At 35.7% G+C, this 535281-nt stretch overlaps 3 protein-coding genes and 1 long non-coding RNA gene across 11 annotated transcripts; 3 read left to right on the top strand and 1 right to left on the bottom strand.

Annotated features, from left to right (window-relative positions):
- The first annotated feature begins 143150 nt into the window (after positions 1–143150).
- tenm4 (teneurin transmembrane protein 4) lies at positions 143151–386715 on the top strand. Of its 6 annotated transcripts, XM_051128614.1 has the most exons (33): positions 143151–143454; positions 209866–210152; positions 214423–214695; positions 247198–247416; positions 261932–262178; positions 265430–265504; positions 266328–266426; positions 267654–267889; positions 277117–277281; positions 280551–280765; positions 282550–282766; positions 290152–290253; positions 290916–291110; positions 295396–295596; positions 303179–303364; positions 306712–306738; positions 310259–310405; positions 312653–312869; positions 317874–317993; positions 323333–323594; positions 326632–326899; positions 326988–327131; positions 329670–329919; positions 330930–330950; positions 338300–338532; positions 341326–341480; positions 353912–354789; positions 360584–360756; positions 364480–364715; positions 372175–372471; positions 373306–374920; positions 376898–377040; positions 383652–386715. In XM_051128614.1, the coding sequence occupies exons 2-33, from the start codon at positions 209930–209932 to the stop codon at positions 384408–384410; spliced, it is 8598 nt and encodes a 2865-aa protein (XP_050984571.1). In that variant the 5' UTR covers positions 143151–143454; positions 209866–209929; the 3' UTR covers positions 384411–386715. The 6 variants fall into 6 exon arrangements, with proteins under 6 accessions (XP_050984571.1, XP_050984572.1, XP_050984575.1 ...); XM_051128615.1 differs by lacking the exon at positions 306712–306738; XM_051128618.1 differs by lacking the exon at positions 266328–266426.
- On the bottom strand, positions 173265–175909 carry LOC127176840 (uncharacterized). 2 transcript variants are annotated; one of them, XR_007829155.1, is made up of 7 exons: positions 175814–175909; positions 175387–175521; positions 175173–175227; positions 174741–174891; positions 174126–174254; positions 173854–173949; positions 173265–173749 (listed from the first exon to the last, which is right to left on the bottom strand). It is a non-coding gene; the product is annotated as an uncharacterized LOC127176840 (long non-coding RNA). The 2 variants fall into 2 exon arrangements; XR_007829154.1 differs by lacking the exon at positions 174126–174254.
- A 39363-nt stretch (positions 386716–426078) lies between the features above and the next one.
- On the top strand, positions 426079–438086 carry nars2 (asparaginyl-tRNA synthetase 2, mitochondrial). The gene is made up of 14 exons (XM_051128633.1): positions 426079–426478; positions 428402–428511; positions 430317–430437; positions 430565–430705; positions 431375–431455; positions 431627–431730; positions 432841–432973; positions 433112–433210; positions 433326–433363; positions 433561–433627; positions 434582–434719; positions 434970–435067; positions 436109–436135; positions 436586–438086. Exons 1-14 carry the CDS (start codon positions 426314–426316, stop codon positions 436728–436730), a joined length of 1467 nt encoding a protein of 488 aa, XP_050984590.1. The 5' UTR covers positions 426079–426313; the 3' UTR covers positions 436731–438086.
- A 5523-nt stretch (positions 438087–443609) lies between these two features.
- On the top strand, positions 443610–528951 carry gab2 (GRB2-associated binding protein 2). 2 transcript variants are annotated; one of them, XM_051128629.1, is made up of 10 exons: positions 443610–443959; positions 487101–487404; positions 512758–512989; positions 516456–517030; positions 521536–521633; positions 522273–522558; positions 522699–522789; positions 524513–524612; positions 524809–524928; positions 525104–528951. In XM_051128629.1, exons 1-10 carry the CDS (start codon positions 443888–443890, stop codon positions 525245–525247), a joined length of 2022 nt encoding a protein of 673 aa, XP_050984586.1. In that variant the 5' UTR covers positions 443610–443887; the 3' UTR covers positions 525248–528951. The 2 variants fall into 2 exon arrangements, with proteins under 2 accessions (XP_050984586.1, XP_050984585.1); XM_051128628.1 differs by having other exon boundaries at positions 443611–443959; positions 524806–524928.
- The last annotated feature ends 6330 nt before the right edge of the window (positions 528952–535281 follow it).

Consider the following 535281-nt stretch of genomic DNA (forward strand, 5'->3'; position numbering starts at 1 on the left):
ATATGTACTGTTGTAGGTATAGCAAAGATAACATTATATGCTGGAATGAGACAAGAATCAGATTGTGGAAGAATCACTTACTGGTTTAAGAGGGTTTAAGAGAAGTTTTTTCTGACCAATATGTTTTCATGAATTTTCCATTTCCACTTTCCACTCATTTGTCAGTACTTCATAAGGTTTTGTGAACTTGCTTGACTGATACTTTGACTTAATAGGTATTTGACTTGATTTATACAAGCTCATTTCTAGTGGATTAATTATTTTGATGCAGAGCATTAGCTGGAAATTGGTATTGTAAAATTCCTTGACAATCCATCAGTGACCTAGTTTACTATGCGTTACCCGTGTGGTGATAGTGTGGTGATATTAGCTTTATTTAAAAGTAAAAATCTAGAAGCAATGAGTCATTTTTTTTTTTTTTTTGGTAATCTACGGTATCTTACTATACATTGAATGCAGAACTTTCGTTTAAAAAAATGAGATTCCAAATTAATTATGTTTTGTGAGTTGATAAGATGTATTAATTTATTCCGAGACTATATTACTCTTACAGCATTGCAATGGGAGTAGTTATTCTCACGTCAGAGCCTGACAGCTCACATTAGTGTCACAAACGTGCTAAAACGAAAAAAGAGGCCCGGGACTGCTTCACAGGCCATTAGAGAAATCAATCGCAGGGCGTTCAGCCTTTTCTGACTCCCTCCAGATCTTAAGAACTGACTGATGGGTTTGATGTTCTGAGGTCACGTTTGAAAAATCTGTAATAAGCTTTGACGAAATGTAATTGCTTATTGAAACACGGATGCTGTCCCATCATGCTCTGCGGCTTCTCTCATGATGGTTATCATGGAGGTAAACTCTCTAGTGGCAGAAATAAGATGTTAAGACATTGTTTCCTGTGCGATTGTTGTCCTGAGATTGAATTAGAGCTATAAAATAAAATCAATAGTGCTCCATCCATTTGAGAAAAGCTATAATGACTTGAAGCTGATTACCCTTAATCATTTTCCAATGTTGAGCGGCTGAAATTTCATTGAAAAATAACAAGGAATGGGTGCGAATCAGATGAGATATAAATTAGATTAAACTCTCCCCTCTGGCTGTTTATTTATTGGTCATGCTTACCCATCTTAATGGAATTGTGAGGCAAGGCAGGTTGTGAACAGTTTGAATACTGCAGCCTGATGCTGATCAAAATGCTTTTAATCAAAAATAGAATTATACTGACAAAACTGTGCAAATATAGTGTGACATTGTGACATCGCAGGTTCTCCTCCAGCCCACCAGAGGGAACTACTGCTTTGATATTAGAGCCTACCTGTTTATATTTTGTTTGCATATTCTAATATTTTGCCTGTTGTTTTGGATTTGTTTGCTGATTTATTCTAGTCAAGACTTTGAGCACACAAAATGTCTTTGGACACTGACACAAAAGAGATTAAGCTCTGGTGCCTTTAAAAAAAAACCAAAAAACAAACAAACAAACAAACAAAAAGAACAGCATATAACAAATAATAACAAATCGTAGTTCACCAAAACTTTTTAGCATGAGCTTGCATTTCTGGTCTCCCACATTTGCATGCATATAAACAGACGTCAATAGGAAAAAAGTGTAGTATGACTGTCTAAACTTATGGATTTTGTCCGTAAGTTTTAACTATTGTGTGGGTTTTATTCTCTAACTTTGCATATTTGATATGGATTCTAAAACTCCAGCAGCATCTTCATTACAAACACACACACGCACACACAAATACAATCAATAGTTTTTGTCTATACAAAATTAACATTGTGGTGCTTAAGTGAATTACATTATCATGTGCAGTTTAAAAAATTGATACATTTCCTTTTATGTTATCCACCATAATTCCCTTTTTTCATTCTATGAGGGCAAAAGTAATCTTGAAATTATAAATTAGGCAGGAATTAGCACCCACAATTATGATTATTATTTTTTTCTATGAATTACATTAAATAAAGCTCTTGAATAAAAAAATGTGATGCCTTTATTGACCTTTAATAACTTTGGCCAATTTGCTAAATAGATCTACAGTATCTAAAAAACAACTCATTGTAATATAACCACAACGAAATATTTCTACAGAACTTTCTTTCACACTGGCAGTTAAGCACATTTAATATCAATTTAATTTTAAACGAAACACAAATACTTCTTTAATAGTCCTTTTCAGGTACTCCAGATGGTTAAGTGTTCAACAGTCTTTAATTTCTCAAGAGTGCACTTCAAGATGTCATTATAACTCTTCTTTGACTGTCCTTGGCACTTTCTCACTTCCTCTTGTCGCCTGAAAGCTTTTCACCACCACAAACCACCCTTCACGTCCTTTCACAAACCAATACTGATTACCATCAGCCGAGAGCTTTTATCGCAGGTTAAAAGTTTCTAGGAACTTTTCCCCAGTCAGTCTGATAGTGACTGCACTCATGAAGCGTTTATTACCTCAGTGTTATTCTGGGCCTGCTTTCACTGGCTTTGCTGACAATGTTATTGTCCTGACACCTGATAGATCAAAACAAGTCCAGGGCGGAGACTGACGGGCTTCAGTGAAAACTCAGCCTTTTAACCTGTACACAATAAAGCAAGGCGTCTCGACTCTGCGGAGTCCTCATGGAGTGATTTGCTCAGTCGTCCGTCACTGTCACTCTGCTCTGCCGTGGCGGCATCACTGTTTGTGCTCGTAAATACCTCAATCACAACAGGCCCTGCCCTTGAGAACCATTCTTCACTTTTCTTATATTTTTCTTTCTCCATCAATGTTCCTCTCTTAGTTTCTCAAAACAGTCTTTTAACATGTTTCTAATAAAAAAAAAACAAAAAAAACAAAACTATTTTTTTATTATAACTTATCTTTTTGAATAAAGTTTTACTGTCATAATCACATGAATTAATATAACCACTTACATTGTCCTTTTTGTGTTACAGTATACCTAGAATATACCCAATACCAGAATATCTGGTTCTACTACCATTCAAAAAATCTTGGCAAGATGTTTAATTGTTTTAAAAGTCTCTTATACTCACCAAGTCTGTATTTATTTAATAAAAAAAAAAAAAAAAAAAAAAAAATATATATATATATATATATATATATATATATATATATATATGTATATTTATTGTTTCTTTTTTCTTTCTTTTTTTTTTTTTTTAAGAAATTAATACTTTTATTCACCAAGGATGTATTAAGTTAATAATTAAAAGTTAATAATAAATAATTTACATTGTTATAAAATATTTATATTTTGAATAAACACTGTACTTTTTAAACTTGTTATTCATGAAAGAATCCTGAAAAAAAAAAATCACAGGTTCCAAAAAATATTTGGCAGCACAACTGTTGATATTATCCAACATTGATCATTCTAATAATAAATCTGCATATTAGAATGATTTCTGAAGGATCATGTGACACTTAAGACTGGAGTAACAGCTGATAAAAATTCAGCTTTTCATCACAGGAATAAATTCTATTTTAAAGTATGTTAAAATAAAAAACATTATTTTATATACATTTTGCAATATTACTATTTTTTTTTAATATTTGATTTTTAATCAAATAAATGCAGCCTTGATGAGCAAAAGAGACTTCTTTAAAGACTATTACAAGTCTACTGACCCCAAACTTTTGAACGGTAGTGTATATATATATATATATATATATATATATTGTGAAATATTGTAATTTAAAATAACAGTTTTTTAATTTAAAATATCTTAAATGTAATTTATTCCTGTGAAGCTGAATTTTTAGCATCATCACTCCAGTCTTCAGGGTCACAAGATCCTTCAGAAATCATTATAATAAATTTGCTGCTTGAGAAACATTTCTTATAATCATCAATGTTGAAAAGTTTAATAATAAAACAGACTGACTCGACTTATGTTAAAAAATATTATGAATATTCCCCTTACGGGGTTACTCCAGCCCAAAATGAACATTTTGTCATTAAATTTTGTCATTAATTGGAAATAAGTGTTCCAAAAATGAAAGAACAAAGCTTTTATGGGTTTGGAACGGCATGGGGGTAAGTGATCAATGACAAAATTTTCATTTTGAGGTGGAGTAACCCTTTAATAAAGATAATCCCCTTATTAATATGGAATGAACATGATGAGGTATGCTGATACCAATACTGATACTGAGACCTCTAAATAAATTTTTATTGAACATTTCTAAGGATACATTTAGCTATTTATTTGAAAGCTATCATTTAGACGTGAACACTGTCTTATGTTTAAAATCTTGCATAAAGATTTTAGGGCACAACTACCCATTTGTTGAGCGTTAAGCAACACAAACAAATTCTGTAAATTACATAAACACCTTTTGTACCTCTTTATGCAGCTGCAATAATAATTTTTATATGATGAACTGAAGATATTTCTCATGTCACAGCTGTGCATGGTAAAAAAAAAAAAAAAAAAAAAAAAAAAAAAAATTTCAAGTGCAGTATTATACTAAATTGAGTATTTAGTAGGGGTTTAACGATACATGTATTCGTACCGAACCGTCACGGTACGGGCATCTCGGTTCAGTGCATGAGGCCTTACAACGAATACAGGCAATTCAACGCAGAAGGGGACGTCCGCAGTAATGCAACGCTGTTTAATAACCACCAGCAGAAGAACAGCGGATGCCAAGACTTGAAAACAAAGACCACTAGACAGTGATCATGTGCTGATTCTGAATGCGTCTCTCACTGACAAAGGAGTATAACGTTACTTTAAAGCAGGGGTCACCAGACCTGGTCCTGGAGGGCCAGTGTCCCTGCAGAGTTTAGCTCTAACCCTAATCAAACACACCTGAACCAGGTAATCAAGGTCTTACTAGGTATACTTGAAACTTCCAGGCAGGTGTGTTGAGGAAAGTTAGAGGTAAACTCTGCAGGACACCGGGCCTCCAGGAACAAGTTTGATGACCCCTGCTTTAAAGGCTTGCGCACTCAGCTATCTGCAAAATGGAGCTTTGTGCTCTTGTATCCTACCTCTGTCATTCAGCACAAATCCAAATATTCCGTAATATTTGCGATGCATCCAAATGCTAAACTATTATTTATTATGTAAATGATAGACTTTGTACTTCAGTCGCATTCTAACGGTGACACAGTGAGGTGGGAACTGATATGTTTTGTGTTTGTGTGCGCCGGCACAATTACTTCAACTTTCCTCATACCAGCAAAACAACTTAAACAAAAAACAAATAGAATGTCGCTTTCTGCCATTTGAGTTTCCTTTCTGTTACAAAACTGAACTGAAACTCAGCAAATATAGGCTACATTACGTGTCGCACAGTTTTTTTCCCTTGTCTATTAGTTAACTAAATTAAATATATTTAAAGTATTTATTCCTTGTATGTATATATGTACAGCAGATTTTATAGCCTATATATGACATTAATTTGATATAATATTTAGTATTTTTACATGTAGAAAAAATGTAATTTGTACTACTGTCTGTTTAAAATAAATGAAAAGAAACCTAGCATAGTAGATTTTATTTTTTATTTTTTGTTGTTGTTGTTGTTGTACCGAAATCACATCGAACTGTGACCCTCGAACTGAGGTACGTACCGAACTGTGTACCGTTACACCCCTAGTATTTAGTATTGTTCTGCAAAGGTCAAGGATGCATTCAATACTCAGTGCTGTGTCTTGAATGCAAACCAATCTACAGTATATTGACTTGGATACAAAAAGTTATTTTCTTCATATATATTCCATTCATTCCTTCAGCAACCATTATTCCTTTTCCACAAAAGTCAGTTTTCACAGTCTTAGGTGGTTTGTGGATTCTGACTGTAGAGTTCGAACAGCCTTCTCTCTGCTTTCAGCACCTGTTGCGTCCTCTCGCTTATGTCTTTCTCCTTTAAACTAATAAATTCTCACCGTGGGCTTCACAGGCTGCAGTTCAGCCATTCAGACAGACAGAGCAGTTCTGTTTTACAGTCTCGGCTGCACATTCCCACCCAGCCCACGTGTCTGAGATGAAGCTTTACATCTCCCTAAAGGTCAGAGCTACTGGAGACTGGATCAATGAGTTTGAACCTCCAGCACAGGTCTCAACCCCACATGTGAAGCTTGAGTCACTCTGGTAGTGATTATGCAGAGCTCTTTGACGACCTCGTTGTTCAAGTCTTCACTGAAACAGGAATAACTACATGTATTGACTAAGAAGTCGATCTGTCTGTTCAGCCAATGGCTCAGCATGGCACTATTAATTATGGGAGAGTGAACGCCAACTCCTGAATTATAGAAAAAGAGGTATCCTTTGTGCTTTTTGAGTCATGATGAAACACAAGTAACTTTTCTGCCATATTGTGACATACAAGTGTAACTGACTGTCAAAAAATGAAAACTGAAATGTTGGCATTTCAGTTAAAAATGGGTGGTGATGAACATGGGATTTAAGCGATTAAAAGATTGATCCCACATACTTTACTAGAGAGAACTAGTCTGGACTGTACCTGTTGTGACATTTTAAATTAATCATTACAATATCAAAACGATCAAAAGTTTTAAAAAATGAAACAAATAGTTTACAATAAGATCTACAATATGTATTCAAAAAATAGATTTCATGCCAACAAGGGACAGTTCAGTCAAAATGTTAAACTGTCATTTTTTATTGATTTTTGATACTAATTTGCTATGCCATTAGTGCTCAAATATAATTTGTAATTGCATTCACATTCAAAATATGGAGCACTGGCAACTAGGTTTAATAACATGTAATCACTAAAAGCCACTGGCTCTCGCGAGTGGTGTAACTGAACATGAAGTGCCAGAATCTACTGAATGAAGAATAAAATGAGTTGTAGTGGAAGGGAATTTAATTTTTTTTTTTTGAGAATAGTGGATTCTGTTTTAGCCTAACATTAGTCAAATGTGATGCGAAAAAGCAAAATAAACGGCTGATGAATGGCTTATTCACACTAAAAGCGAAATGAACCTCTGGGCTACGGTACAATATATTTCCAATACTCTGCTATCAGAAACCAGCCTGGTGTCATTGTTGACATAACATTTATACATTTAATAGAATGTCCAATATTAATACTGACATTTTTAAAAATATAACATTATTATGTATTTTTAGAGCTGATTAACAGCAGAATTTAATTTTGTATGCATTATTGACACTATTTTTCTGTCATTTTTTTTCTGTTAATCATAAGCGCTGCATAAATAAAGGTGGCTTCACCTGAATATTAATTTAGTTTGATTTCTACCATATATTGTTGGTTTAGTATATATATTTGATCCCTAAACCCTATCACCAACAAACCAATGAGCACCTGATATCGCTGACACAAAATTTTTATTGTAATGCTTCTTGAGACAGCAAATTCAGATTTTTTTAAACAAATAAAATAAATGAGGCAGCTGTGTTAAATAGCAACCGATTAATTCCATGAATTAAATATTCATTAAATGATTCATAAACATTTTTTACAGTTTGTCTGTAAGGTTTGTATTTAAATAATTTACATTTTAGATGCTGTCAGTGAATCAGAATTGCACATTCTATGCAAACATGAGTAAATGTAGAAGCACATTTGATATAAAATACACGTGCGATCACATTGCAGGTGTAGGAGGACTGTATTTTTTAGCAATAAAAAATAGATGTGACATTTAACTGTAATGTCTTTTGCATGGCGGAATGTAATAATCAAAGGTCAGCAGCAAAACATTAGTAAGTAATGTGAGATAAGTTTATAACTTGTATTTGGATTGTTTAATATACAATCTCATTTTTGCAGCTTTGCATAAAGTTCAGTGTTTGTATTTCCCAGCGCATTTGATTCATTTCATGTAATATGGAAGGTCAGTGTAGCTTAAATGAATTGTCGAACACAGCTCTTTTATTCACAAATATTTTTCCCCTTATCAAAATTAACTGTATGCATTGAATGTAAATGGAAAACATGCAAAAATGTAAAAGATGAAATTTTGTTTTGCAATTAAATGCAAACTATAAATATGCACATTTCACACATTTTATTGCCAGATAAAGAAAAAAAGAAATATTAGCATCCTTACTGAAGAGAGAGAGAGAGAGAGAGAGAGAGAGAGAGAGAAATTTTATTTTCATATGAAGTTCAATCAGTAAATCTCAGAATAAGTGTGTGTTTTTGTTCTTGTTGGATTTATTATTGACCCTCATAGCATGTCAACTTATTGTTGTTGGTTTAGTACAGCTTGTTACCATGGCGATCAAAGTACTTGTGTGTTCACAATAGCAGTGAGTGGATGGGGGGTGGAGTGGGGTTCAGTTAGCATGATAGCGTTGGAGTAATTACTCTAATTATATGACCAGCAATGTTGCTGCTGCAAAACAAAGATAATCAGTCCCTTTCTTGTTCAGCTTCGTACACAAATCACGAGAAGAATACTGCACAGCGATACTATCTAATCTCCTGCAAAGAAGTGTGATTATCTTGTTGTATAAGTCTCTTCTTCAGCTCTGAGCGCTTTGGAGCCTCTTCCGGAAAATCTTTCTGCGATGAAAAGAGAAATGAGAAAATGGTGTGTAGGATGGTGAGAGACAGTATAGTTTGTTTTGACTTCCGCCTGCCTCAATGCCGTATGTTTGTTTTTAGGTGTAAGCACTGGTGCTTGTAGGCTAAAAAAATCAGTAGCACAAATAAAAATGAATTATACATAAGACTAGCTGAAATTGTTGGCAGGTATTGTGCATCATATAGGTCATGCATGCTTCGAATTTAAAGGTGTGGTCATATTATCATTGTTTGGTGAGTTTTTGCAGGTGAAATCTAGTTATCTAGATTCCACCTATTCAGAAATTTTGCTTGAGGGCGAAAGGTTGTGTAAATTTGCCATGTTGAGCAACATAAACCTACTTGGTTTAAAAGTGATTTCTGTGTGTGCTGTGCTTCATACATCACTACACTATTGGCAATATAAATGGTAAAAATTTACAGACATTTTGCTATTGAACCACCTAAATGTTCTCCTCAATATGTGTCAAGAATGAATACTGAACAAGTATTTTCTAATTCACAAGTGCAAGCATATTGGCTGCTTATTAGTACTTATAAAGCGCACATTAATGGCTTATTCTACATGAACATATTTTAGATACACTGTAAAAACAAACAAAAAACAAAAAAAAAAATCCATAAAATTTACAGTAAAAAAACGGCAGCTGTGCTTGCCGGAATTTTACAGTTAAAAAATACGGTACTTTTAAATACCGTAATTTAATTAACTGATGTAATGTTAACCAACATATTAAAGTACTTAAACCCTCTTTGTACCTTTGTAATACGCTGATAACCACCAAAAGCAGGTGGTGATGAGAAAGTGATGAGAAAGTACTGTACATGATGAACCAAAGCCCATCACAAGCAACTTTTAAATACTAACATAAATATAGAAGGTGCACAGTGTCATTCATGCAAACACTAAACACCATCATGGTAACACACATGAAACTGAAATAATGCACTAAACATTAATTTAACAACATTGTATGTAACATACAACTGTAATGTACAAAACTAATAAGAAAAAAAACTAAGAAGAAACATAGTTATTTAAAAAACAACAACAACAACAAAAAAATATCTCATTTGAAATTTAATGCAGGGAACTCTGGTAATGTCAATTTACGGTTATTCACTGTAAATTTTACGTTCTTTTTCCACTTCGAAAAATGGTATACCATAAAATTACATCCAATGTCCAATACAGTTTTTCACAGTATATAATAGGTGAATTTACTGTTAACCATTTAACAGGATTTTACTGTAGCATTTTAACAGTCTTTTACCATTAAATTCACTGTCATTTTTTTACAGTGTACCTAAATCTTACCCAATACCTAAACTCAACAATTGCCTTATTAACTATTAATAAGCAGCAAATTAGGAATTTATTGAGGCAAACATTGTAGTTCATAGTTCTATCTATCTATCTATCTATCTATCTAGAATAAATAAGAAGTAGTAAATCAAAATAAATATTTGCATGTTGCATGTAGCCTAAAATTGAAATCAGCCTAAAGATACAGTACTTTCCATGCATGTAAAGTACTGTATACATCAGATGGTCAGTTAACAGACAGATGGTCAGTTTGAGTGGTTTGTCTGAGGATTTGAAATTCACAATGGATGTTTTGGCTGATGAGTCTATGACCTGTGAAACAAGGCTGCACTCAATGATAGTGAAAGCAAGTGCAACACCACAGAACGTTAATTAAAGCATGGTATCAGTTACTTTTTCTCAGAGAAAATTAAAAATAGGGTTTGTTTTTGTTCCTTTAATACTGTAGAAGCCCTTTAATACTGCATTGGGTTCACATAAAATCTTCTGTGTGTAATACGCACGGATGATTAGTTGATCTCATTTTGTTTCAAGGTGCTACGAGGTGCAAAATAACACATTAAGCAGATATTCTGCCAAACCTTTGAGAAAATCACCCATGTTTAATGACCTCCTACAGCTAAATGCAGCTGAATTTAACTTCATAGAAATTAAACACTGGAGTTGATTAGACATAGATGATTTCACAGTGTCCACAGGAAACACTTCATTCAGTCCCTCATCTGTTTCATTTTTATCTGTACTTGACCTGGCAGTGTCTTCAGTCTGTGATTTTTCAAACTGCAGCCCAAGCTGATGATGAGGAGAGCACTTTGACCGCTCACTCTAAGGAGAGAATTAATATTCAAAAGACCAGATAAAGACAAAAGCTTTCTTCATGATCACAGCACAAAAGCCGCCCAATGTCATATCAAACCGGTGGAAAAAAGCAATATTATACACTGACGTGAATATTGGATATGGGCCAAAGGAGCTAAAATAGAACTCTTACTGCTGGATGTTGATGAAAAGCATGTATTGTCATATCTGGACCAATTAGGAGTAATAATATTTAAAAACAAAACAAAAACAAAGACAAATAAACAAACAAAAAACTCAAATTGAAATGTTGCCATTTGTTTCAATAGTTATATTAAATGCTGTGGAAGTATACCTAGGTTATGTTTTAATCTTGTGAAATAGCAACCCAGCTTACAGTCAAACACAGAGTGTCTTTCTAGATGAGAGGTAAACTGTGCACCTTGGATTTAGTTCATTTTCATTTGAATAACAATATGAACAGCAGACAGCAAATTGCCAAAAACAAAAAACAAAAAATGCATTTATCGCAACTGTGTGAAATCGTTTGCTTCCACAGTTGATAACTTGCATTAAAATTCATTACTGGCCTATGAAAACTGAGACGGAAAAAAGAAATTAAACAAATGTCTTTGTATTCCTTTTTGTTGGCATTTGACAGGTGAAGCAAATAATAGGTATATAGAACATGAGATTTGTACTGTAAGTGCAGTACATAAAGTTTTTGACATTTGAGTAGCACTTTGAAATATATGCATTAGATTTCTGAATAACCTTTTTTCTCATTAACTATGAACATGATTTACTGTCATCTGTCAGGTTTTTCTTGAAAAGTGTGCATGTGCTATTTTTCTTTGAAATAAATGTCACATGGTTTGATATTTTGTTGTTTTTAAGTATGGCTTTAAGGTTACATTAAATTGTCATCTAAAAGTGCCATTTTATGGCCAGTGTAGGAAGTTGAGGTGTAAAATTTCAGGACTTGGGCTGTGAAATATCTTTTAAATTAAACAGCCAGTAGTGTAACAGCCACGACTAAGAAGAGGAGGGGCTTCTTATTCTAGAGAGATTTAATTGGACAGAAATCTGTGCAGTGCAACTCGAGTCATCAATATTTTTGGGTCCTTTCACACCTGTAGATCCATTGCTTTGTTCCGAAACAGGGATTAAAATTATTACGATGTTGCTTTTTATTCTTGGTGTGGTTCGCTTTCACACGGCAACATTTCTAAACGGACTAAATTTGTTAATACAAGTCACACGCGAGTAAACTGTCCTCTCATTGGTCAAAGTTCCACAGTTTATTTTCCAGGATTTCGCTCAGCTGTCATCTGTCAGGATGGAAAGACAACAGCTTCGGGGGCTTATTGCTGTTTTTGTAGCCTTTGTTATATTAATATATAATTTTGAGCAGAAGTCCAGGATTCGTCTGGAAAACATTTTTAAAATGCACTTACTACAAAGAAGAGCATTGAAATGGCATTATAAAATGAAAATGCGCACTCTTATTTTGAATGTCGGAGCCGTGCTCACCCACAGACATTCAAAGTTTCATTTTAACAGGTATTAGCAAAACAAGAAAGCTACTGCTTTTTAACAGAACTTACGTAATTACCCATTGTGATATAACCTCGTTCAGGCGATCTCAGTTGTTTTGCCACAGATCCAAGCCCGATTGCCGTGATCACATATGCCCAAATGAACCAAGCTAAGGTGGGAAACGTGCCAGGTTCCGAAACAATGGGCCAGGTGTGAAAACACCCTAAATCACTTTTCCTAGAAAAGAAAAAAATTTGATTATTTGCATAAAATGCTAAAAGGTTATTTTGTCATCTTTATAAATGATAATTAGTATAAGATAACAAAATTAGCCCTGTACTATGTATATATATTTACTCTCTTTACATGCATTATGAAAGTGCACTTTTTATACACTTTTATTATATGATATGGACTGCACTATTAGCTATTCCTCTCAGACAGTGTTTCTTCTATGCAATAAATGCAGTTCCTTATAACATTTAAAAATTATGTTTACTTACCAACAAATGTGTATTATACAGTATTTTTAATGGGCAAAGAAAAAAAGCTTTTTTGGACTGAAAATGTGCATCCTCCACATGGTTCACAATGCTAGAAAAAAAAAAGACTTTTAAAAAACAGGCAGATTGTTGTGTGGCTAAAAATGTATTAGTTTATTCAAAATACTTTCCTTCAGCTTTAACCAGTTATTGCCATCTTGCCATCTCATGTCCTTGTGAGACTGAGGAAAAAAAGTTTGGTACACTGAGGCAATATTGTGCAATAGACATTTAAGAAGTACACTACCATACAGAACTAATGCTACATTTCATTTCCCTCAGAAGTCAGATGTTGGAGTTGGGAATGATGTCACACCCCAGTTCCAGAACACAATTCAGAAAACCAGGATGCGAGGTATTTTGCACAGGTAATGGCAAGTAACAGACTGGAAAGTACGGTGTGCACCACTGACTTTACTGAGACACAGAAAAACAGTGCTAATAAACACTACACTACAACTGTTTCACCTACTACTGATGTGCTTGGCAGCCATTTTGGATTCCGAAGTCAGAGTTTTGTTTCCTCTGAGTTTTTAAATTGGAACTCCTACATGAGGGGCCGTTTGAGTTGAAAGTTCCTACTGGGAACTTCTGAGTACAAATGACATTCCATTATAAAAGCCACAAAGCTTGATTTCATGGGGGTCTTTATATGTACATTTGTGACCTGGTTAATTACACAAAATAACCCCTGATGCAGATTTATTGTGTGAGAAGAAAAAGAGGGAAAATGACATAAAACTACCACTATAGGTAGGCTAAGGTAATTGGTTTCCTGGAAGCACAATTGTATCTGACAGGAAAATAGTGCATCTGACCAATCAGAATCAGCTGTTCCAGATAGGTGTGTAAAAAAAAAAAAGAACCACGTATGTTGAAAATGCAAAGAAAAATGTGCACAATTCTGACAGGATCTTTATTTGTGCACCTTTTATTAACAGTCAGGTTATTTTAAATGAAAATCACTTAGCCTTTGTTATAAATCCTGATATGGAAATGTGCAATCCAACTTGGATTGCTTAATCATTCAGTGCATTACTGCCTTTTGCTGCAGTGCAAAGCCGATTGATTTATTTGATTTCATTTAAAAGAAAATTGAGTTTTAAAACAGTACTGTGGTGTGTTTTGCATGCAGTCACACGTTGTCTTCTGTAATTAAATTTGGTTCTTCCCTGGCTTGCACTGCACTTCTTAAAACACCTCTGCCCAGTCAATATCTGTGTTTGCTTTCTTTAACACATTAAAGTATAATTACCTTCAGTGACAAATCGTTATAGCCGTCTCTCTACTGCAAGCGATGAGACAAAGAGAGCTGAAGTGGGATGGTTGTAATGTCAGCATCACAATTGCATGCGTATGTGAGTTGTATATGCAACTGGCTTCTTTTTATTTTTTCCTAGCACTAAATCACACAGACTTCACCCAATCAGACGTGATAAAGATATTCATGGAACAGTGTGTATGACTGTCACAGTGCAGAAAAGAGCCCAGAAGAGCTGTGAAATGAGATCGAGAATAATCAGCGTAAGAGCTAGAATAGTAATGCTGTGGAAGTGGGCTTTAAATAAACAGACTCTTACTGTATTTTTTTTCTTTTTTCTTTTTGGTTTATAGGTTGAACTGTATTCATGATTTAGGCCTTTAATAGGTTGAAAAAAAAAGTTTATGCTGTGGAGTTCTTTAGGCACAAATATGTATATGCATTTACAAATATTAATATGCACACAGTATGGGTATGCATATGCAAATGTGTATATGCATACATAAATCATATACTCTAGATGCTCTATATTGTATGTTAAGGCATATAACAAAAATGTATGTTTAAGTACCTGATACTAGTGAGATCAAGCTGAGATTTGAGATCTTCGTTGGACTTGAAGATTTTAAGCAAATCTCAACTTAAATTTAAAGTACTGCTTTATAAAAGTGGGACAAAATAAGGTTAAAAGGAAAAGCTAATTTAGGCTAAATTGTCCATCTTCATGCCCAAATCCGTGTTTTCCAGACTTCAATATATGTATATGTCAAACTAGAAAGCTGTGCTTCACATTACACAGTAAAATGAAAAGCTTCTGCACCACCGTTTATCTTTATAATGCATTGAATTTCCCCTTCACGCCTGGAACACGTGATTTACGCATCACTTCCCTTTGAGATAACTGCAAATTAAAACGGCTCAGTTTCATTATCTTTATTGAACTATGTTCCCATTGCAGCTTGACATCTCCCACATCCAAGCATATACTCCACTGAAGGGGACACTGGGATAGCACAAGCCTGTTTAAAGCCGATGTAATTATTTCAGTCTTAAACTACTTTCTTCTATCCCCGCTTAATATGCAGATAAAGCTATAAGTAAAGCATTCTATAAGTAAAGGTCGATTTGCCCTGAGAAGTGTAAATACTTTCGAAGCATTGCTCTACACATTTTTGAAAACGCTCTAAAAGTGTTCAGCTTTGGCATGTAACTTGTCACACTTTTCCTTCACTTACTTGAATGACACCTCAAATCATGCAGTGTGATGAGGAGGGGTGCGCTGTTACTCTTATAAGCAAGGAAGAAGAAAAAAAACCCCACTGAATTACAGCATATACAGAATATCAAAGACACTTTAGGATGTGTTCTTTTGACTTGGGTCACCTACCACCCAGAACAGCCCAGCAACTCTCTAAAAATACTCCAACCTTCAAGAATACCTGAACATCATACCATGTAGCTGTTTTTGCAAATCTGTTGACAGAAATTAGACTAAGATTACTATACATTTCCAACCACAGCATCTGTACATCTGTAAAAAAAAAAAAAAAAAAAAAAAAAGTGTTGTTAGAACTTGAAAAAAATATGAAGACAATCATTTTACATTGCATTTTTTATGCATTGAGTGAACTGATCTTATTAGCACATTCTAATTAGGATAATTATTTATTAAGCAACTCAAAAAGTTCTGTGTTTCCTTTATTTACATGGCTTTAACTTACAATAGTAAAATCACAAGGCATACATCACATACAAGGCATACAAATGTATACAACCTTCTTGAGCTGGCAATAGACATTGTAAGTGTCTGTCTAAACATACAACAGAAACCATTTGTACAAAAAAAGTATAAATTCATGTATTAATTTTATTTAATTATTTATGCAAAGTTAATAATATTAAGTATTCATATTAAATGACAGAATGGAATCACCAGTATTTAATTTGGTTATATTTGGTTATACAATATTTAATTTTTAATTTGGTGTGCAACATAAAGACAAACTGTATCTACTTGTTTTTATTGATTTATTTTATTTTATTTTGGGGTGTTTTAGTGTTACTTACCTCAGCAATTTCCCCACCACTTATTATATTTTACATTCATTATTTGTTATACATTACACATGTACTGTCTATAGTAATAAGAGTAAATAATGCATTATTACAAGCAACAAACACTAAACCAAACCCAACTTCTAACCCTAATGTTGTTAATTACTGTTACTCAGTACTCAGTTGTGTAATGGACTACTTGCACTGAGCCTCGTGACGCACTTCCGTTTCAAAATGTTACGGCTCAGTTATTTCCGGTTATGTACATTTTTAGTGTGCTGTAATCATCTAGTTGACTTAAACACCTAATAAAATAAGAGTTCGCGGGATGATTCAAACTCCGGGCATTTTCAGAGACAGGAGAAGACATATTTTGATGATTACTGTGTACAGAATATTCTAAACCGATCTGAGAAAGCGGTGGCTGGTAATCATACATGATTGTTTCACCACAGGGTGTCAGTGCTCTACACTGGCCTAATCACGACACTGCAGTGTTTGTGAAATCTGTTGAATAAGATCATAATGAAACTTTATTAATCTGTATTAAATACATTAGTCCCTATTCTGTGTCATATTATGTGTCATCATTTTAATGTATGTAGCCTAATGCCAAAATATGAATATTCAAAGTAGTCGCACTGTCAACGTGTTACTGTAAAAAATTATTTAATTATTTAACATTGTTAAATAAGGCAGTTACCGCACATTCATTTAGCCATTTTAAAGAATGGAATAAGCAGTGGGGACTCGGAATAAGAGCACCAACGCACACAAATTAGCCATGGTTTTACTACAAATAAAATAGCAATTGAAGTTAACCATATAACCACAAATTAACTCGGGTTTCACTACACTGACCATAGTTTACGATAGTAGGCTATTTGTAGTAAAAGTGCTGTTATACATATGGTAAAAACGAAAAAAAAAAAAAAAAATTAATTAATTTTCATAAGAGTGTTTACACTCTAATCAGGACACCTTAAAATAAAGTGCAAAAAAAAAAAAAATCACTGAATTACAATTGTTGAATTTGAATACGGATCAGAATGAGAGTCCAAAGAACTAATACTCGATTATGTTATTCATTATTTAAAGTTAATATATTTTAAAAGTAATTACAAATTTATTTAAATGCAAAACATGCAAGTTTCAATGAAAATAATGAGATTTCCATGAATATTTGAGGGACCATTTATCAGTAAACTTTAACCATATTCATTCATTCATTCATTCATTCATATTTAAAAAACAGTGGAAGTTATTATTAAATGTACTGCTTATGAAACATGATGCACAATACGTATAAAGACATGGGTCAAAAAGCACTCTAAAGTTCTGCTAATTGCATTAAATATACATTTAATGTAATACATTTTCATTTAATTGCAATTACCATGCAATTAAGTGTCTGGAAACATTATATTCAGTTTGCACATAGATAACATCTTAAAGTATATAATTTGCATAAGTATTCATTTAAAAATATGCTAAAATGTACTTCTTTTTCAAAATGAATATAAAGCCATTGACCAGCTTCTCATCTCAATATTTCTGATCTCAGCTCAAATCATATTCATTTGTCCCCATGGCATCTGCAGCGTGTTACGGCTGTCGGCAGCAATTAGACAGACTGAGTGACGGCCTGTTGTTTATTTACACCCTTACTGTCCGTGATTTCAGCCATGGGAGAAATGGTAATGACCTACATGATGTGCTCTAATAACCCTTCGTAAGGCCCTGTGGGCATAATTGAAGTGCATCATAACTGTTTAAACTAGACTGAAAGCATTATGAAAATTATACCTTTTTCCTTTGGTGTAATTAATCATCATTTGAATTTCAATTAAGGAGCATGTAGAAACAGGATGCAGGATGCAGTTTGCTGCATCTGTTTTTTAAAGGCTTACCTCTTTCCAAATTCTTTCTTGTGTTTGGCTCGTTTTGGAATAAAATTAGTTTGGGCTAAATTAATCAATTAATTTATTATTTTAAATTAATAAAATGTAAATAATTTCTAAATAATCTATTAATTTGTTAATAAATATATTGTGCAGATGGAAAATATTGGCATTTAAAATATGCTTTATGATGTGTATACTGTGTTATTACATGTTTATATGAGTAATTCATATTGAAAAGTAATGTATTATTTGTAATGTATAATTAAAAACTGCATTTAAAACAGTTCTATGATTTTCTTTGTATTTTATTCCATTTTAATTCTTTGTTCTTAAATTAAAATTCAAATAATCAGTTCAAATTCAATTTAACTTCCGGAACTGAATTAAAATTTAAAAGGCTTTGTCAATTCAATTCCTAATGACACATAACCCAATTGAACACCCACACACTCATATGGTGTGTAATCATCAGACAGTGTAAGTATAGAGAGACTATCTAACATCTCTTTTCCCTGTTACCCCATTATCAGTCTCTATTCAGACTCAAATGATTAATGTGAACATTTGCATTCAGTGTATGCTTGAGCCTAGAGTAAGAGAAGCTCTTAATTTATTAGCTTTCATTATGACCACCTTGTTGGGAATGTAACAACTCCACCGCTAAACGACCTCTTCACCCAGGAAATAAATCTCTTTAGCTGAAACTGATAATTTAGTATTAAAATAAGCACCGTAGGTGGCAGCTGCTAAAGGTTTTAATCGCAAGTAAAATTGTTAATAAGGTTCGTTGTCAATCAGATTTGAATGCTTCTGTGTTGGAACAAAGCTCTAAAATAAATGAGCTGGCAAGCTTGAGAATTCGTACTGTACGATTTCATTAAAATGTTGACATATAAAGCCCTGCGCCCTTATGAAAATCTCACGACAACATGGGCACAACCTAACTCTCTTAGAAAAGTCATTTCCTCTCCTCGCTAAACAGTAAACATGCCCTGGTCGTTTAATTTACCCTACGTTAAAGATTTGAAGGCCATTTCATAAGGGTTGTAAAAGTCATTTTCATGCTTTGCTTTGTTTTTCAAGATAGAAAACAGTCCTGTGGCCAGTGACTATATCCACCCTAAGGCCAGGAGAGGGAAAATGAGGTGTTCGCCTTTGATTTTAAACTGACACTTGTGAAGACTTGGCCTTGGATGACTGATTAGAAGTGACAGATTGACAGCATGAGGTGGGGATCAATATCTTTATCCATGATAACATATGGAGGAAGAGTTCCAACTGTGTGATTAGTGCTGGTTCAGTTGGAGGCTGCGACACAGGGGTTTGGAGTCTTCTTTGAAAGGCGATCAGTTCTGGTTTAATGCTTTGCTTCAAATAAATGACTTATTAAATGCTAGTCTAGAGACTGGGCTATGATTTACTCATTACAGATGGGCCGTTTTTACAGCTGCCAATGGATTTCCTGTTGAAATCATACTAACAGAGTTCTAAACGAAAGTTTGGGAAGAGAATGTTCATCGAATCCTGTCAGTCACAATGCAGGGAGGCAGTTTACCTCTCAGTTTTTTCTGACAGTTTGTCTGGCTTCCCTCAAGTCAGTGTGCAAATAACAATGTGACTTTCATGAATTTCTATAGGTAATTTTCAGGGCACAGTCTGTTGAGGCTTATCTCATAAACCCAAATTTTAGCATTTTAGCAAAACCTTTTAGCCTAAGCTAAACAATTTTTATGCTCTGGTGTTTGTTTCCTAAAAGCACCGATAGCCATTGGCAACATAGATCAGTGATTCAGCATTTCTCAAAACCATAGTGCCAACCAACATTCAAAAAACAGCATCACCAAGTTGACCAGTTGCCTTTTTGTTAAGTAGTTTCTTGTTAGTTCGACATTTGAACTTAAATAGATCATGCTCTTAAACAATATAAGCAAGCAGCAAGCTAATATTCAGTACAAACATTAAAATGATGCATGTGTTACAAAGTGTCTACTGTTTCAGGAAACTGTCATAACTACTTAGTTAATTTCTCCAACTATTCATCTTAATATGTCAGTGAGTTCTACGCTACATAGCGGAAAAAAACACTTTATTTTATGGTTTCTTAACTGCTTATTAGCATGCACATTACTAGAATATTAGCCAATTATTAGTACTAATTAAGCACATATTAATGCCTTATTCTACATGACCTTATTCCACATTCCTGATCCTACCCAATACCTATTAATAAGCAGCAAATTAGGAATTTATTGAGGGAAAAGTCATAGTTAATAGTGAATAAGTGTACCCTATTCTAAAGTGTTACCAATTTATTTATTTTATTTTTTTTAATTTATTTACTAACTCAAACTGTAAGAGAATTAACCAGCCCAGTCTTGACTCTTGGCCCAGTCTTGACTCTTCAACCTCACCGTAACTCCACTGTTTATTTCTAATACAACACTGTAAATTAACTACCATTATCAATGATTTACACTTTCAGGGATTATATCAACTCGTGAGCTGGTGGTATCATGTTGACTGTTTTTTTTTGTTTTTTTTCAATTCTTTGTCTTTTTGAATTTTTTTTTTTTTTTTCTTGTAATGGAAGATGGATAAAATCCCTAGGCCATTCTGTGGATTACTCGATATATGTCTGGAGTGTTGGGATATGCCTATACCTCTCACATTACTTTTTCAGAGCCCATTTACAACATTGGTGGAAATGGATGTGCAAGAAGGTCTGGATTTTTGAGTGTCAGCCTACATGCCTCTTTCTGCACAGGATCAAAGCTTTATCTATAACTCCCCTCTCTCTGTGAAATTCAATGCAGTCTCTGGTTATCTTAATTCAATCAGAGGTTACATTAGGGCAGTGACGGCTAATGACTCTTTGAATCTTTCAAACCGGCAGTCTTACCGATTTGTTGATGGCTTGCAAAATGATTCGTACACTATCCTGATAGAAGCCCCCCCTGGTGCTGCAACACTATATCGAGAAACGTCTGAGGCACATCAAATTTACAGCCTTAGCAGACTGCGGCACGCATGTGCTGACTAATTCAGATTAATACACTCATCTTACATACCAGAAAAGGAAAAGCAATTCAAAAGCAATGTCTCCCCTAGTAGTCCATGGCCCTTTGTAGATAAACAAGAAGATCATAAATCTCAACCTTAGTGTGATTTGGAAAGTTCCAGCAGCATGGCAGGCCAAGGTACAAAATGCTTCTGTTTTTGATCATTACCACATTCCGATAAGAGTGTGTGTTAGTATGCTGGTGAAAAATATTGCCATCCTCATAGGATATGAAGGGTCACGTATTCATATACAGCTACAAATGCCACATTTCACATTTAATTTTCAGTAATGTTCGAAAATATTTCCTGCAAATATGCATTTTGAACCAAGAGGTCTAAGTCTGTTTGTCTTTGAACTCTTTTATGGTGACTTGTGTTTTGTGTAACTGAGTGCTCCACATTGCAAGTGAAATACTGTACAAGTGAGCTACCAAGCAAGTTTACTACATTAGAAAAGCCACATATATTTAGCTTGTTATGCGATCCAAATGTAAAAATGTATTAGTTTAAAAATGCTGCACTATGGTAAAAGTGTATTGTGCAAATAACTGCATGAAATTAAGTCTTTATTAATCATTAATCTGTCCCGTAATCAAAATGCGATACCAAATGAATAAAAGTTGTTGGTTTTTTGCTGCCCCTAGTATTTATTATAGCTTTGTGTTTTGGAGTTTTGCAGAGATGTAGGTAAAATAATGTATTTCCAATGAGCCTAGGTTGCTTCAAAGCATGAACTTTTATTTTTCCCATTGCCTTTGACATCAAACCTTAGGAGGGTTTGTGATTATAGGCATTCTAGCATTGCCATTAAGTCAATGCATTAGCATGTAAGGATGTAATTCTCCTGCGGTTCCAAAATAATTCATATGGCATTTACACCTCAAGTGATTAGTTTAAAAACACTTGTGTACAGAACTGCTAATGCTAATCAACAGTATCCTCCAGGTGTTACAGTCCTCCTTGGTTTGAACCCTGCAAAAAGGTTAACGTTTGCTGACAAATCTGTTTTCTTACAATTCGATGGGGGCCTAGAACTGTTCCCTGAGGAATGCCACTCAGATATAATAGGCAAGCATCAGTCCTGCTGTCTGTCATACCCTGGGACACGAACATTAATTATGGGTAACAACCGAAGGACCTATCTGATCCATCGTTTGAAATTACATTCCATTTAGCACTAATTGAGTTGCCCTGTGTTTCAAATGATTGATTGAATAATCCAATTTTGATCTGTGCACTTTGTGGAAGCAAGAAATAATCCATTATTATTTGATCCCTATCAATCCCCTTGTTCTAGGAATCACAGCTCCTCCTTTGTTCTTTTCAGTAATATTATGATTGCGCTCCAGCAAGTTGAAAATGCAAGTAATTAAATGACACAGAAACAGCCCATTCATCATATCACCGCCATACTGTCACACAGTCAATGGGGAGTCTCTTCTAGTGCACTGGTTCACTCAGTTTAGGCAGGTAGCTGACACATACACACATACCTACTCCATGCAGATTGTAGATCTAGGCTAGGCCCTCAGAGCCTTTTCAAAGGCTGTACTGTATAGTCCTATGGCCTAGATATATCTAAAATCTCATTCTTATTTTTTTTCTAAAACAGTGCAAAGCATGAAATCAAGACCATATGAGTTGATAGCATCTTTCTTGATATCAACCCCATAATATGATAGATTGGACATATAAAACTATCTTGGCATCTATCCACAATACTGTGACATCATAGTGGAGAGCTTTGCATGGGGAAGCATGGAAAGTTTCTTCATTACATGTAAGAAATTCTTTTCAATTTAAGATCAATTACATCTACATTTATATGCAATATGAGTTTTGTACTATTTTTAGCAGTGTCACAGTCATGCAAGCACACTGAAAAACAGTACAGGCCTACTTTGGTATTTCAGTGCAGTGCTAAGAGATATATGGCTATTTCTTTCCACTAGGAGTCATTATGGAAACGCAGTAGCCTGCTGGTTGATATGTCTCCCCTAATGTTAATAGTACAGTGCATCAGTAATATGAACACTATGGAAGCCATCAGTGGTTGGACTAGCTGGGCTTTATTACCCATGTCCAGGGTAATTTAAGAATATCTTTTCCTTTTCTATTAACTGGTTTCTATGGGTTCCCTCACGGTAGAGTATATGTTTTTAATATTGTATATATTGTTTTAAAACACTGTTGTTAGGTCTATATAAAAGACAACAAACATATGTAGTCATAATCAGTGACACTGTATAAGTGTCAAAAAGAGAAAATGGCTTTTGTAAAAGGACCCACCATAAACAAGATGTGCCTGATATGTTTTGAGTAAACATGAAAACCCACTTAAAAATCTTAAAGTGTTATTTAGTTGTGTGCTCTACACTTTTCAATAAAGGTTTAAACTAGGGGTTTTAAGGCAAAGTTATTTTCAAAGAATGACATATCCAAACCAAGAATTGTTAATAGTGAAAAATATTCACACAACAATAAAGAATCATTATTTTTAAGAACACTGCAAATAATTTTAATCAAGTTCCAGGTGGAACAAGGATTGGTGATGAATCCAGTCATAAAGTCTTTTAGGAAGTCTTCAACAGAAACTCAACAAACTGTTTGCATCTGTGCATATATAATATGATGCATTGTATAGACATAAAGTATGCTAAGATAAAAAGAGCATCCTTGCTTTTTGTTTTAAATTTTAATGTGATTTTGCAAGTTATTGATAGCCATATGATCACAGTTACTGTTAGTTCAGTCTCTTTTGGTTGCAGTTTCAAGGATTTTTAGTTTGCTCATTGTCAGTTTTCATTTTATCTTTGTCTTAGTTTCCCGCCACTAATCTGTTTCCATGCACACTAATTCAGTTATCAAAATTAATTCTTCATCACTGTGTATTTAAGTTCCTCCTTGTGCACTCTTCATTTGTCTAGTATTATTTGTGCAAGCCACACTGTTTAACTGGCTTTTTAAATTTATTTGTGAGATTTAATAAATACTTTTGTTATTTTGGACTTTTTACCATCTGACCCAGTGTGACAGAATACTAGACCAAAAGATAATAAGAAAAGAAAGGATTGCTGCCATTAATGTGGCTCCTCAAAGCTGCCCAGGACCCAGTGGAGGAGTGATTTTTAATTTTCAAAGTGGTCATTGCTTGGAGGACTATGTGTAGGAGTTTTTTCCCCATCAGCCACAAAGCTGCGTGCTTTGATGTCACCCTCATCGATGGCTGTTGGTGTGGGCTGAATGAAGAAATCTACTTCCTAATGCCCAGAGGGAATTCTTGTTGGAGTTTTTAACTTTGCCCTCTGGATGGATGGGTCCTCCTTTGAGGTAGGAGAAGCTGAAGAGAAGGACAACAGCACAAGCATCCAGCCCCACCCAACATCCATCGCCATGTCACCGATTCCAGTGCCCAGCCAGTCATCAGCCATAGCCCACCGCAGAGGAAGTCTCCTTTTTAACCTTCGTCATCACCGAGTTCACCTGTGTCTTCATCATCGCTGATTATTGCCAGCTCAGAATTCCCTGTGTCCTCATTGTTGATCCCGCTCAACAATGCTCCTCCCTCCCTCTGCTTCACCTGGAACCATTGTCCTTCTGCCTCCTCCGGGTTCCCTCGTCCCACCGCCTCCACCCTGGTCAACTGTCACTCCATCTTTGCCATGGACTTCCAGGCCGTCAGCTACGCTTAGTCCTTCCACCCTTATAGCTTCACTCTGCTCCTCATTCACTCAGGCTCCACCTCTGTCCTCAGTCTCCACACTGTCACCACAGACCTCAGGCTCCCTGGCTCCACCTCTATCGCTCGTCCCAGTGGCTCCACTGTGGTCTGCTATACCATCAGAGTTGTTCTGCCACTTACGCTGTCCGTCTGCACCCTGGTTCCCTCTGCCAACAGCTCCATCTCTGTCCATCATCACCATGGTCCCTTTGACCAAACCTTCAGCATGGCTCCTCTTTCCATCAACTCTGCCATTGGCTGTCATTCTGGCTGGGCTCTGGTTCCCTGGTTGACTACTCCCCTAACCACTCTATCATGGATCCTGCCACCTTCAGTTCCTCCCTGGATCCTGCCACCACTGGCTCCACTCTGGTTCCTCCCTTCACCAACCCTGCATCTACCTCCTGTACCACCTCAGTTATTCTACAGCGCGACGCTGCGCCTTCCAAGTGGGGGGTGTTCTGTCACAGTTATGTTTAGTTCAGTCTCTTTTGGTTGCAGTCTTGTGGACTTTTAGCTTTTTCATTGTCAGTTTTCTTTTTCCTTTGTTTTAGTTTCCCACCACTAATCTGTTTTCCTGGACACTAATTCAGTTATCACAGCTGTTCGTTGATAGCTGTTCATCACTAGCCACATTTTCACTCTGATTAAAATCATTTTGATTGAAAGATTCAGTGGACTGTTTACATGAGACGTTATCTAATCCGATATGGTGTATATATGTGCGCCTTCAATTTTGGGAATGCCAACAAATATAAATCACCAGAGGAAAAGACAGCAGTATTTGCATTAATATTTTTAATAGCTGCTTACACTTGCTTAGAATAAACGGACTAATATTTGAATCCCTTGCGTTCATTTGATTGCTCAGTCATGTGGCCAGAACACGACACATACTCACTGATAGAAACCATATGGCCGTCTACTATCGTACCACACACAGAACCAAATTGATTTCTCGTTTGTAGTTTCTAATAACTACATTGCACAGATATATACCAGATAAAATGATAAACACAGTATAGCTTGATCTCAGCCAGCTGATCAACACATATCATCATATCGCCCTAATTTCTTAATGTTAAAACAGAAAGGGATAAAATAACAGTGTGACCCTCTGTAATGCAGCTCTGAAATGAATTGCATTGTGATACTAAAAAGTTTACTGTACTTAAATGGAACAAATACAGGATTTCTCACCAAGAGTTGCTGAACAATGATTGAAAGCGTGCAATCTGTGATCATGTGCAGTTGCTGAAGATATGGAAGTGTGCAATGGCTTTCTAATGAGCTCCGTTTTACCGGTTTCACTTTCGCTTTTGAAATCTATCATGTTTAGCAAGGAGGGGAGAAGATGGGCAGGAGGCACGGCCTGAGAATGCCCCCCACCTTGGTGTGACACCTGTCCTGCTTGACGTCGCCGCAAAGTAATCGGTTTAGTGCGTTTACATAGCAGAATTTTAATTTTGTTTGGTTAGGTTTATCCCACCCCTCTCAAACCGATTACAGTTTCATTCAGTTTGAGCATTTTTATTCTGATTGAGGTGTTTATATGGAGCATTTTCATTCGGATTGGACTTTCAAACCAATTACAACGCTCCATATAAATGCACCTAGTGTATATTGAAGTTTCTCCATATGCACTCTTCATTTGTCTAGAATTATCTGTGCAAGTCACACTGTTATGTTGGCTTTTTGGATTTATTTATAAGATTTAATAAAGAATCTGACCCTTACAAATATAATGTTTGATTTTGCAGAAGACTTTGTAACATAAATTCTTTCAGAGGCATATAAACTGGGGGATCCTCTTAAATAGATGAAGAATCCATATTCCAGAGGTGCAGGTTCTAAAGCTCTGGTATGAGGCTTGCTGGTCATGTCATCTACACTGCCAACTCTTATTTTAGGCTGCTAATTGAATGTAGATCATTTTAATCATAGTTAACAAAAGTACCACTTATTTCATTATAAGTAAAACGTACGGTGGGAAGATTAAAATAATAAATTTTGGATGAATACATTATTTATAAAAATAGCTTATTGACTAACTGATGCTACATAACATTTATTATGAAAGCCCAATTCACTAAGTATAATGGAAGTGTTTTGAAGAGGCACCTGATGTGAGAAAACATGCTGACAGGAGGGTCGGTGAAGCTGTGGTGAAGACTTGGCCAAAGAAAGTAGAAATTGAGCTTTTGGGTTTCATGTCACGAATCACTGATGTTAACAGTGACCCACTATTTGCACTCTCAGCTGAGGCATAAATTATTTAATGCCCATGTCTATGAATGCTTTAAAATCTACCCTCAGAATCCTGTGGACTTATCTGAGACAACACGAAAGGAAAATGAGGTGTGTCAATAGTTATAAGTCTGAGTGTGAAAACCTCACGTTGATGGTTTCCTGGTGAATGAAGTCTGCTGTAGTCTCTTATATTACATCTTCCATCTTCCATTACTGGATAAAGCAAACTCATTTTGCAAATAACACAGCCCAAAATGTCTTGCAAAGTATCAGTATTTTCACAGTATTTGAATTAATATTTGAAACAGTAAGGGATACATTAAATATACACACAGTAAGTAATTATAACTGGCTGTTTTAGCCTTCTGCAAGTATACGTTTTATCATCATTTGCTATACGCTTTATAATTTCCATTCCATGTATTAATTTTGTGAAAGTATACCAAATTTATAACAGTGAATTTTAAATGAAATAATAGTTTTAAAAATTGTGGAAGGCGCAGTGGTTATTGCAACACATACTGAAAGATGCATTTTCTTTTGTTAAAAAACAAAAACAAAACAAAAAAAATCGAGTCCTCCGGGAAATTTTGAGCAGCACCCCAACTTTTTCGACCAATGCTGAATTTGTAATGAATAATGCTGAGCGTAAACCAAGTGCTAATTAAAACCTGGCTGGCCCTAAAAGCCTTATCAGCACACATCCTTTTGAACAGGTTGATTTATCTGAGGCAGCAGCTATCTCACACCAGGCACTAGACAAATGTGCTGTGAATTGGCAAAGAACAGAAAATGAACATTAACTTTCTTGATTAGATCTTATCATGTCCAGGTGTGTTTGTGTGGTTGTTTGCATAAATGCTAGTGTTAGCGAAAGGCTAAACTGCCTTTGGTGTTTATGGTTTCTATTTATTCCTATGGCGAATGTGTCATAAAACTGCACTGCATTCTCTCTCTCTCTCTCTTTTTTTTTTTTAAGACACAAATCTGTGTTACAATAAGGCTCTTACAATGAAAGTGAGTGGATAATATGTACATTTTAAAATACTCACACTAAAAAAAAATGCTGGGTTAAAAACAACCCAACTTGGGTTACTTGGCAAACCCAGTGCTGAGTAAATATTGGACAGAACACATGCTGGGTTGCTTTGACCCAGCAGGTTGGGTTAAATGTTTTTAACCAACATGCTGGTATGGTTTATTTAAGTCAGCTGTTGTTAAATAAATACTGCAGGCTTCAAATAAGCTAGAAATTAAAAATCACACACAGAATTATAGAAGCAACAGCAATAATCAAAAGATTTATTTGGGTGAATACAACATAATTTACAATATTACATACATTTAAACTTGTTTAACAAGCATTTTAGAAAAAAGAAAAAAAATAACAGTAGCAAAATGATTTTAGAGTATTTAACCATTCTCTGTAATCACTTTTCACCAAAATAGCATTAATTCTCGTGCTGGTGTGACAGCGAAATCTAAGCTGGTGATGTGCTGCTGTTCGCGGCGGGGGAACTATGAACCTCAGACCGCCATCTCATGTTTTACTCGTTGTTGAAAGATGCCATGACTGACTTCATATCTGCCCATAAACAAAGAGTACTGAGATTAGAGAACATATTTTAACATCAAATTAAATTAAATTAAGTATAATAATGAATAAAATCAATTTGTTATGCAAGCCAAAAGGCATTTCCATCATGCGAAACAACCGCTGCTAACACATTTAATGTCAGCCTTCTCTATTTAGCTGACTGACATCTCGTCCTTGTATGTTGCGTTGTGTAAAATAATATAATTTACAGCACAGTAAAGACTTTATAAATTAAATAAAATGTATACAAACCTTTTTTTTTTTTTCACTGTAGAAGTGCACCAAATCGGCAGGGCTGTGAACCTCTCTCTCCTGTAGAGGACGCAAAAAGCCCGCTCTGACTGTAACTCAGCAGCTGGGTTGTTTTGTCGGAGACAGGCGCAATCCAGCAATTGGGAAGAACAAAAATAACCCAATATTTAATAGCCTATTAAAAATGACTCCCTGACACCCCACCCTGCACCTGGGTAAAAATGTTAAAAAACAACCCAATGAAATGACAGTAGCCTGAACCTAGCATTTGGGTTAAAAAATTTTTTAAATATCTAATATTTTTCATGACATTAAAACGTCAAAGAAAAAACTATTAAACAGCTTTAGATCAGGGTTGTTATAGTTAACTGAAAATAAAACAGAAACATATAATATTAAAATTGTTTTCGTTAATTGAAATAAAACTGTAACAAAATATTTTAAAATAGTTTTTTAAGAAAACAATGGATGAGTTAAATTCTTTTGGAGCTAATCAGCATTGTGCTAATAAAAATATGAGTGTTTTATTGAACATACTGAGATGTGAAGTTTGATATCTGACAGCATGACTTCAACTTTCTTCAGACTTTTTGTGCATCTGAACTGCTAAAAAAGGTGTTTTGCATCTCAGCAAACAAAGATCCCAGCATAGTACAAATACATTGCTTTAGGTGGATCTGGCATCTTAATTAAAGGCTGCATGACAAATGACTTCGGCAGATGTTATCTTTCTTTAAAAACCTTTGCATTTGTTGTTACAGAAGAACCATATGGCGTGTGATCACAACCAATGAAATACAGTGAATTATCAACATAAGTTGTGCATAAAATTGTTTGGCTAAAATTGTAGTGAATTAAACAGCTAAGCCTATATAACATTACATGGTCAAAAATGACATGTACCATCTCCTGAAGAGTTTGAAAAGATGTGGCACCATAGTACAATTCTAGGGACTCCTCACTCATCAGATGATCACTCACCAGAGTACTGAACTTGGACTACATTTCCCATCATCCTCCCTGCTACTCAGCCACACATACTGTGCTCAACAGACCTCAGCACCAGCACTATAAATAGAGCACACACTCTCATTGCCATTGTCTGGCCTTGTAGAATACTACAGACCATTGCTATACCTACCTGTTTGATAATCCTGTTTACCTTGTTAGCTAATCCTGTTACCTCTTCCAATTCAATCTCCAGTGTTCTTGATCATCTCAAGAAATTGCAATTGTGTGCGTTTAATGATCTGCAAAAGACTCAAAGTTCATGTCTTTTCTCACCATCTACTATCTCAAGAATCATCACTTACTGTACCTGTTTTATGATTATGTTCCTGCAAATAGCTGATTGAGTTTTACCTTGTTTCCTGGTAATTTCCATCTGAGTCTGAATGTGAAAATTATGTATACTAGGTATGTCACAATTCTCAATATAATATTGAACCGTTCGGTAAGACATCCACGGTTCAATACACACTTGTGAATTGCATTTTTTCGGTTTTGCATTTAAATAATTTCGTTGTTTTATTTCTCTCGGAATTTGCTGTGTGTGGCCGTGATTTTAGTGCTGAAATGAGGAAACGCTTCCCTGCTTGTATATTTGAAAAAGCAACACATGCAGAGCATTTTCCCTTCTAATGACATGCAATGATAAGTCTTTCTAAACCTGTTGTCCAACAAAAGAGTTATAAAAACATTATAACTTATTTTTAATGCACAACATCAGTCGAGTGTTTAAAATAACTTCCTTATGTGATCTGATGTGGCTTTGTGTCACAGAATGAGGCAGACAATATATTCTATTGTCTGTTATGTTCTGTAACGTTACTGTTAATGTTCTATGTATGTCGATTAGCAATGGCTTATAGATATACTTAATCATTATGAAAATACATGAGATGGCTTAAAGAACCATTGCAGACGAGTGTTTATTGTCCTTACATTTTATCATTCAAACATTTAACGTTATATCTTGTTTTTATTCAGTTACAGCGATAGCGATGCCTTTATCCATATTACAGATTTCCTGACTGGAACGAAACATAATCAGTGCTACTTCTTTGACGCATATGTGAATTTTCTGCAGGAGGGCGCCCTCTGGCATCCAGTATGAATGAAACCCATTCTATTTTGCCTAAAAATCAAAAAAATAATACTTCTCTCACAAGAAATATCAAGCAGACATATAATAATCCACACTTTTTTCAGTGTACAGATGTTTACAGGAGTATTTTGTTGTTAATTTGTTGCAAAAAAAAACAAAAAACACACTGATGTGGCAAGCTATTAGAACCGAACTGAAAACCGTGGTTAAAAACCGAGATACGTATTGAACTGTGGACTAACTGTATTGTTGCATCCCTAAAGTATACACTACGCTTTAAAAAGAGATGGTTCTTTAAAGGTTATTTACACGTAGTTCTTATTAGAACCATATCATTCTGAAGAACCCTAATTTGATGTTGTTTAAAACTATTTTCTTAAAGGGGTCATCGGATGCAAACTTCACTTTTACATGTTGTCTGAACATTAATGTGTGTTGGTAGTGTATGTACAAATCTACCCTATAATGATAAAAATCCATGCAGTGGTTTTTAATGAATCTGTAAAAATAATATCCCCTTTTTCAAATCAAGCCATTCTCAGATGCCCGCTCAGAGGCCGCTCCCACGATAGTTGATTGACATGAGTGTTTTACCTCAGATCAGCTGTAACAGTCCAACCTCCATTGTTTCGATGCCAGAGCAGGGACATAATTTAGACAAGAATATCTCTGATTGAGCGATTGAGGTGTTCTGTTGCTGGATGTGTGTCATAGTGGTCGTCATTTACTCCGAACATCTGAGCCGCTAAAGATGCAGTGGATTACATTTGTTTGTGAAGGGAATGCGCCTCCCAATCTACATAAATGCATCTATGTTCGCGCAAATCCTTCGTGATCCAGCTTCACCTATAGCAGAAGTGGGTATAAGGGTTTCTTTATGAATCTCTGCAATGACCTTTCCTAATAACGTGGTAGTTAGCAAGTTTCGTGGCTAAATGCGCTAACTGCAGCTAAAGTAAACAATCTCTCAGAGCAGCTCATCACTCCACAGAGAGAAGAGAGGGGCGGGCGAGTAGCGCTCATTTGCATTTAAAGGAACAATCCCTCAGAATAGTATGATTTTTGCAGAGCTCATTTTTAGGTAAAAAGGGTGTTTTACACAACCATTGAAATTTTTTAACCAAAGTATATTATAGACTTTTCATTAAGACCCTAAACAATCATATCAACTTATGGAAAATCGGCATCCGATGACCCTTTAAGAGTCTGATGAGTGCATATAATCATTTAGTACAGTAATAGGTCTAAAAGTACCCTGGTATTACCATCTCATACCAATGCTGTATTGTACAATACCATCATAGTACTTTTCCGCAAAGGTTATAACAAATACAGTGTTATGATTAGGAATATTTTCTATAATACCTATGTTCAATTTTCTCATTCTCATATTTCAGGGCAAATGTAAGCTATATGTTCAGACTGTGTTGTTCAGTGGTGTTGGCAGTGGATTTGCAGCATTACTCAATGGATAATGCTTTGGAGGGAGTTGGATAATGCATTTTTAATGGGATGGATCTGAGTTCCAGCCACTTTTCCAAGTCAAGTGGGGCTGATGTGAAATGAAAATATGAAAGTAACAACGGACTGAAATATAAGAGGCATTGAAAGGGGAAATGCTGTAACAACGAAAGGGCTTCCCTGCAAAAAGCATCTGTGGCTACTGCTTTGATCTGAGTGGGTTTTATATGCATTTTTTTTTTTTCATTTCAATTACCTTATCTCTGATGGCAGCTGTCACTTTTTTAAACTTGCACCCATTTGCCCGTCTGCATTAGCAAAGAGCAAAAGAGCACAGACTGTACTGAAGCACCTTGAGTGCAGCTGAACAAAATATCTGCAGTGTAGCAACTTACCAGTCTGAGTTTTTGTGTGTATGTTTTTGGCTGAATGCACATATGTATTATTATTTCAAATTTTACACAAAAATTAAGGTAAAAACTAAAGAGATAATAAAAAAGATGGCAAACTACTTAAGATTATCTAAACATTAAATTACATTTTAAATTAATAATTCATGATCTATCTGTGTCTCGATGCATGTACGTATGTATGGCTGGGCATATACAGGTGCATCTCAAAAAAATTTGAATATCATGAAAAAGTTCATTTTTTTTATTGTAACATTTTAAAAACTGAAACTTTCATAAATTCTAGATTCATTACACGTAAATTATATATATTTCTATTTTTTTTTTTTTTTTTTTTTTTTTAATTTTGATGATTAGAGCTTACAGCTCATGAAAGTCAAAAATCCAGTATCTCAGAATATTATGGGGTTGAGTATGCTGCCTGACCAATGAAGCACAGTAATATCATGGTCAGCAAACCACTTGGAAGTGGTTTTTGCACTGTGAGCAGGTGCTAATGTCCTGCTGAAAAAAGGAAATCTCCTGGTAGATGGCTGCATTAACTTTGCACTTGATAAAACACAATGGACCAACACCAGCAGACATCGCAGCACCCAAAATCATTACTGACTTCAGAAACTTCACTCTGGACTTCAAGGAGCTTGGATTATGTGCCTCTCCACTCTTTCTCCAGACTCTCGGACCATGATTTCAACATGAAATGCAAAATTTACTTTTATCTGAGAAGAGGACTTTGGACCACTGAGGTAAGATAAGTTTCAGAAGTGGCTTGGTAGCCCTTTTCCTGAAGACGTCTGAGTGTGGTGACTCTTTTGCTAACTCCAGCTTCATTCTACTCCTTGTGAAGCTCTCCCAAGTGTTTGAATCAGCCTTTTTTGTGTTTAAATCCCTTTTGCTTGTGCACCGTTGCCTACCCAATTTCTTCCTTCCAGTCAACTTTGCATTTAATATGCTTTGATACAGCACTCTGTAAACAGCCACCCCATTCAGTAATGACCTTCTGTGACTTACTCTGTTTGTGGAGGGTGTCAGTGATTGTCTTCTGGACCATTGCCAAGTCTGCAGTCTTCCCCATTAGTTTGGTTTCAAAGAACAAGAGATATTTGGAATTCATACTGTAGGGATGGAAATTTAATTCTGTGTTGTTATGAGCGGTATATAAATAAAGGTGACTTGACTTAACTTGACTTGATTTAATGAAACTTAAATGTAAACATTCTAATATTTTGAGATACTGGATTTTTGACTTTCATGAGCTGTACACTCTAATCATCAAAATTTAAAGTTTAAAACAACTTTTGAAATGTTTTACTTTACATGTAATGAATCTGGAATATATTAAAGCTTCATTTTTTTTTAAATAAGTTACAATAAAAAATGAACTTTTTCATGATATTCAGATTTTTTGAGATGCACTTGTATATTAATTCTTATTAATTATGAACTCAAATGTACTATTATTATTATTATTATTATTATTATTATAGATAGGTAGATAGATAGATAGATAGACAGATAGATAGACTATCAACTATTCAGTAAATATAGATGGTGTTCTTATAGCAAACTATCCAAAGAAACTGTGTACCTCAATAGATGTGGAGGCAGTGATGTATGATGGGTTAAACTAAGAAAACTATTGTATTGCACACACAAAAATGTCTTATAAAACTGAGTTACGGCAATGCAACAAAACTCGTCTCGCTCCTAGTTGAACCTGACGTGAACTAAATGAACCTGCAGTGTCTCCACAGACGTACATCCTTGCGCCTCGCAGAATTCTCCGGTATGGTAATGAACCTTCTGCAGGCATGTCTGCTTTATTTACATTCACACATTCAGCTTTCCTCATATGAACTGTAGTGGGTGTTTATATCAAGGATCTTGTTAAGCTGCAGCGAAATAATAAATACAAGTGCTCTTGACATGTAATGCGTCTTATAACTTCAGCTGTGATGGTCGAGCATGTGGTGTTTTCCTCAGAGACAACAGCTAAATACAGCTGTGCATTTCTATACAAAGATCTCTCAAGTATTCTCATGCATTATTGAGATACGCATGCAGTTTCTGTGTCCCTTAAGCTTCATGGTGGGTTCGGCTGCAATTATTTTGCCGATCTATTGACAGATTGATGTTATGACCCGGGTTGACCTTTCATATCACTTTGAGGGAACTTGTTGCAATGTTTTTCCCTCAGTACTCTTGCTGCAGTAGCTTTTGCTTTTCTACAACTAGAAAAGGGAAGTTTGTTAAGGCAAACATTGAATGCTGGCCTGACAAGGCCTTGTGTGAAAGCCTTGCAATTAAAAAAAACAAAAAAACAAATAAAAAAAAACTAGGAATGTCTTGGGGGGGAAAAAATGAAATTGAAAAGATCTGCAGTTTCTAGAGTGTTTCTAGGGTTTCTAAGGCTGTGCTAAGTGGTCACTATGGTGTTCTGGTTGGTAGATAGAAAAATCTAGGTGGATGCTAGAGCTTTAATCCACCTTATTCTTCAAAGTGGAAGTAAGCTTATGGGCAAGACTTCTGGTTCATTAGCCGCTATAGGGAATTAATGAGAAGAATAACAATATGTAGGAAATGGTATAAAACAGTTTGGACTACAAACAAGTGTGTTCATAATTAGCATAATACATTAAAATAGCATGGTAAGACACATCAACTTGCAATGTCAAGCGGCAAAATGAGGTGTTTTGTACATAAAAGTAGCTGGACGCAGCTGAAACTGGAAACCAGACCCATAAAATTTACAAATGGCCATGGCCACTCTTACGGGAAAAATAAGGTGGATTAGGAACTTCTAAAGTAATGAGTAGTTGCTGGGGTGTTACTAGAAAGTAAAGTGATTTATGTTTTGTTTTTTTGTTTGTTTGTTTTTTCCTTCCATGCTAATTGGGTGATATAATGTGCGTTTCCGAAAAGCAAATATGGTTGCAAGTTCCATCATTACTAATAAAGTTCAACATAACTTGTGACTGGATAGTTGACAAAGAGGCAGTAAAAATGCTTATTTTGTAGACAGTTTTTGAATATGTATTTATATAGTATGAAGTCTGATCTTTGAGGGTCCCTAACTTTGTCAATTCTTTCATTGTTTTTATTTATTTATTTTAACATTTGTACTGAACTGTACTATAGATTTCTCTGGTGTGACATAACAAAAGAAGATTAAAAAAAAAGTCTTAATAATATATAAATAGCATGAGAGAAATGTATCTTCATTGTTAGACACTTATTTTCATATAATGTTATTTATTTAATATGAAATTATGATTAACATCATTTTTCCCCCACATGACTTTTTGGATTATTTTAAGACAAACTTTGACAACAAGACAAACTGTGCTGTCATCTGTTCAAAACTGCTGAAACCTATACCATTTTAGGATGAGTGATATTTATATCTCCACTACTGCAATACTCAACTTTTTTCTTTCTTTTTTATTATATATATATTTTGAGATAAAAAACAAAAACAAACAAACAAAAAATAAATATATATCTGTGATTCTTTCATGTGTGTCACACCATAGAACATTACATCACCTTAAAGGACAGAAATGGTAGTTATTAAAGTATTTCTATTTAATTTTGGACATGTCAAAGGAAAAAGTATGTTTAATTTTAATGCAAACAAAATAACAAAATTCAGTCTCTTAGTAAATCAGTATGTTACTGAAACTTTTCTAGCCCCCGTGCTGCATTTGCGGCACTGCTAAATATGATTGACATTCAAACTATATTAATTACGATTTTTTTTATTATTATTATTTATTTACTATTTTTAAGGCATCATTTTGATTCTGTTTACTTTCTGCAGCATTCTCTTAGGATCTCCACCCTTCTGGTGGATCCCTGTTAATTTCCTGTCTATATTTCCGTGTCCTCTCTTTTTCACTAATTTCTCTCCCTCAATTCTTTCAAAAACAAAGCAAGAAATAGTGTCAGACCAGAGGATTTCAGAGGTTTTCAGAGACAAAATGTATCAAATTCCTACACTGTCAGAAATGTATGGATACAAAATGATTGCCAAAAATAGACATAAATAGTACATTTATGCTAGCGGTATTTGTTAACATTTTTATGCTTTTCTTTTTAATTTATAAAAGTCGTAATTTATTGAACCATGCTTGAGACAGTCACACCATAGGACAATTTTCAGATTTGTCTCAATAAATAAATAAATAAATAAATAAATAATAATAATAATAAAAAAATCAAATAACACTGCAGCATTTACAACAACAGGTCCATGTAGGACAAAGAACAGTTTAATGACTTTGTATTTTAAATAACAACAATAGCAATTATATTCATTTTTATCGTGTGGGACAGTGAAAATGCCATGTCACATCAACAACCTGACTAGCTAACAATGCTTTTGGAAAACGCACCCCAGGATGGTTGTCACAGTAAATGGCTGCCACAACATTTTGGATGGTTTCTAGTGTGTTACTAGGCAGTTCCTATGATGTTTTGGGTGATTGCTTATAGGTATTTGCTAAAGCATTCTGGGTGATTGGTAGGATGTTACTAGGAGGCTTCTGAAATTCTAAATAATTGCTAGGTGTTAAAGGGGTGCTGTTATGCTTTTTCACTTTTTCACTTTATTATGCTTTTTATGCTTTTTCACGGTGGGTATAAACACAAGCATTGACTAGAGTGGCCGCTTCAGAGCTGTAACGCGCTGCAGATGTGTGCAGTGTGTGGTAAGAGATTTATTCATACAATGTAGATAGCTTCACTTATAACGTGAGTGTTTTTTTAAAATGCATAAACTTGCACTAGAATAGGCTAGGCTAATCAGTGATGATGTTCTCTGATAATGTTAGGCTGCTTTTAGCCTAATGCTGGAGCTGGTTTCGGGCAATGATACTAAGTATGCAAATAATTAAATATATTAGCATGATAATATCATGTATTGGCAATCTCGCATGCTGATGATAGGACCCAACACTACTGTAGCATATTATTTATTCACCCTCCATGCAAGTGTATATGACTTCCTTCTTTCAGACGAATGCAATCAGAGTTATATTAAAATTTATCCTGGCTTTAGAATGACATAGACGGGTGTTTCTCTTCATCAGTCCAAAACAAGTCCAATAATATGAATCCACCCATAATAAAAAGTGCCTCACACTGCTCCAGGGGGTTAATAAAGGCCTCCTGTAGCGAATCGATGCATTTTTGTAAGAGAAATATTCATATTTAAAATGGAAGAATCACTTTAATCTAGCTTGCACTAACAGTTGTACACAGAACTTGCTTCTTTGACAAGGGGCGTGGCAGTACTGAAATACCATCTAAGCTGTTCGCCAATCGCAACGCAGTGGGACAGCTAACCAATCACAACACATTTAGTTTTTCGGAAGGCGGGCCTTCATTAAACCCGGGAACTAATCGAGCTATTTGTGCCAGGCTGGGAGAAATGTATTGTAATAATGTAAATTATGTTAAAAGTAATGAGTGGTTGCTAGGGTGTTACCAGGCAGTTACTAAAGTGGTTCATATTGTATGTTCTGTGTAGGTGATAGATATGCTACAGCTGATAGCTACTACTACATGGTGAGTTCCAAGAAACAATAAACACTGTTTCAAATTCAGAAAATACATTTGTGTGAAAAGTCCACAAGGGTATGTGCTAAATGAAGGTTCTCTCCTAAAAAGTGCAATGTACAAGAGAAGCCTGACCAATAAATCTCATTAAAATGTTCAATCCGGTTAAATGTAGGGAGAATTAATGTAGGGAGCATCTCACTTAAAGGCCTATGTCTATAAAAGCCTGAGGTAGCCAGCCAGAATTGTAAAAAAAGATTTTTCAGTGCTCTTTGGACTCAGAGTTCAGCCGAGTATTGATTTTGATCTACTTATTCATCAATACAAATGTGAATAAATTGCTTAGCCAGAAACAGAACTGCAGAGGGCCGTGCCAAACTGCTCTATCTCTGAGAAATGACTAAGAAAATTGTTTTCTTATAGTTACACCTGGGTTGTAATCAAGTGTGCCACACTGTAGTATCTGATACATAATATAATTGCTATATGTTTCTAATTAATAATGTATGTGGAAACATACCTGACATTTATTATAAAGTCTAGAATTCTATGGAATGTAACACCTACAATTTTAAACATTTTAAAAATTTACTAAATTATGCCATATAAGTGTGTTGCATTTACAATAATATGCTTAAAAAGGCTTATGCAACAAATTCAATGAGAATAAAAAAGACAAGAAATCCAAATAGCATTAATGGGCGGTTTAAGCTGCAGAGTATTCTGAATCTATGCAATGCAATCTCATGATATTCTGTATGTATTTTATGTAAAAATGTGGTTCTACAAAACGTACATTTACGTACATACAATACTGACATATTTACATCATCTAAATGTAAAATACTGATGTATTTTCAGCATTTATACGTACAATATTTACGAGAACCTAAAACGTAAATTATTTTATGTATGAACAACTTTACTGACTTACAAACAAATCCTTATGAATATTGAAATTGCGGCATTAATTTTATTATTATTGTATTCAGTTCTCATATCAATGGCATTATATTTTCAATTGAATTATTAAATTGTTTACTTATTCACAGTAAGACATTGTAACATTTCGTTTTGTTTTGTGTGATTTCTGCTGCCAGCTCATTTCAAAGAATACACAATGTTAAGCAAGATAGACTTTACTCGTTACTTTTCATGCAGTATTTACATTGTTTAATGGATCACAAGGCGTTTTCTCCAACATGCTGTGACTGACAATAGAAGCATAAAATACACCAAAATGCAACATAAGTGCTAAAGGAATCAATTTTATTTGTGCGCTGTAATCCAAATCTTCAAAATCCATACAGTTGCGAGGGACAGTCCCAAATCCAAGCCTTTATTCAGCGAACTTCCTCTCCATCTTGAGCAGCGACTATAAGCATTAAAACCCAAGCTGATGCACTCGTTACAAATTCAAAAGTTGGTGCTTCAAAAACTTTGCAACAGGTTTTACAGCTGGAAAATCAAACTCTCATTGGCTCTCGCCTGCTTCGTTGCAGATTGCGACATGCCGTGTTTCTAGTGAGGTGTTTATGAATGAGAAATGCACGCTCTTACAGAGTGGATTGGGATAATAATCTGGATAATATTTTCAGCGATTAACTACTCAAATTCTGCTCTGCACCTCATACAAAACTGTTGTATTCCACCAGAGAGGACTGCGACTCCAACATAATGTCATTTGGATTACTTTTGGTACTGCTTTTGAAACTTTGCAATGAATAAATTATTGCAGTTGCACTTATGTGTCTGTCATGTTTTTCTTTATACGGTACATACATAGTAATGGTTATGTTTAGGGGTAGGTTTGGAATTAGCAACTATAAAAATATATGTTTAATGCTATATTGTTACTAAAATAGTAATTTCCCTTCATATTTCAGTCAAATGCATTTTATATCTTTGTATTCACTATAAAATGGGTAGCTTTCGATTTGGGGGTAGGTTAAGGGCCCTAAAAATCAAAACCACTTATAAAATTATAAAAATGCATTTATACAAATATCTTAAATATTTAAAAGATTCGTAAATATATTACCTTTTTTAGCTGAAAATGCATAGCAATTTTTAGGTTTTAAACTTTAATATACGTCCAAATTGTATGTTTCAGCATCAGTAAAAAATTTACAAAATGTATGTCTTGTGCTTCTAAACATTACGTACTAATGCCTTTGTATAAACAATGAGACCAGGCTGCTGAATACGTTGATTGCTTGATTACTAAAACTGTTATTTTTATCATTTTCAAAATTGTTCCAATCTGCTTGTCTTTGAAATGTTCTTTGCAAGAAATAAATCCCCTAATGGGAAACACATGCTTCTCTCCTTGTCCCACTAAGCTTAGCACAGCCGGAGCTAGTTGTCCCAGGTGGACTGCATTATAGTGTCAAAGGCCTTTTGCCATGGGAAGGTAAGATGAAATCTATACTGAAGCTGAGTCCACTACTTTGGAAAACCAAAAGCCTTCATTACTTTTTTGCTCAAAGGTCACATCATTACAGAACACATTTAACTCCTTAATTCAGTAGCATCCTTGACAATGACACATGTCCATTTCCTTTTTAACAAATAGGACTTTCCTGAACTAGAGTCACTGTAAAACAAACTGGTTAACTGTAAGTTACCTACACTACAGTGAAATAATACTGTATGTCATTACATATACAGTATTATTTCACAGCTTTCAGAGCAGGACACTTTTTACAGCTTTTTGATTATGCCATTTAAATATTTTCATCTATTCATATATTGATATATCTACATTGTATGAAATATATATTCATATATTTCATCTGAAATAATTGATTAATTGATTAACTGGTGGTTAACTGTAAGTTACCTTATTATATCCAGTGAAATAATATGCACTTTATCACTTTCGTTAACAGTAATTGTATTAAAATATTAGTTAAATTTAAATAACTATTTTCTATTTTAATATACAGTTGCAACCAAAATTATTCAGCCCCCCAGAGACTGCAGTATTTTACAAATACAAGCAAGCTTTTTATTTATTTATTTGAATATCCATGACTTTATTATAATTGCGGCTACAACTGTTTACTGACATGTTAAAAGTGATAATGTCAATATTTAATGTAATGTGTCTGAGGTATAGGATTTTTAATAACACAGTTATGTCATAATCATTCAACCACTATTCAACATTGCAATTATTATTATTATTATTATTGTTATTTTTTATTGAAAAAAAAAAAAAAAAAAAAAAGCTTGGGGTGTTACACATGCATACATTTAGAGCATGCATCCATGCATGTGCTGAAGCTGAGTAAGGCAGAATCTACTGAGCCCTCACAAAAGCTATACAGAAGCTATAGAAAAGAAACAGTTTTATTATATTAGAAAGTATAAGGCTACATGAAGATTTCCAAGACATTAAATGTTCCAAGAGACACAGCTAGCAGGCGTATTCCTTAGTTTAAAATGTGTTGTACCAGAAAACCTTTGAGGGTGTTGTACAAAAAAAAAAAAAAAAATCATAAAATGTTTGATCAGAGCAACTGAGAAAAACTTGCAAGATTTGCAAAGATTTGCAAGATGACCTGGCGAAGGGAGGAAAAACATTTCAATACAGTATTTAAGAAGAACACTAGACAAGTATGGCCTTTGTTTTGGGGCATCTTGTCAAAAACCACTCTTGACTAAGAAGAACAAAAAGGCAGACTTGAACATGCTAATATACATAAAGCATATACATAAACCCAAATATGGAAATAAATCAGTTATTGAATAAGCATGTGTCCTATTTTGTGTCCTAAACCTAAATATAATAATTTAAATATAATAATTACATCTGAAAATATTCAGATGTAACCCCTTTGTAATTTTCATAAGTAACAGTGATTTAAATATACATTGTTTCTCAGCAACTGTAACCGATTACAGTTATTTTGTAATTAAATTATGTAATTCCATTACATGTAACTAGTTACTAGTTAAATTTGAGCCCCTACCACTGTCATCAAGGCACCAATATGTGTAACAAACACTTGCAATACAAAAGGCCATTCATAAGATGAAATATGTGCTTTCTCTCTCTCTCTCTCTCACACACACAGCTTGACATGCTCAGGGCAAATTCTGCAATACTGTATGTGTAGGCCTACAGTATGTACTTTGAACACTGCTGTTTATTGGCTCATTTGGGGCCAATTGTATTTTTGAAATATATTTTATTTTTTATGAATGTGACTATGAATGAAACTTACCAGTTGTTATAGTTTCTATTTTGTGCTGGTCAATTATGACCAATAGATAAAATTTAACTTCTAGCAAAAACTGGAGAGAACTGCGTGGGGCCGAGGGGCTCCTCTTCTAACAGATATAATCTCACTCCAAACTTTTTCTAAAACTTGAGAGCCCTGAGTAAGATCTGGGGGTTTGAACTGACACACAGTGAATCTCGCACAGGACTGGAGAGTTAGTGAGGCTTCGTTTGACACTGGTTTCGTGATTTCTACGTTAACAACACAAGCCTCGAATCGAGGCTTCATCTGTTACACCCCTTAACGCAAGCTCCGATGCCTCGATTCAAATGTCACATCACTAGTTAACAGTCATTCAAGATTTAGCGATCCAAACATAGCCATAACGACATCTCTCATAAAGGTTTGCAACTTTACAAGGTAAACAATGATCCGAAAAACACTTTGCCTCTCGCTAATTAGCACACAAAATACCATTAGTATACTACTACTGCCACCTCACCGGAAGTTGTACCCACGTTCTTTTTTACAGTAGCGCCCCTCGTAAACAGGTAGATTTAAAAAAAAAACAAAAAAACATAATTTTTAAAGTTTATTCAGAATCATGCAGCTTTAGGTTACGTTTATTACTGCATATAATTTATTAAAATATAAGTTTAAATTCGTAAAGTATAAGTTCATTTCAAAATGCACCTATATTTTTTGCATTTTGTGTTTTTCAGTTGAATACTATTTTTTCCTGTATATTTCATCATTGAGGATTTCTTTTAAAAAAGTTTAAAAATCTCATCTCGTCTCATTCTTGTGAACCCAGTCTTATGTCTCATCTCGTCTCATGGGATAAGTGTCTCGTCACACCCCTACAAAGTATACATCCAAATCTACTAATGCTTGGTTCAGGGATCAGTCATGGAATGTACTTGAGCGGCCTGTTCAGTCTCCAGATTTAATTCTCATTGAAAATATTTGGTTAAATTTGAGTGCCAATGTGAAAACCAAAGATTATCAGTGATCTGAAAGCTGTTCAGGTGAAGAATGGGCTAAGATTGCAGTAGAGAGGTCACAGAAGCTTCTAAGCACTTCCAAGCAGCGTTTATTGGTGGTTTTAAAGAATAAAAGATTCTGCACCAAGTTCATTAACTTTGTCAGAATTATTCACTCAAATGTGTATCAATAAACTTTCTCCAATAGTGTCCTGATGCCTTTGTTGAATTGTTTTCATTCAATTTTGTTCCGTGTCTTTAAGGTCAAGGGGGTTGAATAATTTTGATTGCAACTATATTTTCAAATGTAATTTATTACTTGGCAAAGCTAAATGTGCAGCATCATCTCTCCAGTATTCAGTGTTGCACAATCCTTCAGAATCATTCTAATATGCCGATTTGCTGCTCAGTTAATATTGTTGCTCAATTATTAATGGTATTATTATCAAAGGTCAAATCAATACAGAACACATTTAACTTTCTCATTAACGGGTATATGGAATGAAAGTCAGAATATATAGAATGAAAGTCAGAATATATAAAATGAATGTCTAAATATATGGAATGAAAGCCAGAATATATATAGAATCAAAGTCTGAATATATGGATATGTGGATATATATGAATATATGAATATGTGGAATAAATGTCTGAATATATAAAATGAATGTCTGAATTTATGGAACAAAACTTGTAGATACTGAAGGAAATCAGATGCACTAAGAATGTTGCAATAATGGAAATATGATCCTCAAGATGATGTAACGTAGACCTCAAACTGCACTGTAAAAAAAAAAAAAAAAAAAAAAAGCAAGAAAACTTTCAAAAAGTTTTCACCTTAACATAATTTGTTACCCCGCTGCCTTATTATTATTATTTTTTTTTTGTTTAGTCAATTTGAAAATTTAAGTTACTTAATGTTAATTTAAGTGACAACTGTAATATTGTAGTTGACTTCCTTTTTGTATTTATTTGTTTATTTTTATTTTATTATGATTATTATTTATTTATTTTTTTTTTTTTACAGTGTGTTTGTGTTTGGAGTATGACCAGCTGCTGCAATACAGTCTTGTAGTCCAACAGAGTATTGGAAAATTTCAGGGAATGACATTTTAAATTAATCACAATTCAAAAGCCTATTGCTCTGATAATGAGGATAAAGCAAGCTATACATTATTCAGTGAGAATTGTTTAATTTGCACTTTCTTTCCATATATTCACACTCTCATATACATTCAGACTTTTATTCCATATATTCAGAATTTCATTCCATGTATTCAGACTTTGATTCTATATATATAAGTGTATGGAATTAAAGTGAAAAACAAAACAAAAAAATGACATGTATGGAATGAAAGTCTGAATATCTATCTATCTATCTATATCTATATATATCTATATCTATATCTATATCTATATATATATATATATATATATATATATATATATATATATATATATATATGTATTCAGACTTCCATTCCATACACTCAAACTTCATATTATAAATATAATTATTTCCTGAATGGCATTCATTCCATACACACTCTAGACTAGATCTCTATTTCACTTAGTACCTATATACTGTATCAGGACAGTATTTGAAATACCACGGGGAACTCAGACTTACCTGAATGAAGCATATATATATATATATATATATATACGTATCAGGACAGTATTTGAAATACCACAGGGAACTCAAACTTACCTGAATGAAGCTCTTGCATGGTTTGGAGAGCGCAAAATATCTGAGCATACTGCAGCTCTGAAGAGAGTTTCATGGAAGATTGCCTTATATTAAATCTGTTATACCCATGTTAAACAGGATCTTGAGTCCATATGCTCAGGGCTGGATTTAAACTTTTAACATTCTGACAGCTATGGCTGCTTTCCCATAATGCACACATTTTTGAGTCAGAAATCACGGTAAGATAAATGTATTATTCAAATGATTTAGTCCAGTTTTCTGACAGACAAACAAAGGGTAGCCAACTGAGCTTTTTCATTAAGGATCAATGGTCCCTTTCTGCTACTTAAATAGTTTTTCATTCTAGCTGTGTGTTAGCTAGAAACCCAGAGTGGCGATACTTAATTTGCTTACAAATGAACAAATGAAGTGTTATAAATGAATGAGAAGCCATCACCCATTTAAACTTCAGATTAATATAGTGTGTAATATATAATGCATCAATACTTGAATAGTATTAAAGTAACAAAGCAGAAATAGTTTAACATTAACATAATTGTGTTTATTTATGCAATAGCTAATACGTTATGATTTTTCTTTAAATATACAGAATATATAAATAGATAGCTATATAAATAAATATTATATCTATTTAGTTGTCACAAATGAATGTGCCATTAAAAAATGTCTTTGACAAACAATTATGAAACAAATACCACTGTAAAAATTTTTAACAATGTATTTAACAGTAATTTTATTGAAATATTAGTATTTCAATTAAGTTTAAGTTAAATTAACTGTTTACTCTTGTAATACATTTTCAAATGTAATTTATTGCTGCTATGGCAAAGCTCAATTTTCAACAGCATTAGTACAGCAGCCAGTGTTCATTGTCACATGATCATTGTCACATGATCCTTTAGAAACCAATTATTATTGGTGCTCAGCTCAGTTATTATTGTTCTTATTATCAATGGTGAAAACCATTTTTACTGCTTAATATTTTTGTGGAAACCATGATACACACACACAGTGTATGTGTACATATCATGGTTTCCAGATACCATTTTCTAAAGGCTAATGCGACACTGAAATATATTAAAATAGAAAAGTTTTTATATTACTTGTATTACCTCTTGTTGTTGTTGAAATCTTACTTCTTGACCCCAAACTTTTGAATGGTAGTGTATAAAAACTATGATATTTACAGTGATTTTCATTCCGCACTAGGAAACATACAAGCAAACAATGCTACACAAATAAACAAAACACAGTCGCATTGAGTACAGTTCTTTGGCATTTTAACTCACTTTCACATCCCTGCACTATTAAAAAATAATGAGTTAAGATAACACTTACATAAAGCTCTTACATAAAAATATAAAATATGACTGTACATTGTACATAAAATATCCTTCCATGTTTACGTACAAGTCCCGCAGGCATATCACTGAAGGGGATCTGTTGTATCGTCTACGTCCAGAGTTGATTCTTTGGCATTAACAATTAATAACATACAACAATACAGAGCAGCAAGAGGTCACACAGTCTGTTCTGTTGCAGCCAATATGAAATTCAAGTCAAGTGGCTGTTAAAAGTGATTGATTTTAACTGAGCTTGCACTCTTTCTTCCATCCGCACACATTTTAATGTCAGACTCTTGTTGTAACAGTCGGTGCAGTCAGATGCCCTTTGATGCATTAAAGATGAACGGTGATGTCAGCAGACTGTTTCGTGTAGCAGCCATAACATTAGCTAGCAGTTTTTAGTGTAGTCTCAGCCACAGGGCAAAACGCTAAACAAAGTTATTTCAGAACATCCTGTGTCCAACATCATGGGCGAATATAACAGGCAGCTGTTTTCATTTCACTCATATTGTGCAAGAACAAATAACAAATAAATAAATAAATAAGTCTGACACTGCAATATATAGTTTTTTTGTGATATATATTGAGATATGAAAAAATACAGGCTTTTTTTTTTTTTTCTTTTTTTTTCACTAGGGGACTTAAATAGATCTATCCGGAAATAAAAATCATTTTAGAATGATTAGGGTAATTTTCTTAAAAGTGCATCTGCATGAAAATGTCAATACTTACTTAATACTATTTGATCTAAAGTCTTTTTTTTTAACTTGTATATGACTATCAAATCGTATGATTAGGGGCCAAGCACCGAAGGTGCAATGGCACCTATTGTATCCGTTGGTGTTCTTTTTCTTCCGCTCTTGAGTCTATGGCAGCCCACAGAACCGTTTGCAGGTGTAGGGGATCTACAGAAGTCAATTTAGCTCAAAGGGAATCATTTAAGATTGAACAGAACCTCCGTTTTACAGCGGATCAATGAATCGGCCAGTGATTCATTGAGCGAGCCGTATAACATCAATTCGGTACTGGATACTAGTATCCAAAATATAGTGAAAACACTATTTATTAGCACGGTAACAAGGTCGGCAGTTTAAGACATTAATTTATAAGCACAAAACAAAGATACTTCTCTTTTCAATATGAATAGGAATTTATTGGAAAAACCTAAGACACATAAACTACTCTAACACATAGATGCACATTCACACATTCATACAAGTTGCAGAAAGAGAGAGAGAGATGAGGAAAGAATGAGTTTAGAAGAGTGAAAATGTGAAATCCCAAGTTTATAGCATAAGTATATGCAATTGCTTAGACCTGAACAACCATCAATCATTTAATTAACCCTCGTGTTGAGTTTCTCAATGAGGTTATTAAATTTTGTATTAAATGCACCAGTTCAGCCAGAATCTGGAGGTTGTACTTGCGTTGCCTTTGTGTTAAGGGGTTTCCTTTGATGACGTTGTTGCAGAAAGGGGTTCCCCAAGGTTGCTGATTGGTCGGAAGTTCGTGGTCGTTGGAACTGAGGTCTTGGGCGTTGGCTGGAGGATGGAGTCGTGTACGCTGGTTGAAGTTTTGAGGCGGCCATGAAGTCTGAGACACGGCTTAGCGGCAAAACTTAACTTAGAACACGAAACTCTCAACGGAAAGAAAAGATTAAAGTAAAAGAAAGAAATGTGACGGTCTCCTCATGTTTTCGTTTAGAGGAGTGGCTGGCGTGCAAGCCAGGAAGCGTTCAAAGAACGCAAAGAGCAGCGGCAAAAATGATGGCTAAGAGCATGGCTAGGAGCGATGGAAAGGCACAAACTAAGAGCAAAATTTTATGGTGTCCTGTGGTTTTAAACTCAGCTTTGGACACATCCCAAAATGGTGTCTTGACCAATTAGATGTTGTCTTAATTTGGGATATTGCTATGTTTCTCCTCCCAAAACATAAATCAGCACGTTATCTTATCAGTCACATGGTCAGAATTTTCCCGCTCTTGCAGAGTATAATTTGGCCATATTCCTATAACATGAATACAACGCATTTGACAATGAATTGATTGGTGGAAACATTCAAAGCATGAATTTTCAAACTCATACATACCAAACATGAATATAAACCCTTAAGCTATTCAATAGTTATTAAAAAGGACATACACAACGAGTGATTAGAACATAATAGACAAATGTGTGGGTGGCATACATAGTAGGGAGTTATGAAATGGTCTGATGTTCATTCATAAGTCCTTTTAAGCATCATTTTGGTGCATATTTAGGTAAAATGGACAGTCTGCCATTCTGTGAACTAAGGGCATGTTCCAAGGAACAAAGGAATTTAGAAGGAACTTGGTCTGGTTCTTGTCTTGGGTGGGGGAGCACCACCCAACAAAGTTTCCTCATGTGATGGTCCTGATGTGCTGCATCTTTGACCATTAATCTTGGTTTCTCGCCCCAATATTGACAATCTCCTTCCTGAATTGGGATTATCAATAATTGTGTTCTTTTGTTTTAATGTTGCAAGTTGTTCAAAGCTGTGAAAGTTGGTTGGTTAGGCTTACTTCTGACTGGCTGGCACCAGGGTTTCCTGGACAGATTTATGACGTGGTCCTGGCCCCTTTGTGGAATTTGGCTCTTTGGTTTCAACCAAATGTTCTGATCGAATCTTCCATTTGTCTGATTCGCTCTGATACCCTACACAGGAAAGTTGTGAAATTTGGCACACTGATAGAGGACAGTCCCAACATTAACCACAGCAAGTTTGGAGTCTCTAATGCAAACTGTCTAGCGCCATCACTTGTTCAAAGTTTCAATCATTTTATGCTAATAACTTTTTGATTAATGTACAAAACCTACTCTTTCGAACTCCTCCTAGACCTTTAGTCAGATTTTCACCAAATTTGACTCAGATCATCTTCAGACCTTGCTGGCAAAAAGTTATGGATTTCGTGTCAATACACAAAATAGTTTTCGTTTAGCGCATCAACTAATTTGCTGGAAAGATGCCAAACTGCATCCGAGGCTGTATCTTTGCAAAGCTTTAACATATTTGCACCAAATTTTATATGTGCCATTGTCACCCCACACTGAACACACCACATCAATTTAGTAACAGCGCCACCTATTGGTCAGAAGTAATACACCAATTATTAAACATTAATAATGAAATTTCCAAAAATTCTAATAACTTCTGATTAGCCTATTGTAATAAAACTGGTCTCAAAATATTCCTTGGATCATTCCTTGGATCATGCCAACTGTAACGGAGTGAATGAGACGAGAGGCGAGCGGATCCATATGCACGCTTTTATTAATGGGACGAGACAGATACATGGTCAATGCAGGCAGGGTCAGACGAACAAGCAAACAGGAACAACGCAGGCTAAGCACAGTGGGAGTCCGTAAAACAGGCGAGAGTAAAACCAGGGGCAAACGGTATCCGAAACGGGGCAATCCAAGAGAATAGTCCAACAATGCGAGCGATAGTCCGAAAAGGCAGGCGGCAGACAAACGTAAACGAGATGACCAGGCAGGAACGTAAAAACAGGGAACTAGGATACAGGGATACAAGGAAACTAGGAAACGCTAACAATCACAACAATCCATGAAGTGCACTGGGGGGGACCGGGGTTTTTATAGAACGCCTGATTGGTCACGGGGGCTGACGCAATCAGAGCGGTGGAGGATGGGAGATGCAGTCCGGGATGCAAAGTAACAGTCAGAGTGTGTAGGTGAAGCGAGAGTGACCTCTGGTGGTGAGTGGACAACGGGACACCGACCAGATTCGTGACACCGACAACATACATACCAGTTGGGCAAACTTCCTTTCCACCATTTTGATGAATGTACAAAACCTTCTTGTTCAAACTCCTCTTAGACCGTTGGTCTGATCTTCACCAAATTTGACTCAAATCATCTTCAGACTATGCTTACAGAAAGTTATGGATTTCATGTCGTATCGATAAAACCGTTTTCGTACAGTGCCACTACACATTTGAGGCATTATGCCAAAATGACTCTGAGGCTGTATCTCTGTAATGCTTTGACATAATGACACCAAACTTTGTGTGTGTCATTGTCACCTCACACAAAACACATCGCATCAGTTTGAAAACAGCACCATTAAATTATATTATTATTGGTTCTATTTATGTTTTTTCAGCCATTTCAACTGATATCATCCTAAAATGGCTTTAATTACTCATTGTTGTAGTCGGTCTGTTGCTCCTTGCCATGCTTAGCTCCTCATTCTGCCTCTTTTGTGCTTTTAGCTATATATTTTTATTGTGATTATTGTTAAAACAATTAAACAATAAGAAATTGATGGCAATTGCACTATTCTTGTAAAATACAAATTAAAAAGTAAAGTAAAATTTTTTTTTTTTTTTCAAAAAAATATAGTACAATTGTGAATAGGACTGTCACAATATTAGATTTTTCAGTACATGATTATCATCGCCAAAATAATTCATTTTAACAATATATCACAATATCTATAGAAATCTTTGGCAGCACTTTATTTTACAGTCCTGCTCCTAATTACATACTATCCATCTATTATAGTAATTACAATAATTATGTAATAACTAGGTACTAACCCTTAAACTACCTCTAAACCTAACCCTAGCCCATGTAGTTACTTTATATTACCTTATATAACTTTCTTAGGTAGGTACACGTACTGTAAAATAAAGTGAAACCAAAATTTTTTAATAAATAAATAATGCTATCAGCCAATATTTATTTATTTATTTCCTTTTTTTTTGTCAACAAATGACACCATTGTATTCACCTTTTTCCGGAGTAACCGCTGAGCAGCGCCATGAAGGATTCTAACTTCCATTTGGGTGCTTTCGTGTTCCGGTCTCCACAGAAATCCATGTTAAAATGCACTGAATTGAAACTTTTTCAATATAACTAAATATAAAAATGTGTGCACAGTTAACGTTATACTATCAGCTCGGAAATTATGTTAATTTGATTAGAAACACCAGAGTCGAAAAAAGTTGGATACAAAAGGAATATTTACATTTAACAGACACTAAAACTCTAACTGTTTCTAGCTTAGTACAGTATCAAAGTACAACAATACATAAGAATAAAGACATATTTTTACTAAAAACTCAACTATAGTGTCATCTGAGTGTTTCGAATAACTTCCTTCTGTGATCTGTTTTGACTTTCACATTATCTTTATGAATAATACTGAAGATACGTCATTTGTCATTTGTTGTATTAGTACTATGAGTCTCCCCTGTGGACTGTGTGAGGGCGCCCTCCAGCCTCTAGTATGAAATGTATATAGTATAAAATGTAAAACACATATGAGAGTTTAACGCTGTGTGCAATTTGATTTTATGGTTCATGATTATTGTGATATATTGGGTGATATAATTAACATGTTAACAATATTTCGATATTGTTATATAACAATATCACGACACCCCTAATGTGAAATTAATTATTTTTAATTTAATTTATTTAATTTATTTTTTTTTAATTAAGATATGTTAAGATTTTAATTTTGGCTAACTTGTACTATTTATAATAGTCCTGTACAATTGTTGATCATCAGGCTGTACAAACATTATCCCAATTATTAAAACAGACGTGCAAGAAGACTCCAAGTTTTACATCTTCAGTCTATGACACATTTGGTGATGATGAGCTGCATTCACGTACGGAATTGAAATAGTGGCTAGAAAACAAAAAACAATCTCTACCAATCACTTTGATCATGGCTTGAATTGAAAAGAAAATGGGAAATGTTTGATTTACCTTTTCCAGCTGATGACTTTGGGTTTTAAGGGCTAAAAATGATTAAACATTTTAATAATAATATATATATATATATTTTTTTTGATCTGATGAGGTACCTTACTTGTAGTCTTTAATAAAAACTCCAGTGCTGAATTGCTGCAATGTCAGGATAATTCCTTGATTGTTGAGTTTTATATGTGAATCAAACATTAATAAATTACTTAAATTAACTTGTTAAAATTAATTGCACCTATCAAAGATAGATAGATAGATAGATAGATAGATAGACAGATAGATAGATACTGAGAAGACTTGGTGTCGCATCTCTTAAACTCCACTCCACTGGATTGTATAGTTTAGGTCTCAAAATCATTTGAAATGCTTACAGTGTCAAATGATGCCTGGTTATTATACATAACAGTATTATAAATTAAAAAAGCTTTAAATTAGCATTTTTGTTCTTGTGGCCGTGAATATACAGTAGGTATTATGACCTACAACTTTGAGATCATTTATAAGGAAAGAAGCTATATAGGACAGAAATGTGTTTTCTATTTTAAATGCATTTAAAAAAGGACCTAAGACCTTTTTTTCTTCTGTGTATCATAGATCATGAACCTGCAGGTGCCCCTGGGAAAAGCAACACTATTTTGAAAACAGTTGAGCCATGTTACACTACTGAAAATTGTGGTTAAAGTGCAATACAGTACACAAATGGTGCACAGCAAGCCCTTAAACTTTAAAAAAAAACATATTTTAATAACCCAGTTAATTCAATATTTAAGTTTTGTGGCTTTTAGTTTTTGTCTATAGCATGTACACTGTAAAATCTAATTAGTTGGGCTTACTTAAAAAAAGCATGCAAACCGATTGCCTTAAAAAAACTAAGTAAAGTGAAATAAGAATAGTATGTCGTAGTGACAAATGCTTAGTTAGTATAGTTTACTTACACGGGAGCTCTAGTAACTAAAAAAGAACTGTAGGGGGTACTTGATCATTTACTTTAGGCTTACACTTGACTTAGTATAGCTACTCACTGACTCCCAGAGTGCATTGCGGCATGAATAAATTATGCAGTTGGTTTGTTTTACTGTTGTTGTTTTTATTTGCTAATTTTATTTACTGACTTGTGTCAGCAGTAACACAACAAAAAGAGAAAATAAAATAATATAATGGTTATTGTCACAATTAATAAAAATAAATAAAATTGAATTGTTACCATCGTTGTGATTCACATGCTGAATGTTGAAGTTTGTGACTTGAGCACATTATCACAAATATTAAAGTACTGTCTCAACCCAATAAAGTTTCTCAAGGTGGTTATGAAGAACAATAAAATTGTAAAAGATCATTAATAAATATAAAAAAAAACATTAGCTACAGAATTGGAAAGATTTAGCTAATTGAAATAACAGAACTTGAAGGTTACCTTCTAAAAGCAACCTCCTTATTACTTTTCTTCCCTTGAAATCAAAAATTATGACTTCATGTTGCATTGCTGCATCAATAGGAAGAAAATTATAACAAGAAAAGCAAAGTTCCAAGTGCCCAACCAAACAGAACATTAATCACTATAATGGTAAGTAAAAAAAAAAATAAATAAATAAAAAAATAATAATAAAAAAATAAATAAATAAAATAAGACACACCAACAACATTTTACGAAAATCAACATCAATTTATGAAGTCAGTTTATGTGATGTTCTCTCAAATATATAGTTGTACTGAAACAACATTCAAGATGACTTTGGGAAATGAGTGAATGTAACTAGTGAAAAATAACTGCAGATTAACATTTGCCACCTCAAAAATTGCTTTTCTTCTTTTTCTGTTGTTATTTTGCAAATTAGCAACATATTAGTGCACTGCTGCCTCTCACTGGTTCATTAATGTCATTGGTTTCTTTGTGGCTACTTGAATATTTTAAGTAAGCGTCACTCAAAGTAGTAAGTAAACTGTTTTACTCGCTTGAAAGTAGCTGTAACTTAATAAAACCTAGTAAGTATAGCAACTAAGTAAAGATAACTAATTATATCTAAGTAAGGTAAACTATTGGATTTTACAGTGTATATGCTCCAACACATACACAAACTTTTAGCAGATATGCTCAAATTCAGTTCAGATATGCTTAGATATGTCTTTCTATTTCTTTCTCTTCCTCAATACCACTTGCAACTGACTAGCAAAAGCAGTCAGCAAATGATTCACAATTGAAGCCTGCAGGGGTGACATATTTTTGAAGCCCAAAACAAAAAGCTCACATTTTAGTGCTTCCGGTTCCATTGTCTTGAAGTCAGTGTGTTTTTTGAATAAGGTTTTGGTTAAATGCCTGAAATAAGGTCTATGATTAACTCATGCTCAAGATATTTTTGCGTTTTGTTCTACAACATAAAATACACCAGTAATTGTGTTTACAGAGATTGTCAAGGATCATTCTGAACAGATAAACTCATTATTAGTTCACTTTTACAGCCTCATTGTGTTTATAATCACGCTTTTAAAATTAACATATTGAACAAAACGTGTAAGAAACATATGCTTTTGTTGGTCACAGAGTTTATTTTCCTCAATCTAAAAGCCAATGGAAAAATCCTGATCTCAAGAAACCTGGGTGATGCTACCAGCCCTATTTTGGGGTGAAGCCATTGAAATGATACTGTACATTATGTCCCACTCCAACTTCCTGTTTTGGTGGGAAATATGCCAGCGCAGGAAAGAAATAGCATGAGTTCTTTCAGTGATATATCTGCAGAACAGAGTTAAAATCTTGCATTTGTTGAGATGAAAGGCCTGACACCGACCTGAGGATGTCTGACTGAGTCCCTGAACTTCTCTGCTTGTTTTTGTCATAATTTTGGTCTTTTACTACAGCCATCAATAAGGCAACACACAGCCTCCAGCAGTGACAAAGCTTAATCGCATATTCAAATACAGGAGGTGTCGGCGGGTGATAAAACGAACGAGCCGCAGCAAAAATCAAAAGCTAGTCACTGAGCACCCGCGCGTCCGCCCCAGCGCTCCTTTAATGTTTGCGAAAGAGCCGTAGAGTTAGCACCTCTATCAGGATCACCTGACCGTAGCTTTAACATAGTCATTTGGGAGACTGTAGTGCTGCTTATGCAAATTGCTGATTATGAATAATAGATCAGATGATGGCTATTACTGCTGTTCAACGGCTCACTGGCAATGACAGTGTACATTTACATGATGAATAATAAACGAGATGTCTCATCGAGAACTTACATGAAATCTCTCCTGCATCAAAAAAGCTTGTAAAGACTATTTTTCATATAACCGTATAACCAAGTGAATGATGGGATTTCAAAACATGTTACGCTGTCATTACGCTATATGAGCATGCTACAACCAGACAGCATAAAGGTTAGACATAGCATACATGCAAAACTGATTCTACACTATATTTTTTTAGATTAACTATGGAGTTACCTCCTCTAACTGGGTCATTTGAACATGGCTTAGAGTTAGAATGTGTTGAGTACCTGGAATAATCCCATTCATCTCACTGGCACTTGCACTCCTAATAGTATACAACCTCAGTGCTGCCCTCTTTACTCATGGGCACTCGTTGCTGAAGTGGTTGGCTAAACAAATTGCTGTTTACACCTGGTATCAACATTAATTTCAAATACAGAAACCTGTGATGACACAAGAAATCACAGAAATCTGTGACTGGATTTCATTTTTTGCCATTTGAAGGCAAGGGTCTCTGGTATTTCAAATGCAACATATGTAGAAGTACATTAACAATGTTTTTTTTTTTTTTTTTTTTGTACATACACTTTTTAGATGTTTTGAATTTATTATTTTTTTTATTATTATTATTATTTAGCTAGTGAAGTTTAAACCTAATTTTTGGAGGTGTAAAGGTTAACTGCACTGGCACTGACAACTGCACTATAAAAACCAGAATCAATCTGGATAGTGACACAAATTTGCAACATCTATTAATGAACTTAGACCCTTTACAGCTGAATTAAACTTGTTCAATTTATGAGCTTAATTTAGGAACTATTAATTTGTGGCACTATTATTCAACTGAATAATGTCACTGTTTTCTGTGGAGCTTTTGAAAGTGAATTTGTTTCATAATTGATTAACATGCTGTGACGCTGCTTTAAAACAATCTTTTAAAGTGCACCTCTGCCTACTCAATTTTCCCAACTCTTTTCAAAATTTGAATATCATGAAAAAGTTCATATTTTTTTTTACTGTAACTTATTTAAAAACTGAAACTTTCATATATTCTAGATTCACTACATGTAAAGTAAAATATTTCTAAAGTGTTTTTTTTTTTTTTTTGGATGATCAGAGCTTACAGCTCATGAAAGTCAAAAATCCAGTATCTCAAAATATCAGAATATTTCCTAAGATCAAACAAAAAAACTGATTTGCAAAAAAGAAAAGTGTTTAAAAGTATGTTCATTTAAATATTACAGCAAATGACTTGCTCCTAGCACAAATTACAGCATCAGTGAAGTGTGGCATGGAAGTGATCAGCCTGTGGCACTGGTGAGGCACTACTGAGCCTTCAGCTCATCTGTATACTGTTGGATTGACTGTTTCTCATCTTTCTCTTGAACATATCCTATAGATTCTCAGTGGGGTTCAGGTCAGGCATGGCTGACCAATAAAGCACAGTAATATCATGGTCAGCAAACCACTTGAAAGTGATTTTGGCACTGTGGGCAGGTGCTAAAGTCCTGCTGGAATAGGAAATCAGCATCTCCATAAAGCTTGTCAGCAGATGGAAGCATAAACTGCTCCAAAATCTCCTGGTAGATGGCTGCATTGACTTTGCACTTGATAAAACACAATGGACCAACACCAGCAGATGTCACGGCACCCCAAATCATTACTGACTTCAGAAACTTCACACTGGACTTCAAGCAGCTTGGATTCTGTGCCTCTTCAGACTTCCTCCAGACTCTGGGACCATGATTTCAACATGAAATGCAAAATGTACTTTTATCTGAAAGAGCGCTTCAGACTACTGAGCAACAGTCCAGTTCTTTTTCTCCTTAGCCCAGGTAAGATGCTTCAGACGTTTCTGTTTCAGAAGTGGCTTGGTAGCCCTTTTCCTGAAGACGTCTGAGCATGGTGACTCTTGATGTGCTAACTCCAGCTTCATTCTACTCCTTGTGAGGCTCTCCCAAGTGTTTGAATCGGTTTTACTTGACAGTATTCGTCCCTGTTGCTTGTGCACCTCTGCCTACAGTCAACTTTGCATTTAATATGCTTTGATACAGCACTCTGTAAACAGCCACCCCATTCAGTAATGACCTTTTGTGACTTATTCTCTTTGTGGAGGGTGTCAGTGATTGTCTTCTGGTCCATTGCCAAGTCAGCAGTCTTCCCCATGAGTGTAGTTTCAAAGAACAAGAGATACCCAGAATTTAGGGGATGGTCATTTAATGAAACTAATATTTTGAGATACTGGATTTTTGACTTTTATAAGCTGAATGCTCTAATCATCAAAAACAAACAAACAAACAAACAAACAAAAAAAGTAATGAATCTAGAATATATGAAAGTAATTTTTTTTTTAAATAAGTTACAATAAAAATGTTTTTCATGATATTACATTTTTTTGAGATGCACCTATGAACACCTGTATATATATATATATATATATATATATATATGTGTGTGTGTGTGTGTGTGTGTGTGTGTGTGTGTATATATATATATATATATATATATAAAGATATACGCTTTCCAATGATGTATGGTTTGTTAGGATAGGACAATATTTGGTCGAGATACAACTATTTGAAAATCTGGAATCTGAGGGTGCAAAAAAAAAAAAATCTAAATATTGAGAAAATTGCCTTTAAAGTTGTCCAAAAAAGTTCTTAACAATGTATATTACTAATCAGAAATTAAGTTTCATATATTTACAGTGGGAAATTTACGAAATATCTTCATGGAACATGATATTTACCTAATTTCCTAATGATTTTTGGCATAAAAGAAAAAAATAATTTTGACCCATACAATGTATTTTTGGCTATTGCTACAAATATATCCCAGCGATTTGAGACTGGTTTTGTGGTCCAGGGTTCACACAATGTTACGATATGTGTTTATTTAATGTTTATTATTATTATTATTATTATTATTATTATTATTGTTGTTGTTGTTGTTTTTGTGTTTAGATTTGTGTATATGTTTATTTTGTTGTTATGGTTGCCCTCTCCCGTCTGTCTCTCCTAATTGCGCTCGTTATTTCGTGGCGGCGTTTCTGTGGAGGTGATTTAGTCCTGTTTGGAAGATTCCTCGAGGAGCTCTCCTCTCTCCCTGCTTGACGTTTTCTTTTTGTTTGAAAAGTTGTTTTCAAGCCATATTGTATCTCCGATGTCTTTTAAAACCTTGTTGGTTTGAATACTGTGAAAATGTGTTGAATCACCTGTTAAAATAAGGAGATCGACGTAGGGAGGCGGGTGCCCTTTTGTTTCTTCAGTTTTTCTCCTGTTTTGTGGCTAGTAGGGAGGTAAGATTTTGTTGTTTCTTTAATCTTTTGTTTAGTAGGAAAGAGGTTTACCGTAGTAGTTAGTTTTGTGAGTTTTGTTTATTATTTTGGCTTTTTCCCCCCTCCTGAAGTTTATTATTTATTTTTGTCTCCATGTATCAATAAATACTTTTTGATTATGATATTTTCTTGGTTGATGGTTTGTTTAATTTAATTAGTGAAAGCGGGAGAGGAGACTCCGGGCACCTTATGTTTTTTTGTTGAGGTGCTCTATTTTGTTAAAAATAAATCCCCGAGTGTTGGTTAATTGTTAGGGCGGGCAAGAAGTTGTGGTGGTGCAGCTTTGTCCGACTTCGTAACACATACATATACATATATATATATATATAATACAGTGTATGAGCATTATCACACCTATAGCCATGTGATATCTCTCTATCTAAACACAAAAGTTTGATGGCACAAGTATGTACATAAATAAGAACCACAGAATGTCTTAAAAACCCTTCTGTACGCATCATTACTCCATATTCAGATCTCAAGTTGACAGTTTAACAGATGAGCCCAAGCCACACTCTTTAGAATGTTGAGTTGCTTTTTTGAAACCTTGTTGTATTACTATACTTAAAGCTATTATGTAGAATAGAGTATGAGAGAGCGATGGACTGAACATGTGAAATTAACTGCATCTAATACAACATTCTTTCTTCAGCTTAATATCATTTTTAGAATAGAGCATTCATTTGAATATCTGCTGCGGAAAGCGATATCTTTTTCGTACTGTCCTTTCATCTGTTAAGAGGATTTCCAGTGACAATGCTGGTCAGTGCATGGTTGTGCCTTACAAGGTGTTGTTAAAAGTAAAAATAATGTTTCCTGTTGCCATCTAATGATGTAACAATGTAACCTAAATCAACATCACTAACAAACAGACCATTTCTCAATACCAAATACGGTTATTAAATACTACTATTATTTATATAAAGTGTTATTTATTAAACAATAATAATAACACATTATCACACCCAACTTGTCACATATTGACGTTTAGTCATGACCCCGTGGCGTCACTTTTTGACACACAGGGTACACCTTTAGCGTCACTTTTGGTCGTGCAGAGTATTCCATTTCTCCTTGTTTACATTATGTGTCACATTTATATATATTTATACTTTCATAGATATTTTGGAGCACCTAACCCCACCCCTACCCTAAATTTACCCACTTCTGAATAATGTAAAATAAGCAGGTGACAGGTATTTATTTATTTTATTTGCAAAAACTGACCGTAAAAAAAGCAGTGTAAAGTAATACAAACAAGTCATGTTGCATTCCAAGTCCTTTGAAGCCATATGTGAAGAATAGAGTAAATCATAAGGTTTTAATCGCTGAAAATGAATGATCAAAAAGATACTCCTGAACTTGTTTAGCATGATGCATTCTGTCACGAGACACACAAGAGCCAATGGAATTTCACAACCAAAGCTGACGTAACGCTTCTTCTGGCGGCAATTTTTTAATTTATTCACAGGATCTGAGCTGTACAGTGGATAGAGGCGTTGATCGCTTCTATTTCTCTCAGAAATCAATCGTTTCCCTCTGAAGATTTGGGATATTAGTACTTTTTAAATAAATTGTGACTGTGTTGTACCTGCCTGCTATATCCTGTATTCCCCTTCAGTCGTACTCTACGACATTACGTTATAACTGACGTATTTGGGCTCCCAAGAAGGACCCCAAATACGTCAGTTATGACGTAACATCTCCGTTCTCTCCTTCAGGGAACAAGGGTTACAGATGTAACTGAGACGTTTTATAGTGATGAATGGTTAGGTTTAGGGGTAGGAGTTGGGTTAGGTGCTCATAAATGTGTAGACAGTGTAATGCAAATAAAATTCACAAGATTTGGCTGGATGTCTTCAATGGAGGGCTCAGAGAGACTATTCAACTCGAGCTCTGATAGCCCCCCCCCTATAGACAGAAAGATAAATAAATAAATAAATAAATAAATAAATAAATAAATAAATAAATAAATAAATAAATAAATATGCATAAAAGGAGGAGATGAGGAGGAAGAGGGATGCTGAAAAAATTAACAATGTAAGTGGAAAAAGTGACGCTGAAGAGTCCCGACCAAGCGTCAATATGTGACGAGTTGAGAGTGAGAATGTGTTGATAATAAACAACAATAATCGTTATAAAAGTTGCTAAACATATTAGTCAGTCCTGATACAGGATTAAAGATATATAAAAATATAAAACTATGAAACTTTGCCCTCAGCCAAACTTCTGTGCTTTGGAACAAATAATAGATTAATGAGACTAAAAACTGCCCATTAGACAAAAATGAAACAAATTATATCTCATGTGGGTTTTTTTTAGGAAGAAATTTGCCTGCAAGATATCCTCATATTTGGGGGTCCTTGGGGAAAAAAAAAAAAAAAAACCAACAAAACACCATATGCACAAGGTAAGTTATAAGTAAAATGCAAACAGGGCCATAGACTGTTCTTCTCAGAAGACAGTCAAATTCTGAAGAATTCAAGTTATTTCTTTGTGCCTTCATGTGGTGAAATACAGTCAAACAAAAGCCCACGTTTAACAATATCTCTTCAAGTGCTCTAAGTGGTTTCCAGGTAATCACCTTCCTTTTGAATTTACTGCATTGTTGTGTCCTTGGCCGAGCACCGAATCTCTAGGATTGATTTTGCTCTATCCATCTGGGTCTCTAAGTTGATGAGTTGTGACTTTATCTGTAAAAGGGCAAGGTACGTGTAACATTACCGGCAACAAGGTCAGACCCCCAAGTTTAGAGGGGAACTTTCTCATCATCCATCATATCTACACTCTGGTGCTGCTAACTGATGGGCCCATTTTCTTCGCATCTGTCACGCTCATTTGTAATAAGCCCGGAAGAAGGACAGAGGAGAGGTAGCGGAGACAAAAAGGGAGCGTGTAAGCAGGCCGCTTATGGAGGAGAGAAAATACCAGGGCTGACAGTTTTGGGAAAAGAGAGGTCAGTGTGTGCTAGTCTCCATTGCAGCTATCACCTTGAATCAGCTGTGCAGCTGATTTGAGGACTTATCCATCTACAAGCAAAAATACATGTTACTGTATAGTAAGAGCCAAAATCAAACCATTTAGCCAGGGGCACCTGAAGACTTCACATCCATGGTTCACATATACTGATAAAAGAAAAAAAAAAAAAAAAAAAAAAAAAGATTGCATTTATACTGCATGTCTGGAGCTATTTGTTTACATATAGTTGTTGTAATCAAAATTCTGTTACACTGTAACCTGTGCAGTTACTAAAGTACATAAGTAAACATTAGAACAATTACCTCATCAGCTTTTTGAATCAATGATAGTGTGCTGAAACCTGTCGACTGTCAGTCCCACCTACCAGCTGGAACAGGTAGGCCTACTGTTCCACAGTAGTCTATATCAGTGGTTCTCAAACTTTTTACACCAAGTAAGAAAATATTTGGCTGTCCAAGTACCACCATAATGACCAACATAAAATACAGAAGCGTAGTAGGCCTAATTATTTAGCTACAGCTATGCATAGTTCAAACACCAGATAGTTTTATTCCTAGTAAGAATATTTATTATTGGTACCCACTTTAAACATTGCTTACATTGCCAGCTAACAGTGCTTACATACAGGTAAATAAAATACTTAAAAATAAAAATGATTAAATTAAAATGTACTGTACCAAAAAGTAAAAAAAAAAAAAAAACTGTACTTAAAAAGTAAAAATAAAAAAAAAGTACTGTACTTAAATATAAAGTAAAAAATGTACAGTAGGCCTACTTGATCAAATAATAATAATAATAATAATAATAATAATAATAACAGGCATCATTTAACCACCTTGCAAACCTTTTAAAAGTGTTTAACATTAATCAGGGTTCTAGATTCATTCTACCCACTGGTCGCTCTTTTGCGACTAGCTTTCTCAGTTGGTCGCAGGAGGACATCATTTGGTCACAGTTTTTTTCTGCAATGTGGGATTAATCAGTGCATGCTGATGAACTTTTATAATAGTTTATAGTTATACGTTAACAAAGTGGTTAACATTCAACCAGTTCTTTTACATCAGTAGTCATTTTTGTGGTTTGAATTTTGTGAACGGGAGTTTTGCCGGGCTTCTGATGCTTTCACTTTTGAATTCGCAATCTTGTTGTCACGTTTTACAAGAAAAGATAATTGTCTGTTTTGCTTACATCTATGCACCTTTCACCTTTTAAAACTAAAATAAAAGATGAATTCATTGTTATTCTTACTTAAAATGAATAACAACAATAAAACAATAGGCTTGACTTTTGTGTTTTTAAACGCTTGTTTTTTTGGGGTAGACATCTTATAAGTAGTAGTTCTGTGTTTTTTAACTTGTTTACTGTACACCTTGTCACATAGCAGCTTTTAGACATTGTTCTGTTTTTGTTACAAGTCAGAAATGATGAAGAGGCAGCCTCCCGCAATACAAAGTCAGTGGAGAGGGTTGGATTGTTTTCCCTGGTCGCCGTGATTTTGCCAAGTAAGACATGTTTCTGGATCAACATCTTTTGTTAATCCTGGATCAACATTACTCTCCAAAAATACAGACGTAAACCAATTCCTGCCCCTAAACTTAACCCTAACCATAATTTATTCCTAATATCAGAGGGAAATGATAGCTGATTAACAAGGGTGTAGAAAAATCTAACTCTGATTATAAGCCTAAAACTGCCATTTCCTGAAAAGTTATTCCTCAATTCTGATTGGTTGATTAAAATGTTGTTCCAGGATCAACAAGGATGTTGATCCAGGAACATGTTGTACTTGGTGAAATCACATTCACTGTTTTCATTCAGTGATTCCTCTGCGTACCACTAACGTCTTTATAAATACTGACCACATAAAACACATTTTGCAGTTTGTAGACTTAATCAGGTAAGACACCTTAATGAATTTAGCATGGATGAGAACAAAAGACGTTTCATGAGCTGAACAATCAGTATGTGCCAACTACTATGACCACTGCAGTGCTATTCATCATGGACAGACAAACTTGTAAATTGAATGTAAATATATAAAAAATGAGAAATATATATCTTAACTGTTACAGTGTTGATGTTTCATTTATTTTTGAATGAGTTGTGTGAATGATTCAATGACTCAGTCAAAAAAGACAGTCACTTGTTTCGTTTCTGAATTATTCAGTGAGTTTCAACAAATTGGTTAAGAGAATGATTCAGTAACTAACATAGTCATTCAAAGACAGTCACAACTGCCTGAATCGATGGCTGCATCAGAATATGCATATTTCCCTACTACATAGCAGGTGAAAACAGTAAAAGGGTAGTATGTCTGAATTTACAGTATTTATAAAACAGTAGTTGAAAAGTAACCTGTTACTTCTGGTGAGATTCTGATCAAATCCATTGGACTCTTTACTATTCCATAAGGATATAGGAGAGAATTTGTGAATGGCAGAGAAGTGATGCAACTAACACTAATACGTCACATTAAATTATCACATTACAAAACATGCGTTCACGAACGAATCGCTTGAGTAAATGATTTGTTAACTTACTGTAACTTGATTTGTTCCAAGTATTGTCCAATACAGTGGTTTTCAAACCTGCCCTGGAGACACCCTTGCCTTGCACATTTTTATGTCTCCCTTATCAGACACACCCAATTCAGGTCTTGCAGAGCTGATGAGTTGAATCAGGTGTGTCTGATTAGGGAAACATACAAAACCCCTGGCAAACAGGTATATTGAGAGCAAGACACAAGAGTAGTCCAGTATACAGGCGAGGGTCGATCAATGGCAAACGTAATCTAAGGTGAGGCAAATGGGTAATCCACAAGATAGACTAGAGTCCAAACGAGGGGAGAACAGAGTCTGAAACAGAGAGACAAAGGGTAAATCCAAGACAAAACGCTAAACAATACTTGCGAGACAATAAAGTGTGTTTAAAGCTGTGTGGTGAGTGGACCCAACTTTTGTGACAATTATTTAGACAGTCACTTGATTTTAATTTCTGAACGAGTCAGTGTATTTAAACAAATGGGTTGGATTTTGATCAGAACATTCCATCTGTTCTTTGCTGTTCAGTTTTAATACACCCAAGAAACCTGTCCAAGAATTTTTTGTTTTTCCTTCAGATTGTGACATCTAACATCCTTCATTTCTTATAACTCAATTTGTATAACAGTTTTGCCTTCACATCAACCATTTAACTGATCTATTTGCCATTCTTTGTTTTGTCGAACACGAAAGATAAATTTTAAATTGTACAAGTCTCTGAGGTTTCAAAAGGATGAAAATAACTATAAAAGCAACATAAATGTACAAATTCTTCTAAACTGATGATAAAATCAAAATTAAGGCATGATTCATTTAAAATCTTGAGAGATATTGAATAAATTATTTGTTTGACTGATCCTGGTAGAGAACGGGATTTTTATCAGTAAATAAGGAACATATTTTCTCACAGAAAATATTAGACTCAGAATATCAACCCATGGGCTCATGAAAATATATGCCTCTAAAAACATTCCAGCAACACCATAATTACATACCTTATGTTTCATGGCAGTTTCAAAGTAAAATGTCCAGAGACTGGCGCCAAAACATACGTTCACACACTTTTTGCATTTTTATCATGCTGCTTGTGGTACGTATAGAGAGTTTGCACCTAGGTCACGTTTTGGTCAGTTACCCGGATGCGCTGCCATTGTTACGATACTCATATGTAAATAAGAGCATGGATTGCACTGTTAATGTACTACTGAAGACGTTGTTATATTTACTCATTTATAATATCTAAACCACGCAAAAAAAAAAAAATGTGTGGAAGCTGCTAAATCAAATAGAGAAGGACTTAGTAAGCAGGAAAGGGCCTTATATTTTGACAAACTAAAGTTAATACAGGGCTACGTGTATTAATGCTGCTTTATAATGCATTATACAAAGACTAGATGACAAGAAAACACTGTGTAAACTTTTCTGAAACAGACTATGAATGACAACACTAGAAGATGTTAATAACCGACAAACCAAAGGGGGACAGAACCAAACTTAAATACACAAGCTAATCAGACGAGGACAGGTGTGAATAATTAAACAATGATGTCATAATTGGAAACGGAACAGGAAAGACCAAATAAGGGCATACATAGGGAAAAACCACAGAAACAGTCCATAGGGGTGTGACAACAGTTACCCCGTACGTTTTTTTTTTTTTGTTTTTTTTTTCAGTTTTACAGAAATGTTTATATAGGCACATATTTCCAATGAGCCTATGCTGCAGAATATACTGTAGCATATGATTAGACCACCTTCATGATACTTTTATGGTGCTTTTTCAACCTTTTTAAAGCTTTGAAGCCATCATCCTTTGCAATTGCTTGGAAAATAGCAACCTGAACATTATTCAAGAGAAAAAAAAAACATTGGACAGGTTTGTAACAGGATGAATAAATAGCAATAGTTTTTATTTTTGAGTGAACTATCACTTTAAATCATACTGCATCACTACATCTGTAGAGGTGCTTCATTGAAAAGAGTGATGGAGGAGGTCAGACAATGGCCTGGAATGGAATAATGTTGCCCGGGTTTTAGGTTACACACTACCCGGCAGTGGTACTCTTCTGAGAGGTCATTTGAATGTAATATTAACATCTAAAGATACAAGAGTCATTTATCTTCTGGAGCTTATAATGTAGAGTGAGGACAAGAATAAATAAAGAAAAATCTATGGAGGAATATCTTCTGGAAGAGCACATGCTGAGGCCTGAAATTAGTATTGACTAACAATTCAGCTCAACGCTGTCTATTGTCTAGGAACAAAAGTTATTTTAAAGCACTTGTCTGGAGCTGTTGTGGAATAGAACCCCAGATAACTGCTGAGGTTTGAGAATTAAGCTTAAAGCAAAACAACAGTGGTGCTGAATTTTGTTAAGTCAGTAACCCTTTGTCTAGAGGGCACATCTGTCTGTGTCTGTAAGGCAATACTTCTTTTAGAATGGATGATGTTTGTGAATGTGCTGATTTATAGATGTATATTTGTGTCGTGGAAGCTTATCCAATGCATGTCCTATATTTCACCATATTAGAGCCTCCTGCCTTCTTAAAATCTGGAAACCATTGGGATTTTTATAACAGTTGTGAAATCATCATTGTCAGATGCAATGAAATCTAAATGTGGTAACAGCACAATTATCACTAACAAAACACAAAAGCATTGACATATCTTATAGAAAGCATAAAATGTGATATATCTTATGTCTCAAATGTTTCTTCTAGACATGCAGCAATGAGATTAAATAGAGTGCAAATAGACAAAATAATAATACTTTTTGACACACAATACATTTTTAAAAGAAGAAAGTCATACACTGTAAAATCTAATTAGTTGGGCTTACTTAAAAAAAGCATGCAAACCGATTGCCTTAAAAAAACTAAGTAAAGTGAAATAAGAATAGTATGTTGTAGTGACAAATGCTTAGTTAGTATAGTTTACTTACACGGGAGCTCTAGTAACTAAAAAAGAACTGTAGGGGGTACTTGATCATTTACTTTAGGCTTACACTTGACTTAGTATAGCTACTCACTGACTCCCAGAGTGCATTGCGGCATGAATAAATTATGCAATTGGTTTGTTTTACTGTTGTTGTTTTTATTTGCTAATTTTATTTACTGACTTGTGTCAGCAGTAACACAACAAAAAGAGAAAATAAAATAATATAATGGTTATTGTCACAATTAATAAAAATAAATAAAATTGAATTGTTACCATCATTGTGATTCACGTGCTGAATGTTGAAGTTTGTGACTTGAGCACATTATCACAAATATTAAAGTACTGTCTCAACCCAATAAAGTTTCTCAAGGTGTTTCTGAAGAACAATAAAATTGTAAAAGATCATTAATAAATATAAAAAACACATTAGCTAAAGAATTGGAAAGATTTAGCTAACTGAAATAACAGAACTTGAAGGTTATCTTCTAAAAGCAACCTCCTTATTACTTTTCTTCCCTTGAAATCAAAAAATATGACTTCATGTTGCATTGCTGCATCAATAGGAAGAAAATTATAACAAGAAAAGCAAAGTTCCAAGTGCCCAACCAAACAGAACATTAATCACTATAATGGTAAGTAAAAAAAAAATAAAATAATAATAATAATAATAATAATAAATAAATAAAATAAGACACACCAACAACATTTTACGAAAATCAACATCAATTTATGAAGTCAGTTTATGTGATGTTCTCTCAAATATATAGTTGTACTGAAACAACATTCAAGATGACTTTGGGAAATGAGTGAATGTAACTAGTGAAAAATAACTGCAGATTAACATTTGCCACCTCAAAAAAAAATTGCTTTTCTTCTTCTTCTGTTGTTATTTTGCAAATTAGCAACATAGTAGTGCACTGCTGCCTCTCACTGGTTTATTAATGTCATTGGTTTCTTTGTGGCTACTTGAATATTTTAAGTAAGCGTCACTCAAAGTAGTAAGTAAACTGTTTTACTCGCCTGAAAGTAGCTGTAACTTAATAAAACCTAGTAAGTATAGCAACTAAGTAAAGATAACTAATTATATCTAAGTAAGGTAAACTATTGGATTTTACAGTGTATGGGTTCGGGTTTTTCCATTCCCTTTACTCTTCATCCAAAAGTGTAAACTGTGTCATCATTTACTCATGATGGTACAAACCTGTGTTCTGCAGAATAGAAAAGAAAATATGCTGATGAATATTTCCACAGTTTTCCCCCCAAACAAGACAAGTCAATAGGAAGTGCAATGCCCCTGCAGATACAGTGTTTATTAATTATTAATTCACAAATTTAAAAATATATATTTACAGTATTTTTTAATACAAATATGTATTTTGAATAATAAATAAATAAATAAATCTTCAAAAAAGAATTTATTTATTTTAATAATAATATAATAGTGTTATAACTAATTAAAAAAAAAAAAAAAAACTTTGATGGTTACACTAAATTACCTTTTAGAGTCATTAAATTTAAACTTTTCTTGAAATTGATATAAAAGTTTTTGAACCATAAACACAAACAGTAAATGTTTACGAATTTGGTACATCTGTTTTGAGCTCAAGTTTTAAAAGATTTATCCTTTTTTCAGCCTTTTATGTTCTGCAGAACACAAAAGAAAATAATTTTGGAGAATATTTCCACTGTTTTTGCCCAGACAATGAAAGTTATTGGGGCACATAAACAATATTAAATTTGTAAGACTGTGAAATACACATGAGGGTGAGCAAATGATGCTAGAATTTCATTTTTGAGTGAATGATCCCACATTTGTGACAGCGGCGAATCAAAAGTAGTGAATGCTTTAGCCTTGGTTACCCTATCCTCAACAGTTAATTTGCTGTCATTTAATCAGCAAGAACAAACAGGTCCGGTTCAGACCAGGCTGCACAGCCACTCACACAGATGCTCCTGATGAGATTAGATTCTTCAGCCTCTGAAGATGACTTGAGTTTCATATTTATTTATCAATCATTCATGAGGTCACTGAGATTACACCAAGGTCAGAGTCACTGGCTGGCTGTGGAGCTCCTATTAACACTCCCAGAACCTCTCTGCTCTGACACACTCTACTCTGAAGTCTGTTTCTTACAGTCTGTGTGTCCATACATGCACTCGAGACATCAGCAATAACTCAGACTTAGTAGGTGAAGAGCAGCCAGTTTCAATCTTGCTGTAAGCGCCATGGTGTCTTATTAATATTTGGGTCAGTGATGCTGCATGGGTCAATTTTTTATGGAGGGCAGGAAGTCAACAATATCATATGAACATATGAACAAGCTGGAAGGAAAACATAAAGCAGGAAATAATATCATAGAGGGCATCTCTACAAACTCTCATGACTTCTTAATAATAATAATATTAAATATAATAATAAATATAGAATTTGGTACACGTCTTTTAAACTAGATTTTTAACACTTTTCAAAACAATTTGCATTACTGTGGACACTGTTGTACATCATTTACCAAATCATCAGTGGCATGATTTTAGGGTTCAAATATAAAAACAATTTTTTTTTCCTCTAAATTCCAGCAGTAAAGGAACAGTGCAACTGACTTCATTTGCTAAATGTTCAGTCAGAAATTCTTTAATAATAAAATAAAAAAAATAATAAAAAAAATGTAACCTGAAATGTTTGACTGTTATAACTCTGTCAGACCTTATTTTTTAACATATATTTATATATTCTTATATTCTGCAGTTTTGATTGTCAGGCAAATGTCATTTATTGGTTGAGGCAGATCACAGCATCTGAATACAGGCTTATGGCTGATGTTTGTTTTGCTGTGATCTGCCACAGAAGTGTTGTTTGTAAAGCACCCACAGAGAGAATTTGTGGATTGTTTGCAATCACAAAATCCAGTGTTGAAGCAAGTATATCAGACATTTATAGCACAAAACAAAGTTTGTGGCTGAATCCACATGTACCTATTTTTGTGTTCAGATGAAGATTCAATTTGGTCTCATAAAAAGGAGAAGATGGTATGTGAAGAGCAGCATCTTTTTATGAAGAAAAAGCTGTCCAGAGTTTATTTGGCAAATGTTTTGTTATGTACAATTGAAGTCTTGGCAATGTTAAGTGTAAGATTTCAAAGAAAAAAAAAAAAAAGAAGAAAATAATTCAAGGACCCTACACTGGGTGATACTGGGTGAAATATGGACAAACCGTTGTATTGAACCAGCGGTTGAGTTGAATGTTTAACCCAACCTTCTGGGTAGTTTTATTTAACACAACTATTGCTTAAAAATGTCATTATTTCTTGCATAAAATGAACCCAAAATAGGTTATATGAACATGTAATAATATATTCAATAAATGAATATTTAATCATAAGCTGAATAAAGATAATAATAAAATAACAAAAAAATAGCTTAAATTGCAATAAATGTTCACCTTTTGATTATTGCTGATGCCTCTAGTAATTATGATTTTTAATGTACAACCTAATTTGGGGCAAAAACTTACTTGTCAGTTTATTACTAACATCAACATTGGGCAGTTGATATGGCATGTCAAACAGCAGTGTGCAGCGCTGTTACACTACAAGGTGTCCCGAGTTTGAATCCAGGCTCGAGGACCTTTCCCGATCCTGCCCCCTTCTCTCTCTCCCACTTTGCTTCCTGTCAGCTATGATCTTTCCTATCATAAAAAAGGCAAAAAGGCCAAAAAATAAAATAAAAATAAAAAACAGCAGTGTGAGATGCTACATTTCATCAATTTTTTATCAAACTATTATGCATGCAGTTTTTATGTCCTCAGATAAATAGATTTGCAAAACTGCATGGCGGTAGGTAAATTGAAATAAATAAATAAATAATACATTGAAAAAAAAATAAAACAGGGCATTGTCCAGTAATTTTTGAGCATTTCCATTAACCCTAAGAAAAACAGTACATTGTACATTGTTGCCTATTTATTTATTTATTTATTTATTTATACAGTGTACTCATTACAGATAATATATATTATAAAATATATTATATATGTTATAATATATTTCAGGATTACTGAATGTAATGATTCTGTGCACTTATCTGCACATTAAATGCAGTTAAATTGTTTCAGTTGTATTTTAGTTGACATATATATTAATATATGTCCATGTCCAATTAATTTATTATTCATTGATTTAAAGATCACCTTCTGATCAGACAACAGAAAACCTAGTGTTGCATACTGTGGATTTATTGTATTCATCACTTTATGTAGTATGGTGTCTGATTCGGTTCAGGCATGGTTGTCACTATTTCCTTTCTTAGTCTCAGTTTTGTCATTTTCTGTCAGATTACCTGAAGGCTGTTAATTACGGCCAACGAAATTACAAGTAGGACTGTCATTCCACAAGGGTATACATGACCAGTACTCTAGAAAAACTGTGTTTTCAATCAAACCACTCGCTCATAAATAGTCAATCAACCACAGAAGCTGACATACGCTTGAGTCAAGGGACTCAGGCAAGGGCATTCTGTGGGCCCCAGGAGCCGTGCACAGAACCCAAAACAGTTGGCCTGGAAGCTAGTTTGACAGCTCCTAACCTCCTTTGACAAGAGTAATCACACTGACCCTTTTAACAGACAGCATCCTGCCATAAACAGACGGCAATCAACACATATGTGAATTATACAATCAGCCACAGACGAATCTCCAGAGAAAGCGTGGGAATCATTGGGGCCAGTAATGAATTAAGCATAGTCAATGAAGAGTTGGAGAAGAGGATGTACATCTGGAGGGGTTGTGACACTTTAAAGTGAGTGACGTGGCAAGCGCCTTGTGCAAAAGCGCACGTCAAATCAGAGTGGCCGCTCGAGCAGACCCAAACCTCCTGTGGGCGGCACTTTCAGAATCAGCTCAAGATATTCTCCTGGGGGAGACTGTTTGAACACAGTGGCCTGCTGGCCAAACATGCAGCAAGATGTTAATGTTTGATGTATTATTTTGGTCCCTTGATAATCTGATGTAAATATATTATTACGGTAGGAATGTCTTGTGGAGATTTGTGCTGTGCTGTACAGCCTTTAAAACAACTGACTTCTGCAGAATAAAAGTGCACATGGCTCTTTAGCATTAGGAGTCCTACATTAATGGCCCCTAAAATTAACAAACAACAGAAAAACAATAGAACAAAAAAAAAAAAAAAAAAAAAAAAAAAAAAAAAGACAAGAAAAGAAAAAAGAAAATTAGCCAAGAAAAATTGGAAAATATTAGTGTATTACTTCCTTATTTCAGAATAATGTAATCTGAGTTATATTAAAAATTAGCCTGGCTCTCCTCTATCATGGCAGTGGGTGGGTGTTTCTCTTCATCAGTCCAAAACAAGTCCAATAAAGTGCAACCATCCATTATAAAAAGTGCCTCACATGGCTCCATGGTGAATAAATGCCCCCCCTAGCGAACTGATGCATTTATGTGAGAAAAATATCCAGATTTAAAACATAATAATCACTTTAATCTAGCTTGCACCAACTGGTCGTACACGAAAGCAGCTTAGCTTTATTGGACTTAATTATATCTCAGCTTTATTGGACTTGTTTGGACTGATGAAGACTGATTTTTGGGTGAACTAACCCTTTAATTTCAAATTACAATTCAACATCCTATTGCAGTTCATAGTTACTGCAGATTCAGGAATTGAATTGGAATTCAGAAGGCTCAATTCAATTCAATTCTCAAATGAGAACAACCCTGACATGCCTGTTTATGAATATTACATTGCTAATATGCTTTTCTACTAGAACTACTGCTGTAAAATTCATATGACAGTACTAATCAGAAACTGTATCTTATTTCACACAAAAATGTTTTAGTTTAAATATGGCAAGATTACTGGATAATTCAATGTTTCATTCATGTAAACTCTTTTTTTTCTCTGTTTGAATTTTATTTTTAAAGTTGTGTCATCTTTGTTGTATTTTTGAAAGTGTTATTGTTTGTAAACTGTACAGTTTTAATTTTGGATTTTTATTTCAAAATTTTTAAGGTATTAATTCTGGTTAAAGGAATCATTTACCCTAATTACCCCGTGATTTATGCACCCTCAACCCATCCTAGGTGTATATGACTATCTTCTTTCAGATGGATACAATTGGAGTTCTACTAAACAGTTTCTTGGCTCTTCCAAGCTTTATAGTGGCAAAAAACTGCATGGAATCGGTGCATTTGTGTAAAAAAAAATATAATAAATATAATTATAAACCGTAATCTCTAGCTTCAACTAACTGTCATACTCGTGTTCATGAGAGAGTGGCATTCCAGTGGATGACGTAGGACAGTGACAAACTCGTATTTTGAATCTGCATCACTAATATTGACACTGATCACTGAAACATTATATACTGACACTGATACTGGTTTACAAAATTGTGATATAATTGTAATAAAAAGTTACATTGTAATAAATATACAGCCACACGCATTTAACAGTTTCTAAAAATCTATGACCCAGTCGCAAATCTGAAACTACTTATAATGCAGATTGGCTGCGTATTGTTTATTATCAGTGCAGACTGTTTATCAGTTTTTCACAGCACTCTTTTTGCCAGGCCTGTAGGCGTTACGTGCATCTCAAAGGCTGCTGTTTTCACCCATAGCTGTGTGTGTCACATACTGGGACTCCACTTCACCCGAGACAGATGTCTCCTCCTGACCTGTCAATCAAACCCACACACAATGCAGTTGATTCTATCAGTTCCGACAGTGGACTGGCTGGTTGAGGGGACCTCGAATGTGGCCAAGGTTAGAATTCTGTCATTGGCTTTTCACAAGCAATTTCCCCCATTGCAGAAAGGGCACATTTTCCTTTCATTCTCTAGAGGACTGCAAGGTTATAGAAGATCTTTAAAGGGGGCTGAACTCTGCGCTTTCAACTTACTCACACCAAGATACACACACACATTTCATATGATCACAAACTATAGTATTTCTTTCATCCCAGGCTCACTGAAAAAAACATGCTTGTGGCAAAATTATATTGCATTGCTTCTTGCACATCTTTCAACACTTTTTCCAAGGCACATGAACATGAATTGGTTGTTGTACTTTTTTTTTTTTTTGGCAGTTTAGAAATCGAATGTTAATGAATATTAATGGTGTATTGTGTTTGAAAATAATGTACCACCTACACTAAATCTAACCAATAGTGTTAAAAAAGGACATTTGAGATAAAAACATTTGCATTGCAAACATTTAAGCTTGCTTCTTTTATCATAACCCATGTTTCATGCAAGTGCAATGTTTTACCAGGTGAGCTACCGAGCAAGTTTACTATGTCAGAAAATCAATGCATATGGATCTGTTTATGTGATGCAAACATCACAAAATGTATTACTGTAGATTAGAAATCATGCACAATGATATGTGTTTTGAAGTCATAACATATTATTATTGATAACCTGCGCCTGTGTAAAATTTGTATGAAAAGGAATTAAAGTTTTTGGTGTTTTACTGGCTCTTGGGTTAATTTTAGTCTGAAACTGTAGTGAATTATGAATAGGTATGTACGTATTTTGAAAAGTTGTAAAAATGTAGGCAAAGACATATTTTTCCAGTGAGCCTATGTTGATTTTGTGTGTGTGTTAAAGCACAAAAAATATTTTGCTCTTCTAAGTGAATAAAACTTTTTGTCTAAACCCAATGCCATTTACATAACTGAGAATGGTTATATTATTTTTAGTAAACAATGTATTTGGCAACGTCTTATTGGCAATGACTGGTGGGTCGTCGGTCTATTCTGAGAGGGTTTTGGAGAGCTGAGAAAAAAAAAAAAAAAAAATGGTAATTGCAAATGAAATTAATTATTAAACATACATAGTTAGGACAGCAAAATAACTAATAACTCTATTTGTATGGCAATTTGCAACTTTTTTACATTTTGGTGAATTAATTGGTGAGTGAATTAATTAATTTGGTAAATTAATTATTCTCACTTCCCATCCAATGTAAAATCTGAAGCAAAACCAAGTTTCATTGTGTGACTAAGAACAAAAACTGACAGTATCACATCCTGAAGGCTTCCTATAACTTAAAGCACCAATTACCTTAAGGAGTAATATTCTAAAACTGGAATCACTGGCTACCATGCATGGACAAGGCAGATTTCTTAATAAATGCATTTATCTCATCAAGAGAAAATGATAATGCATATGAAATACTAATTATAGTATTATTAAGATGGCTGAGTCCCAGAATGACATTTTATCTAGAGGCTGAATGCTAATTTGGTTCCCTTTCAAAAACAGAAGCTGTGTGTCAGGAATAACTCTTGTTCTTTGCGACTGCATAATGTGAGGGGTACACTCTTGTTTCATTTTAATGCAGAGCCCAGTGTGTGAAAATGGGTCTTGAATGGAAATGCGAGCATGACTAATCATCATCAGATTTGGATCTCTGCAGATATTAGCACTCGCTAGCACAGATGAAAGTCTACATACATTAGTTAGAGAAGTCAGAAATGTTCTGCTTCACAAAGCAGCATTACTATTCGATTGTGTCTCTGTCATTCTTTGTTAAATGGACAGTTTTGAAACGCCATTTACATTTTAATGTGTTATCTTGACATCAAGGCAGTATCTTGACATCAACACTCTAAACTTTGATTAGAATGTTTCACTTTCAAAGAACATACAGTAGCAGGACTAGTAGAATACAAAACCAGGCACATGACTTGTGCCCTGCCCTTTGTTTTGTTTTCAAAATTAATCAGAATTTCCCCTCGACAACATATTTGCCCATCTCTTAATAACAATAATAGTGTGGTCAATAAATCAAAATGCAACTGAATTCTAATTAATTCAACAGCATGTATTAAACAGTAACAAATCTCTCAAATGTAAAAAAAAAGTCCAGTTTTTTTTTTCAGGATTCTGTGAGTCTGAGAACACAGACTTTTTTGTATTTGTACACAGGGGAAGAGCTTTGAGGTGGCTGGGGAGGCCACAGCCCCCATAGACCAAAGCTTGGCCACACTGATTTCCCCATAGTCCTCAAAACCCCCCCAATTTCCCCATAGTCCTGGCTGTGTACATAGCGGGAAACAAAGAGGATTGGACTGATCAGACAGAGCATTAGAGCACTCTTGTAGCCAATCAGCAACAGGGGGCATTTACATTCATGATGGGGAGGAGACAGTGAACAAGCTGGAGATTTCTAAAAAGACCGTATAACGAGAAATGGCTGAGTCTGAGACAGTACCATAGAGGAAAAGGTCAGAGGAATATAACTGGATAAAGAAGGGTTATGATCAGGCAAAAGCTAGGACTATTGGAAATACCATGTTATTATTGGAAAAGCTTTCCAGAACTGGAGAGACGTCAGGGAGCGGGAAGGCCTGAAACAGATGCAGAGTTTGCTTTGTTTCTGCTTGACATGTGAACAACGTTGGTTTTGGTGTTTTACAGAACCAAGAAATGCTCTTGCAGTAATACTGTTGTTAACTATGGGTAACACTTTAGAATACTGTTTCATCATTAATGAATAACTACACAGGAACAAATGAGTAATGCACTAATAACATTCTAGTAATTATTAACTAACAAAAAACTCTGATTAACGAATCAATAAGTCATAGCACTCAGTTGAACGTGGTAGTTCACTATTACACTATCACAGTAACTACTATTTTTTTTTTCATATCTCCCAGAGAACTACTAAGAACTACTATATACATGTTCATAATTAATGCAGATAATGCAAAATGTGTAATTAATTCTAAAGTGAAGATCATGGTAACCCACTAGTAATGACTCAGGTATTACCAAATACTTCAGAAGGAATTACTAATTATTTGGATCCGTATTCTAAAGTGAAGATCATGATAACTCCTTAGTAATGACTAAAGTCATTAAAAACTATTTTTGTAAGGTTCTGGAAAGTCATACGTCCGATGGCTTTGGTAACACTTCAGTCGTTACTAGTGGGTTACCATGATCTTCACTTTAGAATACGGATCCAAATAAGTAGTAATTCCTTTAGAAGTATGTAGTAACGCTTGAGTCATTACTATCCAAAACCTTACACATACCTCAATAGCTTACAATGATATCAGTCGTTACTAAGGAGTTATCATGATTTTCACTTTAGAATACGGATCCAAAAAAATTAGTAATTCCTTCTGAAGTATTTGGTATTACCTGAGTCATTACTAGTGGTTTACCATGATCTTTGCTTTAGAATTAATGATACATTTTGCATCATTCACATTAATTATGAACCTGTATATAGTAGTTATTTGGTTACCCTAATCAGTTACTGATTAGCTAACAGTGAACTACTACTTTTAACCGAGCACTATTACTTACTGATTCATTAATCCGAGTTTCTTGTTAGTTAATAGTAGTTACTAAAATGTTAATAGTGCATTAGTCATTTATTCCTGTGTAGTTATTTACTAATGAAGGAATCGTATTCTAAAGTGTTACCCAACTATGATTATAGTTAACCCTGCACATTAAAGTAGTCAATAATGGAAGCGATTATTTTAACAATAAAAAATGTATCACCTTTTGAACGTTGGAGGATGTGAAAAGAAGAATAAATTGTTATATAGGGCGCGTCACCTCGGCCATATCTTCTGTAATTTACCACTGACTCTGATGTCTCTGTAATGGTTTAAGTAGGATATAAATTGGGTTGGGTAAATCTAATGGGCAGTCTTTGGTATCATTAAACTATTATTTGTTCCAGAGCAAATAGTTTTGGCAAAATCTCTTGTTTATGTAAATTCATTACTGTATATCAGAGCAGTGTCTTTGTACGTTTTACTGAATCAACTTCAAATCAACTTTTATGATGGCTGTTGTTGTTATTTATCAAATATTATTATTCAATAAATAATATATAAATAATAGTAGCATTTAAAAGTGTTTATTATGAAGAAGCGGTGTGTGTGTTCGTGATGGTGATTTTAGTTACATTGTTCTACCATTAGATGGCGAAAATAGACTGTTTCACGAGTCAGCAGGAAAGACTTTTATACTGAAAAATAAACACGTTAGAAACGGAACTTATTTTTAGTTTCAACAATAGCTTGAGGCAGCTAACAAATTCAGTGAGCAGTGCAGAAATCACCCTTAACAGATGATATTAAGGACATTAGTGTTACGACAAAGATAACTATTTCCTCAGCGGACATTCAAACTGTTTCATTGTGAATATGAACATGGAATTTTGGGCCACTCTTCTTTTGCAAACTGCTCCAGGTCATTCAGATTTGAAGGATGCCTTGCAGCTTTCTGACATTGGCCACTACAAAATTCTTTGGTAATCATCAGATTTCATGATACCGTTCACACAGTCAAGGCATCCAGTGCCAGAAGCAGCAAAGCAACCCAAAAACATCTATGAACCTCCACAATGTTTGACTGTAGGGACTGTGTCCTTTTCTTTGAAGGCCTCATTTCTCTTTCTGTAAACAGTGGCATGATGTCCTTTACCAAAAAGCTCTACTTTTGTCTCATCTGTCCACAGTATGTTCTCCCAGAAGGATTGTGATTTTGTCACATAAGTTTTGGCAAACTCCAGTCTTGCTTTTTTATGCTTTTGTGTCAGCAGTGGTGTCCTCCTGGGTGTCCCTTTTCAATTCAGATGGTGACGGATAGTGCGAGCTGAAACTGTCAGCTACAGTTTGACTTTGCTTCCCTGTTTTTTGTGTTGTTGCAGTGCAAACAAAAACAATAAGCACGTGAATACCAAAACATTTGCAATTAGAACAATTTTCTGAGAGACGTGTTGCATTTTCTGACAGAATTGCAAGGCTTCCGATATTTTTGGCCACGACTGTATATATATATATATATATATATATACATATAAATATATATATAAATGGTATCAGCACTTTTAAAGTTGTAAACATTACATTAAAAAAAAAAAAAAAAAAAATATATATATATATATATATATACAGTTATGGCCAAAAATATCGGAACCCTTGCAATTCTATATATAATTAAATTGTTACTTGTGTTACTTTGTACTTATTTGTGAAATGTACTAGCAGTTTCTGAGTAAAAATTGTTTTGAAGTAACAATTTCTTTCAAGTGCAGCACTGTTCCTGTGTGATAAATACAAGGAACTAAACTTTAGAGTTTTAATCTTCCTCAGAGGACAGTGGATGACTTAACAAAATGACCTATGCTGGCACGATAATGACAAGAACAAGATAGTATGCAAATTCCGGCCAGCATCAATGATTAAAAACAAGTGTGCTACAGAATGGCACCCAGGGTTGTAGTGAATTAAGACAAATGAAGGTGAGAACACTTGCAGAATTACCTGAGCTCTAGAGAACAGCTGTTGTGTAGGCCCACTACTTTTTAATCCACTTAAAACATAATTACATTTTAAATAAATTAATAAAAAACTTAAAAAAAAAAAAAAATTTTTCATCATACTTCCCATATGCCCTGCTGTTGAATAAATAAATAAGTAAATAAATAAGTAAGTAAATAAATAAAGATTATTTTGGTGTGTTTTACAAGAAAATACTATTTTGGTATTTCTATCTGAAAATATAGTGTTTTATTCAATGCTTTATTTCCTGATCTATTTATACTATTTATGAAATGTACTAGAATGTCTGTGTGAAAATGATTTCAACACCATTTTTTTGTTCAGTGCACTAAACACGCACCCCAGTATTTCCAAGGAAAATATTAATTTAACACTTGATTATTGATTCAGCATTTTAAGGCTTGTTCCATTTAAATGTAAGCATTTTAATAACATCCAACCATCTGTTTGGCCAGTGGAAATTAAACTAAAATAAATATGATAGATAGATAGATAGATAGATAGATAGATAGATAGATAGATAGATAGATCCAACCTTAATCCAACCTCAAAAAACACTTTAAGAGAAAACAAGGATTTGTATATTTTTGGTTGAAAACTTTTTGTGACAGCCCTAATCTCTTCTCTGTTCTCAGCACAGCTGTTTGGACATTGGCATTGAAATGCATTATTTGTGATACATGACTCAAAGTCAATGGTGCAGTTCCTCACAGGCCTCGGTGGCCCCTGCTGTCATAACAGCCTCTTTAAATCTAAATGTAGATGCTATCATGCTGTTAAGTGCCAAATCCATAAATGTAGTGTGCAAGATTGCGTTTCTCATAACAGACGCTCAAAAATCCATTTCCTTTGCTTTAATTACATTTCAGTGCTGTTTCCGCTCCTAACTTTGAGCTATTCGTCGTATTTTGGTCAGTTCAATTTAAAAAAAAAAAATAAATAAATAAATAAAAAATCTAGCAAATCACAGTAATGCTGGGCCCAGTGAATGTAGTCTTCCCTCCAGAGTAAACAATTACAAATTGAATCAGATGAAGCCTTGCGACTGAACGCAATGACTTGTGGGTATATTTGAGCCTGACCTACACTAATAATCTTCGTTCTTTCCAGCAAGCATGTTATTACATAGATACCATTATTGATTTCAGGAATAGCAGGTTTTTCTCCCATGCTCTGGCTGCTTCCTTTCCACATGTGCTTGGCTCCTCAGGATAATAGCTTTGGAAGGATTGCTGAGGCGTGCGCGAACATAATTCCCAGTCGTGCAACCAACACTCAAGCAACAGGTGTCGTATTGCGACCTCTGAATAGAGGTGTACACGCAGATAATGTAACAGCATTCCTCATAAGATCTATTCAGCTTTTCATCTGAAAATCAAGATTCAAGTTACTAAATTGCAAACAATGTCATGTCTAATGAAAAACAAAAGAACATATTACAGAACATGAAAGCAATCATTGTACGTAGGCCCAAATACACTAATAATTACTCTTGTGAAAAATAAGTGTTCTGTACTTTAGCATACTTGTAAAAAGAATACCTATTATGGAAATAATATACTTTAAAGAAATAGATAAGTGTTAACTGAATGTAATATTTAAACTTTACTGCATGTTGGTTGCAATTAAATGGCATTACTTTAATGTCATGTCTATTGAAACTTGTATGTCATGAATTGAAATATATATTTAGTACACTGACCAAAATTATAAACGCAACACATTATTTTTTGCCCCCATTTTTCATGAGCTGAACTCAAAGATCTAAGACTTTTTCTATGTACACAAAAGGCCTATTTCTCTCAGATTTTGTTCACAAATCTGTCTAAATCTGTGTTAGTGAGCACTTCTAGCTGGCCGAGATAATCCATCCACCTTACAGGTGTGGCATATCAAGATGCTGCTTACACAGCATGATTATTGCACAGGTGTGCCTTAGGCTAGCCACAATAAAAAGGCCACTTTTTTTACAGTTTTACTGTATTGGGGGGGTCCGGGGGGGGTTGTTCCGAAAACCAATCAGTACCTGGTGTGACCGCCATTTGCCTCATGCAGTGCAACACATCTCCTTCACATACAGTTGATCAATTTGTTGATTGTGGCCTGTGGAATGTTGGTCCACTCGTTTTCAATGGCTGTGCTAAGTCGCTGGATATTGGCAGGAACTGGAACACGCTGTCGTATATAGGGCTGCACGATTAATCAACACGATTTCCTTGCGCATTTTGTCAATAAAGCCGGTTCTGTAATCAGCAGTAAATCTCCATCACCTGCTTTCAGATGGAGCAGCAATTATTACACAGAGCCATAGTTCACTGATAGGTTACGCAAAAAAATCTTAGACAATATTATTGTCTTCTTTGGGCGTATTTGGAGTTTCCACGCGAGAGCGCCCTCTGGCCTTCGGATGAAGATTTACTGCTGATCACAGAACCGTATTTCACTGAAAGATATGCATGACAATCACAGCTTCTGCCTAATTAGGATCTCAGGATCTCATCATGGTATCTCTGTGTATTCAAAATGCCATCTGTAAAATGCACCTGTGTTCGTTGTCCATAACGTACGCCTGCCCATACCATAACCCCACCGCCACCATGGGCCACTCGATCCACAACGTTGACATCAGCAAACCGCTCACCCACACGACACCATACACCCTGTCTGCCATCTGAAGGTCCTGGGCTGGTGTGGTTACACGTGGTCTGCGGTTGTGAGGCTGGTTGGATGTACTACCAAATTCTCTGAAATGCCTTTGGAGACGGCTTATGGTAGGGAAATGAACATTCAATTAACAGGCAACAGCTCTGGTGTACATTCCTGCAGTCAGCATGCCAAGTGCCTGCTCCTTCAAAACTTGCGACATCTGTGGCATTGTGCTGTGTGATAAAACTGCACATTTTAGAGTGGCCTTTTATTGTGGCCAGTCTAAGGCACACCTGTGCAATAATCATGCTGTCTAATCAGCATCTTGATATGCCACACCTGTGAGGTGGATGGATTATCTCGGCAAAGGAGAAGTGCTTACTAACACAGATTTAGACAGATTTGTGAACAATATTTGAGAGAAATAGGCCTTTTGTGTACATAGAAAAAGTCTTAGATCTTTGAGTTCAGCTCATGAAAAATAGGGGCAAAAACAAAAATGTTGCATTTATAATTTTGGTCAGTGTAATTACATATTTTACTGTGCACATTTAAAAACTTTAACTTCAAATGTAAAAACAGTTATTATAATCAAGTGCTTTATATGTGCTTTAATGTTAGTCAACACAAAACAACAACAAAAAAAAATAATTTAAAATGTAGTTTAAAATAAAAGTTGTAATTTGACATTTTTAAATGACTATACAGTACTTAACCATGCTAAACAATTATGAAAGTGTACTCTCTTTATTTATGTAATTATTTATTTATTTACTTCAATAAATTTTGATACTATGGGCACTCTTCTTTTTCAGGAGTATGTTGTATTATTTATGCAAGTATTGCAGATTTAGGCTTTTAAATATGTGTTTTGTTGTTTTCATTGTCACAATGAAAGATACTACAACTGACAGGTTTTTAGCATTTCAAGGAAGTGTAATATTCTGTTAAACAAAAGACCTTTATAAGATAAGGCTGTTAAATGCACTGTTTAAAAAGAAAAGTTTCAGGTCTATGTGTATGTTCATGAAACTCCTAAATGTTGAAGACATGGATTCCTGTCTAATGGCTTGATGTTCCATTCCCATATGCCGTGATTCACAGTGATTCAGTGTTGCGTGGGAGGTCATTTGAGAAGTGGGTTAAGGTGTTGGTTCAGTTTGATAAATGTGTCATTAGCGTTTCCCCTCCAATTACCTTTTTAGACCGTCTCAAAGGGTTTGACTCTATCCTGACAACCCTGTAATCACAATTCAGACATGGCAGGAGTGTGACTGGCACTGATAAACTACACCAACCGTCTAGAAATATTGTAGCCAAAGCTTGTGAAAACCCAATGTCTTAACTCTGCCACAGTATTTTTACTTTTTTTCAACCACATTTGATTTTGTTTTTTGTTTTGTTTTGTTTTTTTTTCCCCCATATTTGATATTCTGCATAACAAACTGTCCATCAATTGAATGTAAATGCCCAGCATACTGCATTTTAAAAAAAGTTTGGGCAATTTTATTAAAGGGGTTATCATCACCATTTTCCACAAGTTGATATGATTCTTTAGGGTCTTAATGAGAAGTCTATAACATGCTTTGGTTAAAATTTCTCAATGGTAGTCTAAAAAAAAACACTCTTTTACCTTGTCAAAATCAGTTCTGTTTACAGCAAACTGTTTTGTTGCATGCCACTTTAAATGCCAATGAGCTCTGCTCACCCTGCCCCTTTCTTCCATGGGGTGATGAGCTGCACTGTTAACTCTAGCTGCATTTAGCTGCGGAACTTGCTAGATAGCACATTATTAGGAAAGGTGATTTGCAAAAATTTATAAAGAACCTTACACTCACTTTGTCAGTAGGTGAACCTGGATCACGAATGGTTTGCACAAACATAGACACATTTAGGCAGATCAGGGGGTGCATTCCCTTCAAAAACAAACGTAATCCACTACGTCTTCAGTGCCTCAGATGTCGGGAGTAAATGACGACTGTTCATTATTACATCCAACAACAGAACACCTCAATCACTTAGGAGCCATTCTTGTCTATACCTGCTCCGGCATCGAAACAATGGCAGACTGTTCACAGCTCACTCAAGGCAGGTCTAAGGTAAGACGGCCGTGTCAATCAACTATCGTGGGAGTGGCCTTGGTCTGTGTGATGTCACACAGCCAAGAAGCTGAGAATGGCTTGTTTTGAGAAAGAGAGAGATGTTATTTATAGGGATTTAAAAAATACCACTGGGTGGATTTTTATCATTATAGGGTGAATGTGTACACACAGTGCCAATACACATTTACAATACACGTTTTCTGTTTTTAAGTGAAAACAGGTAAAAGTACCCTGAATTTCAATATTAATTGCTTTTCTTAATATTTTTTAAGAATAAATATTAATAATTGAATTTGAAAAATCTTTATAAATTATCATAACTGCACTAACAATTCCTAAATATTTTACAGTACTCCGGCTTTTCTTCATTTTCAAATTTAAAATATTTCAAATTATATATTTTGAAAAAAAAAAAAAAACATAAAAAATAAAATAGAAAAGTAACATAATAAGTAATGTATTGAGCCATGTCAGTACAGAAATAAATTACAATTAAACACACACACACACACTTGTGATATTATACATGTCAGTGTGTATCCAAATGTAAAGCATTAAATACACACACCTGGGAGACCTACCAAGACCATGTTGAAAATGCTCACACATGCACTCCTGAACTATTATTATAAAGCGCCTGTTTGCTGAGCAGGCGATGTTTGCTTCTAGAGCATTTAAGGTCAGGACCCCTCATTAGGTTATTCCTCTTTCCCAACATGCCGTCATTGCATTGAAACACCGCTATAAAGCCTCATGTGACTGAACTATAATTTCTCTAATTAATAGACCCATTTCCCCTCTTCAAATCCAGCTGGCCTAAAGAGAATGTTATTGGCACCGGGAACACCCATTAATGTACATCTGTCATGGAAAATGCTTTTTGCTGCTATCAAAGCCTGATCCTGACATGGCAGAAAGGGGAGGTCATAAACGGATAATAGGATTGTAGCAGCCCTTCGTGGAATAAAAGCCACACACTTTAAGATAGCAACAGACTTGAAATTCATAGCACGACTTGCGCATGGTTGTATCTTAATAGGAATGTCTGCATGTTTATTGGAATATGAGCTGCGGTGAAAAATCCTACAGCAGTTTATGCTTATAGTTGCTGATGCATTTAACAAAGAATACTTATTTTTGTCTTTAAAATTGTAAAACAAATGTTTTGTGGTTTTATTCACAGTGTGTTAGTTTTAAGGCCATTTATATGCTAGCGAACTCATAAAAGAACATACACATTTACAAACTGCAAACCTGTTTTGAGAAAAATGAGTAAAAATACAGATGACTGATCTTGCACTACACTGATTTTTATCATCAACAAATCATAATTCATGGCTGTGGGTGTAATGTTTTCAAAAATGTCTGCATTTTGAGAACAACTGTAATGTCACTACTTATAGTAAGTTATTTTTCAACACTAGAGTGTTGCATTGTTTATTCAGTTACAGTTTGGGAAATCCTGGTTCGATAAAAGGTGCCAATAAAAGGTTCATTAATTACTAATTGTAGATAACAAGCAAAAAGATTACAATGAAACTGAATCAGAAAACCTTTCTAGCAATGTTGTTTCCTTTTCGTTGTTTTGTTTTGTTGTTTCAATTGTTTTTTTTTTTTTTTGTTTGTTTGTTTTGTAGGACTGTCAAAATACTGCCTAAACTTTTGATGTCAATATCTTTCCCATCTCTGTATTAGTATTGGAGTCTTTCATGTTTTGTACTCTGTGAAGGCACTTCAACCCTTTGCAACCTGACTCCCAAGGACTCTAGACCCGCAGAGAGAGAAAATAAACAAAGTTTCAAAGTATAAATGTCATATACTGGCAGGTTTAGCAAATCTGTAGGTGGTCCCAAGGACTTGCAACATGACCTGCAAACTCTGAGGAAATTCAATTCAATGGCTCTTTTCATTTCCAGCTATATTGGAACTCAAGCAAAAGGCGAACAAGTGTAAAAGAACTCTACAAAAATCCACTGTGCTGAAGACACTATAAACACAATAATGTGACAATAATCTTATTTGTTATTTTTTTATCCTTTTTGCAAACAGACTTTTTTATATTACCTTAAAACTACAGGAACTCTGTGTTTAGTCTGTTTGTTCAAGTGCTTGTGTATGTTACTGTATACAGCGATGAAGCATGATAAGTCAGATTGACACGTCATGTCTGCATGTTATTTCAAACCACACAGGTTTGGAACAGCACGGAGACATGACGTGTCAATTTTATTATTTTTATTACTTTTATTATTATTATTTATTTTCCGTGGATTCCGTCTCTTCATGTTTGCATTTTCAGTGCCATTTTAACTTTGTTGCAAAAGTATAAAAAAAAAAAAAATAATACCATAAAAAAAAGAATCATAGAATACAAAGTGAGTCATAAAATAATTGTCTTCTGAACAATAGTGATAGTTTTGTTTGAAGAACAGATTTTCACATACAATTACTTGAACTCACCTCTTGCATAATGAGCAGGTGTCACGCTAGTATGCAAATGGTGTGGTGGTAGATCCAGGGAGAGGCCAGGAAACGGAAGTGCAAACAAAACACTTTATTTAACGAAAGGCAACCACAAAAACCAGGAGCAAAACAAACACGAAGTAACGTTAACGACGGACAATAGGAGTGAGCAAACACAGACTATAAATACAAGGAAACAGGGGAGTGGTCACAAACGAGATAATGAGGGGAAGTACAAATATGGGGGGGAAAACCTAGACTAAACCAAAAACACAAGAAACACAAGGGAAAAACACTAGGAAAACCAAGACAAAACAGAACACAAGCTTGACATTACCCCCCCCCTTACAAGGCGCGACCCGCGCCGTAGCACACACTGGGGTGGGAGGGTGGGCGCTCTGGAGGCCGGTAGGTAGGGACACAGGAGACACCGGATATAGGGACGGCCTCCAGGGCGGATCAGGGAGCTCAGGGGGCCATGGCCGAGCACACAGTTCATTTGGCCATGGCGGGTCTGGGGATTCAGGGAGCCATGGCCAAGCACACAGTCCTTGTGGCCATGGCGGGTCCAGGGGTTCGGGAAGCCATGGCCGGGTAAACAGTTCAGGAGGCCATGGCTGAACCAGGAAGTAGCCCCCCCCCAAAATTTTCTTAGGGGATTTTATGGTTCTGACAGCCCTAGGGAGTGCTGGATAAGGTGCTGGCTCAGGAGGGCGCGCTGGAGGAGGTGCTGGCTCTCTGAGGGCGCGCTGGAGGAAGCGCGCGCAGACTCTGGAGGGCGCGCTGGAGGAGGAGCGCGCGCAGACTCTGGAGGGCGCGCTGGAGGAGGAGCGCGCGCAGACTCTGGAGGGCGCGCTGGAGGAGGAGCGCGCGCAGACTCTGGAGGGCGCGCTGGAGGGCGCGCAGACTCAGGAGGGCGCGCAGACAGGAGGGCGCGCAGACTCAGGAGGGCGCGCAGACTCAGGAGGGCGCGCAGACTCAGGGAGGGCGCGCAGACTCAGGAGGGCGCGCAGACTCAGGAGGGCGCGCAGACTCAGGAGGGCGCGCAGACTCAGGAGGGCGCGCAGACTCAGGAGGGCGCGCAGACTCAGGAGGGCGCGCAGACTCAGGAGGGCGCGCAGACTCTGGAGGGCGCGCAGACTCTGGAGGGCGCGCGCAGACTCTGGAGGGCGCGCAGACTCTGGAGGGCGCGCAGACTCTGGAGGGCGCGCAGACTCTGGAGGGCGCGCAGACTCTGGAGGGCGCGCAGACTCTGGAGGGCGCGCAGACTCTGGAGGGCGCGCAGACTCTGGAGGGCGCGCAGACTCTGGAGGGCGCGCAGACTCTGGAGGGCGCGCAGACTCTGGAGGCTTCCAGGGCAGCACGGGCAACTGCGTCACGGCCTGGGACCTGGGGAGAGCAGGGACAGAAGAAGGAGACCGAAAAGAGGGAGAAGCAGAGAATTTAAGGGAGAACGCGCCCCCATAGGAGGTTCTACAGCCGGAGCTGACACCTCTGGGGGCATAGGCGCGCTTCTCCGGCAGATGTGGTCTCTGGATCGGCCTTGACAGCCTGTGAGCTCTGCCTCTGGAGGGTGCGCAAGAGGATGCTCAGGCACATGAGATGCACCAAGAACTAGACTTGACTCGGCCACGGCCTGGGACCAGTGTGACTTTGCTCAGGAATCACAGCTGTAACTTGACCTGACTCAGAAACTTGACTTGATTCGGGAAACACATCCGCCCCTAGACTTGGTTTCGGGAAACACAGCCGCAGCTGACACCTTGGGGGCATAGGAAACACAGCCGCCGGCAGATGTGACTCTGGATCTTGACTTGACTCAGCCGCTTGACTCTGCCTCAGCCGCAAGAGGATGCTCAGGCACATGAGATGACCAAGAACTAGACTTGACTCAGCCGCTTGACTTGACTCAGCCGTGTGACTTTGCTCAGCCGAATCACAGCTCAGCCGCTTGACTTGACTCAGCCGCTTGACTTGATTCAGCCGAAACACATCCTCAGCCGACTTGATTTGACTCAGCCGCAGACTTGACTCAGCCGGGAAACTCAGCCGCTTGACTTGACTCAGCCGCTTGACTTGACTCAGCCGCTTGACTTGACTCAGCCGCTTGACTTGACTCAGCCGCTTGACTTGACTCAGGAAGTGCCAAAGGAGACGTGGGCTCTGAAGGAAGCTCTTGAGGTGAGGGCCCTGGACGGCTGGACGACCCCAGCGGAGACTCTGGAGGGCTGGGCGTCTCCAGCGGAGACACTGGATGAGCAGGCTCTGTGCAAGTGGTCGCTTGAGGGCGCTCTGGCGGGTCAGTGAGCTCGGGTGCGGCAGCCATCTTGGCCAGGGGCTCAGTCCTGGCGGCCATCTTGGCCGGAGGCTCAGTCCTGGCGGCCATCTTGGCCGGGGGCTCAGTCCTGGCGGCCATCTTGGCCGGGGGCTCAGTCTTGGCGGCCATCTTGGCCGGGGGCTCAGTCTTGGCGGCCATCTTGGCCGGGGGCTGGCGGCCATCTTGGCCGGGGCTCAGTCTTGGCGGCCATCTTGGCGGCCATCTTGGCGGCCATCTTGGCCGGGGGCTCAGTCTTGGCGGCCATCTTGGCCGGGAATTCAGGAACGGAGGCCATCTTGGCCGGGGGCTCAGGAACGGAGGCCATCTTGCGTGCAGACTCGGGTGCGGCTGCCATCTTGCGAGCAGACTCTGGCGTGGCGGCAGCCATCTTGCGTGCAGACTCTGGCGTGGCGACAGCCATCTTGCGTGCAGACCCTGGAAGCGTAGCTGCAACTTGACTTGACTCAGGAACTTGACTGAACTCAGGAACTGTAGCTGCAACTTGACTTGACTCAGGAATAACAGCCGTAACGCGCTTGAGCGCCCTTTTAGCTGCCCATACAGTCATTAGGGGAGAATCCAACAGGTGGGTCCTCAAGACCACAGTAGGCATCCGAGCGCTGGCCGCGGGAGGCGGCGTCCGAGCGCTGGCCGCGACCGCGGCTGGAAGGGGGTGGTGAGGCAGGCGGTCTGAATCGTTAGTGCGGCATGTGGGGGCTCCCGGCATGGTGTTTACTGACACGACGCGGCGTGCTTGCGAGTGAGTTGGATGATGGAACCCCGGAGATTGTTCGACTTCAAAGTCGGATCCATTTAAATAAAGTACTACATTAACCAGTTCGATCAGGGGATAATCACCAGCATGGAGATCGCAACGGATAGTGCCTTCATCCAACCCCATCAAAAAACAAGCACCCAAAGCCGCGTTGTGCCAGCTTAGCTGGTTTGCTAACTCTAGGAATTCCTCCACATACCGCTCTAACTCTCGTCCACCTTGCCTCAAACGCCATAGCTTATCCTCCGAATCCATGCTTTTAGGTCCGTCGTTCTGTCACGCTAGTATGCAAATGGTGTGGTGGTAGATCCAGGGAGAGGCCAGGAAACGGAAGTGCAAACAAAACACTTTATTTAACGAAAGGCAACCACAAAAACCAGGAGCAAAACAAACACGAAGTAACATTAACAACGGACAATGGGAGTGAGCAAACACAGACTATAAATACAAGGAAACAGGGGAGTGGTCACAAACGAGATAATGAGGGGAAGTACAAATATGGGCAGGACAATACCAAAAGAACTAAAACCTAAGGGGGGAAAACCTAGACTAAACCAAAAACACAAGAAACACAAGGGAAAAACACTAGGAAAACCAAGACAAAACAGAACACAAGCTTGACAGCAGGTTTTTAAAAATTTTATATATAAAATATCATTTTGATATTAATTGGGTCATAAAGTCAAATATGTTGGTGGTCGAAGTGTTCTGATTTCATACAGAAGGAAAAAATCATTATTAATATAATGAAACAATGATACAACTTTAATACATAGTTTTACATAATCCACACTAGAGAAAAAAATATATGTTAACCAAATGGATTAACTGCAATTTCAAAGACTTCTGTCCACAAAATCATGTCATGTGGTGCGACTAAGAAAAGTCATGTCGTGCAACCAACATGCAGAAATGGGAATTGATATATTAGAGAGGAGCCTAGCATACCCTCATGACTGTGTGTCAGAAGCTCTGTTTGGATGGTAATTGTTTCTCATTAGGACGTCTGAAAAAATAAATGAGCATGCCTTTGGATGGTGATTTTTTCTTGTATCATGTTTATTTGTATAGCATTTTTCACAATGTGTATTGCTTCTAAGCAGCTTTACAGGAGATGCATGTTTCAACAATAAAATTAAGAGTAATTTGTTATCAGAGGTGACTATGTCAAAGAAATTTCTATATGGCAGAAATTTAGAGTTTTAGGATAATACAAATAATGCAGTTAGATGATGTATTCAAGCAGAAATTATGAACATGGTTAAGACAGTGATTACATGTTAGATTATTTGTGATTATAATGATTGCAATGTAAGTCAGTTTTGCATAATTATTCAGAGTTTGGTGTCATCTGAGCCATCTGAAGTCTTCAAGAGGTTGGATCCAGACTGGAACATTTCAAGCAAAGAATAATCATGTGCATTTGATCAGATATAATTGGAGTACAAGGTACAAAGTAAAAAGTGAGATGCATTATGTGAATGCTTGGCTAAGGAGATATGTCTTTTAATATTTAAACAGATAAGATTTAAATAGAGTGTGTGTGTGTGTGTGTGTGTGTGTGTGTGTACTTGTTCTTGCTACATTGTGGGGACCAAATGTCCCCACAAGGATAGTAAAACCTGAAATTTTTGACGTTGTGGGGACCGGCCTGTGGTTAGGGTTGGGTTAGGGGATAGACAATATCGTTTGGTCAGTATAAAAACTATAGAAGTCTATGGAAAGTCCCCACAATTCACAAAAACAAACGTGTGTGTGTGTGTGTGTGTGTGTGTGAGCCCTGAATATTTTCAGGAAGTTTATTCCAGAGCTTAGCAGCCAAAGGTCTCCTTTAGTGGACATTACTATCCTAGGACCTTAAAGTGCTTGATGGATTGTAGGGTGATAGACGACTGATTAGGTACACAGGACCTAAACCAAACTAACCAAGTAAGCATCAGTTTGTTTGTAATGGATACAAAACATACTAGGCAGAAACTGTTAAAATTGTAAAAGATAAAATTGTAAATTGTAAAAGCTGGGGTGATATGATCATATTTTCATAACCTGGTAGGAACTCTAGCATGCATTTTGGACTAACTGTAGTTTGTTTGTTGAAGATGCAGGTAGATGCATCTAGTAATGCATTACAATAATCCAGTCTAGAGGTCATGCATGAACTCCTATCTTTTCTGCATCAAAAACAAATAATATGTTTCATAGCTTGGTATTGTTTCTAAGATGGAAGAGGATTTGAGATGATTTAAAAACAGGAAAATTAATGCACTGTGGTTTAAATGTTTTTAGAGGTTCATGTGCATAGCACTGAAACCTTATTGTAATTGTTAGAATGGCCAAGGGTCAGCAATCTCCAAGTAAATTATTGTACCAAACCGTAAGTCATAGAGACTTGAAACGTGGAGGGATGGTAGTACTCACACCACCGACGACGTCACCAAGACTCACTCCAATCGGCCTGACTACCAAAGATGGGCACTCAAGTTAGTGACTCGAACTTGAGTCGCATTCGAGTCGCATTTTTATAGACTTCAGACTTGGCTTCAGACTCGACCTGAAATTACTTCAGACTTGACTCAACTCGAGGAAAATGACTCTTGAATATTTTAAAAGCATCTTGAGTCTTTTATCCTTAAACACTTATATAACTCATATTCAAAAGGCAGACCGCATCCGCACCCCGGCATCTATCTGAACCGCAAGTCGTAACAGCAGCACCATTTTAAGCGCGTCAGAACAGCAAAGTGGATCACATAACAAGTGCTCATTGTCGTTTATGGCCAATGTCTTTCAGCGCTATATGCTCTAGTATTTTTATCTAAAGCCAAACACGCTTTATTCAAGCGCTTTCATCTCTGTGCGCTTTCTCTCTCTCTCTTCAGACGAGCGCCGGCGCTAAGTTTAAGTGCTGCAGATGACGCGGTTATTATATTATATATTAAATTTCCTTATGTGACATGGTAGATAGGACTCTTATTATAGAATCTGATTACTGAAAAACTGCTTTAAACATGGTAATGCAGACCTGGGCAAACTCGGTCCTGGAGGGCTGGTGTCCCTTTAGAGTTTAGCTCCAACCCTGATAAAACTCACCTGTTTGTAGCTTTCTAGTAAACCTGAAGACACTGATTAGCTTGTTCAGGTGTTTTTAGTCAGGGTTGGAGCTAAACTCTTCAAGGACACCTGCCCTCTAGGACCGAATTTGCCCAGGCCTGTGGTAATGGATTAAAACATATAAGTAACAGGCTGGATGTACATTAACTTGCATTAAAGCAGATCATAGATCATATATTTTGTCTATAGCCTATAGAACATCTTTGTAAATTGGAAGATTTCAATACATGAGTATTCTGAATGGGATATTTTTAGTGAGCCATTAAATGACTTGAGACTCGACTCAGACTCCTGATCAAAGACTTGAGACCTGACTCAGACTCCACCGATAAAGACTTTAGACCTGACTCAGACTCTAGGTTAAAGACTCCAGACTTGACTCAGACTCCATATTAAAGACTTGTGAACATCTCTGGGTCGTACAGTGTTCAAAAGTACGAAATCGCTCATAACTCCTAAACCATCAGTTACAGGCTCAAGTTTCTTGTTGAAATCCTTGGCTCATGACAGACAAAATGCATGCCTCAGATTTGATTGTGAGTCTGGTGAAATTTTGGGGTATTTTGGATTTTTTGAAAACCTACTTTTACGAACTAGTCCTAGGTTTTTCACCCGATCAGAACCAAACCAATGCAGAAAGATGGAGAGTAAATATCAATAATTATTAAGAAAAATCGAACGTTCAACTCACTGTCACAAAGGGGCACCAAAATGTTTGAAAGGGGCAGGGCCACTTTTAGTAAAATGCCTATAACTCCTGAACATAATGAGATATTTTCGTCAAACTCAGAACACCTACGTAAGAGCTCAATCTGAGATCACAAGGAAAAATTGTGAGGCTTGGCAACTTGGTGGTGCTTTTTGAGGGAAAAGCCATAAAAATGACTAGAACTATGCAACCATTTGTCCTCTCATCATGACAAATTACTGTGCATGATCATGGTCCAAAGTGGACTCCTCATTCTGGACAACTCTTCCTCTAGAACCAATTAAATTGTCAATCAAATTGTTTGTTAAATGATTGAGAAGATGTAAAAAACTTACTTTTGCGAAATAGACCCAGGTTTTTTGCTCAGTCTGGAAAAAAAAAAAAATACAGTGCAGTACAATTCTCTCGACTCTCTAGGTCAATAATTATCAAAATCCTAAACAAAGCATGCAAAGTTTTAAGGAGATCGAACCACAGCTGACACTATAACAGTTATAAATGTTAAATAAAATTGCTATGGCAATTCAAAAATGCTTTTTGAAATCATTGATTTAGGTGGTTACAGGCTCGCTAAATAATGTCTTTTTTCATATGTGCTTAAATGCCTTAACTCCGGTAATTGCTGCTTGCAGCTATTTTTTTGTCTCAAAGTGGATGTACTTTTAAAAATGTGGAAATGGGCAGAAATAAGTCAACATGATTACCCAAAACTACCCAAAATGATTTTTAGAAAATAAAAAAAAAACACACATGTGTTACACACATTCATCTATTTATCTATTTAGGCTATGACATCTGCAATTACCAATTGTTCTTTAATGCTAATGACATCCAACGAAGCTTGATGTATTTAGAACATCATGATGGTGTGTAAATATGACAGAATGTTCATTTCTGACTAAACTTTTCTTTAGTCAGACACATGCAACTGGCTCATTTGTAGCAGGACTGCTAACAGCTGCTATTACAGAGATGTTTTACGGTGACCCCAATCAAACAAAATCAACCTCTCCACCTCTAAATTCCTCCTTACGCTCAACTGGAACCTTCATTTAAGCTCTTTCACTGCCTTTTACTCACTGAAAGACAAAGGCCGTAATGTAAGTTTTCCCTCCAATTACACCTCAAATTGAACCCCAGGGCCCCCGCTGTCTTGTTTGCTCTGGGTCTGGATATGTAGTCTGCTATTTTCTTTCCACAGATGTGCACATCGCACCTCTCTCCCCGGTACAGAGTCGCTCCTATTATCCCAGCTGTTGTGTTATGGGTAGCCTTGGACTAGCCGTCTCCAGGGCCCTGTTTTTTCAGCTGCTATCGTCCCCAGCCCCCCTCTTGGCCCTTTTTCAGTCTACCCTGAGCAGATGATGACCAACAGGCTGTCTGGCTCTTCCCCTCTGGGGACATATGATGCACAACCCATATTAAACATGATAAAGAGGTATGACGAAGAGAAATTTGTTTTCTTGATGTTGTTGTTTTCATTTCTCACTACGGTGTTTTGATGTCTATCATTCGTCTTGTAAATTCAATGGTTTACAATCTTGTTCTTCCGCAGTCAGGCGCGTTTGACTCTCCACGGCTTGGGGCTTTGAATATTCTCAGGTTGTTTTTATCAGGTTGAGCCAGCAATTGCTCTGAGAGAACTGAATTAATAATAATGAGTAAAGTGAGCGGCACACAGCAGGCGATCGGCACAGATACTCTAATCGAGACGCTCTTGCAAGACCTGCCATTAAAAGAGTTCGCACTTGTTTTTTTATCCTCACCAACAGTAGTGCCAACAAACAGGCTCCTACTGCAAAAGTATTGGTTCCTGCTGGTAACAGGGGTGAAAATTCACACAGTCTTATGCAAACAGTTGTGCATGTATTGACACTAATAAATGTTTTTATGAGCAACATCTTGAAAAACAGTTGCAGGAAACAAATAAATGTAGTTTACTCGCTGCAGCAAGTAAACGTGGGATTCGTGGGAAATGTTCACTCAGCACAAGTGTTATTTATTATGATGTATATGTTATCATAGTATTAATTAGTGAATTTTTGTATTAATAGCTTTTATTATTATATTTTATAGTTCAATTTTTTTTGTAGTTTTATGTGCTAATTTTATTACAATTTAAGTTTAATATTTTTTATCAACATTTTTTGTTGTTGTTGTTAATGATATTAACCCTATATATATATATAAAATGCACAGACCCTTTACACTATAGTCGATAACAACTGAGCGTCCATGATAAAGAAAGGAAATATATTTGATAAATCTTGTTCCAAATATTGTATATGTTCCAAGTTCTTTTAAATTTACTCTTCATATTCATGAAGGTTTCATATGGTTTTGAAAAAAAGAGTTTTCTCTCAGGAAACTCCTAATTTGCTGCTTATTTATAGTAAGTAAGTTGTTGTAGCAGTTATGTTTAGGTATTGGGTAGGGTTAAGGGATCTAGAATATGATCATGCAGAATAAGACATTAATATGTAAGTACTAAGAAACAGTCAACATATGCATATTAAACAACTAGTTTATATTGAATAATGATCCCTAAAGTGTTACCAAAAACAAAAACCTCCAAAAATGTACTTATGCATACAATTTACAGCTGTGTCCAGCTAAAATAAATACCAGTGGCAATAAACCACTAACAACGTTTATACCTTTTCACAGAAATTATAATTACATGGGCTGATTATTGATTAATAACACTTGCAATGCAGAGCACTCAAGTGCGAGTCCTGTGAAACACCAACACTCAATTAAAGAGCTCAAAGAGCTGTAGAAGCAAGCTGAAATGGTATGATTGTTTCAGCAAATGTGGTTTTATCTTATGTTTGCTTTTATTAACACTATCAGTTAGGTTTAGGGGCTGGTGCAGTTAGATAATGACAAAAATGGCTAGTGGTGCACTTAAAAAAAATAATAAAAAAGTAAAATAGAGCATTAACCATTTAGTAACACTTGCCATGCATTTAATTTTCAAACTGCAGCGATTACCAGATTCACCTTCATCTGTTTTGGATAAAACTGAAGGCCACTCTTTTAGTGCCAATCATTGGAAATTTTAATTTGGAAAGTGCCACAAAACATGCAAAGAAGCAACATAATTTTGCAAGAAATGTCACCACATGCACGTTTTTTCAAGGAGCCTGGGTTGAAAATGATACTGCCTTATAAGACAGCGGCAATAAAACAGCCAATGAAATTGCAAGAAATTGGAAGGGAGCAACAGGAGGACCAGGCAGTGGGAAGCGGGAGCCAAAAAGTAAAAAATGTCAAACTGTCTCCCCAAGTCTCATCCATATTTTTCAGATCTTTTTGCCATCCTGTGCAAATCAATGTGAAAACAGCTACAAGTCCTTCATCTCTATTGTTTGTTGGCATGTTGTCATGAATACTCTCATGTTACTATGTGCATGAGTTTTCCTGAAAATATAAAGTTGAGGACAGTGATCTTAAAATTGACACACCTAGTCTTCAAACAGTTGTGTAGTGTGCACACTACTTTTTGACAGAAGACAAGAAACTGTCCGTCCTTCAATGTGTGCAGGGTGACAAGCTTTAGTCTTGTAGTGTGCGGTTGGCATAAGACAGCATTGCACATATCTGCCTCAAAAAATTCCAGAATACATTTTTGTTTCTCTGTGAGTATTTCTATTCAACATGGGCAGCAAGTGAACAGTCAGATTTGTAATTTTATGTGTTGAAAACAGGAGAATGGTCAAGCAAAAGAATCTGACTTTGACAAGGGCCAAATAGTGATGGTTATATGAGTAGGTCAGAGCATCTCTAAAATGGCAAGTCTTATGGGGTGTTCCTGGTATGCAGTGGTTAGTACTTATCGAATGCGGTGTGAGAAAAGACAATCGATGAACCGGCATCAGGGTCATGGTTGCCAAAGGCTCACACACGTGGGATGCGAAGGCTAGCCCGCCTGGTCTGTTTACACAGAAGACCTACTATAGCTCATATTGCTGAAAAACTTAATGCTGGCCATGAAAAAGGTGTTAGACCACACAATGCATGGACCTGTAGCCGCAGACCATCAGAGTGCCCGTGATGACCTCTGTCCACCAACAATAGCGCCTACCGTGGGCATGTGAACATCAGAACTGGAGCAATGTTAGAACGTTGCCTGGTCTGATGAATCACATTTTCTTTTAGATCAGGTGAATGGCCGGTTGCTAGCATTGCTTACCTGGAGAAAAGATGGCAATCTGGAAGAAAGCAGACTGGCGGAGGTAGTGTAATGCCTCCAGCAATGTTCTGCTGAGAAACCTAGGTCCTGCATTTATGTTGATGTTACTTTGACACATACCACCTACCTAAAGACTGTTACAGAACTCAAAGAAGTTATTAATGGTTCGTGAAATCATTAATAATAAAATGCATAGTAACATGAAAATAGATAAATAAATAAAAAGTAAAGAAAAGTTGGTCACACTTTATTTTAAGGTCCAGCTCTCACTATTAACAAACCATTAACTGTGGTTTTTGCCTCAAAAAAACTCCTAATTTGATGCTTATTAATAGCTAGTAAGGTAGTTGTTAAGTTCGGGTATTAGGGATGTAGAGTATGGTCATGCAGAATACCTGCTTTATAAGTACAAATAAACATGATAATATGTTAATAATATGCATGCTAATAAGTAACTTGATAGTGAGAATTATTCCCTATAAAAAAGTGTTACCGAAAAGTTAATGTATAAAATGAATTGATACAGGAACAATTCTCACTATTAACTAGCATGCATATTACTAGCATATTGGCTTTTTATTAGTACTTTAAAAGCATGTGAATGTTATTTTGCATGACCATATTTTAAACCTGTTAACCCTACCTCATACCTAAAATACCTAATACCTAAGTTGGCTTGAGAAAGCCGCACCAGAAAGTTTGAAAAAGTTTAAAAAGTTTTATGTAAAACAAAGTTTTAAGTTTGATGGTTTTCAGGCTGAAATAGTTTGAATTTTAAAATAGTTTTAAAAGGTTAAAGTTTGAATGTTTTGAAGGCAATACAGCCTCAGATAGATAGTCTCAGATAGTTACTAGCATGTTTTTGACATGATTAACAAGATGCTAGCATGTTGTTAGCGTGATTAGCAAGTTGTTAACATGTTTCTAGCATGATTAGCAAGTTGTTAGCATGTTGTTAGCATGATTAGCAAGTTGTTAACATGTTGTTAGCATGATTAGCAAGTTGCTAGCATGTTTAAAGCATGATTAACAAGTTGTTACATTGTTGTTAGCATGTTTTTAGCCTGATTATCAAGATGCTAGCATGTGGCTGGCATTATTTGCAGGTTGCTAGCATATTTCTAGCATGATTAGCAAGTTGCTAGCATGTTTCTAGCATGATTAACGCATGACTAGCAAGTTGTTAGCATGTTTCTAGCATGATTAGCAGGTGCAAGCATGTTTCTATCATGATTAATAAGTTGCTAACATGTTTCTAACATGATTAGTAAGTTGCTAGCATGTTTTTAGCATGATTAGCAAGTTGTTAGCATGTTGCTAGCAGGTGTCTAGCATGATTAGCAGGTGCTAGCATGTTTCTAGCATGATTAGCAAGTTACTTACATTATTCTAGCCTGATTAGCATGTTAATAGCATGTTGCTAGCATGATTAGCAAGTTATTAACATGTTGCTAACATGTTTCTAGCATGATTAACATGTTACTAGCATGATTCTAGCACGATTAGCAAGTTACTAGCATGAGTCTAACATGATTGGCATGTTAATAGCATGTTGCTAGCATGATTAGCAAGTAATTAATATGTCGCTAGCATAATTAACATGTTACTTATAATAGTAATAGGTTACTTATAATAATAATAGGCATGATTAGCTAGTATATCATAGATAATATATCATCCAAAATGTTCATGTCTGTTTTTCTTCAATCGAAAAAAAAAAAAAAGGTTTCTGAGGAATTTCTCCATATAGTGGACTTCAATGGGGATCAGTGAGTTGAAGGTCCAAATTGCAGTTCCAAATCAAATTGCTGCTCTAAATCTACATGATCCCAGCCGAGGAATAATTTCTTTGTTAAAAAGTATATAATTTTTTTTTATTTTAAAAAGTGGCCAATTGTTTCACTAGACATAATCCTTATTCATCGTCTGGGATCATGTAGAGCCCTTTGAAGCTGCACTGAAACTGCAGTTATGAACCTCAGCTCGCTGATCCCCATTGAAGGCAACTATGTGGAGAAAAATCCTGGAATGTTTTCATCAAATACCTTAATCCCTTTTCAACTGAAGAAAGAACGACATGAACATAGGACAGGAAGAGTTAAATAAACTCATCACTGTGTCTAAACCAACAACATGCCTATTAGATCCTGTACCCACTAAATTACTAAAAGAATTGTTACCTGTGGCAGAAGAATCGCTTCTCAATATTATCAACTCATCGTTATCGTTAGGTCACATCCCTAAACCATTCAAGCTGGCGGTTATTAAGCCTCTTATTAAGAAACCACAACTAGACCCTAGTGAACTGGCAAATTACAGACCCATTTCTAATCTTCCATTTATGTCTAACATTTTAGAGAAAGTTGTATCTGCTCAACTGTGCTCATTCTTGCAAAAAAATGATATCTGTGAAGAATTTCAGTCAGGTTTCAGGCCCCATCACAGCACAGAAACTGCACTTGTTAAAATCACTAATGACTTGCTTCTTGCGTCAGACCAAGGCTGCATCTCATTGCTAGTTTTACTTGATCTTAGTGCTGCGTTCGACACTATAGATCATGACATACTAATACCATACTAATACCATACTTTACTGGTGATAACTGAGATGACTCCCCATTTAAATAAACAAAGTGGTAGCGATCAGACAGGTAGGATCTAAACCATCTTACAGCCTGCCCTTGGATACCTGCATAATTTTGTAGTCGATCTCGAGTCCTTACCAGGTCAAGAAAATATGATCATATTACCCCAATTTTAAAGTCTCTGCACTGGCTACCTATTAGGTTCCGCATCAGCTATAAAATACTACTTCTTACCTATAAGGCACTTAATGGTTTAGCTCCTGCGTACCTAACTAGTCTTTACCACGCTACAATCCATCACGCTCCCTAAGGTCACAAAACTCTGGACTGTTGGTAGTACCTAGGATAGCAAAGTCCACTAAAGGAGGTAGAGCTTTTTCACATTTGGCACCCAAACTCTGGAACAGCCTTCCTGATAACGTTCGAGGTTCAGACACACTCTCTCTGTTTAAATCTAGATTAAAGATACATCTTTTTAGCCAAGCATTCAAATAATGCATCTCATAAACTTTTCCTGCAGTTATATCTGATCAAATGTTCATTATTAATCTTTTACCTCTGGTTTAACAAGTCTTTCTTTTCTTAGTTTGAACAGCAGCTACGCTAATTATATTCCTATTTGTTCTCTGTTTTTGCCATGGGATTGACATCCCGTAGTAACTAGGAATTCACAAGCTCCAGTGTGGATCCAGAACACTTAAGAAGAGATGATGCCAACCCCTAATTTATAGTGTTCTTTGTCTGTTTGATTACGTCATTAATTGATCTTTACCACACATCTCTGCCATATGTACATCAAGCTACTACTACATATATTGTAAAAATGTCAATTTGGTGTAAAGCTGCTTTGCAATGATATGTATTGTGAAAAGCGCTATACAAATAAATTTGAATTGAATTGAATTGAATTGAACATCTTGGACAACAATGGGGTGAGTAAATTATCAGGAAATTTTAATTCAGGAGTGAACTAATCCATAATAGTTAGATTAATAGTTAGGTAATAGTGAGAATTGCACCTTAAAATAAAGTGGGAACATGTATTTTTAAAAACATTTGAGAAAAACTCACTATTAATGCAATCAGTAGTTTAAAGTACTTAATTATTGGCAGTTTATAGAGCAAAAACGTTCCTAATGTGCCTTATTGTTTTCAGTGACTTAACCTAAGAACTAGTTCTGAGAATTATTTACTCCTAATAACCATTAACAACATACTACTAGTTCAAAATACTGTACATCAGCATCTGTTAACAAGCTGCAAACAAAGAATCAAAATCATTATTTAACATTTTACATTTGAGCTAATTAAACAATAATCATTTGTAAATTACAGCATCGATGAATGAAGAACCCCCTGTTTGTGCATAGCCTATAAATGTATAAACAATTTAGAGACTTTACAATTTAAAAAAATCTAGAAACTAACAGTTTGCAAATTATTTAGTGCTTTGTTACTGTATACATATTATAAAGTGTTACCCTGTTCTTTGTCACACCCACATCTGTGCTCTAACTTATATTTTTCTTGCCAATTTTAGAACTTTGTGCTAAGCACTGTCACCTTATGATTTGCTTGTGTTGTAGCATTCCTCATTTGCAACTTGCTTTGCTGCTGTAAATAAGTGTAAATGCAGACGTGTCTGACCTGACTGTCCTGGGCTGAATGCATCAATAACAAGCTAGCAGCGTCTTCTGTGGATAAATTAAAAGCTCAGTAACAGCATACTGTGCATTTCATTATTATTTCCTGAGTTGCTTTTAGCTAGAATGAAATGGCATTTAGGAGATATTTTGGGACATTTCAGTGGGTGAAACATCGTGATGCAATTTGTGCAGTCTACAGAGCTCTGTAAGTGCTGTGGCAGCTGAAAAAGGCTGTTGCTTCAGTCAGCATCCTGGAAAGGGATTTTTATAAGGGCTGTCTGTTCTTGTTCTCTCCTGTATTTCCTCATTTCTCATTGGTCAACGTTGGCCAGCTATAGCATCTGGTGACCTTGATGGTCATTTGAAGATAGACGGATGACAATCTCAGAATCAATCATTTAAGAAGCTGCCAGTTCTGACATACTATCTCCGTGGAAAATTGCCAGATGTCTTTTCTAGATCAGGAATGGAACAAGCGCAGGTGTGTTTGAGTACACCAGAATGTATATGCAGAACCAGACTTGTAGAATAGATGAGAGTAAAGTTGTGGCAAGAACTTGGTTACACACTCTAACTACACTGTTAACCTGTCTGTCTTTTACAGTTGGTGCTTATCAGAAGTTCCTTTTGGTTCTTTTTTTTAGATAGCTGTTGTAGGAGCAGTCACTGCAGGACTCAAATTGAAAACCAAATATTTTATGGTCTCTGAGATTTGTCGAAAACCGTTGTCAAAATTGCATGGTGTGTACTGAGCTTTACATCTTAGCACACACACTTTCTGTTATATTTCACATGCTACATTTGCAGAGAATAGCCTAGATTTTTGACACTCTGGATTTGTTGTAGGTTTCACTTGCAAGCTGTTGCAAGATGGAGGACTCCTGATCTCATAATAGCCATAGAGATAGAAAGATTTGAGTTGCATCATGGGCCAGCCCTCTGAGAAATCCATGCTAACTCATCATATTCCATTCCAGGATACAGACTCCACACAGCATATAACCAACATATCTGTGTATTCCAGTTTCCTTTTTTTTTTTTTTTTTAACTTATTGGTTAAATGAAACAACATTCACAAACCAATTCAAAGAGGGTTTTCAACAAGAAAGTAGTTACATTCTAATAAAAGATTACAAAAAAAGAACAAAGTTCATGAGTGAATCATTCACAATAAGACAATGAATTAGAAAATAATAATAATAACAATAAAACAGACATTTTTTATTCTATTTTTAATTGAAAGACTTTCAGGTCAGGATCGTCAGATCAAAGTTTTAGAACTTGGTTAGTTAGAGTAGCTTAATTAGTTTCCCCATTAGCTTAACCATAATGGTCTACCAGCCTAGTTTAGGCTAACCAGGGCTGACCTAATTCAAGTAATGTCAGAAAGATTGTGTTTACAAGCTGAATGCATATGAATGCTGGAATGTTGGGATTTTCTTTGAGCCCTGAGTTACCCAGTTAGTATATTTGTCAAATGAGTGGATTTTTTTTTAACAATAAAACAAACTAATAAAAGTTCCAATTACAAAATATAAAAGCATTATATAATGATGATGGAATATATAACAATTTAGTTTACAGAATTTTAATAAATTGATTAAAAAAGTCGCATACCACAATGTGACCGATTACACTAAAACGCTTCAAACGAATGCATGTGGTAGACTGTGGACAACAGGTTTTTCAACAAAGTTTTGATCACGTTATAGGCCTTAGAAATGTGTCTATCAAATATGATACAGTAGGCTTTACATGGTTAAAAGTGCATTACTTTTTATGTGCATTAAAATTGTTTAAAATACTTACCTTTAAATTAACTTCAGATGTAGAGTAGTAAGATGTGTAGGTTTAAACAAAAAATATTAAAAGCATGTATTGTACATGTCTGAGAGATTAAACTGACATAGATCTGCTAATGGCTGCTGTATCTACAACAGATGAATGTGTATTTGGTTCTGTATTTGTGTGTGTTCTGTTGTATTTCAGTTGTACTGATGTGTCCAAACTCTCATCTCTATATTCTTATCTTCTGTAATCCATTGGGTTTCAAGCTGTCGATGGGATTCCCCTTTTGACCTCGGCATTTTGTGGCCATATTGTCCATCCCTTCCCGTGAGGACTTCCTCCTGCCCAAATGAAAGCTCTGATCTCTCCTACAATCAACTAACTCAAGCACTTCACCAGCCTATATCTCATTCCTGAGTCTCTCCATCTTGTGACCTTTCTTGCTAAGCTTTTTTCAACAATAGGTTGCAGTCTGTCTCCATAAGAATCCAGTTCCTGCAGCCACGGCCTCCTACCAGCGTAAGACGGCTACCCTGCTGAGACACACGTGGTGGATTATATTACCTGATGAAGAAATATCACGCTACTGATGATTGAACCTGATATCCTTCCCTCTCGCACACACATAGGAAAAAGTGTGAAGGGAAGTGAACCAGACATAATATTCTTTCTGTAATGGAATGCAATAATAATCAGTATCAGTGAAGCTATTTTCCAACTGTAGATTATATGATATTCATGATTTAAAAGTTACATTTGAAGTATGCAGTTTTTTTAATGTTAAAGTCATTTATCTTATTCTAGCTCAACATGTACAGATAAAATGAACTAGTCAGCGGGTTGAAAGTAGAGTTGACTAATCGTTTTTAAGGAAGTCCTGAATAATTCAGCTGATTTACCACTCTGCTATTGCACTTATCTGTGTCTGGATCATACATGAATTGACTTGAAGACACCTCTTCGTCCGGATATCATACCATGACTATATTGATATATTTATTTAGGCAAGTAACACACTGAATTAAATGTGAAGTGGAAAGAGTGAAATTGTATTTTCTTGTTAAATTTACTCTTTTTATAATACAGTTGAGGTCAGAAGTTTACACTCCCCTTTCAGAATCTGCAAAATGTTAATTATTTTACCAAAATAAGAGGGATAATACAAAATGCCCCCATATAAAAATGACCCCATTTAAAAGTGTAAATCCTCTTGATTCTTAATACTGAGTTCTTACCTGAATGATCCACAGCTGTGTTTTTTTGTTTAGTGATAGTTGTTCTTGATTCCCTTGTTTGTCCTGAACAGTTAAACTGCCTGCTGTTCTTCAGAAAAATCCTTCAGGTCCCACAAATTCTTTGGTTTTTTAGCATCTTTGTGTATCTGAACCCTTTCCGACAATGACTGTATGATTTTGAGATCAATCTTTTGACACTGAGGACAACTGAGGGACTCATATACAACTATTACAGAAGGTTCAAATGCTCACTGATGCTTCAGAAGGAAACACAATGCATTAAGAGCCGGGGGGTGAAAACTTTCTGAATTTTAACTTGACTTAATTTTGTCATCTGGGAAACATGTAACTGTCTTCTGTAGCCTCTTAAGAGAAGTACTAAATGAAAAAAAAAAAAAATAATAATATATATATATATATATATATATTCGCAAAATAAGAAAAATGTACACATCTCCATCCTGTTCAAAACTTATCACCTTTTAATTGCATTGGGTTACCTTCTGAAGCATCAGTGAGTGTTTGAACTTTCTGTAATAGTTGCATATGTGTCCCTCAGTTGTCCTCAGTGTGAAAAGATGGGTCACAACATCATACAGTCATTGTTGGAAAGGGTTCAAATACACAAACTAGGAACTATTAAACTATTATTTTCTTAGGTGGCCAGTATGTAAACATCTTTTATGTGAAATATCTTATTCAGGTCAGTACTTAATAAGCAATAACATACATTTTGTGTGAGCCCTGTTATTTTGGTAAAACAATTAACATTTTGCAGATCAACTGTACTTATTATTTTTATTTACTCTTTATGTAATATTTTTGTCTTTTTTATTTATTTACTTAAGAAACAAATACAGTGTGTAATAATAACAGTGAATAGTAGTAACAGTGAATGTTATTCTTGATTACAGTGAATGTTAAACTTGATTTTTAAAAGATTATTGCTTTACTTTTACATCAGAATCGGGGCAGTTTTGTAGGATTGCTCCCACTCTCACTGAAAATGAATTGTGACCTTGCAGGTAACTTTTCCAAGCAGTTCTCTGTTCTTCACTTTTCCGCCTCCTCTCACGTTGGCTGCTATCTGTCTGCTTCACAGAAACAGGATAAGCAGTCTCTTTACCTGCTAGAAGCCAAAAATGTGGGAGGGATGATAATAGCACTGTGCAGATCAGATCAATGTAATTCGCTTCTGCAACTAATACACATCCATTAACTTAAAGTTATATTTTAATTAGATTCTTAATTAAAACTATTCTTCCTCTGGATTTGAACTTGACACGCTTTTCATTAACAACATTCACAGCACTGTTCTGCTGGGCAGTCATATAACATTAATAATTAATAATAACTGATCATCTCTGTGACTTTATGACACTATAAAACATAACTATTTGTCTGAGCCTTACGATCAGCTCAACACAGCAACAACTGCCCAACCAGTGACATCTGGAAGTATGGTTTAATATTTATAATATCTGTATAGTCCAACTAGTGGAAGACGTAGTAAACAACATTTGATTATAAATTTACCATACAACAAATATACTTTGTAATTACAATGCAATACTAAAAGTAAATCAGTAAATCCTACACCATTTTTTCCCAATGTTGTTAAGCTACTACTTTTGTTACTTTTAGTTGGTGTTACTGTCCTCCTCATCTAATGACAGTATATACTAATGAGATCTGTTATATGCACAATATACCTATAGTCACAGACTAAAAATATAATTTGTACATATCCTGTGAGTGGGTGAGAAATGTGTTCGAAAGCCTCCAGTTCTACAGCCTTTTTTGGCGCAACCTTTCAGATATGAAGCCAATCTGTTTGACCGTTTCACATGTCCAGCTTGAAATCTGCCAGCATTGTTTAGTTATGCACAAACATGCTCATTTAATCATGTTAACATGATGCATGTTCCTGTAAGTGTCTAAAATGATATTGTGCATGATATGATTGTGCAGGACAGAGTGCATTGCTTTAACATAAATTGTTCTCACAAAGCAGGAAAAGATGATATGGACGTGGTTAAAACTACACTCTTCAATTTGTGTATGGAAATGAGCTGCCTGTTTGAATTAGCATGCACACAACTACCTCAGAGGATTTGCATCAAGCAATTTTCTAACTTATGCAGAAGCTTCTAAATATGATCTAAGTCTGGTTTCTCCTGATAGATAGCAGAATGTGAGTCACAAAAGAGAAGCAGTCATTTGTAGATATAAGCCTTCTATGAAGGAAATGGCTTCAAAAGTGTTTTTTTTTTTTTTTTTTTTTTGGAGCACGTCATCTTTGTCACTTGTCCATGTCTGAAGTTTACTTGTCTTTGAAGTGTACTATTTCAGCTACTGAACACCAATAAGATTTACAGGCCCCATTATGAAAAAGTGAGTCTGCCAAAATAAGACAATGACAACTTGATTGGAGCCACAGGCAACAACAAAAGATGATTTATGCATGAAGTGTAAAGCATATTAGCATATTAGAAGTGTTTTTAACCGTATATGACTTTGAACACATAAAAATATTTTCATATGAAATTATTTTCATTACAGTTAAGACAGATTTCCAAAATACTGTAAATGCAATGTATATTTTTACCTAAATTGCTGATATTAAAAGAACAGTCTACCCATAAAATTTTATTTTCTCACTCCTAAAAGGATAGTACGCCTAAAAATGAAAATTGTCATCATTTACTCACCCTAAAGTTGTTTCACACCTGTACAAGTTTCTTTCTTCTGCTAAACACCAAATAAGATATTTTAAAGAATCTTGTAACCATATAATAGATGGTAGCCATCAACTTCCACAATATGGAAAAATAAAGTAAATGGCTAACATCAACTGTTTGGTTCTTCGTAATATCTTGATCTGTCCCTTGAAGCTGTGACCAAATTAGCAAACTTCATCATGTAGCAGACACTTTTATCTAAAGCAACTTACAGACATGGAATAAACAAGCCACAAGCGATTAATCAAAAAGAATTGAACAAACATTAGAATTTTAAGTGCTCGCTGAAGAGATGAGTTTTCAGCAGTCTCTTGAATGTTGTTAGGCATTCGTTGCTCCGTATGGGGTCGGGAAGATCATTCCGCAAGCAAGGAACAGTGAACAAAGGGTCTTCTGGAAGGGACGTAGACTCATAAGAATGAGTGGAAGTAGGAGGGTGTGCAGCCCATGGTTGTTCTGTATGTAAGCATCAATGTCTTGAACAACCGGTAGCCAGTGGGGAGAGATAAAGAGAGGTGTGATGTGGGCTCTCTCGGGCTGAATCGTGCCTCTGCGTTCTGAATCAGTTGCAAAAGATTTAATTGCACTTAATGGAAGTCCAGCCAGAAGAGCATTTCAATAGTCCAGCCTAGAAACGACAAGAAGTTGTGCACCATGCTCCGTTAAGAAAGGGCTGATCTTCCTGTTCTGCAGTGCAAACCTGCATGATCAAGCTGTCTTTGCAATAGGATTTCTGGTCAAACTAGATGGGATAACTGTTGATAAAGCTAGCTGGATGGTGAAATTGCGCTGTACAGCTAGAGTGGCAGGGAAGACAAGAAGCTCTGTCTTTGCCAGGTTGAGCTGCAGGTGATGTTCTTTCATCCAAGCCGAGATGTCCGGCAGGCAGCCTGAGATTCACACAGATACTGTTGGATTGTCTGGTTGAAATGAAAAATAGAGCTGTGTGTCATCAGTATAGCAGTGGTAGGAAAAACCATGTGTCTGTATGAAGGATCCCAGTGATGTAGCATGGAGAAGAGGAATGGTCCAAGAACTGATCCCTGAGGAATCCCCATGGCCAGCTGATGTGCGTTAGATACCTCCCCTCCACAGGCAACCCTGATAGGCCTACCTGTGAGATAGGATTCAAACCAGTAAATTGGAGTTCCTGTAAAGCCCAGTGATGAGAGGGTGGACAGAAGGATTTGATGATTCACTATGTCAAAGGCGGCAGATAAATCCAACAGGATGAGAACTGCTTGAGAAGAAAAGTTTACTAGAGAAGATGTCAATAGAGTAGAGATGCATGAAGCATAGAAGTCACTTTTAAACAAAGCTGAACCCTTTGAGAAATATACATGGGGAAATATTTCACTATATTTCAATCTCATGGACTAACATGAAATGACTGGATTTTGTAAATTTTGCTGAACAGTAGTAAATGTAAATGCACCTTTATGCCGTGCCAAACCCTTAAGTCATTCTTTCTTCTGTGAAATGCAGAAGGAGGAGAGTTTACTGGTTACTCTTTTCGACGCAATCAAATGCGACCTCTATGGGAACAGAGGCTTTTAAGCTTTAAAAAATGTAAAAAGTGCCACAAAAGTGGTCCATACAAACAAAGACTATATGCCTACACTCTCAGAAAAAGACAGGTACAAAACTGTCACTGGGGCAGTACCCTTGCAAAGTGCAAAATGTGCGACCACACAGACCATCACACAGGGAGCCTCACAAAATTTGATAAAGGGATCGCAAATGACATATGATATGATATGATGGTATTTTCTTCTCTACTGTGACATATATCTGAGTGAACCAGCTTCTTGAATGATAAATGATGGATGGATGGAAGGTGGGATTTCATTTGATCCATTGAGAATTGATTATATCATTGCCATTAGTTATTGCTGTGATCTTATGTGAGACATGTTGTCCTGTCCTCACACAAATGTAGACATCACCGGAAAACTGAAGAGACGCTGTTGCAAGGGGAAGTTATTTTGATTAAAGATTATGAGGGCACATGAATTAAGAAATAATAATGATGTACATGGATTATTCATGTATAATAAACACTGCATATTCCATTAAAAATAAGAACAGTCCTTTTGGATTTCATGGTGACTTTAACATCATGTGCAATGTATTTTGTAGTGACAGGATAGCGAGTTCACTTCTACTTAATACATTTCTAAAATTTACAGATATTAATTTTACTTTACAACACGATTACAAGGTAATCAAAAAAGCATCCTGGTAGGGTGCATAGGCCTGGCATACTTTGCAAAACTGAATATACTGAGGGGGATGTGGGAAGTGTTATTATGGATCATGTTCTTATATTTGGCCAGAAGCAAAGAAGTTAAATCACCTTAATGATTGATTTGTTTCTTACAAACACACAGCTTTTCACTTCACGAGATGTTAATTGATGCTGGACTCATGTTGGTTAATTGAGGATTATTGTAATGTTCTTTTTTTTGTCATCTTTTTTACCATTCACTGCAGAGGATTCATTGGTGAGCAAGTGATGCAATGCAAAATTTCTCCAAATCTGTTCAGATGAAGTACAAACTCATCTGCATCTTGTATGGCCCGAGAGTGAGTACAAAACCTTAAAATAAAGACATTCTTTTGTCACTAGCTTCTAAAGACAAATATCACAATCATATACTTAAACAATAATAGAAATGACAATCAGTTGTGTGTAATCTACTAACAACACAGACCCAAAATGGGTTAAGACATGCTTTTTTGGGCTGTTATAATATAGTAAATAGGCTATAGGCTAAAATAGTAAATGGGCTATAACACTAGTAAATTGACATTGAGCTTGCTTGATTTATTTAAATACTCTCCTCCCATAAATTTTGCATCTGGGAAATTCTTACAAATGCATTTGTAATAATAACTGTGTCCACACATATTTATTAGTTATTTTTCACTGCTAGTCTTTAGTAAATCCCGACAGTAGTTTTTTTAAAGCCAAAAGAGGGTTTGCGCTGGTGCAAACTGTTAGTAAATCTGGCCCCTAGAATCCTTAGGTCCTTGAGTGTAAGCCTTCCAGGTTCGCAATACATGAAAACAATGTTTATGCACAAAATGAAAAAGATCGGAGTATTTTGTTATTAATAAGTGACATCTGAATAATTCCCCACTCTTGACAAGTACCATATGCCACTGGTGTGTGAGGTTAGAAAGAGTGAGCAATGATATCTCATCAGTGTTTCTTCCTACGGCCCCGTGGACTCACTAACCTTGCAGCCACCGACCAAACACCTTCAGTTTCTCTGCGTCCCCCCACAGCTGCGAGAACTGGATCCACTATTTACTTGATGAAAAGACAGCGGATGACCCTGGAGAAAACTAATATGCTCATTAGCATTGCCGAGTTTGCCTGCGAGTAGTTCATGTGCATTAATGAAGTAAAGAGAGCGGCCAAACAATTGTGGCCAAGCCGGCTTCAGAATTCTGAGAGAGTGCCGCACACGACTCCCTAATGACCCACAGATCTTCAGTCCGGCTGCATTCAACATCACCGCCTCAAAATGGCCCCATAGCCCTGTGCTGAAGTCTTAAAAATGATGTTTGCTTAGAAGACAAACAAATAAACTAAACTAAAACAGAAAGCGGTTGTTTAGGAGCCCAGCGCTGCAACAAGAGCACGTTTTCATGCAAGAAAAATTTTATTTTCTTCTTCAGGAACGTCTCCCTTGGGGGTTGTCTCTATTTTTTTCTGCATAAAAAAGGCCTGAAGATTTCAGCGATGGTTAAAAATGATCCAGCGAGGCAAATGAGTTTTTATCTTTCTTCAATTTTAAGTCCACAGATTCTATCCATGAGTATCTGAAGCCTGGGGTTTGATATGCTTGCTATTCCAACGAGTGGATTATTTTGACGTAATTGACCATTGACATTTTCCGCAGGGCTGCCCATACATTGTGCATGCCTTCCACGGGGGGCAGACAAAGGGCAACGTTATCAAAGTCCTCACGCCATCGCGGTGGAGAAGTGGTGTCTGGCTTTTGGGTGCCGGCCACATGGTGCGATGACATTTTAGCATGGCCGACCCCTAAGATGTGAGCGTGGGTGAATGCAATCCGAGATTTTCACGCTCCATGTATGCATGCCAGGATTGGGTCATCCCATCCTGTGCGCCTCAACAGCCTCTTTTTATATAGTGTTGCATAATATTATATAAATAAAGTATATTGTGTAGGGTTATTTAATCAGTTAGAGAAGAAAATCTGCCAAGCAAGTACTATGCTAGTAATTTTCTTTTTCTCCAGCTCTTACGTAAATAGATCCGTTTATGGATACAATTAGCACCTGTTCTGTGGAAAAATGCAATCAGGCAGGAGCACAAATTATATGGAGCTGTTGCTGGGGAAATTGAACATTGTTCTTGACAACACAAAAGGGCAAATTAAGAGACAATAAAGAAACCAGCTTGTCACATGATGAAACTGCCACATCTACTATCTTTTGAATCAGCTATGCTGTCTTTACAAGCTGTTACTGGGCTATAATGATATAATATGATGAACAAAATATAGCAGAAAAAAGGCATAAGCACTTGTTATTTATTTATTTAACTATTTTATATTAATAGTATAAAATAACAATTTTATACTATTTTAACTTGTTTTCTTTTTGTTAAACTAAGGTCACATTAAAGCTGTTTTTTTTTTTTTTTCTATTTTATAATGACTTTTATGTATAAAATTGTATTGATTTACTCTTGTTTCAGACCTGCAATCTAAAAAAAAAAAAAATAATAAATAATTTTTAAAAAGTATAATCATCTAAACATAAAGAAACAAAGCATGGCAACTTTTTAGGAAGGTTATATTTTAATAAAATAAAATAAAATAAAATAAAATAAAGATTTTGAGATGAAATATGACATGTGACATGAAATATAAAAGAAAATTCAAGGTAAATATCACTAGTGAACAGTATTAGAGTATTAGAACTGGAATTCTTTCCAATTCATATTGTCAAATTGTCAAATTATGGAACAATTCTGGAATTATTATTTAACTGTATTTAGGTTACATAAAATGCTAGTTTGTGGTGGGAAGTTTTATTTTATAAAACAGTTGGACACATATTTGGCCATTGTAAGTGGACCAAATAAATAAACTTGTTAGAGTGTGAAAATTGTGTTCACGGGCCCAAAAGTGCCCATAGTTGTATAAACACCCCCATACAGTTCTAAATTAACTTGAGTGGAACTATATTCATACATTCCCTACAACCAAGCAGTTGGCTAAAAGTCCTTGGTGAAATTCTGAGAAAAACTTGCATAATTTGTTTGCATAGACCAATGGTATGACATTTATATCAAATGCAAAGAAATGCATTTTAAATCCATTAAAATTTAGGATTCCAAAAACTTTCTGAGACCACAGTAAATCATAAAATGTAGTATATCTAGAATGTATCTTGTAAAAAGTAGTGGGTATTTAAGAACGTCAATGCAGAAAAAAAGCTTTGACACTGAATGACACACAGCAAGAAAAAGGAAAAAAAGAAAAAGAAAAACAAACAGTTTGAATTAAACAGATGTTTTTGAGTAAACTTACTGGATAGCTTAAGCGCTTTTCGTCTTTAAGAAGTTTTACTTGTGCAAATTTAATCAGCGGATGCTTATAATGCAAGTTTAAAAAATGGCTTTTGGTTGGTCTGGACAAACAGAGTTAAGTGTGTATAACACAAAACAGATGGTCCGATCAATGTACGCAAACCTTTCTGGTTATCCATAGCATATGGTTCTGAAGTAGCCAGAATCGACCATATCTTTATGCTTGACAGCTCAGTAACTAAGAGATCTTTGGTGAAATGAATCCGTAGAGCCATGATGACCCTAAGCCAGTTGCTCATCAATGCAGACCCATTTATCAAAGCAGAGACACTGAGAGCCAGAGATAGAAGGGAAAAAAAGATTGCTGGCTCTAAAACCAGGTGCAGCCCACACTCTGGTCACATGACACAATGGGTCACGCTAGTGAGGTCGTCACAGGATGAAAGCGGATAGCAGTCCACAAAAGATGTTGGTTATTTTTTACAAGAGCCCAGCTAACAAAAAATATGTTCTAAAAACATTTTTGTAACATTCTGCTTGAGTTATGATAAAGTATTTCTGAATATCCCTTGAACATCAAGTTTTTTAAAAGTTGTGAAAACAATTTTTCTTGGTTATGTGAAAAGGGTTAGTTCTCCCAAAAATGAAAATTAGCCCATGATTTACTCACCCTCAAGGCAGGGCCTAGATGTATATGACTTTCTTCTTTCAGACGAATCCAATTATTTTAAAAATTATCCTGGCTCTTCCAAGCTTTATAATGGCAATGGGTGGATGTTTCTGTTCAACAGTCAAGTCAAGTCAAGTCAAGTCAAGTCACCTTTATTTATATACCGCCTTTAACAATACAGTATTGTGACAAGGCGGCTGTACAGTATTAAATAGGAAACAGTACATCAACAATGCCAAAGGCAACATTAAACACTCACATTATAGGTAAAGGTAGTTAATCAAAAACAATAAAATTAAATGCAATATTGTGTTAAGAGAAAGTGTCCCCAACTAAGCAAGCCAGAGGCGACAGCGGCAAGGAACCAAAACTCCATCGGTGACAAATGGAGAAAAAAACCTTGGGAGAAACCAGGCTCAGTCGGGGGGCCAGTTCTCCTCTGGCCAAAGTTCCCGTGGTCTTGTGCCGACAGCCGTCTAGGTGATGTGGTCTTTAATGTGGATCCGTCTCTGGGGCTGTAGAGGTCGTCTCTAGGTGCTGATCCACCGTCTGGGCTGGGTTCGGACTGGATCCGGGGGACTGCAGTGACCATCTGATCTGGATACGGACTGGATCTGGTGGTTAATGTGACCTCGGAATAAGAGAGAAACAGACTAATATTAGCGTAGATGCCATTCTTCTGACGATGCACCGAGTACATCGGGTGTTATGGGAAGTGTTCCCGGTTCCGGTTGACCTAATTAGTGCAGCCTAACAATCCTTTAACGGATTTGAATTATAAGAATGTGGATTTGTTATGTGTAAGCAAGGTTAAAGAGATGGGTCTTTAATCTAGATTTAAACTGACAGAGTGTGTCTGCGTCCCGAACATTGTAGGGTAGATTGTTCCAGAGTTTGGGTGCTAAATAAGAAAAAGATCTGCCGCCCGGTATTATCAAATTGCCAGAGTTTTGAGAACGCAGCGGACGTGAGGGACTATAATGCGATAAGAGCTCACTCAGGTACTGGGGAGCTAAACCATTCAGGGCTTTATAAGTAATTAGCAAGATTTTAAAATCTATACGATGTTTAATAGGGAGCCAGTGCAGTGTAGACAGAACCGGGCTAATATGATCATACTTTTTGGTTCTAGTAAGAACTCTAGCTGCTGCATTTTGGACCAGCTGGAGTTTGTTTATTAAGCGAGCAGAACAACCACCCAATAAAGCATTACAATAATCTAACCGTGAGGTCATAAACGCATGAATTAATGTTTCAGCATTTGACATTGATAGCATAGGTCGTAGTTTAGATATATTTTTGAGATGGAAAAATGCAGTTTTGCAAATACTAGAGATGTGGTTTTCAAAGGAAAGATTACCATCAAATAGCACACCTAGGTTCCTAACTGATGACGAAGAATTGACAGAACAGCCATCAAGTATTAGACAGTGTTTTAGGTTATTACACGCTGAGGTTTTAGGCCCAATAACTAACACCTCTGTTTTTTCAGAATTTAGCAGTAAGAAATTACTTGTCATCCAATTTTTTAACTCAACTACACAATCCATTAGTTTTTCAAATTGGTACGTTTCGCCAGGCTGCGAAGAAATATAGAGCTGGGTATCATCAGCATAGCAGTGAAAGCTAACACCATATTTCCTGATGATATCACCCAAGGGTAACATGTAAAGCGTAAAGAGTAACGGCCCTAGTACTGAGCCTTGTGGTACTCCATACTGCACTTGAGATCGATATGATACCTCATCATTTACTGCCACGAATTGATGGCGGTCAGATAGATACGATTTGAACCATGCCAATGCACTACCACTAATGCCAACATAATTCTCAAGTCTATTCAAGAGAATGTTGTGGTCAACAGTATCAAACGCAGCACTAAGACAGTCCAAAAGAAGTTCAGTAAAGTGCATCCATCCATAATAAAAAGTGGCTCACACAGCTCCGGGGGGTGAATAAAGGCCTCCTGTAGTGTATCGATGTGTTATATCTATATCCAAAATATTAGCTGAAGCCATTCCGGGTGGATGACATAGGACGTATGAATTGTGCAAGCGCCAGTGAAAAGTAAAGAACGTGGAAGCAAAACGAGAGAGCAAAACAAAACAGAGGTCATGAATTAGAAGTACAAAACGTGGATTTGTAAAGAAAAATGTCGGAGGATTTCAATATAAGCCAAGAGGATACTGTTTTTCCTTTGCTAAAGTAAGAAAACGTACTTCTTTTGCTCCTGTAAACAAACGCTGGTTTTCACAAGATCAGCGGCTCATGTGCTACACATACGTCCTACTTCATCCACCCTACATCATCCACCCATTAGCGCAAGTTAGATTAAAGTAAAAATTACACACAGTTGTAACATCGTTTCCACCACATCAAAGTAATTTGCCATGATAATATCTTACTGTTTACTTATCAACAGAACAACAGTGTCAGTGAAGAGTTTGAGATGAAATATGACATGTGACATGAAATATAAAAGAAAATTCAAGGTAAATATCACTAGTGAACGGAGTATTAGAATTGGAATTCTTTCCAATTCATATTGTCAAATTGTCAAATTATGGGACAATTCTGAAACATTATTTAACTGTATTTATGTTACATAAAATGCTACTTTGTGGTGGGAAGTTTTATTTTAAAAAACAGTTGGACACATATTTGGCCATTGTTAGTGGACCAAATAAATAAACTAGTTAGAGTGTGAAAATTTTGTTTATTTATAAGGTCCACGTGCCCAAAAGTGCCCATAGTTGTATAAACACCCCCATACAGTTCTAAATTAACTGTATGGGCCAAGAGCAGACTGTTTTTCCTTTGCTAAAGTAAGGAAACTTTGCTTCTTTTGCTCCTGTAAACAAACGCTGGTTTTCACGAGATCAGCGGCGCATGTGCTACACATACATCCTACTTCATCCACCCTACATCATCCACCCATTAGCGCAAGTTAGATTAAAGTGATTATTACATTTTAAATATGTATTTTTTTTACAAATTTGCTACAGGAGGCCTTTAATTACCCCCCAAAGCCGTGTGAGGCACTTTTTATTATAGATAGATGTGCTTTACTGGACTTCTTTTGGACTGTTGAACAGAAACACAGCCCACTTGCATTACAAAGCTTGGAAGAGGACCATTTTAATAAAACTCTGATTGGATTAGTCTGAAAGAAGAAAGTCATATACATCTAGGCCCTGCCTTGAGGGTGAGTAAATCACTCATTTTTGGGAGACCTAACCCTTCAAGAGATCATTTTGCAAACTTTATAGGAATGTTGCTTTTGAATGTTCTCGGAGCATTCTGAGGGGGCAAAAAAGACAAATGTATCATAACATTCCATGAACTGTGTTAATGTTTTTAGGACATTAAATTAATGTACTTTTAACCCAGCTAACAAAAATATGTTCTAAAAAATATATAACGTACCGGGGTAAAAACGCATCTTTGATATTATTTTCCTATAAACCACTAGATGGCAGAAAAACGTGGTGTAGCACTTTTCGAAAACATCTGCTTTTCAACATAGACGTGCAAAATTGTCTGATCCTTGACGCAATCACGGGCAGCAGCTCAAAGTCAATTCTGTGCTTACTTGATATAATATTTGATGTTTTTTTTAAAATGTTGTGGATTTTAATAGCAAATGAGAATTGCTAAAATTATTCTATATGTCTTGAGACAAAGGTCTTCTTAATTATTTAAATGAAGGCTGACTTTTCCAATTGACATGACATGGTTAGATTCTGATGGTAAATATGATATATTATGTTGGGTGTCCATCTTAAAGATAATCACCATGTTTAGAACTAACATATTTAAAAACATGCTATTAATCATATCATATAATAAAACATGATTTGTTGTTACTTCTGTAAATCTATATTAAATTATTATGGGATCTCATTCAGTGCTTTCAGTATCTTCACATTATAAAATGATTTGTTTCTGTATTTTAAAATAAATGTTTTATATTAACATTTTAATGACAGTATATTTATTGAACAAAAAATAATTGTTATTTATTTATTTATCGAAAATAAAACAAACAAACATTATTTTAGCTAAAGTATTTGTATCAATATTGTGTGCCTTTTATGCTGGAGAGCCTTTTACTATGTGTGTGGGGTAAAAGGCCCCCCTTGCAACCTCATACATTTATGAGATTTTTTAAACAAAATAAATGACTTGTATGGTTTATTTTCACACAAAATCTGTCGCTCCATAAATGGCCAATACAAACGTATGTATTTTTCTGCAATCATACACTTTGGGCACATTTTTGTCACTTACGCCCTTCTGGTTCTCATTGCTTGAATTATAAAATAAATAATAAAATAATTATATGCATGTTAAGGGAACATTTAATTTTATAATTTTTCAACCATTATTTTTGCAAAACATTATTAAAGACCAAATAACTATGAATGAATGTTCTATTAATGTTACAGGAAGAATGTTTGTTAAAGGGATCATCAGATGCTAAGTTCACTTTTACATGTTGTTTGAACATTAATGTGTGTTGGTAGTGTATGTACAAATCTACCCTACAATGATAAAAATCCATGCAGTGGTTTTTAATTAATCTGTAAAAATAATATTCCCTTTTTCAAATCGAGCCATTCTCAGATGCCTGTCGTTGTGCCGTCACACCGACAGAGGCCGCTCCCACGATAATTGATTGACATGAGCGTCTTACCTAAGATCAGTTGTAACAGTCCAACCTCCATGTTTGATGCCAGAACAGGGATGTAATTTAGACAAGAATTGAGCGATTGAGGTGTTGTGTTGCTGGATGTAATAATGAACGTAGTGGTCATCATTTACTCCCGACATCTGAGCTGCTGAAGATGCAGTGGATTATGTTTGTTTGTGAAGGGAATGTGCCTCCCGATCTACATATATCCGCCTATGTTCACGCAAATCATTCGTGATCCAGCTTCACTTACAGCAGAAGTGAGTATAAGGGTTTTTTTATGAATCTTTGCGACTGCCTTTCCTAATAATGTGCTAGTTAGCAAGTTTAGCGGCTAAAGTAAACACGCTCCACAGAGAGAAGAGAGGGTCGGGACAGGAGAGCTCATTTGCATTTAAAGCAGCCTCGACCAGAATGGGATGATTTTTGCAGAGCTGATTTTGGCAAGGTAAAAAGGGTGTTGTTTTACACTACCATTGAGAATTTATTGAGTATATTATAGACTTTTCATTAAGCCCCTAAAGAGTCACATCAACTTGTGGAAAATGGGCATCCGATGACCCCTTTAATCAGAGCCTTGCCAGAATGTTAGCCAATGTTCCCATAGGAGCATTCTGTTAACATTACTGGAAGAACTTTTGGAGAAGAATTTTGAAAAAACCTTGCAAGAACTCTAAAAATGTTCCCTATTAACTGGAAGCCAGATTTTCAAGCCCATTGTTAATTATAGATAAGATATTAAGTTTGACTGTAAGTATTCTGTTTACATGCTAGTTTTGACCCACAGGCTAATAGTTGCTAAGTCCTGCCATAGATAAGTTATTTACTTTGCATTTACTTTAGTGTCAGAATAAATCAAGCCAAAACAAAACAGATTTAGGCCAGGTAAGTAAATAAACAAATAAATAAAGCTCTGTTGTTGGGTAATCTGATCATATCTTGTGATTTTCAAAAGCACGTTCCAGTCTTGTATGCAATATGCATTAGGCGGTCAGTTCTCCATGGGCAGACTATATTTGGAGTTAAAGCTAATCAGGGCCGACATCATGGATCAGCTGGTTGATTGAATGCGCTCTAGCAGAGATCTCTGTAAATATTTATACCTCTCAAACTACCACCTACGCTAGCTCATGTAGGGAGCACGGACCAGCACGCTACAACCATGAAGCAGGGTTTTACACTGATCACTGGACATTAAAATCAGCTTGAAACACAGCCAGTGAACCATAGGCATAGCATCAGTCTTGCATAGACACAGCGGTTATGTTACGGCTGGGATAATGCATGGGTTGCATTTAAATAGCAACACTTCAGCAGATCTGCCAACACTGTCAAGATTGATTTGATTTTAAATTCACTGAACAAATGTTACGGCAGTCATCTACATAAAAGAGCTTAAGCATTGAAAAATGAAATACAATTCTATGAAATGATGGAGTATAAAATTTTCATTGATATGCCGGTGATGGACGTGGGCTGCATTAGGATTAATACATTAAAGATCATAACCATAAAACAACTTTTTATGATTCTACCATATGGTCAATTGTAAATCAATAAAATGACATTCTTTAATTATTAAAATGAGCACGCTGAGTTCTCATGCAAATTATGGCATAAATTAGTATAATGGTGGTGTTCAAAAACATCCAAAACCACATTAAACATTTAGGATTTATAATCTATTTTAGGCAAGAAAAAAAGTTTTAGGCTTTTTCAAAATGTCAGACAAATTGATGGTATGCACCATTTCTAAATGTGTGTTCATTTTTTAATTTAACTTTCACTTACATTGTTATGCTAAATATAATTTGTACAGGAAAATATTGCAGTTTTTCTAGTTGTCTCATACTCAGACATCAAATGGGAACCTGGACCACAAAACCAGTCATAAGGGTCAACTTTTTTGAAATTGAGATTTATACATCACCTGAAAGCCGAATGAATAAGCCTTCCATTGATATATGGTTAGGATAAGACAATGTTTGGCCGAGTTACAACTATTTGAAAATCTGGAATCTGAGGGTGAAAAAACATAAAAATATTGAGAAAAAGTCTAAATGAATTTTTTTTAGCAATGCATATTACTAATCAAAAATTAAGTTCGGATATATTTACGGTATAGGAAATTTACAAAATATTTTCATGGAATATGATCTTTACATAATATCCTAATGATTTTTGGCATACAAGAAAAATTGATTATTTTGACCCATACAATGTATATTTGGCTATTGCTACAAATATACCCATGCTACTTAAGACTGCTTTTGTGGTCCAGGGTCACATATAATAATTTTTAAAACGTCATATTTGGTTTTATATCATATTTTATACCATTTTTAAAGAAATGTTATATAAAATTATATAAATGGGCATCATTACAACCAGAACTAACCTTGTTATGAAAAGGTCCATATATCCCATATTTTCTGCATGTTTTTGCATGTTGGTTTGACCACATGACTGTTTCTTTTTTATTAAATTAATAATAATTTTAAAATTAAAAATGATAATTAAGTATTTGACCCAGTAGTCTCAAGCATGCATTAGTCTCAAGCACCCTGTTTTTGTCATAAAATTCTGGAAACAAACTATCCTTTGCACTCTGTATGGAACAGTTAAGCTCAATCCGAGCATATCTCTGCTTTTCCGTCTCCTATTGAAACTTCAGTGGAATTCTGAGCGTTCTTGCTGCATGAATTCATTAACATCAAAGCCTGCAGTAACGACTGACAGTAATTAGCCACCATTCAGTAGCCGACAAAAGGGGAGGGGATCTTAAAGTAATGATGGGCTCCTTCAGTGCAATTAACATGAAATTAGGAAATTAGTGACAGGAATGTGAATTAGTAGTGACCCTCATAACTCTCTTCCTTTTCGCTCAAACACACAGGCAGGAAGCAGCAGACGAGAGGCCTTCTCCATCTCAAATGCCGCATTTGCGTTCGCAACATAGTAGTCAATGTCGTTTCACTGAGGTGTGTGCTAATATGACATATTTCACAATGCTATTCAACGCCGGTGACATTTCGGCGGTATCTGCGGCGTTTCCCCGAACCTTGAAAAGTAGATAGTCTCTCTGGAGAGCGGTTGAGAGTGACTCATTGATGCACATTCATACTGAGTTCTAATGGGTCCTCAGCTGAGCCCCGTCAAACATGCTAGTTTGATTTAGAAGGTAGTAGAGAGCCTGTGTCAAGAGCGATAGTCACACTAACTTACCCGTTTGGTCAGCGTGACGCTTCTCATTGCAGGTCGTATGCGTTTCGATCTGTATCTCAGGTGCTGAGTGGGTGTTTTGATGTATCTGGCAACGTCACAGGTGTGTGGAGAAGCACTGCTCGGCAATACTGTATGATGTGAGCTCTGATATAGCCTAAAAGTGCCAGATCATAGAATATATAGTATATATGTGACTAAATATTGTTTCTGGGTAATGTTTTATTAAATCATATTGGTTAAAATTTTGGTTTTTGGTGCAGGACCCCCTAAGTTTGCTGTTTGAAATGGGTGGGACACTAGGGAAGGTGAATGTTTATCTCATGAATATTAATTATCTCTTTCTGACGTTGCTGGGTAACCTCCTGGGATGCCCTGTTATGTAAAGTAATTAATATTCATGAGTCTAGCCTGCATATTACTGTATGCTTTGGCAGATGTAATACGCCGACATTAAGATGCAATATCAAACAAGCTTTATGTTTTCTCAGAAATGTTTTAAAACACTATAATTAGTTTTGCACTTTTCTGTGACTTGAAAACTGTAATGTCAATAATTTAACCTTAAATTATGATTCATCTGTGTCAGTAACGAAAGTAAACACAATGTCAGCTGTTATATGCAAATGCTATAAAAACATCTTCGATGAAATAACAGACCAAATTTCAATACATTTTGCAATAAAGCCTCTGTTTATAAACACATTTTTGTATGTAATAATCTTTGGTCCTAAATATACTGTAATAAAGGCCACATACGTGATAAAGTTTGGCTTTTGGTACAATTGTCAAAAACTTTTTTATCTTTTAATATCTGTGCTAACCCTGTTCAAGAGAAGGGTTTTATAACCCCAGGTAAAAAGAAGTGCTAACCTTGCTTCTAAGGTATTGTCCACACTAATATGTTTTTGTTTGAAAACACATCTTTTTCTCTTGGCCTTTTGTCCACACTGAGACAGCGTTTTTTTTTAAGGAAAATGCTCTCCAAACTGAATAAATATGAAAATGCTGTTTCCAAGTTGCTTTTGAAAACAGTGACATATGTTTAGTCATATAACACGTATTGTACCAAGTTTATACCGATATTATGTGCTACTTTCACACTAGCCCCGTTTCCACCACAGGAACTTTCCCAGGAACTAGGTACTTTGGGCTAGTACTCTGTGTGTTTCCACCGCAGGAACCAGGATCTAAATAAAGTTCAGAGTAAAAATTTGCCTCTCAGAAAGTCCCTGAACATGTCTCAGAAAATCGTGAGGTAGTACTTTTCCAAAGGTCCGGAACTTTCAAGGGTGGGACTCAAGCACTGAACATGCTGATTGGTTGAGTTCACGCACCATTGTATTTCAACCACCATGTCTGCGTGGTAAGTGGTGATGTAATGCGTCCAACGAATGCACCAACGAATGCTGTTTCCGGGAAAAAAAAAAGAAAAAAAAGAGCAATGCTGTTTCCGTGTCCAATCCCAACTCATCCCCAACTCGTTTCACTTGAGAATACTAATATCTCAGCAGCCGTTTATGAGCACTGTTTATTCATATTGAACATTTAAGCTAAACCTTTTTTTAAATTGACAGTGTACACTACAGTCTCCGTGCTCACAGTGTCCCAAACACAAATAATTTTTATATTTATTTATTTATTTATTTATATTTATGTTTTCATTGTCTGGCTATCTGGGATTTCGGTATGGAGTTAAACATTAGGATTATAACTTTTTGGTAGTATTATATCATATTGTGAGTGTATAATTAGCACAGTTTGTTGTTTTCTTGTGTATTCTGATAGATCGTTTGGACATGGAATTCACGGGAGAGTAGATGTGTGACGTCAAACTTAACAAGGGAATATTTGCATATTTTTTTTAAACAAATACTGTTATTGTGTCATGAAGTGTAGTATTAAAAGTATTTCAGGCAAGAATGTAGTTGTTATGCAGCTATTAATATGTTTAAATGAAAACAAAAAGAGGCAGTGGTGTTTGATATCATATCCTACCGTAAATACAGTAAGGAAAATTGCAGTTGCACTGTTGCTAAAGATATGTTATTCTGTAAACTCTTTATATTATAGTCCTAAAAATATGAATATGTACCTGAATGTGTTTGTATTTATATGTACTTATATGTAATAATTACACACAGTACACACACATATATTAGGCAAACTCAAACTTTTATTATGTATGTGATTAATCGCAATTAATCGTTTGACAGCCCTCATCTGGATTAATGTAAATCTAGCCTAAATTCTAAGCATGAAACGTTCATCTATCCAGGGTTAAAAGCGTGGTTAAGAACAAGATAAGAGGTTAAGCACAGTGTGAAAATATATTTTAAATTCAAAATGACACAATTTTAAAACAAACCAAAAAAACACTATTTTGAGTATATATTACTGTTGAAAGTTTAAAATTTGTATTGTGAAACTGATGTGAAATATTAACGTTTATCTTCTTACATTCTACCAGACCATTAAAACTGAAGTGTTGCACTGGAATTTGACATTTGATTGTCAGTTATATTGAAGTTAGACCCTTGAGGCAGCTCAGATGAGATGGTCAAGGTCTAAACCGTTGTAGTCTTGTGTAGCCAGACCTTCAGACTGCTGGCAGAAGGTCTGGGAACTTTGGTTGCTTTGAATGGCCAAGGCTCGCCCAAGAGGCCATATGATTGACAGGCAAAGCAAACCAATCACGTTTTGTCTTGATCCAACCTTTAGGTGGTGCCACGCCATTTTTGTTTTCAGGCAGAACATTAAAGAACACAATACACACGTCTCCCCGAAATCCTGTCAAATTTAACCAATCCAGTGACGTCCTTGAAACTCCTGAAGTGTTTCTAGCTAAGTGCGCCATATGCATCAGACGTCTAGCGTAGTTTCGTAGTATTCGGCAGCTTATTGATAGACTAGGTTAGGCACCAAAGAAAACATCAAATATACAACAGTTCAATTGCTGGAAAGACCACCTGACACCAGCATGAATTAGAAACTGATTTGGTGTTACCAACATAAGTTGCTCACAAGCAAAAAAAAAATTGTGGTCAACCAACATGGTCTGTCTTATGAAGTGGACAAAGAAGGTTAGGTTTGGCTAGTTAAGAAGGCATGGTCTTGTAGAAATATCAACACACCAGAACCACCAAAGACAAATATACTGATGAGCAGCAATGTTGGGATACTATTTGTCCTGTGGTCTTTTTGACCAAGCAGCATTTCAAGAGTACTTATATTTACTGGAAAGTTTCACTCTACTCATCTGTGTTTGAGCCTTTTCAGAGCAGAATATGTGAGCAGTGCACAGAAAAAAACACACACACACCCTACAGCCTCTAACAGCTTCATCATTAATCCCACAACTGCAACACAACATCAGTAATAAGAAGCTCATCTCATGCCTGAAGACTCCATGAGACTTTACACTGATTTACAAGAGCGCTACCGTCTAACCCGCCCTTTCGCCAGTAATGACTCTGCCTGCTAATGGTGCGCATTAGTGTTTTAGTTGCAGCAGACCAGCACACGTTGCTGTCTGTGAAAGCAGATCAGTTTTATAGCTTTTCGTAAATTGGTTTGGGATAGCAAAACCGCAAGAAGGGCACAACACTACTCAGAAATAGTTCTTGCCAAGTACATCAACATATGCAGACTGCACTCAGCCGCTTCCGATTTTAGTGAACAGGCTCTTGATTAAAGATTAATTTGGGGGCTTGTCAGCCCCTGAGCTGATCAAGTCTTCAATAGCGCAGTGAAGTGAGCACCTCTTCATTTTACCACAGCTGTGGAAGTCTTAATCACTGAGAAGAGTCTGATTGTCTGTGTGCATATCAATGTATGGATTCTCTCACAAGTGAGAGACATTTATTAAACAATGCCGCTTTTGAGAGGATGTGTCTGTGATGTCATGCATGGTCAGAGCTGAACATTAAAAGGGATCCACTGCCTACTATGATTAAATATCACCAAAGTCATTTGAAACATAGCAAATATAATGACTTGCAAAACGCACATGTAGGGGTGCGCGGGGCACAAACTAACGTGGTGTTAATTGTAACACGTGGTTTAAATATTTCCACACGCTAGCATAACCAAATTTATGGTATTTACTATTTGCCATAGCAACACTGCACAGAGAAAAAAAAGTGTGCCAAAATTTAATTATCTTTTATGGATTTTAAAAAGAAACCACAAGAAACAGGTAAATAAAGACTGGCAATCGATGTTTAATATTGAGAAATTATTATTTAAAGAAATGTAAAGCATTTTGGCTCATTTATGTGTCTCTTTTTCTAAGAACGCTGTGTTTGGAGGGAGGGGAGTGTTTTTTTTTTTTTTTTTGAATGTCTGAATGTTTCATCTATTTGCGCACATTGTTTTGAACTATCTGTATAGTTGTGTTTTGCGATTATAGCCGTCCCACGCATGGTTGCGATGTATTAATTGTGAACCTCATAAATTAGATATTTTTTTAATTCTTAAAAAACACCATTATTTTATTTAAAAAAGTTAATCATTTTATTTTATTGACAAAATATTTTAGTTTGTTGTGTATATTTTTTTTTATTCGATCAGATAACATTTTAAGCTGTCATATGGTCATGTTACAACACGCCCCTCACTTGTTACAATGTACCCCACATACGGGGCATGTTGTCACTTTTCACTTCCTTTCTTTTGAGGTAAATAATGAAAAACGTATACACTGTATACATAATGAAACAAATTTGTACAAGACAAGTGTGAAAATAACGTGGATAAAAAATTATACCCTGAACCACACGTGGATTTACACAAACTGAGAAATTCAAAAAGTGTTAGGTTGTGCCCCGCTCTCCCCTACTGTTTATGCAAGTATATGAATACCTTTTCTTAAGTCAGTAAATCATCTTAAATTTGGTAACATCAGCAATTCAGTAACCTAACAAGTATAACGTTTCCTTAGATGTGTTTGTCTCAAAACAATAATCAACTACAGCAAGTATCAAATGTCTAAAAATGGACTCCATTAACATACGCTGTGTGATTAATATTCAGTCTGTGAACAAAACAGCAATCAGCTCACCAATTAAGGGATGACGATATCAAAAACAATCTCTCCAATGACCAAAACAATGATAGAATGGAACAAGTGGCAGATTTTTACAGTCTCCTAACCATATTAGAACTTTTTCCATCTTAAAGTTTTTAACTGTGTCTGAGAAGCTCTTTCTTTGATTCTCTCCATGACACAAAAGTGTAGGGCCCAGTCCAGCAATCTATGCTGATTTGCTCAAAATGTACCTGTCCTTAAAAGACTGGCACATAAAAAGATTATGATAAAACTATGTAGATGGATGCAAATACATATACACACACATGCACAGAAAAAGACAGTATCATTCTGTCTGACATAAATGGCAGTTGATGTTACACAGTCTGTCTTGGGCTTGGTTTTTTTTATGGAAAATCTCTTTGGGGTTGATATTTTACAGTGTGACAGACAATATGAAGGACAGGAAAAAGCTTTTAGCTTCACCAAAGAACTCAAATTCCTCTAGGTTTGTTGTATAAAAGTGAGAATTGTGTCATTTCATGATGCTTATATTTTTGTCCGGACCTATTGTTCAAATATATTAAAAATGCAACTTATACATACATTACATACAAACCTGAAAGATTTTTCTGAAGAACAGCAGGTAGTTTAACTGTTCAGGACAAACAAGGGACTCATAAACAACTATTACTAAACAAACAAAACAAACAAACAAAAAAAAAAAAAAAAAAAAAAAAACAGCTGGATCATTCAGGTAAGAACACAGTATTAAGAATCAAGGAGAAGTAAAGTTTTGAACCGGGTCATTTTTATAAGAGCATAAAAAATAAAAATAAAAGCATAAAAAAAATGTAAAAACCAAAAAAACAAGAAATTACTGTATATAATAGAAAGGAGCCTGCAAACCTACATCTTTTAAAATGTGGTGTGACTCCCCAAAACAATGTATTATTTATACTAACTAATAGTATTTTTAAAAAATGTGTGCATATAATAACAAAGATGTGTACATTCATATAAACTCAAGATGAAAGGAAAATATACATTTACTTGATGGTTGCACCACATGACATTTTAAAATCAATTAAGTTTTCTTAATTTCTTGAAAGGCTACATAAAAGTTTTCTCTTTTTTTTATCGTATGAAATCAACATGAATATAATTACTATATTTCTTAGAACTTAAAATTTTCTCTTTTTTTATGTATATCTTTTATTAGTAGTAGTAGTAGTAGCAGTAGTAGTATTTTGTTATATAAAAACTGTATTAGGCTATTAACCCAAAGGTCAAAAAACCCTGTATTTATTAGAAAATTGTAGCACTATAAAAAATACTGAATTGATGTCACCTCAAGAGACTCTTAAATGACAACTGATGTGCTTAACCAGCTCCCCATTAATGCTTCATTGATCCAGTGAACTGATCCAGGACTCTTTTCTGTCAGAAGAAAGCAAAGGACTTCACAACTGTTCAGTAACTGTCATTCTGTCTCAAGGTCACTGTCTTAGTTGTGACCCATTGGTTAACATCCAACATCCAGCCCTCGGCCACAGTCAGGGAGCAGCACACCAGTGTGAGCCATGAATCATATGATCACACTGGGCACACACGCATGATTCTATTTACACAAGGTGTGTGTGGTGACATGTTTGAGACCGGCTTAGACTCATGCCCCAGGAGTCACATATAAATAAATGTCAGCTGCGCTGAGTTGGGCTGAGGGCTGACTTAATGCAGTGCCTTAACCGTGGGCCGCAACACCAGCCGTCAGCTCACATTAAAGCACTGGAGTGCTGAGAGTTGTCACTTGATTGTGACAGACAAGAGGTTGTTATCTTGTCGCCTTCCAACGCTGAGCAACGGTGGAGGTCAAGCCGACAAAAAACCTTTGAAGGGCAAAATCATCTGCCACTTCACAACCAGCAGCTGTGTTTGGATCCTTCCAATTATTTTCAGTTACGTTTGATACGGCTTTGATATGAGAAGAGATGAAACAACCATTAAATGAGACATAGAAAACGACAAGCTTCTCAGTTCATCACTTGTTTATGCACAAGTCCTGATAAATGTTATGCCACAATGACTCTCACTGATGTTGGATGTGGATACAACATTTTTATTCATCAGAGTTTCTGAACAAAAGTTTTGGCTGATGAGATTCTCAGGTATCAAACATTAATGTGATTCTATATAACCAGAGCTTGACAGAATATCCAGGTTTATCCAGATTGAGCAAGTCGCAAGATTTAGTCTTAAAGAGATAGTTCACCCAAAAATTCACAATTTACTGCACCCTTTTGTCATTCCAAACATGTACCTGTATCTTTCTTCTGCAGAACAACAAAGGCAAAAAATAGCAGTGCTCTTTTCCAAACAATAAAAGCAAACAAGGACTGATGCTGTCAAGCTCCAAAAATGACAAAAAGCACCAGAAAAGTATTCCATATAACTCCAAGTTATCTTAAGACATAGGCCTATCTCTTATCTTCAGAAGGAATTCTCATTCCCATCATATTGTTCATCCCCATTTAATATTATTACAATTTAAAAGAACTGTTTTCTGTTTGAATATTTGAATATTTTATATGAAATTAATAACTGTGATGGTAAATGCTGAACTTTTCCTTTTTTGTTCCAAGCAGAAATGACATATCAGTTTGAAATGAGATGAGTGTTAGTAAATAATTCTAGAATTCCTATTAAGCCTTTAGTTTTCTGTTAAATGGAAATCTGTGGAAACATGCATTTTCGGTGTTTCATCATCTGACTGATTGTCACCCAAGAAAACAACAGTAGGACACTGAACACGCTGTATTTCCATTTCTCACAGACCTGTTTTTGATTGTCTCAAATTAAATGGTGCCTGCTCTGACATATCCTTAATAAAGATGGAAATAACTACATTTACAGGATTATATTTCATTACCGATAAACAGAATATATGCACGGATGAACTGTTCATAATAAGTTCATCAATAACATGCAGTCAGAAAACAGTTTTTTCAGTTCATGCCGACTTTAATAGTAAAAGTAAACATTTTATTATGCATCAGTATCAATGATCTACTTTGAATCTACATAATTTAATCACTTCATCTTTTAAATATCAAACTTAGATTTCATAAACAGTGGCTAGTTAGTTACCAGGCTACCACAGTACATTTTTGTAAGGAGAAATAGAGATGAGCAAGTTTTAACTAATTCTAAGAAGGCAGAATTATGAAAATAAATATATATATATTAGTTGTGTAAATAAACCATTAATGGACATCTCAACCATTTTAGTAGAGCCTAATGAATGAATTAATAAATAACAAATAAATACAACAATAACAAATAAATTTGCTGTTATTATTAAAGAACTTCAAACTGAAATAAAATAGTCTTCCCATTTTTTCTAGTTGTGTCCAATAAAGAGTTAACCTGACTAGTTTAACAGTTCTGTTTTCCTTTGATTTGATTTTGACTTTTAGATGATTGCCTTCTCACTCTCATTGCAAATCCACCTGCTGCTCAAATCAAAAACGTTAGTTTTACAATCTCCTTGTGTTCCACGGAGACCCCCATCTGCATGGTGGCACCTCAATGCTGGAAATTGGAGCCCGGTAGGGTGCTAAAAGTGCCTTCAACCTCAATAATCCTTTTAATCTCTCATCAATCATGTGGAAGTGGCATTGAGGCCCTGATCCTATTACCGTTCTGAGTGAAATTGCTATCCCTGAGAGTAGACATGCTGCAATTGGCTGTGAAAGTTGGCAACAGTGCAATGGTGGTAATGACAAGTTGGATCAAGTAATCGAAGGAACAAATCACCCAGTGTCTCATTCACAAGCTCTTTAAATAAACAACCCAGAAAATGATGCAGTCTGACTGAGAAGCACTCGTGGTTGGGCTTTCCGACTGATGTGTGTTTTTGCATTATGTCTCTGTTCAGCCTTTTTTAAATGCGCAATTTGCCATGTCTGCCTCTGGTTAGCAATTAGACCTCCAGTGACTAGAGGCAAATCACAATATTTATTTCTGTTTCTCTGCTCTTTGAATTCAATATGAATTTTCACTATCAGTCATTTATTTCCAATACACTAACTCATACACTGATACTGTTATGCAATAGGAATGCACCAGAAAATGATTACCTTGTGTGAAAATTAACAAAAAATGACTTCAAAAATAAATAAATAAATGAATTAATTAATTAATAAATGCCCCAAAACTCTAAACATGCCCCTGCAAGCAATACAAGTTATGTAATCAGATTACTTTTTTCAAGTAACTAGTAAAGTAACGCATAATAGGTGCAGATGCAAAGGCACTTTCTTCAGGCTGAGACGTATTAATTTCACTTTTAGGGTGAAGGGTTCTTTACTGTTGCCAAAAATAGAACCGCTCAGATGGCAAAAAGTAACACAAATCTAATGTAATGCATTACTTTCCCTAAAAAAGTAACAAAGTAATGCAGTTAGTTACTTTCTATGGAGTTCTGGCATGACAACTTTTATAGAGTTCATAGAGAAATACTGAGACTTGCTATTGCCGATACATCCATAGACATGCTGCTGCTGCTGATACATGTATAACATATATGAAATAACCCCCATATATAACACACGTCAAGTTACCCATAGCATATTTATACAGGTGGAGCTGGGGAAGGTGGAGGGTTTTCTTAAGCATGCTGCAACTGCTTTAAGAAGCACTAGCCAAAAAGCGCTAGCCAAAGCTCATTGACTGCTAATTTGAAAAGAAACCATTCAGCTGCGCCATGCAAATAATTATGTGATTACGTCAGATTGAATTAGAATCGGCCTGCACCATGACAGAATTTTGCCTTTTAAAGGCAACTTTCCCAGCACTGCAACTGGCGAGTCTGAAAAGTTTGTTTTTCTCAACATACTTTCTGTTTAAGTCTCATCTATACTGATCCTAACCAAATGCAGATACAAAAACAGATCACTATTCTAAATATGGGAAAATAAATTTGTAAACAGATCAATTTTCTGACTCTTTCTACGAGCTATATTGTTAAATCAGTAGGTGGTGACAAATTACCATCTTTATGAGTGATTCACTGAATAATTAATTCAACTAATTTGTTCAAATATGGTAATTTATTCAAAAGAAACATACAGGCAAGTATTATACAGCTCTTACTATTTTAGCCATATGTTCCGGCAGAAACAGTAAAGCTGTATTCAAATATGCATACTTCCTGACTAAATAGTAGATGAAAATGTGAAATGAGTAGTACGTTCAAACTCACAGTATTCATAAAAAAGAAAGTGAAAAGATGACTACTTCTGGTGAGATTCTGAAGTCTGATGTGACAGCTGAGATGTGAATGAAAGTGAAGCAACGCAACTGAGGCTGGTAGGCCTGACATATGACAATGACAACACGAATGTACTGCATTCGTTGTACTACATTCATCATACTATGTACATAGTATAAAACACATGTTTTTTAACATTCTTAAAGCAATTCTTTATTTAAAATACTATAGGCTCCTTTTTAGAGAGTATAGGATTTTGCATGCAGTCTAAGAGAATGCAAGTATGCTATTCCAGCTTTAGCTACTGTCTTTAGGAGAGAATCATTGAATTATTCATTCAACCAATTCGTTCTAATACAGTGATTCATTTAGGAGTGAAACAACACTGTTTGTCGCTTGGAAATGGTCCAGTTAATTTTGGCTTTGTTTAAAACTACTTTCATTGAAGGTACAAAAATAGATAAAGTAAGTGTTGATATTGTGCTAAAATGTAAGTCACACAATACTAACTTCTTGCGTATTGATTTTATACACTTAAACATCACACCGACAGTCGTGCAGTTGGTCTGAATGTCAGCACAGATGTGATTACCTACAGCATTCTGCCTATGGCTGAATCACTGTTTTCAATTTCTTTGAAGCTCTCAGCTCCCTCCAGCGATATTCACTCTCATCTTGCTTCTTTTCTGGTCCCTTTTTAGTCTTTTATTCTCATTTGTCATTCTTTTCCTTTTAGGCTGTGTGTGCCGCTGTTGACAGATGAGAACATTTTGCACCCTCCAAATGCATGATAACAGGTTTATCTATCACATTCTCAGCTTCAGCTTCCCATACAGTATATGGACTGTCCACACCAAATACGCAACATGACTGATAACAATCCTTTTAATTGTACAATTTTTTTTTTCACAATATTTCTGTTTTTACTGTACTTCTTATTAAAGTAATGCAGCCTTGCAGTGATCATAAGAGATTCTTTCAAAGACCTAAAGGGAATAATTTTTCCAAACGTATGATCGTTAGTTGTGAGTTTTGACTTATATGTGTGTGTATTTGTATAACTTTTAAACAATTAAATAATCATTGTATTACACCATCTATTTTACCAGTACTGACAGTCTAACATAAATTAAACTTCAGTACAGTAAAAACATTCGTTTTAGATTCCTTGTTTTGTTCATCTAATTTCTGCTGGTCAAATGTCTCAACGTGTTGCTGTACTACTCAGTGAATTTCCCCAAGCAGCTGAATTAATCACACTTCAATGGGAAAATTCTGGCTCTGGAAGATGAAAGTTTATGATGGGAAGTAATCAAGCCCCTTATGAGTTTTTAAATTTAAATGTGCTCACTGAAAGATACAGCCTACGTTGGAATAAATAAATGAACTGCTATCCAAAAATCCTAGTTTTTTTTCCTCCTGGTAAAAATATGCCTGCTTTTGCCCCTTGAGTGTTACAATGATTTAGTTTGATTATCTCATTAATACGGAGTGGGTGAATACATCCAAGCCAACACTAATTATGGGTTTTATGATGCATGTAATGCAGGTCTCCTTCTGAAATCACCTTGTCTAAAAATAAGACATATTAGCCCACCATTCTGTAAATATCCAATGAAACACAATAATATATGTGATTTATTATGAATAATATGTTAATGACCACTGCAACCCCCATATCAACATATTCAGTGCTGTAAAGAGCCTTTCAATTCAATCAGTTAATTAAAACCGACCCATTTACTTTTTCACACGTTCCTAGTCTTGTCTTGTGAGCAAATCAGTCCACATTGTCTAAATGTCATGTTTTTTTTTTTATAAATACAAATCAAATAACTGATCAAAAAAGCAATGCAACAACCAAAATGCTATTAAAAATAAATCTTACAATAACAGCAATGTTGTATGACCAACAAGTACATTACGAGATCCAATCACCCTGGCCAGTGATGATAGGATGCTTACGGTATGAAGAAACTACCCATTTACTGATAACAGAGCCATTTCCTGGGAAATGACTGTGAGAATAGCATCTAAATGTGTGAGATTATACCTACAGATGGTTTTGTTCACCATCCATGGCTCTTATCTGATAGGGTACATTTTTGCAAGAGAGATACTTTTGCTGTTTGTTCTTAGAAATGAAGGATTGTGGCACTACAAAAATACTGGTTTAATTATTGCGTAAGACATTCAGAAATGCATAAGGATTTCATAACTGCATTTACAGTAAGTTTCACCTGAAACCAGGGTTATTATTATTAAAGTAATAGATGCAGTATTCTGTTCTCATAAGATGAGTTTGTTTCTTTATCAGAACAGTTTTGGAGAAAAATAACATTACGTCACTTGCTCGCCAGTGGACCTGCAGTGAATGGGTGCCGTCAGAGTGAGAGTCCAAAAAGCTGGTAAAAACATCACATTTATCCACAAGTATTGACACAGCTCCAGGTCATAAATGAACTATTGTGAAGCAAAAAGCTATGTGTTTGTAAGAAACAAATCCATCAAGGCATTTTAACTTGAAATGGTTGCTTCTGGCCAAAATACAGGGTCCTCTATAAATAATATTGCTTTCACCAGTGAAAAAGTTCTTCCCCTGTTGTGCTTTCTCACATTAAAACCAACCAAAGGTTTTTACTTATTTTTTTTCTTTTTGCAGTTAGTCTTGTTATATTTTCTGTTATTTATTTACATCTGAACTAAACATAAATTACAAATGTTGTCTTGACAACATTTTTTTGTAATATATTTTATTTTATTTCAGGTAACATTTATTTTATTTCAAGTAATGTTGAAATATTACCCCCTCAGGTGACTAAATTTAAGGGTGTAAAAAATCAAAAAAGGGAAACACACACACTCACGTTTGTTTTTGTGAATTGTGGGGACTTTTTATAGACTTCTATAGTTTTAATACTGACCAAACAATGTTGTCTATCCCCTAACCCTAAACCAAACCCTAAACCTACCCCTTACAGAAAACATGTTTGCATTGTTACATTTTCAGATAAACATCACTTACTATTTTTAATCATTTTTTTTACATTGTGGGGACCGCAATGTAAATTTCAGATTTTACTATCCTTGTGGGGAGCAAGAACAAGTACACAGACACAACAGCTAAAATTAAAATAAAATCACAAAATATAATAATTAAATAATTCTAAATATTAAATATTTCAGTAATAACACTGCCTTGAACTGGAATCTAAACTGTTAAAAGAGCATGACACTGTAAATATTTTACAACTGAGGAACTGGACAACATCCAATTTATTTTACAGTCCATTGTTATTTTATAAAATAAATAAATAAATAAATCTAATAAAACAAACTGAAGATGGCAGCAAAAAGGAAGCTGTCTTCTTTTGATAAGTGTGCTGCACTGATTGTGGTGAGTAGTTGGCTGGAATAATGATTGTTTTCTTGGCTTACTTTGCTGGAACTCTGCAAACACAGTGCAGCAGCACACTAGCACTGATGCTGTCCTCAGTAGGGTGTCCTGTGCCTGAAGGGCAGCACTTTGCAATGACCTGGTAATCTGCTGTAGCCTCTGTGTCCTTTGGGCTTTCATGCTTGGAGAGAAGCCAGAGCTGTGCCGCTGATGGTGCCTTCAGGCCTTTGCTGATCCAGGTGAAGGTAAGACTTGATGACAGGAGATTTGAGAGTGGAACATTCCAATTGTTTAAGTCTGCTCTCTTTTTGTACTCATATATTTACCCAAAGACTCTCTGGCTAGAGTGGTATTTGAGTTTGTGAGAGCTGCCATTATTACATTTAAACTGCAATTAAATCACAAGGAATAACAAAAACCTATAATCATCAGTCTAGATTTCCTGATTTGATTAGACTGTGCTTCACAAGCTGTCAGTTGGATACGATTCCAGTTAATTTGGGGATATTTCACTTAGTATTAGAGTGCTGCAGTGATGTATTTTCAGAGACCAAAACAGTTAGCATCACCCTGGTTTCTAGAAAAAAAACCCAATAGGATTTTCCATTGACTTTTGGATAATCGCAGAAATTTAAGCACTACAACCAACAAAAGTTTCCGCCTTTTTCAAAACAAGTATAAGTTTTAAAAATTGCCATTACTGATGTCATAGAATAAATATCTTGAAAATATCTTGATCTTGTGTTAACCACCTTATTTCAGTCATTTAACCAAAACCCTTTTCAAAAATATCAACTGACTGTGGGACAATGCCGGAAATCCTAAAATGCTAGCTTACTTTTGGGTTTTGTCCTAAAAAATACATCATCCCTGCAGCACTCACGTTCTCACTCCCAACTTGTCACATATTGACGTTTGGTCAGGACCCCTTTAGCCTCACTTTTTGATGCTCAGGGTACCCCTTTTGCATCATTTTTCGATGTGTAGGGTTGTTTTCAGTTGTTTGTCTTAATTAAATGGTTTGCATGCATTTGTAAAAAACAGAAATACTTTTATATAAATGTATACTTTCATTGGAGCACCTAAACCCACCCCTACCCTAAACCTACCCATTTCTAAACAATATAAAAGACATAGCAGACAAATACAAGTACAGTCACAGGTATTTACTGCAAAAACTGACCATAAACAAGCAGTATAAAAGCATTACAACCAAGTCCTATTGCATTCCAAGTCTTCTAAAGCCATACGCTCTCTTTATGCAAAGATTGGACGTTTTAATCGCTGAAAATGATCCCGCTCTGTTAGCGCGCTCACATCCCATTCAAAAAGATACTCCCGAACATTAGCGTGACGCATTCGGACAAGAGACACACAAGAGCCAATGGCATTTTACAACAAGACTGTCCAAAGGCTGGCGGCATTTTTTTGAATTTGTACACAGACAGACTGCAGCAGCACACAGGACGGTGGACGGAGACAGCGATTGCGTCTATTCTTCTCACAAATCAATTGTTTTACCTCAGAACACTTAGAATATTAATACTTTTAATAAATTAAGAATATACTTGTATCTTCTGTTTTGTTGACAAATGGTTAGGTTTAGGGGCAGGGGTTGGGTTAAATGTGTAAAAAGTGTAATATAAATAAAACTGTTGTGACTACTTGATTTGAAAAAAATCAAGCACTGGAGGACCCTGCACGTCAAAAAATTACACTGAAGGGGTACCTTGAGCATCAAAAAGCGATGCTAAAGGGGTCCTGACCAAACATCATGATGTGACGAGTTGGGAGTGAGAACATGTTGTGCTTACATATAAAATAACAGTTCTCTCTGCTAATGCTGTAAGTTATACAGAGCAGTGTTTCAGTGACTTGATTGAAATCGATAACTCATATTTTTGAACTACTTAAAAGTGATAGAGTCATTCACTTCAGGAAATGGTCTTCACTGGTAGCGCTGCTTTTGTTTCACAAAAAAAAAAAAGAAAGAACTTGTGTGAGTCATTTGTTTGGGAATCAAGCTACACTAGTTGCCGTATGCTATTGTTTCAATAATATAAACCACATTTGTTTGTAAATCAGATTTCACTGGTAGCATTGTAATTTTGTTTGTGCAGACAGCCTACAAGGACTCAACTGAGAGTCATTTCTTGCCTTTATTTTGTGGTATGCTGTCTTTTTATGGATGCTTCTCAGAAGCGGATGTCATCATAGTTGGGTAAATGGCAGCTGTAAGAAATATAATTTTTGTGTTCCCATTTGCAATAGAAAAAATAAGAGATAGTTGTTTCTATGACTTTCCAAAGGAAAGAGATTAATTACTTTGGTCAGACGAAAGAAAGATGTCAAATTTGTATTAGAAACACCCATGCAGCAGTTTTCTGTAATTTAATGCTAAGATAATAAAACACAAAGTATAGTGTTATACATGTACAGTGCACAGAATAAATGAGTAGACCCCCTCTGAATAAATATAAAAGATGTATTTTTTTAATGATCACTAATATAATTCAAGGATAGATGGCAAAATTTAAGTGTATTAAACACATACTTAATAAAAACAACAGCAGTGTTGGGGAAAGTTACTTTTAAAAGTAATGCATTACAATTTTGCGTTACTCCCTGAAAAAGTAACTAATTACGTTGCTTAGTTATTTTTTATGGAAAGTAATGTGTTACGTTACTTTTGCATTACTTTTTAAATCTGGGTAGGGCTTGCTTCTTTGTTTTTAATATAAAACAATTCTAATATAAAAGCCCTTATACACCAAAAGTGAAATGAATTCACCTCAGGCTGAAAGAAAAGTTCATTTATGCAGTAGATCACTCTTCAGCTATAAAAAAAAAATGAAGCACAAATGTTAGTTTATCTAAAGTATTTTTGCTTATTAGTATGGTTGAATTGCATCGTCGAAGGTCAGCAGCAAAGATACTGGTTAATAAAATGGGATTAAATACATAAAGGATATTTGTTTTATTAAACATATTTAATTATTGCAGGGTTGCGTCATATTCTGAGTTTGCATTTCACTGTTTTTATTCATTTTGAGCAATACTGAATCTGTTTTTTGTGAGTGAGATGAATTAATGCATGTTCACATTTAGTCTATATTACAGTAACATCATGTTTACTCCCAGTTTCCTAATAGGAGACTTGTCAGTCAATAAATGGTGGAAAAATTAACTGGTATTACTTATTTGGAAAAGTAATTCAGATATTTTCTTAGAAATTCAAAAGTAATGCATTACTAGCTACTTAAAAAAAGTAATATTATTATATAACTCACGTTACTTGTAATGCGTTACGCCCAACACTGAACAACAGACTACATGCCAGTATTTTCTGTAAAATAAGTAAATTAGCCAATTTTGTTTAAATAAAGGATTGCAGAAATGAATACACCCTAAATGTAATTCAGCAAATGTACAGTATTCTAGTACTTTGTATGTCCTCCCGAACTTGTGGTGTGTGAATTCATGACAGCATTAATAAAACACAACTCCCTCACACCTTCAGCACACATGCATCCCTATAGAAGAGGTTTGCTACCACTGAACGTCACTGTGGGTACCAGGCACTTCTCACTGTACTCCTCCTCTAGCAACACCAGAACATTTTGCATGCTTTTGGATCCGAAATGATTGACTTGGTCTCTTGAGACCAGAGTATGGATTCCCAGATGTCTGTATTTTGTAAATATGGGCCTTGGAAGAGGTTAAATGAATTTATTGTGCTTTGGCTATAGTAGGTGATTATTTCAGGAGCCTTGTCACAAGTATTGTTTTTGAATGTTGGTGCTACTTCTGCTATATTTTCACACTTAAAACAATAATTTGGTATTCCTCTTGTACCACTGTCCTCTTTTGTGCTAAGAAATAAGTCACCTGGCAGTTCTCTCTCAAGCAGTTTCATTGTTGACAGCATTAAGTCTGTGTATGATTCAGTAGGCTATATACTTCCCTGTTGATCAAACCTAAGTTTAAACCTAAACTTTTGTTTTCTTTTTTTAGTTTTATTTAGTAACTTTCAGGAGGGTGTACTCATTTTTGCAACACAACATTTTATCACTTACTAAGAAAATCTTATTTTGCTAAATCATGTTGACATTCTTCTTTGGTAATTGATCAAGCATGCTTGTTGGAACATTGTATCTCCAAAGAACCCTAATATGTCTTGCAAGTAAAGAGTAATTGCTCAATTTGTTAAGTTTTAGAGGAGGTGTACTCATTTATGCTGTGCACTGTACATTACATTTGTAAAAGAAAGAAAGAAAGAAAAATGTAAAACCTTTGCTAGATTTACAATGTTAATAACTATGAAAATACATCATCACAGTCTGAGAAAAGGGTATAACATTAATATAATATATTTTATTTATTATAAATGGATCTCTCAAAAAGTTAATGATGAAAAAAAAACACACATACACAAAACGACCCCTATAAAATAAGGACAATGAATCTTGCTATGTCTTGGTCATTTCAAAGGGCCTTTCCTGCGATCATACAATATTTTGTCGCACATATCATTATGTTTTATCAGTTTATATTTCCATAATCTCACATTTAGTCCAAACTGGCATGCAGTTCATATAACTTGAAGATCTGTGCATAGCCTACTATGAATCTTTGAATCTTTCAGGTCCCACTTTATATTAGGTGGCCGTAACTATATGTACTTACATAAAAAAAAAATAAGTACAATTTACTTATTGTATTCATATTGTAATTCAAAACACTTTTGCACCTATTGAGGTGGAATACGGCTAAGGTTAGAAACAAGTTTGTTGGTATGGGTAGGTTTAAAAGATGGGTTTAGGTGCAAGGGATGGGTCAACAGTGTAATTACATGCAGGTGTTTTTTTTTTAAATATAAGTACAATCTAAAAACAAGTATGTACACAATAAGTATCAAATGAATTATTTAAATGTAAGTACATAGCAGTTAAAGTCATGTAATAGAAAGTGGGACAGAGTTTCATGTTGCCACTCAGTTACTTCACTCCACCTGACTTTATTAAAGCAGAGATAGTAAGGGCCCCCATATATACAGAACCATATGGACCCTCTGATAATGAGGTTAGCCCCGTCTTCCTGTTGCCTATGTCAACCAAGGGTCTTGAAATCCCACACTGACATGTTCACAATCCCAACTTGGCCTGGCAGTTTTACATGTGAAAGAATATTTAACTTTTCACTCACCCATTCACAGTCAGGGAGCGGTAAGAAGCTCTAAGCTTGCCTGAGATTAGCTTTCAGAGGATAATGCAGTGAATTGAACCCCACACATACCACCTCCTGGCCTCTCTCTTGTTTTCAGGGTAACCAAACATACTTGGAGGGATAGGGACCCTTGACCATTCTTTTTAACCTTGCAGAGAAGCAAGGCGGAAAAGAAGAGTTTTCATATAGCTTTCATATAGATTTGAGGGCAAGACTTACTTAAATGTGCGGGCCCAAACAAAGGAAGTAAAACAGAAAAACGCAAAGGTTGCGTCCTATATTAGCCTACAAATTTCTGGCATCAGGTGGTTGTTGCAAAAACATAATGAGATTTCCTTCAGTCTCACTTGTATGATTAAAGGTCATTTGTTACTTGACTAAAGGTAATTTAGTAGACCTATCACTCATATGGTATATTTACAAAATTGTAAAGATATTCATATCAATCAAATACTTTAGTGTGATTTCTAAAGTAACACAATAGTTATTGTTCAGTAATAAAATAATTCTATTTTATTAGTACCTGATATGTTTATTGTATCGATTACTATACAACTAAAAAAGTAATATTTAAATCTTGTTAGATTATGCTTTTTTTCCTTAACTGTATATTCTATTTATATGGTGCTGAAAGTTTTTTTTTTTTTTTTTAAAAGTATTTAATTGTTTTATTTTTTTCTGTATATGTTTAAAAGTTATGCTATATATTATATATTAGCTATATGTTATATATTAGATATATCTATCTATCTCTCCAACCATCAACAATTGTTTTGGCCAGCAATTATTGCAATTAATAAACTATTATAAATTTATAATATACCACTTGCCCCAACCTCATATTGATGAAAAACACTCTTGTCTTGAGAGCACAAGTAAAGATTCAACTGCATTGTATAGTTTTTAATATATTCTTGCCTGCATGTGTGGCACTGTGATTTTAATGCTTTCACATAATTATTGTGTTAAACAAGGCCTAAATATATATTTTAAATTCAGAGAAAAAATGGTAACAGTAATAAAATAAAATAAATAAAAAGAAAAAAAAAATATGTGACTTAGTAATTGATCATATGTGATGCACTTTGATTTGCTAATTTAAAAAGTGCAATCATTTTTGCAAGCCACTAAAGCATTTTCACATGGAAACATTAGCTGGCAATACCCACGTTTAATGTCTTAATATGGCATAAATATATCTTCAAATTAAGCAAAGTATTAAACATAACATTTTTAGAAAAATCTGATTATTTAAATGAGCAATGTTTGCTGAGGGCAAGAAACAACCAGTCTGTTTTAACTTTTAAATATACTTGATAGACCTAATGTAAAATGTACTGAGAATAGCAAGTGGCAGAGTATAATGAAAGTCCTCAAAACAAGTGGACCAAATAAAAATGCAAACACAAAACAAACACATATATAATTCATAAAACACACATATATCATTCTTTGAACACATACTAAACAGTCTAAAATGCAATGCAATGTTCTCTCTGTCGCTTGCTTATTTATTTATTTATTTAATTTACAGCGTGTAGTTTTTACATTTCTTTATAAAAACGTATTTATTTATTTATTTTTGTATTTTTCCCCCTTTTGCAGGGATGTCGGGAAACTTACATTTTTTTATATAAAACTGTAAGGCTGTACAAGGTTTTTAATTTACAATAAATAAATAAATAAATAATAATCTTAACAATACTTTACTGTAAATATATAATGCTGTATTAATAATTCCCTCATTTTCAAGCGCTAATTTATACGATTTTTATTTATTTATTTTTTTATTCAATATTACATTTATCGTATAAGGTAAGGCATCTTGCATTCAATCAAACTAAACGTTTATACTTTAGTATTTTTTTTTTTTTTTTTTTTTACAGGTTTCTGGTGTAGCTACTACTAGCCCGCGTAAAAAGCGCTCGCTTTTACGCGCACACCCCCCTCTCCAGTCTGCACACATGGTACGAGCCGACTGTGGATGGTGGAAGCCGCTTGTCATTCCTCGGCATTCCCTCCAGCCTCCAGCCTGCTGCACTGCTTTCCACTGCAAGCGCTCACGGACTCAGCACTACAGCACACGGACGCTATTCGCCCTCCAGCTCTCCGCAGTAAAACACACGGCTCGTCTTATTTATGCGCACTGCTCTCTCTCTCTCGCCGCGCTCTCTCTCTATGCGGCGCCCTGGACATTTTTCCTCCTATTCATTTTCCAAACGGGAGATCATGATGATGAGACACTGATATTAAGAGCATAACACCTTCCGGAAAAGCGATCGCAACCTGCAAGACGCTGGATAGACGCCTTCTTCTTCAGCAATGGTGAGATGCATGTTCACAAGAAAAGTGCGTGTTGTTGCAGAAACAGCTGGAGCGTTTGGTTTGGGCTGTGCGCAAGGATGCTTGATACTATTACGCACAACCTCCTCTGTTATTTATTATGGAGCAGCTTGTAAACTAACAGCATGGAAGGGCAGTGCAAAGAGGGCTTGGCTGCACTCAGTTACCATGTAAAACCATTAATTATTGCTTAAGGATTAATGATTCATATCTCTATCTTTTTTAAGACTCAGTCTAAGCTTTTAAATAGAAGTTTGTTTCTCATTGACTGGGACATTTTGGGCATTTTCCAGCATTTGGACTCAACATCCATCCCATATTAACGGGCCAAGGGTGTACCTGCTTACTGCTGCATGTTTCACTCCTGTATTATTCACTTAGGGGTGTAATCTGGATAGATGGCTATAGTTTAAGGATATAGAGAAGATAGTGTTCGGCTTTCTAGGGTAGGATTGTTGCCAGTGTTTTCTGGCAGTGGGGTAGTGCGTTTCCAGATTGATCCTGTGAGGCAAATGGGCATTTATAGCTCCAGTTTTACTCCTACTCCCTTACACCCTCCTATTTGGGGTCTGAGGGTTCATTGTGAAAAGAGTTCATGGCTATTGCTGTGGTATTTTAGGGGGAAAATGGCAAAGATTGTTAGAATGTGTGTAGACTGATAGCAAGGTAGCTGCACTTTAAGTGGTACTTAAAATATAAACTGCATCCAGTGTTTATTTATTTTTTGTAATTGTCATTTTTAAAAGAATTCTGTCTGAGGAATGAGCAAGCATGGAGAGGGAGAGAATAAAATGCTTTGAGATGTTAAATCTGTTTTTTATTCAGTAGCACATATGTGCATACACACAGCCTACTATAACAGAAGGGCTGTTGAAAAATTGATTGTAAATTGATAGAAGAGATGTTTCATCTTAGTATATATAAAAAATAAACAGAATGTCTTGGGACACATTTAAAATGTAAATGGAATTGCATTAGATACCAGAATGTTAAATCAAATCATATTCTTTTTTAAAGAAAAATAGCACACTTTCAATGCAAACATTTACCAAAAGAAAATGGTTGGGTTTTAAATGAGAAGACTAATAATATGCTGAAGTACTTGGACACTTTGTGGTTGTCAAATGATAGTGGCATATGTTCATAGTTAATGTGATGAACTAGACATGTGGTTACTCTACTAGAACACCTGTGTGAACTTAAGGAGAACTGACTTCACACATTCAGTAAAATGAGCAAGGAACCATTTGGTTTAAAGTACAGAATTATTCAGAGAATTGAATTTAGTTCACAGAGCTTGTTGATTTGGTATTTTTGGATCATTTTTAAGTGCACCTTAAGAGTTCATGATTTTTTCCGGGATGCTGTACTTGGAAAAATACCAGATGAGTAACCAAATTTATTTGGTTTTTCATATTCAGAGGCATATCAAGTTAGATATTAATTAATGTGAAAGTTTGTGTTTAAGCCTGAGGATAACAAGCTTCTTGGGGTTAAATTCGAGAGACCCCAAATTCTGTAGTGTGCCGTGCGGTGTTGTGTAGCGGTACTAAATGAGTCTGAAGTTGGTGGGTCCCCATTGGTTTGACCTTTCGAGGACAGCCCTGTATTCTCCCGTTGTCATGGTCTAAGTTGATGAGGACCTTGGTCACCACACAAGCGATTTCTATGAAAAGAAAAGCCCAGGCAACTCTCTCTTTGTTCGCCCTTACAAAGAGAACGAAGAAAAACATCAGGCTAATTTCTTTTCTCTTTTATCTTTTCTAATCATTTTCTTTTTTACATTATTCAGTGTTCCTTTACTTCTCAAAAGAAATCTTTATGAAAATTAAATCAAAATGCCCATTTTCTAATAGTCCGAGGCTCTTTTTTTTGTGGGTTTGGTTTGATTTCATAAACTACTGACTTGTTTGAAGCCATCTGAGGAACCGCAATGAGACGAAACAATGATGGAAACAAACCAATGAATTGCTTGAGCTCCCCAGTGACTCTTCCAGTCAAGATGTGGAGTCTCTCATGTAATAAGCCTTCATAGCTGAGCTATTGTGAAGGAGTGTAGACATCAATGGAAGGTGGAAACACAGTGTGTGAAGTGTTGCTCATTGCACCTTCCTCTTATTAAGGACCCCCAGAATTGCACCCCTGCCAAGTCTCTTTATCCCTGCAGTGCTAAAAACATCTGATCACTGTCTTCGCAAGACTTTTGTGCAGTGAGGCATTTTCCTGCTCAACCACTGCTCAGAAACATAATCTGATACACCCAGAGTGAGAAAAACATGTTGGACTGCTTTTTGGTCGTTTGCCTACTTGAGACTGTTCCTGCAATTCTTCAGTTTGTCTTAAATTCACCACCACACTTTTAAAGGTTATGTGTATTTTAATGCAGAGGGAACTAAATAAATAAACCATTTGTAGGTTCCTCCCCCTGTAAATGCTGTAAATACATCATGATCTCTGTTGTAAATGGTGTGGTGCTATCAAAACATTGCTCTGTTTGTTTGAGCAACCAGATTAACAAAGCAATATTGGCTCAGCCAATCGTGAGAGTTTGGGGTGTGGCTATCAGTTTACCCAACCAATGGGGTGATTTTGCCAAAAACTGTTGGAAAACCAACCAGATCTCAGGAGAAAACTGTTTTACAAGGTGCCGATTTCGTATAACATTAAGGTCCATCCCTAAACCTAACCCTCAGTGGGATGTAAGCAGAGAATTCACCACCATTTCACCAAAATATTAAACACGTACGAATTGCCATAAGAGTGTGTTGTTGAAAACAAGTCATTACTTTTGCAATTGTTTGGTAATGTAAGTTACCTAGTCATTGTCCTACTGCATAGGTTAAAAATTGTTGCACACACTGAAGAAAAAAAAAAAAACTATTTACTTTTAAACAATTTTCACTCGGGAAGTATCAACCTGGACACATCTGCTTTTGCCATTATGGAATTAGTTTATTTTTTTAGAAACAAAAAGCAGAGATATCTCATCAGATTATGAAAAATGTAATCAGACCTCCGATATGCTCTGCCAAAATCATGTCTAGTATTGTTTCCATAAGCTTCAGTTAAGTACATTGCTGGGTAGTAAGGATTTTTTTTTGTTCTTGTACATGGGGGTGGTTATAAACAAACGTATATTGGATCAATGAACTGCATTATAGTTGTGACCTACTGTCTGTTCACTCCATTTGAGATCAATGTGAAAGTTGTGTGACCCTCACTGACTGCTAATGCAATTAGGGTTTTATTGTGTGCCAGTTTATAGTGCTGTAAATACCACCACCCCCGTTATATACTAAGATTAAAAGCATTGGCTACACCTAAACCATGAACACCAATTTGTCCAAATGGCCACTTGTCAGTTTGCAAGCTAGTTTGATGAATCATTTATCTCCTACTTGATTTTGTTGGTTTTTGGCAAAATACAATTTTGGAAGCTCTAAATGAAATGTTTCATTTGTAAATGGGATACGATGTTATTTTGAAGACTTGTTTTTATGTGGCAACACAATAGCAGCACAAGACAATTTAGCTCAAATCCTGCTGAAGGAAATGCGTAATTCCTTAGAAATGCAAATGATTATGTATCAAATTGGACATCTTTCTTATAATTTATATATAGTATGGATATTATTTGACAAAAGTCTACATGTTTACACTTGGATATGCAAGAAAAATTGGAAAGGGGCAAATCTTTTACGAAACAGGGCAATCTTTATATAATTTGACATTATTTTGACAAAATTTGCTAATTTGACAAAACAAAGCTTTCTTTGTATAGCTTTTAATCTATAGGTACAGGTTTCAGTTTACAAAGATATTTACTAGTTTATACTTAGAAATGCAATTAATGTTCCCTTGAAATTGTAATTATAATCTGTCAGTTATGTATAGTATGGGTTATCTGACAATTTTAAATGTTTATGGTTAGAAATGCAAGATCCTAAAAAATCCAAAAAGCAAAATCTTTAGAAAGGATGCAATATGAAATATTTAGAAAGATTGTCTAATATGGAAAAAAAAAAAAAAAAAGTTATAATATATTTCTTTCTTTTAGTTATACTGTTAGTTTCAGTCCACAAAAGTCTAAACCAGTGGTTCTCAAAGTGTGGTATGAGTACCACCAGTGGTACGCAGAGGAATCACTAAATTAAATATAAATTAATGTTAAAACACAATTCAATTAAAGTTATTCTGTATTTAAATATGTGTGTGTATGTGTTTTTTTTTACATTTACATGTACAGTGCAGTTTTTATCTAACTTTTAGATACAACACATTTTAATTTAATCATTATTTACGTTTTTTTTTTTTTACCTGTTTGTAAGCACTAAGCAGTGTTAATGTTCAAACTGTGTATTTACAATGTTAAAGTGGCTGACAACAATAAATATTCTTACTAGGAATAAAACTGCCTCGCTTTTGTACTGTGCAAAGCTATACTGCTGTAGTTTAATAGTTAGGCCTACTACGTCACTGTATTTTAATGCTGGTCATTATGGTGGTACTTGGAGAGACAAATATTTTCTGAAGTGGTTCTTGGTATAAAATTTTGAGAACCACTGGTCTAAACTATTTTATCATAATACATATGAAATCATTAGAAATCCAAGAGAAGCATGAACATAACATGTATTTCAGTTGAAAATCTAGTAGAAATGCTTTTTTTTTGTGTGTGTGTGTGAGTGTGATTTTAAACTTCTACACATAGTATAGATCTCAGTTAACAAAAGACATTTTTTTTTTTCAACCTTAAGAAAAAAAACACCCTTCAACAGATAAACATGGCTTTTGAAAAAGTCCTTACCCTTGGCTTTTTTAAAAATTGTGCTAATTGCCTGATATAACACTTTTCCTGAAATCCTGCAAAGACAAACAACCAACAGCTTCCGTGGCATCCGGTAATTAGCACTCAGAAAGGTCTCGCTTGCGACACTACAGTACCTCAGTCAAAACAATACATCATTGTTTTCCACCTCTGTTTGTTTAAATGACGTGTCGCTCTGACAGGAAGAGTAGATCTTACTGTAAATGAAGCTCATTGTCACGGTCGCTTGTTTTGGGAGGAATCCGCTAATTTTTGCACGCTCAAACGACCAGAGCTTTGCTTTGTCCCTCTCAGACGGCGTATAAATCACTGTCACTCGGTACAGTTGGTGCATTAGCTGGGCTTTACGAACGCAGCCTTTCCGTTCACCTTCTCAACATGAACGCTATTAATGGCGATGATGAGTACATAGGGTGCAGGGGGTGTATTTGCTTGCCCGGAGCATTATGTTTAGTCGAAGCTGCAGTCTGTCACGCTGTGATTTATCGTACGTACGGCTAATGGCAGCCTGTCGAGATAGCAATGTTTTATTGGACTTGAAAGTTGGGAGAAGGAGGGGGAAAAATGCAGTAGCGCTCTTCATTTCCAGAATCACTGAACGGTGACTGGTCAACTGAGCAGTCGCGATTTGCTGAATGAGGGCTGCGAGTTGCTGAATGAGGGAATTTTCTCTCTCCTTTTCTTTAGTGAAACTTGGTTAATCTTAGGAAAATTCTCATTGAAGGAGACACATTCTTGGTATGGCTACGCAGCTGTCAGGGCTTTGCGGCATTACTTTTTAAATGTGAAGAGTAGCTCTGTGTTTTTATGAAATGTGACTCTAGCTTTTCTCTAGACGACAGTTTTTTTCACACAGTTGGAGGAAAGAAAAGCTTTTTCTTCACTCCAGTGGGCTTGGACATTGTGTATTCTAAAAGTGGGATCAGGAACAACAGCTGCCACATTTACATTCAAATGACTTTCAAGAGATCCTACTTCGTAGTCTGGGCACCTATTCCCATGCAATTTCACCAGGTATACTCCCCCCAATATGGGATGCTGACGGCCAAGCTATTTTATGCCAAAAATGTATGCTGCAGTTCCATTTGTTGCATCTATTTATGAAGGTTTTAATTCTTCCCAGAGAAACAAGGGAGGCGGTGTTTCTTGTAAAGCCCTATCAATTGTTTCTCCTTGACCGTAGTAAGATTACATGGAGACTTTGGCTTTTTTTTGGTATCCACATTGTTTCTATTGAGAAAAAAGACTCCAGTAATCTCATGTACTCTCTTGAGATCTTAAGAAGATAGCGCAAAAACATCTCTAACTGTGTTCAGATGTGTCAGAATGCTACCTCCAGTAATTTTAAAGTGGGATGCTGGCTGCCAAGCACTTTTATGATACGAATGACAGAAAACATACTGCAATTCCATATTTTGCATTGAAGCATCAGTTTAAGAAGGGTTTATTTTTTGCTCAGAGAAATAAGGAAGGCGGCGTTTGTTCTCAGTTGTTTCTCGTAGACAGCAATGAGATTACATGGGTTACATGGAGACTTCTACTTAAGTTTTTAGCTTCTCAGATGTTTCTACTAAGTCCAAAGTAATCTCACGTTTCTTCTCAAGATCTTTAAAATATATCTCAAAAATGTGTCAAACTGTGTTTAAATGTGTAAAACTGCTGCGCTCGTTAATCTGAAAGATTTATACTTGTACTATATCACTAGTCGTCTCATTTATGACTCTTTTTTTATGCATGCACAATATATTTGTACCATATCTATCGCACAATATTAATATGCTATATTTATTGTCATCTGTCAGTACTTATTTTCCTTTTAGATTGCTGTACCTTTGCCGTCATTTAACACTCACTTAAAAATTAAGGTAACACATTAGTTTAGGGACCAATTCTTACTTTTAACTAGTTGCTTATTAGCATGCATATTACTAGCATATTGGTTGTTTATTTGTCGTTATAAAACACATATTTTGCATGACCATATTTTACATTACTTAATCATACCCAATGCCTAAACTTTACAAACTACCTTACTAACTATTAATAATAAGCAGTAGGAGTTTATTGAGGCAAAAGTCGTAGTTAATAGTTAATAGTTAATAGTTAATAGTGAGAATTGGACCTTAAAATTAAGTGTGACCACAGTTAATCTAAGCACTAACAATTGTGATCATGGACCACAAAACCAGTCATAATTGAGATTTATACGTCATCTGAAAGCTGAATAAACAAGCTTTCCATTGATGTATGATATTGTTAGAATAGGACAATATTTGGCCGAGATACAACTATTTAAAAATCTGGATTCTGCAAAAAAGTGCAAAAAATCTAAATATTTTAAAAATCGCCTATTAAAGTTGTCCAAATGAGGTTCTTAGCAATGAATATTACTAATAAAGTTTTGAGATATTTACAGTAGGAAATTTACAAAATATATTAATGGAACATGGTCTTTACTGATTCTTGGCGTAAAAGAAAAATTGATCAGTTTGACCCATACAATGTATGGGCTATAAATACATGCTATTTAAGACTGGTTTTGTGGTCCAGGGTCACAATTAGAAATAAACCTGTTAAATTTAATCTATTCATACAGTCCATTACAGTGTTATGCCTGAATTGTAGCATTTAAAATGATTGATTTTAGTTTTTAGTGTTTTGTTTTAAACATATAGACATAATAGTAAAGAATATTTAAATTGGCCATAACATAGAGTTTATTATTTGCTTATTGATTTAGACCAGAATTGTAATACTCCAAAGAAATGTAGGGGTAACCAGGTGAGTAGATGAAACATAACTGAAAACCCCAGTGAAATCTCATGAGATTTGAAAGAGCGATCTCAGAGCAGTATAATTTTCCTCTGGGAGGTTATTTGTTACCCATAGAAAAATCCCACAAATGCAGATCACCATGCCATCGTAAGATGAAAGCTGAAGTCGTTTTGAAAAATAACAGTTTAAACATTTGAAATAGTAGAACAAATGATGGGTTTGCTTCAGTTGACATGTGAACGAAATGCCGCCTTTGAACGCTGGGTAATTAATCAATTACTGGCTATTTGCTGTTAGCAGCAGTACTGTGCCAGAGTGAGGTCAGACTTGAGGTTTTTCCATTTATCCTTGTATACTGTGGCATTGTCTGTTTTGTTTAAGCAATGCTAATGCACCTCATGGCCTGTAAATGACCTTATTACTCATCTCAGGAAAGAAAAAGATTCACATGGATGTGTTTAATGCCAACTGTTTTTCTTTGTTGGCCAATTGGTTGAATAGTTAGGTGATGAATGCTTTTCGCACCGTTGTGTTTTGATAACAGTCAACACTCTGCTTTTTGACCCCAGGACCTTTTGTGTTGGAGCCCGAAACATCTGCCTCCCACAATCCTGTGAGGTTGCAGCCCCCTGCGTTGACTCACCTTTATAGTAATGTTTAGATGCAGAGAAAAACACAGATTATATTTCCAAGGAATAGAGATTTTTGGTTTTGGTTTTTAAAACATTTTTTTTTCCTTTCCTTCATTTTGTACACTCCTGTTTGTCATTGACCCCTGTGCCAAAGTTTAATTCTTAAGGTAGTAGTATAAGTGATTCTTGCCTTAGCAGACACCACTAATGAACATCTTTGTATGATAGTGATTTATTTTCTCTTCCCTGAAAGGCCTGGCTGATGTTGCCTCTCAGTAGTGGCTATTTTTTCCTTGTTCTTGCTGAAGGATCTCAGTGGTCCTATCAAGCCTCTGCTCTTGAAGTGGACTTTGGAAGAGGGGGCTTCGTGTGAAAGGAGGGGCCTTAATATGTGCACTTGAGCCACTTTCCAGAGAGGATGGAGGTTCATGTTACATCTCTTGTGCTGAGAGAAACAGTGCATCCATTGTGTCCCGCATTTCACGCTACACATGTAGCAATTTCTGTGATGATAACACATAAGTCACATAAGTCACTGGAAGCTAATCGCAATCTCCTTGCACGAGACTCGGATTTCAGCTTTTGTCGCCGAAGCTTAATTTACTGTCACAAACTTGAATGCTCCTCATACGTTTCCACTTGTGTGTCTGGAAAAACACCTCCTAGAATGACCCGTCTGTGTGAAGTATGTCGGCTGTAGATCTAGCAAGATGCTTTATGCAAGAGAGTGGTATGTGTGCTTGGCAATTACTAAAGCAGCTTTCAAAGATTAATAGAGGAAATTGAAACTATTATAAGATCATCGAAGCTTTAGAGGCTTAAGATTCATATATAAAAGCATGTTTCTAAATCTAGACTCTTTTAATGCCAGTAATGGCCATTTTATAATATCACATTTAGAGAACAGATACTGAAGTAAGGTAGTACTGCAAGAAATTCTCAGTTTAAAAACAAGTTTTTTGCTAATATTTATAATACACATGTATTGTGATGAAAGCCAAAATATTAAATGTCATGGATGAATATTTACTGAGTAATCCACTGTTTGTAGAGGGAGGTTCTATGCAATTGTTATGCTAGAGGAAAGGAAAAGGAAAGTCCAAGTGCACACACACACACAGTAGTGAGTAGTGAACAAACACACACACACCCGGAGCAGTGGGCAGCCATATTTGGTTTTCAATCAATAAAATTGGGTAACATTCAACAATCTGGACATGGAGCCTCATTGAGATCCCTGTATCTCTGGGACTGAATAATGTAGGGTCTTGAAAATTAAGATTTCAAAAGAAAAGTTTATGAAGAACTAGAATCTAAAATCATATTGCAATATCTTTAATACCTCTTGAGTTATAGGCACGCAAACCTTGGAAACGAGATACATCTCCAGTTTCAAAACTATTTGTTCATCAGACATTCCTCTTTAAAAGAAAAGTATCGTATTTTTTCAAACTGACCCACATTTGGTCTTTGACCACTGAAAATGTGTACATTTTAATGATTTACTCCTGGAGTCATATTGAAAGGAAAGCTTAAGACCCAATATCAAAAAGGGCTTTAAGAAATCTTTAATACTTGAGTAACAGGCATGCAAACTTGAAAAGTGCTGTTTTCCCAATTTTTAATGGACACCATTGGCACATAATGCATCAAAGATTGCTAAAGTCAACAGATTTTCAATCTCTGTGTAAAAATGAGATAATGATGCTGCCATCTTTCTGAAGTCATTTTTACCCCCCCCGTAACTTGACTTTGGATCTAAAGTGAAAAATTGTCTTTTTGACCACTCTCTACAAAATAGTGGATTACTCAGTAAATATTCAATGACATTTTTTTTTTTTCCTGAAAGCATATTAGCAAAATCAAAAATTTAAGCCAGGGACCTCTGGTTGAGTTGACACAGAATGACCCAGCTTTGGTGCAGCAGTTGAGCCATAGTACTAATGTGGGTAATGTATCTTTAAATCTAGCTCCATCTCCTTCCCGGTGATTTTTTTTTTCATTCTAAATAAAATAAATAAATACAAATTCACCTAGTCTAGCCGCAACGTTGTAGATGGTGTATGCAGTTAAACACACTCAGCATGATGCTTAAGCAGGTGATGTAAGTTTTTGATTCTTGCTGGCAACATTTCTGAATCCTCAGTTGTTTCCTTGAAATAATGATATTCATGGCTCCATGGTTTGGAGTGTTGTGGGCTTATTAAAAGTTAAAATGAAATCAGAAATGATCTTTTACCTTTTAATTACTTAACGCACATGCATGGTCTAATCATTTCTATCATATGCTTAATTTAAGTGTGGGTGCAGCCATTTTTAACTTGAATGTGTGAGACTTTCTGTGTCAGTTGCTTCGAGTTATTACCTGTATTAATGCGACTTAATATTGCAAGCTATCATATTACTGTAATTTATCATCGCAAGAATAAACACTGGTTTGTTGCACAGATTGTTTACTGTATACTGCACTTTGTTATTCTTCTAGTTATTTATTATAATGGCTAATAAAATAAGTCTTGTACATTAATAGGAAATAACTTATTTATGTGTTAAAAAATAATGTGGATACTATTAATCGGTGGCACAGCCAATGGCCTGATGAGATCAGGGCAGGGCTAAATAAATATCTGACCAATGGCAGGTGTGAGGAGTGTTTATTATTTTTGTTAATTTTGGTGCGACTAGCGGCAAATAAATTAGATGCTTCACCTATAAATTTAATGCAAATCAACTTTTTCTAGCCATTTTATTTCTGGAATGTGACAAATTTCCAAGTAAAGTAAGAATGGAGCCATGTAGGCAGAGGCAGAAGTAGCTATTTTTCATTGGTTTACATTATCATGTACGGCCTAGATGATGTCAGTGGCAAAGAAAAGTTGTTTTCTTTCAAAGTTGTTGCAAATATAAACTTTTCTCTTTAGAATAACATGCAAAGATGAATTGTTCATAAGGAGACCAGGGGCTGAGTTGTCAAAAAAATCTTTTGTATATTCTGTATTTCCCGTAAATAAACAAATTAATTAATTAGAAGAATTGTAAAAGATATATAGTTAATTTATTTATTTGTGAATACAAAATATTCCTAACTTTATTCTGAGTTTGAATTTCTTTAAAAATGTAAATGTAAATAACCTCTTATTTACATAACACTGTGGATGTGCACAAGTACTTTGAATTGTACTTTGAATTGACAACAATGATCAATAATCAACCAGTGATCAGTCGTTATAGTATGTGAATTGATACTTTAAGAAACCAAAATTCAGTAACAACTCTAAGAAAGAAAAAACAAAAGAGTCAAATAGGGACCTAATTTTAATTTTACAATTTTTTAGCATTCAGCACATATGAGTACTTATAAAAATAGATTTGATTTTGGTTTCATGCTGAAACATTGCCGTAAGCAACGCTATGTTTTTGGCTGCATCATAGGTTGAAGTTGAGGTTGCATCATAAAACAAAGAAGTGACACATTTTGTGTTTGTTATCGAGTGATTCAGTCGTTTTGCCGGGCAGCGTTGAACTCCAGTGGCCATGCTGCAACTTCAGCTCTAGAGAGCGGAGAAAATAAAGGTAGTGACTAAGCCGGGGCCGCTGACGAAACATGCTCTGTCCTGTGGCATATCTGCCTCCTCTGTCGAGAAAGACTCCAGGGATGAGTGTGTATAAGAGAGAGAGCGCGAGTGTGTGCATGAGGCAGAAATAGAGTGGGCCACTACGCAGAAGCTGTGGGAACGGAGAACAAAGTGACGTGTAAATAATAAGATGTCCTTACGGTGTTTGAGGGTTACATTATCCGGGCACTTCTTCTGACAGCCGTCACATATCTTCCCGCTATCAGACTAACAAAGTGGCGCCCACATTTTCTGCATGTATGGGTTCCTCTCTTCAGATTAGACTCCCCAGTGGCGTTTCATCATGTGGCACATAATCTTATGCAAGATGGTGAAATGGCAGTTAATTTGCAGGTAATTAGACCCCAGTGATTTGCCATTGAAAGGACACCAGAAGTGAGAACTGTGTTTGAATATCACGCAGGCTGCGGCACTTATTACGTTAGGAATGTTTTCGTTGGAATAACTGGCTGCGTAACGTTCCGAGCCGTTAATCACTGAAAGTCATATAATATTACGTTAGATAAAGTACATTAGGTTTAGAATCGTTTCTGGCCGATTGGACGGCAGTTACTCATTGAGAGTTACGCATTGAAAGTGTAGAGAGGAAATTGCAGAAAAATGGCTTGAATGGTAATGCCCTGTGGTGGTTCGTTTCGGTTTCGTTATGGTTGGTGTGCTGTTTTTTTTATGTTAAAATAATAAAATATGTAGAAACAGCTATAAGTAGGCCGTTACATGCTTTATTTGTTAGGGCTTTTTCCAGTTTGCCTCTGTGATGTTCTCTATGAAATAAACTAAAAAAATAAATCAATTAAATTAATGATTTTTTATTTTTTTTAAATATTGCTTTTCTTACTATATCATTTAATTTGTTTCATTTTTCGTTAAAATATTGCTGTAGAATACATTTTTGCCTGAATGTAAAAACAACCCGTTTTTTTTTTAGAATCACATTTGTTACTGTCCAACTGTGAAATTAGAATTATGAATGAGACAGTATGTTTATGAAACCTTTAAACTGAGCCCAAAATATTGTACTGCCATAATATGATGGTTTTGTTTTCATTCATTCATTTGTAAATATGGCTAGTTTTTTTTTTTTTTTGTTCCCCAAATAATTCACTCTGCAAGGTCTGTTCAAGAAATGGTGAAAATTAAGAACTGAATCTGGTGTGATTAAATTGCTTGCGAATATTTTCTGCTTTTGTGCCGTATAGTTGTAGTAGACTTTATAAGAATTTCTTCTGGAAAGTTCCTACTTATGAGTTCATAAACCGTAATTATGGCATAATTTATATTCATGTGATTTTAATTGAAATAAAACAGAAAACTTTCACTTCCTGACAAAGTTTTTTTTTTTTTTTTAACAGTAATATAATAAAGAGAATAACTTGTGATAATGAGAAAAGGATTCACATTAGGTGTGTGACTGATGCCTTCTATATTGTATCATTCCTGTCCACAGTGGATGATGGGAAATGTAGTTTGATTGCAATAGAATTATTTTAGTATCATTGATATAATATCATAGTTTTTCTAAATACATTTCTGAATATGCAGATTTTTCATTTATATTTTATGTTTGTATTTTCATTTTAAAGTTTTACTACTATTAAAGAGCAACTTTGTTGTGGTTTTGTTATTTTTATCTTTTTTTTTTTATATTGTCTACAATGTTTTAATAAGTTTAAGTTTATTTTTGGTTATTTTAGTACTTAAGAAGTTTAAGGTGTTTTTATTCTTATTTATTTATTTATAGTTAATGTTTGTTTCATTTAAAATTATGATTTTTTTTTTATGGTTTTATTTTTAGTTAACAATAATAACTCTATTAGCAAGAAAGAAACTAGCAAGAAAGTTTCCCCCAGGTAATTTTGAAGTTATGGTGGTGTTCATGTGCACTCATCTCTTAAATGTGATAATTCCACGTTTCTTCTATACTATTAATATACTGTATATCATGTGATTATTTTAGAAACACATTTTGGAGCTCTGTGCTACTCTTATAATGTGCCCTTGTGCTTTATTTTAGTCTGCAAAACTCATTAATTGATTGTTTTGCCTTCAGTGATTTCAAACATCTTTTTCGGTACCCAACCATAGGGAGAAGAAAGACAAGGAACTAACTAATCGAACACATCATATACAGTACTTGTATCAAAGACAGAGGGTCTTTAGGCGAAATCAGCTCTGATTCTGAAATGAAAGACATGCTTAGCCATCTAATACAACAGCAATTACGGTCACACAATTAAAAGGCTTACTAAGGAATTTGGCCCCTGTGCATGCGGGTCCGTTCTCATAAAGAGGGTGCATTCATGCAGAAACGCCATGCAGACACTGCAGATAATTATGGGTGGCCATTTGAAAAATTGAATCAGCTTTATAAGTGAGAAATGAAACTGAACAATGGAAATGACCAGCCACAGCTACAGTAAAAGAGAAGATGCCCCCTTATTTGACCTAATACAGCCTCTGTTTGGACCGAATTATCAAATAGTGGAATGAAACTGAAACTAATAAGCCTTTTTCTTCAGGACCAATTTCTGTGTGAATTTCTGTTTATGCATTCATAGTCCTTTTTGTCATGTTATGTTTGTTCCAAAAATAACTATGTACAAAACAGTGGTGTTTTAACAGTGGTGGATGCACAGCATCTCCACTTTCTATACAGTAGCGTTACTTTTTCTGCTCTAAATGATTGTTAAATGTGATAAATATATGGAAGAAATATACAGAATGACCTCTCGTTTGATTGGCAGTGGATTTACGGATCTTGTTCATTTGTTTGTTTAGTTGTAATCATATGTCAGTCGTAACACATGGCGAGAGAATATCAGCACTTTGTTAAGGCCACTTCACTAAGTCTTGAGCCAGTCAGACAGAAATATTGATCTGCTCTAATTTGCTTTTAAACCTCCCACGCTCCATCCTTACTTCTCTCTCTCTCTTTCACTGACTGTATTTGAAATGGCCAAACTGCTAAGGCACTGTATTTTTTACTGTATACAGTATACATAAATTTACAGTATGCAGATTTTCTGTATGGCTGAATGCATTTGACATCGTAGTTCACATAAAATTTTTAGTAGTATAATTTTGCATACTGTCTTGTATCATTTTTTTTGTAGGCTGTCTTAATGATTACACATTATATTAACTGCATTTGACCTGATTTGTCACAATGCAGGAAAATGAAATTAGTGAGGAGTCACATATTGCAAAATGTCATTACAATATAAAATAATGGTTTTATTTTAATATACTTTAAAATATAATTTATTCTAGTGATGCATAGCTGAATTTTTATCAGCTGTTACTCCGGTCTTAAGTGTCACATGATCCTTCAGAAATCATTCTAATATGCTGATTTATTATTGGAAATATCAATGTTGGAAAAAGTTGTGTTGCCAATACTATTTTGGAACCTGTGATTCTTTTTTTTTTTCAGGATTCTTTGATGAATAACAAGTTAAAAAGAACAGCATTTATTCAAAATATAAATCTTTTCTAGCAGTGTAAATCTATGCTATCATTTTTTATTAATTTAACACATCCTTGGTTAATTTCTTTCAAAAAAGACATTTACTGAACCCAAACTTTTGAACAGTAGTGTATATTGTTAGAAGACGTCTCTATTTTAAATAAATGCTGTTCTTTTTAACCTTTTGTTGATCGAGGAATCCTGAAAAACAGTATCGCAGGTTCCAACAAAATATTAAGCAGCACAACTGTTTCCAGCACTGATAATAAATGAGCATATTAAAATGATTTTTGAAGGATCATGTGACACTGAAGACTGGAGTAATGGTGGTGAAAAATTCAACTTTAACTACAGATATAAATGAAATTTTAATGTATATTAATTTAGAAAAACATTGTTTTACATCGTAACAATATTTCACAATATATATTTTTTCTGTATTTTGATCAAATGAACACAGCCTTGATGAGCATAAGAAACATCTTTAAAAAACATTAAAAATCGTACTTATCCCAAACATTTGAGCGGCAGTGTGTATACATATATATATATATATATATATATATAGATAGATATAGATCGATATAGATAGATATAAGATTATATATATAAGTCTATATAAGATTTACTTGTTTTGTTGAATGTGCTTTTTGTTTAGTGTTTAATTTTTGTTATTTATGTTATTTGTTTTTTGTTTTTGTATTAACATTTGTTTGTTTTGATTTTGGTTTTTGCTTCTTGTTTTATTATTATTTGTTGTTGTTTTTTCTTGTATTTTGTTTCATTTTGTTATTTGTTGTTTGTTTTGTTTTATTTCTTTTTTCATGTTTTATTTTTCTTGCTTTGTGTGTTTTTTTTTTTTATTTGTATTCTCAATGAAATCTCAAATTCAAAGACATGTTATCTGTCAGCTTCTCATGAGTGACTTCTCATCAATGTGACAAATGAACTGCATGCAATATCAACATCTTTTCTTTTTCTTTTCTCTCTTTCTCTCATTACAGCAATTCTTGACTCTGACTTTGACGGGTCAAAAGCTAACATATCTTTATACTGAATTAATGTCATTGAATACATTTCTGAGATTATAACTAGACTATATATATAACTTGCTATGTGACAACTTATATTATTCATGAAGCTTTACCTGTCCTGCACCACTTGCGCTAAACTTTAAAACGTAGGATTTTGAAAACCGCCTAACAGCAAGTAAGATCAAAAGTCATAAGGATGCTTGCCTTAGCAAACTGCACTAATAAGAAAACATGCATGTTTCTGTTTTTGCTGAACCAGGCGTGAAGATCGATTTTAGCAATAAAGCGGTCTCTGACATGTTCAGTGAAGAAACTTTATTAAACGGGAAAGTAGAGGGAATTGGTAAATTGGCCTAGCATGGCTAGCCAGAGGCAGAGTCTCTCTCATCACTTTGTTTCCTGAGCGAACTGGCTTCGGTTCAAGGCCTAGTGCGTGCTCGGCTAGAAAGGTTTTCAAGGGGCAGGGCCCAGCGCTGAGAGGGACTTGTCAATATATTTTGCGAGTGTTAGGCAGCAAAGTGGAATGATAGCTCTCAGGGGGACTGCCCTTAAGCTGTTTTTCTATAAATATTAATCAGCCCCACAAGCCTGCCTGGAAGGTGGCTCAGCGCTTTTGGCTCGTGTCATTGACTGTACTTCAGTGTGACAAGAGAAACGAGGGAGAGATGAGATGACATTTAGTGACACCTTTAATTTCTGGTTTAATTTCAGAATTCACACCGGGAATGTCACCTCAAAAATGGAGGGGAAAAAACAGCTATGTAAGGTTATTATAGTTAACGAAGACCATACAAAAAATCCTGTTACTTGAAATTAATTTAAAAATAAAATATAGAAAAACCTTGAACAGTCACACTTTAATTTAAGGTCTAGTTCTCGCTATTAACAAACCATTAACTACGGATTTTGCCTCAATAAACTTGCTGCTTATTAAGAGTTAGTAATATAGTTGTTAAGTTCAGGTATTAGGAATGTAGAATATGGTCATGCAGAATAGGTGCTTTATAATTACTATTAAACAGCAAATATGATAATAATAGGCATGCTAATAAGTAACTAGTTAATAGTGAGAATTGTTCCCTATACTAAAGTTTTACCACTTAAACTTATTTTATTTTAGTTACATTATTCAGTTTAACTTGATGTACTAAAACAACTGAAACTGAAATAAGATGAATAAAAAGTGCACCAACATATAACAGCGTTATGTTACAGGCGTCCCGAGTTCGAATCCTGGCTCGAGGACCTTTTCCTGATTCCACCTCCCTCTCAAAACTAGCAACAAAAGTATTAAAACTTCAAACAGAAATAGTATCTGAATGATACTAAAATACTAGTTATTTTCCCTCCTGCTAAGTATTTTCTTCTGTTGCATGTTTTTATTAAGAAACAAAGTATAGTTTGAATGTTTTAATATTTAAAAATGGATTTTTTCTGAATTAAATCATAAATGTTTCACAGACAGGGCTTAGTTTAAACCAGGACTAGGCTTTAGTTAAATTAACCTCCGGTTTCACAGACAAGGCTTAAAATATAAGTCTGAGCTGTTTCAGCTGAAAGAAACTTGCACTAACTGACCTTAAAATGTATTTGTTTTGTCTCAAAATGCACAGTAATGTTTATTTTCTAAGGGATGTTTATACTTAAATGTACTAATTGAACTATTGCCTAATCCTTAACCTAAGTCCTGTCTGTGAAACCAAGACATTTAAGCAGCTTTTATAAAAAATGCCTTGGAAAAAAAAAATGTTACAGGTGTGCATCTTGAGATATGTCAGAGCAAGATATTTTCAGTTGAGACAGCGCAAACATGCACTTCAGTCTGGGATAAGCCTTAAGCCTTATAATCTTTATAATTATGAATTATTTAAATTCACTCCTGCGTTTAGTTAATTGTAAAAACTAATTGGCATCTTAAAAAAAAAGCAATATACCGAAAAGCTATGCTATTAATCTATGTCTAAATGAAATCTCAGGGGGCAGTGGTGCAGTTCAGCACGTCTAGGTTGTAACGTCTGCAGATGATCTTTAATTCGCAGCTGCTTTGTAAACATGCAGATTCAACTAATTACTGTTAGTTCAGTAAAGGGCTGTTTCCAAACTACCTTAGCTTTTATGTTTTGTTAGCAAACTCTTAATGGTGTTCATTTCCTTTTTTTTTAAGTGGTTCTTGCTTAGGGAATATGCAGAAATGTATGTGGATTCAGGCATGCTATATGTACACTTTTTTTTTTTTTAAATCAAAGTATGAGATTTATTTTCTCTCTATCTGTCTTTCATCTATAATCATGTGGCAGTTGTGTTCAAAACATGTTATAATGATAATTTAATTTTAATTTGTCTTTGTTTCCATTTGAACTTGTTAGTACTTGTTAGAATAATCTCACACCGGTTCAATAGAACTGAGTACAAATTACTTCATGGTAGTAAATGAATCCTTTGCCACTTTATTAGTCTTGCATCTCTTTCCAGAAATATTGGTGTTAGTTATCAGGGGGGAAAATGGCTAACAAGCAGCGATGGGGAAAGTTAGCGAAGCATCTAAAATCTCTTTTTAAAAGTGGTGTTCTTCTGGCCCATGCACAGATGAATAGAGATATGTAATTATGTTTCAGTGGCACAGTAAGGCCTATAAAAAGCTTAGCCATACATAATGCATTGTTGGCTGTCAGAAGAGTTTATCCTTTCACTTTTTCCCCATACGAAGAGGCTGACACCAGTGAGGAAGAATGACCTTTAAAAGAGAAGCACTCTTGGTTTGGAGCTTCCATTTCTTTTTTTTCATGCCGCGTAATGCTATGTTGTGTGCCTTTTTAGAAGAATCATCGGCTTGACCCCCCCCCAAAAAAAAAAAAAGTATCGTAAAGGGATAAATCATGCAAAAAATGAATTCTGTTATCATTTTATGACCTTCATGTCATTCCAAACCTGTTTTTTCTGTGACATGCAAATGTGCTGATTTTCTTCTTAATACAATGAACGGGAGTTGAATCCTTCAAGCTTCCAACAGAATGGAAGAGTACTATAACGGAAGGAGTCAGATCAGTTGGATTTGTGAAGGAATCTTTCAGGTTTTGTGAGCTAAATGAACAAATTCATTAAAATTCAGCTGACGAATTGGAATTGGACATCACAATTTCTTTCATAATCAAGCCAATTGATCTTTCAAGGTTATTCAGTGAATAACAACTTAAATTTCAGTCTGTTTCTCACATAAATCTGTCATATGTTGATAAGACTTGCAATATATATGTGTCCCTGGACCAAAAAAAACAGTCTTAAGTAACATTTGTGGCAATAGCTAAAAATACATTGTATGAGTCAAAATGATTGATTTTTCTTTTATGCCAAAAATCATAAGAATATTAGGTAAACCTCATGTTCCATTAAGATATTTTGTAAATTTCCTACCATAAATATATCAAAACTAATATGTATTGCTAAGAACTTCATTTGGAAAACTTTAAAGGAGAAGTCCACTTCCAGAACAAAGATTTACAGATAATGTTCTCACATTTCTTCAGTCATTAAGAAATTGTGTGTTTTGAGGAAAACATTTCAGAATTTTTCTCCATATAGTGGACTTCTATGGTGCCCCGAGTTTGAACTTCCAAAATGCAGTTTAAATACGGCTTCAAACGATCCCAAATGCATCTGTAAATGATCCCAGCCGAGGAAGAAGGGTCTTATCTACCAAAACGATTGGTTATTCTCATAAAAATAATACAGTTTTATACTTTTTAATGTCAAATGCTCGTCTTCTCTTACTCTCCCTGAACTCTGAAACTCCCATCTCATGTTCTCCTTCAACTTCAAAATCGTCTTAAATCACTGTTTTACCGTTTTTGTTAAGGGTGTTTGATCTTCTTTGCATGTTCACTTTGCATAGACTGGGTCGATACTTCTGCAGCGATGTAGAATGATTTTGAAATCATTTTTGAAGTGGAAGGAGAAAATACGATTGAAGTTTTTCGACATACCCTAACTGTCTTGGGCCAGAATACACGGAGTTAAGGCAGCGCAAGACAAGACGAGTGTTTGAGAATAAAAAGTATTTTTTAAATTAAAATAACTGATCGTTTCAGTAGATAAGACCCTTCTTCCTCGGCTGGGATTGTTTACAACCGCATTTGGGATCGTTTGAAGCCGCATTTAAACTGCATTTTGGAGGTTTAAACTCGGGGCATCATAGCAGTGAACATGGAGAAATGTTTTCCTCAAAAAACATAGTTTCTTTACGACTGATGAAAGAAAGATGTCGTCAAAATATCGTCCTATCCTAAGAAATCATACATCAATGGAAAGCATATTTATTTCGATGATGTATAAATCTCAGTTTCAAAAAATGGACCCTTATGACTGGTTTTGTGATCCAGGGTCACATATTCACATGTGCCACTTTTACGTTGCTTTTGCATCTTTTTTGGAGCTTGATCGTTTTAGTCACTGTTCATTGCAATTTGCACAGAAATGTGCGACCAGCACATGCTTTAAAATTTGTCTTTGTGTGTTCAACAGAAGAAAGCAAGTCAAATGAGTTTGGAATGACATTAAGGTGAGTGAATGATTCATGCATTACATTGTGCAATATTCCTAAGGCTGTTGGTGAATAATAACCTCTACTGACTTGTGTGTTTTGTTGTTGTTGTTTGCCTTTGTTCCTTTCCTTCTTGTTCTGTCGTAGGATCAGTCTTGTAAGTCAACCGTACAAGCTACAAGGCCTCTTCTTGTGTTTCGGTGTTTTGTGTTCATACAGCGGAGCCACTGTCGAAAAATCATTTTGCTGCCATGCTGGATCAGCAATGCAAAAACATTAGCATGCATTTTCCATCAAATAACCCCGCTATGCTGAACGATCTGTCGTTATTACTTCAGGCAGCTTCAGCCCTGCTTCGCATGAGCTGCTTGCTGTTTACAGCCATCAAGCGTTGCATCTGATCTTCATTATATATCTTGAATTTACATTTCTAAACACCGCAATGTGTAGACATGCATCCTTCTGCTACATTACTGAGTCATTCTCGCGTATTCTAAAGGTTTTAGAGACTGAAGTGGAACCGATTAGCCCATCATGGCTGGAACTGCTATATGGCTGTGTTCTATTCTAAGTTCTTTGTTTTAATGTCTCCCCAGCAGCTGTGGAGGGAAGATAACTCCTGTGTGGAAAGGTGTAAAATCGTACCTCTTCCATGTAAAGCCGTATACTTAAGATTCAAGAGGAATGTGTTAATTAGCTGACAAATCTTTAAAGCGAAAGGATTTTTTTTTTCTGTCTCCTTAGACTTGAGATTACATCTTGAGTTCAAAGGAGTGTTGGCACAAAGGAGTAGAATGGTAAATACACATATTGCACCGAATTAATACGGTACAGTATGTGTATTACTCTCATATTGCTTTGGATTACATTAAAGAAAGTACAGAGTTATTATTATTCAAGTTATATTCAGTGTACTGTATGTAAAATTAGTGTTGCCTGGCCTTTGTGTGCATACATTTATCAGATTACTGAATGCACTGTTGATTACAATGTTTACTAGCATTTTATTTTAGTTTTTGACATTTTTCAACTTCTGAAATATTATAGTTTATTTTAATTTGGTAAATGCATAATAAAGCATTTTATTGCAGTATAAATACTACTGGTGAATTAATACCATTTATTTTATCACTAAATATTATTAAATAATAATAACATTATCTTATTATCAAATAGTGTTATATGATTGTGATATTCCTTTATTTGTGAAATACTATAGTAGGATTAAATAATCAAGATGTTTTTAAGTGTAAAATCATTTTCAAATAATTTATTTCCAATTTAGTAAATATTATGTAAAACCCCAAATGTGCCTGCAGCATGTATTATTAACTATATAGCATTTACTTTAAATTAAATACTACTACTTCTAGTAATTAATGAATAGTATTTATTTTTATATATAATAAACAGTTATTATAATGTAATTTTATAATGTAATTTTGTTTGTAATAACCAGCTTGCAACAGAGTTGCTTGATTTTTGGGGTCTTGAGAGATCTTGAGAGTGTTGGTCGAGATCTGGCTCTTGGCTTATGGTCTCAGATGAGACTACAGTGTATTTCTAAATTAGAAATGCACTGAAGGTGATGATAACCTTATGTCTGTGCAGTATCTTCACCGATACCGAGACAGATACTCAGCCAGTGGATGAAGTGACTGGTTTTGGTCTGGCTCTGAGGGAGTCGATTGGTTGGCAAATAAAGTGGTACTTAATATATAACTCAGGAAATCTTGTTTGACGGAGAGTGATATGGAACCTTGGTTTTTTTTTTTTTTTTTTTTTTTTTTTTTCTCTTTGTAGACTTAAAGCAGCATGTATGACCATGATTAAATCTGGGTAACCTTCACTTACTTCAATAGAATTGACTCTTAAGTAAACAGAACAAATTAAATGGCACCTATTCGTGTTCAACATGTATAATTAAATTGATACGCAGAACCGTGTACAAATCAAAACCAGTTAGCTGGTGGCAGTCAACTGGAGGAAATTATTTAACAATATCATTAATTAACCTCACAAGTCTGAATTGGAGAAACTCAAACCACATTCCTGAGCTGATTTCTCAGTTTCTGAAAAAGAAAGTGTTTGGGATGGCAACAGTTACAACTACAACAGTCTTACAACTAGTGCATAAATCTTTATTGTTTGTTTGTTTCACAGCAACTGATATGACAGTAGATACCTGCAGTTTCAAGGTCAGTAAGTCTTAAAAAATATCAAATAATTTGTCCTTTTTGTTTTGAGAAGCCAAGGTTGGTCTGGGTTGTAAAATGCCATGTGATGCAACTCCCCAAAAACTTAATTATTAATTCATAATGTTTTGGTTTGGTATTAAATTATTAATTCATGGTATTTTGTGGTTAAAGAAAAAAAGAAAAAAAAAAACACTCTTCGTCCCACACTATATATATAAAATGTAATATGATATTAATATACATTCCCATTCAGAAGTTTGGGGTTTTTAAAGAAATAAATGCTTAAATGCAAGTTGTACATGTATATTTGTGTATATTTATTGTATGGTATATGTACATGAGTGAAAAAGCAATAATAAAAAAAAAGAAGCAGGAAAAAAAAGAAATAAATACTTTTATTTAGCAGGGACACATTTAATTGTCCCAAAGAGATGTTTAAAATAAATATAAAGACATTTGTATTGTTACAATAAATAATTTTGAAATAAATGCTGTTCTTTTGAACTTTATATTTATCAAAGAATTCATAAAAACTCCATCCAAAAAAAAAAAAAAAAGATGCTAAAATTAGTATGATTTCCGAAGGATCATGTGAGCACTGAGCACTGAGACTACAGTAATCGCACTGAAAATTCAGCTTTCCCATTTTAGGAAAAAATTACATTTTAAAGCATGTTAAAATGAAAAAAATAAAAATAAATAAATAAATAAATAAATAAAATTCTTTTAAATTGTACTAATATTTCACAATATGACAGATTTTACTGTATTTTTTAAAAACACACAAATACAGCCTTGGTGAGAGATTTCTTTTGAATAGTAGTAGTGTATATATATATATATATATATATATATATTTTTTTTTTTTTTTTTTTTTTTTTTTTTTTTTTTTTTTTTGGTCAAGTTAAGTTGACAGCCCAGTAAATGCTGTTTCTGTTTTTTTTTTTTTTTGCTCCTTACAGATATCATCATACCGCCAAAAACGATATTATGGTGAATTATAAAATAATATAGTGGCGCAAATTCAAATGTATTACCTCTCTCTGACCCACTTTCATTTTGACACTCATTATCTGACACCTAAACCCGGGGCGCAGCACGAACAGAAAAATTACGGAATGGGTAAGTGTCAGTAGATTTGTGTCAAAATCCATTTCCATGAAACTTTCTAAAATTGACTAATAAAAATGCCAGCCACAAAATGGGGTTAGTAATGGGGTTATTAATATTCATTAATATTCATTCACATTCATTCATATTCATTCCTTTATTTCAAGCTGCTAAAAATATATACCAGGGTGTGAACGATCACGACTCTGTGCAGATGTGAATGTCTAATGTAATACAGAGCATTCGAACCTGAGCAGTTCTTCACATTATAAATTACACAAATACAAAATGAGCTCAATTGCAACGGCTTAATCTTATGAAAAGGCCAATATCCAGATGGAAGTTGTTCTTCCCGTCTCCTCGCATAATATTTTTTCCTAGTACAGAAAAATAGGCAGAAATAGAACCCAGTTGGAACGTGATAAACCTTTTATCCTTGTGTCCCGTGGCCTGATTTGTCTTACGCATTCGCCTCGTTGTAGGTTTATGAAGAGCGACTCGCCTCTCTTGTTCATTTTCTGTCCCCCTACTTGTTTTGATATCATTTTTCATTTGTGTCGGGCGACAGTTTTGATCCGACTTGATGGCATTGATGAGTGGCAGGCTGCCTTGTGTTGCAAGCAGCGGCACCGTGTCACTGGATTCAAACACGTTGCAATCTGACCTTGGCATAAATCAGGTTTCCAGGGGAAAGTGGAAAACATTATCTAAAGCCCTCAGGCACTTTTTCGTGTTTGCAAATAAAATATTAAGCATCCTTAAATATTTTTCTCCCGCATCTCGTCCGGCAGGAAGATTGAAAACGTTTAAATCACCTGAGCCTATTTCCACATTTAAATAACAGGTTAGATCCATCAAATACTAAAATGGTAGTTGTAGTGCACTGCCAATCTTGGGTCTTGACTTTACTGGCTGCTACTAGAGAAGAATCAGCAATAAATGTGGATTATGCATGAATCAGATAACTCTAGGAGAAAAGGTGAAGTGTATGGAGTGATAAACAATCTGTATTCATAACCCAAAGGTTGCTGGTTTAAAGCCCAGATTTGGTGATTCACGAGTAAGCCATACAGAATCTGAATTTCCAGAGAAATCCAATGCCAGTGCTACATTTATTTGATCAAAAAACATTAATATTGTGAAAATTTAAAATAACTGTTTTCTATTTGAATATATTTTATCATATAAGCTATTTCTGTGATGACAAGGCTGAATTTTATTTACACTACTGCTTGATATTTCTGTGAAAACTGAAACTTTTTTTAAGGATTTTTTGTAGGATTCTTTGACTAACTAGACACTTGAATCAGGGCCCTATGAAATCCATTTAATTTTTTTCCCAAATTCCCAAAATTTTTCTGTTTTAATTTTTCTAGATTAAGTTTTTTTTTTTTTTTATTTACATTTTTCTGGACTAAAGTCGAATTAGCATGTCTAATTAAATAAAATCATGACACTTATACAATTTAAGATCAATTTACTAAAAGTTTAACAAAAATTACGTTTTGTGGCCTATGAATAATAATAATAAAAAAATCTCACCTTATGTTTTATTGTTATTGTTTTAGCATGCCTAATTATTTGAATGCATAAAAGCAACTTTTATGCATTGAAATATGCACCCCCCCCCCCCCCACAAAAAACCATTGATTCAAGTTAACCAAACTTTTATGCCATGAATTCCTTTAAACTTCTGATGCCAGTGTTACTCAAATTACGACAGACGCTGAAATCACTGCGCACTTCAGTATGTGAGTAGAAAATGAAACCGCACGTCTGTGCTGTTCATTCATTCATTTTTGCGGCTTAATATTTACAGATATTAGTGTATATCACGATTTGACTAAGTGTAATTACCTACTTTTGGTTAATTTATTCAAACTTTGATAAATTCTGTGATATTCTGCGTTAAACTGTAAATTCTGTTTTTATGACTGGATTCTGTGATTCCGTCCACATTTTCTGCATCGCGGTGTTCATAGGGCCTTAACTTATGAATGATAGTGTAAATTTACTAAAATGTTTGGTGGACACTTTTGAGTGATGGGATTTTTTTTTTTACTTTGAGTATATGGCCAGCCTTAGGTGGGGAATCGTGGATAATTGTGGTTGTGTGAAAGATGTTTTGATGAACATAGTCTGTGACATATTCTTCTGTAGATCAGGTTTGTAATAGAGCAATCTTTCATTGTAAAGGGAACATCAGATGCCCATTTTATACAAGTTGTTATGATTATTTAGGCTCTTCAATGTCTGTAACATACTTTGGTTAAAATTCCTCAATGGTTGTGTAAAACAACACCCTTTTTTGTCTTGTCAGAAACAACTCCGTTCACAGCGACCTGATTCGGTGCGTGTTTCTTTAAATGATGCATGTCTCTTTAAATGTTAATGAGCTACTGCTCATTCCAACCCCTCTCTTCCATGTTTGTCGACACAAGACACATGAAGATCTGTATATGGTTCTGAGGTGGTCTTATTCAGATATATATGTAGAAACTGGCTTCAAATTGAAATGACTAACTGGATGACACAGTTTCAGACTCAGACAGCCCAGACAGCTCAGACAGTCTGTGTTTTCTTTTCAGCTTTTCAGAGCTGGCAGACAAACCAAACTAAAAGCTAAAAAAGTGAAAATTTCCTCCAACGTCCCCTTTAAGTCAAAAGTAAAATGTAACCAATTTAAGTGGCTATTTTTTGATCAGACCACAAGTAGCAATTCATAATAAATTAGCGTTGGTCTTCATGTTCATTCTGCAAGGTTGTGTGTTGATTAGTTTTGTGAAAAGAATATTGAGTCTGACAGAATTCCAGAAGAACTGAATCCGGGAAGGTTTGTAAAAGCTTTGTCCATTATTAGAACGGAGCATGTCTGTTTCGTTTCTTACAGTTCACCGAACCCACTCAAGCCAGCAGAGATGCGGAGAATGTACAGCAATCCGTTCTCCCATGATGCTGTTGTGGGTACCACCAAGACACTGAATAACTAATGTGATAAATGCAGTGAAAATGCTAGGGATTTACTTGTGTAGTGGTTACATGTGTGGATTTGCGACCATACTGTGACATATTTCCGAGCAAATGGGCTTACTGAAGAAGAAAAAATCTAGTGTGAGGGTTTATTTTAGTTGTTGATTGGATTGTAAAAAAAGCGGACCACTAAGACCAACAACATGAAACACAATAACATGCAGTTACTGTATCATTAGTATATTACTTAAGTTTTTAGGGTTGTTGTATAACCAGTGATGTTTGTGAGTCAGATGCGAGTTCTTCTGCAGACTTCTTCTGTTGCAAACCATAAGGCCTGGAGCTCTAGAGGAGAGCGGAACCTTCTCTGCTGGAATTCCTGCTCAGAACGCTTCTTGTTGCAACGGATCATCATCCCGCAGTTCTGATGAAAGAGAGTATGTCAGTTCCAGTCCTCGTCTTCCGGCTCATGACCTGCCGCCCACCTACAGTGTCATGAGCCAGTCTCGTCTATTGAAAGAGAATATGATTTTGTTGCATAATCCAGAAATAAAGTTCACTGAGCATTAAGTTGTGTAGAGGTGGCAAAAATCGGTAATTATAGTTGGCACGTTTCATGAAGGCTATACTTTTGTGTCTTATTACATATTTGAAGCACACATCCCATGTTTTGCCTGGCCAGAACTGATACAAAGTTATTATTTTGCATAAAATTAATTTAGCATGAAAAGTAGCTTGTTTTATATACTTCAAATGACTGTGACCTTAAAATAATATTTTTGACCTGTTTTACCTCAGATGTCATCAAAGTCATTTGAACTGAATTGATATTCATATAATTATAGTAGAAAATCACTTAATCAACTAATTTTACGTACCGAAATGTAATATGTAATATGTTTTGAACAACTCTGTTACCACATGATTTGGCCTCTTTTTACAGCTGGACAAGAAGACAGGATTCTCAGTTTTTACAAATATTGTAGTACTAACACATTCACTAAGCTTCGCTTTCAACCCTGTTATTCATGTTGTTGCAAGAAGAAAACAAACCTTTTTTCCCCCCACCTTTAATTGATAGGTTTACCAATAACTACAAATCAATATTTGATCCCAAACCAACTAATTTTACTGAGTGACAACTTAATTTAGGCTGAATCTCATGACAACGTGGAACTATTTTACATTTTGGCAAATTGGGTAAACTTTTATGATCTCATTAATGTTTGGTATAGAGGCGGACATTCATGTTACTTTTTTTTCCCCCCTAAATAATTGAACAAATCACATTGTTACCCATTAATGCGAAATAGAAAAGTCTTCTCATGAGATTGAGCTGCTGTTACCCATTGTTTATTTTTATTAATTACATTTTATTGATATTTGTCCCAAGACTTGTCCCAATTTTTTGGGAAAAAATTGCTAATGGGAATAGAAAATAAAATTCCTTCTTGTAATATAGTTTTGTTTGGTCTCCTGAGGTTGATGATCTACATTTTCTGAAGGTTTCATTGACCATTATATACAGTATATTTGTGAAAATTGTGAGAATGTTTTTTTTCTTCTTCTTTTTCATTTCATTTTTACTTCTTTTTTTTTTCTTTTAGGTGTGCATTTCATTAGTATTAAAGAATTGAATCCTACTGCTGAAATTGCAAATGAGACAAAATTGGGAACATTATTGTTATTAAATGGATTATCCATTGTAGTGCTGTAACATTTTTGATTTTAATACAATTTGGCAGTATCCGTAGGCTGGAATTGCCCTTTTCGGCATGACTTGAATTAGTGAATCCAAATCTGAAGTAACATGCAGTATTTTCAGTGGTATTTCAGTTTGTATCAGTAAGACAGGTTGTGCCTTAAGGGTGTCCAAAACACTCACAAGTTTTAATGGCTGTTTCATGGTGTAGGTTATTTGCATTATCTTCCAGCAATAATTTTTTTATTATCTGAAAATGTAAGTCTATATCTGATTTATAAGCACTAGCACAAATATACTCTGTACCATTATAGAGTATAAGCAGTAGTAATGCTTACCATCGTAAGATCATTTACTGCTTTTAATGTATCTGAAAGTGTTAAAGTGTTAAATAATGCTCTGTAGGGTGTGAAAGGTGAAAATGTGCAGTAACATTACTACACTGTAAACCCGGATAAGTTCTACTAACTTAAAAAAAATTGAGGCAACTGATTGCCGCTATTTTTTTAAGTTTGCAAACTTAAATATCATCAGTAAGCATATAGCTACTTACTTTGAGTACCTGTAAATTATAAACAAACATTAATTTAAATCAAAATATATATTTAGTGTTTTGTTCATCTTTACTTTAGTGCAACTCAAAGTTTTGAGTACTGACAACTTTAATTATTTCACTTAATTAAAATATCCCTCAAATATATATCAAAATTTTTAATTGATCTAAACTTAGTTTAAGGAGCTTTAAGTGTTATTAAATCAAATTATATAATTTACATAACTTAAATTGTAGTAGTAATGTTACTTAAATATTTTGTGGCAACTGATTGCCTTGTTTTTTTTAAGTTTCCTGTACTCAAATATCTACATTTTACAACTTAACAGTACAAATTACAAATCTGAAATCATTAAACAAAGTACAAAAATTTATTATAAAACATGAGACATTAAAACAGTTCTGTGCAATAAAAAGGCACACCAGCTCAAATAAATTACATTAAAATATTACCTTAACAGCCATTATGCCAACAAAAACTGTGACCACAGTTCTGTGCAACAAAAAAAGGCATACCTGGCATGAATCAGCAAGTCATTCTTTAGAGCCAGCACCCTTGGCTTAAGTTTGCCATCATCAAGACCCAAAAGAACCTTCTAAATAAACTCAAACGTGTTGGCCATCTCTTTTGGATATGAGAGATCCAATGCATAGATTAAGCCAAACATCAAAAGGAAAGCATCAGAGTCTCTGAAGGTTTGTTATGACAACTCCATTCTCAAGGATGATCAAAATCTTCTCTGTATTGTACCGAACTGCAATGTCTGGGAGTTCTCGGATGACTGTCAAAAGGGCAACTGATGAATCAACATCTGGCTCTTCTGAATCATCTTCAATCTGGATGTAAAAAGTATTGAAACACAATTACCAAATGCTATCTTACCAGTGTGAAAAAAATGCTGAAATATAATCCTAAGAAATATGCAGAATAAGTGACTTACCGTGCATATTTTAAAGAATTTTGAGGTGTCTTCTCTCAGATACACAGGAAGTGCACAGAGCGCTGTTGTTCGCCTTGTGTGTACATCATGTTGATCCTTAAAGTTCACATTGAAAACAATGTTAAAAGTGGAACACACACGTTTTAGCCAGCACAAAACCAAACAATGCTAACTTGACACAGAATGAATGCCAAAAAGTTGATCAAGGCATAGATAAAACTCTTAAAGGGACAGTTCATCCAAAAATAAAAATTGTGTCATCATTTACTCACCTTTAAGTTGTTCCAAATCTGTATAAATGTCTTTGTTCTGATGAACACATGATGATATTGAGAAGAATGTTTATAACCAAACAATTATTGGACCCCATTGACTACCAGCATTCTTCCAAATGTCTTCCTCTGTGTTCATCGAAACAAAGTATAGTAAGTTATACAGATTTGGAACAACGAGCAAGTAATTCATGACAGAATTTTCATTTTTCTGTGAACGATCCCTTTAAAAGTTTTTTTTTTAATGTATTTTAAATCAACGGTTCTCAAACCTGTCCTGGAGGACCCCCTGCACTGCAAATTTTGTATGTCTCCCTCATCTACACACATGATTCCATTCATCAGCTTGTTGTAGAAACTGCAAGAACTAAATTGGGTGTGTCTGATCAGGGAGATATACAAAATGTGCAGGGCAGGGGGTCCTCCAGGAAAGGTTTGAGAACCACTGTTCTAAATTAAATACAAAAATTCAGAAAATGTTTACTCATCACTTAGTACATGATAAATCCAAGTCATAGTTAGACTTATATATTTGGATCAAGTGATAATATTCAGTATATACAGTCAAAACAATGTCTGTTGAAGCATTAAACAACAATAATACCATGATAATACCTTTAAGTCATAAAAGTGCATCAGCAGTTTTTCCAGTCTTCGCTGCTCTCTGTCGATATAAAGTCATCAGGCGAAAACTGTGGCGGTCTAGCTCTGCGTAAAATGTGTTTGTTAAATTCTGGTTGGTAATGCGCTGAAATTCAGCACATACCTGAAACAGAAGACAAGAAAAGCATGTCACAAACCGACTGAATATATTAAATACATTTTTAAACACACAATTAGAGTTTATTATATCTGTGATTCCAAACGTAGAGCTGGCCAGCATCCAAGGATCTCTTTCACTGGTGATGGACTAACTTTTGAATAATGACTATGCTGCAATTGAATGTGTGTGAGCAAGTGTGTTCTGGATTGAAATGAGGCTGTACACAGCTTACAGTCCCAAGCCATCCCTCTAATTCACCAAACAAAAATCTAAGACAAATTTACCTGGAAGTTGTCCCAATTTTTGTAACTGTAACTTTCAACTTGCTCAGCAGAGATCCTAAAAAAAAAAAAAAAAAAAAAAAAGTTGAAATTAAACCTAAACTTCAGATGCAATAAATAAACATTTAATTCAGTATTTTATTTATTTATTTATTTTTTTTTTTACAAATTTTTATATTTTGTAATAGAATTATATTTGCAAGAATGTGTGTCTCACCTTAGGAACTGCAATAGGAACAACGTGGACTCAATAGGCCTGTGAAGTTCAAACTAGTTTTATGCATCAAAAGGTCGAAGAAAAGATAACACAAAGAAAACTAATTTTCATCAAATGATCTGCAGCTGACTCCACCTATACAAAAATACACACATTTTCAGAAAGTCCAAACTGTAAGACTGCATATGTACTGCATCATTTAATATCCTTTTTTTGTAATATTCTTTCAAAACAAAAGACAACCTTATTTGGTATTTCTTAAAAAATGTTGAATTTTAACAGGCAGTGACAATCCTAAAAACATAATGCCAATGAAATAACCTTTAACTTCAGATTTACGTAAACATTTAGCGTCAACGGGGGAAATTTCATTAAACAAAATCTATGTTCGTGTAAGGATTATGTTACAAAAATGTTCGTGTCTCACCTTGGGAACTGAAACTGCGGGAACAGCGTGGACAGATGGACCGGACAGGCCTGTTAAGTTCAGACTACTTTTATGCATCAAATCGTCGAAGAAAACTATCCATAACACAAAGAAAAAGATAGAACACGCACTTTCACCAGATAACCTGCAGCTGACTTCACGTATAGAAAGAATACACGACTTAATATGTTTAAAAATGTTCATGTGCGCTGCATCATTTAATATCCTAACGTTAGAGAAATTTAGATATGCTTGTACACTTTTAACTGGTAGCTCTATTCTAAATATTCTGAAAAACTGTACACATTAACTAGAAAACCTAACGAGCGTGGATGGTGTGAGTGTAGCCGATACCAACTATAAATAGACGGCAACATTATTTGAAACAGCTGAATACTTGCATATGTTTGTAGACATCCAAATAGAGCGCGAACTTCTGTGCATCTGTTTGAAACACGCCTGAGTGCACGTTCAGCGATGACGTCACTTTTTCGTAAAAAAAGACGCCACTAGAGGGCGTATGTTTGACATTAAAATATTTGATTATGGTTGAATCTATTTTTCAAGTTCCCTAAACTCATAACTTTAGTGTAGTTGTAAAAACTAAAACTAAAAATTACTGTTAACTTAAAACTCTGATAGATGTTGTGTAAACTGAAAAATAATAGTTAGCTAAACTTTTTGGCACATTTTGAGTACCAGGTACTTTACATTATAAGTTAGTTATACTGTTTGGGTTTACAGTGTAATAGTAAACACTCGCACTGCCTTTTTGAAACCATGCGGCTGCTCTTAAAGGATACTGAAAGGTACTTTAGCTTTCGCTTCCCGACTGTTCTCTCTGATAACACTATATCCCTTACCTGACCTTTTCTTTTAGCCGTGTACTGACAGGGGCCTTTAATATGAGGCATGTAGTCTGCTGTCTGCTTTGTGGTAAGGAATGATCATTTTTCACTAGGAATCTAGTAATGACTGGACCTCAAATTATAGTTATGGGTCCATAAAATATATCTGCTCTTGGATTACTTGAACTGGTTCATGCCTTGTAAAAGGATTAGGATGGGATTGTAATTGATATTTATGTCAAACAAAAACAAAAGAGATGCAGTGTGTCAATTAAATGTGTTATGCATCGTAGGGAAAACAATTTAATCATTTTTGATTAATTGTCAGACTTCAAATTACTCGCTCTTCCTTAAAATATAGTGTTTTTGGCCTGTTCCACCTTAGAGGTCTTGAATATATCTAACAATTAAAGTCATTTGAATTGACATTCAGTTTACTGTAGCATGTAAATAATACTACTTAATATTCTAATATTTTACAATGTAATATTACCACATGTTTTGGCTTCTTTCTACAGAATTATGAATTGTATTTTTTTCTTAGTGTTTAAAACGTTATTGACTTTGAGAGGTTGATGGTCAACATTAAATGCATGCTTAGATTTTAAAATGGGTATTGGATTTTCATTGAATATTATTGGGATAATAATGTCAAAAAAAAGACAAAAAGAAAGTGTTTTTAAAACACAGGGAAAACAAATAAATCATTTTTAATTAAGTTACGCAAAATACAAATTAAAGGCCAGTAGGAAATAATTATAGTTCATTTTCTTAATTCGCTACTGGCATGTGTAGGAAAAGTTTATTTTGGACTCAACATGTGTTGAGTGTGAACAGAGTAAGCTAAAAAAGACAGATTCATTTTAAATGGCTAAGCAGTTTGATGTGCTTGCCTACACATTTTATATATTTTAAAGTCATCTGACATTCACATCAGCATTTGCATGCTGTGACTCATTTTAAATGGCAACAACAACAACAAAAATCTTATTACAAACCTATGACTTCAATACTATTGTGGTCCAAGACGAGTGCTGACGTTTCTTGCAAAATAAGCATCGTATTGTTGTGAGGCTGTCGACATAAGCTGCCTGCGTAGACAGCATTTTAAAGCATCAAAGATACACTCCCAAACAAAGAGTGTTCCAAAAGGCAGCAAAAAGTATGTTTCCTTATTAGATAACTCATTTCCACCACATTTGGACAGAATTGTGTGTATCCTTTGTGGAAAATGCAATCCCAGAAACACTACAATGAACTTAGTGAAAGAAAACACAAAAAAATCCAAAATGGTTGAGAGAAATGTTCATTACAAAAAATGCGATTTCCAGAAGAAGTACTGATGGAAATAACTCAGGCTTCTTAGAAAAAATGTCCTCAATCTGTTTTGTATTTCTGTGCCGTTAAGATCATGTTAGCGTAGCAACATGCTAATAGCAGTCTCTGCTTAAAGTTAGCAATTAGCATCAGCCAGTTCCCTTTTAATTCGTATAAAAGGGAAAAACATGAGTGTTTACAGACCTGCAGTGTATGTGAAGTGTTTCAAATCAGTCTCCGTTTTGGTTAGCATGCTACCTATGTAGGTGGTAGATAGAAAGGCTAGGTTTTATTATAGAGCCATAATGTAGAGTCTGTAATTTATAATGTGTCTTTGAAGGCCACACCAGTGATTTATCAAATGCTTTGATGTTCACATTCAATAATGATATACAGTGACTTTTGCATTAACTACAGGCACGGATACATGGCTGTATGTAAAGCGTTTTAGAACAGAAGAAAAAAATAATGCGTTTTTCTAGTGCTTTCTGTGGGATAGCATTTCATTTGTCTTTGAAGCTGACTCTGTTGATGTCCTCCTTGGAGATGTGAACAAATACATCTGTTCTTCACATAGCGTTTCTTTAATTACTGTGGATTCACAATCGTGTACATGGACGTTGACATTTTTATAGCTTTATGTGCCAGTTTTTTTCTGACAATGCACGCATGTAGGCGGAATATTGATCTTTGTTGTTGAAGCTTGATGACATGATGAATATGTGGTCTGTTGGGATCTTGTTATGTGTTGGGGTCAGTGCTTGTATATGTCAGGTTGTCGTCAATTTGTAGGCACAGGCAAAGTGTGAATAGTAGTAATGATGTTGATCATCTTGATTGACACTACTGGAACTGGACTTGTAGTTCTCTTGTCATGTATATGCTCCTTCTACTTTAAAGGAGAAGTCCACTTCCAGAACACAAATGTACAGATAATTTACTCACCCCCTTTTCTTCCAAGATGTTCAGAGTTAGAGTACGAGTTAGAGTTAGAGTATGTCGAAAAACTCGCATCTCGTTTTCTTCCCTAACTTTAAATCGCCCTACATCACTGCAGAAGTACCGACCCACTGTTTACAAAGTGGACATACAAAGAAGATCAAACGCCCTTTACAAAAAAACAAAAGGTAAAACAGCAATGTAGGACAATTTTGACGTTGAAGAAGAAAACGAGATGGGAGCTTTTCGACATGCCCTAACTGTATTGACCCGGATTACACAGACTACACATGCGCATCGTAGAAATGAAACAAGACGAGCATTTGAGGTTAAAAAGTATATAAATTGTCAATTTGTTTAGAAAATGACCGATCATTTCGCTAGATAAGACCCTTCTTCCTCGGCTGGGATCGTTTAGAGCCATTTGAAGCTGCATTTTGGAAGTTCAAACTTTGGGGCACCACTGAAGTCCACTATATAGAGAATATTCCTGAAATTGTTTCTTTAAGAAACATAATTTCTTATCGACTGAAGAAAGAAAGACATGAACATCTTGGATGACAAGGGGGTGAGTCAATTATCTGTAAATTTTTGTTCTGGAAGTGAACTTCTCCTTTAATTAAACTAAATTGGATTTGTTTCAAGCTTTTTGGCAAAATTTCAATGTTAGCAAGTTTGACTGATGTGGGTTTTGCATTGGCTTCATATCTAGAGATCAAAATGTATAATAAAATGTTTATTATTTACATTATACAATCTAATTTCTGAAATGAGTTTTCATTTTCACATATTTATCTAATGTATTACATTTTTCAAGACAAAATGTGACAAGTGCTTTTGCGGTGGCTGGGGTGTTTGGAGTAGCTTTTGATGGATTGCTATGTGGTCGCTATATCATTGCCAGCTGATCAAAATAGTTCGTTTGATTGCTTGCAAAATTAAAAGTATGTTTTGGAAGCGTTTTTGAGATTTAAACATGCTGCTACAATGGTATGGTGTTGTCAAAGCATTGCTATGCAGGGTTTGTCATGCAAACAGTTTTTGGTGTGTCGATATATGGTTGCATTGCCAGTTCATCAAACAACCTACCCTGGGAAGTCTGATGATCTTTTGATCTCTCTTCCAATGAAAGTGTATATTTCGCATGTATTTTTGTCTGCCAGCTGAAAAACCTTGTGGTTATTTGATTGTAAAGGTGTTCTGAGTATCTTCTGATCTCTCTTTCAATGAAAGTGGATTATTTTGTCAGGCGAAAATTGTTCATTTGATTGCATAGAAGTATAGGAGGCTGGAAGCAATTGCAAGTTTTAATTAGTGTCAGTGATGACACATTTTGCACCATGACTCAATTATCGAACCAAGGTACTTTTTAGTGTGTTTTTTTTTTTTTTTCACTAATAGTTTTGTCTACCAGGTGAAAAACAATAGTTTGATTGCATAGAAAGTTGTATTCTGTCATTACTGGAAGCAATGACATCTGTGAGATCTGTCAGTGAGATCTGAGATTCTTTTGGTCAGTTTGCACTCAATTATCTAGCCAGCAAAATGTGTTTTACTCCATGTTCAGGAACATGTGTGTTTATATAGAATACTTTGCTGTTTGCACCATTTCAGGGGGCACTTGTATATATAATTACAGCAATATCACTTAGTGCTACCAAAAGTTCACTGAGCTTTACTATAAACAGTATAACATTTAACTGCAGCATGCATACTGTGCCTTGCTCTCTGGGGAGCTCCTTAAAGAACAGACTTACTGTACTTCTCAGAAGAAAAACCAAGGTAACCATGGCAAATATTAAAGTGTTAAGATGAAAGAGACAAGCTTCACTTGCACCCTAGGCGATTATTACTGCAGCGGTGCTCCGCTCAGCACGAATACAGACACACAGCTATTTGACATTTTGCAATAGTGGGATAATTGCCCAAAATGCACAATAATCTCCATTGACGGTTTTGAGGATATCTGACCAGAAGGGCACAGAGACAAGATAATCAGGGAGAAATGGATGGGTTTACTCTCCAGAAGTGAATACTGATGCTTGTTTTCGCTTTACGTAACGAAAAGCTCATTTGCATTTGCTGGCTCAGCGCCTTTCAGATTTCTGGTCTGAATTAATTTACTTTTTTCCTTGCGTCTTTTGTTCGCTGAAGAAACTAGGAAACATGAATGTACATTTATTTTCATCTGGCTATTGGGATTATGAAGGACATTTTTCTCAATTTGTTGCCAATATTCTGAGATAAGAAATAAGACTTCACATCACTGAACTGCATATTCTTTGCGGTGGTGTGTAGGTTTTCTAGAATACGAGGTGCACGGTTTACGCATAGTCTTTAGTAGATCCGACACGTGGATGAATGCACAAGTATCGCTCTTGATAGAAAACAAGGTTTCAAGGTCAGTCTATGAATGCTGGCTAGGGAAAATCATATTTTTCAAGTGTTATTCAGAATTGGCATAATAATAAGTCTGTGTGTATCCCGAGGCAAGATGGTCATGCTGTTCTTAGTGTTGCACAGTATAGGATATTTTAGTTATCGGTAAAGTCAATATGCATATATAAGTTTTCTAAAAAGGGACATCTAGGATTCACTTTAACTTTGCTAAATCTTTAAACCATTTTTTCCCACAGATCTGTTTATTTGTACAAAAATACATTTGAAATGTACTTCATATAATGGCTTGTATACAACTCTTATATGAAGAACATAAGTAAAGTAAAAGAAGAAACTTTATACCTGTTTGCAAAATGTGGCGCGACTCCCAAAAACCTTGGTATTTGCTTGTAAAAATGTATACTAATGATTTAATGAACAATTCATGATATTTGTGGAAAAACACCCTTTATCTTTTACAATATATTGAAAAACTTTTTTTGAAAAATTAAGATTTATGCTGTATGTATGTATGTCAGTGTATGCTGAGATTTATTCAAGGTGTAGTTATAATTTATTATTACTTTTTACTTGCTGATTATCACATGACATTTCTTAAAATGGAATAAATTATATTTGTACCAGAAAAATATAACATTTCTAAGAGCTTGGCAGTTGGAACTTGATTTTTTTTAAAACTAGATTAAAAGATTAAAGGAGAAGTTCACTTCCAGAACACAAAATTACAGCTAATTTACTCAGCCCCTGTCATCCAAGATGTTCATTTCTGTCTTTCTTCAGTCGTAAAGAAATTGTTTTTTGAGGAAAACATTTCAGGATGTAGAACGATTTTGAAGTTGGAGAAAATGAGATGGGAGTTTTTCGACATACCCGTCTTAACTGTCTTGAACTGGAATACTGGAGTTTACGCAGAGCTAGACAAGACGAGCATTTGAGGTTAAAACATATACATTGCATTTTTTTATTTTTAGAAAATAACTGATCGTTATTTCTTGGCTGGGATCATTTAGAGCCCTTTAAAGCTAAATTTAAACTGCATTTTGGAAGTTGAAATTTACAGGTGCCATAGAAGTCTACTATATAGAGAAAAATCCTGAAATGTTTTCCCTTAAAAAACTTCTTTACGACTGAAAAAGAAAAACTTGAAAATAGGATGACAAGGGGGTGAGTAAATTATCTGTAAATTTATGTTCTGGAAGTGAACAGCTTCTTTAAAGACTTTGCTTAAAGATTATTTTCTTTATCATGGAAACTTCTCAAAACAAGACCTAAATGGCTACGTAAAAAAAAAAAAAAAAAAAAAAAAATATATATATATATATATATATATATATATATATATATATATATAATGTGTATATATATGTATATAATGTGTGTACTGAGGAGTTATTTTAAATCTGCTCAGTATTTTTTTTCATTCTGTAACCTCTTTGTTACAAGAAATGGATTTTCTTGCCTATCACTCAGCAAAAAAAAAAAAACATGAGTGTTTTCATGTCAAATATTTATCATAAATATCAGCTTTAATTATGAATAAATTGAGAATTTAGGATGGTTTCAAACTGACTGTAAGCTCCACTAGTTGCAGAAAATCTGACATATAATCTTATAAATCTCCAATGCTCCAATCTTCATTCATATTGAAATTAATCCAACAATATATTAATGTGTAAAGCTTTAATCTGCAGCAACAATAATCTGCATTTGGCAAATAATGCTATATGCAATTATTTGGGATTTAGTTTGGTTAATTAATCAGCATGTATCAGCATGTAATTTATTTAATTTTAAAAACTGGTAACACTGGTAATATGAATAATATAAATATTTAAATAAAGCACAGGGTAAATCTTTCTAGAACATTATCATTTCTGATCTATTTTAAAGTAACAATTGTGCTATTTCCAAGACTAATATCTCAAATTCTCGTGACTAATGTACAATATCTCAATGTGGAGTAGAACAACATTGAAAATATATGACTGTCATTTTTTCCTTTTGCTTTAAAAACAACAACCACAAATATGTTTCTGCCTAGTAGTGGAAACATTTGTTGTTTATTATAATCATGAAATCATACCGACATATGTTGTTTCAGACACAGCATAAAGCTGTGTAATCACGATGCTAATATCGTTAATCAATCAACCTAGCAACCGTTTTGAACATAAAATTCCTTTATTTTTCCGCACCGTTAACTAGCACGAGTGCATGTAGCTAGCGTGAGGCGTGTTATCCTGTGTCAGGATGATTAGTAGCTCTTTCTCCCCTTTCCTCAGGGATGTGTACGGCCCCCTCCACCCCCTTCTATTGAAACCGCTAGCGAGCTGGAGCGACTTGTTAACAGAAGCATGGCTGTTAACATTTTGTATTCCTGTGTTGCCCTTAGCTAACACCAGGCCAGCGGTGGGCGACGCTCTGCGGCGGGAGGGTGCTAGATGTGCTCCCGTGACAATGGAGGCAACGCTGGCCCTGATTCCACAACTGTGCTGAGAAGCGGAGGGGCCTCTGGGGACGGCTCAGGTTACCGCCGTCGCATCCTGCTGCATTAGCAGGGCATGGTGAAATAACAACCTGCCATCTGGAACGCCCGGCTAGCCTCTGCACAGACTCCCGATCGTGCACACCTTAATTAAGAGTTGTTTGTACAGGCCTCTGCCTTTTTTAGACATTTCTTACACCTAAGCCCATCCATCCCACTTGGGTTCCTTGTTTACATGCTAAGAAATCCACTTTTGCTAATGATGAGTCTCTCAGCAAAGTGTGTTTGGTGACTGTAAAGACACCACAGTTTACTTTCCCTCGTGTTTTTCAGCCAAACCATTTTTATTCAGCTCTTTCTATTCAATGAGAATTGGAAGTCGCATTTGCGACTGAAAACTTCGGTGTGCGACTATGAAAAAAATATTTAGGAGCACCATGTGCGACTGACCCGATCAGCATATTCTGTGTTTGCGCTCAGGGGGGCTTCAAAGGTTTCTACGTGTTTTTGCCACGTTGAGTAATGTATCACAGACATATCTCACAAATCCTTTCATAAACAGTGTAGTGTAAAGTGTAGAGAGAGTGTAAATAAGAGATTGATTGTGCAGTGCTTCGTTGATTATTATGGAACTTTGTGAGATTGTGATGAACTAAGATGAGTGTCAGCTTTTAATGATTTTTGAGGGAGTTTGTAAATGAGATATTGATTTAATACAACAGTTAAATAAACAAGAAGTTAATATTAAGTGACTTACATTGTCTGACTATAACACTATTGCATGATTTTGCTCTATTTCATCGTCAAATATAGTCTAAAACAAGTCACAACTGCTGCGCATCTCCATTCAAACACAGCAGTTTCGATTTTGAATGAGCGTGCATTTTTAAACTAATCTAACGAGTTAATGATTCAAACTTTCCATTCATAAAGACAGTCACTTGCTTTACTCCTGAATGAATCAGCCGTTCGAACGAGTCATGATTCAGTAATTAAATCAGTGAATTGCTGCCACCTACTGGCAGATTTAGTTTCATTTTTAAAGTATTATTTTAGTTATTTAAATCATTTAGGATTTCTGTATTCAAAATTTTATATTTAAAACATTAATCTTAACATGAATTAATGAATTTGATTGCACTCAGGCCACCTCTGAGCCTCTTTAAACATATGAAAATAAACCTATACGAGCCACTTTTGTGTTCTTCTATGCCACCTCTGTAGTACAAAATAATTTTGTTAATACTGATTTCATTTAATTGGTAACGTATTCTTATTAGTAGAATTTTTAAAAAGCTTAAAAAATATAATAAAAAAAAAATGACAAATGATGACATACTTTTAATAAAGTTTATTTATTTTATTATCAAAGTTTATTTATTTATTTAATAAATAAATAAAGTTTGAAAAATTTCATTGCAAAGGTAAAAACAAAATTATTATTTTTTTTTTCTTTATTATCTGACCAGGATAGTTATACAAGTCTGCCATTTTGGATGTTATGCCCCCCTCCAACAACAATACAAAAATGTCAGAATTTAAAAATATGCTGAGTCATTCAGGCTATTTTATTTTACTTTATTTTATTTGTTCTTTGTAATTGTGACATTATTTGATTTAATTGTGACTTTTTGTCGTAAGTGGCAGTTTTCCACTTCTGTACTGTACTTTTTCTCACAACGTTTAATAACTGCCACTATTTTTAACAATTTAGATTAGTAAATTACTCGTTTCTAGGGGGTTACACAGGATTACTTTATTTATTTTATTTTATTTTAACAAAAAATGAACATAATGTAAGCCCATTCCTCACAAAAAGCTATCGTGTAGCTTCAAAAAACTTGGAATATAGTGGTAAAAGTCTTAAGAACTGCTTTCATATTTGTCCTGTTTTGAGCTTGACACTATGAGCTGCCATTGTAGAGATCTATTACTTTAATTCTGCTTTCAGAGATCTTAAAAGCAGTTTGTAAAGGTAGCATGTTGGAGGTGCATATGAGCGTTGGAAAGATGAAGGTACTCTTTGTGTTGAAGAGATGTTGGTGTAGTATGTTGAGTGAAAGCCCTCGGAGAGAGCAACCGTGCCCTCCGTGCTCAACATGGCCCTCTCATGACCCCACTTTGGGGAAGACAATGAACACCCTTGAAAAGCCTTTTTGTCCTTCCATCCTATGTGCTCTTCTCTTTGTCCCCACGTAAGAGGGGCTTACCTTTGTAAGTCTTCTATCTGCGCCACTCTGGTGAGGTAGAACCTTATGATTTGGCGGTATTGTGGTTCTTTGAGTGTTCCTTGAATTTAATCTCTGTGCTCATGCTTGCTTTTAGTAGATTTTATTAAAAACCACCCCTAAAGAAGTTCCCGTTTTAATTTCCCAGGCCTAAATACAAATTGAAACCTACAGGTTTTGCTTCAGCTGTTGTATAATTGGTTGCATCGCAATTACACCGTTTACGAGAACTGAAATCTTAACGGGCCCCTACACTGCGCAAAGCAATTTTTTTAAACAGTAAATGTGTCTAAAGAGCGTGAAGGGGCTAGAGGGTCTTCAAGGGCTATAGTGAACGAGCTAATTAATGCAAAGTACAGCCATGGGATTCAGGCTCATAACTGGCTTCTTCTGCTCGGTAGTAATCAGTCGGCTTTCGGGGGTGTAGAGAAAGGACACCCTTAGGAGTTAGAGCGGGGCCCCCCTACTTAATAACTTGGCGTGCCACGAGTGAGTTATGCTTTACTGTGTATAAATGAGCCTCTGCATTTGCACCTTGCATACTCATTTATGGACTGAGTCGGCACAGTTCTGCTGGAATTGATTAATGCGCTTTGGCCAAATTAATTTTACAACTACGTAGATCTCAAATTGCTCAGGGAGGAGGAAAAATGGGTGTTGGAGGTCCGTTTTTTTAACGCTGTATTCGCAAAATGATAGACAGCTTGTTTTTTATTTGCTTCTGTCTTCCGCTATGTAATTATAAGCAGGTGCTTTAGTTACAGCATGCTATGTTTAGTTGTGAATCATCCCAAGAGAGTCTTTCTTCGTTATACTGATTTACACAATCCTCTCAGATGTCGTCATGTTAGACTTGATCCCCACCATGCAATGTAAAGATATAGAACTGAAGTGGGCGAAAGTTAATCAGAAAGCTGTTATACTTTGATAGCCAGGGGCATAGAAATGCTCGTAAGAGTTTTTAGGAGTGTTTTTCTTCACTAAAAGTGTGCAGTAAATAGTAAATGTGTAAAATGACATTTCTAAGACCCAGTACAAGTCTAGCAGTTGCATTGGTAAGTGGTAATCTTACCATTGTGACTAGCGCCCACTTACCATTTAAAAACAGTAAATGTAATCTTGACTGCATTTCTTGTGATGGCATCTTGTAATCATTTTCTTGTTATGATATCTTAATATCTCACAACTATGACTATTTTGACTATGACTAATTACTTTCTTGTAATTGCGACTTAATTTTTTGTAATGGAAAGTTTCTTGTAATTATGTGTTTATAGTTCCAGAGTTCATACAAGGTGCTTAAAGTGCTTGAATCACTTGAATTTGAGTTTTTGAAATTTAAGACCTGGGAAACCCTTTGAAAACAGTAATATTCCTGAAGAGGTACATCAAAGGTGCTTGAATTATTGAAAGACAATGTATCTATGAAATCAGTGTTTAATTTTGCCAATAAGCACATATCTTTTCACGCAAAATTCACGCAATTCAAAAAACATCATACCTTTTTTGCTTATTTCAGTTAATGTCAGAAAACAAGTAAGTAGTAGAAAGCAAGTAGTACTACTGACAGTGTCCTGTAAACATGGCTGAAGATGCGAAAAGAGGAACAGATGAACCAAATCACTTGAATCATTTATGCTGGAACCGCTCCGATTGATTCAAACTCATGATTTCGATTATTAATTTCAAGCAATTCACTAGCAAAAACCTGAATTAAATGAGCCATTCATTTTCTTGAATTTTGACATTGCTTGTAACTGTTTTAAAAAAAAAAAACACATAGTGATGGATGAAATGGAGCTTTCAGGAACTGTGAAACAGTTAAACCATTGCATCTCACAATGATTCACTGTTTCAAAGCTCTCCAGTTGGAAGTGTATTGTGAAGCATTTGTCTCAGATTGGGACTTCAAATCGTGTATCGCAAATCTTTTGATTTAGATTAGAACTTTGCGTATCGCAAATCATTTGATTTAGATGGGAACGGTTTGTGAATTATTTCGCGATTTGAATCAGATGATTCACATTCCGATCCAAGTCAAATGATTCGCAGTCCGCGATCTGTGCTTTGCGCTGCGAGTCCTGGTATGAAATGATGGTTCGCAAATCATTATTCAGAATGGGACGTCAGAGAGTGGATCGCAAATCATTTTGTTTCGACTGGAAATTTGTAGCTGGTTTACAAATCTTTTGCTGTAGATTGTGGCTTTGTTGCGGGTTCGCAAATCTTTTGCTTTAGGTCAGGACTTCGGAACAGATCATGAATAATTAGATTCAGATCGGGACTTCAGTGCAGGTTAGTGAATCGTTTGTTTCAGATCAGGATTTCGGAGTGATTTCGCGAATCTTTTTTTCTTCGTTTTTTTCTTAGTTTCTCAGTAGAAAACATCAAACCATTAAGGCAGTACAATAATACAAACAAAAAGAAAAAAAGGAAGAAAAGTATGCACAAATACAAATCCCTTAAGAAAATTAACCGTGGCTTTACTATAGTAAAAGTGTAGTATACTTTGTAATACTTTAGTAGTAATGCTTTGCATGTTCTTCTCTTTATTTTTGCCATTTTTATTAGTCTATTTTTGTTTATCTATTTTTCTTTTTTAGACTTCAATCTTTGATTGAAAATCCAAAAAGTAGTGCTTGAAAGTCCTTGAAAATTTCATTTCACAGCATCTGTACGAACCCTGTAGTTTATAATTGCAACTTTCTTGTAATTGTGACTGAAAATTATAACTTTGTCTTACAAATTGAGAATACTCACATTTTTTTGTAACTGTGACTATTTCTTGGAATTGCAACTTTATTGTCAATGTTTCTTGTAGTTACATCACCATTGCTCATAATTTAAAACTTACTTCTCATAATTTTGACATTTTAAATATAAAACTGCAAATTAATAACTCATAATTGTGACCTCTTGTCTTGTAGTTGACTTTTTGTGCCACGTTTCCTCTTTGTCATTTCCTACCTTAATGCTGATTAATTCTCACAATTTTCCTTTTACTTTATCTCTCAAAATTGCAGTTTATATATGTGTAACATTTTGTTCTGACATATAACAATTGCTCTGAGGTGGAAATGGGCCATAACAGCCACAAGATTGAATTTTAATTTTGTCCTAGCTGTTGGACTGTAAGGAAAATGTGATGCTAGCTTAGATGACCATTGTCAGTTCCATCAAGCGGCGAGTGGCCACAAATTTGGCTTTCTCGTAGGCGCTAAGCTATCCAGAGAGCTATGTGCTCTGTTGCCAGCTTATCGCATAAACGTACGAGTTGGCAGCAGGTTTTTGAGATCTCTGGGCAATGCATTTAGCAGGCTTGATGGCATTTTGAGCCTGGTCACTATCAGTAACAGCCATCGAAGAGCGAGTGGGATTTTCATCACCACTTAGAATCTCAAAGACAGCAGTGAATTCCCACCTGCCACAGTTTCACAGGACTCTCTCAGGTCACAGAGATCTGATGTGCATTACACTTGATCCCTCTTAACGGTAATACTGCAGGAGACTTTACTGGAAAAGTGTTTTGTGGATTGAAGGTTGACGGCAACAGCTTTCCATAGCTAGAATCTGGCACAGATCAGCACTGATTAATTAGAGTCGGACTTCAGCTATACAACGCTGCAGATAAATGAGTGTGTGTTTATCATTAACACCCTCTCCATCTCACTTCACTCGTCCCTTTAGGAGTCCTCCAATCATTTTATTTTCAATCATTTTTCCGCTCCATTAACTTTCAGACGCACACGCAGAAAAGCACGATAACAATAAAACGGTCAACTCAGCACACCCTGCAGTCTTGCGAAACGCAGACCAGATGACCACATCAGCCAGAGTTTTCTCCTCCATTTTAGAAGTAATAAAGGCAGTTTTTGTCTTGGAGTTTACTTAAAAAAATAAAATTCTGTCATTTACTCACTCTTGTGTCATTCCAAACCTGTATAATATTGCTAGATTTTCGCGCAAAAGTACATATTACAACAATTCTCTCTGTCTGTCTCTCTTTACCATAAAAAGTCAGTGTGATTTTGTGCATTTCGTTCTGGAACAACGTTCTGGAAAGTGAGTGAGGACAGAATATTCATTTTTGGGTAAACTGTACCTTAAGTTGTGCACTATTGCACTACCATTCAAAATTTTAGAGTCACTATTTTTTTTTTTTTTGTAAAATAAATTAATTGTTTTATTCAGCAAGGGTGCATTCAATTGAATAAAGCTGACAATAAAAACATTTATAATGTTACAAAAGATTTCTATTTCAAACAAATGCTGTTCTTTTGATCTTTATATTCATCAAGGAATCCTGAACAAAAAGAATTGTCGTTTCCACTAAAACATTAAGCAGCACAACATTGACTATACTAATAATAATAATAAATGTTTCTTGAGTACCAAAATAGTTTGTTAGAATGATTTCTAATGGAATATGTGACACTGAAGACTGGAGTAATGGCTGCAACACATTAATACATTACATTTAAATGGTATTAATATTTCACATTGTATCCTTTTTATTGTATTTTTGTTATTAAAAACAGACAACCTTGGGGAGAATGAAAGATGTGCTTCACTGCATTTTACGGTTTAGCATTATGTTATTTTATTTTTTTTTTAGGGTCATCTTTGGGTCACAACCTACCGGTTGAGAAAGTGTACACAATCTTGTTGTGTTAACTCAGAATAATTTTTGAGAAAAACGCTCAAAAAAGCTCATGCTCGCAGTAAATCCTTCTGTACAATTCTCCCATAAGCCCTCTAAGCGAGACCTCTCGCTCACAGCCGTCAGGCCGCGTATGGAGCCCGTAGCCCCTGCTGGAGACGAACAATAGATGGGGAAAGTGTTAGCGTGGCGTGCTTGCAGGCTGCTGCCAGGCTGTTAAGCGGCGGACTGAAAGCACACCTGTGGAGAGAGGGGGGGCTAATCGGATTTCCCTCTCGGTGTTACGGCCGCTCACCGCTTTTCATATGTTTTATATTTATGGAGCATTGTGGCCCCAGCCAGCGCCCCTCTCCAAACCTCTACGCTCTGATTAGATCCTGGATGATGACTGTGGCCCAGAGCTGCAGTGATCAATCCTAATTTGCTGGTGAAATTAGATTAATATATAAAAGATACAGTGCGCTGACCTGGCGGTTGAAAGAACGTTTCACTGTCACGGATCCATAATGAAGCCCTAAAGAAAGAGACAGACAAGACAATCTCTGTCTTGTTTTTGCCAGAGTGGCTGAACAACCATGCTCTTTATGGCGGTAATGACGGTTGTTATTAAATCGAGAGTGCGCTCGCCTGCCAATCATCCAGGGCGGAACTTAATACCGTAATCCGTTTGCTTCAGATTGTGATGTCATTGCTGGGCCATTGGAAAGACATTTGCCCGATTCATTGAACAGCTTCACAACGGACTCATTAGATTTTCAGACATGTGGGACGTCATACTTTGTCATATCTTGTTATTGTTTACAAGCTTTTTGAAATCTTATTTTAGTTACAGCAGATGCCCAGCATAAAAGGATGAAAGCAGCATATGTGCTTTCTGTCTTTGGCGTCCTTATTATATCCTATAATTCAATTCAAAGACAATTATCTGACTGAGCGTTTTCACAAAGATAGCAAATGTCATATTCCCAACCAGTATTTTAAAAACATACTTTAAATTTAGTCATGTTTATTAATTGTTTTGGATTTTACTATGACTAAAAATTTTAGTCAATGAAAATAAGTACTACTACTTTTTACTACTTATGATAGTTTTGGACCCCACTGACCGTTAGTTATTGGGGAAAAATGTTTTAAATATTGATCGAAAGTGACAGAAATCTATTGTAACATTTTATGTAACAGTCTTTACAATTTCAAATAAATATTGTTCTTTTGAACTTAGTATTAATCAAGGAATTCTGAAAAATTGTGCATAAAAGTATTAAGCAGCACAACTGTTTTGAGCATTTATGAAAATAATAAAAGAAATAGTAATACGTTTCTTGGCAGCAAATTAGAATGATTTTTAAAACATAATGTGACACTGAAGACTTTGCATTAGAAAAATGAATTAATATTTAGCTGCACAAGTATAACTATACACTGCCGGTCAAAAGTTTTTAAACAGCAAGATTGTTAATGTTTTTTTTAAAAATTCTCTTCTGCTCACCAAGCCTGCATTTATTTGAGTAATATTGTGAAATATTTTTACTATTTAAAATAACTGCTTTCTATTTGAATTTATTTTAAAATGTAATTTATTCCTTTGATCAAAGCTACATTTTCAGCATCATTACTCCAAACATGAGTCTCACATGATCCTTCAGAAATCATTCTAAAATGCTGATTTGCTGTTCAAGAAACATTTTATTATTATTTATTTTTATAATATTATTATTGTCAATATTTAAAACAGCTGAGTACATATTTTTTCAGGATTCTTTGATGAATAGAAAGATCCAAAGATCAGCATTTATCTGAAATAAAAATCTTTTGTAGCATTTGTAATATTTTTGTACACTGTTCCATTCAAAAGCTCTGTATTTTTTATTTATTTATTTTTATAATTTTACTGTTTCTGCTGCACTTTGGATTAGATAAATGCAGGCTTGGTGAGCAGAAGAGACTTCTTTAAAAAAAAAAAAACAAAAAAAAAAAAAAAAAAACAAAACATTACAAATCTTACTGTTCAAACAAATTTAGACTGGTAGTGTACTTAAATATACAGTTAAAATATTTAAAAAGTAAATATACTGCAGTATTAGCTATTAATTGAATATGTATTGTGAAAACTTTTTTTTTTTTCCCAGAATACTATTCTTTCATATTTAACATGGTGAAATCACTATGTAAATTACCATTTTATTTATTCTATTTCCTTGCATTACCTTGATCCTGCATGCATAGTGGTGTTGAAGGATTTGGCCCACGTAAAGAGAGTTTCGTTTGAGGATGAAGGTATCTGTGGTTAGACTGAAATAGGGGAAATGACTCAGACAGCACCCTTGAGAAAGATGAGTGTACAGAAGCCTCGTAATGCTGTTTTTCTGATTTCTGATGTTCCATCTGAGCTGCTGCAGTAATAGTTTCACAGACAAGGTATAGGGCTCTCACTTTATCAAGCTCAGCAAATATTCATGAGTTGGCTGTTGTGTGCTTAAAGGAGAACTCCACTTCCAGAACAACAATTTACAAATAATTTACTCACCCTCTTGTCATCCAAGATGTTCATGTCTTTCTTTCTTCAGTCGTAAAGAAATTATGTTTTTTGAGGAAAACATTTAGCATTTTACTCCATATAATGAACTTATATGGTGCCCCAATTTTGAACTTTCAAAATGCAGTTTAAATGCAGCTTCAAACGATCCCAAATGTGTTTGTAAATGATCCCAGCCAAGAAAGAAGGGTCTTATCTAGCATAACGATCAGTTATTTTAATAAAAATAATACAATTTATATACTTTTTAATGCCAAACTAATGTTGGTAACACAAAAACATTTGATCATATTCAAATTAATATTTACATTCAATCTATGGATCAGATTAACAACAAGAAACTAGACCGCATTGTCACACATAACATATCCTCGTATTGTATTTTGAACATAAAAAAAACATTCTCTGGAGATCCCTGAATGCAGTAAAATGTTATTTTTTTTCTTTGTGCTGAGGATAGTTGGCAGAGTAGACATGAAAATACAGGTGTACAGACTCAATTTTCAGCTTGCCTTTTCATTACTTGGGGAAACCTGACGCTGGGTAGTATATCAACCTGTCACTGTGAGGCGTCTGTTTGCCTGTCTGCTTTCAGGGCAGATTCAGTTGAGAAAATTTGGGGCAGAGCTCCCGGCCTTTATTTTATCATTGTGATGAAAGAGAGCAGAAAACTGGCACTGTGCTGTTGTCGTTGAATGCCCCAAACACACTGTATTCTCATGGAAATACCACCCGCAATCACCCAAAAACTTCTAGAAAACAAGTTCTACTCATTTAAGAGTAGTTTACCTCAGATAACTCACTCAGATTGCCTGGTAGTGGGTATCGCTTACTGTAAGGGTAAATTGCAACTAATTCCTTTCAACTTTGCATCTGTTGGTTCTTTTTCCAAGAAAAAATCTCAGAACATCACAGATGTGTGATTTAAAAACTGTTATTAAACTACTATTAAAAATTTAATTATTTTTATGATTATTTTTTTAATTTAACTAAATTTAATTTTACATTATTATTATTATTATTATTATTATTATTATTATTATTATTATTATTATTATTATTATTAATGATAATAATAATATTACTGTTATTATTATTGTTGTTGTTGTTGATATTATTATTATTAGTGGTTAAGAATAAGAATAATTACTAATGATTTACTACCACTAATATTACTAGTAATAACTACTAATAATATTTGTGTCATTAATATATGTATATGTGTTAATTGTAATAATAACAAATATTTATATTTATATTACTGTTATTAGTAGTAGTAGTAGCAGAATTATTACTTAAATTAATTTATTAATATTAATAACATTATTATTATCACAATATAATCACCAACACCACTACTACTACTTCTACTGCTGCTACTATTTATAGTATTTATATTATATATTTTTATATATAATAAGTATTTATCATATTTATTATATTAGTATTACTAATATTTTCTATACATTTTTTTTCATGCATTTCTTTTTTCTTTATATAATAATAATAATAATAATAATAATTATTGTTGTTGTTGTTGTTGTTGTTGTTGTTGTTGTTGTTGTTGTTGTTGTTGTTGTTGTTGTTGCTGCTGTGGAAAATAATAATATAAATATTTATATAAATATTTTATTTATTTATTTAGTTAGTTAGTTAGTTAGTTAGTCAAGGTAGCCAGCACTGGCGGCGAGTGCCCCCTCAAAAATGTTGCATGACACCCCTGGCTCTATCAAAGTAGTATTCTGCTCAAACTGAGTGTGCGTATAAATGTGTGTGGGTGCATGCAGTGGTTAAAAAGATCTCCATAAAGAGCTTTCTGGCTGGCAGGGTTTGAAATTGTCGCCCAGTGGTTGGGGTAAGCCGCGTAGAGATTTGATGTTTTATCCCCACCTTAAATCGGACCGAATCCCGTCGAGTGTCTGGGGGGAGGATGTTTGCTCACATGGTTCAGATTTTAGTGCAATCATGTGTCATTCAGGGTGCTGGCTGGGGAATTCAGCCATGGTTATTTATACACATATTGTTATATTGACAGTACATGAAACAGCATTCGCAACCTATTTTATTTGCATAATGTTTAATAGTCTATTGCACTCAAATATACATCAGAAAAAGAAGGTGTAGGAAAAGACTTTATTGTATCCATTTAAATGAATGGATAGCTAAATGGGCGTGGCATCTGTGATAGAGGCCTCAATGATGTAAGCAGAAAAAGAAAGTCATTTTAGAGGCTAAGGCAAGTTTTTACATTTTAATGAAAGATTACTACGATAAGCATGTTCTTGTACTTTGAAATAACATGCAGTGATGAATTGTTCACAATAAGATCGGTAATTTGTTATAAGAAAGTAGATGTTGGCTAATCCATGCAAATTGGACCAATCACAAACATTAGCATTCGAAGTAAGTTACTTAGCCTGGTGAGCAGACCGTTTTTAGCTGACTGCTTGACAGATCTGGGTTTCAGCATCACTGACTACAAAGAATTACTCAGCAAAGATAATTCAGAGAAAGCTGAATGATGACCTTCTTTCCAGGGATTCATTCCAATCAGCTTTCTTTCGGAAAGCAGACAAACATTCAGAAATCAGAAGAGTTATTTTTGCCTTAACGAGGTCAGTATTATTAATGATAATCTAAATAAAGCTATTTGGCTGGATTTGATATATTTGCTATTTTTGCATTGTATTCCAGACTTAATTGAGATGGTCTTAATGGCCTATAAAATAAGCAGTATTTCTGAGTTTGAAAATAGTCATCACTAGCCACGTTTACACGTACATTGTTTACATGAGACGTTATATAATCCAGTATGGTGTTTACATGCGCTTTACATGTTAAGTAGCGTACAATGACAACAAATACAAATCACCAGAGAAAAAAACGCCTGTATTGTGTTAATATTATACTAATTGTTATATTAATTACTTTACTGTTACTAATTATTATGCTAATATTTAAATCCCTTGTGTTCATTTGAGCGCTCAGTCATGTGGCCAGAACACATACACATTCATAGAAATCATACGGCTGTCTTCTATATAATAACTAAGTTGCATAGATTTATCTATCAGATAAAATAATAAACACAACATAGCTTCATCTCAGCCAGATGATTAATACATATCATCATATCGTCATAATTTCTTAATATTAAAGTATTAAGGGATAAAATAACTGTATGACCCCCTTTAATGCAGTTCTAAATTAATTGTATTGTGATACAAGTTTTACTGTACTTAAATGGAACAAATACACAATTTCTTAATTTCTTCAAGAGTTGCTGAACAGTGAATCAAAGGAGCGTTGCTTCATGAACACGGAGAATGATAGCAACGAGCTATATTACAAATAACATTTCTAAACGTGTTTTTGTACATTATTCATGGCGTGAGAACTTAGAAATTCAAGCAGATTGGAAATTATGAATCTGTAATAAGTAAATACAAATGACAAAGTATTTTCATTAAGCTATACTTTCACCATTGTGTTGTTTCTAAGCTGAAAAGCAGAAAATTGCGCTTCCTTTCAGATCCATTTTCCACTTCGGTCATGAGAGCAGATATTAACATGTACAGTTACAGTTTTTAACTGTATAATTTCCATTTTAACTTCTACCAACCTTATTTCCCAGTGTGTACTGTAGTGTAGGTGTCCCCAAATCCCAGAATGGCGTAAAGTAAACGGTAAAGTTTAACGCATTTACATGTCAGAATTTAAAATTTTGTACGGTTTATAGAAAGGTTTATCCCACCCCTCTCAAACGGATTAGGATTTCATTCGGGTTGGGCATTTTATACTGATTGAGGTGTTTATATGGATCATTTTCATTCGGATCGGACTTTTAAACCGATCACAATGCTCCATGTAAAAGCACCTACCGAGAGATGTTTTACTGTAAATAGATAAACCAGCTGTCATATGCTGAAATGAAGTGCCAAAAAATACACAACTTGGAAATACACAAATAGTCACTGTTTGGTGTTAAATTGTGCTTATTTGTAAAACTCAGTTTAGTAAATTTGTCTGCTGAGGTTTTCTGGGTCATTGTCTAATTTTGCCTTTATTTTGAAGTCTTTGAATGAATTAGAGCATAATATTAGCATTACCATCTATTTATATATGGCACTACATGTTATAACTGTATGTCATAGAAATTCCAAACCAAACTAACTGTTATTCATCTAATAATTAATAATTTAAAATATTCCTTGCTAGTAAGGAGGCCTTTTTATGTAATACGACCAAGAATCGTGCAGTATGTCTCTTTGATTTTGTCATGGTCATTTGCGTTATGTGTAACGGCAGGTCTGTCCTCATGTCCTCCTCATCTTCTACTTCCTGTCACATTCACGCAACCACAACCACTCAGCCCTCCAGCTGCCAGCGATGGACGGAAAAAACACATGACGCTACACTGCAAAAAATATAAAAAATAGTAATAACAGCGCACAACACGAGACAACGCCACCTTGGCTTGCCATGCAGGAAGACACAGAGGCATTTGATGGTCCCATCACTGCCAAATCATTTCCACCTCAAGGAAAGAGTGAAGTATTTTTAAACCACGCTAGTGTGAAGCAAAAAATATTCAGCACCGTTTCCCTTTAGCGTAAAACACTTCTTTCGTCATCCTATACAAGATCCGCCGTGAGTGATCACGAGAAGGAAGCGACAGAGAGAGCGAACGTGAGAGAGCTTGTCTGCTTTAGTGATTTTCCTGAGAATAGTGGAGTTGGGCGGCAGAATGACGACCACGTTTTCTTCTCATAGCTTTGGCTGTGTTAAGTCAACACGTTTGGAGTTTGGGGATTCTGGGCTTAGTGCTGAGGGATTATAAGCAGTTGATTATTGCTTAAGCGAGTATTAAGATTGCTCTCAACCCTTCCGGGGTTATAAATCAAGCCAAGCCTGGCCATAGGGGCGTAATGAGCAGTAATCGCTCGCTAATGAGCCGGAGTGGCACAGAACACCCACCTGTCCCTGCAACCGCTGCAACAATGCCATTCATTTTCTTTGCTTCGGTTGTGGTGCATGCTCAGACAGGCATCACTTGTGTATGACTGCTCATACCTTCAACTTCCTTCCTTATGCTGCAGACATGAAGGGCATTCGTCTTGCAGACAATAAAACAGGCTAAAATCCCATAGATTTGCTCTGAAGGAAGGAGCAAGCCGTATCTAGAGACTGCAGTATGACTGAGACCACTTACTAAAATTGGCAAATAGGCATTGAAAATTGGTGGTAACACTTTATTTTGCAGTGTCTTTGTTACAAATGAAATGTATTGGTAATAAACCTTACTTATGTATATATGTATATGTATATGATCTACTTCGTTTAAACTGATAGATAAATATAATAATAAATACATTAAATAATAACCATAGCTAATTTCGTAATTGCATACAGTTGCATAAGATATACAAAATTATTTACATATATAAAAAGTCTGCATCAAATTATTATTTTTTTTACAAATGCCTGTTATAGATATTATTCATTTATTTATTTTATTACTTTATTATTATTAATTTCTTTTTTAATATAGAATTAAAAAATCTAATATAATTTAATACATTTTAATAATTTAAAATTGTATTTACAATTGTATTGTATTTACAATTTTAACACACACACACACACACACACACACACACACAAATATATAATATAAAGTTTAATAAATACATTACATGCAAATATATATATATATATATATATATATATAATATTTAAATGACAATTTAAACAAAACTTGTCCAGATGTTGCCTTTAAATATGATTCATTATCTATTGTTATATTTAACTGTGTTTTTAAATATTAATTAAATAAAGACATCCATGTATCCAAATACTTTAATTTTACATTAATCTAACCTTGCAAACACATACACATATTCTTGGGCTTCTCTCTGGTAATGTATGCTGGACTTCTGCAATCTTTATTTTTTTTTTTCTTGGTAATCCATTACACTTGGATATACGTCAAAATACGGAGGAAAAGATTTCTCGCTACTCACATTTTATCGCGACTTTAAAAAAAATAAAAAATAAAAACAATTGTCGATTGTATTAAAGTTGCACTCCTAGTCCAACATACTTTGGCCACCTAGCAACCACCTAGAACACCCTAGCAACCACATTAACATGCTGACAGCACAAGAACACCCACCTTTGAAACTGGAAAGGAACACTGGCAACCACCCAACGCTTTATTCATGGTGGGTTTTGGAACAGAACCCTTCACATTTCCTCCAGAAAATGTAAAAATATAGTTTTGTTTTTCCAGACCGAAGGTTGATTTCATCCACTCACACTCTCATAGTCCTTATTTATTCTGCTCCTAATTCACTTCTTGCCTCATTTGCTTCTCAGGGATCCAGTCAAGATGATGTATTTGTTATGGTCATAGACACATTCCGTGATGTTTCGTGATGTTCGAGCATCTTTCAGGTTGTGTTACCACACACATTCACACTGAATGTAACCTCATGCGCATTTGCCAATTCTCTCCGTTTCCATTGACATCCCCTTCCACTGGTGTTTTTATGACTTTGTCAAATGGTCATGAAAATGATTTAGAGTCTTTCACTCTTGCGTTATTGATGGATAAGCTGCGTTTTTGATGGAAACACTCTGAAACAGTGACATTCAGCCATTTTCGTAGCTCCTGGTCTGGGTACATTTGCACGGAAAGCGAATAAATGCGTTTAAACCCGCGACCCCATTTCAGAAAGCTGGTTATTTACCAAACCAAACTTAATGTCCCGGCGCCCTCAAACCTTCGCATCCCAGCGATTCACAAATGGAAGATTCCGGGGCTGCTCGGTTTACCTTGAAGCTTTTACGCATTCCGGTCTAAATGCTAGCAGGGTTTCCTTTTTGATCCCAGAAGGAGACAGACTCTTACGCACACGCATGCACACATCAATAACAACCCCCGCGCCAATAAACTTCTCACTCTCGCCCATTGAAAGCAAACCTTTCTGTTGACCCAGCAGGCTTTTCAGCACAGGACAGGCATGTGAATGAAGCTCCGCGAAAGGAGTGAGGGGTGCTCGCCTGCAGCTTTGAGCACACTTTAAAACCTGCAGAGACACAATTGTGAACCTACTCGCTGGCTCCAACTCGCTATTGTTCGCCTGTAAGTGATGGCGAGTAGGAGGACCTCAAAAACTGAACGCGGGTTGTAAACAAGCTTGTTAACTTGCACTAGCATGGAGGATATCTGTGGAGTGTCAGTTTTGGGTAGTCTAAGCTGGATTTATTCTCTTTATAGTTTGTGAAATGCCAATACTTGAATTTCCAAAGTAGGTTTAGATAAGAACGTCCTTAACCTTCTAGCTTTTCGTTTCTGAAGATATAGTAAGGTGGAATCTGTAATTTTGTGCCACTGTCATAAGAATTAGGGGGAAAAAAAGACTTATTTGGCCTCCAAAATGTTTTCTGTTTGCTATTGGTTACACAATCAGATAGCTCTACTCTAAACCCACACCACTGGTTGAGCCAGTGTTGCTTTTGGACAAATTTTGTAACATGTAAATAATTAAACATTCTTCAGTAATCTTTTGATCTGTGGTCATTTTTTCTAACCTTTTAAAAGTAGAAAGTAGATATTGAATTAATTCTGAATTCTAGCTCATGTGATGTCATGTGGTTATTGACCCCCTGGATAACACTGGTTGATTTCATATAAACCTCTTAAATTTCAGCAGGACATACTGCATCTATTTTCATTTCATTTTCCCAAGGTGAAGTCTCCTGATCAATCTGACCCCTGCTGCATTAGCATGTGCCATTGAGTCAGCGGTGTGCAAACCTGCTGGCTCTCTCTGATCTTTTTCACTCTGTGATAGATGAAGTCTATTCAAACCACAGAAAAATATGTCTTGTATGGGAGCATTCACCCAAAAATGAAAATTCTGTCATTATTTACTCACCCTCAAGTTTGTCCACACCTATTTAAAAGTAATTTTCTGCTTAACACAAAAGAAGATATGTTGAAGAATGTTGATAACCAAACAGTTGCTGGTCACCATTGACTTCTATAGTATTATTATTTTTTCATACTGTGGAAGTTAATGGGGACCAGCAACTCTTTGGTTACATTCCTCTAAACAGACTTTTCTTATTTGGGTCACCTATTCCTTTTAGATTCTACTATAATTCTTGAGAAATTTTATCTACACCTCCCTAGAGCTATTTAAATAACAAATGGATATATACATTTGTAAATAAATGTAAAAAAAATTATTAAATTAATCAAAAGTGAGAGTAAAGACTTATTTTTTTAAAAGTAATATATGTATTGACAGGGCTGGGTGATATGGCCAAAACATTATCAAGATAATTTTTTTCGTATCGGTCGATATCGATAATTATCATGAGAAGTGTTAAATTTTGATTTCTTTCAGGTTTAAAGGCAGAATTTTGCTACAACGTGAAAGTTGTAAAAAAACTGATGGTTAAGTGTGGCTTTAAAATATTCCTTATGGTCAGGACATGACAAACACTTAATGTTTTTTTGAATTCTTCACACTTTTTCCAGTCATTTTTCCTTCACAAAATAAATATCTTAACAGAAAAAAAAAATCTTAGTTCTGCATGTTTTAATGTGTAATATTGTATTAAATTAAGAAACAGGTTTGTGTTACCTAATATTAATAATAATAATAATAATAATAATAATATAAAAAAAAAATAGTCTCTTAGAAATACACATTTGATAGTAGCTTGAGTTAGGATGCAAATGTAGATTTATGTTCATTATCAAAATCAGTAATATCTTTAAAAATTGTAGCAACTTTATTTTTATATGGTGAAATTTAATTATTCTGACTGTTTGAGGTTTTTTTTTTTTGTTTAACCATTGCTCTGCCGTAGTATCATTCATAGATCATGATAATAACAGTTAAAACCACCGCCTTTGCCGCATAAACATTATATCGAACATTTATTGAACTCTTGTTATCGTTTATCGAGAAAATTCATATTGTGTGATAATTATCATTAGTGATTTAGTGCCCAGATCTATGCATTTATATCTATTCATTCAAGAATCCTGAAAAAATTATCGATTTTCACAAACATGTTAAGCAGCACAACTGTTTTCAACATTGATAATAATAAGAAATCTTTCTTGAGCTGCAAAGAACACATCATATGTTTATTCAAAGGAGCCTGTTTTGTCCCATGTGTCATAAATCAGATGCAAAATGATCCTGTTTGCTAGTTTGCCAGCTGTGCCAAACAAGTCCGGAAATGTTCTTTTTTTTTGTGTCTGTGTTGTAGTTCAGCAAACCATATTGATTGGCATAATGCTCTGAAAGGTTTCTATGTAATATGCAATGCCATTTAATCACCAAAAACAATTGAGCTGGGCGAGTATTAAGAATGTTGACAAATCAAGGCGCTAACAGTTCAATAGATAGATGACCACGCTGGCATTCAGAACTCAATAGCTTCACTTTCACACTGTCACACACACTAATTGTAGCAAGAATAGAACGAAACCATTTGCATATAGATGGCACCCTTTCATCTCAGCCATAGTAGGAGGGCTCCATAAGCCACCAGCCTGGGACATGGAGCCTGAATAATACCACAGCAGGCCTGGGACCTTGTACCCCCCTGCGTGGTCCCTGTAGGGACACTCTATACTCCGAGTCTTGGGCTCTTTTATGTTAAATTGCTGTACTGGTTGGTGCATATTTGAATTTTTAGAAAGTAGAAAGTAAATGATACACTGCTTCCTTTTTTATTAACAAACCATAAACCATTTTGGACATGGTAAGACCATGATATTCTTTGAAAGCTATGAAAATTCCCACAACACTATCATTTTTATTACATCTCAAAATGACGTATTGCATTTAATAGTGTTCAGTAATGGAAATGACATTTATTACATTTTTGTTAAAAAATCGTTGAATACTTTCTCCTGCTTAGGCATATTTCATAGCTGTAATTTTATACCCTAAATAATAAAGTTAGAGCTTGGAAAATTATGCATTAAAAATATTCTTTCCTCCAAGCTCATTTATTTTAAGTTGGTTGCTAGTTGGCAGGTTTAAGTTTAGAGAGCAGTAAATGATTAGATTCCTTTCCTTTTTACTAACAAAAACATTTAAAAAAAAAACATTTTCATGTGCCATCATAGTAAATAAAGTAAATTTCCTCAGTGACATAGCTTTTGATATAGTGTTCTCTGGTGGAAATTACATTTTAAATGTGTTATGGTATACAATCACTGACCACTTTGTCTTGTTAAGGTGAATTGCATAGCATTTTAAGTATCAATACACACTATTAAATAATATCACATTGTAATGGAAATTCAATTTTTTTTTTAGTATAAAATCACCAAATACTTTATCTTGCTTTGTCATTTTATATCATAAATACGAACTATTAAATTATAATTTCCCATTTTTTTGCATCATATGCATCTCTTTTTCTTAAGCTCTTCACTGTCGTCTTGGTAAACAAGTACAAAGACTTTTAGAAAGTTAATGCATAAAATAAAATAAAAAAAAATAAAAAATAAAATAAAATAATTATTTTTACAGGTTAAGGTTAAATCTGTTAGTTAATAAAAACAACCTTAGGGACATGAAAGTGCACAAAGTTAAAGAAACACACATAAATCAAAGTACCTTTGTATTACCAACATAATCTATCTCATGTTAGACGTCTGACTCTTGTCTGGCATATTACGCCCACATTTAACACTCATTCATCAATTCCCTGTGGATAAAATCAAGTCCTTCACTATTATTTCTTTATAAATATGATTTTTAAAGTCCTGTTACTGCAATGAATGCAGTTTCATGTTGACTTTAATGACATTTAACCAAGACCCTACATAGCAGATGTTCAAACATGCATTGTTTTTCTGATCCATATGTTGAGGTGTCAAAATGTCACCTAATTCCCTTTTCGGAAACAGCCCATACTGTGTCATATTTTTTTTTTCCCACATTATTTTTTTATACCTTTTGGCTCCAAACCAGGAAACAGGTTGTGCAAGAATATTTTTCAAATACAGACTGATCGATAGCATTGAATGTATAAGGAAACTGATACCTGAGCAGCAGATTGTTTCGTGGATATGTTATTTGCTACTTTCCCCAGAGTGCTTTGCTGCAGCTGTGTTTAAAATGAAGGGAAATCAAAGGAAACAAAGCAAAACCTGAACAACAGAGAGCGTTTTCGACAAACAACTCAATAACATTTCATTAAGCTCTTGAATACTCCAGAATAGTGAATTATTTGTTCAATTGCAGCTTACAAAATAAAGCTCCCAAAATCAATATATAAGACTGGGTGTACTAACAATATTAACAATATACATAAATATCATTTCTAAAAAAAGCCAATTGATCGATGAATGAGTTCAGAGAAGTGAGCCACAGGCAAATACTATGCCCTTTTTTTGCATAACCCTGCCCACTGCTCCATGTAATTGCATATGAAACATCAACTATGTTTTAATTAGCTGTTACTGTATTACATTGCACTGCATTTTTACTTTCAGTTTGCATCTGATTAAGATACATATATTATACACTACTGTCAATAAGAGGACACATTATATTGCTCAAAAGTGACATACATTTTTATATATATTACAAAATATTTGCATTTTAAATAAATGTTTTTGGGCTTTTTATTAATCAAAGAAATAACTCTTAAGCAAAAATTGCAATTTAAAATATATTTAAAACTACATATTTTTTATTATTAAAACAAAAGTTATTTTTAAATTGTAGTAATATTTCACAATATTTTATTATATTTTTGGATTAAATAAATGTAGCCTAGGTGACTTCTTTTGAAAGCATTAATACATTTTAAGGCAAAAATATAAATAGAAAAGGTCTGTATTTTTTTTTAAGTGTACAGTACAGTGTACAGTAAAGAAAAATGTCATCTGCAGTTCTCTGATTCATCTCTTACTTATATTTTGTCTTTTTAACATTCTGAGCACCAGTTCAGCAAATCCAAGGACAGAAATTGGGTCTTTTGTCAGCTTTTTTAGACATATCTTGTGTTTTTTTTTTTTTTTTTTTTTGCCCACCACAGGGCTCTAGGGATTAGATAGGAGCCGACGTCTCTGACTTTTATTCTTTTTTTTTTTCTTTCCAGATTATTCATACAGCTTAACACACTATCATAGAGAAACACACAGAGAGCAAAAATAGTTTCGCTCTTGAAGTTCTTCACAGAGAGACGTCAGTCAAACGCATCTTCCCTTTCACAGATATGTATTTGCACTAGACATCAGCTGTCAAAGCGTAAGTGACGGCTGTTGCTTGGCTGAAAAGACGGAAAGCGTTCCCATGGCCCCAAAGGTACACCCTTGTACACGCGGGACCTCGGATATTCAGGAGCACGGCATATGCGCAGAATCTCCACACTACGTGGCGATTTCATTGAACCGAGGCTTTTGGAAATTAAGACAATGCACTTTAACAAAAGCCCCTCGAGTGCTGCCATAAAGGCTCTTTTGTCTCTGTATGAATTAGCATAAGCTAGAAGACTCTTTCTAAATGCTAAAAAATTAGTAACCTAAAAGCAAATGGTTTGGAGATTCCGGCCCGCCAGCTGAAGTGCTCTTGCGGGTCTTTAGGAGAAAAGCAGTTTTTGTCCACAGTGGAGGTCTTGGAGCAGAGGTCTCCAAGTCATTAATCACGGCCATCTTTTCAGCTGCCAGTCCATACAAAAGGTGACCCCGACTTCACAATGGGCTTGGCAATAAAGAGGCTGTTTAAGGGGGGGGTTTAGATATAGTTTACTGTGGATTATTGCGGCAGCGCCACACATTTATATTACAGTGGTCTTAAAGAGCTTATCTGCTGGGAAATGCTGAGAGTGAGTCGGCCATATTGTCCCACTCGTGCTGTTGGGGTTTTTTGCTTTAAGAGGATCTAGAACCAAATTCCATTATGATTAAGCCTTCTATTTTTGATGCGTGGGTTGACTTGTGATTCTTTTATTTTTTTTGCCAGCTTAGACAGAGATGGAGGCTCGGGTCAATCTCACAAAGCCATGTCCAGGTCTCATATTTAACCTCAAAATTTAAAGAAAAAAAACAACAACATATTTTGGATAAGACAATTTAGCAGGACTATTTTTTTTTTTTTTTTTTTTTTTTTATTTTGATATTTTAAATTTCTCCCCATAATTCCAAATTCATCAAATCTAAACAAAAAAAAAATTCTAAATGAAAATAAAATGTAAATATGTAGTCCATTTCAGCATTATAGCATTATCTATACTTGAACTGTAATGACCTTAATAATATATAATTTTTATTCACAGTTTTTCCACTACTACATTACTTACATGACAATTACTGTAATCTGGAAAAAAAAAACAAAAACTGCAGTACATGTAACCCAGTGTTTTTAAAATAATCTTAAAATGAAATAATTAAAAATAATTAGTTATTTAAAAATGAAAATATTTAAAAAATAATTAATATAAATTAAATAAAAAAATCCAGTACAATTTTTTAAATAGTTGTTTTAAATATTTTAAGTTTTATAAAGTTTTAAATATTTTCATTACTGTTACGTGTTATTACGTTCTGTTTCATTACTGTAATCAGATTCAGAGAATTTAATAGAAATATTTTAATTAAAATAATTTAATTGAAATATTTGATTTAATTCATAATTCTAGCATGATGTATACTCATACTATAGATTTACTTTTTTTTAAATAATGTATTGTTGGCTACTGCTACAGATATACCTGTGCTGATAAAGACTGGTTTTGTGGTCCAGGGTCACATATTATTATTATTATTATTATTATTATTATTATTATTATTATTATTTTAATTATTATTATTTTCAGAAAATGGTCAACAACAATGTTAGAATACAGAAAATATGCTTCATTTTCTTTGTTTAAATATTTTTTTTCTTTTCAATTTGAGACAAAAGGCTGTGTTCGTGATTTCTGTCAGATTATTTTTTATTGTTTATTCCGTTTTTAACACTACATTGCACACTCCATCAGCAGATGCAGTGGATGAATAAAATGCTGCTATGTAATGTCTGAGAACTGCACGGCCTGTGGTTTAATCCATTACAGATAGTAAACCTTGTATTGTCAGAAACACTTGATGTGGATCTGAGCTGAAGTCCAGGAAATGAAATGAATCAAGCGGGGGAGCCTCACTATCTTAAGTGAGCCTCAGAGAAAACAATGACCCAACCTCTAATCAACTTCATAAATCCACATCGACATGTTTAAGACCTCCTCCGCTGCTCCAGTTCTGTGCGATATCCTGTCTGTGGAAAATCAGGGGACCTATAAATTGATGTCAGGTTGCGTGAACTCTTAGTGGCACTGTGCACGTAGACAAATATATTTCTCTCCATGTGGCCATTTTGTATTTACACTATGCTACAAAGTGTCATTTAGTTATGGAGATGCATGCATTATTGTGTACAAGCTTGCATTATGAAGGTCTAATGTTTCTGACAATGCTGTATGCTTTGTAATGAGGATTTGAGATGAGGCTAGACTATTAATGAGGCAGACGATGATGTAGATTCCTTTTCCTTGTGTGTTAAAGGAACAGTGCAACCAAAAAAAAATGAACATTTACTCACCTATATATCATTTCTTTTCTATGTGAATTTCTTTGTTCTATAGAATGCAAAAGGAGATTTTGCTGAATGTACAAGCTGCTCTTTTCCATGCAACAGAAAAGACACGGCGAATAAAAAGAGCATATGTGCACTGTTTCAGTCATACAATAGCTTTATAAAAGGAAAAACAAAACTAAACAAAAAAAAGTCTTGAAATTTCAGTAATTTTTCTTTTGGACTTGATAGTGTAAATCACAATCCATTTATGTTGTATGGAAAGGAGCAGCCTGAACATTCTGCCAGACATCAGCTGTTGAGCTCAAAGAAAGTCATGCAGGTTTGGAACAACATGAGGGAATAAATGATGACCAGATTTCATTTTTGGCTGCTGCGTTTTGATACTCGAGTCATAAAGGTATATTGTTGCATTGACGTTGCATTGACTCGCCATATAAACCGCAGACTGAACAGAAGGACACCTGCCACTTAAAAAAAAAAAAAATGCTGTAAGTGCGACGTTTATCTCAGAGGCATGTTAAAAACACAGGGAGGGGGATTCGAGTTGTAAAGTTTACTGCCACAAGATTTGTTGAGCTGTATTTTATCAAAATGGATCCTGTTTTTTGAGATGCTGCAGTGCTGCGTAATGTCACGCCAGCTGGAAGAACTATTTTAAAAGATTGTCCAGAAATCTTCAGTTTTTAAACTATAGTCCTTTAGGGTCACCAAAAAAAAAAGGAAGTAGAAAAAGATGCTTTTTAAGCTGCCTGTCATACTGAGTGGCACAGAAAACATCTGGGTCATCTAATTCTATGAAGAGATATGATTAAATGTGAATACCAAGTGCAGTTATTTTTATTAAATTAATTGTTATTTTAAAATGAGTCATTAAAAATGTGTTGTTTTTTAAAATAATACTTTTATTCAGCAAGGTTGCATTAAATTGGTCAAAAGTGATAAGCAGCACTTCTTTTTTTTCAACTCTGATAATTATAAATGTTACTTAAGTAGCAAATCAACGTATTAGAATATTTTTGAAGGATCACGTGACACTGAATGCTGGAGTCATGATGCTGAATATTTAGCTTTGACATCAAAGGAATAAATTACATTTTAAAATATATTAAAAGTTTTTTTTTCAGTTGTAATGATACAGTTGCATGCAAAAGTTTGGGAAGCCCTTGCAGAATCTGTGAAAATGTGAGTTATTAAAATATATATATATATTGATAATAAGAGATGATAAAAAAAATGCATGTTAATTCTTACTGAGTACTGTCCTGAGTAAGCTATTTTACATAAAAGATGTTTACATATAGTCCACAAGACCAAAAAAAAAAAAAAAAAAAAAAAAAAAAGCTGAAATTATTAAAATAATCCCTTTAAAAGTTTGGGAATCGTTGGTTCTTAATACAGTATGTGGTTACCTGGATGATCTAGACTGTTTTTTTTTTTTTTTTTTTTTATTTTCCTCAAACACAATTATTAAAAAAAGTTCAGACATTCACTGGTGCTCCAGAAGGAAACATTAAGGAAGCATTAAGAGCCAGGGGGTGAAAACTTTTAGAATTTTAAGATCAAGGTAAATTGTATTTAATTTGTCTTCCTGGAAACATCAACATGTCTTCTGTTGCTTCCGAAGGACAGTACTAAATGGGGACAAAAAAAGATATTTCAACAAAATAAGAACAATTTGGACATCATTCTGTTGAAAAACTTTTTTAATAGCTGTGTTTGAGTACCTCAGTTGTCCTCGGTGTGAAAAGATGGATCTCAAAATCATACAGTCACTGCTGGAAAGGGTTCAAATATGCAAAAGATGCTAGAAAACTGAAGAATCTGCAGGACCTGGAGGATTTTTTTCTGAAGAACAGTGCTCAGTTTACCTGTTCAGAACAGACAAGGAACTCATTAACAATCATCACAAAACAAACAAAACAAAAACAGTTGTAGATCATCCAGGTAACCACACAGTATTAAGAAACAAAGCAGTATTCACACTAACCGAATCTTTTTGTCTGTTCTTGTAGAATCATATGGACTGAACCAGCTTCTTTCCCTCCCTTTGATGTTGAGACAAGAGACAAGGTTGCCATGGAAGTAAAAGAACGCAGACCCTATCGCTCCCTGACCTCCAGGCGGGACACGGAGCGCCGGTACACCAGCTCCTCAGCTGACAGCGAGGATGGCAAGCTCAACCCCAAGTCCTACAGCTCCAGCGAGACCCTCAAAGCTTTTGACCAGGACTCCAGATTGGCCTATGGCAGCCGGGTCAAAGACATGGTGCACCATGAAGCCGATGAGTTCAGCAGGCAAGGTGAGCAGGACAAGATTTCAAATGTCGGATCTTCTTGATTAAACCACAAGTGCATTTAAAAAAAAGAAATGTGTATAATTTCTGTGCCACTAGTGCTGGCAAATGCAATTAAGTGACAGAACTGGTGTTTTTTTTAGACTTATGTAGACTTGCGCTCAAGTCTGCGTGGGTTATGGTTTTGCTCAGACTCCGGTATGGTTTGCATTTGCCGTGAAAGCAATCTGGCCTAATTTGCAGAAGTGAACCATTATTGATGACATTATAATTTGCCTATTAAAGTATAATGCATTTCTGATTGCTGCATGTCTCCACAGAATTTACCTTCGGCCAGCAGCCTGCATTTTTCATATCTGTTATAAAGTAGACAGATACAAAATCCATTCTGTACATGAAAAGACTGGCCTCATGTCATTTTAAACTACATGTTGTTATTTTTTTCTGAGGAACAACAAATGCATAATTATGTTCATGCTGCTGTTTTCCATACAATGTTTTTTTTTGCAACCAGGGGCTTTCAGACCCAAAAAAGTAACATAAAAGCCACGAAAGTGCCATAAATGTCATGTGGACCATAATAGTCTTTTAAGGTAGTGCTGCAAAAGCTTTGTTTTAAAACAAGACAACAATAACATTATTATTATTTTTATTAAATATTTATTTTCAACTTTTTGAAATTTTACAGTATAAGCACCATATATTAAGATATTTAGTATTATGTAGTATAAATAACATTTCTTTGATTTGTTTATTTTATTTATATAATAATAATAATAGTGCTTATTATTATTTTTATTATTATTATTATTAGTAGTAGTAGTAGTAGTATTTTATTGTTTAAGTAATCCTTATTATTATAATAATTTATTTGTACCTTTTCAGATTTCACCGTATGATAGTAGTATTACTATACTATCGTATTATTTAATGTATTATTTAATACATTTAATATAATTTCTTCATTCATTTGTATATTTTTTCAAATTAAAATATAAATATTTTAATACAAATGTATTATTATTATTATTATTAATGTACAGTCATATTTAATGGGTTCCATAAAAACAACAGTGTAAATGTAGCTTGTGACAAGTAAAGAAGAGAGAGGTTTTTTTTTTTTTTAAAGAACTTTGTAAAAAACAAACAGAAGACTACTGAGCTGTATGCTTTCCCTCTGTATGCTTTTTTTCTAAAATTAACTGTAAATTGACATTAAAGCTGATATTTTTCAAATTTGCCTCTAGACCCCCCTACAGGGCTCGAATCGCGTTTTTCCACCCCTGATGATTTTGAATCCCTGGAGTAAAAAGTGAAGCAAACAACACTGTCTTGTTTGGATTTGTGTCTTGACAAGTAGATATTTGGCATTAAAGCTTAAATTTGGGTTGTGAGTGCCTAATAATGCTCCTTATTTGACTGCTGCTTTAAATAAATAACTAGAAAGAAAGAAAGAAAGAATATCAAATGAAACAAGAAAATATTTTTCACCATGATGATTCCCCTAAATGAACTGTATTAAAACTTTTGATGGCTTGAACGCAATTAAATCGTAATCATCCCTGATACATGACCTGTGTGCTTATTAGTTTCTTTTGAAGTGTGGACCTGCACACTTGATCATTTCACTTGCCTACTTCATATTAAATCACATATCTATTACATGTACTTGTTAACATGAGACAAACTATTATAAGCTTTGGGTGAGCTCAACTCACAGACTCGGGATAAGCAGCACATCTTTCAGATACGCTTGAGAGACTGATTGCATTCGTGCAATTAAGAGAGACTGCCTGTGACGATTTGATCCGTCGCTAATATATTCCAGCCGTTCTGCAAAAGCAGTATCTAAAACCGGAGAGATAAAAGGAAAGCCGAATGCGGTGTTTTAGCTTTGCCATTAGCGTGCTGGGACTTTAATGAGAGGGGGGTGCTGTGAATGCTGATTCGCTGATGTCTTTTATGACCTTCTAATGTGTCCAGTTGATGGTGACCTGAAAAAATATCCACTTCCCCTCCATGAATACTAAATGCATTGTTGCTCTCAGCCACGCTAACTATTATTGCGCTCACTCCCGGGCATAAATCTATAATTTGCCGTTAGCTTCATATAAACTGCTTCCTCTTTCTCGTACCTTTGGCCTTTACCAGACATGAGCGCACTCCGAATGTGATGTTTACTGAGGTTTTGCACACTCAAGTGGGTTTGAGTGATCTGTTTTGCATATAAACTTCACATTAGGCTTTCCAAGTTGATTAAATGTCGGGTAGCTTCGTATATTGCATATTCTCTGTCAATTTGAAGTCATATATGAGACCAGGTGCGCTGTTAAAGATGTTTTGTTGTGATGAATAGTAATATGTTGCTAAGATTAGTGAGCTGCCTACCTGGACATTGTTTTAAGACATCATAGGTATACATTTTAGGCTAAATGGAGTTAAGTCAAAAATATACTTCAGTACTGATAATGTGTGCAAATGCAGACGTTGACAGACATACTAGAAAGTTTCATCCTTGTCCAGAGTTTGCGCAGTTTATCTCCAGAAGTTATTACGGATAAAAATTTATTTGTAGTGGGTAATCACTTGTCAATGCGGTGTATGTTTGTTGTTGTGTTTCAAATAGTTTGTAGTTGTTGTTCTGTCTCCAACATTTCTTTTTTCTTTTTAAAGTGTAAAACATTGGCCCGGGTCAGTGTCGCTACTTTGTGGACCAACTAACCCCCCCAAAAAATAAAAATAATAAAAAGCAGGGGCATGGTTAGAAAAATCTGGCTTTGCGTGTACTATGCTAATGATGAATTTTACATCATGTGCACTAGATTCATATATGTAAACTAGCGTACACATGAAACACTGATGTACAGTATATTTTAATAGACAGCAGCACAAGTCTATAGTACTGTAAATGTTACATGCATGTCCCTTTTATGGATCAGGGTCGTTCAGGATGCATTGCGAAAAAGAATCGTATTTGTTTGTCACAATTTTGTGTGACTAGATGCTAACATTAGACTATAAAGAGTGTGGCAGTTTAGTTCTGGAAGTATAAATCACATAAATATATTCAATTTTTAGGGAGATGCTTATTTTTGCATAAATTGTGAAATTTATTATTGTTTTGTCTTGCAGTCAGTAATATTATTCATGGTATCAATAATTAATTAATAGTTCATATTGAATGTTTTAGTTCATATACGGCATTTTAGTGCACATTTAAAATCTAAAACCACAAAATTAAAGCCAAAATACTTTGAGAATAAAGTTGAAATTACGAGAATAAAGTCAAAATGTTTCGAGAATAAAGTCAAAATACTATCAGAATAAAGTCGAAATACTATGAGAATAAAGTTGAAATATTTTGAGAATAAAGTTGAAAACACGAGAATAAAGTCAAAATGTTTCAAGAAAAAAACTAAAATGTTTAGAGAATAAAGCTGAAATTATGAGAATAAAGTGAAAATGTTTCAAGAATAAAGTCGAAATATTTCGAGAATAAAGTAGAAATACTATGAGAATAAAGTCAAAATACTATGAGAATAAAGTTGAAATACTTTGAGAATAAAGTCGAAATTATGAGAATAAAATCGAAATGTTTCAAGATTAAAGTATACATTTTTTTAAGAATAAAGTCTAAACGATTAGAGAAAAAAGGCTAAATGTTCCAAGAAAAAAGTCTAAATGTTTTGAGAATAAAGTCGAAATGCTTCACTACATGGCACACTACAAATAATGAACGCAGTCGAAGACATTAAATATTTTTTTCCAGTAAGATGATGCGCACGCTCAGACACAACAATATTCAAATAGATTCCGGTGGCCTGGCAACTTCTCCCAGTGCTCTCAACCCAGGCCATTTGCATGCGCAATATAGGCTATACTCTCAAAATATTATTTAATTTAATTTCTGTGATTTAAATTCTTGAAACATTTTGACTTTGTTCTCATAATTTTTACTTTATTCTCGAAACATTTTGACTTTATTCTCATACTAAAACGCCGTCGTAAGTTTTTAATACTATTGCTACTACTGCTACTAATAAAATTAAGATAAAATTATTACTATTAATTTCTATCAGCGCTTAAACATCTTGGAGCTCAAGGTAGATTTTCTGGAAAGGGTTTCCGATATTGTTAAAAAAAAAAAAAGGTAATAAAATGAAATGGAGAAAATGAGTAGGATTTTCACTTCCAGACCCCTACTGTTGCAGTCTGTTCTTGTATGCATAACACAGCTTGTATTTTCTCTCATTGTGTCCTTGTGTGTTTGTATCAGGGACGGACTTCTCTCTCAGAGACATGGCTTTTGGAGATCCCGTGCCGCCCCATATGGCAGCATACAGGACAGAAATGGGCCTTCCCCACCGCGACTACTCGGTGAGCGTGGGATCAGATGCTGACACAGAAACGGACGGCATCATGTCCCCCGAGCACGCCGTGCGACTCTGGGGCCGTAGCAACACTAAATCCGGCCGCAGCTCCTGCCTTTCCAGCAGAGCCAACTCTAACCTCACCCTTACTGACACCGAGCATGAAAATACAGAAAACGGTGAGTTCAAATGTCTGTACGCTCTCTTCACAGTTCGACTGAGAGCAAGATTACAGCACCCGGCACAGAGGGACATCTCCTGTTTAGCACCACGTCAGTTCAGATCGAATGTGTGATGCCCCTTTTATATGGAAATCATGTGTGGTTTGGAGAGGCGGATTTTATGACGTTCTAGTTTGGTTTTTCAAATGGTTTTGCTTTCAAAAAAAAATCTCATGCATGCTGATTTATGGAAATGAGCGATGTAATAATATGATAATTCGAGTTCTGTGTTTTCTTTTTATCACTAACCTCTGAGTGCTATAAAGAACTTTAAGAGCGTTGGTAATTTTTCCTTCCTATCAAATTCGACTCAAAACAATGTCAGTATTAAAAGCAAAACCATTGTTATAAATGGTTCTTTTTCCTTTCTTTCTTTTATTTTTTTATTTAAATGCTTTCAGACATTTTTTTAGATTAAAAAACTCTTGGAGATCAATCGCCAGATTCAAACTCGGGAGCGTGTGCACTTTCTGTTAGGCCATGTCTTTGACACTTCTAATATTTTTCATTTCATTATCTGGTGACCTTTCCTATACAAATTTGGATTTGATTCAGTACTCTGTTATATTTACAGATGGATTAAGTGCAATATTTCTGCTGTGAATAGAGATTAATTCATTATTAATAGAGTAATTATAGTATGATGCATGAAAGTCTCTGCTTCATTTTGATTGGCCTGTGCCAAACTGTAATCCAGTCTCTTATACTAAGCAATAAGCTATGAGAGATCATGTGTTAGTGTTTTTACCACATTTTTACCACATTCTTGAGCATATTGTAATGCAGAGTGTGGAAAATAATAATAATAATAATATGGCAAACTGCAGCACATTTATCTTTTTTTTTCCATAAATTGTTGATGATAATAAAGAGAATAACCAGTTCTTCCCTGAAGTAATTTAGCTCAGTGATGAATTATCTATATGTAACTGCAATAAACTTCATGTATTTTGCATTTTTCAGTAAAAATCTCCAAGGCACATCTATAGGACGGAGATAGGAGAGGTCAGATGCTTTCTGATCAGATTAGTGGCCCAAACAGAGCAGGCAGCCATCCTGAATCCATCCACCTCAAGCTCAGTGCTTCCAAATGGTCCCCAAGGGCCCAATGAGTGTCTTTGCTTGCATAGAAGGTCACATTGTACTGAGACGGTGTCACAGTAAAACTTGTCAAGAGCAGGGCCTGATTACGCTAGAGGAACTGCTCTGAGAGCTGCAGGAATATATGGGAAATCTCAGCATGAAATATTGACTCTGTTATAAAACAAGGACTTTCTTGGGAATGCAAATGTTAGCGGTTTATTTCATGCGTTAAGGATTTAAACATTTATTAAACTAGGATAAGCAAGTTGAATAATATAATTAACCTTTTGAAAAACTGCAGTTAAATGTTATTTCATGAATGGCCTTTGAGTTGTGCTGACTAGCACACTTCAGAGGAATTTTAAAAAACGTATAAGTATATAGACACTGTTGTATTAGAAGGTCAGTAAACTTATAATTTTTTGTTTTTTAATTTAATTTTTTATATTTTTATTTTATTTTATTTTATTTTATTTTATTTTATTTTATTTTATTTTATTTTTATTTTATTTTATTTTATTTTATTTTATTTTATTTTATTTTATTTTATTTTATTTTATTTTATTTTATTTTATTTTATTTTATTTTATTTTATTTTATTTTATTTTATGTAAGCATTACTTTTACTCATATTATTACATTTATGTACATAACTTTTCCCATTCATGAATGAAACCTCAACAGATGTGGTTTGAGGAGAGGCATGCTTTTACTTTTCTAAGCAATTTGATATTCAAATTTTGCTTGGCAGATGATAAAGTGGACAAAAAATCCCATATCTAGAGACCACAGTATCATTAAAACTTAGGCTTTTTGACCACCACAATGTTCTAGCCATTATGTGGCTATCCTCTCCGTAGCTTTATCACGAGCCTTGACTTTTTGTGAGCAAAATGTGATCTTTCTTCAAGGTTTCTTCACATTTAAACACTTGATTTTGGCACTCTTTATATCCGCAGTCTAGTTAAGCCTTAATCACGCTCTCGTTTACAATGTACCTTATGCATATTCACTGCCAAACTCTGATAGTGCCTCTAACAGCCTTTAGAAATCACACATCAAGGGCCCGGCAGCGAAACACTAATTGCCTTTTGCTTCACAATCTCCCTGAAAGCCTACAAATAGTCTGTTTTGCACTGAAGTCTGCGTCATTTTAGCTATTAGATTCTTATTTAAAACGACAGAGGTGTTTCTTTTTTTGCTGCATCGCATTTTATGCATAGACATCAGTGATGGACTTAAAACGAAAATGGAATATGTGTGTCTGAACGTTGTGAAACGCTGAGGTGAAACTAACCCAAATGTGCGTTAAACTGGATTTGATGACTGTGAAAAAGAAAATGCCCTCTGTCTATATCTTTATTCGCAGCTTTAGGCGTCTATTTGACTGTTGTAAAGCAGACATAATTCAAAATTGCTTTTTATTCTGTTTATACAAGCAGAAACTCCAGTTGCGTTCACTGTTTTTGGAGCTCATGTTTAATAACGTGCACTTTAAAGGGCAAGCTAACTGAAACCTATTGAGTTACCCAATTTACTTGTGTTTTATCACTTTAAATTTTGACTAACACAAATTTAAATATGCATATTTAGGTTTTTGGTGATGTAATAGTTATTCTGGGCAATGATTAATTGCGATTAATCGAATCCAAAATATAGGTTTTTGTGTACATAATATGTGTGTGTTTACTTTGTATATTTATTATGTATATATAAATACACACATGCATGTATAAATTTGTATATATTTGTATAAGAAAAATGTTATTTGTATATTAAATATATTTATATATAAACATGTAAATACTGTATGTGCATGTGTCTTCATATATACACATAATATACACATGTATAATCAACAACTTCTATTTTGGATGCGATTAATTGTGATTACTTGTTGCCCAGCACTAGTTATTGTTGTATCATTTGAAATTATTTGATTTATTTATTTTATTATTATATAATTATATATATATTTTTTTTGTTTTAATTTTAGTAGTTAAATTTTATATATTTATATTTAGCATTAATTATTTTTTATTTCAGTTTTAGTTTTGGTAATTGTAGTACTTTGACTTTAAAAAAAGTCTTAAAATGTTACTTTTTTTTCTAATATTTATATTTTATTTCAGCATTATTTTAATTAAGAAGAAAATTCAAAAGTTTAATTTTAATAACAGCACTGGTAATATTATGGTATTTGAATATTGTAATTATTCTAGGGCTGTCAAACGATTAATCGTGATTAATCGCATACATAATAAAGGTTTGAGTTTGCCTAATGTATGTGTCAAACTTTTATTTTACATGTGAATAATCGCGATTAATCGTTTGGCAGCCCTAAATTATTCACCATAAAAATACCCTCTTATACCATCACAATACTTTTTTATGTAAGTGAAGGAAAAAACATTTTTTTTCCTGTTTTCCACTGATACTTGCATCAACTGGGGAGCAAAGTTGTTGTAATGCATTAGTTCATATTGAGATTAAAGTAAATAAATAAATAATGCTTTCTTAATGTTTAATTTATATAATATTGCAGTTGCTTTTAGAGCTCATTGGATTAAAAAAAAATATCAGAGGAGCGTCTTGGTACATAAAGAGAATTTCAGAATCACTCAGATTCATTTAGCAATTAGCTTTCATTTTCTGCTGTTAACATTTAAACTGGTGTTGTTTATCTCACCAGCGGTGCATTCATTAGATATAGCATAATCCATTATCATGTAGCACGGATCTTAGGCAAATAGGCATTTGTGAATTGTGTGTGTGTGTTTGTACAACCTGCTTATACTTGCCCTCATGTCTGAGCAGATTTCCTCAGGCGCTAACGGTCAGACCCATTGCTGAGTCATTTTGATCGGGCATAGGCTGATCTTTTTGCAGGAAGCCGAACCTTGTTTTAGACATAAGGGCTGCTCGGGGCAACATGCAAACTGTGTCAGAGCCCACAGACCCTTCACTGACTGAGCTTCATGGGTATTTGTGAGTACTACAAGTGGTGGACCTTACTGGAAATTTCAAGTGCTGTAATTTTATGTCATACCAAACCTGTATTACATACTTTTTAGAATAGAGCACAAAAAGAAATATTTTGACAAAAAGTGCTGGTCACCCTTTCCCACACAATTACAATGAATGGGGCTGGAGATTTCAAGGTTAAAAAGGATTCAAAAGCACCAGTTTCACTTTTAATTCTTAATCTGTAAAAAAAAATAAAATCATGTTCAGTGTGTATGATTCAGTTCAGCATGGGCAACAAGGAAAGCTGAGGTTGCATTGATCAGCAGGATATTTTCAGCTACGGCCACATCACATGGTAACATAATATGCGCTATTCAAAGTCCGGGTCATTAGTGTAAATCGAACGTGAATAAATGGACGTTCACCAGCTCAAAATGGCTGTGATAGTCATATCTAAATTTGTTTACAATCTAGGGCTCATCTTAATGACATACTAAATCGATTTCTTCATTGGCGTGTTTTTGAAGGTGATGGGGGTGGCATGGTGGTTAAATGTCTGTGATAGAAATCTGAAAGTTAAGGGTTCACCTATCGGAAATGATGGCTCGATTAAAGGGGGAAATTACTGGGCCACTGTACCCAGGAGCAAAGCTCTTAAAGGAGAAGTCCACTTCCAAAACAAAGATTCACATATAATGTACTCACCCCCTTGTCATCCAAGATGTTCATGTCTTTCTTTCTTCAGTCATAAAGAAATTATGTTTTTTGAGGAAAACATTTCAGCATTTTTCTCCATATAATGGACTGATATGGTGCCCCGATTCTGAACTTCCAAAATGCAGTTTAAATGCAGCTTCAACCGAATGCGGTTGTAAACGGTCCCAGCCGAGGAAGAAGGGTCTTATCTAGCGAAACAATCGGTTATTTTCATGAAAATAATACAATTTATATACTTTTTAATGTCAAACACTCGTCTTGCCTTGCTCTCTCTGAACTCTGTGTATTCTGGTTCAAGACAGTTAAATGTACAAAAAGACATGTCAAAAAACTCCAAAAATCAACTTCAAAAATCATTTCAAAAGAAGAGCATTTGACATTAAAAAGTATATAAATTGTATTATTTTTATGAAAATAACCGATCAGATAAGACCCTTCTTCCTCGGCTGGGATCATTTACAACCGCATTTAAACTGCATTTTGGAAGTTCAAACTCGGGGCACCAAAGCAGTCCATTATATGGAGAAAAATCCTGAAAAGTTTTCCTCAAAAAACATAATTTCTTTACGACTGAAGAAAGAAAGACATGAACGTCTTGGATGACAAAGGGGTGAGTACATATATGTGAATCTTTGTTTTGGAAATGGACTTCTCCTTTAACCCCATTTTGCTCTAAAAATCTTACAGACCTCAAGCTTTTATAAAATGTCTGCTCAGTTTCTTCCTGCATTGTCATTACAGACCATACGTCTTGTCTATTAAGACCCCTTACTATTATGTAAAAAAGTGTCATGATAATAAACGTTTAAAAAAAAGTGCTCTGAGGTGAAAAATGAATGACGGCACAGTTTTCTTAGAGGCAGTAACATTTTTTTTAAATGCATGATTAAGCTGGTGCCATCCATCAGAATTTTTCCCTGGGAGCTATATAACTGATAATGTTCCCATGTGATCTTGAGTTAATGCCTATTATGGGGGCTCGACACGCATGTTGAGCAGTTGGGAAATGGAAGCTGAACCCTGGGAGCAGTGGATTAGCGTTTCCACCTTTGTTTCTTGCATTACGTGACTTTTTGTGGTTGTTTGTATAGCGTAAATTGACAGTTTCCTGCAGAATTAGGCGCATTGAAACCGTCTCTGTTGTACTTTGAAAACGGCAGCGGGAACTTGAAGGGCGAGGAGGATCAGAAGATCCGAAAAGAAGTTTGATGTATGCGCACCGCACGATCTACAATTGCTCTCCCTTATTTTTGTTTGAAGCGAGGAAGCTATAATTGGTTAATTTGACTGAAACTGCCTCTGCGTTGGTTCTTTGTAGAGCCTGTATAAGATGTCACTTCTGAGGTTTAGCACTCGCTGGAAACTTTGAACTGCTTTTGAACTGCTGAAAGATTGAGGTTAAGAGGGGCTCATGGGGAGTGATCAGTGCTGCTGTAATTGGCGATGTTGACAAAGAGACAAATGTGCTACTATAGAGCCTCACTGTAACTTTACGCTCAGCAGACAAGCAGTTAAACAAAGTTACTTCTGTGTCCCGATAGCATATGAGTTTTGGACTTTAGTTTTGAGCGTTTAATGATAAAATCTGTCTCATTTCGAAAAAATATGCTCAGCTTCAATCTGGCTAATAGTGTGTATGCTGCTCCATTGGGCATCTGTCAAAGACTTGATAATTACGGTTTGCACAGCGTGGCTGGTTGGCAGAAAGGGGGGTATATTGTTTATCTTGGGTGTATTTCTTTTATATATTGTTCTAAATTAGACTTGGATGTCATGGTGATATTAAGCTGGGAGAGATATGACTGTGCCCACCAAAAAAAGTTGCTATTGTGTTACCATAGTTTTTAAAAGACGTGTCAGTTTAATACTATAATGTTCTTTATTTTATCTTGAAGTACTGAGTAAATGGTCTTATTTGTGAAAATGGTATAATTTTGAATAGGCATAAACATCAAAATACTATTGTATTACTAAGGAATGTAGAGAATGACAGTACTTCAAAGACCAGGAAAAAAAAACTGGTTTATCGATATTAAGCTGTGTTTTATTAACAAAATAAATACAATACATAACTCAAGTTTTGTTAGTAGCGCTAAAAGCATGTTCGGTTTTATCCGAAATATATGAATGTTAATCTGGTTGTTGTAAGTTTCGCAAAATGAAGTGTCTGGTGAGTGGCGTTAAAAGGTTAATGCTTGATCGCGTTTGAAAATACTTAAACGTAACCACTTAAAACCACTTAAAACACATTAGATGAAGGAGCATGCCATTTTAGCTTGCTTTTACAAGTTAGGCTCTTTTATCAAGTGTCATTACTTGTGTTTCATGGTGTAGTGCTGTACCAGGTGAGCTACCAAGCAAGTTTACTACATTAGAAAAGCAATACATATGGAGTTCGGTATGTGATACAAACATTAAAATGTATTAGTTTACAAATCATGCATTATGGTTAAAGTGTTTAGAGGTCATAATGCTGTTGTACAAGGAAAGAAAAGTAGTCTTTATTAATAAGTAATCTGCCATGTAATTATAGGTTGTTTGTCACTTTAAATATAAAGTGTTTGCCGTTTTACTGCCACTAGTGTTGATTTCACCTGGAAACTGAATTGTAAAGTACATTTTTAGAGTGTTGCAGAGTAAACTACTCACCCACTTGGACTCAGACGGCTTTGGCTTGCATCCGAATTGAACTTGAAATAATAATCTTGAGTCACTTTCTTGTAACCGCTCAGTTCGGTTAAATTAAAGGTGCATCACCATTCCTGCGACCCCAAGGGAAGTACATGCAGGCTTTATATTTGGAGCGCGATATCTCCCTCACCTCACTTGTCTTTTGAACTGTTTCCCCTGAGCATTGCCGCCATATTATCAACCCGCAAAGTGAAGTTAAATCAGACTGCTATTAGATGAGATATTTCCTCCCTTACAGAAGGGGTTCAGAAAGGCATACGGTGTACAATGGTGTGAGATAGCAGCCACAGAGAGATGAGGTTACAAAACCTGACCTTGAGCAGTGAAGAGACAAAAAGATACTTTGAATGTTAAGAAAATGCGATCACAAGATTCTGAATAATCATATTATCCTTTTTTTTTTTTGTTTGTTTGTTTGCTTATTTTAGACATACTGTAAAGTGTTATGGTTAACTAAAACTAAAACAGTTTTGTTCAATTAAAACTAATACAAATTACAAAAGCACAAAACAAAATTACTTTATTGAACATATAAAAAGAAAAGCTAAATACTAAATATGAATAAATAATGCTAAAATAACACTGACTGTGTTAACCTTGCTAAGGTTGAACCTGAAACCGTGTTGTGTGTTATTGTGATCACCACTTATGCTGTTAAAATAGTCTAATGATGTCTTCCAGGTCTTTTTTTTTCACTAAAGCAATTAGCATGCTAACACCTTTATGTAGTGTTGTGCGAATGACAGGCAAACGAAAGTGAGAATATTTATTGGAACCCAAACAAAATAATGTGTTTGCAAACTTTTGGCCATGACTTCATGAGCGTTATGCCAGGTGTAAATGTGACTTGTAACAGATTGCATGTTGTTGTGTTTTTCTTTGCACTTAAGAACTGATTTGCTGCTGCAGCTAAATTATTAATGCATATTTCATGTTGTTAGTATGGCAAAGAGTTTGCACTCTCACTCAGTATCATGCCGATTTTAGTCCTGACCTTTTCTTTTAATAACAGCTACGAGTCTTTTGTGTAGGTGCGAACTTTATTTTGCTTTTCGCTTTGTGTGTGTGTGTGTGTGTATATATATATATATATATATGAACTATATATATACTATGAACTCGTTCATAGTTGTTACTGTTGGTCATGCTGAAGATTAAGGATTTAAACAAGCCCTCTAATCCAGTGTTTCTCAAACTTTCTTTATTTGAAGGCCAACAGTCAGATACAATATTCATTGGCCCCCATATAACAGTAACAGAACTGAAATATTAATTATAGTATATTATTAACAATACCAATACCATCAAAAACAATACCATGTTATTACTAAATAATGTACAAAACAAAGTTAAAGTTGACCATTTATCTTCTGAAATGCCTGAATGGGGGAAAAAAAAATTAAAATAAAAACTGTAGTAGTTTGCTGGTCATAGTGGATTTAGCTGGTTTGTCTGGTTTTTTCAGCATAACCAACTGATAACTTCCCAATACCCATTCTAAACCAGCAAAACACAAGCTAATGTCCTTAGCCTGGTTTAAGCTGTGTTTTTATCAGGACTGTTTTAGAAAAGACAATCAGCCAAACCAAAACTCCATAGCAGCTACACAGTAATTTAATTTAATTTAATTGTTATTTAATTGTTATTTAATTGTTATTTAATTGTTATTTAATTGTTATTTATTTTATTTTATTTTATTTTATTTTATGTTATGTTATTTTATGTTATTTTATGCTGGTCTTAGTTTGTATTCCATCTTGGCCAAACTTGGCCTTCCATCTTTGGTTGGTTTAACTTGAGGGCCAACTGGTCTCTTAGCCTGACCAGCTGAAAAGTTCTCAAAACCTTTTTAAAACCAGTAAACAGACCAGTCTGGTCACACTGGGAGACCAGCAAACATTTTTTTTTTTTCAGCAGGGACTTACAACATTTTTCAGTCATTACAAGGAAGCTATCTTTGCACAACAAGCACCACTCTACCAATTTATTCAGAAAATATTACAGTCTAGTTTATTTTTAGATATTAGGACTGTGGCTGCAGTTTGCTTTGAGCAATATGTTATCAACATCATCTTTGTTTGAGGTGCATGTTTTGTTGCTTTGAATTAAAGGGCATCGCAGCTATCACATCAAAGCACACTGTTATAAACACATCTCTTTGTAGTAATCGCTGTTATAGTTAACTGCAAAACATTTCCTCTTTTATGTAGCCATTGACATCTTTAAAAAAAAAAGGGTTGTTTGTCTGCATAAAAAGGGATGAGAAAAAAACGCATGCTGCTTGAATTCTGCGTTTTTGTTTTCCGCTGATTCCCGAGTTGGCTGTTGACAAGTGCTAAAAAGTAGTCATGCTTGTGTGAGAGTGCAAACGTTACTTCAAAGCAGACACCAGAGTGCCGGCGACTTTCGACTCGATTAATCACATTCGTGGTTCTTTTTTAATGTTTCTATTTATTTGTTTACTCCTTTTGGCTGCAGCTTTTCCTCAGATGGTGGATTAGCAGAGTTAGTGCTGCCTCATTTGACAGCTCATTCTGAGACTCTAAAGACCCTGGTGGACAATGCGGGCCCGTTATCTGCTGTGCTCCATAAGCGTTAGGTTTTGACGGCACAGACGTTTCTCACTAACATTCGATCAGAGCCCCGAGAGCTTCTTGAGTGCTAGGATGCGCTACCGCCGCTGCTGCTAATCACAAACCACAGCAGTTTGCTGAATCATAAAGCCAAAATGCCACATTCTCTTACGTTCGTCTAATGCGTTTTTATTGCTAGCTGCTAAGTAATCTGTTGGGATGTGTGCATATGCGCGTTACGTGTCTTTACATAGTTAGCCTAGCAGTTTGTTTTTCTCAGAATTGGGTCCATGTGGACAGATCCAAACATCTTGGCTTGCTATTAGATGGCGTATCGTTGAAGAAGCGTGTGAATATGGAGCAATTTTCCATCTTTTTCCCCCCTACCTTTAGCTGAAAATCTGTGTAATGGGTTTCTGCGTATCACAATGACAGACATTTCTTATTTATTATGTGTGCTGAAATGACTGTAATTAACGCTTATCTGACTGACATCAAAATGTGTCATCGACCCTCGTACATGAAGCGTTATGCAAAAATATGATATGAAGTATGAGTCAGACCCAAGAGTGAAATAATAGATATGGAACAATGCATGAAAGCCACGAGTAATAAAGTGTAATGGGGTTTATTTTATCATACTACATCACATTTTGGTTTCCCAGCTTAGCTAGAGTTATTAAACTGGCTTTGCCTTAAGCGTCACTGTGGCTTTAACTGAAGACAATAGTGTTTCATTACTGCACACAATTGAAAACAAGCCAGAAATTGCATTACATGACACTCTAATTTCAATCAAATGAATTGCATTTCTTCTATGATATTAAGCTTGGCATTTCGTCTTGGCTTGTTTGGCTGAAAGAGCACATTATACATATATATAACGCAGTTCAATCCAGTTTAATTTATTCTGTACCGCTTATTGTACATGCACACCATCCCAAAACCCCAGTGAGCAAGTTAAATAAGACGGTGGCATGGAAGAAGTGTTTAAGACAGCAAGCGGAAAAGGAGGATTAAACCTTGAGAGGAACTAAAAGGAAATCCATCCTCCATTAAGCAATTTTTGGAAATACTTGGGTCACTTATAGCCATATGATTATTAACAAAATCTATAGGCCAGTACATAGTACTTGCTAGTAGGCTAACCATCATCTTTGTTTTGATTTAGATTATTATAGTTCTAAAAATTTAATTATTTATATTTATTAATATGAGTTGACCTTTCATATTTTACGATTGGATCTTAGACAATGTAAAATCTGTACAAAAGGCATTTGAATATTAGGCTAATCAGATGTCCAGACTTAAGAAGTGCAATCGTAGAAATGCTTCAAATGATCTTCTGCCATATAGTCTAGATTCTGGATGGAAAATGTAGCAATTATCCACTCCAAGAATAAAGAACTGTTTAAAAAAAAAAAAAAAAAGAAAGAAACTAAACAAAGGAAGAGGAACATAAGCTTTATTAGATTTGCTTCCCCATCTTCCAGAATGAATGTTAATGATGAAGTGCCTTTCAGCAACAGTAATAATGAAAACAAATGTATTACTTTCTGCCTCTCTGCTGTTAGAGAGAAAATGATTGTCAAATCTAATATGATTAACATGCAAGTTCATGCATAATCAGAAGATAGCATTGTCAGCATTGACTGGCCAATATATTTTTTATTAAATTGCTTTATTTTTTAACAGTTATTTTATAGACAGTGACATGACAGTTGATGGACGCATGTTCTATGGATCTAGCTGCTAATGACTATGCATGTGCTATTCAACACGAACATCCAGAATGAGGCAGAGCCACTCATAGGAAAATGAATGTTTGAAATGTAGAATTGTAGCTTTGTTACAAGAACCAGTTGCCTTGTTGGCATCTAGAATGCCCCCAAAAATTTTGAGCTAACGAACCAATTTTAATGATTCAAATGATTTATTTGTATCAGTTTAATTAGAAATTATTTTATTTTAGCATTAATTGAAAAAAAAAAAAGGTTGAAATGTAACCTTGCCAAAGAGTTTTGGAGATGTCTGCTTTTCAGTAGTGAAGTAGACAGAAGCCGTACTTGGATTACTGAAAAATAGCTGCCGGGGACATTACCTAGATAGCCATTGAGTGGACTGAGTTGCTGTAAAAAGAACACACTTGACAAACTATTTGAAACTAAGCTGATGCTCTTGACGGTAGAAGACTGTCATAGACCTTTCTCCGTATCATCTTACCAGTTGCTGCATGAAAGCTCATAATGAGGCTGAAAAGAAGTCATTTAGCTCCAACCTTCTGGCAAGTATGTGTCTCTAAAAGTAGTCTCTGTTACAGAACAACCTTGGGTCCGATGCCCATTAAAAAAGCCGCTCCGAGCTTGCCTTTTTAAGGACACTGAGGTACTGAAATGCCACTGTCTGCCTAATGTCAGTCAGGAGGGTTTTGGCGTGAGTTCGGTTTTATTTTAGCCTTTTCTTTCCCTCAGAGCTGCTCACAAAGCACTGCTGTCACCATCTCACTGGCAGCCTTATCGCCTCTGTATGGATGGCTTGCTTTTTTACAGGTTACACAAGCACTGCCTTCCTCAGTTTGACCCCAAATAGACCGCGTTCATAAAGGGCGGGAACGAAAGAGCAAGTTGACCTATAGCAAAGGAAACTTGGATGTATTCACTTTTTGTTGTTTATCATAGGGTTTGTGAAATTAGGTGAAACTAGAAATATCACAACTGTGAGTAACAGCGTTTTGTTCACCAGTAGGATACTCTAAATTCTGTATGATAACAACAGTCTCTAATTGAAACTAGTGCTGGGCAATGATTCATCGCGATTAATCACATCCAAAATAAGCGCTTTTTGTGTACATAATATTTGTGTGTGTGCTGTATGTTTATTACGTAAATATACACATGCATGTATAAATTTGAGAAAAATGTTGTTTATACATTAAGTATATGTGAAGAGTTCAGATGCAAAACCAGTTAAAAGCCATCTCTGTCAAAAATTAGATGAGTGAATGCTCCTGACACATAGTATACGTCACTTTAAACTCGCTAAATTCCAGCCTCAGCCCAATCAGAAGTACCAGTACTTACATAGGAACCCAATTTAAAAGCAGCCAGAAAGAAATGCTAACTTTAAAGAAATATATCATATAAATTATATGAATATAAATCTATACATGTAAATACATGTAAATATTTTCAAAATATATACTGTATGTGTGTGTCTTTATATTTATATATATATATATATATATATATATATATATAATAAAAATAGATAAAGATTAAGATACAGTACAGTCTTTAAATTAAAATTGTATTATTTTTCTGGATTTTCGGAATATGTTGTTGATTACTTTTTGCAAGGCCATGTGCACATGATGGATCAAGACAAGTAAAAAACTCTTACAAGGTTTGGATGCTATAGATTTAGGTTAGGGTTCTATATTTTATATGACCCAACTTATACAATTTCTGATGAATTATGAATGCACCGTTTCTTATAAATTATTGCGTATTCTGTGAGATTGGGTTGTTGATAGTTGAGATGTGCAAGGGCATGTTCACATGAAGGACTGTGAAATCAACTCTTTTGAGCTTTACACGATTTAGATATAAGTTTTACGTTTTTGTAAGACCCAACTTGTGCGATTTCTTGTGAATTCGCAAGTTTGTGTAAATGATTGAGTATTCTGGATGAGATTGAGTTGTTGGTGCAAGTTTTGCAAGGGCTTGTTCACACGAAGGACAGTGAAAACAACTCTGCAGGAGATGGTAGTGAATAGTTTTGAAAAGTTCATGCCATAATAATGTTGGCCCATGTTGGGAGGCTTCCTAGGTGCACATGCAGTCAGAATTTGTGCTGACTGGAAAACAAGTCCTCAGCCAAACCTCATCAGTGCAAAAGTTTGCCGGTCGAAGTATCTGTAATGAGCTGTTGCTCTACTTCTCATTACTAGGTCCAAGAGAGGACCCAACAGGAACAACACATAAATCAAATGCAGGCCTTTCTGTTTTAGAAAAGGGACAACAAATGAGAAAGTGGGCTGTGGTTCTCCAATAAATTAGTCTGTAGAGGATGTGTCATTATTGCAATGATATATGATATGATATGCATTTTTTTTTTTCTTTTTTTTTTTTTTTTTTTATCGTGATATGACTTATTGGCTGAAATATCCATTTCCAAGCAGGTAAGGTTGGAGCTTACTGCTAAATTAAGGCTTTGCACCACAGATATGTCGTGTCTCTCAGAATTTAATGTAGATACTGTTTGTTATATTATCCCTCTTTTGTGCATTTGATATTTAGACCATTAGCAACCCACGTACTGTGTAAACTAACGCAGCAGGAGGGTCTTTCTCATCCCCTCACATTTCATGCTTTTATTTCACACAGATTTGTTTTGTGACTGATTTGTGTTATGTTTGAGACAGAAATAGTCACAGAAATGGCTCATTACTCCATTCCATTAATGGCAAAACAATTCGTATCAATCTTTCATATACAATAGTTTTCTTTGGGATAACTCTGCCATTGAGTATGAATTCTATTATACGCGTTTTTCGCTTTCATGAAAGCAGTTTGAGTATGTTTTCTTGGATGGTGGTCTCAGCAAATGCGTGGAGAATGGATCAATACTTCATCCCTAGCTAATTGTAAACCATGGCAACAGCGCAAGCTGGCAGAGACAGGTCTTGTACTGAGCATTAGAGAGAAATGCAGTCTTAAAACGTCAGGATATTGCAAAATTAGCATTTAGCGGTAGTGCCATAAGGCCTGCTGCTTAGGGAAATAAAAGTTGCAGATTTTCAAGTGTGTACATCTGTATGGATGATGGTAGGTGGTCCTACACACCACTGAGGTGATGGTGTCAACTTTGTCGTTATTGAGAGCAGGAAATCAACAATGCTAAATGTTAATAATAAAATACAAGAGAAAACGGCAAGAGAAAACATCTTTTGTTGTTGATGTTAACCACTACAGCATTTTGGCGCATAGTCATCTGTCACTTGGTAAAAGCTAGCCAACTTTTCCAGATGCCAACATGGACAGGTTGCCTGACATTCTCAAAAATCACAAACACTTATGAAAGTTCACCGATTATGTTAAATGTGCGTCCACTTGGAGTGAGGATAAACATGGTTTGTGCCAAGCGCAATTTGTTTTGCACTGCAAATTATTGGCCAAGAGCATTTGGAGTCAGTACTTGTCAATTTTCCAATTCAGCCTATGTAATTTTAATTACTTTGTCTATTGTTGGGTCTATGCAGCTCATGCTAATATTGATCCATTTAAGGGTGTTTCTGTTCACTGTTGTTCAATTTTGGAACAAAGTTGGGTGTCTAAAATCAGTCGAACTGCACTTTAATAGCCCGGTGCACACTGCACAATTTTGACCATGATTTTGCTGTCTAAGACTAATTTCTGGAATAGTAAAGATTTTTTTTATAGACATCAGGCAACATCGTAAGACTTTGAATGCCTTTAAAATTCATGAAGTTAACTGTTGCCTTTATGTTGAATAGATTCACTGTTTCAAACTGTATCTGCTGTATTTGCATCTGCTGTGTACAAACATTTCACAGATCTCTGTAAGATGTCAGATTTGCATACATTCTAAATTATAAGACATATAATAAACGTCTGTTTGACATCTAATAGGAAATGTCCTAGGCGTATTGCAGATGAGCCGACACTCTAAAAATACGTCTTGCAGATGTAAATGCAGACGTCAAATAGACATCTCTGTGATGTACCTGTGCTATCAGAGTATTTAATAAGCTGGTATGAAACACTGCACATTTTGCACAGTCTGCCACAGCTTTCTCTTTGATATAACATTGTACGATCTGTCATTACATTATCTTGACGATTCAAAAATGTACAGCCTGTAGCGTATAAATCCATAGTTGTGAATAAATTCATAGTTATCAGTAAAGTTTAGCTGTCCATCTTTTATCCAACTCCCTGCTGAGAGAAAAGTTTTACATTTCCGCACGCCTTTTATATAGAAGTGGTGCATTAGAGCCACATGATCAACTGTGTGCATCTTTCTGCAGGGTGTATTTTAGCATTTTATTAGGCCAGGCCCTCAATGCACAGAGGCGCCATGGGTACGGGTATGGTGCCATCCTCGTGCATCGATGCCGCAGGCTAGCCACATGCAGCACTAATGAGCTGCTTATATTTGCAGGCTTGGCTTGCTCTCTCCACCACCAAAAGTAAACTTTTGAGTCTTTAAGAGGATTTGTGAAGGATTTCTTGATTATTTTTGTCCTCGTGTTTGATTCAGAACAGGCCGAGTGCTACCCGCAAGTAACAAGCTCAGAAAGGACACGCGCTAATTACGTGTTATTAGCATTGTTGTGGCTAGAGTTAGCCATGTTCGCTCTGGTGGCTATTGACAGAGTAACTGCTAGAGGAACATGTGTTTTAAACTGATTAACACGAACTGGCCTCTTTGATGTGGGAGCGCGTCTAGAGAGCTCCGCCGAGGAGGCGTGAAGGCGATTAGTAGACGGTTTTTAGGCCATTTGCTCTGCGAGATGGGACCTCAGAGGAGACGCTCGCTCGGTTCAGGGGCGAAAGAGCTCCCACGTGCCGGCGAGGGACGGGAGGACGGTGGCGGTGAGCTCGGAGGATATCGTTAACGCAAAGCGATGAAGAGATGTGAACCTGCCCTTCGTATTCCAGAACAAAGAGAGCCCCAGGGATGTTTGAATGGGCTATCTTGAAGGGGATTTGGCAGTGTCAGCCCTTGTCATGTCATGCGAGCTGAGTGTAAACATCAATAGCAGACAAGAAAAGATCAGACGGATCCAGATTTCAGTCTTAAATCCTGACAGCAAAGACTCTGAAGGCTTTATCAGTGTAGGAACATTGCTGCTTGGAGCTCAGAATCTCTTTCTGAGTGCAAGTTGTTGGCTGGAGAATATTGTGAGATATTTGCATACACATTTATGAAATAAATTTTTATTGTTAGAATTAGCAAAGGACAATGTTGTCATATTTGCTGGAAATGCAACCCAAAAATGTTGTATAACCGTTTAGTAATGCAAATTTTATGGTAATGTTTGATATTAGCACAATAATGCTTTCTAAATATGATATGAGCCACAAAGCCATAAAAGAGCCGATATATGCACACTTGTGACCACATTGGTTAAACTGTGGACATTTTAATGCATATACATTATAATAAGTGTTATTTTAGTATCATGTTTTTGTATTTTCCTTTCTCGTGTAAATTGTATAACAGTTTTTAGTAATTTTTATTTGTTTATTTTTAATATTTATTTTTATTATTGTTCACTTTTAGTTTTAGCAATTTTGGTGCATAAACTATTTGAAATAAAATAAGTTTTGTTTTATGTTATTTCATTTAATTTAACCTTTATTTTTTAAGCAACAGATTTTTTATTTATACTATTTACAATAGACATAGTAAATGGACAAAGACTAATGATTTCAGATAAAGAACATATTTGCATAAATGCAGTCCTTTTTGGTCCGACTTTATAACAGGTGTCCTTAACTTACTTGCATTTAAATTAGTTGTTTGATACAATGCACTCATTGTGTTTCAGTGCATGTTTTTTTACACTGAACTTTTATTTTAAAAAAATACCTGCATGTAATCATATTTATACTTAATTTCTGTAATTACATTTATAATTATACTGTTGACCCATCCCTTACACCTAAATCCACCCTTAAACCTACCCTTACCACCAAACCTGTCCATAATCTTACCCAAATCCCATCTCAATAGCAGCAAAAGTATTTTGCAATACAATATGAACCGAGTAAGTACTTTGTACTTACTTTTTATGTAAGTACATAGTATTTAAGGCCACCTAATAAAGTGGGACACTTTTTTTTTCCCAACTACAGTCTTAAAAGTTGTAGGTATTTATTTTTCCATATGTCATATAACATTTTTAAATACATTGTGCAATGATATGTGTTTTGCCCCATGGATATGGTTTGCCAATTAATGCATTCATGCAAAACTTGCCTTGCCTTGCAATTTCTACAAAGCTCAAAGATGATAGTTGCAGTGCTAAATGCTAATATGATTTTATACAATTAAAATTAAAGCAAAGCAAATAGCTTTACCAGCCCCACACACACAGTGCTATAATTCGGGGTCTTACGTGCAATTCTTAAAATAAATTGAAATTCCAATGCAGGATCCTCCAGATGATATACTAAGTCTTGGGGCCATGTTAGGGGACACACACCTGGAAAAAACCTTAATATTGCGTCGAGTAAAAATCGTGTGAATTTAGCGAAAGCCTCGTCGGCTGAGGTGCCTTCCGTAGCGGCAGCTGTGTGGAACCTAAACAACAGTTGTCAGATTTGCGGCCTGGATGGGGGAAAAAATCCCCATTCAGTGTTCTTTTGATTCCAATCTCCAGGCTTCAATCTGCTCCCTCGTGTCGTGTGCCGCCACTGAGCAGGAGAACAGATGGCGCCTTTCAGCAAGGCGGAGAATTGCGGAGAGGAGTCCCTTTCGCTCCGAAAAGGAAAAAAGACAGGGAAATAAGAGAAGGTGAATGGAGTAGGTGAGGAAAGACAGGCAACGGAGGGTGACTGAGAAGAGAGACAGGAAAAGAGCTGTCTCTACTACACTGTCAAAAATGATTTGTTGAAACAACTTAACTTAGTCAAGTCATCTTGTTGCATTGACTCAATTAAATTTAGCAAACACTAGGTGTTAAGTTCATTCAACTTATATGTAGCTGTTGAAATAACTTGCAGTAAATTGAGCCAACTGTATCAATTAATGAGCATTTAATTTTTTTAGTTAAGTCAACTGAAGAAAAAAAAAAGGCTGAACTCAAATTTTCATGTTTTCACAACTATGAACCAAGTCTAACTGACATAAAATAATAATTAAAATAGTAAATAGGAAAGGTGATCATGTGGCCTTGATTATGTTTTGACATAACCTTCATGTAGTGACCTGTAAAACTGAGTTAAGTTTTCTTTACTGCCTACATCAACCCTGTGAACAACATAATGTACTTATCAGACAGATGCTTTTAAAACTTAAGTTTTAATATTTAATAAATAAATTTATATTTAATAAATATAATATTTAATTAAGACACACAGACATGAAGAATCAGCGTGAGAATCACAACAACGGCGACCATCAAAAAAGCATGTATCAGAACTCATCCCATCATGCATTGTGGCATAAATAAATTATGAGCTGAATTTGCTTTATTTGCAATGTTCAGAGTTGATGTGTTTATCTGAATATGCCGTTTATCACCTTTGTTGAGATTCATACACTGGTTCTTGATGTCTGTGTGCGTCCAAACAAAAGACTTCTTCAGAAAGTTTTTTTTTTTTTTAAATCACAACAGCTTGTAAGAAATTCTCCAAAATGTATAAAAAACACTGGAACTTAGTCAAGATAATCGTTATTTGACTTGAATCACTGAATTTGTTTAGAGTCTAATCTCGTGTTATATTTGCAATAACGGAAACATAACTCAGAGATTAGACTCTAAATGAGTTCAGTGACTCAGGTAAAATAATGATTATGTTAAAACATAATCATCACCACCTGATGACTTGTGCTCTTGGCTTATCTGGCTGTTTTAACTCAGTTATGGTAGCCAAACAAAATCTAAAGTTAAAAATGTGTCAAGAGCCCAACTAATGCAAACACTGACCACTATAATGGTTGCTTAAAAATTATGATTTTATCCTTTGGTGATTCTGCCTGTTAACATCAGGTGTCTTCAATAATGGTCAATCATCACTTAATAAATCACTAATTATCTCATTAACTCTGCTTCAGTGTTAATTTGGCACTCTTCAGTAAGTTTGACACTCTTGTAAGTTCATAGAACCTGATAGAACCTTGAAAGTTGACAGAACCTATGTTTTGTTGTTATATTGTTATATATTTTATATAATAATAATAATATTTATGTTATACATTTTATATTATAATAATATAATATTGTTATATTGTTATGTTATTTAAAGTTTTCAATTTCTATTTAAGTTGAGGTTGTTCCAACTCATCCTATTGTGTAGTGAGACACTGCAAGTTGACAGGACATGATTCAACTTGTCCACCTGACTAAAAATCAAAATCATTTTTTACAGTGTTTAAATAAAGTTATTCATGTCTTAAACTCACTGAATTAGAGTCTAAGGTTTGTATATCTCATCAAATACATGTCTATCTCTATGTGAGATTCTCTATTATATAATTCATTAAATAAAACTAACAAATCAGCTGAAAGCATCAACATGTGCACTGCTCTGCAAAACAGGTGATAATGAGCAAAAACAGCTCATTATAAAAACCTGACAAGAAAAAAACACATTTGCATGATGTTTTGTCTGGCTTTTCTTCCGTTTTGATGTTAAAATTGGATATTATGCATAAAAACATATAATAAAGCAAAATAAACCGCCAAAAGGTGCTAAAGGTGTCAAGTATTGAATGTTAGTCCATTTATTTTAAAGAATAAACACAACTGTGAAGTTCAAAAGAGGAAGAAGGCGCAAGTTGTCAACTTTCGTATTGATTAGTATTTAGACTAATAGTTTGGTTGTGCCTAATTACTGGTTTTTATTACATCCTCTCAGAAAGCAGGAAGTGCTGCAGTGATGGTTTAAATGTGTTGTTTGGGTCAGTCTTAAATGGTGCTTTTGTCTCTGTGGTCGTTAAATGCTTTTTTATTAGGCAGAAATATCATTTCCATTAACGCATGGTCAATAAAAGAAAACATTTGTGTGTATTTACAATTTGGTCCCGACTCTTATGCATTACGCTGCTCATCAAATGCAAACATATTGATTGTATGCTGCTAGATAGCAGAGTCTAGGAAAATTATGACTTTTCCAATTGCGATCTGCCTTCCACTCATATTTGTGTGGTTTCTTGACTTGATGATACTTTTAAAAGTGAACATGGTAATGGTGCTCAATTTCCTTTTGAAGTTTGGAAATTAGTTTTGTAGTCAAGTTTTTTAAGTAGTAAGCTGATATTAGGGGTGGGGCTTTTTCACTCTAGAGTCCATTTGATTGGACACATTTTTGTAGTACAGGATGAGTCATCAATATTTTTAGTCTGTTTTCACAGACTGACTAACTTTTAGATGTGTGTATCTGCTAATTTTGTAAGCTTTTAGAAGTATGCTAGCATACTTGATGACCTCAAAGCTAACACACATGGCCTAAAAGCAAAAAAAAAACTTCATTTTGATTTCACGGGTCTTTTACACTTGCCAAAAAGTTACTTGGATGAATGCTTTTGAAGTTCAAGCCAAAATCAACTAGAGAGTTCACCATCAAACGAAACATCAGTGCATGAATGCGGAATATCAAGGGACAATTTTTTCACTTTCTCACTATGTAAATGTGTCTATTTCTGCTCCATATTTGTGGAAAAAGGGATTAAAGGGATATTGTTGCTGTAGATCAACTTTCACTCTCATCAGAACCAGATGTGAGAGCTCTAGTGACTTTAGCACTTACATAGCTTGACCTTTTTATGATAAATCCACACCTGAGGTGTTGATGGGAGTTTTGGCCACTGATAATCTCTGATTATCTCTGTGACTGCCAGGAATGCTAAAGTGTTTTGCAATTTCACCTGCAATTTCAAAATAATACCAACAAAAGACGTTTATCCAGGAGCATATTCTACTTGACAAAATTATGGACGTTGTGGTCAATTACTTTTGAAACTGCAGGTTTTTATTGTGGATATGAAAATATTTTAACATCAGGTATCTATTTCCTCCCATTACACAGAATGACGCAAAGGTTTCTCACTTCAGTGAGTAATACTCTGATGTGCTCAACACTGCTGTGAGAAGTTTAGATCACTGGGTTTGTTTATATGCTCTGTCATATCAGTTCTAGTAATAGAAACGGAACATGGTATTATTACCAAAATGTGTGTGTTTGTTAATTAATTATTATTTTTATTTTTTTTTTTGATGTGTACCGTGCAATACCATGATTTTATTTTAAGTACCTTGGGACACCTCACAAACACCATGATATGAATATTCTTAGCATATACCATATCCGCATTTATAATGAATGTAAAAGTATGCTTTAAAGTTGCTGTGGCAGTATGCTTTAAAATTACCTTCAAATACACAGGGTTCCTACGTTCACAAATATGGAAATATCAGGTAATTTTTACATTTATAAAATCCTTTTGCTGAATTTATTGATGTAAAATCAATAAGCATCAGCTAAATATCACTCTTGTCTTTAAAAAGCTGCTTGTAAGACCCAATTATCTTTGATTTGGGAGTGAGTTTGGGAGTTTGAGCGGACTCTTTTTAGTAAATTTATCAAATAGATTCACACTTGGTCCGAGCCATTAGCAAGCCGTTGTGAAACTAAATGATTTTTATTTTTTTACTGAATTACCACAGATGATCTGAAAGACTGTGAAAAAGCTATGGAAATTCATTAATCAAAAAGTGGCAAAACCCTGACCATGGCGACATCACGGTCTTTTGAAAAGCTTCTTTTGAAAGCTTTACTGTAAGCACAGACTTTTTATCACCTTGTATTATTTAGTTTACATGTTTAAGCCTTCATTTCTTAGCCTTAAGCAAATTGAAAGTTAGTGTGATCTGTAAGTGACACGAGTCACAGGTTCTCTTAATTTTAGTGCTTGTGTGTTATACATTCAGAGATTATGTTATCTTGAAGGCAAGAGGCAGCCAAAGAACTTGGGCTAACTTATTGCTCCTTAATTCTCCTGTCAGCTGCAAAATCTTTTCAGCCTTCAGCTTCCTCCTGGTAACCATAATGGTTAGAGTGAATATGAAGACATGCCTCAGCTCAAGACAAAAGAACACCTCTGCATTTCTAGATATAGAACGACAAAGAGATTCAATTTGTCTAAGGGTGTTATTTTATGCAGACAATGGTAAATGCAAACTTCTGTAAAAAGTGTCAAATAGGTAAGGAAAGGAAAGGATAGGAAAGGATGTGACATGTGGCCAAGTATGGTAACCCATACTCAGAATTTGTGCTCTGCATTTAACCCATCCAAGTGCACACACACCCGGAGCAGTGGGCAGCCATATATATTGCTATCGCTGCGGCGCCCGGGGAGCAGTTGGGGGTTCGTGCCTTGCTCAATGGACTCACCTCAGTCGTGGTATTGAGGGTGGAGAGAGTGCTGGTTATTCACTGCCCCCACCCTCAATCCCTGCCAGACCTGGGACTTGAACCCTCAGCCCTTCGGGTTACAAGCCCAACTCCCGACCATTAGGCCACGGCTGCCCCCAGAGTGCCATGGAATTACCATGCATTGGATTTGGTTTCATGGTAGCACCTTGGGTTTTGAACATATACCACAGTAGTACATGTAGTACCGTATAAATGCCATTACGGAATGAAAATGGTAATCATAGTAGCAACATCATGCTTTTTTCCTCTTTTTTTAAGGATCACTTTGTTTCTTCACACAGTGAGATGTGACAAATTACCACATTAATGTGTGTGTCACATCAGTAATAATAATTTTGTTTGTTGTGTGAGAACATATTCACACTTGCAAAAATGTAATGTCACAGTACTATGCTACAGTTCTGTTGTTATCTTTTTAGAAGGGTTAAGGATAACAGGACATGAAAGAACATTTGATGAAATGCACTAACATACACAAAAAGTTTAAAAATGCATCTATACATACAGTTTTATCATTATTAATATATTTATTTATTTAGCTGAAATGAACACTAAAATGGAAGTACAACAACATATTTCATTCCTTTTCACACAAATTATGATTATATAATAAGAACTTTTTTTTTTTTTTTGCAATTCCTTGCAATATACTGTGTTATGACCTTGAAACACTTTTACCATAGTGCATGATTTCTAAACGAATACATTTTGATGGTTGCATCACATACCCAGCTTCATATTTATGGCTTTTCTAATCTAGTAAACTTGCTTGGTACCTCACCTGGTACAGTGCTGCATTTGTGATATGGAGTGGCTATTAGCAGTGTTGGGGAAAGTTACCTTTAAAAGTAATGCGTTACAGTATTGCGTTACCCCCTAAAAAAGTAACTATTTATCTGGCCAGGACTTTCTTGTTTGTTTTTAATGTAAAAAAGTTATATTTTTGGCAAATGCAAAAGCCCTTTCACACCTGAAGTAAAATGAATATACCTCAGGCTGAAGGAAAAGTGAATTCACATCTGTATAGCAGAAAGCAGGAGAAGAAAGTTCAACACTCTTCAGCAATAAAAAAAAGAAAAAGAAACACAAATGTTAGGTTATCTAAAGCAATTTTTGCTTACTTGTATGGTTGAATTGGATCATTGAAGGTCAGCAGCAAAGACACTGGTTAATAAAATGGGATTCAATACATGCAGAATATTTGTGTTATTTATTATATTTAATCAATGCAGATTTGCATCATATTCTTAGTTTGCATTTATTTTCTTGTTTTCTTTTCACTTTGAGGAATACTGAATCTGTTTTTTTTTTTTGTTTTTGTTTTTTTTGTGAGTGAGATGAATTAATGCATGTTCACATGGAGCTACAGTAACATCATGTTTACACAGCACGTGCAACGCATCTACACTTGCTCCTGATGTCTTTCAACATAGGGACAGGAGACTTGTCAGTCACTACGAAGTGCAAAGTAACTGCCATTACTTATTTGAAAAAGTAACTCCTATATTTTCTTGTAAATTGAAAAGTAATGCATTATTTTACTAGTTACTTGTAAAAAAAAGTAATCTGATTACGTAACTTGCATTACTTGTAACACGGGCTATTAGTCCCATGAAAGTCGCAACACAATAAAAGAGCTCAAAGACAAGTTCAACTGACATGGTTGCTTCAGCAATTGTATTTTTATCTTATATTGTTAACACTATTGCTTAGGTCTAAAGTTTAGTTTAGTGTAGGTGGTACATTATTTTCAAACACAATAGAGTGCCAATCACTGGACATTTGATTTATGAATTGTTGTGATGCAATAAACATAATGCTAAAACAACATGCTAGATTCACGTTCATCTGTTTTGGATAAAACAAAGCACCACCTAAATTAATTTAGCAAATATGTACTACAAGTTTTTTTTTTCTTTCCCCAATAAACCTGGTTTACAAAGTACTATTAGTTGTTTTACACAGTAATGCCAACTTAGCGACACTTTGTCATTTGATTTAATGTCTTTTCAAACACTTTTAGCAACTTTAAAAAAAAAAAAAATTGCCTAGTGACTTCTGAATAATCTGCCCCTATTGGGTGTTTTATTAATCTGCTTTTATTAATCTATTTAGGTGTTCTTATTAATATGCCCCTATAAGGTGTTTTACACTATATGGTGTTTTACACAATATTGCCAACCTAGCGACTTTGTCATTTGATTTAATGTCTTTTCAGTCTCCTTTAGTGACTTTTTTCCAAAAAAGCGCCTAGCGTCGTCTTATTAATCTGCCCCTGTTAGGTGTTTTATTGATCTGCTTTCATTAATCTGTTTAGGTGTTCTTATTAATCTGCCCCTATAAGGTGTTTTATGCAGTGTTGCCAATTTGATGACTTTGTAATTAGATTTAGTGCCTTTTCAGACTCCTTTTTCCAAAAAAGCGCCTTGGACTTTTTGGACAAACCATACTGCTGCACAATTGAGAGTTTTTGTTTTTTTTTTTCCCCAGCGCACACAGTCCTCTCTTTTTGTGTCTGATCTGTTCAGGGGGCGGCTCAAAGGAGCACCGCTTTCAGTTAAAAATATATTATGTTGCTTCTAACTTTCATTTTACATGTTTTATCTTATGTGTATTTAATTTCATCAGATGATGGCTTGATTATAATTCAGGATTTTTGTGCAGATTAACATCATGGAAGGGAGAGCTGGTTATGTAGTTTTGTTTCAGTTTGTATTCATCCTGTCATCTAACAACAGAAAATATTTTTTCCAGAAAAAGTTTTAAAATTTTTATCATATGTTAATGTAAAAAATCTTGTGTAATATAACTTGTGTTTGTTTGTTTGCTGTTTTTTGTTGTATTTACTATACTTGTATTTTTGAATTGTTTTTGCTGTGAAAATATACTACTACTACTCTAACAATAGAAACTGAAAAATATATCAATCAAAACAGTTTTGTTGAGAATTTGGATGCCTTAAAATACAGTATGTGAGTACAGAGAAGCAAACAAATGTAAAAGGCAATATGACGCAATGACATCATTAATATGCTAATTAGAATATGACATAATCTAGCAACATTTAGTGACTTTTCAAGCAGGCTTTACCTACTTTTCATGAAAGAAGATGGCAACATGGTTTTACAAGCTTTAATATGTTCATTTGCATTTTCATTTTTTTTTTTTTTTATACAATGTTTTTTTTTTTAAGACAAAAAAATCATGTGTAATATGCCTGCTGTTACACAAAATAACCACTACCCTGTCTTTTTCTATTTATAGAAAATTCAGATTGTTGATTCTTGAATTCTAATGCTAGGCTAAACTTTACAGCACAGGGATCAGCAGCCATTTTGGTTTGAAATGTTCCATTAAAAAAATAATAATAAAATAAAATAGTATCCTAACATATTAACAATAGTATACTAACATATCGATGGCACAGTGAAAATGAGATTCTTTTGTCTGATTAAGTGTTTAAAATCTTTGTATTCGTATGATGCTTAGGGCTAGACCATTATAAATCAATTTTATCCCTCTGATTTTAATGGTTATGGTTAAGGAAGAACAAAAATTGTTCATTCAGGAACACATTGTGCTTGCCAAAATCACTGTGGCGTCCAAAGATAATACCATGGTACATCTTCAAAACAATTTCTACTTAAATGTTTTCTTCTTATTAAATTTTACTCACCTTTGGAGCACAGAAAGCATGTTGTGAATTTCTCTGCAGAGAGCCGTGCTTAATATTTGATGCTTCAACATGCTCTTTAGGTCTTTTTGCCCACTAAGCACAGCACTGTCATAAAACCATACTACCCCACGGTCTCATATACTTCAACCATTTTATGGATGGGAGAACTGTGGTAGTAACTCATTTCCTGCCATTTCAGCCTTCTTTTCACCATCAGCAGCTGTGCTGTTGTGCAATCGATGCCCCTTCATCTGCACTGCGATTATTTTTGTTCGCCATCAAACTGCGCTTAGAAGCGAAATCCAGTATCTCCACCAGACTCCTATAGATGCTAGTCTAATCTTCCCGTTTGAGACCCGCCATGTTGTTATTGTTGATAAAATAATGCATGCGTCGCTTAATGCATGCAACGTTCGACTTCATCTATTTAATTTGGTGAAAGAGACTGCGTAATGGTACGAACTGACTATCCATAATGCAGTCTTATTGATTCTAATGACATAATTTACAAGCCCTTAGCAAGAACGAATTAAGTAGTGCGACGTCCTATTTGAAAGCCTTACTGACTAAAGCATCTTTACTCGGCAGGCTTTTGATGTTCGTTTCGGAGTGCAAAGTACGTTTGAAGATGGCCCAGAGGCCAGGGCGGTGTAATTCAAGCATTGAGGCCGAGCAGAACAGAAAGCTGCCCCTGCTGTTTGTACCAATTGCCCTCGCAATTGGCTCTGTGTTCAGCTGGGTCTCCTGGGAGATGGGAAGATACAATGGGTTGCTGTGGCGACAGAAAAATCTCAGCCTACCTGCGAATCGGGGCCCGCCGGTAGTTCGCCTGCTCGTTTAATTAGGTGACTCCTGAGTAGATTAGGGCCTGTGTTAGCGTGGGTGGCCCGCTGCGTTCGTGCCCCAGGAGCGCTGCAGTCATCGGCCGGGCTTGAAGGGCAGGCCACAGGGGAAGGTCTGTCAGGAACTGAAATAAGAGCAAACGACTGAAAGAGAACTCTGACTCAACTTATGTCTTTTGTCAGAAGGCAAAGATGAGAATATAAGGGTACAGAAGCCTGTATGAGAAGAATTAAACACCTTTTTACGCTGTTAAAAGTCTTTCTTCTGTCCAGGTTGTCCAGTGGTAACCAAGTAAGTCACTCACTGTTCTCTTTTCTTAGAAATTAATGTTACTTATAATTGTTTCAGTCTGAAATACTAATACGAATATTTATTTTATCTGGGGTTGCATATAGCATATAGTAATAATAATAATTATTATTATTGTTAATAATGAATTGTGGTGGTGGTGTTTTTAAGTGATTTGCAGCCCAATAAATTAATAATGATTTGCAATCATTTAATTTGTAATACTATTATTGTTTTTATGCTTATAATTCTATTTTTTTTATTTATTTTATTATTTAATTATAATAGATCATCACAAGGTATTTATGTATTTATTTTCTTAGATAATTAGGTGGTCTTGATTAATCGTATCCAAAATAAACATTTTTGTTTACACACTATGTGTGTGTGTACTGTGTATATTTATGTATATTTTATGTATATATAAATACACACACATCCATGGATATATTTCAGAAAAAAATGTTAGATTTATATTTTAAATATATTTATAAATAATATTAATTATCTGAAAAAAATATGTACGTACATGTATTATATATTTTCAAAATACATACTGTATGTTATAAATACATAATAAATATGCACAGTACACACACACACACACACACATGCGATTAATTGTGATTAATCTTTTGCCCGGAAGAAATAATAAACATAACGTCACATACAATAATATAATTAGTTTAAATATATCATACAATTTTATGCAAATTAAAAATATATGTTAATAAATATGTTTTGGATAATAATAATAATAATAATAATAATAATAATAATAATAATAATAATAATAAATGCTTAATATTATACCACACAAAATAATACATATAATTGTTTATTATTATTATTAATATTATTGATTTTCAGTACTACTACTACTACTACTACTACTACTACTAATGTAATTATAATAAAATATTCATATTATATTAATTATTAATTAATTAATTTAATATTAATTTGTTTAAAATCTGTATTATTTTGTGTTTAAACAATATAATAATAATAATAATAATAATAATAATAATAATAATAATAATAATAATAATAGTATGTTTATATATATATAAAAAAATAAATAAATAATGATTTATAGTACTTTTACCACTACTAATTATAATGTATAACAGTAATGTAAAAAAAAAGAAAAAGAAAATAGTAGTACTACTAATAAATATGTATTAGGTAATAATAATAATAATAATAATAATATCAGATAAACTTGTTGATTAGCTTTTTGACTTGCATCAGTAAGCAAACACCCAGAATACTGTAGCAACTGGCCTGCTGTAGCCTAGCAACCTCCAGAATAATTGTGGTGGCAAACAAAGTAATTTGAATATTTTTACAGTTCTGTTTGTTGCCACTAGTGGCCCAAAAGTGATTGCTTCACCTTCAGAATTCCCTTTCCTCTTTTTCATAGCGCTTCTGGAAGTCAGAGAAATTAAAATAAATTACGCAAGGTAGAATTAATTAAACACAGGCCGCCATAGCCTGTAAGACAAATGCACCGTCTGCGCAGGAATGCAAAACTTGCTCATGCTCCTCTGTGACTTTCAACACTTTTAAAAGACTTTAATAAGTAGTCTTCTGTCAGAGAAGAAGTGATTAATGGGAAATTAAACTCGCTGTAGGTTAAAAAGTAAAGCGTCTCTAAAAAGATTTTCCATTCGTGGATGCTTTGAGACTTAAATTCATAGTTTTAACAACTCAAATTTTCTATGCAAGCAGTTCAGGGAAAATGGTTTGACCCATGATTAGGAAGACATTTCTCTGGCTTTTATATCAGATGAATTGTCCCAGATTACAAATAAAGCTGTGTATTTAATTCAGACTTAATTGAAAGGAATTCAGGCTCATTAGAGTAATGAGTGAAACAAGCCTGAAAAAGTGCAGCCAGCACAGAGAACCAAAGCGAAACACCCCAAAACTGATGTTTTAGGTTATGGACACTAATAGTTACGAACTTTGCCTTTAGGCAAGTTTAAGAAACAAATCCGTATTCCTTTCCCTCCTCAGTTGTACCAAACCAGTTCTACAACTCGCTTAATAGCCTCTATTGTTATGCAGCATGTTCCCGGCAAGAGATCAGAGATTGAACGGTGGTTGATTCACAGATTTCCACTTCAGAGACTTTCATGCTTCACCATGAAATCAATGAAGTATTCTTTTAGAATGGGATATACAGTATTGAAACATTTAATATGGTTAAAGACGCTCTATTTACTGTCATTTCACAACCTGACACACAATTATTTTTGTTGCAGATGAACAGTGTACTGCTTACAAACCAAAGTAGTAAATAAAAATGGTTCATTTAACATGGCTTTGAAAGTCAAATGTCACTTGCTGATGTTTGCAAGTTTTACTGCTCATTTTAGGTGCAGGACTATTGTATTCTAAGGTCTTTTAAGACTTGTCAAATTAAAGTGATGAATGATGAGAATGGAACACAAGACTTCAATCTTTAAGATTGAACAGTCGGGAGGCTTGATTGGCATTTTAATGAATCATATGGTAATTTCACTAATTGTTTCTTAATTCTCTTTCACTCAGTTTAGCTTCATCCTTGCAGTAATTACATGTGTTTGTACCAAAAATATAAGGCAACATTTTTCTTACTCTAACTTTGAATGATACTCCCTGTCAGCTTGTCAGCTAGGAAAGACTAAAACACATTGTTCTCAGTATAAACCCCATTTGAGTCCTAAAACTGGACAAACTTTGTGAACTTGAGTACTTTTGTACTTGAAATGTTCACTCGTGGATATTTATATCTTGCCACTGAATTGTATGTAAAAATGCTGCTATTGTTCTTGATATTATACAGTCTCATATCTCTCAAGGGTTTGCTCAAAAAGAAAAGATTAGCACAATTTTAGTGGAAACAAATCAAGCGGGGTGTGTGTGTGTGTGTGTGTGTGTGTGTATAGCTATATATTCTCCCAGGCAGGCTATTTCATTCTCATGTGCTGTGAAAGTTGTTGTGTTACTTCTTAAAAGTACTGTAATATCATTGCTTGTATAACTTATTGTGTAAATTTGATTTTGTTATGTAATTTGGGTCAGTCTCACAAAACTGTTCAAAAAAATCATGCCTGGCTTGTTTTACCTTAAAATATTCTTTATATATGTGATCATGGACCACAAAAACCAGTCATAAGGGTCAATTTCAGGTTCATACATCATCTAAAAGCTGAATAAATAAGCTTTTCATTGATGTATGGTTTCTTAGGGTAGGACAGTATTTGGTCAAAATCTGGAATCTGAAGGTGCAATAAAAAAAAATAAATAATAAAAAATAAAAATTGAGAAAATTGCCTTTAAAGTTGTCCAAATGAAGTTCTTAGCAATGCATATTACTAATAAAAATTTTAATTTTTGATATATTTATGGTAGGAAATGTACAAAATATCTTCATGGAACATGATCTTTACTAAATATTCTAATTAGTTTTGGCATAAAATAAATATTTATAATTTTGACCCATACAATGTATGTATGGGCTATTGCTAAAAATATACCCGTGCTACTTAAGACTGGTTTTGTGGTCCAAGGTCACATATTATAATATGTTTTATATTTTTTATAATTGTTTCCCTAAAAATACATTTTACTGTCATGCTAATTTTTAATATATTTTTTTTAAATATTATTTAAATGTAAAACATTTTGCATATTTTAATTATTTATAAAAATGCAATACAACATTTTACATGACCAAAAATAAGAATAGGAATAATTTCTTTATTTTCTTTATACAAACAGTGTTTTTTTCTTAAATCTGACTAATTTTAGAAAAGAAAATGTAATTTTTTTGTAATGTGGAGATATTTTCTAAAAGTGTAATTTTTTACAAACAATTTTTTAAAAATATAAAAATATATATTATTTATGTTTTAAAGTATTAATATATCATAGAAATATTTGTTGTGCTGCCTTAAATGTATGCAGAACATGATTTAACAAAATAAGCTTTAACAAAATTAAAGCTTAAAATAAGCTTTTTTTCTGATTTTGGGATGACCTGCATGTTTTTGTGAGATTCACGCAATGACTGATTTATTCACTGTTGATTAATAGTTTCAATCACTGTTAATCACCAGTGATCCTTTCTGAACGTTTCATTTGTTGTTTTGTTAAAGTTAGTCTGTCGATCTGTCTTTGAAAATTGTAAAAAGCAAAATAATTTTTGGAGTCACAAAGTGAAAAAGTTATATCAGCTGTGTCAATCTTTCTGTCAGCTGGGCAGATCAAAAGAGCAAAGACAGATGAATCAAGACAGACAGCTTTTATCTGTGCATTCATGGCCTTTATTTATTCTCTCTGCATGTTTGTGCTGCTGTTCATTTATTAATTTTGGTTATGTGGTGTTATCCGGAGGTGTGTTTTAAGTTCTCCCCCATGTGTTGTTTGTGTCTGTGGTCTACAGGTCCTCCTCTTCATTGCTCATCTGCCTCCTCTTCCCCTGTCGACTCCCCTTACCCTCCCCCTTCCCATGCAGCCAATCAGAGCCAGGGAAGGTTGCTAGGTAACAGTGGGGCTCAGGCCGGCCGGGACTCTGAGTCAGAAGATGAGTTTGGCCCCAATTCATTCTTAGTTAAAACCGGCTCAGGGAACGTCGGCGCTCCAGCCACTGCAACTCCTAACGGTGAGTCCCTCTCAATATCGCTGCCTGCTAGAGGGGTCTCGACATCCCCTGCTGGCCTTGTTGTGGAGCTTGTGGAGATAGCCACAGGCCAAACATTCATTTTTTCTGGATATTTTGGGTAGCGGTGGAGGTCAGATGTTATCGGGAACTTTTTTTAACTAAGGCCTGCTGAGAAGAGAAGCTTCTGGCTGGAGTTCAGGAAGTGAGGTGTGTCAGAGATGCTGAAGATTTATCGCAATCTGTTGAACTCCAGTTAAGAGCTGCTAAAGATTTCTGTTCATATTGAGTTATGGTAATCTTCTGCAGCTCTTTTTTATTAATGATTTTGTTAAATAGAGTGAATTTGTGTAAATTGAAATGAAAAAAAAATTGATCAATTTGCCTGAATTCACCATGAAGAAAGGAACAGTTCACCCAAAAATGTAAATTCTCATTTACTCCTCCTCATGTTGTTCCAAACTTGTATGAATTTATTTTTTCTACTGAACACAAAACAGGGAAGTATGTGGGTAACCACATAGTTGATGGTAGCCACTGACTTCCATAGTAGCTACTGTCAACTGTTACAAACATCAGAATATACTTTTTTGTTTTCAACGCAAGAAAGAAGCTAATACAGGTTTGGAACAACCAGAGTTGGGTGTAACTTTACTAATTAGTTACTGTAATTTAATTACTTTTCCCTCGAAAAAGTAAGGGATTTCTCTTATTTTTATGTAATTTAATTGCAGTTATTTCTTATGCAATTTAACTAAATACTGTATATACTGTAGAACATTTATGTACAATACAATGCAATAGTGTATTTAACATTAACATGTAAAGTCTAACCTTAAAATGCATGCTTTTTATGTAACGTTTTCACTTTAAATACTTTGGTGAGTTAATAAGAATATTGGTAACACTTTAGTGTTCAATTCTCACTATTAACTAGTTGGTTATTAGCATGAATATTACTTGGATATTGGCTGTTTATGATGACCTAAAAAGCACATGTTAATGACTTATTGTGAAGACTTTATTCTTAATCCTTAATTCTGCTTAATTCTTAAACTTAACTGTCAACAGCCACTTTACTAAGTATTAATAAGCAGTAATTAGGAGTATATTGAGGCAAAAGTATAGTTAATTTATAGTTAATAGTTAGTTAATAGTGGGAGAAACTAATACTGGTTTGGAACAACCAGTGTTGGGTGTAACTATTAGTTACTGTAATTTTATTACTTTTCCCTCGAAAAAGTAAGGGATTACTCATATTTTTTTTGTAATTTAATTACAGTTACTTCATATGTAATTGAACTAAATACTGTATAGACTGTAGAACATTTATGTACAATACAATGCAATAGTGGATTTAACATTAAAATGTAAAATCTAACCTTAAAATGCATGATTTTTTGTAACCTTTTCACTTTAAACTTTAAACTTAACTGTCAACAGCTACTAAGTATTAATAAGCAGTAATTTGGAGTATATTGAGGCAAAAGTATAGTTAGTTCATAGTTAATAATTAGTTAAAAGTGAGAATTGGACCCTAATCTAAAGTGTGACCACAATAATTTATGTAGTTATGTATTATTTATTTGAAAGAATTTAAAGAATCAAATCATGTCTATCTTTGTATCATTCATTAAGTTCTCGAGGTTGATATAGGATTTAGAAAGCAATTAGTAATAAGTTATTAAATACTTTTTGGAGAGAGCAATTTGTACAGTATTTTAATTACACTGCTGAAGATGTAATTAGTAACTAGTAATTAATATTTTTTTTAGAGTTACTTACCCAACATGGGGAACAACATGAGGGTGAGTAAATAATGACAGAATTGTCATTTTTGGGTGAACTATACCTTTAACCATGGCATACCAGATACACAATAATCAATAAGTAGCAGTGTAAATATTTGATCTGAGAAGCTGATGAAATTATGGTTTACAAAATGATGCAATGTACCATGAAATTTGAAATTTCAATTCAGTTTTGATAAAAACAAATCAGTTGATGAAAGAAGAAAAGGAACTTGAATTGCAATAAGTATACTAATACATGAACTAATACATGAATGCATATATTTGAATAATGTGAATTAAAAATGCGTGCAAGAATTTAATTTGTGATGTATGGTTGTTATAGAAAACCAATTCCATGACTGATGCATTTTCATTATGAATAAAATAGTCTATGCCAAATTTACAACACATTTTAATTTTCCATTTATTTATCTTGGGAAGATCCCATGTATTTAATTTAAAATTGTATTCTTCCAATTGTTTTCGCCGTTCTGGAATCCTAGGCTTTGTATTTCACAATGTGTGTGCTCTCTGTTTGAATGTAGACTTTGGCAGGCTAACCCTCTCTGCAGCTGTCATGACTAATTTCACCCTGTGTCGTGACTTATGAAGTGGTTCACGATATACGTCACTGTTTGGATGACCTGGAATGCAGTTTAGACACCTTTGCAGTGTGAGATTGAGTTTGTTGTTATCCACAGTTCTTGGAATAATTTGACTGCGACACTTTCAGATCATCTTAGACCTGCCTTTATTAACTTTGTGTAGTGTTAGAAAGGTCAAAAAGTTTTAATGAAAGATAAAATCAATGGAAACCCTGTAAATGATAAAAAGCTTAATGGCATGGGGACAAGTGACAAGTGACAAGGGACAAGTGACCAGCACAGCAGGAACTTTAACCACAGTTGAATCAATTTTACAAGTTACTGTGTCCCCACTAATGAGCTGCTGATGAAAAGCACATGGAATGATGAGATGTGCTGCTATTGTCCTCCAGTAAGTTCAAATATAATGAACTTATTTACTAAGTGCTTTGCAAGTGCTTTGATGTGTTTGGACTACTTTTAACATCCTGTTACTTGTGAAAGGACGTTATAAAGCACCGCCGTTAAAAGCAAAGGTTGCATTTGACAAAATGAAGATCCTCTAGTTGGCAGTTGTGCCCCATCGTAGTGTTTATGAACTCTGAATTGATATTTGTGTTGTAAGATATTTGTACGGCAACAGCTAACCAAATTAGAAATGAGATTTGTTAACATGCTTCTCTGATAAGAAAGCTTCACGTCACTTTGATAATTGGAGGAGAGCAGAGAGCATGCCGATGCGGAGCAGTCGATATGAAGCCTGTCATCGGCAGCAGCTCTCGGCTTCTCCCTCAAGGCTTCTTTACAGAGTAGAACAAAAAAATGCTGTAAATAATTGATCAGCCTTTACAAGTTAACCACCCAAGGCTGGAATTACATCAAGCTCAAGAGGATTGCGCCTGCCTGCTTCCACACGACCCTCCATAAAGCAATGAATTACCCTCCTGTGGCAAGAACTTTTCCTTCTTCGCCCAGTAGCTTGCTACCGTCCTGGTCACCTAGCGGTGGCACCCCAGTGCTAAAATGGGATTTATCTTTCCGACAAATGGCTGTGATTTGCATTGGTATATAGGTTACCCTCGGGCTGCCAGTGAGGGGTAGCACACTCACCAAAGGAATCGGTCTCTTGCCTCCGAGCTATGCAAGGCACCATAAGGCTCTATTTGACTGAGACAAAGTAGCATACCACAGTGCCGTGAAAGAGGAAGTTTATGTGCTGGAGTTAAGCTAGGCATCCCCGGTAGTAAAATAGTGGGATTCCTGCCAGAGGCTATGCTGTGTTGCATGAGGTTGGTGTTGGTGCGAGGTTTGATCCTGCTTTCTTTACTCCGCATTTTACGAGTCAGTAACTTTTAATCGGAAGTCGGGTGGCTCCTGCACTGCCAGTCATTTTGGCATCAAAAACTAAACTTTTGATAGCTTTGTTTGTGCAATATGGTTGTCGGTACAATTTGGACTGCTGAATACAGTTGTGTTCACACTCTTCAGTTAATTCAGAGTGACTTCAGTTTGATATTGACATCTTGTGCCACCCAATTTATTCTTTGCTGTCAGTTTCTAATCTTATAGCTGTCATCTTCTCTCCAGTTTTAAAAAAGCGGCAGAAAAATATTCATATTTAATTCGGTTCGCTTGTCTTTTTGCATATAAATGGCAATTTGAGAGTCACCTGCTAGTAAATACGCTTGTCAATCCAAACATTGGCTGTGTCAAAGTAGCCATTGTGATTGTAGGTAAACAAGTGGTAAATTATGGAAATTAGCTTGCTCTTTTGAAGAGCACCCTCATTGTCATTTCTGATTGTTTGGCAACTGTATTTGCAGAGCCTTAAAACAGAACAAGGACACGATTATAATAAGAAAAGAGAAGCGCTGCTGTTTATTCACTTAAACCACCTAATGAGTCTATTTTAACAATTTTCCCTGCTTTTTGAGATTGGGATAGGCTTTTTTACCTGAGAATAAATAGCCAGCTGCTTTCATTTAACAAGTATTAGCATATTACTAATACGGATATGCCAGATAACTCAAGGCTTAATAAGAGAGATGCAGTAATGACAGACTCTTGGATAGGTGGTCACGTCCTTCGTTACAGTCCTTGGTTTTTAATGAAGAGGTGCCTACATGTTCACGCTGAGTGGCATAAATTGCCGTCCAAAACACACTGTGGATTAATTAGCGCAGTTAGTGCCAAATATTTCACAGTTTCTGACCCATTTTTTTTTTTGTCACCCTGCCCTCACGTAAACACGAGCAGATGTCTTGAAAGATATGTGTCATGTGGGTTTGAGCCTGTAATATTTTGATATGTTTTTAGGGTTGACAGTGACGTGCGTTAATGCCTCCCGTCCCCATTTCTTCGCCCTGTCTGAATATTAAGGGAGCATATTAAACCATTTTTAACTGTGCTGTGACAAGGCCCTGTTCTGCAGTCCGACTCGGCTCAGCATTACAGATTTGTCGAATTCTGGAGAGAGAAAGGGCATGGACGGGGTAAGCTTCTCGTGTAAAATGATAAGGGAGTCTAAAGGCCCAGATTCATGTTGCCGTTGTCGATATGATTTTGTGTGTCTTTAGAAACACGGGTTATTCTGTAGTTCCAGAAATGTGATCCAGTGCTGAGACTAAAGCTGAAAAGGCTTAGCTCAGGGTTTCGGGCTGTGGATTCAAACACAGAGCATGTTTTCAGAGGAATTTGGTACGCTTTTCCGACAATTGAGGAGGAATTACACATGAGAACATGGTATGGCTAAACCTGACAGAAGAGCTGAAGTATCGAATCAAGAATACAGAGGTGGTTAGCATTTGAAATATTGAATCCCGAGTGTTTAAACACAACATAAAGCAGAATCTGGCCACAGTGGTGAGTTATGCACAAATTTCACTGCTGGGAAATCTCTCCACTTCCTAAAATTCATCTCTACTTACAGCTATCAACCAGAGATGGAGTTATCAGGCTGAGGCAATTTCACTTTTCCCAGAGTGATTCTACATTATCAACAAAAAATGCATCTGTAGCATTCTATCGACCAAAGGGCTCTCAGCTATATTGTATTTTTCAATTCATCCATCTTTGTTGCAGAAATTCCCTCAACTAAAGTTCACGAACCAGATGTCTTTTGTATTTAAAGAGGCTGAGATTAAGCAAGCTGGAGAACGTAGAAAAGAAAGAGTGAAAGATCTCTACGCCCGCTAGGTCCCGTTAGCTTGATGGGGCAGACTCGTTGAAGCTTGAGCTCTTTTTATTGAGCATGTGTTGCTCCATGGCCCCTGGCTTTCTCTCAGGGTCCTGTTCCTGGAGAGATGGCTATTGGGCCACGGGCTCCCTGCTGAGCCCCTGTTCTTAACCACAGAGCCCCCCTTGTCTTAGCATCCTTTTGCACTAAGCAGCATGGGGTTCGGGCCACAGCGGGCCGCTAATGGCGTATGGATCCCCTCTTTAAGGGCTTGCACAACATGCCTTTGCAGTTGACCAGACAGGAATGAACGGGTGGAAATTAAGCGGCAGGGTCACTCTGCAGCTCCGCATTTAGATCAGTCGGGTTTCATCAGAACTTATTTAATCATCCCCTCCCGTTGCTGGCGCGAGGGAAGTGAATGAGGTTTACGGGGTCGCACTGGAACGTGCATCCACCGGAGAGATCACAGCGGACAGGGAAAGAGTGATTTAATAAGCAACACATGCCGTAGTTGCAGAGGGCACCAAGGACAAGCTTCTTCCTACTCACCATTCCCACGAGTTTCACATGCGATTCTTTTTAATGAGAACATTCAAGTTATTTATATATTGCGTTCGGCTAGACACCAGGATGCGACCACAGTCCATATTTCTAATTGCAACCAGCCAGCTGTTTTCCTAATGCATTGTCACCTTTTGTAAATGTACACTGTATGCTCATGAATCATCGCTTTATTTAGATAATCCATTGTGAGGTTACCATGGAGATAACAAAGTGCCAGACAGAGCCATCTGCATGTTTCAACGTCAAATATGTCTTCAGGACCCAAGGGGACACAAAAAATTACACATATTCTAATGAAAAACAGCACATTTGCCTTTGATTGTGTGTGATTTTTCGAATCAACAAGCTCTCAGATGCAGCGAGAGATTTTTTTTGTATTTATTTCTTCGGTATAACTGTGAAGGTGTCAGCGAGGCCGTCAGTTGCTCACACTTGATGAGTTTGAGAGCATGACTGATTCTGAGCGCCGTAAGCTATATCTGCTAGCCTTCGTATGAAACCCGTGAAGACAGCTTGTATTCCCGCATGTATCTGTCTTTCCTAATGGTTAGGAACAACACCTTAACTGATGATTGAATGGAGGAAAAAGTGTGAAAACCACAGACACACAACCTTCCATTAACACTCAGGGTGGCTGTCGGCTCTTCGCGCTGTTCAGAAAACTGTATCCACCACCTATATTCAGACTTTTACAATCAGAAAACAAACCTAGCAGGATAGATGAATGTGTAGCGATCTATGGTCATTCCTCCTATTTTTAGCTGCAGGAGTTGCAGTGGACATCGTTTAATGATCTGTCTGACTTGTGGAGGGATTTTGATTAATTCTGCAGCCCGTCTCACACCTTGCACATTTGATCGGGTGTCTGAGGCACGTCATACGAGTTCTCACTCTCAGGTGTGACTGTCAAAAGCGAGACTCAGATTTTGTTACTATAAATGAAAATAGACTTTTCTCAGCCTACAGTATAAACTTTCTACAAGTGAGATGGCTAAATCTCATAAAAACATGTCATATTTCATGCAAAAAAATCAAACACAAACATTTATGCAAAAAAAGCAATTTTTCATCTATCTGTCTTTCTTTCTTTATATCTGTCTATCGTTCTATCTATCGTTCCATCTGTTCTCTGTCACTATTCACTCCAGTCAGTCATTTATATTTATAATAACCTATATATATATAATAACTGTGTTTCGCTTTCTTTACAGATTTTTATGTATCCATTGTGCTACATTGATACATTGGTTTCATTTTGTAAATATGACACTCTGAGAATACGTTTGTATGACCCCATTTCTTATCAATTATTCATAAACAAATCAATTCTGCTCCAGGGTTTGATGTTTTAGTGTCACTCATTGGTTAACTAACACTGCTGACTGGAGCAACCCAATTTTCCTTGGAGATTGACTTCAGACAACTTTAATGGGCTTTTGACGCCTGTAAATATTGAGCTTGAGAGAAATTGAGCTTGAGCTTCTGAAATGTTTCTGGACTGTGATCAGTTGCTAAACGGAGTCAAACTCATCAAGAACATCCTCACAGATCAAATTAGCTTTTTAACACGTTTTAGTAAAGTTCTTGCACCTCTTTTGAGTATATCCCTCCCCCATTTAAAACATCCTGCTAATCTACATAAATATGCCATGGGATTTCCACAGAGAGCTGCTTGTCTCCCTTTGTAATTGCTGTTTTATTCATTTGCTGTCTTGTAATCATAAAGCAATTTTACAACCAGCAAAGTGTCATCTAGAGTAATTAGGTGGCTATTATATTTTTAATCTCAAGAGAGATTGAATCTCACAAAAAAAAAGATCTTTTTTTTTTTTTTTTTTTTGATAAAAGATATATATTTTTCTTAAAGAATAAATATATATATGTATATATATACAATTATGTTTTTGTTTGGAATTTTTCTGAATTATGGGTTATTCTGGATGATTCTCACTAGATACTCATTACAGCCATTACATTACATTCTGAATCCCTTAAAAGAGGCTTAATTTTTTGTAAGACAAATATATATATATATATATATATATATATATATATACATATATATATGATGAAGAGTTCAGATGCAAAACCAGCTAAAAGCCATCTCGGTCAAAACAATGATACAGAGTGAATGCTCCTGACTCATAGTGTACGTCCATCAAATACTTTTACTTCAAACTCGCTAAATTCCGGCCTCAGCCCAATCAGAAGTACCAGTACTTACATAGAAACCTATACAAAGTAGCCAGAAAGAAATGCTAATTTTAAAGAAATACGTCAGATATATATTATATTTGCTTCTTTTTTGGAGAATAATTTGAGACCTGAGAACTTTTGCTTGATTTGTCTATTCATTAATGGCAAAACAAACTTCTTTGCTGGCGAATGGAATTGTGCAAACTAGATCGATCAAAGACCTTCAGCTCTTACAGGTCCTTCTGGACTGTGCTGAATTGTTCCTGCTGAATCATTGCTTCTCCTCTTATTATGCTCATTGTCTCAAGGACTCGAATGAGCCTTACCTTCTGTGCTTTTCAATGGAAATAGAGCTCCAACCCTTCAACGCTGCATCAGCACTTCTGTTTACTGGCTGCTGTTTAGGCAATAAAAGCCCTGCGTAAAGACAAACTTGTTCCGAAAACACAACACAAGAGTTAAGATGTTTAGTGAAGTGTTTAGAAATGGGGTGATGCATAGCCTAACCTTGTTGTACCCTATTACTGTTCGTAGCATTCATAACATGTATAATGGGGGTTTTATGCTGTTGTTGTTGTTGTTACCTGAGGGGCTGTAGTTTTATAATTTATTTTCCCTGACAAAATTGTTTGTATTTGAGTTCAATGCTACATTCTTAAAAGCCACAGTTTTTATATTTATTAGGAAATCAACCTATAAATGCATTTTAAGTTGTGATAGTAGAGAAAAGAAATGAAAAATATACACAATTCATTTGTGCTTTCTTTCTTTGAAGTTGAAACAAGCCAATTAATCAAATCCTGTTGACATTAACCTTCTTTGAATGTCATCACTTTCATAGTAGTAATACGCCCGCATGTTGTGTACCTTCATGGTGCAGGGGAAATGGTTTACCTCTCTTCCAGCTCTCCGTCTGTTTTGATCCGGTTTCATCAGGGCCATCATCAGCTTGGCTCAGAGACGCAACAGAGCTCTGAGTAATTGGTAGCGTAGGATTGTGGGAATGCGGCTTGGTACGGGCCCATCTGTCACTGGCTCTGACAAATGATCCGGCCCTGTGCCCAAAATGAAAGAGAATAAAAAAAGTAACGGGGTCCCTGTCAGTGACGCATCCCATAATGATCTTCAGTAGAAATGTGCACTCACCACATGGTGCAAAGCACTCATTTAGTCATATGAGAGATGTGAGAACTAGCATTCTTTCACCCCGGTGACATGCCTCCAACGGAGAACATACTGTGTCGCTTGGTGTGTGAAACTGCGGTAAGACCTTCGAAGCATGCAACTTTTTGTTCTATTCAAAAGTAAGAAATGATTCAGGGTTTCTTATTACTCAATGCCCAATGCAATGCATTGTTGTCCGTGTTGCTGCTATAGAAGTTAGTGGTTACGAAGGTCAGTTCAGCCAAGCAACCACAAAGGAATTCTGTATCTGCAAGACGAACTGGTATTGGTGAAGATGTGTATACTCGCATGTATCCAAGGTGTAAGGAAAATGTGCATTTAGGTTGGGATGTTCGAGTTGTTGTCCAGAACCTGATGATTGACTATTTTATGTAATGTTTTATTTATAATATCTGTGGTGGCAGTACATCAGAAAGAATGAATTTACAGATGAAACTTCTACAGATTGTGCTGACAGTTTCGGAGAAGTTCTGTCTCTGTCTTCATATCTTTAAAGCATTGCAGCTACAGCCATCAACACTCTGCTGTTGTAACAAAAGACAATTACTGTCGGACTTCAGATAACACGCTGTGAAGGATGTCCTCATTGTTATGCATAATCCTTGTTTGTTTTTCTTGTGAAGACTATGATTTTTGCAATAAAAGTATGCCTGGACTATTTATTTGTTTAATATCTGTCAGGTTGCCTACTAAAAGGCTGTTGCATGTAGTGTAATTTCATATTTGGTAGACGCCAGTTTTTATTATATGCAGTTTTCACATACATATTTTGTGGAATTATCTCCTTAGAAGTGTGTTTTGGACTTTGTACTGTCTGCATTTTGGTAAACAAAGAAACAAAAAACAAAGATAAACTTGTTTTTGAATGTAAATAAAAGTCTTTAGTCCATATAGCTATAGTTTTAATAAACTATAGTTGGTCATAAATGTAAAAGAACATCTTTAGCACATAAGCTGTACCTTTAACAAATTAAAGTTGTTAAATAGCAGGTCATATGGGATTTTAAAGTGTCCTAATATTGTGTTGGAGGTTTAAATGCATCTAAGGTCAGAAAACATTGTAATTTTCTCAGGATATTTATACATAGAGTCATTTCTAAATTATCTTCTTCTTCTTCTTCTTCTTTATCTTTATTGTCCTTAAAAAGGCAATTCTTTGTGTAGACAGCAGTATACATACACATGCAGCAGCAACTCAACATAACACAACATACATAAAAACACATATTTATGATAAATCATTTAAAAACATAATTGCAGAAGGTACAAAGGAATTCTTATATCTATTTGATTTACACAAAGGGAGTTTAAATCTCCGACCAGACAGAAGCAATTGAACTGATTTTGATCAGTTCTATGCATAATATCTGTAAACCCCTCCCTTCCATAAGCCTACGCTGCTCTGATTGGTCGGCTGGCCAAGCCTGTTGTGATTGGTACAGAGATTAAGCAAGTTAGCAAGCGCTGCCATCAGTGTTGCCAAGTCCCTGGTTGTTTTTGATGTCCGCGGGTTGAAGCAACCCCAATAACGTCATATTTAGCCCCTGGAATACAAATTTACTGGGGGAACCCCAACAAAAAACATGTATGATTAGTTTAGGGTTAGTTTTGAGAAGCAATTGGGTGGGTTTTGTTGTAAACCTGGCAATCCTGGCTACCATTGAAAAAGCATGCACTAAAACAATAATATAGTGCTCCAATCCGTTCTTAAAATAATGACATAAAAACAGTTGAACACTTAAGCAAGCGAATCGTGCCCAGTTTAGCTGCTAAACTGTAAACATTTAACAAAACAATAATGTTGGAAACCGTGTGCTAACGTGACTAACTAAACAACACAGTTTGTCAACCAAATTTTTTTAAACCGAAACTTTTTTGATGAACAACTTTGCAAACTGTTGAGGAATAGCTAACATTACAAACTGCAAAAAAGTTTTTTTTTTTTTCCCGAATACCCATATGACCTGCTCTTTGATTAATCTAAAAACATCTTTAGTGCATTAGCTACATATATTAAAGTTGTTCATAAATGTAAAGCATCTTTATGACCTTAGCGATGTTTTTAACAAACAGAAGTTGCTCATAAATGTAAATAAAACATCTTTAGCATGTTAGCTTTAGCGAATGAAGGTAAAGTTTGTAAAAGTAAATAAAACATCTTTAGAACATAAGCAATGCAAGAATTAAAGTTGTTCATAAATGTTAAAGCATCCTTAACACATTAACAATGTTTTTTTAATGAGTGAAAGTTGCTCTAAAGTGTAAATAAAGCATCTTTAGCATGTTAGCTTTAGCGACTGAAAGTAAAGTTGTTTCGTAAAAGTAAATAAAACATCTTTAGCACATAAGCTATACAAGAATTAAAGTTGTTCATAAATATTAAAGCATCCTTAACACATTAACGATGTTTTTAAAAAGCAAAAGTTGCTCTAAAGTGTAAATAATGCATCTTTAGCATGTTAGTGTTAGATATTGAAAGCAAAGTTTTTCTTAAATGTAAATAAAACATCTTTAGCGCATTAGCCTCACCCTAGACAACAGCCTAAGCATTCAGTAAAGAGGCCGCTGAGCGTTGTCGACAGGTGTAAAATGAAACTGCTTTGTTCTTGTTAAGTAAGGGTTCTTAGCGCAATGAGGCGCTAGTTTATTGATTGATGAATGGTTTAGCAGATATGGAAATGAATGGCTTCGGAGCACAAGGACACAACGGTCTTTATCTGCATCTGGATTGCCACAATCTGATGCTCACAATCTCGTGTCTGATAGCCCCCATCTCCCATGACGCAAAGTGGCTTTAGGAGACAAAAGCGTTGTCAGAAGCTGAAGCTGTCTTGTCGGGTCCATCCGCACAAACTGCAGTTGATCATGGCGTGAATTTCAAGCAGGTTGATGAGGGTAATTCAGTCTACTTGATAATGACAGATTGTCAACAGTGTGTTTTGCCTGATGAGTGTTTGTGAGATTCCAGCTGTTAGTAGAAGCAAGAACATTATTTGTATGTGACACAGAATAGTAAATAGTACGCTAGGTGTCTCTTTTTAAGACAGCTTCTTATCTTTAGCTTTTTTTTGACAAGTCTAGTTATACTTGTTACGCAAGTAGACTTCTCTCTGTAGCATGCTAATACCACAGAAATAATCACATTTATCAACTGCAACAACTAATTTGCACATTAAAATTTTGGCAATGTGCAAACAAAGTTACATGTACATTCATGCATTTATGAGATGCCTTTATCCAAAGCTATTAACTATACAATAAGTTGTTCAGAAATACTTTTTTTTTTTTTTTTTTTTAATGCATTAGCTATACCTTTAGCGAATTAAGGTAAAGTTTATGTGGACAATAGTCAAAGTCAACAATATTCGTAGTATATAAATAAATAAAAAAGTTATTCTCATTTCCAAAAATGTAATGATATTTGTTAAAATTATATACAAGTAAAATAACTTCTCTCAGTACATAATCCACACTATGTAGATTACTTGTTTAGCCAATTCTAAATATGGACTGGGCTATTTGACAAGAAATATGCCTTGTAATCAGAAGATGTGTCAGATATATTAACAGTTACACAATCTTTAGTCTTTAGTGCAATTTAATTAAGTATTTTGTAAAACAGTATACTAGACTTTCAGAAAATATGCTCTGGAAAATCTTTAGCTCATAAATGTTGTGTGTGTATATATATATATATATATATATATGTGTGTATATATTTGTGTATATATACTGTGTTTTGATATTTTGATATTATTATACCGATTTCTGATATTCTGTATAATAAGATGAGACGTTTCATAGTAAGACAACCAATTCATTCCACTAAGCATCACAGAATTCACCAAAGATAATACTTATTGATGTTTATTGTCTTATTGTCACTTCCTTGAGGATGTTGTCATTATAGTTCACTTCCAGAACGAAAATTTACAGATAATTTACTCACCCCCTTGTCATCCAAGATGTTCATGTCTTTCTTTCTTCAGCTGTAGAAAACATTTTAGGATTTCTCTCCATATAGTGGACTTCTATGGTGCCCCTTAGTTTGAACCTCCAAAATGCAGTTTAAATGCAGCTTCAAAGGGCTCTAAATGATCCCAGCCAAGGATAAAGGGTCTGAAACGATTGTGTGAACTCTGTGTTTTCCGGTTCAATACAGTTAGGGTATGTCAAAAAACTCCCATCTCATTTTCTCCTCCAACTTCAAAATCGTCCTACATAGCTGTAGAAGTAACAACAAAGTGTTTACAAAGTAAACTTGCAAAGAAGATCAAACACGCTTTACAAAAAAAGATAAAACAGTGATTTTGGACAATTTTGAAGTTGGAAGAGAAAATGAGATGGGAGTTTTTCGACATACCCTAACTATCATGAACTGGAATACACAGAGTTCACGCAGAGCTAGACAAGACAAGCGTTTGAGGTTAAAAAAGTATATAAATTGTCAAATTTTTTTTTTTTTTTTTTTTTTTAGAAAATAACCAATCATTTCACTAGATAAGAGCCCTTTGAAGCGGCATTAAAACTGCATTTTGGAAGTTAAAATTTGGGGGCACCATAGAAGTCCACTGTATGGAGAGAAATCCTGAAATGTTTTCCTCAAAAAACATAATTTCTTTGCGACTGGATATGAACATGACATGAACACCTTGGATGACACGTATATTATCTGTAAATTCTTGTTCTGAGAGTGAACAACTTCTTTAAAAAACAGGCTTTTGTTAGCTAAAGGATTTTTTGCAAGACTATTTGTAAAGTGAGGGAAAGACTGATTAATAAGTATTCTGCCATTAACAACATTTTTTTTTGTGCACCCCCAGAGGACAGTTTGGGAACTGCTGCCTTAGCAGTTAACTATACCATTTCCAGTAAAATGTTGGATAATGAAAATCGACTTGTTTGCTTGTGCAGTATCAGAAATACGCTACAGATAAATGTCTGTACACCACCTGCTAATGAACACTGCAGTAATTTCATTTATTTAGTTGCTGATAATGCTGTTTCTCTCATTTCAGAGGGCTCGTTCCAGAACCACTCTCGATTGCGGACACCACCACTGCCCCTGTCGCACTCCCACTCTCCTAGTCAGCACCACACCGCCTCCATTGGCTCTCTGAGCCGCAGCAACTACACCCAGCGCAGTAACCCGAGCCCGGCGCCCACTGATAGCTCGGCTCCCAATGAAGGTCCTACAAGTGCCCAGGACTCAGGCAGTGCCCAGGACAACTGGCTTCTCAACAGCAACGTTCCTCTAGAGACCAGGTACATTTGGGTACATACTGTTCTCGTGGTAAAATGGCTAATGAAATAGTCAAACAGAATTGAGTGACTCTAAATTAGGCGTTTATAATGCATCATAAGGCATGCATATGCTGGCTGCATGAAGCGTTTTACACTGTTTGTATCTGCTTAAAAGATCAACTACACTGTTAATACTTAATGAGTCTTTATGTAGCCTTTTAGCTCTACTTGATGCACAATATAGTTTAATGGTCATTCCTGTTATGCAGTACCTTTTGATGTCTCAGACATTTAAATAAATTGAACATGTATGTGTTGCAGTTTAATGAAGTACTTCTGTAAAACAGTATACCAGACTATCAATGCCGTGATCAATCTTAAGCTCATAAATTTAGCTAATTATAACTGGATAGTGAGACAGTTAACAAAATGGAACCTAAAAGGATGGAGCTACGGTTAGCTTACATGGATGTCAGCTTGAAGTTTTTATATTATTATACAGAGCTCTGATATTGTATATAATACTATGAGAATAAACATCATAGAATTCAGCAAAAGATAATGAATGTTTGTGCTGTTATTGCCCACCAAAATTGTTATTTCCTTTAGGATTTTTTCATAAATTAACAGGCTTTTGTTAAAGGGATTTTACAAAAAAACGAACAGGTTGGAAAGTGATATTAGAGAAATTTGGTTGGCAATGAATTAAATTAATTCATTATAAATTAATATTATTCTTTTTAATAATTTAATCATTAAAATAGTAAAGTTTTTAATTTCCATTTCATTAATTGCCCTAAATACAATCTGACTGGACATAAAAATGTGCTGATAGTAGGAATGACCTTAAAAAGTGTTCAGATGAACTGAGAACTAAATAAAGCTTTATGGTCTGTCACACAGAAGTTTCATGCGCCCCGTTTTTACCTAAATTCCTGCAACAGGCCAAAATGTTTTTAAAACATGACTAAATATACAACAAGAGAAAATTGTTGTTTTTCTGGGCTTTTCGGGCAGTGTTGCTGATCTAATATCTCAAGCTCAAATGCAATAGATGGGCGAATTCTCTCAAGGTTCTGAAGGGGACTTTGCTACAAACTCAGCTCCTTATTTATCTCCCATCAGCCCTTGCTCTGTTTGCTTCTATCTGAGGCACTTGTGTGGAGGAGATCAGTCAAGAACCTCTCAGATGTCTGTTTGCATTGCACAGGCTGCTCCTCATGCATGGCAAAGGCAAATCAGCGCTGTCAGACCAGCCTGAAGAGAAATGATACATACTGATACCCATTGCTCAACCCAGCCAACCCAAATGGCTTATATTTATTTCAGCTGCTGTAAAAGTTTTAAGTTGTTTTGGACTTTGTGCTAAGAGCATCTGTACATCACAGGTCTCAAATCTCAAAGCTGCAATGGTTTATTAATGGGATTGCAGAGTTAAAGTCCTTTTTTGTGGGGCCTCTTAGTTTTATACAATAGATGAATCTCAAAAAAAACAAACTGTCAGACTCTTATGTCATTAGAAGGGCTGTCAGTTTAACATGTTAACTCAATTAATTAGTTATTAAAAAATAACGTGATTAAAATATTTTAATGCAGTTGACCTGTATGTCATCTTACAGTCCATACAGTTGACTGTAGACAAACATGATGCAGGGCAACAACTCCATAAATGCAATTATGCCATAAATTTCAAGATATTGGTGCAAAAAAATGCCCCGTATGTGTTTGTCTCATATTTATATGTCACATATCACACAATATCACACGGGCAGCAATATGACACAAGTGCTGATTTTGTCCCAATCTATCACATGGTTTAATGTGATTTTATAGAGCAGTTCAGTGAATAAGAAGTTGATATTGTGTTATATTTTAAACACAATATTATGTGTTTTTGCTAAATTTTGCAGAGAACATATTACTTCTGAAGCAGTAGTAGAATTGTTGTGCATCCCATTAATTTTGTAGTGAAATACTATAAATCCTAGACCTAGAGAGAGTAGCAGAAAATTACTGTAGAGGTTGGATCAAAAAACATTGCAGGCCAGACTTAAACCCACATCACTGACATGGTCTCTTATCTTCACATAGACCATTGTAATCACTGCTCCAATTCAAAATGAAAGTATTTTAACGTTTATGTTGTTTAATAATGAGCATAACCACTACAGCACTTCTTGGAAACTCGCTGTTTCTTTGTCATCTTGATGTGCTTGTGACCAGCACGGGTGTGAACGGTCCACTCAACAGGAAAATGAATGTTAATTTGAATTTGCGGAGGGACAGTTAGCAACATAATGACTGATTAAACATCATGGATTTCCCCAAACTTTAATCTGGACCAGGTATTCCCATGGGAGAGGGAAACAGATGGTCACGCCAGCCGATCTGCGGCACGAGAAGAGTGGCGGAAACCGAGTAAATCAGTGACATCACACCCCACCCTCCACAGCTCCCTCCTATCTAAAAAAAAAAAAGAGCGATCAATTATCCGAATCCCTCTGATGAAATTGGAACCATTAGCAATATCCACAAGGGCAGTGAAAGATGGCCTGTCATTTAGGCTTTAGCTAATGGCTTTGTAATGGTTCCCTCTCACGACTTTTGTACAGCAGGCTGGAATGGGTTGGATGAGTCCCTGGATATGTAGGCTTAGCGAGCCCTCCCATTGGACGAGAGCCAGGCAGTGCCATTCTTTTATTGGCTGCTTTTATGTATTCTTCTCTGACTCCTCCAAAGAGGCCTCTGGGCACTTCTCGTCTTCGTTTAAAACTTTAATTTGCCTCCCAATGCCCAAACAAACCAACAAATGTACGTAAGCCGGCCAAAGACAATCAGCAGAGCAGGCAGCCAGTCTGGAACAGCTCTGAAGAAAGGAAAACAAACATTTTCTCTTGTTGAATTGAAGGTGTTGCGCCTGCCCAATGCATGTTGACGGTTCATTTCTCCATTGCATTATCTCAGTCTCCCCTTATGGAACAGCCGTCTCAGGGGGCACGGAGCTACAGCAGACATGCTTCACTGAATGCACACAGAGTTCCTCTTTGAATGTTAATAAACCTCTGCTTTATGAATCCATTTATTATTTAAAAACTGCAACAACATAAAAAAAGCACATCTTAAAGCAGGATTTAGAGTAACCGCTTGGGAGTTCTGTCAGTATAATGTGTGATTCTTTCTGAAAAGTGTTGTGTCAGCCCCTTAAACACAAAGAATGCAAAGAAGTGAATGGAAAAGTAATGCCTTGTTTTCTTTTAACCACAATCATAAAGGAGCCAGAATACTCTAATGTTTATCAGAGAAGAACAGGACGCTTGCAGAGAGGGGCATGGGTCGTACAACACAAGGTACATGTGTGGTAAAAGAGCGTGAGCGCTCTCGGGTGGGGCGTGCCGGCTTCCACGGGGATAAAACCCCCCACACAGCACTTTAGTTCCATAAGGATGTGTCTGTTTCCCCACTTTCACCGAAACGGTGCTGGTGCCGAGCTGTGGGACCTGCGGACCTCTTTCAGAACTGACCCACATTTCAACTGACTGGAACTTAGTTACTTAAACCACAGTGTATTACTTTCTTGCACCTTTCCAAAACAATTTAACACGTAAAACTGCTTTCCCACAAACTAGGAGATGCCCTAGTGCTGTTATACAAAATACCAGCACTCTGCCAGCTAGATTAGAGGGTGGGAATGAAATGTTGTTTAATTAAACACACATCGAAGTGGGTGTGTCCAATATAAACAACTTTGTAAAAGATAATGGTAAAGGTCTTTTATTTGATCTAGTTTTGTTTAACATTCATCTTGCCAGACTTAGGAGTTGTTTTTTAAAAATATTATTTGATGTGGAGATTCTCCCACTGTCTGTTTTCTGATGTTGTTGGTTAATAGTTTAAGAACAGTACGTTTAGATTAGAGTGTTTTTTTTTTGCCCCTGAGCACTGCTTTGACTGCAGTTGAAATACATTGGAATGGTTCCAAATTGCACTCCAGATCCGGCATCAGCACCTTGTCATTGGAAACTGGGATTTGTTTGTCCTTGTCGGCCTCTCCACTCTGTCCCTTTACAGAATTTCGCCGGGTGATCGCATTTTTGTGTTTGCACATCTGTCTCCCTCTTGCACGCATGTCTCACTCTCGTTCCATCTGTCCATCTCTCCACCTGTGTGTAGAAACATAGCAAAGCAGACATTCCTAGAGACTTTACAGGACAACTTTATAGAGATGGACATACTGGCCACAGCTCGCCGCGACGGTGCTTACACTGATGGGTATGTTGCATGATCTGACCGCGGCTGCCGGAATCTGCTTTGCCATGCTGCATAGTGGTACCTGTGCACACTGGTTTCTCATTACATATTGACATTTGTAACACTATCTAACATGTTTCATCACTTGTATGAATTGCATGTTTTTTGGCAAGAATTATTTCTGAACACAAACTAACAACTTTTCTAATTAACCCTGAATGCATTAGCATTCTTTTCTAGGGAACTGTTCATTGTGCACACTTCAAGACTGAACCCTTGTTACCTTGATAGAAATCAGACAAATTTGAGACAGCATGAGAATGGGTAAATGATAACAGAATTATAATTTTTGGGTGAACTATTATTAGAAGTTATCTTAGTGAGTCAGCCTGCCTTTAAGGTACAAACTTAATGCTAGTAATCAGAGAAAGGCTTTTTAAAGTTATTTTAGAGGCATTTTATTGGGACAGGACAGTGAAGGAGAGATGGCAACAACTAGGGATTAGAGTTGGGGATGGGATCAGGAAAAAAAGACGACGAGCTAGAAATCAAACTTATGAGCACTGCCCATGAGGCAGTCTCTGACATAGATGGGCAATTTACAAGATCTTTTTTATTTGTATTGCTAGCTACAATCCCATAACAATTTACGAACCTCGTACATATTTTCTGCCAACACGACAAGCTTCTGTCATGTAGTGTGCACTAGGCTTAAGAGTTTTGCAAGTCTGTTGTTCTACTTTCTTGTACCTCATTAGGCTAACGTGGTTTGTTTCCGAGTTTCCCCTCATCTGGTCAGTACAGCTTGACAGCGTTTTTAAAGTCAGTGGCTTAACCATAGTTTACGCCATCCATGGTGAATAAGCTGTCTTAATAATGTACATCCTGCAATATCCCACAGCTTCTTGACACGCGCACCCTTAAGGTGAATTAGAAGTCACTACGAGGGCTTGTATTAACAAGAATCCACTGTGGTCACTCGCGCTGTAAATTAAATTTGATATTGATTCAAAATTCCGTTATAACACACCCCACGGGGCACAGTGTGTCTTGCTGCCAGCGCTCAGAGGTGGCTATGGCAACAGCTTGGAAAAGTGCTTAGCGACGGCAGTACTGACCAGTGTGGGGACTCAAGCCTACACACTCTACAGATACTGTTTAACATGATGAGAAAACACTTACCACACAGTGCTCTCCAACGTCCCATTTTTGAGAACATAAGCAATAGTGTTTTCTGCGTCTCTACAGACACTTTCTGTTCAAGCCTGGCGGGACTTCGCCCATGTACTGCACAACTTCACCTGGCTACCCTCTGACATCCAGCACTGTCTACTCTCCCCCTCCCCGGCCCCTGCCGCGGAACACCTTCTCACGGCCTGCCTTTAGCCTGAAGAAACCCTACAAGCACTGCAACTGGAAATGTGCTGCCCTCAGTGCCATCCTCATCTCCGTCACCCTGGTGTTCCTGTTGGCTTACTTTATTGGTAAGTTCACTCCTCTACATTCTCATCCACCCTTAAAATTGCAACGAAGGTGTTACATAAATCAGAGATGACTTATCTGTTTCTTTTTTGGTTCTTGAAGCAAAAACTTTGCAGCTCTTAGTTGATATATGATTGTTTAGCTGATCTCCCAGGGAGGTCAGGCTGGTTTTTCAGATGGTTTAGTTGGTTTACCGAGCTGGCCAGGCTGGTCTTCAGCTGGTTTAAATGGTCAGTTAGGCTAACCAGCTGACAGGAGACCAAAGCTCTTCTAAAAACAGACCAACCTGACAAGTGGAAACCAACTTGGTGGTCACCTTAGATTGATTTAATAGGGTTATCTATATAAAACAAAATAAATATCGTTGTAAAGGTCAAAGCGATGTTTTGTCATTTAAACATTTCAGCTCTGATTCCAAGCTGCTGATGTTTATCAGTACATTGCCTCAAAAAATGCTGATATGACTTTTGTGTTGAATTTGATCTGTTTCCACATTGTGCCAGAGTAGCGGCACATAAAGATGCTGTATGTGATTCCATTTTCAATCATTTGAAAGCTCAGCTCCTGCAGATTACAGTTAACATTATTGATTTCTCACATTGTTAGGAAATTTCAGTGTCCCACAACTGTATTCAGCTTGGTCAGTGAACCAAATCAATAATGGACAACAGATACAATGAGATATGATTGAGCCATAGGCAACAGTCCATGCTGGTTGTGGTTTGATTTTTCCTATGTGGATAACATTTCTGTATTTAAACAGTGACTACACCGAAACATTAAGTGTTTGTGATATATTACGGCTATGAACACTGACAACTGTTGTGCGGAATGTTACTAGGTGTCTGCTAGTAATTCTGTTACGCGTTTCATATAATCCCATGAAAGAAGTGGAAAATCCAATGTACATGTGAGAAGATGAGAGCTAGTCTAGCAGTTCCAAACAAAGTGTGTCTATACCTTGAAGAGTAAATCAATAATAACAATAACGTTTTGTATAACCCAATATCTTTTATAGGACAGCATGAAATGGGTTTGCATAATGTGTGCCTGCTTAGCATGTAAATTGTTACGTGTAATCTCAAATAGAGCCCACAGAATGAAATAATATTTTTTCAACTTGAAAATATGGGGGGAAAAAATTGAGTGCAAAGTCATTTGCACAAGGTGCATCCAAATGGAGATCTCACAGATGTGTCTTCATTATTAGAGATAAACAGCTTTCCAGAGCTTAGGCACTGAGAAAAAAAGTGTTGTGTAAAAGAACTGAAATGGACTCTAACCATCCATCCATCCATCCATCCATCCATCCTTTTTGACTTCAAAAAGAAGAAAGCAAAAACATAATTGCTACTCTGTGTTTCTGTACAGTGATTTGGAACCTATATTAAATCTGTTTGCTGATAATGCTAATTGCTGAGCTTTGTTTAAAACTCCATTTTAAGGTACTCTTGTGTGCTTTGTATGAGGTACACTGTGTGGTGCATGTGACTGACCTTAACAGCTGCCTATGTAAAATGCCTAGTTCTTTCATGAAACTCTAGATGGCACAGGCTGATGGGTGTTAATGTAACTGATGGTATTCACAGCCTCATATGACTTGGCACAAGCTGATTGGTTCATGTCGCATACGCAGCCTCTGAAACCCTCCAACTTCCCCAGCTCCACCTGTATAGATCTGCTATGGGTTATTTTATATGCTATTTGTGCAGGCACGTCCTGACTTTGCTGAGTTAGATGTGTTCCTGGATCAACATATTTTGTTGACCCTGGAACAACATTTTAACCCAAAAATTTAATCTTGACCACATCCTTACACCTAAACCTAACCTTACCCATGAGTAATCCCTAAAATCAGAGGAAATGATAGATGAATGACACTGATGTACAAGGACCAAGGACCACTAATTGTAAGCCTAAACTTCACAAAAACGATAAACTGTTTTTTCAAATCTGATTGGTTAATCACAATGTTGTTCCAGGGTCAACAAAAATGTTGATCCAGGAACATGTCGTACTTGGTAAAATCAGGTTCTGCATTTGTGCAGCAGCAGTATGTCTTAAATACTCACAGCACAGTATTGCCATATGCTTTGGCAGTAGCAAGTTCCTGTACTTGTGTGCAGCAGCAATTCAGCAGCAGCGTAGCAGATCTAGCAGTGTTTTGAGATCCATGTTCAAAATCTAGTAGGCTGCCTGCCTAGAGGTTTAAGGCATCATAGATATGCTCCAGGTGAGAAGGCCTTTGTTCCAAACAGTTGGCAGCTGTCTTCATGCTGTCTTCAAAGATCCATCATTATGCTCAATTATGAGGTAGAAGGCATTGCAAGAAATGTTTCCTCATTTTTTTCTACCGCAATAATTATGTACAGTATGCAGTATTTTTTCCTCATTAACTTATTGCTGCAATCAATTGTGAGTCATGCCTCCTAAGTGCTTCCTCCAAGAAGCTCTATTTGTGTTCCATGCAGAATCGGTGCCTATGTAGAGCATTCATTTTCTCTCTTGTGGTGTCTTAAAAGGCATCTGCTTAGCAGCCAGCGGCTCACTAAATTTTGGAACAAAACTAGATACTGTTGTCTACATTAAATGCCTAAGCACCATGCTTAATGAAGTTATTCTCTGAGTTAGCTAGAGGGCTAGTTAAGCTCTGACCTTGTTAGGAGCCCTGCACAGCCCACCAAGCCGATGTATCTTAATCACTTCATGTAATTACAAACGCCCCACCCCATCCTAACCCTTTTCCAAAATCAAGCTCATCTCCCTGTGCACCTCAGGTAAACACGCATGAAACCGTAGCTCGCCCTGAGAATCTGGGATTCAATCAACAACAAGGGGTCACATTTAATTAAAAGCTGATGAGAAAATATATTTAATTTCAAGTGCAATTAATTATGTAGGCCTGTAATTGGAAACTCTAGCTGTGTTGTCTAATGAACCCAATTAAACCTCCTGACAGATGTTTTTGACTTGCTGCATAGTTTTGCCATTTTCCCTCTGTTCTTTTTCTGTGGAGTTTGCAAGAACCGCTTCCTTCAAAGGAGTGAGATCGCAGAATTGGGAGTGGTGTGCCATTTTCTCAGTGGTAGCATGCTCATTAAGAAGGTCATTATGTCCTCGGCATCTGAAGGTCATCAGCTTCCCTCTGTGTTCATTTCTTAGCGTGCTGGGCCCTCATTGTACAGCCCAACATGCAACCTCAGTCATAGCCACGAGACGCTCACTCCAACTGTCGATTGACTTTGAAGCGCCAGTCTTTTGTTTTCCGCCTCTTTGTTTCTTCATTATTACAATCAGCTCAGTGTATTTCCAGGTTTACCTTCAGCCAAATGTATTTTTGTCAACCCAGGGTGTTGGATTGTCAAGGGATTGATGTTCTGGGGTTGAAAGGACTGGTGGTGTTTATCAGACTTATGTAGGTTGTGTAGGTTGTGGGTTTGTGTCACAGCAAAGTTTGTGGTAGCCTAAATTATAATGAGGAGACTTGCTTTAACCTAAATGTGAAAGACTTTGCAACTGGGAAGTTAGGTCACAGTCATGCTCGGTCACCATGGTACCCTTGAGCATGACACTTAGCACCAGGTTGCCCCAGGGGAACTTTCTTTGCAATTAGCGCAGCATCACTTTGGACAAAAAACGCAGTGTAAATGGGCAAGTTTGCTAGTAACTGCCTGCTGAAAGAAGCTGTTTTGTCAAGACATTATGGGTAAGCGCGTTCTCTTTGGCCAGACTTTATACGTGCTCTTACCAGAGTAGAGATATTATTCACTCCTGACAGATTCCTCTAAGCTTTAGTGTGAAAGTGAAAAATGGCTTAAGACTTTTTGATCTACTAACTTGCTGATGATGTGCATTTCACTGCCTCTTATTTATAGTCAACAGTCTGAACTTGAAGTGAGACCAGAGGAAGGCACATAGAAAAGAGGAAGTTCCACTGGGAGTTTTGGTGAAAAGACGAGGCACTCATGACTGGGGAAACTTAACACTCAAGAGTGTTCTCCAAGGTCTCACTGGTTTGTCTACAGATTGATTTGACACCCACATGTATTTTTTAAGGGTTTGAAATCCATGTGTGCTCAAAGAAAGCCAGCAAGTAACAAAGATAAGCATTTCCTCAGTCAAGAACAAATTCTTCACTGAATGAAGTAGTCTCCCTCAACAACCTTCCATTCTAATAAATGTAAACTCTCCAAATACCTACTTTAACCATGTGTAAAACAAGGGCACTGCTCAAACCTGTCATCCTGTTTGTCTCGCTTCAGTGGTGACTGGCACCTTCACATTAGCCTTTCTGTCTTAAGATAAGTTTCTTGGTAAAGATTCCATAGTCGAATATGAGATGGCTGGCCAAAAAGTCGTGCGTACCCGGATCCTTGCAGAAGGGGTGTCAGAGTAATTAGACTGCTAATGAGAGGACTGAGAGCTGCCGTGTTCAACGCTCATCCATTCAAGTGTCTAAGGGGAATTAATTAACCATATGTTTGCTAATGTGCCCTGTCCATTCTATGATGGATGAGCAAGAAATGGCATTTCTCAACCCGTGACTACTCTGCCCCCAGATCCCAGCATTGTCCTCTTTTTTTGACCTGGGATAAAGCTGTTGTTGGAGGTAAATATGGTGTCTTTTGTTGTTGTCTGTTTCTCCAGAGGTGCTGCAAAGGTTTGAAACACAGAAGTGGAACAGTAATGAGCTTGTGTTCCTCTCAGACTGAAGCAGTAGTTTGTTCAAGCTTTTTGCTTTCTAATTGGCTTGCACGGATCTGCCAAAGTGGCCTGCCAAAATAGAGATTGTAGGGACGGTTGTGTGCGTCCAGACTTGCATTTCAGCACGGCTGCCGTTTTATTCTCAACAGGTCGTGGGGTCTTTCCACTTGCCGTTCCAGCGGGACCCTCATTAAAAAATACCAAGCTTAGTCCGCCTCCACCTGTCCGTGCTTTGCTCCTTGCTCAGGGAGCCTGCCTGACAGCTGAGAGAGAGAGAGAGAGAGAGAGAGAGAGAGAGAGAGAGTTTAGATGATGGAAGAGTTTGGGCTAGCCGGAGAAACATATTTCATAAGCTGGACTCTTCCCAACGCACTCTGGAAATCATAGATACCGGGACAGCTCGGACATAAATCATAATGAGGTTTGGTAGTGGGGGGTAGCCGGGAAGTGTGTGAGGTATTTTACATCAGAGCTAGACAGGAGAAGTTGCAAAGGGGTCCAGATGGAAGATGGGCCCCTTGAAGGAGCAATTACTTGGACATTTGGAACGACACCTAGACCCATGATGCCTTTGATTCGATTGTCCACCCCCACTGCCCATGCGCCGTCTGCACTCTTCACTTCCTCCCACAGAGCCACAAATCAACCAATGTGCAGCAGAAAAACCGAGCGAGCTAAAGGAATGCCTTACTCGATCTTGGGTGATGACAAACCAAGCCATCTGTCTCGTAGCGTGTCTGTCCGCCTTTGACATAGTCAATTCCAGCGGTACCGACGGGGGCGGAGGCGCTTGGTCGTTTGCATTTATATTGTCTCTCAAGACAGCCTCGACTTTTTATCGCCTCCACAAATGCTCTCTTGCAAAAGTAACGGCAACATTCAGACCTTTCTTCAGGAATGCCCGAATCTGTCGGAATGCAATCAACAAAATGCGTGGCCTGCAATTTTCCAAATGGCTATTGATTGAGTAAGCCAGAGGATGGCCACTCTCATCCGCCGTGGCAACGCCTGTCAAGGGCTTCATCCTTTTTCAGGCCACATTTTCACCATTTAGTAAATGCAGGGTGGTTACCACGTAATATGGCTTTAATTAATGGTCAAACATGCAAAGAGATGTGAAGCAGAACTCTCCATTTGTCACGACTAGTTTGATCCGCAGTCTGTGAGCTGTGCGCTGGGCTTTTAAAACTGCCAATTTGATGCTTCTGGTTAAGCTAGGGCAAGCACATCTTTGCAGAATCTTAAGGATCATTGATTTTACAACATGTAAAGCAGGACAAAGGATATCCAACCAAAGACCCAATGAAGCAATTAGACAAACCTCTTTGCTTTTCTTTGAAAATGAATTCAGGCACGTCTTTCCCTTCGTAAACACAACTCTAACCAATCAGCCCCTACTCAGTGAGGCATTTCTCTCTTAGTTTCATTATTAATAATGAACTGGTGCACCCCCCCCACCCACCCCCAAACATCACTAATGAACAAAGTACCTCCATTACTACTACAGTTCATACCATATGTATTTGTATTAGATTGGTTTGGAAATAAAAGAGCCTTCAACAACTTACAACAACACCCAACAACATGAAATTGCATGAAACAGTTTGATTTGTATGATTCATCTGATTGGACTTGGATTGTAAAGGTGTTTAACACAGCATACCTACAAAGAGCATGACAGTCAATGTTACTTAACAGGGTGTATGATTATGAGCATCGTCTTAGTCTCTTGTAAACACCTAAAATGAGGCGGCAGTGTTAGTGTCCTCACTTCTTTTTGTTCTGGTATTTTTTTTAAGAATCTGCTGAACAATTTTTACGATTCTGTCACACAAAAATCAAGATTGAGTGGAGGTCTGATAATTATGCCAGCTATATGTTTCTTTCACAAATGTTTTGACAGAAGAATAAATCATTCATTTAGACCTTTTCTCACCCTGATTGAGACAAGATATTTGCCGCTACACAAAACAAATACATTGTCACCTCTCTGAGATATTGAGTGGAGCGGAAAAGTAATTTTAGCCCTGAATTGTCACTACAGGTTGTCAAGAGAGTGTGGCAGAGAAAGCCACTTGTGCAATTTGAAACCAGCTCTGTACTTACGAAGGAGAAACAGGAACTCACGTAGGGAGAGAAATGGAGCATGGGAAAGAGACAGCCTCGAGATCATTTGTTTTATCTACTCCGACATCGCCGTAGTCCACCATAGTATGTCTCGACAGCAATTGTCTTACATACTGTGGCTGGATCCCAATATGCATACTATCGGTAATATAGTAAGAATATCTCATCCCTAATCACGGTGTGTTGATATTAGTATGCCAAAAGTGCCTGGATGCTATATTATTTTTGAAGCATGCTTACTTCTCCACTTTTTAACTTACAGATTAGTCCAGCCAATAGTAGAGCAAATGTTGTTATATCAGGCTGCTCTTAATCTTTTGATAGCACAGTTTTGATTAATAATGAATTCTAATTAATTTTGCTACATGCTAACATTTAAAATACAAACGCAAACAGAGCACAATGCATTTTATGATATTTTAGTCAATCCCAATACTGCCATAACGTTTCAATGCAAACACAAAAGGATATACTTTCCAATTACCAGTAAAGTAAACACTTTTAATGTGAATTGGTATTCCCATACTCTAACCCATATTCTAGCATAACAATCTTAATTAAATTCTTTGGTTATTTACATCCTGTGCTTAGAACTTCTATTCTGTGCAAGAAAGAGCTCCAAGGCCTTTTGTTGGCATTTTATTTGCTGACTGAAGACTTCCAGGACAAGGTTTTGCCTGGCTAAGCTGGTCCTGACCATTCTCATCCTGGTGATCCATCATGCCTCGCCCCTCCTTCCCTGTTCACTGCGCCATCAGAGTTCATTCCAATGGTTGCTTCTTTTGTTGACCTTGTGAAATATCGCAGTGTCTTCTAGTGCTGCTCATGCATTCATCCGTACCTCTTGTTGTGTTCTTGCTGACTTGATAATTTCCTTGTCTCTTTAGCCATGGGGGGGTATTAGTAAGCTAATGGGGATGAAAAGAAAAGTTGCCCTATGGCCCCTGGCTTTTCACCCTGTCGGTTGTACAACATTTTTTCTCTAAGGGTGGGGGGATGTATCCCCACCCACCCCCTTGTTGTTTTCACAGTGCCTTAAAAATGTGTATACACTACTGGTCACAACTTTGGAACAAGTGGCAACACATTAGATTAGGGAACACTATTGACTATAAAAATTATAAAGCACATATTAAAACAGGACCGTATTCTGGATCACCCTACCCAGTACCTAAGCATTACTACTATTTGAGGTTTATTGAGGGAAAATTCTTAGTTAATAGTGAGTATCTGTTTGCTAATCTAACGTGTTTCCAAGAATTTTATAGATTTTATTTATGCTCTTATGTAAGATTATTGCAATTTAAAAGAACTGTATTATATTTGAATACATTTAAAATGTAATTTATTCCTGTGATGGCAAAACTTGATTTTTCTTCAGTCTTTAGTCACATCAATCTTCAGTCACAGAAATTATTGTAATATGCTGATTTAGTGCTCAATAATTATCAGTTATTATACTAATTATTATTAATGGTTCTCAGTGTGAATAAAAGTAATGATTTTTTAATTTTTTTAAATTACTTTTGAATGGTAGGGTATCACTGTTTACACAAACATATTAAGCAGCAAAAACTCTTTTCAACACTGATGATAATGATTAGAAATGTTTCTTGAGCACCAAATCAGCATATTAGAATAATCATGCTGAAAATTCAGCTTTGCATCACAGAAATAAATAAAATGTAAAAAATATGAATAGAAAAAAAGAAAGCTGTTCATTTAAATTTTAGTAATATTTCACTGTACTACACTTTTTACTGTATTTGGTCAAATAAGTGCAGCCTTGGTGAGCATAAGAGACTTTTTTCAACAACATTAAGGCCTGGTTTCACAGACAGGGCTTAGACTAAGCCAGGATTAGGCCATAGTTCAATTAGGACACTTAAGTGATTTTTATAAACGTGCCTTAGAAAAAACATTACGGGTGTCCATCTTGAGACAAAACAAAGGCATTGATATTTTTTAAGATCAATCAATGCAAGTTTCTTTCAGTTGAAACAGCTCAGACTTAGATTTTAGTCTGGGACTATGATTAAACCTTGTCTGTAAAACCGGGGGTTTATTCAGCATTTAAATTAGAAAATCTCATTGATGAGAAAGAAAGTCCATTGGAAAATCCAACAACCGCAATGACGTCATATAAAGCTGCAATGGACTGTGGTTCTCCTGGTGCTCTTAAACTGCCAAAGATTAATCAAGTCAAAACATATTTGTTTTCATACAGCCTTGGTTTAATTACCCCACAGCCTTCAGGATGTTAATTTCCTGATGCAGTGTCTATAGTATTCCTTAGTGAATCTAATTTAATTACAATAATGTACACCAAGGCACATGCTCAGTAATCACCGCTCCAACACACGTAAATTTACCATCTGCCGCTGCTCTTTCTCCGCAGCCATGCACCTCTTCGGACTCAACTGGCATTTGCAGCCAATGCAGAGGCAGATATATCAGCTGACGGAGGATAACACGAGTGGCCTACATCTGCCCACAGATCTGGGCTTGCCGCCTCTGGGCAACACAGGTCTAGAGTTTCCGGACCGAGGAAGCAAAGATGACGGTATGTCCTAAAGTCTGATGTTTTAAAGTCAACACAAACCCAAAAACAACGGTTAGTTTGTTCCCGGTGGTATTATGCATGTTATTTATCCCTAGATTTGGCTTTATTCTAGTATGGCATGTCCAGTTTACATGGTCCAGTCAGTTCCCAATGGATAAAATCAAGTTCTGCCCTACATTTTCTTGTTGAATATTCCGCTTCGCTTAGATAAATGGATTTTGAATGCCGTTTCATGTTGATTTTTTTTTTTTTTTTTTTTTTTTTTTTTTAGATTTGTCAAAGAGTGATCCTTATTAGACTGCAGATAAATAGCAGCCTTGATGTGAATAGGCAGCAGCTCGACAAGTTTGGCTGGGGAAAAAAAGAAGTTCTTCCAGTCTTGATTAACCTTAAACCATGTTTTTTGGCCAAGTGTTTGAACTCGTGCCCTTCAGTCAACTCATATCCGACAACACATTCCAACATTTCAAGCTAATTTCCTGCCAGATTCGCATGAACTCATCTCCCGCTAATTTCGCTCAGCGCTGGCCAGTATTATAACGTCTTATTTTTGATTTTCAAAGACTTCAAGATCCAGGATTATTTGTCAGCCAGCTCCATGCTGTGACCAGTCTCAGTTGCTTGCCATGAGATCTGCATTACAATCCAGTGGAAGTTGCAGGGAAAATGGGAAGGGTATTATTTGTTCCTGGAAGAACGAATGGCACAGCTTTAGGGATTGAGTATCCAGGGGCTCAAGGCAGATTAGAATATGCCCCATCCAGAAAGCCATGCATTCCTTTCATCTCCAAGACTGGACAAGAGTTTTCCTGGCAGCGGAAGAAAGCAGACATTAACCCCCATGGTCATGGAGACGGAAGTTCGTACAGTAGGAAAAGTTCACTTTTTCCATGAGCGCAGCCCATATTTAGCCATTTGATTTGCCACAGGCCTTGGACAAAAGGTGGGAGATCAGACCATTACCATATAGATGAGTCGCCGAGACGTCTTTTTTCATTTAGAAGCTGGCAGAGAGGGAGCGAGCGAAACCACAAACACGGAGGCTATAGCGGTGCCTCTGTTTGAGTGACATCTGCGGCTGAGGGGAAATCGATAGGCCGGGCTTTTTAATTCTGACTGTCAGAGTAACATTGTCATCAGGAACACAGCAAATCAATCCGGTGTCACTGTGCTGTACATCCCTGGCATTAACTTAAATAAACACTGTACCGGAGAGGTTTTCTGACCATCTTGCACCTTCTAGTAATCAGTTCAATTACCCGTAAACATATTATCTGGAAAGTGCCAGTGAGACCTTGTTTAAATTCATGCATTCGCCAACTCAACTGGACGTTTCTGTTTTGCCATGGGCTATGGAATTTGTAATTTACTCAGCAGCAGCAGGAAAAAAAGGTTTAAGGTTTTTTTTTTTTTTTTTTTTTTTTTTTTTTTTTTTTGATTCAGTATTTCCACTCCAATTTCATAAACTGTTCAGATGTTTTAAATTGTATAAATTGTAAAAAAAAGAAAATCCAATCGTTCGTCATTCTCAATGATTCTCATATATATATAATTGTGTAGTTATTTTGCATAATAGTAATGGGCATACAGTTTTTTGGGGTGGTAATAATGACTGGTCCTAATAGTCTTAAAAATCTTTTATTTATTTTAAGTTTATTTTATTTTTTTTAATGGAAAATAGAATTTCTTATTTTTGTTTTCTTTGCTTTTTTCTTGTCCAGTCATGTTTTTGACAGTTTTCGTAAAGTTCGGGATTTCGTAAAAAATCGGGAGACTATTCAGGCCAGAATCAAAACATTTTTTTTTCTAAACAGAGCATGCATGCTAAATGGTAATTGTTTGTTTTAAAATCTATGGGATTATATGACAAATACATTTGCCAAACATTCCCTTTGCCTTTCGTCAGACAAAGTTTCTCCTTCAACTCACTTCACTGGTTAAACTAGTGTTACTGTGTAATATGTCTGCATATTAGACTGGGAATGGGATATAAAGTATGTAAACATTGAAATTTACACACATCAACAAAACAGCCTGATTAAAAGGCTTATTTTACTTCCATCACAAGGTTTCAGGGCATTTTCAATTAAATCAAATATGAAGGATCCGCTTTTGTTTGTTTGTCCCTTCCATTCATCCATCAATAGGTTATAGACGTAGCATATTCCCCCAAGATTTCATATAATTTTGTGGCATATTATCGTCTCAAAGACTAATCTCAAAAGCTTTGACATAAACAGACATCTTGAATAAATTGTTCAGATGTTTTCAACTGTAATATCTAATCGTTCGTCATTCTCAATGATTCTCATATATATAAAAGCTTTTTTGGGGGGTGGATTTTAATAATGGCTGGTCCTAATAGTCTTAAAAAAATCGTATTAAAGCTTAATTTTTTTGATGGAAAATAGAATTTCTTATTTTTGCTTTCTTTGCTTTCTTGTCCAGTCATGACAGATTTCGTAAAGTTCGGCCAATGACAAAGTATGCGGCATAAAAGAATTTTCACAACACGTGTAATTGCGACTGATGTGGTAATGCGTTATGTGGAGGTGGTAAATTGGAAGGCGGGAAAGCATGTCCTGTCTCTCCAGATATAGCACGCTGCAAATGATTGACTTTTGAGGAGACTGCCATCTGCTGTAGCGCGTGTAGCCCGATGCGAAAGCTGCCTGAGAGTCCTCTGGGCTCTCTTTGCAAGGATGTCTGCTTTTGTCGCCATCACTGCGGAAATTGGCCAATCCACCTGAGCGAGCAGATGTTGCCATTTCCTCAGGGTCCAATGAGGAGGGTACATCAGCATTAGGTGCAGGGGCGTTTTCTCTGAGGACGCAAGGGAGGCACTGCCTCAGAAAAATTCTGATGAGTAAATAATTGATACAAAAAATAAAACAAATATATAAACCACCCTTTTTTCACAAAGCAAGGCTGAATCAAAATCCAAATCAAACAAACTTGAAAAGACTTGATCTGTAACATAAAAACACTTTCTGTGTTTAATGTAGGTTTGAGGATGAACAAGTCGATTACAACGTAATGTAAAAAGCATACTATATACATCTCCCACAAACAATCTTGAGTTTTAGTACCTGTGAAGTTTTAGCTTAGGAAAGCTCTTCATGTTCAGTGGTCAGTGTGGCTATTTATTCCTGATGTGTGTGATGGAAAATCAGCAAGAGGGTCATTCACCCGGTACACTGACCCTCTGCTTGCACCATATGGTAGATTTATGAGGCATCAAGCTGACTGATAGATCTCATTTTCCACAGGTAAACTAGATGGCTTTTTCCCAGAGGATAGCTTCATAGACATGGGCGAGATAGACGTGGGCCGCAAAGTCGCCCAGCTGATCCCACCTGGAATCTTCTGGAGGTCGCAGGTCTTTATCGACCACCCCATGTACCTCAAATTCAATGTGTCCCTCAGTAAAGATGCCTTGGTGGGAATCTACGGAAGAAGAGGCCTACCTCCGTCACATACACAGGTGGGTCAGATAAGTCCATTCAAATGAATAACAATGTTAATCCAAATGTTGAAGTTTGTTGAATTTTAACATTTTAATGAGAATGAAAGTAGAAGAAGTTGAAAAAAGAATTAGGAGACTATTCAGGTCAGAATCAAAACATTTAGCTTTTACAAGTAGAGTGTGCATGCTAAATGCTAAATGCTAATTGTTGTTTTTTTGCATTTTTAAAGCTAAATATATGACAAACATGTTTCCCAAACATCCCCTCTGCCTTTAGTCAGACAAAGTTTCTCCTTCAATTCACGTCACTGGTTAAACTAGCAGATTAGACTGGGAATGGGATAGAAAGTATTTAAACATTGAAATGTACACACATCAACAAAACAGCCTGATTAAAAGGCTTATTTTACTTCCATCACAAGGTTTCAGGGCATTTTTAATTAAATCAAATATGAAGGATCCACTTTTGTTTGTTTGTCCGTTCCATTCATCTGCCAATAGGTTATAGACGTAGCGCATTCCCCCGAGATTTCATTTCATTTTGTGGCATATTATCGTCTCAAAGACTCATCTCAAAGGATTTGACATAAACAGACACTTAATTTCAGTATCGAACACAGAGCATCTCAGCCTCCCTGTATTGATTTGGTTCATATGTGCAGTGGTATTGTGTCGCTGAAAATTACTCCAAGACCTTGGCTGATAGACTCTTTCAGTTGAGCCATGCCAACCAATAAGAGAGATTTTACGTTTTTCTTCTCTTCAATTTTGTGCAAACAGATTTATTTTGTAAGTGTGTTTTTTAATAACGCGTATGTGTGTGGATACGGTAAGGTATGACGTGTTTAATTGGATTTCAGCTTTTAGCGGTCCATTATGTTCAGTGTTATTGCTTGATTTGTCACTTTGCTTATGCACAACTGTCAAATAAGAATGTCACAGTCATATGTCATCCCAAAATTGAAAGAAATGAGAACTTATATTTTACATACACAACTGTTTAAAGTTTGGGGGCCAAGGTTATTAATTTATTTATTCATTCATTCATTTTTAAATAAGAAATGAATACTTCTATCAAGCAAGGATGCGTTTAAATTTATCAAAAGTGACAATACATGTATACATGTAAAAATCTTTCAAATAAATGTTGTTCTCTTGAACTTTCTTTTCATCAAAGAATCCTGAAAATTATGGTTTCAGCAAAAATATTAAGCGGCACATTTGTTTTTAACATAATTGTAACATAACATAAGAATAATGTTTCTTCAGTGTTTCTTCCACCAAATCAGCATATTACAATAATTTCTGAAGGGTCATGTGACTTTGAAGACTTTGAGGTAATGGCTGCTGAAAATTGAGCTTTGCCATAACAGCAATAAATAGCATATTTAAAAATATACTACTCTTATTTTAAAATATACTATTTCACAGTATTACAGTTATTACTGTATTTGTATCAAATCAATGTGTCCTTAATGAGTTTATAATGATATTAAAATCAGCAGAAATTAAAGGAAGTACCAAAAATTCTTTTTTTTTTTTTTTTTTTTTTAAAAAAGGTGACATATAACCCATACAGGTTTGAGGGTGTGAGATTCAGAATTGGACATATATTAGCATAAATTGGTATAGTGTTAGCAGCTGTCTTTTCACACCTTGCATTAGTCCCCTTTTCACAGTCACAATCTGCCCTTAGAGACCAGCTCCTGTTGGCTCCAACGTGCACGACTTATCAGCTCCTGGAGGCTCATGTGTCATTCCTAATGCTTGTTTGTGGTCTGTCTGTCTCTCCTTGTCTCCAGTTTGACTTTGTGGAGCTGTTGGATGGCCGTCGGCTTCTGACGCAAGGGTTGCCAGGCCTTGAGGGTCCGCCTTTTCCAGCCCAGCAGCGGAGCCTGATGCCACTCACAAGTCACGATACAGGCTTTATACAGTACATGGACTCTGGCATCTGGCACTTGGCTGTGTACAATGATGGGAAGGAGACGGAGCAGGTGTCCTTTCTCACAACTGCAATCGGTTAGTACGATATTAAATAACAAAAATGCCATTGGAAGCTTTGCCTCAAAAATGCAACAGGTGTAGCTTTAAATGTGCAAATGGTAATTGATTCTGAAGTGACATATGTAAAAGAACATTTGCATGGGGCCTCGGTGATAATAGCCATGTTTTCTGATGAAAATGGCTGAACAGATTCACACGTGGTCGGGTATGTGACACATTCCAACTTGGCTGCTGAAATCCAATGTTATGCATAACCTGCCATTATAATGGCAAATTTAACAGATTCTGATCTCTTGAGTTTTCGTTTTCTTCCAATTCCCCTTCACTGGGATGGGATGACAGTGTAAATTTTTTGTGTGGTTAATTTCAAATGGTTCTCTGAGGCATAGATCATTCTTATTGCCATGCAAGCTGTCAAATACTAGTCCTCTGGAAAGATTTTCAAAATAATTTCCTTGTAAACTCAGAGATATTGATTTCAAACAGAAATGAATTTGCCACACAACCCTTTTGTTTGTCAAAAACAGTAGGTAATTCATATGGGGGTTTTCTCTTGGGTGATGGAAGAAAAAAACGATCCTAGAGTCAGATGGCAATAAAATCACAGACTTGTGCCTAAAAAAAAGTTTGAAGTTAACTCTTGTTTCTATTAGTCAGTTAACGTCCAAATAGGCCCGACTCACCATTATATTGACAATATAAGAAAAGATAATCATTTACATTGCAAACAAAACTTCATTGACATGTTCGTCATTGACATGTTCGTCATTGACATGTTCAATTTTGCAAATTAAACCAACGCTCTCAATTCATGTAGTCATCGGAAGCATAAACAATCTTAGAATCAGATAGCTAAAAAAAATTGCAGACTTGTGCCTGAAAGTGTTGGAATATCATGTTTCTATTTAAATCTGTTATTGTCTAAATAGGGCCCCAGTCACTGTGATATCCTGTAGATGACATGAGGAAAGATAGTCATTTAGATTGCAGCCAAAATAATTCTTGCTTAAATGCTTTAGCACCACTTCATTGACAAGCCAATTTGCAAAAATAAAATAACATACTCAATTCATGCAGTCATCGCGAGCCTAAACAATCTTAAACCTAAAATGGCTTTGACAGACAATCTCAGCCAAAATTATCCAACATTTTTTCCCAAAATCAAATATGAATTAGGTATCGCAAGAAATTTTCGCCTGCACCGTGCTACTTGTCAGAGCCTGCCATCACTGATATTACCCTTTTTGCATTGCCATCTCAGCCAGCCTAGACCTCTACAGAGTAATCAAGGTGGATTTGAATAAGAAAGATTGCGGAAATGAGCAGTGCTTCACTACGCCTGCGTGTGTTCTTCACTGATGGCTCGTAAGACTCTTGTTACTTTTTGAGTGCCTCCCAGCAAATCCCGCTTCCAATTTGCTGTCTATTTGCATAGAACATAGTGGCCTTGATTCAAAGCTTCTGATTGACGACCCTTCCGTTCCCCATGCGCATTATTGGTCATTATTTGATCATATTCACGTGTGGGTTTTTTTTTTTTTTTTTTTTTTTTTTTTTTTTTGCGGCAAAAGCCATTCCATCCTTTGCTATCACTGATGGAGGTGATTTCGATTTTGTCCTTTCCGTTCAGCGTCCTGAAAGCGGCTTTGATTAGTGCGAGCTCGTCAGGAGGGAGGGCAGAGCTTGAGGCCGTCGCGAGGTTTCAGCTTTCATGGAGGTGGCAGCTGGGAGCTGTTCTCACATGCTCTTTAATTAAACGCTCCTGGGCCATGGTCCATCTGCAGCGGGAGGGGGGAGGGGTTTGCCAGCCTGTCGATCGATGCAAGTGTGTCTGCCACACATCCATTTCTGCTGTTCCAGCTCGTCAGGGGGAAAGACGGCACTGTGCTTTACCACCCCCGATGAGGATGGAATACAATACCATATATGCGACACATGACATGGTGGTTTAGAGTGGTGGAAGATGAGGAGAGAAAGAGACAGTCTGTTTATCCTGTGTTCGGTACTCTTGGATGCAGCCACCATTGGGAGTTTGTTGCCCACCTGCGGTTCAGGGCCAAGACGGTGGGCTTTAGAGAGAGAAGGTCTGGAACAGGAGTCACGCCTGAGTTGATTTGACTCTGAGCTGTGGGGCTCAAAGGGAGGCAGAAAGAGGAGGTGAAGAAAGAAGGAAAAGGAGACAGAGAGGGTGAGAAAGACTGAAAGAAAGTAGGTCAGGTGGATGGCGACCTTCAGCAGGATTTCAAACAGCACCTAGTTTTCAGTACAGAAACACTAAATGTTACACTGAAGACAAGGTTTTAGCTTTTGAACCTGATTTTTTTTCTTTTTCTTAGTGTTGAAATGCTTTTTATCCTAGTTTAATATGCAGAGACAGCTAGACATAATCCCTTAGTAAACACTGTGATTCTGAGGCGTTTTCAAAACATTGCTCTATTTGTTTTGGCTTTGTGACCAGCCGGCACAGTAACACTGCCTCACCCAATCTCAGTCGATTGGGGCGTGGCTTTCTGTTTGTCTGACCAATCATGTACGGGTAAGTAGTTGGGAAACAAACAAAAAAAAAAAACATTTGTTTTTGGCTATTGGTCACTAATGGTGCACACCAGCTTCCTTTATGCATTTATGTGAATATAACTTAACTGCCTCCTTACCCATAGAAAAAAAAAATCACAAATGAGATCTTTTTAACATTTTTGTTTCTCTCTGCTAAGTAAGTAAGATTAAATAGAGCGAAAAAGGAGACTTTTTTGTATGTCTTCGATTTCTCAGACTATAGTAATTTCACGTGGCATCTGTAGATTTCCAGAAATTATCCCGGCTGTGCAGTTTAATAGTCTTCTGCGACCACTACTAATACTCCATATTTGTTTTATAGTTCCATGTTCTTGCTGTATGTCAACAACTCTCTTGGTTGTGCTTATATTTGGAATTTTTGGTAAGATGAACTTTATTCTTAAATGAAGCATTACCTGACATCTCAATGAAGTCTCCGGAGCTATAAGTGCAACCTCTGAGCAATACAAATTTCCTCAGAGTACACGTATGCCGCTGTCCTTAAGGGACCCGAAGTGTTGAATATCTCTATTGTTCTTGCTCTTTCTCTCTCTTGACTCTCTATTTTTGTTTCCTGCTTTTTTATTTCTTTATGCTTCTCTACTTTCTCTCCATAATTCTCATGACTCCTCATTACAAAGCTGAGGTGTCTGTCCCATGTGTGACACAGTCTCATTTGTCCCCGCCATGTGGTCTTCTGTTGTCAGAGTTATCAAGGATTTTTCTCTAGCTGTGCCTTGATGATTGCTCTGGTCCCTTGACTTTCAGAGCAGCCGACAGGCCTTCAACAGCAATTCTAATATTAGATATTTATCACAGATTGAAGCCAAGGACAGTAGTCTTGTGCTATGGAGAGTTCAAAGGAGTAAATAATGTCAGATCAGTAGAAGAGATTAAAGGTGATGTGTGTTGTCATTACTATTGCACATACTCAGGGTTAGTCATTTAAACAAATCTGATAAACAATCTAATATGAATGAACGGCTCTTAATACGTCTGCTCAAACCAACAAACAACTCTTGGAGGAATTGGCATGGTAATGTACATGATAAAGTTAATGTATTTGGTCTTGGCGGAATAGGTCTGGTACGTTGCAAATACATCACAACATGCTGCTGTGAGCATGTAAGAAATACTGCTGCTGAAAATATAACATACATGAAACAGTTCCCATATAGTATATATGAATCACTTCGTAGCAGATCTATACAGGTGGAGCTGGGGAAGGTGGAGGGTTTCTGAAGCATGCTGTGTGTGTATATATATATGTAAGTATAAGTGTATAAGAAGTGTATAAGTTCCAAAGGAATATATATATATATATATATATATATATATATATATACACACATATATTCCTTTGGAACTTATACACTTCACCTTCAAGGCTTACATCTACGAAACACGTGTTCTTGTGTTCTCTGTGTGGCACAGATGAAAGCCTTAAAAGAATGCAGAAATATGGACTCTTTTTCAAATTCACGGCTGGACATGGACTTCTCAGTCACTGCTTAGCGATGGAATTATACGTGACAGTTCTGAAGGGAAGTGCAGGGTCTGGGCTGCAGGTACTGAACTCAGATCAGTCCTAGTGTCAGAAATGCTTTACGTGAGAGTGACAGAGATGCGGTGAGAGATAGATTGTGCTCTACTGATACATGCAGAGAGCATCTCTAAGCATTTTCAAGACAGATATGAAGCAAAAAAGCCATCGCTTGTATGATTGCATCAGTGGACGTAAATACAAATGGCTCAATTTAAATTACAGTACTACATGTGCACAGTCAGTCACAGCCACTGTAGGTTTTCGAGAGACCTGTATGTGGCCTCTGCTAAGAAATGAAGGCTGAAAGCCATCAAAATCCCTACCGAAGTCTTGATAGGCTTGGGCGTACCAGGGGGATAGCCAATCCGCCAGCCTTTTCCTCTCACATCAAGAGACTTGTGCCTTTAAAATTCTTTCAAAAACATTCTCTGCAGCACAGGCTAGTTACCGCCCTCCCTTCTTCTTTTCTCTCCCCCCTTCCCTTCGTTCAGCTTCCCGTCTGTTGCATCCTCTGCGATGATTGACTCTCTTGAGGAAGGGGAAGGCTGTGTCCGGGCTCACATTTCCAGCCCTTTGTCCGACACAAAAGCATCTTTGTCGAGAGAGCTCAGCCCCGGGCGCACTAGCGATTCGCAGGGAGCCTTAGAGAGGGAATATTTTTCACGTTATTTCATGTTTAATTCAGGTTGCGTCTGATTTCAGCTGCACAGAACTGAACGTGGATTTCGTGGATGTAAAATAACTAAGTTTGTCATGTCATAAGATTTGGTAATTGCATATCATCATTGACGAATTTGTCCCCACCCCGTTATGAAATTATATATAGCTAATACAGAGGAAGCAGTTCCAGTTTTCAAACCGGGATATTTTTTTCTCTTTGTGTGTGTTATACCAATTGACGATCTGGCGCAGATTTGTTGCTTTAATGTTTTTTGTGCCTTCGTTGCAGTTGTTATCAGTCGCAGAAAGTGATTCATGCTTAGCATTTGGTAGCTGATCCGTGTATTTATCCACTGAGCTACAGAAGCCCAGGACAGATAGCGACAGATGTAGGAATGAAGTTATCAAATAAAATGTCACAAGTTCATTTGAGGACTTTAATTGGTCATCAAGAATGATTGCAAATCACTCTATAATGAGTTTCGTGTTGAAAAATAACTTGCAATTAAAATTTTTAAATGATTCTTGAAACTTTCTAATGGCATTGTTTGCATATCAGTTTAGACTTCCAGTATATATTCTATTACAGACCTAATCACTGCATCCATAGATTATATAGACATTTTATGCATATTTATGAACAAACTAATTAATATTCATAAGCTAAGTCTTAAATTCATGATGCCACTAGATTGCTTATCTATATAAATATCTAAATGCTTTCTGAGTGCTGTCAGTGGGTGAATATACGATGTGTCTACCAAGAATCAAGCACCACTTTTTCACTCCAGGAGTCTGTCTAATATATCGCAATCCGTAATGAACCCCTTTTATATAAACTACTGCTCAAAATCAGAAATCTTGTAATTGACATGTCGACATGCCTTGCATTTAAATTGGCACGCTTCACTGAAGAAGGGTGTTAGATGGAATTTCCATTAGCCGTGTCACTGGATGTGTCATGCACTCGTGTTGGCTTTGCAATGGTCAATGTTAGTGCTATGTCAAAAACAGCTACACTAATTATGCTGAGTTCCTCATTAGGCTGAAGTAAATTTGTCAAGTGGCTCCACTTAAGTCCCACTTCACCTTAGATCTGCTAGCTAACAGAAAATGTCAAGCTTTATTTACTCTTATTAATGGAAAGAGTATACATTTTCTTATACTCGTGCTTGATTTGTTTTAAAAAATATCACATTTTGTTGGCTAGCGTGCAAATTTTTTTAATTATTATTTTGTATTCACATAATTCTAGGGCTGACTCCCAATAGTTGACTAACCGTTAGTTGAAGAGACCACAGTCTGTGACAGACAGATCGTTAACTCCTGGTCAGTGTGGTAATATAGTATCAGGCAGGACATCCAAACGCTCACCTGTCATTTATCAACCTCAAATATGGCTTTTCATCTAAAAGATGTATGTAGTAGCAACTTTATATGGCCACTCAATCTAATGTTAACCTAAAAAAATGCATGCTATTGAAGAGTGTGTGTGGAGTGTGGAAGCTCAACACATAGCGCCCTCCCTGCATCATAGTTGGAGGTGCCGGTGCGGTCACTTGCTCTTAAAATAATCCGTCATTTCTAGTCATAAGGATAAAAGTAATACATCTTTTTAATCTGTAAAGACCCTACGTTTATTTGTGTGCACTCACAATAACAACAAAACGTTGCGCTTTTGTAAAATAATTAAAGCAAACAGGATGCACTTTCTGCTGTCTCTCTGTGAACTTGAGCACGAAACAAAACTCTGTGAAATGTCTACTTTTAAATGAACCAATTAAAATAGAAAACAAATATTCTCAGATTATGTAATCCATATGAAACATGCATAAAGGTGCATCCACTACTGCGGAGATGACGAGTCAGTGTCACCGACTTCATCCCTAAAGCTGAAAACAAAGAAAAACAAAAGAGAGCTTATTAGGCTATGTAGGCAATTAAAGGTTTAATATTATGATTTATATGGTTTATTAATGAACATGTGACTTATAGTCGACTAATGCTTAAAATGAACGACTACTAGCTGACCAGAATTTTTTTTTTAGCTAAGGGCAGCCCAACATAATACAGTACAAGTTGAATTAAAATTTTTAGTGTGTATTTGTGTCGTCATCAAATGAAATCACAAAAGTATTGACGTTTCTGCTATTGGTTGATTACACGTATAGCCCTGTCTCAAACATGCCACATTAGCTGAGCCAATGTTTCTGTTAGAGTGTATTTTGAAAGTGTTTACTTTTTTATCTGCATAGGGTAAAGTATTGTATGATGAAAAAATTATACACTCTAAGACCTCCATGTAAGCAATTCATGTTATGATGCAACGCTTTAATATTACTCTGATATCAGCTCTGTTTTGAAGCTGTTTTTCCTGCTTAGTTTCAATAAATGGCCTGGGGATAGAGTTTGGAGTTCTGGAAGTTACAGTATGTTTTTATACTGAACTTTTTTATTTTGAACGATCAAGGAAAATTATATTTTTTTCTTTTAAAATTGAAACAGAACATACAGTACACCAGGAAATTGAGCTTACACCACACTCTTTAGGGAAAGAAAATAATCTGTATCCAGCGAGTGAAGTACTGATGAATGTGCATCCTTCTGACAAACATTGTTTGATGACGTTGTTTTACAGACTCCATCGATGACTGTCCTAGCAACTGTTTTGGAAATGGAGATTGTGTGGCCGGAAACTGCCACTGTTTTCCTGGCTTCAGAGGACCTGACTGCAGCAGGGGTGAGTGAGATTTCTGTTTACCCACTCCTCCATTAACCTCCCTTTTCTTCTTTATTACTTTCAGTCCTTCATCCCTGCAGTCATTTCTGTTTCACTTTCTCTGTCACTCAAACATTTTTTTTTTCCTTTAAAAAATATAACCATGGTAACCATTGTTTTCAACTATGTATTGGCCACTGTAATCAAATAAGAAATTGTGTGTGTCGATTTTTTATGTGTATGTGTGGTTGAATAAAAGTGTAATAAATGAAAGACTAATACTTAAAATATATTCAAATGCATACATTAGAACTCACATTGTAGCTATGTAGTAACTGTAGCTTTTTTTGGCGGGCATCAAGATAACCATTTCTCTTGTGCCCTGTCACTTTAAATCGATTTCCACATTAGAAGTCGGCTGCTCTTTCCGTTTGCATGTTTCTAGTGTATTCTAGTCTCTTGAATGTTAGATTTTCAGAATCCCCTGTTCATACACAAAATTTGTGGATCAATATGGTCTCACTCACTTTTACCACTGTAACTTTTGCTGCAGTGGTCATATTGATTTTTACACAGACATGAGTTGCCATCTCCCTACAAGAGTCCAGCAGACCAGCACAAGCAGTGTTTTTTTTTTTTTTTTTTTTGGCAGACCTTTTACATTTTGTGTGTACTTTTTCCAGCTTCCTGTCCAGTGCTTTGCAGTGGGAACGGTCAGTACCTCAAAGGCCGCTGCATGTGTCACAGCGGTTGGAAAGGATCCGAATGTGATGTTCCCACCAACCAGTGTATTGACATTACCTGCAGCGGACATGGCACATGCATTGTGGGAACTTGCATCTGTAATCCTGGCTACAAAGGGGAAAACTGCGAAGAAGGTATCAGAAAATATGATGAAAACAGTAAACTACAGGTTTTTAAAAGAACTTTTTAAAAGAACTTTTAACCACTATTACTTTTTTTTCTTGATTTGCTAGTATATTCCTAAAATTTAGAAGAAAAAAGCTACACCACCATAACACTTTTGTTGTAAGGATGTCTGAGCTATTTTAGTGACTCCGTTGCCCCTTTTATATAGAACAATCTGAATTTTTACACACAGAAATGGAGAAAGAGGCCTTTTTTAGCATGCATATGTACCCTTCTGAATATTTAAGATGGGCGTACATGACCTTTGAGTTTGTAGCGGGCCCATAAGTATCTGACTCATCTCGTTACGGCTAGAAAGTCTCCTCGCTCCTTTACATGCATTATGGATACTTCTGAGGGTCCAAAGCAATCCATTAAGAGATGAACAATTCTTTTGTGTCAAGATCCAATAAGTTGAATTTGCTTTGAGAATTCTGAACTGAGACTACAGCGGCCCAACGAAGAGGGGCGACCGAGGCTTGAAGAGATAAGATTAAAGTAGCCATTGTGTTTGGCAGATTTTGAAGGCTCTCATTTCAAGATGAAAAATGATCTAGCCGATTTTGACAAATGGTATGTTCTGACTCCTCTGACCCCCGGCAATTCTATTTCGGGTCTCACTGCCGACCGTTCGAGGAAGAGAATGCAGACGCTGGCCCTTTAACGGTTCTACCTTTCTTCGCCGCGACCTTCAGGCGGTGATGATTAATTGCCAGGAGAGAGGCTCTTGTCATTTAGCCTATGATCTCTGTGCCTTGTGCCCAAACCATCTGCTAAGAGACCTGAACTTCTGCTTATCTATAGGAACGGCATCTCCACCCATTTGTGTCACGGTAAAGGGAGTCGGCAATGTAGCGACCCCATCCCTCCTTTCCCATCATGTCCCAGCTGGCCTCATGTTAGCCATCTGTGAGGGCACATTCTTGGTTCATACCTGCATTTTCTAATAGATATACACCTACAGTCGATAAGATTTGTTTTCAATTTCAATTTCAATTTAATGTTGTTGTTTTTTTAAACATAAAAAAATCTTTTAAACAATGTAAAATATATATGTAACGGTTTTATTTTTTATGATAATTAAAAATATAGCTGCAAGCAGCGATTAACAGTGTTCAAGTGTTTTGAACATATGAAAATGAAAAAGGACAATATTTAGCAAGCCTGTAACCACCTAAATCAATGATTTTAAAAAAGCATTTTTGCCAATTCAAGGTAATTTACCATAGAAATGTTGTGTCAGTGCTGTCCAATCCCCTTAAAACTTTTCGTGCTTGTTTAAGGTTTTATGAAGTTTTGAGGTTTTCTTTAGGCTTTATAGGATTTTGGGTAAATTTGGACAGGCCTCTTTTCTAAACGTCCCTGTTATAGCTTACAGGGTAACAGGGTAAGGGGAAACATTTTTTGGATAATTGTTGGCCTAGAGAGTCCAGAGATTAGTTTGCAAAAGTAGGTTTTTTACAATCATTTTACATGTAACAAACGATTTGACAGCAGTGGTCCTAGATGCAAAGTTGTCCAGAATGAGGAGTTCTATCGTATGATCTGAATATCGCGCGTATGTGCAAAACAAAGGTGCAAAGTGCATTTACGTCCTTGAAAAATGCGATATTGCCACCCCAATAGCTGATTTATTTCAAATTTCTCTCAGACCTCTGGGACCGTGAGCCGAACAGGCCTATTGATTTTCATTCCAATCGGCCTCCGTTAACCTTGTCTAGCAGGTGCTCAAATTTTGTCGGCCAGCGGCATGTTTTTTTGAGATGCACAAATGTCCTTGTAGACACTGGTGGCACTTCAGACCAAGACCGTGCACAGCAATTTTCATGTTGATAGGACAAATGGTGAGCAGTTCTAGCTATTTTTAAGTTTTTTCCCTCTTACAGCGCCAAGTGTCCAAGCTCTTTGATTTTGTTTCTTCTCTTTTTTTTTTTTTTGGCTCTTCTGTGACCTCAGATTGAGCTCTTACAAACAGTAAGTGTTCTGAGTTTGGCAGAGATATCTCATTCTGTTCAGGAGTTTTTACTGAAAGTGGCCCTGCACCTTTCAAATGTTTTGGCACCCCTTTTTGATAATTATTGATATTCACTCTCTAGCGAATCTTTCTGCACTGGTTTGGTTCCGATCGGGCGAAAAACCTAGGACTAGTTCGCCAAAGTAGGTTTTTCAAAAAAAATTCAAAATACCGAAAATTTCACAGTATAAGTACTACCATCCCTCCAAGTTTGAAGTCTCTATGACTTACGATTTGGTCTGCACTATCAGTTTTACATGGAGATTGCTGATCCATGACCATTCTAACAATTATTCTAACAATTACTATGTGCTTGAACCCCTGTTAATAATGATGATAAATCTTCAGCAGCATTTTAGCATATTAGAATAATTCCTGAAGGATCGATTATTTTAAAATTTCACAATATTACTGTTTTTACTATATTTTTATCAAATAAATGCAGCCTTGGTAAGCATGAGTGACTCGTTTAAAAGAAAAAAAAAAAAAACTCGTTTTTTTTTTTTTTTTTTTTTTTTAAATCCCTTAAAAAAAATGTTAAACAGTACTGTACCAGCTTCTCCACATTTCCTATCATTCCTGAAATCATTGCAGTTAATTAATATTCATTCCTGGTACATCCAATAATTCCCAGTACATCACAAATTCAACCCTGTGATGGTTGTGCAAAATTCAGAGATGAAGAATTGTCTCCTTTTAGTTCATCAATTGATATTTGAATAGGCCACACCCACAGGAATTTAAATTGGAAATTTAATTACAATGATAAGAAAGAGGAATTTACTGAATTTGGGAAATTGAGTATTTTATTTAAAAAAATCTAATTATCTTTGATTTTTCATTCGTTCTTTCTGTACAGCATTACAGTAATCTATTAAAGAAGAATTCTACTTCCAAAACAAAGATTCAAATATAATGTACTCACCCCCTTGCCATCCAAGATGTTCATGTCTTTCTTTCTTCAGTCGTAAAGAAATTATGTTTTTTGAGGAAAACATTTCAGCATTTTTCTCCATATAATGGACTTCCAAAATGCAGTTCAAATGCAGCTTCAAATGATTCCAGCTGAAAAAGAAGGGTCTTATCTAGCGTAATGATCGGTTATTTTAATAGAAATAATACAATTTATATACTTTTTAATGCGAAACGCTCGTCTTGTCTTACGCTACCTGGACTGTTTTTTTCTGGTTCATGACAGTTAGGGTATGTCGAAAAACTCTGATCTTATGTTCTCCCTCAAATTCAAAATCGTCCTATATCGCTGTTTTACCTTTTTTGTTGTTTGATCTTCTTTGCATGTTCACTTGTTTGCCAACTCAATTCAAGTTAAAATTCAAGGAATTGAACTAGAATTTAAAAGGCATTGTAAATTCATTTCTCAATGTTGCACAACCTTTCTACCTACATTGGTTTCCCCAAATATCCTTTTTCATATATATCACATTTGAAGTCAACCAGGCTGCGATTTAAGTTTTATTTTCACTTTTGGCAGATATTTGTTTTGCAAACCTCTGTCTTCAGAATATTTGTCGGGGGTGACTGATCCATACATTCTTCAGCGAGGATGAATTAAGAGTAATGTGGGTACAGGAAGCTGAGCTTTTTACCCATGGGCCATTGTAGGTGTCCTTGTTTGCATTCTGTCACGCTTGGTTTTGGGTTCACGGTAAGTGGGGGGGACCACATCCAGCATCGCTTTTCAATTTAGCAGAACATGCTCCGACCGTGCCAGTCTTTTCCCTTCCCGGCGCTGGGAGGAAATCTCATTACCAGCAGCTAGAGGAGTCACAGAGTGAGAGAGAGCGAACAACACTCTTCCCACCTGCCAGTTTACTCCACGACAGCGTATGCGGCCATTTAATTTGACCGTTTGTAAATCCTGTTTCTCTCAGGGCTTTTGGAAGTGTCAGGCCTCCTCAGACGCAGTTGGGCATGCGGTGTGCTCGCCACTACAAGAGCTAAACCTCTAGAGTCTTTTTTTTTGGCCTGGAATGGATGACTAAGGCTTGAGTCATACTTTGAAAGGAAGAGGAACAGCAGGGGACACTGAGCTATGACAGTTTAATGTGAATACATGCATCTGTTCGAGTTTGATCTAGTGCGCTTGTCTTTGATGATGAGTTCGGTCTGATGGGAAATGGGTTCGCTGATGTATCTTACTTTGAATTCTGCTTCTGAATTATCTTTTGATGTGAAAATTAGTCAATTAATACCTGTGGTGTGTGTTTTCTAATTTGCAGTGGACTGCCTGGACCCGACCTGTTCAGGGAGAGGTGTCTGTGTACGCGGAGAGTGCCACTGTTTTGTAGGTTGGGGAGGTCCTGGATGTGAGAGTCCGCGTGCTTCCTGTATGGAGCAGTGCTCTGGACACGGGACCTTTTTGGCTGATACCAACACCTGTAACTGTGACCCCAACTGGACTGGTCACGACTGCTCCACAGGTCAGTTCAGCAGTAGATGCCCTATACAATTATGTGTACTTGATGTGTTTCCCTATTTCAGCATTGTAACGATATTTATTTGTTTGGTTGGTTGGTTGTCTGTTTATTGTTTTCACTAAATGAACACAAGGAAGAATTATGTTTAGTAATTTTAGTTTTTTTATCCCAACTATTTATGTAAGTTATTTAGACATTTAACTTTTAGTTTTTTATCTGATGTTTTTGTTTTGTTTTGTTGTTTCATTTAGTTTTAATATTTCTATTTAGCTTTACTTTGATTTCAGTTGTAGTTTGGGTAATTTTAGTGTTTTAAATTAACTATTTAAGTTGGTCATTTAACTTTTAAGTTTTTCATCTGATGGTTGTGTTTTGTTTTGTTTTGTTTTAATATTTCTATTTAGCTTTACTTTTAGTTCAGTTTTAGTTTGGGTTATTTTAGTTTTTTAACCTAATTATTTATTTGAGTTAGCCATTTAACTTTTTTTTGTCTAATGTTTTTGTTTTATTTAGTTTAGTTTTGTTTTGTTTTAATATTTCTGTTTAACTTTACTTTTATTTCAGTTGTAGTTTGGGTAATTTTAGTGTTTTAACCTAACTATTGAAGTTATTCATTTAACTTGAAGTTTTTGATTTTATGTTTCTGTTTTGTTTTGTTTTGTTTTGTTTTGTTTTGTTTTATTTTCTCTATTTAGCTTTACTTTTATTTCAGCTGTAGTTTGGGTAATTATAGAGTTTACCTATTTAACTATTTAAGTTAGTTAGTCATTAAATTTTAAGTTTTTCATTTATCTTATGTTTTTTGTTTTGTTTTGTTTCATTTCATTTTAATATTTCTATTTAACGTGTCTATTTTTATTTCAGTTGTAGTTTGGGTCATTTTAGTGTTTTAACCTAAAAATTTAAGTTAGTCATTTAATTTAAAGTTTTATTTTAATATTTCTATTTAGCTTTATTTTTATTTCAGTTTTAGTTTGGGTAATTTTAGTGTTTTAACCTAATTAATTAAGTTAACTATTTAAGTCATTTAACTTTAAGTTTTTCATCTAATCTTTTCATTTCATTTAGTTTTGTTACCCAGTTGTCAATGTGGAAAATCCATATTAAAAGATCCATGCTTTTTTTTTTTCATTCTTTTTTGGCAAAACGTCGAATTATGAAACTAAAATAGGTTGCAAACAACAATTCAAGTTGACTTTTACCTACATTTACAGTAGTAAGCAATATCTACAAACTTTTGAACAAATTAATTGAAACAAAGCTTAACATAAATAAATAGATTTTTCAGATTGTGACACTGATATATTACTAATGTTAATCTGCCTTATATAGCATGCAACATCTGCACTGAGCAGTTTCTATACTAAAAAGAAATATTGCTTCTTTTCGACCGATGATAACTACTAATCATCAGTATCTCATCCTGTACAGATACCTGTCTGATCTGATCATATGGCATATCTGTGTCTCAGAGCACAATATGTGGGACAGTGTTAGCATCACACTAATCTAAAGGGCAAATCATACACCTGTGTTTTTGAATTTCTGTCTTTGTGAGCAGTTCATCATATATTTATCCGTGCCTGTGCATGAACTGATTCGTGTTAAAATCTCGTAAAACCCTCTAAATGAACCTTGATGCAGCTGATCTTTGCTAATCTCCACGCCACCTGTTGCCATGACAGCGGTGACTACAGGTGTCAGGGTGTAATTTCATGCTCCACCTAATTTACCTCAGTGTTCTCAGCTTGTGTGATTGAGAAAATTCTGCAAAAACAATGCATGCAAAGCGCTTCAGTAAACATTCATTTTTTTGTCTATAACAGGAAGTTTGAATTCAAATTTAGAATTTCTGAACAAAGACAATTTTCCTTCTGATTTAAGTAGCCATTTATAAACTCGGTTGATAAAGTCAGCACTGTGCCATTTCCTTTCTTTTATCTCATCAAGAATAGGCAGTTTGGTCAAATTCTCCATGGTTTCAAAACAATTTAGTCTCCTCTTCACGACCCCTCTCCCGGTCATGCCTGACCAGCGTTTCACAGAGATTTTTCCACATTTGAGCTGCTTCGGTCACGCTAGTTATACCTCCATCAGGAGGTGGGGGGTGAAACAGCAGCGTTTGATGCAGCGAAAGTGGTTTAGCACCTCATGGCGGACGGCGAGAGTCAGATTCTGTTAAACAGTGACCTGTGGATAGTGTACTTTGATTTTCACTCAAGATGGTATACTGTTGACTTCTTACACTGGATATGAGTCTCACACTTGTAGTTTCGTTAATGTAAAAGACAGCCTGTAATACACCAGTGCAGTTGTTTGAAATCAGGAGATATACCTAAATGTTTATTTTCATTATTATTCAATATTTGTATATATATTTGTATTTATATTTACTATGACTAAGGCTACATTTACACGGCAAGGATGTAGTCAAAAACGGAAAAGTTTTTGCCTTGCATTTTTAAAAAGATTCAAAATGATTTGCATTTACACATATCCAGGAAAACTGCCAAAAATGCTGTATTACATATGCCAGGCCAGTAGTTAGCACACTGTTTTAAAATCGACACATACTGCGCACGCACATGACGTCACCGCTTTCAAAGATTCTGGTGTTGGGTGTTTACACGGAAACAATAATGTGCCATTTTCAAACACTTGCACTTGGAATCCCGCTTTCAACATTATACGGTTCAGTCCCCAAAACGATGTTGTCGTGTAAGCGAACAGGCAAAATGCATAAAAAGTTTCACGTTTTTTGCTGAAAATGTTGTCATGTAAATGCCCCTAAGAATGTTGCACAAATCAAAACATGTTATCTTCAAAGCAACAATCCTTTGTCTAGATTTTAGCTCTTTTATATTAACCAACTTGATGAGTTAAAGGAGAAGTCCACTTCCAGAACAAAAATGTACAGATAATTTACTCACCCCTTGTCATCCAAGATGTTTTTGCCTTTCTTTCTTTAGTCGATAAGAAATTATGTTTTTTGAGGAAAACATTTCAGGATTTCTCTCCATATAGTGGAGATGGTGCCCCCAAGTTTGAATTTCCAAAATGCAGTTTAAATGCAGCTTCAAATGGCTCTAAACGATCCCAGCCATGGAAGAATGGTCTTATCCAATGAAACGATCTGTCATTTTTTTAAAGAAATTGACAATTTATTTACTTTTTAACCTCAAACGCTCGTCTTGTCTCGTCTCTGCGATGCACATGCGTAGTTTGTGTAATCCAGATTAATACAGTTAGGGCATGTCGAAAAACTCCCGTCTCGTTTTATTCTCCAACGTCAAAATTGGACTACGTCGTTGTTTTACCTTTTTTTGTAAAAGGCGTTTGATCATCTCTGCAAGTTCACTTTGTAAACACTGAGTCGGTACTTCTGCAGCGATGCAGGGCGATTTTGAAAACAAGATGGGAGTTTTTTTGACATACCCTAACTGTATTGACCGTATTGAACCAGAAAAAACAACAGAGTTCACGCAGGATTAGACAAGACAAGCGTTTGAGGTTAAAATGTATATAATTTGTTTTGAAAAATGACAGATTGTTTTGCTAGATAAGACCCTTCTTCCTCGGCTTGGATCGTTTAGAGCCATTTGAAGCTGCATTTAAACTGCATTTTGGAAGTTCAAACTTGGGGGCACCATTGAAGTCCATTGAACATTCCTGAAATGTTTTCCTCAAGAAACATAATTTCTTAATGACTGAAGAAAGAAAGACATGAACATCTTGGAAGTGGACTTCTCCTTCAATTAAAAAATAAATACAAATTTAGCAATTTTAAAAAAGTAATAGCTTAACATATTAATTCAGGTTTGTCTAAAATTTGGTTCTTTAGTGTCTATAGTATCTATCTATAGTAGTCAACATTTGAAGCGGGTCAAAACCTTTCATCAAAGTTGTCCTAAAACCAAAACAATACCTGTTCTTGTCTAAGGACAACTTTGATTAACTTTTTTTAACAACATCAAATGTTGAAAACTTTATATATTCAAATAAATATTATTTATTTATTTGTAAGTTTCTCTAAATTACCATAAGGAAGTATTATATTTGATTATTTTCATTTATGTGCACCAGTCAGTGTTATTTTAGTATTATTTAAATACTATTTTTTTGTTTTTTTCTTTTTTAAATTAGCTTGTATTTTTGCATTTATTTCAGTTTTCAGTTTTTCTATTTTTTTCACTTATACTTTTTTTCACTTATCTTTACTTTTACACACACACACACACACACACACACATTTTTCCATTAAACACTTACTTAAATAAGTATCATCAACTTTTTGAAACCCTTTAGAGCTCTATAGCTGTAAACAGGGTCTTTTGATTTATTAACTTGTTCCCCCTTCCCTGTAACACAAGGGAGAAAACCAAATCCTGTTTTACTAAACCTGTTTTGAAACAAGGACATTTATTATTGATATCCCTCCAGAAGTGCTCAAAAGCAGTGATGCAATATAGTTATTTTGGTTGCTGCCTTTGTAAACACCACAAAGCTTTAAGAGATCAGAGAACTAATGGGAATTTTGCTTCAGCAAACTTTTGAAACACAACTATCTGTGAATATGAATTTGACTTTAATGCCAAGCAGACAGACTGACCTATTAGGTAATCCAATGGCTTTGCTGGAAATAGCCATTTAAAGCCTGGCTTCTGAAGCAAAAGATGCAGCATGACTAAATTATTGCGAGACTTGTACTCTCCTCTGCCTTCCTCTGCTTTAACTCACTGATCTGAATTGAAACAACTCCAGAAAAACACGCACCAATTTTAACACATGTATTGTTACTGATACACTGTGAAAAATTGTGAGCTTTGGTAAATTATTTAATTGTATTATTTAACTTTCCCTTTTGTTGTTTGGTAAAATAAAATAAAATGAAATGTTGCACTATATCTATCTCCATTGGCAAATGTTTGGCAACCATTAGCGGGTAACCGTATTGTTTTCTGCAAATCTGACATAAATTGATTGCACTAGTAATGGTGTAACATATTTTGAGGGTAAAATAAATTTTATTCCACAATACTAAGCTCAGATAAGGCCACTCCTAAGATGAAAATCACTTCCTCCCTCTCTGTCTCTCCCCCTTTTCTCCTTTTTTTTGTCTCAGTTTTCCTGGTCAGTGTTGGTAATTGAATAAGAAAGCTTTCAGCTCTAGTACGTGGGCAGCCGGGCAGCTCCACCACGTTCTGAAATGAGCTGTTGCAAACAATCAAGATCTGCATCAATTAGTTCTCCTCCTCCATTAAAGGACGCGAGCAGGAGTTACCCAATTATTGTACGACGTTAGTAGCGTCTTTGCCCTGCAGTGAAGCATTGTGAGAACGACTCACAGATGGTTTCATACTGTCATTTGGCTGGCGTGTTACCTTTATGAGAATCGCTTTGAGGAACAGCGTTATGAGAAAAGAATATTCGTATAATCAAGCGAGTTGCTTTTGTGTGTATTCGAGAAAGCGAGGGGCAAAATACTAAGCAAATTGAGAGAGGGACAATAAAGGAGAGCAAGAACCAGAGGAAATGAGCAACTGTGTGTCTCCTTGACAACTTTAAGCAGCTCTGAATGAAATGCCATTAGGATGCCTCTAATTGAAATGTTGCATGTGAAATTAAGGGCATTTACATAATTTAACAAAGGCCCAGTTCTGTAATTAGCATGAGGGAAGGATCCTTTTTTTTTTCCTTCAAGCTTTTAAATCTGGTAATGCCATGTTATGGTTTGTGCCTGAAAAGACTAACTTAACTCTGTTTAATTTGTAACAATGACAAAATGCAGAGCAACATGAACATAATTGACTCATTAATGGCCTATAGGCAGCCTTCTTTCTGACTTCATTCTAACAAATTAGACAACAGCACATAATGGCTGTTCTATGTTTTCAGGAGGGCCATTATTATTATTATATTAGAGTGCTTGATGCATAGCATGCGTGCAGATGTTTTTCTTTTTTATATATCAAGATTTTACATTGTATCCACCATTAACAGCATACATCACAATAATGTTGATATTACTAAAACAAATTATTAAACAAATATTAATTAAATATTTTACTTTACACACAGACAGACACGTATAGACATATAATTGAATTAGATTAACCCTCTGCTACCATAAGAAAACAAAATACCCGATACCTTCTTCTAGTGTACAGCATGGCAGGTTATTTTTTATTTACCCTGGACCACAAAACCAGTCATAAGAGTCCATTTTTGGAATTTTGGGAATTTGGTCAGTTTGAAAGCTGAATAAATAAGCTTTCTATTGATGTGTGATTTGTTAGGACAGGACAATATTTGACCGAGAGACAACAATTTGAAAATCTGGAATCTGACGGTGCCAAAAAATAAATAAATAAATAAATAATAATAATAATGAGAAAATCTCCTTTAAAGTTGTCCAAATGAATGTCTTAGTTTTGCATGATCTTTACTTAATAACCTAATGATTTTTGGCATAAAAGAAAAATCGATAATTTTGAACCGTGCATTGTTGGCTATTGCTACAAATACCCGTGCTACTTAAGACTAGTTTTGTGGTCCAGGGTCACATATGCTAGTTAATAGTGAGAACTGGTCTCTGAACTGAAGTGTTACCAAAAATGTATATAGGTCCTGTAATCACCATTTATCAAGTTTCTCACTATTATCTTTTTGTCTAAATTTGATATTGTCCTTTAGTGTGACACTTTATTTTTAAGTATACATGTTGCATGTCATCTTATCAAAAGGTTCAAAGATCATAAAAGCTGCATGGATAATAATTATAAATTAGTTTAGTAAAAAAAGTTTAAATTAATTTTAGATGAAGTCTAGCATCTAGGCCGGTCAGCTTTCCAAAATAATTTCATGTTAACCTCCCCTTATCATTTCAGTTGATGTTTTGTGCTTTATGCCATACCTTTATTATTTTTGTTTCTAAAACTTTTTCATTTTGTCAAAATTTCAAACTCACTAGACGTGATATGAAGTGTAAAATGAATTAATTGGCGCTACTGGTTCACTCAGCCAAACCTTCCTAAAATCCATTTTATTTTTTTGAAATCTGATGTGTTAGATTTAATTTGTGAACTAACTTTCAGTTATTGTCTCACAGATCTTTCTTTTATAGAAAAGCATTTTGTGCCTTGCTGCCTCAGCTTTCATCTCATTACTTATGCAGTAAACTGACTTAAATAATCCAGCGTGTGTCTCCATTTCTATAGGAAGTCAAAATTGGATTTTGTTCTTTGACTTTTCTTGCTTCTTTTTTTTTTCCGTTTTTGCCTACTCCCCTCCACACAAAAGGAGGAATTCCCCCCCAAAAAGAAAGGAAGAGACACAGCAGAAAATCTGCCCTGTTAAACCTCCCACAATCCCTGAACCCCTGCTTTGTAATGGTCTTATTAGATTTGTATTGTCCAAAGGGGATTGCCCCCTTTATGAGGTGCAGGAATTTCTTTTCACTACCCATCAGACAAGGTAGTGGAGCGTGGCCGTCCCATCACTGACAATAACTCCTGGATTTGCTTTCTCTTTACCCCCTGTCCCAACTACTATTCGGTAACACCCCTTCTTTCCCTGTGTCCCACAGAGCTGTGCGCAGCCGACTGTGGTGGACATGGCATCTGCGTGGCGGGCAGCTGTCGCTGCGACGAGGGCTGGATGGGTGCTGGATGTGAACAACGGGCTTGTCACCCACGCTGCAGCGAGCACGGGACCTGCAAAGACGGAAAGTGTGAATGCAGCCCAGGATGGAACGGAGAACACTGCACTATAGGTAAGACGGAAGACGGATGCGCTCGTTTATGTGTGCGTGAAGTGTCGGATGAGGGTGGGGTCGTGACGGGGGGAAGGGGCGGGCGAGGAGGTGTGAGAGAAGCATGCGTAATTGAATTTGTGCAACTCGGCATAGCATGAACAGGTTTGCTCAAGGATATGAAGCTTGTCTTCATGCATTTTAATGTGGGAATGTGCTAAGGTGTCTTTTCATTTCTACTCACCATTTCCCTCCTTTCTTATTCTGTCTCTCGTTCCTTTCGATTAGTTCATTTTAAACACAAACATTTGCATTGCACAAGCAGAGCAGTCACTGGAAAGACATTCTTTACGTTGGGGAATTAAACAGCAAAAACATTAAAACATTTATTATTTTTTGCAGTTCTGTTTGGTTGTGTTACACAATTTGGCTTTAATTTAGTTTTATTTGAACTAAAAAGCAATCTCTGTCACACAGACTCTCAAATAATTTGTTGCTCGTATAAAATACACAGATGTTCAATAAATAATTACATTTATTAACCCTATAGTATTATACAGTATTTGATATGCAAATTTCAAGCCCACTTAATTAACATTTGTGACACTGGACCAGAAAACAAGTCACAGTTCTTTGAAACTTAGATTTAAACATCAGAAATCTCATGAATAAATAAGCTTCCCATTGATGTATAGGACAGTTGATGGATATCAATTAAACAATTATTTGAAAATATGGAATCTGAGGGTGCAAAAAATGTAAATATTGAAAAAATCACCTTTAAACTTGTCCAAATGAAGATCTCAGCAATGCATATTACTAATCAAAAAGTACGTTTTAATATATTTATGGTACAAAATTTACAAAATATCTTAATGGAACATGATCTTTACTTAAAATCCTAATGACTTTTTGGCATAAAAGAAAAATATATATAATTTTGATCCATATAATGCATTGTTGGCTATTGCTATGAATATACCCAAGCTACTTATGACTAGTTTTGTGGTCCAGGGTCACATTTTAAAACTTTGCTAAAAATAGTGTTGTACACAGTTAATAGATACTACACAATTCTATTACATGCCTTCTGTTGTCTGATAGTTTAGTAGTACTTTTTAGTACTTTTAGTACTAATAGTAGTTTATTAATAGTACTTTTTTTATCAAGTATCAAAAGGCCTATTAAAATATTTGTAAAAATATCCATTTTCAGGGACATCTTTACTAATTAGGGATATCTTTACAAATTTTTATGAAGTAAACACAAAAACAACTTTCATATTGTTAGTATATTACTATATTCATATTGTTTCATATTTTAAGATGAGCAAAGCAACTTAGGTTTACTTGATTGAGGAAACCCGTCTAGTTGAACCAGGTGTATTAGGTTGTGCCGTGGACGGATTTAGCCACTAGACAGATTGATTCCCATTACCTCCAGAGCAGGAAAACTGTTGAAAACAACCCCTTTTTGGGTAGTGTTGTAATGGAAATATGGGTTGGCATGGATTATTAAGTCCCTAATGTAGCTAAGCCAAACATAATGTTCTGATTTAACATGCACAACAGTGACCAGCAGTTCTCCCTGCCTGTTTACCTTGTACTAACTATTTGGAGAAAAAATGGTTCACACAAAAACACAATCTTGGTTGTCCTGGAACAGCATTTATCAAAATTTTCTTATAGTATGAAATATGACTCGTTTTATACATATTAAATCATGCTTTGTTATCAGTGTTTACGAATACTGTAGTCAAGCATGCTACCTTGTTTAGCTATTGGATTTCTTTAGATGTTTATATAATGCTGGTTTAAAAAAATAATAATAATAACACGTAGACTATATTTAGACTGTTATTCACTAACAGGTTGCAAAGAATCCAATCTTTTTTCTTAAGGTTAAGCACCTCCCTTTAATGACCACTTGTTGAGAAAAAAAAAAGTGAAATACTTTAAAGTATGCAAAAAACAATTTAAGAGTCTCAGACACAATTTAGCACCTTATTTGTTGAAAGTGCCACTTAACCCTAACCTACCCCTTAATTCACAGAGCAATAATTTGGTTGATAACAGTGTTGCACCTAACACCATCTTAACCATAACCCTAAAGTGTGATTGGTTGTTTGGAATGGTGTTCCGGGAACATGAGTAAATCACATTAAGTGCTTAACGTTCGTTTTCCATCTCACCTAAAGAATATGAATGAGCCAGTAAACAGTCTGTTCTGTGAGACTGCCTTTACTGTTTTTGTCTCGACATCATTGTGTCTCTCTGTTCTACTCTTTGTCTCTCACCCTCTCTACTTTATCCAAAAACTTTCACAGCATATCTGCCCTGTTAAAGGAACTTACATAGTCTAATCTGATATTGTATTCTTTCCAGCTGTAACGTTTGATTTTGTCTCTGAGTTTATCAGTAAGTGGCCCCAAAAAGAAAAGATTTCTCAGAAAACAGCTTCTTATAATGGTGAACAAAGCAAAGAATACAATATCTATTTTGGTCTTATGAACTTTCCAGATCAGTTAAACCAGAATACAGGAGTGTTGTTATTTTTTTCCTGGGTCAGTGCACTAGCATTCTGTCTTTTAATATTTTCTTGATGCATTATTGATGTTCTTCATACATGAACCATAGTAGACATAGCATCCCAACACCAGGGACCATATATTCTCATAAAGCGTGTGCCATTAAAGGCGGTAAGTGTGACGGTCCATGATGTAATGTACAGAATGTTCGACATTTGACATTTTGCCTCTCCATTGCTGTTTGGATTAGAGTGTGGCCGTCTCGACACGTCTCGATCGGTGGCATGCTCTTTTTCTTTATAAGCTTTTGACATCATCACATAGTCTTAATCCTGAAATATGTACTTTATAGACTAGACTAGGTTACTCATGCAGTTTGTTTACAAATTATTATGGTCACATTGTCCAAAAAGTCTGCATTCTACAAATATCCATGATGCATTATCAGTTATCCATTATAAAGCCATGCATCAGTTTTATAATTTACAGTTATAATAAATTGTAATACTTAGCCTATACAAAGGAATAGAAAGTTTTTGCTAAAAAAACGAACTCTTGTAATACACGTTCTGATAAACCGAGACTTCTCGCTACATCTTTTTTCTTCTCTCTCTTTTTCTACCCTGTCACACCATACCTTTAACTTTCTCCCAGCCTGTGATGTGACATGTTGCTTTTTGCATGTTATTGTCCTTGCTATAGCTTTTGCAGTCCCTGTGTTTCTGTAAACGTAGAAGTCTCGAGCAACCAGCCCATGCCTCTAGCTGTCTGTGTCTTGTCATGGAAGCAGCACTGTTCAAAACCTCCCTTATATGTCCTTGTCTTTTATCTCCCCCTAAAGCTCACTATCTGGATAAGGTAGTGAAAGGTATGGCACTCCTCCTGTCCTATCTTTTCTTCCTCTCTCATGCTCTGTCGTCCATCATCTTTCCATCAACCCATCCTTCATAACGCTCATCTTTAGGGTTGCAATCATTCAGCCTATACTTCATGCCACACTAACCACAGTCCTTGCCACATCATGCTGCTGTTGTGCCACCACATCCAATATGCTGCTCTGCCACCTCGCCACTTAGCACCTTCACGCCCGCTGAGTGGGCGGCACGAGAGCCGGAGTGTCTCCTTAGCTGCTGTATCCGTGCTGTGGAACTCAAGGGGATGGATGGCCCACAGGATCCAAAGAGGGAGGGCTGGCGGAGGGTCACGGACCTTGCCAACCGGCGCCATGCATAATGGATGTTCAGTGCAGCTGTGCAGCGCAACAGAGGGGGTTTGGGAGGAGGGGAGGGGGTTCAGAGAGGTGCTGAAGCGGCAGCCTCTCTAATTAAAGCATGCTATGCACCGGTGATGCCAGCGCCCCGAGCCGCCCACACCCCCTACCTGCTCCTTGTTTTTTCCTTTCTTGTCTCTGGTTTTCTTGCTCTGTGAGCCCACCCCTTCCCTCCCTGTCTCCCACACATAGAGAGGCTGTACGGCTAGCGTGAACCGCAGGGGTCGCGCGAGGCGGTTTGTGGCCCTCCGGAGCTGTTTCAGCCTGATGCGTGGGTGCGCTCCACAGGGGCCTCTCTCTGAAAGGCCTGCCAATTAAGCTGAACTGCTGCCAGCAGAGTACAGATCTTTATTTATTTAGCTCTTTAATAAGCATTCAAAACAGACCATTCAGACGTCTCGCCACTGCAGACCGTGCAGCTGTTTGTCTGTTTGGGTCTTTAAGGAGGAACCTGCTGTCTACTGGTCAAGCTCATCCTTTGCTTGTTAACAAAGCATATAACTGTCACCGCCTGCCTTGTAGCACAAAAAGATTGACCTTACACCGATGTGAGGTCAGCTGGAGGCTGTGAATGCAAGTACAACCTTGTTTTGTGAACTGCTTTTTTGCCACTTCCGTTGACAGTAGAGAACAGACAAGAAATGAGATCATCCAAAGGTCTTGTCCCAGACGGCGCCCTTAGTTGTCCTTAAAGTGCACACTTTGTTGACATAGCATTGTGTAGACTTTTTAGTAGTACTCCACTGAGAAGTCCAAAGCATCAAGGATGTGTAGGTCCTTCAAAAGAGACACCCTACTGTGCACATGCAACTGCTCCTGAAGGTCCACCGCTCTAAAGAGTTTAGCTTCAGCTTGATCCAGTATTGATCCAGTACCTGCCTGGAACTTTCGAGCAAGCATATGGACCTTGATTAACTGGCTTTGGTGTGTTTAAACGAGTAGTTCACTTCAAGAGCAAACATTTGCAGGTAATGTACTCACCCCCTTTTCATCCAAGAGCTTCATGTCTTTCTTTCTTTCTTCAGTCATAAAGAAATTATGTTTTTTGAGGAAAACATTTCAGGATTCCTCTCCATATAATGGACTTCTATGGTGCCCCTGAGTTTGAACTTCCAAAATGCTGTTTAAATGCAGCTTCTAAGGGCTCTAAACGATCCCAGTCGAGGAATAAGGGTATTATCTAGCAAAACGATCGTTATTTTTGAAAAAAATGTTTCGATTTATATACTTCTTAACCTAAAATGCTCGTCTTCTCTAGGTCTGTGTAAACTGTTTTTTGTTTGTTTGTTTTTTCAGTATGTCGAAATACTTATACCTTATACTTATACCCATCTTATTTTCTCCTCCAACTTCCAAATCATCATAAATCACTGCAGAAGTACCGGCCCAGTGTTTACATAGTGTGCATGCAAAGAAGGTCAATGGCCCTTTACAAAAAAAGGTAAAACAGCGATGTAGGACAATTTTGAAGTTGGACCCTTCTTCCTTGGATCCTTTAGAGTCCTTTGAAGCTGCATTTAAACTGCATTTTGGAGGTTCAAACTCAGGGCCACCATAGAAGTCCACTATATGGAGAGGAATCCTGGATTTTTTTTCCTCAAAAAACATAATTTCCTTACGACTGAAGAAAGAAAAACATGAACATCTTGGATGACAAGGGAAGTGGAAGTGAACTACTTCTTTAATTGGGATTACAACTCAAATCTGCTGGAAGTCGGTCTTGTCTTCCAGAAGCATGTTTAGACAAGATCATGCAAAATTGCCATTTGGGATTCATCCTGAGTATCATAGCTTGCTATGTCAGAGCATGTGCTCTAACCACCATTCAACAGCTCCATTGCTCTTTCTTTCTTAACATGACATTGTGCTGATCTGTGCAGCTATATAATTATGTAAGTCAACATTGCAGCCCACTTTCTTGATGGATTCTCCATTTAGGTGTAGACTTGCAAGATGCGGCAAGGATCAGTGATATATTTTATTTCTTTGTGTCAGGTGGTGCTAAATGTGCTAACATACATCAGTTATTGAAGCACAGCTGTCTTGGAACATTGAGCATAGCATTATGATGCACAAAGCCTAGATGAAAACACTGCATGCCATTCCACATTGAGCCATCTTTAGAAATGATCATGGCTTTTAGAGGCATCTCGGATTTCCTCCTTATCAGGCATCCACCACCTACCTTTCTCTATACAAACTCCCACTCTCTCTCTCCCTTCCTTTAGTCTCTATGATGTTCGAGCAGTGGCTGTGCTAACCATCGCTGACAAAATAGGTCAGCTCAGACATCTTGGAGAGCGGCTCTTGGCTTGTGAAAAACATGTCAGGATTTTACATTTGATGGCGCAGGGTTTCCTGCCTTTCGTCTGTGTTTTCATCTTAGGCAACAGAATTGGACAGGTAGCTGATAAGTGGCAGTGAGGGGAGGAGGAAACAGATGACAATGACAGACATTTTACGCTGTCGTATGGAGTGTACCGTGTCTGTAGGACCGTGCGCCACCTGTGCTATCTACATCCTGTCAGCATTAACCTCCCTGTTCAAGCGCAGCCCTGTGAAATCCTATTTTCAAATGTGTCATGACATTCACATTACTGAAGTAAAACAGAATATGGTTTGTGCTGTACCTGGCACTTGTGGTTTCCACATGTAAGACTACCCTACTATCTAAAGCTAGTGTTAGTTGTATTTCCCAAGAAACACTGTGATTATCCATATTGCTGTTTATCTAGTTGAGGTAATTGTTTTTTTTTCCAGGATAGACTTTGCCTCTACCTTTCTTATGTCTCATTGTCTTGCTCTCGCTCTCTTTCTTTTTAGAGCTGAGTTCTGCATCTATTGTACAACACTAATGAGAATGTATCGATCTGGAGGAGCTCTGCAGTATGAGTCTGCCTCTATAGGATATAACGGCTTAAAAAGGTGTATCAGTTAATCACCTGAAGTTATCACTGTTATTACTGAAGCACTCTTTTGACCCACAACCCTTTTACTTTTACTTTTTTGTCTGGGATTTAGTAACTAGGCTTTGCAGCGTCTTGTCTGTTATCGTGCAATGTTTGTTTTGGTGAATAGTGCCCTCTCTAATGTGTATACTTTGCTTTTGTGTGCACAGAGGGCTGTCCTGGTCTGTGCAATGGCAACGGCAGATGCACGCTGGGTAATAATGGCTGGTACTGCGTTTGTCAGCTGGGCTGGCGGGGAGCAGGCTGCGACACATCAATGGAGACGGCCTGCAGTGACGGCAAGGACAATGACGGAGGTACAACACAAACAACACGCTGCCTTGACATTCATTATGAAGATTTAACAGTCTTCGCTGGAGTCTCTTCTCTTTTCTTCCCTTCTTTTTCTATTCCCTGCACTGGAGTTGTTTATAATGCCTACGCTGTTGTCAGTTTGTCACTAAGAACACTAAGATCTAGACTTTGCCTTGAGCACCTTCTTTGAGCTAAAAGCAGGCAGCTCTTTAAATAGCACTGGAAATGGTCAGACCTTCCCTGTGGATACGTGGACCCACTTGTAGAAGAGTGAGTTGTTTTAGACAAAATCATAGACTTCAAGTTCCCCAAGCTAACAGGCACACAAACCAAGTCCTTATCAACTAGCCTCAATTTCCCAGCAAGCAACAGCTTAGATCCGACCTCCTGCCAAGCCTCTAAATCAAAGGTAGCCTTGTCCTGTCACAAACCACACTCAGTGTAAAATATTTTTGCACTGAAGAGTAGGGAGATCACATATCATAGTTCTGTGTAGTTACCAAACTGCCCGTTTTATTACTGACTAGCATTTGATGCAGCTACAGACTTGATGGTGTTTTTGTGACCTTTCTAAATAATTGCTTTTTAGAGATTCACATGAAAACACCGAAAACAGGTATCCAGCCAAATGGAAAAGACATGCAGACCAGACCAAACTATGATGATAACCTGTAGAACAGTGGTTCTCAACTCCAGGCCTCGGAACCCACAGCTCTGCACATTTTGTATGTTTCTAAATCTGACTCACTCAGTTCAGTTCATAGATCTTTCAGCTAATGATCTGATGATCTGAATCAGGTGTGTTAAATGAGGGAGACAAACAAAATGTGCAGAGCAGTGGGCCCCGAGGACTGGAGTTGAGAAGCACTGCTGTAGAATACCAATCGTAAATTGATAGCACATATGCTAGTAGTACAGCAGTCAGTTGGTGATACTATTGGGGTGACTGAAACAAGCAGTGATGACGTTTCCACCAGGAGAGGTGTTATTTTTATAATTTGGCCCATCTGGTCAGAGAGGTTCCTGAAAGTTGCGAGAGAGAGAGAGAGAGAGAGAGAGAGAGAGAGAGAGAGATTAAAGAATAAGGGATGACCCACTTCAGTACATTAAAGGGTTCCTCTCAGCATGGCCTAAAGTCCTGAATTATTTCAGCTGAATTACAGGAGGGAGAGGCTGAGCTGCCTGTAAAGGTGTGGAAAGTGTTGGAAAGGGGAAAAAAGAAAAGAAAAAAAAAATACATGAAGGAAATAAGAAGCCAGACTGGCTCTAACTTACTGCAGTAACGCAGCTGTAGGGCACGGAAAGCCATCCAACAGAGGCAGTTATTTCTCAGAAGTTTTCAAGATCCTGCTAACAGTTCGCCCATGTTCGTCTTGGGATGATGAAATCTTTTTCCTCTCCTTTAAAGATACTGACCTAAGGGAATAATGTTAGCTTGGACAGAATAAGTATGTTGGAAGGCATCTGTGCTCCAGGTTCTGAACATTTCTGGTAACCAGTTTCTGGTTTCTGGAACATTCACTAGTGCCCACTGGAGGAAGCTGCCTCAGTTTAGGCCTGATGGGCTAATGAGGCCCTAAACCTAACCCTCTTTTAAAGGGTTACTCCACCCCAAAATGAAAATTTTGTCATTAATCACTTACCCCCATGTCGTTCCAAAACCCACAATATCTTAAATTGTGTTCCGAAGATGAACAAAGCCTTTACGGGTTTGGAACGATATGGGGGTAAGTGATTAATGACAAAATTTTAATTTTGGGGTGGAGTAACCCTTTAACCCTACCCCAACTGAATCTGTAAGTGAGGCACCTTGTCCACAGTGGTCTATGACAGGGATCCTCAAATCTGGCCCACGAGATCCACCTTCCTGCAGAGTTTAGTTCTAACCCTAATCAAACATACCTGAACATGCTAATCAATGTCTTCAAGACCATTAGAAAAATCCAGGTGGGTTAGTTTGATCAGGGTTGGAGCGAAACTCTGCAGTGCATTGGAACCCTGGTCTGCGACCTCTGACCAACTTGACCAAGATGATCCACCTCAGGAAACCAAGTACACCAGTTGGTTGTCCATCTGATCAACCTAAACTAGCTTTGTCCAACTAGAAACCATTTGAATCCAGGCACAACTAACTGAGGGCAGTTTTTCTTGTACATTAAAAGAAGTAATTTTGTGAAAAAACACTGATTAATTTTCTGACACTACATTCAATTAAAGATTAACCCTCTCCACCTTCTTCTCTCTATCAGATGGGTTGATGGACTGCATGGACCCGGATTGTTGTTTACAGACATCATGTCACACCACGTCTCTTTGTGTGGGCTCTCCCGATCCATTGGATATTATCCAGGAAACCCAGATCTCTTCCAGTCTGAGCACCCTGCAATCCTTCTACCAGCGTGTCCACTTCCTGGTGGGCCGGGACAGCACCCATGTCATCCCTGGCGCCAGCCCCTTCGATGGGATGTAAGTGTTTCAGTAGTCACGTTCACAGTTTTTGTGCGGTTTCTTGCCGTTCTCTTTTCCAAAACTTATCCCAAATCCCAATCCACTATAGTGGTAATATTTAGATCAATCAGTAACTATAAGTAGATGCTGTCAATCCATCTACACCTCTTGTTCCTGTAAACAAACAGGGCATGGGGCTCATCCCAAGGTGCCCCAAAGATGTTTCATATGAGAGAACAGTGCTGTCACTGTGTGATCCCGTGTGACTTTTCATCTTTTGCCTCCATTTTGTGAACGCCACTTTTTCATTTGCATCCCATTCGTGCACTGGTCTCGTCCCTCTCTCTCTTTCTGTTCTCAATTGAAATGAGCACAAAAGACGCTACTAGAGACTTGGGGAAAAGTTGCGCTCCTTTGAAATGTCGTAGAGTATCCCCGCATTTCCTTTCATGAAAGCAGAGCTGACATTTCAAAGGCAAAAATGAAAACGTAACAAGCAAATGAGCATCTTTTCGTGCTCTCAATGGAGAATGACTCTAATGGTGTCGCCCAGGGTGCGCTGACGTTTTGATTCTTATCTCTATAAGGCATAATGTGCCAAAGAGGTCTTCGATTCAAAGCCTTCTGTTTTTAGCCTTGCTTTGTTCATCTGGAAACTCAAGTGGAAATGTCTTGTTTAGAGGGGTTTTGGATCAGTGAACAGTCCTTCCCTAAACTATAGCGAGCAGGGTATTGTTTTTACATCTCTTAAATGCTTATTTCCCACAGTTCAGCTCAAACTCTGGACCAAATGGCCTTTCGCTTTGCGTGACTGAGCCTCTGGCAAGTATGGACTCCTTTTGTCTAATCTGCACTGTCCTAATGAGACTCTGATCACTTCAAAGCTGTCCAGCGCTCTCCTTCATGCACTCATTTCAGTCCTATCTGCCAGACGTTCTTCCGTTGCATAAATCACAGCGCCCTCAATCAACCGGTGTCAGAGTGTCCGTTGTGCATAACCTCATGCAAAGATAAAACAGTGGACTTTGTTTGATATTGCCTTTTGTGCACGTCACCCGGTATTCATGAAATGCTCTTGTAATACCCTGTGACATTTTCCCAAGGTGACATTTTTGCAACGCTCGGTAGGGAGTCTCCCAATACCCTCTTCATTATTTCAAGACAAGAGTCTTGGCCTACCCTTCATCACCATCATCTCCCAAGAAAAAAAGAGACATAAATAAATAAAAGCTTTAGAAGTCGGCCAGCAGCCGCAAGATTGGAGACCTCGATTCACCTAAAAATATCAGGGCTGATATATTATTTATTACCTCTTCGTTCCTCCGCCCACTGACAGATATGAGAGAGGCTGACAGCAGCCTAGATGGACCTCTTAGACACAGCCGCAGTCGGTCTAAAAGAGCCCCTTGCCATCACCTGATCAGGCCTTTTTATTGATTCCACAACCACCTCTGCATGCTCTGAGACATGTCAAAAATGCACATCTGACATGTCCAACCACAAGAAAGCAACACTGATGGGAATGATCAAAGTCACCTATCATCCCTGTTTTACAAGACTCACCTGTCTGAAACTTTCCGAATGTTCTTCCAATGTTCTTTAACCTTTACAGCATGCGCTCTGTTTATCTGAACACCATGGATCGCACAAAAGAATAAATGTGCTTGGCTGGAGATGCACTTGGGTCAAGTTGTTTTCTTGCTGCATCTGAGTGTACTTAGCCCCTTTTACCATCATGTGGAGATGGCAGAGGGGGGACAGCCTGAGATAGCCCATTATTTCTCTCCATTTAGCCTATTTAGAACATGTTGCACTTTCTGCAAAAGGGAAGAACTGCTGTACACAGATATAATGCAAGAGAGGGAGCATGTTATGTTTAGCCCCACTTATGAAGTTTTTTAAGTAATTAGCGGTGCTTGCTAAGGCTTCACACAGGGCTCTACAGTGCGACCGTTTCAGTTACATTTGTAACTAAAAACTACTGTTTGCGACTATGGAAAAAATATTTTGGAGCACGAGTGCGACTGACCCGATCAGCATATTTGTTGAGCTTCAAAGGTTTCTATGTGTTTTTGCAATGCTGAGTAATGTATCACAGATATATCTGATGAAACCTTTCATAAATAAAGTGTAGAGAGAGTGTAATAAGGAGATTCATTGTAGAAAGATTTGTTGATTATAATGGAACTTTGTGAGATTGCGATGAGCTGAGATGAGTGACAGCTTTTAATGATTTTTAAGGGAGTTTGTAAATGAGATATTGATTTAATACAACAGTTAAATAAGAAGTTAATATTAAGTGACATACATTTTCTGACTATAAAACTATTGCCTGATTTTGCTCTATTTCGTCGTCATAAATAGCTGCGCATCTCCATTGAAACATAGTGGTGTTTCGTTTATGAACATGCGTTTTTAAATGAATCTATAGATTCAACTATAGTGAGTCAATTATTCAATTACCCATTCATAAAGTCACTTGCATCATTCCTGAATGAATCAGCCGTTCAAACGAATCAAATGAATGAATGATTCAGTATTTAAATCAGTAACTTGCCACCACCTATACTGGCAGTTTTAGTTTAATTTTAAAAGTATCTGTTTAGTTATTTAAATCATTTAATATTTCTATATTCAAAATGTTCTATTTAAAACGTTAATCTCAACATTTATAAATTTATAAATTTGATTGGACGTGTGCCACCTCTGAGCCTCATTAAATATATAAAAATACAGCTACAAGACACTTTTGTGATCTTCTTTGCCACCTCTGTAGTACAAATTAATTTGGTTAAGACTGATTTAATTTAATTGGTAACTTATTCTTATTCTACTTGTTTTAATTAGAAAATTGAAAAAGCTTCAAAAATATAATTAAAAAAAATTGTCATTAAAAAATGACATACTTTTAATAAAGTTAGAAAAATCTCATTACAAAGATAAAAACTAATAAAGATAAATTCCCCTTTAATTCACTTTAAGGAGTCAAATATCACCTCGTAATGGGAAGGCTAATTTTTGGTCAGGTTTTTTGATTATTGATTAGAAGGTGCTCCTAAAATTTTAACTGTGCTTCTAAATTTTTTAAGTGCTCCTAAAAAGAAAAGTTAACGTAGAGCCCTGTTCATGCCATGTTTGTTTACAGGAACAAAGACTGTGGATGGATTGACAGCATCTGCTGTAAAAATTAGGGACGGTGATGCTAATTTGTGCTTTTGGGTTGTTGCTAATGTTTATCAATGCCCTGTTAATAACCCTAGTATTGTAGTGGCTTACGTAAGCAAATCTAATTAGCTTGTTAGCTTCACAGTGTTAAAAAAACTTGCTGCAAGTTTTTTTTTTTTTTTTATAAATCCGCTTCATGAGTTTCCTAACATTGATTTTGGCCATTAACCATTTAGCCTTTTTTAACCTTTCCCAAACACACAAGCATTCAGACCACTCCGTACGTGCAAAAATGCTTCTTAGCGCTGCCTCTCAGGACAATTTAGCATGCTTTCCTTCATAGCTGTTTAAAATGTCTCTTCTAATATCACGTCAGACGTGGCCTACAATTTGCTTTTATTACTTGGTTGTCAACGCAGTGCTGTATGAGGTGAAATCTCTGTTGTTTATAAACCACCTTCTGCTTTTATCTGCCATTCTGACTATCTTGTTTGAGAGTAGGGTTTGCTGAATAAATGAACTTAAGGCTTTTTGTCTAGACCACTTCACAGCTTCTCCTTTATCTTCTTCAGATCCATTTAATGTCAATATTTAAGTTGTTGAATCAGCCTGGCATATTCGCTGTGGCTCAGAGCCGACAGTTGCGCTCAGCACGCCCTGTGAAAACTTGCATCGCTGCCCCTTCTGAATGGGAATACTCTAAATCAAACTGTCACCTCAAGCAGTGTTGTAGATAGACAAAAGCTTTACGCATTATATCTCTCTCTCTTTCTATCTTCCACCCCTTTCTTTAGTGATCTTTCTTTGTCACATCTTCGCTTTCTTTTTCTATTCTACTTGAGTTCGCTCGCAGTCTGATAATAGACATTGTGGTGGGGCTGTGCACTTGTGCGCTATCTCTGCTAGCTTTGTTTACAGGGACGCAGAGCTGAGCCAAGGACTGCTGAAGGTGAGAGGCTGCTTAAATTAGCATAAAGTTAGCCTCCCTGGGACATGGATATTGTTGGGTCTGTGATCTTGCCCGCAGTAAGGACAGGAAGGGCCCAGCCACTTACACACCAGTGTTAATTGTTCCGCTACCTGGCGAATGTTTAATACCTAATACCTTCTTAGAAACAGCCCCGATGTGTCATTTTGTCCTATAGGTGCTTTTTGCTTCAACCTAGTTGATGTGCGTAATTTTTCGGATGTTAATGTACTTTAATATTATATTTTAATGTACAAGTCATTTCTCGCCTAATTTCAATTTATGGCTTTCAGTTTTATCAAATTACACAATATGCCAATTATTTAATCAAACTAATTTAGCATATTAATAAAAGAAATTATGCGGCAGACATCATTTACAAAAAGTGACAGCGCTAATACTTGTATATAATATTTTAATATATATTATTTTTGCAGGTCTTTTTTTTGTCCTCCAGCCTGAACAGCATGAATCCTGATTAAAAATCTCTAACACTATGAGTCATAAGTCGTGTCTAGCGGGGAGTTGTTTTGTACTCGTTCAGGATTTTAAGAAACTGTGTTTGACTTTTTCATATCGATCAGTAAGTCGGAGCTCCTGAGGCAGACAGATAACATCAGATAGAGGCAGTTTCAAGCCCAGATATCTGCTGTGACTGAAAGCACTCATACCTCCGTATTGTTCTCTCAAACAGCAGGAATGACACAAACACTATCCCATTTTTTTCCTCTTATCTTTTGCTTCTCAGACAGGAAACCCCGCTGAGGTTTTCTCAAAGCTGTGGGATTCATTTAATTTATTATATGTGTTTACGAAACTGACGCTTTTCTAAACTGTAACACAACATAACCTGTTTTACTCACTGTGATTTTCATTTTTTAACCCCACAGTCATGCCTGTGTTATCCGGGGACAAGTAGTGACTTCAGATGGGACTCCACTGGTCGGTGTAAATATCAGCTTCATTAACAAACCAGCCTATGGGTATACCATCACCAGACAGGATGGCAGGTAAGATGCAGCATGGGATGAAATGGAGTTTAAAGATGTAGGTTAGCAATTAAAATGGAAATATATTGAAATTTTTCATGTCACCATCATTATGCATGCACCTTTAACCCACATCTGTGCACTCTAACTGCTTTCTGTATGGCAGAATGTTCTATAATGTGCTGGAAATAAAACTGGAGGACAATTTTAATCCCAGCACACCATTGCACATTTTGCCTGTTTGCTTGGATGGTGCTTTTTGTAGCCATAAACAATCTTCCTTCTCCCTGGCTCTCTCTATTTTTTCCTCTCTTTGCTCGTAAACACATGGCCTCCCTCCCACAACAGCCCATCAAGCACTGCAAGAACAGACTCAGTACGGCATAAAATCACCAATGCACCTGTTTTCTTGCTTAAAAATGGGAAAGCTGTCTTAACTGATTTTGTTTGATTGTGGTCTGTTCTATACTTGTGCCTTTGCGTTTTAAATTACTTCTTTCCCTGCTTCCAAAGAGGTCCCCCTCTGCTTCTTTGCCAACTGCTAGAGTCAGATTGACCAAGGAACACACACTGGATATTCATGTAATACAAAATTTAGCCTAAAGTCAGACTCTGGAAATCCTAAAAGCCATCCATTATACATCTGCCTTGATGTATTGAGAGTCACTTACGCAACCATGATTCCCTGAAGGAGAGAGCAGAATGCTGTGTCACATAATCAAGAACTACTGAGCTATAGATGGTAGATTTAGAAGACATCACATGATTGTTAATGTAATGAAAGTCCTGTGAGGTTTCTTCCCCCTTGCAATCAAAAATATGTCATTATCTTAACATTGCATTCTAAATAATCAAAATAGATTTGGGCGGTCCAGCGAACATACTAAGAATATTTGATTAGCGCTACCATTAAGTTATGAAAACGTTATTTCTAAACATTCTCTGATCGTTCAAAACAATAACTTTTTTAAATGTTTAAAATCTTTTTATTTTATTTTTTTTGTGGACATTAGAGAAAATATTAAGGGAACATTCCATTAAGGGAACATCCCATCCAACTTTTGCCATTTTGAATGTTCTCAGAACCAAGCAGTAAGTAGTAACGTTTAAAGGGGTCATCGGATGCAAAACTCACTTTTACATGTTGTTTGAACGTAAATGTGTGTTGGCAGTGTGTGTACACATTCACCCTATAATGATAAAAATAATTCCAGTGGTTTTTATTTAATCCCTAAAAATAATATCCCCTTTTCCAAATCATGCCATTCTCAGCTTCTTATCTGTGTGATGTCACAAAGACCCAGGCCACTCCCACGAGTTGATTGACACTGTCATCTTACCTTAGACCCGCCCTGATGAGCTGTAGCTGTCCGACCGCCATTGTTTCGACACTGGAGCAGAGACAGAGACAGAGACAAGAATGTCTCCTAAGTGACTGAGGCGTTCTGTTGTTGGATATAATAATGAATATAGCAATCTTCATTTACTCCCGACATCTGAACCGCTGAAGACGCAGTGGATTACGTTTGTTTTTGAAGAGAATGTGCCTCCCAAACTGCCTAAATGCGTCTATGTTCGCGTGAATCCTTAGTGATCCAGTTTTACCAAGATTAGAAGTGAGTATAAGGGTTTTTTTATGCATCTTTGCAAATCACCTTTCCTAATAATGTGCTGGTTAGTAATTTTCGCGGCTAAAGAAAACAGTCTCTCAGACCACGGGCTTGTCACAGAAGAGAGGGGTGGGGCGAGCAGAGCTCATTAGCATTTAAAGCATTAGCTATGAAAAGTGCTGATTTTGACAAGCTAAGGTCTTTTACACCTACCATTGAAAAATTGTAATCAAAGCATGACTTTTCATTAAGTCCGTAAAGAATCATATCAACTTGTGGAAAATGGGCATCTGATGACCCCTTAAAAAAAACATTTAAAAAAACATTACATGAACATCCAACTAAAATGTTCCATGAGCAATAATATTTCTGTGCTAACGTGTTGAGAACATTAATAAAGACCACATAACTTTGAATGTTCTATTAACATTATTACCCTGATAGCACACGTACATCACGGAAGATGTCTATTTGACGTCTGCATTTAAATCTGCAAGATTAATTTTTTTAGAGAGTTTGCTCATCTGCAACACGTCTATTGGATGTTTCCTATCAGAAGTCAAATAGACATATATTAGATGTCTTTAAGATGTTTATGATTTACAATGTATGTAAAACCTCCCTTTGTACACAGCAGATGCTTTCCAGATCAAGAGATCTTTAACAGACATTTTGCAGACATACATGTTCATATTGTTAAGAGAACCTTTTCATTATGAGAATGTTCCCTGTCCCTGGGGCATTTATCCTTGGGTAACAGGCTAGCCAATTAGCATGCTATAGCTAATAGGCTAACTGATTAGCATAGAAGATGATTAAACATAGAGCTAAAATAAGTGTTTTCAGGTATATTATCCCTTGCAAAAATGAACCATGTTTAACACAGTTTCAACCACTTTAACACAGTTGCTGCGGGTTGTTTTTCATGTCCGAGAGTTGAAGCAACTAACATTATATTTAACTGGAATGCAAACTGTACCAGGGAAACCGCACCAAAAAACGTTTTTTTTGTTTTGTTTAGTTTTTTTTTTACTGGGGGACCCACCTCAAGACGCAATTAGGCTACTTTTAAGCTAGTTTTTAGTAGCATTTTGTTGTGAAAACCTTGCAACCCATCCAGGACTCGGAGAAGTTCAGCTCCGAAGACTAAAACTGGGTGGCTTCGACATGTTTGGGGTCTAAGCCATCGATCTGTCTATCCCCTTTGGGTTAACTCTGCGTCCCTTCAAAATGTGCACTGAAAGGCTGAATGCACTAATAAAGTGTGTCACCCCCGCCTGAGGTGCTTCTGTGATTGATAACAGGCCTGTGAATCGCTCATCGATTGGCATGGCAGCCTTTAGGGCCCTGTGCGTGCCCGTGTAATGGTTATATGTGTGTGCGCGTCTTTCATCGCATGTGACTTGCCAGCTAGCTTTTACTGCAGATTAGCGTTGACTCTATACGACTGCATAAAAACGCACACAGGCTCTCTCTCGCAGACGCTCCCCAACAAGCACGCTCTGTTCAGGCTCCCACAGCGCACAGACAAATGCTCACATTTTAGCAAGGGCACGACAACAAGGGCAAAGCAGACCTTTGTTTATCAGCCGTGCCAATGAAAGCTCTGTGAATAGCCCTTTGGGATATGTAGTTGAATTAATGTTCAAGCAGCGTGAGGTGTGACTACAGATGCACACTGCATCTATGCCAACCCTGAGAACAAAGAGACAGTGCAGCGCATTCTACGGCTCCGCATATCACATATTGCTAATCGGCTGTTTGTGTTGTAGGCGTATTTGGCACTAAAGTGCATTTGTGCTTTCATGTCTTCCAGAGCGTGTCGTAAAGGTGTGTCTCCTTGTGATGATACACAAGAAGGAAGATCAGAGTAGCATTCTGGATTTGTACACAATCAGTCATCTAGCGAGCCGCGTACACGATAGCCTGCATGCGTACAGCGTCCTGTTTCGCTTCTGTTTAGCAGAGCTCTCTGATCAGAGCGACTCTATATGCAGAGCGTGTGCCGGCACTGTAGCGTCGTTGTAAAGTTATGTTAGCGCAGACAGCTTCGCACGCACAGATCAATAATACTTTACCCTTCCCTTAAATGTCATTTCCCCTCTCACCTCCTTTATCAAAGCGCACCGTGCCACCGCACAACAAAGACGGCGTACGCACGGCTACTGCGGTGGAGAGGAATCTTGCCAGTTTATTCCCCAAAAGAGAATAACGACATCGCACACCACCCATTCATCCGGACTTTATTAATGCAAATTCAAAAGCACAGTGTATTACACTGAGCCAATGATTCATTGTATTCCAGTCACATTGTGTAGCTGCCAGATAAAAACCGTCCCAACTAACTGAATCTGAGTTCTTTTCAATTGAATCCTGTCATTTAGAGAAACATAATGAATTACAACCTTTATTAAGTCTGGGTTTGATGGCGGTACAGAGTAACGGTGAATAATGTTGATTAAAATGTTAGTAAATGGTATTATGAGATAATGAAATGCCATTGTCATTTTATTGAATAGGAAATCAAAACACCATTTTCAAGAGTGCGATGGTTGGCATACTTTAGCAAATAACTGTACTTAATGAATCAGATCCACACGCTATTAAATTTTAATGCGTTTATAAATGGAATAATTTAACAGATAATAGTTGTAAAGAAGTACGATGTGATAAGTATAGAAAGTTGTAAATGATTCATGTTTATCTTAAAATAATATTTCATTCAAACAAGGAAAGAGTAGCCTAGTCCATTAGGTTAAAAAATTAGAGTACAAACTTTATGGAAAGCTCCATAAATTAGATAATGCAATTCACCAAAAATCACACTATAAAAAAATTTAAATCTAAACACCTTTAACATATTATCAATATAAATACATATCAATAATATGTATAAAAAAAAAACTATTAGTCATGTAAAAACATGAAAACATGATTTTTAAAACTATATTTGACAATTTTAACAGCTTTATTTTTAGCCAGTTTTTTCATGAACTGTGATTATTATAAACGTGTGTGTGTGTGCCATTAAAAAAAAACCTTTTTAAAAAAGTGTGGAATTTTTTTTATATACATAAAAAATGTTTTCATTTTGTTTATGTTGCCATTAATGATGAAATGCATTCAGTTGACCTGCAATCATAATCATTAATTTTGCATGCACATTCCGCAACACATCAGTGTCAAAGGTTTGCAGGCACGTTTCATGACCCTAAATGAGAAATAGTCATAAATAAAAAAAGCAAGTAAGTAAATAAATTAATTAATTAACCTGTTTCTGACAACTCAAAATGGGTCAAATTGCACCATAATATATAGGCAAAAGTAACTGTAGGGTAGGGGTTTTGCTAAAGGGGATAATGGTGATCGTTCCTTGTGAAGCTTGAACCTACAACCTTATGGTTACCAACTTAGATTGTGACGAACACAACTTCAAAGCTAAAATTTCTGAAAGAAAAATACTCCATAGTCCAGGGGTGTCCAAACTCGATCCTGCAGGGCCGGTGTCTTGCAGAGTTTAGCTCCAACCCCAAATAAACACACCTGAACCAGCTAATCAAGGTCTTACTATGCATGCTAGAAACTTCCGGGCAGGTGTGTTGAGGCAAGTTGGAGTAGGACACTGGCCCTCCAGGACTGAGTTTTACCATAGTCTAATTATATTAAAAATAAATGAATAGCTTTATCTCAGCAGCAGCTTTATCTCAGTAGCTGCTTCATGTCTAACCAACCATGTTCTCTTCGTTTCAGCTTCGACCTGGTGAGTAATGGGGGTGTGGCTGTAGCCCTGCGGTTTGAGCGGGCTCCTTTCATCACTCAGGAGCACACCTTGTGGTTGCCGTGGGGGCGCTTCTTCGTCATGGACACCATCGTGATGAGACACGAGGTCAATGACATCCCCAGCTGCGACCTGAGCAGCTTCACACGTCCCATGCCCATCGTCCTGCCTGCCCCATTGACAGCGTTTGCTGGGACCTGCGTTGAGAGGGGCAACATCGTTCCAGAGATTCAGGTGATAATGCTATAGAGAAGAAGTGAAAAATGTGTTACAGTTAATATTGTGTACAATTGATCTGTTAAAGAGGACATTGGACACAACCACCCTAAAATGCTAAAAATCCATTCACTCCTTTTTTAATCCCAAAAAAACTTAAGCAATCTCATTATCAAGCCGTTTTGATTTTCTGGGCAGTATGATGTCACTCTGCTCAGGCCCTGCCCATGACCACTCACTGGCTGTCCCATATTAGCATATTTCATCCCTCAGCCAGTTGTATGCTGTTCACCATTTTCTCCACGCTCGAAAAAAAGTGAACATCACTTTTTTTTTTTGTAAAAGTGAACATCAGAGTCTTCATTTTCTCCCAACATCAGAGTCGTTTCGTTTTTGAGAGTAACGCACCACCAAAAAAAATGGAAGATAGGGGCGGGGTGAGCAATAACTCATTATCATTTAAAGAGACATGCACAGAAACAGGTTACTGTAAACAGAACTGTTTTTGAAAAGGCAAAAGAATCATATCAACTTGTGGAAAATGGGCATCCGATGTCCCCTTTAATGTAACCAAAACCATGTGGGCGGGGCAACATAATATTGACCAATAATGTCCAGTTTAATTTATTAAGTTTAACCAATTGATTCTCGGAAGACCGAATGGCTCCCTATATAATTTCCTCTACTAAATATTCTGTTTCAATGTAAAATACAACACATTACGAAGTTAATGTTGGCATTAAAAGTTGCCAAAAGTTAAATTATAAATTTATTCATCTTACTATAGATGATTTATGCATACTTGTATTTCTGTTCTTTCTTTTGTTGTACTTAATAATTTCAGTTAAATGACATACTTCCTTTTAAACTCCACTCATTTCTTATAATCAACTGTAAGCTCACATTCTGCTCTAACATTATCCAATCAACAAATAATGGATAGTCCCCGTCCTGTTTTTTTTTTCATAGATCGGTTCCACTTGGATGCATGTAAGAGTAGATCTGTTGATATTTCACATTTACCATGACATGTCATTTTGTGTATTTAAAAAGCTTGTTTTCATGAGTTGTTACTATATTTTTGTCTTCATTTGAACATTTAAAACTAAATGTTTTTAAACAGTCTGATTCATGTTTAGTCTGACAGTTACAGACTGTTCAAAATTCTATGGCTGTCTCAGACAGATGAAAAAACGTGGTAATTTGCCACGATTGATTCCAGACTAGCGCTGGATCGTAATGATGTTCTGATAGACAGCAGGGGCAGATATTGGGAAATGTACATCAGAAGGGAATGGAGGAGGCTCTGTCTCGGGTGGCAGTCCTGTGATTTTATCTCCTGTGTGTAATTGGGCAGAGATACACAGTCCAATTTACTACGCCAGACATTTTCTGAAGAACGATAATTACATCTAGACGAAAGCAGCATGGAAGCGTTTTTGAGTCTGTCTCGTGGAGGAGCTTTGCAGTCGGCGCTGGAAAAAAAATATCTGTGTGTTGGACTTGAGTGACTGTCATCCAGGTTTTATGTTCTTAAGTATGTATGTTAATTTCATCATATTCAAGTGTGTCTATAGATATATTTGAATATGCACACGTATGTGTGAGTGTTTGAGCACTGATAGCTCTACTTGTGCTTGTGTGTCACCTTCCTAATTATTTTGTCGTCTTCTTTGGTTAACAAGATAAATGAGTCAGGCTCACATGCTTTGTGCTGTCTGGGCTATTAATATCGGCACAAATCTGTCCCATCCCAAATCTTCAGCCGGTTTATTCATACACACTTACATGTGCATCTACACACACCCACACACACACAGTTTTCACAGGTTTACAAACGGAAACGTCTATGGAGGAGCTTTTCTTATCAGTGTTTATTGACGCAGTAACGATCGGCTGTGTTTATTGGTCAGCTTTGTGCTTGACTGTGATAAAGGAGCGATACGCTGAGAGTTAATGAGAGCTCTGCTGTGAGCAATGAGAAACCTCTAAGCCACTAAGTCTACGAGCTGACTTCATGTGAGGAAACAAAGGTCTTGTTGATGCCCATGTGATCTAGACGTATGCATTGCTTTACACTAAGTAATTTGTTCACTTGTTATGATAGTTGAGCTGTTGGAAGGTTTCTGGGTCGTATTTCAACCCAAAATCAAGAGGGAATAAAAATAAATGGTATTAAGAACATTTGGGTGGAGCTATGGTTGTTCTAGTGTAATTTCATGGAAATGTTAACCGTTAAAGCATATTAGAACGATTTCCGATGAATCATGTGACACTGAAGGATATACGTGTACGTAATGGCTGCTGAAAATTCAGTTTTGCCATCACAGGAATAACTTAAAACTTCAATTTAAAAAATTGACTTAAAATATATTAACACAGAAAACAACTCTTTTAAATTGTAATAATATTTCACAATATATGACCCTGGACCACAAAAATCAAAATATTAAGAAAAGTTGACCAAATTAAGTTCTTAGCAATGCATATTAATAACCAAAAAAGTTTTGATATATTTACAGTAGGAAATTGACAAAATATCTTCATGGAGCATGATCTTCACCTAATATCCTAATGATATCCATTTTGACCCATACAATGTATTTTTGGCTATTGCTACAACTATACCAGTGCTACTTATGTTTTGTGGTCCAGGATCACATATTACTGTTTTACTGTGTTTTTGATCAAATAAACAGATGCTTAGTGAGCCAAAAGACTTCTTTAAAAACAAAATCTTTCAACCCCAAACTTTTGAAAAAGTTAAACAGTTTCTTTTTTTAATATAATAGCTTTTTTAATATAACAACTTTTTTCTTTCTCTCGAGGTGAAATATGGCCTAGATTCACCCAATAATTAGTATTTTTTGCACTGTATAATAAAACGTCTGCTGTGAAAAAATTAATTCATTCTAATTTGCGTATATACCGGAGATGCTAAATAATGCAAACACTTCTCAGCGGGGTGCATCTCCCACAAAATTAGCAGATTTGTTACTGTTTGTTCTGTTTTCTTGTGACTAATATGAACATTTTCATCTCTCTCTCTCTCCAGACACTCCAAGAGGAAGTGCGGATCCCAGGTACAGATGTGCGCTTGAGCTACCTGAGCAGCCGGACGTCAGGATACAAGTCCCTCTTGCGTATCACCCTGACCCACTCCACCATCCCGTTTAGCCTGATGAAGGTGCACCTCATGGTGGCCGTCGAAGGAAGGCTCTTCAGGAAGTGGTTCTCAGCTGCGCCCAACCTGTCCTATGACTTTATCTGGGACAAGGCAGACGTCTACAGCCAGAAGGTTTATGGGCTGTCTGAGGCTTTCGGTGAGTGGAGAATGAAGTTGTTGTGTCTTGTTTCTCAGGGCTGTTGTCACTCTCAAGCTCAAATGTGTTTCCTCTTCACTCCCACTAGTGTCTGTGGGCTTCGAGTATGAATCCTGCCCAGATCTGATCCTCTGGGAGAAACGGACAGCCGTCCTGCAGGGCTACGAGACCACTGCGTCCAACTTGGGTGGCTGGAGTGTGGACAAACATCATGCTCTGAATATCCAAAGTGGTGAGTTAGTACAGAAACATGAAAGATATTCAAATGCTCACAAACACACAGTTGTTTGGTTAGATCTGCTGAGGTTTTTCCATTGTGTAAACTTTCAGAAATGTTCACTGCTTGCTGAAGAGGAGTGAACTTTAATACAGCTTGGACTGGGAACAGATGTTATCACATAACACTTCAGTATAGCACTTTATACAATGCAGATTCAAATTTGAGTCAGTTCAATTAGGAAAAGCTTAATTCAGCTATAAGCAGCCCTACAGAAGAAAATAGTTATTTAGCTCAAATCAGCTCAATGGTGATATCTGTACAACAGGACTTTATTGGAGTTGAACAGGTCAATTTTTCAACTGCTGCTGAATTGTCTCTGAACCGCTCAGTTCAGTTCCTGTAAAGTATTCTTTTTGCCTGCGCACAGGCGCACTTATCTCAGTAAATGAGGCGTATTTGCAGCACAAGTGTTAGGAGCGCAGATGGCAGCTTGGTCTGTCACTAAAACCCAGCGCTGTCGACATGAGGACTTCCGGTAAAATTTGCTCAAATTCTTCAAGTGTCAACTCTCTCTTACCCTCCCTTTTCCCAAGTGAATTTGGTACCGTTTCATTTATACTGAAGCTTGTTTTAATGTCCTCTGCTTAATTGCTTCTCCTTGGCTCCACACTCACCTGGTAATTTTCACCCTCAAATTATTCACACAGAGTGCAAAACAAATGATCATCAGGCTCTACAAATAGTTTTTACACCTAAATGAAACTTGATCACACCCATGTGAAAAATAAATGCTGCCAAACAAAAATAAATAAATCTGACAAAAAAAAAAAAAATCTGTAACGTGGATAGAAAATGAGTCACACTCAAGCAGAATAAGTTTACACCTGAAAGAAATTGAGCTGCACTCAGCTTAATGAATTAAACTTTTTTCACCCTAAAACTATTCACAAAATTTTATGAGGGTTTGTGAAAAGTTGTTTTTCAAAGAAAGTAAATAATTTACTTACCCCCTTGTCATCCAAGATGTTCATGTGTTTCTTTCTTCAGTCGATAAGAAATCGTTTCTTGAGGAAAACATTTCAGGAATTATCCCCATATAATGGACTATAATGGTGCCTCCAAGTTTGAACTTTCAAAATGCAGTTCAAATGCAGCTTTGAAGGGGTCTAAATGATCCCAGCTGAGGAATAAGGGTCTTATCCAACAAAATTATTGGTCATTTTCAAAACAATTGGTCAATTTTATGTACTTTTTAACCTCAAACACTCGTCTATTTTCTTTGTTTCCAGTGTTTACAAAGTGAACATGCAAAGAAGATCAAACACCCTTTACAAAAAAAGGTAAAACAGCGATGTAGGACCATTTTGAAATTGGAGAAGAAAATGCGATGGAAGTTTTTCACATACCCTAACTGTACTGATCCGGATTACACAGACTACCATGCGCATCGCAGAAAATAGACAAGACAAGCATTTGAGGTTAAAAAGTATATAAATTGTCAATTTGTTTAAAAAATGACAGATCGTTTCGCTAGATAAGACCCTTCTTCCTCGGCTGGGATTGTTTAGAGCCATTTGATACTGCATTTAAACTACAATTTGGAAGTTTAAACTTGGGGGCACCATTGAAGGCCACGATATGGAGATAATTCCTGAAATGCACAACCCATTCAACTTACAAAAAACTTTTTTAAAGAGCACCACATTTATCTGTAATACTTTTGGGTGCAAAGGCTTATTTGTTACCGAGCAGTAATTTTTATTTTTCCAAAAACCTTTACCAGCAGGTAAATGTATTCCTAAATTGCCAGATTTGCTTTAAAGCTTCAAGGAAATGCACTCTCAATTGAAAGCCTTTTACGCAGTGAAATTTGCAGTGAATTTTCAAACTTGATGAGAAGAAGCCTTCACATCAGCTTCAGTAAACCCACCTGCATTTCCAGCCAATCAGCAAGGACGTACTGAAACCACTGTTATTTATCATCTCTCAAAACACAGCATGATTCAACAGGTGCTCGGGGAGAAAACAGAGCACAATGAAAATCACTGAAAATTGAGTTTCGCAAACTTCGCCGCTTTGCCACTTTTGAGTGGCGTTTGCGGTGAGCTGTTCAGTGCTGGAGAGATTCATTGAGGCATGCCGTGGAGATTCAGATTGACTGTGATACTGATAATAAGAGGAAGTTGTCTTTCATGCTGTGACTGTGGACCTTCACTTAGCCGGGGTCTTGTACAGAAGCATCTGACTGTGCAAGTAAAAAAATAACTCGATAAATGAATTCAGTTCCGTTTAGCACATCTTGATCCTGCTGGTTATTTAGCAAAATCCTTTCTCAAGCGCCACAGCCATCCCGTAGCTCTGTGACAGAGAAAAGCTCCATACAAATACATTTAATGTCATTAAATTTGAGCAGAATTGAATCAGCTTTAAAACCTCCACTTCTCACATCCGATAAAACCTGTTGATTTACTACAGAGTGAAGGCTGTTCTGAATGGATTTGGGAAAATTACTATGAATGCACAAAATACATCTCTCTCTTTGTTATGCAGGTATCCTGCACAAGGGTAACGGCGAGAACATCTTCATTTCCCAGCAACCCCCGGTCATTGGAAGCATCATGGGTAACGGAAGGAGGCGTAGTATCTCCTGTCCAAGTTGCAACGGGCTGGCAGACGGAAATAAGCTGCTCGCACCTGTAGCTTTAGCTTGTGGGTCGGATGGCAGTCTATACGTGGGGGATTTCAACTACGTTCGTCGGATCTTCACCACAGGAAATGTCACGAGCGTCTTAGAGCTCAGGTTTGACATTCTGCATGTGCATAGATACACAAACATTCGCCTACCCACCAAAATGACAAGTTGCTTTGTATATCCTGTTAGATAAGTTGCTCACAAACCAAAAAGTTATCTGACTATCAGTGCTTGGAGCTGCTCTGCTTATAGCACAGGATTGATGCTACTGGCCTTTTACTTTTAAAGAAAGAGTTTACCCAAAATTGAAAATTTTATTGTTGGTTATTCACCATCATTCTGACTTTAATGATTGCAAAGACCAGGATTTGTTCCACTGAAGAAAATAAATGATGACCATATGTTCATTTTGGGGTGAACTGTTTCTTTAAATGTAATTGCTATTGCTCAAAAATGTATAGGATCAATACAAACCTTGCTAAAATTTCATTCATCTTTCCTTCAAACCCAGCCAGCACACATACATCTCCAAGATGTCTTTTTTAAAGAGCAAATCTTCTGGAAAGCATAGTTGAATTGTTGGGCATAGTCATCTGGTAAATCTTTTTTAAAAGAAAATTTACATACATTCATAGTACATCATCAACCTGGAAGCATTTAGATGTATTGAGAAACTAACTTTTTATAAATTATATTTCCAGATCAAATTCAGAAATTAGACATCTAGGCCAGTCGTTTTGGTTTTGCTTCAAGATTTTACATTAGATTAAGTAGTGTTGTAAGACTGTACCATACTATTTAAAAAAGTGTACAATATAATGCACAGTTTGTTTTTAACATTGTTTTTCCACATTAGAACAGACATGTGACCCATTTTGTCTTGTTACCCACCAGTTGCGAATCACTGGCCTAGACAACATAAGTATGTGTGCTATGAGGGAATCCTTTCTATTCATTATAAACACAGTAGATATGCTTGTAGAACTGTCTATAGTAGCAAATTTTTAGCATTCTCACCTTTTCTCTGTACATTAATGCATGAATTAAGTACTAACTCTTTAAGCTAACCTATTTTCCCACTGTCTTCTTCCTTTTCATGCTGCTCTCGATAAATACAGAAATAAAGATTTCAGACATAGGTAAGAGCTCTTCTAAAGAGTCATGCCATTTATGATAATGAATGAACATCAGCTGAACACTCTGTACAGCCTTTCTTTGATGTACAGTTGCTTTTGTGGCCGCCTGTGGAATGCACCGACTGTGTTTTTCGTAAATTAAGGCGTACCAAGGAGTGCATTAAAACGCATCCTCTCCGGATAGCAGTAAAATGGGCAGTGCTATGACTGAGCTTTGAAATAGTGCTGTAGATCAATGGAGACCAGTTTGATGCATGGGTAAACTCTCAAAGTGGGTTACTGCAACAGAAAAAAAATGCTTAAAGAATTGTGTATGTTAAGGAAACCAGAGTCAGGGCACATAATTTGAAATGTCAGACAGGAAGATGGAAAAGCGGTTACCAGCTTAGCATAAGCCCGGTATCAGCGTTTTAAATATTTCTCACCCTCAGGGGACTCGGCTTCCTTAAAGAATATAATTACCCACCCCTCCCCATTGGAAATACCCATGCTGCATTACCCACAATACAGCGTGATATTTCACCCGATGACAAATTACACATTCAAAGCGCCGTCGGATCTGAATACACAGTTCGTTAACATGTTTGATTTGACAAATGGCAGCGTGGTATCGAGGAAAAAAAAAAGCATCAGTCATCAAACTTCGATCTAAGCTTTCAAATATAACACACATCCTCCCTGTGGTGTTATGAACCCTTAATATGGGATGCGTGGCACAACCAGCTGTGGGCTTTGACAGGCAGCAGCGTGACAGCTAACAGTATGATGCTCAGGTATGACTGACAGGATATGAGCGGGCTCTTGGCGAGAGGTTGGGTAAATTCAGGACACCTGCGAGCTTCAAAAATGCCCTATCCTTCATGACGGAGTCTCCGTTTAACCCTGCATCCTTGGGTCGTGACTTTCCTGTAGATGATTCCGTCAAGACAAGGGGTGGCATCACGCATCACACATCATGTCACAATGAGATATGGGCACACATGCAATGCTGCAATAAATTATATTAAACAAAAACTAGATTGTATACTGTATCAGAGAATTGGGGCAAGTCAGCTGATTTCGATTTGGGTAATGCATTCCAGGGACAAAGGGGGAGAAAACCAAGGCTACGAAAGTGATCTTGACATGCCACCACAAAGTTAAACCTTTGACAAGCTCTGTCATATCATGTTGATCAATGACAATTTTAGAGAGGTGCATTCACGTCATGTAGTAATTATCGTAATTCTGAGATATCAACACTTGATGTTCTACTCAGGCTGCATTCCATTTTGTTTTTATGCCCTTCCCTCACTAACTTCACTAAGTCTTACTGATTTTGATGTACATCACTGATTACGTTGCACGAGTGTTCAGTTCCATTGGAACCCTTGATATGAAGTAGACTGGCCTCCTCAGTCAAAATCAAGGGGTCAAGGGTCTGTCCATTTAAACTTCCCTTGTCCACTTCACAAAGTGGAAAGCCCATTAAAATGGCAGCAGGGATTCCCCCATGGGGAAGTGCTTAGGGAAGTTTGCGAGTGTGTGTCTAAAAGCTAAATAGAGTGCAGCCTTAAGGCCTATTCATACCAAGAACGATAACAATAATTATAACTATAAAGATAACGTTCTAAAAATGCTACAAATTTAAGAGAATAGCAGAGTACACACCACGACTATAACGATAAATATACAGGGGAACTATATCATTGGAATCACTTTCAGAACGATTTTTTACAGCTAATGAACGTTAAAACTGACAGCTAACTAGACTTTATTTTCAGATTTAAACGGCTTGTGCATTTGAAATAGTAGGCGACATTGTAGAGAAGCAAACAGACATTGCACAGCAAACACAGTAACATAAAACATAAAATTACCTCAGGAATTCAGTGCTAGTTTGGACAGTATTGTCTTGCCTTCACTGAAGTTGCAGTAGAAAAGAGTACTCGTTTTTATTTCTCTACATTGCCTACGTTAGAGATTAGATAGTTTATGCTAGATTTACTGTTTAGATGTTCTCGAAACATGCATGCTGAGGACCTCTACTGGTTGAAGTTGTGTAAATTAAACAAAAACAGACAGTTATCGTTCACTGGTGTAGACACAAATAGTTATCTTTGCATTTATAGTTATTGTTATTGCTCTTGGTGTGAATGGGCCTAGAGCTAGTCTCAGCCTCAGACGTCTCGCCCATGGTCCGTTGACTGTATGTCTGGTGCATATGGCACACAAAATTGGAAACACTTCAGGAGTATCGAAGTCGTCAGCTGATTGGTTGAATTCTGCAGAATTTCCAGGAAACGTGTGTAGCGTTCCACCTGGAAACAAAGATGCAGTGCCAAACCTGTCATGGAAGAAGAAGTAAACCGTTGTGTTTACAACTGTGACAATGAGCGCTTCTCAGGATCAACTGAACGCTGGATTTTCATAAGTATGTTAAATATGTAAAGTCTGTTTAAAATACACCGAAGAGTTTCACATACCAGTCTGTTATTGTGGGGACATGTCCATGCCCCTAAACATGACACGGCACAAAACGATGATTGGTTGCTTTGCCTGTCAGTCATATTGCTTCTTGGATGGTCCTTGACCATTCAAAGCAGCCAAGGTTCCCATACCTTCTGCCGTCAGACTGAAGGTCTGGTTGCGCAAAACTACCTTAGAGCTGTCCACGTGCTTGGAATTCGAGGTAGCGCGTAAGTATAGCGGTGGTCAGGTGGTATAGCAGTCACATGAACAGAGTAGTAGCTCTCAGAACATTCCCAGCTTACAAGTTTTGCGAGCACATGAATGCCTTGGCATTGATGGTGTTGCCATAGACACGTAAAATTCTGAGTGCGAGGACTTGGAACAACTCGAAATTACGGTAATTACGACATGGCGTGAATGCAGCTTAAACTCTGCAGAACAGTGACCCTCCAGGAACAAATATGAATGCCCCTGCATTCAAAAGGATCTTACATATTTCTGTCCATCAAACAGTTTGACAAGTAACCAAGCGTTTGTATTTCTCTCAGAGTCAAATTCTGTCCTAAGGCCCTTACTAAATGCTTTGTAGTGTTTTTGTAGGTGCTGCTTTGTATTATCAGCCTTGAACCAGGTTTGTGTTGTTATTTTGATTGTAAAAGTTGTGCTTTGGGCTAAATCACTTACCGGAACATGTTCCAATAATTCATTTTAGAAATAAAACTTTGTAAAAAATGACTGCTGAAAAGGCCAAAATCATATTTGCAACCAGAAAAGAACAGCCATCACGGCTGTGTAAAAACAAACAAAGGCATCTCAGTTTTTATGTATGTGCACGCAGACGAGAGAATAAGGCTAGACCATGATCTCTCTGACATACCCGCTGACCCCCTTTCCACGAGAGTCGCTCACCTCCAACGTCACAGCAACATGCTGAAAAATCCAATTATCCTCCCCAGACCGACGTTAGTTGTTGAATATAGATGGAGAATACGAAGGTCAGGGTGTTCTCATCACAGAAAGCACAATGCTGCGTGCCACCAATAACACATTGTACAACACAGAGACTGCTGGGACTGAAAAGCATCTGCCCACAGCGCTGCACCCCTCTTGGAAAATGGGATTGAGATTTTTCTTGACAAACCCGTTTTACCTTCCTTCCAAACCGAGAACATCATTCAACATGGTCAGCAGCCACACAGTGACGTGCCAAGCCCCAGGTCAACCGAAGCAGCCTGTTTCCAGCGATCTTCTAGAAGGTCAGTTGTCGGTCTGAATAATAGATCGAAGCTGACAATGCTGCAGACCTGCCGTTATTCCTTTCCACACTCTCGCGTTGGGCCACTGGGATTTGGCACTAACAGCCACGGAGTTTCAGGGGAACATGCTTCGGATTTGTTTAATCGGTTTTGAATGCTGATCCGAAGACAGGTTAGGTGTTGAATATGATGGTATTTGGCAGATGTGCGTTGTAGCATTTGCTATGGCTAGTCATCTCTGATCTAGCTCTACCAGTAGAAAATGTTTTTAACTCCTACGTTGTTGTTGTACTAGGGCAGCATTTATAACCTTGTAAGATTTTAGTAATGGCAGCAGATGTCATTTCATGGAGAATACCGAACATTTTTGTTCTGCTGCACTGACCTTTAACTCTTCGGTTTTGAATGCTGATCCTTAAAAATTGGGTTTTAGCAAAGAAGGTATTTGGCAGATTTTGCGTTTAGTCATCTCAAGTGCTACCATAGACCTACAGATGAAGTGGCTTTTTTGCTTTTAAACAGCAAATATTTTCACGTTCTCATCTTGGTGTCTTTTTTGATATAGATTAGTTAGTTTTTAGCGATGCTGGTATTTACAGACATGTTGTAGCATTTGCTTAGGCTCGTCATCTTACGAAGAATGCTTGTCCCTGAATGTTTTTGTTCTCTCACAGTGACCTTTCTCACTTTGTTAGGTTTTGAATGCTAATCTTTAGACAAATTGGGTGTTAGCGGTGATGGTATTTAGCAGATAAGTGTTGTAGCATTTGCTGTGGCTAGTTATCTTGAGAGTACTAGTCCTATAATGCCATGAATTCTGCTTTTCACAGAGAATATTTTTCACTTAGCATTTTCACTCAATTGCTATGACCTTTCTCACTTTAAGTTCTGAATGTTTATCCTTTGACGAGTTGGTTGTTAGCAATGATGGTTTATAGCAGGCTTGTTACAGCAAGTATGTCATCTTGCTTTCCACATAACATTTTGTTCTCAACATTTTGACCTTTGTTAGGTTTTGAATCTGAATCCTAAGACAAGTTGGTTGTGTGTCACGTAGCATTTGCTGTGGCTAGTTATGACTAGCATACTAACACAGCAGAGTAGCACTTTTTTACAGCGAATATTGTTCAATTAATGTTTTTGCTGTGTTGAATGACCTTTCCCATTTACATTTTCATTCAACATTTTAAATGCTAAACAGAAGTTGGCTGTAGGCAGTGATAGTTTTTGGCAGATGTGTGTCTTAGCATGTGCCATGGCTAGTCATCTCATAAAGAATGCTTTTCACTTAACATTTTTGTTCTCATGCTGTGACCTTTCTCACTTTGTTCAAAAACAATTAACCCTTCCAGGAAGACACTATTCCAGAAAGGCGAGAACATTTCACACTTTTTTTCTTCTGCTATGAACAACTGTTGCATATTCACACATTTTTACAAAAGATAGCATTTATCATGAGTTTGACATTATGATTTCCTTTTCTGCAACACATATTAAATCAGCCAGCACAGTAATTCTGTGCTTTTCACTGTACTCCAGCTGATAGAAATTGCCTTGAAGTAACATTTTTAGGTAAAAGCCGTCTTTGACCACAGATGTAGCCATCAGCCGAACTACAATTAGAGCATATCACAAATCAACTTGAAAAGTGTAAAATTGCTGTCCAGGTTCCTGGCCTTTTTATCATTTTCTCAGAATGTGATTAACATACTATAAAGAGGAAACTCAGTATGTTGACTTTAGATTGGATGTTTTTTCCTCTCTAGCCTGATTGGAGCCATTTTGTGGGGCTTTCATGTTCTTTAGCCCCCTGTGTGGTTGTGAGGGATGACTTTGACTGTCCAGCTTTGCCATGTAATGGACTGTTTTTTTCAGCCTGTGGGCCATTTTTGCTCCAGGAATACATAATGTGTTTAGATAACGGCTCTAGACCACATGCATCTCCAGAAGAAAGTTTCCCCGCGGGGGGGTTGGTGGCATACCTATTTGAATGCGCACTGGCAGCACATTAGACGCTGGGCTGACTGCATTAACCACAGGCTTTACACACACTACATGCGTTTCTATATTTGGAATGAGAGTAGATGCACACAGTAAAAGATTGATGCGGAGAGGACATGTCAGAGACGTCTCAAGCCATGGTAGTGGATCTGCCAACTCTTGAATCTTACTTGCAACATTCATTAATGCTCACTGCAAAGTCTCTTTTCTGAAGCAGTTTGTAATGCATGGATTTAAACGTGACACGTGATTTACAAGCATAGTGTTGTTTTAATGTCACTGTGCATCATGGTCAACATGTCACTTTAGCCTTGACAATGTAGAATGGCTTTAGCACTTTAATTACATTTAATATTTATTTATTAAATAAAAATCTGACATGGAAAGGGGTTATGACATGGATTTGTTATTATTATTTTAATATGTTCCTTTAATAATGTTAATAAAGTGCACAAAAAAACAGGAATGTGTCCTTTAAAGCTTCTCAGTAATTGCCCACTGTTATGACTGACTAACGTCATTGCATAGAAAAGAGTATCAACTCCCCCTTGCTATTGCATGTGAGTGTTTTGACAACATTATAAAAAAACAGTAATTTCCAGACAAAGCATTATTAAATAGTTTACTTACAGTTTGTGATGCAGCTGCAATCAGATCTAGTCCCGCTTCATCTTTCAACAAATGTCTCTTTGTGAACACTTCATGACACCGTGCCTCAATTCAAATAAACCAATTCAAATGGAAAACAAATATTTGGAGACGTGACACTCGCATTTAGGGTATTCAAGCGTATTCTACTCTGCATTTAAGCATGAAAATTACCTCAAATATAAGTTCATTCCGTAATTTTGCCTTCAGTTGGGTTAGGTTATCAAGACATTTGTTTATTGTGATATAACTTGTTTTATTTGTGTCCGAAAAACCATTGTCAACTAAGTTACCCACTAGAACTTTTTGAATTGGCACAGTGTGATATTTTCTCTAGAGGCACATGGATGAAACACTAGAAGTTCTGTTCTCTGTCTTTCCCCTAATACTGGTTAAACTAGCAAACCTGTGTCAAGAGTGATTGACTGTCAACAGTGTTGCACAAGTATTATTGCTGCAAATTTTAACAAGACAGTTTAACTAAAACTTACGTTTTGCTAATGAAAATATATTTCTAAACATGCCATATGCTTAGTAGTTTTAGGCTTGAGTATAGGCCCAAAACACTAAAAGCGTCAACTAAGTTACCTGTCAACTGTGTTACCCAGTAAATGTAACATGGTGGACAGTAGCAAACATAAATGGTATTTTGTGCGCATATTCCTACAGATTAACTTTATTTATATAGTACTTTATACAATATAGATTGTTTCAAAGCAGCTATGTAAGGTCATGTTTGGGTTTTTGGGAAACAGGAAAACTTTTTTCTTCACATTGTCAAATTCCAAATGTCCCTTATATAGTAATGAGGAGGACATTTTAATCTATGAAACTCACAGGATGTTTTAATGGTACAAAGACCTCTTATATGCCGAAAATCAAGGCACATTTGATTTCTCATGTCATGACCCCTTGAAAACACATTTTACAGATAGTACTTTGCTTAAACCTTTACATCACAACTAATTGTTTTTCCTCATTTATTTGTTTTTTTAGCAATAGTCCTGCACACAAATATTACCTGGCTACTAGTCCTGTTTCGGGGGCCCTGTACCTTTCGGACACCAGTAGCAGGAAAGTGTTTAAAGTGAAATCTTTGAACACAGTGAAGGATGTGGCAAAGAACCTAGAGCTAGTGGCAGGCACAGGCGATCAGTGTCTTCCCTACGATGAGACGCGCTGCGGAGACGGAGGCAAGGCTGTAGAGGCCACACTTACCAATCCTAGAGGTAAGTCTACATATTTCTGAATAACAGTGTTGACCTATTTGAAACAGACATCTATTTTGGCATTACTGGTTCAATTTTTCCATCATTCCATTAGGCTATGAGTAAATTTCCTTAAATTAAAGATGCTGTAAGCAATTTCAGCTATTTTGCTTTAGCCACACATACTCTCTCCAAAATGAGCTTCCTCCATGTATTTGTACCAGTACAAGCCCTAAGCAACAAATTCAGAGAAAACCCCAAAACCACAGCATGAAATTGATAGCAAAACCTGCGGTTTGCATACGCTCATCAATTTTCCACTATAGAGAGTACCCGTTCTCCTAGTGTAGCATATGTAGTGCTCTGAGGGGAATCTTAGGGTGGCTGCAATTAATTTTTCCACCAGCATAAAGCAATAATATAATGGTATTTCCATTTCCTAGTCTGTTAGGTATTTTGTCATTTGAAATTAAAGATACATTTGTGACTGAAGCCGTGATTATCTTTGTGTTATAAAATGCAAATGAAAGATGACGTATCCAGTCACATTTCCCTTTGTCATCCACAGTGACGTTGAAACGATTCACACGCTCTTAAATAGCTTGAACAGCACCTCACGCATTTCTCTTTCCCAGGATGCTCAATGCCAGACATAAATAATGAATTTAGCACATGGATTTTTTATTAGACTTCAGGCTTCCTATTGTGCATGTTGATGCTGAGAGATACTCATTTCATTCTGTCCTTACAATTATCACTATATCATTCCAACTTTATTTATGGAATGAACATAAATGCAACTGTTGTGTTTGGTGTTTTATTCTGTTTTGTTGTGTTTTGCTTTTATTTATTTTATATTTTTTAATGGTTTTTGTTTTTCTTTCTTTCTGTTTCTTTTTGTTTTGCTTTGTTTTGCTTAGGGTTCTTTGTGAATCTGAAATTTGCACACACAGGTCACATTTCACATCAAAATCTAAAGCAAAAAAATAGAACTATTATGGTTTTATTTTTTATTATTTTATTTTATTATTTTTTATTATTTTTTTATTTTTATGTTGTAATATAATTTTTTTTTTTTTAAATTAGACATTTTTTCCACAACTTAACACATTCCCTTTCTTATTCATTTATTCATTCTTTCATTCATTCATTCCTTCATTCATTCATCCATTTGTTTGTCGGTGTTAAAGGCATATTAGTACTGTATTGTCTTACATTAAAAAAATAGACTCTTATTTTCTATTTTTATTTGCATTGGCATGCATCAAAGGCTGTACAAAAAGTACTACCACTTGCCACTTTAAATTATTTTTCTTTTTGTTTCGTTCTGTTTTGTTTGTTTGTTTGTTGTTTGTTTTGTTTTGTTTTATTATGGTATTGAGAATTGTATTGTAATATAATGAAAACAGTATAAAATCGGCTTAATAGATTTTTGTCTGTTTAGTCTGTTAGTCTGTTTGTCTGTTTGTTTTTTGTTTGTTTGCGTTTTGTTTTTTGTTTTTGTTTTGTTTTGTTCCTTTTTTTTTCTTTGTGAATCTGAAACTTACACAGGTCACATTTCACATCAAAATCTAAAGCAAAAAATATAACTATTATGGTTTTATTTTTTATTATTTTATTTTATTATTTTTATTATTTTTTTATTTTTATGTTGTAATATAATTTTGTTTTTTTTTTTAAATTAGACATTTTTTCCACAACTTAACACATTCCCTTTCTTATTCATTTATTCATTCCTTCATTCATTCATTCATTCATTCATTCATCCATTTGTTTGTTGGTGTTAAAGGCATATTAGTATTGTATTGTCTTACATAAAAAAATAGACTCTTATTTTCTATTTTTATTTGCATTGGCATGCATCAAAGGCTGTACAAAAAATACTACCACTTGCCACTTTAAATTATTTTTCTTTTTGTTTTGTTCTGTTTTGTTTGTTTGTTTGTTTGTTGTTTGTTTTGTTTTGTTTTATTATGGTATTGAGAATTGTATTGTAAATATAATGAAAACAATATAAAATCTGCTTAATAGATTTTTGTCTGTTTAGTCTGTTAGTCTGTTTGTCTGTTTGTTTTTTGTTTTTTTGTTTGCTTTTTGTTTTTTGTTTTTGTTTTGTTTTGTTTTGTTCCGTTTTGTTTTGTTTGTGAATCTGAAACTTACACAGGTCACATTTCACATCAAAATCTAAAAGAATAAAAAAAATAGAACTATTACAGTTTTATATAATTTTAAATAAAATTGTCAATATATTTCATTATTTTAGTATAATTGTAATGTACTACATAGTTTACATACATAGTTTTTTTTTAATTATACATTGACATTTTTTCCACAATTAGGCATATTCCTTTCCTCGTCCATTTGTTCATTCATTCATTCTTTCATTGGTTCGTTTGTTTGTTCATTTTTTTTGTTCATGTTTAATGTAATTCTCATTCAGTTTTAATTTTAGTAATACATTATTTGTAATATTTTATTATATTACATTAAATAAATCTTTCATTATGTCACTATTTTCATTTAGACTAGCATGCATCAAATGCTGTACAACAAATACTACCATTTCCCACTTTCAATGATTTTTCTTTCTTTTTGAATTATGATATTGAGAAATGTATTGCAAATATATCAATGAAAACAGTATGTAATGTTTCAAAAACAGGCATAATTTTCTATATTATTCTTATTTATTTTCCTTTATGAAATATAAATCTTGACAGCTGTGTCAATTGTTGATTAAGTGAGATTATTTTCAGATTCCATCTAGATTCTCCCAGCAGAGATCCATTCCCTTTTTCTGTCTCTTGTCTCCAGGCATTACCGTGGATAAGTATGGCGTGATCTTCTTTGTAGACGGCACCATGATCCGCCGTATCGATCAGAACGGTATCATATCCACCCTGCTGGGCTTCAACGACTTGACCTCAGCGCGACCCCTGAGCTGTGACTCGGTGATGGACATCTCTCAGGTGGGTAGCCTTCTTATGTTCCCTCTGCGGCTTTCTCACCCATCACGCCTCTTTATAAAGGCCAAATAATGGCAGGATTTGTGAAAGGCTAGCACAGCTATACTGTTGCGCCACCATGTTCGGCATAATCGTCATGTCAGCTTCACCGAGGGTGAAGGGTTGCAGCTGACAGCTCTTCAGGGCAGGGCAAAGGTCTTTGTGTTGCCTTGGGTCGCAGTAACCCAGATGCTGCCTACAGCTGCAGGCCTGCGAAATCCAGTTTCAAACTGACCTACAACCTGAGCAACAGAGCTGCTGCCTCCATCCCAGAAACACAGTCACAAAGACGTGCACTCTCGGGTCACCATAGGCGTTGTTAACCAATCCAAATGTTACCTGTCACCCCAGGCAAGGACACTGTGCTGACTGCCATCTCTAAAGTATCATTTTGGGATGTGATGCTGCCCTAGAGGCCCAGACCTGGAGCTTTTTAGGCTGCTTTGGTTTTCCTTTACTTTATTTTGCCTGCAACGTTCTCCCAGTGTCAAGACAATCAACAATGCCTGTGGTTACAATGACAAAGATAATATCTTCTTACATTTCTCTGTTTGGTTGACTGCTTTACCATAAAGTAAACATCTTCATTATGCGTTTCTTTACACAGTTACCCAAAACTGTTAATGAAATTGTGAATTGTGAGACTGAAGTGACTGTTTAAATTTACTAGATATAAATGCAATAATTCACTCAGTCATTACACTGATATCAAAGTATGTCTTCTAGCATTGTTATTGGAAAAGTACAATAGAGCTCCACAGGAAGTCAGACTTCCAGCTTGGAATTTTTTTTTTTTCCTCAACAGTTTTCAAATATTGACATGAGCACCTACAGTAGGTAAATGCAGAAAGGTAATAGCAGACATTTAAGCAAATGCAAATTATCAAAGTTACTACATTACTGAAAGACTGAAGAAAACAAATTCTCATTGCTGCAGTATGAAAACAAATACAGAGGAAAAACCTATTTGAACATAGTGATTTATTTTTAATAATAATATCAATCTAAATTTTCTTTAGGTCAAAAAATGTTGTATACTTACTACTGAGCTTTAAATTAATATATTCATTATTATTTTTGTGCATTATAGTAATATATATATTTTTTTTTTTCATATTACAGTAATAGGAATTTGCCAACCTTTGCTAATGTAATATGGGAACTTAAAGGTCTGCAAGGGTGATTTATTGATCAGAAATACTGTAAAAACAATAACATTATAAAATAATATAACAATTTAAAACAATTCCTATTTTAATATATTTTAAAATGTAGTTTATTCTTGTAATTGCAAAGCCAGCTTTTTAACAGCCATTACTTCGGTCTTCAGTGTCACATGAGCCTTTGAAAATCATACTAATATTATGATTTGCTTCTCAGGAAACATTTTAGTGTTGACAATTGTGCTGCTTGTGATTTTTGTGGAAACCATTATACATTTTTTTTAGAATTATCTGATGAATAGGAAGTTTTAAAAAACAGCATATATTAAAATAAGTAAGTAACACTTTAGCATACGGAACAATTCTCATTACTAACTAGTTGCTTATTAGCATGTCTATTATTAACATATTGGCCGTTTATTAGTACTTATACAGTAAAATTCTGTGTGAGCATATTCTACATCCCTAATCCTACCTAATACCTAAACTTATCAACTACCTTACTAACTGTTAATAAGCTGTAAATTAGGAGTTTATTGAGGCAAAAGTCATAGTTATTGGTTTATTAATAGCGAGAATTAGACCTTAAAATAAAGTGTGACCAAAATAAGGCATTTAAAATTTTCTACTGTAACTTTTGATCAATTTAAAGCATTCTTGCTGAATTAAAGTGTTTACTATACATTTTTTTACATTATATTTACATTTAGCATATTATGTAATGCATAGGAAAATAATATAATTTAAAAGTTAGGCTTTATTTATTTTATTTTATTTTATTTTATTTTTTATTTACTTTTGGGGCCAGGCAATTTCTTGACCGTTTTTATAAGATTCACCTTACAACCAATTAAATTCGAGACACATCCTTCTGTGTCTTGTCTTTAATGACTCTTCAAAACCACAGTATGAAGGTCATAAACTGAATGAAATTGAAAAAAAAAAAAAAAAACATGCTGTAGTTCAATACATGAATTGTATTCAACCTTTTAGTTTTGCTTACATATATCTGTCCAGCTTACGGTTTGCTCAATAATGCTTCTGCTGCCAGACTGAGAGGCTTTATTTTGCTGTGAGGACGTGGATCACTGGGGAGACGACCTCCAGCTGCACCACAGAAAAAACCTCTCTACTCTGAAACACACACACACACATACACTCCCAGAAAGACCACTGCAGTCCCGGCCTCAATGATGACAAATCACACCAGCTTCTGCCAAAGACACTCAGACAGTAAAAAGCATCCATTAAAAATGCATGTGCAGCACACGCTCACTGCATCAAACACGCCGCCGCATTACTTAAGCCTGCTGCTGCCACACTTTTGAGGGCTCATCTGAAGCCTGTTTCCTCCCTCTCATACACCGCCTGCCAATTCTCACCTAGATCCAACCAAAAATATCCTATTTTTTGGTGCAGGGTGCCGAGTTCATTAACATGTGATGCTCTTTGGGTCCTGATATCTCCGCTTCCAATAAGCCCCCCTTGAAAGCTTCAATTCTGTGATGGCTTCATTCCTTTCCATTTACTATTCAGATCTAGCATTCAGAGCACACCTCGCATTATATTCCAAATTTGTTTGCCTTTCAGGCAGCGAAGGCACCCTGCACGAGCACTATGAATTTGAGACTTGGCAAGAATATTTCTCCATAACTCGTACACTGGTTTCAAGAATATGTTCTCTTCATTCCCTGGTGAATGTAGAAATATGGTGAGAACTGCAAATTCTTGAAGGAATGGAAATATTTAAATGTCTTTTTAATTCAGTTATGGTTATTTTTAGTATACAATTCAGGGGTTTTCCACTGGGGTTTGGCAAAATCCAGAGCTAAATATACTGAGTATTTTTGTATTGTTTCCATTGCAAACATTCTTAAATCAAGATAAATTTACTTTAGGAGCAAATGGGATTTGACTGTACTCGTATTCAAATAAAAAATAATGACCCTTCGCTTAGCTCCGCCTTAAAACAGTACTAAGCAGTCCTACCTTAGCAACTGTTGCCATCCACAGTATCCTCATTTCCTCAGCATCAGTGCGTTTGGGATGTTTTGGCATAATATAATAGAATAACAATCCAAAATAAGTCTTATTACAGTGACACAATGTACCCAGAGAGGATACAAGATGTGTTTGGGTATGTTTTTAAAATAAGTCTCTTATGCTCAAGGGTGCATTTCTTTTATCAAAAATGCAGTAAAGCATTAATATTGTGAAATATTACTACAGTTTAAAAGGACTGTTTTCTATGGAAGCCTGTTTCCACCACTGAATAAAAAATGTCAAAATGTTATTGCGACTTTTTATCTTACAGTTCAGACTTGTTTTCTCCAAATTGCATGATATAAATTTGTAACTGCGAGTAATAAAGTCAGAATTCTGTAATATAAACTCACAGCTGCAAGAAATAAAGACTTTTTTCTCGCAATTCTGACTCAATTGTGATAAATTCGCAGTTACGAGTTATAAAATCCAATTTCGAAGAGAAAAAAAAGACTGTTCTCAGAATTGTAAGTTTATATCTCACAATTCTGACTTAATTACTCACAATTGCACGATAATAAGTCATAGATATAAGGAAAAGTATAGATATTTATATCAAGTAAGATATAAACTCGCAATTCTGAAGAAAAAAAAGTCTGAATTTCGAGATATAAACTTGTAATTCTGAGAAAAAAGTCTGTATTGTGAGTTTATATCTCACAATTCTGACTTTATAATTCACAATTGTGAGAAGTAAAGTCATAATTTACTTGCAAGAGATAAAAACCTGCAACTGCGAGTTTATGTCACAATTCTGAGAAAAAAGTCAGAATTGCGAGAGATAAACGTGCAGTTGCGAGTTACAAAGTCCAATTCTGAGGGGGAAAAAAGACTGTTCTCAGAATTGCTCGTAATAAACTCGCTATTCTAAGAAAAAGAAGTCCAAATTGCGAGATATAAACTTGTAATTCTGAGAAAAAAATCTGTATAGTGTTTATATCTCACAAATCTGACTTTATAATGCACAACTGCAAGAAATAAAGTCTGAATTGCGAGATATGAACTGTAATTCTGAGAAAAAATTCAGTATTGTAAGTTTATATCTCACAATTCTGACTTTATAATTCACAGTTGCGAGAAGTAAAGTCATAATTGTGAGATAAAAACTTGCAACTGCAAGTTTGTCTGTCACAATTCTGAGAAAAAAAGTCAGAATTGCGAGAGATAAACGTGCAGTTGCGAGTTACAAAGTCCAATTCTGAGGGGAAAAAAAGACTGTTCTCAGAATTGCTCGCAATAAACTCGCAATTCTAAAAAAAAGAAGTCCAAATTGCGAGATATAAACTTGTAATTCTGAGAAAAAAATCTGTATAGTGTTTATATCTCACAAATCTGACTTTATAATGCACAACTGCAAGAAATAAAGTCTGAATTTCGAGATATGAACTGTAATTCTGAGAAAAAATTCAGTATTGTAAGTTTATATCTCACAATTCTGACTTTATAATTCACAATTGTGAGAAATAAAGTCATAATTGTGAGATATAAACTTGCAATTTTGACTATTTCTTGCAACTGCAAATTTTATCTGTCACAATTCTGAGAAAAAAGTCAGAATTGCGAGAGATAAACATGCAGTTGCGAGTTATAAAGTCCAATTTTAAGGGGAAAAAAAAGAGTTCTCAGAATTGCCTGCGAAGAAAAAAAAAAAAGTCCCAACTGCGAGATATAAGCTCGTAATTCTGAGAAAAAAAATCCATATAGTAAGTTTAAATTCTCACAATTCTGACTTTATAATGCACAATTGCAAGAAATAAAGTCTTAATTGTGAGATAAAAACTCGCAATTCTGACCTTATTTCTCTCACTTGCGAGTTTATATCTTACAATTTTGACCTTTTTCCCACAATTCTCACCTTTTTTTCCTCAGAAATGTGATAAACTCAGTTGCGAGTTATGAAGTCCAATTTTGAGGGGAAAAAAGACTGTGTTCTCTGAATTGCAAGTTTATATCTCACAATTCTAACTTAATTCATCACAATTGCACAATAAAAAGTTATAGATATAAGTATAATTATAGATATTTATATAAAGTAAGATATAAACGTGCAATTCTGAGGAAAAAAGTCCCAATTATGAGATATAAACTCGTAATTCTGAGAATTAATTCTCCTTTATCAACTCACAATTGCGAGCTTATATCTTAGAATTCTGACAAAAGATCAGAGTTTGTGTTTTTGAGAGTTTGTGTCATATGATTCTAATGAAAAAAAGGGGTCTGAATTGTGAGACAAAAAGTCGCAATTACTTTTTACATTTTTTATTCAGTGGTGGAAACAGGCTTCCATAGTTTTCCATTTAAATCCATCTTAAAATGTAATTCATTTCTGTGATGACAAAGTGGATTTTTCAGCAGTTTTCAGTGTCACATGATCCTTCAGAAATCATTTTAATATGCTGATTTACTGCTCAACAAAAATGTCTTAATATTTTCAAAATTGTGCTATTTTGGTGGAAACTGTGACATGCTTTCAACATTTTATCATGGATGCTTTGAGTAGAACATTCAAAAGAACAAACTTTATTTGAAATCCTTTGTAACATTATAAATGTCTTCACCTTTTGATGAATTCAGTGTGTCCTTGCTAAGTATTCATTTGTTTAAAAGCAAAAATCTCGAGTAGTTGAGAACTTGAGAATGTTTTTCATTTAGTGTCGACAATAACTAAAGAGTTTAAGGTAGGTGGAGCTTAGCGAAAGGTCAACTCTGCATCCTGTTTGCTACCTCAGGAGTTTGATGGGAATTTAAATGGTGCGCAACCCTGTTATCTACAGCAACGGCTGCTCCAAAACAGCATGTCTTAAAACTAAGTGAGCGATTATTTTCCTTTTTATGACGTGAATCAAAACTGATAAGAAACGTCGCAGTAAGGACTGTATTTTGAAAAGCCTGTTTAAGATGCGAGCTGCTTACATGCTTTCGGACAAGGTCAAGCCTGCGTGTTCTCATTACGCGTGCCTGAGCGTATGTTGAAGGATTTACTGGCAGCTGTTCTAGTGTTGGATTTACGCGGGTGTGAGACGTTTATTCTCTCTCTCGCTCTGTTAGTGTGTGAAAGTGTGAGGAGTAGATAGAGAAATAGAGATGATACATCCTGTCTATCACTCACAGAGGTATCAAATCCCACCTCCGGCCCCCCCATACACACATAAATACACAGGCACTGAATATTTAATCACCACTGTTCAGAAGAAAATGGATTTGATAAACAAAGAATTACCCTGATAGCACAAAAATATGAAAACATCTGTTCATCAACTGTGTGTTTTTTTGTTTTTTGCTTTTTTCTTTCTGGAAAATGTGTTATTTGTCTTAGTCGTCCTCTGTTCATATCCTTAATGCTAAATCTACCCTAGAAATTGGATGGAAGTTAGAATGCTGTTGGATTGGTGGGTTAGAATCCTGTTGAATCCCTAACCCTGGACTTAACCCTAACTCTGATATCTGATTGGTTGAACCCTGTACCTGACCTTAAAATCTGATTGGTTATTGGCGATGTTGTTCTAGGCCCCCCCAAAAATTGTCCTGCTTAAGGAAATCACATATAGCATTGCAAAAACCGTGTCATAGAGGAATTTTCAACAACACATATTGCACATATTGCAACCGAATGCAATACTTTCCACATGATGTCCTTTCACTGACGTCTCGATAAAGTACTGGGTGACTGTTTTTATTCCTTTAGTGATTGTTTTAAATTGGCATTTGGTTTTGGTTAAAGCCATCCCTCACCACCTCCACTTCTGTACTGCCACTCCATGATGTGTCTTATTATATTAATCCCTCTGTCGTGATAAGAGATCTCGATATCATGTCATATGTGTGTGTGTTGTAGATTTCAGCTTGGGGGAGATATCACTGTCCGATATCGAACAGAACACGGTGACTCAGTTAGGCAGTGAGAGTCTTCTTTCTTCGGGTCTTACTGTGACTTAATCGTATCTTAAAATCAATGCTTGGTGCTACTTAAGCCATGGCAGTGGCTGTGGCCAATAGATTACTGCAGACCAGCGTCCAAGAGGCAGTTTGATATAGATCAGCTCAGGGTGTGGGCATCATTTCCAGGAATGAGGGCAGAATGGTGTATTGAGTGCTATGTTTTATGTTGTTGAGGACTTATCAGACAGTCCAGGATCTTCAGGATACTGAAATCCTTACACTTGTGAGATCAGCTATAATATGGCTTGCCCCTACATTTTTTTTTTTAACAGTTTCACGTTTCGAAGGGCTGTTTCAATTTTGAGATTCTTAAGCTTTTAGTTATTGATTGATTGATTGATTGATTGATTGATTGGTTAGTTAGTTTGTTTGTTTGTTGTTAATCTCTTTGTGTGTGTGTGTGTGTGTGTGTGTGTGTGTGTTTTGAATAATGAAAATTATTTATTTGTAGATTTTTTTTTATTTAATTATTTGATTATGACCACCAAAAGATAAGACATTTACACACACTTGGAATACATGATAATACAATTTTAAAAAAGAATAACTTTTCATAGTTATAAAATATAGTTATATAATACCTACATATATATTAGGGGTGTAATGATAGGCATATTCATATTGAATCGTTCGGTACAAGTGTTTCGTTACGCATTACAAACCGATTTGCTGGACGGTGAGATAGTTCATTAGAGTTTTCCCTCTTTTTCTCGTTTTTTTTGTTTTTTTTTTTTTGTTTTTTTTTGCTGTTAAATAGCTTGTAAATGCCTGTGTGCATTTTACTTTCACTTTCAAATTAGTGGCAATTATATATATTTGTTGTTGTTGTTGTTGTTTTACTTTTTTTTTACTTTTTTTTTGGCCTGGCGAAGTCTCCACAGACAGTGCACATTAAGTCAAGTCAAATCACCTTTATTTATATAGCGCTTTTAACAATACAGATTGTGTCAGAGCAGCTTTACAGTATTAAACAGGAAAATAGTGTGTTAATAATGCGAAAGGACAACAGTAAACACTCAATTTTCAGTTAAAGGCAGTTTATCATTAAATTCAGTGATGTCATCATCCAGATAAGTTCATTTCAAATAGTGTATGATATCGCTGGAAATTAAGTGCCCCCAACTAAGTTCCCAACTAGTTAAAAGCAACATCCATTTCCTGGACTAAAAACATGTGTAACCTTTACTGAGATCTGGCCACGAGAGAAAGTTCATGAATGAATTGTCTCGCCTCTCGCCTTTGGTGGCAACAAATCCAAAACGGACACATTTCAAGTGACTAGATTTAGGACCTGGAAAAAGACACGGAAAAAAAACAATGAACATCAGAAAAGCAGTGGGCACATTTCTGGTTAAAAAAATGAAAGTCTATCAACAGACAAAATGGGAAGCATCGCCATTCAAATAGGAAGCAATAGTCAAAGCTACTCCACAGTTTAGTAAACACTGTCAATCTCTTTAAAGGGGTCATGAACTGAGAAACCAAAATTCCATTGATCTTTTGACTTATAAGAGGTCATTGTACTATAAAAACATGCTATAAATTTCAAAACTCAAAACTTTGTCGTTAGTCTATAAACAACTTATTGAAGGCAGTCTGTCAAAATGACAGCTTTTGGAATGTTCTACTGTATGATGTAATAGTGTGGATAAGCACCGCCTCCGCAAAAGATTTTTGCCTTCCTTCTGATCCCAACATTAGGAAGTTAATGAACTTTATTTTTAATAAAGTTCCAGACCGCGTCAATAAGAACTTGGTCCTTTGTTCACTTAATTTTACTGCAGATTCGTTTGTAAACCAAGCACAATTTGATGCAGGAATTTCAAAAAGATTGAAACTAAAAGACGATGCTGTGCCAACTATATTGGATCCAACAGTAATGTCGCAACTTTGAGTAAGTGTGAGTAACTGTTTTCATCATGTGGTCACTATTCTTACTATACTTTATCTCTTCTTACAGATCTTTTGATATGTATTGAGTTATTTATGCGTTTTTGACCTAAATTACAGCAGCATCCATCTATGAGGAATGTACGCCGTCAAACATACACAACTGTTAGCCAATCATAGCAGTGGGTGTTACTTCCAAGTCTACAATTGGCCACACCCATTCAAACGAGGGTGTTAAAAACAGGACAGAAAATAGCTTATTACTTCTAAATTATGATGCTCTTTGAAAATCTTGATAACATTATAAGTGGACCTCAGTACAAAATAAAAAACAAAGTGTTCATGGCCCCTTTAAGTTGTTCTTGGCTGTGCTGTATTGACTGCTTTGATGCTGTGCAATAAGTTTTCATTGTTTTCAAGTTTTCAATGACAAAAGTTGTCATTGTTTTGACACTTATATCAGTAAAGACTTTCCTGAGAAAGACATTTTTGTGCTTTGTTCAGCTGTTCCAGTGTTCAGCTTGAATAACTAATGTTTTCCAGGTATTTTGAATTAATAGATAAAAGAGAATTTCTGAGAAGTATGGAGTGGTTAATGTTAAATTATACTTTTTATATGCATATGTTAAGTGACTGTCTGAGCCTGTAAAATGAAGTCTGTAGCCATTTCTTTTTTCGTCTAAATGCCACATCTGTTTGCTTGACTTTCTGATGAAAATGTCAGCATGTTTTTGTGTCTCTTCAATTATAAACAGTCACATTTAGGAATCTATTGTGCAAAAGTCAGCAAACTTTGAAGCCAGATTTTAATGTACTACATGAGTCATGCTATTTACATAGCTTTTCTCACTTCTCCATAAAAACTAACATGTCCCAGTCGACGACTCCAGATTAGTTTTGCAGTTTTTATGCTATACTTTTAATATTAAACTCAGCCTGGTAGCTTTTTGTCTATTCTCAGAGTGCATTAAAAGCATCTTTTAATCAGCCAGCCTTGTTAGCGTGCCAAGAACACTATTGAAATAAGACACTTCATATTCGGCCCCTAAGAGAGCGATTACGGGCCCCTAGCGAAGAGAGGGCTTGTGCAAATTCGCCAGATTCAAACATTTCTATGTTAAAAGCCTGCTGCATTATTTTCAGAACAATAAGTCATAATTTAGGCGGCCAAGCAGGAGGCGGTGGGTTTTGTTTGATAAGTGTGACACGTCTTGTTTCAAAGGTCCTGTTCCCCTGCTGCAGTAGCTTTCCATTATGAAATTAATAAGCCAAAGCTAGAAAAAGACATCCATGTGGAGGGGTGATAGATATCGTGCAAGTATGTGGTTTTGGGAATCCATGTGATCATTCTTACAGCAATGGTTTAATCTGATCATGTGACTCACTTTTTCTTTCCTGCTTCTCCTTCTTATCACCATTTCAACTTCTTTTTTTAACTTTCATGTTTATCAGATAAAGCAGCAATTTAAGAACTGTTTGTCTTCTGCTGCAATTGTGACCTATTCAAACCTATTTTTCCTTTTTTTTTTTCGTATTTGCTTTTCCGTTATTTATGTAGTATCTAGCATTTCAGTTTTCGTTTCCTCCTCTGTAGAAAAAGTGCAACACTTACACTACAAACGGAAATGTAGCTATTCTTTAAAATTAAACGTTCTGCCAACATCGAACAATCAAGTGTTCCTCAGCCAGAGTATTTAAAAGAACCTTTACGATAGAAGATTGCTGCCTCTAATAGGGGAAGTAGTTCCCCTCAGATAATAATAATAAAATATAGCTGCAAGCGGCCGATTACCGGTGTTCAAGCGCTTTTAGCCATTTAGGCACATATGAAAAAAAGTAATTTATTTAGCCAGCCTGTAACCACCTAAATCAATGATTTAAAAAAAGAATTTTTGACAAATCCAGGTAATTTACCATAGAAATATTATGTTTTTAATGTTTATGACTGTTATAGCACCAGCTACGGTCCGATCTCCTTAAAACTTTGCATGCTTGTTTAGAGTCACCTGTCACATGTGCTCCGCAGGTTTCATGAAATTTTAAGTTTTTTTACTATTTTTTAAAATTACCTTCTCGAACATTTAACAAACGATTTGATTGACAGCAGTGGTTCTAGTGGCAAAGTTGTCCAGAATGAGGAGTTCTATCATATGAAATGAATATTGTGCGTATGTACAAAAAATGTGCAATATACAATAATTTATGACCTTGACTAATGCAATATCACCCCACAGTGGCTGATTTCTTTCAAATTCCTCTCAGACCTTTGGGGCCGTGAGAAACAGGACCACTAAGTTTTATTCTGGTCGGCCTCCGATAACCTTGTCTAATAGGTGCCCAAACTTCATCAGCCAATGACGGCCTTTTTGTTTTTTTGAGATACGCAAATGTCCTTATAAAACACTTGTGGCACATTGGACTACGACTGCGCACAATGATTTTCATGTTGATGGGACAAATGGTTGTGTAGTTATAGACATGTTAAAGTTTTTGCCCTTGTAGCGCCACCAAGTGTCAAAACTCTGTGATTCTTTTTCCTGTGACCTCAAATTGTGACCTCTTACGTAGGTGCTGTGAGTTTGGCGAAGATATCTCATTCCGTTCAGAAGTTATAAGCATTTTACTAAAAGTGGCCCTGCCCCATTCAAATGTTCTGGCGTCTGGTCCCTTTCAGTTGAAAGTTCAACATTTTTTTTTTTTTTTTTTTTAATCAGTAATATTCACTCTCCAGAGAATCGTCCTGCACTGCTTTGGTTCCATTCGGGTGAAAAACCTAGAAATAGTTTGCAAAGGTAGATTTTTTTAAAAAAAAAAATCAAAACTCCAAAACACTCGAGCCCACAACTGACGGTTTAGGAGTTATGAGCGATTTCGTCGTTTTGACCTCTGTAGCAACCCCCGTCAAGCTGAGTGGGGTGAGCCTTGGTGACGTTGTTGGCAGTGTAGAAGTTTCAAGTCTGTACGATTTACGGTTTGGTCTGCACAATCAGTTTTACGTTGAGATTGCTGATCTTTGGACATTCAAGCGCTATGTGCTTGAACCCCTAATTATGCCATAAAGAAGACATAAAGAGGATGTTTTTTTTTTATGCCAGTAGCAAATTTTGCTGAATTTAAAATGTTGAACCTTTTTTTTTTTCTTTTGTGTTTGCCAAAAGAAAATCTTGTTGGAATTAAATGCAATTTATTTAATTTTTTTTTTTTTTTTTTAATTTTTGTTTATTTTAAGATGTAAAGTTAAATTTGTTTATTTTTTGGAATTTTTTCTAGAATTTAGATTTTCTTTTGTTCAAACCTAACAATTAAAATATATTCTTGATATTGCATTATAACAGTGTATTTTCCCCCTGTTTCCTATAGGTGCGTCTAGAATGGCCCACTGATCTGTCCGTGAGCCCGATGGACAATTCGCTTTATGTTCTGGACAACAACGTAGTCCTGCAGATCTCAGAGAACCATCAAGTGAGGATTGTAGCGGGAAGGCCAATGCACTGCCAGGTACCAGGCCTGGATCATTTCCTAGTCAGCAAAATCGCCATCCACGCCACCTTGGAATCCGCCAACGCGCTTGCTGTCTCCCACAACGGCTTGCTTTACATTTCCGAGTCGGACGAGAAAAAGATCAACCGTGTCCGGCAGGTCTCAACCAATGGAGAGATCTCTCTGGTAGCTGGTGCCCCTAGTGGCTGTGACTGCAAGAACGACGCTAACTGCGACTGCTACTCGGGTGACGACGGCTACGCCAAAGACGCCAAGCTAAACGCACCCTCCTCATTGGCAGTTTCGGCAGATGGAGAACTCTTCATCGCCGACTTAGGAAACATACGCATCCGATATGTCAGGAAAAACAAAGCATTCCTCAACCCGCTCAACATGTATGAGGTTTCCTCGCCCATCGATGACGAACTCTACCTGTTTGACGTGAACGGGAGTCACATCTACACTCAGAGCCTGACCACTGGAGACTACCTGTACAACTTCACCTATTCTGGCGAAGGTGACCTGAGCAGCATCACGGACAAGAATAAGAACAAAGTGACCATTCGTAGAGACACAACAGGATTGCCGCTCTGGCTGATGGGTCCTGATGGCCAGACGTTCTGGTTCACTATTGGAACTAATAATGCGCTGAAGAGTGTTGCTGCCCAAGGTCAAGAGATTGCCATGATGACTTATCATGGAAGCTCAGGTCTGCTGGCCACAAAGAGCAATGAAGACGGATGGTCTACCTTCTATGAGTGAGTATACTTTCTACTTTCTGTTTACTGTCTTCTATACTAAAGGCTATAAAAGGATATATTTTCCATGGCACATGAAGTTTAGAACACGTCATGCTGCAAAGAAGCTTTTTTTTTGTTTTTGTTAAGATTTCCAATGTTATTTTTTAAATATGAATATATTTAATAAGGTTTTTATACACTTTTTACATATTTTACAAAATTAATTCTATACACTATTTACACTATGTCTGAAAAAGACAAATCAGTCTTTGGCAGTGTACCGAGTTTCACATTCATCACTCCATACTTCATAGCGCTGCTTCACTTGACTACTGGAAGCTAAATTTACTCTTGCTCAGCGTAAATTGCAAAGGTCTTGGTTGGCTGTGGGTCATGTTACTGTAGATACAGTCAAGAGTTCACAAGGTCTCTGTGGTTTATTGGACTTCAGTCATCTGCTGTAAGGTAATTGGTTTCAAGAGTATCCCAGACAGTGTTGTTTTTAGAGTTCCTGCTTCTGCAGTTCAGGCACTCATTTTCTTTTCACATTTACACAGTCTAACCTTTAATATTTTTATATGAATAAAAATACAAAAAAGTTATACAATATATATACCTGAATATAAATCAGTCAATGTTGGCCAATGGCCCATAGGAGCACAGATTTTTACCCGTGATGTGTACAAGGCAGAATTCAGTTGCCTCAGTTATAATTCATTTTGATCAACCAGGCACGCAATTCTGGGTAGTCAGTGGTGGCACAGGCCCACCTGCTAATTCCCACCAGCTAATGTAAGACAACAGCTATTCATCTAAGATTTCTAATTTATTCAAATTACCAATTAAAATTTTAGTTTTGCCTCTAGGCCCACTCATTTTTTGGATGCCCACCCAAACAGTAAATCCATCCTGTGCTCCTGTAACTGATTCCAGATTAACTAAAATATAAACCTTTTTCTAGAGAAAATGATTGGCCCTCAGTCTATATAACAGAACAGAAAATCTGTTTACATTATACTTATGTAGCATATTCATTAGCATATTTACTTTCATGTGACCTTGACTGTAGGCGAAACTAATTTAAAACTACTTCACACACATTTATTGCTTGTACTGTTTATTTTGATGTACAAATGCTGCATATTTGATAAGGCACAGTGAATTGTTGTAGATAACCAGGCATAAATGGCATCGCCTCAAGCGTTTAAGAAAGTTCAGATTTTCGTCTTTTGTTTCAGTCCCATGCTGTCATATCATTTGTTTAATCCCCTGTTTGCCAAATGAACAAATGACAAGCAAAGTACATTTACTCAATAATTGCAATTAGTGAGAGAGAAAAAAACAATAATTAACATCAGGAATAGTTGCTCTGTTGTTGTTTTTTTTTCTTCCTAAGCAATTAGATCCGTCCATTCCCTCAGGCAACATGAGGTCATCTTTTGTGATAAAGCTTGGTTGTTGGTTGCTCTTTCTTTTTTTGTACGTTGTAATTTGATATTTTATTTTGCATAATTAACTTTGAAGGTCAAGCTGCCATCTAAGGGTCAAAGTCACTGTTTTCCTGCGCTAGAATAGAGAAGCCTAAACAATTTATCTGCGCTCTCCAAAGTGTGGCACACGCGGTATATCATCTCTGCCACCTGAATTCATTAAGTCCTTGTAAAGCGTGTTCGCCTGCGGACGTTACAACAGCCAGGACTCGTGCAGAAACTGTACAGCGAGTAGCGCAAGCATAACAAAGGCTTCTGCTACGATGTCCATCTGTTCAGCTCTAGAAGAAACATGCTGTTGTGTATACTAACAGCTCACTCTAAAAACCCAAACTTGGGTAAAATATGGACAAAACCAACTGTTAGGTTTAAAATGTAATTAAAAAAATTAACCCAATGGCTGAGTTTGTCCATATTTTACCCAAGTTTAAGTTGAAACAACCTAGCACTTTTAAGAGTGAGAACATACTGTGATTTAAAATAATAACAATACCTGGATTCAAACTTTCAGTTCCATTTTTAATTCTGGAACAACTGCTTCCTTCCACTGAATTAAACAACATTTACAGCTATATTAGAGCTACTGTAAAGTTCATATATATATATATATATATATATATATAAATTCAATATTTTTTTTATTATAGCTACTGAGCTTTCACAAAAAAACAATTCATTTTTATTCAATTCAATTCTTATCTTTATTATGTAGATATTTATTTATTTATTTATTGTCTTATTGAATGCGAAGTGTCCTTGAGCTTTGGAACAGTGCTACATGAAATAGTTCACACTTTATTTTAAGGTCCAGTTCTATTAACAAACCATTAACTACAGCGTTTTCCTCAATAAACTCCTAATTTTCTGCATATTGATAGTTAGTAAGGTAGTTGTTAAAGTCAGGTATTGGGTAGGATTAGGGATGTAGAATATGGTCATGCAGAATAGGTGCTTTATAAGTATTAATAAAAGGCATGCTAATAAGTAAATAGTTAATAGTGAGCATTGTTCCCTATACTAAAGTGTTACCAAAAAATATTATTATTCCTTATTACTCCATATCAATGATATGTATGCTATAAGTATGCTCATGTTTTCAAAAACTACAGTACCATTTAAACGTTTGGGGTGAGAAATAACTTTTTTCTCAGCAAGATTCAGCAAGAATAATTTTTTTTTAAAAGAATAAAACTTTATGTATCTAAAACTTCAAATAGATTTTTTTTTTTTTTACAGATGTTTTATAATATTACAATTTCTATATCAAAAAAATGTTGTTATTTTGACCTTTCTAATAATGAAAGAATCCTGTCAAATTATATGTTATATGTCAAATTATATTGTATATGTTTCCACAAAAATGTAAAGCAGCACAACTTATAATAATAAAAGCAACACTGATAATAATAAAAAAATGTTTCTTAAGCAGCAAATCAGCATATAAGAATGATTTCTGAAGGATCATGTGACACTAAAGAGTAATGATGCTAAAATTTCACAGGAATACATTTTTGCATATGTGACCCTGTACCACAAATAACTATAATGTTAATGTTGACCCATAAAATGGTTTTGTGGTCCAGGGTCACATATATTAGAAAATAGAAAACAGTTCTTTCATATAGTAATAATTCTAAATTTTAATGATTTAAAATTGTAATACAGTGATCAAATACATAAAAGACTGCTGTCAAAAACAAATCTTATTAGCTCCAAACTTTTGAACTGTAGTTCATGCTTTTCAAGGCCTTGGCCAGGGATTGAAAAGAAATACTCACGTTTTCATGTCAGTTATATGACCATAAAGGGTTCAGACAGATATAGACATTCACACTGTTATTTACGAGTGCTTTCTTTGCTCTGCTGTATTTGTGTCCTGTAATGTGAACTGCAGCCGTGACTCAGTGGTACATCTCGACCAATACTCCAATCCCAGGGTGCGTTGAGGCGGTCAGTTCTCCATGACTACAATAGACTGCTGCTCTAAAAGGAGATGTTTGGTCACCGAGATGAATCAGTCGGCACTTACTTCACACAGCCTGCTGAGAGAGCACTCACGTGGAGGCTGGCGAATAAAACATATGGGGAGGAAAGGAACAAAGTAGGAGAAGAAAACAGGATAATTTAGTTTGCTTGCCAAAGAACAGAACAAAACCATTGTGGGTCGACTGCAGTCATTCACTCCTCTATTTAGTTGCCAGCCCCCAACCTCCTTTCTGTGCCTCTTGAAAAAACGGAGCAGCAAAAATGATACGATGAAAAGAGTTTCGGATAGGGAATAAAGAGGCTGATAAGAAACATATCACGGAAGCTTTTGGCTTTCACCTCTTTATTACCTTTACAAATGAAAAGGAGGAGACACATTTTGTACTTTTTATATGATTTTTCTTTAGTGTGTACAGCAGGGATAGACAACGTCGGCCCTGGAGTGCAGCTGTCCTGCAGAGTTTAGCTCCAGCCCTAATCAAACACACCTGAACAAGCTAATAAAGCTCTCCGAATTACTAGAGCCAAAGCCACTAGAAGACAAGTCTGCAACCATTAGCCGAAAAAGTGTAACGGCTAAAAACTAAGACTTCTGGTCTGGCAGTACGTGGGAAAAGAAACCATAGGATGTTTTCTTTGAATGGATGTCAATGGAAAAGAAGCTTCACTACGCTGAATAAACAGCTTTTCAGAAGAAACGGCTTATCATTTAATGAATCCACAGCCTATCTGCTAATCTTCAACATGTTTTACACTGAACAATACTTTTGGATTAAAGAATTTTTTTAATTTACCACGAAAAAATGCCAAGTCACTGACTTTTTGTGACAGGTGGGATTCAGCTTATGGAAATTCTCATTCATTCTTATGGTAAACAGCGATAGAGTGTCACACAACTCTGACTGAAATTCAGTGATGTCAAGGCTGTAATGTGATTGCTTATTAAGGAACACATGATCCAAGTTAGCGTTACGCTTTCTCCAGTATTAAGTAATACAGACCCCCTTCTCGCCCTATAGTTAGAAAACTTCTGCTAGGGCTACAGGCAGGCGAGTTGTTTTTTTTCCTCCAAGGTTGGAGCTAAATTCTGTGTAGGTGTAGAGCCTGTGAAGTTGGACCATGGTTTGGATCAGGGATCCTCAAATCTGGCCCACGAGATTCACTTTCCTGCAGAGTTTGGCTCTAATCCAAATCAAACACATGTGAGCATGCTAATCAGTGTCTTCTGGATCATTAGAAAATCACAGATAGATAAGTTTGATCAGGGTTGAAGCTAAACTCTGCAGCACATTGGGCCTCCGGGCCAAGATCTGAGGAACCCTGGTTTACGTGGTCCATGCACCTGTGTTGTAAAAAAGAAATCTTGGATTCAAAGGATATTGGATGAAAGTCATAGAAAATAAAAACAAGTATCTCAACCAAATCAGGTTTGTTTCTAAAATATTAGCTTTGAAGATCTCAGTGTTTCTTTCGCAGACTATTTGTTGCTGTCACTTCTAGTTGGACGAAAGATCTGTCTGCAAGAGTGCTGCTCTACACTCAGTTCTTTCTCCCAGGGAAACTCATATTGCATTTTATTTTCAGAACCAAGCAATTTCAGATTACCCAATGAATTTGACTCTGTACAGCTGTTTGCGATGGGTGGTTTGAAGCTTAAACCAGTCGTGTTCTTAAGAAATAGTTCCCGCAAAAATTATATTTCTGTCATTTTCTCACAGCACGTCATTCTAGACCTTTGACTTTTTTTTCTTCTGTGGAACACAAAGGAAGATTCTTAAAGAACAAATAGGGAACCAAGCAGTTAATTCTCAAAATATCATCTTTTGTTTTCCACAAAAGAAAGAAAGCCATGAATGTTTGGAATGACATGAGGGCGAGAAAATAATGACAGGATTTTCATTTAAGTCTAAACACTCAACTCCACAAGCCATGGGGACCATATTTAAATACAGCAAGCCTGTTTTGAGCATGGAGAAGAAGTTCTTCATGCTGTTGCTTAACAAATAAGGTCAGTTTTGTTTCAACGACTGAAGCTGAAGTGTAATTTTTGTGCTACTTATGTAAGCCTACCAAACTGGAAAAATAATGATGTCTGCCACAGTGGTAAACAGTTCCAAAAAGCGAGAAGGAACCTTCAACCCTTTTCCATTGCGGTCCAAAATATATTTTGCGACACAGTTACATTTTTTTCATTGGCCGTTTTCTTGCTTGTACAACTCACTTTGACAATACCTCATTAGAAAGCCAGACCTGCATTTGATTGAAATCCACAGTTGGTCTCATTAAAGACAAGTCGAGCCATCTTTTTTCACACTCTGTTCTCTCCATCTCCACAGGTATGACAACTATGGGCGGCTGACAAACGTGACCTACCCCACGGGCAGGGTGAGCAGTTACCGTACTGATTCAGACAGTACTGTGCGGGTGCAAACCGAGGGCTCCAACAAAGAGGACATCACGGTCACCACCAACCTCTCGGCCTCAGGAACCTTCTATACGCTCATGCAAGGTAAGAATATCTGCAAAGCCCTTGCTGTACTCATCCTAGAGGATAGTACTTGGGAATTCGGTGATGTACTAGCCTAGGTCCTGGAGGGCTGGTGTCCTTCAGAGTTTAGCTCCAACTTTTCAAGTTTCTGGTATGCCTAGTAAAAGCTTGATTAGCTGGTTTAATTGGGGTTGGAGCTGAACTTTGCAAGACACCAGTCCTCCAGGACCAAGTTTGTTCACCCCTGGTCCAGACATTATAATATGCAGTACGTTTACTCACCTTCATGTTGTTCCAAACCTGTATGGTGTGACCACCCTTGATAAGCTCCAAAAATGAGAAAAATCATAATGAAAAGAGTTAATATGACTTGTACTTTATATGTTAAGGCTATTGAGTGACTGTTGACACGAGAACTGTCGAATCATTAAGTAAATGAACTGTACTCAGGAACTGGATAAAAGAATGAATTGTATTTTTAAGCAAGTTCTTTTTAATTAATCATTTCTTCATGTTCACAAATCAGACTGAATGATTTGTGCATGAATCAATGTAATCTGTTTCTCAAGCTCACTGACTCTGAATTGAATGATTCAGTCATAATGGTACATGAGTCAACAGCTCATTAGAGGGGAAGATTATTAGTGAATAATGATTTTTTTGTTCAGCAAGGATCAATTAAATTCACTAAAATTAGAGTAAAGACATCTGTAATGTTATATAAAATCTCTTTCAAATTAATGCATCTTGTCAAAGGACGTTTTAAAGGGAAAACACTATCCAGTCTACACAATCCAAACTTTAAGAAGCACAACCATTTTAAACTAATAAGAATAAGAAATATTTAAGGAGTGCCAAATTAGCATATTAGAATAAGCATAAAAGATGTCTTTTGAAAACGTACGAATTTGAAGTGTGTATTTCAATCTGCATGGCTTAAAAAAAATTATATAAGGCATATAAGGAACGTTCCTGTGGTCGTATTTGGTTACTAAGAATGGTTGTTGAAGATTCTTCCAACTATCATGTTAAACAAAATATCACAGTGATAAAGTTGTTTGGAAATGACAAAAGAACTGGTTGCCCAAAAGTAATTACTTCCCTTGTTCTCTCATACACTAGAAACTTAGTAGCTGTACATAAAGTGAAATAACTGTGAGGCAAAATTGATATGTTTGTGAGACGCAAACAAGCCTCTTCTTCGTGAAATCAATAAAGGCATGAGTGTTTGTATTTTCTCTAAAATCGCAAGACCGCCCACTCATGAAGACAGAAGTCCAGATTGATTTCCTGTCCAGCACTTTTGTTTGTTCCAGCCTCCCTTTTTTCACCGAGCTCCCGCTATTTCTGTCCATCTTAGAAAACCAAATCTTAATCACTTTGGCCCTTGAGACAGAGGGGTGTGGTTGGGGTCAGGGGCCGCCATTCTAGCTTGTGATTTTCCTTGCATACTTTGGCATTTCGATATCCTGTTTTTCACCTAACCAAGCGCTCCATCGATTCCCAATAAATAGCTTTGAACTCCCCATGCCCTGCTCTATTTCCTCAGAAACTGTAAAGATTTTTCTGCGCTCCTTTGAGCGTTTGATTTGAAGGGCTGTCGTCCTCCCCTGGGCTTCAATTGGTTTACTGACGACTGTGTCTGAGAGAAGAGGTAGAGGGCGTAGAGTTCTGCTGGTGTTCTTATCCTGGACTAAACTAATGGTCAACTACGCATGGTGACCTTGTCCTGGACATCTGCTGGAGAGAGAGAAAGAGGGCGCCCTGCCAAACGCTTTGCTGCTAATTAATTCACTATTGTCTGCTTTGTAAACGGAAACCAGTTTGGCTGTAGCTCCAACACTGAGTTTTGCGAACCCAATCTGGATATACATTTCTCGGAGGTGGTGACCTTGTACTGTTTATTGACTTTCCAAGGTTGTGTGAGTGTGTCTTCGATTTCCAGGTTATTTGGTCAGAGGTTTTTTTCAGGGCAGCAATATTATTTACCTGAATAACCCATCAAAAGTCATGCATGCAAGAGCTGCTTATACATTTGACATTGCTATGAATTTATGCACAACATTTCCAAGACAGTATAAAAAGGATAAAATGGACAACTCATGGAGTATGGCTCCTGCCTTTCAATTAAAAGCGGGCCAATTGTTTTTTTTAGAATGATTTAAAATGAAGATGCTAAATTTATGATGCCATTAGTCTTAGAAAGGTCATATTTTTTGTGATATATATGTTTTTATTTGTGAAATGTTGAATCACATTGTGAGATATGAAGTTGCAACTACTAGAAATAAAGTCAAAATTACAATATATAAACAACTTTTGCAATGTGACTGTGAAAAATAGCCACATGTGAAACAGTCATATTTTCTTTTTACTGAGATATACATTTGTAATTCTGAAATATTAAGTTACATTTTGAGATATGAAGGTTCAACTGCTATAAAGTCACAATAACAATATGTAAGCACAACTTTATATGTTGCAATTGGACATTATGAAAAATATTCATATTGTGAGATAATTTTGTAATTATGAAATATAAAGTCACATTGCAAGATATGAAGTTGCAGCTGCTAGACACAAGTCACAATTATGTGACATAGTCAGACTGCATCAGTTGAGGTTTGGAGAAATAGTCACATTTTTAGTGAGATATACATTTGTAATTATGAAACATTAAGTTACATTGTGAGATATAAAGTTTCAGCTGCTAGAAAAAAAGTTGAAATTAGGAGATACTAAGTCATGTTGTGACAAAATTGTGTTTATGAGAAATACAGTCACAATTGTTGCAATAACTATTTTTTTTTTTTATATACTCTGACATGTAAACAGACTTGACAGATTTGACATCTAAGTTTAACAAACACTTGAAAATTTGTGTCATTCTTAAGAAAGTAGATGTAGGTGCCGGTAGGATTATTATCCACCCAAAGACATTAGCAAGATAGCAGCCAAGTGAACTGTTTAACTTTAAAATAACGTTGCTGTTTTCTATCACAAACCGGTCAATCAAGATTTCACTGCAATTATTTGGAAATAATTATTTCAAAATTTTATTCGGTTCATTTTAACAAGAAATGAGAATGTCCTCTGCCCCCCAGCTATGTTAGCTTCACAAGCTAGCTTGTTTATATGACACTGTTTTTGCTGAGTAATTAATTCCCTTTGACTAGTAATGAGTTTCATCAAAGCATTCGCTGACATTTTCTCATAGGGTACGTCATTCTTGTTAACAGTCTCTCTCCTGCTCCCTCCCATTCGCAGTCTTCTCTCTTTATTTCTCTCAGGTTCACCCCCCTTTTTCTCTTTCACTGTCTTCCATCTTCCGTGTCCCTCCAAAGCGCTTAGCGAGACCACCTGGGGATGGAGACAGACAGTTTCAGATTTAGTTGCATCTCAGTTGCCACAGGCTGACGGCTTCAACTATGATAGTTTTCTGCCTCTCTTTCGCTCTCTCTCTCTTTAGGTCTTCCGAGGGCAACACAGAGACTAACTAGGCTTTGAATCATCCCTTTGTTTCACTGTCTGTCTGGTCTTGTTCAACAAACAAGAGTGGTGTCATAAATTCAGCTGCCATTTTGAGAGAAATACATGTAACCAATGAAGGGTGGATATTAGTCGTAGTCTGTAAAATTCTGTCAGCATTTAGTAAATAACCGTTTTTTCATTTATAAGCAAACTGTTTTTAACACAGAATGTTTTTCCAAAATAGACTGGGGTTTTTTTGTCTTCAAATTGTAGATCAAGTCAAAAACAGTTACTACATTGGTCTGGATGGCTCCTTGCGTCTGGTATTGGCCAACGGCATGGAAGTGTCTCTTCACACCGAGCCTCACCTGCTGTCAGGAACAGTCAACCCAACCATAAGCAAGAGAAATGTCACGCTGCCCATCGACAATGGACTCAACCTGGTGGAATGGAGACAACGCAAAGAACAGGCACGAGGACAGGTCACAGTGTATGGACGCAGACTCAGGGTAAGAACGTCACAGAATTTTCTTTCCACATCTAATACTGCTTTGTTTTTGTTTGTTTTTTTAATCAAGACCATAAACACACAAATGTTGTTAGAGAGCATATGGAAGCATTTTAAACACATTTAAAGGGGAAAAAAGCCTGCTGGCAACAAATACAATGCCAAATGGTCAGAAATTAATTCAAAAGCTACTATTTTAACTATTGTTAAGCTATTTATTAATTTAGAAGATGCTTTCATGCCAAGCAATTTGCAAAAATAAATAAATAAATCTATAGGAAACATCATCTGAAATATGAAAAAAAAAACTGTGAAAGTTGAAAAATTATGCAGTTGCACTGTCAGTGTACTCTGAAAGTATGTTTTATGATTGATTGAACTGAAATACTTCATATTCTATATTGCTTTGTATTATTAATTTATGGTTTTTAGATTAAATAATAAATATCAGTAACAATAAATAGCATTATTTTTTTTGAAATGCCTAATATTTTAAAACTAAGCTGAATCTTTTGTTATTCCAACTGATGAATTTTTCCATTTGTATTTTATTTTTAAAGAAGCTTATTCCTTAGCGGAGTCCTTAGCCATCTTCAAGAAATGCTAAAAACAAATCTCTTCCATCTTCATTTGACTGAGAGCATTCTCTGTTCTAATTCTCTTTTATGTATTTGTTTTCTTTTTTATTAAAAAATCTCTCTCTATTCACTCTCTATTCTATTTCTCTTCTAACTACAGCAACACTTAAGTATAGGGAGCAATTCTCACTATTAATTAGTTGCTTATTAGCAAACCTATTATTAACATATTGGCTGTTTATTAGTGTGTATAAAGCACATGTTCTGCATGACCATATTCTACATCCCTAATCATGTCCAATACCTAAACTTAACAACTACCTTACTAACTGTTAATAAACAGCCAATTAGGAGTTTATTGAGGCAAAAGTCATAGTTAATGGTTTGTTAATAGCGGGAGTTGGACCTTAAAATAAAGTGTGACCCTAACTACTTGTTTTCCTTTAAAAAAGAGCACTAACACTAGCATTCTCTATTCTTTTTGTGTTCTATCTACTGTTTTATTATTTAAAAAACCTTTTAACACTAGTAATCTCTACTGCTTTTTCTATTCTTTTGACTTTTATTATTTTTATTTAAAAAATTAAAAACACCCTTTAACACTAGCATTTTATTTTCTTTTTCTATTCTATCTACATGATTTCTTTTTATTCATTATAATAAAAAAAACCCTTGCAGCATGTACTGCGTTAGGCTAACTGAGATTTGTCATAGCACTTACATATTATTTCTCTTTTGTTGTTTTTGATTGCTTCTATTGTCCTCATTTGTAAGTCGCTTTGGATAAAAGCGCCGGCTAAATGACTACATGTAAATGTAATTCTTATTCATCAAATAAAAATTCTAATGGTGTTACGGTGCAACCTACCTGTCTTTAGAACCACACATAGTCAGGTAATTGTGCACAGAGCCCAGCACCACCTCAACGTTGTCATCTGCTCATCCTGAGTTAATTTTACGCAGGCACAGTTCCATACCTCCCAGTCACACCTCCGCATAGCAGCTCATCTGAGCATCAAGGCCCCTGTACTTGCAGTAATTGCTTCTCGATTATAATCTCTATTGCTTCTTCTCATCAGTCTCAGAGTCACACACGCTGCGCCTGTCCTTTAGACTGATCACTCTTATTATGGCTGCCCCGTAGAGTCTAGCCAGGCCATACCGGTCAAGTAGCTGCCTCCCAAGGTCAGTCTGTGCATGTGAGCATGTGTGTGTGATAGTCTTAGCGGTCAATCCATCATTCAGCAGCCGTGTCTCTATGACCCTGAGGGCTGAGGTCATCGCCTAGGGCAGAGTTGACTCTCTTGTGATCAAAACCCTGAGGGTTTCAGCAGACAGCATCTGATATCTTCATAATTCTTGTGCTACCATGGGACCACCAAGATGATATATGTGCGTATATACACAGAACAATTTAAAATGTTGGTGTCGGTAGAATTTTTTTTTAAAGCAATTGTATTTAAAAAATACAATTTAAATACTTTTTAATCTCAAACGCTCGTCTTGTCTTGCTCTGCCTGAACTTTGTGTATTCTGGCTCACGACAGTTAGGGTATGTCGAAAAGTTCCAATAAAATTTTCTCCCTCAATATCAAAAATCATTTTAAAATCATCCTACATCGCTGCAGAAGTAACGACCCAGTCTTTGCAAAGTGAACATGCAAAGAAGATCAAACACCCTTAACAAAAAAGGGTAAAACAGCAATATAGGATGATTTTGAAGTTGAGAGTTCAGGCTGAGTAAGCCAAGATGATCGTTTGACATTAAACAGTATATAAATTGTATTATTTTTTTTTTTAAATAATCCATCGTTTCACTAGATAAGACCCTTCTTCCTTGGCTAGGATCGTTTACAACCACATTTGGGATTGTTTGAAGCCACAGTGAAACTGCATTTTGGAAGTTCAAACTCGGGGCACCATAGCAGTCCATTATATGGAGACTTCTCCTTTAATAGTTTTTTTCAGCATGGATGCATTAAGTAAATCAAAACTGGTGGTGAAGACATTTATAGTATAAATATTAGTGTAAAGATTTGCTGCTCTTTCTATTTATCAAAGAATCCTTAAAAAAAGTATTGTGGTTCATGAGATTTGTATACTTTGATGTATGAAAACCCTTTTGAGTGCACACCGTAAGGCTCAGCATGTGAACCAAGGGACAATTCGTACTGAAATAATCGAGCGACCTTGAGTGACATGTCAAGTGATATTACGTGGGTGGATGAGTGGGTGAATGTGTCAAAGTGTGTGTTGTATGTTGTGTTGTATGAGTGGGTGCAGCTACTGGCTGTGAGGTTGTTTGTCAAGTTGACATGAAGCCAGGAGAATTAAGGGTAGAACAGAAAGAGAGTTGAATGGACACATTTTCAAAAGCAAGTATGATATTGCAATGATTTTTAAGGAAATTATATTGATTTCAACCATACAATACATCAGTGACTTTTTATAGGTGGATTCATATGCTTTCCCTCAGCTTCAATTAATAAAGCTTCTATGAGATTTACAATATTGTGATGAATAACAATCCATTGAATCATTAGATTTATATCGCAGTGTGTTTTGAATGATGATGTACATTAATTGGCAATACCCAGCCCTAGTAGAAATGCGGGTCACAATCAGCCTGAAGTATTACTGTGGTCACATGTCCATCTACTGCACACCATCAAGAACAGCTGCCAGGCCACCAAAATTCTCCTTGTCTCCATAGCAACCACAGCTCTTGACAACAACAGAGCTCTGGAAATATAGTAGTGTAAATCGTCCCCTCACAGTGAGCTCAAATCCCGAAAACCACTGAAGGCTTAAATGCAAGGCCTCGACTGACAGTTCTATAAATGTTTGCTTTACATTATTAGAACGGTGTCCTATACTGCCTCCAAACAAACAAAACCAACACGTGGGCAAGTGTGTTTACTGAAGGAAGCGACAAATCGCACTGAGCAAACAAGATTACGGTTCTTACCACAGCAGCGGACGGGGAAAAATTATAAATGAATGGCAAAGCGGCAAGCAAATATTGGATTTGAAGAACAAAAACTTGAATAAATTTTTGATGATGGCGGAGAAGAAAATCAAATGCTGTTTGACAGATTTGTTGACTTTTCGAATATGGAATGGGAAATTTCAATTATTGATGGTGATTTATGAAAACAAACGTTACTTACAAGTTGTTTATTCATTGGCAAAAGTGCATTAGTGACAGTCCTATGATATTCTCGTAATTAGTCGAGTTATGAAAAAGTGTTGTCTTTTGTTTCGTTGTTTGTTTGACAAACAGGAGTCGGATAATCTCAAAGTAGTTGTATTTTGATCAGCAAAGCATGCAAATTTTATCTGGCTGTCAAAGAAGGGAAGGAGAAACATGGCAAGTGTCTGTCTGACATTCCCCAATACACTGTATGAATTGTATGACAGTTAACTCATGAATTTCAGTCAACTAAAATGACAGTTCTCTCATTTACTCATTCACATGTTATTCACACATAAACACATAACACATAAAAACAAAAAACACATAAATTAATTTATTCAATAAAAGACTAAATGAGATATTGACAGAATGTCAATGCTGCTCTTTTCCATACAATGAAAAGGAATGGGACCTGTGACTATCAAGCTTCAAAATGGGCAAAACAGACTTTGTTTAAAAAAAAAAAAAATAGTAATATTGTGAAATATCATTACATATTACACTGCCCTCCAAAAGTTTGGAAACGCCCTAGAAAAGTAGGGTTTTGAACGATATTAGCATGAATCCTTTTTAATTTGTGATAATTTTGCACTGATAAGGGACAACACAAACTACGAAAACATATTTTATTACATAAAGAGTTTATTCATAGAAAAACGTAAATTTTCGATTAATAAAAATATCCACCATTAGCAGCTATTACAGCTCTGCATAATCTGAGCCTCTGGGGTGTTTCCAAACTTTTGGAGGGCAGTGTATATTTTTCCTGTTTTAACACATTTTAAAATGTAATTTATTCCTGTGATGCAAAACTGAATTTTCAGTATCATTATTCCAGTCTTCAGTGCCATGTAATCATTCAGAAATATTCTGATATATGCTGATTTGATGCTGTGGACTTATATCTTATTATTATTAATGTTGAAAGAAAACAGTTATGCTGCTTAATATTTTTGTGGAAACCATGATACTTTTTGCACAGTCATCCGTCACTCTGGTGAAATTTTGGGGTATTTTGCATTTTTTAAAAAACCTACTTTTGCAAACTAGTCATAGGTTTTTTTTAACCCAGAAAGAACCCAAAAGCCTATAAGGCCTAAACGAAGACTCAAAACTTAACAAAACCTGGTGAGCACATGTGTCAGGTGGTTCTAAACAACCATGCAAAGTTTTAGGCAGATTGAAAAACAGCTGGCTCTATAACAGTCATAAACGTTAAAAAAAAACATATTTCTATGGCAAATTATTTACCAATTTTTTCATTGATTTAGGTTGTTACAGGCTTAATAAATAATATCTAATGTATTTTTTCATATGTGCTTAAATGCCTTAAAGTGCTTGAACCCTGTTAATAGTTTATTGACTTATTTATTTATGTTGATGAATAGAAAGTTCAAAATAGCAGCATATACTTGAAACTGAAATCTTGTAAACATTGTAAATGCCTTTTATCTGTCACTTTTGATCAATTTAATGTGTCCTACCTGAATAAGTACTCATCTTTTATTTTAGTTATTTATTGTTTATCCTTCTAATCCCTAACTTCTGAACAATAGTGAAAATATGTAAATCTATAAAAAAAAAAAAAAAAAGTGAGCAACAGTTATTATCTTATATTGATCCCAAAAGAGTGCTTGAGCAACTTGCTGTTTGTAATTTTCATTTATGAGTGTCAATTTTGGTGCCAAACAAAAATATTTGTAGATACTGTTGAAATGTGTCTTATGTAACATGTAGAATAATACTGTTTAGTGCAAGTACACTCTACTATTTGTCTTGATATCCTTTTGGGAGGGGGGGTTCTTAGATAGTCCCTCAAACCCCCCACCCTGCCCCAGTCCAATCTTCTTCCTCCTGCCATATCTGCTTTCATGAAGCTTAGTCCATTTAAAGGAATGTCCAATTTAAGACATTCCCCTTGAGTGGGTTTCCATTCTCCAGAGGCCCAGGATCTCACTGCCAAAAGAGCTTTTTTTTTTCCAGCCCGTTGGGCCTCTGCTCAACCAGTGCCTGGCATGAGCATCCAGCCTTCCCTTTCATTCTGTCTTTCATTTTTTTTCTTTTAAACCTGTCACTTCAGTCCCCTGTCATCCTACTTTGGACAAATCGGCCCTTGACAAAAGTTCTCTGATCCTCAGAGCCATAAAAGCCTGGCTTTTTGATGCCTTGAAATGTCTAATAAATAATATTTAAGTGAATTGTGCAACCAAAAAGAGCAGCAGAAATAATAACTGTTTTCAGACAGGTTTCAAACAAGATAGATAAATAGATAGATAGATAGAGAGAGAGAGAGAGAGAGATGCTTGTTCAGATGTGAGTGTTTTCAGGGCACGTTCTCAGTCTTGACATCTTCAGATCAAAGAGTCAAGCTGTATTTAAAAAAATGAGAGTGAGGAAAATAGGGGCCATGTTCATCAGTAGGTGGGCGAGGCTTAAAGGAGTTGGGAGGGAAGAATATCTGCCCTTTATTCTGTCAACCTCTTTGTTCTGTCACCCCCACCGGGAATTCTCCTATTCATGAGCTGCTTGCTTTTAATGTAAAATAATCCTCTCAATTAGGTATTAGTGACATTAATTGGCCCCAGTGTAATTGTCCCTTCACAGATGAGAGCTCCCAGCATGCCCACGAGGAGGAGAGAGAGAGAAAGCTTGCTTGCTGCTCTTCCCCCCGTCCGCCATACCACTGGACTAAAGCCAACAACAACTCGCAAAATCACTTTAAGACTCTGTTAAGCCTTGCCAGCAGTGAGCCAAGCTGGGTACCAGAGTACCTGATGAGAAAAACCAAGATCACTTAAGGACACATCACATTGATAAGAGATATGGGGAAATGAGTGTTTAATTATAATGCATTTTAAAGACTGTTAGGCCTAAACTTCCAGATGGTTATTTAGTCAATACTCATTCAACCCTTTAGCCATAATACCACAAAGTGGTGTGCTTGGAAAAATAAACTTTTACTGCAGATTTAGACTTTGCATTCATGCTAATAAGCATTTTTATTACTTTTGGTTAAGAAGTAGAGTAGTGCTCTTTTTATTTTTGCAATTTAATTCTCAACGTGAAAGTCTTGAACGTGTAGGTTCTTTGTGGGCATGCCAATACAATGTTAACATTCAGTCTAGGTGGATGCCCATATATTATCCATCAATACCTAAATCTGCATCGCAGCAATAGAAAGGTTCTATTGCTCTCTCTGCCAAGGGTTGAAGGTATTAAGGCTTCTAAATCGCCCCCCGCTTTGACCTTTGTGTTCCTTTGGGATTACCAGCCATGTAGGACTAGTTCTCAGCTCTGATCTCAGCATGTTTTGGGGTCAAAAACTCAGTATGACATGTCATTCAAACAATGCAGTCAGCTTTGAACTCCATATGTGCCTTAAGTGTCATTGCTTTCCTCCTCCTTCAAATACAATGGAAGTTATCTACCCCTCAATAATTAATTCCTTAAAGGCATGACAAATGATTATACTGAACTGAGAGCTTCGCTCATACTTTTTGTTTTAACATGCAGCAAACAAAGAATCAGTCAGTTAAAAAGCTGTGTCCTCTAGAGGTATGCAGATGAAAGTAACAAAATCATTAGAGTAAAACGTAATTTGAGTTTCAGAGATGACAGTACATCCTATCAAGTCCATGTGTTGAATTCAGAGGCCTAATCTTCCTATCTTCCTTTTTTTGGTATAGGTTCATAACAGGAACTTGTTATCCATGGATTTTGACCGCGTAACCAGGACTGAGAAAGTCTATGATGACCACAGGAAGTTTACCTTGAGGATCCACTATGACCATGCAGGAAGACCTACTTTGTGGGCTCCAAGTAGTCGGCTGAACGGTGTCAATGTCACCTACTCACCAGGTGGCCACATCGCCGGAATCCAGAGGGGAACAATGTCAGTCCGAATGGAATATGACCAAAATGGGAGAATCACCTCAAAGATATTTGCAGATGGAAAATCATGGAGCTACACCTACCTTGAAAAAGTAAGCATCTTTAGCTAGACAACAATATGGTAAAAAAATAATTGCTAGTTCTTTTTTGTTCGGTAGAGATCTTTGTGTTGAACCCTGTTAATTTGTTACATTAATAAGCTTTAACCTTATGTGCTTTAGCAATGATCCCTGTCTAATGTGCAGCTTGTGTTACTCATTATTACTGCACACAGCCTGACAACTAACTTGTTCTTAAAATATCACTGAAAAAAGTAAAATGTCACTGTCTTGTTAATTAGAACCAATATCTGAGAAATGCAAGACCTTTCTGTGTAATTCAAAAATGGCAGCTGTTTAGTACATTGAAATGCTGACATCCCAGTATATGGGTTTAAAAGTATTGATTGCAAGCACTAAACTCACTCTATTTAATGTTTCTTGCCATTCTAAAATGACCGTGTGCTGGTGAGATCAATAGTCTCAAAGTAAAAAAAGGCAGCTTCCTGTTAAAATATAAACTCCAGAATATCCTCCCACTGACCTCCATATAAGGTGACATTATTAAAAATGGTATCAGGGGAGGGGGGGTATGATGACTTAATCCTCATTAAATGAGAATTTGCCCTTCTTCATTTTTCAGTCAGTGTTGTAGAGCAGCATATTTGTAATTTTTATGCACCCTGAAGTGATTCTGTGACACCCTACAGTTTGTTGTGTAGTTAGTCATGTGGTGCAATGTGACTCCTGGGTACTTAGTGACCTTCACTTTCACTGGGTGGAGAATTTCACATTTAACTGTTTGAAGTGCTCTCAGAATGTGTTGGGAATTACTATGCTTCATTAAATCAGCTTACTGAGCATCGTTTTGTCATTTTCCTTTGGCAGTCCATGGTGCTGCTGCTATACAGCCAGCGACAATACATCTTCGAATTTGACAAGAACGATCGCCTCTCTTCGGTAACCATGCCCAATGTGGCCAGGCAGACCTTGGAGACCACCCGTTCCATCGGCTATTACAGAAACACATACAGGCCACCTGAGGGCAATGCCACAGTTTTGCAAGATTACAGCGAAGATGGACTGCTTCTGCAAACCATCCACCAAGGAACAGGGCGTAGAGTCATCTACAAGTATGGGAAACTCTCCCGTCTGCTGGAAATCCTTTATGATACAACACGGATTGCCTTTTCTTACGATGAATCTGCAGGCATGCTGAAAACAGTGGGCCTTCAAAGTGATGGCTTTGCATGTACCATACGCTATCGGCAGATTGGACCACTCATCGACAGGCAGATCTTTCGTTTCAGTGAGGAGGGCATGGTGAACGCTCGGTTTGACTACAACTATGACAACAGCTTCCGGGTCACCAGCATGCAGGCAGTCATCAATGAAACCCCGTTACCTATTGACCTCTATCGCTACGATGACGTCTCAGGCAAAACGGAGCAGTTTGGCAAGTTTGGAGTCATCTACTATGACATTAACCAGATCATTACCACAGCTGTCATGACTCACACCAAGCACTTTGATGCCTACGGACGAGTTAAAGAGGTGCAGTATGAGATCTTCCGTTCACTAATGTTCTGGATGATGGTACAGTATGACAACATGGGGCGAGTGGTGGCCAAGGAGCTTAAAGTGGGGCCTTATGCAAATACCACCCGTTACGCCTACGAGTATGATGCTGATGGCCAACTCCAAGTGGTGTCTATCAATGACAAGCCTCTGTGGCGCTACAGCTATGATCTGAATGGAAATTTACACCTCCTTAGTCCCGGTAACAGCGCCAGACTTACACCCCTACGATATGACATCCGGGACCGCATTACTCGATTAGGTGACGTGCAGTACCGGTTGGACGAGGATGGATTCCTCAGGCAGAGAGGCAATGACTTCTTTGAGTATAACTCTGCTGGGTTGCTTGTTAAAGCCTACAACAAAGTTAATGGATGGACCATCAAGTACCGCTACGATGGCTTGGGCAGGAGAGTGTCCAGTCGAAGCAGCCAAGGGCACCATCTGCAATTCTTCTACGCAGACTTGTCCAGTCCCACCAGAGTTACGCACATGTACAATCACTCAAGCTCAGAGATCACCTCACTCTACTATGACCTTCAGGGCCACCTCTTTGCCATGGAGTTGAGCAGTGGGGATGAGTTCTATGTGGCCTGTGACAACATTGGTACACCGTTGGCTGTATTCAGTGGTGCCGGGCTCATGATCAAACAGATCCTGCACACAGCTTTTGGGGAAGTGTATTTGGACTCCAACCCAAGTTTCCAGCTAGTAATAGGCTACCAGGGTGGCCTTTATGAGCCTCTTACAAAGCTTGTCCACATGGGACGCAAAGATTACGATGTTCTTGCAGGCCGGTGGACCACTCCTGACCATGATGTTTGGAAGCGGCTCAACAGCAACAACATTGTGCCCTTCAACCTTTACATGTTTAAGAACAACAACCCACTGAGCAACAACCAAGAAACCAAGTGCTACATGACAGGTAAGCACATTGTTTCTTATAAATCTTTTGTTGGAACACACTGAGGGTGATGCTATTTAGTACATCCATCCATCTGTCTATTATCTATTAGGATATTTATTAGCATGGAGTCTATGCCAGAACTCAGACCGAAGGCTGGGATGGTTATTAAATAGCCTGTAAATAACTTCACTGTTACAATTTACCTTCAACGATCTAAAACACCATGGGCACCTGGTGCCAAGAATCCTTGCACTAGAGTGATTATTTTTCAGGCTCTCGGCCCAGCCCCAGCTTGGGGTGTTCTTGCCTCCACATACACTGCTTGTGAGCAATGACAGCACAACAAAGTCCCCTTTGTTCTTCATTCAGGTTGTTCCTCTGAAATACCCCATCAGTCTTTGCTTCCCCAGCTTGCGCGGGAGGTAAATGGTAGTGAATGCTCCCTAGTGTTAGACAAATAACACAAAGGAGTCCATGAAACTAGGGGCTGATTTGCTTTTCTCTCCACTTGAAAGTGAAATCGCAGCCTTACTCAAAGAAAACAAAATATTATAGTCACATTTGTAGTCTATAAGAGTAAATGCATGCTGGTTTTTGACTAATATCAAAGCCTTGGTTCATGCCCTTGCTATAAAAGAAAAATGAATGCTATAGAATCATGATATTGGTTGTTTATTTTAGAGCAGCCTTGTTCTACCGTGTTCCTTTATGTATTTCCTTTGCGTATCCTGTTGAAAAGACTTGCGGCGAGATGAGCCCTTGTTCTCTGAAAATTCATTTGCAATATTCATGCACTGAACTTATTTGGAGTGCCGCAGCAAGCCTGCCCCTAACCCTTACCTTGGTGTAACAAAAGTAAACCTCATGAGAGTTTTCCAGAACAAGTTTTACGTTTCACTTTCCACTAAAAAATACTATACCGGGTTGCTGGGTTAGGTTGCGCATCGTATACCATTCCACAAAATGCAGCATTGGTGTGTTTTTTGCAATTATGCTTGTAAAAAAACCTGGTTCATCCGCTGAGTTTGACTAGCAAATACTAGACCAGAAATAACCAGAACTTTCTAAACTAGCCTATGCTAGCTTTTGCTGGCTTTTTTGAGCAGGATATAGCACACGTATGCTTATATTACCATGGGCTAGCCGTATTTCAGGCTCAGCTAAACGCCTAGGCGCTATAGGCTGTACCCTACATCATTAAAGTTAGCTTTGAAGAAGGAAATCTAAAGATTCTGCTGGATATTAGATGTACTTGAGTGGGCCGTCAGCCTTTTATGAATGATGGCATTGACATTTTCATTCCTTTCTGAAATACAGAAGGGTCCTTTCATTGTCCTTAATCACATTCATATTTAAAACAACTCTGTCAAGTGACACAGCCTTAAATAAAGGAGCAGTCATCGGGTTTGCACTTCATTGCTGTAGCAATGTCTCTTCTATCCATGACTAATGTATTTGATGCGGCAGGGAAAATCACTAAAAAGGCCATTTGATTTTGGTAAGGTTCATTCTCTCTGTATCTGATTCACTATCCATGCTAATGCTTACAGTATGAATATGCACAAATACAAAAATACATTTTCTGATTATAGAAAGGGTGACACATTTGGTCACAGCATGAAATATGTATGATTATCAAGTACACTAGCAGATCTTAAACATCAAGCTTCTCGTGTGCTAGATGTAATTTTATCAGGTTTTTGTGTGGACAAATTGCTACAAATGATCATCTTTTTTTGGAGACTTGCCACTTCCTGTGGAGGATTAATCATATTTAACCCAGTCTCTGAAACTAGTGTTGCCTGTAATGACTGCAGGAGCTTATTTCAAGAAGGAGTTCACTTGGCATGTGTCCTGATTTGCAATGAATTACGCTTTTGTGGTGTAGTTTGCCCCAAATAGAGTAAGTTGTTATACAGGCATTATCAGTGAGTGCTGCAGTTACCTTTTGCTCTGCTGTAAGTGTATTTCATCGCAGCATTTCTCTTTCAACAGATGTTAACAGCTGGCTAGTGACGTTTGGTTTCCAACTATACAACGTCATCCCTGGCTACCACAAACCTGTCACGGACAGCATGGAGCCTTCTTACGAGCTCATTCACACTCAGATGAAGACTCAGGAGTGGGATAGCACCAAGGTAATTCATCCAATAAATTTGTCTTTTTGTTTGCCCACCTTTTTAAAAACACACCTGGCCTTTGAGTCCAACTGCAGACTTTATTTGCAGTACCTTGACCTTTCAGTTTGCTGTCTCCCAAAGGAGTCTACAGCAATCAACCCAGATGCTTGTGCGAATAAGCATGGCCTCTGCTCTGACTCCTCAAGCCAAGGGAAAGGGGTCAAGCTAAAGAGCCCTTGTAATAGGACTGCCATTAGGGAAATTCACTCCAAATTTCCTCCAGCAGCAGCCATTGATTTCAGCTCAGTCTTTCACACTCTTTAGCTCTCTAAAAGATGTTGTCTCCCTCTCTTTCCCTATCTTTATGCTTCTTTGTCTCAATGCTCCCTGTTTTTCTCAGTCTCAGACATGCACTGATTATTGAGCCTCCTTTAAGCCATCTGAATAATTGAGAAGCCAGTTGGACATGGTGGCGGCTCTTTTGGCTGGTGTTAAGGACACCTTACCTCTTAAGCTGTCCTGGCTCAAGCTAATGGTTCTTTCGAGAAGATACAGGGTATATAGGGCTGCATGGCATTATGGGTAGCTGACACATCAAATACTTTTGGGAAGGTTGTATATCCTTTGGTGTGAAATGCTATATATACTTCATATGAAATTATTTTAAACAGCATTTTGCATATTTTTTTATTATATTGTATTATATTACCCTTTTCCAAAACAAACAAACAAACAAAATAAATTAACATATAATATATAATAATTCAGCCATCAAAGGAGTTAATTACATTTTAAAATATATTAAAATAGAAAACAGTTCTTTTAAATTTCAATCATATTTTACAGTAGTAACATTTTTACTGTGTTTTTATCAAACAAATGTCACAATTCTGAGAAATAAAGTCAGATTTACAACATAATTTCACAATTTCACAATTCATATCTCGCAGTTCTGACTTTACAACATGCAATTGTGAGTTAAGTCAAAGTTGTGAGATATAAACTGAGAATTTTTGAAAACATCAGTGTTTTTCCCCTCAGAATTGGAATTTATAACTCATAGTTGCAAGTTTATATCTCAAAGTTCTGAGAAAAAAAAAGTCAGAATTGCGAGAAAAAAATGATAATTGTGAGTTTTTATCTTGCAATTCTGACTTCATTTCTCGCAACTGTGAGTTTATATTACACAATTCTGAGAAAAAGTTGGAATTGTAACTATATCTCGCAATTCTGACTTTATAACTCACAATTGCGAGTTTATATCTCGTAATTCTGACTTAACATAATTGTGAGTTTATATCTCACAATTCTGAGAAAATGTGGGAATTTTGAGTTTGTAGCACACAATTCTGAGGAAGAAAGTCACAACTGTGAGATAAAAAGTTGCAATTAACTTCTATCAAACCATTTATATTGTAGTAGCTATATATATCTCTCAATGAATCTTAAAAAGGTCAACAAAAAGGTTTTTTTTATAGACATTTTGAAAAATTAGAAATTAAGCTTTCATTTTATTCTGTTTTTTTTAATTAAGCATCAATTCATTGATATATCAAAAATAGTCATTAAAACACTTTAGAGCATTTAATACATTACCTATTATTTGAATATCTAGAAAAGATTATGAAAATATATATTGTGTTAGTAGCATTTTAAAAAATCACTTGTGATATAAAAAAAAAATTTTGTTCTGCCCACCTCACAGGCTATATGGATGTGTAAAAGCAACTTAAACTACTTGAATTTGTAAAACTAATAGATATATATTGTACGTTCATTCCCATGGATAGTAAGAACTTCCATTGCATGCGTCAAACAGTATAAGCAGCACAACCTCAAACTATCAGGCTTCATAATAAGCAAGCATTTGAGGCTGAGCGACAAGGGTGAGCCTCAGACAGCTGAGATATGAGATTTTAAATGTAAAGTGATGGAGCTATTTGAAGCCGTCAGCCTGGCAGGTTTCATATGGCTTTCACACATTCAAGGAGAACTGGAGTAACCAAAAAAAGACTTTCAAGTTTTAGACACCCCAGATTTTGTTTTTATTTAGTCGAGTTGTGAGGGGAAAACAGTCTCTTTCAAAGGGTTCTGTTGAATTTTGATGGCCATGCAGATTCCCCTCCCAACAGAGTATCTCTATTGTAGAAGGTATTAAAACAGACTTGTCCTAATGAAATCTCTTTTGGGAACCAGTCGTTATAATTTAATCAAGAGCACACAGTCTTCTCTCGTAGTGTGCTCTTGCATACAAAGCTGTTTGAATTGTCACAGCGTGCATTTAAAAAGGCTCCACCAATGCAAAACTAAAAGTGTTAGGGCTCAGTTACTTGTGGCCATTGGATCCAATCATCATCTCCATCAACAGAGCGGGAAATAAACTTTTCCAGTGTGACCGCTTCTCAAAACCTGTGAAAAGTTAAAAGAATTGCATTCAAAGGTTTGTTTCTTTGGGAGTGGTGTGGGCTGACTTCAAATCATCTTGGACACAATGCAAAGATGCAACGATGAACTCTATTGGGCAGCAATCTCTACCCTCAAGGGAGACTACTGCTCTATCATGTACCTCGTAGGGTTGTCTCCTATGGGAATCTCAGAAGTGCATCCAATACCTCTTTCAAGGCTGCTCTCAAAAGCACCTAATTCAATTCCAAACCCTTGCTTGAATTTTCCATTTGAAATGTTTTTTTTTTTTTACAAGACAGTAAAAACTTCTGAATGTTTACTCTGAGACTGAAACTTTACTGTAGAAGTGAGACCGAAAAAGAACGATTTGTGTCCCACAGCCCTTTGCGTAGTCAAGCCTACTGAGTTACCCATAAATCAGCTCTCTCTGGCTCAACCCCACACACAGATTTTTCCCTTTTATTAGGGGGCAGTAAACAATTCTAATTGCCAACCAATTTGCTTTTTGGCAATGTAATTGTGGGGTCATTTATGGGCTTTTAAAGCAGCTGCATTAAAAAAAAAAAAAAAAAAAAAAAAAAAAAAAAACTCCTAATGGCCTTGCAGCTGTACTGCTGCTCTTTTGAGAGTCTAAAGTGGGTTGTTTATGCCATAATGCCCATGTTACATTTACAAGACCTGCAGTGCAGAGTATCTGAAGGCATAGAGGAAATGACCCTTCATTACCAGTAGCTATTTCTCCTCCAATATTTTTCTGCTTGAAATATGCTATTTTGCAACTATTAAGAAATCCTACTACCTACACAAGAACAACTGAAGGAGGGATGCTAATGTGCATCTTACAAAAAAACATTACCCCAACAGTAAAAGAAAAACAAGCAAACAAACACCATGACCATGGTTTATTTGCATGACAATTAAACACATTAGTTCTCATTAACATGATGGCATTACCAAATCAACATTCTGATTAAATAAAGACAGTACAACTATAGTGTATTGCTATTTACATTATTAAAACGTTAATTTGTCATAATGTACTCTTTTTAATTAATATATATATTTTTATTAACTAATTCCTTAATAAGAATTTGGTGAAAAAGTGCCTAAAGAGCAGGTCATATGGTTTATATTTATTTTTATATATTATATTTAAAGTGTCCTAATATTGTGTTGGAGTCCCCTACAACAAGTTTAAATGCATCTAAGGTCAGAAAACATTGTAATTTTCTCAGAATGTACATTTATACATAGTCATTTGTCAGTGATTTCGAAACGGTTTGTTTGATTCATTTTTGAGCATAATGTCTGTAAAACCCCTCTCTTTCATAAGTCTGCTCAGCTCTGATTGGTCAGCTGGCCAAGCCTGGTTTGATTGGCACAGAAAGGAGTACTTGAGCAAGTAAGTGAGTGCTACCACCTGTGTTGCTATAAGTCTGCAGGTTTTTTTTATGTCCACGGATTGAAGCGACCCCAAAAACATCACATTTAGCCCCTAATGCGAATTTACCAGGGGAACCGCGACAAAAAGCATGTATTTTATGCCCCGGAACGCAATATTTAACGGGGGACCTCCCTCGAAACGTGATTGGGCTAGTTTTGAGTAGCAACTGGGTGGTTTTTTTTTGTGAAAACCTAGCAACCCTGATGCACCTTTACATAAAATAATGTCCTTAAAATAATGACTTAAAAACATTTTGTTTAACACTTATGCAAGCGAATCATATCCACAGCTAAAGTTTAGCTGCTAAACAGTAAACACAAAACAAAACAGTAATAGTGGATATGTTAGCCGAGTGCTAACATGACTAACTGATGAAACAACGTAGTTTTTAAAACAGAATATGTCTACGTTTCATTCAGTGATTAGAACAACAATTGTACATTAATCGACACATTCAGATGTCTAATAGATGCCTATTAGATGTCTTTAAGATGTTTATGGTTTAGAATGTATGTAAAACTGAAAAAATTTGACAACTCATTAAGGCGACTCTTTCTTTGGAGAGACAGTATCTTTAAGTATAATGCACGTTTTTGATTAACAACTTTGCAGACTGTTTATATTGAAGGATAGCTATGTTACAAACTGCAAAAAATATATTTTTCGAAAACCCATAGGACCTGCTCTTTAATTGCCATAAACAAAAACTGCCCCAATGGTCGTTAAGTTGTGCTTGTTGTTGTCACTTTTAAATAAATATAAAATTTAATATACATATGCTCTTATTTTCCTGTCAAGTTTGGTATGAAATATGGACTTTGGCTTTGAGATTCGCTTGCTCAGTCCTCACTTCATAATTCAATTGGAGGTTTTTTGGATAGGAGCTCTGCTGCTTCTAACACTGAACGTGATGGATTTAGTTCTCTGAAAATTTCCAGCAACAGCTGGATAGTGAATGCTGACTTTTTATCACTCTCTTTCTCCTTGCCGTTTAGACTCCCAGGGTCTTAAAGACCTATGTGGATGAGAAATGATGCAAATGTGCTGGCTGATATCCACTGGATGTCCGCAGATTGATTTTGACTTTGATCAGAGCCCTGCGCTGATAGGCCTCCATGCTGTCTGACCACCCAGTGCTATATGAATGATGTATCCCTTTTCCTTTTATTTGTTGGAGAAATGCCAAATAGGTAGGTTAGCATAGATGGCCCCCACTACCCATTTATCTCTCTGTGCCCTCTGAACTGTGACCAGAATGAGAAGGCTGGTGGAGTAAACAAACATACTGTGGTGTTATGTGAAGTATCCACCTTTTTCTTCCTGTAAAAGTGGGCGTGGCCATTTGTAAATGTTATGGGTGTGGCTTCCGGTCTCATCAGCATCCAGCTATTTTTGCTGTACAAAACAGCTTTTTTTCTGCTTGATATTGCAAATTAGTGTGTCTTACCATATTATTTTGATGTATTATCCTATGAGCACACTGGTTTGTAGTGCAAACAGTTTTACCATTTACTGCACATTGTTATTCTTCTCGTTATTTCCTTATAGCGAACCCATAGTGTTACTTCTAAAAAAGTGGATACTTTTAAGGCAGACATTCCTGAACTTTTTTGTCAGCAAATGCCTACTTAAAGTACTGAAAATTTAATGTGAATAGTAGCTCAGATAATTTAATCTTGAAGATTTTAAATCTGAGCACGTTTGAGACATTTTTGGGATCTTTTCTGAAACTTCAAAGAAGTTTACCGAGGTCTTTTAATCATTAGAAACCTGTGAGGAACAGGAGACAATTGAATCATTAAAGAGACCTTTTGTTTCTTTCCAAGTTCAGTAATTTAATCTGTAGTGAAGGGCGACACTTAGCTGAGAGCAAAAAGGATGCAAAAAGAGAGATGGGGACATAATACTCTGAGGGAATCGTATCAGATAACGCAAGAACTTTGTTCCAGTGCCAGAGCTTCAGCTGGACTCTGTTTCTCCTTCCGGACAGAAGCCCTGGAGTCTGACACCCAGAACATGCTATTTCTAGGGCTAGTACAATCTATCTGCACGCTTAGGTCCCTCATGGTTATCTAAATCTTCTCTAGGGGCGAGGGTTTCCCGTCAAGTCTCATTAAAGGAGAGGATGACTTATTACTGCATTATCGTTGGCCTAAAGAGAGTCTTGTATTCAGTTCTCCTCATGAGAAACTGTTTATTCCCTACAAACAAAACTTATTCAAAAGTTAAGAGTCAGATCAGCTGAAAAAATCACCCGATCTGCACTTCCTCACACCTGAACATAAAATAGAATGAGTTATCCTATGTAGTTATATCAGGAAACGTAAAATGTTTGAAGTGTTAATGAAGCAGCACGATTCTTGGTTGAGGGGAAAGTTGAGCAGCTGAACGTGGGGGTAGGATGAGTTTCCCGCTGAGATCTCCCATCCTGCACGAACCATCAGGAAATGTTACTTACTCCCAGGAAATAACAGCAGCGAAGGCGGTGGGCGCATGACGCCTGCCACAGGAGGAAATAACATAATGAATGTGAAAATCATATGCAAGGATTTACAACGTACAGTGTTTTGCTGAGATGCAACGTGTCATAATATGTCACATTCAATCAGTACCACCACAGACCTCACTGTGGTCAGCAGTAATTGCAAACGTTGTTTGGGAGATGCAATATCACACATTTAATTTATTCACTCAATGAAAGTAGTCACCCGTGATCAATGTGAAATCCATAAGAAGTTGATGCCGGGACACTCACAGGGTTTTCTTTGTCTTCTTGCAGTCTGTTCTGGGTGTACAATGTGAAGTCCAGAGGCAGCTGAAGTCTTTCGTCCGGCTGGAGCGGTTTGACCAGATCTACGGGTCGAGTGATTCCGGTTGCCCTCAAACCCCTTTCCGCACGCTCTTCGCCACAGGGCCCTCGCTCTTCGGAAAAGGTGTGAAAGTAGCCATCCGGGAGGGCCGTGTTGCTGCCGACATTATTAGCCTGGCCAACGAGGACGGGCGGCGGATCGCGGCGGTCCTAGACAAAGCCACCTACCTGCAGGATTTACACTTCACCATCGCAGGCTTGGACACGCACTATTTTGTGAAATCGGGACCGGTAGAGGGTGACCTATCTCTGCTAGGCATGACGGTAGGCCAGCGCACACTGGAAACGGGTGTGAACGTAACTGTCTCGCAGGTCAACGCGGTCCTCGGCGGGCGCTCGCGCCGCATAACCGACATCCAACTGCAGTACGGTACGCTGTGCCTCAACGTCCGCTACGGCAGCAGCCAGGATGAAGAGAAAGTCCGCGTGCTGGAGCTCGCACGCCAGAGGGTCGTCGCGGCCGCCTGGGCTCGTGAACGTCACAGACTACGGCAAGGAGAAGAGGGCTCTCGAGCTTGGACGGACGGGGAAAGGCAGCAGCTCCTGAGTGCCGGACGCGTGCCGGGCTACGAGGGCTTCTACATAGTATCGGTCGACCAGTTCCCTGAGTTGGCCGACAACGTAAATAACATCCATTTCTTGCGACAGACTGAGATGGGTCGCAGGTGACATGAACGCGAGGGGAACCCGTGCTCGGACTCAGCGTCCAGGACTTCTTGCCAAAGACAAGTTGCGTTTGTGACCATATTATGTTACTTTATTTTTATGTTGACTGTGCCAGACTTATTTTTTTAATACATGACGTACATGGTTGAAAACAGTTGCACTGTTTCGACAGCAGAGTGCCCTTCTCTCTTTTGGTAATTCTTAAACCCCCTTTGCCCCTTAAGTGTGGCTGCTAGAAGACGGCATATGGCAGTGTCTGCGGTTTATTCGGTTCTGCCTTCGAGTTGGTGGGTTTGCTCAAAGGAATATAGGAAGAAGGCTGGTAATGCATTATGCTCACTGGCTCAGCCTGCTGCCAGACGAGCAGATTGTTATTCACGAGCTTCACTCCACTCTGCCTTTTCCCGCGCCTCAGCCAAGGAGAGACCTCTTTTAATCGCTTCTTTTATACTTGAAAGCCCACCGGCTGTGTCATACTTAAACAAGGACATTGGTGTTTGCAGTGCATCGCTACCAGTTCAGATTCCTAGCTGAACCCATCTCATGTTCAAAACTTGTTGTGGTGTCTTGTAATATTTTGGGAATGGGTGGCTTGCTGGTAACATTCATTTTTTAAATTATTTTTATTTCTAATTTTGACCAAATGGCTTAAAACACGAATAGAAAGGGAAAGGAAGAATGAAGTATGCACACTTAAAATCTGGAAAACTGACAAAAATTTAGGAAACAAATAGGAAGTAGGTAGCCCCATGGAAATGAAACTGCACTGAAAGAAATTATCTCCAAAACCCAGTGAGCTGCCTACCATTTTAAGAGTCGTTCTGAACAGCTGTTCCAGTAGGTAGTTAGATTTAGTCTTATTTGAGGCGGCATCAGATGCGTCCTGTTTTGAAGCCAGGCTAGTAAAATAATCCAAGATGGCCAACAAGGTGCAAGAAATGTTGATTCGAAATATTTTTATATTTAATTCAGTACTTAATCCATTTTTGCATATATTAGAGTATCATGCATTTAGCATAGCAACATGCTAACATCAGACACCACTGAATCAACCCCCACATGTTATTTGTATGCCATGTAACGATCCAAATCAATCACTTATGATGGTTTCATCTTGTTACACAGCAAGGCAGCTGACTAGGTTTTGGAATGGAGCTACTGAGACTATGAAGGTTGTTTTTGTGATAAAATAGTTTGAGAGCAACACGTTTCATGGTAACATTCACATAAAACAGTATAAAAATTGTGAAAGCATACAAAAATGTGAACATTTGTCCCTTTTTATTGCTAATTGTTGTACTTGAATAATGCCTAGTGTTTCAACACATGGAATAAAGTCCAGAAAAGTCAGTCAATTCAATTGATTTGTTTTCATGGTTAAAACAAAGAGTTGCATATGGGCCATTCCTAAGAATGACAGTATTTATTTTAGTGCTGTGTTTTTTAGAGGAGTATACATCCTCATATTTGTCAGTGAAATAAACGCTTCAAGCGTAAAGCGGCATGAATGCTTAAAAAAAAAAGAAGCACATTACTTAAACGTGCACTCAGACTCCTTTAAAGAAATGTACTGAGTGCTGCAAGCACTGCACATTGTGGTAAGGAAAGGTGACAACCCCTGTGAACAGCCTTTGCCCCGAGGGTCTCCCAAGCAAGGGGCAACGTCGTAAGTGCTCTGAATATGAAAGTCTGCAAGCTGCCTGAAATGCATTAAAGCCTGAAGGTGCGTCATTTAGAGGTTGAAATGCATGTCAACCCACCATCTGGATACGTGAACTTCAAAGAGCATCTATTTCTGGTTGGATGGTGTTAATATGTCGGACATGATGGCGCATTGGCGCTTCACGTTAGCGTTCGGTTTATGAATCTGCCCCTGCTGTCGCTCTTGGGGAAATCACTTGGGGATGGTCACCGAGATGAATAGATCAAGTGTTTTAAGCTGTATAATATTGTCGAGCATATTTTTGGTTTATTTTACTGTCATTGAATGCAGTGACATCATGAGTCTGACAATATCGCTGTATTTAAAAACAACAATGATGAATGAAGGAAAAAATGCAATGTGTTAAATTGCACTGACATGCATCGTAAGGCTTTTATTTTTTCTAAACTTTTGGACTCATTTGGACTTTTCGTTTGTTCTCAACACTGTGTTTCTAAATGCTTCTCTTTGAAAATGTAAATAAGATGACAAGAAATGGGCTGTAAATAAAATGCAAATGTAGATACCTTTTAGAGCTACAGCAGTGAATCTGTGTAGTCTTTAGTTAAAGACGAAAAAATAAAGAATATTTTGTGTTTACATTTATTTCACGTCATTGTGATTTGCATCATATTTCATTCAGGCTTCCAGTATACTCTCATTGGCTACTGATTTGCATTGTTCAGATTATTTTATGTGAGAGCCCAATTATATTTCTTGTAACTGTGACTTTATTTTTCACATTAAGGACTTTCTTCCCTGGTGGAAAAAAACAGCAAATTCTGGTAGGTATGTTTTTGATGCTGGGATGCTGGTTAGGTATGTTTTGATGCTGGTTTAAAATGATGGTCCTTTGCTGGTTTATGCTGGTCTTTAGCTGGTCATGTTGCCAGCAAAGGACCAGCATAAACTAGCAAAGGACCAGCTTAAACCAGCATCCCAGCATCAAAACCTACTTAACACCATATGCCGTTTTTTTTTTTTTTTCAACAGGGTTATATTAACCTTTAAGACTTTTATCCTCTTTGATCAAATAGTGAGTCAAGAGAAAGATGGGCTAATATCTTCAAAGCTGATATTACTGTGTTTGAGTTATTAGTCACACTAGAATATTATGACTTTATATAACAGTTCAGTGTTCCATGCAGCAACAGGATATTTTGGCAAATGCAATAGGTCATCCATTCCATGAATGCATTCATTTGCATATTTGCACAAATAGTCGAACATTCGAATATTCGGTCTGTAATTGTTATTCAAAAAATAAAAACACTATTTGAATCTGGGAATCCAGGATAATTCCTGTTATAACGAATAGCACTGGGTGGCGCTATGGAGCGTGTTGACAAGTTGATTGTATTTGATCACAGAAGTCGTCTGCCTTGCAAAGTTTGGAATTAGTTTGATCAAAATGATTTTACTAAATGATCTTACAATATGTAGGCTAATTACTTCTGATCAAATGAGTTAGTAAAACCGGTTAATCATAATATTACCAGCACAATGATAAATGACATGAAATCCAAACAGACAGATAAGGAAAGACAGCTGTCCATCACTGCATTCATGACTGTTAGCACACTTTGCGGCCCGAGTTCTTGTAATCAGACTGAGGAACGAACTTCCACCCTAGCATGTGGATATTATAGTTTTTCTCAGCATTAATATATATGAAACAATATAAACACAATAAAAATAGGGCGACTCGAGTGTATGTTCGTTCCCTACTGTAACAGGCACGGTCTGCTTGATTTTTCCATTTGCTCAGCTTGAGCTTGAATGCTTTCGTTTTTTATTTGTATATATTCTGTTTTATTTATACACGTGTTTAACCAAAAGAAAGCCTTGAGATATAATGTAACTTTGTTGTAGAACATCGTTGTGTATAATGCCTGATTACAAGCTTGTTCAGATATCGTGACAAAAACTTGATTTTTAAAAATAATATATATTTCTCATGAAACCTAATTTAAATAAACGAATATTCAAATATTCATTTTTTTATGAGCCCAAATATTCATATGCAATATTTTTGGAAAATGCCCATCCCTAATTGTACTTTTGCATATGCTGCAGAACTGGGGATACTATGTATGCTACTGTATTCCAAACCAGGGTGGTACAGTATTCACATTCTTTGCATTTTTAGTAATACTTCTAATACTCCTGGTTGTGTTACCCGAAAGCTCCAGGTTGAAGGATTTTAGATGCATGCAAACATTATAAATCTAAATATCTCTAAACAACGTGGTGCACAGAAAAAAAGCACAATGTCTTACTCTATTTCATGTCAATTTGCTTCTAAAGTGGAACTGCAAATTAACGCCTTTAATGTGGAATTTGACGTTAAGTGGTTCTGGCATCTAATTGTACATTGGGTAATGAGGTGTTTACAATTTTCGGAAGTTTTGCACAAGTGATTGAAATATTCAAACACAGAAATGAGGTTCTGGAGGAGGGGAGAGTCTCACAAAAACAAAACAGAGCACCGCTAAATATGTCATTTTTCAACATATTTATGTTTACAAATACAGCATTTTATCACTATGTTTTCACCTCTTCAGCAAGTCTGGATTAATATGTTTTGATACTTGACAGATAACCTTAGAATCTGTATCTCTGTGTGCAAGCATCAGCCCTGAAGAGAGGAGATTTTTTTTTTTTTTTTTTTTTTTTTTTTTTTTCCCAAGTAAACTTTCCAGCTTTTGGATAAAACAAAATCTGATAAATGGGAAAAGTAAAAATATTCATCATTGGAATAAAACTGTTAATACAAATATATTGTAAGATAAGCAAATTATTTTTGCCATATTTACGAATACAAATGAAATGTAAAATTGCCTTAACAGAGTAAGACTGGATGGCATATGACTTTGCATATTTATAATGCACATTGCCGTGTAACAGATCAGTGCCGTGTTCAAGTGATTGACTATTATTTCTGGAAGCTCTTCGTCATAAACCTGTTCTCAAATGAAATGCTTTTGAAGTCGGAGCTTGGGGCTGAAATACAGTACATTCCTCCAGGACTTCCTCTTGCTTTCCATCTGTTCCTACTTGACTGTAAAATGAACCTTGAGAGAGTGTTGAGAAAACATTAGACAAGTGGGTACTATTAAAATCAGTGAAGAACTGATTCCATATTCATGCTTTGAGAGGCAGTCGGTTTTATTAATTTATTTATGCTACATAAATACAGAAATTGCATAAATGAAAACTGAGAAACCTGATTTGTTCACTTTCAACAGAAAGTTCTGGAATTGATTTAAAGTCATCATGAAATAATGTTCACTAACCATTTTAGTTCTGTAATTTAATTTTGAGTGTAATGAAATATTCAGCAAGAAAAAAAGTCTTGGAAATTGATTTTATCCATAAAGAACTAATTGAATTGTTGGAGTAGTACAGGGACTCTACAAGAATTGGGGGAAAAAGATGTTTCAAGCAAGTTATTTAGATTTGTGATGAATGATTATAAAAAAAAAATCTTTGGAATAACATGCACTGGCTAATCCACAATAGCTGCAGCAAAAGATATTAAGAAAGTAAACAGATACTCTTTTTAAAAAAACACATTTAATTTAAATCTTTGTGCACATAAAATAATATTTAACATATTTTGCAATGATGAATAAATGCTGTATAAAAGTTAATGACAAAGTATTTACAATAAATTATTTAATTATTTATTGTAGGCAATTAATGTTGGTTTGCGAAAACCCTTTTTTTTTTTTTTTTTTTTTTTTTTTTTACTATTTTCAACAAAAATGTGAGTATATTCATTTTAATCATTATTTTCAAGTTTTTAAATAAAATAAAAAAGGTACAGTTGAGGTCAAACGTTTACATACACCTTGCAGAATCTGCAAAATGTTAATTATTTTACCAAAATAAAAGGGTTCATACAAAATGCATGTTATTTTTTATTTAGTACTGACCTGAATAAGATATTTCACATATAAGACGTTTACATATCATAAAGAAAATAATAGCTGAATTTATAAAAATGACCCTGTTCAAAAGTTTACATATGCTTGATTCTTAATACTGTGTATCCACAGCTGTGTTTTTTTTTTTTTTTTTTGGTTTGGTGATAGTTGTTCATGAGTCCCTTGCTTGTCCTGAACAGTTAAACTGCCCGCTGTTCTTCAGAATTTTTTTCTTCAGCATTTTTGTGTATTTGAACCCTTTCCAACGACTGTATGATTTTAAGATCTGTCTTTTCACACTGAGGACAACTAAGGGACTATTACAGGGCAACTATTACAGAAGGTTCAGATGCTCACAGATGCTTCAGAACGAAACACAATGCTGGGCCGAGGGGTGAAAACTTTTTGAATTTGAAGATCAGGGTAAATTGAACTTATTTTGTCTTCTGGGTAACATGCAAGTATCTTCTGTAGCTTCTGAAGGGCAGTACTAAATGTACTATATAGGCAAAATAAGAAAAATGTACACATCTTCATTCTGTTCAAAAGTTTTCAACCCCCAGCTCTTAATGCATCATTTTTCCTTCTGGAGCTTCAGTGAGTGATTGAACCTTCTGTAATAGTTGTGAGTCCCTCAGTTGTCCTCACTGTCAAAAGATGAATCTAAAATTGTGCAGTCATTGTTGGAAAGGGTTCAAATACACAAAAATGCTGAAAAACCAATCAATTTGTGGGACCTGAAGGATTTTTCTGAAGAACAGCGGGACAAACACTCAGAAAGGGACAAAGGGACTCTTAAACAACTATCACTAAACCAAAGAAAAACGCAACTGTGGATCATTCAGGTAACAGAACAATATTAAGAATCAAGTGAATGTAAACTTTTAAACGGTCATTTTTAATAAATTCAACTGTTATTTTCTCATACTATATGTAAACCACTTTTATGTGAAATATCTTATTCAGGTCAGTACTAAATAAAAAAATCACACACATTTTGTATGATCCCTCTTATGTTGGTAAAAATAATTAACATTTTGCAGAATCTGCAAGGTGTATGTAAACTTTTGACCTCAACTGTACATCTTGATTTATTAACTCTTTCGTAAAAAGGTCAAATTGTCTGTTTTCATGAGACTTACTGATTAAAGCATTTTAATAAATTCATAGAACAAAAATATCATGTCACTGACCTGTAATTAAATGTTTTTTCAAGTAAACTATTCTGAGAACATTTGCTGTTGTTCATCAAATACAACTTCCCTTTATTGTAGGCGTTTGATGTTTCCCAATCACTGCTTCCCACAATGCACTTGATGAAATGTAAACAGAAATTTAATGAAACTTTAGCAGAAACATGTTAGTTTGAAGACGAAATGCAACCTGAGATCCCTGAAAGAGCCAATCAGCCATCTGTCACTGAAAAGCACAAAGCTGATGAAGAAAAAAAGACAAAAAAATTGAAAAACCAAAGAGAACTTTTGTTTTGCTTTGTGACCAGACGAGTGTTAGGAAACAGGAGGTGGGAGGGAGATGTCAACACTCATTTTCTCTTGTCTCTTTATTTCTCTTGTTCCTGCTGTCTAGTTTCACAGGTCAGCATGAGGTCACACGATGTTCCTGCAAGAAGGGGCACGTTTTTCCTGACAAAGATGTTGCCTCAGGACTGTCTGCATGAATGTCAAACTTTGAGCACTGCAGGACGCTAATTAGTTGCCTGTTCATCGCTGTATCCATTAATTCAGTCTTAAAGCGATAGTTCACTGATAATTCTATCATCATTTACTCACCCTGATGTTATACCAAAACCCTCTTGACTTCATCATTTACTCACCCTGATGTTATACCAAAACCCTCTTGACTTTATTTCTTCTGTGGAACACAAAAGCAGCAGTTCAGCAGAATGTTGATGAGAAAGGAACAAATAATGCTTAAAACGGTTGTTGAAGTTGATGGACATCTAGACAGACGGACAGTGAAGGGGCCTCAGCTGTGTTTTGTTGTCTCCGTCCCCCCACGTTCCTCATGACAGGTGCGAACAACACCAGGGCCTCCAGAAATGTCTCTGCACCAGTCTGTAAACCCCAACTGACACTGTGTGTGTTCTCCAGTAAGACTGACTCCACACATTATGCAAATCATATTGACAGCATAGCTAATGCTTTTTATTAAGCTAATTACCCTTAAGGTCATTTCTGTTTTTGGCACCAAGGCTAGAGTCAAGAAATAGAAAACTAGTTGAGTAAGAGAGTGCATTAGCAAAGGTTTAGAGCCCATGCTTTAAAGAAAAAGCATTTTATCACTTAATTTTGCTGGCCTTGGACAGTTTATGCAGAAATTATCATTAAAAGTAATAGATGATGACTGTTGAAATTTTGTGTCCTAAGATTTAACTGCATAAAACTTGTTGCTACCTCAAGGTAATTGTTTATACAGTCATAGTTTATTGTATTGGTGTTTTATTGTTTGTGTAATTTTATATATGTGACCCTGGACCACAAAACCAGTCGTAAGGGTCATTTTTGTAGATTTATACATCTGAAAGTTGAATAAATAAGCTTTCCATTGATGTATGGTTTGTTAGGATAGGACAATATTTGGCTGAGATACAACTATTTGAAAATCTGCAATCTGAGGGTGCAAATATATATTTGATATATTTACGGTAGAAAATTTACAAAATATATTCATGGAACACGATCTTTACTTAATATCCCAATGATTTTTGCCATAAAAGAAAAATCAATAATTCTGACCCATACAATGTATTGTTGGCTATTGCTACAAATATACCCATGCTAAGTTTTGTAGTCCAGCGTCACATATCGTCTCCGACAGCCCAAACACCTATAGACATATAGAATGGTGCATCAAACAAGTAGTCAATCAATCAGTCGATCAATAAACAAACAGGTCAATATTGGCTTATAAATGATGAAGTTCTTAAAGGAACAGTTCACCCAAAAATGAAAATTCTTTCAACATTTACTCACTCTCAATTTGTTCAAAAACTGTATTAATTTTCTTCTTCTGCTGAAAAAAAAGAAGATATTTTGAGTAATGTGGGTAATCAAACGGTTTCTGGTTTCCACTGACTTCCATAATATATATTTTTTCCACACTATGGAAGTCAGTGGGGGAACAACGCCTGTTTAGTCACCCACATTTTTAAAAATATTTTGAAGAAAGAAAGAAGGAGGAAACTCATACAGCTTTGAGAGTGAATAAATGATGACAGAATTCATATTTTATGGGAGAACTATCCCTTTAAGACATTTCAGTTGCATCTGTCAACGAGACTGAAGGAAGTTAGCAAGCGAGTTAGCAATGCTGCAAAGCTCCAGATTAAAAATTTGTACTGTAAATTGAACTTGTCCACAAGGTGGCAACACTAACCCAGGCCATTGTTTCACAATCAAAAAAAATAAAGACAGATCAAGAACAACAACAAACTACTTAAAATGGCAAAAACAATAGCTGGCCATGTTGAATAGTGCTTGAGTTGAGGAGATTAAACAATACCCACATTTTAACTAAGGTACAAACACATTTTTATCACTCATAACTTATGGAGACAAATAGCACAGACAAGGATTGGAAAAGGATGAATCTTTCTAGTGCACTGCAAAAAATGCTTTTCTTACTTAGATTTTTTGTCTTGTTTCCAGCCGAAATATCTAAAAATTCTAAAATCAAGAAGGATTTTCTAGACAAGCAAAAAATATTGTCTTGTTTTCAGAAAAAAAAAAGCAAAATAATCTTGTTTTCTGCTTGAAATAAGATTATTTTGCTTACCCCATTGGCAGATTTGTTTTGTTCTAAGCAAAAACTCACTTAAATTTGATGCCTTTTTTTCTGAAAACAAGACAATAATGCTTGTCTAGAAAATCCTTCTTGATTTAAGAATTTGTACATTTTTGGCTGGAAACAAGACAAAAAATCTAGGTAAGAAAAGCATTTTTTGCAGTGTGCTCATGTCAAGCACATATGTTTGTGCATGATAACAAATGGAGTATATTTTAAAAGGCTGTGCATTTAACTGCGTGTAAAAGTATACTTAATGGGGCTTAGGAGGTTATGCCATGACATATTGATGTTCTATTGGTCAAGTGTGATATTTGCAGATCAGAGTCCAGCAAATTGTAAAACTTCCTCACATGAGCTTGCATGGTCTCCAGCATTCTGTCAGGCCACTGAATGAGTGACACCTTGTTTTTTTGTTTTTTTTTCACAACAAAGCAAAAAGTCAAGTTAAAAAAGCAGCGTAAGATACATCTCTTCCACAAGTATTTAACCAGACCACATTCTTAGACCAAAGTACTTAACACTGTAAAAAAAAAATCCCTGTAAAAAAAACAGTAATCTACTGGCAGCTGTGGTTGCCAGCATCATACTGTAAAAATACAGTGTGCTACTGTTTTTGAAATTAACAGCAAAATGCCATTTTGTCATCTACCGTATACAACTGTAATTTAGCAGCATATATCTGTTAAATTACATACTAACTCATAACTCCATGATCTCATTTTCAGTGCATATTATACCCTGCATCTTCTATTTGACTGTATTACAAAAGAGAACAAAGTCGAGTAATGATATGTTATATTACAAATACAACACTAGATAAACATTTACAATATTCCCTATAACATGCATGCATACAAACATACAAACATGCATAAAGTCTTTATTTGTTCATAAAATACAAATGTACTCTCAAATCAGGCTTCAGTGAACACCAGCTAATGTTTGGGTTTTTTTGTTTTGGTTTTTTTTTTAGGCAAATGGTTTATAAAAAGATATCAGATGAAATGACTGGTGTCTTTAAAGGGGACCTATTATGCTTTTTCACTTTTTGAGCTTTAGTCAGTGTGTCAAGCCATTTGTGCCAGGCTGGGAGAAAGGTATTGTAATAATGTAAATTATGTGAAAAATAATGCGTTTTTTGAACCACCAAGCATGAATGCATGTTCTAGCACACCCACAAAACAAAATCAAGACTCAAGACAAGAATTAATCATATCTTTATGTTACTTTTGGAGCTCAAAGGTTTGGTTCCCATTTGTCTTCCATTGTATGGGCAAACATTTCTCTATGACAATATCTTAATTTGTCCTCTAAGAGAAAGTCCTACTGGTTTGAGACAGGATAAGGTTGAGTTAATGATGAGATACTTCTGGACTGATGTTCTTCTTCATCATCTTGGGTCTTCTGCAGTTTTTCCAGTTATTTTAGACACCTCTTTTCTCCATGCAGCTTTGATCATCTTTTTTTTATTTATTCCAATAAAATATCTGAAAAATAAGAGGAGAAAAGCTTCAGAACATATTCTTGTGTACAATTTGATTTGATCAAATTAAACTTTCTAACTAAAAACTAGTCGATAATTAACTGAAGTCTCGGAATACACTGCATAAATCATACATGCTGCATCTATAATAAACGGATTTTAGTAAACGGATTTCCGCCACATTAAGGCGGATCTTTTCCTGATAATAGAAACTAGTGTCAGTCTGGAGCGTGAGCTTCATTTTACTGAAACAAAATGCAGACATATACTTACCAAGAAGGATCAAGCTAGGAGTCACAGGCAGGTTACCCATTTTCTCAAGGTCAGAAGGAGTGGCAGAAATCTAATAGTAAAGAAAACAGTTTAAAATGGCTCACAGTATCTGCAAATGACCAAAAAAAAAAAAAAAAATAATGTGCTACTTCTACAGATGAAAATTTTCTTATTTACTTACCTGTATGCTGATTTAAACTCTGATGATGTGATAGATGATATTTAATGGAGATGAGATGTCTGTTTGTCTCTACAATGCAAAAGAAAATGGGGACCCACTACAAGGGTTTCATCAGTAATGGGCACTTGTCTAACGTAAGCAGTAATATACATCTGAGTCAATGAGACAGAAGGAAGTTAGCAAGGGAAGGGAATGCAATACTGCAAAGCTCCAGATTAAAAAGTTATACTGTAAATTGAACTTGTCCACAAGGTGGCAACACTAACCCAGGCCATTGTTTCACAATCAAAAAAATAAAGACAGATCAAGAACAACAGCAAACTGATGTCTTTTTTCTGAAAACAAGACAATAATGCTTGTCTAGAAAATGTTTACATATTTTGTCTGGAGACAAGACAAAAAATCTAAGTAAGAAAAGCATTTTTTGCAGTGTGCTCATGTGTCGAGCACATATGTTTGTGCATAATAACAAATGGAGTATATTTTCAAAGGCTGTGCGTTTAACTGTGCGTAAAAGTATACTTAATGGGGCTTAGGAGGTTATGCCATGACATATTGATGTTCTATTGGTCAAGCGTGATATTTGCAGATCAGAGTCCAGCAAACTGTAAAACTTCCTCACATGAGCTTGCATGGTCTGCAGCATTCTGTCAGGCCACTGAATGAGCGACACCTTGTTTTGTTTTGTTTTTTTCACAACAAAGCAAAAAGTCACTGGTCAGGTCCACCTGAACTGTTGAGACCATCTCATCTTTAAAAAAGTAGCTAAAGATACATCTCTTCCACAAGTATTTAACCATACCACATTCTTAGACCAAAGCACTCACACACACAGACACACACAAACTTGCTTCTTAATCTTTTTGCTTAATAAACCTTGTATCATGTACCACTATTATTATTGGCTCTTTGATAAACTGCTTTTCTTTTTTGTAAGACACATTTGGATAAAATCATCTGCTAAATGCACTGGAAATTTGAATGAATGAAAGTGACTGCTTTTTAGGTTATAGGTTTGTTCTAAACCCCTAACCCTAAGCATTTAACTTACCGGAGAGAGTAGGGGAGACCAGGGATAATTGTAAGACGGGTCAGTTGTAACACTTTCAATTTCTTAAATAAGGAACAAGTTACAAATCACCTAATTTACTTCACACATCCGCAGTTAGGCCTTATTCCACATGTGAGGAAGTAGAGCTCTATGGCAGACACAGCAGATTTTAGAGGAGAAATACTAATTTTGAGGTAAAAAGTAACTTTTTATACTTAATTTATTTCTGTGAAGGCATTCCCTGCTTTGTAGTTGATTTTATTGTGTGTCTGTGTAGTTGTTAGTGCTAATGGCTGTTAGCTGTACAGTGAGCTAGATCATGGCTACAAGACTCTGGGTTAGTTGTAACAGCAAGACTCTGGGTTAGTTGTAACATCAATGAAACATGTTACTCCAAGCAATTTTTTTGTTTGTTTGTTTTATTTATGTTTTCTATGAATTTTAGTATGCCTTGGTCTTGGCAGAGAAAGACAAACTGAGGGGTGTCTCCAAATGGTTAAGTGTTTATGTTCAATTTTGTTATGGCCAATTACTATAACTCACATTAACAAACATACTTCAACACACACATGCATGTTATTCAGTTGTATTACCATGATGCTAATGTAACACACACACACACACACACACACACACACAAACACACCGATTATATTGAAAAGTTAGTTGAATAAAAAGCTTTCAAAATCCTTTTTTTTTTTTGTCATAATCCCTTGTTGCACAATGTTACATCTCACCCCAGGGTGTTACAACTATCCCAGACTATGGGACGAATTGTAACATTTCACTCCTTGTGTTTGACACTAAACCATGCATTTTCTGTTTGGGCTTCAAAGATAACATCTTCGCTGTTTAATAGCAGACAGTAGTTTAAATCGCATTTTGAATGCACTGACTTAAAAGAACTCCAAGATACAGAGAGAAATGTCAAAAATGTTACAACGGTTTCCCCAATGTTTGATTATTTTTACATTTTGAATGAATTATTTGTCATTTGTACATCTCTATATATACTCCGGTATTTTTTGAAATATCTCATGTTTTGTTCTGCAGAAGGAAAAATTTTAATTTTTAGTTTTGAATGAGCAATCCTCCTTTTTTTCCACATGCCTATAAACTAGTTCCTTACATAGGCTTTGCACAAGTACCAATTGATGCACAAATATTCTTCTTTTATCAAAATGTAAAATATACAAAGATTTTCTAACCTTTTGTATGAAATGAAAATCCAGTTATTTAGTGCTTCACAAAACAAGATCCACTCTTGATGTACTTCCCCATCCAAATGGCTCCTGGAAAATGAGTCCAATCTTTGGCTTAAAAGGTTTCTTGACGCAACACTTTTCTATTTTCAATAGCTGTGACTATGTGACTAGCACGAGCACGAGCACGAGCTACAAGTTGTACATCCAGTAATGATCATACTGAATCTCATAAGACTGTCAGAATTACGTTTCGACGTGTGTATATGCTTGCCATTCATCTTACACCCAGTGAGCACTGTGCAACCAATGTTAGACATGTTCACTTGTTAGGTTTGACATTAACTAACTTCTAGGGATTTCTGAACAGCGTGGCAGCATTATTGGCATCTTTGGTTCTATGAAAATCCCTTAAAGGAATAGTTCACCCAAAAATTTAAATATGTTGAAAATTCACACACCTTCAGGCCATCCAATTTAGCATTTAGCATTGCATCACTTGCTCACAAATGGGTCCTGTGTAGTGAATGGGTGCCAGAATGAGCATTCAGACAGCTGATAAAAACATCACAATAATCCACAATTCACAAAACTCCTGTCCATCAATTAACATCTAATGAAGTGAATGTTAAGATTTTTTTAAATTCAAACCTAAAAAGTTCTCCATTATATTGCTTTATACAGAATAAAGTCGCTTTGTCTGAATCAGAAAAGAAATATCAGATCAAGAACAGTTTAAAAAACAGTAAAAAAACAGTCCAAAACAGCTCTGAACAAATATGTCAGTGGAACTGGATGTGACTGGACAACAAGACATTGACACAAGGGTGTGTAAATTTTCAGCAAATTTCTGGTTTTGGCTGAGCTACTCCTTTCCATTGCACAAAATGTTCTTTATAATGGGAAAAAAACTGTTCTTTAGATTATTAAAATGTTCTGAAAAAATGGTTCTTTTTAAGAATTCTTGACTAAAATGGTCTTTGGGTAACCATAACCTTTATTTTTATGCATATATAACATCCATCACTTATTTTTTTAGTTTAAGAGGAGAATTGCTACTTCAGAGCTGAGCCTCAAAAGCCAGCATTTCTAAAGTTCAGCACGTTCATGAGATAAAAATATGATACTATTTATACAGCATTTTCATAATCAGCTCAGAAATGGTCCTATCAGTCTCCATTAAGCTAAATTTTTATAAGCACGAAAAAGATTTAGACACATTTTTTTTAGCATAGCACGTCCTGTAACGATAGAGGGGTTATTTAAATGAATAACTGCAGAAAAGACTTTTTCTTTTTTCAGAAAATTTTTATTTTAGCATATATTACCTCAGTTCTAATAAAAAAATTATATAATATAATATAATACAGCTAATAAAATAAGAATATATAATAAATCCTTACAAAGCCCTGTGTGGCTCTGGAGTTACATTCTGTCATTTAAATGGTTCCATCCAAGTATTAAAACCCAATTCTTCTGTACTTTAACTACATTAAGGCTCCGTTCCAAATCCTATTGAGCTGCCCGGCTGTCTGCTGCCTACACAGGCATCTGCATTCTAACTGAGCAACTCTCATATCGCCCACACATCACACAAATAGTGCTCTTTAAATGAACCGCACAAGAGACTCAAATGGTTAGCATGTTGCTAAACTCAAAATGTTTTAAATGTAAATCTCTAGTTCGCTAGGTTTTAGAACAAAGCCGTAGTCAAATTCGGACATCTCTGAGGTTGTTCTGCTGTCTTTTTTTCTATAAAGGTTTTCTAAGCACATTTATTACATCAGTAGTGAGCCACAAAATCTTTTCAGGATTATCCTTCAGGGATTTCCTCAGGCTCTGTTCCAAATCCTGGTATACTTCGTACTTAAGAACATGCGTTCTCAGTGCTACAGGTGTTCCAAAAGGTACATAAGGTTCAAAAGATATTTGTAGAGAAGGCTCTCCCGTGACAAGTTTAATGTAAAAAAAAAAAAAAAAAAAAAAAAAAAAAAGAAGAAGAAAAACCTTACAAAAAAAAATTAAATAAATAACGGAATTACAAAATGGACTACTGTTCCCACTATTTCTGTATATATTTCTGTCTATTTTTATGCTTCTGCTATTTTTATGCTAGAGTATTTTAGATTAGCAACACGCTAACAGAAAACTCAACAGAATGTGTCAAACTGGGTTCCAGAAATAAAGCCTATGCAGCAAAATATGTATTCAAGTATATTTTAAAAATACATTTCAGAATATATAAAAAATATGTTTCTAAAATATATTTCCATAAATATATTTGCTACCAATATATTTTTGGCCATTTTTATAAAATATTTTGGAAAAAATATTTGAAATGTATGAATATTTTCAAGGCATTTAAAAATATATTTTGCCTTCTATATATTTTAGTCCAAAAAAAAAAAAAAATACATTTACATGTCACATTTGAAGAAAACTTGATTTGTTCTCTGTAACATGTGCAAACATATAATATATAACATATAAAAAAAAAGAAAAAAAAATCATTTACATTTGTATTTAGCCTAAATGTAGGCTACTGTAAGACTGGAAATGTATTTTCTTGCCCCTGACATACATTTAAAAATAAATTTTTGTATATGAAGTTTGAAACTAAATATATTTTCTATTTCAAAAATATATATAACTGAGATTTGTTGTATGCAACATATATTTAGTATATATTTCAAATTTGGCCACAAAAATATGTATATATTTTTTTCCATCTAAGAAGAAAAATTTGTTTTTCTCTACAGGGGAATCAATTTTAATTATTAAAATTATAAATCTTTAAAGGAGAAGTCCACTTCCAGAACAACAATTTACAAATAATTTACTCACCCCCTTGTCATCCAAGATGTTCATGTCTTTCTGTCTTAAAGTCGTAAAGAAATTATGGTTTTTGAGGAAAGCATTTCAGGATTTTTCTTCATATAATGGACTTGATTGGTGCCATGATTTTGCACTTTCAAAATGTAGTTTAAATGCAGCTTCAAAGGGCTCTAAACGATCCCAGCCGAGAAAGAAGGGTCTTATCTAGCAAAGCGATCTGTCATTTTTTCCGAAAAAAAAAATTTGTATACTTTTTAAGCACAAAAGCTTGTGTAGCACAGGCTCTGGGATGCGCATTCACGATGCTACGAATTAGTGACGGGTCGTTCTTTAATGATTCGTTTATTTTGAATGAATCTTTAATGTGACTCGGGAAGAACGAGTTGTCTCGGCGAGTGATTCGTTTAGTCGTGCATGCGCAACATCCTATGAGGTTCTGTAATGGAATTAGTTTAACTGCTTTGAGTCTTCGGGTTTTTCGAGTCGTTCATTCATCTTATGGGGCTCTCACGTAACAACTCGAACCCGAAGACTCGAGAGATGATCTAATTAATTATTTTTATGGCTCACACTGCATTGGTTGAGCTTATGGGGCTGTCACGTTATGAACGAACGACTCAAACCCGAAAACTTGTCAGATAAGAGGTGAGGTGAGCTAATCATAGACTGAAGACCCAGGTAAACAATGAATTAATCTTTTCTGTTTCTTATAGCATTATAGTTTTGTTTTGTTTGTAGTGTGATCAACATTATTAATGACAGAATTTTCTTTTTTTGGGTGCACTACCCCTTTAAGTACATTGTCTTGTACCTTTGTCTTCATGTCTGTTTTTCAAATAGTTATTTGCGTTGAATCAAAGTTTGTAATGTTGTGATTCACCTTGTTGCTAGTTTGTTCGGTCAAAGGTGCTATTGAAAACGCTACTGAAGCGTTTGAGCACCAAAACAGCCAATCAGCAGTAAGGAGCAGGAGTTGTCTGTTATATAGCATTTTCATGAATTTAGGCAGAGCTTCTCAGAAATCACTTACTGATTTATAGGTTTATAAGATTCAAGGCTTATAAGATTTTTTATTGTTGTTGTTGTCATTTTTTAGTCCCAATGGGAAAAATTAATAGAAAAAATACTTCAAGATCCAGGCTTACTGAAAAAGTGAACAGGCACTGTTGCACTCTATTGAAATCAGTTGAGAGTGGAGTCTTTTTCCTGTTTTATATGTGAGGCATACTATTTGCATGAGCGTTCCAAATCAGTCACTTATGTTCTAGTTCAGTTTGGATGCTACTGTTGAAGACTGTATAGGCAGGAAGGCAGCTCTTTAGGTTTTGCAATGGAGACTGACTCACTAAACAAAACTCACTTAAATTATAACTAATTTAATACCAGTACTACAAAAACTAATGATATGTGTGTCTATTACTAAATATCATTTGGTAACAAATATATCGCATGCTTCATTTTGTAAATTAGGCCATGATGCAGTTTTACCACAGCCCTACCTTTAGTTAATATATCTCACGTGTGAATTGAGGGTACTCTTCAAATTAAGCTCTGGTGAAGGCCAAAGCTCTGTAATTTATATTTGGGCTAATTAGTGAGGTGTGGGTCTTGTCTTATAAATAGAGGCAATTACTCATAAATATGTGTGGGGCTGTCCACTGAGGGTGAACACTTGGTATACATGATGTTGCTTTCTGCTTATGTGTGTGTGTGTGTGTGTGTGTGTGTACAATGGCCTCAAAACATATTTTGACACTGAAGACACTCTTAAAAATGTATGAATGTCATTGCATTAGATAACAAACTATTAACCAAGTGGCATGTAGATCTCATGTCAATTCCCTAAAATCTGAATATTTTTCCCTCATTAAAAAACTAAGTTTTAGCTCTAGAGAAATGAATAGTGCTTTTGAAAAATCACTCCAAATCTGTTTTGTTCATTTATAATATTCTAATTGTGCTGACATTATTGTTGTGACCTTGTTATCCATTGGCTTTGTTTCTAAAGCCAATGTCTTTTTTCCTTCACCTTAAGACCTTGGTCACGCTTCCCTCTGCCAAAGCATCTCACAGAGTGTTATGTACGGCATATTTTTCCCATCTAACATGGAGGCATATGGCCTGTTTTATGAGCATGATAGTGCTGTAAATAAGAGCAATGCCACTGTGCTGTTATGCTTTAAGCAAACTCACCCTTCCACCGGCAGCAGCACCAATCTGTTCTTGACTCTCTGCGAAAGGCTGGCGGCAACAGACGCATATGTTATTTTGAACTCCTCTGATGTGTTAAAAACAACTTTGCTTTTTCGGGATAGTTTTACTAATCAAAATAATAAAAAAATAGCCAGTCTCTCAGTGATTGTCGTACTATGATATTGCTCCAACCTACATGGCTTTCCTCCATGGAACTAGAAAAACAATTATATTCACGCTGCTTTTTTTCCAAACAAGAAAGGCATACACTGACCAATGGCTATTAAAGGTGACATATCATGAAAATCTGACTTTTCCCTTATTTAAGTGCTATAATCATGTCTCCGGTGCATCTACCAACTGAGAAAACATGAAAAAGAACAACCCAGTAATTTTTTCTCTGCAAGCTTGTAAAAAAACAAGCCGTTCAGATTTCACTCCCCTTGTGATGTAGAAAGGGGATCCGCCCCTTAATCTGCAAGTTTCCACCCACGGCATCACCATTCTGTTTTCACAAGCGACGACTGTGTACCAGTTCTAACACCATGGCAAAAGTTAGAGGAAAGCATGCTAACTGTGCCGTCTTTGGCTGCACAGACAAGCATAGAACACTACTTAGAGTCGCAGCCTCAGAGGAGACAAGAGAGCAGTGAATTTATTAATTTATTTACTGTATATTACGCTGCTGCCACACAGGTCTAATATAAACGAGATTTCTTTCCCAGATGTGTGTTTTTAACATAAACTTGTGTGTATTTGACAGTTTAAGTGCAATAAGACATGTAAGAGAACTTAGTTGACAGCCACTTTCTGTGCGTGCTCTTTGGATGTGTGCGCTTAGAAAACCATATGTGACTCTGGACCACAAAACCGGTCATAAGTAGCATGTATGTATTTGTAGCAATAGCCAACAATACATTGTATTGGTCAAAATTATTGATTTTTCTTTTATGCCAAAAATCAATGGGATATTAAAGGTGCAGTGTCTAATTTTTAGCGGCATCTAGGATTCGAATTTCAACCAACGGCTAAGTTCCCCGCTCACCCCGCCCTTTCGAAACGCATACAAAAGCTACGGAAGCTGACACAGGACAAAAATGTCGTCGTCTGTTACACCTGACAGTAGTCAATCAAGCGATGAGGTTTCTGTACAAAGGTAAGTCAAAGAATTATATTTACTTAATTATTCAGTAAACCAATATGTTATTGCGAATATTATTGTTACTCATTGATCATTGTCTCATGATCATGATTTTTTGTATGACAGTTAGTAGGGTTGGGCGACGTCTACCAAATTGGCATCAGACAAAGTCTACAGTGAAACATCATGATGAAAAGTGAAAATGAAATGCGATCGTGCATACGAAATCAGTTTCAATGCCATGCACATTACTAGCGGCCCCCTGATGCCCGCAATTTATATACAGTATAATTACTTAACGATATAACTGCGAGAGAAAGTAATGAAATATATATATTTTTCCATCTAATGTTTATTGCCTTTAAAACACAACTTTCTTTCCGAACACAGCATTGGGATGCGGTGGCTTGCGGGAGGGGAAAGGGAGGAGGGGGTGCGATGGGATCACGATGCCGGCGCAACATCGTTTTAACATTTCAACGTAGTGACGACACGAAACACCAACGAAGAAGCAGAACAACGTACTGATGAAACGCGCTCTGTAGAAGTTTGTCCGTTTAGGGCTACTATAGAAACATGGCGGCACTAAATGGCGACTTCCATGTAAGGGGACCCGCAGTGTATGTAGATATAAATTGCTTGTTCTAAGGTTATAAAATCATAACGGCTTATTATGTAAGGTCTTTACACACCTCTGAAAACATAGTTTTGTATGTTATATTGCATTTCTGCCAATAAATTCTCCTAAATATTACACACTGCACCTTTAAATAAAGATCATGTTCCATGAATATATTTTGTCAATTTCCTACGGTAAATAACATAATTTTTGGTTAGTAATATGCATTGCTAAGAACCTCATTTGGACAACTTTAAATGCGATTTTCTCAATATTTAGATTTTTTGCACCCTCAGATTCCAGATTTTCAAATGGTTGTATCTCAGGCCAAACAATGTCCAATCCTAACAAACCATACATCAACGGAATCTAAATCTAAAACCCTCATGACTAGTTTTTTTTTTTTTATGATTTATTTATTAAATTTTCCTAGTTTTGTGGCTAAGGGTCACATATATAAGAAGTGGCTTTAAAACACATGATTTCAGTAAGATAGACATGATAATCAAAACCAAACAAATACATTTTAGCAAAGTATCTGAGGCACGAGCTGTAGAGGCACAGCCCTATTCTGGAAAAGGGGGCGGGGAGCAGCAGCTCATTTGCATTTAATGAAACATAAACGAAAACAGCATGTTTCTGCTTTCACTTAAAATGGGCATTTTCAAAATGATATAATAAATCATCTATGGAATATTTTGAGCTGAAACTTCACAAACACATCCTGGGGACACCTGAGACTTATACTGCATATTGTAAAAAAACGCATATTAGGTCTCCTTTAAGATGTTCCAAAGAACATCTGCTTCAAAGGAAACAAGAACATTTGACCTTTGTTAAACATGCCAGTATCACTAATTTGCTTGAAATCGTGCATTTCCCATTTATTTGACATAATTATATTTACTTGTTTATTTTTTGGTTAATTTTCCAGGTTTTAAAAAAGACTTTGAACCCGAAGAATTCCATTGTAGACTTTTGAACCCCTCTTTATAGTATGTAGGTTGTGAAAGCATTTTGTCTCTGTCTTACATTAGCACTGCTTTTGCACAGATGAAAAATTGCCTTAATGAGGGTACAGTTGCCTTTCTTTTGACCTCTATTTATGAGTTATTAAAAAAAAAAAAACACCCCAGTATGATATAAAGCAAGGTTTGGAGGTCACTATACAGAGTGTAACCTGCAGGACAGGAGTGAAAATGAGAATTGAAGTGTATTTGAAAGAAGGAGATTTTTAAGAGGCTAAGGGTCACTCTGAAAGATCTCAAGAGAATGGAGTAAACGTGCACCAGTCAACCATATCAAGAGCCCTGCATAACACTGACCTGTTTGGGAGGGCAGCACAAAAGAAGCCAGTTCTCAAAAAGATCCTTGAGTGAAGTTTGCATAATAATGACAGAGTTATGTGGGAGGATGTTTTGCAGTCAAATCAGAGTTTTTTTTAGGCAAAATTCAGTAGTATGCACGACACAAACTCTGCCTGTCCGCACTCTGAATACTGAGCATTTGCCCCATGATATTTTAAATAACAAGCTCAGTATTTGAATTTTACATCTTTCATGTAAAAAGGCGTTTCAAAAGCTGTGGGTTAAAAACGGTCAAAGCACGCTCAGTCCAGCTGTTTTTGATGATGAAAAGCTGACAGGAAAAAGAGCAAGGCGAAGCAGAGAGAAATCAGTGTAATCGGCAAATTGAAGTCCCACTTTCCCTTATCAGCCTCTCGCAAACAAAGGGACGAATTGATATGTGGGGAGTTAAGGTGCTGCTGTAAAGATATTGGGCTGCTCCAGAAGGATTTGTCTAGCTAAGCTCATGAAACATTAAGCAGTGACAATTCTATAAGATCAATAGGACTAGCACACCCGCTGTTCTCTGCTGCCTTTGTTTTTCTTTCCTATCGCCTCCGAGGCCAAACTGAATGTTTATGTCCTGGGACGTTTTGTAGCGCTTTACAAAAACTCCCATCAGAACCAATTTTCAGATGATTTGCATTAAAATGGCTACCATCACACTGAGATTTTTTTTTAAGAAATCATTTATACATTTCATTTATACTATTTTTTTTTGTGTCACAGAATCTAGTTTTAAGAGGTTTTCAGGTGAGAACGTACCTTTTCTAGTTAAATTATGCAGTTTCTTATTAAATAAAAAATTTGCGTCGACGTTTTCGGACGTGTGAGCTCCAGGGTATCAGCGACCGTTCTGCTCTTGTAAAGCCGCAGAGAGAAGCCTCGACTCGTCCAGATCTTCTAGAATGTACCGCTGGCTCTAATGTCTCTATAGTGGTTAAACATGAGATATAATTCGTTTGGGGGTAAATCTAACGGGCTTTGTTCTTTGGTCTTATTAATCTATTATTTGTTTCAGAGAAGATATTTTTGGCAAAATCTCACGTATATGTAAATTAAATACTGTATATCAGAACGCCTTTACTTTTGACTGAATTGCCTGGCAACTTTTTGATGGTTGTTTTTGCTGTTGTTGTTTATTAAATATTATTATTCAATAAATAATATATTTGATAATAGTGTTTAGTATTGAGAAACTGTGCGTGTGACGGTGATTTTAGTTACATTGTTCCGCCTTTAGATGGCGACAAGAGACTGTTTTTATGAGCGAGTCAGCAGTAAAAGGAACTAAAGACTTTTATACTAAAACATTTTAAAGGTTTTAAGCGGAAGTTATTTTTAGTTTCAACAACAGCTTGACGCAGCGAACAAATGCACTGAGCAGCAAAATCACCCTTTACAGATGAAAGGATATTAACGTTACCACAAACATAACGCGTTCATCTGATGAATAATGAATGCTCTATCGGAAGCAGGTACGTTAATCACAGTCGCTCAGTCCATCTCTGTCTTTCTCACAATACTCATACATGATACAGTGAGGTTTTAATGCAGTAATACAGTAAGCTTTCAATTAAGCAACACAACATTCCTTCGTTACTAGTTCTAAAGTGACGTTTTGGAATTAGTAACGGAGGCTTGAGCTCAACTGTCAAACTTTGATGTGAATCTGTGGCGAAATGAACTAGTTCTGCACAAAAGAGGGCTTTTAAAGACACTCCGTTGTTATTTTATTTACCGTCTAACTGTTGTATATGCGCTATATCACACTCGTAGACTTGAGATATGGCTGTAATTCGGCCATAGACGCAAAGCCACAGGCCTCCTGTGATATTGTTCATTTATCGATCTGTTTGCTAGCATGCTAGCATACTACCAAACTACACTGACTACATCTGTAGTATTCAGTAAGTATACTGTGCATAATATGCATTTGTCCTACTAGATATACTAAACTTGCAATTCATGAATTAATGATACTGATATTGATATCTCATAATGCAATGTGTTTGACATATGAAGCGAAGGAATTATAAACTGTTATATAATTTGTAACACCTGTCTTGTTTAGATTGGAACTCCAAGAGTTAAATATATTTCACTATTCCATTTATTAAGTTATTGTACAAAGAAATTTAAGTTAAAATATAAAATTACTGAATTTATTTAAAAATGATAACAGGGCTTTTGTAAATAATAAGTTAATATTATATTCTGAAGTATCTCTCTCTCTCTCTCTCTCTCTCTCTCTATATATATGTCTTTCTTCTATGCTGTTATTGTTGTAGTTGTGCTGTGGCCTCTGCTATGTTTTTAATACACTTATATCTTTTTTGTTATTGTTACAATTATCGTCTTTGGTATTAACAGGCTTTTAGAAATACTAAGAGCAATTTGTTAGTATGGTGAAAGCTGGAAAGACTCTGAATTTGCTTTAAAGCAGCAATTGCAGTTAATTAATTAAAGTTTGTATCTGTATTATGGTTTATCTCATACAAATGTGACCCTGGACCACAAAACCAGTCTTAAGTCGCTGGGGTATATTTGTAGCAATAGTCAAAAATACATTGTATAGGTCAAAATTATTTTTTTTTTCTTTTATGCCAAAAATCATTAGAATATTAACTAAATCGTTCCATGAGGATATTTTGTAAAATGCCTACTGTAAATATATGAAAACTTAATTTTTGTTGAGTAATATGCATTGTTAAGAACTATATATGGACAACTTTAAAGGTGATTTTCTCAAAATTTAGATTTTTATGTACCCTCAGATTCCAGAGTTTCAAATAATTGTATCGCGGACAAATATTGTCCTATCCTAACAAACCATACGTTGATGGGAAGCTTATTTATTCAGTTTTCAGATGATGTATAAATGTCAATTTTGGAAAATTTACCCTTATGACTGGTTTTGTGGTCCAGGATCACAAATAAGAAACCTATTGTACATTTTATTGCATGTTTTGTTCCATGTGGACGACATCTGTAGCACTGACCCTTTTGATACATGGTCTCAAAGCTAACAAAACTCAAATTTTGGTTTTTATGGGCCTTTAAGCTTTAATCCTGTAGTCCTTTAATTTATGACATTCAAAACTCATTCCTTTTTCATCTTATTTTGGGCTTTAAAACAAAATTTGGAATTCAGTGGACAATGGAACATCCATCAAACAGATCAAACAGAGGTAACAAAGGCTTCTCTCAACAGACACTGTTTTGATCACTGTCAGGTTTGGGATGAGAGTCATCCAAAGTCTTTCCCTCAGATGACATCACTATTTTGGCTTCATCAGAACTAAATGAGCATCGTGATGTGAAATCGATGCTGCTTACAGTGCACATGCATAACGTGAGCTGCGGAGGAATTGATGATAAGCCGTGAATTAAGGGTCAATACAGCTTGTAGAGTCTGTCAGGAGTAAGGTGAGGACACCGCTGCCCTCTGAGCTCGGCCCTGCTGAGCTCGGAGCTTTTAAAACAAGATCCCTGTTTGTGTTGGTTAATCACATATTGATTGAAGCCGAGAAGTAGGAAAGTAGGGATGGATACAGTCCAGAATGTCTCTGTATCATTAGAATATATTCAGTATAAGCAGATATTATAATGTGGGTGTTCCATGGATGAAGCCAGGTCTGTATAAGTTGAAACATCAGCAGCTTCATCAAATCTGCTGTTAAAATGAATTTCACCAAAAAGCAAACAAAGGCATGGATAAATATAATTATATAACATGCCGTAAAAATAACATTAGCATTGCCTTTGGTGAGATGCAGTCCACAGAGACCCTAAAGCTGCTTTAATTATTCATTGCTGAAGATGCTGAGCTAATAAATAAGTAATTAAATAGATTTGTCTAGGCTGCTCATGCGACTCCCTGGATAGGAGACTGATGGAGTTCCAGCGCCATCTTGTGGAAAAGGTGAGCAGTGTGAGATGTATGTATGATGTATTGCTTCATATTTTACATGAAACGGATTCATGCATGTTGACCTGTGCTTGTTTTGACCAATACATTTTAATAAATAAAAAAAATTATATTGATATGTACTCCAACAATAAATGACCTATTTATGTGCACACACACGCATATATGTGTATATATACTTTACTGTTAAATATCTGCATCTGTTTGATTTTATGTAAATAATAAGATTTAATATAAAAAAAATAAATAAATATTTAAATCAGCATAAATCTCCCCTTTTTAGATTATCTGCTGGCTAACTCTCTTGATACTTAAGATGAGCATTAATATATAAATATATATTTTTTATTAATGCTTTTTTAAGTTATTTATTTGTTTTAATATTTTATTTTTGCCTCTGCTTTAAAACACATTCACTTTATTACTGCTACACAAATCTGACGTGTTTTTGGCAGTTTCATTTATACATCTATACACCACAAACTATACATCACATTCATCTTATTAGTTTATGTAAAAACTTTATAATAATCAAATAACATTTTATATGCAATTCATAAATCCTAAATTTAGGCCTAAATATTTTAACGTTTTGAACTCTCAGAGAAACATTTCAACCCTCAGGGGTTCCTGTTATATTTCTCCTAAAAGTACTGTATGAAGCCGGTGTTTATAAAAATTGTGATGTTTATGCATTTGTGGTTTGAGAGCATTATTATTATTATTATTATTATTATTATTATTTAATTAATTGATCAGCAACCAGTGAGTAGGACACAAAACATATTACAAATGTAGATCACAACAGAAAAACCAATAACAACAACAACAGTAAAATATATATTATACAGTGCTGCTTGAAAGTTTGTGAACCCTTTAGAATTTTCTATATTTCTGCATAAATATGACCAAAAAGATCATCAGATTTTCACACAAGTTTTGAAAACTGTGAATGAAATTAGAGTCTGTTCAGAATCAGTAGGATGACACTTACAGGTGCATCTCAATAAATTAGAATGTCATGGAAAAGTTAATTTATTTCAGTAATTCAACTCAAATTGTGAAACTTGTGTATTAAATAAATCTAATGCACACAGACTGAAGTAGTTCAAGTCTTTGGTTCTTTTAATTGTGATGATTTTGGCTCACACTGAACAAACACTCACCAATTCACTTTCTCAACAAATTAGAATACTTCATAAGACCAATTAAAAAACATTTTTAGTGAATTGTTGGCCTTCTGGAAAGTATGTTCATTTACTGTATATGTACTCAATACTTGGTAGGGGCTCCTTTTGCTTTAATTACTGCCTCAATCCGTGTGGCATGGAGGTGGTATGGAAGCCCAGGTTTCTTCAGTGGCCTTCATGTCATCTTCATTTTTTGGTCACTTGTTTCTTGTTTCCTCTTGGCAATACCCCATAGATTCTCTATGGGGTTCAGGTCTGGTGAGTTTGCTGGCCAGTCAAGCAGACCAACACCATGGTCATTTAGCAAACTTTTGGTGCTTTTGGCAGTGTGGGCAGGGCACCTTTGCAGGTGTTTTTTCAGTTGATTAGCTGATTGCCAGTCACCATATTCTAATTTGTTGAGATCCAATGTTACGTTTCCACAGTCTGATGATTTGGGATGCAGTGTATATGCTGGTGTTGGTCCATTGTGTGTTTTGAAAACCAAAGTCACTGCACCCATTTACCAATACATTTTAGAGCACTTCATGCTTCCTTCTGCTGACCAGCTTTTTAAAGATGCTGATTTCATTTTCCAGCAGGATTTGGCACCTGCCAACACTGCCAGAAGCACCAAAAGTTGGTTAAATGACCATGGTGTTGGTGTGCTTGACTGGCCAGCAAACTTACCAGACCTGAACCCCATAGAGCAGGGGTGCTCAACCCTGGTCCTGGAGATCGACTTTCCTGGAGAGTTCAGCTCCAACCCTGACCAAACACACCTGAACCAGCTAATTAGGATCTGAAAGAGCACTTGATAATTACAGACAGGTGTGTTTGATTAGGGTTGGAACTAAACTCTGCAGGAAGGTCGATCTCCAGGAACAGGGTTGGGAACCCTTGCCATAGAGAATCAGAAGGCCAACAATTCACTAAAAATGTATATATATTTTTTTTTAAGTATTCTAATTTGTTGAGATAGTGAATTGGTGTTTTTTTTGTTAAATGTGAGCCAAAATCATCACAATTAAAAGAACCAAAGACTTAAACTACTTCAGTCTGTGTGCACTGAATTTATTTTAATACACAAGTTTCACAATTTGAGTTGAATTACTGAAATAAATAAACTTTTCCATGACATTCTAATTTATTGAGATGCACCTGTAAGTGTCAGTTTGTGCCATTTTATTTAAAGAACAGGGATCTATTAACATCTGATCGTGTTTGTCAAAGTGAATCATAGCACAAACAAAGGAGATCTCTGAGGACCTCGGAAAAAGAGTTGTTGTTGCTCATCAGGCCAGAAAAGGTTACAAAACCATCTCTAAAAAGTTTGGACTTCACAAATCCACAGTCAGATAGATTGTGTACAAATGGAGGAAATTCTAGACCACAGTTACACTCCCCAATAGTGGTCGACCAACAAAGATCACTCCAAAGCAAGATGTATAATAGTTTCCGAGGTTGCAAAGAACCCCAGGATAACTTCTGAGCAACTAAAGGCCTTTCTCACTTTGGTTAATGTTGAAGTTCACGAGTCCATCATCAGGAGAACAAAGAACAACTATGGTGTGCATGGTAGGGTTGCAAGCGGAAAGCCACAACTCTCCAAAAAACACTGCTCCTGTCTGCAGTTTGAAAAAGATCATGTGGACAAGTCAGAATGCTGTTGGAGAAATGTTTTGTGGACGGATGAAACCAAAATATAATTTTTGGTTTAAATAAAAAAACTGTTATGTTTGGAGAAAGAATAACCTTATCCCATCTGTGAAACATGGTGGTGGTAGTATCATGGTTTGGGCCTGTTTTGCTGCATCTGGACCAGGACAACTTGCCATCATTGATAAAACAATAAATTCTGAATTATACCAGCAAATTCTAAAGGAAAATGTCAGGACATCTGTTGTTCACAAGTCTAAATGTCTAAATCTGTGTTTGTGAGCACTTCTCCTTTGCCGAGATAATCCATCCACCTCACAGGTGTGGCATATCAAGATGCTGATTAGACAGCATGATTATTGCACAGGTGTGCCTTAGGCTGGCCACAATAAAAGGCGACTCTAAAATGATAAGAACTATGCAAGAACTGGGATGTGTTCACACACACACACACACATATATATATAGAATAATTGAGTCTAATCATTTTGCTAACATTTTAGCCAGTATTTTTATATCAGTATTTAATAAACTTATGGGCCTGTACGAGCCACATTTTTCAAGGTCTTTCCCTTTTTTCAGGATGAGTCATTCCACGAAACCGGTACAATTTTAGTTCCTCTGACCTTTTTAAGTGTATTTTATCTATTGGGTCACCAAAATCTATTTTTTTAAAAGCTTATTGTATTAATTGAAATGTCTCCTTTAATAAAGTTTAAAAACATGACATACATTTATCTTTATATTAGAAATTATCTTGTTTTCAGTTGACATCACCTATTTTGTCTTGTCCCTTCTATGAAAGTGTACTTGGGATATGAATAATGCAACTAGAAAAAGGTCCATACATTTTGCCATTTTCAATGTTTTTTTCTAAGTAAATTCAGGATTATTCATTAAAATCATGTTATTTAGTTCCGCACCTCAGTATCCCCTCAACCCCGTTACACAAATCATTCTCCCCACATTGAAATAATTAACTAATCCTTATGCAACATTATTAACAGGAAGTGACATCATATAAGTCTTTTAAACAACACTGTGATGGACATAGGCAAGTTACCACCTTCTTTTAAAACTATAACTTAGTATTATTGTGATATTGTGGTTGTCAAGCAATGACTCAAACCCGTTACATCAAATAAATATAGAAAATTATTACTTGAAAATGATCTTTGATATTTTAACAATGATTTCGTAATGTCATGCATGCCATGTTCTCTCCTGTTATACACTACATTTAGAGCAAAAAATCACAACCCTGTCACAGTCAACCGTTACTTATTTGATCATAACGGGGTTGTGAGATTGTGATGGGGTTGTGTTTTTAACACTTTGGTTCTGAAGTTATCCAGTAATTTAAATGAATTATTATATTTGATCAAGAGTCTTATACCACATGCATATGTTGAATGTAGTAATGTCCATGTTTGTGTGTGTGCACATGTGTGTTCTGCCTAGGTTTTCACATCTCAGTGTTAAGTAAATTGCTCTGAAAGAATGTTTGATTTAATGATATCAATTTGAACATCTACTGACATCTATGAGTGCATGATTGCACCGAAAACAGCAGCAGTAAGGCAGAGGTAGTATCGTGAACTCTAAATGCTGATCCTGAAAAAAGGGGGAAATACCTGCAGAATGAACGCCAAAGATGGAGAAAAAATGTAGAGACAGGGAAAAAGATAAGAATCAAAGAGTTAAGTGAAAGACAACAGCGGCTGAAGCATAGAAAGTGGAGAGCAGCTTACAAAAGAAGCAAGGAGAGGAGAGAAGCACTGAGGAACTTAACCACTCCTCCACAAGGTCCAGATAATGCCCCACAGCAGTATCCATGTCCAGGATCTTCAAGGTAGAGCAATGAGTAGTTAAGAGTGTAATAAAATGAGTAGGCTGAGTGTTAGAAAGTGTTAGAAATGTAAAAGTGTAGTTAATAAAAGTTCTATTAGTTGTTTAGGTTGTATGTAATAGTTCACTGACTGAAAAAACAAAACAACCGATTGATGGCTGCTCGCCGTTTTGGCAGCCATCAACCAGATTCCTTTTTTCAAAGACCTTTTACCCATCTACAGTGCCTGATATCTATCATCCTTTTCCTTGTGTTCTTTCCCCTGTTTTTCCATCATATCCATTTCTCATCATTATTGACTGTGTTTGTAGGCAGCATGTGGAAGGAAAGAAAAAATAAGAAGCTGGTTGGGCAGTAGTGCATGCTTAGATATGATCAAGAGCTGTATCCAGGCACCATCCTTAGCACAGATGAAACACATGTGCAAGTGAAATGTATGCATCATGCTGGGCCAAACTGATTCTTCTGGCCAGCTCAGGATGATATCATCTGGTACCTGCTTGAGGATGTAAAGGCCCCGATATACTTCAAACGAAATTGAAGAACGAACTGATATGACATCATTATGAAAAAAAAGTGTGTTTAAGTTCGTAACAGTTAATCAAAGCAAATTTTTGGGGGGAGTATGTTTTGGCTCCTAAAAAAAAGTTCAATTGCAATTTATATCTGTTGTCTTTCTTGGTTACATAATAAAAATACAACGTTTATAGAAAATCTTACAGTGAATTTGAGTGAAGCCGGGCTCACACTACAGGATTTTTAGCCCGATTTTGCCCCGATTTTCCCCTCCCGAGAATCGGAGCCAAAATCTTGTCGAACACCTCGATCGGTCCCGAAGTTCGGCACTGATTATCTGGTAATGGGAGACGTTCACAGATCGAATCTTGCACCTCCCGATCTACTGGATCATGAATGATTCACATGAGCATAGACGGATATGTGTAGATCGGGAGGCGCATTCCATTCACAAACATACATAATACAAACATAATCCACTGCATCTTCAGCGGCTCAGATGTCGGGAGTAAATGACGACCACTATGTTTATTATTACATCCAGCAACACAATACCTCAATCGGGATATTGTTGTCTAACTTACATCCCTGCTCCGGCATCGAAACAAAGAGGGCGGACTGTTACAGCTGATCTGAGGTAAAACGTTCATGTCAATCAACTATCGCGGGAGTGGCTTCTGTTGGTGTGACGTCACAACGACAGGCATCTGAGAATGGCTCAATTTAAAAAAAAAATTTAAATATCATTTTTACATATTAATTAAAAACCACTGCATGGATTTTTATCATTGTAGGGTAGATTTGTACATACACTGCCAACACACATTAATGTTCAAACAACATGTAAAAGTGAACTTAGCATCCGATGACCCCTTTAAGCTGTATTTGTCTTCTTAACCCCGTCACATCTACATTTATTAATTATTTTAAAAAGTAATGTTTGTTGAACTTAGTCTGAAATGTTCAGAGCAATCATAAGACAGACAAAAGACGTAGACAAAACATTAAATCATTTCCAAAACACCTTGGAAATTGACACCCTATATAATTGACATCGAAACATGAAACATAAGCGCATATTACAAACAAGAAAAGAATGAGAAACAAAATCTTTCTGGAACCTCTCACAACTGTCCAAAAGCACACAACACAAATAAAATAATTTTACTACGCTAAGTAGAAAGGCAAACAAGGCACTAAGAAAGACATATGTTTAACTGCCACAATGGCTCCTCGTTAAGCAAACACAACAAATTTTAAATCTCCAAAACATCTTAAAGTTCAATATAAATATAATCCATGAAAAAAAGAAGATAGCAGTAATAATAATAATAATGATAATAATAATAATAGCCTTGTAATAAAAATATCTTACAAATTAAAGAAAAGAAAAAAAAAGTAGGCCTATGTTACGACCCATATAGAGCCCAACATAAGAAAACCATTCTAAACAAATGTAACAGTGGCCAGGGCAAAAAGTTAAGATTTTATTGTACAAATAAAAAGAATATGACCAAAAATTGAAACAGCAAGAAGTGTAATTAAGCAAAAAACAACTCATAAACAAGGACTGGTGAACTAACTAATTTAAACTACAACTTACTCAAGAGTTAAGAAAACTTCCTATCTCCCAAGGAAGAAATCAAACACAACCAAAATCTTCCGGGTCAGCTCACTTACCTATGCTTTCTATGTACTCTGTAGTAACTAAACAAACGATCGCTCACCATCCTTAAACAAAAAAGAATACGAAAAAAACAAATTCAAACACAAAACAGAGTTCCCAGGGCAAGCCGCCACTGAAGTGCCACCAGCAGCTCTTAAATAGGCAGAGGCTTCAGGTGTTCTTACTAGTCTCCGCCCCCATCCAATTAGCAGCTGCACTTAGGAAAGAAAACAGAGAAAGAAAGAGCAGGGGCTCGTAACAGCCTACTGCAATATAATGAGACCTTTCCAAAAGAGTCCAGTAAACTACATAATCATGGTTTCTGACTTACAGAGTTGCTTCAGTATTCAGTTGAGCTTTAATTGAATTAGGAAAAGTCTCTGCATCTTTCGTATTGTAAAGGTACACCACCTTCGCTGTATAAGAGTCAAACACCTTGATAGTAGCAGAACACATAAATGCTTATCTGACACGAGCGGCATCATGTAGCCGCTTTCTGATCTCTGCTGTCTCAGCTATTCTGTTTTTGTATGCCTGGAAAAGTCCTGCAAGAAGTAAACATTTTTTCCATCGATGTAAGTATCTGTCTTTCTCCATGTCCAGGATGTTCATCTTGTCTCTGTAATTGTGGAATATCACCAAGACCACTCACGGTTTGCCATCAGCATGGCTCAAAGGACCGATACGATAAGTGTGCTCAAGCTTGATTCGTTTATTTTTAGTCTGTATTCCAAGAATATCGGGAATCCAAGACTCAAAGAACTTAATTGAATCAGTCCCTTCTATTCCTTCTTTCAGACCTACAATTCGTACATTCTGTCAGCGACTTCTGTTCTCTAGATCCTCCTGGCGTTCCACCATTTTTTCCAGGGCCTTTTCAAGATCTAAAACCTGGGTTGCTGTTGTCATGCTCCGGTCTTCAAGATCAGAAATACGCTGCTCAGCACCACCTACTTTACTGAATAGAATATTGATATAGAATATTTGCAGACATGTCAGCAATTGGCTCATGATGTTTCCATAGTTTCATGTCCAATATTTCAGACATTCTTTCAACAATGCTAGATACAGCATCTTCAGTAAGGCTGGCAGTCTGAGAGCATGCCTCATTTTCTTCCTCGGGCCCGCCATCTGCATTCTTAGTTTGCGAGTTGTTCTATGTTGTACTTTCACAGAGGAATTGGATTGATTCCACAGTGTCTTCAATGACATTTTACACAGTTTATCTGCGTTTTAATCAGCAAACAGCACTGAGAAGCAGTAGCACCCCACCCTCTTTTGTTCTTTTTTTTTTTTTTTTTGTTGTTGACAAAATTAAAGTATATTTCAAACCAAGATCACAGTCAAGTCATACAGACAAAGCATCACCATCAGTAGCTGAACAGTTTTTGGTTACAAAACCTTTATGACAACATTGTATCCAACTGAGAGCTGAAAATTTTAATTTTTTAATTTTTAATTTAAAAAAAAATGTTTTCAGCTTGAACCAGCTTTTCAAAATATTGAAAACAAAAAGCAAACCGAAAAAAAATAAATAAATAAATTTGTAGAGGATGTAGAGTTTTTTTTCAGTATCTGTCACAAATTCCAATGGTCATCCATGTCTGTTTCTCACAGCTGCCTCTGTATCCGGCACATAAAAACATTCCACAAAGTCATCCCATGCTTTGTTTCTGAGCAGCCAGTCTGACTGGGCTGTCAGAAGATAGGCAGCGATCTCTTTGCCCACCAGACTTACACACTTGCTATGCCCCCTGTCATTCTAATACTTGGATATCATTGCCCCAAAAGTCAGTAGGCTGACAATGCACCCCCAGTTTGTCTTGCCATCACTGAAGGGCTGCATTGCCACAGACTTGATGAAGCTCACATCCTCTCCTTCCTGCTCCAGATTTAGGCATGCAGTCATTCCATTGTACTCCAGCTCGTAGGTGACTGTGAGGCCATCCACAATTCTCTTCATGCTTGACAGCTCTTCCTTTTTTTCACTGTCTGGATGAGGGAGACCGGTGAAGGCTTTGAGAAAAGTGTCTATTATTTCTCACATCTCACTTGCCAGGTTGATTCATTTTTTAGTGTTTCGGTACTGATATGATAGTATTTAAGACTTGTACTAATTACTCCTAAAAGTAAATATGATTTCTTAAACAAGCAATTCCCAGCAAGCAGTGTTGGTGTCACAAACTGCCTTTTTTTGTTTAGTTTACATTTGGTTATACTATGGCCTGTTTTCTTTTGTTCTACTTTCCCGCTCCTTGTTTGTTACTATGGTTTCTAATTAATGAGTTGTCACCTGTTCATCATTTGAGTTCTTCATTGGAGTGTATTTAAGTTCCTCCTTTTTATTCTGTTGCTGTCTGGTATTGTCTGTGTGTAAACACGCTGTTACATTATCTGAGTTTAATTAAAGACCCTTTTGTTTTGGAAACCTGTTTGAACTATTTTCATCCTTTTCTGGACCTGATTGTATCAGAATACCAGACCACAACTGAAGTATGGAAGAAAAGCCTGAGGTTCTGGCTGACCAGGTCTGTGAGTCGGCTGTCACATCAGTGCCAGTAGGAATGTTAGTGAAGCTGGAGGAGAATGATTGGCTAATAGACTGGAGTGCAGAGGCTCTACCAGGCACTCTCGTCCCACTGGCTCCACCTGAGTCATACCATCGCCACAGACTTCCGGGCTGTCTGCTGCATTCCTGCCCTCCACCCCTCAAACTCACACACTTGCTATGCCCTCTAGCTTGGATATATGATATGTTATGCACTGTTAGACATTTCAAAGGGTTTTTACAGTAACTTACTGGTAACACTGTTGCCAGTAAATTACTGTAACTAGAATTTACAGTAGCAAACCGTATTTCATTTACATTTGCAAACTGTAGCTGTTTTACAGCCAAATACTATTAAAAAGGTCAAATTCAACAGTATACTACTGTAATTCATTCATTTTAATATAGATTTCAGTTGATTTTATAACTTTATATATAATTCATTTTTATTTATTTTATTTTTACTCTACATAAAAATATAGTCTTAAACTGCTCAATTAAGTTGAATAAACTGCATCTTCACCATTTCCCCTGTCTTAGGACGTTTTGCAGTGCATTATGTTGTATCCTCACAAAGAATCTATAGGCAACAGAAACAATGGAGAAAAAGACATGCAGCCAAAGAAAACATAGCCATCTGCAAAACCCAGGTGCTGCTCCAAAATGTGGCCACCACCTTTGCTCACCATCCACTTTGTTAGTGACAGAAATGTCTTCTCTGAAAAACAAGTAGAAGAAATGGCACACTTTTAAAAGGCAAACCCCACACAGAATACACAAACTTCTCAAAATCATATTTGTTCTCCTACCATGAACTATCAGTCTCAGTGTGGTTGGCATGATCATGTCTTTCTTGATGCTTCACTGCAGTTGCCTTTAAAACACAAACACAACAAAATGCAGTAAATCTTAAATTCCATTATTAATTATAACAAACTAATTCTAAAACTAGAAAGGCAGCTAACAGTTAGCTATATAACTTGTCTAACCTAGCTAACATACAATTTTTTTTTCTCAATAGGCTACTGGCCAACATTATACTAACACCCAAACAAAATTTCACATTAGTTAACCTAATGTTAATATAAGCGTTGCTTGTTGAAAATTATTTTAATTCAGTAATTTAATAAGCTGACAAAGCATTACAAACCATGCAACACATCCAGTGTAGTCCGTCTCAAGCTGTTGCAGCGTTGTAGACACGGTGTAGAGCAAATCTTGTCAATCCAAATATAATAAATGAGGAAAATAAAACGACCTGAATAGAATGCCGCCAATGAGACAGTTACAGCAAATACATTAGTATACAGCAATTTTAAAAAATACAGTAAGTCTCTGTATTTGGGGTCTGACGTCACAGAAAATTCCCATAATGCAATGGTTATTACAGTTATTTACTGCAAAGGGAATTTGCAGTATTATACTCGGTGATAGACAGTTAATAACTGTAGAAATTACAGAAATGTCTAACAGTGTGTATATAGTATGATGTGTTTGGATATCTTTGCCCCAAAAGTCAGTAGGCTGACAATGCAACCCCAGTTTGTCTTGCCATCACTGAAGAGTTCAGTCGGTCAGGCTCAAGTTTCAACCTTGGCTCCTCCCTCCATTAGTTCCGCCATGGATCATCCTTGTCTTTGCTGCCTCCCACTGCGCTCTGGGCTCTCGTCGGCGGTCTACTCTGCCATGGATTCTTCCACCTGTCCTTCATGAACTCTTCCATCCACTCCTCCATGGGCTCTTCCTCCGCCTACTTCACCCTGGTCCCTCCTACTAATATCTCTGCCTGTTTCCAGGGATGTTTCTCCTTGTCTCTTCGCTCCTCCGTCCTCCATCCTATGACCCGGAAACCAATCGAGCTCAGCCATCTTGTAGGGCATCTCAGTTCTCTTTGAGATACACAGGTGTATCCTTTGCGGAAGTGTTTTATCGACTAAACGTGATGCACGTATAAATTCTCCTCCCCCTCCACATCTGTCACAATAATTTACATTTATATTTTACCTTTGCAGTTTAAATAATGTCATGTATTTAAATTGGGCATCTTGCTTTATTCATATTTATTATGGATGCCTTAAATAATGAACTTTAACAACATATAGGCAGATCCCTTTAGTGCTTTGAAGTGATGCTTAAGTGGTCAAGAATATTCCAATGTTCATTCTTTGATTCCTCTGTCCTCATGTCTTTTCTTTGCATCCTTCCCTCGCATCCTGAAGGGGTGAAGCTAAGACGCGAGGAAAGGAAGCAAGAAAAGGAAACACGGATGCACAAATAAGAAATGAGAAGCACCCCTGGTCTTCGCCAGCTCCTCGTCCACCTCCAGAGCCCCCTCCTTTCCTCCACATTCAGACTGTTATGCCGCGAGGTTGCACCTTTCCGAGAGGGGCGTTATGTCACAAACTGCTTGTTTTTAGTTTACATTTGGTTATACTATGGCCTGTTTTCCTTTGTTCTAGTTTCCCACTCCTTGTTTGTTACTATGGTTTCATCATTTGAGTTCTTCATTGGAGTGTATTTAAGTTCCTCCTTTTAATTATGTTGCTGTCTGGTATTGTCTGTATGTAAACACACTGTTACGTTGTTTTCTTGCATGTGGATTATCTGAGTTTGTTTAATTAAAGACCCTTTTGTTTTGGAAACCTGTTTGGACTATTTTCATCGTCCTTTTCGGGACCTGATTGTGACAGTTGGGGAGTAACTAGTTACATGTAACAGAATTATGTAATTTAATTACAAAATTAGTTACAGTTACTGAGGTAAAAATGTGTAATTAAATTACAGTTACTTGTTAATGTAATGATTAAGTTACTAATTATTAATGTTTTATTTGAAAATGTTAATGATTACAAAGGGGGTTACATCTGAATTTTTTTCACACTCACCCACATACAGATCTAATTGACTTCTTTCCAAAATTGTATTGACTGCTCTAAAATGAGATACCAATGTTTTAGGAGTTTAGGACAAACACTCTTAGGTAAATTAAAAAAAAAAAGAAAAAAAAAGGTTAATTGGGGTTCTATATAGAATCTTTACTTAACTCCAAAGAACCGTTTATGGTGAAAAGATTCTATATTAGGAGAAAGAACCCTTGGCACGAAAGGGTTCTTTGGGCTAAATAGTGCTTTATGTTTATTTACATTAGCTATTTAAATTGATTAAACTACATTGTGTTTTTAATTCAATTTTACTTTGACAAACCTTTCATTCTGAAGAAAATAAACGTATTTAAGTCAGCACTTTCAAGTTTAACAGAAAATAACTGCCACATGATACTGTACACTGAAAAAAAAGGATAAAATCAAAATTTACTGGTTTTACTTAAAGCATTACTTAATATCACTGGATCAACCTAAATGCATTAATTTATACCAACAAAACTATCAGGTACAAGGTACCCCATATGAATGTGTGCTAATTTGTCGAATGTTGAGGTGCACACTCATATTTTAAGTTTCAGTGTTTCATTTACATTCTGAAAATCTATTCTTATAACTTAACCCTCCGAACAGATGCCTGAAATCAAATGATCTTCGACGTAAACGGCAAACAACTTAAAAGTGTTTGTATGCCCTGAACAGTTTTGGCTCATCTGCAAACTAACATGTTTGCCTAAAATAGTTTGATAATACGGTTGTGGATTTAAATAATGCTGGCTAGAGTTTATGTTATAGCCAAATATTTTCTTTATATTGTAGATTGTATTGGACCTATACTTATAGGAAAAGATGAAACGATGTTTCAGTCAAATCACCGTCAGGCAGCAGTAATAAACATTAATTCAACAGAAACCAAGACAAAGAGAGAAGCTGATGGGGATGTTTAAATTCTTTCTGTGGATAACTGAGTATTTTGGTGTTTGCAGTTATAGTACAGTAAAATATAATTGTTTGTTTTGCTGAATTAATTGTATATTATGCTAAACACTGTATTTGGTTGTTGTTGATGAATTATGAAATGAAGATTTGGAAAAGACTTTTATCTAACTCAGAGAGCACCTTTAAAGTTTTAACGACCAACCTCATCAGAGTGGTGAAAAGTGGAATTCAGAGGAAACCTTACCAACCTGCTGCAAATTAATGTTCAATTAACTTTCTGTTCTTTGTGGATTCTAGCAGTCAATGTGTATTTATGACTGGGGTTGCTCTTGAAAAGTGTGAATAAATAAAGAAACATGGATTTGTGTTTATTCTTGTAACTGTTACATTATGAATTGTGCTTTATATTGCTTGTCATTGTAAATGCTAATAAAAGTGTCCTAAATTATCACATAATACTTTGATGTGTTACACTTATTTCAATTCTTCTAGCTATTAAGTATATATAAGAGCTGTTTAAGCCACAACATTTAATTAAAATAAAACTAAAATTAAATCCATAAAATGAACCCATGATGAGAAGCCCTAAAAGGTTCTATTTAGAACTTATTTTTTCCTAGCTACAAAGAACCCTAAAGTATTCTTTTGACAGAACCCTTAAAAAGGATTCTATATGGAACCTTTTAGGGATTCCAAATATGTAGCGCCTGATAGAACCCTTTAAGGTTCTATATAGAACCTTTTCTTCTAAGAGTACAGAATAGGACACATGCTTATTCTTAACTGTTACATTTCCTATTTGAGTTTATGCATATACTTTATTTTTTAAGAATAATTTGTTCTTTTTGTTCTTTTTGTTGAAAGATGCCAGTGTTTCCTGTCATAACTATGCAAACATTTGATTTCAAAACCAGTATCATAGCTATTAAACTATTTCTTGTTATGATTTCAGATCTGTATTTAACCTCAGAATGATCTCAAAGTAAATAAGAGGTGTCTGAAGTTGTGTGGCTGTGCTTAAAATTAAATTATTGTCAGTCATGTCAGTCATGACATTCCAAGGTATGTTATTCCCTGATAACAACTGATAAAAGCTAATAACTCAGACTCATCCGGGCAACTTAAGTCGGTGCTATACGCGTGATAGTTTTTCTTGGTGGAAGCTTTGCGTTTGGTTAATACAGTATTAAAACTCAATTTAATATTATGTGTACAATTTCTTAATTATGTCGACTTGCAACTTGCTAGCAACTGATTTCTTCATGGAAGCTTTGCGTTCATATATTTCAACTCAGATCAGTTTACTTTGTCTAATTATTTACTTTTGTGGTAAGCAGCTGTGTAATAAGTAGGATAATGTACATCCAGCCAGTTGTTATCGCAAAATAAAGATGTATATTATCCCTTACTTATTATAATCTTAATTTAAGTGATAAAGTCAAGACAGTAATCAGTGTTGAGTGCTACTGTAAGGTTAACTGACTGGTTTAAATGTTTTAAAATGATTAACAGTTTAAATTTTTAAAAATTTAGAAAAGTAATCAAAAGCAATAAGTTACACTACTACTTTAACAAAGTAATTGAAAAGTTACACTACTTACTACATTTTAAATAGAGTAACTTGTAATCTGTAACCTATTACATTTCTAAAGTAACCTTCCCATCACTGGCAGCAAGTTGGAGCAGCCCTTCTGTTCTAAAGTCTCATTATCCTGAAACATTTCTGCACCTCATTGACCCCCTGTAATGCACCTGAAAATGCATATTTAGAAGCCTACAGCACAGCTGCATTGACCTTTATGAAAGTATTTCCAGTAAAATACCATTAGGCTGAAACTTCAGCGCCAAAATTTCCATATGCAAAACAGTCAGAAATTGTCAGGCAGTGACCATATTACAGTATGTGACTTTGGCATGCTGGGAGATTAAATTATAAATATTTTTCTTGCATTTCAAGTGTGAGCTTCTGTTATGAGCTACATTTAGTTAAAACAATATAATATATATGCTATTATTTAATTATGTTTAAATGTTGCATTTTTGCAACAGTGGATCTCTGAGGGGTTTATTAACATGGAAATAAAGGTGGGTAAAATCTCTTGTAACATTCCTTTATATTTTCATGGTCTTTTTATTTTAGTAATATGTATGTGTATTTGTCCTATACCTTCTGTACAAAAATAACAAAACTCTGGAAATTTATGTTGTTGTTGTTGTTGTTTTTCAGGTTCTGCAGCTCATTTATACTACTACTACTACTACTACTACTAAGCATTTTAATTATGTTTATGTTTCCCAATGTGAAGGAGCTGTCGTGTTGTTTTTAACAAACTAGTTCACAAATTTATTGAACCAAGAACTCGGTGTCCGCAGCATAAAAGTACATATATGAAAGTATAGGGGTGATTTCGGATACCTTCAGTGATTCATTCACTAATCAATAAACGACTCCTATATATGAATGAGCCGGGAACCGAGTGGGCTGATAATAAGAACATAAGTTAAGACATAAGTTTATTTTTATGAGCTGAATCAGCTAAACAATCTGTACTGGGACATAATGAGCACTGTGTAATTAATGGTGGTTTTACTGTAATCTGGTACGTAATTTATGTAACACGACGAGCCAGAAAGAATCGTTCTGAAACGATTCTTTAAAGTGACTCACCGTACATTCGAACACTTCTTCAGTTCATCTACTGCGCTTGTCAAAGTTCAACCAATGAGACGCTACGTACGTATCACGTTTCTCATGACGTTGATTCGATTTCAGGAAGCATGTGGAGAGCAGAGTGAATGTCAAAACAGAGACCGATGAGACTAATAGAGAAACTACTGAGATTAAATTAATAGAGCTGTAACATTATATCCCAGCGACTGGACGTGAAAGGCACCGTTATCATAGCGGAGGAAGCAGAGAAAAGCAAGCTGGATCCAGACATTCATAAGCCGTGTTGAATCTCTCCGCTTACACTTACATGCAACATGATGTCGCTCACATTACAGAGGATTCCTGCTTTCACCATGTCATTATTCTGTAGATGTAGCTCAAAAATCTTTCAGCGACACTGCAGTCGCATGTTATCCAAGAAAGTAAGAGTGTCTGATGCACTGTCAAGCAAAGAGACAGGATCAAATATTAGAATACAGGTGAGAACATTAAAACTTTGAAAATGTGTTCATCATTTCATTTTGCTACTTGGACTTTTACGTATTGCTTTTATTGTATCAGACCCAAATTGTTATAAAAACATTAATTATTACATATGCATGCACATACAGAGTTAAGCCATTCCATTATTTATTGTGTGAATCAGTCATTTCAGTCATGGACATTAATTTTGTCCTCATAAAGTTTCTGTTAAAAGTTCATATTTGTTTACCAAAGAGACAGTGGGGTCATTGTAGAGCAATTTTAACGAACATTTCTCCTTGTCATTTAGTTTAACTGATGTACTAAAATAACAGAAACTAAAACAGAAACAGCTACGAACTACTGAAATTTCCACAGCTCAATTTTTTTATTTTGTCACTATATTTTTCTGAAGAAAGATAAACATGTATGGTGATGAAAGCCAAAATATTAAATGTCACAGATGTATATTTACTGAGTAATCCGCCAAAATTACAGGATTGTAAAAATGACTTGAAAATGTAAACACTTTTTACTCCTGGAGCCATATTGAAATTCCAATATCTCTGGAACTGAATCATATAGAGCCTTAAAAATGATCATGCCAAAAGCAAAGTTTGTTAAGCCCCGAAATCTAAAAGAGCATTAAAATATCTTTAATACTTCTTAAATTACAGGCATGCAAACTTTGGAGGAAAAAACCTGAAAAGTGCTTTTCCAATTTTTCAGTGGTCACCACTGGCATATACTGCAACAAAGATTGCTAAAGTGAGCAGATTTTAGTACTAAACCTATCAATCTTGATGTAAAAATAATATGATGCTGCCATGTTTCTGAAGTCATTTTTACACCTCTATAATTTGGTTCTGAATCTCAGGTGAAAATTATTTTTTTGATACCTCTTCTACAAAATAGTGGATTACACAGTAAATATGCATCTGTGGCATTTAATATTTTGAATTTCATCACTATACGTTTGTCTTCCTTCAGAAAAAATATTGATGAAATCAAAAAATTGTGCCAGGGAGATCACGTGTAGTTGATACGTAATTACCCAAATGCAAAATGTATTATATATATATATATATATATATATATATATACACACACACTACCGTTCAAAAGTTTGGGGTCAGTACATTTTTATTGTTTTTTTGTTTTTTTTTTTAAGAAATTAATACTTTTGTTCACCAAGGATGTAATAAGTTAATAATTAAAAGTTTATTAAAAGTTAATAATAAATAATTTACATTGTTATAAAATATTTATATTTTGAATAAACACTGTACTTTTTAAACTTGTTATTCATGAAAGAATCCTGAAAAAAAAAAAAAAAATCACAGGTTCCAAAAAATATTTGGCAGCACAACTGTTGATATTATCCAACATTGATCATTCTAATAATAAATCCGCATATTAGAATGATTTCTGAAGGATCATGTGACACTTAAGACTGGAGTAACAGCTGATAAAAATTCAGCTTTTCATCACAGGAATAAATTCTATTTTAAAGTATGTTAAAATAAAAAACATTATTTTATATTGTAAAAACATTTGCAATATTACTGGGTTTTTTTTCTATATTTTTAATCAAATAAATGCAGCCTTGATGAGCATAAGAGACTTCTTTAAAGACTATTACAAGTCTTACTGACCCCAAACTTTTGAATGGTAGTGTATATGTATATATATATATATATATATATATATATATATATATATATATATATATATATATATATGTATGTATATATATATAATAAAAAAATGTAAATATAAAAAAAAAAAAAAAGTATATTAATAATGCTAAAACAACACTGGTATACACTGTTGAAGATTGTTAATGGTCGAATTTAACTAGCAAAAGTGAGTTGAATAGTCTATAGCTGAATAAACATCTGTGATCATTACATATGCTAATATGTTTGGTGTTCCTGCAGGGGTGGGTTCGATCGGTCCGGCCACAGAAAGACAACCTCTTCTTACATGTGAATGATGGAAGTTCATTGCAACCTCTACAGGTCGTTGCCAGCTCGCAATTGAATAGCAGGTGCTTATCTTTGCATTTGTGTATTGAACACTGTCTTTGAGCTCAGAATAATATGGGTTACTACTAGGGGTGTAAGAAAATATGGATACACATGAGTATTGCGATATTTTGTTTGCCGATACTGTATCGATTCTCAAAAACGCAATATCGATATTATATAAAAAAAATCATACAAAATTCATGGCAGTTGCTTCATTTTGAGTTTATATTCCGACCACTAGAGTGCAGTCTTCTCTTATCTCTGAACTTAAACAGTGACAGGAAATACTAGCATAAAGGGACGCCACTAATGTTAGCGTTAATATAGTTCTTTGTCAGTAATGAAGAATGAAAGAAGAATTCATGCTCCCGCCTTGGTGTACAAAGCTGAAGTGTGGCGTCATTTCGGCTTTTGTGGCAACTTCTGCCCCGGGACTGCCCACACCGCCTCAGCTGCACGGGGTGCTTCTGCTGTGTGGAGGGGTGGTGGCCGTGCTGTGGCCCTTGTGAAAGGGGCTTGCGTCGCGGTCTTGGCGATTCCACATTGAACATAAATACAAATTTGTGGAATCCAAAACTTGTAAAATTCTTATAACAAAAAAGGTTCTGAAAATGTTCAATAATTGTGTTTGTTGTATTGTTTTACAATTACTTTGTTTTCTTTAGGAATCTTGCAAGCACTTTTTTTTTAAATTATTTTTATTGATATTGATATTAAGCAGATGTAATTCTTAAGGTCAGATCAAAATGTTATGACATTGTCCCCAGCTTTTATAGACAAGGCTTAAAGCCTAGTCCCAGACTAAAATGTAAGTTCAACTGAAAGAAACTTGCACTGATTGTTCTTAAAACATGTTACGTTACTGGTATGCATCTTGAGACAAAACAAAGGCTCAAACAAAGGCACTGGGCCTGGTTTTGTCTCAAGATGCATACCAGTAACGTTTTTTTCTTAGGCACGTTTATAAAAATGACTTAAATGTCCTAATTGAACTATGGCCTAATCCTGGTTTAGTCTAAGCCTGTATGTTACAATTGTAAACTTAAACTGTGAACCTTTAAAGCAGGGTCTAAAAATATAAATAAAAGCTTACATTTTATACATTTATTAACCGAAGAATCCTGCAATCACTTTATTTTCCACATTTACTCATACTGCATAAAAAGTGCTTCAATAAAATTGAATGTTACAGGGACTGATTAATGCAAATACAGATCCCACTGTCTTTTTTTTTTCTAAAATTATATACTACTCTTAAAATAAGAAATATCTCAATATATCGCCTTGCTTACATTATCGCAATGTATCACAACATATCGTATCGAAACCCCTGTATCGTATCGCCAGATTCTTGACAATACACAGCCCTAGTTACTACATGGGTTCTCAACTCTGGCCCTTGAGGTCCACTTTCCTGCAGAGTTTACCTCCAGACTTGATCGAAATTACCTGCCAGTAACCTTCTAGTAGTTCTGAAGACCTTGATTAGCTTGTTTAGGTGTGTTTGATTAGGGTTTGAGCTGAACTCTACAGGAAAGTGGACCTCGAGGGCCAGAGTGGCAAACCCTGGATTACTGTTTTAAATGTCATGCAAGTGTGGATATATGCAGTGGCTCCAAAAGGTGTTTAAACACTTAAAACCACACAAAGATGAATGGATGTCATTGTATTAAATATCAAAGTATCAAACTAAGCGACATTTATTGTAATGAAATATAGCACAATTGGAAGATTTTATACATCTACTTAAAAAAAATCTGTGATTAAATACTTTTTGGGGCCCCTGTAGATGTATAGTTTTGTTATATCCTCTCTTCTTGTCAAGAGACCTCACATTTGGCTGTGCTGTTGACATCACTGGCACCTTGGAGAAGAGTCCAAATAAGAAACAAAATGTGGAGTTATATGCTCACCAGATTAAAGTGGTTGGAGAATGCAATCCTGTGGTAAGTCTTTACATCGAAAATTGGTCATTCAGATAAAACTGATGAAAAGTGATTCATTAAAATTAAATAAAATAAAAGGCTTATAACAAATAAAATAAAAAGTACTGACCCAGTATGTCTGTTCTAGGATTTTCCTTTCAAAATCAAGGAGCGTCATTCTCTGGAGTACGTCAGGCAGTTTCCTCACCTCAGATGCCGAACAAATGCCTTCAGTTCCTTGCTCAGGATACGCAGTGAGGCTACAACTGCTATCCAGTCATTCTTCAGGGTAACAAGTTATAATTTACACATTACCATTCAAAAGTTTGGTGTCAGTAAGATTTAATGCTTTTGAAAGAAGGCTCTCAGTGCTTACCCCAAATCTGCATTTATTTTAAAAAATACAGTAAAACAGTAATATTGTGAAAATAATTTATTCCTGTAAAGCAGAGCTGAATTATCAGCACTATTACTCCAGTCTTTACTGTCACATGATCCTGAGAAATTAGTCTAATATGCTGATTTGGTGCTCAAGAAACATTTCTTATTATCAGTGTTAAAAACAGTTCTGCTGTGGAAACTGTGATAATTTTTTCAGGATTCCTTAATGAATAAAAATTTTAAAGAACAGCATTTAATTGATTTAGAATGAACTGAATGTGTTTATACGTATTATGTATTTATAATATTATAAATGTGCTTATACTGTCTCTTTTGATTAAAAAAAAAATTACTGGCCCAAAACTTTTGAATAGTAGTAAAAATTATTTTAAATGTATTATCACCTTTATTTATACAGCGCTTTAAAAAATACAGATTGTGATAAAGCAGCTTTACAGTATTATCATTGCTTAATTCTTACCTATCAAATTTGCAATGTAATGATGGTCATGAAAAAAAAATAATTCTCACATGGCTTGTATTTCCTTTTGATTGCTTGTGTCAATTGTTGTTACAGGATAACGGTTATGTGCAGATACACACACCAGTAATCACCTCAAATGACTGTGAGGGAGCTGGAGAACTCTTCCAAGTTGAGGTAAGGTCAGATTTACATCATTTGTATAGTTTAGTATGTATTTCTTAATTGAAGAGTGAGTTGTGAAATATAGCAACAGGCAAAATAATATTATTTCAAAATACGGTACATGGATACTTTTGATTCTTCCTTAAAACAATGAAAACTTTCCTTTCTTTGTGTTCTCTGAAGCCTGCAGGTCATAAAAATGACTCAGATGACCCAAACCCACATTTCTTCTCTGTGCCAGCTTATTTAACAGTGTCAGGACAACTGCACCTGGAGGTGATGGCAGGGTAAAGAGTTTAGACAACCCTATCATATTAACCACACTATGTTAACAATATTAAAAATCTGTTCTTTGCATTATTTTATTATTAGGGCTATGAAATTGTTCAGGAAGTTATTTGTTATATAACACAATTGCATTACAATATTTGTTGAGAAGAGCCTGCTAAGTAAAATAAATTTAAAAACATTATTTTACTGTGGCAGAGGAAACTGTTGAATAGACCAGTGGTTACCACTTAAAATTATGTCAAGATTAAAATTAAAAATCAGATAAACCTTAATTATAGTGCTAAAAACACAGAAAAACAAGTTAAACTGAAATTATTGCTTTCCCCCCAATAACTGTTAAATATTTAGTAATTATTAAAACCATTCATAATCATATTCTTGAGGCTTACAGAATCAAAGAAATTGTGTTTTTAATTTATCAATTTATGTATTAAAAATGTATGTGACAACTTAATTTAATATATCAAGAGTGTGTCTGTTAATAAAAGTTTTAAAACAGGGCTGCCATAATTACTGCAGAAATACCAGAGGAATTATCCTCTATATGTTGGTTAGTAGTTTGAGATCAGCTAGATTATTTTATTTAACATCCAGAGATTGTAATTTAGTAATTTCAGTTTCGACTGAAGAAAATTCCAATCAAATGGAGCTGCATACATAAAAGCCTTCTTATCTAGCTTTGTTCTAACAAAAGGAACAGAGAGAGTATAACAATTTTGTGAATGAAGGAAATATTTCTCAACAATTTTTTGTTGTATAAGACAACAGAGATAAAAAGGCAACCTCCCCAATATGGCTTTATAAATAATTAGGTACCAGTGCATTTTTCTTCTAGTAGACAGAGAAGGCCAACCTATTCTGTTATGCAAAGTACAGTGATGAGTTGAGGATTTACAATCTGATAAACCTTAAAGGACCATGATAAACAGCATCTAAGGAAGAAAGAAGATAAGATGGTGCGAACCGATACACTACGTCACCATAATCAAGTACAGATAAAAAGGTGGCAGAAACTAATTTCTTTCTTACATTAAATGAAAAACAGAACTTGTTCTTAAAATAAAACCCAAGCTTGATTGTTCAGTGTCTGTATTTGTCTCCTGCAGGGCTTTTTCAGCAGTGTACACATTCGGTCCCACGTTCAGAGCAGAGAACTCTCAAAGTAGGAGACACTTGGCAGAGTTTTACATGGTAGAGGCAGAGGCTGCCTTCACTGAATCACTAGACGACCTTATGAAGGTATGGAAAACTCATTCCTTCCCACTCACTGAATTACATACACTAAATACTCAAGATCAAGCAAGCAATTATGGTTTTATGATGGATTTGGAAGTGTGTTCATATCATAATGAATTATTTTCATTTCTCATTGTCCAGGTAATGGAGGATTTATTCAAGGCTACCACAGAGCATGTGCTGTCCTGTTGCGCAGAGGATGTAGAGTTATTTCACAAATACATTGCACCAGGACACAGGGTATGATGCACAGTGCTTGTTCCTTATGTTTTATGAGTATAAAAGCATTGAGAGGTTCTCCACTATAATGACTGTAATAAACTGATAATGTTTTATCTTATTTGAATATCCCCAGGACCAAGTGGATCTCATGTTGAAAAGAAAATTTAATGTGTACGTATTGCATTTCAGTTTAGTCTACACATTTTTTTTTTCAAAAGTTGTGTGAATATTAGCTGTTAAAAGTAATAATTCTCTCAAACAGAATCAATCTTATAATTGATTAATTGTAATTTTTAGTATGTATAGCTGTCATCTGTCTTATAATTTTATTGTACGCTTTTAAATTGAATTGTATTTGCTTCCTACAGCATTTCTTACACTGAGGCCATAGACATTCTAAAGAGCAGTTCACAGAACTTTACATTCAGTACTGAGGCAAGTAAACTACTAAGTTTGTTTAAACAGTTACTATACATAATATAAGAGATACTTATGAAAATGATCAAAAGTGACTGTGTACAAGAAATTTTATTTCAAATAAATCCTGTTAATTTGAACTTTTTTTCAAAGAATCCCAAAACTATGGAAGCCCATTTCTGCCACTGAATAAAAAAAATATATATATATATTTTTTTTTCGCAGTTGCGAGTTAAAATCCCAGTATTCTGATTTTTTTTTCTTCTCAGAATTGCATGATACAAATTCGTAATTGCAAGTTATAAAGTCAGAATTGTGGGATATAGAATTGCAGGAAATAGTCAGAATTGTGAGATATAAACTCAGAATTTCTCAACAGAAAAAGATCAGCTCTCCAAGTTTACATTATGCAATTCTGAGAAAATTCTTTTGAGTTTATATCATGCAATTGTGACTTTATAACTTACAATTGTAAGTTTAGATCTCACAATTCTGAGGACAAAAAGTCAGTATTGGAAACAGGGTTCCATAGAAAACAAACATATTACAGTTTCCACTAAAATATTAATCAGCACAAGCTGTTTTCAACATTGAATAAATAAGACATTTCTCGCGCAGAAAATCAGCATATTAGAATTATTCTGAAAGATCATGTGACACTGAAGACTGGAGTAATGATGCTGAAAATTTAGCTTTGTCATCACAGGAGTACATCACATTTTGAAATGCATGAAAATAGAAAACAGTTCCTTTAAATTGTAATTATATCTCAGCATATTACAGTTTTTACTGTATTTTTAATCAAGTAAAAACGGCCTAGATGGGCCTGAGAGTCACCAAGGCTGCATTAACATTAAAACATTAAAAACCTTACTGACCCAAACTTTTTAACAATAGTGTGCATTTCATTTTGAGAAGATGTTTTTTTAATATCATCTATTCCTTCTTTCCTCTACGTGTGCTTTACATTAGTGGGGCTGTGATCTTCAGACAGAACATGAGAAGTTCCTAGTAAAACATTGTGGAAACATCCCAGTGTTTGTCGTTAACTATCCCTACGAGTTAAAGCCTTTTTATGCCCGAGACAACCAGGATCAGCCAAACCACACTGTAAGAACCAGCTCTTATTATCAGTCTTTTTTACATGTGGTCCTGCTACAAGTTCCACTCAAGAATTTTTAATAGACCAGCTAATCTGTGTGAAATATGTGTATATTTTGTGTTTAAAGCTTAGAGTAAATTGTCAGATGGTGATCATGTTATGGCATGTCTTTTTGAATTCAACATGCCCGTTAGGCCCATTTCTTTTCATTAGTGCTCATTGCTCAATCAGTCATTCTTGATTATTTTTTTTGGACAGGCAGCTGCTGTAGATCTCTTGGTGCCTGGAGTGGGGGAACTCTGTGGTGGATCACTGAGAGAGGAGAGACCTGAACTTTTGAGACAACGACTAGCACGGTAAAAATGAGAAAAGAATCCCTTTTCACAATGTACTAATAACAATGAATATATGTGAATATATGTGACCCTGGACCACAAAAGCAGTCTTAAGTAGCATGGGTATATTTGTAGCAATATTCAAAAATATATTGTGTGGGTCAAAATGATACATTTTTATTTTATGCCAAGAATCATTAGAATATTAAGTATTAAGATATTTTAGTAAATTTCCTACTGTAAATATATCAAATTTAATTTTTGATTAGTAATATGCATTGCTAAGAACTTCACTTGAACAACTTTAAGGGCGATTTTCCCAGTATTTAGATTTGTTTGCACCCTCAGATTTCAGATTTACAAATAGTTGTATCTTTGACAAATATTTTCCTGTCCTAACAAACCATACATCGATGGAAACCTTATTTATTCAGCTTTCAGATGATATATACATCTCAATGTTAAAAAAATTACCCTTGTGACAGGTGTTGTGGTCCAGGGTCACATATGCTGGAATTATTTATTTTTCACCAAGGCTGCATTTATTTAATCAGATGTGCTGTAAAAACAGTAATTTTGTAAAATATTATTACAGATAAAAACAACATTTTGTTTGTTTTTAACTGTTTTAATATTACTCCAGTGTCACATGATAAATTATGTCAATATGCTGGTTTGGTGTTTAATTTTTTTTTTTTTTTTTTTTTTTTTTTTTTTAATCAACACTGTTGAAAACAGTTGTGCTGCTTAATATTTTTGTGGTAACTGTAATACATTTTTTTTTTCAAGATTCTTTAATGAATAGAAAGATTAAAAAACAGCATTTATTTGAATTAGAAACATTTTAAATAGATATTTGTAACATTATACAGTAAATGCCTGTACTGTCCCTTTAGATCAAGTTAGATCAATGTATATTCTGTATGTTAGAATGTGTTCATTATCTGTACACAAATATGGCACCAAAAATGGAATATGCTTTCCAAACTTATTACATGTTCACAGATGTTTTACTAAGTACTACTCACTCGCATCTCCTACATGTGTTCTCTCTTTTCACAGGGCTGGATTGGAGGACACATATGCATGGTAGGTTTCTAAAAACAACTTTTGCAGCCCACCCACATTTTATTCTAGACGTAAGGGGTGTTTACACAAGACCATTTTCAACTGAAAATGGTAAACTTTTGTGCATTTTGGGCGTTTGTTTATACAACAATGTTTTGGGGGCCTAAAAACGCAAAATTTTGAAAATGTGTTTTAAACTGCAAGTTTTTGAAAATGAGACCATTATAATCTCTGTTTAAACTACAAAAACATGCATTTGTGAAAATTACATGTTCGTGTAGTGTTGCTTTACAAAGTGACATTACCAACTAGAGGCCTGGCATGCATAATACAGCGTTTTAAGTTGTTTTCATGGATCTGTGTGAATGGGGATCGTTATGACAATGTCATCTCTACTTGAAAAACGCAAAGGAAAAACTTCACATTGTTGTTGTGTAACATACTCTTAGAGAACATCTTTGTGATTGACAGGTATCTACAGCTGAGAGAGTTTGGCTCAGTCCCCCATGGTGGATTTGGAATGGGCTTTGAGAGGTACCTGCAGTGCATTCTGGGACTCCACAATATTAAAGATGCAATTCCTTTTGCGAGGTTCTCACACTCCTGCCTGCTTTGAAACAGTGTTATAAAATGACCAAAAAAAGATTGAATGTGCTTTATTTTTTACTTTTGATGATGCCATTACTTTTACTTTTTTGAGGCCATTAGTACAGTGGTTCACAACACCTGTTCTTGTAGCCAACCAACACACCACTGCAAATTTTCTGATTGCCTCACACTGCTCGATTTTAAGCCCTGATTTTCACTTGCCAACAGATTTATGGAAATCTCCAACAAATGAAATCAGAGTCAAATTGGTGCTTGTTCAGGTGTGTGACAATCAAAGACGCAATCTAAGAGCAGAGTTGATGCATTGCTGATGCCAGTGAGATATTTGGCACGCTAGATATCTGGCGTGAAAGGTGTTTTGATTGAAAATTACATCAGTGACGACCTACAGCCAATGAGAGAGCAGATACAGGGTGAAGGAAAGTTCAGGGGGTGGAGTCGTAGGGCTCAAACAAAATATCAGCACTGTGGCTTCTTCCAGCAAACATCGCTCCTTCATATTCTTCTTCCAGTATCTAGACAACTTGGATTGTAAGCTTTTTGCAGGATGCCATTTTTGACAGGAATTCATCCATTCTCACTTGAGCACGCCTGTCTCTTGTGCAATCTCATGCTATTTCCTGTATCAATTCTTGCATGCATTATGGTTAAGAAATGTAGTTTGTAAACAAGGCAGACTTGTTTCCATTATTTGCTATTGAGAAATTGTGTAATGTATGACCCCCTGTCTCCAATCCATTGTATGGTATGCCCACAATAGCAACTAGATGGTACTTGTGCAGTGTGAGAACAGCAGCAACAACTTTGAAAATCATGCAGTGTGAACCCGGCATTAGGTGTGACACCCGTTTGAAATCTACTATTGAGCTGATGATCAGAATCAAATATGTTTGATTAGGTAAACATACAAAATGAGCAATATTGATGAAGATCCAGAAACAGGTTTTAGGAACCACTGTTCTAGTGTTGCAGGATGACTAATACAGTTCATGCATTTTTATGAAACCTATTCATCTTCCCTGTTATAGAAAGGGGCAGATATTAGTTAAAAGCCTTAAAAAAAATGTTCATTTGTTTAGATTTTTGTTTTTTTTACTATTATTTATGGCCAATATCATAAATCACATTTAACATCTTCAAAATAAAATAATTCTCTGAGAGCTTCTTTGATCTTGTGATGCAGAATAGTTATTTATTTTTTATTTAATTATATTTTGTCAAAGACTAATGTCCACTATTGTATTCTGTGAGTATAAAATGTAACATTTTTATTTGAGTGAGTACACTTTTAACTTTTATGGTTTGACTAAACAGTAAATTTCTCTGAAGACTCTGAGAGGAACCCTGTTATTATTGTAAACTACATCCGCTCTTCTTATTCTAAGCTGTAAGATCTTCCGGTCCGAAAAACAGGATCAATTCCTGCATTATCCATATGGCCATCTCCTATAAAGCCTATAAAATTTTGTAATAGAATTGTACCTCTGGATAAGAACTTACCTTCTGTCAAGCCAAGTTTGGACCAGGTTTTCATATTGGTCCTGTAGAGATCAAAACTGTCTGGAATATATGCACACAGCATTCTTAACAAGAGGATGCTCAGTGCTGCCTTAGTTTTCGTTTCACAAAGTGAAACACATCCATGTGCGAGAAACACTGGATGACCATGATGTAGAAGCCCTGCTGGTCCTGCCAGTCCAGCAGCTTCATAATATCCATCACTGGGCCTATATTGGCCAGAATTGTTAGGGTGACATCTTTGGGAAGGGGCTTGGGATGATCAGGCTGGATGAAAGAAATATTTTATAATGTTAGATGGTTGTAAATAAGAATTTAACTATTTTAATGATGAAAGATGAAAACGCTGAACAGATGGCACTTGTGTAGTAGCTGTGACTGGTCTTACCCCTGGAACAAAACACAAAAGTGAGCTTTATTGTTACATTCATTAATAGAATGGGTGACATTTTCCAAATACACCTTAATTGTTTTAGCTCACTTTAGGCTAAGTACTTAAAACCAGTCATGGTAAACAATCCTGTCCAGATCAAGCCGACGTCTGGCTTTTCCAGAGTCAATTAGTTTGACTTCAAGGTTCTGAAAGTTTATCAGCAGTTTCTCTAATTTGATGTCCCCATGGTACACTTCTCGGCGCCAACATTCCCTGGCGGCTAGCGTCCCCCACATTATGACCCTTGCTAACTTCTCATCAATTCTGCCTCAATTGCATTCCACAAAGCGAAACACATCCATGCAGTGTGAGAAATGCTGGACGACCATGACATAGAAGTCCTGGCAGTCCAGCAGCTTAATAAAGTCCATCACTGGGCCTTTATTGGCCAGGATTGTAAGGGGCATGGGATGATCAGGCTGGAAGAAAGAAACATTTTAAGATGTAAAATGGAAATTTAACTTAGTTATGGGCAAGTTTCTCTAGCGAAAAATCACTTGTACTCACAATCCTGATATATTCCGTGTGTTTTTTTCTTTTTGACAAATTTCACAGCCACCTGATGGATGAAACAAAAAGCAATCATAAATTATAACAACTAAAATTCAAAGCATGAATTTAAATCCACTCTTAAAAATAAAGGTTCTCCAAAGACCATTTTAGTGAATAGTTCTTAAAAGAACCATTTTTTTCTTAATGTGAAGAATATTTTAATCCGAAGAACTTTTTGTGCAATGAAAAGTTTCCATAAGTGTTAAAAGCTTTGTCATGTAACCATAGATGCTAATAAAGAACTTTTAGTTTTAAAGGTGTAAAGGTCAAGAGCTCAAAATATTGAATGTTAGATACATTAAGACGGCTTGCAAAGAATTAAGTGACATCAAAAGTGTGAGAAATAATTCAGACAGAAAAAAAAAACAGTAGAGGTAAGTTAAAAAAAATCAAACCTCGAGTTCATTCGCTAAACGGGTCGCCTTATAGACAGCGCCAAATCCACCTTGCCCCAGCTTACTGCCGATTGCATATCGGCAGCAAATGTCTATGAATAGAATAAAATATTTTGTGGTAATGCTTCGCAAATATTGTAAGAAGGCCATGTGTGTTATGTTTGGTATTGTGGCAGTGAACTTAGGTCTCAAGTCCACTTCATTGCTGTCTGCAATCTGAGGAGACATTTCACCTGCTCTCAGACTGACTGGAGACTTGGACTTCAGCTTGGACGTCTTCTTGCACCAGAGACTCAGCAGCGGGAAGAATTTGAAGAACACAAGCAGGAGCTTCCTCGGGATCAATGACATCTACAGATCTGGGGATGGGCTGTAGAGACTTAGCTAGTAAGACATTAGCTAGTAGTCAATTACTGGTAAAGATGAATAAATAAATAAAATCAAAATACTGATTGATTGGTGAAAGAATTACTAATTGATCACCTAGTAATTTTAAAGTACAAAGTAAAATTCTCCTGTTTTGCACTTTTATTTTTAAGAAAAAAGACTGATTATTACTCTGACCAAAATAATAAACACAACACTTGTTTTTGCCCCCATTTTTCATGAGCTAAACTCAAAGATCTAAGACTTTTTCTATGTACACAAAAGGCCTATTTCTTTCAAATATTGTTCACAAATCTGTCTAAATCTGTGTTAGTGAGCACTTCTCCTTTGATGAGATAATCCATCCACCAGCATGATTATTGCACAGGTGTGCTTTAGGCTGGCCACAATAAAAGGCCACTCTAAACCGTGCAGTTTTATCACAATGCTACAGATTGGCATGCTGACTGCAGGATTGTCCACCAGAGCTGTTGCCCATGAATTGAATGTTCATTTCTCTACCATAAGCTGTCTTCAAAGGTATTTTAGAGAATTTGGCAGTACATCCAACCGGCCTCACAACCGCAGACCAGGTGTAACCACACCAGCCCAGGACCTTCACATCCAGCATCTTCACCTCCAAGAACATCTGAGACCAGCCACCCGGACAGCTGCTGCAACAATCGGTTTGCATAACCAAAGAATTTCTGCACAAACAGTCAGAAACCAGTTCTTGAATGGCCAGCATACTCACCGGACATGTCATCCATTGAACGTGTTTGGGATGCTCGGGATCGGCGCATGCGACAACATGTTCCAGTTCCTGCCAATATCCAGCAACTTCACACAGCCATTGAAGAGGAGTGGACCAACATTCCACAGGCCACAATCAACAACCTGATCAACATCAAGGAGATGTGTTGGTAAATGGCAAATGGTGGTCACACCAGATACTGACTGGTTTTCGGACCCCCTGGACCCCCCCAATACAGTAAAACTTTTTATTGTGGCCAGCGTAAGGCACACCTGTGCAATAATCATGCTGTCTAATCAGCATCGTGATATGCCACACCTGTGAGGTGGATGGATTATCTCATCAAAGGAGAAGTGCTCACTAACAGATTTAGACAGATTTGTGAACAATATTTGAAAAAAATAGGCCTTTTGTGTACATAGAAAAAGTCTTAGATCTTTGAGTTCATCTCATGAAAAATGGGGGCAAAAACAAAAGTGTTGCGTTTATAATTTTGGTCAGTGTATATGGGATGGAAAAGATATTCATATTTAGGTGTAAATAGACAATGATGAAGCATCATAGGCTGCTAAAAATGGTCATAACACGGTTATGTCATTTACCGTCAGTACTTCTTCTGGATGTTTCCGTCTTATTAACTTGGTTCTGCATCTCACCCTGATCTGAGCTTTCGTTTTTGGTGGATTTTTTTTTTTTTTTTAATCAAACAGTAAGAAGAGAGCCGCTTAAAGAAGTGGCCCACTTTCTTTTTCTTCCTCATCTTCTCCTCTTTCAGAGGAGGGATGGGAAGCACAATTTCCTCACCAACATCAACAGGCTTCTCATCAGGCTGATGAGGATGTTGTTTCTCCGCCGTGTTGGTGCTGGATTTTGGGTGTTTACTGTGAGGGAGGCTGTGGACCTGCTCGCTTACTGTAAACGGTTGCACTCGTGAAGAACTTTGTCCCATGATAAATCACTTGTGTATTGGTCAGACCAGAGCAGCAACAAACTGAGTAGCCTAAATGAGTGAAGTGAAGAGCGCTGCACGCTTTTACACATGACGTTTTGAAAGGTCTCTAAAAGTTCTAGAAATTCAAAGCAAAACAAAAAGCAGCTTCCTTTTTTCACAGTTGTTACTTAGTTATATAAATACAAACTGCTAAATATTTTTGAACAACGTAATAATGTACAGTTGTTGTAAACATGGCACATTTTTTTATATGTATTAAATATATGAAGTATTACAAATACATAAAGAAATATTATCAAAAACATATATTTACAGCATTTACAATACATCACTATAGTCTATATTTGTTATGGAGTTTTGTATTTGTAACTATTAATAGGACTTATTCACCGATCTAACTTTAAAGTCTGAGGGTAGGTAAATAAATAAATAAATATTTTATTTATTATGTATTTATTTAAAATTGGAGTAATTTGTCGGAAATTAACTTTAATGGTTTTATTCATGGGCCATTTATTAACATATATATTTTTACACCTATATAGCTTGCCTTGTCATAAGACATATTACCTGCCATGTAACAAACATATTTATAAAACAACAATTAAAAAAAAAAGTTTAATACAGATATTTTTACAATACTATGAAGACACAAACATGAAAGTCCTCAATTAAAAACAAAAAAAAAACAGCTACTGAACGTTTACACCATTATTGATCAAGAAAAAAATATATTTTTTCTTTTTTCTTTTTCTAATTATAGATTATTTAAAGGCACCTTTCCTTCGTGACAACTACCTCATATATAAAGTAATTATATAATTAGTAAAATTATAGTTCTATTTTAATATAATAAATACACTACCAGTCAAAAGTTTTTGAACAGTACTTTATGTTTTAAAGTCTCTTCTGCTCACCATTTATTTGCTGCAAAATACAGCAAAATCAGTAATATTGTTAAATACTTTTACTATTTAAAATAACTGCATTCTATTTAAATATATTTAAAAATGTTTTTTTTTCTCCTGTGATCAAAGCTAAATTTATGCTTTAAATTTATCAAAATTGATGATTAAAGAATGTTACAAAAGACTTCTATTTCAGATAAATGCTGTTCTTCTGTAATCTTTATTCCTCAAAGAAACCTGAAAAAATCTGCTCAGCTGTTTTCAACATTAATAATAATAGTAATAATAATAAAAAATTAGTAGCAAATAAGATTATTAGTATGATTTCTGAAGGATCATGTGACTGGAGATGCTAAAAATTCAGCTTTGAAGTAGCAGGAATAAATTACATTGTAAAATATATTCAAATTTTAAATAGTCAAAAAAAATTTAAATTAAATTAAATTAAATTAAATTAAAATGTTAATGAACAGACTTTAAAAAAAACATGAAATATCTTACTGTTCAAAAACTTTTGACTGGTAGTGTATAATATGTAAGTCCTAATGTCTGAGTGTTCAAATAACATAGATAAACAATACAAACCTTTTTTTTAAACCCGATATCATAAACGACTTGTTAAGTGCGTGTACAGCTGACCTTGGGGTCTTGCATTACATACATGCATTCGTCCACAAGGTGGCGTGTTTTTCTAATTAATATGCTCGCTAAAGTTACGGCTGGCTGGGTCTTAATCTGGGAAAACGCTCAGTGCCTTCTGCTGAGCCTCGTTTGATAACACGAGACTTAGGACGATGCCTTAAAGTAAATTTTATTTTCTGATATATGCTTACAAACTTTACTTAGACTTAAAAGAGGACCTAAGTGCGTAAAGTAGTAGATAAACTAACTAAATCGGTGTGGGCGCAGTGAACTCCAAGCTTGTGCTTCATTGTCTCTGTTCATCCCTGTAGTGAGAGAGAGAGTCCCGTCCCTTCAATTCAGTGGGCGTGGTGTGTGTGTGAGTGAGTGGGAAAACAAACAGCAGACAACCAACAGTACTTCCTACATCTGCGTACAACTCGAGCGTTTCTTCCCCTCATCTCGCGTCAAGCGTCTCTCCTGCTTGTAGTGTTTACACTGAGTCTGAGCTCAGAGGACGCGTCCCATCATCACTAAATGACGCGCCGCAGCGCTGCAGTTTTACAGCCACACCACAGCTCTACACGCATTCAACATAGATGGACCCGCATCATCTGAGGACTTCAGAGTGATATTACTGTTGTGATTGTTTTTCTTTTTGTAAAATGAGCGGAGGGGAAATCATCTGTCAGGGATGGTTGAGAAAGTCGCCACCCGAGAAGAAGCTGCGGAGATATGTAAGTGTTTCAAACGCTATGTTGTTCTGTGTTAGGTTATTGTGCTTTATGTATAGTAACAGCGATGCTGTAAGCTGTGCTTAACTTTTATTAACTAACTATCTGGTAGAAATCTATTCATCTTTATGAAAGAAAAATAAAAAGCAGGTGAATATTAGTTTATAAGTCAACAAGATGCGCCTTGCTGTGGTTTCAGTCACAGTTTTGTTAGGGGAAAATAAAACAGAAAAAAATAAAAAACACCTTGAACCAGCCTAAGATGCTTTGGTAGTCTTAGCTGGCAATGCTTGCATGTGTTTAGCTGGTCAGCCAGATAGCAAGTGCCCAAAACCCCTCTAAAACCAGCAAACGGACCAGCTTGACTAGGTCTAAGACTGGTCTAAGCTGTTTTTTTTTTCAGCATCAGATAATCCAGATATTTAGAGAGCAGGGTGTCTGATAGCTGCTATATTTAGTGTACATAAAGATGAGCCTGTACATGAACCTAATGATGGCAAGTGAGAGTTACTAAAACGAAACAAGATGCATCTGACTGATATTGGTTTTTTTTAATGCAGATCATTATGTCAGTATCTACAAAGCAGAGCAGACTATATAATACTGTTTTATACAGTACACAAATTACAGACGCAGTCTGTCAACAATTTGTTCACAAAGAAACTAACAGCATTTTTGAGAAATTGATCAGTCTTCTAAAACAAAACAAAGGCTTTTATATGGAGTGGGTACATATAGATGTTGAAATCACATGACCTACCATGTGCGACTGACCAAATGTTTATTCCATGTATCGCTTTCAGTCAGTACTGTTTTTCAAAGGATTTGTGCGGTATGAAAGGAAAAGGAGTAAAACAAAAGTATGGTATGAAACTGCAGTGGTTAGTAAACAATGCAAAACTTCATGCATCCAGACCAGCAGGTGTCAGTATATTCCAAAAACACTTAGATCCAGGTTGTTGAACATAAACAAAAACTTACTTAGTGCACTTTTAATGAAGGCAATGAGATACTAAATAATTAAAATCGTATGAATTTGTACAAGTGAGGTTACGAATTCATACAACTTAGCCACCTCGTAAAATACGTACGAATTGCAGTGAGATCAGGCTGTAATAGCTGAATTCAAACAAGTACTTATTTTACACAATATTTCTTAAGTTGATTAAAAGCATTAAAACTAAACTGTGATGACAATGCAGTCAATACATTTGAAACTAAGTACTGTTTATTGGTCAAGTTGACATTTAGTGGCTGTTGCTAATAATAGAATGACATATACTCAGGACGATTAATAATAATCTTGCCCTGACTGATTTATTTATTTATGTCTTTATTGCTGTCCTAGCCTTAGCAGGTGCAGTCTGTTTTGCACTGGCATCTCATGTAAAACAGAAAAACTAGTTCACGTACTGTCATCATAAGAACACACATCTATGAGTTCATTGTTTGGGATGACCACCAATAATACCTGCTTTATAATAAGATTATGAGTATTATAATCTGGACTTAATTGTACTAAAGAAGCTGTGCACAATGGGGTCTGAAGACACCACAGAGACACCGTCTGTCTCCTAATTCTGTTTTGGACAGCTGTCTACGCAACTGTTCCTATTAAAAGGGCAGAAACTGTTTACTGTCCCTCTTTCATCCGATATTAGCTTGCTAGTAGCCAGTTGCTGCATTATTGTAAACTGGAGACCACCGTTGGACATGTGTAGTCCTCACATCCTTCTTTGGTGGCTGAACGTTGGAGACTGTTGCTTTCCGGTTTGCCAAAGCAGATAATGCATCCTGCACAAAAGCTGGGAAGGCCTTCGCTCCTAGATCTCATAAATACAGCTGTCTCATGTTTATCTACAGTGTTGCATTACAGGACTTCTCCATCCTCCTACCTAACTTTGCCATGATGTCATCTCACTCTCCCGCTCTCTCCCTTTCTCCTTCCTTCTCTCTCGGTTTCATCGGGAGAGCCCGTATCTGTATGTCCTCAGATGCACACATGCTAGGTCATTTCCTCATTGTCTTCCACATAAAGCAGCCCTGTCTTATGTGGAGCTGCACAGGAACTGCTCATGTCAAAATAAGTGGGCAGCTGGGGCCGGGAAGAGGAAAAGCAGACATATGTTTACCTTATAAGTGAAGGTCAATACTCCTTGAATCAGAAAACATTGTGTTAAAGGAGTAGTTCGCTCAAAAATGCAACATAGGCTCATTGGAAAAACATGCCAACTACATTTTTGTGAAACTGCAAAAGCGTTCCCGCAGTACCAAGCTGAATTTAACACTAGAGGCAGTAAAACACCAACATCCGTTATGATCTCAAATCACTTTTACCATGCATGATTTGCAAATAAATTTTGACATGTGCATCACATAACCAACTCCATATAAAAAGTAAACTTGCTCGGTGGCTCACCTGGTACAGCAGTGCACTTACAACACAAGACATGATAAAAGAGCTCAAAGACTAGTGGAAGCAAGCTAAAATGGCATAGTTGCATAAGCAAATGTGTTTTTTTCTGACGTTTGCTTTTGTTAAACCCTGTGTTTACTATAGGTGGTATGTTATTTTTAAATGTTATAGAGCATTAAAGGAGAAGTCCACTTCCAAAACAACGATTCACATATAATGTACTCACCCCCTTGTCATCCTTGTCTTTCTTAAGTCGTAAAGAAATTATGTTTTTTGAGGAAAACATTTCAGTATTTTTCTCCATATAATGGACTGTTATGGTGCCCTTTTTCTGGTTCCCTCATGAAGACAAGATGAGCGTTTGACATTAAAAAGTAAATTGTATTATTTTTATGAAAATAACTGATTGTTTCGCTAGATAAAACCCTTCTTTCTCAGCAACCGCATTTGGGATCGTTTAAAACTGCATTTAAACTGCATGTTGAAAGTTCAAAATCGGGGCACCATAGCAGTCCATTATATGGAGAAAAATGCTGAAATGTTTTCCTCAAAAAACTGCATTTCTTTACGACTGAAGAAAGAATAACATGAACATCTTGGATGATACGGGGGTGAGTACATTATATGTGAATCTTTGTTTTGGAAGCACCACTCACCGGACATTTTATTTTTGAATTGCCATGATAGTAAAAACAACCAATGTATAAAATGCCAGATACTCATTACTTTAAGCACCACTTACTGAGTATTTTACTTTGAAAGTGTCTTTATGTCATTTTACGTAATTTTATTTTGTACAGATGTCACCACAGACATGTGTTTGCAATAAGCCTGAGTTGCAAAAATGAAAATTTTAAACATCTGTGTTGAAATATGGAAGGTTTTATGAAGATTTATTGGTATTTTTTTGTCTTTTTTGAGCTGTTGTTGTATATCATTATACCATTGACAAAATATTTCCATTTTTGTGTTTTATATGAAAAAAATAACAGCAAACTAGTTTTATACAACATAACGGTTAGTAAAATAATATCAGAATTTTTATTTTTGGCCAAACTATTGCTTTAGTCCTCAAGCTGGATGAAAATCCACATAACAGAAGGCCAAAAAGGTATTCAGCAGACACTCTCAAATCAGCTGGACAGGGAAAAGCCTGTGCCAAAAGGACTAATTGTCTCATCTAAAAAATTCCTTTCACTTAAACAGGCTGGGGCTGGACAATGACAGCCATTAAGGGTGCTGAATTGCTGTCATCTGACATTACTGACATCCTAATGTAGAGAGATATTTTAAGCAGCTGTGGATTTCAGCAATCCTCTTGTAAGGTGTTTTTGGGAAAAAAAGGAACTGGACGGTTTGGGCTGGTTAATGATTGATTGGTCTTTTCACATGTTTTTGGATTAGTGAAGAGTTCAACTCGCATCTAGTTTGTCGTTGGGTTCTTTTGAAGTTTGAGAGCGAATGCCAAGGCAAATACATTACAAGGGGAATTTGACTAAAACTCTTTGATTTTGTTTTTCATTCTTCAAACTTGGTTCCTTCGAATTCCACATAAATATTCAAGATATAAAAACAAACAAAAAAAAGGCTTTTCATGCTTTCCAAGTTCAGGTGTCCTTAAAGTGGAACAGGTAAATACACGCTTTAGAAGGTATCTCCTTAACGTCAGTCCTCACATGTAAATAGTATGCAAATACTCACGGCAAACACCCTGGGCAGTTACAGCCTAGTAGCAACAGTTGAAAACTGACGTAGTACATGCTTTTTATGACCTTTCTGGGAGAGCAGTCTAGATTTGCCCTAATGTTTTTTATGATATTTTTCCTGTTTTTCTTCATTTAATTATGCCATTCTTTATAGAAGTATGCATTTGCAATAAAAGTATGACTGAGATAAAGATAGCCCTGTTTATATATCTGATGCATTAGAGAGAGCATGAAAGCAAATGAGTAAATGAATGCACATCTGCAGCAATATCAGTCTCAGGCCCCCACTTGTTTTATCAGATGGAACATTCCGTGTTTTATAGGCCTAAATAGACTCCTAATTCATGATGGTAATGCAGGAGAAAATAGATTCTCAAGGAAAAATAAAAAACATAGTGAATCACATGAAAATGTGTCCAGGTCATGTTTTAACCACAAAACTGACAGGAAAAAATTATACGTATTTTAGGACTGTGTCAGGATGTAGTGATTTTTTTTTTGGTAATAAATATTGTAAAATACCTAAATATACTGTAATATAATTATTATTTTTTTTTTTAAGGAAATTTATATTTTATTATATTTTTATATTTCATTTATTCAGGAAATCAACCAATATTATATATAAATGAATTAAAACATTTTATCAGTTAAAAATTATTTTTAATTAAATAGAATAAATAATAAATAAATTAAAAATTTATATAATTTTTTTTACAATATTGAAATTAATGAAAAACTCACTGCGCCCAACTTTTTTCTTGGGTGCGTTGATCAACCAGCAACATATATTTAAGTAAACTCGCTCAATCTTCTAGATAATTTACAATATTGAAATTAGAAAAAAAAAACCTACTGTAAACTTTAGGGCCCTAAAAATAGACTTTGTGATATTAGACTAGTGATATTCGCCCACGTATATTTAATTCCGTCAGTAAGATTGTCCCACTTGTCCGTCTAACCTGTGAAGCTGTGCCAAAGGCTGTGTCACTTCTGACTGCAATAAAACTGAAGGTCGGAAATGGACAATTCTGGCATTTCCCACCACAGCTTCTCATTTCCTTTTCCTACAACCGCCATTGGCTTCCCCTGTGTCGGCTCTCATTTGAATCTGTTGGTCATTTGTAGGCATTAAAAGCGCCTGAGCAGAAAGAGGTGAGAATATCTCAACTGTGCTTGTGTAACATGAGCGTTCGTCAGCTATAGCAGTAGTTGGTACCACCCACTCTCCTGGTCCTGATCTGACATCACCTCCCAAACATGTCTGTTTGCATAATCCATCGCTACATTCCTGCATGATCATATCGGGGGAAGGTGACTGCAGACTGCTTCACATGTCCTCCCTACACTGTGTTGTTGTCTGGAAAGTGTACTTTATGTGCATTTGAAGTTGTTTGTGTGTCTGGGTGGAGGTCAGCAAGTTTCCAGAGCAGGCGTACAGAGAGGCTCAGAGTCACTGTGTCAGCTGCCGCCCGTGCTGTTGTTTTGCAGAGGGGCGCTGGGAAGTCCTTGCCCTCCGAGGTCAGCTCCGAACACCTCCCAGTTCCTGCTTTGACAGACAAACCAACGCTCAAACAGACTTTTTCCTTGTTTCACATCATCTGACACATCACATTGGATTTGCTCTCAATACTAAAATTGCAAGCAGCTGGATGTCCTTTGAGTGCTGGGGGACGCTCAGTGAAATGTGCCAGTTAATGAGTCTGTGTAGATTACTATTCAGTGCCTGGGAGTTCAGCAATAGTCACAGCTAGAGGTGCTTCCTGAAATTTGAAGAAACCCATCACCTCGGGTTCGGACTCAGCTCAGTCGACAGCACTTAAGGCATAATGTTGATCTCCACAAAAATGTATTTCCACATGTGTCTCCGTGTATGTAAGTGAATGGGGCCTGTAAACACTATGTAAACATTATGTTAATGTGATATAATGAAGAAAAAAAACTTACCTTTTCTTTCTAAAGTTTTATGAAATATTTTCAAGCTGCTGATTTCACAACCTATAAAAATTGGCCCCATTCACTTTCATTGTGAGTGTTTACCATAACTGTAACCAAAACAACATGCGAGTCAAAATATTTACTTACTGTTTCAATAGTATAGCCACAAGACATAAACAATATCAGTGTTAGTGTGATTTTTAGTGTTAAAAAAAACTACTTGCATTTTCTGTGAAACCCTTGTGATGTGTTTTTCCTGGTTAAAAATAACCAGCTTTTTTATGTGTTGTAAGATATAAAAAATAGCATTATTTGTGAAAAATAGCATTACTTGTGAATAATTGTTTCAGTATGCATGAGCTTGCAGTAGATCAATGGGGCTACACACCAATTGGTTTTAATCCAATGCAATAACATTAAAAGAAAATCTGGGTCAAATTGACTGCAGCACAACTTGACAGTAAAAGTTATATCCAATGTAACACATTTTTTGACGTGACAACATAACACTAAATCGTAGTACTCTAAAACTGTAAAAATGCTGATTTAAACAGCTTTACATCTCAAATAATAAGCATGTTTTCATAGAATAATTAAGCTTTTATAAAGCTTAAAAGTTTTTATAAGCTTATATTTCACATCATATAAAAAATTCCCATTCACTTCCATTGTCAGTGTCTCACCATAACCTCGCAAGATGTTCTCTGATTGGCCAGCTATCTGGTGCGTTGTGATTGGCTGAATACCTCAAGCGTGTGATGGAAATGTTACACCCCTTACCACGTTGTGATGCCGTTACCTGGCGCGACGAGACAAAAACAAGAAAAACCCATTATATAATCAAATTGTTTCCTCATTTGGAAGGCTAAACAAAATACTTTCGCTTTCGCAATGAAAAACACAGCATCTCCTCAACATGGCATTGGCTGCAACAATACTACAGCCGGTATAAAAAGTTACGCCTTCTTACATAAGGTCTGTGAACCCTCCCTTTCATAAGTCTACTCTGCTCTGATTGGTCAGAGCAGATGTCTTTCTTTCTTCAGTCATAAAGAAATTATGTTTTTTGAGGAAAACATTTCAGGATTTTTTTTTCCATATGGTGCCCCAAGTTTGAACTTCCAAAATGTAGTTTAAATGCGGCTACAAATGATCCCAAATGCGGTTGTAAACTGTCCCAGCCGAGGAAGAAGGGTCTTATGTAGCGAAATGATAAAAATAATACAATTTAACTAATTTTTAATCTCAAACGCTCGTCTTGTCTTGCTCTCATTGAAGTCTGTGTATTGTGGTTCAAGACAGTTAGGGTATGTCAAAAATGTATTTCTTCCCTCAACTTCAAAAATCATCCTACTTTGCTGCAGAAGTACTGAGCCAGTCTTTGCAAAGTGAACATGCAAAGATCAAACACCCTTAACAAAAAAGGTAAAATGGCAATGTAGGGCGATTTTCAAGTTAAGAGAGAACATGAGATGGGAGTTTTTCGACATACCCTAACTGTCATGAACCGGAACAAAAACAGTTCAGGCAGAGTGAGACAAGACGAGCGGTTGACATTAAAAGGTATAGAAATTGTATTATTTTTATTAAAATAACCAATCATTTCACTAGATAAGACCCGTCTTCCTCGGCTGAAGCCGCATTTAAACTACATTTTGGAAGTTCAAACTCAGAGCACTGTATAAGTATCACTATATGGAAAAAAATTAAATGTTTTTCTCAAAAAAGATAATTTCTTTACGACTGAAGAAAGAAAGACATAAACATCTTGGATAAAAGGGGTGAGCACATTATCTGTACATTTTGGCAGATTCTGGAAGTGGACTTCTCCTTTAATAAATTGAGGAGTGAGTCAAAACAGTTTTTTTGGGGTGATCAGCTTTGTACCACAAATGCTGTTGATTTAGCTTAGCTTGTATTGAACCTGGAATGTTCTTTTGCAAAGTATTAAACTCTGCTGTGTAACTCATATCACATTTGTGTAACAAAAAGAAGAGTCTACTGAAGGAGGAACCTGTTAGCTCATCCATATCTAGCTTCTGCAATATCACATCATTCACCTGGTAGGCGACAAAACAGGCAAAATCAGAAAACGACAGTAGCCTATAGAAGACAATGATGATTGTTTCCTGCTTGTCTCTATACTTATTAGGTATAAATTACATCATTTATCCACAATAGGTTATGGCTTCCTTTATATGAGGCCCTTATTTGACACTTTTTCTGACCTTTCTTTAGCCAGGAAATTACAGTCAAGATGGAGGATCTTTATATAGTAAATAGCCTGGCCTTCAGCATGTCCTGTGGAGCTACCTGTTTGTGTTGTAAGCTGAAAGCTCAACAGCAGCGGTAGCATGTTCCAGACTTCCTCTGGATGGCACCTACAGGAAATGTTCAGCCCGAGGTCTCATGAGGAGGGGAAATGAGTGGGACATGTTTGGGGTTTCTTGTGACTTCTTTTTTAAAAGTCTGCTGTTTTTTAGAGCCCTAAATCAAAGTGTTTTTTCATCATGGGAAATCAAATTCCACTGATAGTGATCTTGTGACTCAAAAAAAAAGTTTGAGCTCCTTTTATTAGTTTTTATTGTCAAGGTGTTTATGTTTGTTTTGATCCTGGCCATATATATACTTTATATAGTACTATATTTGGACAAATGACAGTTGACAGGAAGATATCATAAAAGTCAGCTAACACACACACACACACACATATAAACTGGAAGAAGCTTAACGCAAGTCAAAATAAGATCTCTTATCGCTGTCTCTCATAACCTCCATTGTGTCTTACTGCCTGTTTTAGAAGCTAATTTACAACTGGGTGACATTAATTTAAGTCTTAGCCCTGTGTCTTTAGTCTTCAAATTTGCAAAGTACGCTGACTAATTATGTAGACTGGTAAGAAGTACTTTTATTGTCCTACAGCTTGAGCAAATTGATACAAAAATTAATAAAACTAACATTTATACCATGTTTGTCCCATGCTAAAAGATAAATAGAATTATGAATGCAATCATGAAAAAAGAGTCTTTGAATTCTTTTGCAGATATTCTTGGGTAAATTATGCTGATGTTGTTTCTAATTTACCACATTTTAGGTGTGGTATTTACTTATGTTTTATTGTTTATAAAGATGCTTTTGAAAAGACGCCTCATATTTATCTAGTCATGCATTTTCATAATCCACCAAAACATTTTATTTTATTTTATTTTATTTATTTTAAATGCACAGCATTTATTTTATAAAAAGGCTTAAGATCAATAATTATGTTACTTAAGCTGCAGTATATTGTCTGGAACCAATGCAAAATGTTGCATTGGTATCGACTGATTTCTGAAATGACCCTGATAACCTCCCCGTCACTTCCCAGAAAAATTGGTTTATTTAAATGGACACAGATTCCCAATGTTCTCTGTGTCCTAATGCTCCAGTGCTGTAGGGGTTTGCGGAGATCTATTAGTCGATTACGCTGAGATGATGACCAGTTATTATGGAAACTGGTCATTAAAACGTTCGTCTGTTTTGACAGTCGAGGGCACCCGTGCAAGTGATGTCATCATGTTGGACATGACGCATGTGATTGGATGAGCTCCTGTGTGCGGCAGATGACAGGGGTCACGTGGTACACGGAGGGCAGTGCTCGATTAATATGATGGGAGAGGGGCTGCACTGACTTTGCTCCATGTCTACTTCAGACGTGGTTCCAGGACAAAGCCCTGTCTTCCTGAAGCTACTTATCACAGGCCTGCGTGAAATGTTACCCCCCGAAGCAAATGACTTCAGCATGATGAAAGCTTTAAAATGGTTGTTAGCACTAGGGAGGACTTGCGTTTGAAAGTGTTTGTCATAACTCTGGTTTGATTCATAATGAGCAAGATAAACAGGTTTTCAAAAAAAAAACAAAAAAAAAAAGTCAAAAGTTTTTTGAACAGTAAGATTTTTTTTTTTTAAAAGAAGTCTCTTCTGCTCACCAAGGCTGCATTTATTTGACCCAAAGTACAGCAAAAATAGTACATAGAAATAGTTTTACTATTACTGAAATATTTTTTACTATTTAAAATAACTTTTATATTTGAATATATTTCAAAATGTAATTTATTCCTGTGCATTTTTAGCATCAAAAAAAAAAAAAATTATGCTGACAAGCTTTTTAATGATAGAGTATATAATGTTACAAACGCTTGTTATTTCAGATTCAGAGAATCCTGAAAAAATGTACTCAACTGTTTAAATAAAATGTCAGCAAATCAGCATATTAGAATGATTTTTGAAGGATCATGTGACACTGAAGACTGGAGTAATGATGCCGAAAATTTAGATTTGATCACAGGAATAAATTACATTTTAAAATATAATCAAATAGAAAACAGATATTTTAAATAGTGAAAATATTTTAAAATTTCACTGTTTCTGCTCTACTTTGGATCAAATAAATGCAGGCTTGGTGAGCAGAAGAGACTTTTTTAAAAACATTAAAGATTTTGACTGGTAGTGTATTTCATATCTATTCCTTTTGTTCCAGAAAAAAAGTCATTAATTTAATTTTCTCAGCAGACAAACTGATTTCTAGAGAAACTGTTTAAACTTTTCAAGACTTCAGAGATATCCGCCAATCTTAGGCCCTGTTTACACCTGGTATCAAAATGCATTTGATTGTTCAGATTGTGTAATTGTTTTTTTTTTTTTTTCCTCATAATTACGGTAATTCTGACATGACGTCACATTTTGATTCAATGACTAATAGTCTTTGAAGCCTTGTGTGTTATATAAAAGACAAACCAAACCAGTATATCTTCATATACAAGTATTAATGATTTTAAACATGTATGCCAAAAGTACAACTAATTTCTTCAGGTGAAACAAAACAAAAGAAATGTTCAACTAATAAGTTAGAATTGTGTTCAGACTTGATGTGTGTTGCTGTAAAAACAAAGCACTGTGTGATATTCTCCACCGATTCTGTTAAATCATTATCACCCAGCACTGAAATGCAGAAGGGGCTTGTTGCATTTCTCCCTGCGTGGATCAGTTTACACACTTCTGATGGACTGGTTAATCATTCTTGTTGTCTGCGAGCAACCTAAATTTCTGACGTGTTTATCTGCAGCAAGAATCAAGCCAGAATGGGGTGTGAAGTTCTTCAAATGGTTGATACTGTTAAACCACTGCATAATGTATTTTGCTTGCACTAAACATGCAATACATGAAGCTTAATTTATGTCAGCCAATGCCACAAAATGCTCTAAATGATGACATTTAAAAAAATGTCAAGATCATATCTGAAAACAAGAAGTCTGTAAAAAACGGGCTCATATTTGAAAGAAGTGTTTTATTTATGCTATTTTATTGCCTTATACCACAGATATGCTATTGTTTGTCAGCTTTTTGAAAACTGTTTTGTTGAATATTAAATTCAAGAAATTAGAAGGCCAGGTGAAAAATGAAAAATGCAGCAATTTGTGTTAATGCACACTACTGTTCAGAATTGTTTTTTAATGTTTCTGAAAATCAGGTCTCATATGCTTACCAAGGTATACAGTAATATTGTGAAATATTATTGCAATTTAAAAGTTTAATTTATTCCTGTAATTCAAAGCTGAATTTTTAGCATAATTACTCTGGTCTTCAGTGTCACATGATCTTTCAGAAATCTTTCTAATATGCTGATTTGCATCTTAAGAAACATGCCTTTCTATTATTAATTTTATAAACAGTTGTTCTGCTTAATACAGTTGAGGTCAAAAGTTTGCATAAAGCTTGCAGAATCTGCAAAATGTTAATTATTTTAGCAAAATAAGAGGGATCATTCAAAATGCATGTTATTTTTTATTTTTTATTACTGACCTGAATAAGATATTTCACATAAAATATGTTTACATATAGTCCACAAGAGAAAATAATAGCTGAATTTATAAAAATTATGCCATTCAAAAGTTTAAATACGCTTGATTCTTAATACTGTGTTGTTAACCTGAACAAGTGATAGTTGTTCATGAGTGTTGTTCAGTCAAATTGTTCTTCAGAAAAATCCTTCATGTCCCTTAATTTCTTTGGTTTTTCAGCATTTTTGTGTATTTGAACCCTTTTCAACAATGACTGTATGATTTTGAGATCCATCTTTTCACACTGAGGACAACTGAGAGACTCATATGTAACTATTACAGAAGGTTCAAACAGTCACTGATGCTTCAGAAGGATAAACAATGAATTAAGAGCCGGGGGTGAAAACTTTTGAACAGAATGGAAATGTGTACATTTTTCTTATTTTGCCTAAATGTATTTTTTTTTTTTTCATTTAGTACTGCCCTTCAGAGGCTACAGAAGATAGTTACGTGTTTCCCAGAAGATAAAATAAGTTAAATTTACCCTGATCTTCAAATTCAAGTTTTCTTAATGCATTGTTTTTCCTTCGTAAGCATCAGTGAGCATTTGAAGCTTCTGTAATAGTTGCAAATGAGTCTGTCAGTTGTCATCAGTGTGAAAAAATGGATCTCAAAATCATACAGTCATTGTTGGAAAGGGTTCAAATACACAAGAATGCTGAAAAACCAAAGAATTTGTGAGACCCGAAGGATTTTTCTGAAGAACAGCGGACAGTTTAACTGTTTAGGACGAACAAAGAACTCATGAACAACTATCACTAAAAAAACACAGCTGTGGATCATTCAGAGAACAACACAGTATAGAATAAGCATATGTAAATTTTGGAGTCATTTTTATAAATTCAACTATTATTTTCTCTTGTGGACTATATGTAAACATTTTATGTGAAATATCTCATTCAGGTCAGTACTAAATAAAAAAATAACATGCATTTTGTATGATCCCTGTTATTTTGCTAAAATAATTAACATTTTGTAGATTCTGCAAGGTGTATGTAAACTTTTGACCTGAACTGTACTTTTGTAGAAACTGAACTGATACATTTCTTTCAGTATTCTTTAGCGAACCGTAATTTGATATAGGAATCTTGTAACACTTTAAATGTATTCACTGTCACTTTCCCTGCTCAATAAATTAGTATTAGTAAAACCACATACTAACCCAAACTTAAAAAGGCCTAAAGCCCTTAAAAACGTATCTCCATGATTCTACAGTTCTCCAGGTAGTTGCTAAGGTGTTCTAGCTCGTTATTTACTGGCTCAAGTCAAAAATCTAAATTCTGGGTGTGCTTAAACAAAAAGCCATGTGTATGAAACATAACCGCGAACATGCCATCCATGAGTTTTGCGTATTGTAAGCATTTTTCATCAACTTTCAATGTGCATCAAAGGTGTGCTTGGTTGCAACATCTCCCATTGCACAACATGTGGTTTAAACCAGAATTTACAGGTCAGCCTGGTTTGTTTATGTGACTGAGGATGTGGCCCACTGTAACAGTTAAGCTACATTTTTTTAAGTCGCTCCGCATAGTTGCACCATTTGACTGTTTATTCGTCAGGGTACATTAATGTATGATACAATCTGCCTCTGATCAAGTCAACCTGACAAATGACAGAAACTTCAGACGGCTTATGCTGTACGCTCATCTTGTCCCTATTAGAACGCTGTCATGCTTTGAGTCAAACCCAACTGAAATGTGCCCTGCTGACTCTAGTTCAGCTTTCAAACACAAAAACAGCACAGATGGCAGAGAGCAGAGGAAGTGACACAAAGAGTTCTGATGAGCCAGAATGCTTTGCTGTCACTCAACGCTCTCATGCATGGCTTTATGAATGGATCAGGGCACGCATTCAACCCCAGCTTTAGAGTTCGAACTTCTTTTTCAAATACGAGTGGGTGTCGACTAAATACGTTTGATTGGATCGAGCTATCAGCACCCAGTGGCTTCATTCAGAGGTGACGCATGTGTCTTTTGCTCATCAGAGCTCAATGTTTGATACGTTTGCTGGCGCTCTGCACCTTGTCGAGGAGACTATTGACCAGATGAATGCAGAAGGTTGCAGTTGCAGCTCAGCTCATCAAGCAGAATAAGACTCTAATCAGCTTAATTGGTTCTCTGTCTTTAATCTGTCAGTCTTTTGCTCCATTTCTCGCTCCCTTTTTCCATCTGCACTTCCGTCCTTCCCTCTTTGCAAGTGCAATGCGATTCTCTTCCAGTAAGTAAATGCAATCACTCTTTATTTGGTTTGCCATCCCCAAAAGTCCTGATGCAGAAGAACGGAAGAGACAGAAACAAAAATAATCTATTTTAATACATTAAAAATGCATGCGTACATACACTAACATTTTTAATGTTTTTAAAGAATTCGCTTATGCTCATCAAGGCTGCGTTTACTTGATCAAAAATACAGAAAAAAACAGTTATATTGTGAAATATTATTACAGTTTAAAATAATGGTTTTTGATTTTAATATCTTTTAAAATATAATTTATTCCTGTGATGCAAAGCTGAATTTTTTATCAGCCATTGCTCCAGTCTTAAGTGTCCCATGATCCTTTGGAAATAATTATAATATGCTGATTTATTACTTTTATTATCAGTGCTGGAAATAGTTGTGCTGCTTTAGATTTATTTATTTTTTTTTTTTGTTTTTTTTTTTTTTTTGGAAGCTGGGATTCTTTTTTAGGATTCTTTGATGAATAAAAAGTTGAAAAGAGCAGCATTTATTTAAAATAGAAATCTTTTCTAACAATATAAGTCATTGCTGTTACATTTTATCAATTTAACACATCCCTGGTGAATAAAACTATTAATTTCTTTCAAAATAATAAAGAATACAAAAATTTACTGACCACAAACTTTTAAATGGTAGTTTATATTGTTACAAAAAGTATCACAGGTTCCAACAAAATATTAATCAGCACAACTGTTCTTAATATTGATTATAAATCAGCATATTAGAATGATTTCTGAATAATCATGTGACACTGAAGACTGGAGTAATAATGCTGAAAATTTAGTTTAGTTTATTTTAGTTTTGCATCACAGGAAGAAATTACATTTTAAAATATATTCACATAGAAAACAGTTATTTTACAATGAAATAATATTTCACATATTACTGTTTTTTTCTGGATTTTAATCAAGTAATGCAGCCTTGATGAGCATAAGAAACTATTTTAAAAACATTAAAAATCTTACTGATCCCAAACTTTTGAATGGCAGTGTACTTTTTACATGGTTTATATCATTATTTTGGCATTTGAAAAAAAAATACTTTACATAAACATGAAGAAAATTAAACCAAATTTACCAAAGCTATGTTTTAAAAAAAAAGTTAAATGATACAATCCCCAATAATTCATTTAAAAATGTTAAAAATGTGTACATCTATTCAAGATGGAAATCTTGAAGGAAGATGCTTTATTACTTTGTATCCTATTTTTTATTTTATTTTTTAATTTGTATTTATTTTTTTTAAGTCACTAAATTTAAACTTTCGTTGAAAGTGGTATCATAATTTTTAAAATATGATGAAAGCAACATGAATAGAAAAAGTAACATGAAATTAAATTTAGTACATTTTTTTTTCCTTCTGGCAGGCAAGACAGACTGGGTATTACATGGGCAAAGTATTGTAAACACCCTGCTTTCAATTAGTGTTTTGGCCATTTCTGCCTACATTTCTAACAGGTGCATGAAATCAAGCTACTGCAGCCTCTTTAGTCAAGCATTTAGACTAGAAAGTGATGAACCAAAGCTCTCAGTGACACCCAGCGTGCTGCTTTCATAGAATGACAACTTTCCAACAAATCAGTTTGTCAGATTTCTGCTCTGCGAGACCTTCCGTGGTCGACCGCAAGTTCTGTTATTGTGAAATGGAAATGTCTAGGAGCAACAGCTCAACCACAGGACCATGGTGTACTGGAACGTGTTATGTGCTAAAGAAAAAAATCACCTGTCCTGAATTGCAACACACGTAGTACGTTTTATGAAGCCTAAGTTAGTTTTCTGTTTTTAGCTGGTCTCCCAACCTGTAAAGATTGGTCTGTTTTACTGGTTTTAGAGTAAACTTTATAGAGCACTTTATAATTAGGTTAGCCTGGGAGACCAGCCGACTGACCAGCTAAAGGCCAGTCTGGGAGACCAGCTAAGAATAACAAACCAGCCGAGTCTAGTTGAAGCTGTTTTTCAGCAGAGCTTACATTACTCTGTGTGAAAGCATTGGTGGGAGTGATGTAAAGTGTACCACCTTTGGACTCTAGGGAAAAGCATTCTCTGAAGCAATGAATCACTCTTCACCATCTTGTAGTCTGATAAATTAATATCGGCTGGGGGAAGCCAGTGAAAGCCGCTACCTTTTTGAGTGCATATTGCCCTCGGTTTTGGGCTAGAACTCTTTATTCCAGTGGAGACTAATCTTAAAGTGCCAATATAATGCTCATTTGGTACTCATATGCTCATCTTTGGGTCTGCTAGAGTACATTTACATTATTTAAAGATCAAAACATAAATACTGTACGTTGTTGCAGCACACCTTCTGCCTGAAACGCTGTTTTAGTGTCTATTTCTAACGCCCAGCTTTCTGAAATGTCTACTCTGATTGGTCAGCTGGCTCAGTCTGTTGATTGGCTAGTCGCTTAGAGTGTGTGTCGGAAATGTAACACCCCTACCATAATTGTGTTGTAACTCTTGAGGCTTACTGTAAACAACATTATATCTATGGGAACGATGGTGTTGTTATTGGAAGTCTATAAAGTTTTCTTGCCCTCACAGCAAAAAAAAAAAAAGAAAAAAACTGTCTTCTTGACATAATAAAATCACTTAGCCAACTGTTCTTTGAGGGCAGTGCAAATGTGCAACATCATGATGTAGCTAAGTTAAGAAAATAATGGCAGGACTGCAAGTGAGGCGTTTCAGGCGAGTGTTTTCTGTAGGAGAGATTGACTTCCTTTGACATGACTTCCTTGGTGCTTTTGTAACTTTGCAGACTGTTTATATGTGCAAACGGCTATATTACACATTAAAGTAAAGATAAAATCTAAACAAAACATGATATGTGGCATTTAAAAGGATAGTTCACCCAACCCCCCCAAAATCCAGTCCACTGAAACTTTGATGCTTCAAAATGTTCATGTAGTCAGATTTAACTGAGTCTTTTATTCACATGCAAACACTGATCACCACATATACATAGATGAAATGATAAACGGGATATGATAAACGGAAGTTCAGTCATATTTGTTTAGTACACCAACATGTTTTAAGGTCGTTTTTAATGTCCTTTTAAGGTCCCTTGGTTAAATTTGGAGCTTGGTAATGAGTGTGTGTGGTTAGAGGGTTTTATCTAATGCATGAAATGCAACACAGCTACTGAATGTTAAACATCTCTATTGTGACTATTACAACTACAGTAGTCAACATTTGAAGTGGATCAAAACCTTTCATCAAAGTTGTCCTTAAACCAAAACAATACCGGTTCTTGTCTTAGGGCAACTTTGACCAACTTTTTTGATCCACTTCAAATGTTGACTACTGTAGAGGGTTTTCATGTGAATTGCAGTGGGACTCCAGTGTTGCCTTCACTGACAAGTTCAAAAAAGTGAGTCAAACGTGTCTCGGTTAAAAGGATCTAACCACGCCTCTGGACAACACTTCCTTTTTGCTTTTCTTCCTTAACAAATATGTGGGACAGGGAGACCTGTTCCGACCCTGTGTTATTTTCTTTCTTCCATGAACATTCCATTTTGTTGGAAAAGAGCAGCTCGGACATTTTTCCTAACATCTCTTTTTGTGCTTCATAGAGGAAAATCAATCTTAAGGTTTAAAAAGACATGGGGTGAATAAATGATGACAAAATTTTAATTTTGTTTCAAAATATTGTCCCCCCGACTCACGTGGGTTGTCAGATTGAGGATACGCAACGTAAATGAGCACAACTAACAATGGAAGGCGACGAACCTTATATATTATAAACTGATGAGTTGATTTATCTGCATTTCAATCAACCTGATCTCATGACGAAAACGTACCTGTGGGAACTTTTTCGCTAAACACAGATACATACCAATAAGTACATATCACTGCAGTTTCCAACAGAAATGTCTACTGAGTGGCACTAAAATAGTGTTTTTTTTTCCCCTGGAACAGATGAACATAGATATGGTATATTTTATATGACGTTGGTTTTGTACATGTTACCCCAGGTCTGACTTGAAATGCCCCCTGAGTGGTGCTAAAACTGTAATGCTCAACCTGATCTCATGACGAGAATGTACCTGTGGGAACTTTTTCGCTAGACACGAAATACCTCTGGTAAAAAAAACAGCGTATGCTGGTAAGTAGGTTTTGATGCTGGGATGCTGGTTGGGTATGTTTTGATGCTGGTTTAAGCTGGTCCTTTGCTGGTTTATGCTGTTCTATAAACCAGCATAAACCAGCTAAGGACCAGCATAAACCAGCAAAGGACCAGCTTAAACCAGCATCAAAACAAATCTAACCAGCATCCCAGAATCAAAACCTACTTACCACCATATATATATATATATATTTTTAACAGGGACATACCAATAAGTACATATCACTGTGTTTCCAACAGAAATAAACACAGTTATGATTAGAGCTCCATATGTTTTGCTTTTCGGTGTTTGGACAAATAATGCTACCTATCAGATTAGGCTACCAACACTGTATTTTTAATACTGTTAAGAGTAGGTTTAGGGTTGGGGTAAGTGTACATGACAGGGTAGCACAAATTGTCAGAACACCAGGTGTAACAAGTTTGCTCAGTAGCTCAGCCGGCATGGAGTTGGACTTCATGGAGTTGGCTACGAGTCCCATGAAAAAATTAGCCATGATGAAAGAGCTGAAAGATGAGAGATTGAAAAACAAACGTTCAAACGGCTGTTTTTTCGTCACATTCACTCTTGTTAATACTATCAAGTAGGTTTAGGTGGAGTGCAGATGGTACGTTATTTTAAAACGTCATTGAGCATTAGATTTATAGCGCCACTCAATGGACATTTCAAGTCACATAAAATGTGGCTGATACAGCTAGTTTTTCGATCTCTCATCTTTCAGCTCTTTCATCATGAGTCATGTTTTTCACAAGATTTGTACCCAAGGATTCCGCATCCGAAGTCTAATTCCATTTTCGACCCTCTGCCAAATTATTACCCCCTCTCGTTAAAATCGCTACATGATTGCCTAATCCTAACCCCTCTCCCACACCTAACCCTAAACCTACCAACACTAGGGGGGTAGTCAACAGGGGTCAACGCTGGAAAGCAAAACATATGGAGCTGTAATCATAACTATGTACGAAAAAGATTACAAGTGCTTGCTATTTTTTTACCACCTCTAGTGTTCTGTTGGAAACTGCAATGATATGTACATACTGGTATGTATTTTGCATCTTGAGAAAAAGTTTGCACAGGTATGTTTTCGTCATGAGATCAGGTAGGTTTTAGTATGCCTGTGGTCATAGAGCTATTTAGATGGATGCCAAGGCTTTTTAGGTCGGGTAGAATCTGCGATCTCTGACTCTATTTGTTTTACTTCTTCCATGGCTGCAGTATGCTGTTTTTTCTGCAAACTGGCAACCCAGGCTGTCAAAATATTATTAGGTAAACTGTAAGTGGGTGGAATCCCACAGGCGAAATCCCACAGCTGTAGCATTGTTTTTCGGGGAAACAAGTATGTAAAATATGCAAATATTATGGTGTTTTATCCTTTAGTGCAGTTGAAAAATTACATACAGGACCTTTAATTTCAAGCAATTCAGTGTAGTTATGCTACATGCCATATTGTCCTTCCACAGATGAAACACAGATTGAGCAATTACATACAAAATTATATATTTCAGTAAGTTGCACTGTTTCTTTCAACACCTTCTGATGCTCATTCATGTTTATTTCATTCTGTAACTAATAGCAACAAGTAACTGTAACCCTATTAAAACTAAGATTGATTAAAATCAGTATTGTCAACCCAGCTCTAGCATACACACAGCTGACATGTTTACCTGTTCTAGCTTTTTCATGTTGAGTGAACAAAACAAAACAAAAAACTGACACAGTCAAAATCAACCAAAGTACTAAATAAACATCACTATTTTTGTCAATGTTTTCAACCCACCAAGTTTATAACAAGCTAATAACAAAAATTCATTTTCGACTGAATATTTTTGGTTGCTAAAATTTCTGTGCATCATGACTTCTAATTTTCATTCCAGACCTTAACTTTCTAAAAATCTGCAAAAGTGCAAAAGTGCAAAAATCTCAAAAGTGCAAACTGCGTTTAAAGAAAGGAAAGAAACATTTGGAGTGCTGGTTACCAGGCAGATACTGTGGAGGACTTAAACCCACTGTAAAATGCTGTGAAACCACATATGCACCGTCTTTCAGGAAAATATATTAATGGTGAGCCATCTTTAGACCGTACAGTCACACTCCAAGACATTGTCGAGTTTATTTTAACGACTTTCCAGTGTCATAAACTGATGTCACTTATGTAAACACAGAGACTCGACACCTGCTCAGCATGCAGGAACTAGCCTGAATCAGTCACATCCAGCTGTATGTGTGTGTGTGTGTGTAGAGTGAATGTCTGTGATGTGCATGCAAAACATCTACCAGGCATGTCTGTTAAAACAAGTGTGAAGGGGAAAGTCCAGTACAACAGATTTTAGCCACAAATCAATGCTTGTTCCTCATATGCAAAAAAAGACCAGGAAAAAGAATGAGAAAAAAACATTATGGAAGCATGTTTCTGCCATTGAATAAAAAACAGAAAAGGTAATTGTGAGTTTTTATCTCACATTTTTAACTTCTTTCTCGCAATTGCAAGTTTACATCTTGCAATTTTGACTTTTCTCAGAATTGCATAATACAAACTCACAAAACTTTTTTACTCAGACCTGCATGATATAAACTAACAATTGCAAGTTATAAAGTCATAATAGTGGGATAAAAACTCACAGTTACGAGAAGTAAATTGTGAGATAAAATTGTCAGAATTGTGAGATAAAAAATTCAAATCAATTCTGCCTTTCTTTCGCAGAATTGTGGGTTTTTGAGTGGGATATTATGTTATGAAGTCATAATACATGAACCTGCAATTGTGAGAAATAAAGTGAATTGCAAGATAAAAACTCTTTTTCTCAATTTTTTCAGAATTGTGAGATATAAACTGTGGAATAAATTGTGGAAACGGGCTTCCATAAAACATAAAACTACACGAATGGAAAGAAATTAAGATCTAAAACCAACTGCATGTTGCCTCCTAAAAGCAGTTTTACTTAATATTTGTGTTTTTAGTCTTATTAGAGTTACGATGTTAGCTTTTTGCAAGAAAAGAAGCTACAATGAACAGTACTGTAAAATTACTTTTGCTAAAGAACGACAAAATATACAATAGTCATAACCTTAAAGAGGTCCTATTATGCTCTTTTTTTTGTTTTGGGGCAGTACTAGAACATGCTCACATGCTTAGTGGTTCGAAAAATGCATTATTTTTCACATAATTTTTAAACATTATTACAATACCTTTCTCCCAGCCTGGCACAAATAGCTCGATTAGTTCCGGGTTTAATGAAGGCCCGCCTTCTGAAAAAAGGAAATTTGTTGATGATTGGTTAGCTGTCCCACTGCGTTGCGATTGGCGAACAGCTTAGACGGTGTTTCAGTACTGCCACGCCCCTTGTCAAAGCAGTTAGCACAAGCTAGATTTATAGTGAATCTTACATTTTAAATATGGATATTTTTCTTACAAAAATGCATCGATTCATTACAGGAGACCCCCGGGAGCCATGTGAGGCACTTTTTATTATGAATGGATGCATGTCATTAGACTTTATTAGACTCCGATTGTATTCGCCTGAAAGAAGGAAGTCATATACACCTAGGATGCATGGAGGTTGAGTAAATTATACGCTACAGTAGTGTCCCATCCCCAGCCTGTGAGATCGCAGATACATGATAATATCTGATAACATTGCCTGAAACCAGCTCCAGCATAAGGCTTAAAGCAGCCTGACATTATCAGAGAACATCATCACTGATCAGCCTAGCCTATTCTAGTGCAAGTTTATGCATTTTAAAAAACACTCACGTTATAAGTGAAGCTATCTACACTGTATAATGAATAAATCTCTTACCACACACTGCATATGTCTGCGGTGCGTTACGGCTCCGACGTGGCAACCGGAGTAGATTGTGGCTTCGGCACGTGTTTCGACCCCCTGTACTGCACACGTCTGCGCCGCGTTACTGCTCTGAAACGGCCACTCTAGTCAATCCTTGTGTTTATACCCACCACGCTGCGGCTCATTAAAGCGGCTCTCTGCGCTGCATCACTAAAATTAGGCTAATCCCCCACCTCGTCCCTACACATCCCCCAACAATTTGAATTTCTGTAGGTGGGATTTAATTTAATGATATTCTAATGGACCACGTTGTGACATCGTTGCATGCGGAAATCAAACGTTGTAGTCCAAAGGAGCTGTTCGTTGTAGTTCTTTGAAAGGGATTTTTAAAAAACAAAATATCTCCCTTTGGAGTGGACTTTGAGATTTGTAACTTTGTAGATCTTTTTTATGCCCAGATACACACCACACACTGACTAAAATTCAGAAAGTGAAAAAGCATAATAGCACCCCTTTAAGCTTTCTGTTTGTGGGTGTCCAGTGTGACATTATACAATGCATCAATACGATCTAGTAGGCTACAGGACAGCTGTAGTTATCAGGCAGTGTGATTTCTGTTAATTCACACTTAACTGTACTGTTCACACTTCTGAGGGATGCATTATCACTGGCCTCGGAATTGCTCTGGCTGATATTTTAAAAATGCTTTTAACAGCTTTGCATAATGTAGACAGACATAAAGTGCATGCTTCCTCTTTCTTCAAGAAATACTACGTGGGAGTACAGTGTTTGTCTTACTGACACAAGAACCTTTTGCTTTTCTGTTGAAACTTTTTTTTAACTCCCTCTTTCCCTAGAAGTAAGCATACAGGCAAAAGTTGAACCTATTTTTGATCTGGTTCATCACAGCTTTGTTGATGTGGTAATGATGATGGTGAAACTCTTGCAGTCTTATGCTGCTACTTAGGTTATTTGGATGGAAGAGTTGTGAAAGAGATATATTTTTGTGCTTGCCTAGTATTGTTTTATTTTGCTGGCAGTGCTTTTAATTTTGATCAAGCACGATTTTGAACTGATTGCCCACTAAATCTTTTAAAAATAATTTTGGTAAACAAAGCCAAAATAAAATGTAAAAATATTAGATGGAAAAACTTTGACTTAGACTTAATTAGAAATGTTAAAAATTAAGGGAAAAACCTGAAATAAGTTGAAGTGCTAAAATTTCTGAAACTAAAACTTAAATAAAAATGAATATAAATTATTAAGCGTAAAAATATAACACTACTAAAACAAAAAAATATTAATATAAAAAGTGGTTTATCATTAAAAATGTGTAATATTATTTATATTTAATATAATACATTAATAAAAATGAAAACTGAATACATAAAAATAAAAGCTAATTCAAAACTTTAATTGATACTATTATGGTATAGTACATAAATACTAAAATTACATGAATATTCATTCATTGATTCATTTATATTATTTAACTGGTAGTAAGATAGAATTTGATTATAATTTTAAGATTTAATTAATTATGTTGTTTGTTCCTTTATATTTTTTAACTAGAAATACTCTTTAAGTTATCATTTAGAATGTAAATACATTTTTATTAATTGTTTTTATGTTTTTTTTAATTAATTTATTCACTCTTTTATTAGTTACTACAGTGTAAAAAATAAAAAAACACAATTTGTTGAGTCATCTTAAAATAATTTGTTACCCTGCTGCCTTAAAATAGTTCAGTCAACTAAAATAAGTTTATTCAACTTGAAATGTTAAGTTGTACTAAGTAACAACTTAGATATTTGTGTTTGTTAAACTTAACAGATGGGTAAATAACCCAGCTGCCTTAAAATTTGAAGTTGATTGAACTCAAATATCTAAGTTGTCACTTAGTATAATTTAACATTTCAAGTTGAATAAACTTTTTTTGAGTTCCCTGAACTTAAAATTTTAAGGCAGCCAGGTTACAAATTATTTTAAGTTGACTCAACAAATAGTTTTTTACAGTGTAGATTCATTTAAACCCTTTTTTTCTTTTTATTTGAGAAAATGTTTTAAAATATAAAAATGTTATTACCAAATCTTATTGTATTTGTTTGTACATTTGTTTCATTTTTCAATCTTTTTCTACTTATTTGAAAATATGAAACAAGTCTAACTCCATACAAATTCAGGTAACACTTTACAGTAAGGTGTCATTTGTCAACATTAGTTAATGTATTAACTAACATGAACGAACAATGAACATTACATTTATTTATCTATTTATTAATATTTGTTAATGTTAGTTAATAAAAATACAGTTGTTCATTGTTAGTTCACATTAGTTTACAGTGCTTTAACTAATGTTAACAAACACAACTTGTGATTTTAATAATACATTAGCAAATGCTGAAATTAACGTTAACTAAGAATAATAAATGCTGTAGAAGAGTTGTTCATTCTTAGTTCATAATGTAGTTAACTAAAAAAGTGTTACCCAAATTCATGCATTCATCTGTGTCTAGTCTGTTTTAATTTCTTGAACACATCTTTCTTTCTTTTTCTGTCTCTCATTCCTGGAATGTGTGTTGTCATGTGACCCTGTTATCGATTAACCATTGCTTCTGTGGTCACAGAGATGTGCTTGCTGGACAACAGCATGTCAGATGAACATTTCACGGAGTTATGGGTGGGACTCCATAATTTAAACTAATTCTGTTTCACAACTGATTCAGAAGTGAGTATACAGAGATGATAATGAGACAGAAAGACATGCAATATTGGAGTCAACAGGAGCTACCCATGTGACCTACATAAAAGCAGCTGCTCGCCCCCGAAGTTTGCCTGGCCAAACCGCCACTGTCTGCTTTAAAACAAAGACCCCAACCGCCCCTGTGCTGCTGAGGCCTGACCTTTATAAAAGTAGAGTCTAGATGAGCGACGCAGCTCAGCAGTCATGTTTGCTCAGCTGTGAGTGTGTGTTTGTCTGTATGTATGGAACAGGTACTACAGGTGGGCACTTCAGGTAGATTATTTCCCTTTAAAAGATTAAATGATGTTGACGACTGTATCACTTATGATGGTTCATCGTACAATAATATCTTTAAAAAATAGTAATAAAATGTTTCTTTGTTTGATCTTTGTTTATCATACAAAAAAAAAAAAACCCAAAACAAAAATGTGTTAAAAAAAATAAAAATGCATTTAAAAAAATAATAATTAGGGCTGAGAAAGAAATTAAGAGTCTTTGTTTATCATACAAAAATAAACAGAAACGTCTTTAAAAATACTAATAAAATACAAAAAAATAAAAATTAGGGCTGCAAAATTAGAAAAAAATTGAATTGCGTTTTTTTTTTTTTAATCTGGAAATGAAAATGCGATAAAAAATTTTAAGTTTAAGTTTAAAATAAGTTTTATTTTTAATAAAATTTATTAATTCAGATGTAATTTATTTAAAATAATAATTAGGGCTGCAAAATTTGAGGAAAATTAATTTTGTGCTTGGTTTTGGCTTTGTTTGTTTGTTTGTTTTTTCAGAAAAAATCAGAGAATAAATAAAAATGCTACAAAAAAATTTCAGGTTTTCTGTGATTTTGTGATTTCTGAGGCCAAAATGTAGTAATAAAATATCAGTATGTTTAAATACTACTAATAATAATCATAATACCAAAATGAATTATTAAGATAAATTTTTTATTAAGATAGAATTTTATTAAATAAAAATAAATATTACAAATAAAACAATATATATTACTGTAAAAATGAGTGTTTAATAAAAATATAATAAAATAATTAACAACAATAGCAATAATAATAATAATATAAATTATTATTATAATAATATTAATAATAAATTATTAATAATATTATTTTATATTACAACTAAAATTGCAATACTAATATTTATAGCTGTCCTAATTTACTCATTTTCAAACGTTCAATAATGAAACTTAGGGAGCTTCTGTTTTGCTTTTTAATGCTTCTCATCACAAGTATGTTTCATCTTTAAGTTTTATTTTGAATGATCATTTAGCCCTAACAATAATACATATTCATATTTAGTTATTAGTAAATATTAATACAAATGTATTAGTCTATTAGTAGTAAGCACAGTTGTTAACCACACAAAACAATTGTTGTTAGCACAAACATTGTTGCATATGTATCTGTATTTGATGAACCCATATTTATTATTAAAAACAATACTATTTATCGATTCATGACCCTCAGTACACTTTTGATCTGCAACGATTTGTTCCCCATCAGTTGTGCGGGCTTTGCTGAGTTCCTCTGTAAATGACCCGAGTTTGTCTTGTTTGTTTGTTTCTCCTCCTGCATTGTTTAGTGTCTCTATAAATAGAGTTTGTGTGAGTTATCGGCTCAGAAAAGACAAAGGCCTTTGGCCAGAGAATAAACAAAAGGGTTTTCGCATCTAATTTTAGAAGGTGACTCCTTCAAAACAATTTGGATTTTCCCTTTCCTTCGATGTTTCCTTTACACAAATCGGAGGTAGATTTAGCTTGTTTTAACCTCGGTGAGGGGTTTATTGAGCAGTTCATTGACTAAGAAATGATTGTAGAATGTATTTTACATCGACAGCCCAGTTTATAATGAGCCGCGGATCAGCGCATGATTAGACTTGCTGTGTTTCCATTTAGGCTCATTAGGATGGCATGTGTGCTGGCAGAGCGTCCTTGAGGAGCGCCAATCAATAATCAGCCTTTGGATTCATGCCATTACATTCCCATTGATCAACTCTGTCACCTTCAGTAACATGCCAAACATTTTTTATCGTATAGCTCTTTCTTCCTTTGCTATAGAGCACAAGTGACCATCCACTTTTTTAGCCCTGGTTTCATCATAGTAAAGTTGTACAAAGACTACAAATGTTAATTTAAAACAAAAAGTGTACCTAGGACTTAAAGGGGCATTGGATGCAAAATTCACTTCTACATGTCGTTTGAACATAAATGTGTGTTGGCAGTGTGTGTACACAATCACCCTATAATGTTAAAAATCCACCTATTGGTTTTTACTTAATACCTATAATTAATATCCCCTTTTCAAATCAAGCCATGCTCAGATTCTTGGCTATGTTACGTCACACAGACCAAGGCCACTCCCACAATAGTTAATTGACATGACTGTCTTACCTTAGACCCGCCCTGAGTGAGCTGTGAACCGTCTGCCATTGTGTTGACTCCGGTGCAGGAGAAGACAAGAATGTCTCTGTTTTAGTGATTGAGGTGTTTTGATGTTGGATGTAATAATGAACATAGCAGTCATTATTTACTCCTGACATCTGAGCCGCTGAAGACACAGAGGATTAACATTACTTTCGGTTTTGTAGAGAATGCACCAATCTGCCTAAATGTGTCTAGGTTCGTGCAAATCATTTGTGATGCAGCTTCACCTACAGAAGAAGTGGGTATTTTTTTATGAATCTTTGCAAATTAACAGCTCGTCACCCCACAGAAGAGAGAGGTGGGGTGAGCAGAGCTCATTAGCATTTAAAGAGACATGCAACAAAACAGGTTGCTGTAAACAGAGCTGATTTTTAGAAGGTAAAAAGGGTGTTTTTTTTAGTAGTACCAGTGGTACCAATGAGAAATTTTAACCAAAGTATGTTATAGACTTTTAATTTAGACCCTAACGGATCATATAAAAGTTGAGTTAACTTAAAAAATTAAGTTAATCTGCTGCACAGCAATTTTGAGTTTACTCAACTTTAAAGGAGGGAAGTTGTCCCAACTCATATATAAAAGTTCAGTGAACTTCAGTGAAGTTGAGTGAACTACCAGTCAGAGTTGGCACAACTTAGTTCTTGAAGTTCAGTAAACTCAAAAATGCTTTGCAGCAGATTAACTTAAATTGTTAAGTTGACTCAACTTAAAATATTAAGGTAACCAGCTGCAAAGCTTTTTTTGAGTTTACTGAACTTCAAGAACTAAGTTGTGCCAGTAATTTTTTGCTTGAAGTTTCAGTAACCTCAAAAAAGCTTTGCAGCCGGTTGCTTTAGTATTTTAAGCCAAGCCAACTCAACTGCATTTTTTACTATTTAAATGTATAACTTTAAATCTTACATCCAGACTCTAAGCCACATTGTATGCTCCTCCACATCCTTTAAGAATACAAATGCATGCAGTATGAACAATACTGTAAATATAACACAAACAAGATTTTGTCATCATTACAGAAAGTATTTATTGGCATTCTGCAAAATGAACACAATTTAGCTTTTCTCCACTCAAACTATGATGTAACTAGGATGTGACTATTTACAATAAAAACACTCTTAAACAAAAAACACACACTTAAAAATTATTTTTTTAAGTGCCAGAAAAATGTAACATTAAAAATATTAAAATTCTGCAGCCTTAAGTAAAGTTTTAAATCAAAAGTCACAAAAAAAACTTTTATATAATTTAAAGGAAGCTAAACTTTACCGTCATTTTAAACGTTCATCTTGCTCCATCTATTATTTTGGCGCATCCATAATGCAACAAACACACTGGATCAAGAAGCAAAATATTTCAACTAATTAACACAACACTTAAAGGAATAATTCAACCAAAATTATTCTGAAAATTTATCATTTACTCACTCCCATGTTGTTCTAAACCGTTGTTCACACTCAACACAAATTAAAATATTTTAATGAAATTTGAGAGACTTCTGTATTGAAAGGCTGTTCACCCAAAACTTCAAAGCGTTCATAAAGAGATCATAAATAATTAAATAAATATATAAGTTAATATGAATTGAGCAGTTTAAGTCTCCTGAAGAGACGCAATTGTAGGGATGCATGAAATAGGATTTAGAAAATAGTACATTTGAAAATAGTTTATTTTCATTAATATTAGTATATTTATACCTTTGATACTAGTTTTACTTATTAATATTATTTACATATATTATCTATTAACATTTTTGTTTTTCCTATAATGTATTTTAGCCTGTATTAGGGTTTTACACACTCACACAAAAACTAAACAAAACAGCATGTAGTTTCAGTTAGGTACTTTTATTTTTTTTTAATTGACATGAACTTGAAGCAAAAATGAAAATGCTCTAAAAACAGTTATTGGCTAAATACAAATAATAAATGACAGTTGACAATGAACATAAAAAAAAAATACATCAGAAAGTAAAAATAGAAATAGAAAATAAATGACAAAATTTCCAGGAATAATGTATCTTCAGGATCCTCTGTGATGCCTTTAAGCCCATCAATGTGGTGTGATTGAGTGGCAGTTTCTCTGCAGATGATGAGGTTGTGAATATGATGCATCTGAAATACACAGTTGAGTTTACAGTTAAAGAGTGTCCATGTGTTTATGTAAAAACAATTATGCTTATGAAGGCCATAAGCAAAAATTGACATATAAGCAGTATGCCCTTCAAAATATTAAAAAAAGAAAAAGTGATTTAAAGTGGGATCTTAGGATAGTTTTATATAGCTTTAACACTTAAGCATAGACTCAAGTAATAATTTTAAGAAAAATCTAACAATGAATAAACTCATTACCTCTATTACTTAGTGGAGAAGAGAGTATCCTTAACCGAACAGAGCTGGTCACACAAAAAAGAACCTAAAAAAAAAGAAAAAGACATTATTGGCAATGGGAAACAAGTTACAATATGAAAGTTAACATTTTATAGACATTGTAAGAAAGAACTTCACCTGTTGAAACTGTGTTGATAGTCTGTGTAGCTGGATAGTTGATGTCCAGAAAATGAGTAATGAGGTGTTTTGACAGTTACAATTTTTTTTTTTTTTTTTTTTTTTTTTTTTGCCAGGAATAAAAAAAAAAAAAAAAAAAAAAACTAAACTCGGTTCTAAATAGACCTTTAAAGAACCATCTTTTTAGAGTGTACTTATAATGCAGTGCTAATTGACATAGCTTTTAAGCTATCACTGTATAGAAAACTAAAATATAATACAATTTCTGGGGGTTTTTTTTAATACATGTTATATAAGGCTCAAACTCACAGCACTTGCAGAGATGGAGCAGCATTTAGTGTGAAATGCGTGATGTGTAATGTGATCACGTCTCTTCAGAAGACTTTGTTTAAACCATTCGATTCTTATGTATTTGTTTTACAATCTCTTTATGAACATTTTGAAGCATCAGAATTTTAGGTGAATAGTTTTTCAGTGAATGGACAGAAATATCTCAGGTTTCATTAAAAATATCTTCATTTGTGTATTAAAGATGAACAAATGTCTTATGGGTTTGGATCGACATGGCTGTGAGTAAATGATGACAGAATTTTCATTTTTTTGGATGATCTAAATTAAGCCAAAGAGGACAGCAACAGCAGTGGTAAGGCCATGTATATATTCCAACACAATCTGCGTCTCTAGTACTACATCCTAGGCACCTTTAGGTTTGAGTGGATGACAACATCATCTTCCAGTAATAGTTAAGATGCTCATCTTCATACCCTTGGTGTGGACATCCTCTGGCTTTGTGTCCTGCAGTAAAAAAAAAAAAAAAAAAAACATTAGATTTCCTACTAAATATTGACATTAAATGTTTAAAACATAACAAAAATAATAATAATAAAATTCTGGATAAGGACTAGTTTTTACCAGTACAGAAATAAGTCAGAAATAATACAAAAAATACATGTATAAAAAAATACTGCATATCTTCACTGTATGGAATAAACTGACTCTTATTGAAGCTGCTAAATTTGTTCAGTCAAGAGGAGTGAGTGTTGTCTTAGCTTTTTATTTATTTATTTTTTTATTTATTTTATTTTTTTTTTTTTTGTAACATTAACGGAACAAATATCAGCAGGTTTATGAGGCTAACGTTAATGCACGGATCAAATTTACTGACACACAGGCGATTTTATCTCAGACGTTGACTCTCATTTCAGACTTACAAGTGATTGTTTATGTAAATAATCACATTTTGACATAACTTTATGTGTATTTGACAATTTAAGCGAACTAAGCTGCTACAGAGAGATGAATCTGTGATCGCATATTTTCTGCACGCTTCGGTTGTGTGTCAATAAACACGTTTATCATCTTACACGTCTTGCACTTTCACATATATGCACCAGTATCGCGGATTCACAAAAAAAAAAAAAAAAAAAAACAAAACAACAACAACAACAACTGTGTGCCAGATAAACTAGTAAGTTATATCGCCTAGCACAACGAAATACAACACATAATTAACCTCTATCTGGTTAATTATATACTCGTTTAATCGACATTTGAACTGTATCTATAAAAATATATCTGTATACATACCTTGCAAATGCTAACGTTAGCTGATCGTGCTTGGAAAAACAAAGCTAGCTAACTAGTTAGCCGCCAGACTTCATTCAACAATGTTTATTCTTTCTTTAAAGAACATTTACAAACCTAACTGTGTAGTTTATTTGGCTTACTTTCTATATTAAATCTGGGCAGAAAGAACTTACCTTAAAAGAAGACATCCACTCCCTTTGCCATCGTTGTTTATGTTTGAAGCAGTAAACTCCGTGTATAGTTCAGCGACGGCACTTTGCGCATGCGCAATAATGTCAAGTTGACCGCTCAAATGAAGAAATAAAAATACTGAGTTTGCTCAACTTTCTTATTTGTGTTCATTGAGAAAAATATAGTAAACATTGAGTTAACTTGTTTTTATGTGTAAACTCAACATTTTGCTTAAAAATGTGTCCACTTGACTTACATTTTTAAACTGAGTGAACAATTGTCATAGAAGTTTAAGTTTATTATTAAAAAAAATATGCACAGAGATATACTTTTTTTAGATTGATATGTTTTAGAAACATGTCCTTGCACACGGATTCCATAATTGTGATCCAAAATTTCCACACGTTTTACACACTGCCTCCAAAACTTTCATCCGTCATAAAACAATTTAGATTGGGTCAAATTTTGGGCGTTTTTTGCATTCGTAGAGGTGTTTTGACAATTCACTATGGCGTTAAGTGCGTTACAAGTTTTGACGCATGCGAAAAACACATGGGAAAATTTCAGACTCAGTGTGCAAGGATCTTAAAACTGCACGAAAATCAAAGTCAAAAATCTAAACAAGTTGTGTTCCAAATATGAGGTTTCTATCTTAAAAATAGCTTTCAGTAAGATTTTGTTTGAGAGTAATACTAAACATTCCACTAGATGAAATTCACTTTCCACTTGTTTCCAGTGTGTTCATTTTGACCGCAAACAAGGGTGACTTTTTGTTTTCAGGACCATTTAACCTTTTTGAATCATTTTGTTAATTTTATGTGTGTATGTGTGTGCGTGTGTTCAAATAGCAAGTACCAAAACCAAGTTTAGCACCAAAACATGAAATTTTTCTGTCAAAAATGACCCTTACTTCAGTAGCACTTACATACACAAAACTGTTTTATATTCTGAAGGCTTTTACTGAGGGCTTTGTTCATGTGATTTTCCTGACTAGATACATTATTCTTAAGATTTTTTATTTTTTCCTAGCTGTTGACAATGTTTTTTGATTGTTAAAAAGAGATCTCCATTGTAAAAACCTGTCTAAAATTGTCTAAAATCTAATATGTCAACAAAATGAAACTAGGATTTTGAAACTGTGCTCAGTGTTCAGATTTCTGTTCTGGAAATGTATGCAAATTAGTACGTATTTAAATAGATAATGCCTAATTTGCATGTTCAAACACTACATTTCACAAAACTTGAAATACAGAGAAAAATGTTTGCACTTATTAATGCAATCAATCAACTGAGGATATTAGTTAAATGTTTTACCTGATTCATGGTGTGTCTTGCCTTTATATGACAGAAAAAACAACAACATTTGAACAGTTTTAACAGATTTTGTTAACAGTTAAAAACTGACCAAATCTCAGTCCTGCAAAGTACATAAAAGGCTCTTCTAATCTGAGACCAGCAGTGACATATGTGCTAAATGTGGTAGTTGTGAGCCAGCTGGGTCATGCAGTCCTCCTTCAACTGATCTGGGCTTTGTTCCAAATCTCATTTAGTCATGTTACAGCCATGAGAGTGCCATAAATTCAAATGAGAAGAGGGTGAGCTGCACTAAAGTGATTGCATCGCTCTCCCTCTCCACATCTCTCTTTTGCTCGGATCTTTATTTGCGCTCTCACTCACTCATAAAACAAACCAATCAGTTAGATGGAATAAAACTGGGATGTATAGTTTACAAAATTCAGGAGCAGGTCTCGGGTTGTGTATGTATGTGTGGCCAGAGATGCTTTTGAGGGTGGAGCTTCTGATACCACAAAAACTGTAATCAGGTCACCACAAACAAGAACAAAAGCCCATAATCTACCGAATGTCAAATGTTTCCAGAAAATCCGCCTAAAATTGATTTTAGCGAATCCATACCAATGATTGATTAATCTGAAAAGGAAACATGTTATGCTGATCTAGTAAACAACTTTATCACAGCAAAGATCGATTCTGTTCTGTCGTCATTTACTCATCCTCATTCCACTCATTCTGACCTTTGTTTTATGAAACGTAAAAGAAGAAAATTTGAGGAATGTCTAGGCTGCTTTTTTTTCATGTACTGAAAGAGCTGTCTGACAAAAAAAAACCCTCTTAAAAGTATCATAAAAACAGCTGGTGAACTATCTTATTTTTTATTTTTTTATTTTCTGATCACAACCCTAGTAAAAAAGTAATAGATTTAAAATGCATTTATTTTATACTAAGTATAGCTCAAGACTATTAACATATTCACTGACATTTTGCTCAAGACTTACTGATTTAAAAATTGTAATTAAACTTTATTTAGAGTACTACTTGTGCACAGTGCACATTTCTTAATATTAAGCCTAAAATATGTTTTAAAGGGGTCATCGGATGCAAACTTCACTTTTTCATGTTGTTTGAACATTAATGTGTGTTGGCAGTGTATGTACAAATCTACCCTATAATGATAAAAATCCATGCAGTGATTTTTAATTAATCTGTAAAAATAATATCCCCTTTTTCAAATTGAGTCGTTCTCAGATGCCTGTCAGTGTGCCGTCACACCCACAGAGGCCGCTCCCACGATAGTTGATTGACATGAGCGTCTTACCTCAGACCAGTTGTCACAGTCCAGTAACTTTCCTTGTTTCGATGCCGAAGCAGGGATGTAAGTTAGACAAGAATATCTCTGATTAAGCAATTGAGGTGTTGTGTTGCTGGATGTAATAATGAACATAGTGGTCGTCATTTACTCCCGACATCTGAAGATGAAGATGTAGTGGATTACATTTGTTTGTGAAGGGAATGCGCCTCCTGATCTACATATATCCGTCTATGTTTGCGCTAATCATTCATGATCCAGCTTCACTTACAGCAGAGGTGTGTATAAGCATTTTTTTATGAATCTTTGCAATCGCCTTTCCTTATAACGTGGTAGTTAGGAAGTTTAGCGGCTAAACATGGCTAAACGCGGCTAAATGCGGCTAGAGTAAACAAGATCGTTATTCCACAGAGAGAAGAGTGGGGCGGGGTGAGCAGAGCTCATTTGCATTTAAAGGAACAACCCCTTAGAATGAAATGATTTTTGCAGAGCTCAAGTACAATTGCAGGGTATTTTTTATTAAGTGCATAATATGTAAATGTATTTGTAGTATACTTAGCATAAAATAAACATTTTAAATACATTTCAGTATATTTATTTTTCACTAGGGAAGACATGTGCCAGTGTCATTGTTAACATGCTAATAATAAAGAAATAGTTTAAGGAATAGAAATTTAGCATTACATCACTTGCTCACCAATGGATCCTGTGCAGCGAATGGGTGCCGTCAGAATGAGAGTCCAAACAGCTTGTTAAAAATCGCAATAACATAGCCAAAATACAGTCTATAATCCTTAATAACACTTCTCCAGTGTAAAAGTCCATCTTCTGTTGTCCTTTCTCATCATAAACCACCGAAATATTTGTTTAGAACTGATTTGGACAGTTTTCACATTTACACCATGCTTGATCTGATGCATATTTCTCTCCTTATTCAGGCCACCTCTTTGAACCGAGAAAAGCAATATTAGAGGACTCATATTTGGTCACACTTTATTTTAAGGTCCAGTTCTCGCTATTAACAAACTATTAACTGCAACTTTTGCCTCAATAAACTCCTAATTTGCTGCTTGTTAATAGTAAGGTAGTTGTTAAGTTTAGGAGTAGGATTAGGGATGTAGAATATGGTCATGCAGAATATGTGCTTTATAAGTACTAATAAACTGCCAATATGCTAGTAATATGCATGCTAATAAGTAGCTAGTTAGTGTGAATTGTTACCTGTATTAAAGTGTTACCTCATATTTTAGCCAGAAGGAACAGTTTGAAGTTAAAATGCCTTAACGATGGATTTGTTTCTTATAAACACGTCGCTTTTCACTTCACAAGATGTTAAATGATGGAGTGGATTCATGTGGATTACTTGTGGATTGCTGTAATGTTTTTATCAGCTGTTTGGACTCTCATTCTGATGGCACCCTTTCACTGCAGAGGATCCATTGCTGAGCAAATGATGTATGTCTTGAACCGTGTTATAGAAATAAACTGATATGAGCTAATATGCTCTTTAACATAGAAATAATAACATATAATACTTATTCAGTCTCCAAGTTGTTGCACTTGGAGTAAAACTAATGAATAAAACAAAACAAAACAAAACAAAAAAAAAAAAAAATATATATATATATATATATATATATATATATATAGACAGATATCACCATCAGAAAACAGCATGATAAAAGTGCACAAGATCCATTTGCTCATGTCTATGTCTTGGCATTTTGAGCTGTAGTGTTAAAGCGTTGATAAAGTGTTGTTGTTCCCACAGTCTCCAGTCATTCAGTGATGTCTGTTGCGTCATTTATCAGTCTGAAAGAAATACACCCAGGGAACATGGAAAGACTGTTTGTTTTTTTGGCCAGAGGTTTGCCCCGTCTGATGATTCAAAAATAGAAATGTATCAAAACAGCTTGTTATTGGCGGAAATTATTAAACGGCACTGCGGAAGACTTTGATCTTGTCTGATAACCTGATTGGTTAGTGTGGTTTCCTGCAGTCAGATATTTTAATATAATGTCTAAGGCTCTCAATTCTGTATAAAACATTAATAATAATAGGTAAAACATTATTAATCATGTCTCCCAGACCTATACATAATATTAATTCCATACAAAATGAAAGACTGCATAGTAAAATGTATCACTGTGGACTCCAAACCATGCAGTGTTAGACTTTTATCAGTAAAACACACAACATATTGACTTTTAAAGCCACTTTGTTTGTTTTGTTTTGGGGTTGTGTTTATGTGTGTGTGTGTGTGTGTGTTTGTGTGTGTGTGTGTGTGTGTGTGTGTTATCTGCGACAGTAATGTTTTGAATGATCTTTATTTAGAGGATTATATATGCTTATATGTCATTCATTATAATTCATTTAATTAAATGATGCTCATATCAATCAATATTTTGATAGAGATGTGAAAGGCAGCCTTAAAAATGTCTCTTTTTCTTCTCATGTACTGTACAGTATATATAGTTTCAACTCCAATCAGTATTTAATTTCCATTTATTTGATAAATAGCCATATAAAAGTCAGACTTATGCAGTTGTATGGTCATTATCATAAAATTACCTCTGCACATTATCCCTTGTGTAGCTGAAAAAAAAGGTCATTTTGAACTTCACCACTGTTACATTTCTGTTGCATGTGGTTAAAGCATAAGAGTCCATTTACATTCAAAGAAGGGAAATTCCCAACTTCTGCGCATGAAGCACCTGTGCATTTGTACATGAGTGGAAACCCTTATGTATATATTTGCTGAGGAAGCGTGCATGTGTTTCACATAAAATTTAATAGGTTGTCAAACAGAAAATTAGCAGGCATGTGTACCAGTGTAAAGTATGAAGTAAAGCCTAAATATAAATAAATTAATTCTCCAGAATCACATAAGAGCAAAAAACTATTTCGGTTCTCAGATATTTACAACTAACCTGCATCTAAATTTGGATCCACTGTTAATTTCCTGTTTTGCTTGAACAGCAGGGCAGAAAGCTGTCAGCACATCCTCACTTCTGACTGAGTGGTCTGATGGCGATCATATTTAGGCTACAGCAGCACTGTGAAAATGCTCATAATGTGGTGTACCAATAAACAACTATTTCTGTTTTATACAGTATGTTTACTGTGCACACTATGCCAATTTTCTGTTGACAACCAGTTAAAATTCCTTGTTGTTGTAGAATTTATTATTATGAAAAAGGAACATACTAAAAACAAAGAAAGATGTCCATAAGCATTTTGTCATTAAAAGTAAACTACATCTAACAATTTATTTCAATGCCATAGTGTTGTGACAATTTAATATTTGAAATATAAAAAAAATTCAAACCAAAAAAAAAGTGCTCACTCATATGCCATTGAATTAAAACTTTATGCTGTTATTTTTGGAGTGAAACAGAAATAAATAAATAAATCAGTCAATCAAAAAGAAAATCTAAATTAAAGGTACTGAACTGTCATCATGTTAATGTATTATATATAATCTAATAATGTAAAATTGTGTATTAAAATTATGTTATTTTGTAAACTAGTATCCTACAACAATATATGCATGATCTTACAGTTTATATATATATACACCTGACAAAAGTCTTGTCGCCAATCCAAGTTGTAGGAACAACAAATAATAACTTGACTTCTAGTTGATCATTTGGAATCAGAAGTGGCTTATATAAAAGGCAAAGGCCTCTAGATTACGCTTATTTTACCAAATTAAAATCTTATCATGAAAGGTCAGACTTTGCTTAGACAAAAGTCTTGTCACTTAACAGAAATAACGTACAGTACAGAACATAAAGTCATGGTGCAGTGAAAAAATAATTAATATTGTGTATGACTACCATGAGCTTGGAGGACTGCATCCATACGCCTCGGCAATGGCTCAAATAACTTATTAATAAAGTCATCTGGAATGGCAAAGAAAGTATTCTTGCAGGACTCCCAGAGTTCATCAAGATTGTTTGGTTTCATCTTCAATGCCTCCTCCTTCATCTTACCCTGGACATGCTCAGTAATGTTCATGTCTGGTGACTGGGCTGGCCAATCCTTGACCTTCTTTGCTTTCAGGAACTTTGATGTGGAGGCTGAAGTATGAGAAGGAGCACCATCCTGCTGAAGAATTTGCCCTCTCCTGTGGTTTGGAATGTAATGGGCAGCAAGAATGTCTTGATACCTCAGGCTGTTGATGTTGCCATCCACTCTGCAGATCTCTCGAACGCCCCCATACTGAATGCAACCCCAAACCATGACTTTTCCTCCACCGAACTTGACTGTTTTCTGTGTGAATCTTGGGTCCATGCGGGTTCCAATGGGTCTTCTGCAGTATTTGCGACGATTGGAATGCAGTTCAATAGATGATTCATCTGAAAAATCAACCTTCTGCTACTTTTCCACAGTCCATCCTTCCTGCAAGCTGTGGGCCTTGGCAAATGCAACACGATTTTTTAGTTGTCTTCTGTTTAATGCTGGTTTCTAAGCACTAATTCGGCCATTGAGACCATGAGAGAATTCGACAGACTGTTCTTGTAGATACAGGGGTTTCTGGTGACCAGTTGTTATGAAAAAGGGCTGGCCCTGGACTGTTGAACCTGTCGGTCCTCTCAAACAGTTGTCTTAAGGGGTCTGCCTGACCTGGGCCTGTCATGAACTTCACCAGTTTCTTCAAATCTTTTTCTTATCCTCTCCACTTGACGTTTAGATACATTAAAGATGTCTGCCACCTCAGCAGGAGACTTGGTCTTCAGGCTCTTGATGATCAGGACATTGGTCTGTGGTTGCATCTTTGGCATGCTGTCAGGTCAGAATGCATTTCAAATGAAGGTTGGGTGTGCTGGGGTTCTTCTTCTACACACCTGGGAATGTGTTAATTACAGTATTTGTCACAGGAGATGCTTTAATCTGTGATTGGTTGAATCCGTACTTTTGATTTATTTATATACAATAACATTCAAAAGTTTGGGGTTAGCATTATTATTATTAAATTAAATACCTTTTTTTTTTTCTTTTGGTAAGATTGTAAAATGTTCTCTTGAACTTTTTATTCATCAAAGAATCCTGAAAAATGTATAATGGTTTCCACCAAATATTAAGCAGTTTTCAACACTGATAATAACAATAAATACAATTATATATAATGTAATAATGTAAAATTGTGCATTAAATAATGGTGTACTGATTTTTTAAAAATATAGATGATTATAATGAGTTAGAATACCAAAATTTGACATTTTTATAAATAAATTAATACTTCTGTCTATAAGGATATAATCATTTGATCAAATGTGACAGTAAATACATTTATAATGATGCAAAAAAAAATCTGTTTTCCGTACTTTTGAATTTTCTATTGATCAAAGAATCCTAAAAAAGCAAATCTGCATATTAGAATGATTTCAGAAGGATCATGTGACATGTATAATGATATACAATACCATTCAAAAGTTTTTGTATTATAATGTATTATAATATTTTATAAAGTATTAAAGTATTATAATAATTTATATATATTTTTATTCAGCAAGGACACATTTGACCAAATGTTAAACTAAAGGCATTACAAACGATTTTTTATTTCAAATAAAAATCTTACTTTTTTTTTTTTTGTAAGATTGTAAAATGTTCTCTTGAACACCAAATATTAAGCAGTTTTCGACACTGATAATAATAATAAATGTTTAAGAAATGTTGCACTTCATTTTCGGTGTTGTTCGCAATCTATTTTTGGCACTCGCTGAACTTGAGGTCACGATCACATGACACATGATGATGTGTAGTGCACTGATATTGGAAATGTTTTTGTTTTGAAAATGTTTTTTCATTTGATGTTGCATGCTGTTACACATTCTTTTTTTAAATACTATCCAGTTTGAAGTGTATACTAGGTAGTGCGCAGTAAGCAGTGTACTAGTGTCCCAGGCCGACTGAAGTGAGAGGAGTGATGTGAGGGGTAGGTCAACAGCAGGCTTGAGAAAACACAGGATGTGTAGTGGGATCCATTTTCCGCTTCCTGTCGGACAGTGAGGCTGGATGCAGGACCGGGAAGAGCGGGGGTGTAGAGCTTAGTGGAAACAGTGTCCTTGGTTCCCTGGTTTGGTGGCGGAGGTGGCTCTGTGTGTGTGTGTGTGTCAGTGTTGATGGAAGAAAGAGAGCCTGTGGGATCCTGTGTGTCAGCAAGAGCCACAGAGAGCGAGCGAGCGAGAGTAAGCGAGCGATATGGGGCGGAAGTAAATTTCTGGCATTGGGCCACAGAACCTCTTTCCATCATCCGGCTGTTTCTCTTATGTACTTTTTCTGTCAGCGTCGAAATAACTATTTGCACTGGACATCTAAACACTTAAAGCTGTGCTATTTATTTATTTAAAATTATTTAATATTTTTTCAAACAGCAATTGTATTCGTACAAACTAAGAATATATCATGAAGTCATTTTGCTTTTTTATTAAAATGACCATGTTTTTTCTATTGCATGTGGTTAGAGCAGAAGAGTCAGTTTGCATTCAAATCAGGGAAATTCCCAACTACTACGCATGGAGCACCTGTGTGTTTGTACACAAGTGGGAATCCTTGTATTGTATTTGCTGAGGTAGTGTAGTGTGCGTGTGTCACGAAAAATTCATGGATCATCAAACAGTAGATTAGCAGGTGTGTGCGTGCCATTATTACAGTTGCCATAATAGAGTTAATGCAGTGTATCTCTATGTGTGTGTGTGTGTGGTTGTTTCCCCCTTAAAGCTTTATCTGAGCAGGAAACAGTGTGTGGGAGTAGCACCTGTCTTAAATAAGCTGCTCACACACACACTTACACACGAAATAGAGCACACACCCGCAGAAACACATTTGGAGCCCAATCTTGGTTTTGATCAGTGTTAACTAAGCACGAACTGAAGATGTATTTAACTGTTCTTTGAATTGGCATATCATGTCACAACGCTTCATATTTCATAGTTCATTATTTTTGTATGATTGAAATTAACAATAAAGTAAAACAAGAACGTACAATTGATTATAATGGAAAAAGAACACAATTAAATCCAATAAGCAAAACAGATGTACATAACCATTGAATACTAAAAGGAAAAAAGAAAACATACCTAATGCTGTTTCAGTGAAACACACAAAAAACGTATAAAATTATAAAAATGTTATAATATTATTGAACTGTCATTGTACTTGTATTATTTATAACGTAATGATGTAAAACTGTGCATGAAATAATGACAGATTTTTAAGAAACATGTAGTTTATTATGATTTAGACTACCAAAAGTTTGGGTTCAGTATGTGTTTTTTTTGTTTTTTTGTTTTTTTAAATAAAGAAATTAATACTTCTATTTAGCAAGGATGCAATAATTTGATCAAATGTGACAGTAAAGACATTTATAATGATGGAAAAGATTTCTATTATGTGTTCCTTTGAATTTTCTATTTATCAAAGAATCCTGATCTGCAAATCTGCATATTAGAATGATTTTTAAAAGAGCATTTGACACCAAAAAAAATCAGCTTTGCCTTCACACGAATGAATGACATTAAAATATATTAAAATAGATAGCTATCCATTAAAAAAAATAATACTTCATGCTGTGTTTTCAGTGTTAAACTGTACATTAAATAATGACAGTACTGATTAAAAAAAAAAAATCTAATTCTAATAATGTAGACTATTAAAAGTTTGGGTTCTGTATGTTTTTTTTTTTTTTTTTTTTTTGTTTTGTTTTTTTGTTTTTTTTGTTTTTTTTAAATAAAGAAATTCATACTTAATACTTCTTTTTTGTAAGGATGCGTTAATTTGATCAAATAATGCAAAAGATTTCTATTTTCTGTTTTCCGAATTCATCAAAGAAAATGATATCTATCTATCATCTATCTATCTATATAAAAAAAATACCTTATGCTGTTTTTTTTTTCTGAAGGATCATTTGACATTGAAAATACATCTTTGCCATCACATCAATAAATGACATATTAAAATATATATAATAAAATAGAAAACATTTATTTTAACTTTATTTACTGTGGTTTTACTGCAGTTATTACTGTTTTTATCTATCTGTTTTGCTAATGTTATAATATTATTGCACTGTCATTGTGCATGTATTATATACAGTATAATGTAATAATGTAAAATTATACATTATTATACATTAAATAATTAATAATGAATATATATAATAAATGATTAAAATATGTATATATATATATATATATATGATTTAAACTACCAAAATTTTGGGTTCAGTATTGTTTTTTTGTTGTTGTTGTTGTTGTTGTTGTTGTTGTTGTTTTTTGGGTTTTTTTAATAAAGATGTAACAGTTGCAACTGTTACAGTTTTTAATAAAGATGTAACAGTTGTAACAGATGCAAAGGATTTCTATTTTTCAGCTTTTCTATCACAGGAATAAATGACAATTTAAAATATATTAAAAAAGAAACAAATAATTTTCTATCTGTGTATCTATCTATCTATCTATCTATCTATCTATCTATCTAAAAAAAAAGAATACATCATGCTGTTTTTTTCAGTCAAAAACAAAAAACTGCTACAATTATAAAAATGTTATACTATTATTGAACATTGTACATGTATTATATGCAGTATAATGTAATAATGTAAATAAACTGTGAATTAAATAATGACAGTACTTATTTTAAAAAAAAATCTAATATCTTGTTGGAAAATCATATAAAATAATAGATAACACTTTACAGTAAGGTGTCATTTGTTAGCATTAGTTAATGTATTAACTAACTTGAATAAGCAATGAACATTTATTACAGTATTTATTAAGCGTTGTTAATGTTAGTTAATAGCAATACAGTTTTTCATTGTTTGTTTAATAATCCATTAGATAATGCTGAAATTAACAAAGATTAATAAATGATGTAGAAGTATTGTTAATTTTTAGTTCATGTTAACTAATGTTACTAACTTTATTAACCTTACTGTAAAGTGATACCAAATAATAATAATAATAATACAAACTTTATTAAATTCTTCCACTGTTGTTATTATGTCTTTAGGCTTGGAAGAAGCGCTGGTTTATTCTGCGTAGCGGGCGCATGAGCGGAGACCCGGATGTTCTTGAGTACTACAAGAGTGACCATGCCAAAAAGCCCATTCGCATCATTGACCTGCACTGCTGCGAGCAGGTGGACGCAGGCCTCACCTTCAAACGCAAAGAGTTTCAGGACAGCTTTGTGTTCGACATCAAGACAGCAGAGAGAACCTTCTACCTGGTGGCAGAAACAGAGGAGGAAATGAACCGCTGGGTGCGCTCCATCTGCCAACTGTGCGGATTCAACCAGTCAGAGGACAACCATCACGGTAGGAGAATTATCTGAATTATCTGAACATCTATGTTTGTGTTCACAATCAACATATTATGGCTGATTCTGATTAATTTTGCTCAGGAATCTCTGTTTTTCTATGGAAATGTATTTACTGTATGCCATTATCTATGGTTTTACGGTAACAGTGCTCTCATCTGGAGCAATGTGTTTTTTTTTCCTCTGAGCTGATGATACAATAGATAGAAAACAATCAGAAGTAACCTGATGCCATATCTTATTGCTTTCCTTCCCCCCCACCATCTCTTTTCTCTGTCATTTGAGAAAGTTGGGCTGGACCAGCCCTGCCAAATGGATGCAGTGTCTGAAAGGTTTATTGATTTTTTTTTTTCCCCTTTTGTTTTGTTAAAGAAAAGGGAGGGAACATTGCCTATCATTGCAGGCATACTATTATGTTTATTCTAGAGACAGTTAAACGCTGGTCATTTTTGACGTAAAGAGGACTTTGTTATTATGGGATCTGACGGCTTATATATAGCTTATATTAGTTCAAGTGCACTTTGTACTGTAAAATAAAAAACACTAAACAAGCTATTATATAGATAGACGTAAAGAAATTATGTTTTTTGATCTTAACTGTATACTGTATATACCAGATATTTTTCATTGGGAGTGTGAAACTTAGGACAAAGGCCATTCTGCACCCAGGAGCATTTTGAAAATGAGTTGATGTTTGTGATGCTCTTCATGAACAACATCATTATAGATCATTGAAGGTGTGGGAACTTTATATGCACATTTATCACTCAACTGACCTATCATCTTTGTTATCTAGAGCAGTTTCTGTGATGTACCAGACTGTTCTTTCTGTATTGTGTCTTTTAAAAAACATTCCCCCTTGAACTAATTTCACACAGATTTGTATTAACCATTGTATTATTGGTGTATGATGGTTGATACATGGTCTTTAGGGGTTATACATTAACTGCAGCAAGTGTCCTAGATGTCATTGTATTATTTTCGCCATGTTCTTTTGCTAAAAAGATCAGCTTCCACCCACTGAGGTGTGTACATTTTCTCTCGATGAGCAATAGAGGTCAGCGGTCTTGGTAATGAGAAAGTCATGCACAGTTTTTGGCAGACATCGTCCAAAGCATGAGAACCTTATTCGACCTTTTTCAACAGGCCAGCCAGCAGTACTTGACTTCTAGGTCACACAGCTCATACTGTACACCCTCAGCCTGCCTACTCACCTTCCATGAAGCGGGTGGATTTTCCAGTTTGCAGAGTTTTGTTTTATTTTATTTTATTTTATTTTATTTTATTTTGTTTTGTTTTTTGTTTTAAATAAACTAAATTCTTAAAACACTGAGTGAATAATTACAAAATAGTAGCGTTCATTTCCATTTTGTTAATTTATTATAAAATATTGTATATTTATAAAATTAATACTTGTAAAATAACATAACTTATTTTATTTTACATTTTATATTTTACATTTTTATTATATTATTTTATTTTATTGTTTTAAACTAAATTATAAAATACAGAGAGAATAAATACAAAGTAGTAGTTTTGTTTTTTTTATTTATTATTTATATATTTCTATTTATTTGATCTATTTTTTATTTATTTATCTTTTTTTTTACTGCACTAACATTATGGATGATCTTGAACTAAAAGTGCTATATAAATAAAGATGATTTTTAATTTAATTTAATTTTATTTTATTAAAATAAATGTATTTGTTTATTCATTCTGTTTCTTTTATTTATTTATTTATTTATTTATTTATTTATTTATTTATTTATTTTTGACTGCACTGACATTATCTGAAGAGAGAAAAATATGAAATTAAATGTAAATTAAGATGACTTTTTTTATTTTATTTTTTATTTAAACTAAATTATAAAGACACAGAGAGAATAATTACAAAATAGTAGGTTTTATGTCCATTTTGTTAATTTATTAACAAATTCTATATATTATATAATAAAGTTAATACTAGTAAAGTAACATTTATTTTTTATTTCATTATTTTCATGTTACATTATTTATTTTATTTTATTTTATTTTATTTTATTTTATTTTATTTTACATTTTATAATTTTTTTATTTGATTATTTTTAATCTAAACTCTAAAAAATACAGAGAAAATAAATACAAAATAGTGGTTTTGATTTCTATTTTTTATGTATTTATTTCTATTTCTTTTATCTATTTATTTATCATTTTGACTGCACTGACATTATGGATGAGAACTTTAGCTGAAAGTGCTATATAAATAAAGATGACTTTTTTATTTTATTTTAGTTTTAAACTAAATTCTAAAAATACGAAGAGAATAAATACAAAGTAGTAGTTTTCATTTTTATTTATAATTTTATTAATAAAATTATATAATAAAATGAATGCTAGTAAAATAAAATAATTTTAATTATTTATTTGTTTGTTTGATTGTTTATTTATGTTTTTATTCATTCTATTTATTTTATCTATTTATCATTTTGACTGCACTGACATTATCAGAAGAGAACAAAACTTAAACTGAAATGTAAATAAAGTTGACTTTTTATATTTATTTTATTTTTATATTTAAACTAAATTCTAAAAATAGAGATAATAAATGCAAAATAGTAGTTTTTTTATTTGTAATTTTATTGTCATTTTTTATTTATTTATTTATATTTCTTTTATCTATTTATTTATCATTTTGACTGCACTGACATTATGGATGAGACCTGAAAGTGCTATATAAAAAAAGATGGCTTTTTATTTTATCTTATTTTATTTTTACTAAACTAAATTCTAAAAATACAAAAAGAATAAATACAAAGTAGTAGTTTGTATTTCAATTAGTAATTGTATTAATAAAATTATATAATAAATTACTACTAGTAAAATTAGATATCTGATTAGATATCTGTCTGTCTGTCTTTATTTATTTATTTACTTTATTTATTTATCTATCATTTTGACTGCACTGACATTATCAGACAAAAACTAGAACTGAAACTGCTATATAAATAACTTTTTGACTTTTTAATTTAATTATTTTATTATTTTATTTATATTTAAATAATCTGAATTCTAAAAAAATACATAAATACAAAAGTAGCTTTTAACAATTATACTAGTAAAATAAAAATATATTAAAAATAATTAAAATCGTGTTACTGGATTTTGTTGATTGGTTTTGAAATATATCTATTTTAGCACATAGTAAACATCAGCAATTTATTGGTTATTATCATATATACAAAGGCCACAAATATCACCAATAATTTAGAATGACCCTTGTCATAAAATACACACCAACAACCACATTTTTGCAAATGTTTTGCACACATTTTTCTTCATAAATCCAGATGTAAAGACCCAGTGTTTGTCCAGATGTAAAATGTCCATTGTTGTGTTCCCATCCATTTACCTCCTCCGGCAAAACGGTAAAGGCTGATTTGAAACAGAACCATTTTTTTATGAGACGCAGCCACAGTCTCTTAGAGAATAAAACACACACCGCAACTGCAATGTAGATCAGAGCGGCTCTCCTCCCCTCCCCAGATAAATGCTGCGCTCGACCTCTCTTTTCCCCAAGCAAGTATCAAGTTGTCAGCTGCGCTGTGAGCATGAAAAATGGGAGAGCCCAGTTTGCCTCAGAGGAAGTTAGCATTGATAGTCGGTCGGCAGCGCATCGAGTCTGTTTGCCGGAGCTTTGGGGACATGAATTGCACGTGTGATGGTACAAGGGAATGAAACAAAAGTGTGTCAAGTGCAAATAGACAGAGTCTGAGTCCGTAATTGTGTGGTTGAGTGCTGATATGTGTATTAAGCGTAGCTAATTTTGTCACATGACTGAAATGTCACAAAATAGCCATGACAGATAAGATAAAATGGATATCAAATGAAAATGCGGCCTTTCGCTGTATTTAGGTCAATGCAAATTTTTCATATAGAGTATGTTTGAAGTTTTTAAAAGAAATTAATACTTGGAAATAAATACGTTAATAATGTTAATCTAATTAATAAATAATTAGAATTATTTCTTAAGGATCATGTGTCATAAAGACAGAAATAATGATGCTGAAAATTCAAGAAATATAATAAATTATAATAAATATAAAGTGTATTAAAATAAAAAAGCAAAAGATGTAATAATATAACACAATTTTACTATTTTTACTGCATTTTTTATCAAATGCATGAAGTGAGATTAATTTAAAAATATATTTTATAATACATTTATCAAATTTTATTTTTTATTTTTTTCTGTTTCATTTTAAACAGAGAAAGTAAATAATTAGTTTGCTTTGGCTTCAGTACAATGACAATATAAAAGCCAATTATTTAATATCGTAAACAGTTTGTTGTCTTTATAGTATTTTGTTGACACAGTATTATTGTTTTTAAACATGTTGTTTATACAATTTATTGTTTATACTGTACTTTTTTTACATTAGCTCATCTGCCATTGTGTTTTTAACCTGTCCCCACCACGGAAATCATCTTATTTTTTCATCACAACGCTTTAAAAGCTGCTTAGATGGAGTATAAAATGTGGTTAGACATCTTTACAGAAACATTATACAGTACATGAAAAGAATGTACACAAGAAGCTCATATATTTAGTTGAGTTCCTCATTTTGCCTGTACACAGTTCATGTTATAAATCCATCTACAGTGCATATTCACACTGTGGAAGTCTTTTTTTGTCCTCACCCCTGTGTCCGTGCAAGTTTCCACAGATATTTCCACAGAAAGTCCAACAGATTGATTGGTGCCTCTGGAGAACAGACGTCTGCTCTCCTCATGTCACATCAGTGCTGTCTGATACAGATTTTTAGCTGTATGTTGATCTTCCATACACAGAGTGCTACAGGAATGACATATTTTTGTAGGTCAAAACCCAGAAACACATTCACTTTCACAGCCTTGTTGTGTTTATACAGTATTGCACTCTTTTAAAAGTCTTCGAAGTTGTGTTCATCAAGATTTTCAATGTGTAAGAATCAAGATTTCGTTGGTCACAGAACTTATTTTCTGCAAAAATCCTTTTAAATCTGTGTTGAGGGAACAAATGCTAACTTTTGAGTTGGCCTACAAAATTACTTCAGCACTGTAGCACTTTATTGGAGGCCACAAGGACATAAATAAATAACATTCACTAATGAGCATGTAATGGACTTCTCATTTTATGTCCTATATCTATTGTTACTCTGAAATGAATCTATTTTGAAAGCATTTACATGGGAAAAAGTCAGTTGAGGGGTCCAGCGTGTTGTTTTATGTTTTCGATAAAAGCGTCCCAGCTGATTTCTGAGATTGTGGCCTCTGTAGTAGCTAAACAGTGGGAGATCTTTGAACATGTTCTTACCAATCTCGTCCATGCTGAGAATACGCCAATGTTTGTTGAGCTATGAATGGTGTAGGTGGTGCAGCAGACATTGGAGAATTTTTAGCTCTTTTTAAGGCTGGCTTCATTGATTCAACCTTTGATTCTACTTGTGAAGTCAAAACGTTTATTGTATTTTTAAACAACTTCCATTTTGTCTTGTCGTGGCTTTTTTATACAATTTTCTCACTATTTACTCACCTTCAAGCCATCCCAGATATATACAGCTGAGGTCAAACACATTGCAGAATCTGCAAAATGTTAATTAGTTCACCAAAATAAGAGGGATCATACAAAATGCATGTTATTTTTTATTTAGTACTGACCTGAATAAGATATTTCACTTAAAAGATGTTTACATATAGTCCACAGGAGAAAATAATAGTTGAATAAAAAAAAAATGACCCTGTTCAAAAGTCTTAATACTGTGCTGTTATCTGCACAGCACTGCACTAACACTGTATTGAGACTTTATATACACTGTATTGAGACCGGGTCATATTTATAAATTCAACTATTATTTTCTCTTGTGGACTATATGTAAACGTCATTTATGTGAAATCCCTGGTGAAAAAAACAGCATATGCTGGTAGGTATGTTTTGATGCTGGTTTAAGCTGGTCCTTTGCTGGGTTATGCTGGTCCTTAGCTGGTTTATGCTGGTCCTTTGCTGGTTTATGCTGGTCCTTGACCAGCAACATGACCAGCTTAAACCAGCATCAAAACATACCTACCAGCATATGCTGTTTTTTTCACCAGGGATATCTTATTCAGGTCAGTATTACTGAGAAGTGATGGTCATCTGTGTTTCTACATCACTTCTTATTCAAGTTTCGCAATGTACTTATGTCTCGCTTCACAACAAGCTTGCATTTACATCAAACTCCATCTCATGAACGTGTGTATGAAAAGTATAAGCCACCAAAAAATGATGGCTTATAGTTAAGCAAAACTGTTGAAAAAAATATCATATGCTGGTTATGGATGTTTTGAAGCATGGCAGCTGGTTTGAGCTGGTTTAAAATGGTCCTTAGTTGGTCATGAGCTGGTTCCCTCCTGAAAAAAAAACAGCTGGTTGGCTGGTTTTAGCTGGTCATCCAGCCCGATTTTAGCTGGTCAGCAGGCTGGTTTTAGAGGGGTTTTGGCCACTTCCTTAGCTGGCCAGGCTGGGAGAAAAGCTAAAACCAGCTATTTTCAAGTTAAACCAGCTAAGACCAGCCAATCAGCCTAGACTGGTTTTAGCTGTTTTTGTTTTTTTGTTTTTTTTCAGCAGGGTTATGAGCTGGTCCTTAGCAGGAGCTAGCTTAGGACCAGTTTAGGACCAGCACATGACCACCTACGGACCAGCTCAAACCAGCTGCCATGCTTCAAAACATATCTAAACCAGTATATGCTGTTTTTTTCAGGGATTTGTGACCAAAATATCCTTCCCTCCTATTTTCAACCACCTGGCTTTGTTTGATATGTAACGCTTACATTTGTCCCGTTGTACATTTCTTTCTGTTGAATATCCTATTTTACTTGGAAGTACATCAGATTATGCAAGTACAGTGAGTCACCATTTAATGTTGACTTTAATGCTACATGGTAATAGGCCTTGGATTATTGACATTGATAGATACTGCACAGCTTTTCGTTTCATAAATGTGTTCACTTTAAAAGAGGCCACTTTGTTGGTCGTTTAAAGTTCTGTTATGTCTGTCCCTGTTGCGTTCTATCATGGTATACTCACAAGTTGAGCATAAACAAAACTATCTGATAGTCTGGATGCAATAAAAAAGTCTGCCAGACACCAAAAATTCCTTAACAAGTTTTTTCCACTTTATTCATATTTAGCTGGCATCAAAGTAAAGAAATAAGAAAAACATTAACATTTCAGACCCTGTCCATTGGGAAGATTAGGGGATTCCCTTAATGAGTAAGCTTGTAAGTTATTTTGTCTGCGGATTTTCAGCCAGACATTGCTGGTTGAAGTTAAGGACTGCAGTGCTGTGACTCTGGGTAGTCAAAACAATGATTCAGCGCCTAAGTCTGACGTGACTCTTATCTGTCTGCCCGAGTGTCTGCCTCCAGGTTTCATTTTCTCAGTAAGTGTTTACTGAAGAGCTTGTTTGAGTAATATAGTGTAAGTCATGCCCTCCCTTTGCTGACGCAAAGAATAGTACGTCTCGTCATCTATGTCTGTTCATGTGTGTCCAAACAAGCATGCCTGTTAATAGGGATGGGCAGTATGACAGTTAGGGAGAGCGGGGTAAGATGTGCCACTTTTTAAAGGGATAGTTCACCTAAAAATTACTCACCCTTATGACATTCTAAACCTGTGATGACTTCTGTGGAACATCCCAAATTCAGTTTTTGTCTATATAATGAAAGCCAGGGGGCACAAAAATACTCCATACGCCACTGATTGATAAAATCATTAATACCACAACATAAGATACCACTCGTTAGCATGTTTGTTGACGAATTTGTGTTGAAATGCAGTTTCTATTTGTGATTATGCATGGGGGAGACTACAGGTCCTTTCAGTAGGACAGAACTTTGAGTGTGTGTGTTTGCTCCAGTGGGGGATGGTGCGACAGCAGCAGGCTGTTATCGATGCTCTGATCTGTCTGTCAGGTTTTGGCTGGGGTGCATGGGGATGGGATGGGATGGCAAGCTGCTCATGGGACAAACATCAAGGTTAGACAAGGGCAAGCTAGCCCAGTGCAGCATGAGAACGGCCCCTCCCAAATACACACACAAAATGCCCTTCAATCTTATTGATTTTTGTTGAAATAACGAGACGCCATGCTGCTTTGGGGTCAGGTTGCTGATGCCACTCAGTGCTCTGCTGCTCAGCATCCCAGAATCCCCATGCTCATCGCCATAGCAGCATACTTGAACTCTGTTACCCGATCTGAGCCTGATGAGACCTCTTGGATTGCGGGCCAGGTTTTTGTGTCTAATTTTGATTTTGTGAATATTGTGAAGTGTCTATGAATGTTAAAGGGCAAAAAAAACCTGCAAAAACTGTAAAAATTAATGTTCTGCATGTCACTGTGTGAATGAGTGGTGCTGTTTGGTTTGCTACACACACTCATGTTTTCAGCGTCTGCTGTGTATAAAAGAGCACGTAAACTTCATCTCCAGAGCTACTCTGAGAGTCATTTCACCAGCATTTTACCTTTTCACTAGATGGAACTATAGTATCCCTATATCATGTACACACAGAAACTCTTGACAACCCATCGCAATAAAAGTTCAGTTTAGACAGAAGACAGAAATATGCTAATATTGTACAGTAGAATGTACTTCTTAAAACAACCCAGGCTCATGAAAATGCGTGTCTCTAGATATATTACTGCAACACTGTAATTATGTACTTACTACACGTTTCAAAGGAGACGTTCAAAACATGACCGTGGCACGTTTTTACATTGGTATGGGCACATATTGTTGCATTTTTACTACGCTGCTTAAGGTACTATTGTGACTGTTCAGAATTCAAATATCAGGGGAGTGTCGCTAAAGGTTAATGCTCAATCATGTTGGAAATATCCCCTACACCAAACGATAGTGTTAACAAATGCAAAAGTGTTAACGCAGTTGTTAATGCAGACGTTCTATTTTAACCGCCTTTTGTGGATTTAAAATTGTTTTCTCGAACCAAAGTTTCACGAGTTCAAGTGCAACGGCGTATCGTGTGAGCTACCAAACAAACCTACTGAATTAGAAACCTCATGCATATGAAGCTGTATATGTAACGACAACGTTCAAAAGTATCAGTTTTCAAATGCCGCAGGATGTTAAAATTGTTTCAAAGTCATAACATGATATTCTGCAAGTAACTGTATGAAAACTAGGCTTTAATAATCAATATTCTGTACCTGTAAATGATACTTTGTGTGTTAAAAGTTGTCAGAGTTTTACTGCCTCTAGTGTTCATTTCAACTGGAAACTGATTTGTTACATATAGGTACGTTTTTTTTTTTCAGTTTTGCAGAAACGTATATAGAGGCATATTTCCAGTGAGCCTATGTTGTCTTAAAATAATAATAATAACATAAAAAAAATTTAAGGAACATTTTTTCACATTTTTTTTCTTTTTAACAGTTAAAATATAGTAAATTGCTTTTATGTAAGTTTCATGATTTTTATTAATTAGACATGTTTTAAAAAAGGAATTTAAAAGGAAGAAAATTCCATGAATTTTCAGAAAAAATCAACCTTATTGCTGATTCTGCAAGACTGAAAACACACTTCACCTTTTATTTTTATGCTTGCAGACCTCAACAACATACACAGCTTGGCCAATTTTATTGAAAATACCATACCTACGAAGTCAAATAGGTAGCAGCATTTAAATTAAAGGGATAGGTCACCCAAAAATGAAAATTACCCCATGTTTTACTCACCCTCAAACCATCTGAGGTGTATATGACTTTCTTCTTTCAGATAAATACAATCAGATTATATTACAAAATGTACTGGCTCTTCCAAGCTTTATAATGGCAGTAAATGGGTGTTGAGATTTCGAAGTCCAATAAAGTGCATTGGACTTCAAAATCTCAATGCCCATTCACTGCCACTATAAAGCTTGGAAGAACCAGGGAATTTTTAATATAACTCTGATTGTATTCATCTGAAAGAAGAAAGTCATATGTACCTAGAATAGCTTGAGGTAAATCATAGGGTAATTTCCATTTTTGGGTTGCTGCATCCAAAAAAACTGTATTTGAAATTAGTATGACCAAATTCACAGCATTCTTAAAACAGTAAGTGAAAAGTACCTGGATGGCTTGCTATACTGTTGATACTCTGAAGTGCGCATCTAATGGACACTTTACTATCCCATGAGGTCACGCAATTGATGCTGGACAGGACAGTGACAACATGACGAATGTACTGTAATACGTCCAGATTACTTTCATAGTATACAGAATGTGTTTTGTTAACAGATGCAAATTATTGACTTATTTAAAGCAAGCACCTATTCAGAGAATATGCTATTTTAGACGCAGCCATTGTGTTTACCTATCAGAACATCGTAAAGCCGTAGAGTCTTCGAAGAGACTTAAATAGAGTCCACATTCTCAGGGATATTACCCTTGGCCGTTAATGCCCGATGAGATCATCCGTTCAGAAATAGCACAGTTATCACATTTATGTCACTGACGAATGAAAAGACGGATGTAATTTTGCTCTGTGCGTGGTGTGCTCGTAGATCTTTATGTAAATCTGTCTTGCCTACCAGGAGTGGATGAAAAGTAAGTCAAAATGAAAATGGAAAGAGCAGAGAGCCTCTATCAATCATAGTGGCATTTACATCACCAAGCTCTAAAGAATTCCAGCTATTCCCTTCCCCGTGAATGAGACACCTGGCCTCTCATGAGTGGATAAGAAAACAGCAAAATTCTACATTATACTGATGTTCATTAACAGGTGTCTGCTTTTGTGACTGCATATAACTTATATGAATGTGAGTTATGATTTTGAGATCCATTTTTTTTACACTGAGGACCAGTGTTGGGGGTAATGCATTACAAGTAATGCGAGTTACATAATAATATTACTGTTTTCAAGTAACTAGTAAAGTAACGCATTACTTTTGAATTTCTAAGAAAAGAGTTATTTTTTTCAAATAAGTAACGCCAGTTACTTTCTTCCCCATTTACTGAATGACAAGTCTCCTGTTGGGAAATTGGAAATAAACATGATGTTATTCTATTCTAGACTAAATGTGAAAATGCATTAATTAATCTCACTCACAAAAACAGATTCAGTATTCCTCAAAATGAATAAAAACAGTGAAATGCAAACTCAGAATATGACACAACCCTGCAATCATTAAATATGTTAAATGATACAAATATCCTTTATGTATTTAATCCCATTTTATTAACCAGTGTCTTTGCTGATGACCTTCGAAGATGCAAAAATTACTTTAGATAAACTAACATTTGTGCTTCATTTTTTTATAGCTGAAGAGTGATCTCTTGCATAAATGTACTTTTCTTTCAGCCTGAGGTGAATTAATTTAACTTTTGGTGTAAAAGGGCTTTTACGTTAGTATTGTTTTATATTAAAAACATAGAAGCAAGCCTTGCCCAGATTTAAAAAGTAAGGCAAAAGTAACGTAACACATAACTTTCTATGAAAAGTAACTAAGTAACGTAATTATTTACTTTTTCAGGAAGTAACGCAAAATTGTAATGCATTACTTTTAAAAGTAGCTTTCCCCAACACTGCTGAGGACAACCGAGAGACTCATATGTAACTATTACAGAAGGTTCAAATGCTCACTGATGCTTCAGAAGGAAAAAAAAAACCAACGCATTAAGAGCCGGGGGGTGAAAACTTTTAAACAAACTGAAGATGTGTACATTTTTTGTATTTTACCTATTCTTTTTTTTTTTATTATTATTTAGTACTGTCCCTCAGAAGCTACAGAAGATACTTACATGTTACCCAGAAGACAAATTGCATTGTTTTTCATCAATGAGCTTTTGAATCTACTGTAATAGTTGCGTATGAATCCCTCAGTTGTCCTCAGTGTGAAAAGATGGATCTCAAAATCGTACAGTCATTGTTGGAAAGGGTGCAAAAATGCTGAAGAATTTGTGGGACCTGAAGGATTTTTCTGAAGAACAGCAGGCAGTTTAACTGTTCAGGACAAACAAGGTGCTCATAAACAACTATCACTAAACAGAAAAACACCGCTGTGGATCATTCAGGTAACAACACTGTATTAAGAATCAAGCGTATGTCTTTTAAAAGGGGTCTTTTTTATAAATTTTATAAATTATTATTTTCTCTTGGGGATTATATGTAAACGTCTATTCAAGACAGTACTAAATAAACAATAACATGCATTTTGTATGATCCCTCTTCTTTTGGTAAAATAATTAACATTTTGCAGATTCTGCAAGGTGTATGTAAACTTTTGACCTCGACTGTATATTTATTTGTGAAGATGAATAAAACTCTTATAGGTTTGCAACAACATGAGGGTAAATAATGATAAATTTTTCATTTTTGGGTGAACTATCGCTTTAAGTTGTAAATCATATTTATAGTAGTTGCAGATAGAAGAGAAATTTCCATTTCCTTAACCTCAACCTTCACTGTTATCTAGTGACGGTAGTGCCAGCAGATGAGACTAAGCAACCCACAGTAATCATACTGTGAAAGCTCTTTCTCCACACTGCACTGTTTCCTCTAAAGGCACTTCATGTCAGAATCAGCTCTCGAATTTTACACTGTTTACCTTTTCATTCATGAGCTTATGTTCAGTCAAAACACACTGTGTGTGGCATAGGACTTCTCTGTGTGTTGATACTCTTGCATAAACAGTTGCCTTTTTTAGCTGGCAAGTGTTTGAATGGTTGTGTCTTGCCTTGTGTTGGAAGCATTTCCTAACGTTTGGTACTTTTTTTTCTTTTCCTTTATTTTGTCGATGTTGATTTATTACCCCCTCGGCTGTATTGCAGGCGAACCAAAACGTCAAAGAGAACTCAAATGAAATCTGTCCAAAGTTGCCACCTCAGCTAAAAGCCTTTGTGATTCCTGACCAAACAAAACAAGATGAAAGAGGGCTTGTTCAGACAATGACAACTGAAAACAAATACATCTCTTCTGATGACGCTGGTCCCATTAGGCTGTAACATCTGCATAAATGCTTACTTGCGGTAATCATATTCAGTATTCAGCTAACATCGTGGGTTTGTTATTGTGGAACTCGTATGTTATGATGAAAAAAAAAAAAGGAGCGTCTGGTTTTGCTATTTGAAGATGCTATGCCAGGTGTGAAGATGGCAAAACAGGCAAAACTCTCCCACTCGAGATTGTACTTAAGGGATGATAGAGTACACTGTGGACTGAAGTTCCTGTCAAATTACTGTTCCCTCGACACAAACGCTTCCAATTTCTAGTTCCCAGCTTCAAGAATGTACTATAGTTCATGTTGTCTGTAACACAGGGTTGCTAGGATGTTCTGCATACTGCTGAAAAAAAAATGAGATCATCAAGACCAGGCCCAAAGTGCATTCAGTTTGAGACAAGACGTTTAAAATGCTGTATTATTGCTTGGTTCAGCTTAAAGCCAATCCAAAGCTGAATTACCTACCCATTTTGTTTGTAATGTGATGTATATTTGGGTGTGACAGAATATTCAATAAGAAAAGCTTGATTTTACCCATTGGGAATTGACTGGATCTTGAAACAGTATCTACATGACAAGTGGTTGGAGGTGATAAGTTGAAAATAAGAGGGATTGGTGGTGTCAGTCAAAAAGTAAAGTCATAATAGGGTCACACTTTGGTTTGGGCACCAATTCTCACTATTAACTAATTATTAACTACAACATTTGCCTCAGTAAACTACTGCTGGGTGAAATATGGACAAACTCTGAGCCTGGGTTGTTTTGACTCAGCGGTTGGGTTAAATGTTTAACCCAACCTTCTGGTTAGTTTTATTTAACTCAACTATTGTTCAAAAATGACTATATGGCCGGCTTAAAATGAACCTAAAATAGGTTGTAAATTAAAAATCAGACGTAATTACTAGAGGCATCAGCAATAATCAGAATGTGAACTTTTAATAATAAGCAAAAAAAATTATTATTTAATTATTTATTTATTTATTTAACTTATTAATAAATGTTCATTTATTTATCATATTAATAAATGTTCATTTACAACCTATTTTGGGTTCATTTTAAGCAAAACATATAGTAATTTAACCCAGTTGTTGGGGCAAAACAACCCACTCGCTGGGTTTGTCCATATTTATCCCAGCACTATGTTGTTTTTAACTCACATAAACTTTTCAAGTAAATGCATGCTAGTTATATGCATGCTAATAAGCAACTAGTTAATAGTGAGAATTGGTCCTAAACTATAGTGTTACCCTTCATTGTTTTACAGTATTTATTTATTTGTGTGTTTATTCTTCGCTGTAATTAAATTTTGAGTTTACATTAAGATTTTATTTTATTTTATCAAATTCTGTTTTAAGATTAAGTTTGTAGTGAATTATTTATTGCTGTTATTATATTATGCGTTTTTAAGATTAAGTTTGTTTGCTTATTCCTGTAATTATATTTAACTTTTTAAGATTAAGTCCATCCATCCATTCATCCATCAGCTTGTTTGTTTATGTTTTGCTTTTTAAGATTAAGTTTTTATTTATTTATGCTTTATGCATTTATGCTTTATGCAAAATGAGTTTGATATGACGCATACACTGCAACATTTTCTTTTTTTTTTTTTGGATAATAGCAAAACATAAGGAAACGTCAAATAAAGTGTGAGAGTTGGCAGCTATAGCACTTGCTATCAGAAAGTTGGTTAAATGCAAATGTATATATATATATATATATGATTATGATATTATGATGTGATATATGTAGGGGGCATTATTAAATTATTAATTAAATTATAAAGTAAAATATAGTATAGATTATTAAATGTGTTCAGTAATAAATAAATCATAATGTTAATTGCAACAGGCAAATAGTGATGAGCTTTTTAATACAGTGGCTATTAAGTGTCAGTTTCATAGAAAATACAAATAAAAATGGCACAGCGCTACTGTTAGGTGAATAAAAGGCAAGCTTCTGTACATAAAACCTGTGCATGTCTGCACTGAACTTGACTTCGGCTCTCTCCTGACCTCTGTTTATCTCCTAGCTTTAGCATATGCTGCTACTGTAAAAACATCTGCAGGAAATGCAGCACACACTAGAGGCTGCAGCTCCTGCAGGAATGAAATCACCCCAAACCAGATGATTTATTGGGCCTGACAAAGCACGGCTGTCCCGCCAATTGATCAGTCAAAGCTACTGAGTCTAATTGATGTTGTTGTGTGGTCAGAGGCAGCGCTCACATGACACAGAGACTGCATGAGAGGGGGTTGGGGGCAATGTGATCAAGGGGCTAATACTGGAACATGATGCTCATATTGACCTTGCTCTCAGCTTGTCTACCTTTTTTTCTGTAGATTCCTATTGCAGCATATGTTTGAAATTATTGTGGATATTTCTGGTATAGCTTCCCTATGTGCCCCATAAAAAATGTTCAACTTCATCCTAATAGAAAACAAAAGGCATACTAGCATAATGTGGTTATTGGCACATGGTAGCTGTTTGTTGTTTCTCCGAAGAGGTTTACCAGTCCTACCCAGCTTGACCAAGATGGTCAACCAGCTCAACCCCAGCCTCACCATATGGTAGTCCTGCTGATCAACCATCTGGACCAACTTGGATCAGTTAATGACCATAAATGTTACCAATTAAACTAGCAGAAGATGGCTATGATATTCTGGTCTATAAATATGACTGTTCCCTCCTTTTCTTTAAGGAAAAGCACAAATTGGAAGCTGTTAAAACCTTGAAAAGCATTTCTGCTTAAACTGGTGTATTATTTGAATGGTAAATTATGGAAGCCAATGAAAAAATAAAAGTAAAAAAAAGGTAATTTTCTACTTCTTATCTCACAATTAATTTTTTTCCCCCTGCAGTTGCAAGTTTACATTTTGCAATTCTGACTTTTTTTCCTTAAAAATTGCATGATACAAACCCGCAATTCTGATTTTTTTTTCTTAAAACTGTGATATAAACTTGCAATTTTGAGTTATAAAGTCAGAACTGCATGATATAAACTCACAGTTGTGAGTACTGAAGTCAGAATTGGGAGACAAACTCAAAATTGTGACTTTTTTTCCTTTAGAATTGCAAGTTTATATATCGTAATTGTGACTTTTTTTGCAATTGTGAGTTAAGTCAGAATTGTGAGATATAACTCACAATTCTAAGAACGTAGTCTTTTTTCCCCCTTTAAAATTGAAGTTCATAACATGCAATTGTGAGTTTATATCTCACAATTTAAAAAAAAGAATGTCTGAATTGCGAGATACAAACTCATTTGCGAGAAAAACAGTCAAATTCTGACTTTATAACTCACAATTGTGAGTTTATATCTCACAATTCTGAGAAAAAAAGGCATTTTTCACAAAAGAAAAAAATCACGTTAACATGCTTAGTGTTTATGACTTGTGGCCAGTATATATATATATATATACATACTATTGTAGTATTTATTAGTATTTCAAATAATATTAATAAATATTTTTACATTTTTAGTTTTCGTTTTTTATTACCCATGTAATTTTGTCATGTTATATTAGTTTTTTGATTGTTTCATAGCTTTGTTTTATTTTAATTAATTAATTAATGTATTTATTTATTTATTGTAAAGGCATTGGAACAACACAAAAAAAAACAGAGAAGAAAAAAATATTGGCACCCTTAACTTAATATTTGGTAGCAGCCCATTTGGAAAAAATAACTGAAATCAGTCCCTTCCTGTAACCATGAAGGAGATTCTTACATCTCTCTACTGGAATTTTGGACCACTCTTCTTTTGCAAACTGCTCCAGGTCATTCAGATTTGAAGGATGCCTTCTCCCAACTGCTGTTTTGAGATCTCTCCACAGGTGTTCTATGGGATTCAGATCTGGACTCATTGCTGGCCATTTCAGAACCATTTCTGAGTGTTTTTTGAAGTGTGTTTCGGGTCATTGTCCTGCTGGAAGACCCATGACCTCTTGTGTGTGACAGTTGTTTCTCTTAAATCCACAGACAACTTTTTACACTTCTTTCTTTCTCCATGCTCAGTGTGACACACAACACAAAGGTTGAGTCAGCTTTTCTCCATTTTAACTGGTTGCAAGTGTGATTACTATATTGCCCACACCTGTTACTTGCCACAGGTGTGTCTAAATACAAATTACAGGAGCATCACATGTTTGAAAAGCAATTATTTCTTACAATTTTGACAAGGTGCCGATAATTTTGTCCAGTCCATTTTTGAGTTCTGTGTGAAATTTTTACCAAGTTTGACTTTTCTTCTCTGTTTTTTTTGTGTTGTTGCAGTGCAAACAAAAACAATAAGCATGTGAATACCAAAACATTTGCAACTGAAACAAAGTGTTGCATTTTCTGACAGAATTGCAAGGGTGCATATTTTTGGCCATGACTGTATTTAAGAAATATTTACAAGTATATGTATTTATTATAATTTTTATAGAATGTATATTATATATAAATAAAAATATTTTGTACCTATTTCTCTTAAATATATACATTAATTTGTGTGCATTTATATATACATAATAATTACACACAGTACACACACATATCATTATTAAACTCAGACTTTTATTTCGTATGCTATTAATCACGGTTAATTGTTTGACAGCCCTAATTAATTAATTTGTTTGTTTTGGTAATCAACATTATGCCAATACTGTCAGTTGTATGTAACTTCTACTGAATATTCCTATTGTATTTTTTGCCCATTTTATTATCTACCAGGCAAAATTTGAAAATCACCTAAGGCAATAGTGCACCTCTCCTAAATGTTTATTCCATAAACATTGTGCCAAAGTTTAATGTTGTGAGCCATTAAAGTCACCAAATCCAAAATATGAACAACACCGATGCTGATGCAATGCATAAAATAGAAAGTGGCGCAGTATAGATTTTCCTGTTCCTCGTTAAATGGATTGACTTTAGCGAGATTACTATGATGTGCACTAACATACTAGAAGGGAGAATAGATAAGCACATATGGGCCGTAACACCACCAGCATTGTTGTTCCCTGATAAGCCGTTCCATTATGCTGAGGAGTAACCCCAAAATGACCAGAGATGCTATTAAGGGCTGACGTCAATCTCATTAAGGAAAATGGATTCTCCCAATTTAAGGAATGCAAATGGTTCCTGGCATGCCATTTGGGATTTGACGTATTGTTGTCTGAGTGTTCATGGGACCCAGGAGACAATAGCAGCCTGTCTTGTCTGGCCGTAGGTTGTGGTGGAGAAGTCATAACTGAAGTCAATTTTCTGGACTCTGCCTTCGACCCCTGAAGGCACTTTTCCATAAGTACCGTCTCTCACTGACACTGTTAGGAAAATTGCTTTTCACTTTTAACCAGCCAGGCATAAAACCCACTCTGGAAGGAAAGTGAGCCCGGTCACTCCTTCCAAAAGGCCTTTTATTAATATCACTCCAGGAGAGATAAGAATTTTTTGGTTATGGTACTTATATCAGCGGTTGAAAGAGCAGAGAAATCATTCCGATATCTAACAGTATTCCATTTTCAACCTAAAAGTATCTCTGCTCTCTGCGTTGAACATGTTTTCCCGTTTTCCCTCCTACATTGAGATAAAATGTTATCATTGGGTCATACCTAAATTTGTATTCAATGTATATCACATTATCCTCTGTCCTTGGATGACTTTTGTAGTGAGGCAACATGAACAGGAAATGAGATCAAGATAAAGGCCGCCTTGTCCCTCTCTCCACACCGGGCCTACTAATTTTGGACTCCTGAGGCCCAGCAAACTAATTGTATTAGACTGTGATTTCCCAATAAGACAAAATGTGATGTATAGGCTGCAGTAGGGTTCAGATAGGGAGATCACTAGTGAACATGCTTGTGCGTTTTGTTTTTTTTAAATCAAAATGTTAAATTATAGTATATATTAAAATTAAAACTTAAATGTTCATAAACTGATTAAATATTACATTTTGTTCATTTACAGGTTTAAAGATTTTTAAAAGTGGTATTTTGTTGATTTTTTGTCTTTAGATAAGGTTTTGAAATGTCTTTTTATAAATTGTATTATTTTTTTATTTTTTTTAAAGAAATATTTAAATATGTTATTTAATACTGACATTTCTGTTCATACAACAGGATAGGTTTTCACTTCTTGTCTGCATATTAGCAAATTGTTACCAAAAAAAAAAAAAAAAAAAAAAAAATGAATATAAAATGAAATAAAAAAAATTGATTTTTGATTTCTGCAGAGTATTTAAAATTTATCCCGAACTTGTGCACCTTTTGTAAATTTCTGTTAAGGGCTAAAGGGTTGCCAGATGGCTATATAAATAAATAATAAATGATAAATAAAAAATCTTAATGATTTAAATGTTACAATCTAATCCATGTACACTACCTGTCAAAAGTTTTTTAACAGTAAGATTTTTAATGTTTTTTAAAGAATTCTCTTTTCTGAAGAAATTATAGAAATTATTACTTGCATTTAGCAAGGATGATTCAAATAAATCAAAAGTGATGATACAGAACAACAACATAATAATAATAATAATAATAATAATAATAATAATAATAATAATGTGTTTGAGCAGCAAATCAGAATATTAGAATGATGACTGGAGTAACGATGCTAAAAACTCAGCTTTGAAATCACATGAATAAATTACATTTTAAAATATATTCAAAAAGAATTGTATTATTTATTATTATTTTAAATAGTAAAAATATTTCAAACTTTTACTGTTTTTGCTGTACTTTAGATCAAATACATGCAGGCTTGGTGAGCAGAAGAGACTTCTTTAAAAAAAACATTACAAATCTTCAAATCACTACAAATCAAAAACTTTTGACTAATAGTGTATATTAACCAGAAATACAAGTTTCAATTTTGTTCTTTTTCTTTTTGTTCTAAATGTAAGCTATTGGTTTTACTGTGAACACTTCTTTCATTTATGTGTTTTGTGTCATTTTTTTAAAATATTTTTTTATATTGTCAATTTCAATCAATTTATAGTTGAAGACTTAGATTAAACTCAGTTTCCTTACGTTCAACCAAAGATTGCATTCAAATCTGCTTTTATCCATTTAAAAACCAATGGACAGAATAAAGTCCCTGTTTTGCTTTTTTTGGGGGGGGGGGGGTTGCATTTTCAGTTATCAGTTTCACTCAGATTGACGTCACAGAATAAAAGATCTGTCACGACTTCCATGGCAACTTTAAGAACCAAAGGATGTATTTTTTTCTGTTTCTTTAAACGAAAGCTGATATACCAGCTAACTTATTTCCTTGACATGGTGGGGTCAATGTGGAACAGAAAAGTCTGTCACTGCACCATCATAGATCTTTCATGGGTAGGGTCTCCTTTTTTACTTGTCATTACATTCATGATTAGCTTCAAGATAATCAAACGCAATACAACCGTGTGCCATTCACTGCACTAAAATGCCTTTACCTCATTGCATTAGTCTATATTACATGACAGATGCAAACCATCACAATCTGAGCACCTCATTCCCCGTCTCACTTTCCCTCTCTCAGAGGAGGGTCACAGAGTGCTCTCCTTCACCAAATCAATACAGAAATCGCGGTTAGTGGACTCCGAGCTCGCTGTCATGGTTGAGTGCATATACAGAGCTCTCTGAAGCAACTGGAGGAGTTCTGCCCCATGTAGCCTTGGGAGCTTTGGGCTCCTGAGAAACAATGGACTAATTGAAGACCTACAGCAGACCCCTGACACTGTGGCCTGGCCTGGTTGTGTTCTGTTGTTCAGAAGACAGGAAAAGAGATGGACTATCTTCTATCTTCTCTCTGTACATCGCTCCCTGTGCCCCAGGCAGCAATGTGGCTTTATTTATGACACAAAATCAGTCCCATCCTCTGTACCAAACGTAGTACATTGCACAAGCCTAGTACTCAGTCAGACTGCAGTGACCAACCACAACTGTGAAGAGTTGTAACATCTCTACTAAGTCTGTTAACTAAACTTTGAAACCCAGTATTCTCAGCTTAGTAAACAGTATAGGCAAATTATGCAGCTTTCTAAGACATCATTTTGGCCCAACTGGCTGCATTGCAGATAATCCCAGAAATGCACTGCAACAATCTTAGTAGATAATGTTTGACAAAGTAGAAAGAAATTGCATTCTATTCAGTCTCGCAAAATATCAATACATAAATAGTTAATACGAACGCATTAACTGTAACAATGACTGCATGAAGTAAACAAGAATGATGGCGTAGCAAACCCGAGTGCAGTTTTATATCCGAGGGTGATGACCCAAAAACATAAACAAACAATGAACTTAATCCTAGACGTCAAACAAAAGATCAACATGAACACGCCTGGCATGTAAAACATAACCTACTTCAGTACACATCAAAGTTACATGGCAAACATACAGCAGGGCTGCCAACTTTTGAGTTCAGCTTGGAGTGAGAGTTCCCATGGCAGGTTGGGTGGGAGGTTTTGTTGGAAAAATATTTTTGTAAATATTTAAAACAAGTTCAAATAATAAAAAGTGCAATTATTTTTCTATTAATCTATTATTCTGCATTTACAATGCATAATGCACATCTATTTTGACAAATTGTATTTTTCTCCCTTCGATTCCTATAGTTATCATTACTGTATGTTAACCATTGCAATTTTGGCCCGCATTTATATGAAGGATGAGGGATGTATGTATCACTCCTTTCCGGTGTGTACAGGGTATGTGGACACTGGTCCTTTTAGCAGCTCAAAAAACATTTTTTTTTCATTCTTAACGGATTATATAGCCTAGAAAGCATGCAATAAGCTCCATAAGCACTAAAAAGCAGCCACTCACTTTAGTTCATCGCAAACTTACAAAGTTCCATTATAATCAATTAGGCTCTTTACACTGCGCTGTGAGCCTCTTGTTTACTTGTACACTGTGTCTGTACTTTGTTACAATAAGAGGATTTGCGAGCGATTTGTATTCTCTGTGATTGGCCAACATTTCCCAATGCTACAAAAACATGTTGTAAATAGAAATTTTTGACGCTTTCCAGCACGCAAACACAAAGGAGCACTAGAACGTTTACAAAATCTGTTTTGCCAATATCCTATTGTGTCAACTGCGCAAGTCTCACGCTGAATGCATTAGAGTTTAATCCAGCCAAAGTAAAAACTTAAAGTAGATATCGGATACCCATTTTCCACAGTTCAGTATGATTCAGGATGAGTCTTCATGAAATGTCTGCAACATGCTTTGGTTCAAATTCCACAATGGTCGTGTAAAACAACACCATTTTTACCTTGTTTAAAAGTTAAAGTTTACCTTGTTTAAAAGGTAAACTGTATCCTCAGTGGCTGTCATGTCAGAAGAAAATGAAGACTCTTAAGTTCACTTTTACATCCAACTACAAAACACCTGCTTAGGAGACATTGGGTAACACTTTAGAATAGGGAACACTTATACACCATTAACTATGACTTTTAATAAATTCCTAATTTGCTGCTTATTAATAGTTAGTAGGGTAGTTGTTAAGTTTAGGTATTGGGTAGGATTAGGGATGTAGAATAAGATCATGTAGAATAAGGTCATGTAGAATAAGGCATTAATATGTGCTTAATTAGTACTAATAAATGGCTTATATTCTAGTAATATACATGCTAATAAGCAACTAGTTAAGAAACTGTAAAATAAAGTGTTACCAGACATTGTTGTCGCTACAGCTGCTTGAGTGCAGAGAAAATGGCGGACACTGTACAACTGGCTAAGGGTGGAAATATAGTAATAAGGGACAATCTGTCAGCAATTATAAGAAGGACTATGAAAATCAAAATGGCTTGATAATTGAGACTGTTTAGGTTTTGGGGGATTAAAAAAAAGAGTGAAATGATTTTTATCATTGTAGGGTGGTTGTGTCCACACACTGCTAAGACACATTTATATGCAAACACCATGTAAAAGTGAATTTTGCATCTGATGTCCCCTTTAAATGCAAGACTATGGGTTAATCACATGACTTAAACAACCAATGACAAAGCAGAACTGCTAAACAAGATTATAAGAAAATAGATGTGAACCAATGAGAGAAGAGAACTAATAATGAGATAAGACAATGAGCAAATTAAAACATGACATAAGAAACAAACGGGGACAGGTCACAGGACATGAAACAGGCATAACATAAAAGACATCACTAGATAGGCCTGAAATGAAAATATAAAACATGAACAAAAAAGTTTTTGCTTATTAGAGAATCATGTTAACCCTAAACACAAAAACTATATAGAATACATTGAGTTCCAAAGTTAAAAGTTAACATGTTTTGTGTTTTAATATTTCAGCTTATTAGTAACATGCTAATGGCATCAATATTTACATGTGCTGTTTATTTTTGTGCTTAGAGTATTTTGTTAACTTCGTAACATGCTAACATCAAACTCTAGTAACTCAATGTTGTCTGTGCTATATATTTTTGTAATTTTAGAATATCATGTTAACTTAGCAACATGCTAACGTCAAACATTTGTACTTCAACTATGTGCTATAGAGTAGCTATAATACCCCAGATGGCACATGTACGTCTGCAAGATGTCTGTTAAAGATCACTGGATCTGGAAAGCATCTGCTGTGTATGAACATTTGACAGACGTCTGTAAGATGTCAGCTTTACATACATTCTAAGTCATAAACATCTTAAAGACTTCTAATAAACGTCTATTTGACATCTGATAGGAAATGTCCTATAGACGTATTGTAGATGAGCAAACGCTCTAAAAAATACGTCTTCCAGATGTAAATGCAGACATCAAATAGACGTTTCCGTGATGTATGTGTGCTATCAGGGATGGTAATGAGCCCTTACAAAAATTAACCATGGTTTTATAGTAGTAAAGGTGTAGTAACTATGTTTTTTGGCATATTGATTATTGTTCAACCACAATGGTTACACTATGATTAGTGTAGCAAAACCATGGTTTAACTACAGTAGCCATGTTTTTTTTTTTTTTTTTACTTTACTGTATTTGTAGTAAAACTCTGGTTAATTTTCATAAGGGAATCAATATGTTTATGGTAAATACAGTAGCAGAATTGAACTTGTTTCAAAATTGATGAACTTCACCTTGGTATTTGATCTGGTCTGAACCAACACTGAATGACTTGAACTTAATAGTAACAATATTGTCTTCTAGAGCTGCTATACAGAAGAATCTGAATCTGTCTTAATAGCTGAGTTTCCAAAATTGATTCTTATTTTCATGTTTATCACTGTTAAGATGCTTTGACACAAATCTGTATTGTATAAAGTGCTATAATGGTGACTTGACCATGGTATGTATTTTTCATGTTAGCTTAGCAACAACTTTTGGATTACATTCTATCTATTTTTGTGCTTAGAGTGTCACATTAGCTTAGCGACATGATAATGTCAACTTATATGAAAAATGAACCATGTGTTAGTTGAGTCTCCTATAGTCAACGAGTGATATTTGCATGATGCTAGCCGAGTTGCTCACTTCGAATGTTGCCTTTGTGAGCAGCAGGCAACAAGCCTAGTTTTGGAACAAAGCACAGTAGTTAAAGTTCAGTGTGTAATGTGCCCACCAATTCCCAGGATGTGTGGATAGACGTTTTGCTCCTCACTGCTGCAAGTATGCGGTAGTACAGTGCAAGTGCAGTAGACCTGCTTTTCCGCCCACTCTGCCTCCTCATTCTGTCTCTCGTTCTTTGTCTGTGTGTCTTTCTCTTTCCCCTCTAACTCTCTGCCCTTCTCAGGGGCAGATCGGAGTGGTTGTAGGAGGAGGGTCATGTGCACTTCCTGGTTTTGGCTCACCGCCTGGTCTATTTTAAGTTCAGAGGCCTGAGATTTTTCTTTGGCGAACCCATACAGTACAAATCAGAGATGTCACAGAGAAACAGCCCAAAGCAAAGGCCATGATGTTCACATAGCGCTGCGATGACGTAGAAAAACAGATACCAATCAAGAAGCTTGACTTGCAGCCTCAGAATAATAACTCTTGCAGTCTTCTGTGAATATACTGTGTTCCCGCTCCTCCTGAAGACAGATGCGACATCTATATTGACTGAATTTAGAAACGCATACGTGGATATTAATGCCCAAAACCGTCAATTGACTTTTTTTCTTGGCTTTATTGATCACTGCGGGAAAATGGACACAACGTGGCTTATGTTATTGAACTTTATAGATCCGAAAAAGCAGCATGTTGCTCAGGGTCAATAAATCAAATATGGTGAACTTCTCACGTTCAGATGATCAATGTCCTGCTGCTTTTGTGACAATGCCTAGGGTTATGAGGTGACTCAAGTGGATCCTAAAATGAAAGCAAAACTGGTTGTCTGAATTCCACTGGTTGTGTATGTCAAATTCCTAAAGGTTTGTTTTTCTTGTTTCTTCTTATAGATGAGAGGTCGTCAACCACCCACATTTCCCGCTCCTTGGCTAATGATATGGGCGGCTCTCTGGCCCCGCTGATTGGTGAACGCAAAACGTCTGTTCCCGCCCACTCCAGCCAACCAATGCTGTTCACATTCGACATACCTGTACGTCACTCGCACAGTACTCTGTCTAATAGTGCTCCTCAGGACTACCTCTTCCTCCATCAGTGCATGAGCCGCAAGAGCGAGAGTGCACGGTAAGAGCCATTTTCTCTTGGGATGTGCTCATATTACATTCCTTATAGCTTAGACTGAAAAAAAACCCTAACAAGATATTGTCTTCAGTACTGGAAGCACTTTTTTTCAAGTGGTGCAACGTAGAAAAAAAACAGAATTTATATCCAGGTCAATAAGTCTCTTAAAATATAAGATAATTTTAGGGTAGGCAAGGTTATAAAATGTTTTGTAGTGTGATTCCCCAAAAACAACTGAATATAATTAATTATTGTGTAAATATAATAATGATATTTGTTCATCCTATTAAGCTCAATTTCAGCAGATAAATCTGACTGTTCCACTCACAAATATATTCATCCCTACAGAGCGCCTTCGTTATTCAAGATGCCAACATCCCGAGACAAATCATGCTTCATATAAAAAGCTGTCATGTACTGATGTATGATCTCTAGAGAACCGCACATAGATCAAAAATCATGTAATGAAAATGATGCTGGATATTGATAAACCATTATGATAGAAAATAGTTGATGTCAGTGATGTCAGTGGTCAGCTGATGTCAGTGGATTGGAAGCTGATGCTTTGGTGGAATACAGTGTGTGTTAAATGCACACAAATTTCACAAAAACTGTCAATAAATTACTAATTAAAGGGTTCAAGCGCGTAGTCGCTGGAATCCTTGGCTCACGCCAGACAAAAATGCCTCTGATTCGATCGTGCGCCTGGCAAAATTTCTGGTTATTTATGATTTTTTAAGTTTTTCGCCCAATCAGTGCAAGTGAAACCAAACTCAGAACGTCACCAAACACTTATGTAAGAGCTCAATCTGAGGTCACAGGACAAAAATCGCAGCGCTTGGCCACTTGCTGGCGCTATAAGAGCACAACCATTTGTCCTATCAACATTAAAATCGCTGAGCACGGTCTTGGTTCAAAGTGCTACAAGTGTCTATAAGGACATTTGTATCTCAAAAAAGCATAGCTGCCATTGGCCGATGAAGTTTAAGCACCTGTTAGACAAGGTTAACAGAGGCCGATTGTAACGAAACTCGGTGGGCCTGTTTGACTCACGGGGGGGGTGGCGATATTATATTTTTCATAACTGTAAATGATTGTACATTGATTGTTTTTTTGCACATACACGCGATATACACATCATATGTCAGAACTCCTCATTCCAAACAACTTTGCCTCTAGAACCACCGCTGTCAATCAAACTGTTTGTTAAATGATTGAGAAGATGTAAAAAACCTACTTTTGTGAACTAGTCCTAGGTTTTTCGTTTAATCTGGAAAAAAACAAAAAACAAAACTGTAGTACAATTCTCTGGACTCTCTAGGTCAATTATCGAAAAAAAATGTGAAATTTACCCTTTTGGGAAGCTATAATGGGGTCATTTAGAAAAGGGGCCTGTCCAAATTTATCCCAAATCCTACAAAGCATAAAGGAAAACTCAAAACTTCACCAAACCTGGTGAACACATGCAACAGGTGATTCTAAACAAGCATGCAAAGTTAAGGAGATCAGACCACAGCTGGTGCTATAACAGTCATAAACATTAAAAATGTAATATTTGTCTGGTAAATTACCTGAATTTGCCAAAAATGTTTTTTTTTTTTTTTTTAATTATTGATTTAGGTGGTTACAGGCTAGTAAAACAATATGCAATGTCTTCTCCCATATTTGCTTAAATGCCTTAAAGTGCTTCAACCCTGGTTATCACTGCTTGTAGCTATATTTATAAATATTTTTTTACATTGCAGCATTATTTGTATGGCAATTAAACACCCATCTGCATTCCTCAATTGTCAGTAGTCTGCTGTATGTTTATTTATATTATTTGTATTTTAAAGTATACATTGTTACATTGCCTTTAATAGCAAACTGACTGTTTTTAAAACAGAATCGTTGCTGTATTAAAGTAATGGGAATGTTTTTTGTTTTTTTTTGTTTTTTTAATTATGGTAATTTCCTACATTTCAGTAAGGGTATGATATACAATATGCTTAATTGGAATAAACATTGTCTCAAAGCAAAGCATTTTTATCAAAAAACATTTAGATTTGGGGTAAAATATGTCCATCAGTATAGACAAATACTAGTTTTAATTCATGTCATCTGTTACTGAGATATGAGATCATCTTTGGATGGATATTAATGTTATTAGGTCATAAGCGAAAGCGTTTTCAACTTTTAAACAAACACCTATGAGACCTTCCTACAAATTCAGGAGCAGGCGGTGACGTATTGTACTGTTTGCCGAAGGATTCACTTACAGGATGTGCTCATCAGTCATTGCACCCTGATTCACTTCCTTTGATTATAATCCTGGTGAAATAATGCCAAATGAAACAGAATTATGTTATAATGCCTCTGGCTAATCAAGCCATCAAAGGTTTACTTTGCCTGCCATTTATTTCATGCCCCAAACTAAGTCTCTTCACACAATCATTCGACTTAAAACCTGCAGAAAGTAAACAAACTCTGTTTTATCCCATGTGTACCAGCTATGCCAGTTTTACTGGGGGACAGCCCATGATATTCATCATCACTACCAAATATAGTGTCATAAACACTCTCCAATCATACACCATCATGCACTAACAGGCAATACATTTACACAGCAGACAAAAAAAAATAAAAATAAAAAATAAACTCCTTCTGTAAGCCAGACACAGTGCATCTGATACAGTATTTAAGGGACAGAGAACTCCACTGCCTCTGGTGGTTGAATCTTAACATTACACAAACACTGTTTTATTTTGGGTGTGTGTGAGTGTGTACTTACATCCAGAGTTGTTACTGGTAACTAAGACTATTAAAAATGATATTAAAAATGATTTTATTAAATAATTTTAATTTAATGTAAAAAAAAAATACTAAAAGTACTAAAACTAAAATTATAATGCAAAAATACAAATAAAAGCTAATTCAAAATACTAATAACATCAACTAATTAAATAAAACTGTTTATCTTTTTGCTAGTATACTAAAATACTACTTACTTTATGTAGTATAGAGTATTAATACTGTGCCCAGTATGCAAATCTGCTGCATTGGGTTTGTCAAAATATGCACTATACAGAGCACATTGCATGCAATACTGTATCCCACAATGCAATGCTTATTACTTGACCTTCCATTTCTAATGTGATTAATGATTAGTAACTAAATTCAAGACCATGCAAAACAAATAAATATATAAATAAATAAAAAATCCCCCCAAGATGATAACTGAATGCCACACATAAACATAAGATATTATATTGTGGTTAATATTAAAAGTTCAATGTTGTAAATATGGTTTGCTGTGTCAACATTTGCATGACTGATTAGCGTTATTTATAGCAAAGACTAATAATACCTTGGCTGTAGTAGATTAGATTATTTATTTCTTTGAATAATGGCTGTGTGAGAAAATCAGTGATCATAAACTAATAAATATATTCATCATAAATAACTAACCAATGTCATTTTGGTCCCAAAGGAGTGCGAGTTTCTCGCAGGCCTCGCGCAGCAGTCTTCTGGTGGGCAGTGACTCGGCGGTTCAGAGACTTACTCATGGTTTCTCTCACTGTCTGAACGGCATGGGTGCCCAGCTTCACGGTTTCTACAGCCTTCCCAAACCCGGCAAGAATCAGCAGCCCTCTTCGCGGACTGACTTGCGCGATGCTTGCTATGTTCTGCCCAGGGGTTACAGCTCAGAAGGGGCATCAGAGCTTGACTCAGATGATGTCTACACCTATAAGACCCCCAATAACACTCTAGCAGCCCCCCAAACCAATGAGCAGCGGGCCCTTGATAACTATGATTTACCCAGCATTTCTAGCTCCATCTACCAGATCCCCCGCACGTTTGATAAGAACCACAATGCCCTGATGCCATCCAGTGCTGACTCCACAAATGCGCCTCCGCCCAGACCTCCCAAACCCAGCCAGGGCTCAGAGACACGGTGGGGCAGCCCACTGTCTGTGGGGGCTCAAAATGGAGAGGTTGCCACAGTATCTGTCATCCCCAGGAGGAACACACTGCCGGCAGTGGAGAACATCAAGCTTCACAGAGGTAATACACTCACATTCTGGATCACTTTTATTAAATCTGTTTATTTTAAAGGTATAGTTCACCCAAAAAAGAAACGTCTGTCATTAATTACTCACCCTCATGTAGTTCCAAACTTTTAAGACCTTCATTCATCTTTGTAACACAAATTAAGATTATTTGATGAAATCCGAAATCTTTCTGTCCCTGCATAAACAGCAATGCAACTGGCATGTTCAAGGCCCAGAAAGGTAGTAAGGACATAGTTAAAATTAAGGTTGCCCCCTAATAGTCAACCAACCATTAGTCGACGAGAAGAGGCTTAGTCAACCAAAGTTTTATTAGTCACTTAGTCGCAAAAAAAAAAAAAAAAAATTACACATGAAGTAGCAAAGATCATTAACGGCTAGTCTATGTGGTAATACAGTACATCGGGCAGGACATCCAAATAATAATGTCTATAGAGAGTGAAATGTGTACTTTCAAATTAACTAATTCAAATAGAAAACAAATATGCTCAGATTATGTAATCCGTATGAAACATGCATACAAGCTTATCATTACTGCGGAGATGACAAGTCAGTGTCACTGACTTCATCTCTTAAAGGAGATGTCCACATCCAGAACAAAGATTCACATATAATGTACTCACCCCCTTGTCATACAAGATGTTCATGTCTTTCTTTCTTCAGGCGTAAAGAAATTATGTTTTTTGAGAAAAACATTTCAGCATTTTTCTCCATATAATGGACTGATATGGTGCCCCGAGTTTGAACTTCCAAAATGCAGTTTAAATGCGGCTTCAAACGATCCCAAATGCAGTTGTAAATGATGGAAGAGTGGTCTTATCTAGCGTAACAATCGGTTATTTTCATTAAAAAAAATACAATTTAAATATTTTTTTTATCTCAAACGCTCGTCTTGCCTTTCTCTCCCTGAGCTCTGTGTATTCTGGTTCAAGACAGTTAGGGTATGTCGAAAAACTCCAACTGTATTTTCTCCCTCAACTTCAAAAGTCATTTCAAAATCATCCTACATCGCTGCAGAAGTACCGACCCAGTCTTTGCAAAGTGAACATGCAAAGAAGATCAAACACCCTTAAAAAAAAGGTAAAACAGCGATATAGGATGATTTTGAAGTTGAGGGAGAACATGAGATTAGAGTTTTTCGACATGCCCTAACTGTCATGAGCCGGAAAAAAAAACGGTCCAGGCAGATTAAGACAAGACAAGTGTTTGCATTAAAAAAGTATGTAAATTGTATTTTTTAAAATTAAAATAACTGATCGTTTCGCTAGATAAGACCCTTCTTTTACAACCGCATTTGGGATTGTTTGGAGCCACATTTAAACTGCATTTTGGAAGTTCAAAATCGGGGCACCATATCAGTCCATTATATGGGGAAAAATCCTGAAATGCTCAAAATACATAATTTCTTTACAACTGAAGAAAGAAAGACATGAACATCTTGGATAACAAGGGGGTGAGTACATTATATGTGAATCTTTGTTTTGGAAGTGGACTTCTCCTTTAAGCCAAAAAAAAAAGAAAGGACTAGTTTATCAATAAATTATTAAAATGTTAATGCAGTCTCTTTGCTTTTTTCCCTGACACAGTCATAATTATTATATCTGCCGGTGCGCTGTGGCAAGCTTATTTTTTTTGCGTGCGCTTGAGTGCTTATTAGGCAATAGGCAATTTGAGGCTCATAATTATGATTTATATGGTTTATTAATAAACGTGCGACTAATAGTCGACTAATACTTAAAATAAATGACTACTAGTTGACCATAAAAATCTTTAGTTGAGGGCAGCCCTAGTTAAAATAGTCCAGGTGACATCAGTGGATCAACCTTAATTTTATGAAGCTATGAGAATACTTTTTGAGCATGAAGAAAACTAAAAAAATGACTTTATTCAAGAATTTATTCTCTTCCATATCTGTCTTCTCATGAAGGTGCGTCAAGGACTAACAGGGAAGAGGAGAAATTGTTGAATAAAGTTATTTTTGTTTTCTGTCTCTCCTTTCCGGTTGTTTTGTCTTGTTTCTCCTCCCATCTTTTCTGTTTTAACCTTGTCTCATTCTCATCTTGTCTTAATTTGTCTCTGTCTCTTTAATGTTCTTCTTTAGTCTCATCTTATCTTTTCTCCCATTTCGTCTCACTTTGTCTCTCCTCTCATTTGGTCTATTTTAATCTCACCTCTTCTTGTCTTATTCTCTTTATCCTTCTCTCTTCTCTTCATCTGGTCTATTCTAGTACTTTCATCAAGTATTTGTTTCATCTAGTATTTTTTTCATTTTGTCTTTCCATTTTAGTCGTCTCTCCTATTTGTTCTCATCTTTTCTTATTTCCTGTTTTAACATCTTGTCTCATCTTGTCACTTGTCTTTTCTCCTCTGGTCTTTTCTTTCAATTCGTATTACCTACTGTATCTTCTCATTTTTGTCTGTTTGTTTAAATCTCATTCTTGTCTTGTCTCATAGTCTTCTCTCATCTCCCCTTTTCTCTTTTTGTCTCTTTCTCATCATCTGTTCTATCACCTCTCCTTTCCTCTCATTTTGTCTAGCCTCTCCTCTCTTCTTATCTGATTGTCTCATTTTGTTTTCTCTCATCTCCACTTTTTTGTCTTGTCACAAGACAATAATTTTAGGAAAGACAAAAGACAAAATTAGAGGAAATGAGAATGAGACAAAAAAAAAAAAAACAAGACTGAAAGAAACAAGAAGAGAAGAGAGACTCTTGTCTTCTCTCATCTCTCCTTTCTTCTCTTGTCTCTCCATCATGCATGCGTAGTTTAGTCTCTTTTTTTTCTTGTCTCATTATCATTTCATTCTCATCTTATCTTCTTTTCCCATGTTGTCTTGTCTCTTCTCTTTGCTCTACTAATTTTAGCCTGTTTATTTTAAAGTCTCATCTTTGCTCATTTTCTCTGATCTTGTTTTTTTTCTCTATTTGATTTCTCTCCTCTCTTCTCATCTGGTCCCCTTTCTTGTCTTTTCTCTTCTCAAATGCTCCTTAAAGGATTAGTTCACTACCTTGTCATCAAGATGTTCATGTCTTTCTTTCTTCAGTTGAAAAGAAATTAAGGTTTTTGAGGAAAACATTCCATTTTTTTCCATATAATGGACGTCAGTGGTGGCCAATGGGTGAAAGGTCCAAATTGCAGGTTTAATGCCACTTCAAAGGCCTTTACATGATCCCCAGCTGAGGAATAAGGGTTTAGTCTAGCGAAATGATCAGTCATTTTCTAAAAAAAAATTAAAATGTATATAGTTTTTAACCACAAATGCTCATCTTGCACCGGGTCTGTAATGCACGTTCGCAACTTGATGCATTGTGTTGGAAAAGTCATGGGTGGTTGGTTCTTTATCTCTGTCCTCCAGGTTCAAAAAGGTAGGGTAGGGTGAAAAACAAATTTTCTTCTCCAACTTCTAAATTGTCCAACGTCATTGTTTCGTCTTTTTTTTTTTTTTACATTTAACTTGCACGTTCGCTTTATAAATACAGGGTCAGTACTGCCATAATGTGCAAGGTCGAGCTAGTGTAAGATGAGCATTTGTGGTTAAGAAGTATAGAAATTTTATTTATTTATTTTTTTTTAAAAATGACTGATCATTTCCCTAGATAAGACCCTTCTCCCTCCCTTCCTTGGCTGGGATTGTGTCGAGCCCTTTGAAGCTGCATTGAAACAATTTGGACCTTTAACTCATTGGCCACCATTGAAGTCCACTTTATGGAGAAAAATCCTGGAATGTTTTCTCCAAAAACCTTAAGTGCTTTTCAACTGAAGAAAAAAGACATTAACATCTTGGATAACATGGGGGTGAATAAATTATCAGGATTTTTTTCTTCTAGAAATGAACTAATCTTTTAAGCTTTATGAACTCATTACATAAAGGCTGTAGATCAGTGTTATTACCAAACGATTTAGCTCTCTACATTCATCAGGCAGCCAATTTAAGCTTTCAGCTCAATTTATATTGTTTTTTTTTTTATTCCTCTCCGCTATCTTTCATTCTGTTTCTTTTCTGAATGTGTATGTCTGATTTGAAACCAAGAGGCAATCTGGTCAAGGTTTACTCTGCTCTGCTAGGAGGCTAATGAAATTCAAGCCATGCAGGCAGCCCCAGAATGGCTTGTTCCGGCCTGATAAGCAGTGAAAAAAAACAGCAGACACAATTCAGTGATTTCCTAGTGGTTTGTGCTCAGCAAGGCCAGACTAGCGTGTCTGCAGGAACAGGAAGTGACCTTTTGACCATCCTTGCCTCATTCCCACACCTGTGCTCGGTAGCCATGTTTCCAGAGAGGCAAACTGGGAGCCAATGCGGAATATGAAGAAGATATTGCTACATAAAGCTACATATTGCTACAGCTTTTGTGTAAAAGTGTTATAGAATTTATGTAAATTCAAAAGCTCATGATTTTTCCTTTGATTGTGACCTTGGCTTATGGAAGACATTGTCTCTGAACTCCTTACTTGGTGGACTTGTTTTAAATTAATTTCTTTTTTTCTTGCTCATACCTTTTAGGATCGTCTTTTGAGACCAGCAGTCACCAAAGGCCAGTCTATTTCAACAATTCTGATCAGTCAGTGGAGTCTGTAAATGATGGCTTCAGCTCATATCTGGTAAAGCACTTTCTATAACATATCTGCATCTAATGGTCATTCACAAGAAAATGGTGCTTGTTGTGCCTTATTTTTGAAAAGGTTACTGTTGAACTTTCAAGACGTCATATTTTTTCTGCCTCAATCTGAAAGTACCAGGGGCATAAGCATTGTAGACCCATGGCGGAACTATATGACATTTAAAATATTTTGGGGTAGACTGTTACAGGGTTGAAGGTGCAAAAATATCTTATAATTTACAGGTTGTGCTTTGTGCTAGTAAATTTAAAAACATTTTTAATGTACATTTTGTATTTAAGTAATTTCTGTGTAACCATTACACTGTAATTGCAATGACTTACAAATGAAAAAATTAACATCACATTCTAAAATTACTTTAGCATTACACACTCAATGTGACTAAGAGTCACATCTACCAAATAATGTGATTAAGTTCAGTATCCTGTTAATTATATCTGTAGTAAGTCATGAAGACACAAATGGCACCATTTCCTGACAATGACCTCATAACTCACAGAGTCACAAACTGACAATAACAAGTCCATTCAAACTACACAAGAACAAATGGTGTGTGTCACAGTGGTTTCCACCACTGATCTGGAAACTGTGTAAGCTGGATTGTTCTTCTTTCTTTTACAGAGAACTAAAGCCCCATTGACCCGCTCCGATAGTGCCGGCTCTGAGGATAACTATGTACCCATGAATCCCGGCTCGTCTTCCTCCCCTCTCAGTGCCGCCCTGGCTGACAGTCCTAAAAATAATTATATTCCCATGAGCCCAGGTCCTCACCATTTTGATTTCCCAGGATTTTCAGCAACGTTGCCAGCCAGGAAGGGCAGTACGGCATCACTATGTCTCCGACCCGGTCGACTCAGTGACGTGACACCGCCACCGATCAACCGCAACCTAAAACCCAACCGGACGGGTGAGTGGCACTAACACATGTTCTCATGTTTATCTTCTATCTTTTTTTGTTAAAAATCTAAACATTCCATTAAGTTTATAAGAGCATATTGATTAATTATACAAATTTCTATGGCACGATATGCTTCTCTTGGTTTGCAGCAAAACCGACACCTCTTGACTTAAGGAACAATGGCATCATTGATGAACTTCCCTTTAAGAGCCCCATCACCATGTCTTGGATCAGACCAACGTGAGTGGGTTTCAATTTAAAACATAATTTTACAGTTCTATTATTCACAATTACAGTAATAAAGTAAAAGTACAAGCAAAACCATGTTAAAATTATTAAAACATTATGTGTGAACATCTTATAGCCACATCTTTTCCTAACGACATAAGGCAGAGGTCTCAAACTCAATTTCTGGAGGGCCGCAGCTGTGCAGAGTTTAGCTCCAACCAGCTCCAACTCACACCTGTGCTTGGAAGTTTCCTTGTGGCCCTCCAGGAGTTGAAGTTGAGACCACTGACATAAGGTCTGCGCTCTATAGCCAAGGACAGCCCACTTAGACAGGGAGAGGCATGCAACCAACTATATGTCAATCTAGCCAGACTAGTGCCGCAACAGTCTGCATGAAAACACAGGCAATTTGCGTAAAATGAATACAATACTAAAATGTCTGCTGCAATGTCATTGTCAGTACTTTCAGGTAAAGTACATTCAGGTAAACTTCAACTCTTTTATGTTCAAGTACCTCAAACAAAACGCTTGTTTCTAACCCTTCTTCACATGAGCAACTAAATGCTCATTTTAAAAACTTTGCAAAGTTCTCCTTCACAAAGCTTTTGAAATTCAGCAATTAACTGCCCACATGAAGTGCTCAGTGTCAGTCTTTGGTAAAGTGGCTTTCCTGCTAGACTGTTAAAGACCACAACACACGGTTCCTGGAAATCCTGTAGAAGTCAGCCAATCAGGTTTAGACTTCTGACTTTGCATGTTTAACAGTTTAGTGTGAGCGGTCTATGGGTGTGATGTCATGGCTAAGACTAGTTATAGTAACCACCGCAGTAGGGCTGTCACTAACAATTTTTTTTTATTTGTAGTAATAAAAACATATCCAAGTGAACAGTAGCATTTAAAATACATATATAATAGCAACGAGGCAATAATAATTAGTTCAAGTAAAGTATCAAAAGTAATCATATGGTTTTATTGAACCAAACTGTTAAAATACATGATGTATTAAAAACAATAGAGCTAATGTACATGACACATTATAACGAATGACTGCAGAGGGAGCCAACGGCCTGACGATTGTTTTTAAACTTTACTGCATGATCTAATCTAATTTCTTTATGACAGAAATGCTACAGCCACTGTAATTTCTTGAATATGTGGACATCAAAACATGTAAACTCAGAGCGAAGGTTTGAGCTTTTATTTTGCAATCGCGATAAACAGTTAGCATATTGAGGACGATATTGATGTATTCTCCTGTTAGTATAGGTTTCTAAATGATTTACCCTACAAATCTGATGAAATGGTGCATGTTGCGTTACCAGATAAATGTTATAATAAACTCAACTATATGCAGAGATGAAGTTTGAGAGGCTTAACACATGTAAATGATAACAGTTCATGTGGAGCAGCATTTACTGTGCACCTAAACGCACATGCGTGTAAACAATTAAAGCGCATATGCTAAACCTGCATCGCATTATGCATATTTTATTAAATCATAGCGTTTGTGAATTCACAATAGCGTTATGCTTTATTATGATTTTTAAATGGGTTTAATATTTCATGTGTTTCATAGATTCTAGTCAGTGGAATGCACCACTTCCGGTATTTTGCCGGTTAATCGACACTGGCAAAATGCAATCAAGGATTTTTTTAAATCTATTTTTTAAAGTTCTAATAGAATCAAGGAATCGTGACAGCCCTACACAACAGTAATTTTTTTCTTTCTTTACAGGCCTGTGAACTCCATCTCATCGCAGCCCTGTCGGCCCATTTCAACCCAGAGCATCACCAGCACTGACTCTGCAGACAGTGAGGAGAATTATGTGGCAATGGTAAGGGCAAGAAGTCAAGTTTCAGAATATGCTGAAAAAACAAATTTAATGTGCTTTGGGAATAGCACTCCAACCTTGTTAGTTACCAAGTTCCTCAACTACAGACTACCTTTCTATACATGTAGCAATCTTTAAGATTTGTTTCTTTTTTTTAGTCAGCAATTTCTTAAAAAGCATGCTTATTTTTGTGCAGCAGAATCCAGTGTCTACCTCCCCAGCGATGAGTGGTACCAGCAGTCCTGCACCCCGGAATTGTGGTAATGTGGACTATTTGGCCCTGGACTTTCAGCCTGGCTCCCCTGGCCCACATAGAAAGGTAAAGCAGTTTATATCAAATAAATGAAAGGCTCATTATCAAATGCTCAAAATGCTTACTTTTAGCATTCAAATAATGATATGTGAATCTTTGCACTTTGAGTTGTTTGCTTCAATATATTTGATCCCATCACTTTGCATTCTTTCACAATCTATACCTTTTCTCTTTCCTATAGCCGTCCACCTCTTCAGTGACCTCAGATGAAAAAGTAGACTACGTCCAAGTGGACAAAGAGAAGACACAGGCCCTTCAGAACACCATGCAGGAGTGGACAGACGTGCGACAGTCAAGCGAGCCGGCTAAAGGCATCAAGTCCTGATGATTTTCAAACCTTCACACTGAATGTGTTCCTCCCTGTAACTCAAAATGCTCTTATACTGTTACACTGTAATACAATCTGATTTACCTGTGACAAAATAGCGAATGATACACCAACTAAAGCCATAGATCCAGATCATTTGGCCTTTTGAGGACAAAAAGCTCCACTGAACCTCCTAGACTGTCTTGCCATGCATGTTAGACATGTTTAACTTTTCAAAGTGCAGTGCAACCAGACTTTAGCTACTTGCTCTCTCTTCGAGTGTGAGCAAAAAACCATAAGCAGTAAATATTTAAATCTAGTTACAGGTGACGTGTGCAATTTTTTTCAATGTTATTATGCTTTCATCAAATCTTAAAATTAAGAGACAGCTAGAAATCCATTTGTTGTTTGATTTCCCCAGAAAAATGTAAACACTGTGACGCTATCAAAACATTGCTCTGTTTGTTTGAGCATCCTGACCAGCCTGACATAGCAACACTGGCTCAACCAATGCCGTTAGTTTGGGGCGGGGCTGTCCGACCAATGGCATACAGGGGGAGTGTTTAGGAAACCTGTTTGAAACTCAACATTTTTATGTTTAGTGGCACTCGCACAGAAATTACACACCTCACCTTTAACAGTGTTATAAGGGGCAAAACAGCACTTCAAACTGAAGATTATCTGAATTCACAGTGGTCTGCCTGCCAGCTTGAATTGCAGTTTGCCTGTTAATTCAGCGGAAGAGAGAAGGTCACTTTTTTCAAATTTTGAGTCAAGCAATGTAGAAAAAGTTTGAAAGCAACTTTTACATAAAAAAAAAATCAGGCTTAAAACAGACAGACCATGTTTTCACACATGGTCTGACAGTTCATGTGAATATCGGCTTATGTGAATGCAAACCCAGCCCGTGTTAAAGTGAACAAAACTCAGATCATCTCATCTACTCACACAAAACCACAAAAGTTATAATTTTAATTTAAAAAAAAAAAAACAGTTCACACAAAAATTAAAATTGTCATTTCAGTCCAACGTTTCTTTTACTTTTATGTAACACAAAAGGCGATATCTACCTAAATGTCAAAGTGGCTCTTTTTCATACATTGAAAGTAGATGTTTTCTTTAGATATTCTGCTATATAAGTCCTTTGTTGTTTCAGATAGGGTGTCGCAATATAACTGTAAAAATTTAAATATGCATGTTAATACTCCACATACATATAGCGTTGCGCTTCGGGTGTCCCAAGTTCGACTCCCGGCCCGCGGACCTTTCCTAATCCCATCCCCCTCTCTCTCTCTTCCTGTCTACTTACTGTCCCTATCAAAAAAAGTCAGAAACGCCAAAATAATAATAATACACATACATTTTACCTTAACACTGGCTCCCATCCGTCATATTTTGCCCACCTATACGTTTTTTTCTTAGACAACAGTCTTGTAGAGGAAGTGGCGATCAAGTCCTTTTTGTTTTTTGTATGCTATTTTCATTGTTTCACTGATTCATTGGCCTAAAAAGCAAAAACACATTTTAATATCACCATAAATCTGATCGGTCCCACTTTATATTAAGTGACCTTAACTACTAAAAACTTACATTGGAATTAATCATTTGATACAGTGCACTTATTGTGCACATACATGTATTTACATTGTACTTAGATTTAAAAATACCTGCATGCAATTACATCTGTAATTACATTTATAATTACAGTGTTGACCCATCCCTTACACCAAAAGTGTTTTGCAATACAATATGACCACATTAAGTACATTGTACTTGTTTTTTGATGTAAGTACATAGTAGTTAAGGCCACCTAATGTAAAGTGTGACCTTCAATGATCTCACCTCAGAGACCATGAGACTTTAGCTCCACATAGATAGTTAAGATAATGTCCTACAGGTTAAAATAGGGTGAGTAAATGACAATTTTTTTATTTTTGGGTGAACAATTCCTTTAAGGTTCCAGATCTTCCTAAACTAAGGGCTTTTTAATACAGCAATGTGTGCTAACTAACAGACCTTCTCCTTTTAGCCTGACAGATATGCACTTCAAAGTATTCAGTGGGTAGTCCTTTACTTTGCATGCAGTCTGAATAGAGATGTTGTGACTGTTTTTCCTTAAAACACATCGCTTCTCTGGCTGTCATTACGGAATAGGTTAGAGCAGACTTACATATTCAGAAATAACAATAAATGATCTATTCATATACTACTAAAAACATACTGTTTGTTAATGTCCTTTAAGCTAATGTGGTTTTGTCAGACAGTAAAATAACTCACATTTATCAGCATTTTAAATGTTATATTGTGCTCTCAGAGCAGTTGAAGTTATTTTACGAAGTTATTACAACAAAAGGCTTCCAAATTTCCTAGTTTCAGCAAACTGGCTGGTTAATACAAGCAGCTGTAGCTGTAAATCAGCCATGCTTTATGCCTGTTGAGATTAGCTAATGGACTCGCGCATGTTGTTTTCGTGATAGACACCTTACACGTTTTTTGGGCTAGACTAGCTGTTTTCTGAACAATGTTGGACATGGAGCATAATGAAGGGGCAGAGAAATGACACACTTCACTGTTAAACTGTGATGTAGTTTTTTTCATGTAAACAAAGGTTCAGCTGTGGAGACTGAGTTCTGTTAAAACACTGTTTTGTTGGACAACAGTGCCAATTATTTAGAAAGGAGTACAGTATAATGACATTTCTTTCAGCAGCCTAAATGCGTGAGAATATGATAATATTAGCATCATTTAAGGTAAAATTAGCATCATTTAGATATGCTAGAAATGTAATTACATGTAAACGTGTGCTTGCTCAAGTTCAAGGGTTTAAAATACAGCATATTCATTTCTGATTCAGGAATCAAAATAGCCCATTTTTAATTTTTAATACAGAAGACTGTAGAGTTTGACATTTCACTCAGTATTTTATGGCGGGCTGGGACCTCCAAATACTCCATTTCTAGCAGTGGGAGATATTTTATTTGCATTTGAACTCATCATTTCATATTCCAAAACCATTTTGTATTAAGTTCATTTAAACTTTACATATGAGGTCGTAAGTGGTCTGGACTTGTTAAATAAACCTTGTGTAGATTGTCTGTTAGATCCAAATCCTTTCATGTGTTCGGTGGATTATTTAAAAATGTGCTTTGAAGACTGCCATTATTTTATGATGTAAAACTTTGTGGGACATTTAGTGGCACTGGCAATGGCCTTACCGGTTCATTAATGTTTAAGTGAACTTACAGGCTAAAATTGGTTTCTTAATGTCTTTTTCTATTCTGAAAATATGTAATGTATTGTTATGGGAGAGTACTAGTAAATGAATATAATACTTGTGTGTGAGCTGTAGTAGAAATTATGCTGTAGTCTGTTAAGGGGTCAAAGCAGGGCTGACGAGAAAAACTACTTTGACAAATGTCATTAGCTGAGTGGATTTTTCTGTAAAGCATTTCTGTTCAACTCTTGGTCGCTTGTGAATTAATTTATTAATTTATTATGTGTTTTGCAGGTGGACAAAAGATGTACAAAGAATGAACTTGTGGCTCTACTAACATTAATTTATGCTATGTGTGCTGATTTTGTGAAGCAATATGCCAAGCAAAGCCAGTAAAATGGTCAAATGTGGTACATTTGAGATGTCTGTCCTTTGTCGTGTTGTTCTATGAAATTTAACTGCAAAAAAATTAAATCCCTTTTCATCAAACAGAGTAAACAATTACAGTTAATTCCCTTTTTTCTAATCTTCATCAACAGTACACAGAAAGCGTACACACATACAACTTATGATCAATATCTGTTGTGGTTGGAAGAAAAACTAGAGTTTCCTACCATTACATCATTGTACTTATCACATCGATAAAATCTTTCTGAAAATACATTACAACAACATGAGACCATACTGATGTCTATGTCATTGCTATGGCAACTGATGTAGATACTGGAAGCTGACTACACTCTCTACAAACAGATCCAATTTCATCATTACCGATAACAGCACGAACAGTCAGTCCTAAAGATCAGATCTAAAACACATGCAGTCTGCTGTGTGAACAAAGCCAATGACTGAGACCTAGTTCACATGACCTTAATTCACAAAGCTTTCCCATCCATGTACGCTTCAGAAGTGTTGATTAGTAATTGTCACATGGTCAAACAATGCTTTCATTTTGTCTAGAAACTGTCCTAATCCTACTCCTCCTCTATCCCTCTTCTTCCCCTCTGATACAGACACCATATCTACTAGTATAAAGTACTCAAATGGTGGCCAGTTATAAGGTGGATTCTCCAATGCTGATAAACATCATGCAAAGCCTTCCAGTGTTTCCCAACCCTAGTCCCATGCTGCATCTGAAAGTGCACACTAAGTAGCCGCTACATTTTATGAAGAACAAACATACATTCTATATAGTATGAAGGTCCAGACATAGTACATATGTCCTGTCGTCTTTGTCGTCAGTTGTGTAGCTTTACTGCCAATTATGACTCCTTAAGTCTTCATTGGATGTGCACGTCAGAATCATGGCAAAAGGACCCTGGACCAAAAAAACAGTCACAAATAGCACAGACATATTTGCAGCGATAGCCAAAAATACATTGTATGGGTCAAAATTATTAGTATTATTAGTATATTAAGTAAAGAACATGTTCCATGAAGAAATTTTGTAAATTTCCTATCATAAATAAATCAAAACTTAATTTTTGCTTAGTAATATGCATTGCTAAGAACTTCATTTGGACAACTTTAAAGGAGATTTTCTCAGTATTTTGATTTTTTTGTACCCTCAGATTTCAGATTTTCAAATAGTTGTATCTCGGCCAAAAATTGTCCTATCCTAACAAACCATACATATGACTGTTTTTTTGTTCCGGGGTCACATATAATAGAGAAGTATGCACATTTTGTATGTTTTCCTTATTAAACACCCAGAACATCTACTGTTGTGGGTTGGGAAACACTGGGATATACTGTATTACAATAGTTATGTTTCCATCCAAATTCTATCCATCAATGTTTAGCTTTTTTATGCTCAGATTTAAAATTTAATTCAAATTTTGCTGTTTCCATATTTTTCATGTGACGTAATCTTGTTTAATTCGCATTAAAATGTATGAATGAAAACCTGGCTAATGAGAATGCTGATGATCAACATGATATGTTTACAGTTACACCTAAAAGACAGCAACATCAGCCTCTTTCACACAGTAATACCAGTAAATTGTTGTCAAATTAATTTTTACCGGTAAAACACCATTCACACATCAGCTTTAAAATACCGGTATATTCTGTGAAATCATTTGTGTTTGTAAAGATGGAGCGGTATACGCTGTCAGTGTTTTTGTTGAAGTTTTAATTTTTTTTAAAACGTTCACATTCATGCAGCTACTTGTGGCCAAGAGACATTGTATTAGACAACTTTAGACATTTCTTTGACTTAAACAGCGCAGAGTAAATGCCCATTGTTCATCTGCGAATCATCTGCGTCAAAATGTTATGATTGGTCCAGAGTAGACATCTTACGCCAGCACGTTCTGAACTTGTACATGCTCATACCGGTAATCTCTTTCTGCGTTCACACAGAGCACATTATCGGTAATTTACTGCTAATGTTACAACTTCTCATACCGATAAATTGCCAGAACGAATTTAACAGTATTTTTAAAAAGTTCACACATGATCTCTTAACGGTAATTACCAGTAAAGACAGTATGTGAAAGTGGTTATAAAAGCACTTTAGACAATTTCCAGCATCCTAGGCATATACTTTGACATATTTACGAGAGACAACACTACTAAAATACTTACAGTTGAGGTCAAAAGTTTAAGTAAGAGGAATCACACAAAATGCATGTTATTTTTTATTTAGTACTGACCTGTTGCAGCAAGTTCAAAAGCTCACTGATGCTCCAGAAGGAAACACAATACATTAAAAGCCTGGGGGTGAAAACTTTTTCAATTTGAAGATCAGGGTAAATTTAACTTATTTTTATTTTAGGCAAAATAGGAAAAATGTACACATCTTCATGCTGTTCAAAAGTTTACACCTCTGGCTCTTAATGCATGGTTTTTCCTTCTGGAGCATCAGTGAGCATTTGAACCTTCTGTAATAGTTGCATATGAGTCCCTCAGTTGTCTTCAGTGTGAAAAGATGGATCTCAGAATCATACAGTCATTGTTGGAAAGGATGCAAATACACAAAAATGCTGAAAAACCAAAGAATTTGAGGGACCTGAAGGATTTTTCTGAAGAACAGCGAGCTGTTTAACTGTTCAGGACAAACAAAGAACTTGTAGGACAACTATCACTAAACAAAACAAACAACAACAAGAACACAAAAAAATTATAAATATAAATTTTAAATTATTATTTTCTCTTGTGGACTATATGTAAACGTCTTTTATGTGAAATATCTTATTCATGTCAGTACTAAATAAAAATAACATGCATTTTGTATGATCCCTCTTATTTTGGTAAAATAATTAACATTTTGCAGATTCTGGAAGGTGTATGTAAACTTTTGACCTCAACTGTATATAAGTCTTATTTTCTTTTTAAAAGATCTTGGACAATCTGAGGGATTAACTCAAGATAAAAATAATACAATCCAAGCACTGTATAGGTGTAATATTTAATTCTGGTACTATAATGGTAGTCAGGTACTATAATGTAATGTGTGCTAGTTCAAAGTGTTAAACAATAATCTTACATGTTTTTCACTACTCTCTGTCAGTTTGTTGTCTCAAGGCAGTCCAGTGCTGTTGTGATGAGTAACAGGCTGATGTGAATTACTTGCCCACACCATGACGGTGCAGATAATGGGCCACTCCCTGTGCGACTCCTGCAGTCTGAACATCCCCAAAACCCCACTGACCCCTACTGGCACAGGCCGGTATGACTCATTCTGTATCATAATAGATCTTTAGAGAGTTATAAGCACATCTGACCTTGCAAGTTGTAAATCACAGCATAGTGCAATCAATATATGGAATAGCAGCCTGCTATTTTTAATAAAGGTTGGGGTCATAATTTAGTCAGCTTTTTACATTTGATCCAAATGTCTTGAGATTTGGCATTCTGATCAAATAATGAGTAATAAAACAGATGTTAGAAATGTGCAGAAACGGTAAGTTGTACTGTAGTGTGCTTTTCTGAAAGCACTCATTTGCACTACGTCAGTTTGTCTGCATATATCTGAAACGTTTCCAGTAACAAAATTAAATAAAAATTAAGGAACACTTTGGCTGCTGCATTACATCTTGCTGTTGACAATGCAGACGTGATACAATGGCAAGTTTTTGTTTAATGTTCTTTTCAGTCATTATTTACTTATCCTAATAACCTGTATGATCTATATGACCTCTGTGGAGCACACAAAAAAATATATATATTTTTAAGAATACTGAAATAAAAATAAATAAACAAAACATTTCAGGTAATGAACGCTACTTTAATTTTCATTATATGGATAAGAGAGCTGTGTTTACATTCTGCAAAACTTTTCCATTTTCTGTTCCACAGAAGAAAGTCACATGACTTTTAAATCACATAAGGATGATATTAAGTTGTGTTAAGTTTTGTGGTATTTTTAATATTTTTATTTATTTTATTATTGAAAAGCCTGTGTCACTTTGTAAATTCTTTAAAGATCATACATGCTGAGGACAGTTTGTTTTATTCAAAAGATATTTGCTGTCCTCGTGTGGCTATAAGAGGAAGCACGACCACCAGCCACTTTAGAGGAAGGTAATCACTTGTATTAATCAGGCTGAAATTTCAAGTCCAGTATTCATACCTCTCTCACTTTGTCTGAAAAGGAGATTCATCGTTGTGCTGCAACAGGACGTGGCTCCTACAAGCACACATTTCAAGTTTGTGGATCCATTAAAATCAGCACCCACTGTTGTGTTTAAGGAAGCCTCACCTTGAAGAATCAGAGGCTCAAACAGGTTGCCACATCTGTGTAACAAGAAACTAGTCTAATGGCAAACCAAAAATAGCCCAAAACTATCCCAGTGGATATCCCAGTAATCATAAACAGTTTTCATAAAGAAATTCACATAAGCTCAAAAGCTCCCAACCTATGCCCTCCCTCCAAAAACAGTTGTATGATTGTTATGATGTAAAATGGGTAAATATTTCAATAAAAGCATTCCAGTCAAATATATATGTGTGGCAATAGTTTAAAAGTAGCCCAATTCTGCTGGAAAACAGCGGACTTGGCAACCCTCAAGATATCGCTGTACGGATGATTACATGGATCAACAAAAGAGACTCAGTTTTGACTCAAAAATTGTGAAAGTTTGCCTATCTGCAATACGTCTCCAGGACATTTCATGTCAGACATTATATCTGATATAATTATATAAGATATTATTATATCTTTGGTTGTTTGTGATTTATAATTTGTGTAAACTGACACAATATTTATCTTGAAAACATTTATCAGATGTTTGTACTCAGTAGATGTTTTCCAGATGAAGCACTACACTTTCTAACAGAAATCCTGGAGAGATATGCAATCTTACTACATGAATGTGAATGTGCATTATTTTTCTAATAATTCAACTGCCCGTTGTGAGTTTTTCTGCCTTTACTACATTTACTGCACCTCAACACATTGTTCATATGTTTTATTTCAATACATTTATCAGGTTTCTGTCCTTGAAAGCTCTTGTAGGACTTCTTCCTATATTTCTTAAGTTACGCATCCCATCCAAATAAATCTCCACTGCTAATTTCAAAATGTGTACATTTGCGTAAACACTTTCCCTAGATAATAACACATAAACATTGAAACAGTTTGTCATTATCCTATTGTTTGTTATATTTATTCGTTTGGTCATGACTTTGTAGGTTTTGGTTCTTTTGGCTTTTGGGGGGTGCCCCTAGCCAGACCCCCTTCCCCATAAAAAAAAAAAAAAAACCTTATATAAATATGATTCATATTTTTGTCTTGTTCTTGTTATCATTGAGAAAACCCAATTCTAAGATGAAACCTTATTTTAGGATGATCAGTGAATTAGGTGTAACAATCACTAAGCAAAAAATAATTAAATATCTAGCTGAGGAAATTAATATTTTCAAACAAGTTTAAAGTGATTTTTACCTTTTGTGGGCATTGTTTTAACTTTTATAAAGCCATTCTTTTTGTCTGAAAGTGTGCATTATCTTTTGCGTCAAATTCTTATATTTAATCAATAAAATCACTTCGAATAATAAGACATTTTAGGCTGTCATCACACAAATAAAATCATTATCAACAAAATTCATCTTTTCAATATAGAGGAAACAAACGCTGCATCTGAAATGGCATTTAGATGTATTTACCCACTGTTTAATGCAGGATATGAATGCATTTAACCTGCAGTCACAAATGCATAAAAAATGTTTGAATATTTGAACCCTAAAACGTTAAATGCTGATTTTTAAAATTATTTTAAAAAATGAAAAGGTACTTTAAATGTGGAATTACAATCGCCAGTAGGTGTCAGTAAGTCACAGTTAATAGTGAGTCATTGCGCTCTCTTCGTGTGACATTGATTAACTATATGAAATAATAGAAATATACATTTTCTACCCCCATATCCTGAATTTTGGGAAAATGCATTTTATTAGACTGAATCGCGCAGTGAAAGAATGCGCTTTAATGAGTACAGTCAGTCTAGCACTCATAACTCCTCTTATAATCATTGAAGCTGTCCATACACTGTACGATAAATAAATGTCTTACATAGTTCGTACATCTGCACTTCGTAGCTTATGATGAGGGAATTGCCGAGTTCAGTCTCAACAGAACTCCAGGTTTCAGCAATGACTGTTCTGAACGCCTCTGATTGGCCACTGCAATTATAATACGCACTGCTGTAAAAACGCGTAGAAATAAAATATATAATTTAACGTGAGCAGGTCTAAATTTAATACAGCAATCGAATCTTTTCATTTCATTTTCACTAGTTTTATGTTTTAAGTATTATATTTTTATTGAAAAACCAGGGGACCCCCCCCAAGCACATTTTTTTGGGGTGTTATGGGGGGTCCCTTGATGCTTATGGGA

Source organism: Labeo rohita, chromosome 15 (genome assembly GCF_022985175.1).
Source record: "Labeo rohita strain BAU-BD-2019 chromosome 15, IGBB_LRoh.1.0, whole genome shotgun sequence".
Taxonomy (NCBI): domain Eukaryota; kingdom Metazoa; phylum Chordata; class Actinopteri; order Cypriniformes; family Cyprinidae; genus Labeo; species Labeo rohita.

Bases quoted from the DNA above. Each gene is read 5' to 3' on its own strand.
- tenm4 (XM_051128614.1), top strand. From the start codon at position 209,930: ATGGAAGTAAAAGAACGCAGACCCTATCGCTCCCTGACCTCCAGGCGG. The intron at 265,505-266,327 runs GTACATGTGTGG...ACCTGTGTGTAG, and splicing joins CATGGGTCGTACAACACAAG to AAACATAGCAAAGCAGACAT. The intron at 266,427-267,653 runs GTATGTTGCATG...GCGTCTCTACAG, and splicing joins GACGGTGCTTACACTGATGG to ACACTTTCTGTTCAAGCCTG.
- gab2 (XM_051128628.1), top strand. From the start codon at position 443,888: ATGAGCGGAGGGGAAATCATCTGTCAGGGATGGTTGAGAAAGTCGCCA. The intron at 487,405-512,757 runs GTAGGAGAATTA...TTCTTCTTATAG, and splicing joins GTCAGAGGACAACCATCACG to ATGAGAGGTCGTCAACCACC. The intron at 524,929-525,103 runs GTAAAGCAGTTT...TCTTTCCTATAG, and splicing joins CCCCTGGCCCACATAGAAAG to CCGTCCACCTCTTCAGTGAC.
- nars2 (XM_051128633.1), top strand. From the start codon at position 426,314: ATGATGTCGCTCACATTACAGAGGATTCCTGCTTTCACCATGTCATTA. The intron at 433,364-433,560 runs GTACGTATTGCA...TGCTTCCTACAG, and splicing joins TTGAAAAGAAAATTTAATGT to CATTTCTTACACTGAGGCCA. The intron at 435,068-436,108 runs GTAAAAATGAGA...CTCTTTTCACAG, and splicing joins TTGAGACAACGACTAGCACG to GGCTGGATTGGAGGACACAT.